Source organism: Lissotriton helveticus, chromosome 5_1 (assembly GCF_964261635.1).
Source record: "Lissotriton helveticus chromosome 5_1, aLisHel1.1, whole genome shotgun sequence".
Taxonomy (NCBI): domain Eukaryota; kingdom Metazoa; phylum Chordata; class Amphibia; order Caudata; family Salamandridae; genus Lissotriton; species Lissotriton helveticus.
The window spans coordinates 311,271,006-311,847,721 of NC_136065.1; the positions used below are offsets into that span (position 1 = coordinate 311,271,006).

General features: G+C 46.3%; 3 protein-coding genes, 1 long non-coding RNA gene and 1 other non-coding gene across 9 annotated transcripts in view; 2 read left to right on the forward strand and 3 right to left on the reverse strand.

Annotated features, from left to right (window-relative positions):
- Positions 1–60,352, reverse strand: part of NOC2L (NOC2 like nucleolar associated transcriptional repressor) — a 492,322-nt gene extending 431,970 nt beyond the window's left edge. The window contains exons 1-5 of the mRNA XM_078642345.1: positions 60,283–60,352; positions 39,722–39,895; positions 33,555–33,732; positions 23,135–23,260; positions 2,749–2,869 (exon numbers count right to left, since the gene is read on the reverse strand). Of these exons, the coding sequence (XP_078498471.1) occupies positions 2,749–2,869; positions 23,135–23,260; positions 33,555–33,732; positions 39,722–39,895; positions 60,283–60,335 (652 nt within the window). The 5' untranslated portion in view covers positions 60,336–60,352. The remainder of the gene's footprint in view (positions 1–2,748; positions 2,870–23,134; positions 23,261–33,554; positions 33,733–39,721; positions 39,896–60,282) is intronic.
- Positions 60,353–118,406: 58,054 nt separating this feature from the next.
- On the forward strand, positions 118,407–363,671 carry KLHL17 (kelch like family member 17). Of its 4 annotated transcripts, XM_078642347.1 has the most exons (14): positions 118,527–118,544; positions 157,793–157,837; positions 218,531–218,648; positions 221,089–221,350; positions 237,348–237,469; positions 238,115–238,336; positions 282,666–282,782; positions 292,262–292,475; positions 303,325–303,469; positions 314,930–315,097; positions 316,671–316,759; positions 317,276–317,349; positions 335,600–335,781; positions 359,133–363,671. In XM_078642347.1, exons 3-14 carry the CDS (start codon positions 218,589–218,591, stop codon positions 359,359–359,361), a joined length of 1,884 nt encoding a protein of 627 aa, XP_078498473.1. In that variant the 5' UTR covers positions 118,527–118,544; positions 157,793–157,837; positions 218,531–218,588; the 3' UTR covers positions 359,362–363,671. The 4 variants fall into 4 exon arrangements, with proteins under 4 accessions (XP_078498472.1, XP_078498474.1, XP_078498473.1 ...); XM_078642348.1 differs by lacking the exon at positions 157,793–157,837 and having other exon boundaries at positions 118,467–118,544; XM_078642346.1 differs by lacking the exons at positions 157,793–157,837; positions 218,531–218,648 and having other exon boundaries at positions 118,407–118,544.
- LOC144754489 (uncharacterized) lies at positions 322,515–323,932 on the reverse strand. Its single transcript, XR_013594733.1, has 3 exons — positions 323,884–323,932; positions 323,111–323,189; positions 322,515–323,000 (listed from the first exon to the last, which is right to left on the reverse strand). It is a non-coding gene; the product is annotated as an uncharacterized LOC144754489 (long non-coding RNA).
- Positions 363,672–417,900: 54,229 nt separating the features above from the next.
- Positions 417,901–520,344, forward strand: PLEKHN1 (pleckstrin homology domain containing N1). Of its 2 annotated transcripts, XM_078642351.1 has the most exons (17): positions 417,901–418,424; positions 418,553–419,110; positions 420,029–420,116; positions 450,500–450,646; positions 452,842–452,922; positions 458,728–458,812; positions 461,086–461,210; positions 466,307–466,456; positions 469,830–469,910; positions 493,427–493,502; positions 495,290–495,444; positions 498,826–499,020; positions 501,126–501,389; positions 501,505–501,651; positions 515,736–515,915; positions 516,573–516,621; positions 517,986–520,344. In XM_078642351.1, exons 2-17 carry the CDS (start codon positions 419,031–419,033, stop codon positions 518,207–518,209), a joined length of 2,127 nt encoding a protein of 708 aa, XP_078498477.1. In that variant the 5' UTR covers positions 417,901–418,424; positions 418,553–419,030; the 3' UTR covers positions 518,210–520,344. The 2 variants fall into 2 exon arrangements, with proteins under 2 accessions (XP_078498477.1, XP_078498478.1); XM_078642352.1 differs by lacking the exons at positions 417,901–418,424; positions 501,505–501,651 and having other exon boundaries at positions 418,913–419,110; positions 517,986–518,360.
- Positions 467,395–467,497, reverse strand: LOC144756902 (U6 spliceosomal RNA). Its single transcript, XR_013595390.1, has one exon. It is a non-coding gene; the product is annotated as a U6 spliceosomal RNA (small nuclear RNA).
- Positions 520,345–576,716: the final 56,372 nt, after the last annotated feature.

The following is a 576,716-nucleotide window of genomic DNA, read 5'->3' on the forward strand; positions in this document are numbered from 1 at the left end:
AATGGCGAAGAGTAAAGTGGTGCAGAGTGCAGTGGCATAGAGTGCAGTGGTGCAGAGTAGATTAGAGTGGGCGTACAGTGGATTGTGTCGAGTGCAGGGGCACAGAGTGAAGTGGTGTAGAGTGCAGTGTTGCAGAGTAGAGTACAATGGCGTAGAGTGGAGTTGGGCAGAGTAGATTGGTGTGGCCTAGACTGGAGTAGTGTAGAGTGCATTGGCATAGAATAGAGTGGTACAGGGTAAAGTAGAGAGGCGTAGTGTGAAGTGGCATATAGTGCAGTGGCGTGGAGTGGTGCAGAGTGCAGTGGCGTGGTGCACAGTAGTGTGGAGTGGTAGAGAGTGACGTATAACGGAGTATGCATGGTATGGTAGCGCACTGCCATTACAAACAACACATTTTCTACTGAAATTACCATTATATTTGCACAGACATACAGTTTTACTAATAAAACAAAGTGCAAAACCAAAAATGTGTGCAATTTCCATCACCCAGTGTAGTAATGTTCTGATCACTTAAAAGTATTTGTTTCCAAAACACTTCAGAAATAACAAAAAATGTGCTTTATTTTTGTTCCTAATTCGGATAGATTCAGAAATACTTACACAGTTCATTTAAATGTTGTTGTGCGCTACAAAAAACCTTTTTCCTACCCCCAGTATCCAGGAAGATTGTCCCATAAATTCTCTCACTTTGAAGTCAGAGAAAGAAAAGTAAACAAGCACCCTCAGAAGACAGCGCCTGACATTTGACCTTGGTCTTTGAATGCACAGCAAATGTGACCAGATAAAGGCCTGTTTACAGTAAGGGAGTTTGTGGATGCTTTAAGCAACGGGAGCACAAACTGAACCCGGAGAGCCTAAAGCAAATAAAGTCAGCAAATAGAAAGCCAGAAAATGTGAGTTACAAACCCAATGGTAATCAACGGGTGGCATTCCTAGGTCACCTTTCTGAAATTCCCCAAGATGTCTTTAGCAATCCAGACAGCTGCGGTGTCTGGTAGGATGCTATCTATCCTTTGGTCTTACATATTTGCCTTTTGCAGTGGTTGCTCCAAACAGACTGGAGTATTCAACTATTAAATCCATAATTGCCATATAAAACGTGACACCATAACTTTTTCGGGAACCCTGTCTTTGTTACCCTCAACTATTCTGGGAAGCTTGGTTTCATGGTGGGATTTTATAAGTAACCATCTCTGACTGCTTTATTGTAAATTCAGTCACATCCTGCATCTAAAACTTTCAACAACAAGAAAGAGACATACATGTAACATTCAAGTAGATACATTATTTATGCCAGTGCCCTGTCACATTGACTGGCCAGAAGATAAATACACTATGGTATACAAGATCACTATCAAACGCAGCTGACAAAACCCATGTTCACCCATAAGATATTCGTCATTTAGCCCTAGGTATACAATTATAGAACACTCAGCATAAATAGTACAACATGTTTGAGGTCTTTTCTTGGGCGGAAAAGGTGCTAACACTTTCCTTTCATTTATTTGTAAACATAAAACTGTACTTGCCCTACTTAACTGACCTATAAATAAAGGCTCATTGGAGTTACAGGTCTGAGAGGACACAGAGTTTGAGTGTTTTATTCACAGTGCCATGCTTTTCACTCATTTGATCTCCTTCCCAACCTAAACCCTGCCTGCTTGACTTCAGTAACTCTGCAAAGTAACATGCCAAAAGGACTGGCTATACAATTGGAGTGCACTACTACTGGTGGCTCTGAAACACCAAAGGGACACACCACAGATACAACACAGTAACCATAGAAAGCACAAGGACAGAAAGAAACATACTTTCATTTACTGTGCTCGCGACACTTACACCAAAGGTGGCACCTTCATATTTTTGAGAGGGCGAGCTAATTTTGTGTTGAAGCTGAGAAAAGAAAATAATTGTTTCCAGCTCATAACAGGACAGACATTTTTGAGCACACATTCAGGGGAATATATAGGGCACTCTCATAGCAGTTTTGCCATGGTTAGCATGTGTGACTTTTTTTGCTCTGGTAATTTAAACCACAGCCTCTGCAAGAATGAACTTCACGGACCCGTGAACATGGAATAAAAAATGGGGGCAGACTTTGGCTGCTGGATCAATAAACGTGAAGATGCAGTGGTGGTGGATAGTTCTAATAAGGCGCAGCTTATCTTGCAAAAACATAACATCGTTTTTTAACCAGAGTTCCATCTTGACTAAGCCCGATTGGAAGGAGTGCACCCTAGGTTGATGCAGTGTCTTGTGATGAACTGATGAGATTCATTGTGGTTTGGTTGATAGCATGTGCTGATGGTTTAATCGAAGTTCATTTTAGGTATGACTGGTCTGTGCACCTGTAGTGTAATATGCATTGCACTCATTTCATAGTTACGATGTTTGCCTCTGCAAGGATGTGAAGGATCTTGTAACTTGGGTCTGATGAATCCTCACGGTATATTAATGAGAGGAGGGTATAATCTTATGCAGAGGTGAATGGTGATAAGATGCTGTAGAATGTTGGTTGAATCTATGCCACATGCCCGGTTAGTTGTCGGCAGTTAATAACAAAAAGGCTGTTCCGAGTGGTGGGTTGTACATGAGTTAATCTGCAATATGGAACTATAACAAAGACTGTTACTTATGTACATATTCTTCGAGGTCCCTTATTCCCAATGGTGACGAGGACATAATCTTGTGTGACCCTTACTTGCTCCAGCAGTAAATTAGGAATATCAAAGCAGAGTGCACACTCACCTGCACTATCAGCAACCTTAAACTTTGAAGGTTCTCCACCCTCGTTGCTACCCACGGTTGTTGCCACGGCTGCTTTAAAGGCCTGGGCGATCTCATGAAACAGTTTTGGTCGGATATCATGCTAAAAATAAGAAAGTTACATTTAGTTTGCAGTTTTTTTGTACAGAGGAACATTATCACTTAAAAGAGAGAACAGTGGATGTTTTTGATAGATAGTCACTTATTCATAATAAGAGCTATCCCAAACATTTGAGAATATATATGATTGTGCCTTAAAAGTAACACAGAACAAATCTCAGACCAACCGCAGAGGCTACACAAACGGCAGAGCAAACATGTTAAATATTAGAACTGGGCTTTAGATAAGACCTTGAAGTTACAGAGATCAGTCTCCAGACTAACGTTTCACCGAAGGGGGCCTTGGTTTCCATGTCAAACATTTTAATGCATATTTTTTATCAAAGTCCTTATTTTACATAAGTTTGGAACAACCTTAAACTATGGCAAATGAACACAAAGATACGTCAAATCAAGTCAATATATACCTTTATTTGATTCATTAAAAATCATAAAAGGATGGACAACCATCATAAAACGCAATGCTTTAGAGTATACATTTTCAAAACATAAAAAGGACTTAAGGTCAACATCACAATAAGGGGGCGCTTTTTATTTTAAAATAGTGACGAATATGACAGTGCATTTGGGAAATATGTGCTGATTAATTGGCTACTTGGCAGAGTCGCATTTTGCCAGTTCTTTTGCTGCGATTTTCCAAAGTATTATGGCTCTGCAGGACAGGGGAATCGACGACCCTCCGAGACATTTAATGACCGCTGCTCTACATGTTCTTATTTGTTCCTTCCTTAGAGCCTCCCGGAGGATGGATTTTCGAGTTTCCAATAAGAAAGAGCAAGCACATAGTAAATGTAGTAGTGGCTCTTCCCCTTGACCAAAGAGGCAACATTCCTTGGATGGCCATATTTGTTCCCATTTTGGGGTCAAATCCTTTGAGGGGAAAGATCCAATGCGTAGCATAGTCAGATAGTATTTTTTCTGGTGGGAGAATTGTTCCAACAGGTATTGTTGTGGCTTCAGCCTCTGGTAGGCCTGTATCACAGCCCAGGCATGATGGATTTTTGCAAATGTCGTTTTATCAGTTAATAAAGAGGTCGGTTTAATGGCGTTATTGACTATGTTTTTAAATCCGGAGTACGTTGCGAGGGTGAGCCAAGCATCCTCTAACTGTAATGCCGTCAGGGATTCCTTCAGGGCTGTTGTGGTTGAATTGGCTAGGCTCGTTTGATTTGCAGTATTTGGGACTGTGGCATCTTTAGTGTTCAGAATTTCCGAGCCATATGAAATGGAAGGTAAAAATTTGCAGCAATCGCTTTAAGCAGATGGCCGGTAGAGCATCCTATAAGTTTTTTCCTTAGGGTTTTTAAAAGCGAACAAGTTGTTTGGCTTTCATACGGCCTTGGTCGAAGTGTGATTTAAAGTTAAGCTTACAATCTAGCTGAAAGCCTAAGTATTTATAGCACATAGCCCTGGTAAATGGATGCTCACCCAATTTCCAGGAAAAAGTATGCCAAAGACACTTAATACATCGTGAAGCCTAAGCAATACTCCAGTAAGCTACAGTTATTCGCAGGTTTGGAAAAAGAATTGATCTGCAGCTGCAGCACTGTTGACAACAGCGCAACAAAAATTAAAAGGGCAGTTTTTTGTGTTTTTGGAGAGGTGGTGCTTTAGCACCATTACAGCAAGATAATTCTGTGTGCAGATGCATTATTGGCCAAGTCAAAGAGTGTCTTACTCAGTGCCTCCTTTGGGGCACTCACTGCCAAGTCCTCGATGTACCAATCAAGCACAGTACAAGGAGATGAGTAATTCTGTCTTACCAATATTGATTGGGGCAAGGTTCCATCTGCGAATTATTGTGACTGACTGTTAATGAGAATCTCTGGCCTGCAAGGGCCACCAGATTTTCTCTGTATTTGTTTTCGTAATTCAAAAAAGGTTCATATCACAAAAGGTACACTGAGCATTTTGTCTTTATTGTGGTTACAATTCATAATGTGTGCACAAGATTTGGTTTAAAATACATCTTTAAAATGCATTCCTCGTTTTCTAGCGAGTGCGTTATTCATTTATGAAGGAGGGTTTGGGGTTCCATTAACTAGCTCTGTAATGTCTAATGGGACTGATCATTAACACTCAGTGATATATGGAGATGTTGCCGGTCAACTGGCTTTCTGTTTCGAGCTGGCACATTGACGGCGTCCTTCGTGCCAGCAGGTCTCGAAAACCAAATTGTGCAATTCTAGAACATCTAGAAAATACATCAGAGGTGGACAAGCCACTGAAGTCTCGAGCCAAGCTGGAGCCAGTCTCTGGCTCAGCCCGAGGTTTTCTTGAGTCTTCAAACCCAACACAAGCTGTGCATTCATAGGGCTTTTGTCTGCCACCCAGACTCTAACCTCATGCACCAAGAATTAAAGGCAAAGCAATGTTTTTGTGTAAAATAAGAGCGAAATATATGCCAAACTAGTGGTTGCATTGCACATTGTGAATCCAAAACACCTGGGACCAATACCTGCTTCCACATTTGACCAAATAGCGGGAACCTTAAATATTTAATTTCACTTGTCTTTTTTATCTTCATTGTTACATATAAGTGCCTTGAAATACATGAGTTCAGGATGTGCTCTGTACAAAAACGACTTCATAAACTAGAATCTTGTTCCATGTAGAACAAGAACCTGAGCCACAAAGAGGGTGTGCATGACAACTGGCTTGCCTGTTGCTTCACCAATGTGATGGTGGGAGGGCATGAATCTTTCTCCACTCTATGTTTAAAAAAGATCACTTCAATAAATGCCATTCAACAAAGTGATACCATCTGATATACTAAGGTGAAACACTTCAACATGTTGGAAAAATACACTTTTTAATTTTTGAAGAGACTACAATATTTTCACATGGTTAGTGCATGATTTATTTGAGCACAGAGGTGCTTCGTTTCCCTTTCTTCACTTATGTAATAAATGCTTACCTGTTTATCATATTTCTGAATGTTAGTGCTCAGTTAAGTAAACAGCAGCCCAGTGTTGATGTTCACCCGGGGTCATACGTGAAGTTCAGGGGGGCCGCTAGTGGCCCCTGGGCCATACAACAAGTATCTCTGCTCTATTCCATATACAGTATCCTCTGGCTCAACATCTGGTTGTATTAATGGAGTTTCTTCCCTATGTGTATCTTCTGTCTCCTGTGCGGTCGTACAATGTTTGACAGTCTACTCTTACCGCTTTGTTTTACATGCTCGGACTCTTTTCATTGGTCGTTTTTATTCCTAAGGCTTTGGATGTCTTATGTGCACTAATGGCATCTTTGAAGGAGTGTTTTTTTTTAAATTATGTTTGGCAATCTCAGCGTTAAGTGCACACTGTCTTCTAAGCATCGATATCATCAGATGTTCTTTCTACTTGGTGCTTTTCTTTCAAGATCAAAGCCACCTCTTTCCTATTTCAAGTTTAATCGTCTTCGAAGTCAAATCCTTCCTGGTAGCCTTTTCTTTGACCTGGTATAATAGGATGTGTCAACCTCCTCGACTGACTGTTTAATTGGCTGAGCCTTTGCACAGAGAGCTACTCTTCGACGTTCTGACTATAGACTTGGATACCTTAGCTTTTCACTGTTCCAAAAGTTTTGCTATGGGGCACTGTAGATCTAAAGTAAGACCTTTTCTTGCATTTTAATCTGTGTGCCAAGATTTTGTTAAGATTCCAATTCCAGTCCTTCTCAGACAATCCCATGTACTCCATCAATGGGGTGCTTTTCTTTTGCCTCTCAAGTTCGGACTGCCCCAACAAGCCCACTGTGGCCATTGTGCCAACAGTATTTGGTCTCTGTTAATTAAGGTCCTTGGCTTAAAAAGCTAAGATTCATAAGAATCCTCAGACTAATGGTCTCTTGGGAGGTAGACGATGCACACTAGGTGTCTGCTATTAAGAGCAAATTTTTAGTTGCAGTTGGGGAAGAACTTAAAAAGTGTGATCATGCTACATAATTGTGTCTAGTCTCAGGGCTACCACCTCTACTGTAACCCATTCCTATACTATGTCAAAGACTAATCAATCCAGATTCAAAGACTAATCAATCCAGATTCAATTTCAGTTACTCCCCTGATGTTTATTGGGAATCTTCGTTTTGTTTGCCTTTGCTTCGACTCCCCATTGATGACTTTTCAATGCACCTCCAAACCCACTGGTGGAAAAAGTAATATAAAACTGGTCACATTAGTGGCATTGTGGACTTAACGTCGACATCCAAGTGAGTCACGCTGACTAAGCCTAGGTAGACGCTCAAAAGGAAAATTTGCTAATAACACTATTGGACCCAAGCGTTATATGGTAGAATAATACACAGCATTTCGATCTACAAGAGATTTCCACTGCAAAATTGTGCTTCCACTGAAGTGCCCTGAATACCTAGACATGTTAATTGCACTCAAGGAAAGTACCCTGCCTCCACATAGTAGTTAGGATTGTTCTATTGAATATATCATTGTACCCTCTAGAAGGTTTATTCAGTTACCTTTCCAAAAAGCGAAGTCTTGTAGAAATACCTAAAGGAAAATCTCAAAAACGGATTTGCTACTTGCAAATCTCCCAAACACGCCTCTTTTTTTGCTCCTCAAAAAAAGATCTCAGGATTAAATCAAGCATCTGTAAACTGTCATTTAACTCTTCCTTTAATCTTTGACATACTTAAAGTTGTAACAGATGCCAAAATCTTCACAAAGCTAGATTCAGGAGGCGCCTAGTATCTCCTTAGTGTGAAAGAAGGACATTTGAGAAACCATTTGGGCATTGTGGGTACAGAATTATGGGCTTTAGAATGTGTAACACCCAAGCAGTTTTTCAGTGCTGTATGGATACTAAATTGTCCAATTTATTCTTCCCTATTATAGTGATATATCTACATCTCATTCTGGCATTTAAAAAAAATTCAGCTGACCATTGTAAACATGTTACAACGAGGCTCCAACATTATGAGAAAATAAATTCATAGCCAACCCGTAGAATTATAATTTGATAAAACATCCCATGAATATCTAGGTTATCTGCTCAAAGTTTAGCTTGGGACATTGAAAGGACTAAGCAATTCTTTATTGTAATCCTGCCACCTCAATTTGAGGAACCCAGTGTTTTTCAGCCATTCTAACAATTACATAAACTGAATAAAGAACTGGCCCACCTTGTAACCCTACAAGGAGTTCACAATGAAAAGGAAGATTAATCAGCTGGACTCCTGAAGCCTCCCATGCCTTATAGAATTATAAAGAGTATTCATGCAAGCACCAGTCTTAATGCAAAATAATACTAATAGGCCTTTCTGTGTGGAGAGAATGCTCCAGTTCAAGCCACATGTGCAAATTTGATACAAGAAAAGAACTGTAAAAAAGCAAACCTCATAGAGTTCTACTCTAAAAAACGAAGACACTATTAAATTATTCAGTCCCTGAAAAGAACTTGATGCAATCAAAGAGGTATTTCAGGAACGGGGCCTTGATTTCACTCTAATCCAAAACCAACTTAAAATTTAAAATGATCATAGGATCACAAGAGTACTACAACAAGCCGAATGTCACAAAAGCGGTCAAGGTCGGTGAGCTGTATATTTTCAGCAATATGATTTTCAAATCACATTCTTTTTAACCTTAAAACATCATGTGGCGCACTTGTGCATGGAAGCCTCTTTGTAAGGCTCTCACATCCTGGCGACCAATATCCTGTAATCGATCCGCTTATCAGCGACTGATCGGGCTGAAATTGCCCTCGCCTGCTCAGGGGAGTACGCGGAGACTCCGGTGCAAGTTTGGAGCGGATCGGATGCTGTATGCCACCGGTAGAGACATCCTAATGTGCAGCGGGGATTGCTGCCGGAGACTCCAGCACGCCCGGACGGCCTGCCTGCGGACGCGAGGTCGGGGCTTCGCGAGCGCCAACTAGGCCCTGAAAGGCGCGAAAACGCCGGAGGACTGCGAAAACTCGGCGGTGAAGGACAGCGAACCCGGTCTTCCCCTCACGGAAGAGCACTGCCAGTGGAGCAGGTAATATCCTGTCCCTCCTGCTCACCGAGGGCGTCTGAGGGCTTTCCTACTGTTTCTGCTGACCCGGCGCGGCCTGACTCTGCGGAGCACGACTCCCACCCTGCCATCTCCCCATCAAGAATACCGGCCAGTTCTGGGAAGGGGCCCTGCTGCCATTGGACCCTCTGGAGCCCCGACTCTCTTAGCCTTCGATGCAAGGGCCACCCCGCTGGGCATCTGCATCGCGCATGAATGGACTTTACCTGAGGCATTACCACCGGCAGTGAAAACCACCTCCCCGGCCATAGCACCTCGTCCTGAGCCTGCGTGTGAGCGCTGGGGTGCGAGGGCTGCTGGCTGGGGGCCAGGGCTGCAAACTCTCGCTATACCATAACCCTCCCACCCTGGCATTGCGTGGGACATAAACTCACTTCACGGATTGCTAAGGGGGTACTGGACCTCATTCTATGCGACGTGTGTGCCTGGGGTGAGCTTGGTCGCAACACGTAACTGCTGTGCACACTCCCTCAATCCTCGAGAATCTGGGCCCACACCTCTAAAATTCGACTGGGGAACCTGCTTCTTACCCCCGCCTGGCATATACTCCTGCACGACAAACGCCCGTCCTATGACAGCTGACATTTTGGTGGCAAGCTCCTGAGTGTTGCACAGAGAGACGGCTGCACCGTTGTATTACCGGAAGACTGCCAGGTTCCACGCCGAGGGGTGTGCTGTGCCCGGGGACAGCGACAATCGCCTACCTACGCCTGCTGCCCGTGTCCCCCCCACTCCCCTACCACGTACGCAGGTGCTGCCCCATATCGGAGTGCGGCTGGTGGGAGGAAGTTCCACGGCTTGATCTGCTGAACAGTGGGATTGCTTAGGCGGAACGACTCTTGCTGTCTTCCAATTCACGGATTCACCCGCCTTTGCTGGGCCGCTAAGATGGGTCGGCCTGACACGCGGCAACCGAAGCTTACGTTTGATGCCGCTAAGAAGACGAATCGCACCAGCCCAGAATCTCAGAAACAGATAGAGGCTAACAATCCCTCTGATAACCAGGCGACCACCTCCACGGATACCCAGGAACTTCTTCGTGAAATGCGCCAGGGATTCGCGACCATCGCGGACAAGGTGGAAAGAATGTCGTCCCGTATGGATGCTGTAGTCCACAAATTGGAGGTCCACGAGGGGAGGTTGACGGAAGTGGAACAACGGGTATCGGATGTCGAGGACACCTCCGGACAACATACAACACGACTAGCACGAATGGATAACTTATTGCGCACCATAGCGGCTAAGAATGAGGATTTGGAAGCGAGAAGCCGGCGTAATAACATACGCATAGTTGGAATTCCGGAGTCCACCAATGTGGGTAGAATGGAGGAATATGTGGAACGCCTGTTGAGGAATGCAGTGGGATCGGAAGCATTCTCCCCCCAGTTTATAGTGGAGAGGGCGCACAGGTCCCTGGGACCGGTGCCCAAACCGGGCATGAAGCCGAGGCCCATCATAGCCCGTCTGTTAAACTACAGGGATAGAGATGCGGCTTTACGAGCAGCTCGCTCTTCCAACAAGCTCGTATGTGATGGTAACGAATTCACAATCTATCCTGACTTCACACCCATGGTACAGGAAAAGCGGCGCAAATTTCTGGAAGTTAAAGCAAAACTTCGGTCCCTACAAATTGACTATGCATTACTCTATCCGGCTAGACTGCGAATCACTTATCAAGCGTGCCAAAAAATGTTCACGAAACCGCAGCAGGTTGAGGACTTCATTAAGCAGGTAAAACGTTCAGCACACCAGCATAGGGAGGAGGCGGATGAACCTGACCGCGGAAACGACCGGCTTGAAGATGATGAACACTGACCCCGCTACTATTACACCATTGGATGTTGCAGTGGTTCCTGTATGGGAGTACGGATATGGGGTACACAGAGTGATGGGGGCTGTAGTTACGGCCCATCCGTCTCCCCCTTCCCGACAAGATGGGCGAGGGCTGAGGCCTGGGACACGCTGAAACTGTACTGCGTCGCCAGGTACCCCCCTCTCTCCTGATAGCTGAGGTTGGTCTGCCATGGGCAGCTGATGGAGAAGAGGGGTTGTTGTGTTGCCACCTAGAATGGTACCTAACGGGTATTACCCATGCTGTTACTGTTGTTGTAGCAGGGATTATTATCATCCCTGGTTGTTGAGGGAGATGGGGAGGGAGGTAGCACTGGCAAGTTGGGGTTGCCTCTGTGGGAGGTGGGGGGGGGATTGGGGGAATGTTTGGTTGATACGTGAACTGTATGAAGCTCTGATACACAAGAAAAAGGCCACAGTCATATACTTGAGGGAAGTGAATTGGATTATTGCTATTTACACTATGCGATTGGGGAGAATGCACCGCACATTTTTACAGCACAACCAATTAAGCCGATATAGGTGCGGGGACTGATAACCGATGTAATTTCATATCCTGGAATGTACGAGGGCTAAAAGATGCGCGTAAGCGTAGACAATTGTTGGCGTATTGGGATAGACACAATGTGCAGGTGATTATGCTACAAGAGACTCATATTCCCCCATCAACCAATTCTACATTCGGTGCGAGATGGGCGGGTGAGGGTTTTCTCAAATTTCTCCTCATATGCTAGAGGCACTGCCATTCATATACACCGAAATCTCCCATTCACGCTGCAGGGGCAACAAACTGATAAAGAGGGTAGATATGTCATTGTCTGGGGGAGGCTGGGCGGGGAGACGATTACTATTGCCAACTGCTATGCTCCCAATGTTGATGACCCTCATTTCTTCACCCGACTCTGGGGAGGTATAATGGATGTTGGCTCCAGGTATCTGGTCTGGGGCGGAGACCTTAACGTAGCCTTACACCCGAGACTGGACAGAGCAGATGGATGCTCAACATACCACACCAAGGCGAGAGATTCCCTTGAGGGGATAGTTGAGGAGGGGGGTTGATTGATAGTTGAAGACACTTACATCCTGATTTGCTGGAGGGCACACACTTTACGTCCTACACGGGCACATGGGCTAGAATTGATTACATCTTCGTGTCCCAGAATTTGGCCCCGAACGTTCTAACTTCTCGACATTTACCCAGAACACACTCCAACCATTGCCCTGTTCTCCTATCTTTAGATATGCCTGGATTTCACAAACCACGCCCGCCTTGGCGACTACATCCCAACATCCTAATTGACACCGTCTTCTGCGAAGAACTCAGAACCGACATAGAAGACTTCTTTCCCCGTAACAAAGACACGGTGGATAGTGTAGAAACAGTGTGGGAGGCGTTTAAGGTTACGGTACGGGGGTGGTGTATAGCTAAAAGCTCGGGGGTGCTAAAGGATATACAGCGAACACTATGCAGATTGGAGGAGGAGTTGAGAGCTTTAGAGACTTGCATGTCGCAGGGGATTGATGGGGAGGCGCACAGCGCGTTCAGAACTAAACTGTCGGAGTACGAAGCGGAAGCGCAGAGAGAGGTACATTTCAAAGGGAAACACTGGCGAGCCCGTGCTTATAATGAGGGAGGGAGACCGGGAAGAGCGCTGGCCATGGCAGTGAGGATGGCACGAGGTTCGAACACAATCCTGGAACTAACTGCAGCAGATGGGGAGGTACACAAAGACAATGATGGTATACTCAACACACTCCAGGCACACTACAAACAATTGTATACCTCGAGAGCCGCTGGGGAGTTTGACCTGGATAGCTATCTGGGGGATATAGCACTTTGCTGGATAAGCGATGTCCACAGACAGTTTCTGGGGGCACCACTTGAGCTGGATGAGGTACGGGATGCCATAATGTCCCTGAGCAACGGGAAAGCACCAGGTCATGATGGTCTCCCTGCGGAGTTTTATAAATGCTACGTGGAGATTATGGCTCCGGTGCTGCGGGAGGTATTCAATGATGCAATGGAAGTGGGAGTGCTCCCGAGATCTATGCGAGAAGTAATCATAACATCTTTACTTAAACCCGGGAAGAATGCCACACAGTGTGACTCGTATCGCCCACTGTCGTTACTAAACTGCGACGCCAAAATTCTGGCGAAGGTGCTCGCGACCAGGCTTTCCTTACTTATGACCACAATCATTTTGCCTGACCAGTCCGGCTTTGTCCCCACGAGATCTACCTCGCACAACCTTCGCACAGTATTTTCCCTAATTCAAACGGTTCACCCTGAGATTCCCCTTGCCGGGGTTTTTTTGGACGCCTCAAAGGCATTCGATTCTGTGGAGTGGGGATTCCTCTTCGCGGTCTTGCAAAGGATGGGATTCCCCCCTATCTTTGTGGCCTGGGTACGATTGCTCTACACGTCTCCAACGGCAAGAGTGCTTGCAAATGGTCAACTTACTGCCGCTTTCGCAATAACGAGGGGGACCCGGCAGGGGTGCCCCCTCTCCCCATTACTTTTTGCGGTGGCGATAGAGCCGCTGGCCTGTCGAATTCGACAGCTCCACAAAACCAGCGCCTTCAATTGCTTTCAGCGCCAACTCTCAATCTCGTTGTATGCCGACGATGTCACTCTTTACGTTAAGGATCCCCAAACTAATCTAAATTCGCTACTGCGGGAGTTTGTTACCTTCGGATGCCTTTCAGGTGTCTCTATTAACTGGAACAAATCCCAGCTCTTCCCTCTGACACCGGCAGTCTCCGAATTCCTGCTAGATTACCCGCTCGAGTGGTGTACTTCGGAACTACGCTACCTGGGGATACAGATATCAAGAGACAAAGGGGATACATTGCGAATGAACTACGGAGTGGCCATCACCAAGCTGACGGATTCCGTGACGCGGTGGATCAAACTACCCTTGTCTATGGCGGCAAGAATTTCCATCATAAAAATGGTGGTACTGCCACGCTTCTTGTATATGTTCCTTAATATTCCCTATCACCCGGGCGCATACTTTTTTAAAACCTTGCGCTCTGAACTTATTCGACTGGTGTGGGGGGGGAAGGCAGGCTAGGCTCCGCTGGGTGGTAATGACACAGCCCTATAGGGCGGGTGGCTTCGATGTCCCGGACTTCGAAATATACTATTTAAGTGCTCAGGCCTGTATCATTGGTTACGGCCTACTGCTTTCATGCCGCAGGTAGCAGCGGAGGACTGGATAGCACACCCGCTGCCATTGGTGGGAGTGGTGCACGCCCCCACAGCCGCACTGGAAATGCACTCTAACACGGTGTCCTGCACGATAGAGGCATGGCACAAAATAGGGAGACGACTGCAAACCCCGTTACTTTATACGGCTCGTATGCCACTATCCTACCATCCACAGATGACGCTCCTGCAAGAGGTAGGATTCCAACGAATGTGCAAAAGGTTGAAAGTATGGGTATGGGGGGTTCTATTCCGCGATAGGAAGTTCCGATCTCGAGATGACTTTTTCGGAGATAGCGCACATAACCCACTGGAGCTATTCTACTACCTACGGCTCAGGGAAGGCTTGAGAGCCTTATTACCTGATTATCCTCATGAACCCCCCAGTTTAGCCCCGCTCACGATAGTGTTGAATAGCTCTGATGGCGCACACCTAGTTTCTAAACTATATAAGTGCATACGAGAGGAACTACCGGTAGTGGATAGTGCGGCTAGAGCGCACTGGACAGGGGATTTTGGAAGTGATATCACAGATGCACAATGGGAGTCCTGCTGCGACTTGTCGGGAGAAGTAATGTCTAGCTGTCGTCTTAAAATCATACATTATAAATTCCTCCATAGGTTGTACTACACTCCAGCTAGGAAGTTTCGGTTCGGACTGACCGACTCGGACAGGTGTGAGTGATGTAGACAGGAAGGGGCGGACTTCTTCCATTTATCGTGGACCTGCCCGCAAGTACAGGAATACTGGGCGCGGGTCTGCGAGGGCCTGTCCCACATGATAGGTGTTGCGCTGACCCCAGATCCGATGATGTTCCTTCTAGGCTATACTGCGCAGACAGCGCGGACGGTTAGGAAATTCACTAATGTAGCACTACTATTGGCAAGAAGACATTTAGCATGTAGATGGGGCCGGGGCCGGGGCCGAGCTCCTAAGTTTAAGGATTGGATGCATGACATGTTATACTGTCAGGAGCAGTATGGAGTATTTTCAGAACTGGTGCCTCTAAACTCGAGACCGGCGAACATTTGGGGCCTCCTACAGACCTACCTTCTCGCTAGAGCATCGCAAGGGGAGGGAGACACTGACACTGCCGACACAACACACACACTGATTACCTAACTGGCTTGTTCTCATTTACCATTTCTTGACCTGTGCTGGAAGGGATGTATTGGAGGGTAATTGTACTGTTATGGATATGTCCGGTGTGGAGATCCCTTTCCGGAAACTGTGTATTAATTGATTGACGGTGTACCTCTGAAACTGTACTGAACGCCTAAATCGATGCTTTTCATGTACTATCTAATGCCAATGCATCGGACCGACCTCCCTAGCTACCCTAATATGCTACCTACTTGCATCATCTTCCCTGGTAGACATGCCTCACTGTTCAACTAGTGGGTAATGCATATACTCCCCTAAATTCCATGGTACTACTGTGATCTGTCGATTGTATTACAACCTGCCCCGTCTTATTGACTGCATGCCCTCCTCGATTGTTCCCCTACAGCTAAGATTTGATATGAATGTATTATTACTCTATTACATTGCTGATGGTTGACCCTGACTACACTCCCTGGGTCTGGGAGTTACGTACCTCCGATTGCAGCAATATATGTGTATCGCTGCCGGCCTTGTATGGTTGTAGGCACACTGCTGTGTATGACTGCTTGAATGTTAATAAAAGTTTATAATCCCCCCAAAAAAAAAAAACCTTAAAACATCAAGACCGATTGTGTATCCAGAAATTGAGAAAGAATATGCTTTGCTGAGAGAAACAAGATTACCATTCGAAGTTTTTGTTTCAGCATCACATAATCTTTTGGTGTAATGCTCAAAAAGAGAAACTCAAAAAGCAGAGGACAAAATAAGAGCCAAACACCTAGTTCTAACATTGACTTCTACTAAGGAAGAACATAGTATTCAGACCTATTACTGAGCTAAGACATTAAAACATTTTCAGAAGTTTCATGACTCAATTAAAAGTGGACACTGAGATCATAAAGTCAATGATGACTTATTTAACACCATATTTGGAGAATTACTTTACGCAAAGATAGATAGAAATCTAAAGTCTGGTGGAGTTGATGCTCAAGACAAGACAAAAACAAAAATCAAGCACAGATACAACCTGCACTCTCACAATCCTTGGTATCACTAAGTAAATGCTAGCAACACATCTCTACTCATTTTACTGCATATGCAAGTGTTTCTGAAGGTTGTTCTACTATCATGGTAACTATTTATCTTTCACCACAATAGCTTACTTATCACTTTTGAATAAACTACCTTCATTTTCCCTAATGGCGAAGGTGTTTTTGAAGTGTTTAGACTACATCGTCTTCCATGTAGAATCTGATGGATGGCCTCAGTATCCTTCCAAGCTTGAGAGTTAACTTGTAAAAAAAAAAAAACAGGCCGTAAAATAAGCAAGGATTCAGAAAAGGGGGTGGTGATGAACAGAGTGTCTGAATTAAGCAGACCACTCTTACCCAGTCCAAAGATCAGGGCTTGATCCATCACCGTTATTTAGCTCACTGCCCCATCCCAGCTCAGAACCTGGCTATATGCAAATTAGTCTGTCCCTGGCCCAGTGCATCATGGGAACAGGGCAGACCAAACTACCAAGCCAATTCTTCACCAGAAAGGAGACAAGCTACCGGGGACCGGTTTCTGGCATTTCAGCCTCGTCGGCCCGGCTTGCTTGAATCCTGATGGAGCAGTGAGCAAGGGACTCATGTCTGAGTATACCCTGCCACACCTATAGTGGCCAAAAACGATTCAGAAAAGGGGGTGGTGATGAACAGAGTGTCTGAATTAAGCAGACCACTCTTACCCAGTCCAAAGATCAGGGCTTGATCCATCACCGTTATTTAGCTCACTGCCCCATCCCAGCTCAGAACCTGGCTATATGCAAATTAGTCTGTCCCTGGCCCAGTGCATCATGGGAACAGGGCAGACCAAACTACCAAGCCAATTCTTCACCAGAAAGGAGACAAGCTACCGGGGACCGGTTTCTGGCATTTCAGCCTCGTCGGCCCGGCTTGCTTGAATCCTGATGGAGCAGTGAGCAAGGGACTCATGTCTGAGTATACCCTGCCACACCTATAGTGGCCAAAAACGATTCAGAAAAGGGGGTGGTGATGAACAGAGTGTCTGAATTAAGCAGACCACTCTTACCCAGTCCAAAGATCAGGGCTTGATCCATCACCGTTATTTAGCTCACTGCCCCATCCCAGCTCAGAACCTGGCTATATGCTCTGAAACTGGGATGGTGCAATGAGCAAAAAAAAACGGTGTTGGATCTAGCCCTGATCTCTTGACTGGGTGAGAGTATTCTGCTTAATTCAGAGACTCTGTCCATCACCACCCCTTGTTGTAAAATAAGCAAGGCCACTGGGATTATGCCAAATTATGCAGCGTAATGTAGCACATTTTTAAATAGGATTACTTCTTTATTTTTTACTCTTTACACTTGTTAACACTGTCTAGGCACTGGGTGGACCTCATTAGTACCAGTTTAATACCCAAATATAGCAATAAGCAGAAAGGTGACCAGTCAGCCTTTGCAAAAGGACTTCAGCTGCACTGCAACATGTGCCGCTGCATTTGTTTTTAACTTTTGAACTGTTAAAGCTAGAAACATCTTTTTTTGGTAAAAATCTGCAGATTATGCAGTGGTTTAATGATTATGTAGCAAATGAGGCAAATCTATAATTATGTGAAAATCACTGAAGCTGCACAATTGCATAATTCCAGGGGCCCTGACAGTAAGCAATATCCTAATGATTGCATTCACAGTAAATGCCTTTTAAGAAAACTGGAAAATCTACTGCCTACAGCAGAATTCTTCAAAATTGGTCAAGTGTCACCCATCCTAAAAAAAAACACAGCTGACCCGATAGACCTTAACAACTATCGCCCTATTTCTAAAAGCCCTACCCAAGCCAAACTCTTGGAAAAATGTGTACTCCAACAACTGACAAAACACATTGACCACTTCGACCTGCTTGACAATCACCAATCTGGCTTCAGAGCAGGGCATAGCACAGAATCAGCCATGACACACATTATCGACGACGCTTTACAAATACTCGATCAGAATGGATCATGCCTGCTCATCTTATTCTCTCCTCAGCCTTCGATACGGTCAAACACGAGAACCTGATTGACCTGCTGAATCTCAGAATGGGCCTATCAGGCTCAGTGCTCAATTGGTTTACCTCCTTTCTTCAAAACCGGACCAAAAAATTCAAGGTCAAAAACTCCTTGTCCAAACCCGTACCAGTAACTCTGGGAGTCCCACAAGGGTACGCTCTATCCCTGACACTATTCAATCTATTTATGGAACCTCTTACTGTCTTGTTGCAATCATCCAATGTCACATGTATGCAGACGATACACAACTTTACCTTCAGATTCATACTCCAGAAGACATCAAATTACTTAACAAAACGCTGCTGCACACCCAATCATGGCCAGCTGAGAACCATCTCAAGCTTAACGCACTAAAAACTAAATTCCTACTTATAGCTCCACCCTCCAAAATACCCCTCCTCCAGGATTGGTTCAAACACCTCACAGCATTCAACGTTTAACCAACAATCATTGACTCAGCAAAATCATTGGGTATAACCCTTGATTGCAACCTCAACATGCATAAACATATTGGCAACGCAACAAAGGGAGCACATTTCCAGATCAATATTCGAAGGAAGCTGAAACCCTTCCTACCAAAAAATAACTTCAAGACGGCAGTTCAAGCTCTAGTTATCCCCAGGATCAAGTATGGAAGTGTCTCTCTTTGCGGCCTCCCCAAAGCAACAACAGCACCACTAAGAGCCACCATCAACGCCGCAGCCAGACTCATCATAGGCTCCAAAAAAAGGTCCCACATCTCCCCTGACTTAAAAGCCTTTAATTGGCTACCACGGGAAGCCAGAATTCACCTAAAAATAGCCTGCATGACTCACAAAGCCATGCACCATAAGACACCCAGCCATCTCTCTCAGAAACTGACTATCTCTGGGGGTAAGAGATCCACAAGAAGTGCAGAAAACCTATTACTGAAGCCACACAGATTTAATAATTCGAAAACGTATAAACGATTCTTCTCAGGGATGGCTCCTAGGATCTGGAATGCACTATCCCCAGAAACCAGACTTATCACATCTACTGCATTTTTCAAAAAGGAAGTAAAGGCGATTCTCATGGAAAAATTCACATGATCATCACCAAAGGATACCATGACTTCTCCACTACCTCCACTGGTATTTCTTTTAGTATATGGGTGCAAACAGAGAACCTACATTGCACAGATGCTCTCATGGGCCCGCACCCTTCTCTTTGTTTTATTTTGCACAACGTGTTATTCATATCTGTTCTACCTCATTTGTTTGATGTATGTTTGCACATGATGTATACGTATATTTGTTTCGACTTGTTTTGTATTTTGTGTATAATTTTTTCAACACTGCCAGTAAAGCGTTCTGATATCCGCAAGGGTCTGGTTCGCGCTCTATAAAACTTTCAAAATAAATAAATAACAATGGTAAGTATTCCTCCACTGGGCTCCGTCCTTATTTGAGAAACATGGATATAATTCAGAAAGTTATGCCCTTTGGGTAGCAAAGAATACTTCAGTTAAAGCTGTACGAGATGCTCTCAATCAATCAATCAGCAGAATTTGTATAGCACGCTACTCACCAGTTAGGGTCTCAAGGCGCTGAGGGGGGGGGGGGGGGGTGCTACTGCTCGAACAGCCAGGTCTTGAGTTTTTTCCTGAAGGAGAGATGGTCCAGGGTCAGCCGTAGGTGCGTGGGGAGGGAGTTCCATGTCTTGGCTGCCAGGTGGGAGAAGGATCTTCCTCCGACGGTGGATTTGCGGATACGTGGGACGGCGAGGGCGAGGCTGGCGGATCGGAGCTGGCGGGTGGGTGTGTAGAATGTGAGGCGGCTGTTAAGGTACTTCGGGCCCGTGTCGTGGAGGGCCTTGTGTGCGTGGGTGAGGAGTCTGAACATGATCCTCTTGTTGACGGGGAGCCAGTGCAGGTCTTTAAGGTGGGCAGAGATGTGGCTGTGGCGAGGGATGTCCAGGATGAGACGTGCTGAGGCTTTCTGAATGCGCTGGGGTCTTTTCTGGAGTTTGGCTGTGGTTCCAGCGTAGAGGGTGTTCCCGTAGTCCAGACGGCTGGTGACGAGGGCCTGGGTGACCGTCTTCCTGGTTTCGGTGGGGATCCATCGGAAGATCTTTCGGAGCATGCGCAGGGTGTTGAAGCAGGATGACGAGACAGCGTTGACTTGCTTGGTCATCGTGAGGGAGGAGTCCAGGATGAAGCCCAGGTTGCGTGCGTGGTCCGTTGGCTTGGGTGCGGTGCCCAGGGCAGGGGGTCACCAGGAGTCGTCCCAGGCGGAAGGAGATGGTCCGAGGATGAGGACTTCCGTCTTGTCTGAGTTCAGTTTCAGACGGCTGATCTTCATCCATTCCGCGACGTCTTTCATTCCTTCCTGGAGGTTGGCTTTGGCGGTGGCGGGGTCGTTGGAGAGGGAGAGGATCAGCTGGGTGTCGTCGGAGTAGGAGATGATGTTGATGTTTTGGCGTGCGACGGCTGCGAGAGGGCTCATGTAGATGTTGAAGAGGGTGGGGCTGAGTGAGGAACCTTGCGGAACGCAGATGACTTCGGTGGCCGTGGATCGAAACGGGGGGAGGCGGACTCTCTGGGTTCTTCCGTCGAGGAACGAGATGATACACTCCAGGGCCGCTCCTTGGATTCCGGTGTTGCTGAGGCGCTGTATCAGTGTGCGGTGGCATACGGTGTCGAAGGCTGCTGAGAGGTCCAGGAGGATGAGGGCAGTTGTTTCCCCATTGTCGAGCAGGGACCTGATGTCGGTGGCTGCGATGAGGGCGGTCTCGGTGCTGTGGTTTGCTCGGAACCCGGATTGAGAGGAGTCGAGGGATCCGTTGGTCTCGAGGAAGGCGGAGAGTTGTCCGTTGACGGTCTTCTCGATGACTTTGGCTGGAAAGGGGAGGAGCGAGATGGGGCGGTAGTTCTTCGGGTCCGTGGGGTCCGCGGTGGGTTTCTTCAGGAGGGCGCTCAACTCGGCATGTTTCCAACTCACCGGGAAGGTGGCGGAAGCGAAGGAGCTGTTGATGATGTTCCGGAGTTGGGGTGCGATGATGGAGTCGGCTTTGTTGAAAATCTGGTGTGGGCAGGGGTCGTGGGGGAGCCGGAGTGGATGGTGTTCATCAGGCGGGTGGCGTCTTCGGTGCTGACCGGGGTCCAGGTGCAGAGGGTGGTGGTGGGGGGCGCTGGTTCGGTGGTTGGGTCCATGGTCAGTGCGCCGAAGCTGTTGTGTATGTCGGCGATCTTGCGGTGGAAGAACGAGGCGAGTGAGTCGCAGAGGTCTTGCGAGGGTGTAATGTCGTTGTTGCAGGCGCTGGGGTTGGATAGCTCTTTAACGATGCTGAAGAGTTACTTGCTTTTGTGGGTGTTGTTGTCCAGTCGTTCTTTGAATGTTGTCTTCTTGGTGGTGCGGATCAGGTGTTGGTGTTTGCGGGTGGCATTCTTGAGGGCGGTCATGTGTTCTGCTGTCTGGTCGTGGCGCCAGGCTTTCTCGAGGGTGCGGCAGGTTTTCTTGGAGTTTTTGAGTTCGTTGGTAAACCAAGAGGCTTTCCTGCTGCCTGGTCTGCTGGGATGATTCTTCAGTGGTGCGAGTTCATCGGCGCAGTTGATGAGCCACTGTGTGAGGTTGCGGGCTGCTTCGTTGGGGTCCGTCGTGTTGCTGGGCAGGTTCTGGCTGAGGGCGGTGGTGAGCTGGTCGGCGGTGATCTTACTCCAGCTTCTGCGGGGAACCTGTTGCGGGTGGTGGTGGGTCATGGTTCTCCTGAAGTTGAAGTGGACGCAGCTGTGGTCTGTCCAGTGTAGTCCGGTTGAGTGGCTGAAGGAGATGTGCTTGTTGGAGGAGATGCTCTAATTGAACAAAGTCACTTTTTAGCTTAGAACAATCTCAATCACTGCATGCTAAATAGGTTCCCAAGCACAAAAGACATAGGGCCAGATGTATTAAGGGTTTTCTCGCTCGCAAACTGTGCCAATTCGAAGAATAAGCACGTTTGCGAAAGGGAAAAAGCCTTTTGGGATGTATCATCCCAAAAGGCCATCGCAAAATAAGGAATCTCACAATTTGCGATTTCCTGTTTTGCGAATGCATTTAAGAAATCGCAAATTGCAATACAATTTGGAAATGGCTGACATCTGGCCCCAAATACATTTATATTGCTACCTACAAATCATAACCACACTCCAGTCTGTGATGCAAAATTGCAAACCAGAGCAAGAAGGTACTAAATAACACTGGCATTGGGTGGCCTTACCAATGGCAAAACAAGCACGAAATAAATAATTATAACAGCTTCTTTTTTTTAGTATATATATATATATATATATATGATATATATGATATATATATATATATATATATCATATATATATATATATATATCATATATATATATATATATATGATATATATATATATATATATATCATATATATATATAGATATATATATATAGATATATATATATAGATATATATATATATATATATATATATATATATATATATATATATATATATATATATATATATCACTTCATACCACACATTTCTAAGTACCCACAGGCCCCATTTAATACTAATCCATTTTTATACCTGGTCTGGGTGGAAGGCTGAGTTTGCATTGCTAGGATTCAAACTTTTAACCTGCAGATCACTAAAGAAAAGTGCTCAACTCGCCAAGCTATCTTGACAACTTACATTTGCAAGCATTTCAGGAGCTAGCTAGTGCATATTTTTGAGAGCACAATGTCAATTTCTTCTAACTTAGATGTGCAATCAGCCAAGTTACATTTATTGCCAGATGCATCAATAGATCCTCCATCATAGCTTTCACATTACTCACAGAAGACTTGGACAGGGACCCTATTTCTCAGCTTACAAGGAGGACTATGGACAAATACATAAACATGCCATCACCACTGAAACTTTGAGTATGGCGTAAATGGGGCTGTGCATGCATGTGCTGCAAGTGTAATTTGCGATCTATCATCTCATTATAAAATTGCAGGGCAGAGAACAATGTTTGCCCTCGGAGCACTTGGTACAATAACCGACCTTTGCTGCTTCTTTCCAGCTCTCCACCATCTTAAGGGTTACCACTACAAGTTCAGCTTTTTTGCTTTTGGGGGCGGCAGATTCATCTTTGTCGTCATCGTCGTCATCATCATCATCGTCAGCTTCCTGTAAATATAAATGAAAACATAAAGTAAGCAAATGCAGTAGATCCGCAAACTGACATTCTTCTAGTCCAAAGGATCCCAGAAGGCAGAGGATCGGAGAGCTAAAAATCCAAGATCATGTACCTGTACCTTTTGCAACACGCCACATGCACAGTTCCAAACACGGACCCATCAAGAGTCTGGGATTCCCGGTACTCCTGTCCACCTCTAACACTCTATATGTTCTCATTTTACATTGCAGAAACTGCACAGAGTTTGTTCCTCAATAAGTTCTATTGTTAGGTGAATACTCCTAATGCTCAGGACTACAACATAGAAGAGAGTAGGAAGATTTAACACAAGGCCCTCTCTGCACCTATCTGAAATCTGATCAGGCTGGTAAGTATGAAGTTCAGATACCAGATTCAGATACTCCAATGAAAGCAAAAGAGAGAGAAACAGAGAGCTAAAGACCATAACTGCTTGGGGATCAGTAGTGTCACAAATCAAAGAGGTCCTAACTGCCAGAGAATGAGATAATCAGCGGGTTGAGCAACAATTCATTCACATATCTTAGAGATAAAAGCTGGTGGTGGTGAGAGTCAATATGTTTCTCTCTAGAACAGCATAAATGATAGCATATTAGAAGGACACATTATGCTGCAGTTTCATCAAAAGCATAGCATTATACCATCAGACCATTTGCTAGGTGATAACACTGTTTTTGGAATGATGGTGAGGGGGATGGTAACACTTTACTCTGAGTCTCATGGAAGTCAGTGGTTACCGGGCTTCTTCCAAACCTTTGAATGCATGGTTCACCACAACTAGTTAATATGAAGAGTCATGGCTTACTACTTGAGAAGGTTGAAGCACTTGAATTCAGACACTATTTGTCAAATTGCCATATTCAATAAACTGAACGTCCAGTCAGAGTTACATCTTTTCAAACAAATAGATATGTACTTACAAGTAGGTAAAGCTGGTAGCGCATGATAAGGAATGACAAAAAAATAGGCCTTCCGGGAAAAAGACATAACCCCAAATTTGAAGAGCTTGCATGCTAAAATACTATCATCTGGACATGGAATCTACCAGATAATTTTATCCTACAGGTCTGAAATCACAGGTCTGTGGCAATCTATGAAAATCAAGGAGTCTTTGATATGGTCAATGTGTCTCATTGATTAAATGTGCCACACATGCTACAATTGGGACTAATATGTTATTTATCTTGGGCCCTTTAACCTAGTTTTTTCAGCTGCTCCACTTGTAAGAAACAAAAAATCCACAGGTAAAAGACGATCTGTGTGAATCTGCTGAAAGCAGCAAAAAATATTGTAGTTAAATCTCGTCATTCATGGCAAAAAACATTTCTCAAAACAGACAATAATAATGTATTAAGCATGCACTGAAGATACCCTCATAGAAAAGACCATAAATAAGCCAAACATCTCAGACATGGGAAGAAGCAGCAGAGACTGGAGATAACGAATAGTTTCTTACCTGTCGGTGTAATTTTGCAGCTTGAAGATCTTTCTGGATTCACTATGCTGTGCATATTCCGCAATCTGGTGGTTGGGTCCGGAATCGTAGTCTTTTTTTTTTCTTTTTTTTTTGTAGCCCAGGTGGGCGTCGACGTCCCACCATTTGCTGTACCTTCGGTGACGTCGGCATGCGTCCGGCGGAAGCTACCACCCTTGGGCGCCATCTTCGGATTCTTTTTACCAGTCTCTTTTTTTTTTTTTTCTGTGTTGGTAGTGAATCCATGGCTATGTTTGTTAATCCTTTTTTCAACGTAATTCTTTTCACGTATCTTGTAAGCTTAAACGTGGTTTCTTTTCTATGTGTTTCCACCTTCTTCTCCAGCCTCATTTTTCTGGCGGAGGCGGGTGGGTTCGCTAGTGAATCCAGAAAGATCTTCAAGCTGCAAAACTACACCGACAGGTAAGAAACTATTCGTTTTGCAGCGTGAATCTTTCTGGATTCACTATGCTGTGCATAGATTTTGTAGCGGTTTCGTTACTTTTGTGGCGGCTGGGTGGAAGATGAGCGTTGTTTGTTGAATATATGTTCCAGCACCTTTTGTCCTACTTGTGCTTCTTTGTTCATTTGTACATCAACGCAATAATGCTTAGTGAACGTGTGCACTGAAGCCCATGTTGCCGCCAGGCATATGTCCTGAATTGGTGTGTTGGCCAGAAAGGCAATTGTTGCTCCTTTCTTCCTGGTGGAGTGGGCCTGCGCCCCTCCTGTTAGCTCCTGGCCCGCTTGTTTGTGGCAGAATTGTATTGTCTGTGCGATCCATCGGGCTATGGTGTTTTTAGTCACTGGTTTGCCCATGTAACTGTTTGCGAAGGATACGAGGAACTGTTTTGTTTTCCTGTGTCCCTTCGTCCTTTCAATGTAGGGCATCACAGCCCTTCTTGCGTCTAGAGTGTGGAGCGACCTCTCAGCGCTTGTAGTGGGGTTTTGGAAGAAGCTAGGGATCTGAATACTCTGGTTCATGTGGAACCTCGACACCACCTTTGGCATGAAGTGTGGGTCTGTTCTCATCACGACCCCGTCACTGTGTATCTGGATGTAGGGTTCCTGCAGTGTGAGTGCCTGCAGTTCGCTCACCCTCCGTAGCGAGGTGATTGCTACTAGAAAGGCCGTTTTCATTGTTAGCATTTGCAGTGATGCTTTGCGGATGGGTCAGTAGGCTGAGTGTGCTTTCATGAGCTCCGTTAGTACCACATTATGGTTCCAGGCCGGTGGCGGCATTCTCTTTGGTGGCGCTATTCTTTTTGCCCCTTCCAGGAATCTTTTTACGACTTGGGATGTAAAGAAGCTTCTCCCTGTTTCTCTTCTTGCGTATGCCACAATCGCTGCCAGGTGCACCCTCAGCGAGGATGAGCTTAGCTTAGCTTTAATTAGGTGCGCGAGGTACCTTAGCACCGTAGATTCCCTGGTCAGTTTTCTATGGAGTTTTTTCTTGCAACACCATTGAGTGAATCTTTTCCATTTTTCCCCATAGCACTTGAGTGTGCTGGGCCTTCTTGCCTCACGCAGCACCCGCAGGGTGCTCTCTGGTAGTTTTAGATGTGCGAACTCTAAGTCCTCAGGAGCCAGGCTGAGAGGTTGAGGTGTAGAACTTCTCCGTTTTCCATGGAGAGTAGGTCTCTTCTTTTTGAGAACTTGTGAGGGGGGCCCTGCGCCATCTCCATTATCTGAGAGTACCAGGTCTGCCTGGCCCATTGTGGTACCACCAGGATGAGCGTCATGTTGCTCGTCATGCATTTGTTGAGAACCCTGGGGATCAGTGGTATCGGGGGAAAAGCGTAGGCAAATGTTTTTGACCAGCTTATCCATAGGGCATTCCCCTGTGATAGTGCCTCTGGTTGCCTGGATGCAAAGTATTGGCATTTTGCAATCCGGCGTGTTGCAAACAGGTCTATTGTTGGTGTGCCCCATCTCCTGAATAGTCTCTGTTTCCTGAATATTGAGTTCCCACTCGTGGGACGCTGAAGTCTGCCAGCTGAGCCAATCCGCTTCTACATTGTCCTTCCCTGGCAGGTGTATGGCTAGCAGGTCTATTTTGAGTGGTATTGCCCATCTCCAGATTTCCTGTGCGAGGCTTGACAGAGGGAATGATTGAGTTCCCCCCCCTGTTTGTTTAGGTGTTGTCTGTTTGTATCAGCACCTTCTGGTTGTACAGGTGTTTCTGAAAGGCCTTGAGGGCTAGCAACACTGTTTTCAGTTCCAGGTAATTGATGTGTCTGACTGCATCTGTAGGGCTCCACAGACCCCTCAATCTGAGCCTGTTCATGTGTGCGCCCCATCCCTTCTGGGATGCGTCTGTGGTGATGGTCACTGTTGGGTCCGGTGGTGTTAGAGGTTTCCCTACTGTTATTCTTAACTTGGTCCACCACCTTATTTCTTCCTGCACCCTGTGCGTTACAACCACTAGATCCTCCCAACTTCCTGTAGCTTGTGACCATTGCTGTTGCAGCCACTCTTGGAGTGGTCTCATTTGTAGGCGTACATTGGGGACCAGGTGTATGCATGATGCCATCATCCCTAAGATCTTGTTCACAGTCCTCACTGTCAGAGCTCGCCCCTTCTGGTAGTGACGTTTCTCCCTCAGTAGGCTGAGTGTTCTCTTCTCGCTGGGTAACACCCTGCATTGGACGGTGTCGATTTAAACTCCCAGGAAGATTTTCACTTGCTCTGGTTCCATTGAGCATTTTCCCCAGTGTATGGAGAATCCCAGGCTTGCTAGCGTTCTTGTGACCTGCTCTGCATGATCCTTGCATGTCCTGTAAGAGCCTGCCTTTACGAGCCAGTCGTCGCGGTAGGGGTACACGTGTATCCCCTTTCTTCTTAGATGTGCGGCCACTGCCGCGAGGCATTTGGTGAACACCCTTGGTGCGGACTTTAGGCCGAACGCCAGGGTCGTGAATTGGTAGTGATCCTTGTTCACTGTGAATCTTAGCATGTGCTTGTGATGCCTGTTCATGGGGATGTGCAGGTACGCATCTTTGAGGTCTATGGTGGACAAGAAGTTCCCGGCCTTTATCTGCGGGATGACCTCTTGTAGGGACGTCATCTTGAATTTTTGAGTCTTTACGTATTTGTTTAGGAACCGAAGGTCCAGGATGGGTCTTAAGACTTTTGTCCACTTTTGGCACCAGGAAGTAGTTTGAGTACACTCCCCGGTTCCCTTCTTTGAATGGAACCCGTTCGATGGTCGCTTTGAGGAGGAGTTCTTGAGCTTCCTCTTGGAGTAATCGCAGCTCTCTTCCAGAGTGCTCTCTTTTCTTTGGCTTTCTGTTTGGTGGTCTCTTTTCCAACTCTATGCAGTATCCGAACTGCATAATGTTGAGTATCCACTTGTCTGTTATTTTTCTCCACTCCTGGAGAAAAAGTCTCAATCTTCCTCCTACTGGCGTCACATGTTCCTTTGTGTCTTGTCCGTGTAGCCCTCGCCTGTTTGTTTTCCCGTGCTCCTCCCCCGGAGGGTTCGAGTGGGAGAGCACCTTTTTATGTGTGAAGTCACTTAGAGGGGGGTTGTTCACCGCCTCTCCTTCTCTGGCCCCGTCCATTTCCTCTTGATCGAAAGGACTGGCCCCTGCCCTGGTAGTTCCAGTTTTGCCTCTGCTGGCCCTGGTGACTTTGGTTGTCACTCTGTTGTCCCTGGTGGAATGTCTGGTGTGATTGCCCTTGCTGGCTTCTACCCCTGCCGTTAGGCCTCCGTGTAGGAGTGCCCCTTCTCATCCCCCTGAATTGCAGGGCCCCCATGGACCTTGCCGTCTCGTTGTCCTTCTTCAGTTGGGTGAGCTTCTCATCAACACCGTTGAAGGGTGTGCTCAGGATGTTGTTCTGAACCTCAGCCTTGAAGCCTGAGATCCTGAGCCAGGCTTGCCTTCTCTCTGTGATGCCTATAGCCATCAGTCTGCTGGCTGTTTCTGCCCCATCCAAGGCTGTCTTGCGGCACGAGTTAGCAATGCTTTTCCCCTCTTCCACAAGGTGTGATGCCCTGTCACGGTATTGTTCCGGGAGGTGCTTGAGCAATTGGCCCATCTCATCCCAATGCTGGTATTGATGTCTGTTCAGGAGGGCATTGGAGTTCGCCATCCGCCAGTGCGTTGCGGCGTTCCTCTCTATTTTTCTGCCAGTTCGATCCATCCTCCTGCTTTCTTTGTCAGGTGGAGGTCCAGATGTAGTTGGGACGTTTGCCCTTTTTCTGGCCGTTGCAGCGATTATTGTGTCTGCTGTGACGATCCCTTGATGTAGGCTGGGTCTTGGGAGGAGAATTTGTATTTCTTCTCCGTCCTCGGCGTTACTGATCTGCATGTAGCCGGTTCCTTGAAGGCTTCCTTCCCCTGGTCTGTGACACTCTTTAGCATGGGCAAGAACTGGCTTCTTTTCTGTGTGGGGAGCAATGTCTCCAGCAGGAAATCTGCTTTTGGCTTCTCCTCCTCCAGCTTAACTCCATAGGCTGCTGCCGCCTTCCTGACCACCTCATTGTATGCCCCAATGTCGTCCGGTGGCGAAGGCCTCGAGGGGTATGTCTCCACAGCCTCTTCCTGGTTTTCAGCCTCGATGTCCTGCCATTCCTGGTCTTGGGCCGTCGAGGAACCTGAGCCATAGCTTGACTGCTGCTCCGCGTAATCATCCCCTTCTGTGTAGTAGAGGTCTTCTTCCTCTTCGTGCTCCGAGGGGTCCGGAGTTTTCGGCGTCTCTTCGACGTCGAACTCCTCGTGCTCCTGTACCTCAGCGACGGTCGGTGCCAGCTTCGAGGGGATCCTGTAACTTTTCATTTTTTCGTCGAAGTCCTTCTTTCTCTGAAGGATATTCTCCATTTCGGCCTCGAGCCTTCTTTTCTTTCTCTGCATCTCTGCGGCCTGCTCGTCGTCGAGCGTTCGGTTGCTCTTTTCGGCGGCGTCGTCAACGTCGAAACTTTCTTCGCCTCCTTTTCCTTCGAAGTCTAAGTCGAGGTCGAAGTCGAAGACCCTTTTTCGGGGGCTTGCTTCGATGACCTATGCTTTTCGCTGGTCTTAGGCCTCCGGGAGTCCTTCTCGAAGGATCCGCTGGGCTCTTTTTCGGAGGATGCAGCTGCGGTCGTCGAAGTTTTCGGCGCCGGTGCTCCTTTCGAGGCTCTGGGCTCTGACTTTCGAGAGTCTGCCTCTGGCTTTCGAGACCCTGTGGGGGTTTTCGGGGTCGTAGACTCTCCTACCTTGTCAGGCGTTTTCTTATCGGTCTCTGCGACCGTGAAGTCATCTGGACCTTCGGCGATGTTGTCCTCGTCGTCGGTGGAGAGGCCCAGTTCGTAAAGCGTCGGGGCCTGGCCCTTGCCCTGCATCGTGTGGTGAGCTGTCCTCTGTCTCTCTCGAACTCGGAGTGTCTTCGGCTTGAAGACGGAGCAGGCGTTGCAGTCTCTGTTCTCGTGGTCGATTGGCAGGCAGAGGTTGCAGACCGGGTGCTGGTCCTTCTGCGCGAACTTGTGGTGGCAGTTTTTGCACAATTTAAAGGGTGTCTTGTACATCCCTGCGCTCAGGGGGCCCCCTGTGTGCGCATTCCTCCAAGGACGTCGAAGATCTCGAAGTTCTTTCCTTTCTTCGTCGTCTCTTCTCCGATGGTCCTCTTCTCCCGATCTTCTCCGGTCTTTACCGTCGAAGAGTTGCTGTATTTCCTTCTTTTCTCCTCCAAAACTTCTGGAGCTTCACGTGACGATCCAGACCCAACGGCGGAAAAAAGAATCTGAAGATGGCGCCCAAGGGTGGTAGCTTCCGCCGGAAGCATGCAGACGTCACTGAAGGTACACCAAATTGTGAGACGTCGACGCCCACCTGGGCTACAAAAAAAAAAAAAAAGAAAAAAGACTACCGATTCCGGACCCAACCACCAGATTGCGGAATATGCACAGCATAGTGAATCCAGAAAAATTCACACTGCAAAAATTCAACTTCCACAACCAGACTGTAACAAGTCTCCCTCAAGTTTCTCTCTCCCCTTCTCAGAACCAGTATTACAAACCTATACTTTGCCAGGGTAGAGCGACAATCAAAGCCAAGAGTACCTCGAGATATGCCCACAAATGGACCGGATATGGCACATGGATTAAAAATCACATATCCTCCTTCAAACTCTCCAGAAAAAAGTCCAGCAGAAGAGAGAAGAGTTTACACTGGTGTTTTACTCTGACCCACACCATGTAGCTTACTGATGCAGTCACCCCCGTTAACCATCAATGTTAGTGTCGGTTCATAGTAGCTGCATTTTCCCCGACTAGTGTGTCAGGGTTCAAGTCACGAAGATCAAGAGTTTGGCTTCTCCCAGGGACACTGTTTTGCGCCACATGGCAGCCCAGAGAATGTTGTAGAGCGCTCAACCATCACAGTCCCCCATTTCCAAATTCTCCATTCAAGACTTGAAGGGAAACTTCAAGACCTTCCTCACTAGTCACTGTTTGCCCTCCAACTCAGGCCTCAACAAGTCCCTCACCACTTGGACACCGCTTCCACTAGCATTACACAGGAATATCAGAAGGCACCCAGAGGAAAGACCCCTTCTACACTTGTTGGCCATAGTTTCACTACTCTTCTAAGCTTTAATGACTTAAAGACCTTTTCTCTTATTGTCATTTGCACAGTCTCCTTTTGCTGTGCTTCTACAATATTCTTCCTTCCAGCTAGGGCTTTGAGGTTCTATTCTGCTGACTGTCGAACATTTTCCACTTTCTCATCACCACCAGTTCTATGCAAAGGGCATTCACAGACTAAGGCCTGTCTTTTCACCCACAGTTAGTTAGCCAGGCTTCAGCTAATGAGTACTCAGGAACCTTCCGGAAATTCTTTCTCTGCCAGCCTCAATTGGTTTGTAAGAATTTCTCCTTGTGACGCCTCCTGTCCAATAACACACACCAGTACCAAAAGCAAACTCAATATATAGGAATGGATTTAAAGGCTACAATAAAACATTCCCACCAACACTTTACTTAGAGCATCTAGGCCTCTGAACTCTTGATTTGGTTGGTGGATCTGTCACCAGCCCACTTTTCAACCAGTTAATTTTTCTGAATCCCTCGGCCACTCACCTCTGGGTGGCCTTCAGCAATCTGCCATCCCCCCCCCCTCCCGAACAGAGAGTACAGGCCACTCCCAACACCATGTGGGGGGATCTGTACTTCCAGCCAACTGCTCCCAAAGATAAAGTACAGAGACATGGGCTAGGGGGCCACCGTAACAGAAACACATACAAGCACTCAAAGCATGTCAGCAGGGCTGGACTGCAAACCCAAGGGAGCCCTGGCAATTTTCTCTAACCAGCCCCTGCTTGGCCCCAGGAGGCTGGAATCGCTTGCTTGCTGCTTTTGTTACTGGGGACCAATATTGCAGCACCGCTGCAAAACCGCCCCCACAATTCCATCCTCCTGAGGAAACGCCTGATGCACAGTACGGCCTGCCCAGCCCTGTATGTCAGTCGGGTTACCTTGTAAGGAAGGCAAAAGCACACATACATGATAATTTTGGAGTAGGGAACTCAGGTGGTAGAATTGCACCGCTTTCCTCACAACAGCCTAACTTCAAGAGAGGAGTCACTCATGCGAACAGCAGGACACCCTCAGGGGACATGGGGTCAGACCAGAAGCCCAAGAATAATGTGGCCATCCTTGGCTCCAGTCAACCAGTCTGCTCCAAAATGTTTTAGATGTCCAAAGACCAACAATTGTTTTGGGAACACCAACTGACAAATTTCGTGGTCTTTGAAAAAGTCAAATGAAACATGTTCCAAGGTAAAGCTCTAGTGTCTAGTAAACTGTGCCACCTGGGGAACTATATAACATTTGTATGTTCAGGGCTACTAGCTACTGCTGTGCATGAAAAAAGCCTTCTTCCAGTGGCCCACCTTTCCTAGGGAGAGCTGTATACTGCAATTTACTGTATAGCTACTACACCAGTTGGATTTTAAGTTGGCTGAAAAATAGTTGTCTCATCACTTAATTTGTTGAGAGTAAGGAATTCTGTTCGAAATAAAGTTTGATAGAAGAATTAACTTTGCAGTATTTCATTCTTACTCATACATTTAGATCAAAATGTGTGGTCTCGTTTGTCTGAAAAGCATCACCTCCATCGGCAGCACAGAGACAACAGAGTAATTAATAGCTGCGCATTCGGAACCATGTCAGACTGGAGAAAAAGATGTAACTAAACGATTCCAATTTATATTCGCTATATGTAAAAGAATATATTGATTGATATCCTGAAAACCTGAAACAGCTTTTAATGACCACCACTGACACCTCTTACTATAATTTCAAGATCCTAAAAGAAGGACGAGGTCGATGTACCAGTGACAAACGTGAGTGCAGCTTGGAATCGACACTGCCATTTAGGCCTGGTCCTGCACTGCCATTACAATGCCACCTACCAGGATGACATTCCATTAATTGTGTGCAGTCACATTTCAGGAGAATGTCATTCTAGGGGCTTTAAAACAAAGCAAGTGTTTCTGCGGATGTAGCAAAAGTGGAATTAAAAGATACCAATGAGAAAATGTGCATGCTTGTTTAAAATTCCCGAAATTCAAGTTGCTTATCATGTAGAAAGAATAAATCACATTGCATACCAATTGTTGTATCAAGCATGACACACACAAAACACTTTCTGGAGGAAAAAATGTCAGATTTTACTGCTTGACATGAGACATTTGCTACAAAAAAAGAACCCTTGGCTAGCCCATAACATAGGCTGGGGACAATGGAATGAGAAAAAGCCACAGGGAAGAGCATATTTATCTCAGCTGTGTTAGTACAGACTCTTTCATTTTACCTCCAATTGGTCAGGAAGCCTGTGTGCACCACTCTCATCATCTGAACTGTCCGAATCATCGAAGTTCAGTAGTGTGCGGTCGTTGTCTTCGAGGAACTTGTAAAACTCTGGATCCTTCTCTCGGAGGCGGGACAGCTGGTCCTTGTGTTCAGATGCTCGACCTTTGGGCTTCAGCTTCCTAGAGAGGACAGAGAACAAGAGTGGGAAAGAGAGCTTTCATCACCACACAATGCAAGCTGAGTCAATAACAATATCATTTAAGCTTCTATTCATAGATAAAATGGTGGAAGGTAATTTGGGAGATGGGACTTTGGAATGCGAAAAGAAAAGAAACAACTGTGTAAGCTAAACCAATGAGCAGATCACAATTAGGCTACAGGAGAAATACTGGCAGAAACCAAACAACTTTCAGGATGCAATACCTAATCGTACAAGGTCCTCACTACCAGAGTGTACATATCCAAAATTGGCAAATTTTCAGCATTTTACTTTTCTCAAGTTTCTAGCTCACTCCTACAAATGGCATTTTAATTGTGGGCGACACCTTTTAAGGCACCAAAATGCACACACTGACAGGTACGCAAGACTATGGCATTATATATACACACACACACACACACACACACACTGTATGTATATATATTCAAATCACTGAAAAACAAAAGGTTAAAGTAATGTTCTAGTTAGGTGTGAAAAAATAAAAAGATCTTTTTTTAAAAACATTGAAATTCATAGAAAAAATACAAAGTTACAAACATTATAGTTAGGTGAATGGGTCAGTGACCACATTAACGTTTTGAACTATAAAAACAGAAATTTGTCATAGAAAAAACATAGAACCAAAGTTATCGCTGCTAACCATGCACCCGCACCCCGCTATACACTGCATATGAAGTCACATATTACATCACACATTACATGTTCAAGGAAATTATTTGTGACATCACTGACATATTCATTGAAAAACCTAAAGCTACAGGGATTTTATAATTAGGAAATACAAAAGAAACTTAGAAATTCACCCCAAAAAAAAAACGTTTAGAGGGAGGTTGTAGTTAGGTTCAGATTGGGCATGCACAAAACCATAAATATTCAACAGTTTTACTAATGTCAAGAAACTATAACTTATGCCCGAAGGTACATAAAAATCACACTGCCATGTACATTTTCCTCATCACAAATTGTATTGCATATGTTGCAGGTATTTTATGAATGTCAAACAAGAGGTGATTACTGATGTAATATGTGGAGTAAGTAGCAGTACATGGCAAGGCAAGATATAGTTACCTAAGTGCACGAGTCACTGGACCTGTCCCACTCGGGGACTCATCTATGAACACGCATGGGAGACTGCGCTTGGTTTTTTGTTAATTTTTTTCAGAGGCACGCGGATCTGCCGCGATTTTCATGGGAAAATATTTTTTGGTAATTCTTTTTGGTCCTGGTGGGGTCCCTGGGGAACTCACCACCAATCCAAGACGGTCAGGGTCAGCCGCGGTCGGTAAGGGAGTACCTGCCGGGGCGGTGACGTGGGGAGGGGCAGGGTGGGGGTTAGTAATTTATGGATAATGGAGGTTTGCAGGTAAGTAAACATTTAAATAAATCAAACGAATTTCGTTGCACGCACTGCATTGCATTTGGGTATGCAGTGCGCGCAACGAAATTAGTTTGATTTATTTAAATGTTTACTTACCTGCAAACCTCCATTATCCATACATTACTAACCTCCACCCTGCCCCTCCCCCTCCCCACGTCCCACCCCGGCAGGTACTCCCCTACCGACCGTGGCTGGTCAGGGTATTCCTACTCAGCTGAGTCCCAAAAAAAAAAGAGAAGGTGGGCAGAGTCAGAGCAACAAAAAGGCTGCGAGCACTTCCTTTTCAAGTGTTGGTAGCCAAATCAGATCTCAGCATGAGGTCTGTCGGATCAGCGTAGGATTCGCGCCCCTAGATATCTATATTTCTTTTTCTTTAATAACTCCAGAACTACTGAACGGATGTACACCTAATTACAAAAAGAGATGTTTCTGGACCAAGAGCTAGCTTTCTGCCAATTTGGTGTAATTCCGTTTAGCAGTTAGGGCTGAAGTTGTATCTAAAATCTCTACAGAAAATTAACATAGGAAAAGCACCTTTTTTTTTTTACTAACCCCACACACCATCTTTTCTCAGCCCCTACTTGACAAATCACCCCAAAACTTTAAATGCATAGGTGGGCAGTTTTGGGGAAAATTTCGTATAGATTGGTCAAATGACTTCAAATTTTTAAGCAAACCAAAAAACGCTTTTCCTAAATACCTACTGGCGACCGCCACAGGGGAGATATATAATATATATATATATTATATATATATATATATATATATATATATATATATATATACACACACACACACACACAAGTCCATTTTGCCCTTTCAATATTAGTCTATTTTGAATCAGAGTTTGATCTCACTCAGCAGCGAACTGCTACAAAAAATAGTTTTAAGTAAAAGTAAGAAGAAATGTGTTTTTCCTCTTAAAACAAGTGACATTTTATTTTTCCTTTCTTGTTGTTTTTGGGGGGGCGATGCTCCTCCCCATAGCGGTAGAGCCACCGCTGCTTTACACACCTTTGCTGTTGGCCCCACTGCAAATAATATGGATTCTGCTCAAGATTCTCTTTTCTTGTAAAACACTCTCACTGTACACAGCAATGAAATCTGGGCGGACTCGGCACCTGGCAGAAATGGGGCATCACCACTACCAAACCTTAGGAAAGAATCTTAGACTGAAAAATGAAAGACAGAACTTTTAATTGAGAATTCAAAACGGCAATACAAGTCTCATGTTTAGAAAGAGCTGCAGTGACTAGACTGTGAAAACAATTATCACAGTGACAGTTTATATACTGCAAAAGCAGTATTCTGACTCTTCTTCACACACCAATTTAATAGTTGCAGGTCTTAAAAAACTTCTTAGACTTTTTGTTCTGAAAAAAAAAAAAAACTTCTTAGACTTGCAGAGGTATCTTATGTCTGGCTTAGAAAGTTCCACAACTATACTAAGGCTTTTTTTTAATGGCTTGCGCACATGGAATCCTTTATGAGCTTTCTCGCTTTTTCAAGCTAAAAGCAGGGATTGTTTTTTTTAGGAAATCTTACACTTGAAGGGAGGTACTTAGTTGAAATTTTGAAACTGGGTGCGGTCACACATCAAATAGACAATATCTTGCACCCAGTGCTGTTAATTCCATAATTTCAGTCCCCTCTGTTCTGCCCTCCAGCTATAATGTCTCTCATGCGTGGATCTAGTTGAATGTGGAGGCCACCTGTGAAACTCATACAATTTTTTCTGAAAACTCAAGCTTCCTAAGGAATATGATCCCACTTATTTAATGTGTACTTAATTTCTCAGCTCTTCTCTATCTAAGATAATTTGCTCCCATTTCACACTCATGCCTATGTTCAATTGCAAATATTTGTTTTCTCTTGCCCTTCAAACAGATAGATTCTGAACCGGTCAACTCGAGTAGGCTTGGAGAAGCTCATAATAAGAAACAGCGGCCATAACCTTTCTGGCCGATTTAATAGTGAGTTCAATGCCACAACCAATTCTGCATGTTAATTATTCAGTGCCATACATATCCTTTTGAAACCAGCGTCTCTTACCACTTCTGTGTCCGAGTCAGTATAATACAAAACCCAGTACTACATGGAGAGTCAGAGGATGAAACATTGCATTATATAAGTTTGGGGCTTTAGTACCTGCAAGAAATATGATCTATTAAGCACAGGATCGTTTTGGTAGAACATTAAAGAACTACAGTGGCAAAACACCTTGATTTAGTGTTTTGATTTACATGTCTCATTGGGAGGATGTGAGACTGTTAGTTTTCCCTCACTACGTGATAGGTTACAAGCAATAAAATGCATGGGCCACTACATGTCATGGAAGCAATATTTTATTCAACACAATAACTCATTATGTTCAACCCATACACTTAAGCCTTAATAAACTGGTTGCCTTCTCAGGGGTGGGAGAAACCACATAATTTAGTTCTTCTTAAAGAGTTCAATCCCAGTTACCCGCGCTAATTCACCCAACAAAACATAGCAGGGACTACCTGTCTCGCAAACTCATTGGTGAATTCAGCCTCAGCATCTCAGATTAGCTGAACTTCTGAAGCTTCTAACTTTCCATCCTTTCCAAAGCAGGCCGATATGCGCAATAGAAACGCCACCCGTAGAGGCTGTGCCTTCTCAGCAATAGCATAAGGGGTCTGAACCTTTCTTAACAAGATTCAAGAGACTCAAAAGGTGCAATGCTATTGAGAGTTTCACGCAAGATGTTTATAAAACCATCCCATTGCTTATTACATGGTCACAGAGATTTCAGTAATTATATATATATATATATATATATATATTCCACACACTCCTGGTCACGTTTCCTTTTGCGAAAAACCAGAGTCGGAGCCCAAATGTGTCACGATGCTGTCAGTTTATTAGCAGAGCAAACCCAACGCGTTTCGAGATCCACCGATCTCTTGCTCACGGGTGGGGCTATGCAGGTACTGACAGTCATTTAAAGGAACATAGTGTTTACAAATTGTGCACGTGTGTATAAACATAAAGAAAATACCATTATACGCTAAGTCTGTCCATTGTAAACATTGTTTCATGTAAACAATTGTAACAATTCCAAACGTGATTGGGAATTAATAAGAAGCCACATTATCTGACTTGATGCTCAAAATTTATACAAACAATCTTGTATTTAATACACAGACGAATTATTTGTACTGTCTGTTTAACCTGCGCCCTTACGCCAACCATGTTATGCAATACTGTGTTAATTCACACAATTCCCAGAAACATTGTTCATGTGTTATATTGCCCCAGTGGGCAAAGGTCCATCAAATTAATCAGAATTGACTTCCAATAATGCCCATGTGGGCGGTGGTATCTCCCATATCCTGTAGTGGAAAAAAGAAAACAAGACTGTAGCTATACTTATGGATATTTACATTTTTTGATCAGTGCAAAACATCTGTATTGTTAAAATCTATTAAAATTAAACTTCAGATACCAAAAAAGCAGCAGCATATTCAACATCGCAGAAAAAACCATACTTTATGTTTGGAGGTGAATGGCTAACTCTTCACCCAAATTGTGTCCTGTGGGCTGCAAGGTATTGTACATTATAATGTACCTTGATTCGAGTTTCCGTAACTCTAGAGGTATACTTGAGGAGGATGAGTTTAATTACCTCCAGGTAAAATATCCTAAGATACCGGCGCTGTATTTCCTCCCAAAGTTGCACAAAAGTTTACAGGCCCCCCCCGGCAGACCTATTATATACCACCGCCCACATGGGCATTATTGGAAGTCAATTCTGATTAATTTGATGGACCTTTGCCCACTGGGGCAATATAACACATGAACAATGTTTCTGGGAATTGTGTGAATTAACACAGTATTGCATAACATGGTTGGCGTAAGGGCGCAGGTTAAACAGACAGTACAAATAATTCGTCTGTGTATTAAATACAAGATTGTTTGTATAAATTTTGAGCATCAAGTCAGATAATGTGGCTTCTTATTAATTCCCAATCACGTTTGGAATTGTTACAATTGTTTACATGAAACAATGTTTACAATGGACAGACAGCGTATAATGGTATTTTCTTTATGTTTATACACACGTGCACAATTTGTAAACACTATGTTCCTTTAAATGACTGTCAGTACCTGCATAGCCCCACCCGTGAGCAAGAGATCGGTGGATCTCGAAACGCGTTGGGTTTGCTCTGCTAATAAACTGACAGCATCGTGACACATTTGGGCTCCGACTCTGGTTTTTCGCAAAAGGAAACGTGACCAGGAGTGTGTGGAATATTAGGGGCTGGCGTACCCCGTCGTGAGCCCGCCGTCAAAAGAGGCTTAAGCACGCTAAACCTGTGTGTGCTATATATATATATATATATATATATATATATATATATATATATATATATATATATATATATATATATATGTATATGTATATTAAAAAAGAAACGATGGCCCTGTCGTTCACATTAAAAGAAAATAATTACAGAAACTCTACGAAGCAAACAAAATCTCTGTTTGAGCAGAGTTCATACTTTAGTAAAGCATTTCTACATAAGACGATAAAATAACTTACTTTTCCACCGTTTTTACAGTTTTCTTCTTTTTTTTCTTGAGTGCTAACGCATTTTTCTCTGCATTCCCAATGTTCGTGGCGATAGCCGGGCCCTCATCTTCCTCAGACTCTCCGTCAGCTTCACAGTCAAACCCAGTGGTCAGAAACTCATCCACGCTTAGGTCAGCTAGTTTCCTGGTTTACAGAAAATAAAGTAAAATCATAATAAGGTTTAGAATACTCCCATAAACCTCTAGCAGCATGGACTACAACTGACTGCAGAAAGGACACCAAAATACAATCCAGCCCTTTGTGGCCTAGTTCTCATATCGGAGCTGGTCTCTCCTTTGCTGATGCTGATCTATGAGCTTTGCTGCTGCTGCGGTGCGTAATCAAGAGAGAGAGGTAGGACCAGAAAGCTAGTCCATGTCCCCGGTTAATATATGGTTAAATCAAAAAGAGACTAGCTCAAATTACTTTTAGGGGAGGGGGAAGACTCTGGTATGCGAAGGAGGCACTACAGGTCCAGAGCAGGCTCTACCCAGAAATGCTGGTCAAGCCTTTGCCACCTCCCAACCTTGAGGTCAGACTGAGCAAAAACTAGCGTGGTCTTGAGAAGGGAATCCCCCTCTCACACATAGATACACTTTAGGGCGTGTAGACACATAGTCTCTCCTACACCCCCACTAGTTTACTTGCACTCACCTTTTATTTAGGTCCTGAAGAAAGCCAGCTTAGTCATAAGGCACTGGCTGAAACATGTTGACCCATTGGATGTGAGAGGTCGTAACTCGCCCCTTACATCCCCTTGCCTTATTTTTAACCGCTGACGGAGGCCCAGGTATTAAAGTCTAATTTTACCCTCGGGTACTGGGACCACCGTTCAGCCGTTTTAACATCACTTCCTTAACTATCTTCACCGCACACTCAGCAATATACCAGCTCCGCTGTAGTCAGGCGTTGAAGCACACCCGGGGCACGCTAGGTGCCACTGGGTGGGCCCGATGATGAAGCATGCCACCAACTAGGTTGGTGGGTGAGGGCTTTATGAACACACCTGCCGGGTGTTCACACTCCGTGACAAAACATACCAGAGTCTTCCCCCTCCCCTAAAAGTAATTTGAGCTAGTCTCTTTTTGATTTAACCACCCGATCTATGAGCTTTGCCAATGCTTTTCGGCAATACTCTCAAGGCCCAACATATAATTACACCATGATAGTTAAATGGTTTCAAATTAGTGCAACTACAATTAGTGAATACAAACTGCGACAGTTATACTCCAACTCCATATCAGAAAATGAAATCACATCCCTCCTGCACTCCTTGGCTACCCACAGAGAATTATAGTCAAGTTATTACAAAAAAAATTTTTACCTACAAAATTGTTCCCAATAAGTGACAACTGTAATCCAGGTACCTATTCACTTATCGCACACTTCCACAAAACAGGTGTGGACAAAAAAAAAACATTTGCACCTACCATGGTCCCATATCCTTCTGGAAAAAAAACATACATTTGACTTCTTACAACTCCAGTATATTTAGGCTCCGAAAAATTGGAGCTTTCAATGACTGGTTTGCTCTGCAGTGTTGAGATAGCCCAGCCAATTGCACTAGGGTATAAATTAGTGAACGTAAGAAATAAGAAATAACTCATTTTTAAGGAAGTGAATATCAGTGATGAGTCATGCAGGTATGAATACTCCTGATGGTCTTTGTTGAGGGATATTATGGGAGAAGTAGACATACAGGTATAGTAGTTTATCACTGGAATAAGGATGATAAATGATGCCATAGTGATTCAGTAGGTCACCAAGCGATTAAATGTTGAAAAGCACAGATGAACTGAAAGGGAGGAAAGAGAGAATTGAAGGCAAGCCACCTGTTTTGATCTGTTTGAGGTATGAATTGAAGCAGTTCCAAACCATGTCATCAACACCATGCAGTCTCTCATAATTATACCAAAATGTAATGGTTGACTGTTGAGTGCCTAAGACCGATCTAGTTTTATAAGCAGGTAAGAGACCTTGAGGACGTGCAAAGAATCAGCTATGATTTTTACAATAGGTGTTTCAGTTCTACAGTATGCTTTAAATCCGGTATGAAATTATTTCAGGAGGATTTGTCACTGGTGAATTGTTTGAGTTAATTCTTCATATAAGACAAGTTTAGACAAGAATGAGTTTACAGCACAACAGTACGGCTGTGGGAAATAATATTGTCTGAAATAAGATATAATAAGAACCACATGAGCAACACCCGTGCCCTAGACCAAATTACAACAGCGGTATTCTACATAAAGCAACAGCGTGCTACACACTATTATTTAGAAAGGTTAAGTCATAGGGAGATAGAAAAAAAATCTAAATGTCACTATATGTATAAAAAAGATATATTTTACAATTCAAAATCTTTCAATATGCTGAGTTATTAGCGCGACAGTGTATATCAAAAAATATTTTGATATAAAACATGTGAATAAGACATAGGTGCAGTACAATAAAATTGCACACGAAAGTACTTAACAGTGAGAAGAGGTCCCACTGCAGGTGAGAACCCTAAAAAAGGCTGATAAAAGTGATCAAATAAGAAATAATGGTGATAGAAAAATTGGCAAGAAAAGTATTCACAATAATACAGTAGAGAATACTGCAACTGAGTTAATTAACAGTTCATATGCTCCATGGAAGGCAGTTTTTAGGTCGAGCCTAGAGCAGTGCATACGCTGCTTGCTCGACTTTTAGTAAGGGGATTTTCAAAGTGCTACCCACAAGCTTTTCCTGGCCTAAAGCTTGAGTGCATGTGCGCGTGAACGCACGCAGCCGCCATCTGCCTTTCTTATCGCCCTGTTTTACAGTTACGAGCTGTCATGGCTCATCAAGTGCTTTCGCTCGCAGCGCACGCAAACACAACTTCCTCCGCCTCTCTCTCCAATTCTTTCTATTTCCCAGCTAGTCTACGCCCTCTGCTTTCTTTCCTCTTTAACTTTCCAATTTATCATCTTTCCTATCATCTTTGTATTTACTACAAAGATGCATCCCGAGATCTATTTAAGCATTGCTTGGACGTGCCACTAGAGGACACTATAACCCCATGAATCATTTTGGGTGCACCCCCCCACCTCTCGCTCCCGCCGGGCCCAGTCGCCGTGCAAAATGCCCATTATTTCCGAGTCCATTACTTCCGAGTGTTTCGTTGCTGTACAATGCCCTCTTGCCCATGTTTCAACAGTGTTGTCTCTGTCTAGCACCGCTCTACCTGACCCAAGACAAGAGATCGAGGCTTGTTTTTTTTTCAATTCGTGTAAGACGCTGCCATTTAGAGCCACTTCATCCGAGAAATTTAGCCTTCCAATTTAATAAACAAAAAAATAATTTTTGGCTGCTGCCCACACACTTATGATTCCTGTCAATCAAGGCCCCTGGCCCAGTCGCCGTGCAAAATGCCCATTGTTTCCGAGTGTTTCTTTGCTGTACAATGCCCTCTCGCCCATGTTTCAACAGTGTTGTTTCAGTCTAGCACCGCTCTACCCGACCCCCGCACGTTTGGTGAAGAGGCGCTGGAAGCTCCATTAGCACACGCAGACTAGTGTTTGTTCTCCGGGTAGCCAGGCATGCTTCGACACCTTTACACACACCGTGTCTAATTAGCGGCCGCTCAGCACAAACACCACACAAAAATAAAATGATTACTGATCAGGCTGACAGGATGGCTGAAGTAATTGCGTCCCACAGGGGGTGGAGCATGTTGGTGGAAACTGTGGATGCTTTTATTCCGGTAAGCGAGCCATGCAGTGGGTTCATTGTAATGTATTCTGAGCAGATGATAACTATGCAGTTACGTCCTCAGTCTTTGCTACTCTTTATCCAACCACAGTTGATCCTAATATTCTTTTCTTCACAGACAATGGTTATGAACGGCGATGTATACCTTCAATTCATTGCGCCTTTCCAAACCTACATCACTTTTTCACGGTCATGTTTCAGTAGTTGTGAACATTTTTAACATGCACAGATCCCTGAATTTACGGTCTCAATTAAAATCTTAGGCTGACGCTCTGCTTTAGATTAAATATATCTGCTGCATTATTTTAAGGCTATTTAGTTGTGTTCATGCAGCTGATAGGTGCCAACTTTCACGTGGTGTTTGTAGTTGGTGCTCAGTCTCACTGCGCTGTTTCTGCACTCTATTTCAGTCACTGTGTTTTTGGTCTTCCACGTCGCGTGGAAACAGTGAAATGAGCTGGTTCTAATAATAGATTATTCACCATCACAAGAACGCACTTTCAGAGCACAGTTCACAAGGATCATTGCAGCTTTTCCCCATCCTATGCAGTTAAAGGGTCAGTCACACACTATCAAATGTTAGAGGACTGGTGTTTCCCATGTATTGGTGCTCTAGATTCTTAGTCTGCTATGGAAATTTGCTCCCTACTCCTCATTGACTTTCCGAGTAGATGTGGAAATGCAGGCAACGTCTAGCTAAAGGAAGTTATATGGGGCGAGTTTAAAAGCTTTGCCACACAGTTATCACAATTGTAATAAAATATGAATGTGTGAGCACCAAACACTTGATAATGCCTCAAAAGATTCAAATATTTTTACAATAAGAAATGTGTTGCAAATAATAGGAAAGTACACAAAACAAAAAGATGCAAACTTAATGCAAATACAACAGCCGTTGTCTATGCAGACAGTGCACTATTACTAACTGTGGACAATGGTGCCACCATGAGAGCAAAACCTCAGTGCCTCAACAGGGCAGTTCAAAGAAGATTTGGATTTTCTGACATTTTTTGTAAACATAAATTGATCACAATCATACCCCGTATAATGGGGGGGTCATAGTCTTGTGCCCGAGACACTTTGTTACAAAGTTGTTATCCCTTACTTTTCCAGACTGTTTTCACAAACACTTGAAAACCAGCAGAAAAATAACACCAAGACAAACAATAATACAGTATCTTGTAAACTGTACAGCAAAAGGACAGTGTCTCACAATTTGGCAAATACATTTCTGGATCCATAGACGGAAGCAGGATGACTGCATTTAGGGCGGTGGTCTCAGGCCCCTAAAAGAGTGGGCTCAATGTGGCCTCATCACACAGGCCCTAATTTTTACCACATGGCTCCTCATCTCCCTACACGACTCAAGGCCTCTTCCAAGCGCCACCTCTTCTTTTGGGAGCACTGCCCTCTTTTTTGGGGGAGGTGGGGGGTTGTGAGTGACCCGTGTGGTTCAGGACCTCCGCTCCCCCAGAGGGCCCCCGGCAGCCCCTCCCAGGACAGCCAGTCACCTCTCTCTACCCCTCACTGTCCATTTTTTACCTCACTCTGTTCCTCACTGTCCAACTCTGTTCCTCACTGTCCACCCCACCCCTCTGTTCCTCACTGTCCTTATTCTACCCTCCTCGGTTCCTCACTGTGCTTCTTCTACCCTCCTCTGTTCCTCACTGTCCTTCTCCCTCCTCTGCCCCTCACTGTCCTTGTTCTCCCTCCTCTGTGCCTCACTGTCCTTGTGCTCCCTCCTCTGTCCCGCACTGTCCTTGTTCTACCTCACTCTGCTCCTCACTATCCAACTCTGTTCCGCACTGTCGCCTTTCCCTCCTCTGTCCCTGTCCTTCTCCTCTGTCCCAAACTGTCCTTCACCCTACTCTGTCCCTCAGTGTCCTTCTTCTCCCTCCTCTACCCTTCACTACACTTCTCCCTCCTCTATCCCTCACTGTCCTTCCCCCTCCTCTACCCTTCACTGTCCTCCTTCTCCCTCCTCTACCCTTCACTGTCCTCCTTCTCCCTCCTCTGTCCCTCACTGTCCTCCTTCTTATCGGTTCCTCACGTCCTTCTCTCTCCTCTGTCCCTTACTGTCTCTTCTCCCTCCGCTGTCACTCACTGTCCTGCTCCCTCCTCTGTCACTCACTGTCCTGCTCCCTCCTCTGTCCCTCACTGTCCTTCTCCCTCTGTCCCTCACTGTCCTTCTCCCTCCTCTGCCCCTCACTGTCCTTCTCCCTCCTCTGTCCCTCTTCTCCCTCCTCTGTCCCTCTTCTCCCTCCTCTGTCCCTCTTCTCCCTCCTCTGTCCCTCTTCTCCCTCCTCTGTCCCTCTTCTCCCTCCTCTGTCCCTCACTGTCCTTCTCCCTCCTCTGTCCCTCACTGTCCTTCTCCCTCCTCTGTCCCTCACTGTCCTTCTCCCTCCTCTGTCCCTCACTGTCCTTCTCCCTCCTCTGTCCCTTTTCATGTTCAACAATATATTGGAAATCAGATGTTACACTTCAACATACTTCTGTAACTGAAAGTCTCAAATTCATTATCCACAAATAATTTTACTTCCTTGCCAATGCACATAAACCTAGTCACAGTGAAAGTTTTAATTGCCTCCAACCAGTAAGCCATAACCTTATGAATGTGTGTTTGTATGTTCAAGATTGGGGTATCAATCCACTATGCACCCTCCGGACTAGTATTCAGCTTGGCTGGGATTTAGCAACTATACAGGTAATAGAAATGGTTTATGCATTTATTTTACTAATGAGTATCACCTTTCACTTTATTGCCTGGAATATATCACATTTAAATTCTCACATGCACCCCTATATACTTCAACTGCTAACTTCTAGTGGGTACTGCTTTGTAGCCTTTCAGCAAGGGCATTGTTAACAAGCATTGGCATAACCAATAGGTCTCGCCATGTTTAGAAATCTCTAAATTGATGCAAATTGAGGCAAATCGCTTCACCTTCCCTTGTCACAATATGAATGCGTCCCTGTGTTATGTAACTGGTGCTCGTGTAAAGCGCTCCCTCAGGTTTGTTTTCTCTTGCTGTGGTGAGCGCTGCCCGTGCTCAGACTCCGTGCCTAGAAGCCCTCACTGTTATTGGCTGGGAGAGGATGGGTCATTACAGAGATGCTGACTTTGGAACTAGGCAATCAGACTCGAGTCCCGGCGTCGGCTCAGCACTTCACCTTCCCTTGTTCACAATATGAATGCGTCCATGTTTTATGTAACTGGTGCTTGTGTAAAGCGCTCACTTGGGTCGGTTTCGCACTACATAAAACTGCTCTGATAAAAACTAAACAAGGTCTGAGCCCAGCCAGTCCCAGACCTTCAAGGCTGAGACGGAACCCACCAATCAGAAGGCATAACAGCAGCATGTCATCACTCACCAGGTGGATCCTGGCTTCTGTCCTTTTGTGTTCCCGTCTGATCCTTTTCACAATGCTTAAAAGCCCCCGTTCACCTGTCCTGGTTGCAGACAATAACGAGGTGTCTGCACAGGGATGTCATCGCCAATCCCAGTTGCTTTTTTGTTTTAAAAACCCCTTTATATGTACTGTATCAGCTTGTCACACCTCCGTGGCATAAGAACCTGCCTGTAAGAAATATCTTATTGTTTGAGAACGCACCAGGCCTTCACAAGACTGTGAATAAACAGGACGTTTTCCTTTTGATAACGATAAATACGACCGACCCATGCCTCTCTTGTAACTGAATAGCATGTTTTGACTCTCACTCAATCATCTACCCGTGTGTTCAGTTCACAAAACAATCATAGTGCTATACGTCTGGACGTTTTTTAAATGACAACTAAATTTTAGGGCAATTTGGAAAACACTTGCTTTTTGTAGCTTAACATCTCGGTGCTGTCAGTAAATCGGTTTCAAAGTTTTCATTTAGCTGAAAGGTGTGTTTCTTTTTTACGTGCAATACTTACCAGACTTACGTACATGTCAATTCAATCCCCATTCATTGCAGTCTCATCATATTTTGTGCTGGCTATATGATCTGCTCACGCCTTCAGCTGTAGCATACCAAGTAATCCCATATTAAAAAATATATAACAAGCATTTGCAATGCAATAGGTCTCGGATTTACGCGAGTTTGAGCTATTGGCATTGTAAATGACAATGCGTTTTATTTATGCTTCAAAAACCAAAACATAAATAAAAGGCATTGTCATTTACAGTGCAGACAGCTCAAACACGCATAAATGCGAGACCTGTTGCATTGCAAATGTTTGTTTTAGAAGTGGTGTGACTCGACCCATTTTGAGACAGTCTGGCATGACTCCGGTTCTTTGAGAGCCGTTTATAATCTTGCTCCGCAGCGGGGCTCGGGTGAGATTGAGTTTCTTAGCTAGTTGCGCAGGGACAGGGTCCGAGAAGTGAGACGAGGGTTTGGAGCTGGTAATCAATATAGAGATCTCTGCTTCTGAGATGTGGGCGAAGGATTTCCTGTTGTTGGGGGTGGCTGGGTGAGTTGAAGTCATTGTCCAAGAAGAGCTGAATCTTGTTGATCTTCTCATTGAAGAAGGTGGCAAAGTTGTTGCATACTTCTGTTGAGGCCGTCACTGCGGAAGAGGGGGGCTTGGAGGCTTGTTGTCGGATGATATTAAAGAGTTCTTTGGGTTGATTTTTGGCATTGTTTAGTGCATCACAGAAGAAAGAGATTTTCTCATTCTTGATGTGTTTTTTATATTCCCTGTGTTCGGGTTTGAGTAGGTCTAGGTGGGTAATTGACGGGTTATTTCTGCAGAGGCTTTCTGCAGCGCTTAGTTGTCTTCTTTCCAAGTTTAGATATGTGTTAAACCAGGATCTCGAAGGAATGGTCCTGGTTTTTTTTTTGTTTCAGGGGGCAATCTGGTCGAGAATGGAGGTCATTGTTGAGTTGTAATGTGAGATGAGTTCTGTTGTCGAAAGTTCGTCTGCGGTGATGGGAAGGAGTGAGCTTACCCTTTCTTCCAGGTTGGTGTGGGGGATGTCTAAGATTTCTCACCCAGTAGAAGGATTCCTGTGTAAGGGGTAGGCGTTGGCATGATTGCTTGATGTGGAGTAGGATAATCTGATGATCTGACCAGTCGACAGGGAGGATGTGGTGATTGTGTCTTCGTGGGCAATTATGGCACCCCTGTTATGGGTACGTTCGGTGCAGTGTTGGATAAGATTGTAGTTGTAGTTGAGAAGAAATTCATTCAGGAATTGGGTTAGAGAGTTGTTTTTATCGTTCCAATGTAGGTTGAGGTCACCTAGTGTTATGTTGTGGGAGTCTTGGAGAGAGCAGTGGGTTAGCAGGTCTGAAAGGTGTTCTCCAAATGTAGGGGCATAGCTAGGAGGATGGTAGAGGAGATGGCAGACTAGTGTTTTGTTGTCACTCGTCTTAATGGTGGTGGTTAGTTGTTCGAATGAATTATATTTGAGGGAGTCTAATTCAGTTATAGAAATGTTGTTCTAGTAGATGATTGCAATGCCCGCCCCCCCCCCCGCATCAGAGTTTCGTTCAATCTTAATTGATGATTGAGAACCCCGGGGGGATGAGCATGTCCATGATTGGGGAGGAGGACTCATTTAGCCAGGTTTCTGTAATGAATGAGATGTCTATGTCGTTGGTGAGGATGGTTTCTGCCAGTTTGGTGGCCGATCTGCAATTAATGAGCATGCATTTGGTTGGCTCCTTGATGTTGAGTATCTTCGTTGTGGGAGTCCTGTAGACATTGATGAGGATGGTTGGAGGCCTCAGTGTTTTGAGTGGGGGGCATTCTCTTCCAAATTCTGTGATAACCTTGATTTTGGAGAATGGATTGACAGTTGTAGCTTCATAGGTGTTGGCAAGATCAATTGCCTCCCTCATGGACATTGCTGCGGTTGTTCTTTTTGGTTTTAGATGTGTTTTCAGGGAGGGGGTAGTGGGCCAGCTGTGCCATTGAGCCTCGGGTGATGTTGTGAGTTTAGTGGAAGTAGTTGTGGGAGTAAAGTGAGGGCGTAGGCAAGGCTTCAGATGTGCAGAGAGGTATGATAGGATATTGTTGATGCCCAGTATTGCGATCTCCAATTTGTTTTCAAGTATAATCAGTCTCTGAGTCATGATCGAAGTGGAGGGGATAGTGGAGTTCAGGTTTTTGGTGTCCCGAGCGGGCTATCCAGGGAAGGGGTGAGCTTGCTAGTGAGAGGGGGTCTCACAGTGAAGGAGTTAACTGACTTGCCTTTGGGGGTGTTCGATGACATGAGGCATGGCGTCATCTGGTGTGGTTGAAGTGTCAGCTTCTTGAGAGTCGGTGATAGGCAAGGGTTGGGAGTCAACGGCTGGGAGTTGATTAAGTTTGTTGCTTGTTACAAATGGAATTGTGAAGGATGGGAGGGGTGGAGCTCTGCATGGGGATGGACAGCCTCGGGAGAGACGTACTCTAGATTAGTACTGGATGAGAGGTATGTGTTGTGCGAGTCCGGGGAGGGGTGAGAAGGTGGTGATGGGGGGGGTGTAGGTGTAGGTTGGGGTTGGTGAGGTGCGTCATGAGGTTGGTTTGAGAATTCGCCATGGGGGTAAGTCTGTTGGGGCTAAGTCTGTTGGTGGTAAGTGAGTTGTTCGAGTGGGCATATCGGGGAGGGTGTTGCATAGCCAGGGGAAGAGGTTGTCAAATGAGTCTAGATTGTCATTGTTTGCTTGAATCAGTACTGTAGCTGTAAATGGTCACCGAGGTGTTGTCACAGTGTTTCGGACGGTTAGAGGTTAATATCGCCAGTAGGCAGCTAAGAGGGGTGCTGGTTGTTTTGGATGTGTGTTCTCACAATAGTATTCCAGTCCGCAGGTCTCAGGAAGTGGAAAATTAGATCAATTTTCTGCTGCCCTTTTGAGGAGCATTGCTAAATATCAGCGAATAGTGTTTCCGGGTGCTGTCTAATCAGCCTATGTTTGAAATTTCTTTTCGCTTTGAGTGAAAGATTGGGGGGGAAGGTGATGGACAAGGAAGTTGGGCCCTGGGGTTTCATGTAGTTCGTTGAGGGGGTGTGGAGGGAGGTTGATGTGACAGTAATCATTTCGTCCTGCATTTAGGGGTCGGGCACCTGGGCTATTGAGACCCGTCTTTCGTCGTCACCGCGGGCCGCTCGTCTGAGTATCAACACCGGGGATCCGGAGTGTTCCCCCTTGGCTCTGCCAAAGTGACAGAAAGACCACAAGATCAAAGACAGCCCATGGGTGCATGTTGTGAGAAAAGGCCACAGACACTTGAAACAACGGGCGGGCATAAGGAGAGGATAGTACACTTGTCTATTGATTACATACAGGTAGATGAGCAGAGCAACAGGGTGACATTGCCTGGATTGGCTGGAGGTGAGCAGGTAAAGAGTAAGGGGCAATGGGGACAAAGTGGCTGGTGTTGATGCAAACCTGGCATGGGGTGAATTAGAATGTGTGCCACCAGGCGGAGGTTGATCAAGTGATTAAAAGATGTAGATATCAAGGGAACGACGTTCCAAGTAATACAAGCACAAAAAATAACTGAGCAAGTTTTTGGGAGAACATTTTGTAAATCAATTCAATATAATTTTCTAGTGGACTGAATTATTACTTATATATTTTTCTAATAACCTATGATCTTTATGGTGCTCTCTCCAGTCTTAACTCCTAATGATGACCCCTTAACTCACATTGGGGTGGATATGCCATTGACACTCAGTGATGCAAACACTGGTAAAAAAAACACCTTCCATAAAAATTGTTATCTCATCTAAAATCATCCGAAGGTGCTCAAACATACAATGTTAATACTTTTCTTGCCACTTTTCCCACCACCCGTATTTCTTTTTGATCACTTCTAACTGGCTTTTTTTCGGATTCTTCTCACCTGCCCCATGTCACCACATCTCACTACTGAGCATTTTTTAAGCAATTTTATTGTACTGTACCTAGGTCTCATGCATTGCTGGATACAAATAATATTAATAATAGGCGATTTGGGCCTACTGATCCGGTGGAGCCCAGGGCTCGAGTGGAGAGAGTGGCCGGCCGCTGATTGAACACCCGCAGCCGGGACCGGAAGTAGCCGGCCGGGCGTCTCTATAATCCTGCCCGTGCGGGGGTGCGGAGTGAATACTGAGTGCATGGGGGCGACCCCCCCTCCAGTCTAAGGTACCTGTGATGTGCATCTGGGGGTGCCATCTCGCCGAGTGACGGCGGAATCGAGCCCCCGGCTGATGGGGGGAGACGACTGCCCCGACCGGGGTGCCGGAGGGACTGCCTGGTGTGCAGGTGTGTTGACTTGCGGCGGGGGGTGACCATCGCGGAGGGACCCCCTCCCCTGTTCTGAACGTCGGTGTTACACCCCTGGATCCCTGGAGCACCTTGACGGCTAAAAGACGTAGTGGCAGGAACTTGGCTGCTGCGTGATAGCTGGTAAGAGTGGATCGCCCGACGAACTCCCCCCCCTGAGATCTATTGGGAGCCTCACTGTTGGTGTCTCTGCCCGGAGATTGGGGCGAGAGACCCGGAACGCCAGTTATTGGGTCCTGCCCTACTGACCAGGGCTCGTGGGGGCTTGGACTCCGTACTTTCCGGGAGTGCAGATTGAGTACTGCTTGCGCCACGGGGTGCCCGGGTGAGAGGCACGGTGTTGGAGCCACGGACAGCTGTGGGGGGGGAGACGAGGCCCTTGGGGGGGCTGTCAGCATACTCCATTAGTTCTGGGCGCGAATGTGAGCGGGGGGGGCACTCCCTGAGAGAGGTTTGGCACTATGGTTGGATTCTACTACTGGAAGAAGCAGTGAGAAGTTCTAATAGGCGGCCCGGAGGTGCCCATTGACCTGCGTTACCTCGGTTGGGTGATTTGGCGGCCTCCCTGTCTTACATCTTTGTTCCTGTCCATGGAGACGGGTGCCGGACTCGAGTCCACCCTGTCCGACTCGGCTACCCACCGGTGCTTTCTGTATTTTTGCCAGGTCATTGGTCCTGGTGGTGTTGGCAGGTGGCGCCTGTGTTGAGAATTGGCCGGCAGTGTGAGAGACATCTTCGCCCAGTATTCTCCGGCATTGCCTGGTGCTCTGCTGTTGTGCCTGTCACAGCGGTGAGCCCCTGGGTGCTCCAGTGGAGTTTCACAGATGTCGACCAGGCCCGAGGGTATGAAGCAGCAATCCAGGACCGCTAAGGGTTCTCGCTAAATCCAGTCCAACAAACTTGATCGGGCGGCGACCCTTTAGGCAATGTGTAGCGATCCGAGGACAGCGCATGATTCTGGTGGGGAGTCTGCCGGCCCTTCGTCTGAGCCCACGTTGTTGGACGTGATGGCAGCCATCGATGGTGTCAAAACATCCCTAGGACAAAAGATGGAGTCGCGCGACCACAAGCTCAATACGGTAACCATTGAGGTCAACCTCATCAAAGCTGATCTCACCAAGACCGGGGGGGAAAAGTAAAGTCTCTGGACATCAAAACCGCTAGCCTGACGGATAATGTGTCGCTGCTACAACAGGAGGTGTGCGATCTCAGGACATTCAGTGACCTCACGAGCCGTACGTTGGATGATTATGAAGGGAGGGCTCGGAGGAATAATGGCCGTATCATTGGTGTTCCTGATAAAGCCGAAGGCCCGGCCCTATTTGTGGAAGACTTAATCCTCAACCACCTTAAGCCCAAGGGGCTGGGAAATTTTTTCACTATTGAGCGGGCGCATAGGGTCCCGGGGGGGGGGGGGGGGAAGACCAAAAGCTGGAGCCCCCCCCCCCCTGTCCGATGATGGCAAGAGTGCTTAACTTCAGGGACAGAGACGCTATCCTGCAGGCCTCCAGAATGGGGGGCCCTTTGAAATACGAGAGCGCCAATCTTGCAATCTTCCCGGACTTCATGCAGGCGGTCCAGAAACAGCGCCAGGGTTTCCTGGGAGTCAAAAAGAGACTCCGAGACATAGGCTTGAAATATGCCATGATGTTTCCGGTCCGGCTGAGGATCGAGATTGAGGGGAAGGCCTGGTTTTTCGATAATCTGGACGTGGCCTCGGACTAGTTGGAGAGACTTCCCCCGGCGGGGCCCGAGGGACAGGATGGTGATGGTTGGGGAGGCGAAAGAGCAAGAATAACATATGCCGCACGTGTTCGGGACTTGGGTAACTGTCGGTGGTGGGCCTCCCGCTTGAGTTTCCCTCCGATCTGATCCTCGAGAGAGTAACTGTATTAGGCGCAGGATATGATATTCTGGGGGGTGGGGACGGGGAAATGGGGTCCTGACTTCCTTCTCAGTTCTACCTTTAGATAGTTGGTTAGTTAGAGCATGGGGCGACAGGCACACTGTGAGTTGGGTTTAGGCGGAAGCCGTGAGCAGGGGTGCAGGATTGGGGGTTGAGAATTTTGTTTGATGGTTGTTTAAATCCTTTTTTCTTTTTTGCATTGTTGGGTTGTTATTCATGTTTTTTCCTTTATGCATCGGGTGGAAATGCAGTAGTTTGACGAAACACACTTTGGTCAGATAGAGTGTTAGACAGGGATCGGGGATAAAAATGCTGAGCTGGAATGTGAATGGCCTAGGGGACAAGATCAAGAGAGGTATGGTTAATCAATTGGTGAGAAGGCACTCTCCGGATGTAGTGTTATTGCAAGAGACACATTTATTTGGCAACCGCTGTATGGCTCTCCATAAAGGAGGATATAAACTTGTGGCTCACGCTGGGTTTACCACAGGATCCAGGGGGGTTGGGATCTTGCTGAAAAACTCCTTCCCCTTGACGGTCCAAGCTACGTGGTCCGACCAGAGAGGCCACTATATCAGGGTCTCTGGACAGTGGGGGGAGAACGGTCACTTTCTTGTCGATATATGTCCCGTCAGGCCTCCATTCGGATACCTTTCGTGATCTGGGGACTGTCTTTCTTGCCTTGCCCCTGGGCCTTTTGGTGTTAGGAGGCGATTTTAATGCGGTGCTTGATGGGGAGATAGATGGACGCCCTGCGAGAGCACTAAGGCCGGCTCATAGATGGCTCTCAGACTTTCTGGAAACAATGGGGCTTGTAGATAGCTGGCGGGTACGTAACCCGACCCAGACACACTTCACTCATGTGTCTGCCGCACAACGCAGCATGTCCAAATTAGACTGCATGTTGATACCGGCAGCACATGCAGGTACGGTTAGAGAGGCAAGATACCTTGGTAGAGGCATTTCCGACCATTCTCCATTGTGGTTACGGGTGGAACTTGGGCAGCCCGCAGTAGGTAGAGTCGCGCCAATCGGTGCGTGGCACTTCAAAGACCCCGAAATTAAGAAAGAGGTTATTACGATTTCAGATTGTTACTTCCAGGAAAACGTGGGAACGGTTGAATCCGCGCAGTCCCTGTGGGAAGTGTATAAGAAGGTGATACGCGGGGAGGGGGTTCTGTCCTTAGTGGCGGGGAAGAAAAAGAAGCTCCAGGCAGAGGTTGAGAGGGCAGAAGCAGAGGTGATCAGGATGGAAGAGAGAGCGACTGAGACGACTACAATGGACATACACCTTTTAAACTACAGCAGGACGAATATAAGGGCCTAGCCAGAGATAGGGCAATTGCTCAACATAATGCTACTCAGAGTCGGATGTATGAACATGGAGACAAGGCCGGTAAACTGATTGCGTGGCTGGAGCGTGGGGAATGGGCGTTGCGTCTGGTGCCAGAGATACAGGGGAAAGGCACGGCCGTAGTTACGGATCCGCAGGCAGTGGCAGATGTGTTCTCCGACTATTATAGAGAAGTATATACATCAGTGGGGGGGATACACGGAGGCGGAAAATAGCGACATGATTAGAGATATTCGTATGCCCGAGCTGTCAGAAGAGGACAAGGGGTACTTAGACTCGCCTTCTACTGATGACGAAGTGGCACAAGCCATTAGAGGGGTAAAATCAAGAAAGGCGACCGGTCCAAATGGGATCCCCATAGAATTGTATAAATTAAATGCGCATAAACTCGCCCCGTATATTCGAGCCATGTTCGCAGACAGCAGAGAGAAAGGTCGACTCCCGTATGATCAGCGGGTTGCAAATATTGCTGTGATTTATAAAGGCAGGCAGACCCAAGACTCACTGCTCTTCATATCGGCCTATATCGCTGCTTAATCAGAGTCTAAAACACTGGCGAAGCTCCTTGCGACTAGATTGGTCAAAGTAATTACCTCTTTGGTACACCCAGATCAGTCGGGTTTTATGCCACGCCAAAACACTGCTCTCAATTTGCGGAGGTTGTATGGGCTACTGGGTGGTGCCCGAAGATTCATGAGCCAGTAGCGTTGGTGTCCTTGAAAGCCACTATGGCATTTGATAGGGTCGAGTGGTCCTATTTGTTTGTGGTACTGACGAAGATGGGTTTTGGTCCGGTGTTTGTTTGTTGGGTACGACTGCTATATGCGGATCACTTGGCTAGAGTAGTGGTAAACAACTGCAGGTCGGCAGACTCCTCTTGGCAGGGGAACGAGACAAGGGTGCCCCTGGTCCCCACTTCTCTTCGCCCTAGCATTGGAGCCTCTGGCGGCATGGGTAAGATGGGACCGGACGATGCGTGGCTTGAGGTGGACGCCGGAGTGGGAGGACAAAATTTTGCTTTATGCCGATGATATATTGCTCTACCTTACGAATCCTAAGGAGTACCTGATTGACTTTCTAGATGTACTAGCCATATATGGGAGATATTCTGGGTTTGCGATCAACTGGTCAAAATCTGTGCTTTTCGTCTTTAAGGGTGATCCACCTTTGATTCCGCAAACATGTCCTATACAAATTGAGACAGTTGGGTTTAAATATCTAGGTATTTATGTCACACTTGATATGAAGCTGAGACATTCCAATAACCTGGGACTCCCCTTGAACCGGTTTAAAAGCGACGTGGAGTGCTGGAAGGCCCTGCCGCTTTTCCCTGTTGGGTTGGCAGTCTTGTTTAAGATGTTGGCTCTCCCCCAATTCTTATATGTACTCCAAAATACAATGGACCCGGTGCCGGTGTCATATTTCAAGGAAATAGAGGCCCTTCAGAGGAGGTTACTGTGGGACGGTAGACCCCGTATAGCATTTTCTAAACTCACCCTCCCCTGGTATGGCGGAGGGATTGGACTGCCAGACCTGCGGAAATATTACTGGGCATCACAGCTTGCGGAGGTGAACCACATAATATACGGACCCCCAGGTGATCCAGGATGCGCAATGGATCGCGGCCAAGCCCCAGGGGGTGATTTCACCAGAGCACTGTACGCCAGGCCTCGGCGGTTTCCCCTGACGGGCCCCACGGCACATGCAGTCCACGTGTGGCACGCGGTCAATAGATGTCTTTCCTGGGAGGTGAAACTAACCTTGGCCACCCCATGTGGAATTCAGAGAAGCTTGGTAGCTTGTGGAAATTTGACAGGTGGAACCTCATGGGGATCACGCAGATTAAAGATGTGTGGAGTGGGGGCATGATACATACATTTGACTCTCTCAAACAACAATATAGTCTACACAACAGTGAGTACTATCGTTATCTCAAGATTCGACATGCTCTTCGCGCACACATACCCGTAGGCACTATACTTCCAGAGTCCTCTCCCCTGGAGGACCGAGTGTTGGATGGATACCTTCCCGAGAAGACCATCTCTTTAATATACAAAAAACTAATCAACAATATGGATGATCCTCTGGGACATATTAGGACACAATGGAGTGAGGAGGGCATGGAGCTCGATGATGAGGCCTGGACTGAGGCGGTTTCCTCCCCTAGAGTAGTTGCGATCCAGATGAGATTTCGGCAGGTGCAGCTAAAGATTTTGTATAGGTCATACATAACTGGGCCTCGTCTGGTGCGAATGGGGAGTGCCGCAGGGGATGTGGAGAGTAGGGCACCTTCATGCATATCTTGTGGCACTGTGCGGAAGTACAGGAATATTGGAAGATACACGAGAAGATGCGAGCCGCCTTGGGGGTGGAGATACAACCAGAGGCCCAGAGGTGTATACTGAATGTGTGGGAACCCACAAACCTGAACACTTATGGGAAGCAATGGTTGACACGGCGTGGATGGTAGCGAAGAGAAATATTGCGCAATTGTGGGGGGCCAGTCAGTCACCCAGAGTAGCCAGATGGGCGGAAGATCTGGATTGGTGTATGTTCAGGGAGAAGTCAGTGTATGTGGCCAGGGGTTGTCCAACGAAATGGGGGAAGGTGTGGGGAGCCTGGAATAGTTACCGGGTGGAGATCTGTGACCCTCCGACGAGACAAGTAGAGGTGGAAGCGCCAGAATGCCTATGATCCATATTCACATATTGGCTTATGATTCTGTTGAATGACATTGTTTTCTTGACTAAGATGTAACTGTAACTTACCCGATGTCTTTTCTTTTTTGGTCATTTTGTTAATAAAAAGATTAATTAAAAAAATAAATTCTGCACACATTCACTGAATTGTAAGATATGTTGGTTTGTATACATTCAATGACGAGTTGAATAGATTATTTTTTCTCTCTTTCAATATCTTGGCTTTCTGAATGATACCAGGTTGGACGTTTTTGCATTCACTGTTGAAGCAAGATAAGCATACCTGTGTATGAGATGTTCAAAATGGTATACATGGTTCACTAACGCAACGCCTATACTACTGGGCTATGTGATCCAAAGAAATGCATTGAGCTGTAAGTTCATCTCACATTACTGCCATTTGTTCCAAATGTGTTACTCTTTATACAAACTCTCAGAATGCTACTTGATTAAGTGAAAATGCATGCAGATGATTGGAAGCAAGATTGGTGAATGAGTGTTTTAATCAGAAAAACAGTGTAAAGCCATTAAAAGCATGAGAGAAAGTGTGTATGTAAATTCACACAAGCGTGCCCACAGGTGTCAGCACTTGCATGAGTGCAGATTACCAGCTTTCAGAAATTCACACGTTTGCTTAAGTGGGCACTGAGACCATACTCCTAGCAAATATGTATGCCAATGCAATTTTTGCAGGGGCTATACAAATGCATATCTCTCCTGCAAAAATATGCTGAGCATTGTATATTCAATCAAAAGTTTTTTTTCCTTTATTCAACTGGGAGCTAATCTTTCGCCCCCCCCCCCCCCTCCCTTAGAAAAAGTAGCATCTTCCCCTGCACTTTTTTTTTTTTTAAGGAGACGCTGAGGTCATTTCCGAATATGGAAAATGTTTTAGTCCTACAATAATGAGAGTATATTTCTGATCTTTTAGAGGTGGTAACCCAGAAAATGTTCATGCAACCAAATCCTTTCATGTGTGCAAAACCATGTTTTGAAGGTCTATGTCAAACTTACGTCAGCAAATAAGAGTTGAAAATCAAGCACCTCATATTTTGACTGACAGGCCCTTGCTCAACAAGATGTAAAATGTAAACCGGTCACCTCTGATCTAAAGCTTGGGTTATTCTCACAATTATGGCAAACAGGAAACCTGAGACTCAGTGAGATGAAGTCATTTAGCCACTTATTACGCAATGTTGATCAGTGCAGATCAGATTGTGAGCAGTCTCGTGGATTCTCAGTTCGCAGTCTTTGCACTGGACAACAAATGTAGTCTGGGTTTGTTTACAGTAAGAATTTTCGTAAATCGAGCAATTGTTTAAAAAGCTGCCCTATCATTTAAAAATATGCATCTACAGAAAATAAAGTAAGAAACGATTCAATAACCTGATTAAAACAAGAATATATTCTGAACTTTAGAATAATCACAATTCTGGCATAATTAAGGTACTGGGCTGGTATATGCAAAGTTCTACAGTAATCAGAACACTGGGCTAAACTGAGCCCTTTAATAAACAGGGCTTCTGCATCCTAAAAACCTGGTGGACATCCAAAGATTTGACTAGAAAAGAACCCTGGTATGTTCCAAGTCTACTATACTCATAAGGTGGTATAACCAAAGGCTACCTACAATAAAAACCATGACAAAATATAATCCTTGGCATAAACATAGACGGTTATCAAAGTGTTGATATAATGAAAACTGTATCATTTGCCACCTCATTACATGGCAACAGAAAGGAACATGTGAAGTTGTTTTATAGTACATTTCTGCAGAACCCCGTCACTTGACTGAGTAAATATTTTAAGAAAGTACACATTGCTGCCTTCTCCACAGTTCCTCCTCCAGCTAGAGAACCCTCCCTATAACTGCTTCCCCGGCTATAGAGGCCAGACCAACATCTGCTCCACAGGCTACAAGGGTAATCTCTGCAGTTGCTTTCCGGGTATATAACCAATCCCCATAGCTGTTACCACACCCATAAAGACTGGCCAGTAGACCATGCACCAACTACAGAGCCTACTCTCCCGCACCGGATATCGAGCTTTCACCCCCATAGATGCACCATCTATATTTACAGTCTGATTCCTCCTCCTCACTTACTACCCCATAGCTAATGCCGTGGCGAGCTGCTTCCCAATACAGACAGCTCACACAAATGTCACCTCAACTAAAACTCTCTCTAGGACTGCTATGAGACCATAACAGCCTACCCAAAAAGCTACGCAAGTTACCACACACCCTTGCTGTCCCTGCCAGTTTCTCCACCCGGTTGCCCCTGCTACAGAGGTTTGAACAACTACCATCTGACCTCCTGACCTAAAGACAAGTATGTAGAGCCCGCGTTGTCTTCTGTCCCGTGTTCCACCTACTGCTGTCTTCCTACTTCCCACAGCTGATACTCACATGTTCGCCTCTTACTTAACCCACGACCACACGTGCTGTGCTTAGTTTACCCTTCTCCCTTCTGTTGAAAACCCGCCCAATACCTGTGCCCTCGGTCCATTCCCTCCACACTCCGCTCGTATCCCTGCTCATCCCTCCACCCTTTACGTAATACAAGTCCGATGCCAGCACTTTCTCACCTCTTGCTGCCTGGAGCCGCCATGCTTGTTTTCCTGCAGGCTGCAGCGTGCATGTCAGACACTTCCGGTTCAACATGTAGGTCATACGGAGGGGCGTGGCTTAAGGTGGACGGAACAGAGTTGTCTCTGCGAGCCTCTCACTGAGAACAGTTAGACTCGTCAGTCGGTCGGGCTGCAGGAGATTGTACGAGGCTGTAAATACCAAAGTCAACTGTTAGGGTAGAGATGGCATATGGAGGGTTGAGTATACTGAAACCCGGAGCCACAAGTGTCACCACGCTGATTCTTTTTTTATTTTTATTTTTATTTTATGCGTTTTTATATAGCGCGGACTTTACCCGAAGGTGTCAAAGCGCTTCACAATAGGAACAGAACTGATACATGAGAACATTACAAGTGAACAAATTACAAAAGCAAACGTTGAGTTACATGAGGAAAAATTGACAGTTGTGAGCAAACAAAATACAAGAGGTACCAAACGGTGCATTACAGGAGGAAAAAGTGACGTGTGCAGGTTACAAAAGCGTACAAAGTACAAGTCGAGGTATTGAAACAACTGCAATGTGACAACATGCCCATAGTATAACTGGAAGAGACCGTTGTGTGGAATACTGTTATCCAGTTCTGACTATTGCTAACTCCCCTTCGCAGGCGATTCACTTTTTCACCCATGCTTGTGATTGTGACAGTGATAACTACAAGCCACAGAATGCAAGTGCTATCAATTGTCAGGCTTAGTTAACATTTGCCATGAATTATAGAGTTATGTAAAACATTTCTCCTACATACTTCTTGTAGTTCTCATACTATAAGTGAGTACTAAAGGTTCACTCGTGTGTTTAAAAAAAGAAACAGACTCGTTGATCCCTTTTTAGCTGGGTGTGAAGGAAAACGACAAGGAAAGTCCCCCCTTATTAAAAGTCTCAAGGAAAACAGTCCCAAATTTAACGTGCGAAACAGAACATTTGTTATCAGCACCAACTAACCCTGGCAATGCTTGTGCTAAACGTAGGAAAAACAGGAAATTCAGGGAACTACAGATATCCAAATAATTGTGATCTGCGTTAGCCTTTACTCGCTCAATATATCATTGCAAAGCTCTACTGGGGAAATATGTGCCGATCAGCTAGGTAGCATAATTGTAACTAGGAGCTCAACCAATAAATTATCGAATAGGGTGAAAAATCATCACTGCCGGATCAAAATTAAATCTGGTGATGGACTTAGTAGTTTATTGGCTGAGCTCCCAGTTACAGTAAATATGGATGCCATATAGATGAAGGGATCTGGCTCCCTATTTTTTCCTCATGCATATCCCGAACACACTCAATTATTGTGTTAGTGAGTGATCGCGACTGGGGATCACTCATTTACTCTGGCCTACCCTTCCAAACTTTCTAAAACAGCGGCAAAATCCTTTAAGCACTTTACCCTAAAATGTCACCCCGAGACATTGATCTCTGACCTGTGCTACACTGTGGACAACGGCATAGTCATTAACGACCTCATCTCCTATTCCAGAAGAACCACCTCTTGGCGCAAAACCTTTGTGCTCCTCCTTAATATACGCGCAACCAGGAACATTCCATATGGCACTAAGCTTACAATAGCGCCCTCCTCAACCCTACGAGCTGACCTCTCCATCACACTCTACAAAAATGGCATCATCTTGATCCAAGCCTCAACCAAAAACCTTGATAAATTTGCGGACCTTTTCACCCTCCTCAGAAACCCGGTAGAGCCACGTACACCTGTGCTAACGACCGTCAGATCAGCCTCCCCTGTGCGCATAGCCACCCACAACCCACCCTCCACGGGTTTCCAACACAGATCATCCTAACACCCCCCTGCCTTGCCCACAGTAGCGTCTCTGGATTCATGGTCCCCTCCCTTCTAGCTCCTCACTCTGACTGTGAGATTGGTCCGCCTCCAAGGACCCACGATACAGGTGGAGATAGCCCTTCTAGCCCACAAACTACCCCTCCTAAGCTTTCCAACTCAGCCCATCCTAACCCCTACAGCACGTCTCCCGGCCTTGCCAACAGAATCAACCCCAGGCCTTCGGCCCCTTCCCCGCTAGCTTCCCACTCTGCCTGCAAGACTGGTACGCCGCCCAAGACCTACATCTCTGGTCGGGCCACCACCCCCACCCCACCATCTAGACATACTGACAGATCGCCTCCTGCACCATTGCTCCTCTGCCCGCTAGTGCTGCCCTCTTATATGGATTCCGAAACTCTGTACTCCAGTGCTGCCAAATTAACTCAGAGCATCCATATCTCCATTCGGGATCTCACGCACCTCCTTCATCTCGCCAAACTCTCCCTCGCTAACCTCAAGCCCAGGCTGAACCCCACCGCCCTTCATCTCTCAGAGGTACCCAAGCACCCATTACCGTTATCCCTGAGACACCTTCGCCCTCGCAAGCAACCATGCTACCTCTCGGAGAAGGAAACCCTGGCCCTCGTCTTCTCCTACAACTCCACCATTGCAACCCCAAGTCCTCTCGACCTCACTGAAAAGGAAATTCTTGCCATCCTCCAGGACTACAACCATGCTCCAGCTACCCCAGCCCTACTAGAGGTGATTGCAGAACAGACCATTAGCACAGTCACTATTAACCCTAACAGATCAGCTACCCTTTGCAACAGAAGTGTGGTGAAAAGCAATCTAGCACAGATACACTTGTCCAGCCCAACCTCCGACACTCCCTCCAACCCCTCTTTATCTGTCTCTTAATCAACTGCCGATCTGCAGTCAAGCACGCTGCAGATATTGCTGATCTCATTCTAAACAATCATTTCGATTTAGCGATTCTTACTGAATCATGGCTTAATGAATACTCATCTCCATGCCTCGACCTCTTAGTCCCTCCATTCTATAACATTACAAGGCTGGACCGGCAATCCAGTTAGAAAGGAGGAGGCATCGCCTGCATCTACTGATCTAACCTCCTTGTCACTGAGCTCTCAGCGGATACCACCGACTCCTGCGAATACCTCGCCCTCTCCATTTGCAACAACTCGACCCATCTGTGTAACCTACACATCTTCTACAACCCCCCAGGGAAAAACGATTCCTTCACTGACCACCTCATGGAAATCATCACAGCTAAAACTTCCTCCAACGCTAATGATATTTTCCTTGGTGATTTTAACCTTCACTGGAACGACCCCAAAGATCCTCATGTCAACGCCATCAAAAACTTCCTTGCCGATCAAACCCTGACCCAAGCCTGCTCACTCCCAACTCACTCAAAAGAGGCCACTCTTGACTGGATCATCTCCAAGGAATCAACAGTCAAGCTCATCTCCATAGACCCTTGTGACTTGTCCGACCACCATGCCATCGCCTTCCTATTATCCGGCACCCTCAAGACAAAGGCACCGCAACCGGTGATTCCCAAACGCTGGATCAGAGACACCAGGAACCTAGACCAGAGGGAACTAGAGGCTCATTGCAAATCAGACCTCCCCCCCTTGCTTAGCACTACGGTTAGTGACCTCAATGATCACTATTCTACAACTATATCGAACCCAAATTAAAGACAGAAACCCTTGGTTCACTGGATCCCTCAACAATGAAAGGAGATCCCTCCGGAAAGCCGAAAGAATATGGAGACAACACCCCTCTGCCGCCCATCTAAAACTACTTCACCAGGCCAGAAATACCAATAACAAGAATATCCTCAAATCAAAAAAGAATTCTTTAGATCCGAACTGGGGAACACCAAGAACAGGCCCCACAAACTCTTCAAACTGGTCAAACACAAATCCAATAAACTGGCCAAAACTTCGAAAGAAACCCCCAAGTCGCTAATCTCATCTGAGGAATTCTCCTCTTACTTCACCGACAAAATCACAGTCTTAGGGAAAGAACTCAGTTCGGCCACATACTCCCTACCCCTTACGGACCTACCTCCGCCTTCCACGCCACCCACTATGGCTTCACCTAAAAATCAAGCACACTGGTCCGACTTCAAATTCTATGAAGAAGACTCCATCTCAAAAATCCTATCCACCCTAAACCCTAGCAACCATTTTAATGACCCGCTCCTCTCCAACTGCCTAGCTGCCATCGCCCAATCAATTATACCCAGTTGGACTGCAATAATTAACGCCTCTCTCCAGCAAGGATCGATTCCTGATTCTTTGAAAGCTGGCCAAGTCCTCCCCATTTTGAAAAAAACGTCGGTGGATTCAGCCTCCCCCGATAATTTCAGACCTATCTCCAACATCCCTCTCTTAGCCAAAGTGTTGGAGAAGTGTGTGCAACAACAGCTAAGTCAACACGTCAACAACTTCCACCTACTAGATAACTTCCAGTCCGGGTTCAGACCTGGATACAGCACCGAAACCACCATGCTCCACATCGTTGATGATGCCCTCCAAGCCCTAGACCAAGGCAAAACCTTTCTCCTAATCCTCCTAGATCTATCCTCAGCCTTCGACACGGTCTGCCATGAAAAGCTACTTGAACGCCTCAAATTAAGGATGGGATTGTATGACTCTGTTCTAAAATGGTTTAGATCCTTCCTACAAAACTGATCACAGAGATTCTTAATTAATGGTAACCTGTCTGCTTCCTCTCTGGTCACGGTCGGAGTCCCTCAAGGATCAACCCTATCCCCCACCCTCTTCAACCTTTATCTAGAACCGCTTACTACGCACTGCAAATATCTCCTACCATATGTTTACTGACAATACCCAGATCTACATCAAAATCTCCTCTCTTGAGGAGATTCTCTCCTTGAATGAAGCCTTGAAACTGACTGTCCAATGGCTTGCCTCAAATCATCTTAAACTGAAGTGGGCGGGATCGGAAGGGCACAACGTGCCCCTACTTTTTAAATTTAACTGAGTCCGTTCCCCTACTTCTTTATTTTAAAAATGCGTCCCATGACGGCAGGGATGGTCTAAATGTAAAAAGTATTGCGTGATGGTTCAACCCTGTGTGGTGCAGATTAAGGAAGGCCTCTGAAGTCGCCACGACCTATCCACCCCCCCTTCCCCTCTGTATCTGAGGCCACACTGTAGGAGAAGCGTTTCACAGTAGAAGTAATCAATCAGCAGAGAAAACGGCTTCCTTTGGTGCTACAGTGATTTACACCTCATTTAGTGAGGAGGCCCCCTGCCTGTGAAGTGAGTTAGAAGTTCCAGGCCTGCTAAACACCCTCCCACCCCCGCCCTGGGCTCTTATCACGAAGTGAGGCATGGGGGGGATTTCACTTCAGCGTGGGTCTTCAAGAGGCGTGGCATGCGCATATCTCTCTTCAAGCACACCCCCCTCTAACTGTATAACTCGTGTATGTGAAGGGCATTGATACGGTGCCAGAGAGGTCACGGATTTGTGTACTGTAAAAATCATCAACACATTAACCAATGGCACTCAAACATTTTGTAGAAATTAGCAATAAACGTGTTTGGGAACACAGACTGAAAGACATATCCGACCCTCTTCTTGCCCAGCAGAGTCTGTGCGGCAGAGATTGCAGCAATCTGTGGTGAGCAGGGAAGGAAAAGTAGAGTTTTGTAACACTGGCTTCATATTTAAAAAACAAAATCTGTTTATTTTACAACCCTGTCTCTTGAGTTTACTTTCGCTTTCTGTCCCTCCAATACTTGCTCTTTCTGTCACTCGAATCGCGCCTCTTTTTTTAAAATTACTGCCATTTAGCTGCCTTTGCTCTTGTCTCTCTCCTTTCCTGGTCTCAGTTTCCTGCTCTTTGTCTGTCCTCTTGTCTCGCCAACTTTCTCTTCCCTTTTCTTCCAGGCTGTCTCACCTTCTTCCAACTTCCTTTCCCCTTTGTATATCACCTCTTCTCTATACTTTTCCACTTTAACTTCGTTCTCCCCCTCCCATCATTCTTCTATTTAATCCCTAATTTCTCACTCTTTTTATTCTACCCTCCTGGTTCCTTTGCTTTTCAATCTCTCGTGCCACCCCTCTACAGTTATCTCACATTCTCCTCTGGCTCCCTCTTTGTTTCCAGCCTTTACTACCTCCTTGTTACGATCCCTCCAGTCCCCTTCTCTAAATTGTCTTTTTCTTTTCCTCATCTCTAACCCCTCTCTCATCACCCCTGTTTCTCTCAACCCCTCAACCCCTCTGCCCCAACTCTTTTCTCAGCTCGAGAGCAGGAAAGAAACATAGGCCTCAACCTTCTTGTCTAGCTACTGTGGTGTTATTTCTCTATGCGTAGTGGCAGGCAAACGCTTCTGTACTGCTTGTACTAAGATTCGTTTGATGTGGGACATACTGCAAGGATATTGGCATCCCCTTGAGTTGCCGTTACTATGGTACCTTTGATCTGAAACATACCATGGTTGGGGTTCAAAATGTGGTTTGAACTTCCCTCCACTTTGATTGGTGTGTAGCAGAAACACAAGGTCTCCCATGTTCAGTGTGCAGGTGTTTGCTTACCTGCATTGGCTTGCAGCTTCACTGTTTTTCTGTTCTGCTATCTCTGATGTCTTCTGAGGTCTCAACAGGAGGAACCCATGACAAGTGGCTTGGGACAATCTCTAATTTCTGTCACTCTCCATGCATGGCAGCTGGAGCTGTCTTAATGTCATTAACGCATATATTAAACCTCAAATAAACGTGTATCTATTGGTTGTATTAAATAATGTTTGTTATAAGATATAACTGGTCAGTGAAATGCCAAACATATTAAAAATTGGTATCTTTTGCTCTTTTTAGCTACACCTCTGACTCCGCCCACTGACCCAATCCTCTGTTATTCACACCTCCTGATGCTCCGCCCACAGTTCCCCAACTTTTTTCCCCCACTTCGACCACTGAACTGAAAGCAAAGAAAACAGAATTTATCTTAATCTCCCCAACAAAAATAAATCCTAAGCTTCAGCTATGGATAAATTCCATCACAGCCTTAAACTGCTCACCGACCATCATAGAATCTGCCAAATCTCTGGTAGTAACCCTGGACTGCAATCTAAACATGCGAGATCACATCAACTCGATGGCTAAATCAGCCAGGTTCCACATGAGCTTCCTTAGGAAACTGAAACCCTTCCTTGACGCCCTTGACCTAAAAATGGCAGTCCAAGCACTTGTCATCTCTAGTTTGAGTTGAGTTTAAAATATTTGTATAGCGCACTTTCACCAGCGGTTTCATGGCGCTGCAATAGACAGATCTCCAGAGTGGAAGTGGGGGAAGCAGAATAGGAAGGGGGGAACACCAAGTGGTTTAGTTAAAACATTTGACAAATAAGTGGGCTTTAAGCTGCTTCCGAAATTGAGGGTACCGAGTTATAGATCTGAGCTCAAAAGGAAGGGAGTTCCACAGAAGTGGGGCAAGAGTTGCAAACTTGGATCCTCCCCATTTCTTCCTCCGAAAGCGGGGGGCTGAAAGCAGGAGTTGCGAGGAGGAGCGCAGTTCTCTGGTTGGGACGTAGGGAATAATTTCAGATGTTATAAAGGCCGGAGTCGCGCCCAGTCGTGCCTGAAATATGATAGATGAATGGTTGGTGGTATTGCACTCTGTCGTCAAACTAGACCACTTGGTCGGTATGTGTGCTGCACTAGATTGGTGCCTGCTAAAACCCAATAATCCAATGAATATGGCCTGGGATCACTAGATCACCAGGACTCCAGTGCGCACTAACTAAATGAAAATTTTCAAAGTTTTCCAATTGTCACAATTTTAATTCATATGCTTTGTTTTTTGATTCATTCCATTTTAAACAAGTAAAGTATGATTAAATGTAGTATATACATAAACAATATACAATTGATGTATTATATCATACATTTTTCACAGATCAATTAATACACAACACAGTTATATACACAACCCAATGCATTTCGGGGTTTGAACCCCTTCGTCAGGGGCCTATAAAAGAAGAAAGAAAAAGGAAACCTAATTAATTACGATGCTTTAAGGAGGGTGTTAATGTATTGTCCAAAGCAGTATTTGGTTCTCTTACCTAAGTGACTGGTTGCAAAGTTATTGCGTGTTCTACATAGTTTAGGGAGGATCTAAAGAAATTAATAGTCATGTAAGTATATAAACTAAAGCTATAAAAAGCACAGGATATCACATAGTGCTTGAATATAGTTACCTCACATCCGGTAGTTGAAAGACTACCTATAAGTAATTGGAAATTAAAAAACATGAGTTTGCCAGAAACAGTCTGATTAATCGTTTTTAGCAAACCACGAGGGTTTGTTTGCCATAAAATGAGTACAAGACTCTATGCTCACCTGAAGATCTGTGTTTCTTATCTGTGATGTTTTAGGGGATCTAGTGAAATAAGTGAATAAAGACCGTTGAGGGACCACTCATATGTAATACCGCCAAGTTATGTATAATCGGTTTCCAAATCAGAAAACGAAACGTAATTTTACCTGCAAGCCTTTTTTGAGTTTCTCAGGGTCTCGCTAACACTCAGCTTACTCCCGTGCTAAATGAAATAAACAAAATGAGAGCCGCGTTTAGTACTCGGTTGGCTAAACCGATTGCCTTCAGGTTAAAGTGCTTTCGTGACACTAACGCTTACCGGAGATACAAAGAAGGTGGCGTTGTACCGGCGTCTTCCCTTACTGCTAACACCGGAGTCACTAGTCCTTTGCTTATGTTAATGCGATTGACCCGATGTTGAAAATGAAAAACGGACTCAAACATAAACTGGTGGCGGCCATATTTGAAGGGGGTTATTCACGGCTGATTTCCTATGGATCATGAACTAATAGACTTATAGGGAGCACATTAAACAGATTGATGCATACAGGATGACGTCGCTCGTGGTTGACTAGATTCGGATGATTGTCAAAATCATGTCTGTTAATTCTATGGCCAATGGAGGCGAAAAAGATAGAAAAAAGTAAAGGAGAGAAAATGTGCAAGCATCAATCAATTACATATACTGTACATTTTTTTATCAGCACAAACATTCCAAATAAAAATTTATAAATCATATCTAGATTCTAGTGGTAACACTATATGTATTTCAACCTATTCTAAGTAACACTGTGTAGGTTATACCCTGCGGGAAATTAGCTGCAATTATTGGCTTGAACTAAAGGAAACATATCATATCCAATTTGTCATTAAGCCCATCTGGGACTAAGGTCTGTAATTTTCGAATCCAAAAGGTTTCTCTCCTGAGTAAGATTTTTGCATTGTCAACACCCAAACGTTGTGGGACTTGTTCAATGATTTGAAATCGAACCTGCGCTATGGTGTGGCCTTTCTCAACCCAATGCCTAGCCAATGGTGAAGTCATGTTTTTATTACGAATTCTGCTTTTATTTTCAGCCAAGCGTATTCTCATCTTCCTGTCGGTTTTGCCGACATACAGTAATCCGCATGGACATTTTATGGAATATACCACATGTTCTGCGTTGCAGTTTGCCGAGTGTCTTAGACTTATTTGTTCTCCTGTTTTGGGATGGGACAATTTGCTTCCACTAATTACATTATTACAGTTCTTGCAGTTATAGCATTTAGTTGTGCCTCTAGGGCTAGCTGCTTCTAATTCCATGTCATCTGGTCTGTTCAATAATTCTTTTATGTTTCTTGACCTTGAGTATGCAAAAGAGGTTTCTGATCATAAAGATGTTCAAAGTCACTTTCCATTTGTAGAATATCCCATCTTTTAAGTATTGTCCTTTTGATTTCTCTTGTTGCCGTCGAGTATTTTGAAACGAATACCATCCTCTTTTTCAACTCTTTGGTCTTTTTTTGTAGCAGTTCTGCCCTTGGTATTGTTTTAACCCTTTCCATTTGCAAGTCAATTAGCTTTTCAGGATATCCTCGATTAAGGTAACAAAGTTTCTGTTTTTCAAAACTTTTAGCGCATTGAGCATCATCAGATGCTATCCTTTTTATTCTCATGAACTGAGACACTGGAAGATTGTTTTTAAGAGTAGTCGGATGGAAGCTTCCATATTGAAGTGCAGTGTTCTTATCAGTTGGTTTTTTATAAAGTTCTGTGTGGATCTTATTACCATCAATTTTTACCTGCACATCCAGGAAAGGTAGTGTGGTGATACTCATTTGACTTGTAAATTTAATCCTTGGATTAATTAAATTTAAACTCTGTATGTTGCGCTTAAGGTCTTCCATTGGTTTCTTCCAAACAAGGAAAATGTCATCAATGTACCTTTTATAGTACAGAATGCAAGTTTGCCACGTGATATCTTCCAAGATGTATTCCAACTCAAATTTCGCCATAAAGATGTTTGCGTAGATACATGCCCCAGGAAAACCCATGGCTGTTCCGCTTAAGTGAGTGAAATACTCATTTTGCCATACAAAGTAACTGTTGTTTAAACAGAATTCTAATAATTGCAAAATTAGGTACTTTGTCTCAAGTGGTTTGTCCATTCTCAGCAATGCCCATTCCATGGCTTCAAGGCCCAATTGATGAGGAATCGATGTGTAAAGTGACACAACGTCTATTGTGCACAATACTAGATTTTCTTCAGATTGTAGATTCAAAGAAGTCACACTTCTCAAAAAGTGCGAAGTGTCCTCCAGATATGTTGGCCAGTCTTGCATAAAAGCTTGCATGTGTGCATCTATGAATATGCCCAAGTTCTCGAAGATTGAAGAACACCCTGAAACAATCGGTCTGATTGGCGGGTTTTGCAGACATTTATGTATTTTAGGCAAAAAATATATTTTCGGCCTCCTTGGATATGTTTGCCTTAAATATCTTTTGGTTGCTAGGGTGACCCATCCTAGCTCTTCAGCTTTATCAAGAATTTGATCCAAGCTGCTTGCAATCTCGTTTGTGGGATCTTGTGGCAATTTAAAGTAAACTTCAGCATCTAGAACATGTTCATTGCCTTTCATTATGTAGAAAGTCGAATCCATAATTACAAGGCCTCCTCCTTTGTCTGCCTTTTGAATAATTATATCCTTGTTGTTACGTAGAGTACGTAAAGCACTCAGTTCAGCTCGTGTCAAATTTTGCAGTTTGCTTTTGTATTTAATTTTTGTCATATCTGCTTTGACCAGAGTTTCGAATAAATCCAGACTTTTATGTGAAACAGGTGCCATGAAATTACTTTTCGGTTTGAACTGTTGCACTACATTTTCCGGTGTCTCTATCGGGTTCAGGATGGTGAAGAAGTATTTTAATCGTAATATCCTCATGAACTTGAAGAATGCCACTTCAGTCTCTAATTCATTAGTCTGGTAGGTGCTCACAAACGTTGGTCCTTTATTTAATAGTTGAACCTCAAATTTAGATGGAGAATATTTAGAGATGTTGATTACTATATTCTGCTCTGACTCCGTAATCCCAATTTTTTCGCTTGCTCTTTCTCCTTTTCTTTCTCTTTTGCCTTGTCCTCTTCTTGTCTTTTGTCGCCAAGCTGTGGTGTAATTTGATCCGGGGGTTTGGCAAGGTTCATGTCCTTCTCTAAAAAAGGATCCGTAGTCGATGTAGATGCCAAATCTATTGTTACAATTTTCTCGGAATCCTTTTTACGTAGTTGTTCCTGCGGTAGAGGTTGTCTAGCAATACTAGTTTCACTGTCGGAGACCATGCTCTCTTGAGATGAGGTTGTTTGTTGCTTCTTTCCTGTGAAACGCCTTTTTGCATAGACTTCTGCCCATGTATAGGCCTCATTCAGCTTATAGTCTATAGTATCTCGCTTAAATTTTCGTAACTTTGTCTCCTGCAGTTCCTTGCCATACTTTTCCAGTTTGATGTCAATGTCCTCAAGAAATCTACCCCACGGTTCTTCCTCCATCCTTTTAGATAATTCTGATTTCAAGTTATATATTTCCTCCTCTAGTTCTGTTATTGTCTTGGCCAGTTCCTCTATTAGCAGCAGTATTAAGTCCAGAGAACATTTATTTAGGATCTCGAACCATTTTTCCATGAATTTAGGATTGCTGTTCAGCCGGTATAGCATGGGTCTAATTGCAAGCCTCAATCCTCGAGGGATTCTCCTTACACGGTGGTACTGAACGAGGGTAGTTGCGTGCAACCGTTGGTTCAACTCACGTTTAGTTAGGTATTCCAGTTGTTTCAGTTGCTGTGCAACTGAACTTCCTTGAGCATCGAATGATTTAGCTTCCTTTATTAGTTTGTAAATTTGCGTTGCTTCGTCCGATGTGTAGACTTTAGTGTTAGCCCGATTATCCGTGATTGCTGCTATCGATTCAATAGACATTTTTTCTGTGGTGCTAATACCTCGTTTGTGCAGTAAATAACTAATAAATGAATGGTTGGTGGTATTGCACTCTGTCGTCAAACTAGACCACTTGGTCGGTATGTGTGCTGCACTAGATTGGTGCCTGCTAAAACCCAATAATCCAATGAATATGGCCTGGGATCACTAGATCACCAGGACTCCAGTGCGCACTAACTAAATGAAAATTTTCAAAGTTTTCCAATTGTCACAATTTTAATTCATATGCTTTGTTTTTTGATTCATTCCATTTTAAACAAGTAAAGTATGATTAAATGTAGTATATACATAAACAATATACAATTGATGTATTATATCATACATTTTTCACAGATCAATTAATACACAACACAGTTATATACACAACCCAATGCATTTCGGGGTTTGAACCCCTTCGTCAGGGGCCTATAAAAGAAGAAAGAAAAAGGAAACCTAATTAATTACGATGCTTTAAGGAGGGTGTTAATGTATTGTCCAAAGCAGTATTTGGTTCTCTTACCTAAGTGACTGGTTGCAAAGTTATTGCGTGTTCTACATAGTTTAGGGAGGATCTAAAGAAATTAATAGTCATGTAAGTATATAAACTAAAGCTATAAAAAGCACAGGATATCACATAGTGCTTGAATATAGTTACCTCACATCCGGTAGTTGAAAGACTACCTATAAGTAATTGGAAATTAAAAAACATGAGTTTGCCAGAAACAGTCTGATTAATCGTTTTTAGCAAACCACGAGGGTTTGTTTGCCATAAAATGAGTACAAGACTCTATGCTCACCTGAAGATCTGTGTTTCTTATCTGTGATGTTTTAGGGGATCTAGTGAAATAAGTGAATAAAGACCGTTGAGGGACCACTCATATGTAATACCGCCAAGTTATGTATAATCGGTTTCCAAATCAGAAAACGAAACGTAATTTTACCTGCGAGCCTTTTTTGAGTTTCTCAGGGTCTCGCTAACACTCAGCTTACTCCCGTGCTAAATGAAATAAACAAAATGAGAGCCGCGTTTAGTACTCGGTTGGCTAAACCGATTGCCTTCAGGTTAAAGTGCTTTTGTGACACTAACGCTTACCGGAGATACAAAGAAGGTGGCGTTGTACCGGCGTCTTCCCTCACTGCTAACACCGGAGTCACTAGTCCTTTGCTTATGTTAATGCGATTGACCCGATGTTGAAAATGAAAAACGGACTCAAACATAAACTGGTGGCGGCCATATTTGAAGGGGGTTATTCACGGCTGATTTCCTATGGATCATGAACTACTAGACTTATAGGGAGCACATTAAACAGATTGATGCATACAGGATGACGTCGCTCGTGGTTGACTAGATTCGGATGATTGTCAAAATCATGTCTGTTAATTCTATGGCCAATGGAGGCGAAAAAGATAGAAAAAAGTAAAGGAGAGAAAATGTGCAAGCATCAATCAATTACATATACTGTACATTTTTTTATCAGCACAAACATTCCAAATAAAAATTTATAAATCATATCTAGATTCTAGTGGTAACACTATATGTATTTCAACCTATTCTAAGTAACACTGTGTAGGTTGTACCCTGCGGGAAATTAGCTGCAATTATTGGCTTGAACTAAAGGAAACATATCATATCCAATTTGTCATTAAGCCCATCTGGGACTAAGGTCTGTAATTTTCGAATCCAAAAGGTTTCTCTCCTGAGTAAGATTTTTGCATTGTCAACACCCAAACGTTGTGGGACTTGTTCAATGATTTGAAATCGAACCTGCGCTATGGTGTGGCCTTTCTCAACCCAATGCCTAGCCAATGGTGAAGTCATGTTTTTATTACGAATTCTGCTTTTATGTTCAGCCAAGCGTATTCTCATCTTCCTGTCGGTTTTGCCGACATACAGTAATCCGCATGGACATTTTATGGAATATACCACATGTTCTGCGTTGCAGTTTGCCGAGTGTCTTAGACTTATTTGTTCTTCTGTTTTGGGATGGGACAATTTGCTTCCACTAATTACATTATTACAGTTCTTGCAGTTATAGCATTTAGTTGTGCCTCTAGGGCTAGCTGCTTCTAATTCCATGTCATCTGGTCTGTTCAATAATTCTTTTATGTTTCTTGACCTTGAGTATGCAAAAAGAGGTTTCTGATCATAAAGATGTTCAAAGTCACTTGTGACTTCTTTGAATCTACAAACTGAAGAAAATCTAGTATTGTGCACAATAGACGTTGTGTCACTTTACACATCGATTCCTCATCAATTGGGCCTTGAAGCCATGGAATGGGCATTGCGGAGAATGGACAAACCACTTGAGACAAAGTACCTAATTTTGCAATTATTAGAATTCTGTTTAAACAACAGTTACTTTGTATGGCAAAATGAGTATTTCACTCAATTAAGCGGAACAGCCATGGGTTTTCCTGGGGCATGTATCTACGCAAACATCTTTATGGCGAAATTTGAGTTGGAATACATCTTGGAAGATATCACGTGGCAAACTGGCATTCTGTACTATAAAAGGTACATTGATGACATTTTCCTTGTTTGGAAGAAACCAATGGAAGACCTTAAAAGCAACATACAGAGTTTAAATTTAATTAATCCAAGGATTAAATTTACAAGTCAAATGAGTATCACCACACTACCTTTCCTGGATGTGCAGGTAAAAATTGATGGTAATAAGATCCACACAGAACTTTATAAAAAACCAACTGATAAGAACACTGCACTTCAATATGGAAGCTTCCATCCGACTACTCTTAAAACAATCTTCCAGTGTCTTAGTTCATGAGAATAAAAAGGATAGCATCTGATGATGCTCAATGCGCTAAAAGTTTTGAAAAACAGAAACTTTGTTACCTTAATCGAGGATATCCTGAAAAGCTAATTGACTTGCAAATGGAAAGGGTTAAAACAATACCAAGGGCAGAACTGCTACAAAAAAAGACCAAAGAGTTGAAAAAGAGGATGGTATTCGTTTTTAAAATACTCGACGGCAACAAGAGAAATCAAAAGGACAATACTTAAAAGATGGGATATTCTACAAATGGAAAGTGACTTTGAACATCTTTATGATCAGAAACCTCTTTTTGCATACTCAAGGTCAAGAAACATAAAAGAATTATTGAACAGACCAGATGACATGGAATTAGAAGCAGCTAGCCCTAGTGGCACAACTAAATGCTATAACTGCAAGAACTGTAATAATGTAATTAGTGGAAGCAAATTGTCCCATCCCAAAACAGGAGAACAAATAAGTCTAAGACACTCGGCAAACTGCAACGCAGAACATGTGGTATATTCCATAAAATGTCCATGCGGATTACTGTATGTCGGCAAAACCGACAGGAAGATGAGAATACGCTTGGCTGAACATAAAAGCAGAATTCGTAATAAAAACATGACTTCACCATTGGCTAGGCATTGGGTTGAGAAAGGCCACACCATAGCGCAGGTTCGATTTCAAATCATTGAACAAGTCCCACAACGTTTGGGTGTTGACAATGCAAAAATCTTACTCAGGAGAGAAACCTTTTGGATTCGAAAATTACAGACCTTAGTCCCAGATGGGCTTAATGACAAATTGGATATGATATGTTTCCTTTAGTTCAAGCCAATAATTGCAGCTAATTTCCCGCAGGGTATAACCTACACAGTGTTACTTAGAATAGGTTGAAATACATATAGTGTTACCACTAGAATCTAGATATGATTTATAAATTTTTATTTGGAATGTTTGTGCTGATAAAAAAATGTACAGTATATGTAATTGATTGATGCTTGCACATTTTCTCTCCTTTACTTTTTTCTATCTTTTTCGCCTCCATTGGCCATAGAATTAACAGACATGATTTTGACAATCATCCGAATCTAGTCAACCACGAGCGACGTCATCCTGTATGCATCAATCTGTTTAATGTGCTCCCTATAAGTCTATTAGTTCATGATCCATAGGAAATCAGCCGTGAATAACCCCCTTCAAATATGGCCGCCACCAGTTTATGTTTGAGTCCGTTTTTCATTTTCAACATCGGGTCAATCGCATTAACATAAGCAAAGGACTAGTGACTCCGGTGTTAGCAGTGAGGGAAGACGCCGGTACAACGCCACCTTCTTTGTATCTCCGGTAAGCGTTAGTGTCACGAAAGCACTTTAACCTGAAGGCAATCGGTTTAGCCAACCGAGTACTAAACGCGGCTCTCATTTTGTTTATTTCATTTAGCACGGGAGTAAGCTGAGTGTTAGCGAGACCCTGAGAAACTCAAAAAAGGCTCGCAGGTAAAATTACGTTTCGTTTTCTGATTTGGAAACCGATTATACATAACTTGGCGGTATTACATATGAGTGGTCCCTCAACGGTTTTTATTCACTTATTTCACTAGATCCCCTAAAACATCACAGATAAGAAACACAGATCTTCAGGTGAGCATAGAGTCTTGTACTCATTTTATGGCAAACAAACCCTCGTGGTTTGCTAAAAACGATTAATCAGACTGTTTCTGGCAAACTCATGTTTTTTAATTTCCAATTACTTATAGGTAGTCACTCAACTACCGGATGTGAGGTAACTATATTCAAGCACTATGTGATATCCTGTGCTTTTTATAGCTTTAGTTTATATACTTACATGACTATTAATTTCTTTAGATCCTCCCTAAACTATGTAGAACGCGCAATAACTTTGCAACCAGTCACTTAGGTAAGAGAACCAAATACTGCTTTGGACAATACATTAACACCATCCTTAAAGCATCGTAATTAATTAGGTTTCCTTTTTCTTTCTTCTTTTATAGGCCCCCTGACGAAGGGGTTCAAACCCCGAAATGCATGGGGTTGTGTATATAACTGTGTTGTGTATTAATTGATCTGTGAAAAATGTATGATATAATACATCAATTGTATATTGTTTATGTATATACTACATTTAATCATACTTTACTTGTTTAAAATGGAATGAATCAAAAAACAAAGCATATGAATTAAAATTGTGACAATTGGAAAACTTTGAAAATTTTCATTTAGTTAGTGCGCACTGGAGTCCTGGTGATCTAGTGATCCCAGGCCATATTCATTGAAATATGATAGAAGCAAGTTTAAACTGGACGCGTTCACGGACCGGAAGCCAATGTAGAGATCTGAGAAGAGGAGTTACATGGTGAGATTTCGGAAGATTGAACACCAATCGTGCCGCCTGGTTCTGGATTAGTTGCAACCGCCATAGACTATATGCAGGGATCCCCGCATATAGGGCGTTGCCATAATCCAGGCGGGAGATGACCATTGCCAGGATGATCAGTTTCAAGGCATCAAAGGTAAAGAAACGAGATACCTTGCGGATGGTGCGTAGTGACAGGAAGGAGGAGGACACCACGGAGCTGACCTGGGAGTGAAGAGTGAGCTGAGAGTTGAGTTTGATACCTAAAGTTTTGACTGAGGTAGAGGGGACCGGGGGAGAACCTAGGGAAGGGGGCCAGAAAAGTGAGGACCAGGGACTGGAGCAACCACCTGTTAACACCAGCTCGGTCTTATCCCGGTTAAGCTTCAGGTGGTTGTAGTTCATCCAGTCCTGGATAAAAATCATAATAGACTGGAAGTTGGAGATGGAAGTAGGGGAAGAGGACAGGTTGAAAACAAGTTGAAGGTCGTCAGCATAATTTTATATGCTGACGTCCATTTGTTGTAGTGAAAAAATAAGAGGGGCAATATAAAGGTTAAACAAGAGGGGTGAAAGGGAGGAACCTTGGGGGACCCCGCACTGAACTTTTCGGAAGTCCGCAGAGAAATCTCCCAGGCGAACCGCCTGGGTGCGGTCCCTCAGGAAGGAGGATAGCCATACCAAAGCGGAACCTCCGATCCCCGCCGCCCTGACACGGGAAAGTAAGATGGTATGATCAACCGTGTCAAAGGTGGCTAGACTGGAATATGGCTGTTCCTCTTTCTCTGGGTTACCCATGACCTCCCTGGCCCCTTTGAAAGCCTGCCTCAACGCGGCCGCCAGACTACTTACCGGCACAAGGAAGTTCGACCACATTACTCCACACCTGAAAGCTCTGTACTGGCTTCCTCTTGAGGCCAGGATACAGCTGAAACTGGCATGCATTACGCACAAGGAGCTATACACAAACTCCCCAGCATATCTTGCACAGAAACTTGTGATATCTGGAGGAAGCAGAATCTCCCGGTCCGCTAGCAACCTCCTCCAACCTGCACGTTTTCGAAAAAAAAAAAGTACACTCGAGCCTTCTCCGGGGCAGCACCAAGAATATGGAACTCTCTCTCACCCGCCGTTAGAAGAATCCCTTCTCTAGCACGCTTCAAGAAGGAAGCCAAAACCTACCTTATGGGTAAATTCCTTGTTTAACTTTTGCTATCAATCACCACAGAGACCCAGTCTAACAGATTTGCCCGGCTGTTGTAGAAAACCCAATTCAAGTTGTATGTTAGGGATTTTGCCCCGTCTTCGTTTAAAAACAGATCCAACCTCTGTATTTGAAATCCCATGTCTATCTACGTTGATAAAAGGAAAAATAGAGATAATTCTAAAGAGACAAACACTCATTGTAAATATCTCAGTATTTAATTCTGACAATTCACAGCAGCATATTTTTGTGACCCAGAACATTTCAATAATCAATATTTATCTGATGTAAAAGATTATATACTTAAGGCAACTTTACAGGCAAATATTGTGACAGGAGAGGAAAGGCCCATCAAAATACTATGGCCTGAAGAATATTGTCCATAGACCTAGCTGCTTCCACTTAACTATCGATATACTGGACGATTTGTGGTCATTGTGACTTCATCTGGATAAGGGATAAAGAATGTAAGGAGAATGAAAAGACAAGAAAATGTTGGTCTTTTTGAGTAGTTGTTGATTTCAACATTATGGTAGTGTCGTAATCGAGGGCCACCTGGCCCCCGAAGGGCTGGAGAGTGAAAGCGGGGCTCCTCAGCTGGCAGGGGGGCCCTATGCTTCGCTATGATACAAATGCAGTGGAACGGGAAGGTGGCAAGCAAAGCAAGTAGTAGCTTTGGGAAGCCCGTGTGTTTATCCAAGCATAAAATAACAAACTTGCAAAAAATTTTAAAATAACATTACTGATGAGATGGCAAAAGGTACCCTCATGACTCTTTCTGCCACAGAGCACTGGAGTTGACAGAGAAAGCAGAAGGAAAACAGTGCGGGTGATAAAACACAGAACAGGGGGACTTTGAGGCCACTAAAAGAAGGATAACATTCACAATATTCAGGAAGAGACAACAGATATATAAGTAAGGAAGGGGAAAAGAGACAGATGAGAGGAAGGGGCCAGTTAAGAAGGAATGTTGAGAGATGAATGAGAAAGGTGGGGATGAGTTAGAGAGGGCAATAAAGAGGAAGAGGTACAGTGATAGAAAGAGGAATAGAGATAATGACAGGCAAAATGGTAAGAAAGACAGCTCTGATAGAGGCAACAGGAAAGAGAGAGTTCAAAGAAGATAGAAGAAAAGCAACAGAAGTAGGTAGTAATAGAAAAGGAATGCGATAGTATGTGGGGAACAGAGAGTAAGGGAGACTTAGAAATAAGAAAACAAAATGAAAGATAGCTGAGAAAGGTGACAGAGACACTTGAGAGAGAAAGAACAAGTAAAACAGTGGAACTAGGATGGAAAGAGCAAACAAAGAAGTTTAAGAGATTCAGGTGATAGACACAGGCGGGAAAAACATCAGAGTGGTGACAGACAGGTGACAGAAAGCTGGTGAATGAAAGAAAACTTGTAATGTGCAAATGGACAACCGAAGGCTTCAAGGCACTAAGAATTGCAAAATGACAAATGATACCCATCTATCTCATTAGTAGAATTGATAGATTTTCACAATAAGCATTGATTTTTAGCCATGCTGTACAGAGGCGCGTTCCTGCATTAATTCTAGAATAAGTGGATAGCCCACTCCAGGATGTCGCTCTCTGTTCTTGTGGTGCAGATTGCAAAGGGCCTGATTTAGATCTCAGCGGACAGGTTACTCCGTCACAGCGGTGACTGATATCCTGTCAGTCGAAATATAAATACCATTATATCCTATGGGATTTATATTTTGGCGGACAGGATGTCTGTCATAGTTGTGACAGAGTAAACTGTCTGCCAAGATCTAAATCATTGTGGTACAAAAGGGGGTGGTGATGGACGAAGCATCTGAACCAATCAAACACTCACACCCAGTCAACAGATCTGGGTTTAATCCATCACCGTTCTTTAGCCCAGTCTGCCACCCCAGTTCAGACATGGCCATATGCAAATCAGTCTGACCCTGTGCCTCATGGGAACAGTCCAGCCCGAACTGCCAAGCCATGCCTTCCCTGGAGCGGAAACAAGCTTCCTAGGACCAGTTTCTGGCATTTCAGCCATCTTCAGCCAGGTTTGCTTGAATCCAGTGGCAAAGTGAGCAAGGGACTCACGTCTGAGCATACCCTGCCAACTTATGGCGAGCAAAGCGGTACAAAAGGGGGTGGTGATGGACGGAGCATCTGAACCAATCAAACACTCACACCCAGTCAACAGATCTGGGTTTAATCCATCACCGTTCTTTAGCCCACTCTGCCACCCCAGTTCAGACATGGCCATATGCAAATCAGTCTGACCCTGTGCCTCATGGGAACAGTCCAGCCCGAACTGCCAAGCCATGCCTTCCCTGGACCGGCAACAAGCTTCCTAGGACCTGTTTCTGGCATTTCAGCCGTCTTCAGCCAGGCTTGCTTGAATCCAGTGGCAAAGTGAGCAAGGGACTATCAGGCCCATAGTTTGGCATGACTACAGCTTACCTGTATCCAGCAATGCGGAGGTGTATAATTCAGAGGGACTTCAAGTATTCTGTGAATTTCCAACTCTGGAACTATGGGCTATACCAAGTTTCAAGTCCTTAACAAGCCCCAAGAGGGCCACTACTTTTGCATTTTCAGAGTGATTTCATTGGTCGATGTGAAACAATCTGGCCTCATAATAGTTGGTGTACACATCCAAGGAAGTACCTGTCAGAGAGGATGCAGAAGTCTGAATTGGCCCTCTCTTCGTAATTGTCAGTATATCCTTTGTGATGATTATGTTTGGCCGGTCACTGAGTCCTAATGGTTGGAATGCAAACAGCTATTCTCAATAATTTCGACTTAGAGTGTCCATGTGAGGAAATCACATCCCTCCATGACACATACTTTGGTTTTGACAAAAATCTAGTGTTGGTCACCTGCAATGTACATAGGATCATTGTTACTGGTTATAATAGGTTGGTGCTCCCAAGCAGCAGGACATTATTGTAATTCCTGGTGTGAAATTACTGCATCCCAAATTACTGTGATGATGACCTTAGCGGTAACATGCTTCCAGATTTGCCGCACAACTGAAACTGCTAAAGTTAATCGAAAGGACTCAAGTAGGGCCTCATTATTGAAGATTCCTGTTTGACCATGCATCAAAGATTGGGGGTCTGGGGGTGATGGAATATACAGTTCTTGCAAATGTTTTAGAATGATTAGGCAACTCAGTCTTTGGTCATGCAACATTAGCAGTTTTTTATCTAATTTTGCATTTTTAGTTCCATAGTGGGATGTGGGTTTATAGCGGAATAGGGTGGGAAGTTATTTAATTGCCTCAAATTGTAAAGCGCTCTGATATCCTTCGGGATCAAGTTCGCGCTATATAAAACTTTACAAATAAATAAATAAATAAACCTGAGGGGATAGCTCTACTTTCCTAGACCTCAGGCTGTCAAATCTGTGTAGCCTAACATATAAATGTAAGTCTCGCCTGTAGGAAAGCTCTATAGTCAAAATACAAAGTCTGTGGGACTGTGTAATGTGTGGTGAGACCTCATGAAGATGGGAGGTGCAGCACAAGGATGAGATAGGAGTCAGATGGGGCCCCCCTCACGGTTCCTTGCAGGGAAGGTGGGTTAGGTTTTGTTACTCTGCATTAGTACACCAGTGCTTAAATCCTTACTTATTCACTTGACTAAATTGCATTATCTTTGGCAAATTACCTTTTTTCTCTGTGTCTCTCTTCTTTTGTTTAATTGGGAACACCGAGATGCAATAAAGTTCAATGTGTGTGACTGAACAATAGTTTGTGGCAAGCATTCAACTAAAAGCACCTGTTCATGGGGATAAATCAACAGTATGTATTTGTGAATTGTTTGCACTGTCCTGCATCAAATATTGTCTTGATTTGACAGCTATAGACAGTTTACTTGCCTAAACCGTTTTCATGTCATATGAAAGTAACCCAGCGACTTACAAAATGTATACAGATTGGGGTTGGCATTCTTTTTCTATCATATTGAAATATGGTTGGGGCATACATGTACTCCAGTTCATAAAGAGTTATTGAATTCATATGGGAACATTCCGTATGACTGATTGTGATGGGGTAGGGCGACAAATCGTTGAGGAGGACTTTTTTGTTCAATACTGTGATAGGCTATTGTGCAAATATGTTTAAATCAATACGTGGATTTGTAAGATTTGGCAATCTCAAATTGTATTTGCACCAGCTTTCACTAAGATTTACAATCATCAGAGGAGGTAGCCAGCACTGCGCTGAAAGGTGTAGCCCTTTGCGGTGACCTTTGCCACTCTGGTTCTTTCAGTCCAAATGCTACCATGAAAAGTGCAGATCCCCCTCTGCAGGGATTTGTCTCGCAGGTCAACACAGGCCAGTTAGAGACTAAGGTTTGGAGTCTGGGACTACCCCTGAAAATTAAGATGAATGGTAGCTTATGAAGGAAGCAAAGGGGACGACCAAGAAAGGCATATAAGGTGGTCCACTAGCTAGAAAGGGCAGTGGGCAAGAAGGATTTAGCCCAAATTTAAGCCCCTACCAACTTCATTTATATATCTTCTATTGCTCCTTCATTTTAGTCTGACTACTATCTAATTTCCTTCAAGCTCTTTCTTCCTTCTGCTGGAAGCCCTGCCAAGTCGAATCCTCCCGCTTCTTACAGGAAATGGTTTTGGATTAACACTGTTAATTTTAGAGACCCCGTTCTGATTACCGTCAATTTACTCCTCGTGTTTCCTTCAATTGCGTACCTCAGGCAGGCAAGTAATTTAATTCTTGGATCTCATTTGGCCTGGAAACATAGTTACCTCTGCTCCTGTCCCAAAGTCATGCTGCACTTGTACTCATGTTTCCTGCTACAGTGACATACAAATATCTTTGCAGAAAGGCAGATCATGCTTGGAAAAGTATTACAATGTTGCAGACAGAAAAGCTTATGTTCATTCATGGAATTCATACAAAGTTACATTTTAAAGCTTAATCTCTCTTTTAACGAGAGCGTATTTTCACAGCCTTCAACATGAAGGAAGCCTTTAAAAATATTTCTGAACTTTCTTTGCCATGTGCTGCTCTTCCCGAATCATGATCACCTCAGATCACTGCTGCAAACTCTCTGTATCCTTTCACTCTGTAATCAATTTTTTGGCACCTCCTTCAGTCCTGTTTAACTCATGTGTGCCCAATCAGGAAGCGTCAATAGCAAGTCCTATCTCCCTTTAACCAGCTTTAGTAGTTTCACTTCAAACACTGTTCTTTCTTGATTTCTTATGACGAAATCTGGCTCCCTTCTGGGTCCAAGCCTGTAATGTAGTAGGAGATGTGTGCACTAGGACCTGCCCATCCGCAGCTAGCCGGTGGGATTGGGGAGGAGGAAGAGGAGGAGCCGGGGCAGGAAGAGGGCAGAATAGGCGTGGGTAGAATAGGAGAGAGCACGAAATAAAGAGCTCCTTACCTGAAACAGGGCCTGCGTAGTCTGTGGCCTCCTTAGACACTACAACTGGCGACGAGGGTGGCCACGACTCCTGTATTGCGTGCTCATCCTCCGACGTTTGGCGAGTGCTGCACTATGTCCCTGGCGTCCTTGAAGCTGCCGTGAGGGTGCGAGGAGCGACGCGGCTTATCTATATATCGCAGTCCGGTCCGGGAGCCTACCCCGGCTGCGTTCGTCCCGACGAGGTGGCGAGGTGCTGGAGCCCCCCCCCCCCCGGTCCTGAGGCGCTTGAAGACCCGGAGCTGTGCAATTGCTCGACGCGTGTGTTCGTCATCGCAAACTGGGAGCCCACCCCAGTCGCGTGCTGCCAGGAACACTGCACCTGCCTAGTGAGTGTTTTTGCTCGTTGTCCCGGTGGCTGGAGGAGTCCCGGTGTGTCTGGAAGCTCCGGTGGGTGTGAAGAGGGCCAAATCTCGCGAGGCGCGAGATTTCAGCGGCGGCCATTTTGGAGTCAGGTGCCTACACCAATCCCCTACGAGGAAGTCCCAGCAGCCATTTTGGAGTCAGGCGAAGTGCAACCAAAGCATCAAACCTTGGCAAATGCAAATGAAAAAGCATCAAACCTTGGCAAATGCAAATGAAAAAGCATCAAACCTTGGCAAATTCATACATGTGTGAGATGTAGACACCTGAAACTGGGTAGTGTGAGCACATCAAGTGACATTTATGAATAATTTTGGAGCAATTTTGTGATTAGTCTCACACCTGCTGTCGCAGTGTGTCGCAGTGTAGGAGCTAATTGTGAGCTGTCATCCCTGTCAATTTTCATAGTCAGAAGAAGTCAGCTTCACCATAATGTCTACAACACCACCACCTCAAGCGGATCCGGCGCCAGCCAATGCCAGTCACGTGGGGGTGCTGGGAGTATCGTCCCTGCGTCCACCCGAGCCTTTGGTCCTTGAAACAGGAGGAGGTATGGGTCTTCGATGGAAGGAGTGGCTTGAGGATTTTGAAGACTTCATGAAAGGGTCGCATGTGACTGAAGCAGGACAACAGTTGATAGCGTTACGAAATCCGATAGGGAAAGATGTTGGCCAAATCATAAAGGAACTTTCTGCGGCGACTGTTTCATCCTACGCTGATGTGTGTGTGGCCCTGAACTGGAAATTTTTGCATAAAAGAAACATTGATTACAAAAGATACACGTTCAACCTGGCAGCTCAAGAGAAAGAAGAGCCCATGTGCGTTTTCATTACATGCCTTAGACGATTGGCTCGATACTGCGAGTTCGAGGCTTTCTCGACAGAAGATGCACTTCGCCTGAGAATCATTGAAGGGTGCCAGTCCGAGTCGCTGCGTAGGAGACTACTAAAAAAGAGCTATTTGCTAGATGAAATTGAAGAGATGACACGGGTCCATGACCAGGCCGAGGAACATGCCAAGAAAATGGAAGCAGGTCGGAGTGAAAAACGCGAATAAGCATTCAGGCTCCAGTCTCGTAACACACGCACGTATTCGCCCGTGAAACAAAGGTCATCCAGGTCCAAAAACCAACATCAATCGGCAGGCCAGCGACGTCGCAGTTCGAGCAGAACCAACAAGCGACAAGAACGGTAACTCAAGTGCTATCGGTGTGGATATGACTTTCCTCACACGGACGCTTGCCCTGCGCTGGGCTAAAAATGCAGGAAGTGTGGAAGAGAAAATCACTTTGAGAATGTATTCAGCTCACTGAGGAAAGAAAGACAACGAGATCGTGGGAGACAGTCTAGACCGATGAGGAATCGCCATTATGCCAAAGCGGTACGAGACCGCAGAGATTCGTCTACTGGATCGTCTCTTTCCAGTTGCCAGCCTCACAGAACATATCGGTCCCGGCCCTCGTCTTCACCAGAGTCAAGGTCACTGTCACCCATCTCGCAGGACAGTGACGAATACATCTGCATGGTGGCTGATCCCGATAGCCTGAAGAAATACCCCCGGCTTGACATCAGAATTGGTATTCACTGGGCCAAATTCGTGTTGGACAGTGGAGCGTCGCTTAACTACATACCTGTGGCTGAATATCACAGGATGAAGATACCACCTCAGCTAAGCAAAGCCCATGTGCGAGCCTATACCTGGATGTCCAAGAAACCACTTCCTTGCCTTGGGAAATTTTCAAATAAACTCACATATCAAGATTGCACCAAACAGGCGTACATTCATGTCATTGATGGCCCTGAAGCGGACTGTCTTCTGAGTCTTCCTACTGCGGAACGACTTAAGTTAGTGGACATACTGTACAAAGTTGATGATGGACTTAGGGGCCGATTAGGATGGCGGACGGACTTGCGTCCGTCCGCCACCCCTGAGTAGGAGGGTCCGTCCGCATGGGCAGCGGCGGTCCCTCCATGGCAATTAGGATGTGACCGCCAGGGTGGCGGTCACATCCTCTATTTTTAACATTGCGGCGGGTGCAGCTTCAAGCTGCACCCGCCGCAATGTTAAAAATGCATGTGTTGCATTTACATGCACAAAGCGGCAGGCACCGCACGGTGCCTGCTGCTTTGTGTACGCAAATGCAGGGGGGTACCATAGGTACCCCCCATGTGCACACCCACCCCCCATTCACCCAGGGGGCCCGCAACGGGCCCCCAAAGTGAATGTCCGTATGCTTTTCCATGGCGGAAAAGCCGCCGTGGAAAAGCATATTTACACAAACATCATAATATGGCGGACGGTGTCTCATAGACACCGCCTGCCATGTTATAGCTTTTCCGCCGCGGTCGGAAGCCGACCGCGGCGGAAAAGCGGCGGACGGAATTCCAGACCCACCAGCCATCCTAATTTGGCGGTGGGTCTTTGGAGTCTCCGCCGCGGTTTTTCCGCATCCTCCAGGCCGGCGGACACTTCCGCCGGCCCGGAGGATGCGGAAAAACCGCCATCCTAATGAGGCCCTTAATGTGGTTCAAAAATGTCCTAAATTGTTTATGGGGCTAGGAAAAATGGCTCATTGTCAGATTAGATTAAATATAAATGAACAAGTCAACCCAATAGCTCAACACCACAGAAGGATTCTGTTTCATCTGCAACAAGCTGTGGAAAAGGAGTTACATGACTGACTCGAAGCCGACATCATTGAACGTACAGAAGGACCCACGCCATGGGTCTCTCCGGTAGTGGTCGTACCAAAAAAAGGCGACCCTGACAAAGTTCGATTGTGTGTGGACATGAGGGCACCTAACACCGCCATTGAGAGAGAGCGACACCCTGGACCTCACATCAGTGATATGGTCGCTTCATTAAATGGTGCCAAGATATTTTCCAAACTGGACCTCAACAAAGGTTATCACCAACTAGAGCTGCATGAAAGGTCCAGATATATTACCACTTTTTCAACCCACATAGGCCTGTTCAGGTACAAAAGATTGAGCTTTGGGATCTTCCTCTGCTGCCGAAATCTTTCAGGAAGCCATCAGGAAAATTATTCATCACATCCCAAATGCCCTAAACTATAGTGACGACATTCTGATCCATGGCTCGACAATTCAAGAGCATGACACCGCCTTGGATCGTGTTTGTCATGCCCTCATGGAAGCCAACCTTACTTTAAACAAAGAGAAATGTGAGTTTCATAAATCAACTCTGAAATTCTTTGGCCACATCTTCTCTGGCGCCGGAATGAGACCTGATCCCGACAAAGGGGCGGCCCTCAAGGACACTCCAAGACCCCGTGATGCTGGCGATGTGCGCTCATTCTTAGGGATGGCAAGTTGCTGTGCTCGCTATATCAAAGACTATGCAGCCATCAGTTATCCTCTGAGAAAACTCACTAAACAAGGGCATCCTTTCCAGTGGTCCACCAGATGTGAACAAGCCTTCAAAGAAATCATAACGGCTGTAGACTCAGCAAACAACATGGCGTATTTTGACCCAAAAAAGAGAATGGAGATCACTGTTGATGCAAGTCCTGTCGGACTGGGGGCCATCCTAGCTCAGTACAACATGGACAGTGACCAATGATACATCATTGCATATGCCAGCAGAAGTCTCACAGACACCGAGAGATCTTATTCACAGCCCGAGAAAGAAAGCCTCGCCGTTGTATGGGCGTGTGAACACTTCCATATTTTCATATATGGCAAACACTTTACATTAATCACGGATCATCAAGCTTTAATTACTATATTTGGTAATCCACGGGCCAAAATGCCACCAAGAATAGAGAGATGGGGTCTTCGTCTCCAAGAGTACACATACACGATTGTGCACAAGCCGGGAAAAGCCGAAAATCCTGCTGATTATATGTCAAGACACCCCAAGGAAACAACCAAGTCTAGACCGTCAATAGCCGAAGAATATGTCCACTTTGTTGTGGCTCATTCTAGACCTCCCTCTGTACCCCTTGAGGCCATCTGCGATGCCACTCTCACTGACGCGACGCTGTAGGAAGTCGCACATCGCATACAGAACAATAGCTGGAGACATCTGGAGGATCATGAGCCGGATGACAGGATCGACGTACAAGAACTAGCTTCCTTCAAGCATGTGAAAGAGGAGCTATCAATTTCTGCCAATGGCCTAATTCTACGAGACAATCGGACCGTCATCCTGAAACAACTGCGTCAGGGAGTCATCAACTTGGCGCATGAAGTTCATAGAGGCTTTGTGGCCACCAAGAGAGCCTTGAGAGAACGTGCCTGGTTACCGCTGTTAGATCAAATGGTTGATCTCACATTACAAGGCTGCCCCCAGTGTCAACTGGTAAGCCGGCCTGATTCTCCTGCACCCCTGCAAATGTCTCCACTGCCGGAAGGGGTATGGCAGCACGTTGCAGTGGACTTCTTTGGGCCATTTAAATCCAGCCAATACATTCTAGTCATCATGGATGAATATTCGCGTTTTCCTATCGCAAGGTTTGTTACCTCAGCAAAAGCTTCCAGCACCATACCAGCTTAGATGAAGTGTTTGCAGCTTGGGGCATTCCAAAAGTGGTGAAGACTGACAACGGACCCCCATTCAATAGTCAGGAGTTCACAGAGTTCGCAAAATACCTCAATTTCAGACATCGCAAAATCACACCACTATGGTCGCAGGCCAATGGGATGGTGGAGAGATTTATGTCCACACTCAAGAAAACCATTCAACAAGCTGAGTCATCTCGGAAAGATACCCAAGTAGCCTTAAATGAAGTACTGAGAGCCTATAGAAACACGCCTCATTCCACCACTGGCAAGTGTCCGGCCACCTTGATGCTGGGTCGGTCAGTGTGCACTAGAATACCCATGGTTGAATGGACTGAAGGAGTGGCCTCTCAAGAGTCCGAGCATGAAGAAGTTGCCGCGATCGACAAACTAAAGAAAGAAAAGATGAAGTCCTATGCTGATAACCTCATCGATTCAGGAAGGAGACTGGGTGTTAGTTCGGCAAGAACAACAGAAGAAAACAGAATGTCGCTATCATGAGACTCCTTTGATGGTCACCAGACAAAAGGGAACTATGATTACTGCTGAGTCTGATGATAAAGGAACATGTCGCACTTTCAGAAGTGTAGTCCCAAAGTCCAAGAGATGCTGATCAGTCCTACTCGTGGAGAAACGACAACTGACGGGATCCCTGTCAGTGATCGGCCAACGTCCTCACGTGCCGATCGAGAAGAACCTGGCATCTCTGATACGCATCTGCGACCGCGATGAACCATTCGCAGGCCGCTTCGTCTGATTAAAGAACTGTAACTATGTTTTATGTGTTTTACATGTTGTCAAATTATGGGTAAGCTATGATTATTCATTTGTTCAGAAAGGGGAAGGTGTAATGTAGTAGGAGATGTGTGCACTAGGACCTGCCCGTCCGCAGCTAGCCGGTGGGATTGGGGAGGAGGAAGAGGAGGAGCCGGGGCAGGAAGAGGGCAGAATAGGTGTGGGTAGAATAGGAGAGAGCACGGAATAAAGAGCTCCTTACCTGAAACAGTGCCTGCGTAGTCTGTGGCCTCCTTAGACACTACAAAGCCCTGCTTGCATTTTCCATCTCACTCTTGACCCAATTGTAGCACTTTTATTGGAGATAGGTAATATCTTGGTATTATCGGGTCGAATTTCTCTTTCCTGAAGACGATTGCCTTCTATTGAAAAAGCCCAGTGCTGATCCTGAGGTTCTATCTCAATATCCCTCTACTTGTCTTCTTCCTTTTCTTGCTAAAGTTAGAGTCAGTGATCACCTTTCCTCCTTTCTTGAAACCAATTCTATTCTAGACTCTCGTCAGGCAAGTTCTCATCCAGGTCCCGTAACTTAACCTGTTTTGGTGACATATTCAATGCTATCCGTCTTTCTTTAGACTCAGATGAAACAGCCACTCTGCTCCTCCTTAACTTAGCAGCTTCTTGTGACATTGTCGCCCATCCTATCACATCCTCTTTAACAAAGTGTGGCATGTTGGCGTGAAAGACCGTGCCTGGTTCGGACTTTCTTCTTTTTTGCCTGGTCATGTACAGGCTGTTCATCTTCCCCCATTTTGTTTTAAGTTCCTCCTCATCACCAGTAGTGCTGCCCAAGGTTAATTTCTGACTCTGACTTTGTTCAATCCTTACATGACTCCTATTGCCCTTATAATCAGAAGGCAAAGCTTTTGCTATTTCACTGATGAAGGTGACACCCAATGGGTGCTTGACATTCAGTTCCCTGCAGTCCCTCATGCCCTTCAATCATCCTTTTAGAACTGTAGAACTGTATGTAGGATGTTGCCAACTAGACACAATCACTTTTTGGTAAGCTGAGCTCTGATAAAATGGTGATCCTTGTACTCGGCAAATTAAAAAATGTTTGTTCCAATGCTTGGTTACCCGCTTCTCTGAGCCCACAGCCAACCCAGCTGATTCCTTCCTTAATCTCGACTCCAAGCTATCTATCTCAGATAACTAAACTTCCAGCTTTATGTTGTCTACTTCTTAGAACGCTCAAAATAATTCTTGCACTTCTCCCTCTATCATACAGGAAAACTGTTGTCAAAGTTTTAATCTCTTTCAAGCTTGATTGCAGCAATGCAGTATATTTGCGTCATCCCAAGTACACGCTTTTTTGCATGTAACTGCTTTAAAATTTTGCAGTTTATCTTGAACTAAGTCTCTAACTGCTTCGTAGAATTTCTAAACAGCTTAAAGATTTGCACTTTTTTACTGCTATATGCACACATTCAGTCTAGATCTCTTTGCATTGTTTGCAGATTTATTCACTCTACGAGCCCTGCCTTTCTTTCCATACACTTTCTTCAAAGTGTGCGAGGGTCCGTGCCTGCTGAGACTTCACCACGCAATCAGGGTCCTTCGTTCTCTCCCATGTATACTGCTCTGAGAATAAGTAAGCACAAGTGACTGAGTGAAAGGTTCTGTACTGTTTCCACGATTCCTGAGGGCTCAGAGTTGTCATGTTCAGTAGTTGCCAGAAACCATTCGCTCCCTGGTATGGTTAGGGGGGCTTATGGTGGCACTGTGAGCGAGCTTGCCTGTAGGTCAACACATCCTGTGGAGGAGTCTGGAACCAGTCTAGACAACAAGCCCCTAATTTATGTTGTCCAAACAATGCACAGATCCTACGGATTAGTAGGAACTACACGATAGGGCCTGAGTCCATTGCGTCTCGGTTATCTTGCCCTCGCTGTGGTGGGTGGAGCTGTGGTGCTTGGCGGTAGTACGCTGGGTATCGGAGATGGCAACGTGAACTATGGCGTGATTCTGTCACTGGAGGTAAAGAAGGCATTGAGTGTGTCTGGCTTTATGCGTGGGTTCAGTGACTAGTTGGGTGAGACTAATATTATTGTGGTTCTTCAGGAGGGAGGTAGAGTTGGCGTTGTTGAGGTCGTCGACGTGGAAATTGAGATTGCTGAGCAGGACGTAGTGGTGAGAGTCGATGGCGAGAGGGGCTATGAGGTTTGAGATGGCATCGCAGAAGGCTGGTCGGGTTTCCCAGGGGTTTGTAAGCAAGGGTGCCTCTTACCTTGGTCTTAGCATTGATTTGTAGTCAGAAGTTCAGGTGTTCCATTAAAGGCGTTAGGTTGTCGTTGGTGCATCAGATTGTTTCCTTGAAAATTATGACGATGCCCCGCCGTGTTTGCTGGTGCCGCCCATGTGTATCTTCTAGTAGCCGTTGGGGATGGCAGTGGCGATGTCAAGGTTCAAGGAGGAGTTGAGCCCATTTTAGTGATGAAGGCCACTCAGAGGAGAGGATGGTGATGGTGTTCCAGATTTCCGTGGCGCCTTTGCATAGAGAGTTGTCATTGAGCAGGATGCATTTGAGTGGTTTTGGGTTGTTCGGAGTCAAACCAAAACAGCTGGGTGAGGTTGGCATTTGCAGAGACATGTGGATAGCCAATTGGGCAATGAGGCAAGAACATCAACAACATCACCTATCATAATTGCATCCCTTTCTAGGTTCTCCATTTTCTCTAAGCTGGATCTCAATTTGGGGTACCATAGCAAATGCTTTTCCTTTGGAGTGTTTGTTTCAAGCATTACCAGTCAGTAAAGCATTCACTCAAGATTTTTTTTTTTTTTAAACAGATTTTATTTGATAGATTGCACACATGGTGCAGCACCCCGCATTCCGGAGGAAGCTGCCAATCATTACAAGGCATCAATGTCATAGCAATCTTTACATTATTTTGTCAGGCAACAATATCAAACTGAACAATGTTAATTCCCCCCCCCCTCCGTCTCCCCCCAACTCCCCCCCTTGGAACCTCCCCCCCTGGTCACACAACACCGTCTCCCCTGTTCTGCAAATTAGGTCTCAGTCCAAAATGTACATACATCCTCTATCGTGGCTCATCATATAATCCCCACAGTAGCCTCCCGCTCTACCGGAGATTCCAGCCACAGGCCCCTGTAATCAGCCCACCTCTTCCAGATCCGCCCTGGGCCACAAAGATCGGCTGCTCTAGTCCCATGCAGAAATCTAATCTCTTCTTCCACACCAAACAGAAGGAGCTCGGGGGTCTTTCCATGCTTTTGCAATATCCCTTTTGGCGAGGGTCAGGCCTAATACCAACAGATGCCTCTTATACCTGTTCCCCCCAACCCCTTCCATCACATGCAGCAAACCCAATCACGCTGTGCGTGGGAGTTCCCACCCCAGGACCTCAGACAGACAGCCCCACACCCCTCTCCAGAATCTGGCCAGTGAGCTACAATCCCACACCGTGTGAAGCAATGTTCCTACTTCCCTCTTACATCTAAGACAGTCCGGGGATGCAATGAGGCCTGCCCGCCACAATCTCTCCCTAGTGTAGTAGATTCTGTGAAAGTATTTGAATTGATAGCCGCAGTCGCATCGATGTGGCCGCGCTTCTAGGGCCCTCCAGTGCCTCTCGCCAATCCTCCTCCTCCAGTGCCCGAACATCTCCTTCCCATGACTCCCTAAGCTTCTGCAATGTTGAGGAACAATGTGTGATTAGAGTCTGATAGATGTGAGATATCTTTTTATCCCCTAGATCCTCCATGAAGACCTTGGCTTCCAAGGGACTAAACTCCGGGAGGGAATCCAGACCTTCCAAGCTTGGTGCAATGGTGTGGCGAAACTGCAGATAGTGGAAGAATTGGGACCGGGGCATGCTGTACTCTGTTTGGACATCCTGAAAGGATTTAAGTATTGTACCCGACATTACATCTCCTAGTCTCGAGATCCCTATATTGTCCCATCCCCTGAATCCCCGGAGGGACTCCAGAGCAGGAAAGCGTCCATTATTCCACAATGGGGTTTCCTCGGTCAACGTGCCCCACCATCCCATGCGATGCAGTGTCTGCCTCCAAATCTGAAATACTAGTTGAGTAGCCGGCGGCAGCCTCCTTCGAAGCCGTGCCGCGTACAGTACCCTATGCAGAGAATCAGAACCCATCAGGTGTCGCTCCAGGGCGTTCGCTGGGTCGCCCCTGTCCCCATACCACCATTCATTCAAAACGAGGAGATGAGAGGCCTGATAGTAGGAGAGGATTTTTAAGATTACAAAAGCTATAAAGTGAAGATTAAGAGTTGATACTATATCATATTTAGGTATAAACATATGAAGGTGTGTAGCATCCTCCAATGTCTTCTCTATTGAGCTTTCTACACTTAGCTTGTACATCCATTTGCTTTCTTTCGTACAGATAGATTTAAAGAGGGTGTTGCCTTGGATAAGGGTGTATTCAAATTCTGGTGGGAACGGGGTACACTGGACAATTCAAATGACACTCCTATCCTTTGTCTGACTGGCAATGAAATAATTCAGGGCCCCCTAGATAAACAAAACAGACTAACATTTTTTCCTTCAGCCAGTCTAACTAACAGTGGCCATAGGCTATCCTTTGCATCACTTTCTGACCTTTCACTCAAGATAAGCTGCCCAACGTACGTTAGTGGTCTTTTTTTGAGCCATATGAATGTTGCTGTAGGTCCTATTGCCCTTTAATGTCCTGTACCCCAAAATGCACCCTAGGATGTTGACCTTGTAATCAGTGTCAACTCTTGTATGAATGTAAGGCAGCATCTACTTCCTCACATTCGATAGTTTTTGTGTAATATCTGCTCCAAGTACGGTAAACCATGTGCAAGATCCATCATAATCTGTTCATCTTTCTTATTTATTAGTATATTAGATTGTAGTAAACCCTTTGATTTTCCTTTTACCCCGACACATAAACCTATGTTTAATTCCATTTCCGTGGCCCCTTCCCATTATGTCTCCTACTGATGGCATTGCCCTCTGAATTGTTTGGACCTTTCATTTCTTCGATAATCCTCTCTGAGTGCACCATACGTTTTGCTAGGTAGATGGCTGCACTTAATATAAGGTCTCACCCAACCAATAACCTCATCTGCACCTTTCTGCTGTTTGTTCACTTAAGGACCTCAACCCTGAATACTTGCTCATAAGTGATATTTTCGAAAGCACAGTTTGCTGTCACTGTTCTCAGGGCTGCCATATAGTTGTAATCTTTTTCGCCATCTCCTATTTCCTTGAATAAAATTTGAAGCGTTCCATTACAATATTCATTTTGGACTATACCTGCCTTTGAGCTGCTTGAGTGCATAGTAAAACACATATCGGGTAGTAAAGTTCTCCAATGCAGGCAAAAGTTAGAATTCTCTGTGGCCTTTACCTCTCATTAATTCTTAACAAGTGTAAGCTTTCTCTAAGGTGAGCAGTTATACCTAACCCTGGGCGTAGAACTATGCTACGCTCGCGGAGCCTGCGTATTTTGCGCTTTGCGAATTTCACGTAGCACAGTGCAAAAACGCGTAGCGTAGCGTGCATTTTTTGCTTGCTGGCGGTCCTCAACGTCAAGTTGGCGACCACGAGCGAGCAAAATCAACATCCCGGCGAGACTTTTTCCTCGTTCGCGATCAGCAACATCAAGTTGCCGGTCGCGAGCATGGAAAATAAACCTCCCGACAAGATTGTCAACGCGGGGAGGTCAGGTTACTCATTTTGAGTAGTCGCGTATGCCTGCGACCGCTCACGATGAGAAACTACCAGTCCGCGTTGAGAAAGCTGCCGCTCGAGTACAAATCTACTCGAGCTGCAGAAAACGACTGCTTGCACTGTGCAAGATGCCGTTTGCAATGATTGCACAATGCGGACAAGCATCCGGCACTGTGCAATTAGTGCGAACAGCAATTTCCCTACCGCACTACGCAGTTTGCGTAGGTACGCGTAGTGCAAAGTGCACTTCACGTAGCTACGCCTAGCACTACCACTTACATTACGCCCAGGGTTGGTTATACCCTTCCAAGACCTCTATACAGGCTAAAACACAAAAAACACTTCTTACTATTCTATAGATGGATCACCAGAGGAATGGAGAAAGAAATTGGGTATAAGTACAATAGATGTGCTAATTAACCATGAGTGCAAAAAACTAACTGAAATAACGAAAGTAGCTACCGTAGTCTTAAAGGTGAAGGCTAATTCACTGACAGCAGTTTCATAAAAAACAAACTGAAATTAAAAACGAGTAGCTACCGTAGTCCAAAAGGTGAAGGATAATACCCTGACAGCGCATTCATAAAAAAATGAAATAATAAAAGTAGTCACAATAGACTTAAGGGTAAAGGATAATTCACTGACATGACTTTCCTACAAAAACAAACTGGAAAAACAAAATTAGCTACTATAGTCTTAAAGGTGAAGTTTAATTCCCTGGCAATACTTTCACACAAAAATTAACTGAAAGAACAATAGCAGTCACAGTAGTCTTAAAGGTGATGGATAATTCACTGACCGTACTCTTCTTTAAAAAAAACTGAAATAGCAAATTAGTATTGAAATGGTAGAAAACGTATGAACATAGTGTTTTAACTTGCCAGTGCTTTCCAATGACATTCTCCTCCTTTTCCTTTCAGAAGCAATAGTCTGAAGTCAATATGTGTAAAACCCTAATGACAGGATTACTGTTTGTATTTTGGCTTCATGCATCTTTTTCGCCTTCATGCCTTTACTATCTATCTGCATACATCTCGACAGTTAGAGAGTTTTTATTAAAAATGCTTGCACTTATATTGAACCTCCTTATTTTTCCATTGGCGCTGGCAGTAGGGATGTGCAGGGGTGCTGCAGCACTTCCAAGATTACTGGAATTCAAAAGGTGAACGGGCAATAAATACAGCGGTGTAGCTAGCCCTGTGGCCGCGAGATCTCAGTTTCATTTGTTGCCCCCCTGCGGCTGATTTTAGAGCGGTGGGGGGTAATGATGCCTGCCCCGAGACTGCAGGTTAGACAGCACTTTAGCTACCTTTCCCACACAGCCAGTTTGGAAACTAATTTGTGTGTACTCTACTCCCCCTTATTAGTGTGAAAGGAGCTACCAGACCGGTAGAATGAGGTGTTGTGTTGTAGCTCCATACCTTGTTCTTCACAAAGTCCTGAACATTTAACCCTAAAGACAAGGCTGTTTGAATGCCTTCTTTGACCAATCTGTTGGCACTCTCCACCAATCTATTGGATAAAGGAGAATAGAGAGACACTTTGAAGTGTTGGACTTCATGGAACTTTGAGAACAAGCACAAGCGTTTCGATGTGAAATGTGCACCACTGTCTGTAACTGGAGAGCCTTCTAACACAAATATTCATTCCAAGAATCTTACATAATTTTCAGTACTAGGGGCATCACAAAAAACATAGTAGATCCCCTTTGAGTGATAATCAATGAGCAAATTCAAATACCAGTTGTCAGCAGATAATACCTCTGATGGCTTTAAAAAGTCCAACCCAAACTTTTCCCAGGTATTGTCAGGAAAAGGCACTAGATGAAGAGGTGTTTCCATGGTTCTCCGATGTTTGTCTGAAAGGAGACATTCAGTACAACCATCAATCATGAACTTTAGTTGTGGGTCTATGGAAGGACACCAATAAAATTGCTTTATACATTTACAGGTTTTAGTAATGCCCAGATGACCCTGGCGAGCTACGTAAACAATGTCTTTCCATATCATACCCCTTCAGGAGGTACAAACTAATCATGGCACATGATCATATCATTAACAATGGGTAACTCAGTGGCTACCAGTGCAACATGTTTGATTTCTACTGGTAGATTTCTATACTTTGGTCAAACACTGATTATAAAATGTTTGACTTGACTATGTTTCTGATCATTAGAGTAAACAGAACACCACATTTGTTATATTATTTATTGAGCCTACTCTTCATCGGCATCCACCACAGCAACCACACACCACTCTGCATAACCCTTCTCGCCATCTCATCCTCCAATGTCATTCGTGACAGGCAATCGGCCCCTAAAGTGTTTGCCCCCAGGCAAATGTTTAACTACAAAGTGATACTCTTGTATTTTGGAAAGAAAGTGCAACAATCTTGTGGATTCTTTGTGAGAACCCCCATCGTTGAGAATATACACTAAAGGTTTGTGGATATATACATTTCAAATTCACGCCTCCAAATGTAGTTTTGAATTTTTGTAGAGCTCATACACATGCAAGCACCTGAAATGTGTCTCTGCCTGTATCAATGTCCTGGAGGTGTTGTAATTTGACAGCGATTAGATTGAGCATTAGTGGAAGACATCTTAGTTCTGGCTGTTATCTTGACATTTAGCGGACTCCATTTTGTATTCATGGCAGCCATCTTGTCTGCTACATGCTGCCTCGTGCCGACCATGTGCTTTGTCCTATCTTCCTGTTCATGGTGCTTGAATCTGCCCGGTAACAAGCTATATTTAGCATCCCTCACTTTGCCGCTGTCCGTTAGGGTTCACATCTGTTAGTGATTAGTTCCAGATAGGAATGTGTTTGTCAAGCCCCAAGACTGTTAGCTCCTCCCACTGATAGATTGTGCTTCTCGATATTACCTTATATGTACATAAACCATGCTCTTGTGCTTTGTACCGCCTTCTTTTGAGCCCCTGTGCGGGTATAAATAAACCATGCTTTTTTGGCTCGTGGTGCTACTTCTTGCAATACCGAAGGGTACAGTTTGAACCGTAGCACCACCTCATGAGGTGTAATAAATGTTATGTTTTCTATTCCAGTTTCTGTGCCAACTTCTTCCTATTGGTCTGAGGACTTTGTGCAGAGAAGGGTGAACCCCTTGCACTAGAGGGTCTAGCTGAGGCCTGCCACGACAAATTGGCGCCCAACGTGGGGCTCATTGGCGACTCGGATGCCCGAAGGATTGGTCGTGACGAAGGTTTGGATTCTCGCTGAGGACGCGATCGCTGCCAGAAGAGACCCGAGTCTTGGCACTCAAGGCGTTTCTTCACTTCTTTCCGATCTGACCATCTAGGTGCCGCCGGTCTTCGACTGAGATCTCTTCTGTTGGTTCGCCGTGCAGTGGCCGTTTGGTCGAATTTAGAACTTGGCAGTTGGAATCTGGACACCCTATGATTGGTAAGAGCCGTTTTGCGACACCTACTACGGGTTTTGGATGCCCTTGTATGGTAAGGTTTTAGGAACACTTACTGTGGCATATTTGTATTTGGAAAAGACTAGTCTATTTTGTATTTGAAAGGATAGATATATGTGTTGCAACCCATATAGGCAGGCAATGTGAAGATTTTTCTTCAATAATTTGAATTTGAACGGTGCAACGTACTAATGGTGCTTTAAGTGCTACTTTGTGTATAATACTGCATATTTTGCATTATTTCTGGCATGCCTGTTTTCAGCACACTTCGAAGGTTGTGTTGCTTTTGTAATGGTACCAGACTCCGACTTGAGGAATCGCAGCCGGCTCCCCCAGAGGGGACGCCTAATAGAGATATGTATGTCAAATTTGGTCTTTCTGCCATAATGTACAGCACGTTGTGGCACAAATATACCAAACAGGATCCTGAATTACGTTGGCCTATGCATGGGTCATTTGATGCACGGAAGATTGAGTATGTGGAGCAATGTATGTTTGAGCGGAAGTCTAGATGTGATATGTTTGAATGCGTGCGTATGTGGGAGAAAGAGGTGCGTCAACAAGCGAAGCGTGAGCAAGCATTGATTGAGAAAGAGCAGCGAAAGAATGTGTATGAGAAAGCATTGGAGTTGAGATAGAAAGAAGTGAAAGAGTTGAAAGAGAAAGAGGAGAAAGAACATAGGTTGCAGGTATCTGGCCAATATCCTGTCCGCCAGCCTCTCTATCCTGTCCTTAATAAACCACAAGATGATTTTTTGTTATTAGATCGACCTCCACCTCCGTATGCCGTTCCGTCCCCTTCGGCCGAAGGCGATTAGGATTCTGACGCAGATCAACGAAAAGAGCGGGACACTCGATCTATGTTGTCTGCTCCACGCGCGGCCGATATTAGACAGGCTGCTCGCAAAGCATTACATAGCACAGATTCTGCTCCCGATCTTTTAGCTAGTATGCAGGGATGGTCGGAAAAAGAGCAGATATATTTCACTGAGACATTTGCCTCAGAAGTTGTAGAATTGTTTCGGGAATTCTCTCCAACAATAGAACCTAACGATGTAGCAACTGATTGTAAAAACATGCGTGATGGTCTTTTTGTTTTCTCTCAGGTGGCCGATACGATTATACGGTTGGTTAAATTACGAGCTGAGGTGGTTCACTTGAAGGAGAAGAAAAAGCTTGCAGACGCAGCTGTGCAGCCCAATCCGTCCGGAGAGTCGCAGTCTTCTATCTTCGGAACAGATAAGATAAGGACCGTCCGTAAAATTGATGATCGTGTTAATTTTGGTGCCGAATGGAAGGAATTAGAACAATTGGATGTGGAGAGGGAGCCCGCTCAAAAGCCACATAAGTTAATATTAGATCTCCCCGCAGCTATTTTAACTAAGCTTAAAACAGTTATTCCCCCTAAAAAGATAGATTGGACTGTTTTAGCATCGTGTAAACAAAAAGTAGATGAATCGGTTTCTGATTTCTTTACACGCTTTGAGGAAGCTTTCCATGATTTTAGCGGCCAGTCTTTGATGGATGATACAGGCAGACACATTTTTGTCGATAACTATGTTACAAATTTGTTGCCAGGGATAGCTAGCTGCTTAAAAGCCAGTGAAAGTTCTTGGACTACATCTTCTCCAGCATCTGTTTTGACGATGGCTCAATGTTACGAGTGTTAAGAATTAGAAGCAAAAGGTAACGAAGAAAAGAAAGTTAAAGATTTAAAAACGAAAGTTATGTTAGCCCAAGTCTATGGTCCGCCCTCTAGAGGCTACGATAGAGGCGGACGCGGATCTTTCAATCCCCCCTATACTCGTACGAATCTGTCCATTAATCAATGTGCGTATTGTAAGAATTTTGGTCATTGGATGGCTGATTGTCCAGTGTTGCGTGCCCAGCAGAATTCACGAGGGCGGGGACAAATGAGAAATCGTTCAGGTTTTTCAGGGCCTAGGGGAAATACGAATGATCGTGCTCGATTTGATACTAATGTGCGAACACAGGATGGGTTCAATACGTTTGACAGACGAAATCAGTATCAGATGTCTGATTATGTTCAGCCTGACCTTTACGATTCTGTTCATGCATAGGATTGCCTAGGATGGGGTAAGGAATCAGTTGAAGTTCCAGTAGATCAGACGGGTCCCTATGTTACAGCACATGTTTTGGGTTCTACTGATCGGTTTCTGGTTGATACAGGAGCTACTCGTAGCGCTTTGTCTAAACAATTGGTTCCAAGGGCTCCCCTGTCTTGCGTAACCATTACTTCGATAGGTTTCGATGGAACACCTTCCCTTAGCCCATTGTCACAATCACTTGCATTCCATGTCGATAAATTTAGTGCTTCATGTCCAGTTTTGCTTTGTCCAAACACACCAGACAATATTGTGGGTCTTGATATGCTGAAGTATTTCAGAGCCACAATACGATGTTCTCCTGAAGGAGTGCGTGTCATCTTGAATGACAATCATTCCATGCCTGAAAGAGCTTGTCTTGTTAAAGAGGATATTGCATTTGCTTCACTTCCCAAAACTTTGTGGGCTACCTCAGACACTGATGTGGGTCAAATGGTTATCCCGCCAGTACATATTAGTGTCAAGGAGGGAGCTGTCTTACCTCGCTTGCCTCAATGTAGGATTTCACAGGAGGGTGAAGAAGCACTCATACGAATTGTACATGATCTCATTCAAGTTGGGGTTGTTGAGGAAGTTCCATGTAATGTTTGCAACAGCCCGATTCTTCCAATTTTAAAAAGAGACACTGACACTCGAATTTACAGATTCATCATAGACTTGAGGGAGGTAAACAAGATTGTTGTACCGCAGTACCCTGTGGTTTCTGACATTACGACACTTCTTACTTTGGTTCCCCCGACTGCCACCATGTTTTCTGTTATAGACCTGAAGAATGCTTTCTTTTCGATCCCTATTCATCCTGACAGCCGATACTTGTTCGGTTTCACTTTGAATAATCTATCATGTAGATTTTGTAGAATTCCTCAAGGCTATACTGAGAGTCCGAGTATTTACAGTCAAGCATTAAAAAAAGAACTTGATTCCTTTTTATTGCCCGAAGGTGTGGCTCTTAAACAATATGTCGATGACATCTTGCTGGCAGCTGACACCCCAGAACAATGCGAAACGTGTACTCTGTCTTTGCTTTCTTTTCTTGCTTCCCACCATCATAAAGTGTCACGAAAGAAATTGCAATATTGTAGACCAAAGGTAACCTACTTAGGTCACCTTTTGTCTAAGGAGGGACGTGCATTGACATCAGATCGTATACAAGCAATTTTAGATACTCCAGTACCTACTACACAGAAAGGAGTACGTGGTCTTACTTCCTTTTGTAGGCAATGGATTTTGGGGTTTTCATATATTGTTAAGCCTTTGCTAGCACTTTTGACAAAAGACACTCCCATACCCCTTCCATGGACAGATGAATGTGAAACTGCTTTTCGACAGTTACGACAAGCCCTTTGTTCAGCACCAGTGTTAGGTACACCAGATTACACGAAGCTTTTTACACTTTACGTGCACGAGAAAGATGGATGTGCATTGTCAGTTTTAGTCCAGTTACATGGTTATAAGCAACGTCCCTGTGCGTATTTTTTAGCAGTACTTGATCCTGTTGCTCGAGCATTACCTGGGTGTTTCCGCTCAGTTGCGGCAACGGATGTATCAATACGACAGAGTGAAGGAATAGTTTTGTCACATAAGCTGTTAGTGTTGGTACCCCATGCGGTTGATGCCCTTTTGAATCAAACATAGATGCAGCACTTAACTAGCACTCGTCTGACAGGATATGAACTGACATTGCTAGCTCTTCACATTACATTGAAGAGATGTGCAACTTTAAACCCAGCTACTTTGTTGCCGTATCCGGCGACTCAGCCTCAGTCACAAGAAACACATGATTGTATATTCCTGACTGAGGAACAGACAAAGGGTCGCATTGATTTGCAAGATACACCCCTTCCAGATGTGGATGGTGAATTGTGGGTTGACGGGTCTTGTTTGAAATTACCAGATGGTACGACCTCAGCCGCATATGCAATCACCACGCTTGAGACAATAGTGGAGACAGCTCGTATACCACAGAAATCGGCTCAAGCAGCTGAATTGATAGCTTTGACACGAGCATGTGAGCTTAGTACTGATTTATGTGTCAATATTTATACAGGTAGCCGATATGCTTTCGGAGTGGCGCATGATTTTGGCCTACTCTGGAAGGAAAGAGCTTTCTTACATCTCACGGAATGCAAATAATGCACGGAGAACTAGTGCATAACCTTTTGATTGCATTGACATACCCAAAGAAAGTAGCCATAGTGAAGTGTAGTGCGCACAAGAAAGTGACTGATAAGATTGGACAAGGCAATGCCTTTGCAGATCACGTGGCCCGTGAAACTGCGACGCAAAGAAGCACTACTCCCGTGTATGTAGTGAAGCCACAAGCTGAGAGATGGCATGATGCTAGGCAAGAAGTACGAGAGATACAGAAATCTGCTTCTGTAAAAGAACGGGAACAATGGTCTGAAGAAGGAGAGTTGGATGATGAAGGTTGTTGGCGGAATAAGCAGATGGATAGATGGAAGCTGCCTATAGCCTTTGTACAACCTATGGTTCAGATGGCACATGGGCTAGCACATGTTGGAGCTTCAGCAATAACGAAAATGCTTACGCAAGTTTGGGAGCATCCAGAAATTGCTAGCACAGCTAAGAGAGTAGTACAGTCCTGTCTGATCTGTTTACAATATAATCCTGGAAAAGGAACGTGAGTTTCAGCTAGAGATTTTGCTACACCAACTGCACCTTTTGAAGTCTTGCAAATGGATTACATCCAACTTGAGCGTTGTAATAATTTGAAGTATGTTCTAGTGGTGGTTTGTGCCTTCAGTAAATGGACTGAGGCGTACCCCACAAAGGACAATACTGCTATTACTACCGCTAAGGTGTTACGGAAGGAATTCTTCCTGAGATTTGGTGTTTGCAGACTTCTAAGGAATGATAACGGACCTCATTTTGTTGGGAAAGTTATCAAATATGTCTTGAAGGGATTAGGAATTAAACAGAAGTTCGATGCAGTGTTCCATCCACAATCAGCAGGATTGGTGGAAAGGTATAATGCTACTCTGAAGCTGAAAATAGCAAAAATTCAAGCTTCCACACACTTGACCTGGCCAGATGCGTTGCCACTGGCATTGTTGTCTATCATATCAGTACCACATTCTAGAACGGGTCTTACTCCTTATGAAATTGTATTTGGACGACCCATGAATATTTTGGGGAGTTCCAAAACCGAGTTCTGTGTATGATGTACCTTGTGTCTTGATGAATGACTATTTGGCACAGTTAACCGACAGTTTGGTTTCTATTCATCAACAGGTTCGAGAAGCACTTCCAGACAGATCTACAGGTGGAGGCCATGAGCTCCGACCTGGTGACCTGGTAATGAAGAAAGCGTTTGAGAGGTCAAGCAGCTTGGAGCCAAGGCGGCGTGGACCAGAGCAAGTGTTCCTCGCCAATAGAACAGCGGTTCGAGTCACCAACAAGAAAAACTGGGTGCACAGTACCCATTGTCGAAAAGTATCGTCGACCCTGGTGGAACCTGCTGTGCTGACTGATCATCGAGAGATCTTGACTATGGAGAAAGGCCCTGCTGTATCACCTGACGAATCTGCGGAGTTCTTCCCGGACCAGACGATCCCTGGAGCATTGTGATACAACTTGAGACCGAGGAAAGAATCTACAGTTTTTTGAGAGAGACAGGTTGAGCAACCGCCCTGGGTAGTGGAAACGGAATGCCGATATGACAAGGGGGGGGGGGATCAGCCCTGCGTAGTGTAGTGACACCCGTCTTGATCTTCGGTGAAGAAAACAACGTCTACCCACGGGAGAAGAGCTCCTACGACTATTTTTGTTTTCTTTTTGCTTTTAGAGAGAGTTGATTTTTGTTGCTATCATGAATAACAAGAAGAAAATTTTAGGTGTTGTAGGTGTTTTTGCTGTTTTGACAATTATAGCAGTAATCACCTGGTCTGTTGAAATGATGGCTCCTGAGTTTTTTTGTGGTTACTACTCCAGTCCCAGAAGAACATCAGCATTTTACTCTTCCTTATCAATAGCAGAAGCACCGACAATCTTATCTCAACAACACGTTTGCTCAGATGCTTCACCACACCCACAATGCTACGAACACTTCTAATTGTTGGGTATGTGGAATGCTTCCAGCACATCAAAAGAAAGTAGGAACACCTTTTATCCTACTTCCTTTCTCGCATAATGGTTCTTGTCGAGCCTGGTACACTCTATTGTTTGCAACTAGAAAACCTGCAGTAGGTGGACTTCTTTTCCGTTTGAATAAGGAGTGTTATCAGGACAAAGATGGGAATCCTCAAGCAAATGGAACTATATGGGAATGGGAGGAATACCGACCGGACAATATTTCTACGCCATATGTTTTCACCCGCACAAGAGACTTTGCCACAAGACACCAATCTGTAATTACTGTCACAAGGACTAAAGCAGACTTATGTGTACAAAATACTGGGCGAATCCCAGTTGGAATTAGTGATTGTGTTACTGTATTAAATATAGATGGAATGAATGACAGTTCCTTTTTGGCTTCACATAACACATATCTAGTATGTGGAAGTCATGGATATCATAGGCTACCAGTTGGCTGGTCAGGTGTATGTTATGTATCTTTTTTGTTACCTCCTGTTTTCCTGGCACCTGCATCATACCATCGAGATTTCAAACTGTTCAAGAATATTTCATTAAATCGAAACAAAAGGACAATAAGTACTGATGAAGTAGACCAAACAGATACTAGTCTACAGCAATATGTTGATTTTAATTTGGGTCTGTTTTCTTTTGTGGGCGCTGCATTAAACAGCAGGAAAGTGCGACGATTAACTAGGGTTGTGGAAGCTGTCACTAATCAAACTGCTATAGCACTTGGAAATATCACTGAAGAATTACAAGTTGCCAGAATTGTAGCGCTCCAAAATCACATGGTGTTAAATGTGATGTTAGCCGATAGAGGTGGTGCATGTAAAATTATCGGTAGTAGTTGTTGTGTTTTTATTCCTGATAATTCGCCCTCAGTATAGATGCAATTCTTAAACTGCATAAGATAGCTACAGATATTCACACTAAGAATGGCACTTGGTCTTTTGCTGGATGGTTTTGGTCTCTAGTCTCTGCTTGGGGTTGGAAATTACTGACTGTTCTCTGTGTTGTAATTACAGTAATTTTCCCCTGTTGTATGTGTATCCATTGTGGCCCAATGCTATGTTTTATGTGCATCACTGCTTGTATACCATCCAAGAAGAATACCGTAGATATAAAAGCACAACACGTGTTAGATAAAGAAGTAGCTGATATGATGCGTATAAATATACAGGATGAATATTTAGATTACCCTTGAAGAATGTATGTCTTCAGCTAATGCTAAAAGGGTCGTCTGTTGTAATTTGACAGCGATCAGCGATTAGATTGAGCATTAGCGGAAGACATATTAGTTCTGGCTGTTATCTTGACATTTAGCGGACTCCATTTTGTATTCATGGCAGCCATCTTGTCTGCTACATGCTGCCTCGTGCAGACCATGTGCTTTGTCCTATCTTCCTGTTCATGGTGCTTGAATCTGCCCGGCAACAAGCTATATTTAGCATCCCTAACTTTGCCGCTGTCCGTTAGGGTTCACATCTGTTAGTGATTAGTTCCAGATAGGAATGTGTTTGTCAAGCTCCAAGACTGTTAGCTCCTCCCACTGATAGATTGTGCTTCTGGATATTACCTTATATGTACATAAACCATGCTCTTGTGCTTTGTACCGCCTTCTTTTGAGCCCCTGTGCGGGTATAAATAAACCATGCTTTTTTGGATCGTGGTGCTACTTCTTGCAATACCGAAGGGTACTGTTTGAACCGTAGCACCACCTCATGAGGTGTAATAAATGTTATGTTTTCTATTCCAGTTTCTGTGCCAACTTCTTCCTATTGGTCTGAGGACTTTGTGCAGAGAAGGGTGAACCCCTTGCACTAGCGGGTCTGGCTGAGGCCTGCCATGACAGAGGCAAAAAGCGATGGCATGCTCTCTTCCGGACACCCACAGACCAAGATTAGCCCCAGACTTGATAGACGGACTGCTACAGTAATCATGCATTTACAATTATCCTGAAATGAACTTAAAGCAGGAGCTTCCTCAATCAATTTTTTTTTTACATTTTCAAAGATATTGTTTAGTTTCTCTTTCCAAGTGTATTTCACACCTTTCCTTAGCAGGGCTCTTAAAGGTTATACTGTTTGTGCATACACATGGACCAAGAGAGTACAGTAGTTCGCCAACCCTAATAAGGAGCTGGGAAAGTCCATATCTTCTGGTGGAGTAGCTTTGTGAATGGCTTTAATAAGAGAACATTTTGGCTTGATGGCCTCTGTGGAAATCATGTGCCTTAAGTATTCAAGTTTCTGTGTGCCAAATTTGCACTTTTCACATCTTACTGTCAACCCATCATGAAAGAGTGTGGATAACACATTACTAAAGATCTCATTGTGTGTTTCCCATTTTTCAGCAAAGATCAAAATATCATCCTGATTTTCTCAGGATTAGAGCGTCAGTCAGAATGAGGATCAATAAGCAAGTCTGTGGGTATATATTTTGTTCACCAGCTCGTCGCCAATTTATCTTGAATGCCAAGAAGGAGTCAATGAGGGGTTAAATGGCTTTATTCTTCATAAGTCATACACCCACGACTGAAGCAGGTCTGGCAGCACTCGAAAGTCAACAGCAACTGACTAAATGGTGCTGGAAGACTTCCAATGCCCCCATTCTATTTCAGAACGCGAAGTGAATAACAACACTCAAAATATAATTTGAAAACATAACCTTGCCTACCATTACATACTACAGAATCGCAAGTTTGATTTGCAGGACATGGGCAAATGGGTGAAGTCTGTGTCGAAGGCCTCATAAATTCTTAAGACAGGTTTGAGTCATGAGACGGATAAGAAATAGAAAGGGCTACAATTACTGAGGGGTGTGTTGGGAATGCTCATTTGAATGCTCTTGTACCCCTCTGCCTCCTCCCAATCTAGCATTAATGACCCTTCATTGGAATTGATTAGGTATCTCTTGACTTTCCACAAAGTCAGTACATTTTTTTTATATAGTGCAGAGCGCTTCACGTGAGCACCGGGTACATTACACAAGGTAATGTTAATTTTTTAAAGCACAAGGAGAATACTTGATTTGTGCAGAATCAATTGATATTGAACCGAAGCCGAGACTCAAACCTTGTCTTAAATTCGCCAGTTCCAAAATCTCTAGCTCTGCCCATAACGCATCATCCTCTCCCTTCGGTAAACACAATTTTGTACCACACAGTAGTGAACATCTGTGAAGCTCCTTTAATGTCGTTTGGAGGGTTCCACTGACAACCATACCTGGTTGTGCTTTATCACCCAGTCACCGGAATTCTGACACAGGTCCGGCTTAAGCGCTGGTGGCACCCGGAGCAACAATCTTTTTTAGCCCCCCAATGACCTCCTGGTCAAATTCCCTCACTACCATCTGGCAAAAGGGCCTCTCATCATCTATCCATAGCCCCACTCTCGCATACATTTAGTTTGTTTCAAAGTGCTGGTAAAGGCTGGCTTTACTAAACCACTCAGCTATCCACTTTAAATACAGATCTGTTCTTTGCAGCAGGGATAGTAACCCTCTGCACCACTGTACGATAAGTCAAAACTGCCTCTAGACAAAACTAGGATCTCTCTCTGTAACATATATATATATATATATATATATATATATATATATATATATATATATATCCAAAAAGTTGCCTGTCGAAAAGAAGTAAGCCTCACCAGAAGATTAATATCTGCCACATTTATTCATGGAGGACACAGCGTAGCGAAAACAACAACTTGCAGCAGCATACAGTCTTGCCTGACATGTTTCGTGCATGTAGCACTTCCTCAAAGGCGCTTAGACTGAACAGGAAAAGGCACGATCACTTGCTCGGTACTGCTTTTAAACAATGAAGTCCCGCCTTGTATGGCGCGGCCACTCCTGTGGCCTGATGGTACTTGTGGTACCGTTCTTGCTCGAATCAGCTGTCGTGCCAAGTCCCCATATGTAAAATATCACCCCAGTGGGTTGTGCAGCTGAGGTTCACATCTACGCTGCTGAGTTCATTCCTCCAAAAACGGCATCTTCTCCCTTATGCACAGCCAAATTAACGTCAATGCAGGAGGGCTATAAACAGCCCCGGGGCTTCACTTCGCGGCTCAGGCATGCCGCAATACATCCAAAAAGTTGCCTGTCGAAAAGAAGTAAGCCTCACCAGAAGATGAATATCTGCCACATTTATTCATGGGGGACACAGCGTAGCGAAAACAACAACTTGCAGCACCATACAGTCTTGCCTGACATGTTTCGTGCATGTAGCACTTCCTCAAAGGCGCTTAGACTGAACAGGAAAAGGCACGATCACTTGCTCGGTACTGCTTTTAAACAATGAAGTCCCGCCCTGTATGGCCCGGCCACTCCTGTGGCCTGATGGTACTTGTGGTACCGTTCTTGCTCGAGTGAGCTGTCGTGCCAAGTCCCCATATGTAAAATATCACCCCAGTGGGTTGTGCAGCTGAGGTTCACATCTACGCTGCTGAGTTCATTCCTCGAAAAACGGCATCTTCTCCCTTACGCACAGCCGAATTAACGTCAATGCAGGAGAGCTGTAAACAGCCCCGGGGCTTCACTTCGCGGCTCAGGCATGCCGCAATACATCTAAAAAGTTGCCTGTCGAAAAGAATTAAGCCTCACCAGAAGATGAATATCTGCTACATTTATTCATGGAGGACACAGCGTAGCGAAAACAACAACTTGCAGCAGCATACAGTCTTGCCTGACATGTTTCGTGCATGTAGCACTTCCTCAAAGGCGCTTAGACTGAACAGGAAAAGGCACGATCACTTGCTCAGTACTGCTTTTAAACAATGAAGTCCCGCCTTGTATGGCGCGGCCACTCCTGTGGCCTGATGGTACTTGTGGTACCGTTCTTGCTCGAGTGAGCTGTCGTGCCAAGTCCCCATATGTAAAATATCACCCCAGTGGGTTGTGCAGCTGAGGTTCACATCTAAGCTGCTGAGTTCATTCCTCCAAAAACGGCATCTTCTCCCTTACGCACAGCCGAATTAACGTCAATGCAGGAGGGCTGTAAACAGCCCCGGGGCTTCACTTCACGGCTCAGGCATGCCGCAATACATCCAAAAAGTTGCCTGTCGAAAAGAAGTAAGCCTCACCAGAAGATGAATATCTGCCACATTTATTCATGGAGGACACAGCGTAGCGAAAACAACAACTTGCAGCAGCATACAGTCTTGCCTGACATGTTTCGTGCATGTAGCACTTCCTCAAAGGCGCTTAGACTGAACAGGGAAAGGCACGATCACTTGCTCGGTACTGCTTTTAAACAATGAAGTACCGCCTTGTATGGCGCGGCTACTCCTGTGGCCTGATGGTACTTGTGGTACCGTTCTTGCTCGAGTGAGCTGTCGTGCCAAGTCCCCATATGTAAAATATCACCCCAAGGGTGTGTTGGGTATGCTCATTTGCATGCTCTCGTTCTTAGGGAGGGTGTGCACCCCTCTGCCTCCTCCCAATCCAGCATTAATGACGCTTCGTTGGAATCGTTTATGTATCGCTTGACTTTCCACAAAGTCAGTAAGAAAATGTATATAGCGCGGAGCACTTAACATGAGCACCAGTTACATTACCCAAGGTAACGTTAATTTTTTAAGCACAGGGAGAATACTTGATTTGCCTAGAATCAAATGATATTGAACCGATGCTGAGACTCGAACCTTGTCCTAAATTCGCCAGTTCCAAAATCTCTAGCTCCGCCCATAACACATCATCCTCTCCCTTCGGTAAACACAATTTTGTACCACACAGTAGTGAACATCTGTGAAGCTCCTTTAATGTCGTTTGGAGGGCTCCACTGACAACCATACCTGGTTGTGCTTTATCACCCAGTCACCGGAATTCTGACACAGATCCGGCTTAAGCGCTGGTGGCACCCGGAGCAACAATCTTTTTTAGCCCCCCAATGACCTCCTGGTCAAATTCCCTCACTACCATCTGGCAAAAGGGTCTCTCATCATCTCTCCATAGCCCCACTCTCGCATACATTTAGTTTGTTTCAAAGTGCTGGTAAAGGCTGGCTTTGCTAAACCACTCAGCTATCCACTTTAAATACAGATCTGTCCTTTGCAGCAGGGATAGTAACCCTCTGCACCACTGTACGACAAGTCAAAACTGCCTCTAGACAAAACTAGGATCTCTCTCTGTAACATACATATACATATAGCAATAGTGGGAACTGATATATGGATATGGGGGGAGGAACTATTAGTATGAACGGATTCGTTTTGATTCAATCTGACCAGAGATTTGACTTACCAAATTAAGGGTACTATACCCGAATTGACCCCGTCATTCTCTATTCTACTCTTTCCCCTCCCCCCCTATGTCTCGCTCTTATCCTAATCTGCCTCAATTTCCCCTCCTTTATTTTTTCCTAACATTTCCTTCACTTACTTTGCTAACATTGGGTACTACACCATTATGCAAACTTTCATTTGATCATGTTCTAATTATTGTTACACCCAACAATGAACTGCACCAAACACCAGGAAGCTGTGCACTTTTATTTTATTGGATTTAAGTTGTAATTATAATTTGCACATGGATAAGCTCTTTGTGAATAATGTTTAACACTGAGTCTTTCTTCCTTTGCCATGATGTCATTTGCTATATCAGTCAATGAACTAATGTGGTGGTCATGTGACCAAGAGCCTGTGAGCTCGAAACGCGTCTGTTTTTTGCCCGAATAAAGTAATCTACACGTACCTGGCTGGTGTGGCTTGTCGTCCTTTTTTGGAAAGAAAAGAGGATTCTGTGGAATATATATATAGGTCATGTGATCAAGGCTTTGTGCCGAAACGTTATGGCGACAGCTGAATAAAGATTAACAGCATCCAAGAAAGTTTGGTCCGTGTCTGTGTTCGCAGGCGTGGTCGTGGGAGAACGAGTAAGCGAGGAGACGGAGGTTGCCTCATATATATATATATATATATGTATATATATATATGTATATATATATATATATATATATATATATATCCAGCCAAACCAAAGTCGCTTACGATTCCTGCCGCTTTCAGTGGCGGGCCTCGGACGGGATAGCGGGTCCCGATATTTTCAGCCGAAAACTCTCCAAGGTAAAGAAAGAAGTCCAGGCCACTTGTAGGTTTGCACAGCGTATTTTATTGAAGAAGGCTTTCTCGGCGCGTTTCGCAGGTAAACCTGCTTTGTCACGAGGGACATATATATATATATATATATATATATATATATATATATATATATACACACACATACATATATATATATATATATATATATATATATATATATATATATATATATATATATAAATATATGGGTAAACACGTGGTAGCTCAAGGTAGAGACGCACACGGGCTCCGGCGTTCGGTTACCAGCCTTTATTTCATCAGGTACAGACAGGCATCACATGCAAGTAAGTTATGCAGCTTTCCCTGCTCCCAACGCGTTTCGAGTTTCCTCTTCATCAGGGGATGTGTGGAAAGTTCGTGCTGTTGTGGGCTAACTCCCAAAATATACATAGTCCTGCCCTCAATTTCGTTTTGCAGAGACTTGTGGGAGTTGTAGTGCCGCAGCCATTCAATTTCAATTCAGCGCACTTATTTCTGCAGTTTGAAGCCCTGGATGGACCCTCGCATGCTGGTCTGCCTTCAATCCTGCGTCGTCGCCCCCCTTAAGGACAGTAAATCTCTACCTCGTGGCCCCCTGGGGATCTTGGGGTGGTGCAGTCTCTGGCGGATGAGCCTCCGCCTGACAATGGGTAAACAGGTGGTAGCTCAAGGTAGAGACGCACACGGGCTCCGGCGTTCGGTTACCAGCCTTTATTTCATCAGGTACAGACAGGCATCACATGCAAGTAAGTTATGCAGCTTTCCCTGCTCCCAACGCGTTTCGAGTTTCCTCTTCATCAGGGGATGTGTGGAAAGTTCGTGCTGTTGTGGGCTAACTCCCAAAATATACATAGTCCTGCCCTCAATTTCGTTTTGCAGAGACTTGTGGGAGTTGTAGTGCCGCAGCCATTCAATTTCAATTCAGCGCACTTATTTCTGCAGTTTGAAGCCCTGGATGGACCCTCGCATGCTGGTCTGCCTTCAATCCTGCGTCATCGCCCCCCTTAAGGACAGTAAATCTCTACCTCGTGGCCCCCTGGGGATCTTGGGGTGGTGCAGTCTCTGGCGGATGAGCCTCCGCCTGACAATGGGTAAACACGTGGTAGCTCAAGGTAGAGACGCACACGGGCTCCGGCGTTCGGTTACCAGCCTTTATTTCATCAGGTACAGACAGGCATCACATGCAAGTAAGTTATGCAGCTTTCCCTGCGCCCAACGCGTTTCGAGTTTCCTCTTCATCAGGGGATGTGTGGAAAGTTCGTGCTGTTGTGGGCTAACTCCCAAAATATACATAGTCCTGCCCTCAATTTCGTTTTGCAGAGACTTGTGGGAGTTGTAGTGCCGCAGCCATTCAATTTCAATTCAGCGCACTTATTTCTGCAGTTTGAAGCCCTGGATGGACCCTCGCATGCTGGTCTGCCTTCAATCCTGCGTCGTCGCCCCCCCTTAAGGACAGTAAATCTCTACCTCGTGGCCCCCTGGGGATCTTGGGGTGGTGCAGTCTCTGGCGGATGAGCCTCCGCCTGACAATGGGTAAACACGTGGTAGCTCAAGGTAGAGACGCACACGGGCTCCGGCGTTCGGTTACCAGCCTTTATTTCATCAGGTACAGACAGGCATCACATGCAAGTAAGTTATGCAGCTTTCCCTGCTCCCAACGCGTTTCGAGTTTCCTCTTCATCAGGGGATGTGTGGAAAGTTCGTGCTGTTGTGGGCTAGCTCCCAAAATATACATAGTCCTGCCCTCAATTTCGTTTTGCAGAGACTTGTGGGAGTTGTAGTGCCGCAGCCATTCAATTTCAATTCAGCGCACTTATTTCTGCAGTTTGAAGCCCTGGATGGACCCTCGCATGCTGGTCTGCCTTCAATCCTGCGTCGTCGCCCCCCTTAAGGACAGTAAATCTCTACCTCGTGGCCCCCTGGGGATCTTGGGGTGGTGCAGTCTCTGGCGGATGAGCCTCCGCCTGACAATGGGTAAACACGTGGTAGCTCAAGGTAGAGACACACACGGGCTCCGGCGTTCGGTTACCAGCCTTTATTTCATCAGGTACAGACAGGCATCACATGCAAGTAAGTTATGCAGCTTTCCCTGCTCCCAACGCGTTTTGAGTTTCCTCTTCATCATGGGATGTGTGGAAAGTTCGTGCTGTTGTGGGCTAACTCCCAAAATATACATAGTCCTGCCCTCAATTTCGTTTTGCAGAAACTTGTGGGAGTTGTAGTGCCGCAGCCATTCAATTTCAATTCAGCGCATTTATTTCTGCAGTTTGAAGCCCTAGATGGACCCTCGCATGCTGGTCTGCCTTCAATCCTGCGACAGTAAATCTCTACCTCGTGGCCCCCTGGGGATCTTGGGGTGGTGCAGCACGAACTTTCCACACATCCCCTGATGAAGAGGAAACTTGAAACGCGATGGGAGCAGGGAAAGCTGCATAACTTACTTGCATGTGAGGCCTGTCTGTACCTGATGAAATAAAGGCTGGTAACCGAACGCCGGAGCCCGTGTGCGTCTCTACCTTGAGCTACCACGTGTTTACCCATTGTCAGGCGGAGGCTCATCCGCCAGAGACTGCACCACCCCAAGATCCCCAGGGGGCCACGAGGTAGAGATTTACTGTCCTTAAGGGGGGCGACGACGCAGGATTGAAGGCAGACCAGCATGCGAGGGTCCATCTAGGGCTTCAAACTGCAGAAATAAGTGCGCTGAATTGAAATTGAATGGCTGCGGCACTACAACTCCCACAAGTCTCTGCAAAACGAAATTAAGGCAGGACTATGTATATTTTGGGAGTTAGCCCACAACAGCACGAACTTTTCACACATCCCCTGATGAAGAGGAAACTCGAAACGCGTTGGGAGCAGGGAAAGCTGCATAACTTACTTGCATGTGATGCCTGTCTGTACCTGATGAAATAAAGGCTGGTAACCGAATGCCGGAGCCCGTGTGCGTCTCTACCTTGAGCTACCACGTGTTTACCCATTGTCAGGCGGAGGCTCATCCGCCAGAGACTGCGCCACCCCAAGATCCTCAGTGGGCCACGAGGTAGTGATTTACTGTCCTTAAGGGGGGCGACGACGCGGGATTGAAGGCAGACCAGCATGCGAGGGTCCATCCAGGGCTTCAAACTGCAGAAATAAGTGCGCTGAATTGAAATTGAATGGCTGCGGCACTACAACTCCCACAAGTCTCTGCAAAAAGAAATTGAGGGCAGGACTATGTATATTTTGGGAGTTAGCCCACAACAGCACGAACTTTCCACACATCCCCTGATGAAGAGGAAACTCGAAACGCGTTGGGAGCAGGGAAAGCTGCATAACTTACTTGCATGTGATGCCTGTCTGTACCTGATGAAATAAAGGCTGGTAACCGAACGCCGGAGCCCGTGTGCGTCTCTACCTTGAGCTACCACGTGTTTACCCATTGTCAGGTGGAGGCTCATCCGCCAGAGACTGCACCACCCCAAGATCCCCAGGGGGCCACGAGGTAGAGATTTACTGTCCTTAAGGGGGGCGACGACGCAGGATTGAAGGCAGACCAGCATGCGAGGGTCCATCCAGGGCTTCAAACTGCAGAAATAAGTGCGCTGAATTGAAATTGAATGGCTGCGGCACTACAACTCCCACAAGTCTCCGCAAAACAAAATTGAGGGCAGGACTATGTATATTTTGGGAGTTAGCCCACAACAGCACGAACTTTCCACACATCCCCTGATGAAGAGGAAACTCGAAACGCGTTGGGAGCAGGGAAAGCTGCATAACTTACTTGCATGTGATGCCTGTCTGTACCTGATGAAATAAAGGCTGGTAACCGAACGCCGGAGCCCGTGTGCGTCTCTACCTTGAGCTACCACGTGTTTACCCATTGTCAGGCGGAGGCTCATCCGCCAGAGACTGCACCACCCCAAAATCCCCAGGGGGCCACGAGGTAGAGATTTACTGTCCTTAAGGGGGGCGACGACGCAGGATTGAAGGCAGACCAGCATGCGAGGGTCCATCCAGGGCTTCAAACTGCAGAAATAAGTGCGCTGAATTGAAATTGAATGGCTGCGGCACTACAACTCCCACAAGTCTCTGCAAAACGAAATTGAGGGCAGGACTATGTATATTTTGGGAGTTAGCCCACAACAGCACGAACTTTCCACACATCCCCTGATGAAGAGGAAACTCGAAACGCGTTGGGAGCAGGGAAAGCTGCATAACTTACTTGCATGTGATGCCTGTCTGTACCTGATGAAATAAAGGCTGGTAACCGAATGCCGGAGCCCGTGTGCGTCTCTACCTTGAGCTACCACGTGTTTACCCATTGTCAGGCGGAGGCTCATCCGCCAGAGACTGCACCACCCCAAGATCCCCAGGGGGGCACGAGGTAGAGATTTACTGTCCTTAAGGGGGGCGACGACGCAGGATTGAAGGCAGACCAGCATGCGAGGGTCCATCCAGGGCTTCAAACTGCAGAAATAAGTGTGCTGAATTGAAATTGAATGGCTGCGGCACTACAACTCCCACAAGTCTCTGCAAAACGAAATTGAGGGCAGGACTATGTATATTTTGGGAGTTAGCCCACAACAGCACGAACTTTCCACACATCCCCTGATGAAGAGGAAACTCGAAACGCGTTGGGAGCAGGGAAAGCTGCATAACTTACTTGCATGTGATGCCTGTCTGTACCTGATGAAGTAAAGGCTGGTAACCGAACGCCGGAGCCCGTGTGCGTCTCTACCTTGAGCTACCACGTGTTTACCCATATATATATATATATATATATATATATATATATATATATATATATATCCCAAAAGTACAGGTTGCCCATTTGAGAGAAGCCACGAGGTGAGTGAAGTATTTTCCTCTTTATTATTAACAGGCAGCTGCATACAGGCGAAAACAGGAAAGCAAACTACCAAAGTTCTAAGCGCCAGACCGAGCAGGATTCAACACCCAACCCACATGGGCTTCAAGTTGTTTTGTAATTTTCTGCTGTAAATACGGACTCAATAGAGAAAAACGTCGTGGCACTACAAAACCCAGGAGGCTGTTAACTCAGCCACGCCCACCAAGGCAGGTACTTTTGAAATTGAGTGCACGAAGAAATACCGGCATTTGCAAACAGAACGCCATTGAGAAAGGGTTCAAATCACGAAACCGGTCTGGCGCTTAGAACTTTGGTAGTTTGCTTTCCTGTTTTCGCCTGTATGCAGCTGCCTGTTAAGAATAAAGAGGAAAATACTTCACTCACCTCGTGGCTTCTCTCAAACGGGCAACCTGTACTTTTGATATATATATATATATATATATATATATATATATATATATATATATATATATATATATATATATATATATATATATATATATATATATATATGTGAATAAATATTGTTTTATTATTGCTCAAGCCCAATTGCTGTTAAAATGTAATCCTGTGTGAATTTACTATTTGTATACATAGAACTCTAACCACTAGTAAATGTAGTAGATCTTTCTACTTACTACCATTCCTATGTGATTTTAGAGTTTATCTGTTTGTATCTCTTCCTTGAGTGACTTTACAACTTGTCCATGTGCAATTTTTTGTTGTTTATATCTCTTCCTTGAGTGACTTTACACCTTGAACATTTGCACATTTTTTTTCTGTTTGTATCTCTTATGTAGCTCATGTAATCCAAAGTCCTTATGTAACGCAACTGGTTCTTTTGTAAAGCGCTCTGACACCTTTGGGTAATGTTCGCGCTAAATAAGATCACATTAAATAAATAAATTAAAACATTAATCTAAAGAGTTATCTTGACATTTGTATTGCTGCCTGAAATCTGGACGCACAAGGAACTCTGCATCAGCTGCTTTCAGATTTTTTATTGCTAAACACAGCCCCCCTTTTTTTCAGGTCAGCGTCCAGTGCGGCTGCACCAGTCACATTGCCCTAAAGCCGGCCCTGTTCTGACGGACCACAACAATCGGAGTGTCACTGTGGGAAAAAACGCCTCGTGCGACGACGTGAAACATAGAGCTTGTCTGCAAGGACCGGAAAAGGATGCGACTGTTATGTACAGAGAGCGTGCGATGCGTCGCCAAGGGGAGGAGTTTTATTTAAACCCCAGCAGTAAATGAAGCCATGGTAGAAATCTATTCTGGTTTTCGCTTATTTAACCCCCCGGGGGGCATCCTGCACGAGCCGGTCTTGGTGCCAGTCATGGAATGGGTAAGTGTTTGTTTGCAGAGTGGATTGACGGAGCTGCCCATTGGATTTAAGACAGTTTAATCCCCAATTGAGGCCCGAGAGCCTTGCACGAGTTAACCTTTTAATTTAGATTTGCTGTAAAATTATACTCTAGTTAAATGAAAGCTCCGTTTTCAACTTGTGCTGAATCTCATCCAGACGCATTTTTCGCCTTAAGCAGGAATTTCACCTGGCGGAGGTATTTTTGGTACATAGCTTGTTACCTGGTTAGGTACGCTGAGGATTGTATGCTGTCTGTAGTGCCACCTTGCTTTGGAGCATTTTGAGACACTGTTTAGTTTTAGCACGCGCCTCACATTTTTAACATCTTAATGGGAATAGCAGTCTTGTTGCCCATGTAAGACGTGAACTATTTGGCCAACAAAATGTTGCATTCTAGGAGTTATAGTTGTATGGGATATGACTTTATAATGAAAAATACGGTAGAAGTAATGACTGATTTGGATTTTGTTGAAACAAAACGAGTGTTAAGTTAACATCTTTCGCCTGCACTTCATTATCAGGCGGACTTTTGCATTTTAGTATAATTGTAACATTCTGGCTGAAGTGTCACTTAAGGGCTAGGGCTAAAGCTTATTTACCAGGAACGTATGTAACTTCCACCTGCATGAGAGATCAATGCTGTATCTCACTTGTGATGGCGAGTGAAAAATACAATAAGTGAGGAAGGGATAGCTTTGCAGTCTGTGACGAGAGCAATTGAACTATTGCACCTGCTTTTGGCTTGATGATAGTCCAGATCATATCCACGTACTGGGGTCTGCCCAAAATTGTCCCCAAAAGAACCCACTAGCCAGCAAGGCCTTTCTGTTTCCTCTCCTTGATATTTAGATTTGCCCACTTAGGCTAGTGTTGGAGAGAGCGTTGCAAGTGGGAACACTTGAGTATTGACAAGAAAGCATAATGCAATACATGCATCAACAACTAAGTACAGGAGAAGGTAAGGAATGTGTTACAAATCAAAGCAAACTAGCCAGCAGGTAATTAGTACATTTCCGCATGAGGTTGTCTCTATTTTTAAAACCTGGTCGGTCTCAGGGTAAGTTATGGGTTAGGCAACAGATTGACTATAATGACTCTTCTTCAACGTGTCAGGACAGTCACGAGATATATTTACATACAGTCAAGTTGAATGGAATCATTATCACCTGTGCTTAATTTGACCCAGTGGTTGCCAGTGGCCCGCACCAGCACTCATTTCTGGGGACCAGCACTTATTTTTCTTCATTAGACATTGAGTGTGAGTAAGAGAGTTAAATACACACAAATGAGAAAGAACTAGGAAGAGAAAGACGGGAAAACCGTAGCAGAGGAAGAAAACGGGACCATGCGCAAGGGAGATGAAGGGGCTGGGAGCGTCTAATAGTGGGTGGAAGATCCTTGAGCTCGATTCAAGACAACACAGCCTTGGCATTCGGTGCGTTGACATTTAAGGCACCAGCAGCGGGTTTCCGAGCAGAGTTTTGGGCACTGGCACTCTTTCTATTACAAATTAAGCACTGAAGTCTGTCATCACAGTCTGTGGTTATCCTTAAAACCTAAAATGCTCTGGCTGTTTTGAACCAACATGTGCACACACCTTGTTGAGCTGTCCTGATTAGGGATAGTGTTGCTTGCTCTATGTGGAACACGCCAGTACTCCAGCAGCATACTACTTTCTAGTTCAAGTGCCTCTTTTATGGCAAAGTCATTAAGCATGAGATTAATGAAATATCCACCCAAGCCAGAAAATGACTTGAGTGCTTCCCATTCCAGGTAAAATATTAACACAAAGATATAATATGTGAAGGCTGTTTTATTCATTTACTTTTCAGTTAAGATGACCTCTGCTCCATATTGAGTTAAAATGTTTAATAAGAAATGAACATGAGTAATCTGGGTCACCTGTATGTTTTTCTGCAGTCTAGCAGCTGTGTTACAAACATACACACTATCCCTGTTTGCACCACAATGGACCTTCACATTGTTGTGCCAGGCATAAACTGGGGCACTGCTCCCTATTACTGATGATGCACTGCTCCCAAGGCAGAAGCACACTTGCCACCACCCTTGGGACAGCACATTGGTGAAAGACTTTCACTGATGCAAGCAGCACCCGTCTGAACTTCAAAGGGGTTACTGAGATCCCACCTGCAGGTGGGTGCAGTAAGGCACTACATCCCCCCTGCAGGAGAATGTGGGGTGGGTCCAAGGTACCCCATTTGCCCACCCTGGAGGGCTGCCCTCAAGGGGCCCTCTGACTGTGCACCAACGTTTTATAGCGCACAGACATTGCACCCCCTGATGGCCTCTTTTCCCCTGTGCCTCATAGTGACCAAGTAAAGCATTTATAGAGGGCACGAATGCCGAGGTGTCTTGGCGCTGAAATGTAACGAGTCATGGAACTGTTGCAGAACGAGAGGATTACATTTGCTTGGTTGGAAACAGCCGGGTTTTGAGCTTTCTCCTGAACAGGAGTCTGCTTGTAGCCTAATTGCAACCGTTAGCGATTTCCAAAGTTTAGCCACCCGATAAGAGTGGCTTCTTCCCCCCCATTTAGCTCTTTGGATTTTTGGGACTTGAACGAGTCCTCTGTTGGCTGATCTAAGGTCTCGCCTCTGGATGTATCATAGAAAAAGTTTCTGTATGTTTGACGAGCCACCGCCATAAAGCGCTTTGTGCACCAAACACAGAGCTTTAAATTCAATTTGTTGCTGGACTGGAAGCCAATGAAGTTCCCTAATACAGTTAGAAATGGAATGGTATTTTGGGATGTTGAGTAACACCCGTGCTGCGGCATTCTGGAGTTTTAGCTCTTGGCATTTATCAGTTCCAAGATAAAGCGCATTGCAGTAATCGATTCTTGAAAGAATCAGCGCAACCATGACGGTTTTGCTAAGGTCTTTGGGAATAAATGGAAGAATTTTGCGCATAATCTTTAGAAGGAAGAAACAGGAAGAAGTCAAGAGATTGCACTGGCCTGCAAAGTTCAGCTGGTCGTCAAACATGACTCCTAAGGCCCCTATTTTCCTGGGGGGTTCAGGACACTGCCTAGCATCTGCTGGCAACCATAAATGATTCCAGATTGATGGTCCCTTTACGAACTCCACCACCTCTGTTTGATCTGTATTTAGTTTCAGATAGTCCAGATGCATCCCCCCAATATTGTGTTTCATACAGTTGTGAAACCTCCCTGCCATTGTTACGACCCTCGAGGATATAGATGTTACTATCTGAGTGTCATCATCATACGAGATCAACGAGAAACCGTGTACCTTGATCGGTATAGCCAGTGGAGTGACGTATATGTTAAACACTATCGGTGATCGAGCTGATCCTTGCGGGACTCCACATGGGAGAGAGAATGCCTCAGATGTCCGGTTACCCCAGCACAACCTTTGTCCCCTAAAAGTCAGAAACTAGGTGAGTAGGGTTAGAGCTCTTCCTTTGATTCCTGTCTCCTTCAGTCTCTGTGTTAATACTAGATGGTTTACAGTATCAAATGCTGCGGAAAGGTCCAATAGGATGAGGATGGCTCTTCCTCCCCCCCCCCCCCCACACTGCTTGCTAATCTCAGCAGTGGCCATGGCGAAAGCTGATTCTGTGGAGTGACGTGGTCTGAAACCGCGTTGGGCGGAATCTAGGAGGCCGTTGGATTCTAGGTAACCTGTTAAATCCCTGATTGATCGATTTGTCTAGGATTTTAGCCGCCAGCGGTAGGCAGGATATCAGCCGGTAGTTTTTCACTTCAGTGGGGTCTAATGAGGGTTTCTTCAGAATGGGCCTAATACAGGCTTTCTTCCACGAGGAGGGGAATGTCCTGACGTACAAATGTTGTTAAGGAGAGGGCCAGGTATGTCCTCCCTTACATTTCATCACAAGTTATTGTTTCAATCATCTCTATTGGGGCATGCGAAAAGTAATAACTGACGAGTTGCACAATTGCCTTTGGAAATATGATCCAATGGTTCTCTGGTGGGAAGTGTTTATCAATCTGTGCTGCCAAGCCCACACAGTCCGCTGCAAAGAAGAGTTTTGCAGCCTGAAACTTGTCTGGATTTACATGCTGTGCATCATTTCGCCACCTAGTAATTGTATCCAGAAAGTCTTTCTCTCTCTCTCTCTTTCTTTTTTTTTTTTTCTTTTTCACTTGGGCCTTGTCAGATCATTTGAAATGTATGTCCAACCCCTTGTGATTTCCGGCTCATGCCCCAGAAGCGCTTCGTTGTATTCGCCATCTCTAGATTCTTTTTTTACTCTGAGTTTGAAAGCACAGTCGAGACCTCTGGGCCAAAGTTGCACACTCTCTCCACCCCTGTTCCACTGTCTGGAGCCCATCAGGAGTTACACCCGGTGTGTCGCTGCTGTGTCCTTTCCTTTCCCAACTGATCTAGAATGCACATTCATGGTTATTGAGGCAGACCTATATTCTAATTTAATGCACAGACATTCTGGGCTTATTATATTGAATATTCAGCTCTCTTGCATTATATTTTCTTTTTTACTCTGCACCCAATTGCTACAGATAATTAATGATAATAAACGTTTATTGTTTAGTTAATTAAAACATTAAAACTGTTTCACATGGATAAAACAGTAACATGTATATAGTTTTTTAAAACATTACAGGCTATGCATTCTCAATTGTTATGAAAAATATTGATCATATGCCTCCAATAAAATTAATATTCTGTGCAATAAAATTCTTATTAAATCGAAAAAGTTCCTCATTCTATAGTACAGTTGAGAAATTCAGTTTTCAAGGCTGATCGTGAGGTTAAGAAATGCTGTCTGCTTACATATCCTGTACAGGAACAATCCTTAATAATTCTTAGTTTTCACATTCTACTATCGAGTTGGACTTTCAGTTTTCAAAGCTTGACCGTGAAAGTTGAGAAATGTAATCAGCTTACAGTTCATTTGAGGATCTGACGGATCACGTCCTATTATTATGGACGCTCTGCATGTCCTAATTCCTCTGATGTTTAGAGCTTTTCTTAATGAAGTGACTCGTGCTGTGTATAGTTTGGGACATGTGCAAATTAGGTGCATAAAATCCTCTTTGTTGCTAATACAGAGTCTGCATGTTGTAGGCCCTTTGTGAACCAGGTTGGCTGGTCAGCAATCAATGGTAATTTTCCAAAGTATAGGGCCACCAGTTGTCTTTTAAGGTAGATCAAAAATTATATGCTTAAATAGGGTGCCGGCGCCAGGGTCTTGTAGTTCTCAAGCTAAATATATTTTTATCGATTAGCAAGGAATGTAATTTTGCTGTTTTATATATTACTTGGCGGATAAGGCAGATTGGTATTCCATAGTTCGGAAGTGCAAGTGGTTGTTAAAGCTTTATAAAGGTTTTGATCATATGCTGATTTTTATTATTTTTTTTTTGTATCCTTTTGTAGTTCAGTCCAGAGGGCCTTATTGAGAAGGGATGTAGCTGTATTCTGTTTTAATCGATACCAAAGCTTTATTGTGGTATACATTCTCCCTATTGTTTCATTTATAAGACCACATTCAAGTCTCACTTGGGCTGGTGAAGCTGACTGATGTATCTGGAAAACCTTTTTATGTGTTGAGACTAGTAGTTTGTTCAAAAGTTCAGAATCTTTGCTGTGTAGGGCAATACTGGCTTACATTATTGTTGGGAGCATTTTAGCCGATATCACTGCGAGCAAAGGGGTATATGATGACCCCCTCAGTTTTTTTTGCCAGAGTCCTAAAGGTGTACGTTAATGCACTAGTTCTCTGTGACATATAAGCTTTCTGCTCTTGATGGTTTAGCCTATTGTCCATGTGAAACCCCAGGTATTTATAGCTAGTTACTTCCTCTAACTGATTACTGTTGAGCAATATGTTCTGTTTGGTAGCTAGGTGGTTACTGATGAGCATTGTTTTTCTTTTTAGTTTGTTTACCGATCTTGGTTAGGCTCATTAACACCGCATCGTCCGCGTAAGAGAGATGTGATAATGATAATTTTACCAATTGCGGTGGATGAGAGTTTATATTATCGAGCCTTTGAGCCAGGTCAGACATGAATAAATTAAAGAGTTGTGGTGCCAGCAAGCATCTTTGTTTTAACCCTTTGTTTGTGTTCAGCTTTCTAATTAATCTAGAGCCATTGCCCAGCTTTATTCTTATCCATGTTTGGGAGTAGAATAGCAGTATTCCTCTCAATATCCTATCCGGAATGTTCCAATCTCTCAATTTTTCCCATAAGAGGGGGGATCCATACTGGCAAATGCTGCCTTTAGATCTATAAAGCAAAGATGAAGTTGTTGTTTTCCTACGCTTGCAATTGTCTACTATTAATGAGAGAGTTAAAATATTTGTGATCATCCTGATCCCTTTTCTAAAACCTGTCTGATTGACCGGAATCAGGCTAAGCTTGTCTGACTACTTGCTCAGATCTTCCAGGATCAAAGAGGCATAGTACTTTGCTTCTACATCTAATAGGGCGATTAACCTGTAATTCGATGGACATGTTCTGTCTTCTCCTTTGTAGATCGGTGTGATTGTTGAGCCTTGCCAACTAGATAGAATTTGATTTAATAGCTCAGTTTCTTATAATAGTATGAGTAGTTGCTCGCTGCAGAAATATGAATTGTTTTTTAAGATTACTTGAGGAATGCCTTTGGGCCCTGATGCACCATCTCCTCTGCCTTTCTGTATAAGCTCGTTATTTCATCTGCTGAATAAAACAACAAATCTGTTTTTACTTTTAGGATAATAAATGCCGTGTTGACCGTGTTTCCTTGCAATTTCTTCAGCTGTGTAAGATGACAGGTGTAATTTTACGCTTAGGTGACAAGTACCGCCTTTTCCATTAGTGGAATTTTCTGTTCTTCCTTTTGCCACCACTAGGTCTTGTCGATGAGCACTATCCCGGTGCTTCCAAGATGGGTGTACAGGGGATGTGGTTCCCATAAATCTTTGATTTTAAAAAACTGGCCCACTAGTGTTCTTGTATGTTTGAAGTTAAGGTGATCACTGGCCTGTTCACATTATTTATTATTTTCCAAAAAGTGCTGGAGTTAGTTTTCCTAGCACTATATAGTAATTTTCACCAGAATTTATCGTTGCTCTTTTTTCCTATTTTCGTAGCTTCGTTTTGTACGTTTTCCTCAGCTGACGTACGTTCTCCCAAGCTGTTTGATCCAGGTCCGTTGTTTTTAGTCTCCTGATAGCTTTCTTTAGTTCACGTTTCAGGATGTAAACTTCTCTCATTAATTCCTTGTAGTTTTATTTCTTAGTACCTGTTTTTGTATTCCAGACATCAGTGTTGATAATTTTGCTGTGAAGTTTACCCAAGCTTGTACCTTATTTGGGACCTCGTTTTGGGCTGAATTAGGATTGCTATACGTGTAACACTGCCATGCCCCCCAGTTTTTCAAATCCGATTTCACCAGGGAAAACGTGGCGAAGTTTGTGCATGGAAAAACCTGAAACATTCTGAGTTCTGCACTTGAGAATTAGGGAAGTCATGGGAGGTTAACATAGAATTTTGCCAATCTGAAGTGTAAAATGTATAGTTGGGAGGTAATGCTGCCCTCTATAGAAATGGTATTTGTCAGGTGCTCTGTTACAGGGCTTCAGAATGATGCCCTAACTAAAGAAGAGGAAGCCTGTGATGGACTGCTATTTCTCCAACACTTTTAGGTCCGCATTAGGCATCTTGAGGAGAGACTGTACGCGACCAATCTTAAGAGTACAGGAGGGAGCCCTGATGAAGAAAGGCATGAATTAATTGCAGCCATAGCGGTGATTAGGCATCCACATACCCTTGTCCAGCCATGTGGGCATGGTGTTTGCTGATAGATTGCATGACTTAACGTCAGCTATAACTTTCTTTAAAGTGTTGCTAGTGATGAGAATGAAAACAAACCATGCTACCCAAAAATATATATATTTTTTTGAAAACCTTTATTGTTACTTCAAACGATTACAAGTATGGGCCTACAACCCCCAGGGCCGGCCGCTAATCAGTTTCCATCACAGCAAGTCAGTTACGATATGAGCCGGCAGCCCGTGAATCGGGGGTACCATACAGTCGATTAGAACTTGTTATTGAGCGCACCCACTAAATTACAGGATCCAAAAGGCTCCATTTTATAATATAAAAATTAATGAAAGGATCAGGTGCCATACAATTACTCAGTCACACAAAGGGTTGGCAAAATAGTAAAACATCCACTGTGAGAACGATCGCAGTTAAAGCAATGGCGCTAAAACATATAATTTAGGATAAATAAGCATACAAGCACAGTTCGCACCAGTTAGGCGCCTGCCCATTGATACCGATAACACTATTGAAGCATAGGCACAGATATGGAGAGATCGATAATTGGCACAAAGATGGACCCGCTATACTGACCATAAAAATGAAGAAATAAAGAAAAGGCGAAAGAAAGGAAACAAAAGAAAAAAAAGGCCATAGAAACAAAGAAAGGCAAAAACAAAAAAGTCCTCACCCCCAACCCCCCACCCTGCACCCCTGCAGAAGACTACGGCCTACCCCCCTAGCAGTGTGCCTGTCGCCCCAAAGAACTAAGACCCGAAAAATAGAGAGAACGAAGACATATAAAGAGTAACTAGTAAAGATGGAGGAGGGCATTGTCATACACGGCCCCGGTCTCTCGCCCCCCCGCCTTAAGAAAAAATTCCCCCACAAAGCAAACGCAATCGCGCAAAACACAATAGAAGAATACTCTGGAGGAAACTATATACCCCGCCCGGTGTCCGTTAACCTAATAAAGCAAATCCCGTTACCGATTGAACCACAATAGTAAACCCAAAACAACTGTCTCAGCCTAAACCCAATCGATCAAACATGTTGACTCCCTTTGGTGAGTAAGACTGCATCCACAAATTGTCAGAATATACATAGAAGTTGCCGAAATATAGTCTGCTAAATGGAGAAAAGACGGCAAACCCCAAAGTACATGGCCGGTATCGACAATACCCCTCACCAACTCCAAGGCCCGACACTGTTTCCTCCGCCATCTTGATGAACCAGCTGGGAAGGGGGTGTGACACAATCCAACGCCGTTCACAGTCCCGACCAAAATATAGCAGAATGGGAACAGCAGGTAAATGTTCCACTGGTAGTGAAACCAAGAATTCCAACAAGACAGTCGATACACAGATTGCAGCACGTTCGATCAGTATCAGTAGAGCTGGCCATCGAGTCCTGTGCGATGTATCAGGGTCCGGTCCCGACTGACAAATTCCGTCTGCTGCCGACATCATTTTACAGACCCGGGCCTCCATAGTTACCCGAAGTGCCTCGAGGGCTATCAGCACAGACCGCAGTGACGGGTCACAATCAGCCCGTTCCGCCTGTTCTCGCACGACATCAGGCATAGTGTTCCCCTTGGAGAGCCTGCTCACCACGGGGGAAGATTTGGTGGAGCAGGGATGAGCCGCGAGGGACAGATCGTCAACATGCGGCCATGCGCGCCGAGCCCCCAACCCAAGGGCGCCGGCGAGGCGAACACCAGGCCTCCGGGTCAGGGACACCCGCAACACCGCCCCGGGCGTCACACGTCTCCCCACCTTCGATACGAGACCAGGCAGCAGATCGGCAGCAAAGCAGGCCAAAAGATGTTGAAAGTTACACGGACCGGACCCTTGTTGAATCTAACGTCAAGGGACAATCGATATTTGCCCGGCGGTATCGCCTCTTTAACCCACGAAATATTAATCAATGAAGAGGCAGGCGCTGGAGACGGGAAGGCAGGAAACAAGGTTTATTCTCTCCGGAGGAGAACACATCAGTTCAAACAGCAGGTATCGTTCTGAGGTGCTCTAACCGCATCTCTGAGGCCTGGCCTCTTATACACAGTTAAATGAATTTTATTGCAGGTAACACAGTTTTGTAATGTTTTGAAGTATGAAAGGACATCCTCTGAATCTCCCCTACAGGCCCGTTCCCACACATATTTACAGTTGAAGTCCCCACCCCGGTCACAACAGGTGATGATTATCGCGCAGCTGGACATTACGCCGATTCATGGAATGTGGGGGTTTGGTCGGATCTCATAGGGTGAGGGCTTTGATCGACTCGGGGGTCCTTTGATGAGGGAAGCTTCCTACTGTACGGGGAGGGGCAATGAACAGTATCGGCAGAGCTAGGTGTCGACCTGGGAACGAGGAAGATAAACGGGCACACAGGAAAAGGGGTTTTGTATCAAAAAGGGCCTGGGACCATAAAAGGAAGGAAGGGAGGTGTCGCGCTGGGGACAGGATGGGGTTCTGAGGCAACGCTGCGCTGAAGAGGGGTTTATGACCCAAGGCATGTGCGAGCGGGGGGGGTTTGTCAGAGTGCGGGCTTTGTGAGGGAGGAGGGCTATGCCGGGGGCCAGTGGCATGAAAAGAGGGTTGTTCTGATCGCGGCACCTAAAATGGCGGGTGCGCACGACAAAAAGTGTGGCATCAGGGAAAAAGGCAAGATGGCGCAGATAATGTTTACCAAACCGTACTAATTTTCCACAGTCCTCCCTTTAACATACCCAAGACATCTTGCTGGCCTATTTCCTATTCATGTCTACTGTGGTGGTCATAGGAAAAAGTAGTAGGTACCCAGGTGAAGGAGTTATAAACATTACATTTTAAAATCGTTCATCTTAGGAGGCGGGTCCATCGATAAAACTCGTTTGCAGGAAAGTCATAGTAATGCAATAACAGACAAAAATGATTCTGTAGTGAGAGCATTGAGTACATTTCATAGCTACTTATAGTCGTTAGGAATGTAAATCGATAGGTCATTACATATGCGAGTTCTGTTCAGGTTTGGTTGGAGCACAATTAATACAATGGTGGCTGGGAGAGAAATGAGACGTAGTAGAAACGATAATTAAGGGTGTCAATGTTCGAAGTTAATGAGTTCTCAGCATTCTTTGTCGTCTTTTGTTGGCGCTGTGGAGCACCGGCGGTGGAGCTACGGGTCCAGCTCTATTCTAGGTCCCGCGTTGCAGGGCACGACCTTTTCCTCGCGTTTCTGGTCAAAAAGGTCCTTTTCGCCCTGTGTCCTTTGAGTTGATTGTCAAAAAGGTTCAGATGGAAGAAATGTGCGTGTGAGCAGTCCCTTAGGGTAGGTCGGAGAAAAAGGGGGATGGAGCGGGGCCAGATCGGGAACAGACTAGGGGGCCGAAAAATTTCAGGCAGGCGGGCTCATGACCGAGTTTAGAGAGCGGGGACTTTTCGGCATACATTGGACATCGAGCAGGGGCATCAGGTCAGCCCTTTCCTCTTATTTTGTCGAAAACAGTGCCTCGTCCTGCAGCTCCTTACTGTCGCGGTCTCGCCTTGGCCAATGTCGCAGATGTTCCATAGTCTGTAGTCAGGCCACGTGCTCCCACATCCGGTCCTTCTTTCCTCCGACAGTCGTACCCTTAAATGAGTTTGAAAAGACAGTCTTTAGAGAATTGGCAGAGGAAGGTAATCACATAAGTCTATTTCTCTCCCAGCTCCAGGTAAATGAGAATACAATGGTGTTTTCTGCCCGGTCATGGTACGAGATCTGGTACCTTTTTATTGCATTACAGTTACGTCAGTTCTTCTGACGGAGACCCACCTTCCTAGTACGAGCCTTACAAAGCTATACCGTTCTCCTGGGCTTTATATTAAAAAACGCAATGTGCTATCACCATGGTCTGATAGGTATCTCTCTGAGAGATGAACATAGGCTAAACAGTTTTCATTTTATCAATGCATCCTGCCTTTTCAGCTAAACATTTTACTTTCAACAGGGTTCATTGCAACGATTTCTTCACTTCGGTCTAATCTTAACTTTGTAAACACCATTCTGGTTCCTACGTAGCCTCTTACGACCTGACTACTTAATTAAAAACCGGGGTCTTGTGGAAAACAACTAGGGACATAGAAAACTGTGGTAAGGGCGAAAATCGACCCATCTCTTACAACCGGGGGTGAGGGACAGTTTTAAAACTCTCATCTGGGGCAGCTGATACGAAACTGGGGGTGTTCTGGGAAGATGGGGGATGTTTCGATCACCTTTACTGTTTGGGTATTGCGACAATTCGGGACGGGGAAGGTCGCGTTATCTGAGGCATCTTTTTATAACACAGGAGCCGCTGACATGTAGTTCCCTTATTTCGGGTCAGATTAGGGAACCTCAGTCGTCTTACCTGTCCTTTCCCTAATGGCCAAATCTCGGTTTCATCAATTTTTAGCAGAAAGGAGAGGTAGTGACACGGCGTCAGGGTGATTTTATTTAGGATAAATTTTGAGCAAATACTTGTGGTATTTGGGGCCAATTGGTGGGGCACTAGGGGTGGCGGCTTGCCAATTTAGGTGCTAGTCGTTCGGAAGAGCGAGAGAGAGAGAGAGAGAGAGAGAGAGAGAGATGTGCAACAACAAGCTAAATAGTTCACGTGCGACATGGGGAGTGGCCGTGCATTAAGATAGGCTATTCAGCGCATTATACAACATAAGACATTACGGGTCTGTGTTAGAATTTTGAAAGCATGCAGTTTGGGATGGACGAGCATTAGGCCGGGTACAGGGAACATGCATCGAGTAAAAAAAAGGCACCATTGTGTCGCATTTCTTGCGTTCTCGGTCCTTTAACCAGTTAAGTCAACGCGTCAGTCATACATAAACATCATCTCATAGTTTCAGACATACGTGACAGGTGTCCATTCACGCAACACGGATCAAGGGTGATCGCTTTCATCATGTCATACAATTTATTGGCTCCTTTGGTAAAAGAGCAGTTTGTGGGTGTGTTTAGGTGCCACCAGGCAGTGTTAGTCCGCTTCGTGTATCAGACATGGCGAGGCTTCAGATCTTCACCATACCTTGGTCGTGATTCCGATGTGGCCTGCAGGGGGGGAAAAAGGAGGGGAGGGGGACAACATTCGAGCATATAAAAAGCATGGGTACGAAAGTCTTTTACTTACCTCATACTCGTCTTATCTCCTCGGGATAGAATCCCTGGGGTTTTGGTTTCTGGAGTCAAAGGGGGGGGGTGGGGGCAGTGTGTCCTTATAGGCTGTGAGTAGGGAAATGTTAGAGAATCAGAAGCACTCAGTGCGAGGTTTCTAGTTGGTAGGTGTATTTAGCTATCGGGGTCCTTAAACCTCTTTCAACGCTGTGATGTTCTAAGGTTTATCAGTTCTTCGGGCAACTCTGTTCCCTAGTACCTTTTGAGTGTCGTATCTTTATAATATTCTATCATCTACATCGTTTCACTTTACCCATCCTTTATATTCCATCTTTCACACCATTTCGCTTTTACCCATCCCCAGAAGTCGAGGTCTTTCTCCATGCGCGAGTCCCTGGGTCAGTCGCATATTTGACGGCAGAGTGTCGTGTTTCAGATTCGATCCTCCATCCGGGGCTGGGCAACCATCTTCTAGTAACCTTAAAGAGAGAGCAGAGTAGGGTGCACAGAAAAGAACTCTCCCGCCGATCCCACATTTTAAATAAAGCATGCAATACCCGTTCATAGTTTTGAAAACCTTTATTTTCACATCCGTTCAGCATGTTGATAGGACAGTGTGATCGGGGTTGGCCAGATACGGCAATGGCTAAAGTGCGTACAGTAGGGGGGGCTATTTTGTAGGATTAAAAACATGTAAAAAGGTTCATTCATTCATTTGCAGAGGACTAAAAACGTCTATCGAATAGTTGAGGGACCAAGGGGCATTCATTTCATAATTGGAAACACAGTTGGACTAGTTGTAATCAAATTCCTATAGGTGTACCATGGGAGTGTGTCATAAGCGAGGTTACATGTCAGACATGATAATATCACAATGAATCGTACATTTGAAAAACATTTTTCACGCGGTCCTTTTATATGTTCGTCGAGTGAATCCTCCCTCTTTTCCGTCAAGTGTACAAAGGATCATAACATATCTCGGAACATCGAGTCCTTTTAGCAAAAGAAAACACCACGAGGCGTTCGTAAGTTCCTATTGTTACCGGCGCCATTTTGGGCGGGGCCGGGTTGGTCCGGAAGTAGTATCAAGAAAAAAATGTTTCCTACAACCGGCAGTTGGACCAGAGTCCTTTTCGGCAGTTCGAGAATTCATGCTAACAGAAGGAGTGACAATGTCATGCTTGTTTCGTTAGCGATCAAGGCAGTTGTCCCTTACCGGAAGCCTGCAGGGGCCGAGGGCTCCTGGGACTTTTGTAGAATCTTCAAGGCTGTGGGGGTGCTGTCGGAGGTGGGGGCTCGTGCCCCGGTGGGCAAGCGCCCGAGTTACATTGTTGTTCAAAGTTACTCTAGCGGCCGAGACCCGCCCTCCAGCGGACCCAGACGCCATTTTGAGGCCTGCAGCAGCCCCCCTCGTCGAGTCTGCAAGAGTGGAAGAGACCTTTCTGAGGACAAAATAGGGAATGGAACTCCGTGTTGTGGAAGCAGGACGTTCGGCTAGGGTGCAGCTGTGGTGCCCCCACCTGGGGGGCGAGGGAGACTCGTTCGCGCCGTCTCCCTCTCCCGGTGCACTCCATGCCGCTCTCTTTCATGGGCATGCACGATGGTCTCTCCACACCCTGTGCTCCACAAGGCCCATGCCCAGTGCTGCGGAAGTATGGCCACCTGCGGCGCATGTTCGGTGCTGCGCAAGTACTGGGGCGCCACCATGGTATGTTCGGTGCTACGCAGGTATTGGCACCACCGCCTGGCTGGAGGAGTTCGGCGCTGGGCCGGGGGCTGGGAAACCTCCTATCCGTGGAGGTGGGAGAGGCTCGTCCGCGTCGCCTCTCCCTCCCAGCCCGACCTGGACTAATTTTCGCGGAGGTATGTACAAGACATTCCGCCGCCCAGAGTTGTCGCGGCCATTGTTCATGACAGAAGTGGCGCCGGGCGTGTTGCTGCGGCCATTACGGAGGGGAAAAGAAAGAAGTGTCCCGTCCTTCTCTGGGCCGGGCTTCCGGTGGATGTCGGCCGGACGCACCTGGCTTTGGCCCCATGAACGGGTTCCTTGGCTCATCGGCTGCAGCCAGATCCAGTTGGCCCCGGCCCCTGGTCATTGGTGGCCGGACCGGAAAGACATGTGGCGGGACTACCTGAAACTCCCACGCGCCACCGAGGCCGGACTCCGCTGGCCCCTGTCTCTCCTCTGGCTCCATCCTATGTTACGATTTCCTGACCGATTGTTGGCAGCAGGGCCTGCCTTATATGGGTTGCTGCCGGCTGGGCGTAGCCGTAATCCTGCCCTACCTTGGAAGTTTCCAGAATAGGGGGGGCGGAGGTTCTGCTGACTTTCATTTTCTACAGTTTACCGTTCTTGTTTCAAACGTTTTCTGTTGTTAGGGCATTAATAGGTGTTATTATTACGTATTGTTATTTGTTTCTTGTTCGTTATGTTAAATAAAAGTTCAAGTTCATAAGTGGCCTACGGATTTCGTTTTCCCACTCCTTTCTTTCCAGGTTGTTCCATGCTAAAGCTTCTGTTAACAGAAGTTTAAGTACCACGGTAACACAGGCAGAGGGATGACGCAGATTCATGCATCACGTACACACAAACTCAGACGGGGAGACAGTACAAATATTATATAAAAAGACCCAAGACAAACATAAAACAGTTATTGGCCATAATTATCTTATTCCTATATGCTGCGCATACTTTTTGTTAGAGCAATGGGGCAGGCTTTAGTTATATGCCTATAAGGATGCCGAAGAAAGGAGGTAGTAGGTTTTCAGACATAGGCAATATCCCTAGTCCTCTCGGCGAAGGATACTTGTGTAACCCTTTACCTCGAAATACCCTAAACTTTTCCCTACTTGGCTAAACGTAAGGATGCTTGATCATGTGTGTACATTATTCTTTCTGTTTTCTTCGGGGTTTGTCGTCTGTCAATTTAGAGCTAGACTAGGTTTTCCCGTCTTATCGTTGTTGGATCTATGATGACTCGAACATGTCGCTGAAATCGGCCTGGCGAAATCTGTGCCATTGGGCATAATCGAACGTGGTGGTTCTATCTGGCCTGTTCAAGTCAGTCTGATTCATCTTTGTCTCGCGCCTTTTCCCTTTCTGCCGGCCTGTTATTCCTGTCGGTCCTCTGCTCCTATTTACGTTCAGTAGAGTCGGGCATTGGGCTTTCCAGTGCCCGGCATATCTACAAAAAGCACATTGGTTTTGCCCTAAGTCTGGCCGTCCTGTGCATAGTGTCGGGGGATTACTTTCGGGACGTTGTGTTCTGGGGTCGTCCTGTCGATATGTTCCTTTACCTGCTCTGTCCTCGTCTCTTTTCTTTCGTTGCATTGCTTCTTTGCGCCACATACCGAGGCAGTCGAGCATAATAGGCGTTGTCTTATTATCACGAAGGGCTATTTCTAACGTTTCTATTTTATCAAGATCAAAGGATCCTATCAGTGGCCACTGTTTCTCTTGATTTTCTTTGGTATACCTGTGCCATAGTTTACTATAGGCTATGGTAACTAATCCATAGTTTACGAACATGTCTTTATTAGGGGTGCCTTCCAGCGGAGCTAGATGATCCACCTCTAATAAACGGTCCGGGCTGAACCAGCTATCGACCAGTGGGGAGAAGACAGACATGACCGCTCACAACGAGGGACAAAAAGTCAGCACTGCCTATCTTATCACTGCGCGCAAAGACTAGACAGAATATTTCTATTCTACGTTGTTTGCAGGCAGTGAATACCTCATGAACCAATAAAAATAAAAAAACAATTCAGTGGGGAGAATAAGTAGATTCGCAAAAGGTCTGCTTCCTCTACCCTCTCACTATCTGCAAAGGGGAACCTGTTCTTTCCTGTTTGTAGACAGAGAATCTCCAGAAAACAATCCGCGAACAGTAGTTCGGGGTCAAAAACAGTTAATCAGTGGCCGTTAATAAATAATTAATTCAGTGGGGGAGAAAGATAGGCACGACGGCTGCGTTACCTATCCTTCACTGTTTGCAAAGAGAAAAGAGCCTACTGTTTCTTCGTGTGCAGACAGTGAATCTCCAAATAGGTCAACAAAGAGTAATACTAGTATTTTCTGAACAAAACAATTATTTCGTGATTCGTCGTGTCTACACGACCTTACCCGGACCGTATGGACAGTTTCTTGTCTTCCGAATCCAGCGCCCGATCGTCCTCTTTTCTTTGTATTCCTCGCAGCACTCCTGATGGTTCCCAGTCAGGACCGTAGATCACTCGAGAGAGGTCTGTTCGGAACCAGTGAAGTTCGGATGATCGGCTGCCAGACGAGAGTCTATTGGGCAAGAGCTCTCCCGATCGTTGCAGTCGTTCACTCTGTCGTCAGGACCTCTCCCACTGGATCCACGAGTCGCTGATGGGCCCCACGCTTGGGACGCCAATTGTTGAATCTAACGTCAAGGGACAATCGATATTTGCCCGGCGGTATCGCCTCTTTAACCCACGAAATATTAATCAATGAAGAGGCAGGCGCTGGAGACGGGAAGGCAGGAAACAAGGTTTATTCTCTCCGGAGGAGAACACATCAGTTCAAACAGCAGGTATCGTTCTGAGGTGCTCTAACCGCATCTCTGAGGCCTGGCCTCTTATACACAGTTAAATGAATTTTATTGCAGGTAACACAGTTTTGTAATGTTTTGAAGTATGAAAGGACATCCTCTGAATCTCCCCTACAGGCCCGTTCCCACACATATTTACAGTTGAAGTCCCCACCCCGGTCACAACAGGTGATGATTATCGCGCAGCTGGACATTCCGCCGATTCATGGAATGTGGGGGTTTGGTCGGATCTCATAGGGTGAGGGCTTTGATCGACTCGGGGGTCCTTTGATGAGGGAAGCTTCCTACTGTACGGGGAGGGGCAATGAACAGTATCGGCAGAGCTAGGTGTCGGCCTGGGAACGAGGAAGATAAACGGGCACACAGGAAAAGGGGTTTTGTATCAAAAAGGGCCTGGGACCATAAAAGGAAGGAAGGGAGGTGTCGCGCTGGGGACAGGATGGGGTTCTGAGGCAACGCTGCGCTGAAGAGGGGTTTATGACCCAAGGCATGTGCGAGCGGGGGGGTTTGTCAGAGTGCGGGCTTTGTGAGGGAGGAGGGCTATGCCGGGGGCCAGTGGCATGAAAAGAGGGTTGTTCTGATCGAGGCACCTAAAATGGCGGGTGCGCACGACAAAAAGTGTGGCATCAGGGAAAAAGGCAAGATTGCGCAGATAATGTTTACCAAACCGTACTAATTTTCCACACCCTGCCGCCCTCCCCAGTCCGCTGTTGTTCAACCGGGACCCCGGCAGGACCAGCACTCAAGACCCCGGCTTCCAGACTGGGGTAGGCCTCAAGTCAAACCTCGACATTACTCCACTCCACAATGTCGGAAAAATCTTGGGATTGCTTCATCGGACTGCAGATCAGTTCACAGACACGGACGTGTGGCGGAAAATCAGGATAGACGACAGGATCTGCGAGCGAAAGACGGAGGTCAGCCCCCAAAAATATTTTTGGGTGAGACTCCCACACCCCTTTAGGAGTAAGGTTATGCATGAATATTGTCTTGAGCTTATTGGATAAGTGAAAGGATTGACTTGTTGCATTTTGATTCAGTAAGGGTTGACCGGGTAAACAGACAGTTGACAGTAGCTGTACTGAAATGGCTCTCCAGTGCGGTTGGCTGCTTGCTCTGGATTTGTTTTGAGGAAATATGGTTTTTCAGGGCAGAGGGCTTGCTTGTGTGACCTCTATTTTTTTATTTTTTTCAAATATCTTTATTACATTTTTTTAATATTTTCCGATACAATAATATACAGGCACCCACATGCATTTTTCTTCAGTTACAATAGCATTTACTCAACAGCACTGTACGTGTAAACCAGGATATTACCGTCTCATTGTTTTCGTGCCGTTTTCCGTTGTGACATGATGCTGGAAATGCGTTTATAGGTTACCTCGGGCTCCTACAGCCCGTACATTCTGTCATCTCAAATGGAGGGCCGGAGTAATGGTATGTAGTGCGTCGTTTTTATAGTTGCGCATAGTAATACGTGAAAGCAATAGTATATGCATATCAAGGCTTCACATAACTGGTCTCAGCCCTTTAATAGAGGCGGGCATCGTATCATAAGCAATTAAAGCAGTAGATATGCAGATGTCAGGCCTGTTCACTTAAAAATGTATTCTTATAACAAGATAACTGTATTTAACAATAACCTATGCTGAATCTAAACCAAAATAAATGGGGGGGGGGGACATGAGATGACCAAGCGTATGTGTAGCAAGTGTTTAGTGTGTCAACTAAGCATAATCGCAGCTAGGTTATCGTGCTGGTATAAGGCGTGTGCCACCGCTCCCGCCACATGCGCTGTAACATGTTATTTTTGTATTTCTTTTCTTTGTGGGAAGATGACGTTTAATAGGTGTTATATCCGTGGAATGTCTCCGGAGAGTATGGGGGCCTCGCCTAGTTCAACAGCAACAGTTAGAGTGACATAGAAAGGCAGCATATCATCTACCTCCAAGTGGCTCCCTAGGTGTCTGATCCTGCCGTTGCACCGGAAGTGGCTGCTGCGGTGCAGCATCCGAGTGTGTGAGTGTTCTAAGCATACCATCCCAGGTCTACGCGATGGGGTACTTGCGCAGCCCCGCCGTTTCGTCCCTATGGAGGGTGGTACTCTCTGCTCGTGCCGAGACCTCGAAAGATTTGACCCAATTCGATGCCTCCGGTGGGTCCTTGTGTTTCCACCTCTTAGTTATAAGGCTCTTCGCTTTTATGAAGCCTAGGTCCCAGAACCTGGAGCTCACCCTGTTAGTTTTAGTTCTCTTGTACAATCCCAGGATGCAGACCTCCCACGTAGTAGGCGCCTCAGTGTTAGTGCAGCTGGCAAGTGTTTCTGATATTGTACGCCAGTAATGTATAGGCCGGGGGCAAAACCATAGCATGTGTAATAGATCCGTACCTAGAAGGCGACACCTTGGGCATTTGGAAGTGTCAATATTCAAATATTAATTAAGTTTGTCCGGTGATAGATACGCCCTGTGTAATATGTAAGTTTGTATAAGTTTGAATCGCGCATTAGGTTGGCCTATTGAATGGGTTAATTTATGTTTCTGCAATAAAAATATATTTAAAAAAAAAAAAAAAAAAGTTTCAATCGCGCATTACGTGGTATATGTGTGGCGCCTGCCAAAACTCTATTCCATTCTCTATCTGTCCAGGGGCGGCCTCTGTCCTCAGTCTAGTGTGTGCGGAGTTTGTTCAGTGGCCTAAGTACATGGGCAAGCAAGGCCTGCACCAGCCAATGTATCACATGCGTCTTCTCCCCAATTACATGCAGATATTGCAGCAACTGTTGCGTCGGCGGTTCGTTAGTAAAATCACCCCACGCTAGTGTAAACGTCTGCGTAATGGCTGCATGTAGGATAAACTGACCCACCGGTAATCCACTATTGCTTGTGTGACCTCTAGATCGATTTGTATTAGAGGTGGTGGGTGGGTGAAGGTGATTTTTTTCTGTCTTCTCTCACAGGTGTTTTTGATTCTTTATATTTCTTTTGTACAAGTTTTCTGTTTTCATAGGTAGTTTTAGATACAGTTGGGTTACAGTGAATGTGCTTTTGAAACGGTCTTCCCCTTACAGGTCTTATACATGTTTTTTTTTTGGCTGAAGTATTACTGACGGTGGTTTTAGAAGTGCAGGTAGATTTAGTGGTCCTCCAATCCTTCTCTGCTAGAAAGTATCTTCTATAAGCAGCAGCGGGTCCACGTCGCCCCACTGCTTGCCTCTGAGCCAGCAAATGAAAAATAAAACAATGTTGTTATTTTATTTTACATTTGCCGGCTCTGAGCCAGCTTGCGCAGGGAGGGGCGGGGCATGGGGAGGAGAAGTGCTACGTGCACTCTCGAAGTGTGCAAATGTGTTTGACCGGCTATCTCTGGCCAGCCAAAACACAATGCGCACGAAGGTTTCTACAGCTCGGCTACATTGAACAGCTTGGTTGGAGAAACCCCCACAGACTCCCTGGGTTGAGCGAAGCATTTTCCAGCCCACTCAGGCAAATCCCTACGCTGCTCTCATAGAATGAGAGCAGCGCCGATTTCATGGAGTCCGTGACACAGCCCCAGTGCTTGCTGGGAACAGGAAGGCTGAGGCGAGTGGCGGCTCCAGGTAAGTGTTTACTTTAAAATGTTTTCATTATTAACCCCCTTCCCACACGCGCTCCTCCCTCCACTCACCCCACTACCTCTTTATTGTGGTGGCCGCCACTGGGGTTGTGTGGTGCACGCTGCTGTAAGAAGGGTAGAGAAGGCAACTCGTGGTCTGCGTGGCGCAACAGAGCGGGGGTGTGAGCGAGCGGATATTGCAGAGAGCGGCTTCTGGGGGGAGCAACCGTATAGCTGAACATGAGCTCGCCTCCCTCAAACTGCTAAGTGACTCCACAAGCTGCAATGTTAAACGGTATCCCAGTAATACAACATGCACACTCCACTCCCTGTAACATCAGCCAGGTAAACCCTCAAGGGGACAGTCACCAACCCAATCGTCTGCCACGACAATCCTTCAAGGAGGTCAGATAATTGAAGCAGCATTAGATATGGAATAGTTTCCGCTTGGCCCCACACTATGTCAGATCTTGTGATGAACTCTGCAGAGAAAAGCCCAAGAGCGGTCCTCAGTGAGCCAAGTGGGAAAGTCCCAGGGGACAATAGGCATGTCTTCCATGCTGTGCCCGTGCCCGTGCACAGCCGGTTTCATGGCCGAGCCTGCACCACCAAGAGCGAGATAAGTTTCCTCAAGCATGTAATGAAAAGCTTACAGTACTGGCACTTGAGGGTGGGGGGGCTCTGTCTGGTGTATGTTAACTCGGTGCGTGGGGCCGTTCCATTCAGCCCCAGCCTCTTCTCTTCCGGGGCAGTTTACAGAGGGTGGTAGGCGCAGCACTGCACATTGAGGGGGGGTCCCTTCAGCGCAGCACAGTAACCCGTGCAGAGCAGGGGGGCAAATGCTGGAAAATCGGACTCGTGAGCGGGAGCTACAAAGAGCGAGATGACGCATACTGCCGTCATTCTTTTCCCAACCTGCGTCTTACAGAGGTCAAAAACACTGGCTGGCTGCTCTAGAACGCATTCACGCACACATACACAACTCCCAGAGCTAACGGAACTGTGCAGCACTCGAAGCCGGGCAGGTATTCTGTCACGTTTTGAAAGCTGTGATGGATACCTAGTCGTCTCCCTGTCCCAGCTGATTGACCATCCTGATAATCTTACCAACTGCCTCATAAACATCCACAACTGGATGAACGAATCATCATTGAAACTGAACGGGACTAAGACAGAGGTAATGTTACTCGGCAAACAATGGACAACCATCCCTCCCACGATATGGCCCGATGTATTCGGTGAAATCCCCCCCCCCAAATCGGAAATCAAGACACTCGGGGTATGGCTAGAGCCACAGCTTACAATGAAGACCCAGGCAACCAAAACTTCGGGCACATGCTTTGGGCTAATGCGTAAAACCCGTAAAATTCTGCCCTTACTCCCACCCATGTCCAGAAAGCTCCTCATCCAGGGCCTAGTGTTGTCCCGTCTGGACTACAGTAATCTGGTCTATTTGGGAGCCCCAGAGGCTACCTTCACGAAACTCCAGCGGACACAGAATGCGGCAGCACGCATGATTACCAACACCCCCTCCAGGTTATCCGCCAAGCCAGCCCTTAAAGCCCTGCATTGGCTGCCTGTGCGCCAAAGGGTGCACTTTAAAGCAATGTGTATCACACACAAGCTCTACAACGGATCTGGCCCTGCGATCCTTAGTGAAATGATCACTCCTTATACAGCAACCAGATCGCTACGATCTCAAAATGAGAATCTTGTCTGCATCCCCAGATTCAAAAAAGCCCGAACAGGAGGTCGTCAATTCTCAGTTCAGGCGGCCAAGGGCTGGAACGCACTCCCTCGCGCCCTCAGACTGGAATCCAACTTCCTTGCGTTCCGAAAAAAACTAAAGACCCATCTGTTCCCCAAATAATACCCCTCGGCTACCTACCCTCTCAATGGGATTCAAGTTACATAGCGCGGGGATGCCCTTGGGTCACCAGGCGCTTTAGAAATCGCTAAAATAAATAAATAAATAAAATAAATACCTTGAAATACTCACGCTCTGAAGTTTTCCAGCGTGAGCAGCAATTGAGTGTACAAGGCAGGGCAGGCGCAAGCGACACTCAGGAATTCCTTTTTCTACATTCGCAGAGCTGGGGCTGTCTTTTTAACCCGATACTGTTTCGCTGGGAGTGGGAACCTGAATGGAGATAGTATCTTTTCTGTCAGAGTAGAGAGCAAAGTTATTTAAATGGCAGAACAGCGTAATTGCTGAATGTGTGTGGTGGTTGCTAGGCTGGCTGTTGAAATATGTGATCCCCGGGAAGGGAAGCTGTCCCTTCGCTCTTTCTCAGCTCACTGCATTTTGACACTAGGTTATAGAAAACCAGCAGTAGATGTGCGCCCCGATCTCAAACCGCCCTGACTTCCATTCACCCCAGATTGAACATGCCCCCCAGAAACAACATGCATCCGAGAAGCAAGCTTCACCCCAAAACATAACTCATCCCAGGGGAAAAAACAGGGACCCCACGTTTGAAAGCATTGGCATCCAACGCCTATAGGAAACAAGCTGCGAGTGGTGTGCAAGAGCACACGCGAGCGCTTATGTTAGGGAGCAGGCCATCTGTTTAGCATTAAGGCGCACGAGAATGCAAAACAGATGTCAGCCGTGCGGGTAACAGACAGCAATAGGCCGTGGGCGGGGCAAATGCGGGACATGCGCCTGCATTTGCCCAATTGTGTGCTGTCTTTGTTAGAAAGACGCACCCAACGCCCAATAGCCTGCAAGGAAAACAAAATCACACGCATGAGCGTGTGGTCAGCTTTCCAAAGCCCTTTTACTGATTACATAAAGTCTCTCACTGCGCGAGCAGTGCTGCACACTGCAACGCTAGGCGCAAGATATAAAAACTAACAGAGGTGCCCCCAAATACTGGTCATGTCACATAAGTACAGCATTTTAGTTGACATGTTCTAGACCATTACCTTAATTATATAGCGCATCCTTCTTGGAAAGGATCCCTTGTTCCACCTCTTTTCCCACTCATCTTTTAGAGACATTCACAATCCCACGCACACTTTTAAACACCGCACCCACCATACACCTCCCCGAACTCCCTGTGGCGTATCTTCACCCCCCTGAAGCCCCCCACGATCCGGCTAGGTGTATCATCTGTTTTATTCGGTTTGCAAAAGTGCTTTTTGGAAAATTTAAGACACGCCCAGAGCACATAGCCTTCGTAGACGGCGAAGGGTGCGTTTGAAAAGACTTTTAATAATAAAACGAAACCGCATTAGCAATACCCTGCAGCGCATGATATGAAGGCTTCTCAAGAAAGCTATGTTGCTGTTGCCACGAGGCGTTCACGAGTGTGCGCGAGGTCACGAGGCGGGGGCCCACTGAGGGCTGCGTGAAGGCTGCAGCCGGAGCACCGTCAGTGCTTTACACATGAAAGCAAGAGGAAGGGACAAGGGTCAAGTTTAGTTAGCTGGGAGCAGCCCATGGGAGATCACAACCTATAGCCAGGCAAGACGCGTTGCGAGGCTGTAAATTATTTAACAAGTGGCAAGCAGACACTGTGTACACAACACAAGAGGGGGGGACGGTGTGCAGGCCTTGGTGGAGGGACTGGGGGTCTAGTGAATAAACCGAGCGTGGCACCGCTTCAAGGACACCGTGCTCGTTTTTTAAATTTATTTTTTTTACTTTCTTTGAGCGTGGTGTTCTTGAAGCGGGCGCTGCGTTCAGTGTTTAAGTTAAAAAATATATAAAGTACCTGAGCACAGCGTCCTTGAAGCGGCGCCGCGCTCAGTTTAAAATAATATATATATACCAAAATTGTGCAGTGTTCCTGAAGTGGACGCCGTGCTCAACATAAATCTGAAATATAAATAAATAAAGTGAGCACGGTGTCCCTAGCGGGCACCACGCTCATAAAAGTAATTAAAAATGTACACTTCATAGCGCTGCAGCCGTTGTGGTGCCCAACAGTGTTCCAAATAGTTTGTGCTTACCGACTAATGAAGGAGCCTGTGTAAAGCCGCAAGCAAAAGATCCAGTCGGGCTGTGCCAAAAGGAGACAGGACGGTAACAAGGAGGGACTAAGAAGCCTACTTTTCAATCGGAAGCCAGCGTTTAGCATGGAGGATGACGCCAGCCAATGGAAAATAGGTAGCTTGTCTCCTTTCTGGTGAAGAATTGGCTTGGTAGTTTGGTCTGCCCTGTTCCCATGATGCACTGGGCCAGGGACAGACTAATTTGCATATAGCCAGGTTCTGAGCTGGGATGGGGCAGTGAGCTAAATAACGGTGATGGATCAAGCCCTGATCTTTGGACTGGGTAAGAGTGGTCTGCTTAATTCAGACACTCTGTTCATCACCACCCCCTTTTCTGAATGGAAAATAGGGGCTGGGCTTCAACCCCACTTCTAAAATCTCCTCGATTACAATAAGCCTCGCAAAGCGAGCAGCGCATGCGCGCTAGGTCTGCGAGACCTAATAATTGCCGGGGGGTGGGGTTACTCAAAGCAGCCTGAGCTTGCTGCCTGACTGCTGCAAAGTCAGTCTCCGAGGCCAGTCAGGCAGCGCTGTGGCTTCCTGGCTGAAGATCTGATCATCAAGAACATTTAGCGAGTAAATTAGTTACTACTTGCCACCCCCACCTTAGTGCCTGTCAGTGTCCTATGTTATCTTAGAGTTTCTCGTTGCTGAAATGAGTGTATTTTCTGATAATTATATGCTTCCCTCATCTTTATTGCTTTATTTTGCTTGTGGGGAGTTTCAGGGGGGTGTAGATACGCCATAGGGAGTTCGGGGAGGTGTAGGGTGGGTGCGGTGTTTAAAAGTGTGCGTGGGATTGTGAATGTCCCTAAAAGATGAGTGGGAAAAGAGGTAGAACAAGGGATCCTTTCCAAGAGGGATGCGCTATATAATTAAGGTAATGGTCTAGAACATATCAACTAAAATGCTGTGCTTATGTGACATGACCAGTATTTGGGGGCACCTCTGTTAGTTTTTATATCTCGCGCCTAGTTGCTGAAATGTACTCATAATTACACTAAAATTATGAAAATGTCACACATAGCAATCTGAAATCTTGGCAGCTATGCCAAGTGTGTGAGTATGAATCTTGCTCTGCTGCTGCTGTCTGCCGTACATCTGATGTGAGAGAAGCTTGCACTGCTGCTTTCTGGATTACACCTTTTCAGTGTGTGTGTCTGTGGTAAGACTTTTTGCCCTGCAACTGCTTGCCTGATCTGTTTTTTTTTGCGTATCTTCTAATCTTGTATCGCTACTACCCATACTGTCCCTTTTCTGTGAGTGGAGGAAACTTGTGCTACGTCTGCATGTATCCTGCCTTTCTGTGAATGAAGTTTGCTCTGCAACGACGTTCAGTTTGTTTTATGTTCCCAGGGAAGATGGAGTGATGGGATGAGGAGGCAAGCTTCTACTGTTGATAACCATTCTGTTCCCGTTCTGTGCGTGAGGTGTGGGGGTTGTGAGGCAGTCACCCAGTACTAATGCCATTCTGTTTCTGCCCTGTTATGTAGGAAGAAAGCTTCCACTGCTGATGTCATTGCACCTGTTTGGTGTGTTTTGTCTGGTTGTGATTGGCTGCTGTTCTTGGGTATTTTAAATTTAAAGGAGATTCTGTTAGTTATCTGAAGAATGCCGATGATTTTAGTAAGTAGTGGGTCTGAACACTTAAAAAAATATATATTAAGCTAATAAACACTCTTGAAATAGGCTGGCATAAAGTTAATACAGTAGTTTGACAAAGCTGTGGAAGCTGAATAATATCTTTCTCCTCTAAATCAAATGATGTCATAAATGATGTTACTGGGCTGCAAGAGAAAGGACTAAAGTACTTTGGTTGGTCCACAGAAGGTGGAAGAGATTGTAGGATAAACAAATGAGACAAACCGCCTCTAAATAAATCTTTAACATCTCTAACTCGTGTGTATATTGAACATGGTCTTTCCATATTCACATTTCTCTAAGATTTTATTTGTACAGATTAAGCATCTGCTTCACCAGCACATCGGTTCGATTCAACCATAGCTAGAATCCTAATTCAGGTTTAAACTGCTAGATATGTAACTTAAAGTTGCTAGACCGGGCGAGTGGTTGACATTTTTACCTACTCTTAGTATAACTCAGCCAAAAATCTCTTTGCAGAATGATTCAACCCTAATAGATTTAAACAAAATATGGAAATGGATATCCCAAGAATTTACCACAGACCGAAGAGATCACAGATTCGTGGTGTCAAATAAGTGCAACATAAAACATTTGCGTTGGACCTACCTGCGGTTTATTTGAACAGCACTACAGGGGCGGCCGGCGCGGTTCGTGGGTGGGGTGTGGGGGGCGGTGGGGAGGCACTCGTGGGGGCGCGCCAGCACAGGGGCAACGTGGTCCTGCGTCTTCTCCCCTGCTTGCCTGTGTCCGACTCAAGGGTGGAACAGAAAGCAGGCAGCCAGGGTCCCATCCCTAAGCCAATCACAATGCTGCTGTGTAGTTATCACAGTTAGCAATTCATTATTTTCTACTGCACAAATATAAAGTCTCAAATGCTTCAGTACGGCATGCATTTTTAGGAAATAAACAATTAGCGATTTTTTTTAATGATCAACAACACCCACTTTAGTTGTTGCAAACTAGCTTGAGACTGGCCATTGTTTCAATACCACAGGCCCATAGTTTTGATGTGTTTTTTGTTTTGTAGCCAGATTGTCTTTATTTGCTACTTTAAACAATAGCAGCCCACAGAACGAAATACATTATTATGCCCATGAGACCATGGAAAAAACTACAAACCACATGGTCATACAACAACAAACTCATTATGAAGTCCATGAAAATCCTAGAGCACTATCCCACAATCGGCTTTTGTTGTTGCTTTGTAACTCCAGTAGGTTAAGTGCATTTCCCCAATGCTGCTTTTAATGGTTGTCTGGCATACATAGAATTCAACATGTAAGTGATTCATCTGCTCAGAGAGGAGGCTTCTAGAAATGACTGGTTGATGAGGATCTATCCAAGGGATATGCACCTTTTGGTACCTTTTATGCCCCTCCCCCACAAAGGTTTGTCCAGCTTCTTTTGTAAGGACCAGCTGTGGGAGTTCAAGGGGTTCAAATTCAGACTGTCAGCAGACCCCCGGTATTTTTAGGTCTCGCCTGTCGATGCGCATGCGCATCGAGCTTGCGAGCCTATTGCGGCTTAACCACGCTTTAACTAACAAGCAAGGAATCGTGGCGATTCCTTGCAGTGCCCGTGACTTTTAAGCTCAATGCGCATGTGCATTGAGCTTAAAAGCGCGTGCACATCAGTTCCCTCAGCCGCAATCGCCGTCTGTTCCCTCAGCCGCATTCCTCCGACACCTTTTGAAGTGAAGCTTAGCTTCACTTCAAAGGCCCCGGCTTCTTCACACCCACATGCCGCTCTCCCCGCTCCGCCCCCTCCCCTGCCCGCCGTGTGCATTTCTCCTCCACCCCCTCCCCACAGCAATGCCCTCCGTCTTGTTTTTTTTATTTTAACTTTCAGCGCAAGGATCCCGCTTGTTCTTTATTTATTAAACACACGCTTCGCTCTTTCTCTTCTGCTTCTTCCACTCGCAATCTGCTTTTTATATTTTTTCCTTCTTTCCTCGCCCACTCTTTCCATTTTACTTCAGCTTTTTCCATTTTTTTTGCCCCTCTGACTCACACCCGATCTCCCGCCTTCTTTTCCGTCTTATTATATTGTGAGTGACTGACTAGACAGTTGCTCCAGATACACAATATTGCTTGTACATACAGTGAACATGACACACTGACTTTCCTTGGCGCACTCATGCCGATGTTGTCAGGACATTGCAGGTGGGGTCAAGTTAATGTTTAAAAACCATTACTTTGGGCCGCTTCCGTGTACTGCATGAGCAGTCCCTGTAACTTCTGCAGGCCAGCTGCTGCTGAGACGCTGACACTCTCCCGCTTTCTGCTTGGCGCCACCAGCCCTTCCTCCCCTCCTCCCCCCCTCCTTCCAGGGACGACCACCGTCTCACACCCCATCCCCATATGCTCCTTCCCTCCCACTCGCTGGCTCCCCCTCCCCCCCCCCCCCCCCACCAGGCTCTCAATGCTTGTTTTAAACCAAGGCAGCGGGGGCTCTTCAGCGTGTCCGACTCAACATTTATCCAGTGACTCAACAAAACAACATTTAATCAAGAAAACTGCACTCAAATCATCGTAGGTTCCCAGCTTGACAAAATGTGTGATCGTTGTCAAATGACTTTGCTTCACCGTGCATCGGTTTACTCGAGAGTCGAATCCGAGACCTCTTGTGGACACTACGTTTAGAATGTGTGCAATATAATAAATAACACCCACCAGGCTCTCAATGCTTGTTTTAAACCAAGGCAGCGGGGGCTCTTCAGCGTCTCCTTTGCCTAAAACTCACATGGTCGCTCTTGGATTTATTTTTATTGGCCATTAACTCTGTGGTTTGCGCACTCTGTCAATTTTTTACAAACAATTTTTTATATTCTCCCACTGGGCAAAGTAACATTTGCTGTAGGCTTAAAAATATCAGCATTCGTTAATCACTCGTGCATGGCTTACTTTTTTTGGTATCACTTGTTCTCTCTCTCTCTCTCTCTCTCTCTCTCCCTCCCATAACTCTCTCTCTCTCTCTCTCTCTCTCTCCCATAACTCTCTGTCTCTCTCTCTCTCTCTCTCCCTTCTCTCTCTTTCTCTTTCTCTCTCTCTCCCCCTTCTCTTTCTTTCTCTCTCTCTCTCCCTCCCATAACTCTCTCTCTCTCTCTCTCTCCCTTCTCTCTCTCTCTCTCTCTCTCTCTCTCTCTCTCTCCCTCCCTCCCTTAACTCTCTCTCTCTCTTTCGCTTCCCTTCATTTACTCGCACACGCAACGCCACTCGCACACGCAACGCCACTCGCACACGCAACGCCACTCGCACACGCAACGCCACTCGCCCACGCAACGCCACTCGCCCACGCAACGCCACTCGCCCACGCAACGCCACTCGCCCACGCAACGCCACTCGCCCACGCAACGCCACTCATCCATTTGCAAAACGGAAAATGTTAAACTCTTCTATTGCGAGACCTATTGCATTTTCAATGCTTGTTTAGGTTGAGCCTAGCCAGCACGCATGTGCTGTCTGGAAGACCTGCTGTAATCAATAAACTGATTTTATTCCTGACTGCTACTTACCATTAGTGCACTCCAGCGTCGCTCTTCTTTACTGCCTCCTAAGTAGTTCAGGCAGCCAATACCTCACTTTCCTTAAAGGCTCAGGACCATTGGCCATGTATATTCTAATTACGCTTGCATTCTTCATCTGTAGTTTTGTAGAACTCTTTTGTTTGAATGCTCCTTTCCGCACTGTCGCTGCTTATTTTTAGATCTCGCCTGACGTTAGCAGTGCGCATGCGCTGCTCTCGCCATGCGAGTGCCTTTTGCGATTGATTCTTCCAAAGATTTCCATGCACGCGTACGGGTGGACAAAGATGGCTGCTCTCCCCATTCAGCCCAAGCTAACATGCACGCGTATGTACGGACAGTGGACAGTCCTACGCCATCTTATGCCAAATAGCTTTGTATTGTCATGGCAACACACACACACGCCTCCAGAGATGGATGTATAACCAGAAGTGACATCTTTCGCAACAGAAGAACGGCCCACCTAGCGTCACCGACTAAGTGCCTATAGTAACGCGGCTGAGAAGGAGAACAAAAGGCAAGACTGCCGCAAATGTTGCCTGTCACTCCATTCTCAATTGTTGATCGGTGAGAGGACTAGACACGTTCCTCCATTCACTCAACTCAGCTTACACCCTCCCGGATGCTACTGCTTCTAGACCCGGAGGGCGTTGTCACGCAGAGTTGAAACAGACACTTGATAAAAGCTGATGGAAAGTGTATTTTCCGTTTGTGATTCATGGACGGTTACCAGAATAAAGACAGCGATATAAGTAGTCCGGTGTGAGGTAGTCGTGCAGAGTGTTGTCAGCTGTACTAGAGATTGTGGGTGCGCAGTATGCCGCAACTGTCCTCAGGATCCCCTGCTCAGTGCCTGGTGACGTTCTGAGCCGGCGGTGTCGGTTACAGCACCGGCTGCCGCTTCTGTTTACAAGTTCAGCCCATAGACACGCACACTCCCGCCAGAAGCCATGCCCAGACCCATCGCTCCACGTAAAGCCACGCCCCTTATTGCCATGACCACGTCCCTTGCAGAGGCAAAGAGGATGTGACTTACGAAGAAGGTCATACATACCCTAAGGCAAAGTAAAGCGGCCAGATCCGCCTTACCGGAATACATTTGCAAGTTAAATGTCCTGTGTGATTTGGAGTAAATAATAGGGCTCGTCCTCTGTGCTACCGATTGCTACAGCGTATAACGTGCACCAAGCTCCCGGTATTCATTTACGGCATGCTGTAATATAAACTGGATTGCTTCCCGTGAGGTGGATTGCTTCCACCTGGTGGGCTGCTTCCACCAGAGGTGGTAAAATAGGGCCACGGGACGATTAAGTTATTAGATAGATGGCAATACCCGAAATTAAGAGGTGTCCATTTCATATACCATTGGAACTTCACACGTATTGGTATTCATAATTTAAGCCAAGGTTGTAACGCAGGACCCAGGAGGGGGGATGGATGCAGGCAGCCCTTGGGAGGGTGAATGGGTCCAGTCCTTTCTGGGGATCCCTGTGAGCCCAAGACCAATGAAGGTCTGTGAGATATGTGGGAGTGGGACTCGGGGGGAGGGGGGGGCCCTCTTCACATCTGCAGTGGGCCCAGTGGTCTTGCGTTACGCCACTCATTTGAGTATTTTAGGACAGATTGACATGATTTCCCAATGGATGTAATTCTTTGGAAGATCGAAAGTTTTGATTGCCATACTCGAAACCTTGCCTCTTGCGTTGTGGGAGTCTCCCGTGTTTTTAATCAAGATCTGCGTTTTGCCATCAGTCTCTTACCTTTGCTAAGGTTTTGTGTTGACTTCCCAGTGATCTCTTCCTGGTACATACGTGAGTTATTTTCTTGTCCAGTCTAGACCATTCCTTTTGAAATTAGTTTTCTTCATTCATTGCAGAGTTGTGAATTTTAACACGTCCGTTGATGCCAATTTGCTTCACAATGGTTGTGAAGCAAGTAAGAATTAACACCGATAACCTTGCAATCAAGTTGTTTCTTCAACTGTTGTATCGTGCAGAACCTACAATAGTGTAACCGCATAGCTTTTCACCACGGGATTCTTCTGATATCGATACAAAACAATAATGTCTCTGCATATGTGAGATGGTGGAACACAGCTCTTCACTTAAAAAAAAATGTTTTAAGACATATGCAACATTCTTTTCTCTTTTCAGTTTAGCAGTTTTACTGCTCATAGTACAATTGGCTGATACATTAAAAACAGTGTAATACAAAACAAGCATTGAAAATGCAATAGGTCTCGCCTTTGATTAATTTAAAGCCACTTGCTTTGCTAATGGTATTGTATAGCAAAGCAAATGGCTTTAACTTAACCAAAGGCGAGACCTATTGCATTTTTAACGCTTGTTTTAGGCTGCTAGTATCTTTGGTGCAGAGACTGTCCGTGTGTTCGGTGCCGAGCCTGGTGTCTTTCCTTTGCCTACTTAGCACGGAGCTAGCGACCCCTTTTTAAAAAAAACATTTTTTTTACCTAGTTTGCGCTTTTCACAAGCGCTCCTGTTTTTAAGGCAAAATTCCACTGGAAGGTTTGTGAAATCAATATACCACAAAAGACCTATTTCTTGACTCTTCCCCTGCCTCTCCACCCCGCTTTGTCTCTGCTCTGGCTCCCCCTCTCTTCGAATCAGCTAGCGTACTCCAGCCTGTGCGGTCACAGCAGAGCAGCGGAGCCAGGTGGACGATGGAGAAGGGCTATTTTAGAGTCCAAACACAACAAAACCTTATGGGGCTCATCGCTACTTACCACTCCCCTGCTGGCTTACTGCACTGCAGTCTCCAGCTTGAGACAACATGGGCTACTGCCATAAAATAAATTATGCTAAAGGCTGCCTAATCCAACAGGCATGTCTAAACTTTCAGCGCCAGGCACAAAGGGAAGGTACTAGTGCTTAGACACGGGCACAGAGAAAGAGCGCTTCACATATTATTGCAGAACTCTGTGCTTACCCACACCAATAACCAGTTAATCCCTTAGATGTCATGCATAATAACATCCGGTATGAGCGTTTTGTTGCTTGTTTAATTACTGTGCACATGCGCCACACTTTGTTTTAGCAGGGTGCCGGCATTTATATTTACAACACGGGTGCTGCGCCTTATGTTGAGCACGGAGCCCACTTTTATGTTAAAAAAAAAAAAAAAAGCAATAGCTTTAAGTCACGTTTTGGATTTTTGTGATTTTGGGCTTTGCAACTTAAATGCCCTTATTTGGTGGCACCTTTGCTTTAGAAACACACACGGTATGTTTCTTTCGTTTTCCTAAACGCACATGGTATTTTTTCATTCCTTGCCTTCTGTTTTAGGACTGTATTTATGTGGGCTTTTTCGAAATACAACACGAGTAGAAATGGAAGCCTGTATTTTTCTCCTCTTTACTCTGCAGCAATGGATGTGTCTGCTCGAGGCCGGTAACTTCTCTATACAGTGGTATTCTCGGGCTGACAGGCCTTCCCCTGTCTCGCATTACTGAAAGTTTGGGCTATTGGCATTGCAAACAATAATGCAATGCCAATAGCTCAAACTTTCAGTAATGCACCATTGCAAATGCTTGTTAACACTGTTGTGGCCAGCGGTAGTGTTCTTAATGGCTCAGGGTTAAGGCTAATCATTTACATGGACAACATCCGGAAACAGGTTGTCTTATTGATGCAAGTACAACTGATGGTTCAACTGATGGATTCATTCTCCCCTGAGGCGGAAAGCCGGGGGTTCTAGCCTGCTAACATACATTTTAAACTGTGTGTTTTCACTTTACTGTATTTGCTTCGTTTGGTTTTAAAAATCATGTAATTGAATTTTAACTTACTGCACCCGGTTCTACAGCAATATGCAAACCCTGTTCCCCACTAAGAGGACTCGGCGCTGACGCGCTCGCAGAGAGATTACCGCCATCTTGGGGGGAGACCTGGTTAGCGCACTAGTCGTTCGCTGCCTCTCACCCTCCTCCTGCACTATATAAGGAACACCTCACACCGACGGCGCAGCGGTCGGGCGCAGCGGGCGCGCCAAAGGCAAGCCCGCCTGCGCCTGTCCGCGACCGGTCGCGGCCAGGGGCCATAACCCCTGGTCCTCCTACGGTCTTGGGGTAGTACTACAGCTCGGGCATGCTTCATACTCTAAGACCCCTTGCGAGAGCAAGCTGCTGCCACCCATATTATCCCCTGGATCTACCCACTATCTGCCCACACTGCAATGCAAGACTCATCGCCACTCCGAAGGGAGCCGACCCACAGACTTTTACAATGTTTCTTTTAAACTGTAGGTCTTTACCGAAGCATAGCACGGAAATGTCACTATTGTTGGACGAACTTGTCCCGATGCAATCTTTCTAACCGAAACATGGTTAACCCCTGACTCCGAATCCGACCTAGTGCAAGCACTTCCACCTGGTTATCAAATTGCACACAGGGACCGCGCCCTGGGGAAAGGCGGGGGACTTGCAATCATTTATAAAACACAATACTTGTACCATTGCACCTCGGACACCATTCCTGACCGTGAAAGTCTGTCCTTCTCTATCAAATTCTCCTCCAACGACTGCTTCTCAGGGATCCTTATTTACCGCCCCCAGGTCCATTGAACCAATTTCATACTTCACTACCTCCCTTTGTAGCAGAATTAGCTACGTCTCCCTCCAATTTTACGTTGCTGGGGGACCTCAATATCCATTTTGATAATGGTTCAGACAACATGTTCAAAGAGCTGACTGCAAGTTTGGCGGCAGTTCAGCTGGAGCAATTAGTGCTAGCTCCAACGCACATTAAAGGGCATTTACTGGACCCTGTATTTAGCAACTGTGTAGAACTTAAGACTGGTCCCATTATCCATCTTCCTTGGACAGACCACTTCTTAATCCCTCTTATCTGGTCGATACATAGACCCGTTTCCTGCACTCCTAATCCGCGAAAGATGAGAAACTGGTCTAGGCTCCCATTAGAACAGTGGACTAGTTCCCTGGCAGCCTCCAGACCATCTTTTTCCCAGAATCCCCTACTAGATAACAGGGAATTCGACAATTGGATCCGGAAGTCACTCGTCTCCATACTCCCCTTTAAAAAAAATTAGCTTAAAAAGGCCACGATAAACAGCCCCATGGTACTCGGAGGAGCTAAGAGCAAAAAAGCGACATTGTAGGAAGCTTGAAAGAAAGTGGCGCTTAGGATATGCCACCATAGACAAAGCCATATATACAGAGGCTATTGGAGCCTACAAATCAGCAATAAAATCGACACAGTCTACCTATTACCGTGATAAAATCATGAAGGCCAGATCAAAACCGAGAGAGATCTTCCAAATTGTTAAAAGTCTCACCAAACTTCCCCCACCCATGCTTCCCAATGACAACCCACTCTCCCGCTGCAATGATCTTGCGGAGTTTTTCTATCAGAAAATAAATAAAATGTACTCCTCATTTGCGGTCACAGTCCTGGAGCCCCCCACCAATGGACCCTCTTTCCCTATGGAAATTGATCACTCCCCCGAACAACTCTGGACCATTTTCCCATGCTAGACCTGGAAACGCTAGGAGCACTGATACAACAAGTAAAGTCCGGCTCCCCATGCGACCCCGCCCCTCCATGCACTATGGTTGCAGCCAGTCAAGTTATTCTTCCCACTCTGATGGAGCTTATCAACATCTCTCTAACCACAGGTAGTGTTCCACCTACTTGGAAACAAGCTATGGTGAGAGCACTTTTGAAAAAGCCTAACCTTGACCCAACTAATTTTAACAACTACCGCCCCATTTCCCTGTTACCCTGGGTGAGCAAAATCCTGGAGAAATACATTAATTTCCATCTAACAATGTTTCTCGAGAATAACCATCTACTCGATGTCTCGCAGACAGGATTTCGCCCCAAACATGGGACGGAAACGGCCCTGTTAGCCGTGACAGAGGAAACTAGGCGGATCTTGGATCGAGGAGGATCAGTGGCAGTCATCCTCCTCGATCTAAGTGCGGCATTCGACACGGTTTGCCATAAAACTCTGCTGTGTCGACTCCTTAATCTTGGAGTATCAAGGAACGCTCTGGCTTGGTTTAAATCCTTTTTGAGCGGAAGGACATTCCAAGTCTTTGACGGTGACTCTTTCTCCTCAAGCAAACCTCTGGATTGTGGGGTACCGCAGGGATCGTCATTGAGCCCTGCGCTATTCAACGTGTATATGAGACCGCTGGCTGAGATTGTCCACCCATATGGTATTAAGATCATCACATATGCGGATGACACTCAGCTGGTGGTCTCCCTTGCACAAAAGAACTGTGAAATGGCTCAGGTCCATTTGACTACCTGCATGGAAGAGGTTAAAAACTGGATGACTACATCGTCCCTTAAGCTTAACGGTGACAAAACCGAGCTTATGCTGCTCGGCCCGCCAGCTCTGTCTACCATCGACCGCTTATGGCCCGCTAGCCTGGGTACACCGCCCATCCCGAAAGACAACATAAAAAGCCTCGGGGTCTGGCTGGATAAATCTTTAACCCTTAACACCCAAGCAACCAAGACATCTGCGACCTTCTTCGGAATCATCAGGATGCTGAAGAAAATCCTTCCGCTCCTACCCTTTGAAGCCAAGCAAGTTGTGGTACAAGGCTTAATTCAATCCCGACTAGATGTTAGCAATGCCCTGTACTTAGGGGCACCGGAGTACGTCTTGCAAAAACTCCAGCGGACTCAGAATTGTGCGGCACGCGCGCTGCTACAGCTCCCACGAAGAGCGTCTGTAGAATCCGGGATGAGGACTCTGCACTGGCTCCCTGTCAGGGAGAGAATAAAATTTAAAGCCATGTGCATCTCCCACCAAGCCTTCTGGAAATCTGGCCCTAAGATTAATCATCCTCTGCTCTCCCCTTACCACCCCAGTAAACAACTTCGCTCTGCCAATGCATTCTTGGCCGTTGCCCCTCGGATTAAGAGATCTAGAGCTGGAGGTAGGTCCTTTACCTTTAATGCCGCCAAACTATGGAACTCGCTCCCTTTACATCTAAGATCCAATCCCAATCTGTCATCTTTCCGCAAGCAGCTTAAAACCTTCCTCTTCACTAAACAAAACTAACTCCTAAGCTGCTGTACCACGAGGCACTATTCTTCTTTCTCAGCGCTTGGACGCCCGAGGGCTGCAGTCACGCTTTATAAAACCCCTTTTCTTTTCATTTCATTTCATTTCACTTCTGGAAGTCCTGTGGTTCCTCATAAACCACTTGATTTTTAGACTGAGCATGTGCTTTTCACAGTGGTCTATAGGTGATTGATATGCAGGTGATTTAAGACTGGGCTGTGGTGCTACTGGTGAAATGTAAGAAGATTGCAGGAGCACTAGCAGCTTTCTATATTGCTGCTGCAAGTGTTTAGTAAAGGTGTATTTGCATCAGCAGACATGCTTTGGAGGGATATTGTTTGGAGCTACAAGCATTTTACATGGTCTTTGCATGTGCAGTATATTTTTGACTTTTTTCCACACAAAAAAATCTATCACGGTCTTAAGGCTGCAGGTGTTTTTAAAATTGGGTTTAAGCAGCAATAGGACTATCAAGAGTTTTCTCTTTCTTTTATTACATTTCCATCTGTATTTATCTTATTATTATTATTATTATTATTATTATTTTATATATATATTTTTAATGCTCTTGCTGTTGTGTCGAATGTTCAAAACGTGTTTTCCTGGCATGGTCCCATTGTGCCACTCTATCTCCAGGTGTGATTTCTGGCTTAGCTGGTGTTTTTTTTCTGCACAGGGAAATCATATCATAAGACCTCAGTTGTTTTCCTTGTTTTAGTTGAAGATTACTTCCAAACAGTGCTCGATTCTGATTCTATGGGAGAAGATGGAGTGCACCAAAGTAGTACTCATGGGTAGCAGATTTAAATTGAATTGCATTTATATAGTGCTTACTACCCCTGACGAGACTTCAAAGTGTTTTTCGGCGAGTAGCACGCTACTCCGGAACCCAAAAAGGTTTAGTGCTGAATTAGTGTAGGAAATATAAATTCATTTGAGTGGTGGACATGAGTCTGTTAGCTGGATTGAAAAGGATAGTGAAGGGATAGATGAAGGGCCTAGAAAGTGTTTATTTGGAGACCATAGCAGTCGGAAGAGGTTTGAAATGAGTAAAGGAGAGATGGAGGGAGGAAGAGTCTCTAGAAGTGGGTCAGGGAGAAAGATGAGGTATTGAATAAGTCTAAGAGGGATACATGAAGAAAGAGTTTAGAAAGGCTTGTTTGGGAGATCTATAGTAAAAAAGATTTGAGATGATGCAAGGAGCAGTAGAGGAGGGAAGCCTCTAGAAAGGTTTTTGGGGGGATCATTGTAGTAGAATGAGGTTTGGGATGAGTCTAAGAGTGGAGTTAGAGGATATATTGACACAGGTACAGGGTGAGATATAGGGTAGTGCATTGGAGATGCTGAATTAGGAGTAGAGTTCTAAATATAAAGGTACAGAAGTACATGGAAGGTATGCATGTATAAGGAAGGTAATATATATCTAGATGTAAGTTGTGTTTAATAAACTCAGATGTTACTTTCAAGTGTTTTTGTACTTTATACTAATTTATTTGGTGTTATATTATTTTTCCTTTTTAATAATGGAATAGTGAAGCAATTGTAGATAAACAGTTCTGATAACAAAGTGCTTAGTTATGCAGTGACCTACGTACAAGTTAAACAGAACAATATAACCATAGGTAATATGTACATTTGTTAAGCAGACCTAACCAATATCTATATATTTATAAATCTAATTATTATGCACATTTATACAAAGGAAGCAACATATCTAGATACATACATATAATCCAAGTAAATGCTTATATACACAGGGATATGCTGTACATTTGTATGGTGGTTATGTGGGGAATGGCAACTCTTGAGTAGTCTTCTTAAGATAAGATAGTTATCCGTAGATCTTATGTTTGGGGTTAAAGAGTTCAATAGTTTAGCTGTTTGAACAGAGAAGGATGTGCCACCTGACATATTTTTTTTCTTGTATGGTAGGATTTGGAGGCGTGGTGCCAATCTAGAGCGGAGATTACTTTGAAGGTATATGGTTTTTCTTTTTTTAACATTTATTTTCCTGGTGAAGAGTGGCCCTGTTCCATGTATCGCTTTGGGGGTGATACAAAGCAGCTTGAATGTGGATCTTCTGACAAGCGGTAACCAATGTAGCGCCTACAAGGCAGAGGAAGATGTGGGCTTGTGGCTTTACATGTAGGAGTAGTCTGGCAGCAGAGTTCTGAAACTGTTGTAGTCTTTTTATGACAAACATCCTCCACCATCATCTGAGAACGAACATGATTGATTGAAAGAACAAGAACACATACAACAGGGCGGCGGCATTTGGCCGTCTCTACTAAGAACCTTTGAACTAACTGTAGACTCAATGAATTACCATTTAGCTAAAATGGCCATGCTTATTAATTTATTTAACACGCAGACTGTATTTGTAGCAGGCATTGATGGGAAAATAGCAGACCTAAGTAAATGAATTGAACGTGCACAAGAGGACGCATCTGACCTAAAACCCAACTGCACATGCTCACCCATCCTGAAGAAAGGAAGCACACTACTCCCCTTAACTCTTGGAGCTCTCTTAGTTGATTTGAAGGGTGTCGTCAAATCTCAAATACCTACTGTTTAGGACCCCACCATCCACCGAGCAGCATTAGGCGGAGACAATCTGGGGGGTACTGGCGGTACAGGCTCCCTAGGGCAACCTGTGGGTAGGATAACTGTTAGTGTCATTGATTATGTAGTCCAGGGTTACAGGCCTTGTTAGGTGTGACCCCCTAGGTTGAGGTGTCTTATTTGCCCCTTCTTAAAAATCTGTTTCTTTTCCTTGCCTAGAATCATTTACTTATGGTGTTTGAATGGCTTTTATGCCAAAATATCCGGAATAAATATCATGGTGCCCAAAATATTGAGGCCTAAGGGACTTCTCTTGAATATATTTATAAAGACTAGCTACATACACGTGGAGTCAAGCATAGTAAACATATAATTACTTTGCCAATATTTTGGTGTTCTGTATTTTGGCCCCACATATTTTTGCTTTTAGTTTTATAACATGAGAAACTTAAGTATGTGTAAAAGAGTAGTTAACATTTTTATCATATTTCTGGGTGAAGCTTTGTTTCCAAACGTGCAAAGCAAATAGCTATTTGAGATTTGCAGCTGTATTTTTTTTCTTTTTTTGTGTCCTCATTCAGCAATAGTATGTATAAGGAGTTGTCGGGTACCCATCTCTGCAACTTTTGATCTTTCACTGCCCCTTAAAATGGTCCTGAGTGGGGAGTTTCCCTATGGCGGTTGTTTAAGATGAAGGCCCCTTGTTTCCATTACCATATTCAATAATTGTATTTATCCATGGGGGAGCTGGCCATCCTGGCCACTCAACAGGTATTTACCTGTTATATTATTGCCATCGCATAATCATTGGACTTTGTGTGATTTGAGATTGCATGATACTTAAGTTTTTGTTCGGGATGGTCCTCCCATATATCCCAAAAATTTTATTTTTTACTAAGCTTTCCTTTCCTATCAAGTTTATTCGTTCTTAGGATCGGGTTCAACCATTCCCCATAAGTTGGTGGTGTCGGGCCCACCCATTTTATACATGAGATTTGCAGCTGTATTGGTCTCCTTTGAAAATTAATTCATTTTTTCTCAGAAACATTAGTACTAGGTGGATCCGAATGTTTATTGTGTTTTGTATGATGGTGTTATACTGTGTCGGAGTTCCTGCCCCCACACCGTGTACATTGCATATACTTAGCCAGACTGCTACTTGTGAGGTCGCTCCTAAAACAGGAGTGCAGGAACTCATCTAGTATCAGGACAGGGATCGTAATTTGTGGGTGCCGAGGACCAATTAGTTCCTGGTAATGCTAAGTTGTTGTCCAGAAACCTTGTTGATTGGGATTACCATGACCTGCCCACAAAGCTTCTTTAAAAAGAAGAATTCCATAAATTCCAACCAAGATTCTGTTTCCACCTGTCCCAGCACTAGCGATCAGGCGAGAGGAGTCAAAAAAGAAATAATAACTTAACTGCATATGTTGTGTATTCGTAAAGTGCACTGTCACTCGTGAGGGTATCCTGGCGCTGGTATATTCGTGATATTGACAGTTCGTGAGCTGCTGTCGCTCTTTCAAACTGGGTTAAGTTTTGAGAATTTTATTTAAAAAAGAGGAACCGCACCAAAATGGGCACTTAGAGTGTTTAATGGAGCAGGATAAAGCCCTAGGTCAGATGACATAGAGGCAGCGTGACTGTGTGACCAGCACGGCTGAAAGTTATGACTTGTGCCAAGTATATTTTGGACAGAGATAAGAACAGAGAACAGTGGTTATAGAGCCTTGTGGATATTGTACATATCTTCCAGTGCTGGCTCTACAAGGCTAAAGATTGTGCATAGTAGACAGTGGTCTTGGGGCATTTTCAGTGTGTGCAGGTCTTGGCTGAAGTTCACGGCTTGCACCTATTCACTGCGAAGCATAGATAACCCTCCCCAGAAACAAAACAGTGGCAATTATGCAGATCATCCACTCGGGCCCCAACAGAGCCATGCCCCCACCACATCTACAACATGAGAACATGACCAATCAGCACCACCCTGACCCACATCCTCAGCACCTCCATCATGTCTGCCACTTTCGCGGATGAATGGAAACTTTCAGAAATAAATGCCCTCCTCAAGAAGCCCGCAGCCGACCAGAATCAACTTAACAACTTCTGACCCATCTCTTCACTCCCCTACGAAGCCAAAGTGATTGAGAAAGCCATTAAAAAGCAACTCACCTCAAACTTCCCCATCTTCCAGCAACCTTTCTTCCAACCGAATGCCTATAGACCGCCTTTTTTGTACCGGGGCGGGAGAGGACGGGGAAGAAGAAAAACCCAGAATCAAGGGGGCCAAGTACATTGGGCACCGGAAGATCCGAATGCGAGCAAGAACAGGAACAACCCACAACAAGCAGGCGCAAGCAGTCGGAAAACTTGATAACAAACCTGTCAAGCAGACAATTGAGTATGGCTGAAAACTCAGTACTGAACAAAGGCTTGGGGTATGTACCCACTGCTAACCTTGATAAATTCAGGTTGCACTGTGAACTGTCGTCTTTCTTCCGTAAACTACGATTGAAAGCCTTTTTTGAGAAAAAAACTAACAATGAAGAAAACCTGGACATGAACGAAACTGGACTTAGGATTAAGTCCACGTTCTTACCACCACCACACTTGATTCCAGTGGAAATTTCCACATTTGAGCAGGCCGTCTTTAATGAGATTGAGACTACTACGCCAAAAAAACCCTTTATGAACTTAACCAGGGAAGAAAGGAGTGCCCTTGATAACCTGAGAGACTGTGACACTATTGTGATAAAGCCTGCAGACAAGGGCGGAGGTATTGTGGTGCAAGATCGCACAGCCTATCAAAAAGAGTGTCTCCGACTACTAGCAGACCAAACCAGCTACCGCAGACTACCGGTGGATCCAACAGAAGATCTGGAAAGCGAGATAAAATCGCTAGTGGAACATGGCGAGTCGGAAGGCTTTATATCCAAACAAGAGGCTGATTTCTTGTGCGGGAGTGAAAAAAAGATTCCATATTTTTACACCCTCCCCAAGATACACAAGAACAAGACACCACCACCTGGCAGACCCATTGTGTCTGGCATAGGGTCGGTATTGGAACCCCTTTCACAATTCTGTGATGTATTTTTCAAAAAAATGGTACAAAAAACAAGCACCTACCTTCAAGATACAAAAAGTTTACTTCAAATTTTGGATCAACTCACTGTTGCGAATGACACTATACTGGTGAGTTTCGATATAGAAAGCCTATATACCAGTATTCCCCAAGACGCAACACTGGATGTACTAGGTCGAGCCCTTGCAAAAGAAGAGTGGACGTCAAGAACCCCTAGAGAGTTTGTTCTAGAATGTGCCAGATTGGCTCTCAAAAGAAATTATTTTAAGTTTGAAGGCCAGATTTTCCTACAAACGGGTGGGACATCCATGGGCAGTTCTTTTGCTCCAAGCATAGCGGGATTGTATGTTTACGATTTCGAGGAGAAGTACATCCTTGGTCAAACAAACCCCTATAGCTCAAACATCTTAATATGGCGCAGGTACATTGACGATGTGCTGACCATTTGGAAAGGCACCGAGGACTCTTTGAATTCCTTTTTTAATTGGATAAATACTTGTGATGAACATCTACGCTTCACTTTTGAAAAAAGTCCAGATACACTTGTGTTTCTTGATATAACAATCACAAAAACAGATGGTAAACTAACAACTGTGACCCATCATAAGCCAACTGCAAAAAATAACTTGCTACGCTTCGACAGCTTCCACCCGAGACCTCTGCGTGAAAACCTACCCTATGGGCAATATTTGAGGCTCCGTAGGAACTGCAGTGAACTGGCTGATTATAAGAACCAGGCAGAGGATCTCACAAAAAAACTGCAGAACCGGGGATACCCAAAAAAGATTCTCCAGAAGAGCCAAAAACGTGCGCGGAACCAACCACGCTCTGGTCTCTTGGAACATACAAACAAAGCAGCTGGAGAAATACCCCTGACATGTGTTACTACCTATAACACCATTTCCAATGACGTCTCCCGAATAATAAGGAAACACTGGAATATCTTAAATACTGGCAACCTGGAATGGGAAAAACCCTTGTTCAGCTTCAAAAGGGCGCAGAGTATAAAGGACAGGGTGGTCAACACAAGACCAATAAAGACAAACCCCGAAAGGGAGACACAAACAACGCTATGGGATTTACCAAGAGTGACAGGCCACTTCAGATGTGGTACCTGTAGTGTCTGCCCCTTCACGAAGAACACAAAAACGTTGCAATTGGAACCAAATAAGACCTGGACTATCAGGAGTCATACAAATTGCAACAGTGAGAATGTTGTCTATATGCTGACATGCCCGTGTAATCTAAGATACGTGGGTATGACGAGCCGAAAAATAAAACTCCGGATAGGAGAACATAGAAGCACTATCAGGTGCCAACAGACTAACACAAGACTAACTGAGCATTTTCTTGCAAAAGGCCATACACCAGATGACTTAGAATGGACCATCATTGAGCAAGTCAAGCCAGGTACGAATCTGACTAAAAGACTATTTGAAAAAGAGCAAAGATGGGTGTACAGACTGTCTACCCACAAGTCGGGTTTGAATGATAATATCCCGTGGAATAGTGTATTGGCATGATTCACTATTCACAAGAAATATCATGATGTACCGAAATTCGCACAGAACATCGCATAAAATGAAGACTTCATAAATATACTGTTAATATAGTCGAATTTCTGACTCTGTTCGCAGGTCCGTTACGAGTTGCCCCTCTCTTTTGCACTGGCAATGAAGCTACCCCCATGTAAGCCCTAATAATGTAGGAATATCCTTCGAAAAACTACAACAAAACGATCGATCATGTAAACGATTGGTTTCTGTGGCAACGTAAACAAGAGACACCCTCTGACTACGTCTGCCAGATACAGATGACACCAACTGAAAGCGCCGCCCTCGGAGCTCCCTGGTTGGCCAATGGCGGAGTCACGTGACTACCCCACGTGATACGGCCACGCCCAACCAGGAAGCGCTCCAAACGATACTTTACCGGTAACCACAGTGAGCACCGGTTACTCCTCGGGGCACCACCAGCCGGAACCAAGTAGGTTTACCGCCTGATGAACAGAAGCAGCAAGTAAGTGATGCGCAACCGTTTTAATGCGGGAACAAGAGGTTCCTCGTATTTTTGATTTGGTAAGCCGGCGGGCAAGGCTACAAATTCAATTGATCACAACAACTATAACCGGGCATATTTTTCCTTTCCCTTTCTTCCTCCTTTCTACATAACGATTTGAAGGAGACGGACTCTTGCCGTCTTGGAAGTGCAGGTGCCCATGAAGCGGCAAAACCGCAAAGAAGCGTAAGCTAAAAACAATACCAGTCGCAATTCACCAAAAGCGACGTCACGACTGCCCACATATTCCAGCAGCCGTTCACTTCGTGATCACAAGTAGAGATCACTCACTCATAGCACGCCGATTATTTTTCACGAGCTATTCACAAAAATGCCAGAACTAGGTCGACACCACTTCTTTGGCATTATCCGAGTAGCGACCAGCCACAGTCCTGTTATAGCACTGTAGCAATGTAAATAAAATAGATGAATCCCTCTGTTCCAACTCAGGATTATCATCTACTATTGACTTGGTATGGCTATATATGTTAAATGTGACGTATATGTATTGTCTACCCTAGTATGTGACCCCGTCCTGTTTGTTTTTTGTTTCCCTGTTTTTACAGGTTTTTTCTTTGAACAAAAGAATAAGCACTTATTTTTCACGAGTCCACAATTTGTGCACTCTAATCTGGACTAGGGCAGGACGCACCTTAGCGTGTGTGGACCACCCAGTTCAGTCACATGGTCCTGACGAAAACCAATTAATGATATGATGGTTGAAACATGTAGACCCTTTTAAATTTTATTATTTACCACACTCCACATAGCACACTTAGCTATTTTTATCAAACACTAATTATATCACCGAAGCCTACCTAATTAGGCATAGGTGCAACACGTTTTTAATTAAGGGTTCAAGCACTCAAGAATAAATTACTTGCAGTGAGTAGTGTTGGCCCTTTTTAAACCACTTGTTTGATCGTCTTGTACATATAAAAAGGAAAAAAAACGAACCAGCTCCACTGTAATCAGGTGTCGCAGCACACCCTATAGGCACTCGGCCTATGGGGTGGGACCCCGATGATGAAGCATGTCACCAACTAGGTTGGTGAGTGAGGGGTCTTCTAAAAGGATATGTATTATCCAAAAACAGGCTGAGGCACATGGTGCTGAACTGAGCACCCTAGCCCCTATCCAGAGGAACACATTTTTACGTTCTCTCTATTTTTGAGTGGATACTCCTTTATTGTTTTTGTAAGTAATTCTGGGGACCAGGAGTTCTCAAACTCACATTGATAAAGTGTAAAATCCCTTACTCTCTCGCTTTGTTATTTAAGCTTCCTTACATTCCTATCCTCTCCCGGTTATATTAGTTCTCTATTTCCAAATGATTATCTTCAGATGTATGTGTCTGATCAATTAATCAGTCAATGAAATTGCATTTACACAGTGCACGACTTCTACATAACAAGTGACCCGGCGCTAATCGGCAGGAAGACTGACCTGGACGTAGGGAAGCAAAAAGATCTAATCCTCCTCAAAGAGGAAGGTTTTTAACTGCTTTTTAAAAGTGGCCTTCAAGGGAGCCCAAAGCGAACATTGGGCACAGCCCTCAACAAACCATTATTTGGATGGAAGGGGCAGCCCTCTGGTTCCTATCAATTATTGTAAAATGCACCACCAAGTGTTTATTTCTGCAGGGCTCCAAAAATATTTTTTAACTGCAGTACATTCCAGGTAAGTTGACAAGTTCAGGGTGGATCACCATTTCCGCTCAAGAGGAGAAACGCATGCAATGTCCATCCAAAGAGAAGTGCCGGTAATGTCAGATGGAAAATATCCCCACACAAAGGGTATTTTTAGAGGCAGGAAGCCCTACCAGAAGAGGTTGGAAAGTAGTCTAGAAGATGACAATTTGTTATGATTATCTGCAAACGGGAGCAATGGTAACAGCACCAAATGTAACTTGTGAAATCCTACTTTATAAACACGTTTGAAAAAGGCCTGCGCATGTTTAACAAATGGTAGATGTTCAACTTCGTATCCAACATTCCCAGCCAATTTACATGGTTGTAGTTTGGATTAACACCAGTTAGTGATCCTCGGAAAAATTATTTTGTTGCAATCCGTGGTTTGTATGGACCGGGCTCAGTTTCCAATCATGAGAACCTTAATTGTAAGCGGAGTGCTGCAGTAAGTGCATCCAAAAAAGCACAATGGCAAACGTAAGGATGAAAAAAGATCACTGCATAGGCATAGCTGTTCTGGTGGCAAGTGTGTACTAAGGTAGGAGACTGAGGTTGAATGACTGTCGAATGGGGTCCGTGTAGCATTTACTGTTAGCAACAAAGCACTCTTCAACGCCAGCAGCCCCAGTTCCCACAGTTCATAGGGACCGTTACATGTTCTTACCCTTCAGAGGACCTTTCGTTTGAAGGGAGCAACCCTCCTTTTATGATTTCAGTTAAAAAATGCTCCTTCTTTGACTTTCCAAAATCTTTCTACTGCAGTCCGTTTCGTTCTGCATTGTAAAGTTCAGCATGGTTAACAGCTTTTAAGTGCAAAAACATGCCTTGGTGACAACTGGACTCTGCTCCTGCGATGTTGCTGATCACCCACGCCTTCCATAACTTCGATCCTGTGTTCCTGCAAGAGTGATCACCCACGCCTTCCATAACTTCGATCCTGTGTTCCTGCAGGAGTCTACTACTACAGTCTGTTCCCCCCCTTCGCTCCTCCAAAGCTTGCATCCAGTCTACTTCTAAGTAAATGTAATTGCATTTGTATAGCGCTTACTACCCCAGACGAGGCGTCAAATCGTTTTTTTGACAAGTAGCCCGCTACTCTGGAACTACTCAAAGGATTAGTGGTGAGTTAGTGTAGTGAAATATGAAAGTAATTTGAGTGGTGGATATGTTAGTCAGTTATATGGATTGAGAAGGATAGCGGAGGAATGGAAGAGAGAAAAAGGTTTGCATTTCTATAGCGCTTGCTACCCCTTGTAAGGCATTGAAAGTAATTTGAGTGGTGGACATGTTAGTTTGTTATTTGGATTGAAAAGGATAGTGGAGGGATTTAAGAGGGAAGGATTTATATATTTTTTTGTTTTGGAGCTCATAGCAGTAGGAGGAGGCTTGGTATGAGTGAAAGGGAGGTGGAGGGGGAAAAGTCAGAGGGAATGGTTTAGAAAGGCTTGTTTTGGGGGATCGGAATAGTAAGAGGTATGAGATTGTTAAGTTGAACACTTGAGTCAAATACTTGAAAAATAGAAGTTTATTTGTAGCGATCTGAATACAACCCTCACAGTCTTGGATCCAACTCCAACTGCCGAAGGTACGATTCTCAGAGAACCTTGGCACATGAATCTAGAACAAAGCACCGTCACAGTAATGACATAAGCAATTTGACATAGCAAACCTTCTTAATATTGAATTAACCATAACACATCTCCCTTACTACATAAAGAAATGAATCTGTACAAAAATAAATAAAAAACAAAAAAAATAGAAAAAAAAAATTTGCAATACAAGAATAAGCCATAACGTCAGCACCACCGGATAAAGGAAATTGAATTCAATAAGAATGCATAACAAAATCCTTGTGCCAAACTGGTCTTGTTCTAATCCTAGTGAAAGGAAACTTTGATGTGTTCTGAGAAATTCTTTCCCACTCGTTTAGAAAGTCTGCAGTTTCCGAAATTATCAACTTTAACAAAACACGACCTATTCCACACATCTCCAGAATCTAAAACCACAAAATTTTTCTTGACCGCAGAAATTTTAAACGGACCCATAAATTTATAATGACCCTTTCTTACAAAACCAGGTTTTCTTATTAAAACTGTATCACCAATACTCCAAATGACAGTTCTCGTTTTGTGTGTGCTATCAAAATTAGCTTTGTATTTATCTTGGTAAGTTTTCCTCCTCTGAATGATATCCATTTCAGAAAATTGATCACTAATGGTACTATCTAGCCCTAACCAAACAGGATTCAGTTTACAATGTGGTTTTCTACCTCTGAGAGCAGAGAAAGGAGAAACATTCGTGACACAATTAGGTGTCACCCTATGTGCCCACCAAGTTTCTCTCAGAGTCACTTCCAAATATGTTCTATTTTGAATTGCTCGTTGTGCTCAACTCTTCACAATTGTATTCATGTTTTCAGAGAAACCTTTAGCTTGTGGAGAATACAGAGCAGTTCTAAAATGAACAATTGCTAAACTAGAAAGAAATTGTTCCATGTCTGAAGACACAAATTGTGTACCATTGTCTGTAATGAGTTTTGGGAATTCTTTCTCTAGAAAATTCATCTTTTAAAAAATCCACAACAGTTTGAGTGTTGACCGATGGCACACACTTAGTTACTACCCATTTGGAAGTATAATCCACAAGATGGGGCGTGGTCCTGGTGGTCGGTAGGCGAGGGTACCTCTGATCGTGCTTTTTCTGTCTTTGTGGAGTTTGAAGTTGAGGTGTTCCATATTACCGGTGTTGGATGTCGTGCAGCAGATGGTGTCCCTGTAGATTATGGCAATTCCACCTCCATGCTTGTTGGTTCGGCCTCTGTGTGTTATCTTATAACCATCTGGGATGGCAGTGGCAATGTCTGGTGCCGAGGCAGGATTTAGCCTGGTTTCTGTGAGGAAGATGAGGTTCAGTGTGAAGGAGGAGATTGTGTCCCAGACCTCCGTGGCATGCTTACAGAGTGAACGCACATCGAGTAGGACGCATTGTAGTTGTTTTGTGGTGGTCTTGTCTATGTATTTGGATGCAGTGTCACTGTTCTCATTGGTTGCTTCAGTGCTGAAGGTGAAGTGGCAATATCGGTAGGAGAACGGTTCTCTGGTGGTACACGGGGATGTGCAGCAGCAGTGGTTTGTGCGTCCGGTGTCCATGGCTCGAATGTCAGCGGCGGTGTTTCTTCGTGGGGTGGAAGAGCCAGGGGTCCTGGCATTGGGTGCGCTCCAAGTACAGATGATCTCGCCTTTGGCTGTCCATCAGCGTGCTGGCCGCGTGTCCGATACGTGACCGCAAAGCTGCCTCTATAAGTAGTTCTGGGGGCAAGGAGGGTCTGTCTGTCAGGAAGGCAGAGAGCAGAGAACCAGCGGGAGCAGGAAAAACGGTGGGCAGAGGCAGAACCTACCCCAATTAAACCAAATAAACAAACCAAAACCCAATAAACAACTAAAACCCGCTAAAACAACTAGAACAGCAGATTGCCAGAGCACACCAACGAGACAACCGGTGGCAAGAGCAGGAGGACACAAAAGACTACCTCAGAATAAGGTTGCCAACAGTGTCAAATTGCAAAATCGTCAATTGTGATAGCCATTGTGTTATGTTGTATCAGAGCCCAAGCCCTTAAATACCTTCAGTCTTCCATAGCCCACCGGAGGGTAGAACTAAAAGGGTTCTTGGCTAACCTTTGCAGACAGTATTATTTGTCCTGGGATTATATTAGGGCCCAATACTCCGGGCATCCCTCGGGACCGGGCAAAATTCCAGCACTTGCAAGGCCTAGCATCTTTTGACAGTTATATTAAGGTCTTTTGGCTAGTCCTAAGGTCTTTTTACAACTTTAGGGTCGTCATGTAACGTATCATTAACTGAGAAGTGCAGACCCACACCCCTTTCCAATCAACTAGCTATCATCCAAGACTGGTATTATGAACGTGTTTTCTGGTCCAATCCTGTCAAGACAGAAATGTTGTTTGTTGGTGACCACTTCCTTTATAGCAGCCCCTGAAACGTGGCCCGACACGTTAGTCCATTACACCGAACTATCTACAATGGTCATAGCTGTATTTTTAGACCCTAATCTGTTGCTCACGGATCAACTGTTGAATGTTGCAAACACCAAATTCTTTCCTCTCAAGTTCCTTAACTATATCCCTGTCTGTTCCATGGACTGCAGACTAGGATTTCCCCGATCCAGTTTAGGCTTTCTAAGAAATCAACTGAAATGACTGTGTCCAGAACACTGCAGTGTTGCCGTGTCAAAGGGGACCTGCTTTGAAGATATGGTTCTTTCCTTCAATGACTACCCTTTCTCAAAAGTTTCCAGTCCAATGCCCTGCCTAGAGCTCTACGACACTGGCCATCCATTTCTTAGTGCCATGTTCAACCCCTTTGTTCTGACCCAGGCTTCCTACTCAGCTAATCGACTGATTCATTGACTATTGAACTTCTTGAGCATGAACTGTCCCCCAGAATGGTATTCTGAGGCTAGGAAACTGACTAGATCAGGCAGAAATAAATTTAACAAGGAAACAGCCGGGGTTTAAGGGCCTTGCTAACAGCACAATGATTTCCAAGCTTCTCATTATTGAGGGAAGCTGGTTCCAGAGTTTTGCTCAAAATTAGGAGAAGAAACATCCTCCAGGTTGCTTTATGAACTTTCGGAACTTTTGCTATTTTTTTCTTTAATAAAAGGATGGCAGGCAGGGCGTTCTAAACAAAACCCTCTAGCAATTAGAACTCCTTGCCTCTTCAACCGCTTGAAAGTTCTCAAATGCATTATGCTGTCGAGCAGTCGCAGCTCGCGGAAGGTGGTGTAACATTTGATACCAGATGTATTGTTCTTAGTTGTCACAATCAGTAAAGGTAGCCGTTCACTTAGACTTATTAACAAAATATTAAAATAATATGCTTTAGTGACAAGCCGAGGTCTGTGCCATCAACTATAAGATATTCTAAGAAAGACGTTATTATTTGATTTGGAGTCACGAAATCCGTGGGATTGTCCCACATGCATCATTTCTTTTAGCCACCAGATTAGCCGGGGTGGGCTTTCTGATTTCTTTTCTCTAGCTTTGAAATAGGCCTTCATGAAGCCTTCTGCTTTGGTTCTCTGGAAACTTAAAAGGACCAACGTTGATCCGTCTAGATTTCAGAATTATGAATATGTCTGTGGTAGTGCCAGGTCCTGCAGTAGGTTACCATGAAATCTAATGGGAGGTGAAGAGTGCAGAAAATGTGCCCCTGGGGACAAAGAACAAAGGTCTGTGGAAATGTGCTGAATTTTTATGTTAACTTTAATTTTCATATTTGAGGCGTAGCTGGGACGCCTCGGTTCCAGATATCTCATGATCACAGGGCACCTCATGATTTAACAATAGGGCCATACCTCCATTTATACCTATCATGGGAAGAGTTTTCTTGTGCTACCGGGATAGCGCCTGATTCCTTACAGTGAAATTTATGGTCACTGGAACGAAAGCAAGCCACTATCTCTTTCTCCTGGTCACTTTACGATTTTCCTTTTCGTGGGGGTTCTCTGCGTCTTGGCAGTTCAGTTAGTGGAAGCCAGAGAGCCAGGAATGCTATTTCTTTGTCTTTGCTGTTAATATTTCAGTTGTTATTATGCCTTTGGGTCCTTGCTGCCCCAGGAGTCTTTCAGTTGGGGTCAGGGCATAGAAATACCAGTTAACTTTCACTAAGAGTGGTCCCTATGAAAAGAGATTCCCCCATGCAGGCAGGTAAGGGTCCCTGACCACAGTTTTGGTCAGCTTGGTCCTGGCTGGCAAGGGAAATTGACACCACGCAGAGGTCACATTCTGTAGCCAGGAAAGACATTATTTTCGCAGACTTCCTCTGGGTCGAACCCGAGAGACTGGATTGATGGGTAGGTTTGGGCGTACCAGCCAGCTCCTAAACTTCTAAAACAGCCCTTCTTTAGACACAACAATGGCCATTGATGATCAGGTGGGGAGTCATGACAGGTTAGTACATAGCGCATGCCCTTTAGTGGTAAGCTACAATAACTGCATGTATACATCCATTTACCAACTAACCTACTCATACATTATGGGCATCTCCCCACAAAACATGCACAAGAGGTAGGGCGCATAAAGCCTTGATACTGAGTATTAAGAACTGGGTGGATTTTGCACAGAAAGTCAGTAGGCCCCATAAATAATCCAGGGTGGCTGCTCCATCACAGGATTCTAGAGTGAAACCTGGTGCTCAGCCACTAGACAGAAACCTAGGGTTCTTTTCGAGCGCTTGGTACCATGGTGGCATCTGTGATGGAGGTATCAGATGGAAAAGACCATCATGGCCCCTTTAATTTGGTATTTACAGCTGAAGGCTTCCGTATTTGTATTTCTGCACTAGCTGTGCTCTCTCCATTCGAGTTCCCTCCACCCCCAGTTCTTCCTGTTCAGGAAGAGAACCGTGCCCATTCCTGAGGCCTTGTTGGTCACTCGAGGGAATACGGAGGCCAAAAGGGAAATGCTTTAATGAGGGATTGGTTTTACAGATGCTTTTAAGGTGACCTTAGGGCCTCCATTTTATAGTTTTCGGAGTAGTCCAGTGAGAAGTTTATTTATGTTGGACTTTGTACTGCGTTTTTTAAGGGGATTCCTTAGCTTTGTGGTCTTCTTAAAATGACTTAGAAACAACATGTCCTTTTCAGATCGTGCCTACCAGACCGAGCTAGCCGCCTGTTGGCGAAAATAACTGTTGTCTCCTTACAGTGGGCTTAGAGCCCGTCCATTGCTTAGCATTGTTTGATGTTGTTACTCCTCTTTATTTGCTTTTTTATTCGTCAGCTTGTTTGGGTTTTATTTCCTTCTTATGTTTGTCTCTCCCTGGAGCCTGGTAGCATTACTTGTGTCCTTCCACTACTTACTTTTGAAGCAATACTTTTTTTTTTTGGTTAAGCACTCCAAGAGTGCATGTGTTTCCCGGCTGTCTCCCTCGTGTACTGCTCTTCACCCTGAAGAACTGGGACTTCAAGTACCCAGCGGCGCCAGGGACAAGCCCAAAGTCCTCTGGGTTCCCTTGCCTTGGTATACAGAGACACGGAATACTTCTAGGTGGCGTCCGAGATCAAATTTATTAGCTGCAGCTAGTAGCAGAAATCCCAGCAATACAACACGGTGTACAACTCAAGAAACTGCTCAATTTTTATAGAGCAAGACATCACCTTTTATACACAATATTGTCATTATAAATGTACACCCACTGCACCAAATTCTGACCAATAGGACACATTTTCTAACTGAGTATCACATTAACAAAAACCCAATTTACAGTAACTCAACCCAAAAGTTAATTATTAGGACTGTCCCAAATTCAATTTCCACAAGCCGGACAAACCCATAATTGAAAGCACTACCCATGTAATGAAAAGTCGTAAGGAAAGAAACAATTTAGATGCTGATTAGGATAAGATATGTGCAAGGAAACTAAAGGTTAACGAGGTCCTGAACAGTGATTGCCAATTTCAGACAACGATCAGCTAGTGAAACTGGTTCTGCAAAAGGTCGGTTTCAGGTGAAAAGGGTCACCCTCTCTGCAGTTCATTCAGAGTCAGAAAAACCCAAGTTAATATATGCACGAACTCAGAAGGTCAGGCCACTTGTTTGTTGGGCCTACTTCACAGGCCTATGTAAGAGCAAGACTAAAATGGAGTCAGGTTTGAGAATTACAGAACCACAGACCCTCCTTTTTCCATTGCGTAGGCAATAACCTAAACTCACGTCAATCTGAATCTAGGTCTATATCTATTCTCATCAGGTCATCAAGGTGTTGCTGTAACATCATCTTATTATCCTTCACTTCTCTCGGGACGGGTCTTCTCACACAGATTGTAGCACAAAGACTACAAATGGCGGGACCACACTGGATGCATAAACAACACGAGAAAAGGATAGCTAACGCCATACCAAGGAACATCAGAATCTTCCATCCCCATTTGGACAGCGATTCCCATAATCATCCCATCAACGACCAGTTACCTTCGTCCACATGAATAGACTCAGAGATCTTATGTAGTCTAGAGATGGCTTGGTACACTGTTGGGGCATTATCTGGTATGAAAACGCAGCAACTAGATCTAATCAATTTGCATACCCCACCTCTATCTGCAAGTATAATATCTAAAACAAAGCGGTTTTGTAATGTCATAAGGCGATCCGCTTGAAGCTCAGCTGTACCAAGCTGAGCTCTCGGATTCTGACCAGTACCTTGCAAACAAAGATGACCTCGGTGGGGTACAATCCAAATAGGAGGAGACCTTCGCTGTCTTTCTTTCTCCGTCAAGCTAACACTATATGTCGTCTTATTCCAACCGACATATGCTCGTACCTCATCTATAGGGATAGCATTATACGCATCAATATCTCTAATCATATCGACTATTCCCCGTATCAAAGCATTCTTGCTCACGTTATTGTTAACAGAACGCACTGGAGATGCTTCGTTCGCATAGATAAACATCGATTGGAGTGCCCAAACTGACCCATTAGGTGAAAAAGGCAAAACCAAATATGGCATTCCCTTGTCTGTAGTATGTGGCATAAGACCACACACCCAACAATTCGTGGTATTTATGACTTGCTGATGCTGATGCAACATCTGTATAAACTAATTGTTCACAAATTCTGATCTTCGTGTCTGTTCATGTTCAGTTAACGTATGAAACTCATGTGGAGAAACAGTAGAAAAAGAAAGAGTAGGTTGGGAGGTAGATGTGAGCGGCAATTGTGTGACATAGAAAATCCAACCCACACAAGCTAACGTAATATTCACAAGCATAAGAAAACACATTATTAAAAAACATTTGCTACGAATCAATATACATTTTCGGACTTTAGAACCCACTTTCCTAACACTCTGGTCAGCATAAAAAAACTCCATCCTCTAACGTGCTGCTCACGGTCGTTACCTTCTTCACTTAAGTGTGTGCCAAGATCGTACTAACGACCCTGGACCACGGACCTTGTGTCACTGCGCGGTTCACCCCTTAAGAACTTCCTACCGTGACCCTGCAGCGGAGTCCGGATGGTGACTCGAAAAAGGAAAAAGCAAAAAAAGTTTCTTGATCTGCCAAAGTGTAAATTCACTATCTAAAAAAATATTTCAGTTTCACTTTATTTGTCCATATGTACAAGCTTTCTTGGTCTCAAATTGTAGCGTTCTTTATCAGGTACACTCTGGTCCTTGAATAGAAGATCCGGATTGGTGGTGTCAATCTTTAGATGAGGAGGCACAGCAGCTTGCAGAACATCATCCTCGCGTTCTGACCGTGTCCATGTCAAATGAGCATCACTAAAAGGCACGAATCTGGGGACTTTCTCACAATCTGTGTCAGCCATACCATCCCTCACCCACTGATCATACGGTAAAGGCAAAGGAACTTTCTTAGTATTGGTGGCATGCACCCAATTCTTTTTACCAGCTACTCTAACAGCAGTCCTAGTAACCAACAACACCAAAAAGGGTCCAATCCATCTCGGTTCCAAGTTTTTGGAGCGCTGAAAGTTCTTCACAAGAACTGAGTCTCCAGGACGAATCGAGTGGCCTGGATCTGTAGAAGCTGTCGGTAGACTATCATAGACCTGTTGGTGAAGAACACGTAATTTAGCAGTCAAGTCATGTAAGTAATCCACCAACATAGGGTACTCAATACTGCTATATTCTTTAGGACGAGGCACACCCCAAACATTGGCCGGACGACCAAACACAATTTCATACGGACTAAGTCCCACTCGAGAATGCACAGTCGTCCTTGTTGACAAAAGAGCCAACGGCAAAGGCATCCGGCCATTGTACCTTAGCTAATTTCAGCTTCAAGGTACCATTGTAACATTCAACAAGTCCAGCAGACTGGGGGTGATTCGCTGCATGGAACTTCTGATTTATCCCCAAACCAGAGCATACTTTCTTCATGATTTGACCCACAAATTCACTCCCATTGTCCGACCATACAATTCTGGGCAAACCATACCTAGGGAAATATTCTTTGAGCAAAACCTTGGCTGTAGACAAGGCAGTATTATCCTTTAGGGGGTATGCCTCTATCCACCTGGAAAAGGCACAAAAAACCACAAGGACATACTTCAAATTATTGCATCTCTCCATATGTATATAATCTAGCTGTATCACCTCAAACGGATACGTCGGAGGAGCAAAATGACCAGCTGGAGTTGGAGTTCCCTTACCAGGATTATACTTCAGACAAATCATACAATGGTTCACCACGTTCTCTGCGCATTTCGGAATTCCAGCATTCTGCCAAACTTGAGCCAACAACTTGCATATTCCCTTCGAACTTATATGAGCCATTCCATGAGCCATTGTAACCACTGGGAGCACATACGCATCTGGCAACAGCCATCGCTGGTGTTCTGACAACTCAACCCAACAACCTGTCGAATCCAACATACCCGTAGTCTCTCTCCAAACACTCACTTCTTTCTCAGTCGCTTCAGCCTAAATCATTTTCACACTTTCTATTGTGTCTTCACACATTCCACCAGCCATAAGCCAATTAGCTGGGCCTGCAACATACATACGGCTCATCATGTCTTTCGCCGTTTCCTTCGCAACTTCATCCGCAAACGCATTCCCTCGACCAACATCGTCCACAACTTTCTTATGTGCACTACACTTCACAATTGCAATCTGCTTTGGGAGAGTGAGAGATTCCAAAAGTTCATTCACCAACTGCCCATGCTGTATTTGTGTCCCATGCGAAGTAAGGAACCCACGCTCTCTCCGCAAACTCCCAAAACTATGGGCAACACCAAACGCATACTGGCTATCGGTGTAAACATTCACTCGCTTTCCTGCTGACAACACGCACGCTTTAGTCAGTGCAATCAACTCTGCTGCTTGCGCAGAATTCTGTGGTATGCGTGCTGTCTCAACAACTGTATGTAAAGTTGTAATTGCATACGCTGCAGTCGTTTCACCATTCGGAAGCTTAAAACACGAACCATCTACCCATAGGGTACCATCAACATCCGTAAGGGGAGTATCCCTCAGGTCAACTCTAGCTTTCGTTTCTTCCTCTGTACGAAGAAAACAATCATGCTGTTCCTGAGGATCCGTCTCTGTAGAGATCGGTAACATCGTAGCTGGATTCAGCACATTACATCTTTTAATGTGAACATGACTAGCCAACAATGTCAACTCGTAACCTGACAGACGTGCACTAGTAAGGTGCTATGTCTTAGTCCTGTTTAATAAGGTATCCACTGCATGTGGAACCATCACAATCAACGTATTATCCAATACCAAACCAGCAGACTGTCGGATAGAAACATCTGCTGCAGCTGTAGCTCTCAGACAACTCGGCAACGCCTTAGCAACTGGGTCTAACGTTACTGAAAAATACGCACATGGACGCTGCTTGTCCCCAAATGGTTGTGTCAACACTGACAACGCACAACCTTCTCTCTCGTGCACGTACAACGTGAAAGGCTTACTATAGTCTGGAGTACCCAACACAGGAGCCGAACACAATGCATTGCGTAGTTCAGAAAAACTTTTCTGACATTCGTCAGACCAAGGAAGAGGATGCGGAGTATCTTTCAGAGTCAATGCTAACAGAGGTTTCGCTAGCAAGGAAAAATTGGGAATCCACTGCCTACAATACGATGTAATACCTAAAAAGGCACGCACTTCTCTCTGTGTGGATGGTACATTCATTTGCGCAATCGCTTGAATTCGTTCTGGGGTCAATCTCCTTCCCTCCTTCGACAAGAGATGACCTAAGTAGGTCACTTCTTGGCGACAATATTGCAACTTTGAAGGTGACACTTTATGATGAAAGTCAGATAAATACCGCACCAAAGAAAGAGTAGCCTCTTTACAAATCTTTTCATCATCAGCAGTAATCAACAAATCATCGACGTACTGAATAAGAGTAGCACCAACAGGTAACACAAAACCGTCAAGCTGAGTTTTCAACGCCTGACTATAGATGGAGGGACTTTCACAATAACCTTTGGGAGCTCTCTTAAACCGGAAGCTTCGGCCTCCTAATGAGAAGCCAAAAATATCCCTGCTCTCCTCAGCAATAGGAATACTGAAGAAAGCATTCTTCAAATCGATGACAGAAAACCAAGCTGCCGAAGCAGGAATCAAAGTCAACAAAGCAGTGATATCAGGTACACCAGGAAACTGTGGTACGACTATCTTATTGACCTCTCGAAGGTCGATCACAAACCTGTACACAGGTGGCTGAGAAGCATCAGTACGTTTAAGGACAGGCAAAACAGGACTGTTACACACATTACCTCTCGTTTCCTCAACTACACCCTTCTCAACTAAATCATAGACAATCGCTAAATGAGCTCTCTCACCATCGCTCGAAATCTTGTATTGTGGAATACGAGGTAGCCTAGCATTCGACTTAAGGGTAACAACATACGGAGGAATCTGCAAAAGACCAACATCATTTGGACCTGTGGCCCAAAGTGTATCAGGAAGCGAACGCAATTCCAGTGGCAAACAATCCTTAGACAAATACATTGGAGAAATCACTTTCTTACCGAGGGTAAGTTGTACTCCTGAAGGAGAACAATGCAATGTCCCATACAGTCTTTTCAGCAAGTCCAAACCCAACAGATTCTCACCACAACCAGTCGTTAAAATAAGTGGAGCTTCCAATTTACAAGGGCCAATGGTAAGGGACAAAGGACTAGAAACCGGATTACGAACTGGGACGCCTGAAAATCCTACTGAAACATTGGTGAAGCCAGACAAAGGTGCGCCAGGAAGTTTTAGAGTGCATAATAGAACTCTTCATCGCACCAGTATCCAAAAGAAAAGGTTCTACCACACCTGATGTAATCACTTCAACATAAGGTCCACTCTGATCTACTGGAACTGACACTACTCCCTCACTTTGTCCTTGGCTGTCCTAGTTATCATTATAACCAGAACTCTCACCTTCGACATAGTAATCCTCAACATAGTACTGGGCAGACTGACCGCTCGGAACATTCTGTCTGTCAAAATAATTCGCAGAAGTCTGTAAGGAAGAGGAACGCTCATTCTGGGGAAACACAACACGTCCCCTACCCCTAGGAGCTTGCTGAAAACTACCACGACCTCTCTGACCAGATACACCATTCGCACGCTGTAACAAAGCCGGGCAACTATTCTTGTAATGACCTTCCTCTCTGCAAAAAGCACACTGATTAGGGCCAGGAAAGAATCGCTGAACATAAGGCTCAGGCTTCTGTAACAATCTCTGAAATTGTGGAGGTTGCTGAAACTGAGGCTGATTCTGACGAGGCGGATAAGCTTGCTGCAAAAGAACTTTCGTCTTTAACTCTTTAGTTTTCTTCTCCACTTTATCCTTCTCATCTTTATCCCTATTCTCGTAATATTGTGCAGTAGCCAATATCTGGGCCGACGAAGAGACAGACCATGAACTCTCAGAGTCCTTTAACTTATTAGAAAGTTCGGGAAGCAAATTAAAGACAAATTTATCCACAAACAACCTTTGACCAACCTCCCTACTCATATCCTGACCACTATGATCAATAAACGTCTCTTCAAACCTAGTGAAGAAATCAGATACACTCTCGTCTTTCTTCTGCTTACATGCTGCTAACTTATCCCAATTCACTCGTAAAGCGGGCATCATCGTTTTCATCAAATTAATAATTCTACCTGTTAATTCTGAAACTAGAGGTTCAGGTTTAGCACCTCCCTCCTGTCTACCATCTGCGGCAACAATATTCGCCCAGGTATCACCTAATTCAGCAGCATGATTCTCATGACCAATCTTCGCCCACAAAGGTTGAGGGACTACATTACCCATCAACATATCGATGTCAGCTAAATTCATAATACATGCTTCAACTGTCTGGGACAACTCCTTGTAATAACCAGCAGGATTCTTACGAGGGTCAGGTAAGGTCTGCTTAAGAGCCAAGACCTCTGCTCTCTTCCAAGGGACATGTACCCATACTCGTTGAAAATGAGCCGGAGCGGCCTGAATACCCTGATTTACATTAGCCTGAACTGCTTCTTTCCATACAGGAGGAACTTCTCTCATAGGATACTGTTTCACTTTCCTCCTAACAGAAGAATCAGGTTCATACAATGTCTGAGGCGGAAGTCTAGATCTGAAAGCAAGTATCGACTCTACGGCATCTGTAACATCAGATTCCACTATCATCCCTTTAGCAAAATCTGACTGAACATCGAGCACATCCTGCGGAATCGGACCCAACTCATTATCTTCCCATTCCTGACGCAGAAAAGTACACATTACATCAAAAACATACCTTTGCTTAGGCGGTTCCCACTGAAAGAAAACATCCATAACTGCTGGCAAATCATACCTCGGAGAATTTAAAATCCACCTACGAGCCAACAAATCCAACACTGTCCGTTCTTCAGAACTAGGAAGCTGACTACGACTCTGCTTACGTTCCGAAACAGGGGTCATACTCAGTGACCCAAACCATGGTGACAACAAATTAACAACTGTCTCGGTCATTCGTTTTCGAGCAGAAGGGGGAGAAGTAGACATAAGAACAGGAGAATAAGTATTCTGAGGCAAAGAAGGTGTAGGGACAAGAACAGTAGAAGTCGAAGATGCAGAAGCAGAAGGCAAAGGAGTTTGAGGCAAAGCTGGTAGCAAGGCTGGCGACCCTAGAATGGGTTGCGCAGGAGGAGGCAAAACCATCTGTGGAACACCGGGTGGCTGAACAACAGCAGGAGGTTGAACAACCGGGGGTAATGGAGGTGCAGTAGCACCCTGTACATAGGGAGGTAAATGAGAGATCAAAGGATCTTTTTCAAGGTCTTTAATCACTTTTGGAGGAGAAGACGGCAAGGCCGGATAACATTTATCTATGGCCATACAACGCTGCCTATCGGAGACTTCATTCACACGCTCTTCTCCATCTTCCTTAAAATGCCTAGCAGCTTGTAATACTGACATATTCTTATCTTTCCTATCTCTTTTTGCTTGCTTAATTTCTCGCTGTTTGGCTTCCTTACGCCAAAGGCGGAAAGAGTCCAACATTGCCGGCCGGGCTTTCTTCTAAAATAGCCTAACTTCTAGATTGTCTAAAATCTCCGTTTCAAAACTACCATGTGGGGGCCATTGCAAAACACCATCTTTTTTTGTGGAGCGGACCCATACTTCATTATAAGTACTAGGACCCACTCTGTGTTTAGAATAGAGCTCATAAGTCGGAGTTCCAACCGGAGGTATCGGACACGAATCCTCCAATCGGGAATCCCTGTTACTACCACAAACAAACCAATTACCAAATTTACCAAGACCAGGCATCTTGCTTACTAGTCTGGTTTCAAACTTCAAAGGGAATCAAAAAATTATACACTCGTAAATATACAAGCCCTTCGGCTTTGGGTTCTGCAGCAACCAAATCAAAACCAAGGAACCAAACAAAGTCGTGGGAGTGACCCACTTATACTTAACCAAATATCTGTCACGCCACCAGAAGACCGTCTATCGTCTCGCTTTACAAACATCAATCGGAGGCTCCAAGACAGGGCGACAGTCAGGGCAACAGTCCTTCGTAGCCGTTGGAAAGTGGGAAGCCTCGCAGAAAAGACCTTCGGTCCACGTCGACATGCAGGGGTCGATGAAGTGGGGGCCCTCCTCCAGAGTTTCCTCACATGGCTCCTCGCAATCTTCGGGCTTGGACCGGTACCACTGAAGTCGCCCCACGTTGGCCGCGCCAACTGAAGAACTGGGACTTCAAGTACCCAGCGGCGCCAGGGACACACCCAAAGTCCTCTGGGTTCCCTTGCCTTGGTATACAGAGACACGGAATACTTCTAGGTGGCGTCAGAGATCAAATTTATTCGCTGCAGCTAGTAGCAGAAATCCCAGCAATACAACACGGTGTACAACTCAAGAAACTGCTCAATTTTCATAGAGCAAGACATCACCTTTTATACACAATATTCTCATTATAAATGTACACCCACTGCACCAAATTCTGACCAATAGGACACATTTTCTAACTGAGTATCACATTAACAAAAACCCAATTTACAGTAACCCAACCCAAAAGTTAATTATTAGGACTGTCCCAAATTCAATTTCCACAAGCCGGACAAACCCATAATTGAAAGCACTACCCATGTAATGAAAGGTCGTAAGGAAAGAAACAATTTAGATGCTGATTAGGATAAGATATGTGCAAGGAAACTAAAGGTTAACGAGGTCCTGAACAGTGATTGCCAATTTCAGACATGATCAGCTAGTGAAACTGGTTCTGCAAAAGGTCGGTTTCAGGTGAAAAGGGCACTCTCTCTGCAGTTCATTCAGAGTCAGAAAAACCCAAGTTAATATATGCACGAACTCAGAAGGCAGGCCACTTGTTCGTTGAGCCTACTTCACAGGCCTATGTGAGGGCAAGACTAAAATGGAGTCAGGTTTGAGAATTACAGAACCACAACTCCTCTGCCACACTCTGTGTTGCTTTCTCTCTCCTGTATGCTTCTCCCCCAAACTCCATGTTGTTCTCACCCTGGTGTGTTTTTCCCCTCTGCATTATTTTATCGTCTGCCTGCATCCCCTCCAACAGCTCCGCATTCTTCTCTCTTGCCCGTGTTGTTTCTCACCACCCTCCGTATTGTTTCTTCCACCCATGCCCTCTGTATTGCTTCTACTCTCTCACCCTCTGTGTTGCTTCTGCCTTGGGTTGCTTTGCACTACCTGCATTGCTTCCTTCCTCACCCACATCCTGTGTTGCTTCCCCCCACCCACGGTGGCCTTTTGCACTACTTTTCTATTTATTTTTACCAATCCAACACTGTGGTGAAGTTTTATGCAGTCATCTGTGAGTAGAGAACGAAGAGGTTCCATGTAGAGGCTGGAAATTACAGAAGACTGTATCGAAACCTAGGGGACTCTGCAGGTGATAGGGATGTGTTGGGATCTGGAGGTATGCATGTGTGCAAATTGTTGTCATTTGGAAAGGTAGGAGTAGGACCAGTGAATGACTTTGCCAGTGAAACCCGTTCAAGATTCTTGGGTAGGTATGAGGTTGGGGTGGCTGGGCCACTGGGAAATCGAGCACATAAAATAAGAAAAGGGGTTGTCTGTGTGCCCTTGACACAAGCTGGCCAAACTCTAGAAGGTGAGGTGGCCATGATGGCCAAAATTGCGGACTAAATTGAAGGCCGATGAGCTGTCCAGCATTAGCAAGAGGCTAGGGTGGAGGTCTTCAATCTGTGGGGTGCAACCTCTAGGGGGGGCCTGGAGTCCAGGGAAGGGGGTTGCGCATTTCCAGGCCTTACTTGCCTGGAATTCAAAACGTGCTCAACCTTGTTAAAATGCTTCAGCTGAAGTTAATTGAGGCTCATGTACTGTAAAACTAAGAGGCCCGGCAGTCAGATGAAACAATCCTTCAAATAATCCTTCATGCCAGGGTGCCTGCTTGCCTGAATGAAATGCAAATGTACGCAAGGAGTTAATCTGCAAATGTAAAGGATGCTTGGGAGTGGTTCTGGCTTTAATTGTTCTAATCACTTCAAGCATTGTGATGGCAAAGATGTGTTTTTTTGTGTGGTGGTTAGCAACTGGGCTGTGAAGTGTGTGCTTTTAATGATAACTGTATTTACACAGCGCCCCTAGGGAGGTGTTGAAGGGACAGTTATGCAACAAAAGGCATTACTTATGGTCTGGTATTACACATACCAACTTTTTGGAAGCCCCATTTCATCGTAAAACTCTTTGCACATTTTGTAGCAGTCTATCTTATAATGTGTGTAATGCAAGTTTAAAATAATGACTTGCTTATTCGCAGTGCTTTCTGTCGCAGGCTGTGACCTCATAGCACTAAAAATACACAAATCACTATTTTCCACTGCACCAACCAAATTTAATTCTGTGGCTCTCTGGTTACACACAGACCTATGCAGTGCATTAAAGAATAGAGGTTTTATAATGTGCTACATAGTGCATTTCCCACTGAGTAACAACTTTTTAAAATGTATTTTTCATTTAAGCTCCTTATTTTATATGTAGCTACCTGGTGGTGAAAGCCCTAAAAAATGAACAAAATATTTTGGGGTTGATTAATGAGAGGCTTGCGCTTCTGGAGCTTCAGTTTTCTTTAATCTTTGGTGGCACAAGCATCTAAATCATATCTATAAGGCGAGGCAAAGTCACCCTCCATGGCTTTGCATGGCCTCATAGATATGGAGTAAGACAAAACCGCGCAAGTCACTGTGTTGCCTTACTCTATGGCAAGTAGGCGTTCCATAGATGTTGCGGTGGGTGTTCCCACACAACGCCCATGGATTTTGTCGCTGCCCCAGATGTACAAAACCATGTAAACCTGGGGCAGTGCCAAAACCTTACGCCTCCCCACAGTAGGCGTAACAAGGAGAAATGTTTCGATTTCTCCTCGATTTTCCCTCTTTCCGTGTGTGCTGCATTCTGCAGCACACATGGAAAGAGGAAAACCCCTCTCAGGATTGTTTTTGTGCAGTAACGTGCCCTTTCCTGCACAAAAAATATCCTGCCAATGTTGGTGCTAGGCAGCAATATGTGTGGCAACATAGGGTGGGAAGGACAAGAATGCACCATATTCCATAAATAAGCTGCCCTTTTGACATTGGCGTAGGGCAGCGCTGCAAGAAGACTTGGCCTGGTGATTGTCTTGTTTGTGCTTGTGAGTGCTTTTAGTGGAGTCTAACCAGTGAATGAATGTTGTCCTTTCAGAAGTTTCAGTCGCCCCACACTGGAGAGTGCCATCCTTCTGTGTGGGACACCTCTCATATAATGCTTGTCCAGATTCCAGAATGTGTAGTACTTGGCACGAAATGGGTGCTTTATTCAACCTGGCATTTAGCCATATTGGTATGAGCAGCTAATTGTGACAGAGTATTTTGCATATTGGTGTGCTGGGTTGCACTTTTACTAGTGTCAATATGTGGTGGGGTGTAGGGGATGCGTGTGTTGCTTCTGGAAGATGGAGAAGGAGCAAGAGTTTGTGGCGTCTGTCACTTGCATAGTTTAGTAATGTTATATGGTGTCTGGGGACTTTGTGTGTGAGTTTTGTGATCACAGGTTTTGTGTTAGTCTGGTCAAAGGAGTTTTGAGTTGAAGTGATGTATCACTAAAATGTCTGTTTTTGTGTTTGTGCCTTGAATATGTAGACTTTGGGATGACGAGGAAACCCTTTTGCCGAAAGAAGCCTGTGGGTTCCATGTTCTGGCTGTCGCATCACTGAGTCTGTGGCTATGTGTCCTGCATCCATAAGTGTTGTATGGCGTCATTGTAAGTGCACAGAAATGTGGTGGTGGAGCCTTGTATACAAGGATGTTGCAAGACTCGCAGATCTTTGACCGTTGTGCGATGGTGGTCAGTGTAGTTGTGGGTTTTGGGTTGTTTTTTACGAGATGTGGGGCATTTGTTGTTCTTGGGTGTCTATGTGGTTGTTGGTGTTTACATATTGCTGTTTGATGAAAGTGCACCCTTTACATATTGGAGACTCACTGATTGTGAATGATTGTCCCTATACTGTTTGTGAAAGGGGCTGACTGTTCTTTATTTTGTCCTTTGTGTGAAAAGGAGGTGAGTAATATCCTGTGGGTCCCTCTATCCCGTGTATCTGGAATGCTGGGAGTGAATGATTTGATGGAATGTTGGTGTTCGTGTGTGAAGTGGAAACTAAGTGATGAGAACAGTTAGAGGGTGAGCGGAAACCTACCCTACCCGATGGGCTTCGGACTCTTGTGTGAAGACCCTGGACTCTACTACAAGAGCATGGTGGTAACGCAGCCTCATTTTGTGCTGGTGTTGCCTCGCGCTCCTGACCTAAACTCTTACTCTTACACTTACATGTACTCGAGATCAGTGGTTGAGATTATGGTTTTATGGTTGTAGGTCAGTTTTTTTCAAAATATGACTTTGCTGTGTGTTTTCAAATATTACCAAGATAGTGTGGGCTGCTGCCCGTGTGTAGGGTGGAGGTGCTGCTGCGTGTGATGTACCTGGGCTGTGTTTTGACCTTTCCAGTATTAAGAATGTGACCTCCACATCCCTAAACTGAAGAATGACATTTTTCAGCCATTCGCACTAAGCGTACCCTGTGTTTGCTCTACTGTTCTGTTCTATGTGAATGAAGGTGAGATTATACAATAGACTGGCTTCGTCAATGCTTGTTTATTAAGCATGACTTGATGCTGCAGGTGACTATTTAAGGTAGCCGGTGGATCCTCGAGTCTTAAGGTGGTCTTGAAAGTGCAGGGGGCGTTGACGTGATTATTGGTGCTGCATGCGACATGGGGTCGGTCTGGGGCTATAGATGATTTTAAGGTGGGATTGGTATTGTAGGTACAATTTATAGTTACTGGCTGCAGCAGAAGCCGGAGCGCACACATGGATTTCACTTAAGGAGGTTTCGCTGTGTTGCAGAACATGTATAACATTGATTTGTTGTCACAGGCTGGGTGAAACCCGGGGTATCTTCCATTGAAGGCAGCGGGGTGTGTGGTGCCCGGGGCCATTCTTATGCATCGCACCCCTATCGTGTAGGGCAGAGCTGAGGTGGAACTGTCCGGCGCCACCTTAACTCTCAGCCTGCACCTGGTTGGTTTCAATTTGCGTCAGTTTCTGGGATCCGGGGGCTCCTGATCCGGAGACGCGAAAGGGTGAAACTGCAGTACCGGAGCACCACGGCCGCGGAAGTGCAGCGAGGGGGCCGCTCGGGGTCCCCAAGCATCCGGACCGGAGGAGGGGCATCGCTGGGCTCCCCCGGGGAAATAAAGAGAACAGCGGGGCGAGAGTGGCAGCGAGACGCTGCGAAGGAAGCACCCGCGCGGGAGAGCGCCCCCAGCAGACCCTCCCTCAGGAGAGCGCGCAAAACTTGCAGTGCGGAGAGAGCATCCCCCATCAATCCAAAACCCACATAAAACGAAAACTCGACCGGGAGGGGGCGCCTCCGGCAGCAGTCGTCTCTGAGAACGCCCCAACACTGGCACTGATAGAGAGCATCTGCCTCCCCCCAAACCTACGTAAAAAGAGGGGTGCGCCCCAGCAGCATCCGTGTAGAGAGCAACCAACACCGGCATTTGCGGAGAGAGCATCTCTGCTGCGCTCCTCCCTCAGCCCCAACCCCCCTCCCGCCCCTTCACCTAAAAATAGAGAACACCGCCGGGAGACGGGGGTCCTGCAGCAGCAATGCAGACGAGCCCCCATGAGAGCACCTCCAGGCGAGAGCGCGCACTCCAGCACTAATACTGCGGGGAGAGCATCACCCGGAGAGAGCCCCCCTCCCCCAGCAGCACAAGAGAGCCCCAAAGAGCCCCCCTCCCCCAGCAGCACAGGAGAGCCCCAAGACAGCGGGCATCAGCGCTTGGGGCGAGAGCCCAACACACCCAGCTGTGGAAAACCCCTCTCTGCCCTCCATTGCCGCTACTGCGGTGTGGATCCCACCCCCGCCACCCCACGATAGAGAGCACGCGGGGTGCGAGCTTGGAAAGCATCCCGGGGAAGGAAGGGCCCATCAGGAAACCTGACAAAGGAAGTGATACCCTCCCACCGGCACGACTGTGCACCCCTCTCCCAAAATACAAGCAAGGACTCTGGGGGAGCACCCACTGACGCAGCGCTAGGGCTCCCTGTCCCAGATATCATAGGGGCGCCGGGGACAGCCCGGCTGCAGTGCTTGGCCATAGAGAGGCCCTCCGAGTTGCAGTGCAAGGTTGCACAGGGCCCCATAGGACTGCACAGTAGGGATGCACAGGGCCCCATAGGACTGCAGTGAAGGGATGCACAGGGCCCCATAGGACTGCAGAGTAGGGATGCACAGAGGACCCACAGGACTGCAGTGATGGGATGCACAGGGCCCCATAGAACTGCAGTGAAGGGATGCACAGGGCCCCATAGGACTGCAGTGAAGGGATGCACAGGGCCCCACGGACTGCAGTGAAGGGATGCACAGGGCCCCATAGGACTGCAGAGTAGGGATGCACAGGGCCCCATAGGACTGCAGTGCAGGCATGCAGAGGAGCTCCGCAGGACTGCAGCTCACGGGTGCAGAGGAACACACAGCGGAGTAGAAGCCCGCGAGGACTGCAGCGCGGGAGGGCTCTCGGGACTGCAGTGCAGTCCATCCACCCAGGACAGTGCACGGTGCCCAGTAAGCCGCGCCGGCCGGCGGAGATGGTCCCTCCACAGACAGCTGCTGCCGGCTTGAGACAATAGGACATATGTCTGTGAGTATCGGAGCCGGGATTATAGCCTCTGTGCGCCTCATGTCACAGCCGGAGTGGGTGGAGGGGGTTCTCAGAGCAGAGGCTGCAAGGGGGGGGGGGCTCTCCGAGCGGGGGCTGGAGGGCAGGGTGCCAGTCTGACCACAGGCTGCAGGGAAAGCTGCCCATCTGCTCAGAGGCTGCTGGGGGAGGTGCATCTGGGACCCGGGGCTGTGGGGGGAGGTTCCTTTTCAAACAGGGGCTGCGAGGCAGGATGCGTCTCTGACAAGAGTCTACCTGCAGGGGAGGGTACCCGTGTCTCATCTGCTTTCAGGGGCGGGTGCCTCTCCGACCATAGACTGCGGAGGAGGGTGCATCTCTGAGCAGTGGCTGCAGGGGAAGTTATCTGGGGCATCTGCGACCAGAGGCCGCAGGGGCGAGTGCCTCTGACCGGAAGCAACTTTATAAATAAATACTGAAGTATCAAAAAAGTTGAAGGATGGAATGCTTGAATTCATCTCAGCCACTGGTTATTACTCGGGCCGCATCCTAGTCCAGGGAGGACCTGGCCTGGCAATTCAATGTGGACTGTTCCCGGCAGAGCAGGGTCAAAACGGATTTGCATATGACTGGGTCCCAGCTGAAGCGGCATTGTGGGCAAACAATTATGGCTTGGGTTGTGCCTCAGAACGATTGCCAGTAGCTGAGATTAATTCAAGCAATCCATCCACAACCGTCTTTTTGGTGCCCTAAGTGGGACGGGTATGCCCTGATGTGGGCCCTGTGTTCACTGGACTGTTCCCATGAGGCGCAGGGTCAAGGCTGATTTGCATATGGCCATGTCTGAACTGGGGTGGTGTAGAGTGCAAAAAAACGATAGATTTAGGCCCAGATCTCTGTACTGGGGTGAATGTATGACATTGTTCTGCATTCTGTCCATCAACTGTTGTTTTTGCATTTTCCCCGTGTTCACTGTGCCACTGGAACCAAGGTATACCTGGCTGATGAGTCCTAATAAGGGTGAAAGCGGTCCTGGGTTGCTTGTGTCCGCATCAGGGCGGACCTGGCCTGGCAGCTCGGGTTGGACTTTTTCCCATTGAGCAGGGCCAAGACTGATCTGCAGATGGCTGGGTGCAAACATGTGGGATGGTGCGGACAAAAAACAATGGTTTGGGGTACAGCCCAGAGCGATTGCTAGTGTCTGAGATTAATTCAAAGCATTCCATCCATCAACTTGTTTTTGATTCTCCAACCGTAGGTGTCGGGGGAGGTTACATTTCTAACCAGAGAGAACAGGGGAGAGTGTCCATCAAACTAGATACTGCAGCGAGTTATGCATCTCAGAAAAGATAAACCGAACCAGAGATTGGTTCCCATCTGTAGTCTTACATAGGAGCTAAAACTATGGATTGGAATGCGGTCCAGAGTAGTTGCCAATAGCCCACATGAAAGCAATTTATCATGGGCTGGGGTGTCTCCGACCCAAGACTGCAGGGGAGAATAGCTCTCAGACAAGCACCAACCGAGAATGGTCCCGTCAGACCTGAGGATGAAAGGTGGCAGGGCTGGCCTTTAGCATGGGCGAGCTGGGCTCCGGCCAAGGGCGCCAATATTCTGAGGTGCATGACCCTGTGTGCAACAGCCCCTTCTCATTTGGCTCCAGGCTTGTCCTTATCCCTGCCTGTTAGTTTCTCTCTGATTTTCCGGTTTAAAGTAGTTTTATGCCTTCATTATCCTATGGCAGGAGATGTTTTTAACACTCCTTTAGCCCCCTTCTTTGCCCTTCTTTCACCCTCTGGCCCCTTCTGATACACATCAACAAAACCATCATCTGCTTGAGGCAGGTAAGCAATCAGTGATTTTGGTGAGCAGGGGATGTTTGTGTTCAGGGGCCAGTCCCTGCTCATCCAGGTACTGACCAGTGAACGCAAAAGGGACCCCCTGCTGCCTCATTTAGGGCCAGATGTATGACTCCCATAATTGCACCTCGCAAATTGTGTGTCTTTTGCGACTCGCAATTTGCGAGGCTCTATTTTGGATGTACAACAGTGTGTAACACACTGTTAGCGATTCCCAATGGGCTCGCAAATTGAGAGGCTCATGAATATTAATGAGCCTCTCACAATTTGCGACCCCATTGGGAATGGCAGGTCCTCCCAGGTATGGTGGCCTGCTGGGCTCAGCAGACCACCATGTCTGGGACTGCTTTTAAATTAAGCAGTTTTTTAGGTCTCGCCTGTCGATGCGCATGCGCATCGAGCTTGCGAGACTATGGGGGCTTAAACAGTCTTTAACCAACTTTCAAGGAATCGTGGCGATTCCTTGCAGTGCCCGTGAAATTCAAGCTCAATGCGCATGCGCATTGAGCTTAAAAGCGCGTGCACATGCCCCCAGCCGCCTGCCTTGCATGTATTTTCCCTCAGGCGCACTCCTCCCACACCCCCGCTCCGCCCCCTCCCCTGCCTGCCGTGTCGCATTTCTTCAGTTCCCTCAGCCGCACTCCAGGCCCCTGCTGCTTTCACACCCTCTCCCCGCTCCGCCCCCTCCCCTGCCCGCCGTGTCGCATTTCTACTCCCCCCCTCCCCTTCTCTGCCTTCCCTCCGTCTTGTCTCTTTTGGTCTTATTCTTGTTTTAACTTTTTTTTCATCTTGGTTTGCCTTTCTTCACTTTCTACTGCAGTAACACACTCAGTTTTGTCCCTTCACGCGACAGCATCTCTCAAATTGCAGTAAGTCTACAGCGGGTTCTTTTTGATGCTCTACTTCGTTGCAGTTTGTATTTTAAATTTGCACACTTTTGATGCGGCCGCTGCTTTCACTTTCGCGTGCACAGGGACGAGTCCTCTTCACATCCACCCCCTACAAGTGGTGCCTCCCGCTCACGTGCTGCTGGGTGGCTCTTGTTTACCCCACACTACCCAACCCCCCATCTTCGGGCCACTGCACTGTCTCGCCCGCCAGATTTGCATTTTGCCTAGCACCCTCGCCTTCAGTTCTCGTTGACAGTAAATAATAAAGCGTTTCCGCTATGCCGGCTCTGCAGTGCAGGGCCATGAACCATGTATGATAACATCACCCAAAGTCGCCATTCACATACCGTCTATACTACCGACTTTCAAAGGCCCTCATGCTTGTCTGGCTCCTCCCTAGTAAAGCAATCCAGAAGTACAACTCTGAATCAAAGACTCTCTGCCTCATCAACATTTGCCAGCATGCGGAGACTTCAAAGACTTCAAGCTGTGGCCATAATCAGGCCCCCTGCTTGCCATAACCCCTCCCTTTTCCCCCTCCCTCCTGGACAGCCTCGCTCTCCCAAGCACCTCGCTTAGGCACATACATACACCACTCACGTGCTCCCCACCCCCCTCCTCCCCCGATCACTTTCACGTCCGTCCGTCTCCCTAGATATAACACAATTACACGCAAAACTGAAAATGTACAGCTCAGCTGTTGATCTCCCAACTCAATGCCGTATGTGCGACATCAAAGAGTTTAAATACCTATATTCCAAGTGCTACTGTTAATGCAGGTTAAGTGAAACTACTAGTTGTTTTGAAACTGGCATAATCATGTTTTAAAAATATTATTTTAATCTGTGCCAATTGATTGTAGTTTGCACTCGCCACAGGCAGCACAGTCACACACCCAATGCCACTCACACACGCAACGCCACTCACACACACAACGCCACTCATACACGCAACTCATCCACGCAACCCCACTCACACACGCAACCCCACTCACACACGCAACGCCACTCACACACGCAACGCCACTCATACACGCAACGCCACTCACACACGCAACGCCACTCACACACGCAACGCCACTCATCGACGCAACGCCACTCATCGACGCAACGCCACTCACACACGCAACGCCACTCACACACACAACGCCACTCACACACGCAACGCCACTCACACACGCAACGCCACTCACACACGCAACGCCACTCACACACGCAACGCCACTCACCCACGCAACGCCACTCACCCACGCAACGCCACTCACCCACGCAACGCCACTCATCCACGCAACGCCACTCATCCACGCAACGCCACTCATCCACGCAACGCCACTCATCCACGCAACGCCACTCATCCACGCAACGCCACTCATCCATTTCCAAACGAAAAAGGTCAAACTCTTCTATTGCGAGACCTATTGCATTTTCAATGCTTGTTTTAAATGCAGCCCGTTTTCCTTGAAGGAAAACGGGATGCATTAATAAAACAAATGAAACATTTCGCCAGCAGCAGGTGGTGATGGTACCTTGCAGATCAGAGCATGCAAGGCTGGGTACCTCACAGACCACAGTATGCACGACTGGATACTTCTCAAACCAGCGTCCTGTGGTGATGGTACCTCGCAGACCAGAGTGTGCAAGGGTGGGCAACTCTCCTTCCAGAGTGTACAAGGCTGGGGACCTCTTATGCCAACAGTAGGTGCTGACGGTACCTCGCAGACCAGAGAATGCAAAGCTGGGCACCTGTCCTTCCAGGATGTGCAAGGCTGGGGACCTCTTATGCCAGCAGTAGGTGCTGACGGTACCTTGCAGATTCGAGCATTGCAAGGCTGGGTACCTCACAGACCACAGAATGTACGGCTGGGTACTTCTCAAACCAGCGGCCTGTGGTGATGGTACCTCGCCGACCAGAGTGTGCAAGGGTGGGCCACTCTCCTTCCAGGGTGTGCAAGGCTGGGCACCTCTCCTTCCAGGGTGTGCAAGGCTGGGCACCTCTCCTTCCAGGGTGTGCAAGGCTGGGTACCGCGCAGACCAGTGTGTGCAGGCCTAGGCCCCTCTAATACCAGGTTCCATCCAGGTGCTCTTTAATCCAGCGGCTGCTGGCGATGGTGCCACTCAGGCCAGATGGTGCCGAGGAAGCTGGCTTTCAGTGTCAGACCATTGGCTCCACCATGGCCGAGGCTCTGGTCGCAGGATGGAGGCAGGGAGGGTCCCTAATGCATCAAGGCGGCTCCTGTGTGTACAGTATTCACGAGTGAGCCACGAGCAGAGTACACCGGTGTGGATTGGGGCTCCTAGACGAGCGAGCGTTTTGTCCCAGAGGGTGACCGGCTAGGGCATCTGGGAGCACCTGCTCGGGGGGGTGGGGGGACATTACGATTAAGGGGGTCTGTAAGTGCATTGTGTCGTCAAGGACGTGGGGCAGATTTTCAGCGTGAGAAATTGTTTGTTTATTGTTAGACCGTGTGTGAGTGGGAGGATGCCCCTCCCCCAGTCCTGCTCAAGGCCCTGGCTCACGGGATCAGCGTGTCCCCAGACGGCCGCCGTATCAGATGTCGCCTGGAGGTGCAGCTGCCGCCCATGGCGGTGACCGGGCCGTGCCCTGGTGCAGGAGCCTGAGTTGCCTAAGGGGGGGCGGACTCGGGGCGCGGGAGGGGATTTTCGGACTCCGGTACTCGCTCAGGAGGGACCATGGGTATCGCCAGCAAGATGCCCACTGCCCTCCATTCTGGGCCCAGGACAGAGAGCCCGTATTTACTTACCCAAACTTGGATGACAATTTCGTCTTATTTAACTAAGTATTCCCCACCTTGGCCCTACCGACACAGTCCAGCACTGCTACATTTTACAGATGTGCTCAGCGCCTGACCTACTGTACTGTACCTAGCATAGCACCTCTGTCCTCCCACTGTAAATGTACAGTAACAGACCTGCAACTTCCTGTCCGTGCCCCTCCTCCAACGCTGTTTATCTCTCGTCCGAATATTCCACCTGCTCTAGGTATCCGAGCGGGACCTGCCACCGTATACCGAAGCCACACATCACATTTCCTCCCGCCATATCCTTCCGCCCATCCACTGCACCTGTTCCCTTCCCCCCGTCAGACGTGAATCCGTCCAAAGCCTCCCTGCACGGAAAATGCAGTCACTGCATATATGCGAACCTGCACCCAATGTTGAATACAAAAATGTGCACAGTAAATGCGCCCTCTTTAAATATTCAGACCCGCACCGCAGCTGCATACCCAGGGGCAGTTTACTACCCCTGATGAGGCTATACACTGGGCAGAGCTCTGCTCCAGAGTCCAAGATTACTGATTAGTCCAGTGGTTGTTGTTGGTTATTGGGTTTAGTCTTGTGCTCTCATGCAAACCATTGCATGCATGTAGTGCGGTCTTCTCGTTGCGGATTACATCAATAGGAGTTAGGCTGTGGTATGTGAGTTCATGCAGATGGCATGTGGGATTAATGGAGGAACAAAATTAGATTGTTTATTTTTAGTTTGTCGAGTCTGACTTTCTAAGAAGGACAGGTTGGCATCTTTGAAACAAGAAGTGGGCAATTTACAGAAATAAAATATATAGAATGAGTGCACCCGTGTGGTACTTTGCACACCGTAGCAGAGCAATGAACGTGGTTACACTCTGCTGCAGAATAATTAAGATCGAATGCCTATATGTCCTGTGCATTCTGCAGTTGTCATTGCAAATTGCTGCATATTTACATTCCTGTGAAATATATAGTGCTGCAGTTTTAAGGGTCCATGTTCTTGCTGTTGGTTTAGACCCCAGTTTTTTATTTTATACACATACAAATCTTGCTGCAACATCTTTACCCTTGTGAAATTGTCTTGTAAATGTGATTGAGTACCAAAGTCTGTATACGATTAACTTCTCAGTTTTCCATTTGCAATGTAGTGGGGTTTCTCCTATGGAAGACAGTGCAGACATACATGGACTCCATGTCTGTGCATTACTAAGTTGGCTTCCTGCATGTGCATTCTGTGTCCTCTGTAAAGTAATGTGACCTTGGTGCATGAGAAACCAAGGTAACAGATTACATGCTGGGGACCCTACCTGGGTGTGATGGATAATCTACTGAAATCTTCATGATCGCAGCAAATGACCCACCTGACTGCAGATTCTGTGTACCAGCAACTTGTCGGCAGACTAGGTTGGTTGCAGAGCAGATGCCATTGGTTCCTCGTCAACCCAGGCATCATTTCTCTAAGTCACCCTAGAAACATCCATCAGTCTTACGCAGGACCATCTGTTGACAGCCCTATTATCTTGCTGCATAGATTCAGGCCTTTGTGCTCATGCTCTGCTAGTTTGGGATAGTCCAGCAGCCTGAATATGGAGACATTTTTGTAGTTAGTTACATTGTAGGATAACTGCAATCATTTTTGTCAAATTAGGTCCTGTCTCCCCTGGGCCGGCATGTGTAAAGTACATCACCAATATATGTTCCATCGTAATCAGTGCATGTGAAAAACCATCGGAGGACTGGCTGAAAAACAGTATGTTCCTGCTAGGAAACTTTGTTCAGCTACCGCCAACCTATTGGTCCAGCCTAGATTTAAAAAAGCACAATGGTGTGGAAAGAGCATCGTGATGGAAGCAATCGAAGTAAGGAATGCACTTCCTCTGTGCATAAAAAATGTGTCCAATCTCCTCTCTTTTAGGAAGGCTGTTAACATCTGGTTATTCAGATCCTGGTATCTCTTCTGCACCTTTGTTGACACTCGCAGCTGAAACAAAACGGTGCTTAGACGCCTCAGGGCAATAATGCACTTACAAATAAAGTTTAAATTAACATATCCTTAGCGTACCCCGAGCCCTAGGTCAGCATTCATAAATCACATTACCCAATCCAGGTCCAGTTGTTAGAAGTACATAGGAAATGCATCAGAGAACTAGCTTGATATCGTTGTCGGTTCTTGAGCCTCCATCTGAAAATCCAACATGACTTGCTGACCTAGACAATACAGACCACGGTCCGTGCTCCTTGGACAAGTTTCCAGACGACCAGACCCCCTCCACAGTTGCCAACAAAAGTCCACAACTGTACTGTCTGAAGGACTGACTCAATCGATCTCCTAGGTTGCTTCTTGCATCTTCAGAGGCAGGCCTTTTGTGACTGTTGAGCTGTATCCCAGGTTGGGAAGGTGCATACTAGACCACCCAGCAGCATCCAAAGTGAAGCAGTATTCCTACTTGGTGGGTCCCGGGTTCCAGATCGGAGATGGAAATTTGGCCTTCAAACCCTCTTTAACTCATCTGAATAGTTTGGTTGAGCAGTCTAGGTCTCACTTACAGGGGTGATGTAAAAGTTGAGCAACAGACAGTATTAATCAGCGTATTATCAAGTGTGTTTTTAATATTAGGGACCAGCCAGTGGTATTATTTGAAACACCCTAGAGTTTAAATACTGTAAAATTAAATGAATGGTGAATGTTTCTAGGCCAAACCACTCAAGAAGTTGTAAAGAAAGTAGGTGAATGGTTAGATCCCTCTTGAGTGAATTGCTGGTTCTTTTTCTCTTTTTTTCGCAGCTTAATTTCAGAAGACCCAGCTCAAGATAGAATGGATCAACATTATCTAATTTGAGTTCAGCACCATGGATAGCCTTGGAGCTGTCCAAACTATTGGGCGCTTTTAACTTGGGAGTCTGCCCTGATGACTTGTAGACTCGGATGGTGTAATCAGCATTTATTTGTTTTGGTCCCCTTGCCATATCGGGTTTCATTTCAGTGATTTCTTCAATTAAGCTGAAATAAAACTAATATAAAATTCCATGAATCCCAGTTTCTACTAGTCGCAGTCAATATAGTGTAGCCTTAGGCCTCCTGGTATTTGGCTGTTGGGATCCTGAATTCCTGTTGGCTACTGGGACTAGTCTAGCCTGATCTATCTTTGCCTTACAGAAACGACAGTGCCACTGGAGTGCAGGTCTAGCCTCCTATTAGGGGTAAGCGACCCCAAAGCAGAAAATGGATGCATTCGCTGTAGTTGAAAAAGTTTTAAGGAGTTTGAAGGCGGGGAGTTCTGTCTGTTCTTCTGTTAGCTTTGTGGGGCTCCCTAAACTTGTGGCTCTGTGTAACTTCAGGGCCATGGGCAATTGCCACAGGGATCCAATGGTCCTGGGTTCCTATACATCCCTTGTCCCTGGCAGGAGAGATCAGGTGTATCCCAAACTTCAATACAAAGATGTCATCCCGGGCTAGAGAGGGCAATGGTCACAAGCACACTGTGCGGTTCCGGTGACAATCTTAACTACGCGAGTACGGGGGACCAGCTTGTTTGTACACCTATGCACTGCCGTGCCACGGGGGAACTGATTGGGTCCACGCTTTCTGAGGGATCAATGCCAGGCAGAGGCTCTCATCCAGCGGTCTTTCCAGAATTCTCCCCACACTCTTAGGGGAGGACTCCCGTCCACAGTGCTAAGAGGCACCCACACATACACCCACCCTTGAAAACACACAGCCCTGTTGCAAAGGACACATCACAATGCACGTCTTCTACCCACGAGCACACAGTGGGGGGAAAAGAGGGTCACATTTATGGAGGACCGACTACATTTACCTAGGTAGTGTCTATAAATCCTGGAGTACAGACCCTCTGTAAATCTACATTACTGTCGCCAACATGTAGCCTCCTCCTAAAAGGTAGTCCGCAAGACCCACCTTCAGAGCATGCTTTTGGAGCCAAAAGTCAGACTGTTTACTGAACACATTAACAACCTGTTTAAAACACCCCTAGTCTTCAAAGACACCAGGCGAGGATTAAAACTGATAAGATCGTTGTACCTGAACATTACAATGGTATTAAAAAATGAGACAAATGACCGCAGCCAATGAAAGCTTGACTAGAATATAAGAAAGACATGCTGCCTGTGAAGTTCACTTTGTTCTCTCTGCAAATATGAGTTTTATATACTTGCAGCCCCCTGTATCCAGTGACGGGCAGTTTAATAAATGAGCAATGGCAAAGTCAAAAGGTCTGGCTTGCATTTTGAGCGGTAAAGGTTTTTTAGGGTAGCTGTTGCAATTAAAAAGTAAATAAATAATAGATTTCTGTATATAATGCATCTATGAGGTAAATAATTTAGTGCATGAAGATTCATTCTGCTTATGAGAAGTAAATTAGTTTCTCCTTCGAGGGCGAAGGTGCAGCCATCTCTGTGTGCATGCTAGGGAATTGGTAATAGTAGGTCGCACAGCCAGCTTCGCTGTGAAGCCAAACCTAAAAATAAGGCAAATCATGTACCCATTTTCACATCAAGGACACTGTCTTTCCCTTACAGGATACCCTGCAAGCGTTACTCTTTCGTTCAACCTATAAGGCCGCCTGGTTTGAAAGTTTGCCTGTAAATTAGCCATAAAACTGTGTTCCGATGGTGGGCATCAGATCGGATGTTGGTGCTTTATCCTCTGTATAAGGGTGATGTCAATCAAATCTTCAAGTGGAGTTATGACACCTGCCCATCACTTCCTTCCTCATAAGGGTTAACGTTGGCATCGAGCGTGGGTTGACATACTATTTCCTTTGATCTAACTCCAGCAACACCAGGTTATATATAGACAGACGGAACCCACCCACCCACTTACTGGTCTGTCAGATAATGCAAGGATCGTAAGATTTGTACATAGCCTCAAAACCTGAAAGTAGACAAACCCAACTCAAGTGCGGGTGAGTGTCTTCTATAAAAGTCCGCTGTCATTTGTCTACAAGGCTTTTAGACAATTTCCCCTGAATAAAAGGTAAAATTGAGCAGTTCTCCAGGGAAAACATTAAACTTAGTGAAGCCCCCAGAGGGATTGTAGCGTCATACATTTTCCTTAAGGATTGAATATTCCTGTTAGTTACCTTTTGGTGCATCTGGTAAAACCATTGACTTTTGAGTTTAACATCCACTTTTGTGTCCGGAATCGAGCACTCAAGAATAAATTACTAGTAAATAACAGACCCAAGTATTTACATTGTTTCATTAACCTCTACGGAGAACCGTTCATCCACCTCCCGAGGCAGCTAGCTACAGCCTACTGGTCTGGTTAGAAAAGTCAATCCATGGCGTTACTGCGTTAATTTTTGGTCATTTTTACACTGGAGTCCGATTGGGCAAGGAATTATGATCGTCGGCATACATAAGAACCGAAAAGTCGCTGTGCTGTCTGTTCTGGGATAAATAAATTGGCCAATATGCTCAGCAGACCAGAGCTAAATATGAGGACAGAAGTGGGCACAGGGGCGGCCTCGTTTGGGCCCATCCCCTCATCCCAGCTCTACACATATGGTGGGGGCTCCAATCGACGGGAGGTCGGGTGCCCGTGCCCCCTAAATCATTGACCACTACTTAATACACCAAAAGGAAAATTTGCGGAGGGAGGGGTGGGGTTTAAAAAAAATCACAGGGTGTGAAGGCTGGTAACCCCTGTGTACTTGTAACCGCAGCTCTCCGCGGTGTGGTGAGGACACGGTGTGTGGTGCCGAGAAACGCTTTTAATAAATAAAACATGGGCCAGCGGCTGGTCTTGGACTCAGGGCGGGGAGTAGCTTTCGCCCTGCCCACATCAAGCTCCCACTGTCCCCCCCCGAGGCCTGCAGCACATCTTATTGTTTCTGTACTGTGTGTACAGCACGCTTGGGACCCTTATTTAGAATCGGCAGGGGCGGACACCCAGTCTGGCATATGCTGAGTGATCGGCCGGCAGCGTTTAAGACTCCGCGGACCGTTTCCTCCTGGTGCAGTGCGAGGTCACGTGTTCGCATTCCTCCCTCCTTATTAATCCCACAGAAGATAAAAACATACTTCTAACATTTTATGGTATCTTTTTAAATGGAATAGTAATATGTCATAGATGTGACACCAGACAAGGCTGTTCTGGGAAGAGAATACTTTGCTTTGAACCCGAGAAACGAGCAGCCTGAGGGCTGGGATGGTTCTTGGAAACTGTTGCATGTAATAAACTTGGAGAAACCCTCAACTTGTCTACAGGGGTTACTTAAATGGTGAACTCGAAGTGAAAACATTTCTGATGAACAAATGGTTGGCTCAAATCAAAATCATACCCTGTATCGATTTATCTAACCTGGTATATTCTCATTTGTTGATCATGACTACTGTCCTACTGATCTCCTAAGGAGGACCCATCCCTCAATTTGCTTTTCTTCTATGATTGCATTTATATTGTATCTGTGTTTTTATTACTGTGTCTTTACCGGTTTTCAAAAGAGGAGCCACATTTTTGAGGCAGTGGATGGCGAAGAGTGGTGCAAGAGAGCTGAAAAGCCAAAGACCAGGTACTGAGGGAAACAGCTGAGGAAAATTGTTGGATTCGAAGCTTGAGCGTCCAGGAAGCTTGCCTGATTTTCTCAAGGCCAAGAGGACCTTTCTGAAGTAGGAAATCGTGGCACGGTCATCTGGAGGAAAACAGACGGGGGCTGGCGCTGTGCGCTGTCCGTGCACTGACAGGCGCAGACGGGCTTGCCTTTGGTGTGCCAGAGGACGCCCTTTGCGCTGACGCGCTGTGAGCAGCTGTAAATAGCCCACCATCCCCAGTGCGCGTGACAGGAGGCGTGGCTTGCTCACCTGTTGTAACGCGGTAAGCTAGTGTTTTAAAACCGATGGCCAAAAGAACGTATGGGTAAAAACTGGGGGCCAGCAACCCCGGACTACAGTTCAAGCCTACCCTCAAATTGAAGCCATCTGGTAACTTAAAACTAAATTTAAATCAAAGGTGAGACATATAAACCCATAAACGGAACTCAGCCTGTGTCGATAAGGCCCCTACCAGGGCTATGGAACCAGGCACTTCCCCTAAGATGGCAGCAAAGCCGACCTACAAGGAACAAAAATTGCGTGTCCAGTAACGTGTAGCAGCCGCACTCCGCTCTTGTATGCAGGTGTTTATACCTGCTCCCTAGGTGTGTAAAGTATGGTCCAGACCTGCCAATCTTAAGAAAAAATTCACTGTTTGAGCTGGGGGAGTGGCCTAGGAGCGGGCCGCAAAGGCTTTGTGCCCAGAACCATCTAGGAGGCACTTCTGCGCCCTCCCCTAACAAACCCCATTTCCCAAAATAAAGCCTGCTGGGACTGGTACCAATGTTCTGGGGTGTTTTCACACCTCATAATGGATGTCTGCTTTTAAAAGCATAAAGAAACGAGTTGGAAATCCACTTTCTGCAATGGTTTCTAGCTCGTTTTTCCTGCCACCATGTCAGATCAGCTTCTCACTGGGTGACCATGTGAAGGGAGCCCATATTGTGTCACAGTGGGAAATGGTCTTTACAACGTGGGCTGAGCCACGCGTGCCATTTCCCTGCAAGCAGTACCATGCTTGCCTTAACCATGCATATGCCATAACCTTAACCACGCATATTCTTGGTTAAGGCAGTGTGAGGTCTAGATGGGCGGGCACAGGGAGAGGAAGGATTGGGAGAGGAAGCTCCGGGAAGCGGTCTTGTAAGTGGGGCTGGGGCCAGGGGTGGTTTAGTTTTTAGGGGCGGGGTAGTTTTTAGGGTTCAGGGAGAGTCAGGGTAATTTTTAGGGCAGGGGGATGGCTATTAGGGTTCAAGTTAGTTTTCGGGGGTGGGGTCAGTTTTTAGGGTTCAGGCCGGGGGGCTGGGATCAGGGTCGTTTTTAGGACGTGGGGGCTGAGATTTAGAGCTCAGGGTGGGGCAGGGTTGAAGGGATAGTTTGTAGTGCTAGCAAAGTTTTAGGGCGTCGGGCAAGTTTTAGTTTAGGGCTCAGGGTTTGGGAGGGACAGTTTTTAGGGCTTTAGGGCGGGTCTGGGGTCGGGGTAGTTTTTAGTACATAGGCCCAGGTTTTAGGGCTCGGGGCGGGGAGGGCTGTGGTGTGATCTTTACCATGCATATCCCTTTACCAATCATGCCTGTATCATGACGTTGCATGGTAAAGGCATGCATTGTAAAGGAATGTGTTGTTAAGACGCATTTGTTGTTGGGGCAGCGTTGTTGAGGCACATGTGGGTTAGCTACGCATGCTTCTGTCATACAACTGGTATTGTGTGAGTTGGCTGGTCTGGAGGTCTGTTCAGTCTATGGGTTCTGTGTCTATCCTCGTCTGTGATTGGTGTATGTGGTACGTGTAGACGTATTTGCACTGTAAATGGGTGAACGAGAGTGGCCCTTTTGAACACCACGTGCCTTGCCGCAAAATACTGTGGTTTTCCTTTGTTGTGGGTTGCATGATGGCCTGAGCGTGTCCGTGTTCAGGACCCCACCCCCTAAAATATTTCAGTCTCACCCTTTTGATGGGGGTCGGTGTGTTTGGGGGTGGTTGGCATCTCATTTCCTTTGTTCAGTGAAAGTCCCCCTGCTACAGTGAGCCTTCCTGTGTAGCTGGTTGTTGCCTAGCAACGATGGAGGCTTTCCGGCTCGGATCAACAAAATGGGCTTGACCGGTTAAAAGTGGTCTGAGAGGTGACTCATTGTTCCAGAAGCTGCAAAGGAAGAAGATGCATTTATGTCTGAGTGGGAGGAAAGCCAGATGTAAAAGAAGCAATACTTTGATTGTCTAAGCACTATAAATACTGGCAGTCACAGCCCAGCAAAGTGTAGACCATGTGAACATGAAAGTCTCAGAGCAGATGGAATGCCAGAGGTATAACTTTTGCTGTTGGTGGTTCTCTCCTAGTCTGAGGCCTAGCCTGGATTCCTGCAGACCCTTGTTGCTGCTTCGATGAGTGGAAAAAGAGACACGCTTTGCCAAAGCCAATAGGGCTCGCCTATACAAGAGTAATTGGATTTCAGAGTGTGTTTAGCCTTGTTATACACCAGCGTAGCTGCTGTTCAGCATGGCAATAAGTTAGTGGAGTGGAGTGGAGTGTCATAAAGTGTTGTGTATTGGAGTGGTATAGAGTGGAGTCGCGTATAGTGGTGTGCAGTGGAGTAGCGTAGATTGCATTGGTGTAGAGTGTTGCAGAGTATAGTGGCGTAGAGTGCAGCATCGTAGAGTGCAGTGGCGTAGATTAGAGTGGTGCCTAGTAGAGTGCAGTGGCATAGTGCAGAGTAGAGTTCAGTTGCGGAGAGTGCAGTGTTGCAGAGTAGAGTGTCTTAGAGTGCAGTGGTGGAGAGTGCATTGGCTGAGAGTACTGTGGTGCAGAGTAGAGTGCAGTGGCATAGATTGTAATGTAGTAGAATGTAGTGGCGTAGAGAACAGTGGTTTAGAGTAGAGTGGCGTAGAGTAGATTGTTTCAGAGTAGAGTGAAGTGGTGTAGAGTGGAGTGGTACAGGGTAGAGTGCAGTGGCATAGTGTAATGGCATAGAGTAAAGTGGTAAACAGTGCATTGGCATAGAGTGCAGTGTTACAGAGTGGAGTTGTGCTGAGTGCAGTGGCCTAAACTGGAGTGGTGTACAGTGCAGTGGCAAAGAGTGCAGTGGCGTATAGTGAATTGCCATAGGGTAGAGAGGTGTGGAGTAGAGTGCAGTGCTGCAGAGTATAGTGGAGTGGTTCAGGGTAGAGTGCAGTGGCATAGAGTGGTGTAGAGTTGTGGGGTAAAGTGGAGTATGCATGGTGTGATAGCACACTGTCATTACAGACAACACATTTTCAATTTAAATGACTATTACATTTACACATACAGTTTTACTAATAAAACTATACAGAGCACAAACCATAGATAATGTGTGAAAATGGCATCACTAGTGTATTGATTTGTTTTGATTATATTAAAGTATTTGTGTTCCAGCACACTTCAGAATTAACAAAAACGTGCTTCATTTGTGCTTTCCTAATTCTGATATTATTTGAAAACTTGCACAGTTCCTTTGAATGTTGTTGTGTGCTTGAAGAAAAACCTTTCCTAACCCCAGTATCCAGTAAGACTTTCACATAAATCCTTTCACTTTAAAGTTTGAGAAAGAAAAGTAAACACCAAGTTCCCATGGAAGACAGAGTCTGACATTTGACCTCTTTCTTTGAATGACAAGATAAGAACAAGATTTACAGGCCTGTTTACATAAAGGAACACTTGTGGAAGAATACAAGAGGAGATAGCTTTAAAAGGCATTGCTCCTTGGAAAGGACAAACTTATGCTGGGCAGCCTAAAACAAATAAAGCCAGCAGAATGAAAGCCAGAAAATGTGAGTTACAAACCACAAAACCAGTGCTTAGAAGCGGGTGGAATGCATCACCAGGGCTGCTTCCTGAATGGCCCCAAGATGTCTTTAGCAAAACAGACAGCGTCACTACCTGGTAGAATTCGACCTAAAAAATGGGTCCGCTTTGTGTGTATTGCTGATTCCTGCAGCCCAGCTAGCTTAGATGAAAAAGCGGCAGACGAGCATCATCTTGGTGGTTGAAAATACATTCTTTCATTTGTGATGTTCCTCTACCCTCCCTGGCCCACCCTTTAGTAGGATTCCCTTATTTGCCCCTTCCCACTCTGTGCCCCCTGCATGGCATATGGTCTCCTTAATTGGAGGTTGTCACTCTGATTCCAGACCTAGTTGGATCATATTTCTAGATGTTCTGGTTCGGGAGTGAAAGTACTCCAAACTCTTACTTGGTCCCTTACCCAAAAGTTCAGTTCACGCTTGGGAGTGGTGAAGCCTTGGGTTCCAGTGTGTGGTATCAAGCCAGTTGTTACCCCCCAACCCCAATTAGGCAATTGTGACAATGATTGTCTATTTATGAACTACTAGCTTACCCGTCGCACATGGCTGCGATCTCCGAAGAAAGGAAATTCAAGGAAACTCGTTATGATAACATTCAATTTACATTGTGTCATTTTTATTGAAACATATTCATTTTAATATGGAAAACATTTCAAAATGTCGTTTTAATTCTATTTATTTATTCGAGTGCTTGTGGATACACGATTTTTTGTTTTTCCGTCTGGTGCGTACACCAGTATTCGAAAGATTATGAGGGCCCTGGAGGGCCGATATTAAAAAAATAAAATTATGCCAGAAACCTTCGCGGGAGTGTACTCAAGAACTTCCCAAAGTTTCCTGGCGATCGGATGAATGGTGTTTTAATTCTATTTATTTATTCGAGTGCTTGTGGATACACAATTTTTTGTTTTTCCGTCTTGTGCGTACATCAGTATTCGAAAGATTATGAGGGCCCTGGGGGCCGATATTTAAAAAAATGTTATGCCAGAAACCTTCGCGGGAGTGTACTCAACAACTTCCCAAAGTTTCATGGCGATCGGATGAATGGTGTAGTAATGCATAAAGGACAAACAGACAGACATACATTCGTTTTTATATATATAGATGACACCCAATGGTGATTGTGCAGTAGGTGCTGCCTTAGTGTGGTTCTGTGACACAGACTTTAAAATAGCTTTAAAAACATCTTAGGTGCTTGGTGACAGTGACCCAGATAATATAGCTATACCCTTAATTTGATATTTAACTATAGACACTGGTACCCAGTGTCCAATTGTTAGAACTGGCTATTTCTGGTAGGCTAAGGCTGACGCCAAAGCCAGGCAGAAACCACCATTCTAGTCAGGGCAAGGAAGTCACACGCCAAGATAACCCCTGCTCACCCCCTTGGTAGCTTGGCACGAGCAGTGAGGCTAAACTCGGAGGCAATGTGTAAAGCATTTGCGCCAGCACACAACAGCAACAACATCCTAGGCACACCACAAAAGGAACTCCACACAAGGTTATATTAAAATAACTTTTGTATTGTCAAAACATATCAGATAGAATCACACATATACATTGTGCCAACTGGCACGGGCAATATTCACATGGGATTATTTACACAGGACAGGGCCACATGGGCCACTGTCATAATCAGCACTTTTAGAAATAGAAATAGCACTTATAGAACTTAGAATAAGTATAGCAGAAAAATATAACAGTTGTAAATCACATCCAGTAACTACTGGGGACAGGTAAGTACCACCTACGCAACCCTAAACACCTTAGGAGAATGTCACGCAGGGGGACCAGGACCTCACTAGGACCACCTGTACTAAAAAGAACAACCACCTAAGTATCACACAGCATTTAGGGGTCTAAGAAAGAACACATTACCCATGATGCATAAATATACATTCAGAGGAGTAGTAAAGGGAAACACATGATGCATAAACCTACACATTCAGCGGTGTTAAGAATAAAGCACATGATGCAATAAAAATACATTCAGAGGTACCAGAACAATGCAGTAGCGCAAAAGTCACATGATGTCTAAAAACATTCAGAGGTGCAGAAATAACACATGATGTAAGAAATCACATTCAGAGGTGCAATAACCATACAATTGCGCAAAACCTACATAAGCCACCACCTGTGGCAGTCCCTAGGCCAACTGGCCTTGTTGGGGCTAGGACGCCCTGAGTCTCAATGTCAGGGCGCGCTGCCATGCAGCACCAGTCTCAAGAAAAGAAAGCCTAAACGTAGCAGCTGGCACTAAGTGCTGCGCAGCTGTGAAGGCCTGGCACCACTGTGCCCTCTCTGTCCCACACAGGGACTCTCTCCTGAAATTGCGCCTAAACGGTGCAGCTGCCCACTAAGTGCTGGGCAGCTGGAGAATCATGAAAAACTGTGGCAGGGCCTTCAGCAGCCCCTCTGGCGAATTGCGCCACCAATGGTGGAGCCACACAGGCACTGCAGCCAATGGCCCCTCGAGCCTCGCTGGGCTCGTAATTCCAACTGCCCCCTAGAGCCTCCGTGGCTCTAAACACAATCTGGGTCCTGAGCCCCTCATGGGCGCTCAAGACATGCCCCCTCAGAGCCTCTCTGGGCTCTACTTCACGTTGGGGCGACCCGCTGCCAACCGGGGCCGCCCTGCTGCTCCAACTATGCCCATGAGCCTCTCTGGGCTCTAAATTGCGAAAATGCGCCCCTACACCGGGAAGCGGCCCGCTGCCAGACGGGGCCGCTCTACATTTCCATTGGAGACCTCCCGCCCGAGACGCCCGCACTCACCGGATACCTGCTGTGAAGAGGCATCTTCACTGGGGCTTCTTCTGGCGGGGGGAGCAGCGCGTCTCCTCTCTCGGCCGCTCAGCTTCCTCACTCGGGGCTCCCTCTGCACACGGGAGCCCCCAGCAGCCGGCCACACTCCTTCTCTCGGCCGCACAGGCTCCACCAGCCAGACCGGGCTCTCTTCTCTCCGCGGCGGCTTCACTGGGGGTGGGGGCGGGCACCGACTATGTGCCCCGCACCCCCTCCGCTCTCTCCTCACGGCTGGCTAGTGCCTACGGTGCTCTCCCACAGCAATGGGAGCCCTGCACCGGCGGCACCGGCCGCCATCTCTCGGGCGCCTTCTTCCCTCGTGCTGCGGCCTCAGGGGCGGGACTTCCGGCCGGCCGAGCTCCAATTGGCCGGCCAACCACTTCCGGGTCGCTGCGGGCAGCGCAGCGGCCCCGCTTTAGGCAGGCAGGCGGGCAATCATTATCCAAGTGCTACTAAGCGCTTGGGCAGGATAAAGCGCTCCAAAGCGCTAAAGGGACAAGAACACGCGCCCTCAAGCCCAGGATCAAAAATAAAGCGCTATCAGCGCTAAGAATCAAACAACAGCGCCCCCAGCGCTATAAGGGCATCCAAAAGTCCAGTAAAGTCTGTCAGGAGATGCAGCAAAGTCCTGGGGGGATAAGAAGGTCCAAAGGATCCCAGGGCAAATCCATCAGGAGTCCAGGGGCTGGGCAGGGCTCAGGGATTCCCTGAGCCCAAGCAGCAGCACGCCCCTGGCAGATTCAAGTCAGAAACAAGAACATTTTGGAAGGGGACACAGCCCCTTCTTATACACAGAAATGTCTTTGAAGTCTTTGAAGTCTCAGTGTGAGAACCAGCTAGACTGGTTTAGAGGGAAGTCCCTTCAGTATCAGGGACAGAGGTGACAGTCGCCCAGCGGGAGGGTGGAGCCAGCATTGTGGCAGGCAGGCACAGCCCTTCACTATCAGGTGCTAATCTCCTCCCACTTCCCTGGCAGCAGATGCTGCCTTTCATCCACGGGCTGACTCAGACAACCATCTGGGGGCTCTGCAGCCCCTGTCACACTCAGACCAGACAGTCAATCCACAAGCAGGCCCAGGCACTCCTGGGCCAGGCTCACCAGCCAATCAAGTGCCAGCAGTCTCACTGCACAAATATGCCCACTTCTAAAAGTGGCACTTCTAGACTAGACACAACCATGCCGCATACACCATTCTGCAGCATTCATTCTCCCGAGTTTGTACATATCAAACTCGACCCTGCACTCCCCACACATCAGGAACTACCATGGGCATACATATTCCCCATTCATTCCTATGGGAGGGCAGGTCACTCACCACACATACACAGAGAGCACACGCACTCTACACTGTACCACAGTGAAAAAGTGAGCTGAGGCCTAAAATCACCAACCCAGGTTCCAGAAACAGGCTAGGAAAAAGCAAAAAGTCTCGGGGTGAACTTGCCAAAAGGGCCAGGTCCAACACCAATTAACTGAAGCCTGAAGTCTTTCCCCAAGAGCCTCTTCCACCCCCTTCAAGAACTTTGCACTAAGCTCTGTTCCGGGTGGCTATTGAAGTGGAGATTTTGGGACCCTGAAAAAGTTTTGCAGCCGTCTTGGAAACTCCCAACTTGCACATACCTGAACCCCAAGGAGCTATAGTGTCAGATGTATTATTGTAAAGTTGCTACATTGCATTCTTAATGTCTTGACCCACAGTCACGTCACATTGATTGTACATTCTTGTAAAAGCTATATTACAAGCTTCATGCCTTTCGTTGTAGGAGCACCTTGCCCATCCATGTAAACACTGTTGTAATAAGCCCAACACCCATCTGTGTAAAAACTAAAGCAGAAGCCTCATATTTATCATTGTCGAAATCCCTTGCGTACCTTTGTAAACCCTGTATTACGAAGCCCCAGTGCCCTTGCTTGCAAACACTGGAGTAGAAGCTCCAATAGGTTCTGAAATTCCCATAGTTGACCTGAGTGCAGCTCTATAAGATGACATTAACTATCGAGACCATGATATAGAATACTGCTTACTGCCTGTTATGTCGACTGACATGTAGGGCAGCGACAAAGGACTTTCAGTTATGTCGCTCCAGCTGTGTTTCAGGGTCTCATTTCTGTTACTACAGTTCTCCTCCAGGTGTGATTTGGCCTGCCTCTCTTCTGTTTGGCTTCTGTGGTCCATTGGAGAGCTGTTCTTGTGATGGAGTCTTGTTCTTTTCTGATGGTATGCCTTATCCATCTCCATATTTTCTTCATAATGATGGTGTCCATGCTCTCTTGCTTTCATCTGAAAATTAGCAGAATTCTTTCCGGGTAATGGGCGTGGAAAGCTGGCAGTTTCGTGAGGTTCCTTTTTGTCATCGCCAGCATTCTGATCCATGCACAAGTGTGAACAGAATGCAGCTCTGTTAAAGCCTGGGCTTGGTCTTGGTGCTGTACTGAGATGACCCCCACATATTGTTTTGAATCCTATAGGCATTCCTGGCCTTGTTCATTCTGCCCTTGATGTCACTGCTTGCCCCTCCATGTCTAATAGTACTGCCTACATAGGGGAACTCTTCAATTATGGCTAGGTCTTCTCCACCCATTCCATGATATTAAGTAGTCTATTCTTAGCTGCTCTTTTTACGTGCGCATACATAAAAGTCCTGTTCTGTTTTTTAGATATAGCTCTAGCTGGACATTATTTGCTATGCCTTGCAGCATTAGGATTCCAATCTTTACCACCTCCTTGAGTAATCCAGAACTACGTACCTCGCTACCCTTGGGGGTCGGGGTCTACTGCTGACCGGGAGTAACTTGGTTATCCAGTTGAAGTGTATTGGCATTGGACGCCCTTGGAAATCAGTGATAAGTGGCAGTACCTGCCAGGAAATAACAGAACAGTATCTGTTGACTACCCCAGCACTCCAAGAAAAGGCCTTGCATGTAGCACAGTACGCCACCTGTATGGTATCTTTCTCTTTGCCTCTGTTGGGTTAGATCTTTTTCTGAAAGGGCACATTACAATAGCATGCACTTTGAGGTCAGTAGCCCATGTGACTCCACGCCCTCACAGAGGGGTAAAAGGCAGGCGGTTTCTGGTTCACACTGCAACCACATGCACTACTTACTGTGTGTATGCTGGCTCTCCTTGTAATATGCAGTCTGGATGTTTCAATCTAGAAATGGCACAATGCCTCATCCGCATCTGGCATTTCACATGATGGTGTGTGTCCCAAGCTCAATGGATCATAGTTGTAGGAAATCCACTTCTCTCATGCTCATCCTGTATTTGTTGCCTTTTGCTGGACCCTATATTGTTGCTGGTGTTAGAACTCTGTGCACTTTAACCCCAACCTGAGGTAAAGTGCTTGTGCTCACTCTTTGTAGATGGTTGAAGGTACATTCCTAACGGGTATATTTAACTTGCCTATAATCACTAGTACATGGTACATAATGTACCCAAGGCCTGTAAGCTAAATGTCAGAGCGAACGGTAGCACCTAATGTGCATTTATACCGTCAAAATAAATCCTTTCGACAGATCAAAACCATCCTTTTAAAAATTATTAATCGCCCCCATTTAGGAATTAAAGTCCAGAAGGTAGAGTGCATGGATTTTAAAAGCAGGACATTTAGAAATGTAATGTTAACATGTCCTTACAATGACTAGCACCCAAAAGCTATTTTTCACTGTGGCAGGCCTAGCTTTCCTATGTAGAAATCAGAGTACAGATTAAAACCCCAATACTGTATCTTGGAAATAGGACATACAAGAAAAATAATTAAACAACTATTTTAGTAGTTATCAAACATTAAATTCAATGGTGAAATTGGATTTTTAATAAACATCGAGGAATAGTAACTTTTGAGATAGTTACCTTTCCCCTGACTAAAGTTTGTGAGGCCTACTTTACATTTGCTCTCCAACTATTCAGAGACGGTAATTAACATTCAAAAAGGTGCAAATGGGGTGTAAAGTTTTTTTTCTCAGGAGCTACAGGTCGACCTGAATGGCCAGGGATAGTTCCTTTGAACTTAGTAGAAGGGTGGTAGCTGTAAGCCACTTTTTTACATTAGAGTCTCAAATCCTGCTTGATAGATCTGATGGATTTACATATAACACGGGGTGCACCTGAAAGAGAGAGAACAGGGTGCCGCAAAACATTTTGTCTGGTTCACTGTCTGGTTGCCAGAAAACCTTACTTTTGTTCTACCAAACTTCTTTCTCTGTGTTAATTGATGGTACAGTGGCTGCTTCAAACTGGAGTTTGGTGTTAGATATGCAAGGACACTGGGATCACAATAGTATACTACCCACACACCCAAAGCCCTGGTTTAATATGGACGAAGACTTTTGCCATCTTGAAAATGCCCAAAGTAGGTAGGGTTGACCCTGGGAACCTTTACTCCATTGTTTAGGATGTGTTCATGAGCCTTTCCCACCCACCAGCTAGTGGGGGGCATACATGTAGCACCTCCTGACATCCACCCAGAACACTCTTGGACCTGAGGAAGAAGGAGAAGTGTTACTCCTGCTGTCTGTGATGTGACCTGAGCAGAGCCCCGAAGGACTGAGCCTGCTCCTTCTTGTACCCAGGTCAAAGACGTGAACTCCAAGGTTCAGAAGGCTGGCCTGTTCAAGCTGCAGGGATACAAGAGGCCTTCCCTGCAGCAGTCCAGTGGCAACTGGACTTGGACTGACCCCGCTTTTGGCCCTTGACTAACACCCTGTGAGTCTTTAAGTCCCTCCCCTGAGGTCGTGGAGGTGGAGGAGGGCTTTAGAAGTGCATTTCTGTGGTGGATTGGAACTTAAAGGACTAAAGTAACAGAGTAAAATTGCAATTTTGCTTCTTGATTCTATTCCCACTTAAAACTTTAAAAATTCAATTGTTAGGTTTTTTCAATTTTTTATTCATTTGGTTTATTAAACTTTACTCTATTTTTCCAATTCGTTTAGAGATTACTATTTTCCATTTTGATTTTAATACGGTTTTGGTACTCCAAAATATTGAAGCTTTCTATTTGAAGCAGAATAAAGAAAAGACTGATTTATAACAACTGACTATTGTACAGTACTCGAGCTGCTGAGTGCTTCAAGATGGTATTTCTACTCTTCACATTGCCCAAAGTTAAACTTGTTTGCTCTGTGCCATGGCTACCAGGGGGTTGAGCTCAGGTTAATTTAGCAACTTGAAGGGTTTACGATGACAAGGGTTGTGATTAGGCAGTCATCCATCCCAAGTACTAATCAAATTTCTTACTTTAGTGTATTGAATGTCATTCGGATTATTGTATATATCCCAGGTTCTCTGAATCAGTATACGTATTTCTGGATCTTTGGATCACTGAATTTGTTCAAGCCTCTCTGGACAGCTGTGTGTTGCTCCGTCTTGTGCCTTATACCAGGTTCCGTAGATTTTTGTGGTGACTTAGGTGACCAAGATCACTGTTTGTGTCCCAAGGATATTAGGTTACTGTGTGTCCGAGGGTCGCTGGGCCGCCGTTTGGCAACCTCATCGAGTGCCTTATGTGATGATTTTCTGTTGGTACAAGGGCAGCTGAATCTCTTAATTTGCAAGGTGGGCCATAACTCGAAGTATCTGGTGAACCAAATAAATGTTTTTATCGGGCTCGCCAGATCTGCGCTACGAGACTCTCAGATCTACCTTTGTGTACTCGATACTTCAAATATGTATGTAGAGGCTCCCCTGATCTTTGTGTGTTTCAACCCACACATCTGTATGTGTACACCAGGCTCTCTGAAACTATGACTTCCGGGCTCTCTAATCTCCTCCTCTTCGGAGTTCACTTTAGAAATCAAGTGAAAAAAGTTTGAATGAATTTCAATTTAGCACAAAGCAATGTGGCCTATAAATAGGATTGGCCTATGGACTGTATTTTGTCTTATGAACTACCTCGGGCGTATTAATGGACATTGAACTATGTGTGCACACCCCACGTAATGCTTTAAAGGATTGTGTCACTGGTACGTCTCAGAAATACTTCCCACACAGGATTAATACAGAGAACACACTTCCAACAGCACACCCTATACAGTGTATTGTGCTAACCACATAGGCAATCGCTTCAGCACCCCAGGGGTAGAAAGAGCTATATAAATTAGGCCTGGGCAGTAAATCCCGTTCCGCTCGTGGAATTTGGGTAATTTTGTGTTCCACGGAGAACGCGAAATTGCCCAAAATTCTGCGTTCCGTAACTTCGCGATTTTTTTTTTGCTTGTTCGCATTCTCAAAGTGCGTGTTCACGAGATATTTCCCCCCCCTAGCACGCAAACAACGATTGCGAACAGGAAAAAAGCATTGCGAACAAGCAATTCCACGTGTTCGCGGAGATTTTTTACCGTTTCGTGGAGATTTGCGTAACGCAATTCCGCAAATTCCGCCCACCCCTATATGCGGTACAAGACAGTAAATTCACTTTTGAAAACATCTTTGTGTATATATGTGTATTCTAAAATATAATGTAATTTTAAAATAAACCACGTTCATAGTAGGCCACCATCTGTCTTTTCATTATATAACTCTGTACCTGTGTTTATAGTGTATACCAAGGACTGGTTACTGAAACTAAAAATTGTTGCAAAGGAATTAATTGCAATTTACCAATAATGGCGTGCATTATTGTGAAACACTAGTGCTATAAGTCTCTATTCAGCTCTCAGGAAACCCTATAATGGCACATATTATTTAGCCCAGGTTCTAGGAGGTTATTCGGTTGACCGTGCCCCATACATTCCACGAGTCTACACAAGGCGCTCCTGGCTTGTGTGTGTGTACTAACTTTGGGAGGTATCCAAGCACCTGGCTTCCTACCAGTCCGCGGATCACTGTATGTGTATAAAAACAGATGACGCTGATGGACCAGTTATTATTGCCTGCAGGCTGCGCGGTGCAGAGCGCGTGGGGCCTGCAGCAGTGTGCGCACGTTAAACGAGAAAAGAGGGAGTTGACGAGTCACAGCAGGTACACACAGTTCTGATGCAGTACCTGTACATATCCGGAAAGCCCCTTCCCGTATCTTGGGCTTTCCGGATGTGTACCAGGTACTGCATCAGAACTGTGTGTACCTTTCGTGCCTCGTCGCCGCCCCCTTCCTTCTCTCGTTTACGTGCTCACACTGCTGCAGGCCCCACGCGCTCAGCACCGCGCAGCCTGCAGGCAGTAATAACTGGTACCGCGGGACCGTCATCTATTTTTACACACTGACAGCGTGCGTAGGCGCGAGCAGTACAGAGAGGGGGCGTCGAAATGAGCGGGCGAGAGACTGGCGCGTGGGAAGCTGGAGCCATTATACACCTGAAACCACCCCGCACTGGGGATCTCGCCTCTGCATATGCGCTAGATATAGCACCCCCAGAATAAACGCGATGCGGTCAGAAGGTGGATGAGCAATAAACATGCATTTAAATGTTGTTTTACCATGTCACATTTGCTCTGCGGTCAAAGACTGATCCAATATCAGCCGATTGTTCTGACAAATTGCGGATTATTCTTTTAACAAGGAGACTGGTGTTTTCTTTTGTTTCTCTGATTGCAGTGAGCCGATTTTGTAAAGTGAACAACGTGGCAGTTTTGCTGGTGTTAAAAGGAAAGCTAACACACAATAACACCTAACATTGCAAAATATGTCAGCAATTACGAAAGCACGCATTGGGCATTTTAATTCTGAAGTGTGATGGAAACATGGGTTCTAAGAGTATCAATTCAAATCAAGGCACTTTACTTGGTGATGACCAAATGACATTTGCTGAAACCTGATTTCCAAACAGTATTGTTTGTGCGGTATATGGTTTTAGAAGTGATTATGCCTCTGCAAAGTTATTGGTCATTTCAATGAAAATATGCTGTCAGCAAATGATAATTGGCTACCATACCATGCTTTTGTGATATATTTGCAAAAGTGTGCTCCACAATTCACCACCAGCTACATACTGCACCCTTACTGCTCTCTTGCTGAATAGGCATGGCTCATTTGCTACACTTGTTCTGTGTGCGACACTTGTCCTTTTCACACTCCCTAGGAGTTCAGTGATGTAATATTTATGGCAGCATCCTCACTCTGAAAATTGTTCCAGCACCACTGCGTATCTGTGTCGCAGAAATTAAGTAGCTGTTTATACGCCTCATGCGTCGCAGAAGCTCAATTGGGATAGGTTGCGCTGCTCCCTGGGTGTGCGGTAGATGGAAGAGTGTCTGTCATGCATCCTATAATGATAGCATGCGTAAGGAGCAGAGTTGTGTTTTTTTAAAATCTTTTTTTTGTTGTTGCATGGTATGGTGGCTTGTGCTTGAATGTGAAGCAAAAAGAGTGAGAGATAGAGCTTTTAAACATTAGATGCTAGTGGATGAATGGACCGGACCCCTGTGATGCACTGGGCCAGTGCCTAATATGTACAAATATAAGTGCCAAGCCCTCTTCAGGAGGCATTGCAACTTAAACCACGCTGCCCCTGCCAACGTTGGCAATGTAAAAGTACCAGCACAACTACTTGCCATCATGCGCCTACAAGTCTGACAATTCAGACAATTCCAGACCACCCAAAACTTTAAGAATGGCTTAGTCTGCAGGTATTCAATGTTTTTATTGTATATGGGATTAATATTCAACTGTCGTTGTGCTCATCTTTACATTTTACAAATGACGCCACCATGTGCAGACTGTTATAAGTGTCAGATTTGCCAATGAAGTTCCGGTGCTGAGCACCGGAAACTACCGGCCCAAATTAAGCACTGCACTGGGCCCATCTGTGAAGTGTTTTGGTGATGTGGCTGCAGGGCCTAGGCTGCTCAGACTGTGTTGCACGCTAGTAGCTGCACCTAATCATGGGTGTAGAAGATAATTTCAGAAGAGGTGCAGTCGTCCATGTGAATACATACCGTCTGGAGTGGTGTCGTCCTGCAGGTTATACCACAAAAACTATGATGCATAAATAGATGCCCAGAGGAAAAGAGTGCTACCTTTTGTGGTGCAGTTTTGCATCAACTCTAATATATTGCCTGGAGACCATGTAGGAGTAATACAGGGGCAGCCTCTAAGAATGGGTGTTATTAAGCTAGCCATGGCATAGACTGTGTGATGTCTACCCTGGACCAACATGGGTATTACACAACCATTCATGGTGCATGCTCCAGCGAGCCCATCACGAAATGAACATGGCATCAAGACGCTTGGCACGCTCAGGCTTCATGCCTAAATCTGCTGAGGCATGAGGGACTCTTGTTATTCAGGTGGTCAATGTTTGTTTGGAGGGAATTTTAGAATTTTTGAAATGGGAACTCAGCAGCCGGAGCTTCAGCCTATTGAATTGTCCATTGTTGAACCCCCCCAAAAAAAGAGACTACTGAAACAAGGGATCAACCAAACTCCAGCCGTGCTGGCACTTTGGATTTTTACCTGGCGCCTCTGGCCCGTTGATTGAGAGTTCATTTATTCACCCAGTAGTAAAACTGAAGATTCCTTAGAGTTCACCACAGGGCATTGGTCATGTTATAGTGCCTACCGCGTCAATACTCCTGAAGGTGATGGCACCTTCTGGTTTTCTTCCTGTGTGATATTCTTAAGTATGCTTTCACTTACCTAAGAAGAGCCCTCTTCCTCTTTGGAGGTGTAACACCAGTTGGACACTGAGTTTGAGTATTATTTACTGTGTCTTGGTGTATATGAGTTACTACCCTGTGGCACTGGAGTAAGCCTAGCCTCCTCGGTGATAGTACCCCCAGAGAATTGAATGCCTAAAGGCAATAACTTGGTTATCCACCTGGAGTGGTATTTGTGGCCTTCTGAGATCAATGGTAAACCTTGGTACCCACACCGTGTACTTTCCCAGTTACCAGTGACAACCCCAGGAACAGGCCTCATCCCCCCACAACATTCCTTTAGCATGGCTGAGGCAATTGGGAAGAAGATGCTACGGGCAAGTGAATGTTTCAGTGCTGTTGCATTTGTTTTAATGTGCCGACGTGTGGTGGACGGCAGAGGGCGTTGCTTCCATAGGTGCAGTGGGACCAGGGGTCAATGAACCCTGCATATATCTGTATTTTATAATTAGGGCTCCCCAATTATCCAGATTATTTTTTTACAGATAAATACAGAACAAAACTATTAATACATATGATAAATAAGTCTTTTTTGGATGAATCTTACTACTGTCCATCATGAGTGCCAACTCAGTAGGTTGGCAGATTGACAGAGCAGTAACAAAAATAAAAAGGGCAAAAAAGAAATATGGATAAATACAGATGGAAGTGTAAAAAAATACATAAAACTGGGGGTCCTATTTATAATTCAAACAGCTGCCAGGGTGCTAGTTTTCTTTCTTGCACCAGGACCCATGACACAGTGGCTACCCTACTTGTGGAGGGAAGCTGGCATGACAATGTACGTTTGAGAAGTTTGGACTGATCCGTCTGTTGGCGCCACCCTTGCTGTATCTGTTCTTTGTGTTAGAGAAGCTTGCAGTACTGCTGTCCACACTGAATGTTCATGCTAGTGAAACGAGATAAAAAAAATGTACCTGTACAAAACAAAGTCGGAATAATTGGCTTTTGTCAACGTCCATTGTCTAATGTTCGATTTGCCAATCATAGTGTTGTTTTATTCTCCTCGTCTCTCAGTACTTTGCCTTTATGCAGCATTCCTGCATAATTATGCATTGCAGTGCCTTAATTTTCTATGCTTTGTACTGTGGTTACTGAACTGGGTTGGGTCATCCCTTTACACCGCATTCATTGCTTCATTTTAAAAACTAAACCATTCTTCACACACCTTTTTATATAACCTCCTCTGGCTGTTAGATACGTAGTTTGAATTTACCCATAAGAATTTGAAGGTACGGCAAACTGGTTCCCAAACTTTTTAGAACCAAGGCTCACTTTTTAGAACAACAAATGTTCGCAACACACCTACTTTAATATAACTAAAGCATCATGTGGTAGCATGTTGTCATTTACAGACGGCCACTAACTGTGCACAGACAAACACTTTTACTGATAAAACTATATAGCACACAAATGATATTGTGCAAATTGGGTTTTTGTGAATATTTATCATTTGTGCATCGCCAAGTAAAGTGTCTTGATTTATTGATATACTATTACAGCCTGGTTTCAGCACACCCCAGAATTACAAAAAAAATGGTTAAATGTTTGCTTTCCGATCAGCTGAATGTATACAGTACATTTACAGGTATTTACATTTTATTGCGTGTTGCAAAAAAATACCCTACAGCCTTTCTTTGATACTCATGCAAAATTGTTATGTAATCCACTTTAAAATCTTGTTTCAGTTTGCAGTCCGAGAAAGAAAAGTAAAACAAATTACACTTTAGAAGAATAATTTACGTGTCCAAAGACATAGCCTCCTATTTGACCTCTTTCTTTAAACTCTGCATTTATCCTGTATTATTTATCAGTGTTTCAAAGGCATCTTTACTTACTGCTTGGTTTTCCCGACCTACACAAAATCGGTGGGGTCGCTACCCAGTTTGGGAAATACTGGTATCGCTTTTAAACAGTAGGCAGCGGGTATTGTCACAGGTATTCCAACCTTTCTAGCCTCCCATATTTCCAAGCCGCCTATGCTTCCCATTTTCCATGCAGGGTTCCCTAGAGCTAATCTTGAATGCAGAACATTCCAGCGTAGCTCGTTTCAAATTGCACCCAGTAGAGTTGTTAGACAAGACAGTTGTCAGTAATGCTTCCCTTCATTTTCTAGAGCAGGATGTGAGGCCTGTTCTTGGGGTACTGGAGAGACTTTAGTTACAGGCGAATGTTTTACGTGGGTAGCAGTTGGATAACCTACATAACCCCCTCTAGGTATTTTATTGTGTAGGGTGGGAAGCTCAGACAGTCAAGACTTAATCTAGAAGATGTATAGGGTTAGAAAGTTGGATAAAGCAGGACAATTAAAATAAAGTCCATTTCCAGCAGGTGCTTTAACTTCTAAGAGTACTATCTATCATTTTAACAGGTAAGTAAACCAGGAGGATTATGACTATGATGCAAAACAGAACGCCAGAAAATGCAACCATTTTTTGAGGCCAGAGTACGACCTCGAATGTATTAATTGTGTTTATTCTCCAGGCGCTACAAAAGAAATACCATGTCTGTAAGGCCACTGTTATCTTATGGGGGAACTGTGAAGTGGTTTGCGCCACTAAAAGTAGATGGTTCAAGGCTACATGTTTGGAGATCTGGATTTGTGGGCAATCCCACAGTATATGAATGAGGGTATCAGCCTGCCCCCCAAACAGTCCCTAGATATCCAGCGCCTGGATACCCTATCAGGTGATTAGCCACACTTTATGAATCTTGATTGATTGATTGATTGATAAGACCGCTATCATTATCAGTTTTTTCCATTCTGTTTTTTGTGTGTAATATACCCTATGTAGCATCTTCCATTGGACCAGTCTAAACCCAGACCTAACTGCACCTCCCGTTGATGCCTGCATGCTTCTGCCTCATCTGCATCCACTAACAGTCGAATTCTATAGAGCCATGGTCATTAAGGTAAGCCCAGGGACCCTTTAAAGGTGACCCAGGCACGCTCCTTTTATAAAACTATTTTGAAAAGAAGGAACAATGAGGTAAATGATGATAATTGGGAGCGATTACTAACAGCTGCTGAGAATAAGAATTTTTGGTCCTCTGTAAACTTGTGTAGGCTAAATAATCATGGTAATATAATGAGCTCCCATATTAGTGGTAAACGATGGACTAATCGCTTCTCTGCTATATACTGCTCTCCCAGTAGTAACCCCTTGCTGAGAGATTCAGAGACTTATTTTAACAAAGGTATTACATTCTATGGTGTTACTCAGGCAATTTGTCAGGGACAAGCAAGGAAAGCGCCAGGACCCGATGGGATGCCAATTGATCTGGTGAGAAATAATTTGGATCTGTGGGCACCTCTATTAACAAATGTTTTAATAATCTTGATAGTAATCAATTACCAGGCTCATGACCTACTTCAATCATTGTTACAATTTTCAAAAAGGGCAACTGTTCACAACCAAGATGCTACCATCCCATTTTGCTTCTAGAACCCTATGTTAAAATTATTTGTAGAGTCATTTACAGTAAGATAGGGGATTGGGCTACTAGAAATAGCATTTTTAATCTTGCCAATATGGGTTCAGGGAACCCATGTGAATCAAACTAAATTATGGCTGATCCTTCTTGAGTTGAGGTTTGACAGAACACTTTCTTTAAGTATTATTTGAAAATGTATCTGCTAGGGTTAAAGTTGGTGTGAGTGGGGAATTATCGGACCCCTTTGACCTTCTATGGGGGGTCCAGCAGCAACGATTTCTTGCTGCTCTTCTTTTTCCAATGTCCCTATACCCACATTTTTATATGCTGATGATGCAGTTTTGGTAGCCCGTATGCTTATGGCCTTACAAAGGGAATTTTTTTTTCTTTCAGTTTATGGTATACCTAGATCCAATTACCAATTTTGCACAATTTGGCCCTAAACGGTTGAGTGTTTCTACCCTTGCCCTGACAATAGCAGCTTAGAAAGGTTTAACACTTTTTCCTATTCTGGCTCCCTTTTTATTCCTCTGGCTTTTGGAAAACAAATCTTTCAAACTGCTGTCTGAGGCTTTATAGATCTGTGGGGCGCACTTCAACTGGCCACGGCCATTTGGTTGTAAGGCAATGATACCGCTGCCTGAAGTTTATAAGACCCAGTGCACTCCTACTGCTATGGAGCTCGAATTTGAGGCTTTGCTAAGTGTTCTGCAATTCCGATCGAGGAGAATTACCTTCCTCAACCTCGCCCTAGATTTGTCATGAGGACAATTTGGGCTCCCTTATTGAGACATTAGAAGTATAAACTGCGCCAACTTTCTTTGTTGCTAACTGTATGGTCAAATCCTAAAGCAAGCTTGAACCAATCTGTTATTAAAGATTGCCTTCTCTGTGACAAAGGGCTTAGCATAACTTGGCTTGCATGTGTCCGTAAACTTGTTTTAGCGATTGGACAGCCTCCCCCCTGTTTGGTAAACCATCCTCCATTTGTGCACAGGATAAAAAAAGCAATTAGGTTATTGTTTTTGGAAAATAGGTGCATGCAAAGGGAAAACTCATTGCTTGGCAATTTATCTGTGAAGGCCTATGTCAGTTTAAAAATGTGTATTGGTATAGAACCGTTCTTACTTCTGGCGCAAGGAATTTGGGAGAGGTCATTGTTTTGATTTAGGGTAGCAACAGATGCATGCTTTGATGAACAGAATGCAGAAAAATGTCATACATTCACCCCAGTACAGAGATCTGGGCCTACATCCATCGTGTTTTTGCTCACCATGCCATTCCAGTTTGAACCCAGCCATATGCAAATCAGTCTTGACCCTGTGCCCCATGGGAACAGTCCAGCCCGAACTGCCAAGCCAGGTCCTCCCTGGACTGGAACAAAGCATCCTAGGACCGGTTTCGGGCTTCCAGCCCTCATCAGCCAGGATATCTTTTATCCAGTGGCATGGAGAGCATGGTCTCACGTCTGAGCATACCCGTCCCACTTGGGGTGCTTTCTATTGGGCCAGCATTGTGAAACACCGCTCATATGTGTCCATGTGGTGGGGTAGCAAACCAATTTTATGTTATTTTTACTAAAAGGTTATTTTTGAAACCCGCTTTTAAAGTAGTATCCATTTGCACGATGTAGTGTCGCGCTCTGGTTTTTACAACTATTAAATGATGTGGAGGTGTGTTTCAAGGTAGGATCATTCTTGAGCTAAGCAATTTAATTACGAAAGTCAATGGTTTGGTAGTAGTTCATTCCTGATTAATATTTGATATGGATGTATGTGTTGTTTATTTCTATATCTATGCTTACTTTCTGTGTATTCTTTTATGTGTGACACTGACACACAAAGATTGATCTGAACTGCAGTTTGCATCATAATCCAAAACCACATCCAACATGAGTATTTTCTTAATCTTTCTCTAGCTGCAAAGAGTGAAGCCAGGGAAGGAGAAGGCTTCGGACCAGAGCCCCGCAATGGAGGGTGGAATGCAGCTCCTGAATCGGGATGGCCACACAGTCTCCCATAACTCCAAGAGGCACTACCATGACGCCTTCGTCTGCATGAACCGCATGCGGCAGCGCGGGCTGCTTTGCGATATTATCCTGCACGTTGGCACCAAAGAGATTAAGGCCCACAAGGTGGTGCTGGCTTCCTGTAGCCCCTACTTCCACGCCATGTTCACAAGCAAGTATCCCAGAAATTCTGTCCTAGAGGTGCTTGTGGAATGTGGCAATGCCTTTGTGAAAACCATCAGTGTTCAGTAGAGACAATAGATAATGGATAGAGTTGATTATTGATCAGTCCTTCTATGAGGTGCATGGGGGGCAAGTGGTGGGCGTGGTTGACAATATAAATTCATGTTAAAATGCCAAAAATGCTCTAGAGTAAGTAAGTATGAACTTGAACTTTTAAATTCATACGCCCTGGTTGGAGGAGTTAGTGAGGGACCGGGAAGAGCAGGGTGGGAGAAAAAGGGTCCTCTTTGTAACATAGTTTGGTGAGGAAAAACTGATTTCCAGCAACTTTAAGGTAGTCGGATGTAGATTAATGCAAACCGTAATGCAGTCAGCTGCTGCTGAAACTGTTCGTATTTCAGTAAATTAGCCTTGCAATTACTTTCCAAATAGCCAAGGGCTAGTAAACTAATGCATCTACCAAATCAAATTTCTACTGCATCTGATAGATGCATTGGGTTAACCAATAATCAGGCTAATGACTGGAAACCAAGTTCACAGGCTGGCTCCAATAAATAAGTGGTCACTTTTATGTGGCTTCTGTTGCATGAATGTCAACTTGTTCCTCAAAATTCTATTTAGGGCTAAAGTGCAGACCATACAAAACAATCCAGGCAGAAAAATGGTACCAGTGATTTTGAAAACAAAGCCCCATTGATGTCCGTAGTGTAATGTCCTCCATTTATGATTTTGACTCTGAGAACTATTATGAAGCACCCACGCCTGATGTGTCATCAGGTACCAGTTACCCACCATGGAGAAAACCTTGCACCTAATCCGGCAGACCTACATCCTCCAGGCTAATGGCCCATCATCTCCGTTGAAGGGAGGGAATGGAATATTTTTGACAGTTGCAGTAGAAATAAAGGTTTGGTGTATGATTAGATCGGACATATATGCCTGCTACCTTTCGATACGTTTCTTTTCTCACTTACTGAATCGTTGCCACAGACTAGGTACTGCATGGCACACTTTATGTCTCCTCTTCCTTCATACAAGTGGAGAATCAGCTTCAGGCACTCAAAAGTTGAGCTCAGTGTTTGTGTAGCAAGATGCTAACGAGAGAGTGCCTCAGCTCTGGAGCTGAAAGGCTGGGGATTAGTATGATCATGAGAGAAGTCTACTTGAATCTGCTTCTCTCGCTGTGAGTGGACAACCGAGACTATTATTCCTTTCGAGAACGTCTGGTATTTTCTAAGTCCGCGAAGGATCTCTTTGGGAGAATGCATGGTTGATGTAGTTTCACATATATGTGGTTTGTGTATGCTTTAGAGGGCATTTTGGTGGGTATGAGGAAGTTTGAGGAGTTGAGATCTGACACATTTTCTTGTGCAGTGCATGAGGTAAACTGTGCACAGCCATACCTCTCTGCATATGGAAATGACCAGATGTTGGACAGACCATCTGGCCAGAGGCACTGGGTACCGATCAGTGACCAAACATGTAGTGACTGGACTCCTGAGTCTGTGGCTCTGAGAAACTCCTTTTTTAGGTAGATGGGGCCCCTTCCCACTCTTGAAAAAGTTTCACTCCTGTCCTTTTCAGTAGTAAGTTCATTACATTTTCCAGTGCTGAAAAGGGTGGGAGTGGAGTTGGTAAATACCCATAAACATGTAAGTTTGAGCATGTCCACAACTCATGGGCATTGCAGCCCTGAAACTACCACCTGCCTTTTTACAGCTCCTAAAAGATTTGCGCACATGAAAATCTTCATTTTTTTTTACTGAGTGCAGAGCCAAGTCTTATGCATTTACGCCAAAGTTACACACCTAAATAGCTTTGAAAATCGGGTCCATAACATTTTGACTTTCCCCTTAGAGTTCATCTGTTTGTAAATTGTAAATCCCCAGTCATTGATATTGTGCTAAGTACGTACTCGCAATTTTAACAACCACAGGACCTGAGGCGCTGTGAGATGAAGTGACCATCAGTGGGAAATTAAGGCCCTGGGCTGGACAGTAATATTTTGTGTAATCAAGTAAATGTTTAAAATAGAAATTGCCTAGGTAATTCACAAGATAAGACACTACATCAGCAACTAACGTGAGAAAGAGAGCAATATATATTCTGAACTCTTCTGCAATCTGAATTCTGGCATAATGAACATGCTGACATAGAACTCCTTAGTGACCTCTTCTTCAGGTCCAAACGTTCTACCTGGGATACAACACTGTCAAAGTCCAATTTGCAAATAAACCACAATTTGGTGACGCACCAGGCAGCGCACCAAACATGGTTGCAGACCTGCTACGGGAATAATTAATGAGCAGTCTAATGTAAATTGCAGGAGCAGTGCTCCTTGAATCGGATGCTCTGCGATGGCTGGACATGTTAGTAACTTCGGACAAATATGCAAAATACACAGCTAATATGTCCCATTTATTTCACTGCCTGCTAAGGTGTCGGAACAATACAGATCTTTCTGTCTATTAAAAGTGTTCATTGTGAGGTCATTGAAACACTTCTGGCTGTTTTTGCCTTTGGTACCAGGAATCGGGGGATACAAATCCAAAAATGCAGAAATCGGATTACAATTGGGAAAGAAGAATGAATCACATGCTCAGCGCTAGATACATATTGCTCGAGTACTCAAGTACAGAAAACGGTTTGTTCGCTGCTGGGGTTGGAGGGGAAAGCTGTCATGCCTTCAAGCTCTTGCAGGACTCTGTATCACGTGATCTCATACCACCTGCCTGCTTCTGCCATCGCCTTTGTCTCGTGTCTTGGCAGTTTGACCACCTGCAAACCTCAAAAGGCAAGCAGGCTCTTTTGAAGATTTAGCCTATTAGCAGGGTCACTGGCTCTGGAATTATGCGGCAGGAGAGGGACGAATTATGTGGCAGGGTTGAGTGAATTATGCGGCAAGAAAAGGCAAATTGTGCGCCGTGATGCAGTACATTTTTTTAATTGTGTTACTTCATTATTATTTTTTTTTTTAAACTTGTTAACAATCTGGGTATTTGGTGCACCTCATTAGTATCAGTTTCATGCCCAAATATGGCAATAAGCAACAGAAAGGTGACCAGGCAAAAGGCCTTTCAATGCGCGCCAACACATGTTGATGCATTTTTAGTAACTTTGGAACCGTTTGAGCTAGAAACAATATATTTTTTTTAATTTGGAGATTACACAGCAAATGATGGATTATGTGGCAGATCTATAATTATGTGAAAATCGGCGCGGCCGCACAATCACATAATTCCCGTGGCTCTGTCTATAAGACTACATGGTGAACAAAATCCCTTACTTGGGACAGTCATATTGGGCTTATCCAAATGAGATAATGCCATTGGTAGTATCAGGAAGAATCGCAAATAGAGACCGTGCCATTGAGGAGTATAGTTAGCAGTGGGCTATATAATTGTCCTCCGAAGTAACTTCTTGATATTCATCAACCTGGCAATTTTTATTCCATATCTGCACATCAAGACATGCCATGAGAGCATGCACATCTTACCTCACTTCCCAACAAATGCACATTGTATGGAAGCGTGCACACCGATGCCACTCTGTTTTCCTCTATCAAAGCCAGATGTTGGGTTTGCATTCAGCTTAAGATGCTGGAGCATTTGTTGTATGTTATGCCACCTGACAGGGTGAGTTCTGCTGCCTCCACAACCCCAGTGCTATCTCCAGAATATCCAGCTACATGTGTACTGACTGGTCCCAGTACTTTCTGCTTTACTGTACTAATGCAAGGACTTAGCATACCGTGACTCCCCGTCATCTGACCCCTATTCTGTAGTATCATAGGGTGTCTTGGTCTTCATTCTCAAAATCGCGAGTGTGCCATGTATTTAATATGTACTTCTGTTCTTCACGGATATCACTGACTGCGCTTTGCAAGCATTCCCAAAGTTTTCATGAAGAAGTTTGTGATACCTGTGCTTGCCAGGCAGCAAACCTAAATCTCTACAGAAAGCAAGATAAGACGAGAGCTGGTCCACCTGCTGCTCCCAAGCTTACCCTGTCAAAGGGACACCAACAAAAGGATGTTATTCTACCTCTGTAGAGTGAATGATATACCCCATGGAGCACTGGCGGAACTGCCACGAAAGCAGAGAAAAGAGGTGTTAGCTGAATAGCTATTGTTCTAAGTTTCTTCTTAAACAAGTTTGACATGGACCTACCTCCTAATCCTGGAGCGGGAGTTCCAAAGTGTAGACGTTAAAAAAAAGAGAAGGAATAGCACCCATTTGGGTATGCTTGACGTGGAGTAGACAAATTAAGTGAATGAGCAGCGTAGGGTAGAAGCGGGGTGGTAGAGTTAAACCTGAAGCTGGAGATAGAGCTGCTATTGTCAGGCCTGGAGATAATCAGGGCTTCTGTGTTGGATCTGAAAGCAAAGGAAGAATTTTTCTGAGCACCCGAGGAAGGAAAAACAAGTGGCCGGCACCTGGTTGATTTGCTTAAAGCAGATTTTCTGGTCAGTTAAAAAAAGAAAAAAACTGGTGTTTGATGGCATGTGTGGCTGTAGATACACATGCTTTGCATACTCCTGCCATCTAGTGTTGAATCTGGATATGTGCAAGTTGTTTTTCTTTGAAGAAACTTTAACCCCTTAGCTGCGGCGGCTATTCCGCCGCAGTGCTAAGGGGGAGGGGGGGGAGCTCGCGCGGTGCTCCCGTGCTCGTGACGGAACTGCTCCTTCACGAGCCTCGGGTGAGCTGTGCTTGTGACGGAACGGTTCCGTCACGGCCCTGCCCAATAGAACCCTCAGCGCAGGCGCGGCGAGCGGGCCTTGACGGAACCGTTCCGTCACCAGCACAGCCCACCCGAGGCTTGTGAAGGAATGGTTCCGTCGCAAGCACGCAAGAGGTTAAAGTCAAGAGGTAAAGTGACTCCTCTCAGTGATATTGCACATGGGCATCGATTACATTGTTAGATTGTTTTCTTTCCGTCATTGGATTCGGTTGTGTTCTTCAGTGTCCTGCTTTGAGATCTTTCAGGCTTGCTTCAGTCCTTTCTTCACTTCTTTTACTTGTCAGTATTGTTTTCGTTCGTGTTGCCTTCAGAAAACAGAAGCAATCCCTTGATCGATGACTCTGTTTTCAAGTCATGGCCTTCATGCCTCCCCTATTCTGGCCTTTCCAATTTGGTCTTGTTTCCGATCTCAATGGATTCGACCAACAATGCGTTGCTGATGGACCAAACTCCATTTCAGTTCTCTCCCAACTGACCTGCAAATTATCCACATACAGAGCTTCATCCGGTTGGCAACCTGTCTCTCTCCTAACCACAAATAGGAAAACTGTGCAGCCTGTCGATCCTTTTGACCGAAGAAAACGTTGCGGGACCTTCTGGTGCGTCAGAAAGAAATGCAGTGCCGAGATTTGGAAGAGACACCCAATATCTTTGGCGAACACTATGTCCAACAGACGGAGGAGGAGCTGCATGAGGCTTCGACAGCAGAGGATGAGGCCATTTCCATTTCGGACTCAGCATCCGAACCTGCAGCAGAGTCTGGCCTACAGATACAGGACTTCCCTTTGGGACAATGCACAGTCTGCTAAGGATGCCCCACTCTCGGGCCTGGCACCGAAAGTCAAGCTGAAACGTTCCGCTTCGAACTGGCCAATCTCTGTCGTGAGTAAACCAGCTGCCCCATCAGCACTGAGTGCCCAATACTCCACTTCTTCAGCTCCGATCACTCTGGTGAGGAAACAAAAAGCAAGTTCGACACCAAAACCATCCATTTTGGCACCGGAACCGATCCTTGAAATTCGAGGAAAAAGAAAGGTTCGATTCGAAACAGAAGAAGTTACATATTCAGCCTTCTACTGGTCTGATTTTGGCAAAGGCAGTACAGTCAGCGACTGTTTTATCGAAACGTCTGCTTTCTTTTAGGGAGGCCATTGATTTGTATCTCATAATAAACAGAACAAGCATTTGCAATGCAATAGGTCTTGGCATTTACGCGAGTTTGAGCTATTGACAATGTGTTTTATTTATGCTTCAAAAACCCAAACATAAATAAAAGGCATTGTCATTTACAATGCCAATAGCTCCAACTCGCGTAAATGCGAGACCTGTTGCATTGCAAATGCTTGTTTATACCACTGCTGTCAAACGTGCCTGACAAACTGAAGTGATAACTGCTGATAATATTACATGGGGTGGTCACTTGTGCAATCTTGCTATATATGGTCACTATTATAACACAAGAAATATTAGTAGCTCAAGAATATTTATATTGGACATAAGTGGCTCTTACTATATTACAAAAATGGTTTAGCTATACTAAAAGAAGGTTAAGCAGCAAGACCTAAGATCTCATACTTCACAGCGACACACAAAGGAGCCAGGCAGATCCAGCACAGACGAAGGCCCTGTAATCCTGACAGCTAGTTATATCTGGGTCTTTAAAGACCTTAGATGCTGAGGCAAAATTAGTCATTTATTTGTCCTGACTGCGAAGTGTGCCTGGTGGTACTTCAGGGCAGCTAGAGATAACTGCCTGTAAATGAGCACATGGTGTTGATGCTGCCATCGTCATATGAGCTGTTTCTCTGTGCTTGGTGGCTTGGCAGGTCAACCATAGCAGATGACAAAGCACCCGGTGTTGTTCAGTCAATGTGACCCAGGCCTTGATGTGTTTTGGGGAAGCTTTGAGGTTATGTAAATAGTGCAACTGATGGAACAGAGTGTTAACTTGGGGAATGCGGAGCCATTGATGCTGATAAGACTGAAGAGGGAGAAAGAGGCCCTACATGTCAATGTCAAAATGATTCAGGCTTCCAGCAGCATTTAAAGAGAGCAACACCTTCAGGTAAAGTTCGCGCTATATACAATCGCATTAAATAAATAAACATGAAAAAAGCGATCGCTATTGTGAAAACAGCCATACCACAAATGCGACGCCAGGGCGAGAGAGCGGAATGAGCAGAAGCAGGAATAACAATTAAATGCAGCACTCAATATAACTAACATGTAGGCAGACACAAACCCCGGTCTCAGTCAGATGTGCTTTTCAACCTTTTCATTCCGGTGAAATCACAGTGTACCTCTCGCTACAAGCTATTTTCAACGCCTGCCTGCTTATCGGCGCAGCGCGCCCCTCTGCAGACTCCCCCTGCTCCCCGCTGCCCTTCACACACACGCTGACCAAAACCGAAACTTAAAGCCTATCATGGCAGAGGAAGATTCCGACGCGCGCCTTGGGATTGGGTCGCGCGCGTGAGCCAATCCGAAGGCGCGCAACGTAATCCGACGCTGCCATAGAGAACGCTGCGCGCGCGCGCCCAGGTCTTGTAGCCACATTGCAGCTCGTTGGCGGCTGAGACAACAGCTATAGTTCTCTGGTGAGAACGCGCTTCGCGCGTTACTAGCCGAGACCTAAAAAGGGGTCCCCAAAATTCATTGGGCCCAGGGCCCTCAAAATCCTTAAGATGTCCCTGTAAAAAACGTACTAGAATAGTATATAAAGACAATGAAAAGTAATGAGCGTGTTCTCTCAACATCAGCAACTATCTCTAAACTAGAAAATATAGAGTTCTTGCCTGATTAAATGATGGTCAAAAGTAGGAAGTGGACGAATATCTCAGTCTCTCCTGGGGTTACTTAAATGCTATCCACCAATTTTAGAGAATTTACATGAACTGTGTTACTGAATATTACACAAATTAAGTTGAACCCCAATACATGCATACAGACAGGGCAGAGATGGCCAACTAAGTGCCAGATATACCGCATTTGCGTCGTCACAGTCAGTAATGACACTTCTATACTGGACAAGCCTGGCACGCAAAAGACTGCATTACATCATTATTTATGGATCCCAGCCAGTAATGTTTCCGTTTGGAACAAAATAAATACTCCCCAGTCAAAGCTGTATCTTGTAGAACAACTGCAAGTACGAAATAATACACTCGCCGCAGGCAGTACAAAAGCATAAGCATTCTGAATGTTTAAGTGATACACTTCTTACGAAACTAGATAAAATATAAAGCAACAGTCAAAATGCTAAGAGGCGAGGCATCTTTCAAGCAGCAGTTTGCTCCTTCATGGAAAGAAGAACAATTAAAAAGCCTAGCACATCGTCTCCCGAAGCACTTTAGTTGGGGGGAAAAAATATTTTTCTCCAAAGCTTTAATGTCTGATTAAATTCCAATTCTTTTTAGGAAAATGGGCAGGTAAATCTCCCATTTGCACAGCTCAAGAATGTTCAAATTGCATGCCTTCTATAATTTTCCTCAGTTTGTTATATTCAGCAACGGCGCTGGGGTGCCTGTATCTCATGTGACTGGATTTCCAAAAGGGTCGGTGGAAGGATGTCAGAGGGTCAGCTATTAGGACCAAATCAATAACAGTCCATAACCAACTTTGCAACGTTGAAATAGACTTAGCAGAGTTATGCTTGAGTTGCTAAAGTGAGAAATGAAAAATTACACTCAAGTCAGTAAAAACAGTCGATAGATATCCCATCGTAGGCTGATAGTCACAAACTGCCCCACTAGGAAACAGTTCAACCATTATGTGCAACTTAGGTGCAGGGCCTAAAATAAGGAGCATCCGTTACTTAGGATAGCTCATTCATACACTTCTTTGAGGAGAGAGCTGAAAAAATTCTAAATAAAGTCCATCTCAATTGCTCTAGTAATGGCCTCACTTTGCGAAGTGGTATCCTTAACTTGCCTGTGTGATCTTCTAAAACCACTCGGCGAAACTCAAACCGGTGAGTCATACTGCGATCCTCCCAATGCCCTACATGAAGTTATCAGGCCATCCTGCTAAATTTTACACTGTAAAAGACAGTCTTCATTATCATTTCCTTACCTCCATTGCAAATATTACAATTACAACAAGAATCTTTTGGTCATTAGGAAGTAGTTCTCATCATCCTGTAATTAGGCTTTAACAATATAAAAATAATCATCACCTTCACGTAACAATGTATGACAGCAATGTATTTCATTTGATCTTCATTTTGTAAAGCGCCTTAACGCTGGCAATGATTTGGAACGCACTATTTAAATCCACAAAATAAAATGCTATGGCCCACAATATTTGTAAGACTAAACAGGAAGTGAAAAATAATTAGTTAAAATAATAGAACTTGAGTGTCAAACGGTCCACCTCATGCCAAAAATAAAAGTCTTCCTCTGACTCAAAGTTCAATTTTTTTTGGGGGAAATACATTTTGTTAGTATATCCATATCCCTTCCATTAAAATTTGCGTCGTCGACATTTTTTAAAAGTAACAACATAGACTTATCTCCACGTTATCTCATTATTGTAAACGAGATCGTCCCATCAGTTGGTGGTTTACACGGTGCCTGATGAGCACACAAATACAACACTAAAAGCACGCGCCGAAGGGGGCGGAGTAAACTATTAAAAGATGAGTGATAGAAGAGTAAGAGAGAGCAACTTATAAAATCGGAGAACAGAACAAACAATATCTTAACGAAACATGATGGTCCACCCCTGCAGAATGTTGCGAGCGCTCCCGCTCCCCATATCCACAGCTACTCATACCCTTGAGTAGAAGGGGGGTTGTGGGCCCCCTTTCTACAGCTTGCTTAGGCCCCTGAGAAGAAAAAGATAGACGGTTCTCTGGACAGGAAGAGATGCATGCAACATCTTAAAGCAACACAGTGTGACCATCTAAGAGTTAACAAAATATCCAAATATCATTGTGTCGGTAAGACAAACATTAAACATTTTTAAATGTCCAGTATTTTGGTTTACAAATTGAGCCACCCCACAAGGAGCTGAGCGAAGACACCGACAACGGAAGAGGTGTAACGTGAAGATCAATGGAAAGGGATATAGAAGATGTACACAGCTGAGAAAGAAAGAGGTGGATAAAGGTGACAGAACATGCACAGCAAAGGACTGCAACATAGAGGGGTAGAGTAATGACATTAAGTGGTTAAAAGAATACAGGAGCTAGATTTGGGGATAGAAGAAGCCGAGAGAGAAAAACAAGCACCTACCTCTCAGTGCCCTCACCGCATTGCGAAACTTCTGGATGCCGGCTAGGAAGAGAGCAGTGATCAGCGCGCGGCGGGAACGCTGGCGCCTTGAGCGTGCGCGCGACTGAATCCGCGCGTGGCCAGCACTTGTCGCTCCCTCTCCCATTAGGATTGCTGGGCGCGTGCCCAGCTCTTGTCTCCTTTTGTCCGCTTTGGCGGCTGACATGATCACAATAGTTCTCTGCCGAGAACGCGCTTCGCGCATCTCTAGGCCGAGACCTAAAAAGGACATTGCAACTAGTCCTTTGCAGCCACATTTTGCCTGATTATTCTCCACCTTCTCCACCTCCTCCACATCCTTCACTCCCACCACCGCCTTCCTCACATCACTCTCTTAGTTACACAAAAGACATTACTTTACGTAGTTCTCCACAGTCTGATACTGGAGCTCGGGGTGGGCCAAAGAATACCATGATCAACCACCCACAGATCCATGGTACAACTATGACACCAGCTAAGCCATCGTCCCCGGATGATGCTTCATCGTTCCAGGAACTTATAGCTAGGGCAGCTGCGTATCACCAGGTCCCCCTGCACAAACACCCCATAGAGGATTACTTCCTCTTGGAAACACTCTCCTCTACCACTTGAGTATGTCAATATCTACCTGTGCTAAAGGAAATGCTCCGTCACTCATATGACATCTTTAAAGATACAGTACGGGCATGCATCATTACACCACATGTAGATAAAAAATATAAACCTGCACCCTCAGATCCACCTAACATTAAAGGCCAACTTCCCCCAGACTTCCCGGAGGTATCTAATGCCTGCAAAAGGACAAACTCTCAGACATCAAAAGATGCCGCTCTACCTGACAGTCTCCAAACTCATTGATGCTTCAAGGGAAAGGGTGGTGGCTTAGTCGGCCAATCATTGGCGTTTTGCCAATACTCAGGGGTTATTAGCAAGGTGCGACAAGGGCCATTGAGACGAGTTAGAGGAACTCCTCCAACATCTTCCCCCACCACCACCTCGGCAGTGTATGCAAATAAAGAGGTAATCAAATTGTACCAGATGGTAAATTAATATCAAACAACTCCATTAGATGTACCCTTGATTCCACGGACATAGTTGTCAGGAGCGTAAATACAAGCATGCTGCTACATAGACATTAATGGCTACATATATCTGGCTTTAAGCCAGAAGTACAGCCGACACTCCTTAATGTCCCTTTTGTTCAACAACATCGGAACACTAGGAAAAATGAAAAGGGGCATGAAGGTTGCCAAATCAATCGGGGCACGTCAAACCCCCACTCCTCATGGTTTGTTTTAGCACCCCACATACAAACCGGGTAATAAAACAACATCATCAGATGCCTCTAACTCTTATAGGCAACGGCATTACAGCCCCCATTCAAGATGACAGAGGCACATACAGAGGGAATGATTCCAAAGGGCGTGGAAGAGATACCTCCACTCATACCACACCCTCCTCATCCAAACAGTGACTCACTTTTCATTCCCCCCGACCATTTAACATCTGTCAGGAGACGACTACAAAGATTTATCCCCAACTGGAAAAACCATAACAGAGCGGTGGGTGTTGGGCATTACATTATCCAACATAGTTATTGTCTTGAGCTCATCAAAACACCTCCAAGCATCCCGCTTCTCAGGCACATACGTTTCAAACAGCACCAAACCTTCCTCAAACAGGAAATACAGGCTCTGTTGCAGAAAGGAACCATGGAGCCTGTTCCTCTAGCACTTCAAGGTTCAGGAGTATACTTTCTCATTCCCAAAAAAGACGGTTCACTTCAGTCCATAACGGACCTCAAACCCTTAAATCAACACGTCCTCTCATAGCACTTTCACATGGTGACTCTTCTAGATGTAATTCCTCTATTATAACAAGGTCACTTTATGTCTGCACTAGACTAAAAGGACACTTACTTTCACATCCCAATACATCCAGCTTCACAAAAATACCTCCGGTTCGTCATAGCAGGAACACATTATCAATTCAAGTGGTCTATAAGGGGTCACTACTGCACCCTGGGTGTTCACCAAATGTCTAGCAGTAGTTGCAGCACATCTACACAGACAGAGTATTCATGTCTTCCCATATCTGGACGATTGGCTAATCAAAGCCAGTATGCTTCAGTTGTGGCTACAACACACTCAGACCACTATACAACACACAGATGGGGTTTCCATAAATAAACATCATCTCAACTGCAGAATGCCCAGACTTCGCCTCCAGACTCCCACACCCACTATCCAGGGGCAATGCTCTATGGATGAACTAGTCAGGGATATTTGCCTATGCTTTTCCAACTCTCCCTCTTCTTCTGTTTGTGGTTTGGAAGCTCAGGTAAACATCTCTCACCCTCATTCTAATAGCTCCCACTTGGGCTTGACAATTATGGTTCACCACACTACTGGAACTTTAAGTAGTGCCACACAAGCAGATTCCCCTCAATCTTGATCAGAGTAGAAGTCAGGCACCCATACACAAAGTACCTCAACCTTGCGATTTTATCTCCTGAGGTCATAGAATTTGGTTATCTAAATCGCCCACCAGAATGTATGACCATTCTCAGTGAGGCACGTAAATCTACTACCAGGGCGTGTGACGCTGCAAAGTGGAAAGATTTGTTTTCTCTTGCTTTGGTAAACACATTGACCTGCTTGATGCAACTGTTCAAAACATTGCCTGCTATCTAGTGCATTTGCAGACTTCTGGACTAGTGTACACTTCACATATGCCTACATCTAGCTTCAGCAGATGCCTACTTAAAAAAATAGACAACCTTTATCATTGTTCAAGGAACCAGTTTTTAAGGAATTCGTAGAAGGTTTTAAAAGAGTAATTGCACCTGCTTGGAATATGAACATTCTACTTCCCAGACTTCTGGGTCAACCATTTGAACCCTTACTTAATTGCCCCGTTTAGTTCCTATTTTTGAAGGTAGCCTTTTTGATAGCCATCCCTTCTCTTACACATATCTGTGAGGTCTTGGTACTAACCTTGGAATAACCTTTCTTCCAGCTACACAGATATAGGAAAGTCCTTTGAATAAACCCAACATTCTTTCCAAAGGTAATTTCTACCTCTTACCTAGATCAGTCAGTTGAATTACCGGTCTTCTTTCCACAGCCTGATTCAGTTGTAGAAACAGCCTGGAAACAGCCAATACACTAGATGTTGAAAAAGCTTTAACGTACTATATCAACAGAACTAAAGAGTTTCATAAAACTAAAAACATCTAGGTGGCTTTTTCGGCTCTCACATAGGAAAGCCCATATCAAAATCAGGTATCTCTAGATGGATCTCTAGATGGATAATTAAATGCATTCAGGCATGTTACGTGAGAGCTAAAAACACCTCTTGGAGCATACTGTACAAGTAAAATAGGAGCATCTATAGCTTTGCTGGGTATTATTACCCAGCTTAAATTTGTAAAGCAACTACATGGTCAACCTCGCACACTTTTACTAAACATTACTGTGTGGATGTATCAGTAGGCCAGTAAGCAAATGTAGGACAGGCAGTGCTATGTACTCTTTTTCAAACAATTTCAACACCCACAGGTTAGTCACTGCTTTTTGGAGGGCACTGCTTTATAGTCTATGCAAACATGTGTATCGCAAGCATGTATATCTACAGTCACACATGCCATTGAACGGATTATGTTTCCAACCCTGTAAGCATCTGTTTGTGGCATGTAGTGCTGTAGACACACGCTCCCACCCTCCTCTCCGGACACCTGTGTCCATTGCAGCATCTAGTTACACTATCATATGCATGGTCATCATTTTAGTAACACTTACACTATATTCTCATCGACTATGGGAAAACAATCTAACAATGGAGTTGATGCCCTTGAGCAATATCACCGGTATAGTCATTTTACCTCGTGACTCGAGACTTCTTCAAAGAAAAACAACTTGCACACATCCAAACCCAACACTAGGTGGCAGAAGTACAGAACTACATGCCACAGACCGATTCTTACAGGGTAAGTAACATAATCCTTCTGGCTGATTCTACAGTTGCAGGAGTTGGGGCCAGGTCAAAATGACACCACTGTGGCTACCACAGCAGCAATGGGTTACTGGAAATGAGAACTTTTGCTTTATCACTTTTTAGTTTAAGACCATTTTGCTTTATCCAGGTTGCCGTCGCATTAATACCAAAGAAAATGTGGTTTGTGTAACTAATAGATTCCCAGAGCAGATAATGATCTGTGTTGTGTGCGCAGGACAGGATATTAAACCCAAAGGATTATATGAAAGAGGCAAGAGGTGTAATGTAGATGTTGAAGAGGATGGGGCTAAGGAATGAACCTTGAGGGCCACAACAGAAATGTGGAGTAGATTCAGAACGAAAAGGAGGAAGTTACATTGGTTGAGTTGTCGAGGACAGGAAAGAGCAATGACACTTCAGTGCATTTTTACAAATACCTGTTTTGAAAAGGTTGCAGATAAGGGTGGTGTGAGACACTGTATTGAATGCTGCCAGTAGGTCAGTTAGGATCAGAGAGATTTTCCTGCCCTGGTCAAGAAGCACTCTTAGGTCACCTGTGACTGATAGCAGCGATGCAATGGGAAGGTGATGTAGGAGGGGTGTCCTCATGCCCCTTTGGTCAGAGCTAACAGATTTTCAACAGTGGTTGGATGTACTGTAGGGCTTGATTCAGGGGTATTCTCATACCTTGAAGACGCACAATTCTGAGATTGTAACAAACCAGAGACCTTCACAGAAGAGCACCTATCTACTGCAGGAACCAACTTGGGAATGATTGAGGCATGATGTCAACAACAGGCAATGACAGACAGGGTCTTCAATCCTCGTATCTTATGTGCTTTGGGTCTGAATCAACAGAAGGATCTTTCGTGAGAGATCTTTGTTGGATTGCAAAGCGTAGGATATGCCTTGCAGGGACCAGTATTTGTAAGCTATGCCAACTGTGTCTGCAGACTGACATTCTCTAAAACAATTTTCCCTAGGGTGATTAATTACATTTTTACTACCTGGGGATTTAACAAATGTTAAAACTATGAACTCCATCTCATCTTTGCCTTCCTTTTGTGACCTCTTAATGTGAGGGGGATGCAGCCCTCCACCACACATTTTCTCTGTAAAAAGCGAGCTCAGTAACAGAAGACTGACTTTCAGAAGTCTCTTGTGAAGCCCATTTGGTGTAGATCTGGGAGTTTAGAGTCCGCTTAGGAGCCATTATTGAGTTGGAAGTTGCTTTTGAATAGAAACCTGGAGTGGGGTGCCATGCTCCAGGGGTAGGATCATTGTCTGTAGGATCACGCCATCGAGGTCCAAAAAATATGAATGGGGGAATAATCTGGTCATGAAGTCTCTGTTGGTGAGAGCTGTCATCTCAAAGGTGCAAAAAAAGCCATAGATACCGAGGTGCCTTATTTTTGTAAGGGGATCGGTGCAGACCTTGGTAACAGGCCAAGTAACAGGTATCGCTTCTTAGACAATGAATCTAAAATTCTACTGTACCTATTGTTTCTATGCTTCCCTAACGCCTTGTTCCCCCCCCCCCCCCCACCGCCTTATTCTTGACAAGTGGTTTAGCAATGTGAGGAAAAAAAATTACTTGGTGCAAATTGAAGCCAGGATATCAAAGGATAAGGCGAAAGTCTGACGCTGATGTAACTGCAAGAGGTCTGGTTCAAAGACCTGCCCTCTGTGGTGTAAACAGTTTGCAGATGCACAGGACAAAAATGAAAAAAATATTGGCGACACTGATGGTTGTGCTTTGGATCCTGACTGGGCTGCATGTACACGTGTGTGGCACATTTTCTGGCACTGTGCCAATATTATGGGAATTCAGGGGTGCGGGTAGCTGTGATATTCATTCCAGCTATGTGCTGGGCTTGTCGTGTTGAGTCTTGGACTGTAGACCATGGCCAAGGTGGCAAGACTGATGCTGTCTCTTTTGTTGGGTAGATGCTTCTTTCACCGATGTAACTCCGGCGCCTCTTTGTGTCCCTGCAGACGAGATGAGTGAGAGCCGACAGGCGCATGTCACACTGCACGACATTGACCCGCAGGCCCTGGAGCAGCTGGTGCAGTACGCATACACTGCCGAGGTGGTGGTGGGGGAGGGGAACGTGCAGGTATGGGTATTCTCAGACGTGTTGGGAGGCGTATACATGCATGATTAAGGAGATGTAGAACTTGGGCTGCATCATGGTAGGGGGGGTCATCATCGTAGGGGGGGGTTTCATCATCCCAATGAATGCACCCTTTATGGTGATATCGGGGTGGGGAGGCTGTGATTACCCTCCCAAAAGCACTGTCCTACAAGAGTTGTAGTTATGCCATGGAGGTACTTTTACTCTGGAGGTAGTAAAGTGTGTCTACCCCTTGGAAGTAGTTTAAGAGGGGTGCTAATACCCATGCAGATGCTGAAGGGTAGTGATGTAACTCCATTGAGGTACTCAAGAAGGGGTGGCTTTTAGGCAAGTGAGGGACACTAGATGCAGGCCCTGTTTGTTTCCAAGTTAGGATATATGTATCAACATGCTTGTACCTCATAAAGGGTACAGGTGTGCCACAGGGTGAATCCCTTCCACAGTCTTTTTTCTGCCTGCCTTCCATTCCGCTAGCGTCTGGTGTTCATACAGACAGTTTTGTTCCTTCAGCTTTACTTTGCGTCCTTACTTAGCAGGGAGGCGTGCATTGGTGCCCAGTAGATTGCGGCCACTGGGACACAATGGAAGCATTACTTCTGACCTGTGTTTCTCTTCTTCTTCACCCAGACATTGCTTCCTGCAGCTAGCCTCCTGCAGCTTAATGGGGTGCGCGACGCATGCTGCAAGTTCCTGCTCAGCCAGCTTGACCCATCCAACTGCCTGGGAATCCGTGGCTTTGCAGATACACACTCCTGCAGCGACCTACTCAAGTCTGCCCATAAGTACGTCCTGCAGCACTTTGTAGAAGTCTCCAAGACCGAAGAGTTTATGCTGCTCCCCCTAAAGCAGGTAAGAGGTGCATGCTCTTTACCATTGTCTTTAGGTGGATTGTGAATTTGTGAGTGGTTTTGAAGAGTGTGCTAATTCCTGAATTGTATCCTGGTGCTAATCTGAAACAAATTCTCTCAGCAGAGTTCAGGAATTAATAGTGATATATAGAATGCCTTGCGGTAGGGATGTAGCTAGTTATGTGCTTGATTTGAGATGGACAAGGAGCTCCAGAGCTCACCTTCAGCAGTGGAAATGGTGTAACGGCTGACGACAAAATCTACAAGCAACTTTCAGTCTGCTTGTCCTGGATGTTAGGCGGCGGGAAGGCCTTTGGTGAAAAAATGTAAGCTCTAGATACAGAGGGTCAAGCCATGGAAAGCCTGAAAGAATATGAAAAGAGATTTGACTATAATCTGCACTGGTATTGGAAGCCATTGCACAGATGTACATAGTGTTGTGGGGAAATCTGGAGACCTTGCAACATGCCAGTTCCTCTAAAAGCAGGTTGGCTAGGGCCAAGTCCATGTATTGCATATCTGCCTAAATCAGCAATGACTCCACACCCAGCCCTCCCACCCTTTTTGAGACTGCACATTAAGAATGGATGTATCCTACACTCTTCTTCCAACATACACCAATTTTGATGCATATTTTCTTTTCTGCAGCACCAGATGCTAATTCAGCACTAGAAACCTTTGATTTAGTATCCCGGCTTTCAGCGTGCACAGCACAGGAAGCCAAAAAAGCAGCACAATGGTTCAGCACTCCCCACTTTAAACAATAATAGTCAAGTAAGAATGTAAAGAATCCGATCAGTAGGGCTTAAAAATTTCTTTTATTCTTTTTTTCTTCATACAAAAACGTAGCCAACGCGTTTCGTCTAGAGGACTTCTTCAGGGCAAGAGGTAATGAGACCTTGAAGGTAATCAGTCCGATGAGAAGTAAATGTATTTCCAAATTTTTCGTGTATCAAAGAGTCCCAAAGTGAGCCAAGACAGCCACCTTTCTATTATTTTGTAGACCAGTCTCCAAGGATTTTCTTCCTATTATCTATTAAGACAGAAGAATGTTTTGGAATGGTATCAAGTTTCACGTCCAACCTCAGTGGCTCATACAATCACCTTGTTTGGCGTATCGTTCACCTTTATCAAGTCGCCGGTTTCAAAGGTAGGAAACAGCACAGGAAGCCCCTTAGCTGACTTTTATGTGAGCTTACCAATGTCTGACAGCAGATACTTTCCAACAACACCAACTAACATATGTCATAACAGCCAGGGCACAAGTCCTAAAAAAAGAAGTGAGGGGGACTAACCTAGTTAATCAGAATGCAAGTGGCATCATGGCGTGTGACATCACAGCGTGTGACATCACAGGACGTGACATCACAGGACGTGGCATCCTAAGAAGTGACATCAGATTTTAAGCCCTCTCATATATGTTTAGCATGTCTATCATGAGTACAGTGGAGCACATTTCGAGTATACAGGAAAACCCTCCTGAATTAGGCAGAAGATTCACACTTTTGTAAGCTACACATAAAACAATGTTGCCTTTTGTCAGCGTAAACTTCTTCTACCCCTAGTGCATTACAAAAAAAAATTGTGATATTTAAGTTATTACAACACCTCCTCCGGGGGTAGTAAGTACTATATAAATGCTATTTATTTTGTGTAAATACTGGGAAAGACTAACCTATCTGACAATCTTACAATGCACGCATATCTCCTAAACAGAGCCTGCACAAAGTGAAAAGCTGCCTCTTTAAAGTATGTGTGAAGTGCTACCAAGGTGTGAGCCTTTGTTTCCCCTCTGTTGCATTTTCTTCTAGGTGTGAGGCTCCTGACCACTCCCAGACAGACTCCAACAAAACGAGGCCTGATGACCCCTCAGATTGGGCCTTTGTTATGGGGCCAGGAGGAGTCCAAACTAAGAAAACCCCCTCCTCGCCTGCACCTTGTTGCGATCAAAAGCATACAACAACGTGCAGCCCTGCTGAATGTCTCAGTGTTTGCAAATTACACCGGGGTGCATTCAGCATATTTTTCAGTGGGGCCCATCTTCTTGGCAGGGCGGACGGCATCCATCCTGAGAAAATAGTGGGTGGACGCTGTCCACCCGCGTGTACCCCTGACTTGTGCCCTGATAACAGCTGAGCGCGGCAAGTCTACTCGGCTGCGTCTGTGAGCACAGTCCTCGAACAGTGACAGACACATGGTCTATTGCTTCCCAAATTACATCAATCGTTAAAATTAAAAATACACGTACACTTCTAAGACTCTTTTCCCTGGGAGATTAACCCAAAAGGTATTGCACAACCTTGCTAAAAGGCCAAATAGAATTATTTCTGAAGCCAAGCTGATGCTATGGCGGTGGTGGTGGAGATATGGCCTATCTGATTACTTCTGCTTATGGGACTTATATCCTACCTGTTGGATGCTGAAGAGAGCGTTAACCTTGTTTCAGGACCATCTCTGTTCCCTGTCCCTTTCCATGGATGACAGTCCCAGACTTTTCTGCTGTCTTTTACTCCATGCTTTCTGCGGTCTTTCTACTTTATGCTGATCAAAGCCTGGGAAAGGACTCTGGCCTCCATCAACTGTGAACAGAGTCTGCATCATGCCAGGGCTCTGATGTCGCTCAACTCCCCAGCGCAACTGAGAGCTCAATACTAAATGTAGCCTATAGAATCCCTTAACCTACAGTTTTTAGGTTTAAATCTTTTTATTATTATCGTTATGGAGCAACGCAAATGTAAGGTGCAATACCGTCGGGCCACGCAGGGCTTGGCAGCTTCAGAATAAAATGCTTTAAGATATGTAGGCTCCAAGGAAAAACCACTATCCCACCACCCACCTAAATAAAAAGGGAAGAAGAAACGAATGAAAGGAAAGAATAAGAGAAGAGCACTCTTCCCACCCCTAGAAGTTGTTGTCCTTGAATGGCCGAATATGGAGAGGCTTATCCCAAAAAGGCAAATATGTATCATGTGTCAGTGTCCGGCACGGTAAGGTGCAAGAGGCGTAGATATTTGGGGCAATAGAGTTCTCTGAATTCAGGGGCTAACAGAGCCAGAAAGGTTTGCCAAAGCTCACTAAAGGAAGAGCCTTTACCAGGGTGAGAGAGATCTTCTCCATGCCTAGCACGTGCCATAGACGCTGGTACCACCCCATGTGTGTGGGAACCTGGGTAGACTTCCAATGCATGAGTATGTTCTGGGTGGCTGTGCCAAGGGTGATGGCTATCTGTTTCCCCCTCCTAGATTTCAGAGGATAGGTGATCGGGTTCGGGACACCCAGTAACACGTATGAGGGTAATCTGGGGAGTTCTGTGTCTAGGTGCTTGTCAATCTCATCTAGGAAGTGTGTCCAGTAAGCCTGGATGTGTGGGCAGTCCCACAGGAGGTGAACCAACAAGCCCCTCTGCCCACAGCCCCTCCTACAATCAGGACTATGTATAGGGTCAGCCTGGTGCAATCTCTCTGGAGTGTAATACCAGTGGTATACAAGTTTGGTAATGGTTTCAGTCAGGCCTACTTGTGTTGCGGTATGGTGTGCCCTGTAACACGCTCCGTCCCGTTCCTGAGTCGTAAGGGACCACCCTAAGTCCCTCGCCCACCTTGCCCATCCCGCGTGATAAGTGTGAGTGAATCTGGACAGGAGGAATTTATAGAGGTCCAAGATCAGTTTCTTGTCTGAGGGGCGTGTAATAAGCCAGCGTTCATATTGAGTGAAGTGCAGCGATCCCTGCACCCGAATATCTGGATGCATGGCCCAGTGCCGGACCTGCAGATAGTGCATGCGTTCCGATTCAGGGAAGCCGTGCTGGATGCATGGCCCAGTGCCGGACCTGCAGATAGTGCATGCGTTCCGATTCAGGGAAGCCGTGGTCGGCTCGAAGTTGCGAAAGCGGGACGATGTCCTCTTTGTGGAACCAACACAAAATCTGGATTGTCCCATACGAGAGTGAGCGGTGAGGGGAATGTGGTGAGAGCGTGCTGTAAATTAGTCCGGTCCCAGACCTTAAGAATGGAAAGCATCACAAGAGAAGCGTACAGATTGGGCGGGCGATGGGGTTTGTGCAGGAAGGGGACCTTCATGAGAGACGTGCCGGCAACAGCCCGATCCTGGAAAAGCCAGTGCTTCTCGGATTCTGCTCTACTCCATTCGACCAGGTACCAGAGCTGCGTGGCTATCTTACAGTTTTTAAGGGAATAGAGAAGGGTTCAATCCCATGCCACGATGTTATGGCCATTTTTAACAAGGTGATATTTAAAGGGTATTCTCTGTTTTTCATTCCTTTGGACACTAGTTTATTAGGATCCTACGGACTGATGTACTAACAGAGGTCACAAATAACAGGTGAAAATTGAGGGCCAACTATTTGCACCACCTCTGTATTTAGCCATACAATCTACGTAGGATTAGGTTGCGTTGCAAAATCTCGAGTCGAGGGGGGTCACAGAGCAACCCAATTTATAAATATTAATTAGGCGGATCTTCATTTTCACTCACTTTGATTGGTTACAAACACATAGATAGTGGCTTGCAAGGAGCAGCAGACCGCCATGCCAGTGTTCACATATCCAGACAGGAATCTTTTAATCAACAACCTGTGTTTCTTAAAGGAACCAGTGCTGCTTCAAAAAAAGAAGACATTGAGGGGAACAGGCAGTTGTTCATGGACCACTCACTGTTCCTCCAAGGTCACCCAACATGATTTTTAAAGAGTGCGTTATTCAGCTGAGAAATCTCCCTTTCGGAGTCGGTTACCACCTCCTTCAAGGAGATGGTGACTTTTTATCTCATGTGAAACACTATTAGAAGTAAGTGCCTCTTTTACACCTTTCCCTAATTGGGATTCGGAATGAGTCATTAAACCGCTATAACGATTCTGAAAGGCTTTTCTGAATCGCAAAAGGGGCTTGCTTAGTAAGTTGTACAATTTTATTTTTGAATTATAAACTCTGATTTTTGCAAACTGCAGGGTTTGCATCAGTAAATTGTGTTAGTACATTAAGTTGCTGACCCTAAGCAGTCTTTTGCAATTTGTTAACGTGGAAAGGAGTTTTAGAATTATTTAGGTTGTGTAATCGGAAAATCTATATTTAGATATTCTGTTATTAGGCACCAAAAAGCAGGAACGATACAGTTACATTCAAAGGCAACACACTGGATAAAAAGGCTGGGAAACTTTAGCATCACTCTTGGTTGACAATAACAGACAATAAAGATAAGTTTTAGTTTTTAGGTTTCGCCCTGGCGTTGCAACTGCGTAGCAGTTGCTCCGCCCAGGGCGAAATCTAATGTAATCTCAATAGTGGGGACTTGAAACCGCCCCTTCTTCCATTGGCTAGCTCCATAAATGGAGGCTAGCCATTGGAAGACACAGTTGTCCATCACTCTTTCCCAGTCAGAACGCGAATCGTGGGCGTTTCTGACTCTTTTTTTAAGTCCCGCCCCTTGTCGCCGTGTGTCCCGGGCCGCGCTGTGATTGGCTGCCGGCCCAGGACACCCCCGTGACGTCATTCCCCGGGCCGCGCAATGATTGGCTGCCCTCCCGGGACCTGACTTGTTTTTCCTGTGGGCTCCTCCAGCGCTGTACCACTATGGGACGGTAAAAACAGCACTTCGTAAATACTAAATAGAATTTCTAAAAGGTTTTTTACTCGGGTCTCTGAAGCCTTCGCTCCTCGTGGCCCTTCCAATATGTGAGCCATCTCCCTTGTTTAAACGTATATTTCGAGTTGCTAGCAGGTAAGCATCCCGTTCCCGCCCACCCTCCCGCTGTCCGTGAGCCTGTTCACCCGCCCCCCCTCCCGCTGTCCGTGAGCCTTTTCACCCGCCCCCCCTCCCGCTGTCCGTGAGCCCTTTCACCCCCCCCTCCCACTGTCCGTGTGCCCGCCCCCCTCCCGCTGTCCGTTAACCCGCCCCCCTCCCGCTGTCCTGCATAGTAGGGGAGAATGGAATGACGTCAGCAGTCTCTGAAATGGCTTTGAAGTTCTCCCTCTTCAATGAGAAGTCAGTGCGTGAAACGATGTTACAGCATTCAATGCTGAACTGTGGACCATTATTAAATAACAGTTTTTACGCAGCACTTCATACCACACTATTGACGTGTTTATGCGCTGCAAAAAGCATGTCACTTTCATCCAATGTAATTGTACTGAATTTACCAGCGTAGAGCGAGCTGGCCGGGAATCCTAGCTTGGAGCTGCAGGTGACAGAAGAGCCCACGTCCCGGGTGAGCGTTACCTCACAGGCCACCGTTCTGCTATAGCATTACCAATGCAGCTTAATATTAATTACATTTGATAGCCGCTGTTCCATGCCACAGGCCTGATACGGGGTTTAGCTGTGCATAGGGGCTTCATTGCTCCATAACAACCGGCCAGACCTTTTACACGGGCACATACAGGTGCGTGCACAGCAATGGGTTGTTAGGCGTAAAAATGTTCCAACCGAGGGCCCATTGTACGCCTCTGACAGAAGGCGCTCTCTTTCCACTGGGCCTCTTGCCGCTCCAGATGAAGCTCCCCGGCCTCCATTGCGGCCCCCCTCCCGTCTGTCTTGTTGGCGATATTTCTGTCCCCCTACCGGCTCCGGGTGGTACAAAGGGTTACACTTTAATTGAGCTGTCAGCATCTCCGGCAATCCTCCAAAGCCGGGATTATGCACGGCGGGTGAGTGACACACTTGTTATTGTGGGAGCCCTGTTTGCTAAACCCAAAAAGCCCACCGCACAGGTCGCGTCACCCCGGCGACCCGGCTGTCATTAGCCGCGTCTCTCCCTACCTCTCCGCTGCGAGAATCACACGAGCCGCGTCTTCAAAGGCCGCACCGGGAGCTAATCACCTGCAAATCCACCTGAAATGCCAATAATTGGCTAAACTGCTCACCTCTCCAGAGCCTGAGGTACTGGGTTTTTAAGAACCGGCACAGAACCGGTAACCCAGCGGTGCCAGGGGATCAACACCCAGAGACCTCGGGTTCTCCTGAGTCAGACCTACAGAAACTCGGAGTCTTCTAGGTGAAGTCAAAGATTAGTTTATTGGCTGCAACCAAGGTAACAGGGTCCTAGAAGTACAACACGGGTATATTCTCAGGAGACTGCACACTTTCACGAAGTCAGGCTTCTCTTCTTATACATTATTGTCAGCCTTGGGCAAAACATTCCTTGGATTCGTGGTATTTCATTTATAGTTACTGATTACAAAAGAAAAGCAGAGTCATGATGACATGTACATATTTCACGTCGTGCTGCCCATAACAAATCATCCGGCAAGGCCCAACATTTCATCAGATATCGCTGGACCCCTAATAAAAACGGTCACCTCCCCATCATAAAGCAAGTGAAGAAAAGGAATGGAGGAAAGATGCGAGCGAGATATGGCAGGTGTGCGCGCTGAAATGGTTTTATGGCTGGTTGAGCCTAGATGCTACCTTGCTCGGCCACTGGGAGGGAACTGACCTAACGAGTTCGGCCTGGGGCAATGGTTCTAACTTGTACTGGGGTCAGGGAGAAGTCGATTAAGGAGTATGTGTCCTTGTGGAATCAAATTCAACAGGATTAAGGCCTATGTAAAGGGCAACATGTAGCTAAGGGTTCAGAATGTAAATGGCGATTTCGAGGTGAAATCGTCACTCGAATACGCCGAGAATACATGTACTTGACGTACTCGTCATTCTCGGTCTTTTGATACCAAATTCGTCCTATTTCGACGAAGTTTTTATTCTCGAGTCCAGTACTATTATATGAATCCAGATTTTTCAGAACCACAGACCCTCCTTTTGCCCTTACATAGGCAATTAATCTATCCTTATGTTAGTCTGAGTCCAGATCTATATTCCCAAAGTCATTGAGATGTTGCTGTAACATCATTCTAGTGTTTAGTTCATCTCTTGACACAGGCTTCCTCACACATGATGTAGCACAGAGGCCACATATTGCAGGAGCACACTGTATGCATAGACAGAACAGGAAAAGAATGGCTAAGACCATCCCAATGACCATCAGAATTTTCCATCCCCAGGCAGATATCAGTTCCCAGAACCATCCCATTAACGACCAATCTCCTTTATCCACATGAATAGATTTGGAAATCTTATGTAGTTTGGAGATGGCCTTGTACACTGTTGGAGCATTATCTGGAATAAAAATGCAACAACTGGACTGGATCAATTTGCATACTCCACCTCGATCCGCAAGTATTACATCCAAAGCGACCCGGTTCTGAAGGGTCATAAGTCGATCCGACTGGAGCTCAGCAGTCAGGTTACTAAGGGCACCAGCAGTTTCAGTCACGGTGGATTCAACTACCCTTGTCAATTGCCTTATGTTCCTGCTGTTAGCCATGGCTCCCCAGAACGGCAGAAAACCCATTGCAAAGTCACCAAATTCTTGACCTGCAGTGTCTTCTTTACTCAAAACACCTCTAACTACCCTTGTCCGATGGTAATCTGCCGCTGCTGTGTAGGTGGGAGGTAACAGGAATGAAACAAAACATGAGCCCGAGAAGTCAGGGGGCAACCATGTATAGGCTCTATCATGGCAGATGAAATAAGTACCCTTAGTGGCTAAAAACGCAGGGGAAGTCTGAGATCCAAAAACATACGTTTCTGTACAGACACTCTTCCCTAGCTGAGCTCTGGGATTCTTGCCAATACCTTGCAGACATAGGTGACCTCGATGGGGTACGATCCGGATAGGGGACGATCTCTTGGCTTGCTGTTTCTCACTTAATGTAGTGCCATATCCGGTCACATTCCAACCTACATATGCAAGTATCTCATCATCCGGGGTATCTTCGTAAGAAGTTACTTCCTTGATCATGTCAACTATACCTTTGACTAGGGCGCTAGTCTTGAGGTTGTCTTTTACAGAACGTAGGGGTTGGATTTCTCGTGCATATATGAACATTGTCCTCTATGCCCATACTGACCCATTGTGACTAAATGGCAGGACCAAATAGGGGATACCTCTATCCGTGGTGTGGGGCATGAGACCACACACCCAACAGTTAGTTGTGTTCATTACAAGTTGGTGTTGGTGTAATAACTGAACGAAGGAGTTATTAATGAACTCTAATCTCCTATTTGATTCGTGGTCAGGCAAAGGGTGGAAAGAATGAGAGGAAACAGTAGGAGGAGGTATGGGTGATGTAGTGGGCGCAAATATCACATGAAAAGAGAAATAAACATAGCTTATCAAAAAGGCCATTACGCTGAATAGCATAAAAATACACACTATTATAAAACTTTTCTTCGTCATCGTGTAAAAAAGTCTCTGCTTAAAGTTTGTTTGTTTGACAGGCCTCTCCACATCAGGAAACTCCATCCTCTCTGAGGTGCTGCCCGCGGTGGTAGGTTGTTTCTGCTAAAGGATGCTTCCGTCAGTCTAGGGCAGCTCCCTTGGACCAACCGGAACCAGCGACCTAACGTCGTCAGCTGCACCCAAAAGTCTTTAATCAACCGCGACCCTAGCAGCGGAACCCGGATGGCGGTTCGAAAAAAACAAAAATAAGCAAGTTACCTAGATGGGAGAATCTGCACTTTCAAAAAAGGATTTTGGGGAAGCACACATTTTTTATTAGTCCACAGGTTTTTTCTCTCGGATCATAAAAGAAATCACTTTTACTTTAGTCTGTTTTTCTTGGACGTAAATTGTAGCGTCTTTTTTCGGGTACTGTCTGGTCCAGAAATAGTAGTTCAGGTTCCACAGAGTTCAATTGTTCTGGTGGTGGCACAGTTTCTTGAAAAACTTTCTCACTTTCACAATCAGGATTAGCTTCTTTTACACGTTCATAAGTTGTGCGCTCTGAGTCAGTGCCTCCTTTCCGGACCCATTGGTCATGTGGCAGAGGGAAAGGTATCTTCTTACAATGGATCCCGTGGACCCAATTGGCCTTCCCCTCCACCCTAACAGCCGACCTTGTAGACAGGAGGACGAGGTGAGGCCCGGTCCATCTGGGCTGGTCGTTTCTTGTTCTTTGAAAGTTGCGGACTAGGACCCATGAACCGGGTTCAATGGAGTGACCCGGAATCTCAGAGACCGGAGGCAAGGTGTTGTGGACCTGTTGATATAAAACACGCAATTTAGCCGTCAATTCATACAAATAGTCAAGCAAAATAGGGTGTTGCAGCTCGCTAAACTTCGTGGGCCTAGGCACTTCCCATATGTTGGCTGGCCGACCAAAGACTATTTCATAGGGGCTGAGTTTCACTCGCGAATGCACAGTCATTCTGGTGGATAGGAGTGCTAAGGGTAGAGCGTCAGGCCATTTAAGACCTGTGCTCGCTTGGATTTTGGCCAATTTAAGTTTAAGCGTGCCATTGTAACATTCCACTAATCCAGCTGATTGGGGGTGATTTGCAGCGTGGAACTTCTGCCTAATGCCTAGCCCTTCACACACTCTTTTCATCACACGACCCACAAATTCACTTCCGTTGTCAGACAAGACCATTCTAGGCATTCCGAACCTGGGGAAGAACTCTTTTACAAGGGCTTTCGCTGTGGACAAGGCAGTATTGTCTTTTAGGGGATAGGCTTCTACCCATCTTGAGAAGGCACAAACAACCACGAGCACGTATTTTAAGTTGTTGCACCTCTCCATGTGTATGAAATCTAGCTGCAAAACCTCGAACGGATACGTAGGAGGTGCAAAATGACCAGCTGGAGTTGGGGTTCCCCTACCAGGATTGTGCTTCAGACATACCATGCAATTCTTGACAACATTCTCTGCACACTTGGGAATCCCAGAATTCTTCCACACTGGGGCCAACAACTCGCAAATCCCTTTCGCGCTGATATGGGCCATCCCATGAGCCATTGTAACCACTGCAGGCACATATGCATCGGGTAACAACCATCTCTGTTGCTCTGTCGATTCAATCCAACAACCATTTGCATCCATTCTCCCTGTACTTTCTCTCCACATGCTTAACTCTTTCTCCGTGGCCTCAGCTTGGATGGACTTCACACTTTCTATTGTGTCTTCACATATTCCAACATCACCAGTCCATCTTTCTGGGCTCGCAACATACATTCGGCTCATCATATTCTTTGCAGTTTCCTTAGCAGTTTCATCAGCAAATGCATTTCCACGACCAACATCATCAGTCACTTTCTTGTGAGCACTACATTTCACGATCGCTACTTTCAGGGGCAACGTCAGTGATTCAAGAAGCTCATTCACCAACTGACCATGCTGAATCTTAGCTCCATGCGAAGTCAGGAACCCACGTTCTCTCCACAATCGTCCAAAACTGTGAGCCACTCCAAAAGCATACTGGCTGTCGGTATAGACAGTCACTTTCACTCCTTTAGATAACACACATGCTCTCGTCAGTGCCACGAGTTCAGCGGCTTGAGCTGAACCATGTGGTATTCGTGCAGTTTCAATGACTGTGTGCAAAGTTGTGACAGCATATGCTGTAGTCACGTTACCATTTGGGAGTTTAAAGTATGAATCATCCACTCATAATGTACCATCACATTCAGCAAGAGGAGTGTCGAACAAATCAACTCTCCCTTTTGTCTCTTCCTCTGTTCTGAGGAAACAATTGTGCTGTTCTGAAGCATCCGATTCCTCTGCAATTGGTAACAATGTGGCTAGGTTCAAGGTACTGCACCTTTTTATGTGCACATGGCTCGCTAGTAGTGTCAATTCATAACTGGACAGTCGAGCACTAGTTAAGTGCTGTGTCTTGGTCCTATTTAACAATGTGTCTACTGCATGCGGGACCATCACGATTAGTGTATTATTCATTACTAGACCTGCAGACTGTCGAATAGAAACAGCTGCTGCTGCTGTGGCCCTTAAACAACTTGGCAATGCTCGTGCTACCGGATCCAGAGTTGACGAAAAATAGGCGCATGGCCGCTGTCTATCTCCGTATAACTGAGTCAGCACAGACAATGCACAGCCCTCCTTCTCGTGGACATATAATGTGAAAGGCTTACTGTAGTTGGGGTTACCTAACACAGGGGCCGAACATAATGCTGTGCGTAATTCGAGAAAACTTTTCTGACACTCATCAGACCAAGGAATGGGTGTATTGTTACACGTTAGTGCCAACAAGGGTTTGGCTAATAACGAAAAATTTGGAATCCACTGTCTACAGTATGATGTGATGCCCAAGAAAGCGCGTACTTCTCTCTGCGTTCTTGGCACATTCAATTTTGCTATTGCCTGAATTCTTTCTGGGGTCAGTTTCCTTCCCTCCTTCGATAAGAGATGACCTAAGTAGGTCATTTCTTGTCGGCAATATTGAAGCTTGGAAAGTGACACCTTGTGATGCAGATCACATAGATGACGCAGTAATGTCAACGTGGCCACTTTACAAATTTCCTCAGTATCCGCAGCGATGAGCAAATCGTCCACGTACTGTACGAGAGTGGCAACTGTAGGCAAAATAATCGTGTCAAGCTGTGTTTTCAGAGCTTGACTGTATATTGAGGGGCTTTCACAGTAGCCCTGAGGAGCGCGTTTGAAGCGGAAGCTGCGACCTCCTAAACTAAAGGAAAAAATATCCCTGCTTTCCTCAGCGATCGGGATACTGAAGAAAGCATTCTTCAGATCAATCACCGAAAACCAGGAGGCAGAAGCTGAAATCATAGTCAATAATGTGGTAATGTCGGGGACAACTGGGAATTGTGGTACAACAATTTTATTCACCTCTCTAAGGTCAATCACGAATCTGTACACAGGTGGCTGAAAAGGGTCAGTTCGTTTTAAAACAGGCAGAACAGGACTGTTGCAAACATTGCCTCGTGTTTCTTCAATCACGTCTTTTTCAATCAACTCGTAAACAATCGCTAGCAAAGCTTTTTCACCCTCATTAGATATTCTGTATTGGGGAATTCGTGGCATTTTGACATTCGACTTCAATGTTACAACATATGGTGGAATTTCTAAAAGACCTACATCATTTGGACCAGTAGCCCAAAGAATATCTGGAAGAATCGACAATTCTGCTGGAAGTGCATTTCTCGACAAATACATGGGAGAAACCACTTTTTTACCTAAAGTAAGTTGTATTCCTGAAGGAGAACAGTACAAAGTCGCATACAATCTTTTTAGCAAATCTAATCCTAGCAAATTTTCACCACAACCTGTTGTCAAAATAAGGGGTGCTTCGAATTCACAAGGACCAACAGAAAGAGATAAAGGGTCAGAAATCGGATTTCTAACCGGGGCGCCAGAAAAACCTACGGAAACGTTCATTTCGCCAGACAAAGGTGCGCCAGGGAGTTTGGAGTGCATAATAGAACTCTTTGTAGCACCAGTATCCAACAGAAAAGGTTCTGACACACCCGATGTAATCACCTCAACGTAAGGTCCACTCTGATCTACTGGAACTGAAACAACTCCCTCTCTTCGTCTATGGCTGTCCTAGCAATCCTCATTTTCCCACTGCTCATTTTCTGTGTAATACTCATCAACGTAGTATTGAGCTGTCCTGTCAGATACGTTATTTTGCTGATCAAACCTGTTCATAGAGTTTTGTGGTGGAAGGGGACGTGCGTCCTGAGGGGCGTTTCCACGCCCTCTACCTCTAGGCGCTTGCTGACTACCACGACCTCTTACACCGGGAATTCCATTTGCACGTTGTGGTAGGGCAGGACAGTTATATTTGTAATGACCCTCTTGTTTGCAATATAAACACTGGTTGGGACCTACGCGGTGTTGAGTGTAATCGAATCTTTGCAAGTTTCTCTGATATTGTTGAGGCTGCTGAAAAGTATTCTGGTAGTGACTCTGACCATTATTATTTTGATTACCACCACCACGTGGCGGATAGGCTTGCTGTAGCAAAACCTTCGTTTTTAGTTCTCTAGTTTTCTTTTCTACTTTATCTTTCTCATCTTTGTCTCTATTTTCGTAGTACTGTGCGGTAGCTAATATCTGGGCTGAAGATGAGACTGCCCAAGAACTTTCCGAATCTTTTAATTTCCTACACAAATCTGGAAGCAGATTGTGCACAAATTTATCGACAAACAATCTCTGACCACCTTCCGTGGTCATATCTTGACCGCTATGGTCAATGAAGGTTTCTTCAAATCTGGTGAAGAAATCTGAAACAGTTTCTTCTTTCTTTTGCTTGCATGCAGATAACTTATCGCAATTTACGCGTATTGCAGGCATTATCGTTTTCATGTAATCTACTATTCTACCAGGTAGTTCCGCTATCAGAGGCTCAGGCTTGGCACCACCAACTTGGCGTGCATCTGCAGTAGTAATATTAGCCCACGTGTCACCTAATTCGTGGTCATGATCTACATGACGAATTTTACCCCATAAAGGCTGTGGAACAACGTTCCCGAATAACATATCGATATCGGCCAAATTCATTATACATGACCCAGCAGTTTGCGACAATTCTTTATAGTACCCTGCAGGATTTTTACGCGGATATGGTAGTGTTTGTTTGAGTGCTAAAACTTCAGCTCGCTTCCATGGGACATGTACCCATACACGGTGAAAGTGGGGCAGGACAGGTGGGACAGCTGTCGCGTCACCCTCTCTCCACTGTGGGGGAACTTCTCTCATAGGGTATTGTCGTGCCTTTTTCCTACTAGATGCACTGGATTCCGATGGCGATCCAGAACTGCTTCCCTTACTTCGATATGATAATAGCATTTCAACTGCTTTTTCCACATCGGGACCTACAATCATACCCTCTCCAAACTTAAATCGTACACGACACATCTCTTGTGGGATGCATTCTTGATCATTGTCTTCTAAATCCTCGCCAAGAAAGACACACATCTGTTCGAAAACATATCTCTGTGTCGCTGCTTCCCATTGATGGAAGACTTCCATGACAGACTGTACATCATATTTTGCAGTGTCCATGACCCATTTCCGAGCTAAACTATTCAGGGAATCTCTCTCTTGATAATCAGGCAGTTGACTTCGCAACTGTCTTCTTCCTATGTTAGGGGTCGTAGTAGGCGACCCGAAAAGAGGTAAAAGAAGATTAGTAACAGTGCTGGCCATTTTCTGCCGAATGGAGGGTGAAACTGAAGGACAAACAGATGGAAAAATGGGGTGTGATAAGGCGGGGGTAGAGATGGCAGAGGAGGTATCAGGAATAATAGATGTGGTACTAGGCAAAATCGTAGAGGGGGCATTAGGAGATGTAGAAAGTATAGTAGGCAAAATCGTAGAAAACACAGGTGAAACCGAAGTGGTCGGTGGGCCTGGAGGAGGCTGCACCGAAGAAGTAGGCGCCAGCTGAAGAACAGCTGGTGGGTGCTGTGGAAGAGCCGGAGGCGCAGCTTGTGCAACTAAAGGTTGCGGGGGTGCTGTGGCATTCTGCGCATAGGGGGGTGGTGAAGTTAATAATTGCGACATTAATGGGTCTTTTTCACGCTCTTTTTCTGTCCCTTGATGAAGAGACGGCAAAACTGGGTAACACTTATCTAATGCCATTTTACGTTGCCTGCGCAACTGCTCATTTATCTGTTCTTCCTCATTATCTTTAAACTGCACAGCAGCTTGCATTACTGAAAGTCCCCCTTCTCTCTTATTTTTCTTAGCTAATTTAATTTCTTTTTGTTTGGCTTCTTTGCGCCATAAGCGGAAAGAGTCAAACATCGCCGGCCGGGCTTTCTTTTTAAAGAGTTTAACTTCAAGGTTGTCTAAGATTTCAGAATCAAAGCTACCATATTGGGGCCATTTTAAAACACCATCTTTCCTAGTGTATTTAATCCATACTTCGTTGTAAACGATGGGGCCTACCCCATGTTTAACGTATAGCTCGTAAGTCGGAGTTCCAACTGGAGGAACCGGACATGAGTCCTCCAATCGGGAGTCCCTATTATTACTACCAAGACAAAACCAATTCCCAAGTCTAAGACTAGGCATCCTCGCTCTCTAGTCTAGTTCCAAAACTTCAAAGGATTATCGATTACGATATTTCTTGTGAATACACGAGTCCTTCGGTTATGGTGCTTGCAAGTACCAATACAAAACCTTTTGTATCCCAAAGATACCACAAAGTAAGTCCAACTAAGGACTGGGAGACGCTCCACTTATACTTAACTGAAAATATCGATGGCGTCACCAGAAGACTCGTCTCAGTGTTTCGCTCCACCAAAAACTTCAAGGGTCCAACATCAGGGCGGCAGCCAGGGCCGCAGTCCTTGTAGCCGTCGGGAAGCGGGGGAACCTCGCAGCAAAGACCTTCGGACCACGTCGACATGCAAGGGTCGATGAGGTGGTGGGCCCTCCTCCGGAATTTCCACACGAAGCTCCTCACGATCTTCAGGCTGACTGGTACCACTGGAATCGCCCCAAACGTTGGGCGCCAACTGAGGTACTGGGTTTTTAAGAACCGGCACAGAACCGGTAACCCAGCGGTGTCAGGGAATCAACACCCAGAGACCTCGGGTTCTTCCTGATTCAGACCTACAGAAACTCAGAGTCTTCTAGGTGAAGTCAAAGATTAGTTTATTGGCTGCAACCAAGGTAACAGGGTCCTAGAAGTACAATACGGGTATATTCTCAGGAGACTGCGCACTTTCACGAAGTCAGGCTTCTCTCTTTATACATGATATTCGGCCTTGGGCAAACATTCTTCGAATTCGTGGTATGTCATTTATAGTTACTGGTTACAAAAAGAAAAGCAGAGTCATGATGACATGTACATATTTCACGTCGTGCTGCCCATAACAAATCATCCGGCAAGGCCCAACATTTCATCAGATATCGCTGGACCCCCAATAAAAACGGTCACCTCCCCATCATAAAGCAAGTGAAGAAAAGGAGTGGAGAAAAGATGTGAGCGAGATATGGCAGGTGTGCGCGCTGAAATGGTTTTATGGCTGGTTGAGCCTAGATGCTATCTTGCTCGGCCACTGGGAGGGAACTGACCTAACGAGTTCGGCCTGGGGCAATGGTTCTAACTTGTACTGAGGTCAGGGAGAAGTCGATTAAGGAGTATGTGTCCTTGTGGAATCAAATTCAACTGGATTAAGGCCTATGTAAATGGGAGCCAAGGGCTCAGAATGTAAATGACGATTTCAAGGTGAAATCGTCACTCGAACACACCGAAAATTCATCTACATGATGTACTCGTCATTCTCGGTCTTTTGATACCAAATTCGTCACATTTCGACGAAGTTTTATTTCTCAAGTCCAGAACTTTTATACGAATCCAGATTTTCAGAACCTCACCATATATAAGAAAACACCCATACACTGCATTGTGTATCAAGTGAAACAGAACCACCTTAAAATCAATGATGATAACAAATCCAGATGACGACAAACAGAACATGTTTTCCAGAAGAAAAAAAAACCAACCATGAATCTATAGTCCTTAGGCTTGATATGCCAGAGCCGGTTCCATAGTTTGACTTGTTAAGTTTGTTTGTTAGGCTTGTTTGTACATATGGTGTCAATGATGTTTAGACCTTATTGCTAGATTTAAAAAGACTGTCTTGCTCCAAACAGACCAAGTCTCTACCTTTTTTCTCCCTGCCAAAAGTCATGATGTTGGTTTTGCCCAGAGTAATGGTTAAGTGATTTGCAGCTCTGTATACATCAAGCTCAGACAAGCCTTTCGGCAGTGTAATCATTGTTAGATAAAAAAAACAGGTTGTTGGCGTGTTGCAGATGTGCGTATGATGATGGCTCACATAATATGAAAAAAAAACATTTCCACCTGGAACCACCAACCAAACATAAAATAATACAACCCAACTACACAGGATTTATAAAATATTGTACACGATATACTAGATACGGTGGTACGCGTGGATTTTAGGGAAATTAAGTCTATTTAGTTTCTCTCTACTCAAATCGCCACTCTCCGGAGATTAATTTTTTTTGAAAAAATGTTTGGAAACTTGCAGATTACTAACCCACAGTCGTCACAATCAAAATCAGATAGCTGGAAACTAAAACCAGTATATTAACCTTTTGGATGAGTAATGACTGATATGTTCCTGCTTTGGGAGTTCAAAAAATAAAGGTGGCACAAAAAGGCAAGAAATTAGTAATCCAACGCTCTAATTTAAAATTCAAGTCACGCCTACAACCATGAAATTATAAACCGACTCTGCCCTCTGGTGGAAATTCAGGAAGAATTCATCAACTATGTGAAAGATTTTGGGCCCGATTTATTTTGTGGCGGAAATGGTACTCCGTCGCCACCAACATAAAGGGCTGCGTGCCCGATTTAAACGTGGGCGGACCTTTGATGTACACACGGGGGAGATGACTCCATATCCCCCATGATTACACCCTTCCGATGATCTGATGGATTACGCGGTGCCGGAGGTCGAACAGTATGTCTGCGCACTCCTAAATTACAGGGGCGGACAGGTCAGTTTTCACAGCCGGCAGTGCTTTAAATGGGAAAAAATAAGTGCAGGTGCTCATTAAAATGAGCTAGAGGTGTAATGAGTGGGCGGGGCTAAGGGCAAGATATGATGATACTTCATGACTTCTATAATAATTGCAGCACACACATGATACATGTGTTTATATAAACAAAGAAGATTAACTCATTACCCAAAACGAAAGAGAAATGCGATATGTTAACATTTCCTTTTTTGTGCAATAGTTGCACCTTCTTAATGCCATACTGTTAATTGCTATTGTTTGGCACAATACTATATATTTTTGAGCATGTGAATAGGAAGAAACTGAAAATACCCCCACGTCGAACCAAAGCTCTTATGGCACCAAGCAAATGAAGCAACTCATCATGACCATCCCAAGAAAATATTTCTTGTCTCTTCCATCGATCTATCTATTCATTCTTTCATCCTACCACTTACCTGCTGATGTCCACCATACATTCTGTCGTCTATTCAGTTTTTAATTGGTCATTCAGTTTTTCACCATTCCGTCTGTCCACCCTTCATATCCAAACCTATCCATCCATCCATCTTTAAACCTATTCATTCATCCTTTCACTCATGCATCTCTTTATCCACCCTTTTACTCATCCATCAATCCTTTTGTGCATCTATCCATCAACCCTTTCACTCCTTTATATCACCCACCCTTTCATTCCATCCACCCTTTCACTCAATCCCTCCTTTCACTCATCCGTCATCCACCCTTTCATCCATCCATCCTCCCTCCCTCCCATTCATCCATCCAATCTTTCACTTATCCACCCATCATCCGTCCTTTTATCCAATCATCCACCCTCTTTCACCCATTCATCCATTTACTCCTCCATCCATCTATACATCCACCCTTGCTCAGTCATCCACCCTCTCACTCACTCACCCACCAACCCTCCCTACTACAGTCTAACTGTGCTGAGAAAATAAAGGGTGCTGCTTCGTAATGTCACTGTCAAGGAAGGATGTTAAACACTTTGCACTACTAATAAATCAGCAAAGCTGCTAGTTTAGACAAAACATAGCGCATTTTCAGCATAGACAGACAACTCTAGTGTGCCCATTTGCAAGGCCCTATGCTGTGCTGGAGCCCCCTAATCATTTCCGTAGCACACATTTTAAATGTCAGCAGTAGATTATTAAATTAATATCTGACTTACCTGAATCTCTTTACAGCTGTCAGAATGATCCATCAAGAGGAACTGCTGGCCTGTCTCTTCTTCAGAGAGTCAGACAGCGAGCCCTGCTGCAGTGTCGCAGCGTGTGCCATCCTCTCCCACTATGAGGCTCGATGGTGCGGTGAGTCTGGGGCAGAAGTTGGGCTCTGCTGGGCTGGGCACAGCAATAGCACATTATGTCGAGCTCAGGAGGAGGTGAGCAGCAGGTGATCGATTCTCCAACACTGGCTTCCTCCTTTAACTCCGTGCATGAAGTGAATTCCTGGGTGCCCTGGGGCCCGGCTGGCAGGCAGGAAATGCAACATCCTGCCACAGCATGGGTGCCGGCCGGACATGGCTCCTCCGCAACAGTGTGTCGATGTGGGACCTAACATGACCCGGGGAACAGTAACATCAAGCAGTGTTGGCGGCGCTAGTTTTTAGCTTCTTTGAAAGCCTTCTATGCACAGACCAGGTAATTGAGGCATTTGGCGTTAGAACGGTAGGTGCCTCAGTAGAGTAAGCAGTTAGATTAGCGCTCCAGGGGCCTCTTCAATCGCATTTTCTGGACATTAACCCTCCAATCGAGAGAAAGTACGGGAAGTGAGACTGTCCGCCGTCATTGCCCCTGAAAACATTTCTATGTTTAAAGAATTACCCTGTACTGACTGTTCACTACCTAAAGTGCTGTGCTTTGAAAATTACACGCGCACACTAGCAAGGAGTTGGGGAGGACTCCGGTACCAGCTGCGGTGGTGAAAAGCCTGGGCATCCACATTGACGGGAAACTGTCAATGAAGAATCAGGTGTCGTCGGTGGTGGGTACATGCGTCGGCCTTCTTAGGCAATTGCGGAAAATCTCGCAGATGCTGTCTTTCTCTACTTTGAGAACGGTAGTGTCTGCAACAATCTTAGGGCGCCTCGATTATGGAAACTCCCTTTATGTTGGACTCCCTCAGCAGCAACTCTCAAGATTACAGATTGTAATGAATGATGCTGCGAGGTTGATCTTTGGAAAGGCTAGAAGAGAACATGCTTCCCCTCTCCTATGCCAACTACATTGGCTTCCAATTAGGCAAAGGATTTTATTTAAGGGCATGTGCATTGCGCATAAGGCAGTTTATGGCAATGCTCCTAGATACATCAAAGATAAGCTGAGACACTACCTCCCCAAAAGAACACTACGCTCATCTGAGGAGTCTTTTCTAGTTTGTCCTCGCTACCGCACGACCACCTATGGTGGCCGTGCTCTTTCTACTACTCTACCGGCAGCTTGGAATAAACTACCGCTCTGCTTGAGGAAAGAACCAAACTTACTGCCTTTTAGGCGCAAGTTAAAAACGATTCTGTTCCGAGAAGCTTGGGGCTTGGTATGATTTGGGTGATCTTCTCCTCTGTACTGATTCGGCTGTTTACACCATAAGCGCTTAGAGACCTATCGGTGATAATTGCGCTATACAAGTTGAATAAATAAAAAAATAAAAATTAGCGCTCCAGGGGCCTCTTCAATCGCATTTTCTGGACATTAACCCTCCAATCGAGAGAAAGTACGGGAAGTGAGACTGTCCGCCGTCATTGCCCCTGAAAACATTTCTATGTTTAAAGAATTACCCTGTACTGACTGTTCACTACCTAAAGTGCTGTGCTTTGAAAATTACACGCGCACACTAGCAGGTAAAATGAATCTCGACCCTGCTCTGTCACGCACAGCGTGACAGTGAGCACCGGACATTATTCAAATGGCCCTGCTGAATAGTTCAGCAGGGGCTCAGATCAGGGCTGCAGAACCCGGCACCTTCGCTGCCAGAGACTCGTTCCACTCCTGCTGATTAGCACTCACAGCCAATGAGCCTACCCTGTCATGAGTACCGGTACTCTCCACGGCAGTAGAGAAGTGCTGGTACTCGGAGTGATAAATTTAAGAATTGCCGGTACTCAGTACCGGTGAGTACCAGCCCATTTAAAGCACTGACTTCCTGTCATTACCACGAAAACCCTGGTGGTAAGGCCGGGGCAGTGAAACCTGCAAAATCCCCTCCCCCCCCCCCCGGCATGGGAGATAAATTCAATAGTAAGGGGGGCATTGTGTTTTTTTATTTTTAAAACCAAATCCTTCTTTGGGGGTATGTTTTAGGGAAGACTGGGTCTTACTTTGAGTATGGCTCCGTCATATTTGATGGAGCCATATGGCAAAGTTATAATTTACTCTGTCGCCCTAACAGAGGACGACCCGACCGCCAAATATTAAATGGGGCCCTTAATCCCCACAAAATACATTTTACGTGACATGAGAGCTCTCTCTGTCACAGTAGGTAAAACACTTGCTTTGCCTTAAATGGTGCCAGAAGAAACTCGGGTCACATTGTTATTTGGGTCAGAGAAGTTTATGGCCCAATTGTAAAGCAGGTCCCATAACAACCTCAATACATAAACTCTGCTGAAAGCTTGACAGGCGGCCTGCTCTTTCGCATCTTAACCCCTGCACGTGCCCATTCCGTGAGTATCCCAACAGCATCTCCCCGGCCTCTCCCCCCTTGCATGCCCGCATGCCATTCTTGCAATAATGTCAGCCAACAATACCGGTTATTAGTGATGGTCGTTGTTGGCCGCAGTTTTATTAATATTAAAACACATACTGGTTATGCAAATTTTCCATTTGCGAACTGTACCCATCAATCATACATGTAATATACAATCCATGACACCATCTTGTGGGAACAGGTGTACCCATCAATCATACATGTCATATACAATCCATGACACCATCTTGTGGGAACAGGTGTCAGTCTTTTGTGTGCTCCTCAGTTCGTAAATGGCACTGTACAAAACCAGTTCCTTGTCAATCCTTGGTGTTCCAGTGGTTGGTCGCCCACGCCTTCTGCGTGTCGTGGAGGGGAGCTTTTCTCTCTGGAGTTAGGTCCCCAGCTCGCTACCATTTGCGCCCTGCCGTCCGACCGGGTCTGGGTCGCGAGTGCCGTCTCCTCCAGCTACTCCCCTCCTTGGTGCGGCCACGTCACCCTGCCGTGCGGCATTCAAAAGTGAGTGGCCCTCCTCCTACACACCGCCCGCCGGTGTGTTTCCTTAGCCAACCATTGTAGGATTTCCGCCACTTTTTATAACCTGCGAGCACCATTGCACCCCACAGGTTATCCCAGAAGACCTTCATCCTTCTGTCAGAGAGGTGCACCCCGTCCTGGCCATTAAGCTCCGGGCGTCCCGGGTGGATGAGGCCGTGCCTGCTTGATTCCAGGTCGTCGGTGGAGCAAAACTTGTGCATTGCAATGCTCAATTTTTTCCCTGCATTATCCACCGCCGTGTTGGAGTCAGCACCTCTCCAGTGCCTCCTGCTGATCATTTCCGACCAGACCACAGTCGTGGGGCCCAACCATGTCGTCGCCTTGGTGCGATCCCTTTGGATGGCCTGCCCCACCGCTTTGCGGCCTAGTCGCGTTAGGTCGTTGCCGCCGAGGTGAATGATCAGGGCGTCAGGATGCCACGCCGAGTCTGCCAGGAGGCTGTCCAACGTTGGCAGTAGCTGCTCCCATCTCATCCCTGGTTGCCCTATCCCTTTTTCTTTTTTTTTTTTGGTGATGAACGGATGTGCGTCACTTTGGGTCTGCTCGCTGCTTTGTGCCCCGACCGCCGCCACCAAGACTCTATTCTGGACACGAATGAATGGCCCACCACCCAAACCAGCCGCGGGCGTCCCCCAGCCCAGAGATAGAATTCCGTTAAGGTGGCGTGCTGCGCACCGGGTTTGTTGTCGCCTGCTGAGAGAAAGCATTCAGTTATGGTGGCATGCTGCGCACCTGGTTCATTGTCTGTAATGTGGAGGCGTGTAGGAGGAGGAGGGTGGCCCCCCAGCACCCTGCCGTGCGGCATCCCAAAGTGACTGCCCCCCCCCCTTTCCCCCCTTTTTTTGTTTTTTTTGGGATGTGGGCGTATGTATGACTTGTAAGCCCTGGATCGCTATCTGCCCACGGCCTGGATCCTATCCTCCGGCATGCCATGCTGCAATGCCGTGGTAGCCTGGGCGAGTTGCGCCAAACACGTCGTCCTTTGCACTCGCCATAGTGGTGGTCCACCGTACTCTTGGCCCAGGCCAGTTTATACATGGCGTCCATCTTGCCACTTAGCTCACTAATGGTTAAGGCTTTAAAAAATCATCAAGTTTAATAAGTGCTGTGCTGACCCTGCCGTGTCTGCAATGTCCAAGCTTCCATGTGTTAGCGAAATACGCTCTTTGGAACTATTTTACCCTATTTTACTCGACGGCTTTTGTATTGTTACATAGGCCTTTAGCACGGGCTCTGAGGGTTGGGCCAACCCCTGGCATGGGCTCTAGATATCCCTGTTAGGCATGTTAACTCATTGGCTGTTCCCCTGCGAGACTCGGGTGGTCCGCACGGCCAGGGAGCAGCTGCTGGGCTGGCTGCCACTAGAGTCATGCTCTGCTTGGGGGGGGGGGGGGCGGTCTGAGGCGTCATTATCATTTATTTGTCTATTTTGATTTCCCGTGTGACCCCTGAGTCAGTCCGGGATTTTTGCCAATCTGAGCGGGCTGTAGGTGACTCTGGCGCGTCCCTACGAGATGTTGGTCGTGGCTCTAAAGCACCAACCTTTAGATTATTTACGCATTACGACATTTACGCATTCACAAACCCCCATGCGTGGTTGCCTCGGGGTCCTGAGTATTGGCGCTCTTTACGTGAGCACTGTATTTACATTTACGCATTCAAGTCCCCGTGCGTGGTTGTATTGGGATCCAGGGTATTGGCGCGCCTCACGCGAGTGCTGTATTTACGTTTACGCATTCATAAGCCCCCCCATGCGGGGTGTGCGTCGGGAAGCACTGTGTTTTTGTTTACGTGATTCAGATACGGGAACATTGAGACATCTGACCCGAATCACCGGATTTGGGATCGCTCCCACGCCTCACACTCGGGTTCCCCGCACCGAATTTGGCAGACTAGCTGAAGGCCACGTTCTCCACCCCTGCCTAGTTAGGTCTACGCTATCAGCCGGGTGTATTTACCTGTTCCCTTCAAGCGAAGAAAATTGGGTGACCCATTCTATTCTCTAATGGCATCGGCCCCAAGTTTTTCCCAAGTGCACAAGGCCCGTCCGTCGTACATTGCATTTCCGGTGCTTAATTTGCACCTAATACGTTAAATTAATAGGTGCCAGGACCTGTGCCGGAAGGCCTCAGCAGCTTTCGCCCCCCTGGATGCGCCACTGACTATACTTGTGCAACTACTAACCATCCCTCTCTTCTAAGAGCATGCAGAATACCAACATTTGTAAAGCACACAGCTACCTCGTAGAGGTGTTCTGGCCCTTGGGGCTGTCGGGAAGATTATGTGAGCTATGAAGATTATGTGAGCTATGCCCAGAGTTACATGGTGCTGGGCTAACCTGCCGCCGGCACCGGGAATCGAACTGTGATCCCTGCGGTCGGCAGTCAGGCACCCTGGCCGCTGCGCCACACCTCTCCCCTCTTTTGGGTTACTCCCGGCGTCGGGCACTACGATGCCTACATGGTAATAAGTATTGTACATTTCTTATATAGATTGCATAGGCCAACCACTGCTGTGTTGCTCGTTTCTACTATTGCCAGAGAATGATACCACGTGGCCGACTTCCTTAAGTGTCTGAATTGACCGCTGGTGCCAATTATAGGAGACTCCTGTCCGCTTCTAAAGCATCCCTTTTCCGAACATTAAATGTTGTCCTGAACTGGGGTGGAACTTGTAACTTGGCATAATGCGCGAGGAGCTCTAACCGACTGAACTAACCTAGCGCTCCAACTCCGGCGGACACTACGCTGCATATGAACCAGTTTTAACAAGTTTCAACTCACTGCAGTATTGCCGGGACCCCCGTGCGGTAGGATAAGCAATCGCAACGAACCGTGGGGGAAAAGCCATGTATAGAAACCCGTTTTCAGGAGCAGCAGTGTCAGCAATCTTACAATTCCTGTCACAATTTATTAGTGGCCCCCCAGTATTTTTCCCAATTTTGTGAATGCTGTAACGTAACGGTATGCTAGCTACGCTTAGCAGCATGACCGCATTCTACCTGTAGCCACAAAAAGGGGGGGCCTAGACTGAGAAATATTGTTATATTTTTTATTTTTTTTGGTTTTGCCATAGTCTTTCATACGTTTGGTCTCCGAAGTCTATTTTAGACAATTAGCGTGGTGTGTTTCAGCAGCAAGGAACCTCACGGAGCTTGCCGACAACCGGGATTGAACTACCGACCCTTAGATCCTCCGTCGTCCAATGCTCTCCCTAACTGGGCTAATTCAGCCGGCCGAAATTGCCTTGTAGGCCATCAGCGGTCGGGTGGCTTTCGCATCCGTGCGCCCGCCGCCCCAAGCACCCTTCACCCCCAGAAACCAACAACCTACTACTTTTGGAGACTCTCGCACGCTCCTTCCTTTGATCCCTTACCTTGCCACGCCGGTGCTTGTATCGACCCGTGCTTCATCCACCCCCGTAGAGTGGGGAGCTGGTAGGGGGGGGTCTTGAAACGCGTCGCTTGCTCCCGGCCTCCCTTCGGCTGCAGTCCTTCGTTCCGGCGGTGCACGTGGGCATTATTCGGGCATGGTTTCCACGTGGTAGACGGTTCGCTGGAAAAGCGGGCTTTCTGCGCCACTCCCGGGTGGAACTCCTTCGACGCTCTACTGAGCCCTACCCCCCGCCTACAACCTGCTTCGTTGCGAGGTTCGAGGATACGTCTATCGTTGGTAGGCAGGAGGAGATCTAAGTGTCCGGACGCACCAGCCGCTGCGCTGCAGCCGAGGGCCTAACCTGGTTCCCGATCTCCGAGGACGGGAACCACTACTGCAGCGCTACTGCACCGCTTGGTTTCTTCTGGTAGAATTCGGGCTTTTCTTCAGTCTCCCTCGAAAAGCTTCGCCTCGCGGCACCGGAGAGCGGGCGCAGTGCTCCGCCTCGCTCAGCCTGTTTCTGGCCTACCCCGAACCCTCTGCCCTGTGAGGTTGTTCTCCCTTCTTCGTAGCGGCCCCAGTGCGCGCCATGTCCGAGGAAGTTGGCAGAGGTAGGACTGGAGGTAGGACTGGGTCGGGCGGACTCGTTTGCTTTCTTCGTGGGGCTTAGCTGGTGTCTACCGAGCGAGCAACCACGTCCTCACCGTAAGTTTTTTCATCTCGCAGATCTCGGCTCTGCACACGGCTCCGGACCTCGTCTGGCTGTGGCGGGTGTCGTGACCGCGTCCTTTGGCGCCAAAACTGATAAGGCCGGAGCGGGGGTTCGCAATCACGCTCCGCCGCCACTTCTGCCTCGGAGCGGCACACTGCGTGCTGAGAGGCTGCTTCTGCTGACACGAAGGAGGTGGGGAGAGGCTTTGGCGCACCGCTGGCTGTTGAATCTTCCTCCTTTCCGAGCCCCGGTGTTCACCGACAGGGCTTCGTCTTCGCTGTGGTCCTTCCGCTGCAATTGTTATGTTGTTGCGCCGCTCTCCCAGCTCCTCGAATAAGTTGTGTCCTTGCTGGGGAGTCGGCGACTTAAATCCCCTTGACCCTTCCATAGGGGCCTCCGGTGGAACCCCCAGATTGAGGGGTTCAAAACAAGCCAGGGTGACCATTGGCTGCCCTCTAGGGGCGCCCAGGTCACGGGTCACTTCCGGCCGGAGCGGGCTGGTGCGTACTCCGCTTCCGCTGGTTTCTGGGCGCTTTAAGGCGCCCAGAACCAGTTTCCTCACCGGTGGGCACGGCGTGGGTTATGGCGCCGGCCTCTAAGCCTCCCCCCCCCCCTGCGGGAGGGTGCGGCGGCCTCTGCGAAATCCATTTGGTTTCTTTCTACAGGACAGTGTGGACATTACTTGGAGCTAAACGTTGAACCTTTCCCCTGTACTTTCAACTCTGCAACTCGCTGAAAAGGCAACTTTGATCTATCAGTTTGGCACCGCAGTCTAGCGCCTCAGGTTTTATGTTAGCACAGTTTCTGTGGGTTTCATATTGTAAAAGATTATCAAAGTCAAAAGTGGTATCTTAACTCGCGCCCTTCAAAATGTCTGGCAATCAGAAACAATACCAAATAACCTTTAATCCAAGATTAGTTTGGCCACAGGAGTAAAATAGTGAACGTACATTGCATCAAATCTAAACAAGCATTTACAATGCAATGGTTTCGCCTTTGGAAAAGTTAGAGCTATTGGCATTGTAAATGACAAAATTTGTATTTATGTGTTGGTTTTGAAAACAGATAAATAAATGGCATTGTCATTTACATTGAAATTAATGGATCTCCGTGCACACTTAATGTTTTAGACAAAATCAGCCGTAGCCCAGCATTGGCTAGAACACAGTCATCAAATTGCACAGTTGAAATTTACCATACTGGAGATACTCCCACAACGATATGACACAGACCCACTGAAACAACGCCTACAGGCAGAATTTTATTGGATTAAAAAATGGAATTCCCTACAACCCACAGGGATTAATGACAGAATTGAATATTCATGTTTTCTGTAATTAGTACACTTCATTGGACATAATGAGAGACTCTTTGCTTCTCTATGAGGAAGATGTAGATCAGAGTTAAAGTATACTGTTCATATTGGGCTTTGCAATGTTTATCATGTTTATCATTTAAGTTTGAAAGTGAACCATTTTAGTGTTATTATTTACACACATATGTTTTGATATTTACATTTTTATTGTATATAATAGACTTTCTTAATGTCTATAGCGCGTATTATTTTCCGAAGGTCTGTTGACCATCGCATTGCGTACCTCGTGACTAACCTGCATCCTATCAGATAGCGCCTCCCAATTGCTACACAGCCCGTCTCCCCTAGCAACGGTACCACGTGACTACTTCACATCCTATCAGATAGCCCGTTTTAATCACTACCCGGTCCCATGAAATGACAGCGAGTTGTTAAATTGTTAAATAGTAAAGACTGCAGTCTTGATAACCTAGCGAAAATACTCGAGTACGCCGGATATATTTACACCTATCATCTGGTGCCAATGAATAATATCGATCGTTAGTTTCTGTCTGCAAGATCACGTGACTTCGTCACCCGCCTATATCACAGAACCTCATTGGCTCCCTATTTTACTCGGACACTTCCGTGTTTTGAACCACGAGAACGCCGCGCATTATTTTCCGGGTAAGTCCACGAGCACTGCCATTCGTGACCTACACGTTTAGAGCGCTAATCATTAACCAGAATTTATTTGATGCTACGTGCACATTAGGAGCAAGTTTTTTAAGTTTGAGTTCTATTTTCATCTCTGATGATATTATTTACTTGTGAAAAATCTTTAGATTGTTTACCATGCATGTCTATTTGTATCTAAATCCACTATATGCAATGATAAATTGTTATGACTCTGTAAGTTCGGTAACTGAATACTAAGGTCCTGTATGCTTTCATTTTATAGGCCCCTGATGAAGGTTTACACCGAAATGCATTGGGCAGGAAGGAAATAATGTATGAATTAACACAAAGTAAAGAAGTAAAAATATTCATGAATGAAATGAATCACCTTTGATTTTGAAGAAATCCCTTTAAAGGAATAAATATATTCTTAAGATGGATACAAGAATGAAGTGAATTGATTTATCTAATAATTTTCAAGATGGCTTAGAAACCAGTTGGTTTCATGTATAACCAGCGCGCCTTACAGTGATAGTTAATCACATGTTGACAATATTGTCATTTACATTGCCATTAGCTTAATCTCTCCCAAATGTGAGACCTATTGTACCCTACGGCAATTTTGGGCGCCTCTCTGACCTATCCTTGGAGCAATCATCTCTCTGCAAGGCTTTAATTCGTCATTAGTGATACCATATGGGGCTGCAGTATAATCAGTGACCCTAAGGCAGGCCAGTAAACAAACATCTACAAAGCAAATGATAGCAGGCAGCCTCTTGAAAGAGATCTATTCCTTACAACAGTCTGCGGGAAAGGAACAAAGCGCCGAACTGGGTTAGCCTAAGAGTAGATAAAACTTTTCATATCAAAGCAATTCATGCGTGTCCTTTTATCTCAGTCCCCAGTGACCTTCTAACCACCTGGCATTATGCATGTTAATGGGTTTCTGGGTCTGCCACAAGCGCTGCCTCTGGGTATAAATATCCAGGCCCCTGCCCTCAATTTATACCACAGCAGCTCGTATCCTTGGCTGCTCCAGACATCGGCCCCTGGAAATGGCATACAAGTTTGTGGTTCAGGGCGCAACTGCACAACAGCAAGATTCCGGCATAAACAGGGCACAACCAAGCATGCGCCTAAAAGTTAGTGCTTAGATACACAGGCATGGTAGCACTAGAATACATTGTCAGAATATCAACTGACATGAATATCGTCTCCTAGAAACCGTTTACTAAAATATCACTGTACTGGAGGTAACAAGAGAACAGCTACAAACGATAATTGGGAAACTATATTTATTACAGACGATATTTCTCAGAATGGTAATCTGACACATCATCTCAACTTCTTGGTGCACATCTGTCTCCCTAGAGGCATGTGCGTTCAAGTAATGGCCACTTAATCTCAGTTATGCAAGAAACAAATATGCAACTGCAAAAACTATGAGTTTTGTCTTTGCTGAACTGCCATCTTTCTTCTGTCTCCTCTTGAACACAAGTATGGAGAAGTACTGAGTGCTGGAGAGCAGAGCACTTCTAAATCAAGAAGCTCATTCATGAGACGCCTACACGTTTTCAACAATAGTCTGATTTTTGCTGTGATGAAGCCGTTTTCATACCCAGGGAGACAATTGGCACAGTCTGAAGGAAGTCGTATGGTTTGTTAAGATGAATGCTGCTTATCCCATTCATGAACAGATATAAGAGTGTGAAAGTCAGACTTTATTTCCGGTGGAAGGGTCTAAACAATGCTGGCTTCCATACTGGATAATGACTCTTCAGAAGAAAAAAAGGCCTTTAACAGTCCGAGCGGATGCTGTAACTGGTTGCCAGTGATTAAGTCATAATTAGGTACCTTTCATATGGCAACTCTAAAGGAAACTGCTTCCAGCTGTAACCGTGCATCAGTTACACCAGTGACAACAAGTGTGTATTATCTTTTGCAGTAATCGAGGTAAATTTCACAGTCACACCCCACACAAAACACGTCCCACTGCCTGGAGCGCACATTCACCTCCCGAACGTTAACTGCGGAAATTAAGCGATTTCCCCCCTCTTTCCCCTGCTTCATACACACGTTTCCCGGCTTTTCCCCCCTCCCGCACGTCTTTTGTGAGTCGATAGACACGGCATTAAATTGGATTTTGTGTTCATCATTATTAAAATGTGAAGTGTGTCGGTCACAGGGCCCACATCTCGGGGCCGTTAGCTGAATCGCAATCCTCTTGATTATCCCAAATTACTGCTGGGCTTGTGGTTCTGAAAAATCTGGATTCATATAATAGTACTGGACTCGAGAATAAAAACTTCGCCGAAATAGGACGAATTTGGTATCAAAAGACCGAGAATGACGAGTACGTCAAGTACTTGTATTCTCGGCGTATTCGAGTGACGATTTCACCTCGAAATCGCCATTTACATTCTGAACCCTTAGCTACATGTTGCCCTTTACATAGGCCTTAATCCAGTTGAATTTGATTCCACAAGGACACATACTCCTTAATCGACTTCTCCCTGACCCCAGTACAAGTTAGAACCATTGCCCCAGGCCGAACTCGTTAGGTCAGTTCCCTCCCAGTGGCCGAGCAAGATAGCATCTAGGCTCAACCAGCCATAAAACCATTTCAGCGCGCACACCTGCCATATCTCGCTCGCATCTTTCCTCCATTCCTTTTCTTCACTTGCTTTATGATGGGGAGGTGACCGTTTTTATTAGGGGTCCAGCGATATCTGATGAAATGTTGGGCCTTGCCGGATGATTTGTTATGGGCAGCACGACGTGAAATATGTACATGCCATCATGACTCTGCTTTTCTTTTGTAATCAGTAACTATAAATGAAATACCACGAATCCAAGGAATGTTTTGCCCAAGGCTGAAAATAATGTATAAGAAGAGAAGCCTGACTTCGTGAAAGTGTGCAGTCTCCTGAGAATATACCCGTGTTGTACTTCTAGGACCCTGTTACCTTGGTTGCAGCCAATAAACTAATCTTTGACTTCACCTAGAAGACTCCGAGTTTCTGTAGGTCTGACTCAGGAGAACCCGAGGTCTCTGGGTGTTGATCCCCTGGCACCGCTGGGTTACCGGTTCTGTGCCGGTTCTTAAAAACCCAGTACCTCAATTGGCGCCCAACGTTTGGGGCGATTCCAGTGGTACCAGTCAGCCTGAAGATCGTGAGGAGCTTTGTGTGGAAATTCCGGAGGAGGGCCCACCACCTCATCGACCCCTGCATGTCGACGTGGTCCGAAGGTCTTTGCTGCGAGGTTCCCCGCTTCCCGACGGCTACAAGGACTGCTGCCCTGGCTATCGCCCTGATGTTGGACCCTTGAAGTTTTCAGTAGAGCGAAACTCTGAGACGAGTCTTCTGGTGACGCCATCGATATTTTTCAGTTAAGTATAAGTGGAGCGTCTCCCAGTCCTTAGTTGGACTTACTTTGTGGTATCTTGGAGATACAAAAGGTTTTTATTGGTTCTTGCAAGCACCATAACCGAAGGACTCATGTATTCACGAGAAATATCGTAATCGATAAATCCTTTGAAGTTTTGGAACTAGACTAGAGAGCGAGGATGCCTAGTCTTAGACTTGGGAATTGGTTTTGTCTTGGTAGTAATAATAGGGACTCCCGATTGGAGGACTCATGTCCGGTTCCTCCAGTTGGAACTCCGACTTACGAGCTATACGTTAAACATGGGGTAGGCCCCATCGTTTACAACGAAGTATGGATTAAATACACTAGGAAAGATGGTGTTTTAAAATGGCCCCAATATGGTAGCTTTGATTCTGAAATCTTAGACAACCTTGAAGTTAAACTCTTTAAAAAGAAAGCCCGGCCGGCGATGTTTGACTCTTTCCGCTTATGGCGCAAAGAAGCCAAACAAAAAGAAATTAAATTAGCTAAGAAAAATAAGAGAGAAGGGGGACTTTCAGTAATGCAAGCTGCTGTGCAGTTTAAAGATAATGAGGAAGAACAGATAAATGAGCAGTTGCACAGGCAACGTAAAATGGCATTAGATAAGTGTTACCCAGTTTTGCCGTCTCTTCATCAAGGGACAGAAAAAGAGCGTGAAAAAGACCCATTAATGTCGCAATTATTAACTTCACCACCCCCCTATGCGCAGAATGCCACAGCACCCCCTCAACCTTTAGTTGCACAAGCTGCGCCTCCGGCTCTTCCACAGCACCCACCAGCTGTTCTTCAGCTGGCGCCTACTTCTTCGGTGCAGCCTCCTCCAGGCCCACCGACCACTTTGGTTTCACCTGTGTTTTCTACGATTTTGCCTACTATACTTTCTACATCTCCTAATGCCCCCTCTACGATTTTGCCTAGTACCACATCTATTATTCCTGATACCTCCTCTGCCATCTCTACCCCCGCCTTATCACACCCCGTTTTTCCATCTGTTTGTCCTTCAGTTTCACCCTCCATTCGGCAGAAAATGGCCTGCACTGTTACTAATCTTCTTTTACCTCTTTTCGGGTCGCCTACTACGACCCCTAACATAGGAAGAAGACAGTTGCGAAGTCAACTGCCTGATTATCAAGAGAGAGATTCCCTGAATAGTTTAGCTCGGAAATGGGTCATGGACACTGCAAAATATGATGTACAGTCTGTCATGGAAGTCTTCCATCAATGGGAAGCAGTGACACAGAGATATGTTTTCGAACAGATGTGTGTCTTTCTTGGCGAGGATTTAGAAGACAATGATCAAGAATGCATCCCACAAGAGATGTGTCGTGTACGATTTAAGTTTGGAGAGGGTATGATTGTAGGTCCCGATGTGGAAAAAGCAGTTGAAATGCTATTATCATATCGAAGTAAGGGAAGCAGTTCTGGATCGCCATCGGAATCCTGTGCATCTAGTAGGAAAAAGCCACGACAATACCCTATGAGAGAAGTTCCCCCACAGTGGAGAGAGGGTGACGCGACAGCTGTCCCACCTGTCCTGCCCCACTTTCACCGTGTATGGGTACATGTCCCATGGAAGCGAGCTGAAGTTTTAGCACTCAAACAAACACTACCAGATCCGCGTAAAAATCCTGCAGGGTACTATAAAGAATTGTCGCAAACTGCTGGGTCATGTATAATGAATTTGGCCGATATCGATATGTTATTCGGGAACGTTGTTCCACAGCCTTTATGGGGTAAAATTCGTCATGTAGATCATGACCAGGAATTAGGTGACACGTGGGCTAATATTACTACTGCAGATGCACGCCAAGTTGGTGGTGCCAAGCCTGAGCCTCTGATAGCGGAACTACCTGGTAGAATAGTAGATTACATGAAAACGATAATGCCTGCAATACGCGTAAATTGCGATAAGTTATCTGCATGCAAGCAAAAGAAAGAAGAAACTGTTTCAGATTTCTTCACCAGATTTGAAGAAACATTCATTGACCACAGCGGTCAAGATATGACCACAGAAGGTGGTCAGAGATTGTTTGTCGATAAATTCGTGCACAATCTGCTTCCAGAATTGTGTAGAAAATTAAAAGATTCAGAAAGTTCGTGGGCAGTCTCATCTTCGGCCCAGATATTAGCTACTGCACAGTACTACGAGAATAGAGACAAAGATGAGAAAGATAAAGTAGAAAAGAAAACTAGAGAACTCAAAACGAAGGTTTTGCTACAGCAAGCCTATCCGCCACGTGGTGGTAATCAACATAATAATGGCCAGAATCACTACCAGAATACTTTTCAGCAGCCTCAACAATATCAGAGAAACTTGCAAAGATTCGATTACACTCAACCCCTCGTAGGTCCTAACCAGTGTTTATATTGCAAACAGGAGGGTCATTACAAGTATAACTGTCCTGCCCTATCACAACGTGCAAATGGAATTTCTGGTGTAAGAGGTCGTGGCAGTCAGCAAGCGCCTAGAGGTAGAGGGCGTGGAAACGCCCCACAGGACACACGTCCCCTTCCACCACAAAACTCTATGAACAGGTTTGATCAGCAAAATAACGTATCTGACAGGACAGCTCAATACTACGTTGATGAGTATTACACAGAAAATGAGCAGTGGGAGAATGAGGATTGCTAGGACAGCCATAGACAAAGAGAGGGAGTTGTTTCAGTTCCAGTTGATCAGAGTGGACCTTACGTTGAGGTGATTACATCAGGTGTGTCAGAACCTTTTCTGTTGGATACTGGTGCTACAAAGAGTTCTATTATGCACTCCAAACTCCCTGGCGCACCTTTGTCTGGCGAAATGAACGTTTCTGTAGGTTTTTCTGGCGCCCCAGTTAGAAATCCAATTTCTGACCCTTTATCTCTTTCTGTTGGTCCTTGTGAATTCGAAGCACCCCTTATTCTGACAACAGGTTGTGGTGAAAATTTGCTAGGATTAGATTTGCTAAAAAGATTATATGCGACTCTGTACTGTTCTCCTTCAGGAGTACAACTTACTTTAGGTAAGAAAGTGGTTTCTCCCATTTATTTGTCGAGAGATGCACTTCCAGCAGAATTGTCGATTCTCCCAGATATTCTTTGGGCTACTGGTCCGAATGATGTAGGTCTTTTAGAAATGACACCATATGTTGTAACATTGAAGTCAAATGTTAAAATGCCACGAATTCCCCAATACAGAATATCTAATGAGGGTGAAAAAGCTTTGCTAGCGATCGTTTACGAATTGATTGAAAAGGATGTGATTGAGGAAACACGAGGCAAGGTTTGCAATAGTCCTGTTCTGCCTGTTTTAAAACGAACTGACCCTTCTCAGCCACCTGTGTACAGATTCGTGATTGATCTTCGAGAAGTAAATAAGATAGTCGTGCCACAATTCCCAGTTGTGCCCGACATTACCACATTATTGACTATGATTCCAGCTTCTGCTTCATGGTTTTCAGTGATTGACCTAAAGAATGCTTTCTTCAGCATCCCAATTGCTGAGGAGAGCAGGGATATTTTTTCCTTTAGTTTAGAAGGTCGAAGCTTCCGCTTTAAACGCGCTCCTCAAGGCTACTGTGAAAGCCCCTCAATATACAGTCAGGCTCTGAAAAATCAGCTTGACACGATTGTTTTGCCAAAAGGTGCCACTCTTGTACAGTATGTGGACGATTTGCTCATTGCTGCAGATAATGAGAAAATTTGTAAAAAGGCCACGTTGACATTGTTGCGTCATCTGTGTGATCTGCATCACAAGGTGTCACTTTCCAAGCTTCAATATTGCCGACAAGAAGTGACCTACTTAGGCCATCTCTTATCGAAGGAGGGAAGGAAACTGACCCCAGAAAGAATTCAGGCAATAGCGAAATTGAGTGTGCCAAGAACACAGAGAGAAGTACGTGCTTTCTTGGGCATTACATCGTACTGTAGACAGTGGATTCCAAATTTTTCGTTATTGGCCAAACCCTTGGTGGCATTAACGTGTAAAAATACACCCAATCCCATTCCTTGGTCTGAAGAGTGTCAGAAAAGCTTTTTCGAATTACGCACAGCATTATGTTCGGCTCCTGTGTTAGGTACCCCCAACTACAGTAAGCCTTTCACATTGTATGTCCACGAGAAGGAAGGCTGTGCATTGTCTGTGCTGACTCAGTTATTCGGAGATAGACAGCGGCCATGCGCCTATTTTTCGTCAACTTTGGATCCGGTAGCACGAGCATTGCCAAGTTGTTTAAGGGCCACAGCAGCAGCAGCTGTTTCCATTCGACAGTCTGCTGGTCTAGTAATGAATAATACACTAATCGTGATGGTCCCGCATGCAGTAGACACATTGCTAAATAGGACCAAGACACAGCACTTAACGAGTGCTCGACTGTCCAGTTACGAATTGATGCTACTAGCGAGCCAAGTGCACATAAAAAGGTGCAGTACCTTGAACCTAGCCACATTGTTACCAATTGCAGAGGAGTCAGATGCTTCAGAACAGCACGATTGTTTTCTCACAACAGAGGAAGAGACAAAAGGGAGAGTGGATTTGTTCGACACTCCTCTTGCTGAATGTGATGGTACATTATGGGTAGATGGTTCATGCTTTAAGCTCCCAAATGGGAACGTGACTACAGCATATGCTGTCACAACTTTGCACACAGTCGTTGAAACTGCGCGAATACCACATGGTTCAGCTCAAGCCGCAGAACTCGTTGCACTTACGAGAGCATGTGTATTGTCTAGAGGAATGAGAGTGACTGTCTACACTGACAGTCAGTATGCGTTTGGAGTGGCTCACAGTTTTGGACGATTGTGGAGAGAACGTGGGTTCCTGACTTCGCATGGAACTAAGATTCAGCATGGTCAGTTGGTGAATGAGCTTCTTGAATCACTGACGTTGCCCCTGCAAATAGCGATCGTGAAATGTAGTGCTCACAAGAAAGTGACTGATGATGTTGGTCGTGGAAATGCATTTGCTGATGAAACCGCTAAGGAAACTGCAAAGAATGTGATAAGCCGAATGTATGTTGCAAGCCCTGGAAAATGGACTGGTGAGGTTGGAATATGTGAGGACACAATAGAAAGTGTGAAGTCCATCCAAGCTGAGGCCACGGAGAAAGAGTTAAGCACGTGGAGAGAAAGTACAGGGAGAATGGATGCAAATGGTTGTTGGATTGAATTGACAGAGCATCAGAGATGGTTGTTACCCGATGCATATGTGCCTGCAGTGGTTACAATGGCTCATGGGATGGCTCATATCAGCGTGAAAGGGATTTGCAAGTTGTTGGCCCCAGTGTGGAAGAATTCAGGGATTCCCAAGTGTGCAGAGAATGTTGTCAAGAATTGCATGGTATGTCTGAAGCACAATCCTGGTAGGGGAACCCCAACTCCAGCTGGTCATTTTGCACCTCCTACGTATCCGTTCGAGGTTTTGCAGCTAGATTTCATACACATGGAGAGGTGCAACAACTTAAAATACGTGCTCGTGGTTGTTTGTGCCTTCTCAAGATGGGTAGAAGCCTATCCCCTAAAAGACAATACTGCCTTGTCCACAGCGAAAGCCCTTGTAAAAGAGTACTTCCCCAGGTTCGGAATGCCTAGAATGGTCTGGTCTGACAACGGAAGTGAATTTGTGGGTCGTGTGATGAAAAGAGTGTGCGAAGGGCTAGGCATTAGGCAGAAGTTCCACGCTGCAAATCACCCCCAATCAGCTGGATTAGTGGAATGTTACAATGGCACGCTTAAACTTAAATTGGCCAAAATCCAAGCGAGCACAGGTCTTAAATGGCCTGACGCTCTACCCTTAGCACTCCTATCCACCAGAATGACTGTGCATTCGCGAGTGAAACTCAGCCCTTATGAAATAGTCTTTGGCCGGCCAGCCAACATATGGGGAGTGCCTAGGCCCACGAAATTCAGCGAGCTGCAACACCCTATTTTGCTTGATTACTTGTATGAATTGACGGCTAAATTGCGTGTTTTATATCAACAGGTCCACAACACCTTGCCTCCGGTCTCTGAGACTCCGGGTCACTCCATTGACCCCGGTTCATGGGTTCTCGTCCGCAACTTTCAAAGAACAAGAAACGACCAGCCCAGATGGACCGGGCCTCACCTCGTCCTCCTGTCTACAAGGTCGGCTGTTAGGGTGGAGGGGAAGGCCAATTGGGTCCACGGGATCCATTGTAAAAAGATACCCTTCCCTCTGCCACATGACCAATGGGTCCAGAAAGGAGGCACTGACTCAGAGCGCACAACTGATGAACGTGTAAAAGAAACTAACCCTGATTGTGAAAGCGAGAACATTCTTCAAGAAACTGTGCCACCACCAGAACAATTGAACTCTGTGGAGCCTGAACTACTATTTCTGGACCAGACAGTACCCGGGAAAAGACGCTACAATTTGCGACCAAGAAAAACAGACTAATCAAAAGCGATTCCTTTTTATGATCTGAGAAAAACCTATGGACTAATAAAAGTGTCTTTTTCCCCAAATCCTATTTTTGAAAGTGCAGATCTCCCATCTAGGTAACTTGCTTATTTTTGTTTTTCGAATCGCCATCCGGGTTCCGCTGCTAGGGTCGCGGTTGATTAAAGACTTTTGGGTGCAGCTGACGACGTTAGGTCGGTAGTTCTGGTTGGTCCAAGGGAGTTGCCCTAGACTGACGGAAGCATCCTTTAGCAGAGGCAACCTACCACCGCGGGCAGCACCTTAGAGAGGATGGAGTTTCCTGATGTGGAGAGGCCTGCCAAACAAATGAACTTTAAGCAGAGACTTTTTAACACAATGACGAAGAAAAGTTTTATAATAGTGTGTATTTTTATGCTATCCAGCGTAATGGTCTTTTTGATAAGCTATGTTTTATTCTCTTTTCATGTGACATTTGCGCCCACTACATCACCCATACCTCCTCCTACTGTTTCCTCTCATTCTTTCCACCCTCTGCCTGACCACGAATCAAGTAGGAGATTAGAGTTCATTAATAACTCCTTCGTTCAGTTATTACACCAACACCAACTTGTAATGAACACAACTAACTGTTGGGTGTGTGGTCTCATGCCCCACACCACGGATAAAGGTATCCCCTATTTGGTCCTGCCATTTAGTCACAATGGTTCAGTCTGGGCATATAGGACAATGTTCATATATGCACGAGAAATCCAACCCCTACGTTCTGTAAAAGACAACCTCAAGACTAGCGCCCTAGTCAAAGGTATAGTTGACATGATCAAGGAAGTAACTTCTTACGAAGATACCCCGGATGATGAGATACTTGCATATGTAGGTTGGAACGTGACCGGATATGGCACTACATTAAGTGAGAAACAGCAAGCCAAGAGATCGTCCCCTATCTGGATCGTACCCCATCAAGGTCACCTGTGTCTGCAAGGTATTGGCAAGAATCCCAGAGCTCAGCTAGGGAAGAGTATCTGTACAGAAACGTATGTTTTTGGATCTCAGACTTCCCCTGCGTTTTTAGCCGCTAAGGGTACTTATTTCATCTGCCATGATAGAGCCTATACATGGTTGCCCCCTGACTTCTCGGGCTCATGTTTTGTTTCATTCCTGTTACCTCCCACCTACACAGCGGCGGCGGATTACCATCGGACAAGGGTAGTTAGATGTGTTTTGAGTAAAGAAGACACTGCAGGTCAAGAATTTGGTGACTTTGCAATGGGTTTTCTGCCGTTCTGGGGAGCCATGGCTAACAGCAGGAACATAAGGCAATTGACAAGGGTAGTTGAATCCACCGTGACTGAAACTGCTGGTGCCCTTAGTAACCTGACTGCTGAGCTCCAGTCGGATCGACTTATGACCCTTCAGAACCGGGTCGCTTTGGATGTAATACTTGCGGACCGAGGTGGAGTATGCAAATTGATCCAGTCTAGTTGTTGCATTTTCATCCCAGATAATGCTCCAACAGTGTACAGGGCCATCTCAAAATTACATAAGATTTCTGAATCTATCCATGTGGATAAAGGAGATTGGTCGTTAATGGGATGGCTCTGGGAACTGATATCTGCCTGGGGATGGAAAATTCTGATGGTCATTGGAATGGTCTTAGCCATTCTTTTCCTGTTCTGTCTATGCATACAGTGTGCTCCTGCAATATGTGGCCTCTGTGTTACATCATGTGTCAGGAAGCCTGTGTCGAGAGATGAACTAAGTACTAGAATGATGTTACAGCAACATCTCAATGACTTTCGGAATACAGATCTGGACTTGGACTAGCATGAAAATAGATTAATTGCCTATGTAAGGTCAAAAGGAGGGTTTGAGGTTCTGAAAATCTGGATTCGTATAAAAGTTCTGGACTTGAGAAATAAAACTTCGTCGAAATATGACGAATTTGGTATCAAAAGACCGAGAATGACGAGTACATCATGTACATGAATTTTCGGTGTGTTCGAGTGACGATTTCACCTTGAAATCGTCATTTACATTCTGAGCCCTTGGCTCCCATTTACATGTTGCCCTCTACATAGGCCTTAATCCAGTTGAATTTGATTTCACAAGGACACATACTCCTTAATCGACTTCTCCCTGACCTCAGTACAAGTTAGAACCATTGCCCCAGGCCGAACTCGTTAGGTCAGTTCCTTCCCAGTGGCCTAGCAAGATAGCATCTAGGCTCAACCAGCCATAAAACCATTTCAGCGCGCACACCTGCCATATCTCGCTCACATCTTTTCTCCACACCTTTTCTTCACTTGCTTTATGATGGGGAGGTGACCGTTTTTATTGGGGGTCCAGCGATATCTGATGAAATGTTGGGCCTTGCCGGATGATTTGTTATGGGCAGCACGACGTGATATATGTACATGTCATCATGACTCTGCTTTTCTTTTTGTAACCAGTAACTATAAATGACATACCACGAATTCGAAGAATGTTTGCCCAAGGCCGAATATCATGTATAAAGAGAGAAGCCTGACTTCGTGAAAGTGCGCAGTCTCCTGAGAATATACCCGTATTGTACTTCTAGGACCCTGTTACCTTGGTTGCAGCCAATAAACTAATCTTTGACTTCACCTAGAAGACTCTGAGTTTCTGTAGGTCTGAATCAGGAAGAACCCGAGGTCTCTGGGTGTTGATTCCCTGACACCGCTGGGTTACCGGTTCTGTGCCGGTTCTTAAAAACCCAGTACCTCAATGGTGCTTGCTGTATTAAGTGTGACATAATAGGTGATTTCGAGTGATGGTTTCCCTTTTTCATCCAGTGTTTACATTAAGTGCTTGCAGTAAGTGCTGCTGACTTTTCATAATTCTATTAATAATTATGCAAGTGAGAACCGCTGTTATTTGATTGTATTGTGCACTCAGGTTCCCATGGGAGTCATTGTTGCCCTTGTAAAACAAGGTAGGATACTCCTCTCTTAGGCTCACACTGCTGTCATCTCCCTCTCTCTGCCCACTTCCTCTCCCACCTTTCTGTTTCTATGTATGTCTCTCTTATCATTGCTCCTCTCTATCCAGCTCCTGCTGTCACATGTCTCCCTTTTTCTGGCCTCTTCTTTTTTCTGCTTCACTCTGTTAGTCCCTGTAGCTCTTCACCCCACCTCCCTATCGCGTTTCTTCTGTCGGCTGATCACTATAAAGGCTGTAAAGCATCAAATCTCACTCACACATCATTAGAATTTGTTGTCGGTTCCTCAAGCTAGAGGCCGCAGAAGATCATCGACCTCTACAAGCTGCCGCCCTGGCTCCTGGAGTGCTCTCTGTAGTCATGGCGTCAGTGCTTAATTTGAGTCTGTGGTTTCCCTTGCTTGGCACTGGCACTTAATTGTCAGCACCGGCGCCTGTGACAGTCTGCCACAAGGTGGCGCTATCTGGCTTATTTAGAGATCACCAAACCAGTTAATAATTAATTCAATATGCATTAAAACTGACTATTACATGCCACCCAAGCCATTCTTATAGCTTTGGAGGCCTGAAATAGTCTCAATTGTCACACTTGGAGTGTGAAGGGTAGTAGTTGTGTAGTTGCTATTATTGGCAGCATCGCTGGGGCAAAGCGTGGCTGCAGTGGCCTCCTGACGAGAGCCCTGGCACTTATTAATATTTTTTTTTTCAAATTAAGCACTGAGCATTTTTGGAACTTGGGCATGGGGAGACTTGAGACTGCGCCACCCCATCGGTCACCAGTCCAGACACCTCCGCCCTACTTGAGTCCATCCCTCCATTTCTCAATCTAGCTCCCTGCCTGTCACCTCCTGGCATGTTTTAGAGCAGCAGTAGCCCCCTTATCTGTAGGTACAATTTGGTTCAGCACTACACGGTAGAGCCAAGATCTAGCATCCAACGCCACCCAAAAATCATGGAGAACCTCGAGTGGTCTGATGGTCGCGTCCACCGACTAGAATCACAAACAGTTGAGCACAGCTTTTCCAAGTCGTCAAGGTCTTCTCGTGGGAAGGAATGTGAGAAGACCTTGTAAAAGAGATCTAGTTAATACTAACAGGAGTGGAGTCTACTATTTTCTAAATTCCTTTTTCCATTCAGGACAACTTCAAAATGAGGCTGTGTTTTGCTAGTACAGTTCAGCAGAAATGTGCAACGTACAACATGGAGTAACAGAATTATAGATTTTTTTTAAAATGCGAGTAAATGTGCAACAGTTAGGTTTTAGGGGTCTTCATGCAGATAAAAAAAAATGACATTCCTATTGATAAATATAACCAAGCGCTTTAAGGCACATGGTTATTAGCATTTTCATAGTAAACAAATAAGCATTAAGGCAAGTTTGGCAGTCATATCGTTTTCTCTGCTCATCAGTGCTTTCAATGTGAGCCAAAAATTGCTTATTTTGGATCTACTCATAGAGTATGAAAGGCACCGTGATGGTGGTCAGGCTCGTCCATCTCTTAGCATCTGAATCGCAGAACTCAACAACACTTGCATCTGAGTCGAACCGCTGTCTCAATCTCAACCTAGGCCCCATGATCCTCTGAGTCACTCCTAGAATGTAGTGGGTAGGAGTCACTATGACATCCAGAGAAACACCTCAGTATAGCCTTCCCTTGAGTACTACAACTCAAGGTGGCAGTAAGATAAAAGCCCATAAGTATTAATTTATTGTGCAGATGTAGGCTACAGTCGCGACTTTTTTTTCACAAAGTCACTGAGTTTTATTGTGTCTACGAAAAGAAAGGTCAGTATCCAGTAGTACACCCTGTTGTAACTCCAGCAGTTTTACAAAGAGAAAATTCTGCACTGTGTCAGTCTACCCTCCACTAAACTTGTCTTCATTGAGTTTAAATAATTCACAATCTTGCCTGAAGCACTTCAGGTAATGGGCCCCCTGAATATAGAAGTGTTTCGTTTAAAGTCCCTCTGGGCGGTACCCATTGTGTTATGTGCCTTTGGGCAGAAGTCTGGAACACAACTATCTTTGATGAATTAGGAGAACTAGAGATAGTTTTCCCCTTGGAATCAAGTGTGTTTGTATCTTTCCTTCTTACCCGCGATCTCATGACCCAGTATCACAGATGGACAGACTTTGTACTGTAGTTGCATTATTATAGCACTTCCGTAAAGTTGCCATAGTGCTTGTAGCAACGTGTTGCTTCGTATTCTCTGGAAGTGTTATGGATTTCTGAGTGTGTCTATTTTGGCCCCCCTTGCTTAGTGTTTTCATGTTGTTCGTGAGTACCGGAGTTTTGCTCTCATCATGTTTTGTTGCTGCACCTTTGCTTGAATTTTGAGCGAAAAGTTGGAAGAGATAGTATGCTTATGAATTGAGTGTAGTGTATAGCTGAATTCAAAGTGTCTGCGTGAAGTGTCACCTATGTGGGTAGTGTTTCGTATTGCATACTGCTCTAACGTATGCCTGTTGATACTGCCATCTTCGGAGTGCATTCTGCAGTTTAAATCATTTTGGAAATGGAACCTACTGATCTGCCAGTCAGTGAATGTGCTACTCTGGTGAGGTGCAGTCTTACTTCGGTTTAAGTATAAGCTCCTGGAGTCCATATGGGAGCAGCAGAGAGGCAATCCATTGGAATGGGCATTTAGCAAACCGCTGTAGTTGACTCTAAGGAGGACATCCTGGAGTGGCAGGGAGCAACCCCTTTTACATCCTGTGCAGAAAAAAACTTAACCCATTCATTTCACAAAATGAATAGTCAAAATCTACGAATTTGATGTAAAAAGTAGCTTAGTCACTCATTTGTCTCACAAAATCAACATAGTTTGTGTGTCCACCCCACTCAGCAGGGTCATTTGATGTAGAGTTCGAGATGAACATTCTAGTAAGATGAAGCATTTCTTTAGATGGCAATTGATTTCTCAGCCATTTTTTCTTTCCCGTTAGGTACTGGACCTCATCTCCAGCGACAGCCTCAACGTGCCGTCTGAGGAAGAGGTGTACCGGGCAGTGCTGAGCTGGGTGAAGCATGATGTGGATGGCCGGAGGCAGCATGTTCCTCGGGTAAGGGAGAGTACTCTCACGCCTATAGAGAGGTTGCTTTATTTTGTTTAAGGTAGCATAGGCTTTTTAGATGTTCTAACCTTGGCCTCCTCTCAATCAAAGTCAACTTGTAACTTATATGGTCATAGCATGTGTGTCTGTAGATGCACATGCTTAGCATACTCCTGCCATCTAATGTTGGGCTCAGATGTTTGCAAGTTTTCTTTTTGATAGAATATGTCTCGAGTCACAAGATGTACTGTGACTCCTCCTCTTGGCCCTCTCATGCACCCAGTGGACTAAGAGTTTGCTGTGTTCTGACACCGTTTTCGTCAGCCTCATTTTGATACTTCGATCCCATTGCATTGGTTTCAAGCTCCAGTACTTCCTCCTGCACATGTGAGCAGCTTCAGCAACACCGAACTGTCATAATTGTCCTAGTGCAACAGAGGCCTCATGCCTGATCGGGCTGAATAAACCTCCATGCTTAACACGCCACAGAATGCTGCAGGGATGATGAAATGGACACCTTTCCTGGACTGCCCGCGCTGCCACTCGAAATATATGTGGGATGACAATCACTAGATGCGCAACCTGTGCGTGTCCTCTGACCACAACCACATGTCCTGTCAATTGTGCCTTACCGTCAGATCTAAGAAGAACCTCCGGTACTGAAGAGAATGATGATGGGTGCACAGGAAAATCTACAGTCCAAGCACCTCGGACATCTTCAGTGAGGAGGATCCCTCGGCGCCAAAGAAAAAGAAGAGGCCAGTGGCTCAGGCCTCCCAACGATGCCGCTGACAGCCAGCCCAAAGACGGTATCCTACAGTGAGTTCAACCACCAGGAGTTAGAGGACATCAAACCCGCGCCGAAGATAGGTCTTCACATTAAGATATCACTTAGGCCATTAGTATATCTACTGCCTCTGAAGCCTACATCTCCAAGACAGAGTCCCAGAAGAAGTCCCATGCTGAGGTAAAGCACCACTCTTAAGGAAGTCAGATATTGAGTCCCAAGCAAGAACGTCGAGAAAATTCAAGCTAAGAGCCTCTGCCGCTTCGGACTCTGGTCGGCAGTAACAGAAGGTTCAGAGCCACGCAAGCCTTCCCTCAAGGGCAACGACCCCCATCACCATCCAGCCTGAGCTGCTCCAATGCCCCTAATCATCATTGCTTCCATGCAAGGCTGGAACCCAAACCTGAAGCCTAAGACTTCGTCGGCACTGCAACCATGAGTGGCCCCAAAACCTTCATCGATGCTAAAGCTAAAAGTGAAACCAACCTTGAGACCTCCAACAACACATAAAGACGAGGATATTGAGGTCCGATTCTCAAGAGGTTCCATCAGGAACTGGTTACTATACAGAAAGGCCTGTTCATCCACCCAGTCACAGGCAAAATCTCAACCAAACTTCCTCCAGAGCCTCTTTGTCGAAAAAACAGACTGGCCTTTGAAGAGGAACCTTCTTTCAGACCTCTTCCGGCACCTTCCTCCCCCAAGCTGGCACCGATGAAACCAAGGGACAATACCACTAGTCCTCTTCTCCATCCACATAGCCTGCCTGCACCACCACTCCCATTCTACCACCACCACAGCACCCATCCACACTACCCCTCTGCCTCCACTAGAGTCGCAAGACGACTCCCCCTATCACTCTTAGAGCCAGGTAGCCCCTTTGGGCCCTTTAGCTCCTGTGATCAGCCCCCACTGTTGATCCCAGGGATGACTACCACATAGACCCCCTCAGGGGATCCAGACCTATATTATTACCCAAGTGCCTCCTCACTTGAAAACCCAACTGCATATCATAAGGTGATTTAGAGAGCTGCAATGTATCACAAAGTGGACATGCTTATTTAGCAAAAGGAGGAAAGCTTCCTTGTTGAAACGCTCTCAAAATCTGAGCAAACTGTCTAATTCTTGCCCATGATCAAGGGCATGTTAAAATCTGCTCAAAACCCCATTCAGGCTAGGGTTATCACTCAAGGGTCGAGAATAAATTCATTCCCTCTCCTAGCAACCACACATACACCATGAGGGAGGAAGTAATTGGTAAGTCTGCTGCCATGGGTTGTTGTTGCTGATGGTGTTTGGCCAGCATATTTGGGGGATTTTCCTCCGACAGCTGTTGATGGGGAGGTTTGGACTTTGTTGGTGGTGGTCACTGTTCTCCAAGTTTCTGTTCCATACAGAAGGACTCATTTTACGTTGGTTTTAAAAAGCCTGCTCTTGGTTTTGCAATGTTAGGTGCTTGGCGCTCCAAATCTTCTTTAGCTGAATAAAGGCAGACCTTTCTTTGCCAATACTTGTCTTGATGTTGGCGTCTGTGCTGTCGTGCTTGTCTATGACATTACCCAGGTTGGTGAAGGCCTCAACCTCTTTCGCCAGGGAGTACCTTTTGGGCCCCAGGTTAATCAGATGCTGGAGAAAATCATCAAGTGAGCAGCGAAATCAATGGAGAAGCAGACCGCAGCTCTAGTAGCATTCGAAAGTCTTCTGGCTCACCACCAAAAGCATGGTGTTATATAGGAAATCTTCTCCTAGAGAAGCATAGAAAGTGCTAATTCATCAAGGTTCGAGCAAAAGGAATACATTCTTAGCAAACCCGAGCACATTTTATGAATAGCCATATTGCCTTAGCAACTGGGCACTATCCCACTACTTGAATACTGATTATTCCCACTCTATGCTAATCTCGTCCGAAGATGGCAGGATAAATTAGTCACTCAAACACCTACAAACTGTTGTGAAGGACTAGGGTACAGTGAACTACTGGAAGATCCTTGAGGAAAGAAATATTGTGACCAGGCTGTCCATCCTTATTTTTGCACACCATGCTTTCTTAGTTTGGACCCAGCTATATGCAAATCAGTCATGGCCCTGCTCCAATAGGACCAGTTCACCCTGAACTGCTAAGCAAGGTTCTCTCTGAACCCGAACACAAAAAACCCAGGATCGGTGTCTCCCTTGTTATCGGCTCAGCAGCTGGGTGTAGCTTGGTGCCAGTGATGCAGTGTGCACAGGACCTACGTCCAGGCTTACTCATGCCACTTAGGGCAACATATTAATGTATGCAAAAAGTGATGGATGAAATGCTTGAATTAATCTCGGACACTGGTAATTACTCTAGCTGCAGTTTGGGCTGGGCTGTTCCAATTGGATCAGGGTAAAGATTGATTTGCATATAGCTGGGTTACAAACTGAGGTGACATGTTGTGCAAAATAATGATGGATTGGGATGCTGCCCTGAGTAATTACCAGTGTCTGTCATTAATTCAAGCATTCCATCCATCACATTTTTGTATACTTAAGCGTGTTGTCCTTAGTGGGACGGGTATGCCCAGATGTGGGTACCTTGCACAGTGTGTCACCGAAACTAAGCTGTACCTGGCTTATGAGTCCATTGCTAGTGTGAATCCGGTCCTGAGTTGCTTTTGTTCCGGTTCAGGGAGGACCTGGTTTAGGCACTTCAGGCAGGGCTATTCTGATTGGAGCCGGGTCAAGACTGATTTGCATATAGCTGGGTCCAAACTGAGTTGACATGGTGTGCAAAATGCCGATGGATTGAGGTGCAGCCCGAGTAATTACCTGTGACCAAGATTAATTCAAGCATTCCATCCATCACTTCCTTGTATACTTTAGCATAGATTTACATGCACCAACCCCACTCCCTGTGCCTGTGTCTTTTTTCAGATCTTCTGCTTTATCTGTTTTCACTTTACATTGTGCTTCATGCTCCCTACTTAGTGTACACTCCATTCATACGGAGAGGTGTGGCGCCGCGGCCAGGGCGACTGACGCTGGAATCTGGGGATCACGGTTCGATCCCCAGCTCCGGCGGCAGGTTAGCCCAACACCATGCGACTCTGGGCAATAGCTTGCTTAATCTTCCCGACGGCCCCCAGCGCCTAGAGACCCTAACGGGTGATTGTGCGCTATACAAATGTGGATTATTATTATTATTATACTCTTGCCACTGTGCGAAAAACAATCTAGCATGGAGTTGGTGCCCATGAGCAATGTACTCCAAGAGGAGAAGTTGCACCACATGTTGTCTTGAGAGCTGTATCTGATCAAAAACAAATTGTAAAAGTCTGAGCCCAACACTAAAAGGCAGGTGTGTGCTAAGCATATGACTCTACCGCACTACTTGTTACAAACCTATGCTAACAGGGTGAATAGCATTTTACCCCGGCCATCCCACGTGACGGTGGGTGTGTGCGGAGGACGGCCGGGGGCCGTCCGAACCCCGCCCACTGATCAGAATGCCCGCACCGCAGCGGAATTCGCGCCGCCGTCAACGGATTAACATGCCATAAACTGTGAGCAGAATGTCACAGGACCGATCTGATGAGACTTGCAAATGGTGGGACGAGCCGAGTCAGATAAACACGCTAATGCCTGACAGGTTGATGCTAAGGAAAAGCTGTTGGAGTAATGGCAGTAAGTGACAGGTCTCATATGCCAGACTCATGAGTGAGTCTCTCACAACCCTATCCATCTTCTCCTTAATTTCAGCAAATTTTATGCAAACTTTTCAGTCCCAGAAGACGAGCCTTTCGTAAGCCAGGAATTTCTACAAGTTGTTATCTATAACAAATGTACAACCTGTATCAATGCATCCACACAGATCAGTTGTCCAGCAACCTCGAGATTTTTTAAAGTCCAGTAGACTAGCTTTAGTATCTGTCTGCTATATTTGGGGACTGTGAAGGATTGTTGTTGCTATATTTAAAGCAAGAAGTACAACAATGAAGTATTTTTATGATTTTGGGTACAGTTTAGATGTGTGACTCTATGATCATTCAATCAGAGTAATTCTCAATTTGCAGCCTACCAATTAATATGACCCACTCCAAATGGGAATTTTCCACAAAATTTAACAAGGCTTGCAACAATACTGTTCTTGATTTCTGACCAGTGTTCTGTGCATCAGGCCCATAGTCCCAGTCTGATTCGCTTGAAGGAGTAGGTTCTATATCCGTGATCGTACCTGCACAAAGTTGGAATGCTTAGAAGCAGGTAAACTGCTTGCTTTAAGTGCTGCATGGAAACTACTTATTTCTGGTGTTTGAAAGAATAAACTGGTCAATTCCAGACCTTTTCCAGCCACATCCTCTTGCCTTACTCCTCTAATGTGCTCCAGTTTGTCTTCTGGCTCATGCTGCTTTAGTTATTTAACTCAAACTTCTTATAAACTTTCTGCCTGTTTGGACGGAAATAAGGGGGCAAGGCTGGCTTGCAAGCTGAGTTCAGAATTGGACAGAGCTAACATAACTATTGTCTTTTAAAACCCATGAACTTCCCTAAATGCCGAAGGACTACAGAGATGTTTCTCATTTTTGATTTAGATTATCAATTATACATAAGAGAAAAGCAGACTGGGGTAATGTGGAAGCAAAGCATTTTACCCCAATATCAAGACTCCCCAAAATGTACCTTGATTCAATCTCCCACATTAAGCTTGATTGGAGACGGTACTAAACCTCAATATAACAAGGCATTTTGCCCCGGTTTTAAGGCACCTTCCAAGGCATCTGATCAATAAAATACAATTTCATTAAATAATTCCCATTTAGGAATAATTTGGGCCCACTCAATAACTAAATTCTAGATTAATAAAAAGTTGAAGGGTTTTATTGGAAAAACTCAAAACAAGTGTTACAAAGTCCATGTCAATAAGGCTCTCGGATGCTAAGTTCTACAGAGTATATAAAATCAGAATATATACTAAGTCCAAGCAGGCAGCGAAATCAAAAGAAACCGGCAGTATTTCTAGCATCATTTAGGAACGCTCTCAAGTCTGGCTCACCCCCAAAATCAGGGGGCTTCTATACACAATTCTTGCATAGAAAATAAGAACTTTTGAAGAATCATTGTAGTGTGAGCAAATGTGTTATTTCTTCAGCAAATCAAAGCACATAGAAAAAAACACAATTACCTTAACACCTAAGCACTAACCCATTTTCTTGAATAGTTATTCTGCACCCTCTATGCGAATGTCATCCAGTCACGTTCAAACAAACAAGTTACGTTTACATTATTACACTATTTGAATGTATAGATTTTGTTGTTGCTTCGGCACAGATGGGGTTACATCTTGCCAGTTACATCTGAGTTAGAGGCGTTCACCATGAGCAGAACAATATCAGTGAAAAATATTCTAGCACATTGCAGTTCCACTGTGTTTGGTGACGCTTGTTGGGAGAGGATGTGCATTGGGGGGGGAAGCGCTGAATGACCGGGAAGGCTTCCATCTTAGTTAAAATGGCGTTTTGCCCGGAAATGTGGCATAACTAAAAGACTTCAGAAAGTATACTTCTACACATTATAAGTAATTACTTTCAAAAGCAATTGTATTAAACCAGTCTGCAAATGTGACGTGTGTAAATGCATACCACAAATTGTTAATAATACACAACAATATAAATCCATAAAGCTCTTTTACATTATCAAGCATTGCACCTTGAATCTTGTATCCTCCTTACAGTCCTCTTCATTTTACTTGAGTGGGGGTGTGCAAAATTTGTGTAATTATATGAAATTTCGGTAGAATTATGTGAAATTATGCAAATTGCAAATCCGTCATTTAGGGCTATATTTTAGCGCAAAATGCTTCCTTGTATTAGTTGTTGACACACACATTTTGCGCAAAAAAACAGTGCAAAGAATACAATTGCTGTGAACAACATCCCATCGCGTTCTGGTTGTTCATGTCGTTCCCATGCTCTGCACCATAAATTTGCCTCGAACGGTGCTTTATGTGAAGTGTCATAATTTCCGGAATTTCATGTAACATGAAATTCCTGAAATTAGGCACATTATGCTGCTTAATTTAGATTTCATCTGGGCCTAGTCTATAGCAGCTCCGAAAGCATAATGATTTTGGGGCATTCCTCGATTCTAAAATCAGTTGCGGCACAGTGTTGAACCATTGCCTAATTTGTGGATGTTCTGTATGGTTGCCTATAGAATTGTTAGCTTGATTGTGCCTGACTCCCCTTAGGGAGACGACCAGAGTTGGAGACCTTGTTCTATAGAAGGAGCCCCTGAAGCACTCTGCCACATTGGCCTTTTTGATTTTTAGGTTCTTATGAGCAATATGGGTTTTCCATGCATTTTCAGTGGTTCCCTTTAACCGCATCAACGCTGAGCAGATTTACCGTTCTGCGCTGACTTTTGCGGATTCGCATGTTACGTGACGAGCTGGGCTCGTCATGAGCGTGCGAGGAGGCTACCTCATGACGAGCCCAGCTCGTCATGAGCGTGGAAGGGGTTAATGTTGTCCAGTCTAGCGCAGCTTCACTTGTAGAAGATGTGAAGGGACAGTGGTGTCATCGACATGTGACTTAAGACAATATTGTTGGAAAAGCCTGAATTTACCGTTTGTAGTCTCTAATGGCTTTGATGGCACCTTTGTGGTGTTTTGATGATTCTTCAACACCCTAACTTTCTCCATGTGTTTTAGATCCTTGTTATGTGTGATGATGACCAGCTTGCCCCTTCCCCCTCTTGTGCAGTCTACCTGCTGCTGCTTTGGGGTTTCCCCTGAGAGCTCTTTTACTCTAATTCATGTATCACTGATTGCAAAACGTTGCTTGATTTGTTTTTGGAGCTCTTTTAGGGTCAGCAGATGTTTGACCAGGTCCTAACCAAATGCTCAGCATTTGTATCTATGTTTAGTTGTAAAAAGTCCCAGGCTGTTGATACTGTCGCAGGCCGTTGATACTGTCGCAGACAGTAACGTTACTTATAGTTATCTCAAGTAGGTGTAGTTTCAGAAATGGGGGGGGGGGGCAAAAGTGTAATCAATACTGTCATATGATTTGTGTGAGTAGAATGAAGTCTAAAGTGGGCGGGTGCACCTACCTTCAAGTGCTTAGCGCCCTATATCTTTCAGTTTTCTCTTGAGACTCTGTGACCCGGTGCCACCTCTTCCCTCCATATTCAATGACCAGCTAATTTGCTGTTGGCTGCAAGATTAACGCCATCACCCGTGATAATTGCCCCTCAGCATGTTCTCCTGTTACATGGAGCACTTCATCATACATTTTCTCCTACTTAATTTGAGGCAAAGATGGAAAAAGCTTTTGTTCCGCTAGTTTAACCTTAACCACTGACTACCTTCCCTCTTTGTTTTAGTTTAGTTCTTTTCATAGGGAAAGTGTCCGTGAAGCGAGACTTCAGCACCAGGTCCAACCGCCCCTCATCTTCGTTTTGCTAGAGTCTAAAGCCAATGCTGGACAAGCCTTGGCACGAAGTCTTGTTTGTGCCCTCCTTCCTTGAAGGATGATCTCTCTTTCCAAGAAGGAAAACATCTTGATTACCCTGCACCTGTCCCTGGGCAAGTTCAGTCCCCATGAAGTAAACGTTGCTACTCCTACCATGCTGGTGGAACAGCAGTGCCTGTATCAGTCTATCTAACCCCTTTCCCACTGTGCAGTCCCATGCAGCACTGTACACCCATAATACAGAACATTAGCTTGTGGGTAGAGCTGAGCTGGCATACAAGAACAGGGCTCTCACGGTGAGGCGGCAGCCAAGATCTAAAGTGACAGCATCCATTTTGGGAAGTTTTCTCCAGTCCTTCCTGCAGCACTGACAGTCCCCAAGCAGTTGTGAAGAAGCATGAGCAAGGACCAACAGTACTGTAATCACCATGAATCTAATGTTTCTTATTTCTGATATTGGTCCATGCCAATTATGGCAGGTAATCTGGCTTCGCCAGAGGACATCGCATGCTCTTGTTTTCCTCTGAGATTGGTTTAATAGCAGCAGTAACCAAGCCTGTAAGGTTTAGATGAATCCTTAGACCATATAGCTGTTACTTTCATTACAGGTTATAGCTGAATGTCTAGGACAGCAAAGCAATACTTTGGGTGGCAGTAAATTTATCCCATAGGTGTATAAGAAAATGGCTTGAGTGGTAAACCTAACTTATGTCTAACAGGTGGCTTCCACTGGCACAGTAGCTATTACTTGGCTGCAAACATCTTTTTCATCTAATCACAAGACTAATCCCAAAAACCAACAACAGTCACTAACCATTGGATTAACCACTAACTTTGGGCTCTAGAGTAGTGCGTTACTCAACATAAAGCAAGCCAATGGCTCATCAGGGGTAGTAAGCGCTATATAAATGAATTGCAGCACAATACATCCGGGGGGGAGAGGGGGGATACAGCTAATTGGTCTGGTTGCACAACCAGCCATGCTACCCTAGGTTACAAGTGATTGTCAAAGGATGTAAGGCCAACACTTGGGCTACAGGCATTTTTTCTAAATTGCAGATCTATCTCTAGTTGCAGGTTAACCCCCCTGCTAGCAGAGCTACCACTTATATTTTTGGGAATGTCATGAGCTGTACAAGTATTGCTGTGGAAACCCACAACTGAATGCCATGGATAGTAAAGCTATACTTAGACTTAAATGTTGTGCACCAGACAGTAGAGCTGTCGCTCCAGCCCAGCAGTGATTCCATGCTCCTCTCCTTCAGCTGATGAAGTGTGTGCGTTTACCGCTACTGAGCCGCGACTTTCTCATGAGCAATGTGGACACCGAGCTGCTGGTGCGACACCATTCCGAGTGCAAAGACCTGCTGATCGAAGCCCTGAAGTACCACCTGATGCCCGAGCAGAGAGGCGTCCTCAGCAACAGCCGGACCCGGCCGCGGCGCTGCGAGGGGGCCAGTACCGTGCTCTTCGCCGTTGGTAAGTGCTGTAAACCAATCTTTACTCTGGTCCCCTAGACCCAGCCCAGGTGTCTGGTTTAAATGTGTTTTACAAACTGTTCAAGAGATACCATCTCTTGTCGTTGCACATCTTTACCCATCTGTTTTTTCTCTTTTCAAAGATTGGAACATCAGATTGCACATCTGTACCCAAAGGTGTTTTTCTCCTTTTAATGATTGATAACCTTTTACTTTGTTGCAGCATTTGTGTAGCGCTTACTATCCCTATGTGAGGTGTTTTAATGCTTGCCTTCATGGATAGCATGCTGCAACGTGGTTGAAAGGGTGTTATCTTTGTTTTGAATGTATGTTGGCCTTGATGACCACCGAAGTGTGGTTATTGTGTTATGGGATGCAGCGAGTAGGAGTGTTTTGGTTGATGAAGTGTGAGAGACAGACGTGCAGTTTTTATAAAAAATTTCAATATGCAGGTAGCTTTGTACAGATCTGCATGTTCCTTTATGGTTTTTCATATGATACAATCTGCTTAGCTGGTTACCGCACTGAGGTGTCAAGTCTAAGATTTTGTATATAGTTGTCGTCCTGGGCAGGCAGGGTTGGACGTAGAAAGAAGTGGAGAGATCTGTTGGGATGGGCATATTTATTAGCATCCCATAACGGAGGATCTTTGTGAGATGTAAAGAAGTAGTCCGATCGTGTCGATATTTGGAACCTGCAGAGATGGGCTATATCAAAGTCCACAGAGTTGTCCAGCAATGTGTGACAGTCCTCTTCAGTTATTCTGGGCGGGTTCATTTGGTGATTGCAGTTTTTTTGCTTGTACAATGATGAACAACCCTCATAGCAGATATCATAATTTTTTGTGAATTTCAGAGGTATAAGATAGAATTTGTTGCTGACTGCTGCATATTATGTCTTAATTATTTTTGTGGGCCATAATTGTGCAATATGCAGCCATGGTACAATGACCCGGAAGCAGGTTCTCAGGCCACTGAACTCTTTGAGTCTCTTTCCCATTTGAACTTCTCTCAATCAGTTCTGACCCCCACTCATGACAAGGGACATATATTGGACCAGATTTGGTCACACAATGTCCCATTGTCCACTCCAACGACAACACCCTGCATATGGTCTGATCATCACCTTCTGCAATTTTCGATCACCCTTCACGGCCTTATAAAGGCCCCCGTTCTGCTGGGGGGGTTAGTTAAGGAAATGGAGCTCATTAAATAACTAAGCCTTTCTGTCCACCTTGGCTAATTCTATTCCTGCACCTTCCCCAGACATCAACCTTATGGATAAAGATCTCTCTGACTGGCTTTTGGCGGCCTGCAACAAGCATGTTCCACTTACTAAGTTCTCACGGGCTCGCCGCATGGATACCCGTAGGTGGTTTACAGCAGATCTAAAAAAACAAAAACTGGAACTGCGCCAATCAGAGAGAAAATGGAGACATGGGTATTCGGATGAAGATAGATCATCATATACATCCGCCCGCAAGAAGTATAAGAACTCCATCCTTTCTGCCAAAGCATCTTTCTTCTCCAAAAAAATCTCTGATGCACAAAATAAATCCAGAGAAATCTTTAGGGTCGTGAATGACCTTTGCAATGATGTTAGAACCTCCCCTTCTCAACCCCCCACTCAAATGATGTGCAATCAGCTTAACAATTTTTTTAAGGATAAGATTGCCATTATAAAAGTAAGTATTCAGACCAGCTCTATCACGGCGGATAGTGTGGATATTTGTAGAAATCCCTTCGAACTGGAGGTTGTTCCTCCCATAGACCAATTCAGGTTAGCAGAATTGATGAATCGGGTGAAGTCTGGGTCTCCTAATGACCCTGCCCCCGCATGTACTAAAGAAAGTTTACTCTGTACTTCCACGAGGAATACTCTCCCTATTGAATAAATCCCTATTGCAGGATATAGTTCCCAACTCGTTTAAAAATGCTACGCTGGTCCCATTACTCAAAAACCAGGTGCCGATCCATCTAATCTATCGAACTACCGGCCCATATCCCTTCTCCCTTTTGGTGGAAAGATTCTAGAAGCCCATGTGGCTAGTTGCATTTCCAATTTTATAGAGACATCTGACTACCTGGAATTCAACCAAGCCGGCTTTCGCCAAGCGCACTCCACCGAGACGGTGATCCTCGCTGTCCTGGACACAATGAGGTCTAATGCCGATAAGGGCATACATCAGGCCTGGGTGCTCCTGGACCTGTCGGCAGCGTTCGACACGGTGGACCACACCATCTTATTACACCGTGTCGAACAAGCCGGCCTTCGAGGCGCAGCCCTTTTTGAACGACCGATCCCAGGCAGTCAAGCTTGATAACTTCATAGCGCCCAAATTGTCCACCACATGCGGCGTTCCGCAGGGTTCATCATTGTCCCCCCTTTTATTTAACCTGTACCTTAAACCCTTATTACATTCTTTAAAAAACAGGAAGGTTACAGTATACAACTATGCGGACGACTTGCAACTTATTTTTCCTCTAAATTCAACAGACTCTGTCGAGGAATTTCAGGCCACTATGCTGCACATCCAGGGGTGGATGGAGTTGAATCACCTAAAACTCAACCCAGGAAAGACCGAGCTGGTACTCCCGGGTAAAAGCTCTATCAGCTGGGGCCCTCACTTTTGGCCTTCTTCAATGGGACTTCCTCCATCCCCCTCTCTTTCGGTGAAAAGCCTCGGAATCACCATAAACTCCGACCTCTCTCTGAAAAGTCAGGTGGGAACGGTGATTTCGTCGAGTTTCTTCCAGCTACGGAAGATTAAGAAAATTTCTCATTTACTCACGCACTCTGCCCTCATCCAGGTGGTTATCGCCTTGGTCCTCTCCCGATTAGACTTTTCCAATTCCATCTACTTAGGCCTCCCCCTGGCTCTGTCTAAACGTCTGCAAATCGTGCAGAATCAGGCGGCTAGACTAATTTTTAAAAGCAACGGTATGAGCTCAGCGAAACCTTTGTTGGCCACTCTTCATTGGTTACCTATAGCCCAACGGGTAACTTTCAAGATAGGCTGCTTGGCCTTTAAGGCCCTTCATGGAAAAAGTCCTAAGTTTATTAACAACCTCATAAACAAACATGAACCGACTCGCAATCTCCGCTCTGCCCACCTGTCCCTTCTCACTTTGCCCTCCTTTAAAAAGAAACGCCTTGGCGGATGCCGATTTGCTCATTTAGCCCCAAAGGTCTGGAACTCTTTTCCCTTGTCACTCCGGAGATGCACTAATCTTTTGGAATTCAGGGGTGCATTGAAGACTTGGTTATTCAAGCAAGCGCACAGTTAGGTTACTGCTTTCCATCTCTCTCTCCTGTAGCGCCATGAAACCTCTGGGTGCCCGTGCGCTTAATAAATCTTGAATAACATAATGCGATAGTGAACCAAAGGTTAACCCTTCTTAGCTTATCTGCATATCAAAAACTGGTTTAGTTCTTTGCACTTCGTGGGTTCTATGCTATGGATTGCACTTAAGGGTGTGACTGTTTTCTGTGCTGGATTGCCAGCATGTGGGTCGTGGAGTTATTTTGGAAATAGTATGTTTTCAACTGCCTGCAGAAGTGTATATGCTCCTGGGTTCTTATGATTACTAGTAGTGAGTTCTAGGGCTTGGTGGCTTGTACTGAGAAAGCAGTGCCCTCTTCAGATTCCTTATGGTAAAGTGGCATGATAAGTAGTGCAAGCCTGGAGTGCAGTATTATGTTTGGTTTGTATTGCTTGAATTTAACTTGTATATCTTTTACGGGCTATGTTGTGGTTTTGGTTGTGAGAAACTACACCCACCAACAAATATTGAGTGCTTCAGGTTTTTTAGGTCGAGCTGGCGTTGGAGCGCGAAGCGCTCCCGCCAGCGAGACTATAGTCACCTTCCTCCCTGTCAAGGGAGTAACAGCTGTGAACGAGCCCGATACAGACCTGGGCACGAGCCAACCCAGGTCTGTGAACGCGCTTCAAGGTTGAGCAGCTTGTGCACGTTTGTTGGACGTCAGGCGCTGCAAGCCCGCCAGACCAATTATCCCAGCATGAAACTCTACTTCCTGAGGCGCCACAAGACCAATTATCCCAGCAGGAGTCTCCACTTCCTCAGGCGCCGCAACAATTATCACAGCATGAGACCCACTTATCACAGCATGTCAACAGGCGCCCCAGGCTGCTGGAGCACTCAACTATAATTAATGTGCAGTTGAGTGCTCCAGCAGCGTGGGGCGGCTCTCTGCATGCTGTGCTAATTATCACTTTGGGGCCTCATGCTGTGATAATTAGGGCGGCATGCTCTATTTGCAGCACTGAACATTTTCAAAGAAGGCGAAGCAGTGACATTCATTGGAGACACTCACCCTCACGCCCTCATCCCCTCACCCCTCACACACCTCCTCACCCTCACACACCTCCTCACCCTCACACCCCCTCACACACACCCTCACATACCCTTACCAGCACAGCAAAACACAACACAACACAGCACAGCAAAACACAACACAGCACAGCAAAACACAACACAACACAGCACAGCAAAACACAGCACAGCAAAACACAACACAGCACAGCACAACACAGCACAGCACAACACAACACAGCACAGCACAGCACAACACAGCACAGCAAAACACAGCACAACACAACACAGCACAGCACAACACAACACAGCAAAACACAGCACAGCACAACACAGCACAGCACAGCACAGCACAACACAGCACAGCACAGCAAAACACAGCACAGCACAACACAACACAGCACAACACAACACAGCACAGCACAGCAAAACACAGCACAGCACAACACAACACAGCAAAAACACAGCACAGCACAGCAAAACACAGCACAGCACAACACAGCACAGCACAACACAGCAAAACACAACACAACACAACCCTCACGCCCTCACCCCCTCACCCCTCACATACCTCCTCACCCTCACACACCTCCTCACCCTCCCACACCTCCTCACCTTCACACCCCCTCACACACACCCTCACATACCCTTACCAGCACAGCAAAACACAACACAGCACAGCAAAACACAACACAGCACAGCACAGCAAAACACAGCACAGCACAACACAACACAGCAAAACACAACACAACACAACCCTCACGCCCTCACCCCCTCACCCCTCACATACCTCCTCACCCTCACACACCTCCTCACCCTCACACACCTCCTCACCTTCACACCCCCTCACACACACCCTCACATACCCTTACCAGCACAGCAAAACACAACACAGCACAGCAAAACACAACACAGCACAGCAAAACACAGCACAGCACAGCAAAACACAGCACAGCAAAACACAACACAGCACAGCACAACACAGCACAACACAGCACAGCACAGCAAAACACAGCACAACACAGCACAGCACAGAAAAACACAGCACAACACAGCACATCAAAACACAGCACAACACAACCCAGCAAAACACAACACAACAAAACCCTCACACCCTCACCCCCTCACCCCTCACACACCTCCTCACCCTCACACACCTCCTCACCCTCACACACCTCCTCACCTTCACACCCCCTCACACACACCCTCACATACCCTTACCAGCACAGCAAAACACAACACAGCACAGCACAGCAAAACACAGCACAACACAGCACAGCACAGCAAAACACAACACAACACAGCACAGCACAGCAAAACACAACACAGCACAGCAAAACACAGCACAGCAAAACACAGCACAGCACTGCAAAACACAACACAGCACAACACAGCACAGCAAAACACAGCACAGCACAGCAAAGCACAACACAGCACAACACAGCAAAACACAGCACAGGACAGCACAGCACAGCAAAACACAGCACAGCAAAGCACAGCAAAACACAGCACAGCAAAACACAACACAACACAGCACAGCACAGCAAAACACAACACAGCACAGCAAAACACAACACAACACAGCACAGCAAAACACAGCACAGCAAAACACAACACAGCACAACACAACACAGCACAGCAAAACACAGGACAGCAAAGCACAGCACAGCACAGCAAAACACAGCACAGTAAAACACAGCACAGCAAAACACAGCAAAACAAAACACAGCAAAACACATCACAGCACAACAAAACAAAGCACAACACAGCACAGCACAACACAGCACAGCAAAACAAAGCACACCACAGCACAACACAGCACAGCAAAACAAAGCACAACACAGCACAGCACAGCAAAACAAAGCACAACACAGCACAGCACAGCAAAACAAAGCACAACACAGCACAGCACAGCAAAACAAAGCACAACACAGCACAGCACAACACAACAAAACACAGCACAGCAAAACACAGCACAGCAAAACACAGCACAGCAAAACACAGCACAGCAAAACACAGCACAGCAAAACACAGCACAGCAAAACACAGCAAAGCACAGCACAACCAAGCACAGCACAACCAAGCACAGCACAACCAAGCACAGCACAGCCAAGCACAGCACAACCAAGCACAGCAGAACCAAGCACAGCAGAACCAAGCACAGCAGAACCAAGCACAGCACAACCAAGCACAGCACAACCAAGCACAACCAAGCACAGCAGAACCAAGCACAGCACAACCAAGCACAGCACAACCAAGCACAACCAAGCACAGCACAACCAAGCACAGCACAACCAAGCACAGCACAACCAAGCACAGCATAACCAAGCATAACAAAACATAGCATAACAAAACATAGCATAACAAAAAATAGCATAACAAAAAATAGCATAACAAAAAATAGCATAACAGAACATAGCATAGCATAACAAAACATAGCATAACAAAACACAGCATAACAAAACACAATATAGCATAGGATAACAAAACAAAGCATAGGATAGCAAAACAAAACATAGCCTAACAAAACATAGCCTAACAAAACATAGCCTAACAAAACATAGCCTAACAAAACATAGCCTAACAAAACATAGCCTAACAAAACATAGCCTAACAAAACATGGCATAACAAAACATGGCATAACAAAACATGGCATAACAAAACATAGCATAGCAAAACATATAATAGCATAGCAAAACATAGCATATCAAACACAACAAAACATAGCATAGCAAAACAAAGTATAGCATAGCAAAACATAGCATAGCATAACAAAGCATAGCATAGCATAACAAAACATAGCATAACAAAACATAGCATAGCATAACAAAACACAACATAGCATAGCATAACAAAACACAACATAGCATAGCATAACAAAACACAACATAGCATAGGATAGCAAAACTAAACAGAGCATAGCATAACAAAACAAAGCATAGGATAGCAAAACAAAACATAGCCTAACAAAACATGGCATAACAAAACATGGCATAACAAAACATGGCATAACGAAACATGGCATAACGAAACATGGCATAACAAAACATAGCATAGCAAAACATATAATAGCATAGCAAAACATAGCATATCAAACACAACAAAACATAGCAAAACAAAGCATAGCATAGCAAAACGTAGCATAGCATAACAAAGCATAACAAGGCATAGCATAACAAAACATAGCATAGCATAACAAAACATAGCATAACAAAACATAGCATAGCAAAACAAAGCATAGCATAGCAAAACACAACACAACACAACATAGGATAGCATAACAAAGCATAGCATAACAAACACAACAAAGCATTGCATAGCATAACAAAACAAAGCATAGGATAGCAAAAAAACATAGCATAGCAAAACAAAGCATAGAATAGCAAAACAAAACATAGCATAACAAAACGAAACATATCATAGCCTAGCAAAACATAGCATACCAAACACAACAAAACATAGCATAACAAAACATAGAAAAACAAAGCATAACACACACAACCACACACACACAACCACGCACACACAACCACGCACACACAACCACAACCACACACACAACCACAACCACACACAATCACACACACAACTATCTATCTATCTATCGCCCTCACTCTATCTGTCTATCGATCTATCGCCCTCACTCTGTCTATCGATCTATCGCCCTCACTCTATCTGTCTATCGATCTATCGCCCTCACTCTATCTATCGGCCTCAGTCTATCTATCTAATCGCCCTCACTCTATCTGTCTATCTATCGCCCTCACTCTATCTATCTATCTATCGCCCTCACTCTATCTATCTATCGCCCTCACTCTATCTATCGCCCTCACTCTATCTATCGCCCTCACTCTATCTATCTATCTATCGCCCTCACTCTATCTATCTATCTATCGCCCTCACTCTATCTATCTATCGCCCTCACTCTATCTATCGCCCTCACTCTATCTATCGCCCTCACTCTATCTATCGCCCTCACTCTATCTATCTATCGCCCTCACTCTATCTATCGCCTTCACTCTATCTTATCGCCCTCACTCTATCTTATCGCCCTCACTCTATCTTATCGCCCTCACTCTATCTTATCGCCCTCACTCTATCTATCGCCCTCACTCTTTCTATCGCCCTCACTCTATCGCCCTCACTCTATCTATCGCCCTCACTCTATCTATCAATCTATCTATCGCCCTCACTCTATCTATCTTTCTATCGATCTATCGCCCTCATTCTATCTATTTATTTAGATACTGATCGCCATCACTCTATCTATCTGTCTAGCTATCTATCGCCCTCACTCCTATCTATCTATCTATCTCGCTCACTCAATCTCTCTATCGCCCTCCCTCTATCTATCTATCGCCCTCACTCTATCTATCTATCCCACTCACTCTATCTATCGCATCACCACAGCATCACTAAGGGGCACAACAACATCACTATGCGCTACCACAGGATCATTGAATGCCACAGCATCACTAGTCGCCACCACAACATCTCTCAGCCCCACCACAGCATCAATCTGTGCAACCATTTACCAACAACTGGGTCAAATATGATCTCTCAATGTTTCAAGCTTTATTACAAATGTCACAAAAAGAGGTTAGTATTTCACTTCTGTTCTTGGATTTTCGTCACAATAAAATACACTGAACATATTCTTCACAAAAGTTATTTACAAAAGTTTAAGCTATTGCCATTATAAATTACAATAACTTTTATTTAAGTATTAATTATTTAAAAAAATTCAAAGCCATTGTTATTTGTAATATCAATACATCTAAGTCACGTGAATACAACACATATTGCATTACAAATGCTATAGGTGTCACAAGTTATAACTATTGGCATTGTAAATGACAAAGCTATTATTTTTGCTATTTTCAAAACCAACACATATATAAAAAATGTGTCATTTACAATACCAATAGCTCAAACTTTCCTAATGCGAGACCTTATGCATTGCAAATGCTTGTTTTTTTTACCAACCTGCAACGTTTCTTCTAGCAGCTGTCAAGAAACTGCAACAGACAAATTGCTGGTCACACTCTCTTTTGATATCTGTGCCTGCATGTTTTGCTTTACTGTAACTGTGTCTGAGTAAATCATGTTATCTCCATATTCTCTGAAACCTAGGGCCATATGTGTCATCAACCTGATTTGCGATTCTCAAATAGCGATTTTTAAGAAATAGCTATTTGAGAAACGCAAATAGGTATGTATGTACAAAATCGCATTTTTTTGCGATTTTTTTAAAAATTCCTTAATTGCGATTAGCAAATTGCGAATCGCAATTAAGGAATACTTTCCCATTCATTTCTATGGGCCGGGAGGCCCATAGGAATGAATGGGAAGTTATTCTCAATTTGCGATTCGCAATTTGCTAATCGCAAATTGAGAATAATTTCAAGGGTGTAGGGGTGTCCAAAGGACACCCTGTTGCACCCCTTAAATATGCATGGGTGCACATGTGGCGCACTAAGGGCATGTATGTGTGTCACATGGCACTTTGAAAAATGCAAAAATGTGCATTTTTCAAGGAATTCACAACTTACCACCAACTAGAAGTTGGTGGTAATTTGCGATTCCTTAAGGACATTTTGCTTTTTTTTTTTTGCTTCATACATTGCATTTAAGGAATAACAAAATTTGCGAGTCCTTAAATGCTATTGCAAAATAAGGAATGGCAAATTTTGCGATTCCTTGTTTTGCACCAGATTTTGCTTTATACATACCATTTAGCAAATTCGCATTCACAAAGGCCGAAATTCTGCGAATTTCGGCCTTTGCGAATGCGAATTTGCTTGATACATATGGCCCCTAGTCCTCAAAGTATCGTAATGCTACATGTAGCCTGAAGGTCACAAGTTTAAACATTGTTGGGCTTACATCAGTCATACTCCACCAGGTTAATTAATGAGTACAGCAGGGTTTGGATATTCACTCTGCTGTTTATTTACCTTCTTGCAATCCTGTAGCATGGTTCCAATGCAAATTTTCATCTCTATTTATCGGTCTACACACTTATGGCACTGGCTGTGAGGTGGATTGCCCAGGTGTGACATTCCTCCTGCGCAGCGCCCATTCAAAGGCCAATGCCCACACTTTTAAACACTCCTTTCCCTAGAGTGTGACATGAAGCGAATGTCTGAGGCATTCTATGGATGAAGATTTAAGTTGGTGTGTAAGAAAGATGGACAATAAGAGATTGTTTCTTTGCATGCTTGTGACCTACACAGCAGGTTGTTCCCCACTTTACCATTCTTCATTGAACTATCTGCTTTGGACCAATTTATTCTCTTGCCTCCAGTGCTTCTGCTTGGGAGTGTCATATGTCTACTGTCCCCTTTGCACTCCCACCAACCTATTCTCTAAGTCAATTCCTTAAAAATGGACATGATGCGGATGGTTAACAAACCAAACCAGTGGAAGGGGGTCTTTGGTTCACCCCAAAAGTTCTGATAACTGAATCCCACAATCCCTTGTTTCACCCTTTTTGTGCTGTGTCTTTTTTGTAGGTGGCGGGAGCCTGTTTGCTATCCATGGGGACTGCGAAGCCTATGACACCAGGACAGATCGCTGGCACATGGTGGCGTCCATGTCCACAAGGCGGGCGCGAGTAGGAGTAGCAGCCATTGGGAACAAGCTCTATGCTGTTGGAGGGTAAGAAGCACCTCGCACTGGGTTTACACAAGAGTCTGAAGAGAGTTGTCTCCCTGAAGGTGGGCTAAGCAGGGTGGGAAATGTCTACATTCACTTATCCACAGACTGACTGGCCATTTAGGAAATTAGTCTAGTTGCAGGCATGTATCATACCAGTGCCTGACAACAAAAAGGGTTGTTCTTCAGGCATAGAGTTTAAGCTCATATTAACCTTTCCCATGTCTCCAGCACTTGGGGGGGGGGGGGGGGGGACTATGGATAATTTGAAGGCCCATCAAACATAGGGTGGTATTATCAAACTGATTTTCTATGGGTATCAAGGGGTAGCAAAATAGGCAATAACTGACTAACGCTGAGTCCTACATTCCTGTGTGTTAGAATATGTATGTCAGAGTTGATTTTGATATAAAAATAAACTAACTTAATTGATAATTCATGGTTTTTGTTATAAAACAATTGTAAATAAATAAATCACAAATCTAATGGAACCTTGTTTCTTACTACAGATACTGTGACTGTATATGTTCAGTCACTTATTCATGGTCATATACTACTCTCATCCAAACTAATACAGTGATAGCAAAAGTAAATTAAACGAAATACCGATGGTACATTTGTTTCAGAAACAAATCTGATTCATTGCATAGAAACCAAGGTGTCCGCAGCATTTCGATCAATCTTCTATTTTAATGGCCTTTTTAAGGATGAAAGACCAAAGTTTGACTTACATTGCTTGTTTCGTTCGTTGTTATTTAGAGTGGGCCTGCATTTTATTATTTGTGTAAGTGTAGGGAGGAAAGACGCCCCTGTGAGTGTTGTCACATGTAGTTCTTGCAGTTGCATATGGCTAGCAATACGTTAAGTTGCCCAAAGAAGTGTTGCCTTTTGAAGGACATACTGGGTGTCTCCTTGAAGACGCTCTTCTTCGCATATGACTACTTCTGCATGTACCTACCTTCAGGCTAAGGGCACATTTTCCCACCCTTCACACTCTATGTAATCAATTCATACAAGTCTATTTATTTATTTATTTATTTATTCAAAGTTTTATATAGCGCGAACAAGATCCTTACAGATATCAGAGCGCTTCACAGAGACAGGAGTAGGGGCAACAGGGATGAACAAGATAACGAGAGCAGCATAATGTTCGAGGCATGTGGGCTGCTAAATTCATATCTTAGCATTAGATCGCCGCCTAGTGTTGGGTCCGGATGATCGCACATTTTTGTCCTGGAAGAGTCTTCGAAGTATTCTGAGATAGGTGGCTCCTCCCCTGGACTACAGTGCGCATGGGCATCGGCTCCATCCCCAGATTGTTTTTTTCCGCCATTGGGTTCGGATGTGGTCTCGACGTCTCTCTGTCGAAACCGAGAAAAACTAACTTTTAGCGGCCAGAAGGCCTCGTTTTTTTTGCGTCGGTATTGTCTGCGCACGGTCTCGAGTCTTCCGTCTCTTGGAGCCGGAATAAGCGGAGTCTTGTTTCGCTTTTCGAACTATTGAGGCCTTCTCATCGCGACACGACTGCAAAACTTTTCGGACATGGAGCGGAGCCCGTTTAAGTACTGCCCGCTTTGTGGGTCCAAGTACCCACACATCGATCTACACCCCGTCTGTAACAAATGCCTTTCGCCTGACCACGACGACGGCAGGTGCAAGGCCTGTGCACAGTTCCGCTCTAAGAAGACTCTCAAGCTTCGGCGCGCGGTGCGCATGGAAGCTAGACAAGCGGCCCCGGATCCGGAAAACATCTTCGGCGACCAAGAAGAAGAGGACCAGGGTCATCATCTTCAAATCTCCCCACCCGAGACGGAGGTCGAGGCGGATCCGGTAGACGACGACGGAGTCGTGGGTCAAGGCCTTGAATACGTCGACGAGGTAGGAGACGACGAAGCGATTTATGGGGCCGCGGCAGATAGCTCAGAGGACGAGCTCTGCCCCGAAGGTTTCGAGGATACCGACCGGGTCACGGGATCGCCTGTAGGCCTTACCCAAGACCCAATGCCGCAAGCCACAGCCCCGCCTTCTGGCCCGGCCACGGACTTACTTGCTGAGCAGACTGTATCGAAACCGAAAGCATCGGGATCGACTACATCTAAAATGGCCGACCCGAAAACGAAACCGAAACTTAAGGACTCGAGTGTCCCTAAGATGGCTGCCGTGCCGGCGAAAACGACTGTACCCGCTACTCCATCGACTCCGTCGACCTCCGGTCCGCAGAAGTCGAAGAAGTCCGTCGATTCCGCTGCTGCACATTCAAAATCGACGCCAGAGGAGGGGTCCTCTAAGAAAGATGGTCGGCACGGGTCAACATCGGCGCCGCCGTCCAAGCACGCCAAAGCCGGCTCCACGGAGTCTACGCAGGCGCACGGATCGAAGACTGGCACGTCTACGCACCGGTCCCAGGACTCGGGGTCGGTGACAGCGGGATCCGCGTCGAAAGCCCACAAGGCCCACAAAGACGTCGGATCCGAGGGGAAGGTCAAAACATCCTCGTCGGCGCCAAAACCAACTGAGAGTGAGACGTCCCTCATCGCCGCATCACTACAGAGAATCAGGGAGAAGGCCTCTGCTCCGTCGGCTCCGATATCATCGCCGCAGGCGCAAACGGACAATCCAGCAAAGCCTTCTGGCAAACTTCTCTTTGTTTTGCCGCCAAAGGAGGCGCCGAAAGCCTTTTCCACCAAATCGGCACCGAAGAAGACGGTTTCTTCAACGGCTGGCCCACTTCCACGTCGGGTACTCGAATCAGAGGATGATTCAGAGCATTTCATCGACGCTGACACAGGCAAATTGACCCTCTATAAGAGAAAAATATCTTCAGAGTCAGTGGACTCATATGTCATCCCACTGAAAAAGAAAAGGGTGCCCCTTGATGCTTCAGGCCTCATGGAACCAATCCAGCCTCCTCCCAGACGGAGCCCTACTCCCTCACCAGAACACTCTGCGGGTGAGGGGTATGATGAGGATGAGCAATACAATTTCCCTATCAATGAACCAGATGCACAACCGGATTCATATGATGACACTGGTGACCAGGGCACCCAAAATGTGGGGCAGGACCCGCAGCTTTTTAATGCACGTGCATCCCCAACTGAGGATTCAGCAGGTTTTCATGCGCTAATTGAGAGGGCAGCGGCCAATCATGATGTGGACATGCATGCTGACCCGATAGAAGAAGACTTCCTTTTCGACACATTTTCAGTCTCTGAAAGGACAGTAAAGACGCTGCCTATGCTTAAAGGAGTCCTCAAGCATGCTGGGGATATCTTTAAGGAGCCTACCAGAGCACGAGTGGTCAATCCACGCATTGAAAAGAAGTACAGACCTGCACCTGCGGACCCCGCATACATTCGGGGACAGTTGCCACTGGACTCTCTTGTGGTCGCCAATGCCAGGAAACGTGCCAACTCCCAGACTACGGGTGAAGCTCCTCCCCCGGATAAGGAGTCCAAAGTGCTAGAGGCAGGGGGCAAAAGAGTAGCTGCGCAGGCCGCAAACTTTTGGCGCATGGCCAATACACAAGCACTCTTAGCACGTTACGATAGGGCGCATTACGACACCCTAGAACAGGTTATACAACACCTGCCTCCACAGTTCCAAGAAGGCACCAAACTGCTTATTGAGGAAGGGAAGCTAATCTCAAACGCAGCCATCAAGTGTGCACTTGACGCTGCTGACACAGCTGCTAGAGCTATCAACACTAGCGTTATGCTGAGACGACAGGCGTGGCTCCGCATCTCGGGGTTTAAACCAGATATTCAGACAACCATTCTTAATCAGCCAGTCAATCCTGATAGTCTGTTTGGTCCAGATGTTGACACCACCCTAGAAAAAATAAAGAAAGACACAGAAACTGCTAAGTCCATGGGGGCCCTACAGTCGCAACAGTTTCGTGGAAGCAATTTTCGTCGCTCAGGTGCACGTGGAGTCACCAGAGGACAAATGGGTCAACAATCTCAGTTCTCAAAAGGTGGAGCACAATCCTCGTTCCAAAAACAGAACAAGGGAGGTTACAGAAATAACAGCAACAGAGGTCGCGGCAGAGGAAACAACAGCTCCCGCTCCTCTACCCCAAGCAAACAGTGACTCTCTGTCACTGCCCCCCGACCACTTAACACCTGTCGGGGGGAGACTGCAGCAGTTCCTGCCCGTCTGGAGAAACATCACCACAGACAGGTGGGTGCGACAACTAGTCCAGTATGGTTATTGCCTGGAGTTGAAATCCACTCCACCCAACATCCCGCCAAGACAAAGGCCTATGTCCGCAGAGCACTTGCTCTTATTGCAGCAGGAAGTAGTGGTGATGCTGCAAAAGGGAGCAATCGAGCTCGTGCCGGTGGGGGAGGAAGGCACAGGGGTGTATTCCCTGTACTTCCTTATTCCAAAGAAGGACGGATCTCTCAGACCCATTCTAGATCTACGCCCCCTCAACCTGTACATACTGTCAGAACATTTCCACATGCTTACACTGCAACAGATTCTTCCCTTGCTAAACCAAGGGGACTTCTTAGCAACCTTAGATCTCAAGGATGCTTATTTCCACATTCCACTACACCCATCCCACAGGAAATACCTCAGGTTCACTATTCAAGGCAAGCATTACCAGTTCAAGGTCCTACCCTTCGGAGTCACCACAGCCCCAAGGGTGTTTACCAAGTGTCTGGCGACAGTAGCAGCGCACCTCAGGAGGCAGAACATCCATGTCTACCCCTACCTAGACGACTGGCTCGTGCAAGCCAAGTCGGAACAACAGTGCGCCGCGGACATGTCGACTACAATTCACCTTCTTCACAATCTGGGTTTCTCGCTGAACTACCCAACGTCACATCTACAACCAGCACATGTCCGGCAGTTCCTAGGTGCGACGATCAACACCCTGACAACCATGGCTCAGCCAAACCAAGTCAGGATAGACAGCATGCAGTCTCTGATCCAAAAGTTCAGACCACAACACTCGCTTCCAGCGAGAGTGTTCATGCAGTTGATAGGCATGATGGCCTCCTGCATCTTCATAGTCCCTCACGCACGGTTACATATGCGCCCGCTCCAGGAGTGCTTAGCGAATCAGTGGACACAGGCTCAGGGGCAATTGACAGGCCTAGTGTTGGTTACCAGTCGGGCATACGACTCTCTGCATTGGTGGACTCCACACAACCTTTGCAAGGGCCGACTGTTCCAAGAGCCTGTGCCGCAGATTATCCTGACAACGGACGCATCTCTCCAGGGATGGGGAGCTCATCTGCTCACTTACACAGTGCAGGGACTATGGACGACGCAGCAACAGAAGATGCACATCAACTATCTGGAACTGATGGCAATCTTCATGGCGATCAAGTCCTTCATTGTACATCTGTGCAACAAGGTAGTGTTAGTCCGGACGGACAACATGACTGCGATGTACTACATTCAAAAGCAGGGGGGCACCCACTCGCCACAGCTGTCTCATCTGGCTCAGAGCATGTGGAAGTGGGCCATTCAGAGGAACATTTTCCTCATGGCAGAACACCTCCCAGGGAAGGACAACCAGATGGCGGATCTGCTCAGCAGGTACAGCCATCAAATGCACGAGTGGGAGATACACCCATCTGTCCTCCACCCGTACTTCCAGCAGTGGGGTCATCCGGAGATAGACCTGTTTGCCACAAGAGAAAACGCAAAATGCCAACACTTTGCCGCCAGGTTCCCTCACCCACAGTCGCAGGGGAATGCGATATGGATGAACTGGTCAGGCAAATTTGCGTACGCTTTTCCGCCAGCCCCTCTAATACCGCTGGTCGCAAGAAAGCTAAGGCAGCACGCGATGACTCTCATCCTAGTTGCTCCAACGTGGGCGCGCCAAGCATGGTACACCACGTTCCTCGAACTCTCAGTGGTGCCGCATCAAAGACTGCGCCTCACGCCCAGTCTTTTGACGCAGAACCATGGAGAAATTCAGCATCCAGATCCGCAACAGCTCAACCTTGCGATCTGGCTCCTGAAGTCCTAGAGTTTGGATACCTTAACCTGCCTCCGGAATGCATGAACATCATCAAGGAGGCAAGGAAGCCAACTACCAGAGCATGCTATGCTGCGAAATGGAAGCGTTTTGTCATTTACTGTACAGCCAATGACATCAACCCGCTAGATGCATCTATCCCCAACATCATTTGCTATCTGTTGCATCTTTACAAGTGCAATCTAGCGTACACTTCCATTCGGATACATCTATCCGCCATAGCGGCTTATCTTCAAAACAGGCAGCATCTCTCTGTCTTCAGAGTGCCCGCCATTAAAGCCTTCCTTGAAGGTCTGAAACGAGTCATTCCCCCAAGAACACCGCCAGCTCCGGTGTGGAACCTCAATGTCGTTCTCACCAGACTGATGGGACCACCATTTGAGCCACTGCACTCGTGTGAACTCCAGTTCCTTACGTGGAAAGTAGCTTTCCTAGTAGCTATTACGTCTCTGAGGCGTGTCAGTGAGCTGCAAGCGCTCACAATCCAAGAGCCATTCATTCAAATTCATCCAAATAGGGTAGTGCTACGCACTAACCCCAAATTCCTTCCGAAGGTGGTGTCACAGTTTCATCTCAACCAAACTATTGACTTACCAGCATTCTTTCAAAACCCGCAAACGGTGGCAGAAAGAATGCTCCATACCTTAGATGTACGGAGGGCGTTGATGTACTACATAGACAGAACACAACCCTTTAGAAAGACAAAACAACTTTTTGTTGCCTTCGCACCACAACACAAAGGCAACCCTATTTCCAAAGCAGGGATAGCCAGATGGATTGTTAAGTGCATCCAGATATGTTATCAAAAGGCCAAGCGCACTTTAACAATACCCCCAAGGGCGCACTCCACACGCAAACTGGGGGCATCCATGGCTTTCCTAGGGAACATTCCTTTGGAGGATATTTGCAGAGCAGCCACGTGGGTTACACCACATACCTTTACAAAACACTACTGTGTTGATGTGCATTCCAAGCAGCAAGCTGCTGTAGGACAGGCTGTTCTCAAAACACTTTTTCAGGTTTCTGCAGCTGGCACGGGCAACCGCCGCTGATGGAGGGACTGCTATGTATTCTATGCTAAGATATGAATTTAGCAGCCCACATGCCTCGAACTGAATATGCTACTTACCAGTATGCATCTGTTCTTGGCATGTAGGGCTGCTAACATTCATATCGCCCGCCCTCCTCCCCGGTGCCTGTCGCAGCTGCAGATATACTATTGTATTTATTCATTAGCATGGACATCCTTTACACTTTTCACTCCATCTTCTGCCACAATGGCGAAAAACAATCTGGGGATGGAGCCGATGCCCATGCGCACTGTAGTCCAGGGGAGGAGCCACCTATCTCAGAATACTTCGAAGACTCTTCCAGGACAACAATGTGCGATCATCCGGACCCAACACTAGGCGGCGATCTAATGCTAAGATATGAATGTTAGCAGCCCTACATGCCAAGAACAGATGCATACTGGTAAGTAGCATATTCAATTCACTCACATAGTAGGATAACAATAATGTACAGAGACATATCCAAATACAATCAGGTAAACAAGTAATATAAGACGGCACAAGTCATTGCTCCACTACAGAAGGGTTGAGGTAAAGCCTTGGATGTGTGGATGGCTTATACCAATTTCTTAGGATAGAGAAAGCACTGGGTGGGGGCATCGGGAGGGTGAGACAATACACCAAAGTGTAACATATATTGGTCGGTAGTAAGAGAGTAGCGGAGCAGTGACACCATAAAGTAGGATTATAGTGCCAAAGAACAAGGTGATCAGTGATACAGAGCGATGCAGAGTCTCAGATCCAGTATCTATAAGGTTCAGGAGATCTTGGCCAGAAGGATTGTTTTCACCTCTTTCTTGAAGAGTGCAGTGGAGGAGATAAGCCTGGTTTCCGGAGGGAGCGCATTCCAGATCCTGGGTGCCATTCCTGAGAAGGAGCGCTTGTATGTTTTTTCTTTCCGGAATCTACGAGGTTTCAGGAGTAGATTTTTTGTACTACGATTGGATCTCGACCCTCCAGATATAGACAACTTTTGCGCGAGGTAGTTGGGTGCCTTGTGGTGCACGGCCAAGTGTGTCATTACTGCAATTTTTAGCTGTATTCTGGCTTCAAAAGGCAGCCATTTTAGAGATTTTAAGTCTGGGGATATATGCGAGTGTTTTCTTGAGCCAGTAATGAGTCTCGCGGCAGCGTTCAGGGAGGCTCTTAGGGGTGCTGTTGTGGATAGCGGGAGTCCACTGAGGGCCACAATTCCGTAGTCAATGCGAGGGATGACTAAAGCTTGTACAGCAGTTTGGAAGTCTTTGGCAGGGAGGAAGGGTTTAAGTTTCCTCAGTGTGTTGATTTGAAGATTAGCCCCTTTTGTGGCTTTGCTAACGTGCTGTTGCATGTTGAGCTTGGCGTCAACTGTGATGCCTAGGGATTTCGCTGAGTCCACGATGGTAGGTTGGACATTGAGTGCTGTTAGGTTATTGAGCCAAGTTTGGGTGGTGGACGTTTTCGCCGGGGGTGAGATGAGTAGGAACTCAGTTTTCAGCGCATTTAGTTTGAGGTGATTATCAGCCAACCAAGATTGAGTGTTGCTAAGTGTGGAATTCAGAAGTTTGATATCTTCCGGGGATTGTAGTTTTAGGTAAAGTTGTGTGTCATCGGCGTACATATGGAATTGAACATTGGATGCTTGGAGCAAGGTGGCGAGCGGTTCCATGACGAGGTTGAACAGTGTGGGGGAGAGGGAAGATCCTTGTGGAACACCTAGATCTGCAGGCACCGGTTTAGACAACACATTGTCGATCTTGAACTTCTGCGACCGGTTATGAAGGAAGGAGGAAAACCATTTGAGAACAGTTCCCGATAGACCCATTCTAGTGCTTAGCAGCTCTAATAAGTTCTCATGTTTGACCGTATCAAATGCTGAAGAGAGGTCAAGAAGGATGAGGAGGCAGGACTCATTGCGGTCAAGGATTTGGAGGGCGTCATCAATTATGTGTGTCATAGCTGTTTCCGTGCTATGTTTTGCTCGGAAGCCTGATTGGTGAGGGTTGAGGAGGTCAAATTGGTCAATGTGTTTTGTTAGTTGGAGTTGGACACATTTCTCCAGCAGTTTGGCCAGGGTGGGGATATTGGTGATAGGCCGGTAATTGTTCAGGTCAGACGGGTCAGCTGTGGGTTTCTTGAGTATAGGTGTGACTTGCCCCACCTTGAGGGAGTCAGGGATGAGACCTTGTTGAAGGGAGCTGTTGATGATTTTGGTCCAAAGAGGGAGGAGCAAGGGGATGAAGTCTTTTACTGCATTAGCAGGTAGGGGGTCTGTGAGGTGATTAGAGGGCTTCAAGGTGCAGAGTAGTTTGTGTATTGCTTCTTCCGAGTAGGTGTGGAAGTACAGCCAGGATGCCTTGTTTTTAGGTTGAATGTTGGACATTCTGGTGTGGTTGGGGAATCGGCTTAAATCCATGACGAGGTCATTTCTTATGTTGTCGGTCTTTAGCTTAAAGAAAGCAGAGAAGGCTTCACAGTGTGGGGTGTCGCTTGTTGCGTTGTTTGTTTGTAAGGGTTGTGTCTTTGCTTGAGACTTGATTAGTTCGAACAGTTTTCTTGGCCTGTTTTTTGCTTGGTCCAGCTGGCGGCTAAAGAAGTCAGACTTTGTGCGCTTTATTTTCCTAAAGTAGGCATTTCTCTTGTTTTTAAGCGTTTTTAGGTGTAGTGATGAGGGGTCAGATCTCCAGGTACGCTCTGCCATTCGCATAGTACGCCTGTCGTCATTGAGTCTGCCATCATACCAGGGGTTAGAAATTTTGTTGGAGACTCTCTTCAGTTGCAATGGAGCGACTTCATTGACTATTGATTTCATAGAGTCAAGGTAGTGGTCGGTCAGTGATTGAACATCCGAGACACCTGAAGGGGGAAGGAGGAGACTGCCAGTGTGGGGAGGCAGGGTAGTGGGGTTAAGATTCTTCATGTCCCTTTTCCAGGTTTTGTATTTGGTGGGCTGAACCGGGTTAGGTTTAACTTTTTCGTTAATAAAGAAGGTGATAATGTGGTGATCTGACCAGTCGCAGGGTCGGATCGCCTCCAGTTGGATAGAGTCCTCTTTGACGATGATGAGATCGAGTATCGAGCCTTTGTCGTGTGTTGGACTATCGCATATTTGGGTGAGGTCAAGCGCATTAAGGAAAGTTTTGAGACTATTCACCTCTGTGTCTTGGCTACCGGGCCTTTCTAAGTAAACAATCGGAAACCAAATGGTTATAAAGTATGCTTTAAAACCATTTGTTTTGCTTTGTTTATTTAAAAGCACATGCAGGCCCCATCAACAAAATCAGCCCCCTCCGCTGTTCAATCGGCCCCTACCTTGGCAGCTCACCAAAACGCCTGGTAGCTAGTCCGACCTTCGAGTATCCAGAGATGTGTGCAAAAGACTAAAAGATGTGTCTCTGCAATCACTGCCCTCTTCTGGAACACCTCCCACTTCATAGCAGCACCCCACCGCCAACACCACATCTCCATGCAGTTCAAAGGAATTTAAAATCATGCCTCTTCTGAATGCACCCTTTCCACTAGATTTTCTATCCCTAAGTGTTGAAGCCTCAGATTGGAGCTCTGCGGACTAATACTGCAACAGCCTCTACCAAGCCGAGTCAGATTGCCCACAACTCCTGTAAAAGCTAAATTGCAGAAGCGGCATCATCACATGAACTGACGTTGAGGCAAGATCAATTCATCCACACGACACTCTCCCCTGTCACTACACCAAGATGCTTCACTGTAATGAAAACAAGTCATTAAATTCTACGTGGCATTCTTTACTCCACCCCGCCGTAATGATTTTTTACAGAATTTGTGCTACAGAAAAGTTATGTTATGTTGTAGTGGATTTATATCGCGCACAAATACTCACAAGTGTGAATGCCAACTGGTTGGGGATCAAATGCATCTCCAAAGGAGGCTTTTTAAAATGGCCAATTATGATTTCCATCTGGTACACATTAGAACCGTCTCTCTAAAATCATTGCTGGTGACCACCAGTGCCGCTACATGAATACCATACTGACCAATCATTGCTGGTCGTTTAGTGCTCTGCTTCACAATACTAAATGTGGCGAAAGATGAAAACAGGCACAAATTGTTTATTCATATAATCTTCCTGACGCAGTCTATCCCCTCCTCACCCAAGATTTCTCTGAAGAATAGATGAAGGTATTCATGATTGTTAATGGGGGTAGATGTATGTATCTGTATGCCATCTGAGCTATGAACATTCTGCAAAGCATTTGTGGTACAAGTGTCCGCACCAGTTCACAATAGGGAATGCTATCAATTTGTCCTTTAACTGTTTGTATCATTCTGTTTCATGCTGTCATTTGTCTTGGTGTGTCTGAGAAGGGACCACTCCCCCATTATTTCCCTTTTTAAACCGCAGTCTACGTCACCTATACGCTTCTCTTGACGCTTCAGGTACGACGGCACCTCTGACTTAGCCACCGTAGAGTCCTACGACCCTGTTACCAATACATGGCAGCCTGAGGTGTCCATGGGCACGCGGCGCAGCTGCCTTGGCGTAGCAGCATTACACGGGCTGCTGTATGCAGCAGGGGGTTATGATGGAGCCTCCTGTCTCAACAGGTAAGAGCAGCTTGCCAACCGTTCACAATTCTGAATAATTTAAAGTGCTTTCATACTTATTTATCACTTATGGATAAACCGTCCTTTGTGGTCTTGACAAGTAATTGAAACTGGTATAGTTATATCAGGTTCAAAAACCTTTCTGGTCATCACTAGAGAATGAATAACACTATACTGACCCATATTGTTAGCTTAAATTTCTTACCTTTTTGAAATCCTGGTTTCTGTACTAAAAGGTGGCAAGTTGGATATCAACTTTCATCCACTCATTAAAATCCAGTTGAAAAGAGAGCTCAGTCTCATAGCTTCATGCATGTCAATGGCACACAGGATGGGGTTTTGTGTATATTAAACTGCTTTACCTTCACCTGCCCTGAATATTTTGATAGACTGAAAAATTGTGTTTGATTCTTAATTGAGCCGGTGAGTGAAAACAAGCCAGATCAGAGAGAAGTCTTCCTTGAAGGAAGATGAATCCACTTATCTACTTACCCATGACTGTTGCAAAGATGGTTTGATGGCCAAGGGAACATGGCTGAGTATAGGGATAAAGGACACATATTGCTACATGGTATTAAAAATAAGGTGTTTATGGTAAGCTAGGGGCATCAGAGAGAAGCTATTAAGATAGGTCTGTGGATTGACCAAGCCTCAAATAATCTTCTTAAATTTTCTGCTCTCTCCTGCAGGCTTCAAACATACAAAAGGTGATAGGGGAATACTTGCAATATGTCAGACAACTGGTAACCGCTAGCAGTAGCATTCCAACCCATTGTTCTTCTGCCCATCATGCTACCTCAGTTTGGATCCAACCATATGCGAATCCTTTTCAATTATGTTCCAATAGGAACAGTCCAGTCCGAATTGCCAGGCCAGGTCGTCCCTCACCCGGAACACAAGTAATCCCAGACCGGTTTCCCCCTGATTGGGGCTTGTGAGTCAGGTGCTGCTTTACTTCATTGGCACAGTGAGCATGTGACCCATGTCTGGGCATACCCTTGCCACTTAGGGAGGTACATCAAACACACAAAAGGTGATGGGAGGAATACTATCAATAAGTCAGACCACTAGCAATAACTGGGGGTAGCATTCCTACCTATTGTTCTTTTGCCCTCCATGCCTTAGTTTTACCCAGCCATATGCTAATCGGTCTCATCCCTGTTTCAGTAGGAGTGGTCCAGGCCGAACTGCCAGGCCAGATCCTCCCTGAACCATAAAACCAGCAGCCAAAGACTGGTTTGCCCTGATTGGAGCTCGTCAGTCAGATGTAGCTTGGCTCTAGTGGCACAGTGTGCACGGGACTCACGTTGGGGAACACCCTTGCCACTTAGGGAGGTAAATCAATTGTACAAAAGGTGATGATAGGAATACTCGTAAAGCCATAAAACGTTTGATTGTAGGCAGTACAATGTACATTATTTGGATCTAAACCAACTCCAAGCTACAAAACAGTTGTTACCGGAAAATATCCTTTTAATCCTTTGTGTGAAGGACGCTGACTCTACTATTGCGGTCTACATGAGGGAACATTGGGGACTTATCAACTTATGTATTTCCCTGTCTACTTCTGCAGTGCAGAGAGGTATGACCCGCTAACTGGAACGTGGACCTCTATTGCAGCCATGAGCACCCGCCGCAGATACGTCAGGGTGGCAACACTGGGTGAGTGACCAGCATTAAGTTGTATTCATGCAGCACATATCACCATTCATGAGTGTATAAAAGATTTCACAGACCTCTGTAATCACTACCGGGAGTGTGTGGCTACTCTGTGTATAGAATTTTACAAGGAGCATTCTCACCATCATCCACAAATGTCCAAGGGACCTGCCAACCCACTATTCACCAGTGTATGGGATTGTAGGGCAGTTTATTACTATTGGTGAATGTATGGACCATCCAGTGATCCACCCAACTACCATCAGAAAATGTATAGAAACTAACGGGCAGCCCTGATCACCACTAACAAGTACTGTAGGAATGCTTTGGGGGAACACCCAAACCACCATCCATAAATGTATGGAAACTCCTAGGAGCCACCATTCCATCCTGGAAAGCGCATTTTGGCATTCCTAGACAAAATTTGCAAATGTATAGAAGCTCCGATGGGCCCCACTAGCCATGTTCCAGGGGCAGCAGAGGCCTGATTAACCCTAGTCTTTAAATGCTGTTTTGCAGATGGGAATATGTATGCTGTAGGCGGATATGACAGCTCGTCTCACTTGGCAACAGTAGAAAAATATGAACCACAGGTATGTTTGCTCAACATGGAATCAGTAGTTTGTTTCCCATAACATGGTGGATGTCTCAGGGAGGGAATCTAATGAAGCAGTAATAGCAGGTCATGTCACAACACCTCTACCACCCATGCCAAAATAGGGACCATGTTCAGATGTGGACTGAACAATAGACCTATGGACCGGACATTAACATTCTGGAGCGTACAGTGCTCTAAAGAGTGCTACCAAAATGTTTTCTAACATGCTGGGAGCAGAAAGGATATGACCATTCTGGGCGTAGGGCCTTTTAGGCTTTAGTGTGGCCATTTTAAAATCTTCTACTTTACTTGTAAGCATAGGACCCCTAGAACATGCACACCGCTCTAACATGTTTACCATGGGCACTGTAAAATGTTTTAGCTGGAGGTCGTTTTTAGGTCGAAGTCTAAGATTAGATTTCTTGTGGGCAATCTGAAACCTTCCCAGGGAATGCATTTCAATCATTGCTTACATTTTTCATACTCAAATTTTCACATTGTCTCATACTCGCATTTTCTGGCTTTCTATTTGCTGGCTTTATTTGTTTTAGGTTGTGCAGCACGTCTTTGTCCCTCCCATGGAGCAAAGCTTGTTCACCATCGCCCCTTGTATTCTTCCATGAGTCCTCGCTTTGGTTAAACAGGCCTTTAAATCTTGTCACATGCGCCGTGCGTTCAAAGATAGAGATCAAGTGCCAGTCTCTGTCTTCCCAGGGAGCTTGTGTTTACTTTTCTTTCTCTGAATTTAAAGTAAGAGGATTTATGTGACAATTTTGCCAGATACTTGGAAAGAAAAGGCCTTTTTCTAGCACATAACAACATTTAAATATCTGTGAATGAACTGTGCAAATATTTTAGAATATATCAGAATTAGGAAAGTGCAAATGAAGCACCTTTTTTGAGTAATTTGGATGTGTGCTGGAAACAAATATTTGAATACGATCAAAATAAGTCAGTAAACTAGGTGATGCCATTCCCACAAATGATGGTTTGTGAGCTGTATAGTTTTATCAGTAAAACTGTATGCACAAATGTAAAGGTTGTTTCAATTGAAAATGTGTTGGCTGTAATGGCAATGCCCTAATACACCATGCATACTCCACTCTACGTCAATCCACTCTGCTCCACTCTTCGATACAACACTCCACTTCACCACTGTCTCCTGTACGCCACTCTGTGCCACTTCACTCCAGGTCAATCTACAACACTCCACTCTATGACACCCCACTTCACCACACGCCACTCTGGCACTCTATGCCACTCTACGACACTCTGTGGCACTTTACTCAACTCTGTGCCTTTTCCTGCTATGCCACTCCACAATATGACACTTTACTCCACCCCACTTTGACACTTTACTTCACTTTAAGCCCCTCCACTCTCGACACTCTACTTTGCTTCACTCTGACACTCTATGCTACTCCACTCTGACACTCTACTCCACAACACTCTAATACACCCCACTCTTTGCCACTCTACCCCACTCTTTGCCACTCTACCCCACTCTTTGCCACTCTATTTCACTCCTTGCCACTCTACGCCACTATTACGTCACTCTCCTCTAAGCCACTAACTTTTAGCCGTGCTGAACAGCAGCCACGCTGGTTTACAACATGACTAAACACATTAGCAAATCCAATAGCTCTCGCAGAGGCAAGATCTATTGGCTTTGCCAATGCTTGTGTTTTTGTATCTTCTGGACCCCATTTTTTAACCATTATTTTTACTTTGACTTGCAACCTTCCACCACTCACACTTAGGGGACTACGTTTTTCCTTTTTAGGTCTTGCGTTGACTGCGCATGCGCTGTCTCTTTGAGCCATTTCGTTAACTGTTAGTGGGCTTGGAGTCCTCCCATTACTTGCAATTGGTGGACTTCAAAGTCACTCTCAATTGCTTGTTCCTGCTGGTAAGCCCTGCCGTCAGCACTTCCCTCTTCTTGCATGTGACCCTCCCCTAGAGCATGGCCCAAGGACTTGTCTTCCACTGCTCGCTTTTTTTAGAGATATTTTTTTCTTTTTGTTGAGTCACTCTACAGAGTGCATCTTTTGTAGCTGGCTCTGTCTGCACACTCCTGTTGTCTGTGTCCGCTTGTTTATTTAGCTATTACCACTGTTTGAACTGCATCTTAGCCACATCCATACTGTTTTTTAAAAAACGATTTTCATTTGCCTAAGTTTGTGTTTAATGTGTGACTGCAAGGGGACCTTTCACATGAATGTTTATTAGCTCAAGCACAAATATTATCACATTCAGGGGAACTGGTTGCTTATTATACACACACTCTGTCACATTCTGTTTCCTTTGAGAGAAGAACATGTGTTTCCAATGCTGAAACTGGACTTATTTGGGTTCCGCAGCTGCAAAGGTCACTGATCTGCGTAAAATGAGACCTGCATTGGTATTTGTTTTGTTATGTGCAGAGCTGTGGCCTCTGAAGCTAGGGAACCCCATTCAAGTCCCAGTTGCACCACAACTTCTTGTGATTGTGGTCCGAATTAGTTAATGTGAACATATAAAAAAAGATGAAGCCAGTCCCCCACACCCCTTAACATTGAAATTGAAAGTGAAAGCAGTATGGGAAGCACATTTTCTTATCTCCTAAATAAAAGAATCTTGCATGGGAGGGCTTGTTCATTTACCTTTATTCCACTTAAAAAAATGCTGCCTTTCAATTTTTTTAGACAATTTTAAAAAATAGTTGTGACAGCAAAAACACAGGATGTGTATAAGACACAGGAAAATGTTAGCCTTCACTTATTTTAGCTTATGGCTGTCCAAAAAGCGATCAAGAGGGCAACGTTTACATTCGGCTTTAAATTTCCCTTTATTCCACTTCAGATCATGCTGTCTTTCATTTGTTATGTTAGACATCTTTAAACAATATTTGCGACTGCACCTCAACTGCAGCCTAAGTTTTATTCCCCTCGAATAGTTATGACTGCACAAACACATACCTCCATGAATTCCTGTATTTTGTTAAACATATTAATATTATTTTCGCTTTTCTTGTAATTACAATGTATATTTAGTATATCTTTTATTACCTTATATCATACCAGTTGCCAATTTTGCCTATATTTATTCTCAATTTTTGATGTTTCTTTTTGTAGCTTATATTAATACCTTTAATTATCTTGATGTATACTTTTGCTTGTTATTTTCTTTGTCTTACTCTGTAAGCTTATGTCATATTCTTTCAATAAATTGTTTCTGAACTTAAAAAAGAAATGACTGCACAAACACAGGATGCGTGCAAGTTGCTTGGGAAAATGTTACCCTTCACTTATTTTGCTAATGGGTGTCCAAAAAATGACCAACAGGGCAATATTTACATTCAGCTTTAAATTTTCCTTTATTCCACCTCGAACAATGTTGCCTTTCAATTCTTTTGATAGACGGCTTTAAACAATAGTTGTGACTGCAAAAACACAGGATGTGTGCAAGGTACACAGAAAATGTTACCCTTCAGTTATGTAAGTTGGCTTATGGGTGTCCAAAAAGCGACCAAAAGGTCAAGATTTACATTCAGCTTTAAATTTACCTTTACTTCACATCTGACAATGGTACCTTTCTTTTGTTAAGTTGGACAGCTTTTTAACAATATTTGCGATTGCACCTCACCCACAACCCAAGCTTTATTTTCAACTTAACTGTGCCAAAAACAGGTTTCAATGACACACTTTTGCTGTGATTTTAAAAACTAAATACTATTCACTTTAGCTCAAGCGCAAGTTTTTAAATTCGGAGAACTTCTTCCCTGTTATACACACACCCTGTCCATTCCGTTTCCTTTGAAAAAGGAAGATGTGCTTCCCACCTCTCTTCACTTGCAATGTTACTGGGGAAATTGCATCCTCGTTTTTACATGTGCACTTTAATTATTTTGCAGCATAATCACAATAATTTCCATCAATTTAAATTAAATTATTTCATAAATTAAAATGAAATAGTAATTTCCATTAAACATGGTGCATATTTACTATCACACTATCCATTATACATTTTACTTATTACCTACCACTACCGATCCATTTCTCTACAGTAAGCATTCCCAATCCCCCGTAAAAAAGTGCAGTGTTCACCTAGCTGAACACCTGCGGAAAATTAATCCATGCACTTTTATAGAAAATATGCACATCTGAGTATCAAGCATGTACACATCTACTGCTGTTTAAGCCTCTTTACTAAAATTCCTTTCTTTTTCATCCCTCTTAACTATCAATCCTCACAGCTTTAAACCTGGTAGTCATAGCAGAGTGTGTTTAGAACCACTAAAAAAGCACCCAATTTCCGTTTTTATCCACATTTAAAAATAAATACAGACAGGAAAATAAATTGTTTTCTGTCTGTATTTATCTGTAAAAATCAGTAAACAAGCATTTACAATGCAATGGTTTCGCCTTTGGAAAAGTTAGAGCTATTGGCATTGTAAATGACAATGACTTTTATTTATGTTTTGGTTTTTAAAACGTAAATAAAAGGGATTGTCATTTACAATGCCAATAGCTTAAACTCGCATAAATGATAGACCTATTGCATTGCAAATGCTCCCCCCCCCCCCCCCGCAGGCGCATATATCTACAAATATACACTTCAAGATAAAAGTCCAGAGCTGGGCTGGCCCCTAAAGCCGGAAGCAGCTACTAAAGCGTTTCATGATAAAATCAGGTTTCCCCAGACTAAGCATCTCGATTTCGAAACATACCCAGAGGACATGCCCCTGCTTACAAGGTTATGGTGCTGACAGCTCTAAGTACCTGGTCTGACCCAACAAATTCAATGTAAAGGATTCAGTCAAACTCCGTTAGCTCAGTTGGGGTAAACACCCCCGGCAGAGGTCTGTGTTAAACGTAGGCGCCCAAAATAGGTAAAACGCATTGGCGATTCCCACTGTTTAGAATATATATATGAAAACAATGAACCCGAACCGAGCATATATATATTAGTCAGTTACAGAGATACTCACACACCAAGTCTAGCCATAGTGCATTCCTCCAAGACCTACATTGGACGCCCCTGGAGTACACTTTGCAAGTTACATTGGTCAAACCCACCTTACAGTTTATTGAAGTGCAAAACAGGGGATGGAAAGAAAAATTACTTTTATCATATGGATGCACGAATAGAAGCTGCAAAAAAAAAAAACGGTAAACGGCACTCTTAGCAGGCGCAGACGGGAAAGCTCAGAAATGTTTGTTTTCTGTTGGTAAATACAGCTGACGAAACGGGGTTTGGAGAAACCCATTAGTGCATGAAGCAAAATCAGAATAGGTGACTGCGAAATTAACAGCAGCCCTGGCAACATATTGTGTCACCTTCTGGAACAGACCTGCGTAGATTAAACGTATTTTCGTGGTCCCCAGGCATACACGTTATTCAGTGAGCCGTAGCGCCGTGCACACGATGCAGACCTGATCATGGGTTTGTTGACATCTTCGTACATGCACGCAGACAAGGGACAGTGTGTACTTTACATTGAACATGTGTATCCCCGAGCCAGCACACAAAGAACATCTCCACAAGGGTCTCCGCCAGTCTGGGTGCGCAGATGCGCTTCGGGAATTCCTCAGGCGCTATAGTGTGTCCGTCAGGATCTCAGCCCCGTCCCTTGTGATGATAACTGTGTGCTCAAACTGCGCCGATCTGCCAGAAATATTAAGGAGTTAGCAGAGGGTAATGTCCGACCCTTGTGGACCGATACTCTCCCCTCCCCCACCACCACACACACTCCCACACCCCTTCCCCAGGCCCACCTTTTATTGTCCACGGATACCGCTGTCCACTTATCTTCGAGGATACGGAACTCCGGGGACCCCTCCATTATTATGGGCTCTGAAAAAAACACTAGGGTGTCACTGGCCAGACAAAGGCAGCGCCTTGCATGTGTGATGTCAGCACAGAATTCCATAGCGCTGCGATGCCCTGCTTAATAAACTGTGCGGGGGACGCGCGCCTTCCACCTCCACTGTCGGTTCTATCATTCCACACAGCTACCAAAAGCAGCCTCAATGAGCTGTGACACAAAATCCCACCAGCACCAAGTACAGGGCCGTTGTGATATTTTGTGTCCGGCAGTTTATTGTAAGTATACTTAAATCACTCGAACAGTTCGTTCCATCGAAGTGTGCCCGTGTTGTTTTTATTTTTATGGTAATACGCTCTACAACGATGAACCAATTTATTATTTTATGACGGCCATGAGGTCTTAACGTACAGATGTTTTTCAAATATTTATATGAATGCAAAAAAGATAGAGCGCAAAACGGACAACGAACCCGTTACTGCCGTGTAGGGGAAGACATGTTTACAGCCTGGGTTAAACAGCTTCATGGGCACCCCCCACCCAGCCCTAGAGGGCACACGCCGGGCCTGGAAGCCTCAAGAGGGCACAGACATGATGCCAGCGCGTGACCCAGGGACAGCGCCCACACACCGGAGCGACCCTGCGGGCACACGCTGCACCCTGGCCTCGGGGCACAGCCTGGGGGATCGCTGTGGCATAGAAGTAAGAAGAGGCGCCGCTGACCTACTGTAAACGCCATGCTCTCCTCCATCCGCAGGTCACTGGCATTAGCTGCAAAAGAGAAGATACGGCCTTAGAGGGCCCCAGGGAGAGGACGCAAGCAAACAGGTCAGCTCAGCATGCAGGGGTGTGGAGAGCGTGATTGTAAGCACACATTAGCACCTCCACAGGGTACCACTGGCATTAAAAGGACAACAGCCCCCACCCACCCCTGCCTCGGGGAATGGAGGGTACAGCGCCTCGCACTGAACACGTTTCCAGTCAGCATCATTCCCAGATTCACGATTTCACACATTCATGTATGTCAGTTCCATGCATTGGAAACAGTCACCCCCTGCAAGGGCGGGGATAAAGTCACGCGCGGGTGCATTTGAGAAACACTGGAGACACGCAGGGTGCATAGAGCGGTCACGGGACCCCGAAGCCCAGCAGGAGACCCTCGCCCTCCCCTCTGCACGCCGAGGCTCGCCTCTGGGGCCTGCCCCGCTCCCCCGGCAACGCACCAGACTCCAAATATTTACAGAACGCCAAGGACGTCCCGGGGGGTGCAGTGTGCACCTGGTCCACCAGAGCCCTCCAGACCATGAACCCCCGCGCTGCTTACCGTGGTGCCCGTGGAAATAGGACCCGATTCTGTGGCCGACGAAGCTGGGACAGACCTGGAACAGAGGGGGGGCGGGAAAGGCACACGGTCAGCGGGAGGGGCGGGAACGGCACAGGGTCAGCGGGAGGCGTGAACGGCACACGGTCAGCGGGAGGGGGGGTGGGAACGGGCACTCACCTGGACTTCTTTCGGCGGCGGTCGGCCTGCAATGACCAAAACAAACCTTCCCCCCCAAAGAAAATAGGAACCGCCCACCACCGCAATGACGTTGTCAAAGGGGCAGGATGAGAAAAAAATCGCCGGGAACGCCCACCAATCGCCTCGCTGAAAGACGGACAGTTCTCTCTTCCAATGGCTAGCCTCCATTTATGGAGCTAGCCAATGGAAGAAGGGGCGGATTCAAGTCCACCATACTCTAAACAAAAGTTTTCGCCTGGGCGGAGCACTGCTTCGCAGTGCTCTCGCCAGGTCGAAACCTAAAAACAGAATGCAAAGGCTATCCCTCACCTCACCCAGACCAAAGTGGCTTCGGTTCAGGCAAGAGCACTTCCACAAATATTGGCAGACTTTTCATCTGATGGACACAATACCAAGCAATAGCATATTCACAGCAATGACCTCCATTAACATGAGAAAGTATTCAATATCCTCTTTTGGAATTTTGGAATTACCTCATTCAGCAGAGAGATCCGGATATGGATTATAATATTATACTCCGCTTTGTGAACGTGTGGAGTGATGCCCTTGGTAGCTTGTCAGATGTTCAGGACAGGTACCCCACGTGCTAACGCAGTAGAAGCAGTCTTTGCCCTGGTGGAGTGAGCCCACAAGCTATGTGGGGGTTCATTCTTCACCAATGCATAGCATATTTTCATGCAGAGTACTATCCGTATGAAGATGGTTCATTTCTGCACAGTCTTGCACTTCTTCGCTCTAGTGAACCTAATGAAGAGTTGATCATCCACCTGGTGAACTTTGGTGTGATCAATATAGAATGACACAGCTCTTTTTTGGCCCACACAATGGAGTCTCTACTCCTCCTTCGACTAATGAGGTTGGGAGTATAAGGCAGGCAGTGTAATCCTCTGGCCAATGTGAAAAGGGGAGGCCACCTCAGACGAAGCATGCATCCGAAGAACCAGATTCTCAGGGAAGAAGTTGGTGTATGGAGGCTAGACCGACAGAGCCTGAAGTTCACCAACCCTACTGTTCGATCTAATGTCCACCAGGAACACCATCATCAGATTCAGAAGCAACAGAGGGCAGTTATGCAGGGGCTCAAAGAAAGAACACACAAGGAAAGTAGAGACCAAACTGTAGTCCTATTGGGCTTTAACAAAAGGAGTAGGCATGAACAAATGTTGCAAACCTTTCAAAAATTGAGTCACAAAAGGTGGCTTAAATAGGGAAGGTCGGTCTGGCAGCCACAAGAACGCTGAGATGGCTGACAACCTTTAACGGAGCCCAGAGCAAGCCCTTGTCAGGCTAAAGAAACAATTAACAACAAAACCTCAGCAGGAGGTGCAGTAAGGGGTTCCACATGGCTATAGGACCAATCCATAAACTTATTCCAACCGAAGGTGTAGACAGTTTTAGTGGAAGGATGTCTGATTGCCAAGATGACACAACATTCAACTGGGTGATTTTTATGGTATGTGGCGCTTGTGGATTTCTATAATGTTTCACCTGCGGTGCTCAAAGAGGAGGAAGAATTCAGCCCAACTTCTCCAAACCAGATTCACTTGGATCAGACAAATAACCTGCACAGCTCTAGCACATGCAAAAACATTAGTACAATGATAGAGAGTGAGAACCTTTGTAGTTCTTATTTCTTTTTATTTTCGGCCCATTGGCCGCTTCCTCAGATTTTCAGTGTATACTCGCTTGCTCAACACTGGTGTGTGATTACACAACAAATTCAGTTTACAAAGACAATTTTAACAAAAATGTCAAGTGCGCCAACACTGAAGAAGTCGTGAGGCACTCCCTCTTGCGATGAAACACATGCTAGCTGGCTATGAAAACAAAGGAAGAGGCCAATGAGCCAAAAAAAAAAAAGGGAAATATAAGAACTACAACTTGTTCACTCTCTACCATTGTACTGATATTATTGCGTGTGCTAGAGTTGTAAAGGTTTACTGCCAAAATGACATCATAAACTTCAGGAGGGAAATCGAAAACCCTCAACTGTCGCCACTCAATCTCCATGCATGACGGTGGAGATATCACAGGTTCGGGTGCAAGACTCTGCCCTGCTGTTGCAACAGGAGATCCTCCCAAAAAGGCAGCCTGACCAGAGGACATATGCTCATGCTCAGCAGTTTGTGATACCATACTCTGTGCCCACTCCAGAGTTATTAGGATGGCTTGGGCCGTTCCCACGTTCACAACAGACCTTACACCACCTGTGGATGTAGATGCCATTCTTGATCCGGGAGCTACTTACTGTTGAGTTCGTCCACCCTGCCTTTCAGACACCCTACCAGGTGTTGTATGACCAGTAAAATTTCCTGACATTCCAGCCATGTCTAAAGGCACAAAGCCTACTGGCACAGGGTCCACGACACCACTCCGCCATGTTTGTTGCAATACTATATGTCGGTTGTTTTGTCCGTGAACACCTTAACCAGCTGTTTGCTAGATTGAAGGAAGACTTTCAATGCCAAGTGAATCACCCTCAGTTCCAAAAGACTGAGTTGGAGCAGAGTCCTCTGATCTCCACCTCTCCCAGATCGCCGCCCCAACCCAGGAGTGATGCATCTGTCACTGCTGTTAGCTCCGAGTGGGGAAGGGAGAGGGGTCTGCTGCTGACCCAATTGTGGTTTGTCAGCCACCACTGAAGATCTTTTGCACTCCCTTCTGATATCTGGACCAGGTTGGAGAGTTTTCCCTGATGCTGTGTCCACTGGGACTTCAGGTCCCACTGCAGAGCCCACATATGCTAGCAGGCATACTTTACTAGCAGGATGCAGAAGGTCATGAGACCCAACAGCCTCATAGTCTTACCGAAATCCATGATAGAGGCCGAAACATTGGTATCATAGACTGAATATTCCAAACTTGCCCCTACGGTAGATAGGCATAGAACTGCACCGTGTTCAGAATGGCTCAGTTTAAAGGAATAGTCTGAGAGGGAGTCAGGTTTGACTTCAGCACATTGATAGTGAACCCGGCGAATGCCAAACGTTCGCTGTGGTCTGGAGGTGGGTGCCGACTGTGTGGGGAGAGCCCGCCTTCAACGCCCAATCACTGAGGTAGGGAAAGACTGTCACCCCTAACCTCCACAGATGGGCTGCAGCCATCGCCATTACTTTTCTGAACATCTGAGGCACGCTGGTGAGGCCAAACAGAAACACAGCAAGCTGAAAATGGTTGTGGACCACCGTGAACCACACGTAACGCCTGTGGGCCAGCAGGACAGGGATGTGGACATAAGCATCCTGCAGATCCAGTGATACCATCCAGTATCCATGATCCAGAGCAGGCATGACCTGAGCCAATGTGAGCATATTGAATATCTTTTTTAGTAAGTAGTTGAAAGGGCATAGGTCAAGTGAAGGGCGAAGGCCTCCATATTCTTCTTTGGCACCAAGAAGCAGCCGTAATAATAGCCACACCCTATCCCTGGAGTGAGCATCCACTTGATGCTTCCTTTGGCCAAAAGAGCCTGCTGTTCCTGTTGAAGCAACAAATGATGGTAGTATCGTTCCAGATCCAGAGGACCCAACTGGCATTGAGGGCGATCCCGCTGATTGTAACCCAGAAGGGGGAATCTCAAAGTCCATGGAGCCCAAAGACACTTCAGAGGAGTCAGTGGCCCAAAGATGGCATGCACTTCATCATAAAATTCTTAGAGTGCTGGTGGGCGTTGCTACACTGCCAGGAAACTTAGGGTGGCGTGGAGCAGGCTCTGACACAGACTCTGCAGGTGGAAAGCAGGAGCGCGGCCTGAAAGCACAATATCAAGAAGGCGAAGTTGAAGAGAACTTTGACTTCTTGTACTTTTTTGACTTACCCGACTTCGATGAGTAAGTCTTTGAAAGGGAAAACGATCGGCCATGGGAACGGCACAGGAAACAGCCCAAAGATCTTCCACAGGAATGAAAATGGGAATAGGAGCAGCACGGAGCCTTTTTCTGCCTAGCAACCAGGAGCTTCATCACCCGCTCATGAATCGCCTTTTGGTTCATCCACTTGCACTTCATGCAGACCTTGTAGTCATGACATGACCTCAGGCACAGGAAACAAACCAGGTGGGTATCGGACACAGACAGCTACCTGTGACAATCCCCACAAGACTTAAACTCTGAAGGTTTAGCAGGGGACATAATTCTTTATCCACACTGGGAGGAAAGCTCAAAAGTGTCAGCAAAAAGTTTTTAAAAGTTGGTCAAATAGGGAACAAGGTAGCTCTCCAGATTCGTGCGGATGGTGGGGAACGAAAAGAACTGATGTCAGCTCGCTGGGGTGGTCCCTGTATAGGCATTGCAACATTTTTCTTGACGCAGAGCTGAACAATGCCATCTGCTGGTGCGTAGACATACTTGCTCAAGATTTTCTGGATATAGTCTAATGCCTGGCAAGTGTCCTATGGTGAGGAATCTGTGGATGTAAGTCTCTATCAGAAATATGCATTACAAAAAAGTTGCTAAAAACTTGATAGACAACCACTAATGGAACAATTAAGGGCAATATTTCTGCCAACATTAACATATGTTCTGGAAGCACCCTATTGGCTATATGGAGCTCAATGTAATTTATTCAGATCACTGTTTAGTTTGGCATGGTCTGCAAACCAGGAACAAATTTGACTGACAGAAGCGATCCTTGGAACACAAGGCGGCCATCCTAAGGGTTTGGTTTAGGATGAAACAAGCAAATGAGGGGTGTTTTAGAGAATTTTATAAACAAGAGTTACACTCACACATGCTAGGAATGAAACACCCTGCCAAATCCTTGTAAGTGCAAGTTATGATAGCAAACAATCTTGGGCCTATCACCATCTTTTTTAGGGTAGAAATATGCAGTATTTACAGCTTCGCTTTGACCTGTTTGACTTACGCGAGATTCAGAAAATGTGGAAATACAAACAATAAGATTATAGGTGCCAATTGTGCAGTATAACTGAAAACGTTTAGCTGTTGTCCAAATTTTACATGTAAGCACACAAGATTTTTATTTCAATCGATACGCCGACAATGTCTAGAACATAAAAGTTGCACATACATTTAACTTCTGCTCAATGAAAAACTATATTTGGCTTGGATCATGCCATGCCTCAGAGATCCTACCATGTCACCTGCTCCATATGGGTAGGGTTCTTGACACCTTTCCGAAGTAGCATGGGGTAGCACATCCAGACACCTTTGATGTTTTTAGTGGACACCAGGACTTTGCACTACATGCACGATACCGCCGGGAACGGGTTGGAAAAAAAGTCCCCTATGTCAACCAATTTGTCTTAAAGTCAATCCCTTTGCAAGATGAGGCTGAAGGTTAGGATCCAGGTCACTGTACTCTGCAGGGATGTAAATCTCCATTTCGTAGATATACCCACGAGCCAATTTTGTAAATGAAGTCAATTGTGTGCACTGTGCGTAGGTACAGTCTGGAACTACACCCACGCTGTTACGTGTCATCATACCCTACCGCATAGCCCCCACCCCCAAGGTGAAAGGGAGCCTTAAGAACACACTTAAAGGAAGGTCCATCTGCTGCGTCAAGTTAGTCTACTGTGCCATGCCTTGCATGGGTGCTCTCGGTGTCTCTGTATAACTACACTGGGGAATACACATTTTTGTTGTTAATGGGGAGCAAATCCCCTTGTGCAAACAGAAGAAGTGCTCCCAGTACATGAATATGAATCGAAGTGAGGGTAAGTAAGCTGTGAAGGATTCAACTCTTAACTCCTCTTGAGGGATCCCTTGATGCAAGACACTGTATTTTGCTGAAAAGCATATATTTAGCATAAAGACAAACGTGATGAGAAAGCTACAAATTGTGTGAAACCTAGAATCTTTTTCGCTTTCCAAATACCTCACCTGGTAATTCCTGACTCCGTCCCAGCATGCAGTCTGATGAGGCTGAGCCTTCAAATCTTCAATCCCAAACTGTCCAATCAAAAGGAACTGTGATTAGTTGTGCAACATCCAATTAGAGCGAGGTCATGGGCAGGGACGTATATGCAGTGATGCCACACAATGAACATTTAAGCTGTAGGTACCATCAAAAAAGTAGTAAATAATAAAAACAACATCAGCATAATTTCAATCAAAAAGTAATTCGTTATCCCAGGACCAGCTGCTTGTACTGAGAACCCTGATCCTCTAGACTAATGTATTGCTTTTCATGTTGGGAACTACACTATATATATATATATATCTTTGCAGAGGAGAATAGGACCCTTTTAAAACACTGTCCTAATGACGCCAGAGATTTTTACCTCCTGAAGCCCCGTTCAAGATGAAGAGTGATGGTACTAGTATTATCAAGATGCCTCAGCAATTTGTTTTAAAAACCGTTTTCATATCCGAGACAAGCGTGTTCCTACTGTAGGCCAGTGTCTCCTAATAAGCACTTCTACTGATGTGCCATCACATATTTCTTGCAACAGTTTTTTTTCGGCTTTTAAACTGGAGAAAGTGAACTCCAATTTGATAAACCATTTCTTTTTACTAAACCAACATGGGCTTGTGTATCCATTGTTCTTAATCACATGATGATAAACGTCTTTTCCCACCATTCCTTGTAACCACGATTAGACCCCCTCTCTCTCTGTACCCTGGTACAAACGGCCCCTCTACCCTAGGCGAAGTCCAGGGCAGCCATCTGGCTGTACTTCGGTATGAAGGGCCCCTCCACCCTGGGCGCTGTCCCCTTCTGCCCGGGCACTGTCCAGCAGCCGATGAGGCTGTTCTCAGCAGCAGGTACTCCTGACTGAAAAGTACTGCGCACTCTAGTGCTTGCGGTACCTGTCCAACCCAGGGAGACCGCTAGTTAATGAGAGGGCAAGGTATGCTGTTACTACAGAAAGAAAGGGGGTGCACGAGCATCAGTGGAGGTGGCGCAGAGGGGATATCACAACTCAGTGCGTATAAAAGGTGAGACGATACTGCGCCACGACTTTGCAAAACACAGTGCAAACACCTGTAAGTGCCTCAATAAAATGATCTTTTCTGCCACCGTTGAGTGCTCTGCACCCCTCCCTCCCGCCTCAGCGGCTCCTCAACAATATGCCCCCAGCAGGGCAGAGAGAGAAAGGGGTCCTTGTCCGTCCTACCTGCCTCAGCGTGACCGCAGTACCGGCCCCATCCCCCACCAGGGGCGCCTGGGAGAGGCTGGGTCCAGAGTGTTGCCGCGACTCCTGACTGAGTGCTGAGGCGAGACAAGCGGGTCATCTACTCAGTTACGGACCGGTCACAATCTGCAAGACTTCCGTCTAACGGAGCGGAGCGTACTTTAATGCCCTGCTCACTCACTCGGACTTGTGAGATCACATGTATGTTGTGCACTGATCACAACAGCATGTCCAACCCCGTCTGTTACATACATCTTTTCTAGCACACACACATGCCTAAACACTCACTCACCCGCAAATAAGACCTGGGGCTCAGCGCAGTACATTCAGTGGTGGACAGGTTCGAGGAACGCCAGGGGTTGAATACAGAATACCGCACCGTGTGCTATAGAAATTCTCATACTTACTCCAGCGGCTTTCCTTACGCTTCCGAGACACAGAAACTCGCGACGATGAGCGGAAAAGGTCAGTGGGCAGAAATACATCGGGTGTGGTGATAAGATGGAGAAGGTGTAAGGTGTGTGTATGTGGGGTAGAGGGGCGCATGGAAGAAATAACAAGTCAGGTCCCGGGCCGTGCTGTGATTAGCTGACGTCACGGGGGTGTCCCGGGCCGGCAGCCAATCACAGCGCGGCCCGGGAATGACGTCAGGGGGGTGTCCCGGGCCGGCAGCCAATGACAGCGCGGCCCGGGACAAAGGGGCGGGACTTAAAAAAAGTCCCAGAAACTCCCCCGAATCGCGTTTTCTGGAGAAAGCGTGATTGGCAGCCTCTGTCTCCCAATGGCTAGCCTCCATTTATGGAGCTAGCCAATGGTAGACAGAGGCTGAACCAAAGTACATATGTAGAATCATGAGGTTTCGCCGTGGGCGGGGCAACTAGTTGCCAACGCCGAGGGCGAAACCTAAAAAGGAAAACAGGGAGCCTTAATCATAATACCTTTTTAAGACAGCCTGTAGTCCATGTTGCTACTTCCCTTCAATTTGCCATTTTAATTGAACGCTCATACCATCTCTAATGATTTAATAAATAACAAAAGAATGGCTGTTTCACAGCAATTTAGAATAAAACTTTAAACGTGCTTTACAACCACAGTGCTGTACAACAAAGCTACGATAAACTAAACCAATAACTTGCAGAGGTGAAACCTATTGGCTTTGCCGATGGTTGTTTCTTTAGCACCCCATTAGAATGTATGTGTTTTCTCCTCTCTTCCTCACTTGCTGCTTTCCGCCTGAAATACAGCTCCCCCATCGGGTGCTGCATATTCCCCTCCTCTACCACCCACAGCTTGTCCATTGCCATTGCTTGCTTCCACACCCTTTGTTTTTGCTTTTTATTTATTTCCCTGCCTCAAGCTCCTACGTTATTACTCTTCCCACTACCCGTTGACCCCATGCATTTACTTCTCCCTTTCTCCAATCACTCCACAATTGTTCTCCATCTGTCCCAGATCTTTAAAAAAATATTTTCATTTTTTGTGATGACCTGGCAGCTCTCATTTGCTGGCTGGTCCTCTCTGGTTTCAAGAATGTTTTTCTGCACCTTTTAAGATCTTTACTTTATATTTTTGTTTACCTACCTTCCATGTGGAGACTACCATCTTGCGGTTGTAAATAAAACAATAAATAAACAGCGCCCATTTCATACCGTATTGGTGCGCATGTATGGTGATGCAAGTGCAAATATGTCATCCTTCTTGTCTGCCATGGTGTCATGATCTGTACAGATGACATTGGCGCGCTCATCATCACACTCTTTTTCAGATTATTTTTTATTTTTACGATACTGCAGACCATCGGCAAAAAAGATTGGCCAGCCATTTAGTTGAAAAGGCGAAAACTATTGGCGTTGCCAGTGCTTGTTCAGCACAGCAGTTCCTCTTGGGTAGTTTCCATATTAACCACCAGGTGGGGTACCTCTCTGCTGATAAACCTGCCAGCCATGATGTTTGGCCCAGACAATATTAAAGTGCATGAGGCACTTTTCTGAATCTGGTATACACCTACAAGTAGTAATTCTAAAAGCCTCTCTGAGGTGTGTACCATATCCACTCTTTCACCGGGGACTGGTATGTCTGTATACGGTGTTTGTCAGGATAGAGGCCCTGTCTGTGTACCCTTGAGGCCCATTGATGAGAGCCGTGTAAGCTGCGGGTCAGAATTCATGCGCATTCTGAGAAGTCTTCAAAACTCGCATTCCTGGGATATCGGTGTATGGTTCTGTTGATGTCTCATTGCTGGGATATCAATGCGTAATGTAAGTCAAACAGATGGGTATTGCAAGTGCTCGGCTGTCTCAGTTCCTGGATACTAATGCATTGAGAAGGTCCCATTACTTAAAGACCAGGTGAAGGTCACAGTAGAGGTGATTTGCCGTCCCTCTTTGGATTTCACAGTATCGGAATGACAGTGTATGATGAAGGAGAAGGCCACGTTTTCAGTCCTGGGACAACAGCACATTATACGGGTCAAGTCGCGGAAACGTCTTCGTATGGGGATATCTTTGCATATTGGCTCTGAACAGCGGTGCATTGTGTGAAGCCCCTTGATGTCCTAGAGGTGAAATGGATGTGTATGTTCCTGATCAGTATAGAAGTGACTTATACGAACACGGAGTGCCTCACTACTGGGATATCTGTACAGTATATTGGCCGAAATAGGATTATATTGTAAATCAATAATGGATTTAAATTGAAACCTGATAACCAGTAGTATCTTCAGAGACCTAAAGTTAAACTTTAATTTTGGCTATACTTTAATTTTCCCTGTAAATATATAACAATCAGAGCATAAACGTATATGGTGGTTATTGTTCTGTACGACTGACTCTCACCTCTTTCAACTTTCTTCCTGCACACCTTGGACACTTCGAAAATAGTGGAGCGGTGCACTCCCAAGATACTGTAAGACTTAATAATGAAGCTTGATCAGTTCCTTCGTAGAAAAAGTCTTTATCTAAGTCAATCCAATTGCATAAACATGTACATCAGCCAACGCGTTTCGTTCTAGAAAGGAACTTCGTCAGGGCATGAAGTGTGTACAGTGAAATAAGTTCAGTTGGTATGTTCCAGGAAGTCAGGGTGGTGTCACACAGTGAGTTCACCGGGATGCTGCTTGAGCCACCATGATAAGGGTCCGCAGTGGAAAGTTCAGAAAGTCGTAGCAGCGTTTGCGGCAAAAAGCGAAGGGACCTTGTCTGGCATTTTTAGTTGTGTACACCTCATTGTGTACTGGTAAATCTGGAACTAGTGCCATTTCTGAATATCACAATGGTCCACCCCTGTTGAAAAGTAGACCGACATTAGTAAACTACTTATACCCTCAATGCTTGTGCACATTCTGTGACAATGGAGGTGAGTGGTAAAAAAAAGTAGGGTTCTTTGTCTGCATCTTACACAATTGCCTGCCTGCATCTTCTGCCTCTGCCTGGAATCTGGGATCCAATCTCTTGCTAAATAGGTTTTGGGATCAACGCGGTTGGGCTTTTTTGGACTGAATGTTACTTTCTGAGGTTCCTCCTGTTTGATAGCATTGGGTGTACTTGCTCTCTACCACTCCTAATGTTTTTCTTACACAATCTACACTTTGGCTTAGTAGTACAGTCTTAAGATGTGTAAGGCCTCAAAGGTGTAATGGCCTGTAAGTTCTCAGTGCCCTCTCCAGGTCAGCTGTGACTCCCCTGGTGTAGCCAGGACACCACCCCTTAGGGTTTTTAACTCCACGCCCTCCTTAAGGTCCTCATTCTGGCTAACCTTGTGTATATGAGGGCTTGATATCCTGAAAGTTGGTATTAACATACTATGTATTTCTTCTCCAGATCAATACATGGGCACCCATAGCCAACATGTTGAGTCGCCGGAGCAGTGCGGGTGTGGCTGTGCTGGAAGGCATGCTGTATGTGGCAGGTGGCAATGATGGTACCAGCTGCCTTAACTCTGTGGAGCGATACAACCCCAAAGCCAACACGTGGGAGAGTGTGGCACCCATGAACATCCGGAGGTAGGTGGCAGGTTGTTTATTCGCAGCAACGCCAGTGATGCACCACCAACCTGGGAACAGGGGGTCGATGGTTTCGCACAACCTTGGACTTCCTTGCAGCGTGACACTATAATGTGAGTAGGAGTGGAAGGTGCATTGCTGCTGCAGTGCTCTGAATTTTCCTGATTCAATGACCGCTATCCTTCTGAATCCAAATAACTGACTAACCTATCCACCACTCAAAGTACTTTCATATTTCACTATACTAATTCAACACTAATCCTTTAAGGGTTCTTGAGTAGCGTGCTACTCGCCGAAAAAGTGCTTCTAAGCCTCATCAGGGGTAGTAAGCGCTATATAAATGCAGTTGCAATGCAATACAATACAATATAATGCAATGCGTGAGTAGCTCCTGGAATTCGAGTATTTTCCATTGCATTTTGGCAGTTGTGGTTCTGAATTTATAATTGTATAGCTCAGGACTTCAAGTACCAAAATGCAATAGAGCGCTCTAGACGGATGAACTAAGCAAGAATGTAATTGCGAAACGTGGGTGCTCTGCAACTACTACTGATCCTGTCCATTTGTAAGGGAAGATTGCACTGCTGCTGCTTGAGGTGTGGGTGTTTTACATTAGTGACTCCCTGTGTTGAACCTGCACTCATTGTGCGAAGTGTGTGTGTGCTGCTTGGCCTGCACTTGCTTGTGATGAAGGCGGACACTGCTATTGCATATGCCGTAGTGTGTGTGCTGGGAATGGAGAGGTTGTGCTACTGTTGCCTGTGTTGTAACCGTACGCCCCTTACTGTGGGCGCTGTGGCAACAAATGGTTGGGAACTGGAATTTGGTGTCGGTGGCCAATCACGACTGTAACACAGACATTTCATGAACCATTAGGGCTATGAAATCTGTTCCAGCTTTTCAGAGATAAACAACCATTGACGTGATCATGGGGTGTCCTGAGGTAGCAGCTACTACCCCAATGCCTAGAACAGAAGGTAAATGGTGAGCACAGTTTACTATCTGTAGCTCCCATTGCTACATTACACTTTCAGTTTGGTCAAATAAATACATTCCGATGTGCAGTGCACGCTCCGAAATGAAAAATACACCGTTTTTAAACTTGTTGCCAAGTTGCCTTATTATGAACTTGAAAAATGATATGTTTGAACAGGTCTGTCACCTCTATGCTCAGCACGTGTGATAGATTTTTACAAGCGATAATAAATCAAAACGTAACCACGATAAGAAGTAAATGGACCTAATAAGATAATTCATATTGAAAATATATGGCCCATATAAATTAACGCCTGTGGGCCTAGTCTCCATTGTTTTATTTTTCTCTCTTGTTTTTGTACTTCCTATGATTTATTAATTCATTTTATTTTCTCTGTGCACGCTATTTTGGTGACCCGGCCCTCACCCAAAGAGGACGCGGGAGCTTCGTGACAAGCTTCTTTATTCCTTCGCGTCACTTCACTACTTCCTTTTCCCGTCTCCCCCTTCCTGCCCCCCGCCTCTTCCTGTCCTGCCTGCCCTGTCCGGAGACCAGGGTCCGACATAGTGATACGACACCTCCCCCCTTTGTATTTTAAGTGTTCACCGTACTTCAGAGTTCTTCAATGAGCCGAACAGGCCTACGAATTGCTCGTCGGCTGGCTTGTATCTGGCCAGGCGGGCTCTTGTCTCTCGTGTCGTCAGACTCCAGTGCCCGACGATATTCACGGTCACTGTTCCTTTCTTGACTTGACGAGTCCAAGTCACGGCCAGGCTCTCGAACTCTAGTATAGGCAGAGGGGTTGCACCTTTTGAAGTGTGATATGTTTCTGGTCGTCCGGCTGCCCTCAGACTCTGCAGTGACCATGGTCCCTTTTCTTCTTGTAACTTGCAGGGGGTGTGCAAGGTAGCGACTGTCTGCCGTGGTTCTCTTGTCCTGCTTCACCAACACCCAGTCTCCTTCACGGATGTCGGACGTCTTTGCATGTCTGCGGTGATCAGCATATTCCTTCATTTTGGCTTTCTTGGTGTGATCAAGTTCTACTAGAGTGTCATGGTCTGTGGTTACGACTCGAGATTACGTGACAGCATCTGTAGTTGGGAGTCGGGTACGTGGAATTCGCCCAAGCATTGGAGTGGCAGGGCTTTGGTTCGTGGTGCTGTGGCATGGTCCGATAGGCTCGCAGCACTTAATTTACTGCCGGCTGAATGTCACGGCGAGCCAGTTCAGCTTGCTGTATGGTGTTTTTGATTGTTCCCATAAAGCATTCTAACATCCTGTTGGGATGGGGCCACAAAGGTGTGATCTTCCAATGTTTGAAATTCAGGTGTTATGCGAACTCTGCAAACTCTTGTCCATTGAATGGTGACCTGTTGTCTTTTTTTACCACCGCAGGTATTCCCCATGCTGCGAATGCTTTGTCAATGACAGGTATGACGGCCGTCGCTTTGGTGGAAGAAATTTGATGAGCAATGGGAAAACGAGAGTACTCGTCCATGATGATGACGACGTATTTCCCTGATTTCAACAGGCCAAAGAAGTCAATGGCTACTTGTTGCCATACACTGTCTGGGAGATCTGACATCTGCAGTGGCGCTGGTGGTTCATCTCGTCCCACTAGTTGGCAGGATGTACAGTCTCGGAGCGTAGCTTCCACCATCTGGTCGAGGGACAGGAACCAGACTCGTTCTCGTAACGCTTTCTTCGTGGCCACCACTCCTCTGTGTCCTTCGTGTGCCAGGTTGACAATTCCTTGTCTCTACCTTTGAGGGATCACGATTCTTCTGTCTCTCAATAGTAGTCCGTCAGTACTGATAGACAGTTCTTCTTGGACGTGTTTGAATGCTGCGAGTTCTTGGGTGTTGACAGCTTCGTTTCTGTGGGCGTCCTCTGTGTTGTGTTGTGCAGGATTCGGTTCATAATGTTTTGAATTGTGGCATCTTGGGCGGACGCTTCTCGGATGGGTTCTAACTGGACCGGGTGGACAGGCGTGGTCGATGACGAAATTAAGGTATTCCTCCGCCACAGAGTGTCGCACTTGTGTTCGGGTTTGTGGATGTCAGAACATGTAGTCCGCTGGGTTTTCTGCCTTCCCCGGTTTGTGGATAATAGTGTAGGTGTAGTCTTGTAGGCGAATTCCCCACCGTTCAATCCGTGGGGGCATCTTGGCCCGCGGGTTACCGAAGATGGTTGGCAGCGCCTGGTGATCGGTGATGAGCATGAAGTGTTTCCCGTAGATGAAAAGATGAAAATGTTCACACGCCCACACAACCGCAAGGCTTTCTTGTTCCATTTGTGGAGTGTCCGTAAGGGCAGATACTTTCTCCGGGTCAGTTCTCATGCCGTCCTTAGAGAAGATGTGCCCATAGAATTTGAGTGTTGACTTGTGAAACTCGCACTTGTCTTGGTTGAGTGTGAGGTAGGCATTAAGGAGGGCATGACATACCCGATCAAGTGCTTTGTCATGTTCTTTCTGATTCTCCCCGAAGACCAGGATATCGTCGCTGTAGTTAAATGCGTTAGGGATGTCTTGAATTGCCCGCTGGACGACCTCCTGAAAGATCTCTGCTGCCGATGAAATTCCAAAATGGAGGCGTTTGTATCGGAAGAGGCCTTGGTGAGTGATGAATGTGGTGATGTATCTCGACTTCTCATGTAATTCTAGTTGGTGATAGCCTTTGTTAAGGTGCGCTCACAGTAGGTCCTGTAGCTCGTCATCTACTGCCTGTTGCATGTGGAATGGTACCTTCCTGTGATGTTGCGCTACCGGTGTTATTTGTTTGTTGATATGTAACTTGACTTTGAAGTGGGTTAGTTTTCCTAATCCACTGAATAGTTTCATGAATTTGTTGACAATGTCCGGCGAGTCATCCATTTTGTATAGAATCTCGACCAGCTTCAGACGTTCTGCTGTTGGCAGGCTGAGGAGGCAATCTGCTGCTTCAGGGCCTTCAATCACATGAATATGTGCTTGGATTTGTCGGTCTTTGTACGTCAGTGTAGTGCGGAACTGCCCCAGACATGGCAGTGGTTTTCTGGACATCCACGTGTAGACTCGCACTGCCGCTGGTTCTAGTTTCGGTTTGGGATTCATGCTCTGATATTCCGTGGTACAGATGTAGTTAAGTGATGCGCCTGTGTCTAGTACAAACTTGGCGGAGTGGCTTCCTATTTGGATATCTAGCCGTGGATATTTCTTCAGTCTATCTGGATCTACCACCATGCATACGTATTCATCACTGTCCTGTGATATAGGAATGAGGGAAGACGATTCTCTACTGATTGAGCGCTTGACCTTGATGAGCTGGAGGAGCGGTCTCTCCATCCCTGTACAGCTCTGGCATGGTGACGTGATTCTGTGCTCTGTTTGGTCTGTTTCACCTCCGAGCGGCGGGTTTGGCAGACAGTTTCAAAGTGGTTCTCTCTTGCGCATCGATAGCACTGTTGACCGACTGCAGTGCATGGGCCTGTGTGAGGGTAGTCTTGGCCACACCGATAGCATTGCGATGATTTTCTCCTAGGTTGGCTGTTTCGGGTCCTGCTGCGAGGAGAGTTTGCGCAATGTGTTCTCGCGAGCCTACCAGATTTGTGACGGTCAGGGCGATGCCTTGAGTCGCTGTGGGACTGTACTCGAAGAGCTTGTTCTCTTTTTTCAGTTTTACTAGCCTCCATCTTTTTTGCGTGTTCTTCCGCTTGGTCATTGATGCGGGTGAGTTCTTCTATCTCCTCAAGAGTGTAGTGTTTTTTTAGTAGTCGACGACGTAGTGATTCTGATTGGCATCCCTCAATGATGACCAGACGAAGTGAATCTTCAGTGTTGAACTTATCGAATTCGCAGTATCGGGCGAGACGCCTGATGCGGGCGATGAAGTTGCTCATTGACTCCTCCTTTTCTTGCGAGGCGAGGTTGAATGTATAGCGTTCATAGTCTAGGTTCCGTTTGTGGAGGAATTTACTATCTAGGGCTTCTTTCACATCTTCGTAGGATGCGGTATTAGCAGCCGATAGTTCCTTGATTATTTGCACAATGTCCTTCCCCACTAGATTCCGCAGGGCTATGAGTTTCTGATTGGGATCACGAACTTGTGACCCTGTCACGAAATCTTCAAAATCTTCAGCCCAGCTTTTCCTCCATTTGGGCCCCATGCTTTTCCCCGACATCAGCGTTAGGGGCTCAGGAGGGTGCAGGAAAGGTACTCCCATGAGCACCGGTCCAAGTTGCAGGGCATTTTGGGTGGACCCAGTGGCTGTTGGCTGCGTGGAATCGGCCTCTTCTGACATGGTGGGTGAAAATGTGACTCCGGTAGACTGTGGGGGCTGCTAATCCACAAAATTTGTATATTTTTTTAATGTTTTCTGGAGGTTGCCTGACCCCTAGATGGCCACTGTGATAGGGTCAAATGTTGTCCTATGCACGGTGCCTGATTCTAAGACGGCCGCTGGAGAGACGTGGGTACTTCACTCCCACCGAATAAATTAGATGTGCATTTCTTTGCAGGGTAGCTATTGTGCTAGACTCACCCTGATTTTCTCTGTGCTGCATCTGGGTCGCACTTTGTATGTTGCAGGCTGCCTCGTCGGGTCAGCCTGATGTTCGCGCTCAGTTTCTCACTGATAGGCGCGCTCTTCTCGCGCCGTGGTGGTCGTGGGGTGCAGGTGCAGTGGGTCAGGGAATCCCACCCTCATCGCCAGTTTGGTGACCCGGCCCCCACCCAATGAAGACGCGGGAGCTTCGTGACAAGCTTCTTTATTCCTTTGCGTCACTTCACTACTTCCTTTTCCCGTCTCCCCCTTCCTGCACCCCGCCTCTTCCTGTCCTGCCTGCCCTGTCTGGAGACCAATGTCCGGTATGACAGCTATGCTTCAGGGACATCAGTTATTTTGATCTCCAGGACCAAGATCTTAAGGTATCACTGCCTTGGATTCAGGGTGAAAGATCATTTGATGTCACTTCCTGTGACGTCAGTAAGGTCAAAGGTTTTGTGATGTTATCCTTACTATCCCCAGCGTTTTGGTGAATTTACTTCCACATCAATCACGCTGCCTGCAGAGAACACAACATCACACTAAGAAGTAGTGTTAAGAGATAAAACATGTTCATGCCTCGGGGACTGCATTACCAGCGAAGCCAGGATTGGCGCAGATTGGCCACATTTGAAAGGTTTTTTGAGAACCTTCTTGCAGGGTGTAAGATTTGGTCCTAGTACTTGAGGAGGACAGCAATGAAAAGGGTTTTGCCCAGGATACTACCCCTCTCTGTGCTGGAGCAGGCTGAGTCTCCAAGTTCACCCTACTACAAAATACTGACTCGAGAGGGGCAATTTTGATCCATTTGTGGCACTGTGGTGAAGCCAGAGCCGACTAAAACTATAATATTAATTTGAAATCCAAACACTCCTCCTGCACAAGGGAGTATTTTACTTGGGCATTTGCATCACTGAGCTTTCAAGAAGAGCTAGGTCAGAAGCTCATGGTCTCCTTGCTTGCTAGCCTGCTTGGTGTCATACCCGGTGGAGAAGAATTAGTTTGGCCTGGGGTAGATGTAGATTCTCCCTTAATTCTCTACATAGCTACAGTTCCTAGGGAAAACACCTTGCCAACCACGAACATGCAGGTTGTCATGCCCACAGAGAGTGCAGTCATCCTGTAGGAAAACCAGCACACACTTCCACGCGTTCACCATATCCCAGATGCATCCAATGCACCTAAATTCCAACACTACAAACCAACATAACTGTGGGCCTTGCCTGTGAAAATCAAGGAGCACCTTTTAAGATGCCTGGCTGGGTGTTACTCTTGGAAAGTATGTAAACTGCCCTTTCACCCAGGGTGAAAAGTAGAAAGGTCTGTATCCCTGAGCTATCATTCATGTGCATTTCCCCAACCGCCAGTCACCCTCAACTACAACTCCAGTGTATCCCTGGCTGTACACTGTCAACTATCACCCAGTGGGCTCCAAGACTATGTCCACTGGGGCAAACTTCAGGCAGGCCATAAAAAATGAACAGGGTATGGTGGCATTTCTATTCCAAGCCATAATATGCTTCTGTCCCTGCAGCAGAAAGACTTCTGCCCCTAAAGTATTTATTTTCTGTGTGAGCAAAAAGAGCCCCTTTGTGTATAAGACCAATTCTAATTTGCAGACAGGCATGCCTGTGCATAGATTTAGCTCCTTTTGCTCAGCATGGACAACAAAATTACCATTCATCAGTATCCTCTATAGCGTTGTGGGAAGCATTGCAAATGGATTCTTAATTTAGACCCTGCCTTTTGTGTGCATGTCTTTGCACGCGTTTGTGTGTGTGTGTGTGTGAGACAAGTTTGCACTTTTGCTGTGTCTTCCTCGTCTGTAATTTGTGCAAGGCAATGATACATTATTGTTGTGCCGGCTCTTTCTTTTGTGTGGAGAACATTTACAATTCTCTTCTTGCTGCTGACATATCTTCTCCTAAGGAAGCTTGCGCCTAGCTGGTCTAGGTGGTACCTTTATGATCGATTATTTCTAACTGCAAATTCCTCACCTTGGAATACCTCCCATGTATCAGACTGGATCAGAAGTTTTGTAGCAGTGCTCCAGCGCCTCTCTAGATGGCATTGTGAAGCTCTGTGCTGATTCTATGGCACCCCAGAAGTGACAGAGCAGAGCCGCATATGAGTGCAACCTAAGCACAATAACGTTAGCTGCTTTCTTTCCATACCTTCCAACGTTGATCTGGAGCTCTGGTCTCAACTTCACTGTTTTTCTGATGATTCCAAATCTTTCGCACAGTCTGCTTGGGTTGTTCCCCATCGAAAAGGACAGGATTCAAGCAGTGCCCCGAATATAGGCTGCAGATATCCAGCACAGACCTGCACAAGCGTTGGCTTTTTGTGCCTGGCCTCCAGACATGACTAGAAGCTGTGAGATAAATCTGTGCTAATACACCCAAAGACGGTTTCAGACTGGGAAGTGAAATTGTATGTCAGTGATCATAAATCGAAATCACTCCTTTACTGTAGATCCTGTTCCAAGTCCTGGGTTCAGCCATAGGGCCGTTGATAGAACTGCTCCACTTCTCTTCCAGGGGATCCTCATCAATAGTCATAAGCATTAGAATATTCCCGCCCATGCGCGGGACCCCGGAAACAATATAATATATGTGCCCCACATATATATAGACATATATATATAAATATATATATATATAAAAATAAGCAATTGCAGCCAAATAAAACAATAGAGCTGGAATATGCCATGAAGAATTTCCACAATACAGTGTATTTTGCATTAGAAACATGAGAAACAACACCAATGCTTGTTTAGAAACTGTTTTAATGCTTAGAAAACAGTAGAAATTCTCATAACACACTGTAAGCATATACAGCTCCCAGGCTGCATTGCAAAATCCCAGTCTAAAAAGACTGAAAAGCTAATCTGTAGCTGAATGTACTAAAACTGACGCTGTGCCTTTAAGGCACCTCAGCCCCTAGCTTCCCATCATGCCTCAGGGGTTACAGTTAGGTCAGTTGTTCTTTCCGGCTCCTTCAGGAAGGACCCTGGATACACAGCTCCACACTTTTCTGCCTTTTTCAGTCAGAAAATCTTCTAGAGAACAATTTTTTGATTTACTTTGACTTTTAACATCAGGGTCAAGTAAATAGCTGCTTAGCAGTCGATTTTTTGAGAGGTTTTCCTGTCAGGATGCCCTCATTATTTGATGATTGCCCTGCTTGTGGCCACAAGAAGGCAAGAACAGACTCTCATGAGGTCTGTATTTTATGTTTGCCAGAGGATCATGATCCTAAAGACTGTTCACATTGTAAAAATCTGTCTGACAGGACTCTTAAAGACGGAGAGAGGAACAGGCTCTTTGGTCTGGCCCAGAGATCCATGAGAGGAAGATCTACAGAGAGGAAGAGTTCAAAGAGACCCAGAACTCCCTCCAAAGGCAAGTCAGAGCGTCCATCAACCTCAGCGCCTGGCTCGGCGCTGAAAAAACGACATCTGATGGACAGTTCGAGAGAAAAAGCTCCGTCGACGTCGGGACCGGCGTCGATGAGGGAGTCGTCGTCGAAGAGTTCACCGACGACGAAGAAAGATCCGCCGTCGTCAACTAGGCGACGATCGGCGTCGAGAGAAGCCACGAGATCGCCGTCGACGGGAAGATCGTCGTCAAGATTTAAATCACCTCCGCCGTCGTCAACCAGGCGACGATCGGCGTCGTGGCACAGATCACACCCGCCGCCGTCTCAACGTCGACAGGCTTCTAAGAGTGTGACACCTCCGCCGACGTCTCCACGGAGGCGCTCGGCGTCGAGGAGTAGGAACCCCCTCGGACGCTCGCCGTCGAGGAAGGGATCGTCATCGACGGCACGTCGGCGCTCGATGTCGCATGTCAGGTCAACGTCGAGGGCATCGTCGACGACAGGACAACGTCGATTGACTTCTCCGTCGCCGACAGACCAAGGTCGGTCGACGTCGAGACCTCCGTCGACGGCAGGGCAACGCCGTTCGACGTCGAGACCTCCGTCGACGGCAGAACGACACCGTTCGACGTCGAGGGAGAAGACTCCGTCGTCGGCTCGTCACCGCCGATCGACGTCGAGGGGCCGCAGGTCAACGTCGAAGCATTCAACGTCGAAGGTGATCACTCCGTCGACTCCGCAGAGGCGTTCGACGTCGAGGGAAAGGCTTTTGAGGCGTCCTCCAACACCGGTGAGACGGAGATCTCCTTCAGTGCCTTCAACAGTCCTAGTGACACAATCTGCTTCGCTCCATTCCTCCTTAAGTGCCTCTGGTTCATTGAGGTCCTCTTCTAGGAGTAGGAGTCCGGTGCAAAAGAGTCCCCAGCGGCGGTACATCACACAAGCAAGACTCTTGCCAAGATGGTATGGTCCGTTGAGTAAATGGAAGGATTCTGGAGCAACGGAGAGACTACAAATGTACTTGAGTCCAGTCCACAGGTCCCCTCTTCAGCAGCTGGCAGAAGAGGTAGATGGACAGAGTCCTGCCATTCATCGATCACGCTCACGAGAGAGAAGAGCGGACAGATCGCATACCCCCAGGGTCTCCCGATCGCCAAGGGAACAACCCAGATCTCGAACACCGAGAAAGGAGGTACGGACTGAGAGATCGAGACGTTCTCCTCGAAGGGAGGAACGACCTAGGACACCAGTGAGGAAGGGGAATTCTCACCACAGGAGAAGAAGAACTCCATCATCCTCATCTTCTTCTTCATCTAGATCTTCTAAAGGGGATTACTCTCCAACGCTGGCAGACAGTCCTCGATCAAGAGCTTCCCCGCTTGACGACGTCAACACGTATCTGGACGTCTTGCAAAGGGGTGCTCACAAACTTAATATAGAGATGGCTACTCCAGAGGTGTCCGCTACTGTGATTTTTGAGACCCTTCATCACAAATCATATACACGGCCTTTGCTCCCATTGGTTCCAGGGATAATGGACCCAATCAAAGAGGTTTTCCTCACGCCAGCAACGATCAGGGCAGTACCGGCACGTATCCAAAAGAAATATAGGCCGGCCGACTCAGATCCTATCTTTGTTAAAGGAGAGCCTGCGGCGGACTCAGTTTTAGTAGCCTCAGCTAGGAAGAATCACACAGTCGCTCCTTCTTCGTCAGTTCCTCCTGACAAAGACAGCAAGACGCAAGATTCTTGGGGACGCAAGGTATGCAGCACAGCAGCTTCATCCCTGAAAGTCTCTAGTGCATCAGCCCTTCTGGGAAGGTACGATAGAGCCCTATGGGACTCCATGGAACGATTCAAAGGGAAATTGCCCAAGGAAGACCAGAAGGACTTTGAGGAGACAGTGACGGAGGGCTGTTTGGTGGCAAACCAAATGATTAGTTCATCAGCAGATAACGCCCTTCTAGCAGGACATAATTACTCACATGGGATATGTGCGAGGAGATCCTCTTGGCTGCGTTTAACTGGACTCAAACCAGATGCCCAGCAGCGCATCCTCAATCTACCTTTTTCCGGATCTTCACTCTTCGGGGAGCATGCCGATCAGGAAATGGCCCGTATGAAGACTGAGTTAGACACAGTAAAGGCAGTGGGTCTGGAAAAACAGAAAGCGCCGTTCAAACGACGCTTCAAGACCAACAAGAACCGGGGAGGCCAACAGAGGGTTCAAACCCCTCAATGGTCTCAAAACAAGCCACAAGGAAAGCCGCAATACAGAGGAGGAAGATCGAGCAGAGGCAGAGGCGGACATAATCAGTCCTCTACCACGGCTAGAGGAGGCAAGGCCTGAGCAGTGGCTTCCTCTGGCGCCGTTACCCACTCCAGTGGGAGGAAGTGCTGCACAACACCTGGCAGAGTGGGTCAGCATCACAAAAGATCGGTGGGTGCTGAATATACTGCGCAATGGATATGCGCTACGTTTCCGGAAGAAACCACAACCGATTCCTCCAAAAAAGTCTCGCTCGTACCAACTAGAGCTCCTCAAAAGGGAAGTGAGCGTCCTCTTAAAGAAAAACGCAATCGAAGAGGTACCCTTTTCCCAAAGGGGGAAAGGAGTGTACTCAAGATATTTCCTTGTCCCCAAAAGAGATCAAGAAGGCAAATTCAGACCGATTTTGGATCTTCGACTCCTCAACAAAGGGGTGGTCAAAGAGAAGTTTCGCATGTTGGCACTCCACCAAATATGTCCTCATCTACAAATCGGAGATTGGATGTGTTCGGTGGATTTACAAGACGCGTACTTCCACATTCCTATTACACCAGGTCATCGAAAGTACTTGAGGTTCCTGGTAGGGACCAAGCATTACCAGTTCAAAGTGCTTCCTTTCGGGCTCAAATCCGCACCAAGGGTCTTCACCAAGTGCATGGCAGTGGTAGCGGCGTGTCTACACAAAAAAGGTCTCTTTGTGTACCCATATCTAGTCGACTGGCTCCTGAAGAGTCCGTCCCCTCGTCAAGCCACCAAAGACTGTCACCTGTGTCTCCAGCAACTACACAGGCTCGGCCTCCACGTGAACACAGAGAAATCAGTCCTGCAGCCCACGCAAACTATCCACTATCTGGGTGCAGTTCTAGACACAAAGTTAGGAAGAGCGTTTCCTTCGCAGGAGAGACTGTCTTCCATGGGGCAAAAATGCAAAAAGTTACTTCAGTTTCCTCGTCCAAAGGTGCGAGAAGTAGCGTCTCTTTTGGGCTCCATGGCGTCCTGCATCTTCCTAATACCGAACGCCAGGTTGAGGATGCGACCTCTACAAGAGTCTGTAGAGGATCAGTGGGACCAAGCGACTGGAAATTGGGAGGATCGAATCATCCTGTCTCAAGCAGCACTGACCTCAATAAAGTGGTGGACTCGCCCTCGGAATGTCCTGCAGGGAGTCCCTTTTCAGCAACCTCTTCCTTCGCTGTCTGTGGTAACGGACGCATCTCTAGAAGGCTGGGGTGCTCACATGGGTCATCTTCAGATTCAGGGTCGCTGGTCGACCAACCTTCAGACATACCACATCAACATGCTGGAGCTTCGAGCAGTTCATCTGGCGCTCAAAGCGTTCTTTCCAGCAATATCAACGGACAAAATCCTGGTTCAGACGGACAACACTACAACTATGTTCTATCTGAACAAGCAGGGAGGAACTCGATCTCGCCCTCTGTCTCTGGAGGCCCAGACAATCTGGCACTGGCTTCTGGCTCGGGGACTGTCGGTGGTGGCAGTGCACCTTCCAGGCGTGCTAAACGCAAAAGCGGACGCACTCAGCAGGCACTTCGAAGATCAGCCAGACTGGGTGCTACACGACGAAGTAGTCGAAGAACTCTTCCGTTGCTGGGGTCGTCCAGACATAGACTTATTTGCGGACGACGAAAACGCCAAATGCCACGCCTTCACGTCCAGGTTCCACCGGCCAGGGACGCAAGGGAACGCTCTCCTGCTGGAGTGGACAGGAATGTTCGCTTATGCTTTTCCCCCTCTGGCACTGATTCCGCAGGTGGTGGCCAAGCTCATCAGATCGAGCATGGACATGATCCTAATTGCTCCGGATTGGCCGCGACAATGGTGGTATCCAGACCTGTTACATCTGTCGCTGTGTCCACACAGACGTCTTCCGTGCAGGCCAGACCTGCTGAGCAAGATGAACGGGAGGATCCTGCATCCCAACCTCCCGTCGCTGAACCTGACTGCATGGCTCCTGAGGTCTTGCAATATGGACACTTAAATCTGCCTCCGGAATGTATGAATATTTTAAGAGAGGCAAAGAGACCTTCCACAAGGGCGTCTTATGCGTTCAAGTGGAAACGATTTTTCATTTGGTGTAAGGGCCATGGCTTTGATCCCACCAAAGGACAAGAAGAGGTAGTTCTTCCATACCTCCTATACTTAGCGACATCAGGGTTGAAATACGCTTCTATTAGGGTTCATCTATCCGCCATAGTAGCGTACAGAAAATCACCTGCACAAACATCGTTTTTTTCAAGTCCCAGTGGTGAAAGATTTCCTTCAGGGATTAAAGAAGGTCTATCCCCCTGTGAGAAATCCTTCTCCCTGGGAGTTGAACCTGGTTCTCTCCAGGCTGATGTCTACACCGTTTGAGCCTATACACAAGGCCTCCTTGCAGCATCTCACTTGGAAGGCGGCCTTCTTGGTGGCAATAACCTCTGCGCGCAGGGTTAGCGAGATACAAGCACTCTGCACCAAGGAACCTTACACTGTGTTTCACCACAACAGAGTAGTAATGAGGGCTCATCCATCTTTTCTTCCAAAGGTGGTATCGGATTTTCATATAAATCAAACGATTACCCTTCCTTCGTTCTTTCCTAACCCATCGACCCCAGCTGAGAGGTCGTTGCACTCGTTAGATCTTAAACGGGTGCTAAAGTTTTACCTAGAAAAAACTAAGGACACCAGAAAGACAGACCAACTCTTTGTCAATTATGGTGCTATGAGGACCGGGTTTGCAGCAGCCAAAAGATCCATCTCCAGATGGATTGTCTCTTGTATCAAACTAGCATACCAGCTGGCTGGCAAACCTTTGTTGCAATCACCCAAAGCTCATTCCACTAGAGGGAAAGCAGCCACAATAGCTTTTTTGCATGACATTCCTATGTCTGAAATATGCAAGGCTGCGACATGGAAATCAGTCCATACCTTTACAAGGCATTATTGCCTAGAGTCTGATTCCAGAGCGGATTCTCAAGTAGGGCAAGCCTCCTTGAGAAACCTATTTGGGTAGAATTAGGCCTATTTTTGGGCCTACGGATATGAATGTTATCTGTTGATTCCTTTGCCCGCAGGGATGAGGTGAGGCTCGCTACTCTATTCTAATGCTTATGACTATTGATGAGGATCCCCTGGAAGAGAAGGATTAGTTACTTACCTGTAATCCTAGTTCTCTTCCAGGGGTATCCTCATCAAAGTCATAAGCAACCCTCCCGCCTCCCCGGGCAAAGGACTTTGTTTATTACATAGGAGATGGTTTTTAACCTGTTATTACCATGGTTTGGTTTTCAGTCTCCGAAAAGAACAACTGACCTAACTGTAACCCCTGAGGCATGATGGGAAGCTAGGGGCTGAGGTGCCTTAAAGGCACAGCGTCAGTTTTAGTACATTCAGCTACAGATTAGCTTTTCAGTCTTTTTAGACTGGGATTTTGCAATGCAGCCTGGGAGCTGTATATGCTTACAGTGTGTTATGAGAATTTCTACTGTTTTCTAAGCATTAAAACAGTTTCTAAACAAGCATTGGTGTTGTTTCTCATGTTTCTAATGCAAAATACACTGTATTGTGGAAATTCTTCACGGCATATTCCAGCTCTATTGTTTTATTTGGCTGCAATTGCTTATTTTTATATATATATATATTTATATATATATGTCTATATATATGTGGGGCACATATATTATATTGTTTCCGGGGTCCCGCGCATGGGCGGGAATATTCTAATGCTTATGACTTTGATGAGGATACCCCTGGAAGAGAACTAGGATTACAGGTAAGTAACTAATCCTTCCTCGAAGTCCTCAGGAAATTCGAAGTCTCAGTCCAAACGCAAACATACAAAAACAAAGTGGGACTCAACCCCATCGTGCCACTCTGACTCCAAAGAGAAGGCGCAAGAGCATTAAGATGTTTAGTGCTCTGCCGACTTTCTCTGGCATCCCTTCGGACCCCACAGAACCTTAGGTGTCTCTAGTCCAGTTATTACCAGTGGGTCCCTCCCTGGCTGCTCTTACCAACTCCAGTACAGACCTCCACCCTGACCCCTATGTCCATTCCGCTGCCCACCACAGTGATGGATGATCTAGTGCCAACACCTCTATCGGATCCTGAATTGACCTTGGCTCGAGCTCCCCCAATGTTGCATTATGAGGTTACAAAGTGAAAGCTTTTGTTATGTACTCTAATTCTAGCCCTGTTCGTCTTCCACAACGCAGCTTTCAGTAGAGGCTCCATTCTCTATTCGGTTCTGATTCTGACCCAATTCCAGAGCAGGGCGCTCCCCAACATATGAATGATGATGGAGAGGGGGATGGCTAGCTCCACCTTTATTTCACTGATATTACCATAGTCTTTGTTTTACAAAGTGCCAGATGGCTCGATCCTTCCACATGTGCCACCAATGAAAGAAAGTGCCTCCTTTGCATTGGTAGTTAAGAAGGTAGACACACAAATAGAATTTCAACTGCCCTTCACTGAGATTAAAACAAATGTTTTGATAGAAATTCTGCAGAGCGGGCCAGCAACCACTGAGCCTTTGTTCCCATTTAATGAAGCCCTCACAGATGCTGTGATGGATACCTGGTCGAAAGATGTTATTGCCCTCCTGTTAGCAAACGGGTCACAAGACATCATAGACCTGGTAATTTGTGATCTAGATTTTCTCGCCAAGCACGACACTCCAGAGATCCCTATTGTGCAGGCTTTGACTAGTAAGGTGAACCGTAACTCCTTTCAAACCAATCCTCCAGAAACAGAATCCAAAAGATTTGATGCCTTTGTCAAACATATGTTTTCCTCTGCCAGGTTGACACTGCAGTCTGTATATAGCCTATCTAATGGGCCGATATAGATGTGCCCTTTGGGACATGAACAGTGAGATCGTTCTGGCGGTCTACATGTTTCAGCCCTTTTAAAAAGCGAAAGGGCTTTCGTCAGGACCAGTGAGTGATTAGTGAGTGGCAAAGGTAAAGGATGCCACGTGAAAACCTGTGCGGTACCTCCACACGCGCTAAGGTGTGTGGTATAAGTGTCGGCATACTCACTGACACTTGAAAAATGACATGTAATCAGGAGTCGTAGCACAACCGGGGGGCACTCGGCCGCCTGGTTGGGACCCCAATGATGTAGCATGACACCAACTGGTGTGTGAAGGGTCTTTTAATAACACCTAATGGGTCTATGTTCATACTACAAACAGTGTTTGTAATACATATACATAGTGGGTCCGTCCACATTGAATATATGATCCTGTTGTTTCAGGCTCCATTCTGGATCCAGGTGAGGGTGGCTCAGAGGCTTCTTGACCTCTTCCTCCTTGTCAATTGCACTAGGCCCCACATGAGGGACCTACAGTGAAACCTGAAATACTGAAGGGCCAAGCATCAAGGCTGACTTTCTAACACCATCCAAGTCCCAGATGAGACCGCTCAAGATCTGCAGTGGGGGCTGACTGATCCGAGTTTGCTTTGGGCGGGTCACCTGGGAGGTGTGGTGTACAGCGGAGGGCCAAGTCCACTTCAACCTACTGGTGCTATAAGCCATTCGTCTGTGTCTGATGACCATCCTGCCGTCCATCACGGGGAGGCTGGCACAGGTTCTCACAGACCACAACCATGTGGTATTGCAACAAGTAGGTTGGAATGGCATCCTGTGTCAGGAGGCTTTGAACCTTTAGAGATGCTTAGAGTGATATCTTTCTGGTCACCATCCACCTGGCAGGGTCCAAGGATACCAGAGTGGAAGAACTGAGCAGCCATCTTCTGGCAGATGACAATTGGCAACTACATCCCGAGATGGGGCAGGGCATCTTCCACCAGTGAAGGGAAGCCTGGACAGATCTTATGGCTACCATTGAAAGCACAGAGTGTCAAATGCTTTGCGTGAACGAGTATCTGCAAGAGCACTCCTAAGAGATGCATTCTGACTGGAATGGAAAGAGGACTCTCCTGTGCCTTCACACTGCTATCCCTCCTGCCTGAGGTGGCAGATGTTATCTTCTCTGACAGGTGCCCTTTCACCAAATCTAAGTTGGATGCTGGAGAAAGTTTGCAACCCGGTATGGTGCCCTTGACACTGACACCTTTAAAAGTGAAGATGTCATACATCTTTTTGTTTGTTGTCTCACCAAGGCCTTGCAGGATGTTTGTTGGCACTTTCGGACCTTTTTCATTTGCCAGACCAACCCTCCTTGTTCAAAGTATCTTTTGTGATGAGATTTATTAATGGTTTGACATATATGTTCCCTCCCAAACCGTTTGTGATGCTACAGTGGAACCTAAAGTTGGTCTTGCAATTCCTCATGTATAAGCCTTTTGAGCTTGGAATAACTGCCCAATGCATCTCCTGACCTTGAAGACTGTTTTCTTATTGTAATTAACTCAGCTCATCATCTGAGTGAGCTGTCTGCATTGTCAGTGCAACTGCCCAACACCATGTTTTCCATACAGATTGGTGCTGAGGACTTGGGTGGCCTTTTTAAGAATACTCATGAACCTTTTCATGTGGGTCAGTCCATCATTCTACCAGCATTCTTTGCTTCCCCTCACCTCTTGAAAGAGGAGGAGAGCCTTCATTTGTTGGACCCCAATAGAGCTTTAAGCTTTCACGTAGTTTTTAACAAGGACCACCAAGTAGGTCAACTTTTTGTGGGGTTCTCCAGTGCAAAGAAAAGGAAGGCTGTGCAGAAAAGGACCTTATTGAGGTGGATAGGCCCCTGCATTAAGATTTGCTTCGCATTGGCCAAAAAGCAGCTTCTGGAGGTCTGAGAGCCCATTCCACCAGGACCAAGACAGCTATCACTGCGTTAGTGTGGAGGTGCCCGTCATTGATATTTACCAGGCTTCAACGTGGGTGTTGGTGCATATGTTCACGAAGAACTACTGCTTTGATAGTTGGGTCTGGTGGGAAGGACACTTAGACCAAAAAGTCCTGCAGAACCAAGTGTGCTAAGCCTACTGCACAGGCTCTCCAACTTGGGGAGTCACTTCTTTGGTATCTATTCTAAGAGGAGGTATTTATGGTTAGCCATATCCTTCAGCACAAGCTACTTAGCTTTGGTAACATTCTTTATGATGGATACTTCTGCCTGCAGATTCCTCACCTGTAGAATAATCGCAGGCATCAGACTGGATCCGGAAACTTAAAAGCTCCCATGCTGCCGTTAGGAGGCAATGATTTCATATCTGCGCTAAAGGTGGTGCCAGATGATCAAAGCTGTATAGCTCACCCAAGGGCAACAACATCAGTTCTTTTTTTCCATGCCTTCGACAGCGATCCAGAGCTCGCTTTCCTTGGGAGTTTTTTCTCACAGAAATTATAGAGTGCAGGCTTTATGCCTTGGAGGGACTGAGAGGGACAGATTTCCATCACAGTCCCACACTCCACATTTCTATGATGCCTTGGGTCAGACCATGATTCATGATCCTGTGAATCGTGCCTTAGTGTGCATTTGAAGGCAATCAAACAGAGAGGCTCAGACAGACCCATGAGGACAAGAGGAGTCATCGACAATCTAGACCTGTTCCAGGTCTCCTTCCTCCCATTCCTCAGGTGCCAACAGGAGGAAGCGCAAAAAACTACTGGGAAGAAGTATGTCTCCCAAATGACCCTGAACTCCCACAGTATCTTTATCCTCAGAGCCAGAGATGGTAATGGTGGAGCCATGTGATCCCACTGGGCGGCTCTATGCCTATGCCCGAATCCGGACCCCGCCTGTAAGCCAACTAAACTGCTGCCTATACATTCTTTCCCGACTCCACCGGCACCACTGTCATTCCTACTGGATCTTTTGGCACTGGTACCCTCATTTCCAGATTTCCCTGTGCTGGGTACGGACGCAGCAGCACTTGTTAATGCCATGTTCGGCATTTTAACCACGGCCTTGCAGCCTACAGGCACACCTTCTTGACAAGTACCACCCCATGGCCTTCCTGAGTTTATGCTGATGGTGCCATACCACACAGGACCTGAAGCGCCAGTCATCCTACATGCCAGTGTAAATCTACATGGACCGTCCATCGGCACCTGCACCGCTACTGAGTCCAACGCTTCTGCCGGAGCCACACATGGGCACCTTGGCACCCCTACTTTTGACTGTTGACATTCCTCAAAAGAGACCCAGACAGGAAACGCAACAGCTTCTTGAAGAGGAGGATTATAGGTGAAGTATTTGTGATCTCTTTGGTACAGATTTTGACACCCTAGACCTTTAGCTGCAGAATGATGATGGGGGATGTATAGACTGTCCTCTTCCAGTGCCCTGGACACTTCACCAGTAGTGGTCAAGGAATGCTGTGCTGGCCCCTCTACCCCAAAGATTTTGTCCTTACATTCCATGATCAAGAAAGTGACTGAGGTTTTGGACCTTTGGGTACAGAGGATACTAATTTCCTTAGTGCATCACCACCTGTTTTTAACTCCGTCAGGGTGCCTTTGAAAATAAAATTAACCCTCAGGATACCCTGGACTATTCTAAATCTAGGATCCCACCCAATAACCAAAGCGCTCCCTTGGCTACCAAGGTTGAGTCTGTCCAGATACACTAGGTATCTGGACGAGGACTCTATGATGAAGCATGCCACTTGGAATTCCAGTGGATGAGAGTCCCATAGGGCTGGTATGGAGAGATACGCTAAACACTTTAGGGGTTCCCTCCTGTTTTTGTAAGATTTTGGACCTACAGTTGGCCTCAGTGGACATAAAAGTGAATGTCCTAACAGCGGTCCTACTGACATTGAACCCCTCATCAGAGTCCTAGCTGCTCTGTAATGAGGGTCTGGTGGAACATGTTCTAGCAGCACGGAAGAAACCATCCTCTGCTCCTGCAGTAAACAGACTGGTGGCAGATGCTATTGTCCTGCTATTCATGACTCTTAATTTCTTTCTGCTCACCCCTCTCTAGAGAGCCTGGTAATTCAGGCACCCTGTTCCTTGGGACAGACACCAGGCACATTCTCTTAGTCTTAGTCCCCTCTAAATCTAAAAAACTAGAAGGATGGTGTTTTTTGTCTGGTAGCACTGCCTCGAAAATGCAAAACGTGAATTGCTTCTTAGCCCATGCCCTGTGGGACATGGCTCAAATGATGGGACCTCATGTTCCTGAGGACATGCAAGCAAGTTTCAAGATGCTCTGCATAATGATCAGAAAACGTCTAGGCACATTGTAAAATGCAGATTGGATACAGCGGACTCAGTATCATGAGCGATGAGCACTTCATTCTCAGACACCATGGCTAGCTCAGAACCTCTGGATTTTCAGCAGATGTTCAATCCAAATTGTTGGACCTACCCTTGATGAAGTTAGTCTTTATGGTGACAAAGCTGATACTGACCTGGATGATTTAAAACCAGCAAGGCAACTTCTTGCTGTTTGAGTCTTCAACACCTGCAACACCAAAGACATTACAGACATTTGTAACCGCTTTTGTGGATTTACTGGAAGTTTCTACTTTTGGCAGAGGAAACCTAATCGGACACAGACGCTGCAGCCCCAGAGCCTGCTGGTCTGATAATACAGAGGTAGAGGCAGACATAGGCCTGTGTTTCCATCCAGCAAGCCTTGTCCTCCTCCTGCTCCCCCAGTCCACACCGGAAAGCAGTCTTAGATATATTCTCAAACTTCATTTGGAGCCTTTGGGAGGGTGAGTATTCCCCTTTCTTTCGGCGTGGAAGGGCATTACTGCAGGCAAGTGGGTCTTTTTTTTTTTTTAACTTGACCCAAAGGTATCGGGTATCAGAGTGCTTTACATAGCACCAGTTGCGTTACATCAGTTGAGTTACATGAGGACACATTCATTTTTTTTTTCTTAGGCACTGGGAGATTAAGTGATTTGTCCAGAATCACAGGATGTTTAGCGTCATTGCTGAGATTCGAACCCAGTTCCCCAGATTCGAGGTCGACTGCCCTAGCCGTCATGCCAACTCCTCTCCTTCACGATGCACCCCTATCTTCCCTTCCCAACTCAGACTACCTTGTAACCTGCTTCAAAAAGTGGCAATATGCCTGCAGAAAGGTGGTGTTCGTGCCAGTGCAGGAAAAAGGACAGACGGCTAGTAATGTTGTTTGCTTGTGCCAACAAGGATGATGGTCTGTGTTCGATTGTTGACCTCGGGGGAGTTGAACTTCTTCCTCAGAAAGAAGAAGATCAAGATGCTGACCCTAGCCCAGGTTTTGCTGGTGTTAGAGGTTGAGGACTGGATGATGTCACTCGACCTGCATAGCACGTATCTCCATATCCCCATTCTGGTGTTGCATCAGAGGTATTTGCACTTTGTGGTAGGTTCTGTGCGTTACCAGTTTACAGTTACATCCCTTTGTTTGGCTTACCATCTGCACCTCAAATCTTCACCAAGGTGATGGCAGTGGTTCCGGCTCATCTCAGAAGGTTGGGCATTCCAATTTCTCCATACCTGAACAAGTGGCTGGTCAAAGCTGGGTTTTGCTGGAGGTCGTCTTGTGCCATTTGCAGCAGTCAATAGCATCTCTGCTATTTGACCTGGGCTATTTTTTTAACCAGTAAGCCCAAATCTCACCTGAGGCCCTTTCAATGACTCCAGTTCATAGGGCCGGTACTGGACACCACCCTTACCTGCACTTTTTCTCCACCTCTGAGAATCGCCGACATCCAAAAAATTGATTCTCTCTTTCTACAAGGTGGGTGAGTTCTAGTTCTAAGGGTCCTGAGATTCCTAGGTCTGCTATGATCCTGCATTTTCCTAGTCACGCATACATGTTGGGACATCAAGGCCCTGCAGTGGTGCCTCCACAGGCAGTGGCTACAGTACGAGGGATTCTGAGATACGTAGAAATGATCATTTTGCCAGATCGATTTTGCAGGATGTCCTGGTGCAACCATCCCTCAACCCCACACCTATGTGGTTATTGCTATAGAATCTATTCTACAAATGAGGAATCTGCAGATAGAAGTATCCATCAAAAGAAAATTTGTTACATGCGGTAACTATCTTTTTGAAGTATACTCTCTGTACTTGCAGATTGACCACCAACCCAGTATGATGGATACTTATAGGGAAAGTTAATAATATACCAGATGTATATATGTTGGCTCTGCACTACTCTATTGATGTAAGTCCACCTGCTTGCTTCAAAGGCTGGGACAAGCTAGATGGAAATGGAAATTGTTGTGCCACGGTGGGCTTTATATGGCTTTGGTGGCATCCTCTAATGCCACTTCCAGCGTCGATACAAACCAAGCTCCCTCTGACGGACGTTTCTGGATCCAGTCCGATGCCAGGGATTGTTCTACAGGTTAGAAATTGCAGGATAGAATTTCCACCAGAACGATTGTTTCTGCAGGCAAGTAAATTTTTCTTTTGGTAGATGCTCGAAGGACCGATTCCTCACTACCACCCCACCTCCTGGTTCTGTGGAGTGTTATCTTTTTAATATTTTAAGAGGTTCCACATTAGTGATCAGCACATGGTTACCATCTTTTGTTCATGCTTCACATCCGAGGGAACAGAAATGGAAATGTCAAGAACCCGATGTCCATATGCAGGGATGGCACTTAAATGTGGCTCTGATCGGTTACTTGCTCAGGTTACGGAATCAGCCTGGAGTCACCCCACACCACCTAACAGTTCTCAGGAGAACTGCTACAAAAAAATTCTCTGGATCCAGTCAAGCAACTGAGGGATATTATGTTGTGAGGAATCTGGTGTTAGATGGTGGATCCACCAGAGAGAGCATTACTGAAGGTAAGTACCTTGTTCTTCTATGAGTTTAAGAGAAGCCTACGATGCTGCAGTCTGTGTGTAAGTCAAGCTTTCATTGCTTCATCTACTTTTCTCATGACAGGAATGTGGCTGTTACAAATACTTTAGTTCTTTGTGTGCCACGTCTGGGATGGATTAACCGATTGTGCCCTGGATTCCCTGTTGCTATGCCTGGAAAATAGCTGTGGTCTTTAGTGTGCCTGTGATGGACTGGCTGGCAGTGCGTAGCCATTCCCTTAATCTCTGACATGACTAAAAGGGGCAAGTTAGATGGACCCGGGATTACCTGTACCTGTTTGTCTGTGTACCTGTGACTGCCAGCCATGATATCAGTGTGTTCTTTGACTCTTTTTGTAGCGTACCTGGGAGGGTCAGGGCTGTTGAGTTCTATAACACATGTGTTTATAAGGTTGATAGCTTATTTGCTGGTCATTTCTAACTTCTCACTTCAATTTTGGCAACCTTCAGGAGCACCCACGACCTGGTGGCTATGGACGGCTGGCTGTATGCTGTAGGCGGCAATGATGGAAGCTCCAGTCTCAACTCCATCGAGAAGTACAACCCTCGCACCAACAAATGGGTGGCGGCTTCTTGCATGTTCACACGGCGGAGCAGTGTGGGCGTGGCTGTATTGGAACTCTTGAACTTCCCCCCTCCCTCCTCACCCACATTGTCTGTTTCCTCCACTAGTCTTTGACAAAGACTTAGGTCCTACCTCACTGTGCGGGGACTACAGTGTGTGGCGGAGAGGAATGCCCTCGGCTTCTGATCTGTGCAGTCACCAATGCTCCAGAACCTTTAGGAGAATACACCATCGCAGAGAGAAAATATGAAAGCACGGTCTTATGCACCAGGGTGTGTGTCCCTCATCCCCACCCTGGGGTGGACAGCTTTGGTGCAAGTCATCATCTGACTGTGACATTGCGCCACTATTTCTTGCATCCTAGTCTCCAGCAGATTCCTTTTTTGGTTAATTTATTTTGAATTTTACAGTCACTCCGGAGGCCTTTACTGAGAAGTGACATTTATTACTTGTTTGTGAGTTTGTTTTTTGCGCACTAAACTTGGACTGATTGCAAGAGAAAAACGGTGACTAAAAGTGTGAAATTCAGTTTGTGGAATATCACTGACTTAAGCCTCAACCGCTTCCCACTTTTTGAACATATTTCATTCTCTTAGTCTCGTAGTCAAGTTTTCATCACTGGTGATATCTTGAGTAGGAGTTTGCTAGTGTGAGTATATGACTCGGTTTAGAAAATGTGTTAAATTGTTGTTTAGCAAAGTAGGCAATATTAATGGTCCTATCCAAACTTTGTTCTGGTAATAGTGATGGTTCACTCACTTTGAGACCTGTCAGTGGATTTCTTAAGTACCCTTCCCTTTTAAAAGGTTCTGGATGCAGCAGAGAGGGAGGTCACACTTCAATTCCCCACACCGTCCACCCTTCAGAAATACTGGAATACTTTTCCTACTGTGTCTGCATCTCTGGGGTTCGTTTTTTCTTCAGGGACAGTCTCCCGCCCTCTAATGTCTATCTCCTAGTACAACTGATGAGTGCTTGCTCCGTCAAAAAGATGCCTTAACTCATTAGTTTATGAAATAATATGTCCTGTAAATAAAAACTTGACAAGTTACAGGGCTCAGAGAAAAGAAAATATATATGTTGTTGGACATTAGATCCCTGTTGTCTCTCTATTGAGGCCAAGGATTTTGAGGACCTTCTTGTAATTTTAGAATGAGCAGCTATATGATCATGAAGTTATCAAGGTGTATTGCCATAAGCTATTTTAATTGTAATGGTCTCAGAGATCGATGATGTGAAGTGCTAATTTGAGGGAGTATCCATTGTCGAAAAGGATGACACCTGAAAACCGGTGCCTCAATATAGGCTAATTGAGGCTCATCCATCCCTCACAACTGGAAGGCTACTCCCTGCCTTATCCCAATGGTCAGACAGATTGTGATCTGACCCTTCTTCCTTCGGTCCAGAGACCATGTTTTTTCTATGCTGTCAATACAGGGCCCATGCCTGACTATCACAGTACTAGGTCTTTCCTGCCAGCTTGGTTCTTCCGACAAACTGTCAGACTGATTTGGAGAGACTAGGCTGGTCCCTGCATTCTGTCCGCTGCATTATGATGCGGCGGTCGGAGGCAGCATGCAGAGGGCCGACTGCTGCAATTCTAACGGGCTTAAGGTGCCCATCGGCACAGCCATAGGGATTATGATGTCCCTTTCGGTCTGCCTTTCTATAGCGGTCTGACCGCCATAGAAAGGCAGACAGAAACGGACTTTGATGGCCCGCTAACAGGCCTATGGGGCACCTATGGTGCTCCCCCAAAAATCCATGCACCTTGTGGCAGGCAGCATGTGGTGCCTGCCACACAGTGCATGGATGTTTGCTAACATTTCCTAATGTGTGTTTTGCAGCTGCCCTTTTCCACCCGCTGCACAAGCCGCATTAGAGAAATGGATGTTTATGATCGCCTAATGGGCGGTTGCATCCAAATTAGTTGGATGGAACCGCCGACTGCTTGTTGGTTGGTTTCCATTCCGACACAATGCCGGTCAGATCGTAATTAGGGCCACAGTAACTGCTTTAAAATAGTTTTGCCTTCTAAGCTCGAGTCATACACATCACTAAACTGCAAATGGCATCTTGTTTTATTCACCATTTCCAATGTTCTTGCTAATTTTTGACCCTTTCAAACTATCCGCTTTATTTATTTATTTATTTATCAGTTGGTTATCCCAAGAAAATCTATTGTTGAATGAAGGAAAGTTGTATTTGTTTTTTACAGAACTGACCAATGTGTTTAAAAACTATTTTCAGGACAGTTTGTGTTAAAATTGCCAACCTGTTTTGTCTTTTTTTTAATGGGATTTCAGAGAGTTTAGTAAACAGGTGTTGGATTCTAGAGGTGACTTGATAATCTTTTGCATGCTAGGTCATGCACCACTGCACGGCTGCACCCAGCTGTGCGTACTCGTAGGCCACGCAGGGGGTGTCAATTTATATTGGGTGGTAATGTATGGTTCGCAAGGACAGCCAATGAGAATGTTGCATCTTGCACTCTGCCTGTGGGGGCATACCAAACTCTTATTCTAAGAGAGAGTTTTACACAATCCTCCATAAAGTGCGGAAAAAAAATAAAAACTGTAAGAAACTACATTTTTTTTGTCACAAAAATATTTTTTTTCATTTATTTATATGTACTTCTATTGGCATGGACACAATTATTTGTTTTTCCAGAGAATCTGGAATCAAAACTTAAATTGAATTGTTTTGCAGTGTATTGCACTACTGAAATGGGATGTGAATGCAGCCATTCCTGGGGAGAATTCCTTGGCACACTGTGCAGTTCCCTTAAAAGGGTCATCTTTGTGCATTTCTCCACAAATGCAGTAGTCTATATTGCTGCGCCACTGCTATCCGCTATATGTCAGTGGGGTGAAGTGGCCCAGTGTGGCGTGCTAAAGATCACACAGCATGCTTCCTTAGGATGGGTGATGGCTACCTCGAAATGGCTCTTTTCGTACACCTGGTGCTCTTGATTTATCTTCATTGTAGCTTGTACAGAAGCAGCCATGCTGAATTTTTTTCTTCCATACGGGAAACATTCTAAAGAGCGAGATATAAAGCAATTTGAACGAACTTTTTTCTTGGTGCTTAACTATTAGCCTTTTTAGATTGTTAGCGACCGGTTGTGTTCATCGTTTCTTTCTGAGCGATGGGCCTCGGCCCAGCAGCCTTTTGGCAGCCCTTGCACAATGATTGTGTGAGATCCAGCAGAGAGCCCAGGGATGGAAAATCCACGAAGATGGAGCACGGTCCTTAGCCTAAGCACGTTGAGAGCACATCGCTCGTAATCTGGGGGCATTTGTGTGGTCTGTAGGCCTGCCCTCATGGTAGGATTGCTGGTGGGCAGGGCCCCCATTTTTGTAGGTGAATGAAATCATATCTGTGCTTAGTGTCTTCCTTCCTGAGTTTCAACAGGTGCTGGCTTTGTCAGAATCGCACTGAGGGGGTTATGAAACCCCCTGAAAGGCACTCTAGAGCCAAGAGTGGTTTTGACCATGGTGCGCTCAGTAATCGGAGATTCTCCCGAGGAGGTAGCTGAGGGCTCTCTGAAGCATGAATATGAGTCTGGTGACCTGTGGACACCACTCCAGGAGACACTCCTGATGAGACACACCTGGGAAACTCTATATGCCAGAACCACTCACCGTACCCTGGTGACTAACGCCCACACAGCAGCCAGGAGCCCTCCTGAGTGCCACAACTGGGGCTACCACTTCCACGAGGCACTCTTAAACAAGGCACACCTGCGAAACAGCAGACCCCTGATCCACTCTTCGGAGCTGAGGTCCCTCGTGACTGACTCCTATTCAGGAACCAGGGTCCCCTCGCGACCGAGGTACACTTCGGATCCAGCAGAATCTTGTGGTTGGTGTGCACGTGGACAACAGGGGCATTTCCAAACCTGGCCAGAAAGCAGAAGTATCTATCGTATTTTACTTATTCTCTGTATTTTTTTTGATAACCAGAAATGTATTGTAGCGGAGTTCAGTTAATAGAAGATTCCATTTTTTGGGGTGTATTGATGCCTTTTATTTCGATAAGACCCATGTTTTTGCTGTAGTCGAGTAAATAAACTCGTATTTCTGCAAGCAGCATTCAGGTTTTGGAGCATCTCATGCCTTTTATCCTGTTAATACCCGGGTATTTATTGTGATGGAGTTCAGTCAGTACCCAGGTATATATTGTAGCAAACTGCAGTTTTTGTTGTGTTAGATACCTTTTTACTCCTCTTGTTAGGAGTTTTATTTCGCACGGAAGCTGCTTTAATGTGAATGTTTGTTTTTATTTATTATCCAGTAATTTATGTTGAACTAATTTATTTGTGTTTTTTTCTGACTTTTGCACTACAATGGGAAAAACAAAAGCAATACAAGGCCAACACATTAAAAATGTAGTTAAAAATAAAGATCTTCTTGTTCAAGGTCCATCTGTGCGTCTGTTTCTTTGGTGCCTCACAACCGGTTACTGTTTGCAGATCTCTGCCAATCGAGATCCAATGGAGTAATCAATTAGTCATCCGGACGGAGTACATAAAATAAGCCTATGAAACCAATATTGGTACACATTATTGACAACCACCTTTTATTCTTCTGTTAATCATTGTGAATGCACACTGGTCTGCTGTCTTCAGAATGGTGTGCTAGTTAAGGGCATATTGAGGTGCTTCTGACACGAGGGGTAAGTGCATTAGCTTGAAGCAGTGCATACTTTTTTACTTGTATAAACAATTCGTGTTCTGGTTTTCAGTTAATGTATGGCTATTGGTGCAATGTTTCTGCATAGATAGCCATACATGCCACATCACACTTTGATCCGACCACATCAATGATTATGTTGGGAATGGAATTCCTGGGGTTGCACAACAGCACCATAGACTCGCAGGAAGGTTGTGCGCACCAAATCACACTCATGTCGCACTCATGTCATCCTGAATCTGCAAAGGCCTTTCTTCGTTGGATTGCCTTGTCTTTTAGAAATGAAACTACATTTTGAACGTTTCCATTAAATGTGGATTTTCGCCTATTTGTGAATTAAATCCGGTGTCTCATATTTTGTGTATTTGATGTATAATTGTTTCTATACTTTTGTGCATTGGTGTGAGGTTCAAATCGTAGAAATTGTTAAACTTCATGTGGGGATTCGCTGGGGCGCAGGCGGCAAAAGGTTAATAACCACTGGAATAGAAAATTGCAGGACATGCAGACAGTTTAGAAGCATGCTGTGGAGCATGTTTTTTTGCAGTCCTGGGCAGTCGAGGGTTACTAAGCATTACCCAATAGGTATTAATTACCACTAGATCCCCAAGACAACACCACAGAAGGACTCCGATTGGATAACCTGGTTACTTGTGTTCATCATGTTAACTTTATCAGTTCGGGGGGGGGATTAGGGGTCAGTTAACGCTTAATTCAGGAGCTGGAGGGATTTCGATGCAACCAATAGAGTAGGACACATTGGATAATACTAATTAACTTCAAGGTCCATTCAGAACATAATGTTATAAAAAAAAATTATATTGGATCATTAAAATGGTACACTTAAAAATAACATCTGCAGAGGAAACGGGAAGGTCTAGCCGGGACCTACATACAACCCTGTCGCGTTTATAGCTTCTTCTTGGTAGGCACTAGGTTTTAAGTTAACTTTGAGCCCTATGACCAATGATATTCTGGGGGGTTCTTGAGCCTGAATTGGTGTCCAATCTACAGCGGCCAGTTTAGGGCAAAGTTGAGTCAACTGGGTTCCAGATAACGCTGTAGAACCCAACATGCGCCTTTATTGGGGATAAAGAGTCAAACATACTATCGATCTGATGCACAAATCCCACTTATACCTCATGACTATCCAGAAAGCATACCTAGCTTAACTGTTTTATTAATGTGTAATTCCTCACAAGTGCGTAGATTTCCATTCAAATCTACACTTTTGTGCATTGGGCCCCATATTTCCTTAGGAAGCCTTTGAGTGTGGGGCACTGTATTTCAGTAACAATCAGTCACTGTTACAATTGTAAAGTGGTGGGGGTACACCGAATGGACCCGGTGCTCCGCTAGTAGTCCCCTAGCACAGCAGTGGCCACTGGTTTCTTTAGGGTTAGAGGTGGCCGTGGCTTCAACCTTAAAGGCTAGAATGGCGATTCAAAGTTGTTCTGGATTCGAGATTATCACCCTGTCCTATGGAATGAGATTATAGATCAGGGAGTGGAACACCGACTGTGTCCTGGTTTCGCTGTGGACACCAGAATGGTTGGGTACAATGCAGGATCGCCCTTCTCGAAATGTGACGACAATGGATAAACAAGGGGAATCTTGGATCCTTGATGGGTCCACACCGTGAAGATTCCAGTCAGCCAGGACTACTTCACTCACATCAGGTCACTCCTTCGAGTAGGCGAAGGACAGTTTTCATACAGGCAACTAAGTCTTCTTTCCTTCAATCAATGAGCACAGCAAGTCTGCAGGCTTCCCAACCTTCAGTCTAGGCTGAAGGGAGAGTGGCAGCCACACTTTGGTTCCACATCTACGGCCATATTACGCATTGTCATTGTATGCGCCGGGTGCACCTTTTAAAAGGTGCCCAGGCGCAAACAATGACAATGCAACCTCTTATGATGTATGAGCTGCCCCCAGAGCAGCCGCGAACTTGTGCTGCCACCAGGGCAGTGCATTCATGTGAAAAATGTTTCACAGTGCAGGCGGCAACCCGCCTGCACATTTAACCCGTTTGTTGCTTCGAATGTTCTGCGCCAGTGCTGAACGTTTGAAGAAACGGGTGCGGCCGCGTCGGCCAACGGACGTGCGCAGCACTGGCAAGGTAGTGCTTGCGACGACCGTTGGCCGACGGCAGCACTAAAGGGGTTAAAGGTGAATAGAGATCCCCTTGCAGGCGGGTGCTGTCAGTGACTGCACCTGCCTGCAAGGGGATGTCTGGGGGCATCCATAGGACCCCCTATGTCTTTTCCAGGGGGCGCACTGACAGTTTAGGTGGTGCCCCCTGAGAGCTTCTATGCCTCCGCGCCCCTGTCTGTAATGTGGTACGGGCGCAGAGGCAAAGGAATGCTCTCATTTGCATAGGGCACGCCCCTATATAAATGAGGGAATGTAGCCCTGGGACTTTAAGTGCGCCAGTGATATCGGTATTACTGAAGGGGATGCACAGGCGCCTGCGCACCCTTCTGTAATACCAAAGTATCCCGGGGACGTGCAAAGTGGGCGCAAACGCCTTTTGCACCCCCGGAGCACTCATTGTAATACGGCCCCAGTTGTTTGTCTATCTTCTTAGCACAGTGTGCAATTGATGAAGCTGGTACTCGCTGTGGCTCCAGTATGTATTTTCCTCCAAAGGCAGATTGCCAGGGAAAATCTGAGGGGCTGCAGTGTTGAAAGTCCCAAGCAGCCTCCAATATTGGGGCAAGTTTTCCCCCCACTGTTGCTGGTCATTTGAAGGCGTCCTCCCTAGAGACCACTGTGAGGCCTTTTTGTGGTGATGTGTATTGGCCTCCTGACTGGAAAGACTTTACTTTGGAGATGGTCACAAAACAGAAAATAAGGGAGATGGTCCTTTAATCTAGCAGGGAAGGCCTGGGCGAGATAAAGGGGAATAGAAGGGCTACCCCGACCACCAGGTACACCAGTTTCAGGAGGGGAACGGAAGAGTGTTTTGCAGGCTGGAAGGCTGAGATGGTACTGCCAACGAAGCACACACAAGACCTCTATCTCACAAACAGTTGTGGAGTCCAATGAACTCCAGCACACATTAGTTTATTCAAAACATACGTCTTCGCACCCCACACACAATGTTCATGCATATACTAGACCTAAATGCAGGCAATTGACTCCTGCTATGGAGGACTGCATGCGCCTTACAACGGACCACAGGTAAACATGCCTGTGCCTCTAAATGCGTGGTCACCACCATCAGCCCACTATGTCCTGAGTTGAGACTGTAAGATCCAAACTCACACCGTCAGATCTGATGTTAACAAAATAGTTGAAGACAGAACCTCCTTGGGGCTTGCGTAATTTACGACCTCGCTAGAAAAACACACAGGCCTGTCCTGAAAACACAGAAGTGGCAGCACAGCTTCATAAAACCACGTAGAGGACTCTTGTCCCAATACACCAACACACATTTCAATCCGGAAAAATATATACAGAAACTAAAGTGAAGTCAGATTACGGACGTTGTGGGTTTCTTTCAGGGAACATGATTACAGTATATTTCAATCTGAAACAGAAACGAGACTTCTAGTGCACAGCAGGCTGCAATATTATGAACTAAACACTAGATGTCAGGCGAGTGCAGCGCATGCTAATCCAGAATGCACTAACTGCAAACCAATTACTAAACGTATATGTTCGTTTGTAAATTATTTGTGTTAAAGTTTACAGATGTGTATGTTACATAAATGAAAATGTGTATTTTTGACTTAAAAGTTTTGTTCGGATCAGACAGTGTGCTGTTTTTGTCATTAATCTAAACCAGTGCTTGAAATGGAAAAATAGAAGTGCAGGTACTCTGTACCAAAGTACCTACTTGTCTCTGAGAAGTGCCTGTACTATCCAATTAAAAGTCCTTATTAGTTTGGTGAGGGCAAAAGGGGTAGCGTTGTGTTCCTCTCTGGGCAGGAAGGAAGGCTGCATAGGGTGATATAATGAAGGACATTGGCATTATATTTGCTATACCGAAGTAGTCACCTTTTGGAAATCGTGCTGTCCAAAGCGGTTTATAGTTTGCGCCCGAGCTACGGAGACCATGCCCTGCATAAATTCTTAAAGAGGTGTGTACTCCGAAACCTTGCTTATAGCTGTAGCTTGGCGTCTCTGAAGTGGCGCCACACTAATAAAGTGAAACAGCAGGAAATTTGTGTGAAGAGCAATATGAAAGGAAGAATGAAGCATCCGTGCCGTACTACTAACAGCAGAAAAACGCCACTTTACATAAAGTAAATAAAAAAATAACGTGGTCAAGTACCACAAGGCTATTCGGTGTGGAAGAGTGGCATGTGCGAGTAAGTGGCTGCACAGCTTTCTTTGCTGAGCACGGAGAGGGGAGCGAGTGTGGGAGAACACTTAATGAAAATAAATAAGCAAAATAACATGGGCACGCAACACAAAGGGTATGGATGTGGGGGAGGGGTGAACAATAACGTGTGCGAGTAAGTGGCAGCACAGTTTTTTTATCAACACTGCACGGGGAGAAGAGCGGAACACGCTGAGCAAAGAAAACCCATGCAAAAAGTGCACTGCACTACAAGGACAACAGTAGGGGGTGGGACCAAAGACAATAAGGACAATGGGTACCGCTCGGAGCAGATCATAGAAATAGTCAAAACGAGAGCAGCAGCGGGCAAGTGAGCAATTGCGAATTTGGTGAGCCGCCCGCAATGAGACACGTGGCCACCATTTAAGTATGTGAATATGACACTAGATTTTTAAAATTAAGACAGTGTCCGCCTTGCAGGCGTTTGTGCAGGTGGGCGGGGAGGTTTGGAATGGAGCGTATTTAAAATGTGTAGCGCAACGCTCGGGTTAAAAAACAAAACAAAGGCACGCCAAGGACGGAGAGGGGGAGGGAGGGGGAACAAAGGAGGAAGCGTCTAAGCAGATTTACGTGCAGGGAGCGTGTTTAAAAGAAATCCAAATGCTCAGAAGCAGCCGCCTAAGGAAAAGAAAAAAGTGCTTACAGACCGATGAAGGAGACAGTGTAATGTCACAAGTAAAAGCTCCACTCCTGATGGCCTGTCACCAAAGGAAACAGCGCGGTAACAAGGAGGGACTAAGAAGCCTCATTTCAATCGGAAGCCAGCATTTACCATGGATGATGACGCCAGCCAATGAAAAATATGGGCTGGGCTTCAACACTACTTCTAAAACATACCCTACTACAATATGCTTTGGCAGAGCGAGCAGCGCATGCGCTGCAACGTTAGGCTCGACCTAAAAAATAAAGTGGTAACTGATGGTTGGTACTGGAGTTGACCCCGCTCCAAAGCACCAATGTTGAAGGAGACTAGATACTGCACGCTCCGCAGAAGCTCAGCCTGAGTGGGAGAGAGCGACTGCCAGCAGCGGCTGCAGCCAAAATAAAATGCATATAACTTTAAAAAAACACACACACTTGCCTGCTTCTCCCGCTCCGTCTGCTGGATGCCTCGGTGATCCTCTTCTGGAAGTCGTGGGCCAGCACAGGCTCCCACACTCCCCAACCAATGCAGACGCTGCTCTCATGCTGGAAGACTGGATTAGTCTGAGCGGCCTTTTTAGGTGCTCATGAAGAGACTGGGAGCTGGTACCACTTCTCCACCCAGCTGCACAATACAGCTGGGTGGAGAAATTCTAAGTGCGCCTGTCAGTCAGGCCGGCCTAAGACAGCCGTCCAAACAGACATGCGCACTTACAAGTACCCTCCACTTCTCCTCCCATTCCCTCGCTAGTATCAAGAGGATTGCCTGGCCCCACCCTTCACTCTGCCGCACCGGCTGCCAGTGAAAAATAAAACGACAATAAAATTGTTCTATTGCTGGCGATTGCAGGTGACACATCGACTGCGTCCCACGCACTGCTGTCTTTGGGGTTTGACCTCTCTTAATTTTAATAGAACAGCTTTTTAGATGGGTTGCTAGTGCCCTTCTGGCCTTGGAACGGGGAGTTGGGGACGTTTATATTGTGCGAATCTAGTTCTGACCCTACACATGCTATACATTGTATGGGTGGTTCAAAGCCATGTACATGAGCCCTGTGTTTCAGAAGCTGACTGATGTAGGAGAGTGCTGTTTCTTTGAGTGAGAGGGGAGCAAGGAGAAGGCATTATTACACCCCCAACAATGTCCACAAGCATAACCAAATATACCTTTCTCACCTGGAATGTTAGGGGCATGGATTCGCTAGGAAACGCTACCAAATACTGGCGTTTCTGAGATGCAGGGGTGTTGATTTGGCTCTTCTCCAAGAGATTCACCTGGTGGATGGGGAAGTAGTCAAGTTGAAACGTAAGTCAAGGTCAGCTATGGGATACTATTCATCTGGGTGAAATCTGGGTTACTTCTAGATGTTACACGGGTTGCGTTGACAAGGAGTCTCACTATGTCTTCTAGGGAAATCTAATGACCTACGGCTGGTGCTTGGCAGCATTTACGCCCCAAATGTGGCACATAAACGGTACCCGCTTCCACCACCGCCTTTGTTTTTTACCATGTTTGCTTAATAGCGTGTGGGACTTAAGGATTTGAACTCCCCTAATATCCATTTCTGCTATAAAAACTTGGACTGGTGTTTAAAGACTGTTTTTTTCTTATAAAATAATCTTGTATAGCGTTTTCACCATTTATTAGATACACAGGTGTGTATCTGTTTTATTAAGCACCGTTTTTTAATCACAATGCATGTATAGTCACAATTCTCACACAATTCTCACACATAAGTGTATATATGTCCGAGTATTTTAAGTGCCTATGTCGTTAAGATTATGCAGTTCTTTATGTTATCATAAACACTGTCGTAGTATTTGCACCTATCGCTAGATGTTTCTAACAAAAAATGTTGAGTAAATAGTAAAAGAGAGTGCGTGATTATCATGTTTATACAGTAGATTGTGGTGTACTATATATTATGAATTAATTTAGCAACACAGCAGGAAGGCAACCTTTTATGTACTCATAGCGTTGTGGCCTAGCCTTTCCTCCAGCTATTAAAGAGCCCAACCCCATTTGTTCATTCTAAATGTGGAGCAGGTACAGTTCTTTGTGTTGCTGGCTTCCATTCTCTCTCTAGGCACTCCAACCCACCCACTCTTGGACGGCGATTATAATTGTGTGGCAGACATCACACTAGACCGGTCGGTGTCCCCCTCTTGCTGACTCCAGTGGTTAGGCTGGCACATGACTTTCAGGAATTGTTGGGTCATAGGGATCCGTATGACACCTGGGGATTGCGAAACGTACGTCCGAGGGAGTACTCATTTTATTCTCCTGTCTATGACCTTCATGTTTGCTTGGATATACTGATATGCTCCCACAAGGTCAATAAACTTGTCATACATATAGAACACCTGGATTACATGCTCTTGAATCCCAACCCAATACTGAGTACTCGTGGGGTAGATGCACATCTTCCATTCCCACCTGGAGACTTTCAACATCCTATCTTAATGAACCCATATTCAGAGACTCCCTAACAGACTTGGTCAGAGAACACTTCCACACTAACCACCTTACATAAATGTTCAGTGGGATGCTTTTAAAGCTCTAGTGCGGGGATTAGCCTTGGCCAATCTGTGGGGCTCTGTAAGCCACTTAACAGTGACTTATCCAAACTAAAAGACAATATATGACAGTTGAAGGGGAAGAGCTTGTTGTAACCCTCATGTATGACCCAGATTACAGGAAAAGCACGAGAAACGTGCAAACACATTTGAAAGATTATGCATCTTTAATTGGTGAGAGTATCTGGTGTTTGCCCATCCTGAAAGGGCCCGAACAGATGGTAACTTTATTGTTTGATACAACCTGAGGCTAGGGGCACCCTATTACCTAGATTTCTGATTCATATTTTGGAACTGTTCTTGGATAGGGCAATGCTCCCGCAGGTTACTGTCAAAGACAGAGATGCATTGGGAGGATCGATAACCAAGCCCAAATTTAGAAAAGTGCTCAAGGGGCTAGTGTGGGGTTAAACGTCTTGCCGGTAGAATTCTTTCAGACACCATGTCTCTTTTGGTGCCACGATTGGCAGAAATCCATGCGGAAACACTGAAATGTTCATTCTTGCCCAATACTTCCAGGGAAGCTTTAATACTCTTTGTACATAAACTATCTGTCGCTTCATTGGATGTAGCATGTGCCAAGCCACTTTCCATGTTAAATCTAGACTATAACATTCTTTCGTAAGGTGCTGCCTAACCAACTGCAGCCCCACCTACAAACTCTGGTGCACGAGGACCAAAATTGTGTTATTCCTGAAACCAGTACCTCCTATAACATCAGATGATTGTACAGAATCGTGGATGAAATGCCACTAACTTGTTACTCTATAGTGCTGGTATTATCTGTTGATATTCGAAGACATCCGACACCCTGCAATAGGCGTACCTGTGGGCAGCCATACATAGGATGAACGTGGGTGAGGGATGGTGTAAATGATTCACCTTGCTGTTAACAAATGCACAAGCAACTCTCTGCACCGGTCACTGCATATCATACCCAATTACATTCTATCAAGGGACTAGGCAAAGGTGCCCTCTTTCACTGAAGCTGTTGGCATTGACGGTTGAGCCATTTGCTACTATTCTCCACATGAAAAGGTAGGGTAAAGGTATCTGACTAAGAAATAGGGAGAATGTTATATCATTGGATGCGGACAATATGCTTTTATATATATGAGAGGCCCAATCTGTGGTTCATAGAGCACGTACCTTCTCGACGACCTGGAGGAAGATGTGCATTTTCTAGTGTCCCCATCTGTGCTTGGGAATCCAACAGGAGCCTAGAGTTCTCAAGTATCTGGGAGTCTGCGTTTAACACTCAGATGAAAGGAAATGTGGGAACCACTCTTTGTACCCTGAAGGGTAATATGGCTTTTTGGCAGTCTCTGTAACTCCCCATTATGACTAGAATAACCCTATCAAAAATAGTAATTTTGCCACAAATCTCTATTATTTTGTTAACCTACCCGTTTGGATCCTGCGGACTTGGTTCTGATCCTTGAGCGTCTTACTTTGGAAGTTGATTTTGGATGGAAGACACAGTTGTGTTTTTCTATGTCTGCTCCTGCTACGACGTAAAGTGGAGGTCTTGGAGTCCCAGACTATTTATTTATTTTATTTTATTTATTTATTTATTTATTCAATTTATATAGCGCATTATAACCCAGGGGTCTCTAAGCGCTTTGTCAGAATCGAAGACATCAAGTGGCGTGGAGGGCAACTGTTCATAAAATTTACAAGCCACCCCATGCTTGCTGGAACAGCACTGTTTTTAATTTTTTTCGGAAGGACAACAAGTTAGTCTCCTTCCGCAATTCCATTGGCAGTTTATTCCAGGCTGCTGGCAGTAGGTAAAGAGAAAGCACGACCACCCACTGTGGCCAGTCTACAGCGTGGTTGAGTGAGGAGGGTGGCATCAGCGGATCGAAGCACTCTAGTTGGCCTATAGGGGATTAGGCGAGATTTCATGTAGGTTGGCGCCTTACCGTAAAGGGCTTTGTGAACAATGCACAGCCCTTTAAACATCACCCTTTGCTTAACCGGCAGCCAGTGCAGTTCTTGCATAAGGGGGGATACATGGGTATTCCTAGGCTTTTTAAAAATGAGCCTAGCAGCGTCGTTCATGACGACCTGCATCTTCTTCAGAAGTTTTTGCGGCAGCCCTATGTATAGCGAATTGCCATAATCTAGCCTAGCTAGGATCGTGGCGGAGACTGCTCGCCTCAGAGTGGAGAAGGACAACAAAGGTGAAACTTTCCTAAGTTGTCGAAGGAGGCCGACACAGGTCCCCACGACCGATGTAACTTGCTTCTGCATAGACAGCTTGCCATCCACCTGTATGCCTAAGCTCTTGACCACGGCTGCTGGTTCCGGAGGTGACCCCAAGTCTCTTGGCCAGAAATACTCATTCCATGGGTTCCCTGCGATGGTAAGTGGCAGTACCTCGGTCTTCTCCGGATTGATCTTTAATGAGTTTCTGGACATCCAATTGGCTGTGTACTCTAAGATATTTTGCAACCTTGCGAGAGCACCCGGACCATCATCTAGTTGGATCACTAGCTGGGTGTCATCCGCATAGTTGTACACCTGGCAGTCCATCTGGTTAAGCAGTCTAATCAGAGGCTGAAGGTAGATGTTAAATAGGAGGGGCGACAGGGCAGACCCTTGTGGCACTCCACGGTTGATCGATGTAGTGGTGGAAAGAAGGTCACCAAGCTGCACTCTCTGTGACCTCCCTTGAAGGAAGGAGGAGAGCCAAGCATGTGCCGTGCCCTGAATGCCGAAATCCATCATCCGCGACAGTAGTAGTGTTTGTGACAGATGGTATCAAATGCCGCGGAGAGGTCTAACAGCACCAGGGCACTGGATGTTTTCTTATCTGCCCTGTTCCTCAGTTCGTCCAAAATAGACAGCATAACGAGTTCCGTGCTGTGATTCGCACGGAACCCGGCTTGATTTGGCTCAAACAAGTTGTTGCTTTCCAGATGTTCCGACAGAGTGGTGAGTACGTGTTGTCCCACCACCTTCGCCAGGAACGGCAGCTGAGATATGGGCCTGAAATTTTTCAGGTATTTCACGTCCGCCCCTGTTTTTTTCAGCAGGGGAATCAGCCGGGCCTCCTTAAAGGAAGATGGTACTTGACCTGTTTGTAAGGATGTATTCAACAGGTTCAACACCTCTTCCTCTATGCCGGGCAATGCTAGTTTAAACACTTCTGGTGGGCACAGGTCTGCCAAGGAACCCGATTTAACCCGGCCCAGAAGAGCTGGCAGCCTACCCTTCGTAATCAAAGGTAGGGTCATTAATGGGGTAGCCACTGACGTTCTGGCAAGTAAGTCCTGTGGAGGACAGTCAATCTCAGGGGTCGCATCAATTTCAGCTACCAAATCCAAAACCTTATTAACAAAGAAGTCCTGACATTTTTGGCAGTCTTCTTGCACGAACGCCGTGGTTTGTTCTTTATTTTCCCTGAGTTCCTTTAGGACTTTAAAAATTTCTTTCTGAGGGTTTGTAGCAGTGGTTATTCTTTCCTCAAACAACTCCGCTTTCCTGGCTATAATCGCCTGTTTATAGCTGGTAAGTGCCTGTGTGTACTGCCTCCGGGAGTTGAAGTCATGATCCTTTCGCCAAGCTCTTTCTAGTTTTCGAAGCCCTCGTTTCTTTTCCCTAAGTATTTCGTTGTACCAAGGGGCCCCAAATCCTCTGTTCACTATATTTATCCTGCGCATTGGTGCCACATAGTCCATAGTTTTCCTGAGTTTGTCCAGTAATTCCTCACAGAGGACCTCAGAGTTTCCTGTCGGATTGTTGGGAGATGGATAGGTTCGGAGATAGTCTAACATTTTATCTCCATTAATGTTTCTCCACTTTCTAACCTCCTTCCACCCTTCCCTGGGCTTCCTTTCTTGTTCGTCTAACAGAAACTCGCCCCTCACCAAATGGTGATCGGACCAAACGCACAGCTGGATAATCACCGTACCCTGTGCAGGAGATGTCGTCCAAATCAGGTCAAGGGTGTGGCCCTTGACGTGTGTTGGGCCCCTCACTTGTTGGACAAAGTCCAGAGATGTCAGTGCCTCATCAATCTGAAGAGCTTGTCCTTCTTTCGATACTTTCTCCCAGTGATAATTAAAATCACCCATAATGATCACTTTTTCGTATCTTGAGCGTGTGTCCTGGACCAATCTCAGGAACAGGTCGGGGAAATCCGGCAAAGCCCACAGAGGGCGATAGACTAGAAGGATAAATATACAGTCTGCTCCCAACTTCAGCCTAACACCCAACACCTCAGCACCTTCCATACTTTCTGCTGGAGTCTTTCACCCTGTAAGCGTGAGTTATAGATGAGGGCCACCCCACCCCCTCTCTTGGTATCCACTCTGTTTTGGTAAAACGCCGAGAAGTGCGCTGGCAGAGACGCTACGAGATCTGGCATAGAAGAGTCCCCTAACCACGTCTCCTTCACTCTTAAAACATCCAGTTCCCCATCCTCCAATATACTAAAAACCTCCAAGTTGTGTTTCTGAAGGGAACGAGTGTTAAGGAGACCATAATGCAGACCGTGTTCCCTATGCACATAAGACTGTGTCCTAGGTACTTTCAACAAATCTAGCTGATTAAGTGTGGCGGTGCACTCATGACTAATAGGGATATTGCCTGGATTGAATTCCCATAACTCACCTCTGCTGTAAACGCGACGCAGAGCGGGGGTCATGGCCCCAGGTCCCATATGGTCACGGATGGGCACAGATGGGCTCGACTCTGGCGTGACTTCGGCGTGCTCACGCTGCGCGTCAGCATGGCCGTCTTAAATAGCTGCCTCCTGTGCAGCTAGCGCGCAAACCAAGATGGCGCCGTCAAGCGTCCCGTTATCCCCCCAATGTGTCTGCCACCAGTGCTGAAAAGAATGGGAAAGGGATGCAGGGACCCGCTAAATTGCGGTGTTTTTCCAATTATAGTGCACAGATTTAAAAGCAGGGGAAAATTAAACTTATACTAAATAAAATATCAAGAGAGGTACTTTTAAAAACGTGATTGCCCACCAGCAGTACAGCGCGATCTGCAATCAGCGCTGCTCGCGTTAAGTCTCTTACCTGACCAAAGATTGCTTCCCTGTTTGCCCGCCCTAAATAGCTGCCTCTGTGCAGCTAGCGCGCAAACCAAGATGGTGCCGTCAAGCGTCCCGTTATCCCCCCAATGTGTCTGCCACCAATATGAGATATACTATGCGGTGGCGCAGTTGCAATGGCCCGATAGATGTATCGCTAGGGTTAACCTAGCAGAATTAGTGGAGATTGGAGAGGAACATGAGGAGGGCGCCCTTCTGGTGCTAATTTTGGGGCTCTTCGGTGGTGGACGTGTGCAAATGTCACCCTGGAGTGGGTAAAGGGGAGGGGTGGCGGCGCGGCCTGGGGGGTGGGGAAGGTGTCCCTGTTACTCGGAGGAATCCTTACGGAGCTTGAAGAGCATGAGTGAGGAAAATTAAGCCCCAGGCGCGCTATTGTTGGTTTTGGGGTGCTGATGCTAGCTGTGTGTCAGTTTCTTGGAGAATTTGAACTAGAACCTCTGATACATCATCTATTGTGGATTATACAAACCTTTGGCAGTGGTCGCCAACTGATTTCTTAGCTTTATATACAATGATACCTATGATTTCAGATAGTATGCCAGTCCAGAGAACAAAATAGTCAGGCAATTCCAGGGGAAAGAATGGTAGGGGACCCCTTAATTCACTTACACCATCTCCAGAAATACCAGCTTTAAATTCACACAGTCCAACTCCCTGCATACTGCCTATCTCATGCCCCGGAAGTTGATCATATACCCCATTCCACAACATGAGCTGCCCCACAGGTGCCCTTATAGATGCAGACTTCACCCTCATGGGTTGGAGCTGCCCAGTGCTTGTTTTTGGCTTGGGTTTACATCAGAATTGGAGACAACCCAGAGTAGGCACTTGCTCAATACTGTTGACATTTGCTTCCGATGTCTATAGGGCAGACGGGCATCGAGGATGACTGGCAGCAGATTCCTGGATGGAGCACTGGGCAAAAGCGGAGGGGGCAGCCTGCGATTGCAGGAGTATAGGGCATGCGCAGGAAACCTTTAGCAGACCAATGGCTTGAGGAGGTGGCTAGTTTTACTGATAGGTCTGTATAGTCGTTCTAGGGGATGGCCAATTGTTGCAACGAAGGGTGCCACTTGTCCATATCCCCGATTCACATTGCAGTTGGATCGACCTACTTTCCTACGATCATTAATAGATTTCTCTTTCTTCTGTTACGCTTACCCAAGCATAAATGGTACTCTGAATTTTAAATGGCTACACGTGTTGAACTGAGCAATTTTTTACTTTCTTGTACGATTTTTTGTGTTTGTTTTTGTAGTTGACCGTTTGTGCATATATGTAATCCATTGCATTGACAATTTCTAATGCATTGGCTAGCTTTCTGTGATACCTCACAATCATGGTTTGCCCCAGATGCTCTACAAACAATGTACGACTAAAATAAAAATATATTTAAAAAAAATGTTGCAAGAAACTGCTCCGAACTCTTAATTCAGATGCCGGTACTGCATACCTAAATGGGCAGGATACAAGGCAGACCCACACATTCCACGTGCCCTTTGCCAATTACCTTTTTCCCTGCAGAAGAGTGTTGATAGAAACAAGTTTGCTTTTTTTGTTTTTGTTTTTCATGGTCTTCTTCCTTCAGATCAGATAGTTCATCTCCCTGCTTACTGCCTCCCCTTGATGATTATTATGATGATGATTAAGGATGTTAAAGAATATTTTCTAAAGCACACTAAACACCTGCTGGCTTAATGGTGCTAATTGAAGAGTGAACTGACATCGACCCAAAAAAAAGGGCCAACAGAAAAGATATGTTTTGAGGGCCCTAAAGAAAGCTTATTGGTTAGAAATAGTGCATGGTATAAGAGGAAGGCTTTGTTTCCATTCTTGATGCCTTGCTTATAATGTAAGGCAGTTACATCTCGCGGTGGCGGATGGCATGAAGAGAGCCATGACTGGATATTTTCGCCATCAATGAAAACTCAGCAATTTGTTGTTTCCAAGACATCTCTTTGTCGGAGATGCATTCTGTGCACTGAGGAACTCGGAAGTCCTGTATTCCTTCCCACTCATACCTCTCTTACCCAGAGTTCTGAACAAGACCAGTAACGATCAGGCCCAAGTCATCCTAGTGGTTCTGGATTGGGCACGGAGAGTATGGTATCCCATACTCCAGGGCATGAACATTTGTGCTCTGATCAGGTTGCTTTTTCAGGAGGAGCTCTTGTCACAGCAGCAGGGTAGGGTTCTGCACCCGAGCCTGGTCATCCTACACCTTCATGCTTGGAGACTGAGCATCAACAGTTGAGTGCTTTTGAATTTCCTCCCGAAGTCTTGATTGCCATCTTGGCAGCCAGGCGTCCATCAACCCAAATTTATATACGCCTGCCTTTAGCATATGTTTGTGGCGTGGTGCGTTGCTACACAGATCAACCCACTCCATGCCAAACTGTCCAAAGTTCTGTTGTTTGTGCTATTCCCCGCCCAGCAAGGGCTTTGTTCCAGCACAGTTAAAGGGCACCTGTCAGCTCTTTTCAGTCTTCTTATGGTTGCCAGATCAGCAATTGTTGCCTTACCCTCAAACCAGTGTTTCTTGTCACTATAAAATTGGTGCAATGGGTCAGTGAATTGCAGGCCCTTTCTGTGAACCTGCCATTCATCATGTTCTACCCTGACACCTGGCTTTGTGGACTCGATCCTCTTTCCTTCCGAAGGTGTGACTCCATTTCATGCTTGTAAGAACATCACCTTTCCAGCGTTCTTTGCTCCACCTCACCCCTCTAAAGCGAAGGAGAGACTTCACAGGTTGGATCCAAATATGGCTCTAATCTTCTAAATTGATTGTACCAAAGAGCACTGTGTTGATGGTCTTCTCTTTATCGGGTTAACTGGAACAAACAAAGAACAAGGAAGTGGACCATCCTGTGCTGGATCGCACTTTGCATAATAATTTGCTATGTGCTGGCCGAAAAGCAGCCCCTTGATGACTTGTGAGCTCATTCTATCCTGGCAAAGGTTGCTGCCAATGCATTGGCACATGGGGTACAGGTTCTCGACATTTGTGAGGCAGCTACGTGGGCATCACTACATATGATCACTAGACTCTATTGCCCAAACAATCTGGTCACTAATCACTTCGTGCTTTTTCAGTACATTTTGATTTGTCAGTTCACGGACCCACCACCTAGGAGGAATTACTTGGATAGCTATTGAAAAAGTTAGGAATCTGTGATTAGAAGTCTTTATCAGAAGAATTATTATTATTTATTTAAAACATTTATAAAGCGCAGCTGTCACCTTGCAGGTATCCTGGCGCTGAGACAACTCTGTAAGATGAATGCAGTAGGAGATGAGCAGTAAAGTGATTGGCGTTTAGCATTTTGGATAAAGCCAGGTTTTAATCCGTTTCCTAAAAGGGAGAAGTTCTGTTATTTGGCGGGCATCCAGAGGCAGGCTGTTCCAGAGTTTTGATGCAGTAACCCTGAATGATCTTCCTCCTGTCCTGGCTTTTTTAAATCTTGGAACTTTAACCAGACAGGCTGTTGTGGATCTGAGAGCTCTGGTTGGAATATACCATTCGAACAGAGATTGCAGAGGAACAGGGCCAACTCCGTGCAGAGCTTTAAAAACAAGGCAGAGCGATTTAAAAGCAACTCGCTGTTTCATAGGGAGCCAGTGGAGTTCAGCTATTGCCGCAGTAGCCGAGGATCTCCTAGGCCATCCCAGGGCCAGTTTGGCGGCAGCTGATTGAACTCTTTGGAGTCTGTCCAACAGTGCAGACGGAGCCTCAAGCAGCAGCGCATTACAATAGTCAAGGCGACTAAGAATGGTGCATCTGGCGATTAAGGCCCGGGCCTGCAAGGGTAGGAGTGGGAAGATCTTGCGGAGTGAGCGAATCAAAGCAGTGCAGGTAAGCACTGTTTTCGCAACCTGGGCTTCCATGGTGAGCTTGTTGTCTATCATAACTCCCCGATTGCGAACGGTGGTGACCGGCTGTGGTTTTTCCAGAGTTTCAGGGGGCCAGAACTCAGATGGAAACGGGCGGGGGATCCGACTTCCGGCACAGAACAGAACCTCGGTTTTGGTGGCGTTGAACTGTAAGGAGTTCTTGTGAAGCCAGCAAGCTGTGTCTCGCAGACAGTCATGAAACGACTCCAGAGGAATCGATTCCTCACCCTCCCAAGAGAGAATGAGCTGAGTGTCATCGGCATAGTTGATTGCTCCTAGCTTGTGGGCTTTGATTAACGTAATTAAAGGTTTTAAATACACGTTAAATAAAATTGGGCTTATGGACGAGCCCTGAGGCACCCCATGGATCACCTGGGAGAAGGCTGATTGATACGGGGGAGGGACACAGCCTGCTTCCTATCCCGCAGGAAGGAATGAAACCAACGCAGGGCAGTACCGCCCACCCCGGCCTCTTTTAGTCTCTCCAGCAGAATCATATGGTTGACCGTATCGAATGCGGCAGACAGGTCCAACAGGATCAAGGCAACCGCCTGACCCCTGTCTGCACGCATACGAAGGTCCTCCATGGCAGTAAGTAGAGCTGTTTCCGTGCCATGGGCTGGACGGAAGCCAAATTGTAATTCGTCCAGAAAATGATTCTGCTCCAGGTGTTTGGAGAGGCATGAGCTCACCCAGCGCTCGGCAATTTTTGCCGGGAAAGGTAACAGGGAGATTGGCCGATAATTCTGTAGACACTCAGGGTTCATGGAAGGTTTCTTCAACAGTGGCCTAATAAGAGCCTGCTTCCACCGGGCAGGAACTAGGCCACTGCTCAAGGATTGATTACAAATCCTACAGAGAGTGGGGAAGAGTTCCTCTCCAGATGACTTCCAGTATTTAGGGGGGATGGGGTCGAGAGGAGAGCCAGAGGAAATCCCATGAGCTAGTCTGTTAAATTCTACCTCAATAATGGGGGGAAATTCCCACAGGAGATCCATGGGCTGGTGCTCTTGGCTCGCGGCTCCAGGGTCAATGATGTCAGTGTCAGGGCCGATGGAAGCGACCAGAGTGGGGGGGATGCTTAAGTTTCGAATGATGGTCTCAATTTTATCTTTGAAGAACAGTGCCAAATTGTCGCACAGAAGTTGAGTGGGAGGGGTAGCTTTTTTTGCGCAATCAGGATGGATAAGGCTGTTTAAGATCTGGAAGACACTTTTGGAGCTGTTGGCGGCTGTACAAATTGTGGAACAATAATAAGCGGCTTTGGATTTCATAATCGCATTTTTATATTCCAAGAGTTGAGTTTTCCAGATTTGCTTGTTAGCATCAAGGTAGCCCAGTCTCCATTTTCTTTCAGCCTGCTTACAAGCCGATTTAAGAAGCTTTAGAGAGTCGTCAAACCAAGGGGCTGATGCTCTCCCCTTGTGCTTACATGTTTTTAATGGAGCTAGGGAGTCAATGGTTGTCGACATCTTGAGGCAAAAATCCTCAGAGTTATCCTCGGCCGGACGGTGTGGGGAGAAGCTGTCCTCCACTTGGAACATAGCGTCGGTAGATCTCCGCCTTTCCAGAGCCTTCCAATCTCTATAGGTAACTTCAGAGGGAATACTGTGTGCTAGTATTTTAGTTCCCTTACAGTTAATGACAAATTTAAGGAGAGAGTGGTCTGTCCAGGCCATGGGCAGAATGTCATTCAAGAGTACTAGCTGAGGGGTGGAGAGAATAAAATCAAGTATATGTCCTGCCCCTCCTCTACGCCAAACGGCAAGTGTCATTACACTGGGGCCGAAGAGCTTTGCCCTCATTCAACGCGTGGGTTAAAGATGTGACGTATGGTCATGCACAACTCACCCATTACTGGGAGACGATGCCAACCGCCTCCAGGCCTAACGACATTTGGGAGCCCTTCCTACAATGGACTAGGGAGCGTGCGGGCTCGGACGCTACCGGTGACTCACCTGACGTGGGAATTTCTGATGATATGGGGTAGGGTGTTGAGGCCGAGTGCGCGATATCGCTGGTCTTGTAGCTCCTGACTGTGCAGATTTGCTTTGGGGCGCGATGTGCTCTACGGCTGCCTTCCTTTGAGTACTCCCAATGTTAGGCTGCCTTGACATTACTTCCCCCTCTAAGGCCATGCGACCCTCTGTTTTGCTCTGCTTCCCCTCCCCCCCCCTCTCCCTGCGGGAGAGACCTCGCGGTCATCCCGCCTCTGCCCCTGCCACTGGTTATAGTCCTTTTACAGTTGCCCAGCACGAGAGAGCACGGCCCTATGTGTGCGTGAGGTGATGTGTGTTTGAAATTACAGATCTGCACCAAAAGTTCATGGTTCTTCTTTTCTTTGTTTGTTGGGGTGGGATGGCTGAAAACGGTGCCCGTGGACACATTTCTTCAAGCTGCCGTTTCACCAGGCTACGGCCGGTTGCTCTCTACTGAGAACCGGGGCAGCACTGAGACCTTGAGATCCGTCTGGTTGTCTACGGCGCTGGGGAAAAAAGAAATGTGAGACCATTTACCATGCTATTGTTGCACTGCTTGGGTACGTGCCCTCAACTGTATTACATGTTTCTCCTGAAGGTCACATGACCTGATTTGTTGTGAGATTCATCATGCTTTAATGCTTTTCAAGTGACATTTGCCTGCATAGCGGCCTGCCCCCGGGTTGTTGGCGTGACGCAGTGTAACTTTTATTTTTGTGTATAATAAATGTCTTACGCCAAAAAAAAAAAAAAAAAAAAAAAAAGTATATGTCCTGCCCTGTGAGTAGGTTCTCGGACTAGCTGTTTCAACCCCACGCTCTCACAGGAGAGCAGAAGGTTATGTAGTCCAGTATCTAAAGAACCGTTAGGCCATAGATTGAAATCCCCTAGAATAATTAACTTATTGTGGGAAATCGCCATGTTGGACAGGGAAGTGAGTAGCGATTGTTGGTGCTGGGCACTGAAAGCCCCCGGTGGGCGGTAGCAGATGATTGCCGTGAAGGTGACTCCTGTTTGACGGTTGATTGAAAGTCCGAGGAGCTCAGTCCCAACAACCGGGTCCATATCCAAGATGTTAACGTGCCAGGAGGCTCTATAGATGATTCCCACTCCACCCCCCCGACCTTTGGGTCTGGGTAGATGCAGGATTTTGTAGTCCTGCGGGCAAGCCCAGTCGAGCTCAATTTCACAGTTAGGGTGGGTCCAAGTCTCGGTACAAAAAAGAACATCTAACTGATGAGTTTCTACTAGGAATTGAATTTCAGCGGCATGTTTTGGCAGTGATCTTACATTGAGGAGTCCGCCAGATATCAGACCACTGGTCACAAAGTCACTCAAAGGGAGGGCGGTGGCGGCAAAAGAAAAGTGTCCTTCACACGCATGCTCCCTCAGATGGAGCAGAGTCTCCCGAGAGTACAGTGGAGGAGAGGCCCCATGGTTAACGATGAGTCGGGCAGGGTGGCTCGCGCTCGTCGCGGCCTGGTCGCGGACGGGCGCAGACGGGCACGCCTTCGGCGCGCCCGCTGCGCTCGTCCGCTGCGCTTCCGAGAAGTGAACATTTTTAATGGCGGGGCTGGGGGAGGAGATGGGGCGTGGCTTGTGTGGGGGGCGTGGCCTATCGTCTCGAGGGCGATGGCGGCGCTGAGGAGACCCTCCCTGCAACAGCGCTGGAACCGCTGTGCAAGTACCCCCAGTCAAAGCAGCAATCAGAATAAACACAGGTAGGCACACAAGTTTAAAATCAGAATGAGTGCAAATGGCAATTTTTAAAATATTACTGAAAAACTCCCGGCTTTCCGCCTCAGGAGAGCTGTCTAAGACGCCTGCTCGCAGTCAGCGCGGCGTTTTGTAGCGGCGAAAAAGGGGCGTGGCTTGTGTGGGGGGCGTGGCCTATCGTCTCGAGGGCGATGGCGGCGCTGAGGAGACCCTCCCTGCAACAGCGCTGGAACCGCTGTGCAAGTACCCCCAGTCAAAGCAGCAATCCGAATAAACACAGGTAGGCACAAAAGTTTAAAATCAGAATGAGTGCAAATGGCAATTTTTAAAATATTACTGAAAAACTCCCGGCTTTCCGCCTCAGAAGAGCTGTCTAAGACGCCTGCTCGCAGTCAGCGCGGCGTTTTGTAGCAGCGAAAAAGGGGCGTGGCTTGTGTGGGGGCGTGGCCTATCGTCTCGAGGGCGATGGCGGCGCTGAGGAGACCCTCCCTGCAACAGCGCTGGAACCGCTGTGCAAGTACCCCCAGTCAAAGCAGCAATCAGAATAAACACAGGTAGGCACACAAGTTTAAAATCAGAATGAGTGCAAATGGCAATTTTTAAATATTACTGAAAACTCCCGGCTTTCCGCCTCAGGAGAGCTGTCTAAGACGCCTGCTCGCAGTCAGCGCGGCATTTTGTAGCGGCGAAAAAGGGGCGTGGCTTGTGTGGGGGCGTGGCCTATCGTCGCGATGGCGGCGCTGAGGAGTACAAGTTACTTACCTTCGGTAACGCTCTTCCTGGTAGAGACTGGTAAATTCCTCACGGACCCAGTCACCTCCACAGCCCGTGAACTAGTCTCTTTACGTAACAAAAAAAATCAGAATTTAGGAATTAGCACCCTTGACAATCATCAATCTGATTGGCTCAGCGTCTGTGTGCACGGAAGTATCAAGGTGATGCCTATATTGGCTCTCGCACATCCCATCCGGTGTGGAACCACACTGACCTAGAGTCTCCAGCGCCACCTGCCCATGCACAAGAGTACTGCTGAAGATTTACGGATCCAGTATGATGCCTGGCAGAGTATTCAAAAAGTGTGGAATCTGCGGTTACATAGATTTTCTACCAGAAAGAGTGTTATTGAGGGCAAATAACTTGTTTGGTATTATTTCTTAACCCAAGTCCATAATAACAAACTTTGACCATTATGGACTGACATAACAAACAACAGAATTTTATTTTTCCTGTATTTGAACCAATAATTTAAGAACCTTTTTTATATTTTTCTTTTCTTTTTTTTTAGTTCTGAAACTTTTTTTAAAGTGCGAAATCTTTGATCTTCCTAAAAGTTGGCATGTCCTTCACACCTTGAGTAGTGTCATCAAAAACATCTCATTCCACTTTGGCCTCTATGTGACATAGTTCCTAGCTCACAAGAATACGTCAACCTGAGCTGTGGTGATGCCACACCTTGACTGCTCTAGCAATATATACAGTGGGCTCACTGGAAAGACCTTGTTTGAACTTAAAAGAGCTGGAAAACATTCAGCGTGCGTCATTCTCTGACTGAGATGAGCCAATCATTTCAGACATTCCTTTAAGACACTGCTCTGACCACTGGTCAAGAGTGCTCACTTTCCAACATGTGTGACTACCTCAACGGGATGCTCTGGAAGTACCTACTAACTAGATTACTTAGATTGGCCTCCATTAAACAAATGGCCTTTTGTCTCAGCTACTGTAAATGGTTATGTATGGTGTATGCTCTTATCTAGCTCACATCAATTCAAAGGGCTCATGATCCTTACTGACAAGAAAATACACTAACATAGTTTTGTGTAGACATGGTTGGGTGAAAGAGAACAGTGGGTGAAAAACGATGAGTTCAATTGCTACCTAGGGTGATTGACAGTGGCTAGGCAAGCATCTTCCCATTACCTTTTATGTGTGTGTGTGATATAACAACCTACGTGGCCAAGGCTTTGCTCAGATGTGGATCCCTTGCTCAGTGTGCTACAGGATCCACGCTATACCTCACTGACCAGACTAAACAAGGCCAAAACCAGCCTGGGTTACTTTCTGGAGGGGACCTCGCCTGGCAGTGGTGGACTATTTTCCCAAGAAGTAGGGTCAGTACTGATTTGCATAAGGTGGGTCTAGGTCTACAATGGACAGTAATTGAATTTGATAGATTGGAACGCTACTCAAGAGGTTGCCAGTGATTTTGACTATTGCAAGCATTATTACCTTTTGACTGCTGAGAAAACAAGCATTTACAATGCAATGGTTTAGCCTTTGGAAAAGTTAGAGCTATTGGCATTGTAAATGACAAAATTTGTATTTATGTGTTGGTTTTGAAAACAGATAAATAAATGACATTGTCATTTACATTCCCATTAGCTTAATCTCTGCAGTCACTCTGCAGTCCCTAGCACTCCATAGCACTCCCTAGTCACTCTGCACTCCCTAGCACTCTGCACTCCCTAGCACTCCCTAGTCACTCTGCACTCCCTAGCACTCCCTAGTCACTCTGCACTCCCTCGCACTCCCTAGCACTCTGCACTCCCTTGCACTCTGCACTCCCTTGCACTCTGCACTCCCTTGCACTCCCTAGCAGTCCCTAGTCACTCTGCACTCCCTAGCACTCCCTAGTCACTCTGCACTCCCAAGTCACTCTGCACTCCCTAGCACTCCCTAGTCACTCTGCACTCCCTAGCTCTCCTAGTCACTCTGCACTCCCTTGCACTCCCTAGTCACTATGCACTCCCTCGCACTCCCAAGTCACTCTGCACTCCCTCGCACTCCCTTGCACTCTGCACGCCCTTGAACTCTGCACTCCCTTGCACTCTGCACTCCCTTGCACTCCCTAGCAGTCCCTAGTCACTCTGCACTCCCTAGTCACTCTGCACTCCCTAGCACTCCCTAGTCACTCTGCACTCCCTCGCACTCCCTAGTCACTCTGCACTCCCTCGCACTCCCTAGCACTCTGCAGTCACTCTCCACTCCCTAGCACTCCCTAGTCACTCTGCACTCCCTAGCACTCCCTAGTCACTCTGCACTCCCTAGCACTCCCTAGTCACTCTGCACTCCCTAGTCACTCTGCACTCCCTAGCACTCCCTAGTCACTCCCTAGCACTCCCTAACACTCCCTAGCACTCTGCACTCTCTAGCACTCCCTAGTCACTCTGCACTCCCTAAGATTATGTAGATAAACGCCTACACCACAACAGAAACAACACTACGATGCACTCCGGCGGTGACGGGCACTGCCACTCCAGCCCGTGCCCGGCAGCAGTGGCTGGCAGCGCGTGGAGGGGGCTGTGCCCACCAGTCACGTGACGTCTGCTCTCCGAGCCGCAGGTGAGGAGTGAGCTGGACACAGACCAGGCCACCCTCTGCGGGTCAGCAGGAATGGCGCCTTCATTTACAACAGTGCTGCCATCTAGAGGTGTCTGGAGGTTCTGCACAGGGAAATGGACGCTCGAGCTGTGTCTATAATGCTAGGGAGCACAGAAAACACGGAGAACACAGCACTAACTCCAACGTGTGATTAAACACAGCACTAACCCCATCGTGTGATTAAACACAGCACTAACTCCAACGTGTGATTAAACACAGCACTAACTCCAACGTGTGATTAAACACAGCACTAACCCCATCGTGTGATTAAACACAGCACTAACTCCATGGTGTGATTAAACACAGCACTAACTCCATCGTGTGATTAAACACAGCACTAACTCCATGGTGTGATTAGACACAGCACACGCAGCACTAACTCCATGGTGTGATTAAACACAGCACTAACGTCATGGTGTAATGAATGCATGCGTGGACACAGGCACACTGTAGAAAACGCCACAGTTTTTGTGCCTAGAGGAGGCAGGCTGATGGGAAGCACTGTATGCAGACACAGGGGGATGTCAAACACGGCGCTGTTTCCTCTCTCTGTTCAGAGTACAGGCAAGTACAGGCACCATATAGACACAGCGTTGTGTGACTAGTGTTCACGCAACCAAGCACACAATGCGAATAGTTGTGTTTAGAATAAGTGTGTGTACAATGTCACACAAGCCGATAGGAAAAACTGCACTATTTGAATGATATGCTTGGTATAGGATGCACACATTGCAAACACTGCACTGTTTGAATGATATTCTTGGTATAGGATGCACACATTGCAAACACTGCACTATTTGATTATATGCTTGGTATAGTATGCACACATTGCAAACAATGCACTATTTGAATGATATGCTTAGTAAGTCAATGCAGGCACCCTACGCACCCCTCGGCACCCCGGAGGCAGCGACCTCGCTGCTACCCACCTCCAGCACCCAGACTCCTCACCGGGAGGTGGGGGGAGGGGCCAGGGGGGGTCTTCAAGTCAGTACGCATATGGGAGGTCAGTCCACACTCCCATCTGCCCTGGTTAACAACAAGCCAACAAGAAATCCGGGCCAATCTGCAGTCGCCAGAGCCGGGAGTGTGCCAGTGCCAGGGCACAGCGGATGCCAAGCCCGCCGAGGAGGACGTGCAGGGAGAGACTGAAGGGGGAGGGAGGGCGGCCGATCCAGACTGGGGGAGGAGAGCCACCGACCCCGGGACAGGGAGGGGAGGAGGGCTGCCGACGAACGAGGGAGCAGGGCGAGGGGCAGCAAGCTCTCACGGAACAGTTTGACTACCCAATCCATTATATGAAGCTTTATAGCTTTTCTGTCCCCTGTTTCCATCGTGAGTGGTACCATTGAAGCTGTGCACCGGATTTCATCCTACTCTTGATTTTACTGATTATATATATCTTTTGAAAAGATACTCTTATGTTATACTGCAATTCTTCTTCTTTTTTTGTTTGATCCCCTGGTATCTGCACTAGATGATGTACAAGGTCCTGATGAAGGTGGCTTGAACCACCGAAACGCGCGTAGACCTGCTACAAGGGCCGACTGTTACATCTTGTGGCCCTTGTATAGTATTAGCATTGTTATCTAGCTAATTGGAATCCAGTTCCTTCTTTTCATCTGAGTATGTGGTATGGTTGTAGTATGACTGGTAGCACGTGAGTAAGTTGCTTGGTTGATTGTTACCGAGGGGTATTATTTTTTGCCTATTTTTATGATTGTAATGTATGATTTGTGATTTTTGTAACTATTTGATGGATTTTCTATGTAACTTTTTGATTCAAAACAGTATTTATATGAATTTATATGTATATAAAAAAGAAAAATAAACACAATTTTTGAATAATTAGTGTTCATAATTAACTTGTCACTGTCACTCTATCTGGACATTTAGAGATGCATACACACTATTGATGTATATGGCCATTGAAGGAACTTCTCTCATATTTTGTGTACTTCTACTCCCCTCTGTTCCTTGGCCACAATTTGTTCATTTGAGGGGGTCCCATTATACATGTTGCTTGCTGTAACCAGGTCCCAGGCCAAGAAGTGCCTACCTGAACCTGTGGTGGATCTTGAAACTATAGACCAACCACAACCCAAGAGAAAGAGCAAGAGGGTTAAGGCAGTGCCTTCCACCTTGCCCCAGGTTGAGGATCAGCCCTCTCAGGAGGATGATTCTGTGATCCAAGAGGAGACTGTCATGGAAGAGCTTGAACCTGATCAGGTTGAGTTTCTGGGGACAGGGGGACCCTCAAGGGCAGATCTGGGGCAGGCTCAGTTAACTTGCCCTTCTCTTGAACCCCTCAGACAGCAGGCTGCTGCTGAGGCTGCTGGGAATGCTCAAGGTGCCCATAAAGTATATTGGGATGATGGACTCCTTTATTCAGAGGCTAGAGGCCCCAAGCCTGGTGCTACCAGGAGGTTGGTTATACCTCTGCAATTTAGGGGCTTCCTATTAACCTTGGCCCATGAAATTCCTCTAGCAGGACACTTAGGCCAGAATAAGACTTGGGAAAGACTTGTCCCACACTTTCACTGGCCTCACATGTCAGAGAATACCAGGGAGTTTTGTCGCTCCTGTGACACCTGTCAAGCCAGTGGCAAATCAGGTGACACCACAAAGGCCCCCCTTATACCACTACCTGTGGTGGGGGTACCCTTTGAGAGAGTTGGGATAGACATTGTTGGACCAATGGATCCCCAAACAGCATCTGGGCACAGATTTACACTGGTGGTAGTGGATCATGCCATCAGGTATCCAGAGGCAATTCCCCTGAGGACCACAACAGCTCCTGTTGTGGCAAGGGCCCTACTTGGAGTTTTCTCCAGAGTGGGTTTTCCAAAGGAGGTACTTTCAGACAGAGGTACCATCTTCATGTCTGGATATTTGAAGGCAATGTGGAAAGAGTGTGGTGTGAACTATAAGTTCACCACACCCTACCACCCACAGGGCAATGGGCTTGTTTAAAGGTTCAACAAGACCCTAAACGGAATGATAAAAGGGTTACCTGAAAAGCTTAGGCGAAGATGGGACATCCTTTTACCCTACCTGCTCTTTGCTTATAGAGAGGTCCCACAGAAGGGGGTTGGCTACAGCCCTTTTGAACTTTTGTTTGGCCACACTGTAAGGGGTGCATTGTGTCTTGTGAAGGAAGGATGGGAGTTACCTCTCAAAAAGCCTAAACTTGATATTGTGGACTATGTACTTGGTCTCCGCTCCAGGATGGCTGAATACATGGAGAAGGCAACCAAAAACCTTGAGGCCAGTCAAGAATTACAGAAAGCTTGGCATGACCAAAAGGCTGTTCTGACTGAGTACCAGCCAGGACAGAAGGTGTGGGTGTTGGAGCCAGTGGCCCCAGCAGCCCTCCAAGACAAATGGTCTGGACCCCACACCATACTTGAGAAAAAGGGAGAGGTCACCTACTTGGTGGACCTTGGCACCCCTAGGAGCCCCCTCAGGGTGCTCCATGTAAACAGATTGAAAGCATATGTGGACAGGGCAGACATGGGCTTGCTCATGGCAACAGATGGGGACCAGGAGGAAGAGAGTGACCCTCTCCCAGACCTGTTATCCCAAAACCCTGATGATGGTTCAGTGGATGGAGTAGCCTTGGCAGGCAGCCTTTCTGACCAGCAGCAATTGGACTGCAGGCAGGTTCTGCAGGCTCACAGACATATGTTTTCTCTTACACCCAGTCAAACTAACTGGTGCACCCATGAGGTGGACACTGGTGACAGTCTGCCTGTGAAGAATAAAATCTACAGGCAACCTGACCATGTCAGGGATTGTATAATGGCTGAGGTGCAGAAAATGCTTGAACTTGGAGTTATTGAGCCATCAGAGAGCCCCTGGGCCAGCCCAGTAGTCCTTGTGCCAAAACCTCATACCAATGATGGAAAGAGAGAAATTAGGTTCTGTGTGGACTATAGAGGCCTCAATGCTGTCACTAGGACAGATGCTCATCCTATTCCAAGGGCAGATGAGCTCATAGATAAGTTGGCTTCTGCCAAATTTCTGAGCACATTTGATCTGACAGCTGGCTATTGGCAAATCAGGTTAGCTGAGGAGTCTAAGGCCAAAACAGTATTCTCAACTCCCAGTGGACACTATCAATTTGTGGTAATGCCCTTTGGTTTGAAGAATGCACCTGCCACTTTCCAAAGGTTGGCGAATCAAGTCCTTGCTGGGTTGGATGACTTTTGTGCAGCATATCTAGATGATATTGCTGTCTTCAGCTCCACCTAGGAGGATCACCTGATCCACCTGAAGAAAGTTCTGGAGGCCCTACAAAAGGCAGGCCTGACTATTAAGGCTACCAAGTACCAGATAGGGCAGAGCAAGGTTGTGTACCTGGGCCACCTAGTAGGTGGGGGTCAGGTTCAACCATTGGAGAGCAAGATCCAGGCCATACAGGACTGGGCTCCTCCAGCTACTCAGACACAAGTCAGAGCCTTCTTGGGCCTGACTGGGTACTACAGAAAATTTGTAAAGAACTATGGGTCCATTGTGACACCATTGAAGGATCTGACATCCAAGAAGATTCCCAAAATGTTTCAGTGGACAGTTAGCTGTCAAAGGGCATTTGATGACCTGAAGAAGGCCATGTTCTCTGCACCTATCCTAAAGAGTCCTGACTACTCTAAAGAGTTCATTGTCCAAACAGATGCTTCTGAGTTGGGGGTGGGAGCTGTGCTTTCACAACTTAATGTAGATGGTCAAGACCAGCCCATTGCTTTTATTAGCAGAAGGCTGACCCCTAGAGAGAAACGTTGGTCAGCCATTGAGAGGGAGGCCTTTGCTGTGGTTTGGGCCCTGAAGAAGTTGAGACCATACTTGTTTGGCACTCACTGCAAGATTCAGCCCGACCATAAGCCCCTCTTGTAGCATAATCAGATGAAGGGTGAAAATCCCAAACTGCTCAGGTGGTCCATTTCCCTACAGGGGATGGACTTTACAGTGGAGCACAGACCAGGGACTGACCATGGCAATGCAGATGGTCTCTCCAGGTATTTCCACTTAGAACATGAAGACTTATCTGGTCAAGGTTAAGTTTAATGTCCCTTCGTTTGGAGGGGGGTTATGTAGGAGAGTAGGGTCTGCTTTCCTATGGTCACCCCAATTTTTGCTTTTTGCTTCACTGGTTTTCGACTTAATGTGGCTGTGGGCCTGCTAATCAGACCCACAGCCTGCTGTTCTCTCTCTAAATTCACATACATGTACTATAGGTACATCACCAATTTGGTATTGGACACCTTATCAGCCCCTGTACAGTGTACTATAGGTACCCAGGGCATAGGTGCATCCAAGGCCTACCAGGGGCTGCAGCATATATTTTGCCACCCCTGGCTGGCCAATCAAACAGACACAACTGGCTGATCACTCAGCTGGAGCAAGGTTGTGTAATCATCCCTTGCTTAGATATAGTATACCTATATCTAAACCTATATCTGGCCACATATGTACCTATGAGTCACTCCTATGGCAGGCCTTAACAATCCTGGAGGCAGAGTGCTTGGTTTTATGTGAGATGGTGCTTTAGCATGAGCTGAGCCTGTCTGCAGTTTCAGAACCATTTCCTTATAGCTGTTCCAGGGTATTGCCATACCATATACTCTTAAATGCATTATAATCCTTGTGGTTATTGCTAACTTTGGTTTGGCTTTATCAAACATGTCGTGTAAGGTGTCATACACTTTGAAATACTACCCCCTTGCCAGTTCTGGCGACGGGGGTAGCATTTCACCCTTCTAGAGGGAAAAGACATGTTACTTTACTTACACGCGGTTAAATCTAACCAGAGCCCCAGCATCACAAAATGGATGTTGCTGCCACCGACACAAGTCTGGCCTCCTGCTGCTGACCGAAACTTGGCAGGGGAGGCCTGGACAAAGGGTTTCCTGTCACAGGGAGGTGTTACACCACCCCAGACAGGAGATAGTGGATTGAGGCAGGCAGGGCGAGTGAAACTAGACACTACCTGGGGCACACAAGGTGTCCCATGCATAGCCCAGTTCAAACCGGTCCTGGGGCACTCCAGCCCCAGCTCTGGCGTGAAACTGGACAAAGGGAGAGGGGTGTAACCACCCCCTTCCTGGGTCCCACCCATAGGAGGGACCTAGCAGGTAATCCAGCCCCTTGATTTGGAATAAAGGTAGGAGCTGTGCCCAGGAGCATTAGATTATCCTGACTGAAACTTTGATACAGAACTCTGGACCCTTCGACATCCCACTCGACGTGGAAGACTGAAGAATCTCGCTTGTGGTCACGGAGTGACCACCCTGTGCAAACAGGCAACATCCAGTGCCCAACAGTTTGCTTTGTTGCAGTTCCTGCCAGAACTCGAGCAACAGAGATAAACAAGACCCAGCTTCCCTGACTTTTAACAGCTTGATCCACAGTCCCAGCGAATCTAAGACCCGTGGAGGCGTCGTGAAGCGTGGGGCCGGCCATCTTGAAAAGACTGCAAAGTGCTGACCGAGCAGCTCCCGAGGCACCCTCAAAGCTGTGCATTGGGGTTTGAGAAGCCCCAGCCCCGGGCAGCTTGTGCACTGAAGATCACTCCTCTACACTCAACGAGTGCTGCGTGGGGCCCTTTTGCATTTTCCTGCTTGACGCATTGGTCCGGTCACTTGCCCGTTGGCTAGTGGCCCCAGTACCAATGAACCTTTGAAACTACTCTGCTAGTCTGGTTGCTCTAGACTGGCCCTCGCTCCCCTGAAAAGGAGCAACCTCTCTGACCTTGCTGGTCCGAGTAAGAAGCGATCTTCAAATCCTGCGTGGGTTGCATTTGCCAAGGCCTGTTAACTCCGATTTGGAAGACGACACCACCAACAGCGAGAGCCTTCATGGGATAGCTTGTGATCTACTCCAAGACATCCTCAGTGCCCCAGAGTCCACGTGGCAGCGGAGACAAGCTTCTGAACAACCACCTGATTGCGCCAGACATCGCCTGGTTTCTTCCTGGTTCCGTCCTGGTCACTGGCTAGTGACCCAGACTCTGTCCCCTCTGCTTTCAGGTACTCTACATCTTTGATCCACCCTTGGATCCAACCGGACTCTTCTCTCCTGGCCGCCTGCAGCATCTTCATCTCCAGGCCCCATAGAACTCCACGACGAAACCCGACACATTTTGGCACCTATGCACCCGCTGCCTGTGGGTGAGGTAACGATTGAACGTCGGTGCTCCTGTAGTGGTTTACACCTCTAGTGTCCTAGTTTTACGTGGCTAAGTTCTAGTCCAGTCAGAAGACTTCTAAAACAGTAACTTTGTAACTTTTACGCACCATTGACTTTGCATTGGTGCATGCGTGTGCTTTTAGCGCTGCACCCGAATCCCGCGGGCTACTCCCGTCCTAACTACAGTTAGTTCAGTGTAGTCCCAGCGATTTCCAAGGCCCTAGGCCTTACCACTGTTCGAAAAGCGGTTCTTATACCACGTATTTAATATATGGTTTGAGTGGCCACCGGGCCTATCCATGATTGTGCAACTTTTGTATGTTTAACAGTGCTTTTGTTTAAACGCTTGTGCCTCTGCACTCATAAAGAATACAGAGGATTATTCTAGTAATAAATATATATATTTTTATAATATATAACTTGTGTGGTGTCCTTTCATTTGATATTACAGGACTGCATATGGTAAAACAGCTGGTTTCACATTCCCTCTTCAGTTAAGCCTAAGACTGCTTAGGTCTATGCTACCCCTAGGATAGCTAGTCTATAAGGTTGACTTACAACCACCACCATAAGGGTTTGTTTGGACTGATACAAGGTGCCCACAGAACTGTGGACCTCATACATCAGGCCAACTTCTCACAAGGGTGACCTTAAGGGCCAGTGAAAGGGAAGGCGTGTGGATTGTGGCGGGATACTTGGCACACATCTTAGCGCCATAGTGCTAGGGTGCGTGCCTTAGTCTACCATAGGTTTAGTATTGGAAGTTTACCCTTCTTGTACAAAATACCATACGTAGACTCCAGGGCCGAACTGGGAACCAAAACTGGCCCTGGCAAAGAGCATGGCCGGCCCCCCTGGGAGAGGCTGAGCTGTTTGCCAGGGCCGGTTTCTGCAGATTTTGCTAGAGGGACCGATTTTGCAGCTATGCTGCAAAAACTGCCTTGTAACAAAAACGGCCCCAGGGGCCCAAAATCGGCTCCCACCCTAGCAGCCCACCGGGGAAATGCCTGGTGCCCGCTACGTCCAGTCCGGCCCTGGTAGACCCACTTTAAAAAAAAATCTGCTTCGCATGTGTGCTGCTTCGCGCTGCTTTGTGTTACTTACAAAAATATTTTGCGCTGATTAGCGTCACTTTAAATGTTAGTAAATCTACCCCAGTATTTTGTAAAATAACCATGTTTGAAGACCTTCAAAACAGAGACGAGATTGCATGTTTTTGTCTCGGTGAATATTTAAAAATTAGATGAGAAATCCGAGAGACACCCTACCATACCTGACTACAAGCCCATGTACCCAACAATTTATTAAAAAATATATTTGTTTGAGGGGGTGTAGCACCCCAAACACCCCCACACTGAAGCTGCACCCCTGAAGAGGTGAGAATGAACATGGCCCTGGGTGGCCTCACGCCACTGGCTGACCGAGGCCCGACCTGGCTTTGCTTGACAGGAATCAGTTACCATGGTCTGACCCGCGCCCGCACAACCATATCTGTCCACGGCGTGTTTTCGCGGAATTGGACGCTCAGTGTGGAGAATCTGTAATAAAAATCACCCTCTTCGTGTTATCTGCTCCGGGTGGTGCGTCACATGCCCTACTTCGCCACGTTGCTAGTGGTCGCGCACAAAGGATGCCTCATGCCTCTTTCATCCTTTCGCTCCCTCGGCGGCATCAACCACATATGTGCTTGACAGGGACACCGACAGAGGTTACATAAACTGCACCTTTGTGCAAACATTTGAATCGGCAACGTGTGCACAACTGCCATTCAGCATTTTTTGTATGGACCCACTGGTGCAAATCTTGCCTTTTCAGTGGTGGCACATGTAAATGTAGATGTTGCACTAGTCAGTCGGTACAAATGCTGGTTTAAACTAAAAAAGATGTGGGAAGCAATGACACGATTAGTGGAGATGGTAAAATGTGTAAGATGGAAAACTTGAGACGTTCCCATTCACAAAGCTTCTTTTGGGGCGCCACAGGCTCGTGACGGCTCCTATATTAAAGGGTTTGCAATCTGTGAAAAATAAATTAATTTGAAACTTTTCAGAAAATGAATGATTGGAAACACGTTCTTGGAACACGTCAATCACAATCACTCAACAAGTCGTGAGTAAATTTACGTGGCTGTGGGCTCCGGCACCTACCTGAGCGTTGGTGGGGGGGACGCACGACGACCCATTCCCGGGATCCCAGCCCAGTACATTGGTAGGCAGTTCATTACCACAGGGGGGAGGGGGGGGGGTGATGCTGTTTAGTGAGTTGATAGTGCCAACCGCATTATAATGACCCCTCCTCACACGGGCACACCCCCTACTCGGAATCGCTCCCCACACCCCCACTCGGAGTCTGTATCCTGGACGTGCCGTGTCTGAACACGCGCACTCAGCGAGTCCAATACACACCGCTGCCTCTCCCGTTTGTCACCACATCCGGGCCTCTAGTCACATGTAACCACATCACCCTCGCTAGGGGGGGCCTACATCCAGTGACCACGTTCAGAGCCTATGATCTGAGTAAATGATTGTCACAGGAGGGGTCTATAACGGCATGGGGAAAAAGATCAGAAACCCGCCCTGAAGAATGACTAATTTAATGCATTCACGTATTTAGTGGAATTGGCGGTGTATTTAAAAGGTATTTCCTGACCTACAGCGGGCTGGCCTTGACCTTTGACTAGCCCGTGCACAGGTAGGCTGGGGTGCACAAACATGGTTTCACGCGCACATATATGAACTCCACACACAAACTCCTACACATAGGTAAGTGGGTTACTACTGCTTTTAACACAGAAAACCTTTTGTTACTTGCTCCTACACCTTGTAACCCTCACTGTATTATGTAACAGATCCTGTATAGTAATTTACACAAATATGATTTATTTTCAAGATAGAATCTGTACATGTGATGTAAGGAGCTCTGACACCCTGCATTGGGATGAGTAGCGCTATAAAACAACTCAAACAAAATAGTGATATTTAAACTGTTATTTGTGTGACTACTGGGACAGACAAACATGTCTGATATTCTTTCAGTGCCTGCATATCTCTTATTTACAGCAGCTGCACAAAGTCAAAAGCATGGCACTTAAGTACCTGAGAAGTGATAACAAGCTGTGTGCCTTTGTTTGCCCTTCATTGCATTTCCATCTGGGTGTGAGGCTCCAGAAAGCTCACAGCTAGGACATTCTAAGTAAAGGGGGCCCGATGGCCCCTTAAATTCAGCCTTTGTTTTGGGCCGACTGTAAAATAAAATAACAGAGCCCCCTTGCTGCCTGCTCTGAAAGAAAGGAGAAAATCTGCAGGCACTGCTGAATGTGCCCTGAAGGCACCTCCAAGGGTGACCCACTCTGCCTGTGTCTGTAGGCCTCCTGTCCTCTGTGACAGCACAGGCATCACCTATAGATCAGAAGTGACTTCAACAGCGTCAGCCCTGGACTGCTATTCTCTCAGAGCAGGTGCCCCTGACCCACTGGTCCTCAGACAGTGGAAGGCCTCTATCCCCTACACCATACTCTTTGGACCACCATACTCTCAGTGTGGGAGCAGTACCCCAAGAAATCTGTTTTTGGGCCACCCTGGGCTACCACCCCACCAAGCTCTTTTCTTACCAGCGAAACCTTATTCAAAAGTTGCAATCAATGGGCATCATGGGACTGACAAAGACCCTCCTCTGGGCCACTTCCCAATACTATTCCAGGGATAATGTGGCGTTAGGGCAGAGAAGCTCCTGCCCATGGGCTTGAGTTACCCTGCACTCCTGTCCTGGCAGATACTGCTTTGGGGAAACCAGCTTTTCCACCCCCATGGCCTGGCTGGCACGTGTGTCCTTCAGAGCAGTGACCCCACTCCGTGTGATCTGGTGAAAGTGGTAACTCCCAGTCTCCAGGACCACCAGCTTACATTCAAAGTCCACCTCCCAACTGAGGGACAGTAGGGCAAGCGCTATTCTTTCCGACTGGGGACAAACCTTCCCCAATGCTACATTGTCCACCCCTGTGGAGTGCCCACCTGTGGATGGCTTTTTGGTACAGACAGAATCTCCCCCACATGTGCCCTAACTCATAACAGTCATAACACCTGATTGGAAAAAAAGGCGCCCTGGGCTTTCGCCCATGAGAGCCTCCCCCTTGTGCTCAGAAGGGTTATGGAAATCCTTCCCCTCCAAACTCTTTTGAGGCCCTTCTGGAAACTTCTCTGTTTTATCCTAGATCTCTCCTATTTCTGCTGAATAAGACCTGATCCACCCTACTTGGGGGTCACTCCCTGCTACCTTTTTGGACAGCCTGGTACTGATCCAGAGGTCAGCCTCTTTCCCAAGCTCTCTGGGCACAATCAGCTTGGAATCAATTAGGTGCTGGAGCAACTCGGTAAAACATTTACTCTGCATGTGTTCCTTCATCTGACTATAAAAAGCCTGTCATTATCTTTTTTAAATTTTTTTTTTTTATTAACAATCTGTTGGAGAAGACAAATCATTGTACATATAATAAAAAGATCATTATTTACTGAGTATGTGTAGCCCGCTCCCTAAGAGGGGCGAGTTATGTTACATTTTCCACTTAAAGTACAATAAAGAAAAGAGATAGTGCATTTCGTACATTCATCAGACAAAAGAAAAAGAGAGAAAAAAAGAGATAAAAAGGAAGGAAAAAAAAGGGTTATATATGAGAATACAGGAGCATAGAAAAGGAAAATAGCATTCTTTTAGTTCAAACAAAATATAGTATATTTCTATTCATAATTGGGCGCGGCACCGTCAATAAAGTTTCCCCATATTTGTTCAAATTTTTGTAGTGAGCGGGCACCTCTAAGTTTGGCTAATCCTTGCTCCATAGAATGAATTTCATTAACTAATGACCACCATTCCCAGATATTCGGGGGTTTAGGACATATCCATGCTCTAGCCAACACAAGTTTAGCGCAGGATATGAGGATAAGTTATCAAAGATGATTGGGGATGAGACGCAGGGTATATATCAAGTAGTACAGATATTACAGTAAAAGTGGGTAGAACAATGTTTCTAATTTCCAAAATTTTGAGTAGGTCTCCCCAGAAATCTTTTAGGATTGGGCAAGAAAACAGCATATGTCCTAGATCTTCTGCGTTGGCAGAGCATTTGGGGCATTTAGTCCGATCCCCTTGGATATTATAGCGGGACCACTTGGATATCTTTTCTGGTGTGTAGTACAACATGCATGTTGTGCGGAACTGTTGTAGTCTTAAGCTGGATGACCGTACAACGTTGTTAATATTGGAAAAAGAGCGTGTGATTTGCTTAGAGGTGATATTTATGCCGGTCTTAGTGCTCCATTTTTCCGCTAGTTTTGTACAGTCATCAGCTTTAACGGCGCAGAAAGATTTGTAAGCCTCACTTATCACTGATTTAGTTCTAGTGGAATAAAAACAATTCCAGATGTCGTTGTCTAAGATGTTATGTAGTTGTTTCTTTCTTATTAAAAAATCATGTATTTGTACATATTTGAATCTCATGATTTCCGTTAAATTATAGAGATTTTGGAGGGTATGGAAGTCTAAAAACCCCTCTGCGCCGTATAAGTCTCCCAGAGTATTAATACCGTAGGCAGACCATCTGAGAGCTGTTCCGTCATTGAAGATGCCCGGGAGACCCGGATTACCCCATCGCTGCAATTTCGGATGGTAGAAGGAAGTTTTACAATAGGCCAAAATGTTAGCCCATATCCTAACAATGTCTTTGGCGGTCTTGAACTTCACCCTTTTAAAGTAATTAGGGTCATTGGCTCGCAATAAGAACAAGTTTGATTAGGATTTTAACATAAAATAGTGAAAATAAAAAGTATCATCGTTATGTAGCAAAGACCTAAGGCGCCTAATGAATGAAGACCAAAAATATAACTTAAAATCAGGAAAATTTAGACCGCCCTTGTCTGTATTGTTTTTGAGGAGTTTCAGTGATCTTCTAGCTTTTTTATAGCCCCATATGAAGCTGCTGAATATTCCGTCTAACCGTTTAAAGAAGAAGTTATTTAGTGCTAATGGAATGGAGCGAAAGAGGTACAGAAATTTGGGTAGTATCTTCATTTTGATGAGATTAATTCTACTAGTTAGGTTCAGAAGTAATTTATGCCATTTTTTAAGCGAGGCAGTAGTCGATTTAATTAGTTCGTTATAGTTGAGATTATTGATTTCTCGTATTTTGGATGTGATTTTGACACCTAAGTATGTAGTGGTCTTACATATCTCAGGAATATTGGCCTCTGGAATATAATTAACTATGATTTGTGTTTTGTTTATGTTTAGTCTGTAGCCAGATACTTTACCAAATTTTTGAGCTTCTAGGTTAATGCCTTGTAGTGCATTAATTATGTCGGATGTGTAGATGGCTATATCGTCGGCATATGCCATAATTTTCAAAAGCTGTTCTTTGGTTTTAAAAGGAATAATTTCGGATTGTATCTGAAGGGAGAGCAAAAATGGTTCGAGTGAGAGGGCGAATAGTAAAGGTGATAGGGGGCAGCCTTGGCGAGTACCCCTAGATATCTCAAAATCCGAAGAGGTCTGTCCCCCATAACTAACACAGGCTAGAGGGTTGTCGTATAGTGCCTGGATCCCATTCAGGAAATAGCCATTAAATCCCATTTTAATCATGACGCGCCAAAGGTAGTCCCACCCCACTCGGTCAAAAGCCTTCTCGGCGTCCAACAATATCATTCCGAGTGGGGTGGTCTCTATCTCAGCCACGTCAAACGCGGTTATAGCCGTATTTACGTGAACGGTAGTGTCCCTACCGGCTACAAACCCATGTTGTTGCGGGTTAACTAATTTGGGCATGAAAGGAGCCAGTTTAAAAGCTAGAATTTTAGCAAATATTTTTGCGTCTGTGTTGATCAGAGAAATAGGTCTATATGACTTTGGCTTTATTCCATGATTTGGGAGCTTTTCCTGTCGCCCCAATAGATTGTATAACCTGCAATAGTATCGGCATTAGTTCCTCCAAGCAGATCTTATAGATCTCTAGGGGAATGGTGTCTTCCCCTGCGGCTTTTCCGGATGGTAAAGCAGTAATAGCTTGACGTAGTTCTTGCTCTGTAATTTTTTCGGATAGTTTATCGATTTCTAAAGTATCGAGTGTAGTTAAAGGAAGCTCATCTAGATATTTCTGTATTGTATTTTCGTTCGGAAAAGATTCTGGGGTATATAAGGTCCTGTAGAAGTCCGCAAATTGTTCCAAGATATCATGGGGCTGATCATATATTTTGTTATCGGAGCCCCGAATGTTAGTGATCAAGGTACAGGCTCTGTCTTCGGCCGCTTTGTACGCCAGAATTGTTCCTATTTTATCGCCGCCGTCATATTGTTCGATCTTATATTTATGAATATTGGTGCTATTTTTTTTTATAAACTTTGCCTTAGTTTCTGATTTTAGCTGATTCAGTTTGAGATTTATTTCTGTTACCGTTGGCAAATTTAACCGTAATGCTGTGGCCAATTGTGTTTCCTGAGCAACGATACTAGAGGTCAAAGATTTATTGATTTTGCGTAGTTCAGAATTTTGTCTAAACACATATTCTTGGGTAAAGCCCCGAATACTTGCCTTGCAGGCGTCCCAGACCATATTACTTGTAGCAGAGTTCTGGTTGATTTCTATAAAGTCGATAAGGTGTGTTTTAGCTGTGAAATAAAAACTGGATCTGATGTTAAGTGTCTGGGAAAAGAAAAAGGTCGAGGGAGGGTGTGTGAGTGTGGTGTTTCGAATGTTAATATAATAGGGTTGTGGTCAGATGTTATTCGTGGACCTACCTCCATTGTGCTGTTATTAAGAAGATTGGGACTAACAAAAGCCATGTCTAGCCGAGAGCATAGCTTGTGAGGAGCCGAGTAATACGTGTTGCCAGGAGAGTTTGAATATAAATATCTCCACGCATCTTTGATATTATGGATTCGACTAAGTTCTAGAATTGATGCTCTGGTTTTCCGCATCCGTTGGTAGCTCCTAGGTCTTGTGGTATCTAATTGATAATCCATGATGCAGTTGAAGTCCCCATTATAATAAGCTCTCCATCCCAATCTAAAAGTGTTACACTCAAATCGTCAAAGACCTTGGGTTCATACAGATTTGGGCCGTACACCACACAGACAACATAATTGTGATTTTCAATGCTTAAATGGGCAATAGCCCATCTACCGTCTTTATCATGACTGGTTTGCAAAATCTCTGCCTTAAATCGTTTGTCTTTAAGGATTGCTACCCCTCTAATTGGAGCCCCAAAAGTTGAACAGCTAATAGTATCATATCCTAATTGACAAAGTGGTTTTCTGTCCTTGCCAACAATATGGGTTTCGGACAGCAGCATAAGATGGGGTTTATATAATCTCAGCTCTTCTGTGACCAGACGTCGTTTTGTTTTACTGTTTAACCCCGCAACATTCCAAGCAAGGCACTTTATTTTATGCATTTAAAAGCAAAATGGCCCAAAAAACAAGTGGATGTTCTGTTTGTTGAATTGCACAAAAAAATGTAAGATTGCTTATAATTTTATCTTTTGTAATATGTCTTCTCCTCAGATTGCCAACAGTTTTATCATTTTTTCCCCATCCCTCCAACCCCACACCCCTGCGGAGAGCCAGGGGCTCCCTCCCTCCACCCCCCTGTCACCTACCCACTGGGGGAAGTGACTACCCTTCAACTGCTGCTGCCGTTGAAAAGGCAGCTTCTGCATCAGACTACCTGTGGAGCCCCACCACCACCACCCCCTCCGACAAATTTTAAATCTCTTGAAATTTAGTTTCCATAACCTTAACTATTATATCAGCATAGTCTAAAAAAAAAGGAGAGAAAGAAAGAAATTTGTTTCCCTAGCTAGTTATCAGAGTATCTACAGACTAGCTTTTGCTTAACCCTGAGAGATATTGCTCGGCTTCTTTAGGATCGTTGAAAAAGTGAGTGTGCCCATTTTTTTTTTTTTTTGGTAAGACTTTATTGGTAATTGCCAAAAAATACAGCGATAAACAATAGAAGCCGGTGATTCATCGTACACCAAACAGAGAAGTTTCCTTCAGGGGTACACAGCTATTCAGCCGACAACCTTCCGGTCCGGCAGCGTTAGTAGACGTTTTATGTCAGGCTTCCGCTTAATATATGTACAATATGAGTAGTCTTACATTTTATTTTTATACAACAAAACTTTAGACTCATTAAGTGCAGGTAGTTATAAATGTCGAAGGCAATGTAGTTCAGGCATCTCATGCTGGCCGTGAGACCCACTCAACCCCCCCCGTAACCCATTCCTGCCCTATACCCTGTCAGAACTTAGGTGAATGCGTATCCCAGCCCCTCACTCAATTCTACTCAGCCATCCTCTAAGGTATCAGTCCTCTATCCCTTCTTCTTCCCCTGAGCTATCCATGTCGTCCTCAGATAGAGGTTCGCACAGATCTCCCCTATAGCTGTTCCATGCTTGCCATATCTTGTTCCACTTGCGAGGATTAGCTCTCATTTTATAAACTGCTCGTTCGACCACCATAAGTCTGTCGATCCCCCTGCACCACTGTGTTAGTGTCGGTGACTCTGCTACCCCCCACTTCTGCGCTATATCTCGCTTGGCCACCATGACCCCAATCATAACCCATTGCTGCCCTCGACGCGTCAGATCAGTCCCTTCCCAAACATTCAGTAAACACACCCGGGGATCTGGTGCAAGTGATGTCTCAAGGGTTTGGGAAATGGTGCGCATGATTTGTCTCCAATAGGCAGCGATAATCGGGCAGCCCCAAAGTGTGTGAAGCAGTGTCCCCTCCTCGCCGCAACCTCTGAGGCAGTTCGGGTGTTCCGCTCTGTGCATTTTGTGCAGGGTGGTTCTGGTGTAGTAAACTCTGTGAAGTATTTTGAATTGTATCAATCTAAATCGCGCTGAAATACCTGCTTCCCGTGGGGATGCCAATGCGGCATTCCAGTCAGTCTCGTCCATGTCCCCCAAATCAGTCTCCCACTTCTCCTTCAATTTAAGTAGGGGGTCCGGAAGATTATTTAGTAGCTTCCGATACGTGAGTGATGTGGCACCTGTCTGCATAAAGTCGGTGAGCAGACGGTCTTCTAGCGGTGAAGATTCGGGGACTGTCGACCCTGGTTCGATAACTGTCATCAAAGCATGCCTTATTTGCACGTATCTGTAGGTTTCATTGGAGCCCAACTCGTACTGCTGCTGCAGTTGTGGGAAAGGGATCATCCCGTTGCTAGTCCATAGGTCCCCCACTGTTGTTATTCCAATATTATCCCACTGGGTAAATCCCTTACTAGATCTCAGGCAACCGAGTTGCTTTGCGTCCCACAATGGTGTAAGTTGAGTAATAACCCCGTTCCATTTGAGCCGTGTCTGCGCCTTATGCCAGAGCTGCACCGTGTGCCTGGTTGGGCCAATCAGCTTCGCCGTGAGACCCCGGTTATATAGCGGAGCTAGGAGGCTGTGTGTACCTAATTGCGCTCTGTCCGCTAGATATGCCGGGTCGTTTTGCGGGGCATGGATCCACTGATTTATCACCTTAAGCTGTAACGCCCAGTAATATAGTTGTATATTTGGCAGGGCTATTCCCCCGTCATACCATCCTCGATTAAGTTTTGCATTTGCCACCCTGGCTGGGCGCTCACCCCATAGTAGGCCTGTCATTGCCGCAGTTACTGTTCGAAAATAGGAAGGCGGCACCATATCCGGGGTGTTTTCTAATATATACAGGAGACGAGGTAGCGCCATCATTTTAAATAATGCCGCTCTACCCAGCAGAGTTAGAGGGAGGGTTTTCCAGTGTCTGACGTCTGCCTTTAGGCGAACAAGTGGTGGTAATAGGTTTAGTGTATAGAACATCTTCGAGTCTCGAGTAACGTGGATTCCCAGATATTTAAACAATGTATTCGCAATCGTCAATGGGCAGTCATTAGGCAGGGTCGGGGCAGGACCCCACAAGACGTAGATGACCGATTTCGACCAATTAATCGTGTACCCGGAGGCTATGCCATGGGCATCACAGAGCGCCAGTAATCTCGGGATACCGGCCTCCGGGTCAGACAAATAAATGAGCATGTCATCTGCATATAGGGAAACCCTATCCTCCCAATAATCTCCCCACTGCACTCCTTTCAGTAATGGCGTCGTCCTAAGGACTGTGGCCAACGGTTCTATGACCAACGCGAATAGCAGGGGTGAGAGTGGACATCCCTGTCGCGTCCCTCTGGCCAGAGGGATATCTCGGGAAATGTGGGCATTGGCAGCTACGTGTGCGACTGGTTCCGTGTACAGTAGTCTTACCCAGGAAGTGAACCTGGGGCCAAAGCCCATATGTGCCAGTACCGCGAAGAGGTAGTTCCACTCCACCATGTCGAACGCCATCCTGGCATCCAAAGAGTATGGCCGCCGGGTCTGCTAGCGTATGTGCCCTAGCGAGAGCGCCGTGCACGCGCCTGAGGTTTAAAGCCGTGCTCCTATGTGGCATGAAACCTGACTGGTCTGGATGGATCAAGTGTGAGAGGTGGGGCAACAGCCGATTGGCCAGCAATTTCGCCAAGATTTTTGCTTCGGCATTAAGAAGAGAAATCGGACGGTACGAAGTGCATTCTGTGGGTGGTTTCTCTGGTTTCGGAATGGCCACTATGGTAGCCCTTCGTTGATCCAAAGGTAACATGCCTCTCTCCCGACTCTCCACAAACATGTCAAGTAAGGGCTTGCACAGTACATCTGTCATAGTCTGGTACCATTCGATCGGGATCCCATTGGGGCCCAGTGCCTTACCCGTATGTAGCGCGTTAATTGCCGTCCGTATCTCTTCCACCGACAGGTCAGTTTCCAGGTCATCAACGGCCTCCTGAGGCAGGGTCTCCGTCCGCACATCAGTAAGTGCCGCTACCGCTGTTGCCTCCGGAACCTCCGCTTCCGGGGTGTATACCCCCTGGAAGTGATCAGCCAGGATGTCTACAATTTCCGCGGGGCGTGATTGCATCCGCCCCTCCGCGTCTCTCAGTTGCAGTATAGCCCTGCTGCCTTCCTTCTTTTTATCCAGCCATGCCAGGAGCTTACTAGCCTTGTCCCCTATATCATATATTCTGTGTGTTGTCGTCTCTATATTCTCTACTGTCCGTCGCCGAAGGTGGTCGTCATGTAATTGTTGACAGATATGAAGCGCATGAAGCGCCTCCTCTGTCGGGTCTGCCATATGTTTCGCATTAGCCCTTTCTAACTGTAGTTCCAAATCTATCAGTTCCTGTCGTTGCGTGCGTTTATGTCCTGCTATCGTTGCTATCGCCTGTCCCCGTAGCACTGTTTTGTAGGCCTCCCATAGAGTCGAGGGTGATGACACCGAGTCTGCATTTTCTGAAAAGTAATACTTGGTCGTTGTTTTCAAGGCCTTACGGATATGTGGAACTCTGAGATACCTAGGGTGAATTGGATATACTCTTTTGCGTGTACTTTCAGAACATGACAAAGTGAGCGTCAGTGGGGAGTGGTCTAATATTCCCCGGGGTCTAATCATCATGTCACTAATTATGAGGCGGCCCTCTCCCAGCGTGAGGAAGTAGTCAATACGGGATAAGCTATTGTGGGTTGCAGAGTAGTAGGTGTATTGACGGCCTTCTGGGTGAAGATGCCGCCATATGTCCCTTAGTCCCTGTGCCTCCATAAATTCACTAAAGCGAGATGGGCCAGGTGCCTGGGTTCTAACCGGGAATCTATCCTGTGTGTTGTTTATTACAGCGTTAAAGTCTCCCCCCACCATTAGATCACCCTCCGGTAGTTCTAAGAGGAATTTACCCAGGTCCGGAAGTGCGGTTGCGTGCAACGCCGGTGGAATATACACAGATACTATGTTGAGGGGCGTCCCTTCCCATTGGCCACATGCCGCTGCAAAGCGGCCATGGTCATCAGTTTTAACGGTCCGTAGTATGAACCGGGATGACTTTTTCAGTAAAATCCCTGTCCCCCTGGACCCTGAAGTGAAGTCTGAGTGGACTATCATGTGGTAGCCACGTCTATCTAGTGCCTTGGTAGTGTCGCCTATTAGATGTGTTTCCTGCAGGAGGACCAGATCATGATTTAGCCTTTTAACACTTTGCAGGACTAACCCTCTCTTTATCTTGTCCCCCAGCCCCCTCACATTCCAGGACATCAATTGAAGTGGGGCCACCGGGCCTGAGTGGGGAGTCCCCCCTAAATTATCAGTCTGCGCAGCTTGCGCCATTGCTGAAATGCAGAAATGGAGATGAACTCCACAGGAGACGTCATCAGTAACCACGGCCCATGACTAACCATATAGCTGCCAGTGGCAGGCTGTAGTAGTGGGCCTATCCTTGCCTTGGGCTGAGGCCAACGCGACCGTCATGTGCCAACCAGCACATAGTGCCATGCAGTGTATCTCGCATATTCCTTAAGAGTCAAACAGTTTAAACAATCAACCTGTAACATACCCCCTGTCCCCCCTGCGCCCCCGAGTGTGCCCATTTTTAATGATTTTTAAGCGTGCTGGCTCTTGAAGAAAAGCTTGCCCCCCCACTGATTTGATTGGGTCTATTAGCTTGCGCAGTTCCCACCGTCTATCCATTGTAGCTTTACTGAGATCAGACCGTACGAACAGTGATAGATTCCCTATTATTATAGGTGTATTAGGCCTGGCTTTCTGCCACACGGCCTGTCTCAGTAGGAAATTGCCAAAAAAGATGAGAAATGGACGTGGGAATTTACTCTCCTTGTTTTTTTTAATTAGGGGTAAACGATGTGCCCTTTGGATTTGTGAGTCCCAGTCCCAGTCTGCTAGGTCCGGGAAGGCTCTTTGTAGTAGACCTACAAGAAATGCCCTCGGATCTGAACCTTCCGATCCTTCCGGCACCCCAAATAGTCTCAGGTTTGATCTTCTCTGCCGGTTTTCCAAATCCTCAACTTTTAATTTAAGAGTCGCTATCTGAGTGTCATGTGTGCTTACTGTTACATGTGTCCGTGAAACAGTTTCTTCTGTACCGGCAACTCTGTGTTGCAGTTCTTCAATGTCTCATGAGACCTCACTAAAGTTAGAGGTCAATACCGATAGAGTGGTCTGGAGTTTGTTATTGTCCTCGCGCAGCTGCAGATAGTGTTCTTGCGCTTCTGTGCGTTGGTTCGTTAAGATTTGAAGTATAATGTCCAGTTGAGAGGGGTTAGGTTCTTGTTTATCTGCTTCTTCAGAATCTTTGGAATCTTTAGATATGATGTTATTGCTAGTTGCCGATAAAACAGAGGTTGAAGCTATAGATGACATTATAGCACTGTTAATAGTAGACATCTGGTTAGCGCCATCTCCCCCTTCTCCATCTGTAGCTATCGGAGTTGGCTCAGCTATTATAGGTGAGCAGCTAGATGCTGTAGTTGCAGTGTTAAGTTGTGGCCGGTTGGTAGGCGTCATATCATGTTCAGGTATTGCTTTTGTTAGTAACTTAGACGGTTCTTGACCATTATTGTTCTCTGGAGAAGTAAGGCAGACTGGAAGAATCGGGGCGGGATCAAGATCAATAGGGCTTGTCCCCGAAAGCCTTAGTGTCATATTCTTTACCAGCCCCTTCGCTTCTATCCATTTTCTTAGGGGGCTTTTGTCAATTAGAATCTTCTTAGTAGTCGTTATACTGTTTGTAACCTGACGATTTAAGGTAGTGTTATTTTTCCCCCCTTTTTTAGCCTTTTTTTTTACTTTGAATTTCCGCCTTCTGACCGACAAAGATTTAGTAGTAGCTTCAGATGAGTCGATAATCTCTTCTTCTGTTTCCATCTCATATTCATCGTGAGACCCTTGATCTCCCGTGCCCTCATCTGCTACCCCTAAGGAATTATTGATTTCTTGGTTTATTTTATCAATGGCTGTGTCTGTTGTATTGTAAGCAGAGTTAGCTAGTCCGAGGTCTAATCCGGGGGCGCAAATGGCTAATAATGGTTGTGCTGGGTCGGGCTTCTTGCTCCCATTAAAGGTCACCTTATTTGCTGTTACATTTTCTTCATTTTCATCAATTGTCAATATCTTTTTTTTAGTCAGCTCTAAGCCGTTGACTATCGCATGATTGCTTATGTGCCCATTGTCATTTCTAACTTCGCTTGCGTTGCCTACGGCGCTTGAACTAACCAGGGTGCATGCAGAACCAGTCTCATTTACTTCGACAACCTCAACTTCTTTCTGGCAGCCCGCTGAACCCCCAGCTGAACTCCCCATCTTGAATTTCTGCTTAGCAGTGAGTAGCAGTGCTTAGCAGAGAGTGTCAGCCATCGCTGGGGGGTGGGTTATCGGCTTACCGGTAACTGCTCCTTCTTCATTTTTGTCCGCATCCCTGTCAGTCCGCATCCCGGTAGCTGGTGTTGTGTCAGTCAGGTTTTCCAGCGTGTTGCCCAGTGGAGTTTCGTCTCCCGAACCCGCAGACGCCGCAGAAGCCGTAGGGACCGTAGAAGCTGCGGAAGCGGAGGGAGCTGAAGCCGCATGAGCCACAGAGATCGACGTTGCCTCCCATGCCGTAATTCCAGTCTCGGGCGGAGGGGGAGGTGCCCCCCAACCACCCCCGTTGCTGTGGCAGTTGTCATCAGCATTGCTGCAGCACTCGTTACGGCGGCAGCAATAGTCTTGGTGTTTCTGGTAACTCATGCCGGACCTTTCGGAGACATTGCAATTAGACGCCAGTGCAAGACCTGTCCAGCCGACCTCAAAAAGCCTGTCATTATCATTCACTTTTCTGCCCTTCACCCTTCCATCCAGTGTATTATTGGAAGAATACGCAAAATCAACCCATGACTGGTATAACTGCGTCTGGCTGTCCCTGAAATTCAGGCGATACTTCTCTGAGATTAAACCAAATTTAGTAACAAGGGCTTCCTTCATGTGGGTACATCATCGGGTCAGTTATTTCAAGAGCTGTTAAGGCGTGCCTTCCTGGAATGGGCACATGCTTCCACAGACTAGTCCCCAGTCCTCCTCTGGGACTCAATGTATATGCAGGGACACCTCGTATGCTGCAATATACTTACCAATGTCATCCACACCACATAGCTAGCCAGCAGGTCTTTGGGGATGTGGACTATTTTACCTCTCCTAGGCAATGCACTGTCAGTGCCATCATCATTACTGGACTCAGAGGACTTCTTTGCCTTTAAGTCCAGTTCTTGCTGGCTCCTCTCATGGGCTAGCAGAACCTTCTTTGCCTCAGTGCCAACATTTCACCTCCAGGGCCAGGGTTGCTGCTGCTGCCGTCACCTTTCCCTGCTCAGCAGCTATAGCCAAGGTAGCTAGTTGCAATTTTAGGGCCTTCTCTGCTCATCCATCCTCCATCTCTGAGTCGGTCAAGCTGAAAGAAGACACACTGCTTCCAAATCTGCACAATAAGGGTGGGCTTACTTTTGTGGCCACTTCTTCCTACCCGTCTGGCTCTGGGGTACAGCAAGGTCAATCTCTCCTTCTCCCTCGGTCTCTTCCATCTCCTACTCATCATCCTCCTGTGGGGAGGACTGTAGCAGAAAGACTACACCTCCTCCCTGGTAGCTATGTCAGAGAGCAGAGATGCCTAACATAGAGGCGATGCGTAATGAATTTATGGAGTACTAAAACAATAATAAAGTTGAAATGTAAAACAATCAAAATCCAAAAATGAATTAGAAAATAAAATAAAATAGAATAAACAAAATAACTCACATTTTTTAGACCAAATCCGATAAGAGGAACCGGAGATATGCATTTTATAAAGTTTTAAGTAGAAATAGCATCAAGAAGTACAAAGTGTCAAAAATAGTCGGTGATGGTGATAGCTCATGAGCTATGCTCAATTTGATACTGACTGCGATGGAGCATAGGTCAGATACACCAACCAGTTACGTCCTGGTCTAAGATTTTACCTTTGGACTGTAGTCATTTAATACAGACACAATCCACCACAGAAGTACACTTCTAAAGCCTCCAGGAGCTCAGAGGAGGCACATAGAGACTCACAGGGTGGCAGTCAGAGGTCAACAGGAAATTCCAGTGGCCACTGGTCAGCTGGGCAGCTTCAGGAAAAGGCCTCTTGTAACTTGTGGTGTCCCTGTAGCTTTAACAAGAGGTCAGCCTTATAACCTTTGGAGTCCTCTTTTTTGCCGTGGGAATAAGGGATGGAGCAGGTCCACTCTCATAGGCTCTTCTCAGTCCGCAGGTTCAGTACTCTTATGGTCTCCTACAGGTCCAAGAGTGTTCTGAAGTGGGTGCCTGAAAATGCCACATTTATGCCTGGCACAAGATAGTTGGTGAGAATGACTCCTGTGGATGCCCTAATTAATGGGTTAAAGGTTCTCTGGGCTAAGCCAACCCAAATATGGACATTTTCAAGATAGCTGAAGTCTTCATGCACACTAAACTTGGGCTCTGAGGGTTGCATGTGTGTGGGGGAATTGTACTATTATAATCTTAGAGTCCTCCTACATCTAACACTAAAATCCACTTTTGGGTAGTCCCTGTACCCTCAAATTACTCAGACAGAAGTCTAGTAGAACAAAATCTAAGTTCCCAGCAACCAGACAGTACGTACACACAAGGGGCCCAATTACGACTTTGGTGGTGCAGTGTCGAGTCCACCTCGCTGTGGCACCGCCAAACCCATGGTCTGGCTGGCCTGTCTGGTTGGCTTTTTTTGGCATTCCCACAGCAGTGCCTCTAAAAACGGGCACCGCAATGGGAATTCCAAAAACATTTCCTGCCCGGCATGGACTGAAAAGTCCATGTTTTGCTGGAATGTGTGTGCATGCACAGGCCCCCTCTTGTGTGCATCCACAGGGCACAGAGGCATGAGGGGCTCTGTAGGGCCCCCTTTGTTTCCACTCAGCCGCTGCGGTCCCGCCAAGCATATGGATGCCTCCTGACTCCGCAACACCGCCAGGGAACTGAGGTTTCCTGGTGGCTGTGGCAGGTTGTGGCGGTCCAACCGCTCGGGTTGTGATCGGGCGGTTGGGAGACCGCCCCACGGATCTGGCGGTCCGTGGCCCGCTAGGCTCATAATTGGGGCCAAAGTGTTTTGGCATTCTAGTTCCCTCCATTGAAGTGCGTCCGAAATGTTTTATGGAAAACCGTAGCAGACCTGTCAAGCAGGTCTTGAAACTTTAGTAGAATCTGACACAGTGCTGTCAACAAGAGGCCCTCTGTGATAGAAGACAGCGGGGCCTGGGGTATATACATCTACTTGTGACAGTGTAAGCCACTTTGACGTGCACCAAGGGGCTAGTCCCAGCCCCAAGGTCAACCTGTCAAGGAGCCCATTGTCCCTGTCCTGAGAGCAGTTCTCGCAATGCATTGGGGAGCCATTAGACATTAGAAGTCGGTGACAGTTTGAAGTTACAGACGGCCTTAGAGGCTTTAGGGAGGGAGCAGGTAACTTTTCTAAAGTAGATTTTCTTTACTAGTTAGACACAATTAGATTTTACCATTGAAATGGATTTTGTTTAACTATTAAAAAGAGTCATTGAAATATTTTTCTAGCTGCTACCAAACAAAACTTTTCATTATACATTGTGGTAATGTAATCCAATGTATTCCTGTGGAAGCAGCCGCCCTTACCACCGTGAAAATAGCTTTAAGGATTTTCATTGTAAAGAAATGTGAAACAAGAAACTTTTACATGTCCCACTTTTAAATACTATGCAACCTGCCTTATGGGCAATAAGGCCTATTGATATGTAAAAGAAAGGCTTACGTATGTCATAAAGGGGTTATTTTGACAGGTCAAATTTACAGTTTAAAACTCCACAGCCAGTCTACAATGGTCAGCCTGGAGACATGCTTACAGTGCTCCTGCAGTGGATGGCACGAGCGCTGCAGTCCACTGGTAGCATTTAATTTACAAACCCTGGGTACACTTGATACCATATTCTAGGTATTTATAGACAAATTAAATAAACAAAATAAGGTGTATGACAATTTCATCATGTTTAAATGAGGAACAAGGGGTCCTCCATGGGTTAGCAGGGGTAAAGTGCACAGTTTTCTATAGCCAGCAAAAATAACAATTCAGCAAAAGGCAAAAAGGTTCTGAGGTGACCCTACAGAAAGGGCAACATTTCTAACAAAAAGGAAATTACCCCTGCTCCCTGGATGGATAGTAAAATACAGGCTTAATTTGGATTCTATTGCCCCTAAGGTGCCTGTGCCCTGGATTCACTGCACTTGATGCATTACTAATAGCTATATGCTGCCAGCCGTCTTAGACAGGGGACTCAAAGGTGTTCTCTACTAGGGCAGAGGTAAGACAAGGTGCCCTTATGTTTATATTTTGGTCTGTGGAGTTATATAGTTCAAGTTTAGCTATAAAGCAATGTGTTGCTGAAATGCAGAGGGTATATATTTTGCATCTAGAGATGGAGACGTTGGGAATGGTATGGTTAGATGGGTTATTGTAGGGGAAGGACTGAAACCTAAGTAATAAAGGGGCTGGCTGGGTGATTTGTTTTGTATCATTGCATTTGTATAGCGCTTACTATCATACATGGGGCGCTGAAGTCCTAATCAACACATGCATCATTTTACAGCATGTAGGTGTCTGGTTGGAAGTACGTAGTCTTTGCTTTGAGCCTTTGTGGGAAGGTTTTCCCTGTCGAGCATGATGACCACTGAAGAGAGTTTATCGGGTTACAGGGCACAATGCTTGTAGTTGTGACGGATGAGGAGGTATGAAAGATCGATTACCATTTTTCTTCTAGTTTGCTGTGTGCTGTGGCTCTGATTAGCTTTGCAGGCCCCTTTATATGTTGGTGGTTTTGTTTTATGATCTCAATGCGATTTGTTATGCTGGCCGTAGCAGGAGCTCACCACTCTGAGTTGTATGGATCCAGGTGAGGAAATAGATGTCGTAAAAGAGTGAAGGCAATGCGAGATCTGCTCAGATTATCTTCCTCCTCTATATAGTTGTCATTATGAGATGGAAGTAAGGAGATTGGTAAGATTCACTGTTATAATCATGCTTTTTTGTCATTATAGGATGTTGATGCTCAGGGTATGTGACCTGGAGGTGGGCTACATTAGAGTACTTTGATGATCAGCACTTCTTGGCAAATCTTTCAGGCTTTTGCAGGCCTGTCTGGTTAGTTAATCGAACTGGTGTAGTCTGTATCGGTGCGTCAAGTTTCCATAGGTCCTTTCAAATATTATATGCCTGTCCCATTGGTGAATCAGGGACCAGGTAGTGAATTGGTATGTAATATCATATGTCTGCACAAACTATATCACATTAAGGCTGGGAGGACTACCAGGAAGGTTAAAACAATTGTCATCCATGTTGTAGTTAAAGGTAGGAGGATTGGCAGGGCAGGCACAGCATATTACAACTGAGTGGTGCTATGGTAAGAGCCCTCCATCTCTTTAGGCAGGATGCCGGACTTCGGGTGCAAAGTGGCAACAGGCAGTTCTGATACTGAGCTGTGGAAGATATCTTATGTTTGAGATGGCAATGTTATCATATACCATTAGAATATCAAGGTGATTCTGAGGCTATGCTGGGCGAAGGTCCCAAGATTGGGCAGCCAGTCAACCATGTGTAAAAAGGCCTTCTTACGAAAACATTTTATTTTCGTAATCCTCCCATGGGTGCTCTCTGACGCTCTGGTTCTACACAAAGGGCGACTCCTGCATACACAGGCAAGTCTTATGCAAACGTAGGGACCTCTTGCACACACTAACAGGTAACTAATAATAATTCCCATAGAAGTAAACCCTGCACATAACAATTCCTCCTCACTGACCCCCGAAGAACAGGTAGCTTCCACCCACAAAGAGCAGGTAGCTCCCATCCACAGAGCTAACTCCTAATCATACACACTCACCACACTACACATGTAATTCATATACACAGATAAGGCCTACTCAGACTGGTAACTCCTAGACAGACAAGTGACACTCCCAGTGACACTTCCAGGGTCAAGACTGATTTGCATATAGCTGTTCTGAACTGAGGTGGCGAAGTAAGCTAAAGAATGATGATGGATTCAACCCAGATCTGTGACTGGGGGTGACTGTCTGAAAAGTTTCCGCACTCCATCCATCATCTCCTTGTGTTTTCTTTGTACTCCCCACTAACAGCCATTGCCCCTCAGTTGCATCTCCTTTCAAGCTCCCACTGGCTCCCAGTGGCAGCAGAGTATGTCCTCCGAGGCACTCTGCATCTCTCACTAGGCAGTGCACAGTGCTGGGTCTATGTTTCTGCAGCACGTACTCTGCACTTACCACGACTCAGCAAAACTGGCCCCACTCCGGACTACCCCTAGGTTCAGAAGGCCCTGCACTGGTGTGAACTGCTTTGTACAGACAGCCAAGATCAGACTGGACCTCTGTCCCAGCAAGAACCAGAATCCTTCTTAGCCATCTCGAGTAAGAGTTGTAAATGCCTGACTGTTCAACCTGACTGATCCTTCCACCTGTCCAACATGTCATAGGCTTCTCCTTCATGCCCATACCTAATGCAGCGACCAGATAGGCCAGCTGGAGGTGGTGTGCGCAGAGATACGTCTCTGTGTCTACCTTACACTCTTCTGCATAATTGATATGTTTAAATACAGCACGAAATCCACAGCCACCAGACGGCAGAACCCCTTACCCTTTCCACAAGTCACACTGTCAGCACACTCTCCCAACCATGCACAAAAGGCGAGGCACCAGCAAGCACCACCTATTATTGAGGGGCTTAGCTACCATTGGTACAGCAGGTGCCAGTGAGGAGCACAATGAACCCTGATAATTGCTGTATTTTACTACCCTACCAGTAGTTAAAGGGGGCATTGTTCTTGCTTGCACCAGGACCCCTGGCATCCTTGCTATGCTACTGCTATCCGTTCTCACATCCTTGTATTTCACCATTGCATCTTAGTGCAATTCCAAGTTTACAGAGGCACAACTGGAGTATCTTTACGGCCCTTGTGCAAAACACTCAACCTTTCTCACATAAGTTACTCCATAAACATATAACACCCAGTCAAGCATACCAGGCAATGGAGATGCATGTCCAAACTCTACACACACGGGCACCCCTGAAGCTCACACAAAGACATGCACAAGTAAAAAAAAAACACACACACACGTGACTCCTTTGCACTAATTCCCAGAGGTAACTCCTAGAAACACAGAGCAGATCATCTTACATCGCCCGAAAGAGGAAAATAGCTCTCCACTGTCTTTAGACTACATTTGCGCTGTACAACTACCACATACATAAATGCATCGTTGTATTCTTGAATATATAAAGTTGTCATTTATGTATAGAGATGTGTCTCTCTTAATCGTGATGGATAAGACTGTGTTAAAATGCGTGCAAAGTTTCACCCACTTTGACAAAATGTAAAGCGTGTTGACGTTATCCTGATGTGGTTAGCGCTATACAAAAAGTCAAATAAATGCAAAATAAACAAACAGGTGATCTCTTCATCTCACACCCATAAACAAACAAACTCGTGCACACAGATAATTACCCCCACAGGTTTCGAACGTGCACCAGTAACCACAGACACACACATTCCACATTTGTTCCAGTAAGTCATACACACAGAGCCCTAGATATTAGTACACCAAAACCAATACACCTGCGCACACGTAAGCATTCCGGACACAGACATTTCAGACATAGACTAACAAGGATAACCCTACACAGAACCTACACACGGGTGTTCTTCTACCACATACACAAAAGAAGGCAGGCACAGGTGTCCCTGAAAGACGCCCTTCCCCGCTATCTCTACGATGTACCGAGGCATATTATGGTGTGTCAGTCATAACACACACACTTCTAGTTACGACGTAGCCCTCCTTTGTATCACCGGACACACAGGCCCCACCCCCGACTTGTATAGCCCCCAAACTGTGCACGGGTGTGTTAGGTCCAAGCGGCGTGTTTCCCCTCTCCTTGGCTGTCACTTCAATCCTCATGCCTGTGATGTGTTGTGAAGTCTCAAGTTTCCTGTGAAAAGCCTCCCTCCCACCTTTTCCATGAACTCCGTTCCCGTCTGAGGTGTTTATAAACTTTTTTTTCCCCTTTTCTTCTCAGAAAGGCAGAGTTCGCGCTCCCCCCTCAGACACCCAGGGCTGGTGAGAGACAGGCGGAGATAAGGCCCAGCCCTGAGGGTGTTTGCTCATCAGACACACCCAGCAGGAGCCGGGCCCGCCGCGCGGTGAGGGCAGGGTCTGTGTGCATGACACACCGGGGGCTGGGGCGGGCGCAACACCAGCTCCGGCACGAGGCGAGGCGCGCGGGCAGCAGCCAGTCAGAGAGGAGAGAGCGGAGCGGCGCGAGGACGGCTCGAGGCTCCCCAGCTGCAGGCGAGGAGTGAAGAGTCCGCCAAAGAAGCCTTGGAGAGCACCAGCCCGTCGGGAGTCTGCATAATAACCCCGGTGCCACCCGCGTGAGGCAGGAGCCTCCCCTGGCATTACAAGGCTGAGGCAGGCAGGAGTCTCCCGGTCATTGCAGTCCGTGACAGGCGTCCCAACAGCAGTATCACCACTGAGGGGAGAGCCTCGACGGAGCTACGAGTCAGAGGCAGGAGCCTCCACTGCGGCCACTCTGAGGCAGGAGCCTCCACTTCGGCCACTCTGAGGCAGGAGCCTCCACTCTGAGGCAGGAGCCTCCACTTCGGCCACTCTGAGGCAGGAGCCTCCACTCCGGCCACTCTGCCACAGGAGCCTCCCCACAGATTTGAGGCAGGAGCCTCCACTCCGGCCACTCTGAGGCAGGAGCCTCCACTCCGAGGCAGGAGCCTCCACTCCGGCCACTCTGCCACAGGAGCCTCCCCACAGATTTGAGGCAGGAGTCTCCACTCCGGCCACTCTGCCACAGGAGCCTCCCCACAGATTTGAGGCAGGAGTCTCCACTCCGGCCACTCTGCCACAGGAGCCTCCCCACAGATTTGAGGCAGGAGTCTCCACTCCGGCCACTCTGAGGCAGGAGCCTCCACTCCGAGGCAGGAGCCTCCACTCCGGCCACTCTGAGGCAGGAGCCTCCACTCCGAGGCAGGAGCCTCCACTCCGGCCACTCTGAGGCAGGAGTCTCCACTCCGGCCACTCTGAGGCAGGAGCCTCCACTCCGAGGCAGGAGCCTCCACTCCGGCCACTCTGAGGCAGGAGCCTCCACTCCGAGGCAGGAGCCTCCACTCCGGCCACTCTGAGGCAGGAGTCTCCACTCCGGCCACTCTGAGGCAGGAGCCTCCACTCCGAGGCAGGAGCCTCCACTCCGGCCACTCTGAGGCAGGAGCCTCCCTTTCCCCGTCTATCCAAGCTAGAACCGGCCGCCTAGGGAAGGCGCTGCTCCGCTCGTCCGCAGGCACCTGACCCCGGGCATGGGGAACCTGTGCGTGCCGCAGAGCCCCCGGGACCTGCGGGGCTCCTTCACCAGGAAGAACTCCCTGCAGGGCAAAGAGTGAGTAGACCCCCTTCCCTACCCCTCGTAATGTACCCACGCGGACTGCGCCCGCCTCTCGTACGAGTCCCCCTGGGCAGTGCTGCTAGGCTCTGGAAGGATGTATCGGCATGTTTAGTGGGGCTTCACTGTCTCTTCTCGTCGAGGCTACCGCTATGCTTTGAAGGGACGCTGACAAGGGGGGTTACCTATAATGGCAGAGTGCCCGCACTTCTCAGCGGGGCTTCTATACTTCTGCAGGACAAGGGTGGCACTTCTCTTTGGGTCGCTATACTTCTAATGGCGTGCCGTGGGCACTGCATAGAAGGGCTCTTGCACTTTCAAGAGGAGAGGGCTGGCATTTCGGGTGCACTGCTATACCTTTAACAGGACATATCGATAGCGTATAAACAGGGCTGCTATACCCTCTAATACACAGTACTGGCACTTTCAAGAGCTGCTGCTTCTTTCAGTGGCACAAGGTGGGCACTTTTTAGCTGGTTGCTATACTTTAAACAGAACAGTACCATACTTTATCAACATGGCTTCTATACCTTAGTTGGGCAGCACCGATGCTTCTCAAAAAGGCATCTATTCCTTTCATGGGTCAGTTTCATCATTTTTCTGTGGAGCGAGTATGCTTGTAATGGTATTTTTTTCACACGTTGTGGAGTTGTGTTAAGACCGGTGTAATCATTTGGTCGGCAAGATTCTGGGTTTAAAAAAGATAATTGTCTATTGCCGATTCCTCTCTTCCAGTAGCCGCTTTGTGTGATCTTCGGCAAGTGACAGTCTTTCAACAAGTTATGGTGCATGGGAACATGTCCGATTGCCAGGGATCCGATAGAGGCATATTATTCAATATATTGTAACTGTTTCAATAAAGGACTGATATGGGATCTTTGCGAGCCTGACCAAATCTTTTCCGTCCCACCACAGCAAGAAATGGACGTATCTATTTGGGAACGAAAACGGCCAGGAACGGGTCACCAGTGGAGAAAAAATATTGCAGTACATTCCAGCCAAGGTGAGTTGCTAAGGCTGCAAAAGCTGAATGGATGTATGGATGACTGGGTGTATGAAACGCTACACATATTCTGTTATTGCGAGGCAAGGATTGTATCAATGTTAGATCATTCACTATTTCTTTATCACAGTTTAACCATCAGCTTGAGTAAGGTTCTATCAAAATCTGACCATCTTATTTTTGCTATTCGACGTACATCGTGAATTTATTAGAACTAATACTAACATACTAATATACCACGTGCTTTAAAGGGGATACTACGATACGGTGTGGTCCTAGGAGAGGCCTTGTGCTCTAGGCCACCCGGAGATAGGGGTACCAGGGGAAGCTCTGTGCACCTAGGGGCACCAGGAGATTAGGGTCTCATTAGAGGGCCTGTGCATCCATGGGAAGCTGGGATAAGAGTCCTAGGAGAGGGCCTGTGCCCCCAGGGCCACCCTGAGATACAATACCTTGGAGAGGGCCCGTGCCCCTAGGGCCACCCTGAGATGCACTACATTGGAGAGGGCCTGTGCCCTTAGGGCCACCCTGAGATACACTACCTTGGAGAGGGCCCCTGACCCTAGGGCCACCCTGAGATACAATACCTTGGAGAGGGCCCGTGCCCCTAGGGCCACCCTGAGATACACTACATTGGAGAGGGCCTGTGCCCTTAGGGCCACCCTGAGATACACTACCTTGGAGAGGGCCCCTGACCCTAGGGCCACCCTGAGATACAATACCTTGGAGAGGGCCCGTGCCCCTAGGGCCACCCTGAGATACACTACATTGGAGAGGGCCTGTGCCCTTAGGGCCACCCTGAGATACACTACCTTGGAGAGGGCCCCTGACCCTAGGGCCACCCTGAGATACAATACCTTGGAGAGGGCCCGTGCCCCTAGGGCCACCCTGAGATACACTACATTGGAGAGGGCCCGTGCCCCTAGGGCCACCCTGAGATACACTACCTTGGAGAGGACATGTGCCCCTAGGGCCACCCTGAGATACACTACATTGGAGAGGGCCCGTGCCCCTAGGGCCACCCTGAGATACACTACCTTGGAGAGGGCCCGTGCCCCTAGGGCCACCCTGAGATACACTGCCTTGGAGAGGGACCGTGCCCCTAGGGCCACCCTGAGATACACTACCTTGGAGAGGGCCCGTGCCCCTAGGGCCACCCTGAGATACACTACCTTGGAGAGGGCCCGTGACCCTAGGGCCACCCTGAGATACACTACCTTGGAGAGGGCCCGTGCCCCTAGGGCCACCCTGAGATACACTACCTTGGAGAGGGCCCGTGCCCCTAGGGCCACCCTGAGATACACTGCCTTGGAGAGGGCCCGTGCCCCTAGGGCCACCCTGAGATACACTGCCTTGGAGAGGGCCCGTGCCCCTAGGGCCACCCTGAGATACACTGCCTTGGAGAGGGCCCGTGCCCCTAGGGCCACCCTGAGATACACTGCCTTGGAGAGGGCCCGTGCCCCTAGGGCCACCCTGAGATACACTACCTTGGAGAGAGCCCGTGCCCCTAGGGCCACCTTGAGATACACTGCCTTGGAGAGGGCCCGTGCCCCTAGGGCCACCCTGAGATACACGAACTTGGAGAGGGCCTGTTCCCCCTAGGGCCACCTTGAGATACGAGTGCCAGGAGATGATCTGTACCCCTAGGGGCACCGCAGGTATGAGTCCCAGGAGATGATCTATGCACCCTGGGGACACAAGGACATAAGAGTCCAATGCCAGGGCTGTGCATCTCGGGGCACTCGGAGATACGAGTATTGGGAGAGGGCCTTTGCACCCAGGGGCATTATGAGATAAGAGCCCCAGGGGAGGGTCTGTGTACCTAGGGGCACCGGAGATAAGAGTCCCAGGAAAGAGCATCGGGGGATTATAGAGGCCGTTCCGTAACCCTGGGTGCGTCAGTATGCGCCTTTAAACCAACAAGGCACGTGGTTCATGTGTTTGTGTGTGTAGGGAGGGTGGGTGTCGGGGAGAGAAGGGGGTGGCACGAATTTTGAGATTTGTAGCGTGTCGTGCTTGGTCTACGGGAACCCTAGCCGCCTCGTGACTAGCCTAGAGCCCCGATAGCCCAAGGTAGCTGCCCCCCAAACCCCCAAATACCCTACTGTTCATTATTGGAATCATTGTTGCTCGTGTTTATTTTTATGCTGCCATTCACCCAGTGCTTGTACTTGCTGTCGGTGATTACTGACCTGGGGAGTTGGTGTTTAGGGGTTCGTCACTTGCTGGCAAGGCCTCTCTGGTATCCGCGCTGAAGATCTGCAGTTTAAGAGTGTGGGGTCAGATCAGAGCTAGAGTGTGTGGTTTGAGTGGTGTGGTTAGGATCGTTCATTAAAGAGGTGCTGGCGTCTGCCGGATTGTGGGACCCTCTTGTACACATCTATTTCCAGATTGTGATCTCTTAAGAAGTTATACCATCGGTGTTGAAACGAGTGTTAGGGCAGTATTTAGTTTACCGTTATTTTTCTGTACTTTCCTAAACTGTTGTTTGTGTTGCGACCTTTGTTCTTCCACAAGCAACGTTTTGTTCGGTAGTACTTTGGGAGGTGGGAGGGTGACATCTCTCCACTTCTGTTGCCTAAGAGTGTCTCTACTCTCCATCATTATAGGCTGTCTCTCATTTTCCCCTTGCTGTCTGCGCGTCTAGGTCTGCCTTTTCTTACACTACATGTCTTCTTAGGACCGGTCTGTCTCTTGGCTATGTCTCAACATTAGATATGTCTCTTCCTAGAATTCCTCAAGGTCTGTCTACACCTTGGATAGATCTCTTTGGACGTGTGCGTCTTTAGGGTCTGTCTGTTCTTTGGGACTGTGCATGCTCAAGATGTGCCTGTCATTGCTTCGAATGTGCCCGTAGAGTGTGATTCGCCTTGTAAATGTGGGTCCTCAGGCCTGTCTCATCTAACTTCATGTGTGATCCTGGGTTTTCACATGCCTATTTTCGTGAATGCGTCTGTGGACTGGCACCTGCCTCTCTTCGTACATTTGTATCCCTGGCCCAGAACCTGCTTCTTTTTAGCTCATGGGTGTCCCTGAGCTGACACTTACCTCTCTTCATACATGCGTGTCACTGGGCCAGAACCTGCCCCTTCTTAACACATGTGTATCGGTTGGGTCGGGAGCTGCCTCTTCTTAATACACGTGCTCATCTGGGCTAGGACCTGCCTCTTCATAGTACATGTGTGTCCCTGGGCCAGTATCTACCTCTTCTTAGTATATGTGTGACCCTAGGCCAAAACCCGCCTCTTCTTAGTACTTGTGTGAACCTGGGCCAGGACCTGCCTAGCACGTGTGTCCCTAGGTCCGCATCTTCTTAGCTCTTGTGTGTTCCTGGGTTGGGAGCTGCCTCTTCTTAGTACGTGTGTCCCTGGCCCCGGTTCTGCCTCTTCTTAGTACATGTGTGTCCCTTCCAGGACCTGCCTTTTTTATTACGTGTGTGCTTGGGGCAGGACCTACCTCTTCCTAGCACGTGTCTCTGGGCCAGGACCTACATCTTCCTAGCACATGTCTGGTGTCCCTGGTCCAGGACTTGCCTCTTCCTAGCACATGTGTGCCTGGGCCAGGACCTGCATCTTCTTAGCACGTGTGTCCCTGGGTCTGGAGCTGCCTCATTTTAATACACATGCTCTGCTGAGCTAGGACATGCCTCTTCATAGTGTGTGTCCCTATGGTCTGTCTGTTCTTCGTACAAGTGTGTCCCTGGGTGATAACTTATCTCTCCTTACGTGTGTTTCGGGGCTAGGACCTTCCTCTCCATAGCTCATGTATGCGTCTGGGCAGGGACTGCCTCTCTTCGTGCGTGTCTTTGGATTGGGACCTGCCTCTTCTTGTTTGTCTCTTTTCTTAATACATGTTTATCCCTAGGTTCTGGTCGTTCTTGTAATATATTTTTTGAACTTCTGCCTCTTTTTTATTACAAATCTTCCCCCAGAACTAGGACCTGCCTCTTCTTACTTCTGCAGGTCTTAGAACCTGTGTATTCCTATGATCTTTCTGTCATTAGGGCTTGCCTGCACTTGAAATCTGCCTTAACTTGCGGTCTATCTCTCCTTTTAATGTTACTCTCCCAAAGATCTTTCTGTCCTTGGCATACCATGTATTTAGCATCTACCTGTCTCCAGGATTTGACTAACTTAGGATCTGCTTGTCATTGGGGTCTGTCTGTCTTTGGAATCTGTCCATAGAATTTGTCTTTCCTTGAGGTTTATCTGGATTCAATTGTGTTATGAGTGGACTCTCACCTTTACTCTCTTACCTGATATTTCCTTCCACAGGTAGGAAACCTTCCAATCCCTTCATCCTTCAACAGGTAGTAAGACTTCAATCTCTCCATCCCTTCACAAGCAGTGTGTTAGACGGGGACCTGGAGGGTCGGCCGAGCACAGTGATCGCACAGACAGGTAACTTCCCCCCCACAGATGGACACCACACAAAGATCAGGGTAACACCTTTTATAGGCACTTCTGGTAGTAGAGTGGTACGATACAAGGCGATCAGGACACGATGATCCTCTCAATTCTAGTCTCTAGTAAGGGAAGGGGGTAGCGGGACAGTCTTGGTACCCACGGGTACGGAGGTGTAACGGTGATAGCTCACAATCCTCGAGCTCGGTGTTCGGAGGGGTCAGACCGCGGCAGCGCCAGCAGGTCCCGAAGAGGTCGTAGGTGGCAACGGGCCGCGGCAGCGCCAGCAGGTCCCAACGAGGATGAAGGTTACAACGGGCCGCGGCAGCGCCAGCAGGTCCCACGAGAATGCAGGTTGCAACGGGCCGCGGCAGCGCCAGCAGGTCCCACGAGGATGGAGGTTACTACGGGCCGCGGCAGCGCCAGCAGGTCCCAACGAGGATGAAGGTTGCAGAGGGCCGCGGCAGCGCCAGCAGGTCCCACGAGGATGAAGGTTGCAGAGGGCCGCGGCAGCGCCAGCAGGTCCCACGAGGATGAAGGTTGCAGAGGGCCGCGGCAGCGCCAGCAGGCAGGACAGTAGTTCACAAGGCAGGGCTGTGGCAGCGCCAGCAGTCCATCAAGGATGAGTTCTTCTCGGTGTCTCTCGACTCCAGGATACAACTGCCTTCCTGTCCTGGGGCGGCCTCAGTTATAGGTCTGGCGCCCTTTGATGTCCGGACCCTCGCTCTTGGAGGTCGGGAGGTCTGGGATGAGGGAGTCCAGACACCCAGCAGGGGGGTGGAGCCAGCGCCCGAGGAGGCTGGGGGTGCTCGGCACCTGGCGGGGGAGAGCCATCGACACTTCTTACTCCCATTGACCTGCCAAGTGGTCCGTTCACCTCCTGGGTGGAGGGTGGTGCCGGGATGTCGGGGCCTGGCCAGGCCCAGGGTTGGGGTCGGGCTGAGGCCGCGCGGCCGCGTGGTGCCGTGTCCAAGATGGCGGCTGGGCCGGGCAATGGTGCTGACGGTGGCCCGGGCCCTGTCCTGCGGGGAGGGAGCGAGCCCTTCATGTGGCCTGTCCAACATGCGTCCCCCCCAGCTGAAGGCGGGGAGAGTCACCCATCTTCTTGGGGACTTTCCTCGTCGAGGCGGAAAAAGCGGGACAGGCCATCCGCGTTGGCGTGGTCTTGGCCAGGACGATGCTCCACAGTGAAGTCCATCCCCTGCAGGGAGATGGACCATCGCAATAGTTTGGGGTTCTCCCCCCGCATCTGCATGAGCCATTGCAGGGGCCGATGATCTGTCTGTACCCGGAAATGGGTTCCGAAGAGGTACGGCCGGAGCTTCTTGAGGGCCCATACCACTGCGAAGGCCTCTCGCTCAATGGTGCTCCAGCGCTGTTCTCGGGGCAGTAGGCGTCTGCTGATGAAGGCCACGGGTTGGTCCACTCCTTCGGGGTTCAGTTGGGAGAGGACGGCCCCAATACCATGGTCGGAGGCATCGGCCTGCACAATGAACTCGCGGCTGTAGTCGGGGGCCTGGAGCACCGGAGCGGTGCACATGGCGGCCTTCAGCGTCTCGAAGGCCGCGTGACAGTCGGGAGTCCAGTTGACTCGTTTTGGGTTGTTCTTAGACGTGAGTTCTGTGAGGGGCCCCACAATGCTGCCATAGTCCCTCACAAACCGCCGGTAGTATCCGGTGAGCCCCAGGAAGGCTCGGACCTCTGTTTGTGTTTCGGGGGGTTGCCAGGACTGGATGGCAGCTACCTTGAGTTGGAGGGGGGCCACCAGACCGCTCCCCACTTGGTGTCCGAGGTAGGTCACGGACCCCTGGCCGATTTGGCACTTGCTGGCCTTTATGGTGAGGCCGGCCTGTTGGAGGGCCTGCAGGACCGCTCTGAGGTGGTGGAGGTGGTCGGCCCAGTGGCGGCTGTATACCGCGATGTCGTCCAGGTAGGCGGCGCTGAATTCTTCGAGGCCCGCCAATACCTGGTTCACCAGTCTTTGAAAGGTGGCTGGAGCGTTCTTCATGCCGATGGGCATCACTCTGAAATGGTAGTGTCCGTCCGGGGTGGAGAAAGCGGAACGTTCTTGGGCCCTGGGGGTGAGGCCGATCTGCCAGTAGCCCGCTGTCAGGTCGAAGATGCTTAGGTAGCGGGCTGCCCCCATGCGGTCGACTAGTTCATCTGCTCGGGGGATAGGGTGAGCGTCGGTTCGGGTGACCGCGTTCAGCCCCCGATAGTCGATGCAGAATCGGAGCTCCGGCGTGGTGCCCGGTGCCGCGGCCTTGGGGACCAGGACGACCGGGCTGGCCCAGGGACTGTCCGAAGGCTCGATGACCCCGAGGGCGAGCATCTTGGAGACTTCTTCTTGGATGCATGTACGTACCCGATCCGGTACTCGGTACGCCCGGTGTCGGACAGGAGGACTGTCCCCCGTGTCCACGTCGTGCAGGCACCAGGAGGTGACTCCGGGTGCGAGGGAGAACAGGTTTGCGAACGGCAGCAGGAGGGCCCGGCAATCTTGATGCTGCTCTGGGGTCAGGGCCTCGGAGAGTCGGACCCCGTCCACCGAGCCATCTCTTTCCCGAGTCCTCAGTAGGTCAGGGGGGGGCTCGGAGTCTCCTTCTGTTCCACTGTCGGTCGCCATCAGCAGGCTGAGTTCTGAGCGCATGAAGTGGGGTTTGAGCCTGTTGGCGTGGAGGACCCGGAGGGGGTTGCGGGGGGACTCCAGGTCGATGAGATAGGTGACGGGACTCCTGCGCTCGATCACCTTGAAGGGCCCCGTCCATTTGTCTTGCAAGGCACACGGTTCGATGGGGGACATCACCCATACCTGCTGACCCGGTTCAAACTCGATGGAGGAGGCATGTTGGTCGTACCACTTCTTCATGTCCTCTTGACTGGCCTCCAGATTGGCTTTAGCGATCTCCCTGAATTTCCGGGTCTGATTGCGGAGGGTCAGGAGGTATTTGTAGACGTCCGGAGGGGTCTTTAGGGGGGCCATCTCCCATTCCTCCTTCACTAGGCTGAGAGGCCCGCGAACGGGGTGTCCGTACAGGAGTTCGAAGGGGCTGAAGCCGAGGGACTTCTGGGGGACTTCTCGGTAGGCGAAGAGGAGGCACGGTAGTAGCACGTCCCACTGGCGGCGTAGGGGTTCTTCCAGCCCCATGATCATCCCCTTGAGGGTGCGGTTGAACCGCTCGACTAGTCCGTTCCCCTGGGGGTGATAGGGGGTGGTGAAGCGGTAAGTGACTCCGCACTGCTGCCAGAGGGATTTCATATACTTTGAAATAAAGTTCGTACCCCTGTCGCTGACGACTTCCCGGGGGAAGCCCACTCGAGAGAAGATCCCCATCAAGGCTCGACCCACTACTGGGGCTGTTATCGTACGAAGGGGGACCGCCTCAGGATATCGGGTAGCGTGGTCCACCAGGACCAGGATGAAGCGATGCCCCTGTGCTGTTCGGGGGTCCAGGGGCCCCACAATGTCTATTCCCCCCCTTTCGAACGGGGTGGTCACCACGGGGAATGGTTGTAGGGGTGCCTTGAGTTTGCGGCCGCTCTTCCCGCTGGCCTGGCAGGTCGGGCAGGACCGGCAATGGTTGGAGACGTAATTTCTCATTTTGGGCCAAAAAAAGTGAGTCACCAGGCGGTGGTAGGTCTTGTCTTGGCCCAGGTGCCCGGCCAGGGGGACATCATGGGCTAGGTTCAACAGGAAGTCTCTGAAGTGGAGGGGCACCACCAGCACTCGCCCGGCCCCCAGTTCTGCGATTTTCTGTTCGCTGTACAAGAGATCATTGTCCCAATAAACCCAGTGGGCCCCGGTGGTGTCTCCTTGGCTCTGGGTGAGCGCTTGCTGTCGCAATCCCTCGAGGGAGGGGCAGGTCTTTTGCGCCTGCCGGAATTGTTCCTGGGTGGGCCCCCCTTCTTGACGCCACTGAGCCAGGTCGGGAAGCTCGGGGGGCTGTGGGGACCCCTCTGGGGCGGGGTCCGGGTGGTCGGTCTGGAGGAAGTCTTCTTCTGGAGTGATCGAGGGCGGAGGTGCTGCCCATTCTGGTTCTTCTGGTCTAGGGATGGTGCGGGTGGCCATGGACCGGGTGGTTACGCACGCCCAGTCCGGGAGACCCAACATCCCCAGATGCTCTCTTCTTTCCACAGCGGCCCACGGGGAGCTCTCGAGATCGTTCCCCAGGAGGCAGTCTACGGGGGCATCGTCACGGACAGTTACTTTCAGCATGCCGGACACTCCTCCCCATTCGAAGGGGACGCAGGCCATCCGACACAGGCTCTCCGAGTTATCTGCCGATCGGACGGGGCAAAGTACGTTTGGTAGGATTTGTTCTGGGGTCACCAGGTGACAGCGGACGGCCGTCACACTGGCCCCGGTGTCACGCAGGGCCTCGGCCTTGCGCCCATTGATACTCACCCATTGGCTGTACTTCCGAGTGTTGGCGGGCAGGGGAGTCCGCGGGACCATGTCTCTTCCTCCTAGGCATGCCAGGGTCATGGCGGCGGGTTCCCACTCGAACTGCTCCGACTCATAGGTCTCCGTGTCTTCGGAGACTTGTTCTTCTCCCAGGGCGGCGGCCGCCATCTGGCGGGGCCCGGGGACCTGGTTCTTCGGGCAGGTCGGGTCACTGGCATAGTGGCCGACTCGCTGGCATCGATGACACGTCACGTTAGCTCGGAACCCCGGGCGCATCGGGGGGTTTCCCCGGCCTGCTGGGGCCGGGGTGGCGTTAGTGGGTGCGGCCGGGACGGCGTCTCTGCCCCGGCCCGGGCCTCCTCCTCCTCCTCGGGGACGATGATGACCTTGGTTGGTTCTGTTCTGCTCATTCGGCCCACTCCGGGCCACTCGGGTGCTCTCCCACCGGTCAGCCTCGGTGGCGAGCTGCCGGGGTTCAGTCAATTTACTGTCGAGGAGGTGCTGCCGGAGCTCGACGAAGCAGTTGTTGGAGAGGTGCTCCCACACAATGAGATTGAAGAGTTGTTCGTAAGTGGTTACGTTGTTACCCTTGATCCACCCCTCGAAGGCTCGGCTGAAGTAGTTCACGTATTCCAACCACGTCGTACCTGGGATCCGGGTGCAGTTGCGGAACCTCTGGCGGTACATTTCGGGTGTAAGTCCATATCGACTGAGGAGGGCGGCCTTCATGTGGTCATAGGACGTCATTTGATGGTCCGGAAGCTGCAGCAGGGCATCACGACCCTCGTTGACGAATCTCCCCCATAGACCGGCTCCCCAGTCACTTCGAGCGACCCGGTGGGCGGTCATGGCAATCTCATAGGCCTTGAACCACTGCTGTATGTCGTCGTTCCGGTGATATTCTCGGACCACATCCTTGGGGATGTGGACCTTCTGCTCGGTAGGACCCGGGGAGTGCGGTTGCTCGGGCACCCCTAGGTTTTTGTTCAGTTTGCGTATTTCTATCTCCGCTAGTTTGCACTCGTGCTCGTATGCCAGTCTTTTTTCTTCGAGGTCTCTCTGTCTCTGTTTTTCCTCTCGCTCTTCTCTGAGCCGTAAGTGTTCTAAGTTTATTTTTTGTTCCGCCAGTTTTAATTCTCCGTCTAATCTGAGTCGTGCCAAGTCTAACTCGTGTAATCTATTTTTTTCCCTCTCTTGGATCTCTTCACGGGACGGGCCTGTTCTCCGTTCCTCCGTCCGGGTGGTGTTGACTTCCGGGGCTGCGGGGTCCCGGGGGGTTGCGGTATTTGTCTCTGTCCAGGCCTCTAGGGCGTTTTTGAAGTCTTCTTTTGTGCTTAGCCCGGTGGTAGCAATGCCTAAGTCCATGCAAAATTGTTTGAGCTCTCGGTGGTTGTATTCCTCCAGCTTTTCCATCTGGAACTTCTCCGCCGATCCGCTCTCTTTGGTCGTCATTGTGGTTTTAGTCGTAGGGTGAGTTACTGTCTGTACGGTACGCGTTGGTTCGGATCCCACCGCTGCCACCAATGTTAGACGGGGACCTGGAGGGTCGGCCGAGCACAGTGATCGCACAGACAGGTAACTTCCCCCCCACAGATGGACACCACACAAAGATCAGGGTAACACCTTTTATAGGCACTTCTGGTAGTAGAGTGGTACGATACAAGGCGATCAGGACACGATGATCCTCTCAATTCTAGTCTCTAGTAAGGGAAGGGGGTAGCGGGACAGTCTTGGTACCCACGGGTACGGAGGTGTAACGGTGATAGCTCACAATCCTCGAGCTCGGTGTTCGGAGGGGTCAGACCGCGGCAGCGCCGGCAGGTCCCGAAGAGGTCGTAGGTGGCAACGGGCCGCGGCAGCGCCAGCAGGTCCCAACGAGGATGAAGGTTACAACGGGCCGCGGCAGCGCCAGCAGGTCCCACGAGAATGCAGGTTGCAACGGGCCGCGGCAGCGCCAGCAGGTCCCACGAGGATGGAGGTTACTACGGGCCGCGGCAGCGCCAGCAGGTCCCAACGAGGATGAAGGTTGCAGAGGGCCGCGGCAGCGCCAGCAGGTCCCACGAGGATGAAGGTTGCAGAGGGCCGCGGCAGCGCCAGCAGGTCCCACGAGGATGAAGGTTGCAGAGGGCCGCGGCAGCGCCAGCAGGCAGGACAGTAGTTCACAAGGCAGGGCTGTGGCAGCGCCAGCAGTCCGTCAAGGATGAGTTCTTCTCGGTGTCTCTCGACTCCAGGATACAACTGCCTTCCTGTCCTGGGGCGGCCTCAGTTATAGGTCTGGCGCCCTTTGATGTCCGGACCCTCGCTCTTGGAGGTCGGGAGGTCTGGGATGAGGGAGTCCAGACACCCAGCAGGGGGGTGGAGCCAGCGCCCGAGGAGGCTGGGGGTGCTCGGCACCTGGCGGGGGAGAGCCATCGACACTTCTTACTCCCATTGACCTGCCAAGTGGTCCGTTCACCTCCTGGGTGGAGGGTGGTGCCGGGATGTCGGGGCCTGGCCAGGCCCAGGGTTGGGGTCGGGCTGAGGCCGCGCGGCCGCGTGGTGCCGTGTCCAAGATGGCGGCTGGGCCGGGCAATGGTGCTGACGGTGGCCCGGGCCCTGTCCTGCGGGGAGGGAGCGAGCCCTTCATGTGGCCTGTCCAACACAGTGAGACTGCAGCCCCTCTATCGTACACAAGTATGCAAGGCTTCACTCCCTCCTTCCTTCCATGAGTAGTAAGACTTCACTCCCTCCTTCTTCTGCGAGTAGTAACATCTTGAGCAACCCAGGGAAGCTGGCTTTGGTCACAGACTTGTGTATGAACAGAGGCAGACTGGCCCTTGAAAGAACCACACATTTTCTTTAATACGCCTGTACCACTGAAAGTCCTGTAGGGTTGTGGAAGAGACAGCCACATGTCAGGCGACAAGGTGATCTGCAAAGTATGAGATGTAGGCTTTTGTTTGGACTGCAGCTGCTGGAATGAGGAAGGCGTAGCATACGGTTGGAGGAATCAGGGTTGTGAGAGATGCACATCGGTCTGAAACATAAGTAATGTTTGCGTGGTGTATGAGATGTGGCTTCTCACCAGAAGGAGGGGATATAGATTCTGAGCGATGCAGATGCCAATAAAAGCTGAGGGCCATGGTGAGATATGAATTTCTTGCCTGGAAAAGACTGTCTAGATGCTGTGAGATGCCGTGGCAGTCTAAACCCGAGAATCATGGTATATGCCATGTGGCATCTCATCTGTAGAAGACGATTTAGATTCTGAGAGATGCAGAAGCAGGCTAAAACAGAGATCATGTTTGTGTGGTATATAAGTTATGGCATCTTGCCAGAAGGGACAATTTAGATTCAGAGAGATGCAGTGGCAGTTTGAAGCAGAGTCATGCTTGTGTGGTATCTAAGATGTGGCTTCTTGCATGGAGGAGATGATTTAGACTTTGGGATATTCAGCGGTGGTCTGAAGACATTCTAAACTCGGAGTGATGCAATGACAGTCTAAAGCCTTGATTCTTGATTGTGTGGTATAAAAGATGTGACTTCTCACCTGGAGGACTCCATCTAGTAACTGGGAGATAGAGTTGCTGTCTAAAGCGTGGAGCCATGTTTGTGTAGAATGAGAGATGTGATGTCTCCGGGAGGAGACAATCTAGATTCTGAGAGATGCAGTAGTTGTCTGAAGCCCTGAGTTACCGTTGTGTCATAAATGAGACATGCCTTGAGTTGTTGTGTGGCACATGAAAGGTGACTTCTTGCCAGGTGGAGAACATCTAGACTTTGGGAGATTTAGCTGCAGTCTAAAGATTAGGTATGATTTTGTGCTATATGAGGCGTGACTTCTCGCCAGTTGAAGACGATCTAGACTTTGGGAGATTTAGCTGCAGTCTAAAGACGAGAGTCATAGTTGTATGGTATATGAGAAGTGACTTCTCATCTGTTGGAGACGATCAAGACTTTGGGAGATTTAACAGCACTCTAAAGACGAGAGTCATGATCGTGTGGTATATGAGACGTGACTTCTCGCCAAGAGCAGACGATCTAGACTTTGGGAGATTTAGTTGCAGTCTAAAGACGAGAGTCATGATTGTGTGTTATGAGTCGTAACTTCTTGCCAAGAGGAGGCAGTATAGACTTTGGAAGATGCAGTGTCAGTGTAAAGCTGAGGACCTGGTTTTCTAAGATGTGAGATCGATCTCTTCCCTGGAGGAGAGAACCCATACCATACTCTGAGATGTGATGTTCTTTCTCTGGTGTGCTGTCCTGGTTGGAGCCGAGGATCTGGCACGTGCAAGGCTGTCTTGGGTAGGACACAGATTTGTGAAACACCCTAAATCTTGCTCCTGTTGTTCCACCCTGGACTGGTTCCTCCACTTTCCTTGTACCTCGATTGCACAACTGCGGCAGAGTAACTTTAAGGATAGTGCCTGCGCTATATGGGGCAGTGACGCGGCGGTGTGAATGCAGGCCGCCTTTAATTAAGAGGTGCTCTCACTCGTTCGCATAATTATATTTTAATACTTGATGCCCTACAATATGAAGCTGCTCATTGGTGTCTGTGTTAAAGACGATAATAGCAACGAGGTGTTACCGCAGTACTAGCCAAGAGTGCCTGTGGAGCGCATCACCCTGTAAAGTCTCTAAGCCAAAAGACCACAGAAGCACTAGGTTTGACAACATTTGAAGTGTGCTCCTTCAGGACAGTGTGCATGGAGCTTCAGTGCACAGTGTGTGTAGGAGATGAGCCTAGGATGGGCTAACGTGCTGACTTAGTTACATGTTCTGCATGTGAAATGGAGGAAGGACAGGCCTGAGGGGAGTTTGTAGGCTCTCTCAGAGGGGTGGCGCCTCTGAAACACCAAGGCAGAGGCATTTCCATGTCAGGCAAACGTTTGACATGCGTCTGACTCTACCCCAAGTACTGCCCGGCCTTTCAGACGCCCCCACATTTCCTACAGAGACGAGCCTGCCAGCAGTTTACAGGTGCTCTTTCCACACAGTCCCTAAAGGCGAGAATGTAAACATAAGGAGTGGACTCCATGCATTCTCAGTCTCCACCCCTCCCACGCACTTCTCTCGCGGACTTTCACGGAATGATCCTGGGTGGGAGTGCTCCGTTTCCTCTTGCACCACAGGCGTCTTCCACTACACAAACCAGTAGTGAAGAATCTCGCGATGACGTAATCGATGCAGGTGGGAGATGGAGTCATTCTGCACAGGGGAAAGCAGACGTCTCTAGTTGTGCAACCGAGGGTTTTCCACATTCACCTCTGCAGAGAGTGCACAGACTGATGACGTAACACCTGCGCCTGTCTGGTATCGCCAGGCCCTCTATCAGATGCAGCAAACATCTGATCCTGTCTGGTATCACTTGACATTTGGTGATGCACAAATTCAGCAGAATTTACACACTTCACTGCCAACCTAGGATCAGCCTGTGCCTTTGTTGCTAGAATGATTATGCAACACATTCTTTAGAAGTCACAAACTCTGTGCTATCCTGACACCTGGGCCTGTCTGGGATGACTTGACATGCAATGATGCACACATTCTACACAATGTATTCACTCCTCTGACGTCCTAGCACGAGCCTGGGCCTCCTTTAGAATTTACAGACTTTTTTGTAAGCAATGTGTGGATGAACTACAGGGAAGGATGGATAGTCCTCAGATTGTATAATTTTTTCAGGCCGGCTTCCGTGCTAAGGCTACCACCATTGACCTAGTCTTTCGTTTTTTACTTATAATTTGGAAATATATCGCTTTCTTCAAAAATCATTTGTTTTTGTTTTTGATTGCTCTAAGGGGTTCGTTCGATCTGGTCACCAGAAGCAGATTGTGGGAGGTCCTTGGATCAATGGTCATACCCCCTTCTATTCTTGACGCCATATTTAGGCTCCATCAGTCCAATTGTGCTCAGGTCTGATGGGGCAGGTTGGGAGAGCTAACTAGCTCCAGTCCAATTGGGGTTCATCAGGGCTGATTCTTGGCGCCCACCCTAATTTCTTTGTGTATATGATGTGATAAATGATCTTGACAGCGGCACAAATGATTCTGATAAATTGAATGGCACAAAAGTTCTAGCACTCCTTTCTGATGATTACACTCTTCTTTTATATAGAACTCCCATGGGTATGTAACATTTTCAAAAAAAGTTAAATGAATTTTGCAACCATAGAAGATTAAAGTATGAAGTGGTAAACCCCGGCTGGCAAATGATTACCTTGAGTGTGTACAGGCATTTGATTATTTACATTTAAGGTTGGCCAACTCAATAACGCTGGGCCCTCAAATCCAAAAGAGTAGCCTCTTAGTTCAGCATAGAGTTGCAGCGATTCTAAAAATGCATAGATCTACACGGTCTAGATCAGTTTCTCTAGCCCTGCAAGTGTATAAGCTTAAGACCCAATCTGCAGCATTAAATGGACCAGAAATATGGGGATCCACCAAAGTGAGCATCTTGATCACAAAAGAGAATCAATTCCCTAAATCTCTTTTAAATCTTCCTCAGAGCTCACCAAATTTGACTTTGAATTTTGATACTGGCCTAAAAAGCAATGGCCATTCTTGCCTCCTTGAGGCCTCTCCTGTTTTAGGTAAGGCTGTGGCCCCACCATGAGTTGTAATCTTACAGAGCTGAACTATAAGAGGTTATGGGACTTGACACCAATCTAAATATAAGGTGCTGACACTATGTGCAATCCTGTTGTTTTCGATTAGGAATACAGGTGATGTGACACAGTGGTCGAAGTGGGGAAAAAAAAGTAGGGGAACTGTGGGTGGAGAATCAGGGGGCGGGAATAACCGAAGATTGAATCAGTGGGCGGAGTCAGGGGTGTGGCTAGAAATACCAAAACATGCCAATTTTTAGTACGTTTAGCATTTCACTGACCAGTTACAGCTTATAACGTTATTTAATTCAAACAACGGATAAACATGTTTATTTGAGGTTTAATTCAGGAAAAAGCAAACACTCGTAGGGAATACAGGTTTATGTAAAGCGTGCAAAATATAAGCAGGAACAACATGTTACCTTAATGCTTTTACTCTCATTGTTCAGAAATCCATGATTATTTTTTATCTCAAACATTGAGGTCATGAATACAGGGTTCCTCCTGTACACATGTGTTAAGCAGGGCTCAGAAGAGAAAGGGACTCTTCAGGAGAATCTAAACTCACGGAAACCCACAAAGGCTTCTTCACATTCATGTTAGCCAAGTAGCAGCTTAATCATAATATAGCAAAAAGAATAACTAGTGGACAGAATGCAGAACACTATCATACATTCATCCCAGTACAGAGATCTGGGCCTAAATCCATCGTTTCTTTGATCGCCATTCCAATCTGGCCCCAGCCATATGCAAATCAGTCTTGATCCTACGCCCAATGGGAACAGTCCAGCCCGAACTGCCAGGCCAGGTCCTCCCTCGACTGGAAACAAGCATCCTGGGACCGGTTTCAGGCTTTCAGCCCTCATCAGCCAGGATAGCTTGATTCCAGTGGCATGGAGAGCACGGGACCCACGTCTGGGCATACCCGTCCCACTCTAGGTGACAAAAGCAAAAAGAATAACTAGTGGACAGAATTCAGAACAATGTCATACATTCACCCCAGTACAAAGATCTGGGCCTAAATCCATCGTTTTTTGCACACCATGCCATTCCAGTTTGGACCCAGCCATATGCAAATCAGTCTTGATCCTGCACCCAATGGGAACAGTCCAGCCCGAACTGCCAGGCCAGGTCCTCCCTGGACTGGAAACAAGCATCCTAGGACCGGTTTCAGGCTTTCAGCCCTCATCAGCCAGGATAGCTTGATTCCAGTGGCATGGAGAGCACAGGACTCACGTCTGAGCATACCTGTCCCACTCGGGGTGACAAATGCAAAAAGAACAATTGATGGACAGAATGCAGAAAAATGTCATACATTCACCCCGGTTCAGAGATCTGGGCTTAAATCCATCGTTTTTTGCCCACCATGCCAATCCAGTTTGGACCCAGCCATATGCAAATCAGTCTTGAATCTGCACCCAATGTGAACAGTCCAGCCCAAACTGCCAGGCCATATGTATTCAAGTGTCCTTTCATTCGGGAAGTGAACACAAAGCAGTACCCACTGAACTATGCACATAAAATATTGCTCTTTGATATGCATGGTACATGTTCTTTGCAGAAGGCATATTACCCCTCTGCTCTACCTTAGATGAGTAAAACAGCCACTAGACAAAACATGCTCCAATCTCTCTCCAGCAGGTACATTGATCACCAAAGTTATCTTGGCACATGTTTTGTTGACCGAAACCTGCTGAATATACGAAGAACTTTGCAGTGTTTTTAAAACTCCTGCACTTGTACAAAACCGGTCCCCACAAACTAAACTAGCCCCCTACCCTTCTAGTCACCCTGGGAAATGCCTGCTCCTGCCATTTCACTGCTCCTGTCCAGTCAGTATTCCTGCTCATGCTCGATCAACACTCCTGCTTCGTCAATTCCCCAGCCCCCTCCCTTCTCCTGCCCCGTCACTTCTCCTGGCGCTTCACTTCTCCTGCCCGTCACTTCTCCTGCCCTGTTCACTGCTCCTGTCCCGTTCACTGCTCCTGTCCCGTTCACTGCTCCGGCCCGGTTACCGCTCTTGCTCATGCCTAATGACCGCCCCTGCCCCATCACTTATCTGCTTCGCCACTTCTCCTGCCCCGTCACCTCTCCTGCCACATCACCTCTCCTGTCCCATCACCTCTCCTGCCCTGTCACCTTTCCTGCCCTGTCATGTCACCTGCCCGTCACTTCTCCTGCCCGGTCACTTCTCCTGCCCGGTCACTTCTCCTGCCTGGTCAACTCTCCTGCCCTGTCATGTCACCTGCCCGTCATGTCACGTGTCCATCACGTCACCTGCTGGTCACTTCTCCTGCCCGGTCACTTCTCCTGCCCGGTCACTTCTCCTGCCCGTCACTTCTCCTGTCCCGTCACTTCTCCTGTCCCGTCACATCTCCTGTCCTGTCACTTTTGCTGCACCGTCACTTCTGCCCCGTTCACTGCTCCTGCCCCGTTCACTGCTCCTGCCCCGTTCACTGCTCCTGCCCCATTCACTGTTCCTGCCCCGTTCACTGCTCCTGCCCCATTCACTGCTCCTGTCCGTTCACCGCTCCTGCCCGGTTACCACTCCTGCCCATGCCTAATCGCCGCTCCTGCCCCTTCAGTTCTCCTGCCCCATCTCTTGTCCTGCCCCATCACCTCTCCTTTCCTGTCACCTCTCCTGCCTTGTCACCTCTCCCGCCCTGTCACCTCTCCCGCCCTGTCACCTCTCCTGCCCTGTCACTTCTCCTGTCCCATCACTTCTCCTGTCCCGTCACTTCTCCTGTCCCGTCACTTCTCCTGTCCCGTCACTTCTGCCCTGTTCACTGCTCCTGCCCTGTTCACTGCTCCTGCCCCGTTCACTGCTCCTGCCTCATTCACTGCTCCTGTCCGTTCACTGCTCCTGCCCGGTTACCGCTCCTGCCCATGCCTAATCACCGCTCCTGCCCCTTCACTTCTCCTGCCCCATCACTTCTCCTTTCCCGTCACCTCTCCTTTCCCGTCATCTCTCCTTTCCCGTCACCTCTCCTGCCCGTTACTTCTCCTGCCCGTCACTTCTCCTGCTTCGGTCACCTCTCCTGCCCTATTACTTCTCCTTTCCTGTTGCCTCTTCTGTCCCGTCACTGCTCTGCACAGTATCCACTGAAAGGTATATCAGGGATGCTTCCCCTTTGCTTTTCTATCATCCCGCCACTCCAGGCTGTTTCTGCAATTATTCTATGTTTTTGTGTAGTACAAGTAGGCTTTCTTCTTATCAAAGTGCCCCAGAACCTCACGCTTTTGTGATTGTGTAACAGGTGCCAAAAGATGCCAACCATTGTCAAGAGGTCTCTGCCCAGAGTCAAAGAGTGAACAGGAATTACAACCTGCTGCCACTCATTCCTGCTGTTGCAGAAATTATGCTTTCCTGGACAGCCACGGAGGGCAAAAGGGGGTCCTGTAGCTCTACCACCACAATTTTCAGGTTCACAAGTCTTGTAGTGACTAACAGAAGCAGATGCTCGCTTCACTACTGGATCTTCTTGGGGGAGTTTGAAAGGGGACTTTAAACTCACAAAGGTGCCAAGTAATTGTGGGAAAAACATACCTTGCTAAACAAGAGTGGAAGTAGTCACGTATTCTCCCATTGAAGACGGCTGGAATGCCAGAAACTGGTCCTCGGAAGCTTGTTTCCGGTCCAGGGAAGGCATGGCTTGGCAGTTCGGGCTGGACTGTTCCCATGAGGCACAGGGTCAGACTGATTTGCATATGGCCATGTCTGAACTGGGGTGGCAGAGTGGGCTAAAAAACGGTGATGGATTAAACCCAGATCTGTTGACTGGGTGTGAGTGTTTGATTGGTTCAGATGCTCCGTCCATCACCACCCCCTTTTGTACCACTTTAATTAGTGGACATCATATACCAGGCCAACTTCTCACACCACCGCTGCATTGCTAGCACATATGAAGACATCGCGCGCAAAAACAAAATGGTGGCCTATGCTAAACATACACAATGGCTAAACAAAAATAGCTATCACTGCATGGATAGCAATGAAGGAGGTATAGACAACAAACAACACAGTTGCCGCGCCCTGCCTCCCCACCTCTGAAAAGCCTCATGTAGCATTGCAGGAAAAGGATGGCAAGGATATTATTTATTTACCCAATTTGACTGGGCCCAAATACATGCACCTGCCCTTTACCCACCACCATTAAATCAGCAAAGCCAAAAACGGAAACTAAATTAGGTTTAAGAATACCTCAAACACAGTATCAACAATGTCACACATAAACAAACTCACAAAAAAAATGGTACACCAGCAAATGGGGAAGAAGTTAGCTGAGAACAGAAGAAGATGCCTGGCTACATGGGCCAGAACTCTGAGAGCAAACCCAAACCTAGCCACCAACAGGTACATTTAGAGAAAAAAGAACACACATTTTGAATTTAATCTTTCCACAACCCACTAAATGATTAGTGATAATATGAAACTATATAAAAAAATACCATCATGGCCTAGTGCAGTGCAGACCAGGCCCCAAAGGTTAAAACAACATGACAATGAAAAAAATACATAAATCATTACAAAAATTTACAAAAAACACACAAGAAAATGGAGAAAAGGTATATTTAACTCCAGACCTCCACCATAAAATATTGCAAATGTTTTCCATTAAAAACAGTTAATTTGCAAACGTCAGGCCAACCACCAATAAAGATACAAGATGAAATGTATAGGGTGCACTTTCACCCGAAGGTATGATGGCGCTAATACACCGGGGAGAGCAGACATTATGTGTCAAACCCAACACTTTACTGAATAGCCAAGTTTAAGTGAGCACTGCTGGCGCATTGTCATTCGAAAGGGGCTAATCGGCCTCAATCGGAATGACAATGGTCCTGTCCTCCGTCTGTGAGAGCTCAGGGCGGGCGGGGGCTGCTGCAGCCTCTGGAGTTCACAGAGAAGTGCGAGCAGCCCCTGGAATCGAATGGAAAAAAAAGTGATCGTTTCTAAGGAGGACTATTCTTGCCGTCCCGGGATGCTTTTTTGAGAGTAAGAAGTAGGGGAACGGACTGGAATAATTTTTAGAAGTAGGGGCACGCCGTGCCCTTCCGTCCCCGCCCACTTCTACCACTGATGTGACAAGATCTATAATCATTCAGAAAAACGGTGTAAACCCCTAATTAAGAACTATTGTGACTTTGTTATGGAATACTGGCCCCAATCCACTAAGAGCGGGAACATGACTGGCCATTTTTGGAGTCATAAGTCTATCCCTAAGTTTTAATATTGCTTAGATGAGGTTTTTCCAGCCTTTTCAAATAGTGTTTATCTTAAATTCAGATTTGGTATTAGCCCCCGTGAAAGCTTTTGCCTCAAATGGCACTCCCACTCAGGCGATACTCCCATTTGTAATTACTGCACTAATACCACTGAGAGCACTGAACATAAGTTATGTTTTTTGCACTGTGTACTGCAAACCCAGGTGAAATGCATTTGCCTACTATGCCTGAGCTATGGTATAAGAATCTATCAAGTTGCTCTTTGAATTTACAGATCTGATACTCCATTCAGCTTCGATTTTGAGGAAGCATGCACGTTTATGTGAGCCCATAGGAGAAGTGTCATAGAATCAAGTAAACTTTTTATGGCAATGTGCACATACGCGTTTTAATTGCTTTTAAAGCTTGTTTTATATTGAATTGTATTTCTACTTGTCTATATTATGGATTGAGCAAACTTCTATATTTTGTATTGATTTCGAGGAAGCGTGCAGGTCTTATGAGGATTTCAAAGAAGATTCCTTATGGAGTTATGTTCTTATGTCAATGTGTGCACAAGTCTTAAATTGTTTTGAATATTTTATATACAATGAATTGTATTATTTGTGTGTTTTATGGGGGTATAACCTAAACCAAAAATATTTAACATACTCAGTTCTATGACATTCTAACACGAGCCTGTGCACTTATTACCAGAATGCCTGTGTTTTTCTTTCTTTAGATGTTACAAAGTCTGTTATAACCTCACAAGACGCCTGTCTGTTAACACAAGGGCTTCTCTTGTGCATATCGGTAGGAGTTAGAGTTCTGTGTTAACTTAACACTCTGGCCTGTCTGGTATCATCAGCTCTTCTCTTGTGCACGTAGGCATTCTTTGATTTACACACTCTGTGATCACATAATACATGGGCCTATCTGGTATCACTTGCTTTTCTCCGGTGCACATAGATATTCAGTGAGGCCTGCCTGGTACCCCGCTCTTCCCTTGTAGATACAGGCATTCTTGGGGTAACACACTGTTTAGTAACCTAACGTCGGAGTCTGTCTTGTATCCCCAGCCCTTCTCTTGTTCACTTTGGTGAGAGCCTGAACTCTGTTATAACCAGGTCCACTGGAATTATGCGATTGTGCGTCCGTTGCATTTTTTGCATAATTATAGATTTGCTGCACTTGCCACATAATCCATCATTGGCTGCTTAATCAGCAGATTAGAACAAACAAAAAAATAGCTTCTAGCTCATAGGATTCAAAAGTTTCTAAAAATGTAGCAACACATGTTGCTGCACAATATAAGGCCCTTTGCACAGGTTGCTTATTGTTATATTTGGGTGCCAAACTGGTACTTTTGAAGTGCAACCAATTCTCTGACAGTATTAACAAGCGTAAAAATGTCAAAATAGTTAAGTAATACATCACAATATATGACGCAATACACTGCATAATTTGCCATATCTTCCCAAATAATTTACCTGATAACCTAACAGTCGGACCTGTCTGGTATTGCTAACTCCTCTCTTATGCTCATAGGCATTCTGAGAGTTACACACTGTGTGATAATATAACACTCAGGTATGTCTGGTATCACCAGCTCTTCTCTTGCGCACATAGGCATTCTGGGAGTAACACACTGTGTTATAGCCTAACACCTGTGCCTGTCTGCTATCACGAGAACCTCTCTTGTGCACACACGCATTCTAGGTGTTACACACTCTATGATACCTGGGCCTTTGGGGTATCACCAGGCCTTCTTTGGTGGACATGCATGGGAGTTACACACCGTGTGATAACCTAACAGGTGGTCCTTTCTGATATCACCAACTCTTCTCTTGTGCACATAGACATTCTGAGACTTTTACACATGTGTGATAGACTAACACTTAGGCCTGTCTGGTATTACCAACCATTCTCTTGTGCACAGAGACATTCTGGGAGGTACACACTCTGTGATAACCTAACACCTGGGCTTGTCTGGTATCACCAGGCCTTCTCTTGTGCACATAGGTGGGAGTTACAAATTTTGTGATAACCTAACACTCAGGCATGGCTGGTTTCACCAGCTTTGATCTTGTGCACATAGGCCTTCTGGAAATTGCAAACTGTGCAATAACGTAGCACTAAGGTGTGATAGCAGAAAGGCCCACCTGGGCCTGTCTGGTATCACCAGGCCTTCTCTTGTTCACATAGGTTAGCACACATTGTGTAATTCCCACCTTACGGTTGTGCCTGTCTGGCATCACCAACTCTTCTCTTGTGCACATGGACATTCTGGGAGCTACACATGTGTGACAGACTAACACTTAGGCCTGTCTGATACACCAGCTCATCTCTTGTGCACATAGACATTCTGAGAGTTACACACTCTGTCCTAACCTAACATCTGGGCGTTTCTGGTAACCACCAGACCTCCTCCTGTGCACATAGACTCGGCCTTCTTCATTCCTTATTTCTCTCTCTAGCACACACACAACACACCCTCTGGGTGCTTCAAACTCAGTCACAGCCTATTTCCATAAAGTCCCTGTGGTCTCTTGAGTCCAGCTCATATTATTCTAGGGGAACATACTGAACTCTGTGAGCTACAAATTAGCGGCCTAAGTATTGTCACCAGGGCAATCTGGGAAGAGCACAGACTATCATTGGAACACACAGCCTCCATGGGCAGCACAGAGACCACGGGGAGCATGCACGAGGAGCATCCGTATGAGATAGACATTCTAATAGCCTAAACCCAGCTTGTTTGCAGTGCTATTTATGTATCTTGTTTTTTAAACAATTCAATGGGACTCGTTTAATGGTCTTAAGAAGTATGAAAGACTAAAAGGTCGATTCCGATCCGGTAAAATGCGCTCCGAATCGTCGTACGGAGAGTTTTTTCCCCATACGAATCGTACCCGTAGACGTCCCGTACGTACGACGAAGTACGATCCGTACCAGGTGCCAAACTCCGTACGAGTCGTACAGGACTCCGTACGACTCAGATCTCCATACGAGTTTCACTCGGAACCGGCTGTACGCGACATCACTACGGTTCGCGGCTGGTTTTTACGACCCAGCAAGTACGATTCGTGTCGGGTACGCGCCGTACGACCCTTTTCCTACGGGAGCCGAAAACAGTCGTAAACGCAGAGTTCGCGCCGAAACAGGTACGGAACGCCCCCCCCGGGTACGGCACGTACCCCCCATGATCGCAGGGGTTCGCGCCGTACCCCTGTGATCATGCGGGGTACGTGCCGTACACCCAGCGTACATGGGGTACGCACCGTATCCCGTTCCGTACCTGTTTCGGCGCGGGAAGCTGGGAGCCTGCCAGGGGAATCTGTCTTGGACCCTTAGGTTACAGATTCGAATCTAACGGAGCCGCCTCAGCCTGCCATCTGTCCAGAGTCGATACAATTAATACCATCCAATTGTGCCATCTACAACGAGAAATGCCAATTAAACGTTCTGGTGTGAGCTGTCAAACACCTTATATACTAAGTTAAATATTATTGGCTGGATAAGAAGCATACCTTGCATATAATATGAGTCAGGCTACCAAACTTATAGGCCAACAACTGCCAAGCGACCAAAAGCGTTGCGACTCCATACTAATATCATTGCAGCGCTATGCAGATGTCTGTTATAACATTCATTTTAAATCATATGGATCATGAAACAGGGGTGGATGTGTTTTATTACCCAGTAAATAAAATAGAGAAAAACAAAACAGAGTTATTCGGACAGTTCACAGGAAAGCCGTCAGGTTGCTTGATTCTTCTTCTTGGAGAAACTAATAAATTGGATCAACTCTGTCTTTCAAGCTAAATTCAAGAAAAAAACCGAGATTTACTATTCCACTACGCCAAATAAACTCCACCCCATGTTCAGCAAAAACTGGAAAAGCAAACCAATCTGGCCTTTGCAAGCTGATGCTGTGTGTGTATGTGTATATATATTTTGCAAGCTTGTGGCACACACATACAAAATGTAAATTAAAAGTAATCATCAGAAGACGGGCTTATTAATATTGGGTATAGCAGCACTTTTTAGTTTTAATGCACATTGCAGAAAAGTATGAGTTTTATTGGTGCAAGCAGACATTTGTACCGTCTTTGAAGTAATGTAAACGGAAGGCCTAGTTTAAACACACAAGGGTGATTAAAGTAATATCAAAAATTACAAATGGAATGAAAACAAGGATTGGAAAAGTGTTATCCCACCGGACCTGGCAGTGAAGTACACTTATTTTTAGGCAAATGTGATCAGACAAAACGCCATCACTCACAGGGCTAAAGAGCTAATAGCTGAAGTGGCCCCACCCATTGCCCCATGCGGAATGCTGCGGTGGGCAGGTGCAAAGTTTGAATGACAGATGAACAGAGCAATGGATGAAGAGATCTGGCCCCAAGCCCCTCTATGTATACATGTATGTTTTTTCAAATGTATTATTTTTTTGATTACGTGAGTCAGGCTGGCGACACAGCTAAATCTATACCTGGGCCAGATCTAAAAATGGCGTTAAGATTTCTCAGAACTTGAGATTTCCTCTACATTGGTCCCCTTTGGTAAATGTTTGGCTGCTCCTCAGCCTAAAACATATAAATGGCATCACACATCTCCAGGCTTACTAAATTCGTTTCCTTCCAACGTATACTTCTAGGCAGTACTTTAAAAATAAATATTCGAGGGCAAGTGCTTCACTAGCCCAGAGTACTAGTTTGCTACCGAGAAGCGTTGTCTACTTATTAATTAAAAGTACTGCACTGCTGCACCCAACTGCTGGCACGCTCCCTTTCAAGCTAAATAAGTGCAGGTGCTCAGGGGCGTATTTACAAACCCATTGCAGCGTAATGGGCTACCCCATATTTACAAGGCCATTTAAAGTCACCCTGCGTGACATTCCATGGCCTTGTAAATATGTTTCCCTTTCATACATAACTCTGCATGAAAAGGGCGTTCCATGGGTGTTGGTGTGGGTGCTCCATGCAACATCCAAGGGACTTGACACATTCCCATATTTACATCATTTTGTACACCTGGGAATGCGTCAGACTCCTCTGCCTCTCCAGGGGAGGCGTAAGGAGGCGTAAGGAGGCTTAACGAAGAGAAATACTTTTATTTCTCCTCGTTTTTTCCTCTTGCAGAGCAAAAGAAAAATGCCTCAGCACAGGCTCCCTTGCAAAATGGCACAAGGGTGTCTGCGCTGGCGAACGGCTGCTGTTTGTGCACCGGCGCAGGGAAGAAGGACAGGAAAGCGGCGTATCTTGTATTTACGACTCAATCCTGCCCTTTTATTTTGACGCACGGCAGCGCAAATGGAAGGCTTCCTGCGCTGCCGTGCGTCAAAATATTGTAAATGAGGCCCTCAGTGTCTAACAGTAACTGCTATTTTAAGAACTTGTTCTGAGAAAACTTAAACCCTCCTTCTGACTTCAGCACTGTCATTCAAGCTCTAGTCATTCCACCTTTAGATGGTGGCAGGGCATTGCTAGCTGCCCTGCAAGACATAGACCCATGTTACAGCACATGGCGTAAACATGCATGGAGATCAGAACGTATTGACCCAAATCTTGGGAATTTCCACTGTCTTCCCCTGGAAGCAAGAACAGACTAGACAATAGAACGTGCCAACTGCAAAGCCCTTTTACATTGGGTCCCCATTTGCCTAAAAGACAAACTGCTCATCGCAGGAGAAGCGAGAGACACTACAAACATAACAGCCCGACTCCTTGAAATCAATCTAAAACTCTCGATCGATCCTTCCTTCTCCTGTCAAGACTCAGAAACCTCTTAGCAAAGGGTCTCCAGCTCAACGAAAGACTGTTCTCTTTCCTTTAAGACTTTCCAACTCACCTATTCAGGATTTAACTTAAAAAATAGTTATCACCCCTGATGTACTTAAATCCTTTAATAATTACTTTTTTGTAATTCTGGTTGGTTGTAAATGGCTCTGCTGCCACTCTGGCTAGGCGTCTGCTATACAAATATCTTGAATAAATAAAAAGGACTTTATTTCAACGAAAAACAATATAGGAGAGTTCCAGAAACGTTCACATTCTTCCATGCACCATTAGTGGGGCAAACTCAAATGTTGCTCTGGAGCCTCGAACTCTCTGTTCCTCTATGTCATGCAGACTATGGGACGAATGTAGGTGCATAAGCAGTAAAGCCCTGGAAAAGAACACGCATATCGCAGTCTTGGTTGGCAAAAAACGAGGAAGCAAAGTCCAGGATTGAGGAGAATAGGGAGAGAGTGAATAGACCCTAGTGAGGGCTTTAAAGCCATGCTGCTGTTATGAGCGCCTAACCCACAAGACTGTGATGCCCTTCCAGCTCCTGAAACCGTAACTTGGAAGACATATCCTCATTGGCCACTGAAGCACAGCTTCTGAAGCCACAACCTAAAAGTTATATCCTCACTGGCCACTGAAGCACAGCTTCTGCAGCCACAACCTAAAAGTTATATCCTCATTGGACACTGAAGCACAGCTTTTGCACCACAACCTAGAAATTGTATCATGATTGGCCACTGAAGCACACCTTCTGCTGCCACAAACTGGAGGTTATATTCTCATTGGCCACTGAAGCACAGCTTCTGCAGCCACAACCTGGAAGTTATATTCTCATTGGCCACTGAAGCACAGATCGTGCACCACAACCTGGGATTTATATTCTCATTGGCCACTGAAGCACCAAGTAATTTTAGGCCAGTGTTCTTCTGGTGACTGTGCTAATTTGCACTGTTCTCACTACAGACAATGCACCTCTCAGACTTGGCGTAGATTGCCTGTTTAGAATATCTGCTACACTACCGAAAGTGTTCTTTGTACCAAATTGTGTGCTACGTATAACGTTTCTGTGCTATCTGGATGTCACAAATTGGATTGGGAAAACAATTGGATTTTGAATGAAATAATGATACAGTATCCTGTAAACAAAAGTAGGTATCTTTAGGGTCTGAAATTACATTTGACATAAGCGTTCTCAGGTGTTGAAGTATGTTGCACAGGAATTATACCATTATGCACAATCGGCATTTTCTGCATAATTTTTTATGTGTTTAATCTGCCACATAAGTCTTAACCTTTTGTACATTCTGAACATATAAAAGTTCTAAATGAAAGTGATAAAAAATACTCCTTGTTTTGCATTTTGAATACGGTGGAGAGCCTGGCACTTTGTGAAGTTAATTGGACCCCCACTTGTCGCTTGATGTATTAGAACGTTGGAGGGATGTGTTTGTGTTTTTAGCAGGCCAGAAACCCCTCAACACATTAAAAATATCTCAATCGAGATGCAAAGAATGATTCATTTCATGTGATAAAAATGTTTGGTTTCACAGTTGGTTTTGATTCATGTTCACATCACTTTGTTCTCAAAGCAGCAGTTATTTCAAGAGAACACTTCGAATTTAGAGTCTCCAATATGTTGCATTCTATTTATGGTCTGTTATCTTGAGTTTTGAAGTGCTATCTAGTGACTGCTTCTTATTGGAAAGGTGTTATTCAACATCCTCAAATTTGCAAACACACAGGGAGCCATGCCACAGCTCTATGAAATTTTAGCAAATAACTCACACGCATAAAAAGGACACTCAGTTTATTACAAGCATTGGGTGCATCTGTGGTTTTGTTACCTACAATTTCACTCTAATAGCCAGGGGAGTGTGCTAATAACAGACATTGTCATTTGCAATCATTTTAGTATAATGGTTTTTACTTAGATTTGCTAACACAACTCCGGTACAGCATTGACAGTAGCAGTGCAAGCTTCCCTGACACAGGCGTTCGCACACATATACACACACTCAAAACACACACTCTCTCTCTCAAACACACACATATCTGTGTATAATGTAATGGTCACCGGTTTGAAAAGTCGTATAGCAGGGTAAAGGCTTCGTGCGTCTTCTGTGGAGTATTGCTTTTAGCCTGCAGCATAAAAGTTCATATCTTGTAATTTAGCTCAATGAGCCTGGAGCACGATGCAGACATGTAGCTTGCTAGGCCTAAGATCCAATCCGTGCAGATTTCAACTCAAATCTTTGTTTTTCGAAGGTGTGGAAAAAGGATAGTGCCAGCAAACTGTATCCATAGTCGCAATATGCTGGTGCCCAAAGTCTATGTTTGATCCCAGCGCTGTATGGCGCATCACTTCCAGCGGGAGCAACTAGTGCATTTGAAGGGTTAGACGATGATCCACCTACCATTACAACATGGATAAGCAGCAGTTTTCATAAAGTGGATCAAAGCACTCCCACTGCACAGAATGGATGTTTCAGCATCCATATACTGTAACGGAAGCACTTCATTTTTGCCTGTGTAATGATATGTGAGGGATACTGGCGTCCCGCACTAACCCTCCTTTGCATCACATGCCATTCATCGAGGGCATAGGAAGACAGCACCGAGCAGGTCAGAAAAACAACCGGGTCCATAGTTCTTATGGAAGCGCTTTTATTCTTTTTAAAGGTTTTTAAGTTTCAGGAAAGTGCATGTGAAAAAATGGGGATTGAGACCAACGCGTTTCGGCCTGGGGCCTTCGTCGGTGTCATAGAGTGTTCTGTACAGAGTGTCTATAAATAGGGACTCAACAGGTCCCACCCACAACCGAAATTTAAAGGAACACAGGTTATTTGTTTTCATACATTGTGTTACAAAACGTTTGCAAAAAAAGCCCTATTTGATATATTTACACTCGTGTTGAGATATTAGTGTGGGTTTAACAAAAATGGGGTGACCCTGTGTCCCTCAGAACCTGGGTATTAATTAGTAAACAAGGAGTGGTTCTGTCCGGTTTACGTCAATTCCTTTTCAGCGCACTTAATGTCACACGCATATTTTGATTATAACTTTCACATCAGTATCTCAAACGCCTGAAGAGAATCTTTACAAATAATAAGGACCGTGACTCGATAGCAGTGTCTACTGTTTATTTTATCAGATTTAAATCTTTCATCAATATTTACATATGTAGTAGATCAAGGCTGTAAACATATGGTGCAATAGTTACATAAATGGTGGTCATGTGACATAGGTGCTCAGTGCTCAACAAGTGTGCAATATATACAGAGTGGTCAGAACTTATGTACATGGGTGGGGGGAGAATAGGCCAGACAAGTATGTTGAACCAATTGCTCTGTTAGCTGATAATGCTTCTTCGGATATTCAGAGCCTTGGTCAATCTGGGCCTTGTGTAGTCGTCGACGTTTCAACATAGTGTGCTCCATTGGGTAGTCACGTTGGGTCTTTATCAGGACAGGATGGGGGAAGAACAATGACAGCCAAATGTAGGCCAGACGGAGTCCTGGCCACGTGAGCAGCAAATGGTGCCTGACGTTAGAATCAGGGTGCACCCGGCTGTTTAATTTATTTAGAAGTACAGGAGAATTCAGTACTGCGAAGGACAGGCAGGCATCCGTCCTGCATCATCGCTGCATTTAGTCAGTCTGGCCTACAGTGCCATTGTCCACCTTTTTGAATGAGTATATGGTGCCATTGCCCACATTTCTCTATGGATTTACAGTGTTATTGCTCCCCTTTCCACATGGAGATATGGTACCATTGCCAACCTTTTCCCGTGGTGCACGGTGCCATTGCCCACCTTTCCAAGTGGATTGAAGCCTCACCATTCACCCTTCCACAGCTCACAATCTTACCAGGCATCTTCCTACAACTAATTTATATCACTCTTTAATGTCTCATTGTTTTTCTTTGGCATATTTGTGTGACTTCTTTCCTTACCCACTCATTAACTGTTAACTCTTCCTGTTTCGCCGCAGGATATTGCGACTCATGAAGGGCAGAAGGAGAACATGGACCAGAAGTTCTTGAGCATCTTTAGGAAAGGAAAGAAGAAGACTGTGGTGAGGAACATGGGCCAGATGGTGCACTATTCCAAAGTGAAGTTTAAATTCCAGCACTGCCAGGTAAGCAAAGTGGGAGCACCATGCACAGGGTGGAGGCCCCTGGGACAGGGCGGGAAGTAGGACCCTAGGGCATCTAGCACGTGGCAGGTTGTGGGCACCCAGTAGAGGGCATGACGCAGATACTAACTAAATGGCCCATGTGGGGGCAAATTAAGAAATGGCAGGGTGGGGGCAAGATGGGAAAGGGCAGGGCACGTGTGCACCCAGTGAAAGAGCAGGGAAGGCCATGCTTGTTGAAGACCTTCTGGGACAGAGCAGGGTGGGGACATACAGAGATAGCAAATGGCGGAGGGCATTATGGGAAAGGTCATATTAAATATCTCCCTCAGAAAGGACATAGTTGGGTTTCTTTAAAAACAGAAGGTGAACTCACCAAGAAGGGCTCAAACACCAATGGCATTGGCTAGATAGGGGTCACACTAGGAAAGGGCAGGGTAGGAGGACCCTGTGAGAGGACAGAGTGGAGGGCTTCCTGTGGGAATGGCTGGTAGGTGGACTCCCTGGAAGAGTGCATTGTGAGGGGCACCATGGGGAAGAACTGAGTGGGCGACTCCTAAGGCAGGATAGTAGGGACATACAGGGAAACAGCAGGGTAGAGATGAGGTATTCTTAAAGACTAATTTACATTTGTTAAAACGCGGGGGTCACTACAGACACTCCACCTCTACTTCAGACCTGAGTACGTTTGGCGTAGACCTTTCTGTTATGAATGTTGTGTATGCGCTGCTATAAAATGGGAATCTCGTATAGAGTTTAGAAACTTTGTCTGTTAGTCACACAGTGGCCTTCCACCTTTCTCCAGTTTATACACCACATTTTAAGCTTTATTGAAAGTTCACTGGGTTTTTTGTTTTTTCCACTTCTAACTCTTCTTCTTGGATAACTCCTCTGCTGAATAAAGGATGTTCGTTTTTAGGAAAACCTTCCCCAAACAGCATAATGTTGTCATTATGGTGCAAGCACATAAGTATCACGGGGCAACCTTGGACTTTCCACCAGCTGTGGGGGTCACTTAAAGGTTTCAGATTAGTAACATTTTGAGATTTCGCCTCAGAAAAACATCAGTGTTCTGAGACAAACATGACAGAGTTTTGTTTATTAGTTTTTATAGTACTTGCTTTTTTTAAACCAGTCAAACAGATGTATTGCTACCAATATAGATATAGTGGGCTTTGGATCCACCCCTTTCAGCTACTGGCTTTCTTTGACCAACCTCTATCAGGCATTGGCTTGAGATTTTGTCAATCACGTCTTGTTCCAGCCCAGTAGTGTATTCATCTCGCCAGTAATGCTATTGGAGGTTTGAGTGTATCCTTCCTCCCCCGTCTAGTGTTTGAGTTAAACTGTGTGATGGACTGTTTTACAAAAATTGCCCTGTCTGACCTCTCCTCCAGTAGCACATTAATCCCAGACCAACTGGCTTTGCTAATGCTTGTTTTTTATTTATCGACTGCAAAGGCAGCACTGTGTTATAACAGATTCAAATGAAAATCCATATGGCAAAGTGAACTCTGGAGAGTTGTGTTAATTACGGCTCATTTTAATACAGACACTTTTTGCATGCCTGGGCATCTTTTTCAAATTCTGGGAGGCTTCCAAATGTTTACTGCCTGCCTCTTAATTTGGTTTACTGATTTGTATTTTGTCCGTGGGTGGTGTCTTGACTGTGACTCAAAGTACTCAGTATCATTTAATGCATGTTGCCCTTTAAAAAAAAAAAAATATATATATATATATATATATATTCAATAGAGGATGGAACCAGTGACTCTCTTAACCCATGATGTATTTTTTCTTCTTTCATATTCAAATGTCTTGATTATATTTAATATATCACTCAAAATGTAGAAAAGCACACCAATGAACGTGAACAGTTCTCGTCTTAGCAAGTTTATTGTGGCGCAATAAGCTGAAAGTTATGTCTGTCCCCCTGAGTCAACTTCATCTGGAAATGTACTTTTTATTTGTAATTTTTAATAGGACCCACATGCACTTAAAGTTTCCATAAAAAGATTAATTGCCTACTCCACCCTAAAAAATACAAAACCACAAAAGTTGGCTCAGTGACCCAGAAGACCTCTTGAAAGGCATGTTCAGGGCTGCCTTTTGGGTTTTTTGGGAACAGGCCTAACCGGCTGCGGCTGTAGCATTTGCTGACACATGCTGAAATGTTTTGAAATTTGCAACCATTGCAGGAAGTGAATGACTGCTACCTGGAGCTCTTCCAGGCACACCTGTATTTCCAGTCTCGCAGCCCGAAAGGCCTCACGTACCAGGTAAGCCCTCGCAGTTCCAGGAGCGCGGCGCAAATATGCAGCAATGTTTTCATGAGGATAAACAAGCTTGCCTGAGCGACTCAGTCCATAGTGCCAGTGTAATATTCACTCTTAGTGGCCCTTCATGGAGCCCAGGCCACAAGCAAATGTGTCTCTTGGTGTTTAATGTCAGAATGTTGACCACAAAATATTGTGCTACAAAAATATCGTAGGAAGATATTGACAACAATAGTGTGCAGTTTTGCATATATAGATAATTAATTATACATTTACTATTTTTAACTCCACAATAATGTATTGAAAAGGGACATACATGTAGACTTGACAGTATTCTTGCACATTTTTTAGGAGTCGATAATCTGGTGGTCTACTGATAATACGATAGGTGTTATTTGTAATCCACTCAATTGTACACAATGCATCAGACTTGATGAGATGAAAGGCTGAGTCCCAAGGGTCTGACATCGGGCCCTCCGATTAGGACATGTCTTGGTTAGAGACAAGTCAAGACACTAGCCTACCTTGCAGCCTATTGCAGTGTTGCACTCTGTGACAGCAAACAGCACAGCAGCACAGCAGCACTTCCTGCCAGAGACGTTTTAAGCCAGGGACCAGGGACAGAGGGGGCTTTGGCCCAGGGCCCCAGTCTTTGGGGGCCCCCCTTGATACAGCCAGCTCTGTTCTGCAGTCATGCCCTAATGACCTTGAATAATTCATAAACAGAATGTTTCAAATACATTTTGCAGAGAAATGTGTCCTTTGTTTCATGCAACATCCATACAAAAATGTCTTTTAGATCAAAAAAGGACCTCTCCCATTCATATTTCACAGAGATTATTTGTAGTAATATTCGTGATCTGTTACAATATTTAAGTCACACCTCACTATCCCTAAACATTAGATGTAAACACATTTAGAATTTGGTCGAGCATTCCTGTGCACTGTCAGTGACCCGGCCAGAAAAGGCATGAAAGAACTGAAACTGGATCATAAATTCAAAGCTGTTCCGAACAGGAGCCCCAAAATAGGTCTGGCCAGGGCCCCCAAAATGCTTCCCGCTACTCATAGCAATAAAATAAGGAGCGTAAAACATTTAAAATGCTAATAACCATTCAGGAGCAGACTGGAAATCTGAGGATGGAAGGCAGGTCAAAAGAGTCCCCTTGTTTGGAAATAAAATCTGCGTCCTTGGAACGCGGTGCAGTCACCAGACCAGTCCAGCCGGTGTTCCCAGCTAACATTCCGGTCCTGCCACACTCCTCCAAATATCCAGAAACACTGTCGACACTTGTCAAGGCTGGCAGAGAGAGACAGGGCCTTAGACACACCACAAAAACAACACCTGGGCAAGGGCTCGCACTGGAAAGTAGCATATGTATGAAGAAAGACTCGAACAAAAAAAGGAATTGGAATTATAAGGGGAAACAAGCACCTTAGCATAGAGAAGGGAAAATGCAAAGCCCATAGAATATTCCAAATGTTAGCAAGAACTACCAGAGGAGGCGTTAGGGCAAACACGCCTCTGCAACATTCAGTCAAAAAAACACTCGCTGCAGATCAGATTGCCACTTCTGTCCGGCCCACACATATACATCGTATTGTATTGCATTTCGACATTTATATTTATTTATTTATTTATTTGTAAAGTTTTATATAGCGCGAACTTGATCCCGAAGGATATCAGCGCGCTTTACAATTTGAGGCAATTAAATAACTTCCCACCCTATTCCGCTATAAACCCACATCCCACTATGGAACTAAAAATGCAAAATTAGATTAAAAAAATGTAATAACTACTACAATTTTTATACAGATAATAAAAACAAAAAGTTAGATTCAAAACAAATGCCCCAGCCAGGGAGAACTCTGTCCACATCCAACCATGATAAAAAAGAAAAAATGTCACTTGTGCTTATGCTTTAGATTTGCAGTGCTGTGCTTATTCGATTTTAGTCTATAGCGCTTAGTATCCCCATGTGTGGCGCTGAAGCGCTTGCCTGCATGGGTAGCACGCTACACTGTGTCTATGTAACATAGCAGGGTGCAGGTAGAAGGTAATTGCGCATATCCACAGCTAATATGAACATTTCGATTTTATTGGATTTTTTCGTAAAGCTGCACTGTGATGGATCACTCTCCCATGTAAACAGCCAAGGCCACACATTGTATTTATTAGCAGACGTTAATATACTTCTTGTGGCCTGTCAGAAGCACGATTAAAGAGTCTACCCTACACCCAGGCAAGAATAAAAAAATGAAAAAACTACGAAACATAGGGACCCAAAACGCGTGCATTACGTAGCTGGTTAGGTATCTCGGGAGGTTTGGCGCCTGTTACAGAGATCTACTTGCAACCGACAGAGTTGAATAGATTGAAGGCCAGCTCAGTATTTTATCCTTCATGGGTCGGTAAGATGAATGCTATTGAAATTAGAACTGCTTAGAAGTGGCAAGAGACCGGTCAGTCGGGTGTAAATGGTCACTGATTTTATTATCCAATGAATGTGAGAATAGTCGACAACATCAAGGGGCCTCAAGTGCAGCGGACGTTGTGATATTCGTAGCAGCTGTTTGCGGAGTCATCACACGAGCAAGGGGGGGGTCTCTCAGATCCTGTCGGTCCCTTTCTCCGAGCTCATCATGCCTTGACATGTCGATGACGTGCGAGTTTACACGGTGGATGTGATTTCACTTTCGATGCAGATGTCTCAGGCGCCAGGCGTCTCGCCTTCCATTTTCACCACTTGCACCCCCTTAGATACTGGAGGGGGCTTCCCCCGGCCAAATCCTTCTCCTTTGATTAACACTGTCATGGCCACGTCAGTTCTTGCCCCCTGCTGACCTCTTTGCATTTAAATTATCTTTATTGTGGCTGTTAACTGTCCCCACACCCAAACTCCAATCTCCTCCAAACTCCTTTCCCAAATCCAATCCACTCTTAAAGACAATAAATACCTTTCATGAGTGGACAAGGAACTTGGAATACACAAAAAGAGAACCGCCCCCGACGTCATCGCGTTAGGGCCGGGTGTGATAAGAAAAACATACAGTTTACAACCCGAACCCCTGCCTTCCCGAAAAATGGACAACGATGAGATTAATACGAAGGCTTCCTGGTTCCCAATTATAATAAGTAAAGAAACAGAGGGATGAAAAATGTGTTATTGTCACTTTGTGAATTTATTTAGGAAAAACGCAAAAATACCGAGAGATGCATGCCTGGCCTATTTATGACATTCCAACAAGCCAAAGAGAACGTGAGTTGCCACCAAGCGAAAGGTTAAAAAAAGATAAGGCTAAATATTTCATACAAATCAATTGCCTAAAATATCAGTAGAAGCCTCTTTTAAGGATTCGCACCGCATTGCAGTTCCCTGAGGTCTTCTGAAAGTAGCATGTGAACCGAAAGTCTAGTAAAACTTCTTTTGGACAAATACAGGGAGGGATTACTCAAAATCACAATCGTGCATCAATATCTCCGTGCAAAAAAAATCTACCTGTGCCCAGTCCCACCACAAAGACCTCCGACAAACATCCTTGAACCGGCGTTCAAATAATGCAAAAACCCCTCCTAACATATGTGCAAAGCGAGTTTTGCTGGATTTTGAAATTTAATACAGGTCTAAATTTTTTATGAAGGCTATTTATGGAAGGCTAATATTATGTCAGTGTATCTATCGTATGTTACAGAGCCTATGGTTTTGCAAATTATATTTTTGCAGTCTGTGTTTTCAGAGGGTATCGGGCTGCCGATCTCAGGAATATTTTTCATGTGCTGCAGCAAAATCACACAGCCTGCTGTAAAAAATGAAATAATAAAATCGGGACGGCGCAGCATACCGGTCAGACGGTGTGTATGTGTATATACACACACACACACACACACGCACACGCACACAACACACAACACACATATTTTGCAGTTTTATATAGCACCACCTCGACCTGAAGGTATTGGAGCGCTTTACATGTGCACCAGGTACATTACACAAGGACAAATGTGAGAAGAGTGGATTAAATAAGGCTGCTCAGTATTCCAGGGCGCGGTCGGTACTATCAGGGTGTTGCTTGAATGTTCCTGGGTGCTGCCATCAAGCTGGATTCTGTAAACCAGGGTGCCACCATTCATTTCAGGGTTGCTTAGTTCACCAGTGCTCTCCCATTACATTCGGGGTGCACATGGATTGCCTCTCTCATTATGCCTCCCTAATGAACCCCAATCTGTAGCTGCCTTCTGTGCCACATAATGGATGTCCGTCAGTTCCTTCCGGGCTCCCCTATGGCAGCTGGTTCACATATCACTGCTCCGTCACGGTGTACACACTTGGGAGATGGAGCGTGTAACATGGGTATCCAACCTTGGGCTAAGAGAGGCAGAACCCAGGCTACATTGTCACGACAACAACCATTATGTAAGCGCTTCCAGTTTTAATATATTTAAGGCAAATTGGTATTAGGTGGGTCTACTAACTATCTGGCATAGCTCTTGCCTTCATAGGCGAATACTGGACACCCCTGATCCAAAATACAAGGGTATCCAGGCTCACACAGGCAGGCACAATGAGCACTACTAGACAGCAAAGTTCACTACTTACAATAATGTCTGGGCTAGATTACAGTACAATATCTACGTGGCAGGTTAATATCAGCGCCATGTCAATTCTATTAAGGGGGCCTCAACACTAATAAAGCAAGTGTGTAAGTGAAGCAAGACTACTTGCTCTAAAATTCAGGTGGGTCTCATTCCCGCTACAATAACCAATCTGGGAATCAGTGTTGGCACAGTAATGAATGACTATAACCAATTTCGGAATCGGTAGTGGCACACTAATGACAATAACCAATCTGGTAATTAGTGTCAACAACCAATCCGGGAATCAGTCTTATCACAGTAACTAATGACCATAACCAATCTGGGGATCAGTACTGGGACATTACTAGCTCTATAACAAATGTGGGCTCGTTACTAGCGCGGTAACTAATGTGGGGATCGTTGCTGTCACAATAACTTTTAGATGATGCAAAATAGCAGTTGGCTAAGCCCACGTAGGAATTACAGTCATCACTCTCCAGTCTCAAGTCAACATAGTTGATTAGTATCAATATGTATGGAAAACACAAGCTGTGACTTCCTTTTTTTATAGACCAAAAATAAACATGGAAAAATACCAAAGTTATGAGTAAAACATGCCTATGGAAAATAGAGACCACAAAATCTTTAAGGTAAATACCATATATTCATTTTTAAGACTTATATTTGGGGATTCGATGTGGGTTTCCTCCTGCCTTACAGGAGACTTGGAAAATATCTGAAGTTATGTAGTTTGGTGTCAGGTTTGGTGGGTCAGTGGACAAGTGCATCCACTGTAGAATTTGAGCAGAACCAAGGTTGGTTCTGCTCAAATTCTAGAGGGCCCACTCAGCCTTTCATCCTTCTGAATTTGATGAAATTAGCATCATTGTGTTGGGTAATAATGAAAATCTGTAATTCTGCATCAAGATACACTTTGCTTTATAACTACACATGTTGTGTTATACGTGTTCACAACATTGATGTCTGGGAGGTCAAGGGGTATTTTTTTAGTAGCAAGAGCAAAGGGTTGAAGGGCCTCAACAGCAAGGAGGAGTGTTATACAGACAAGGCCAGTACCTCTGAAATGTCTGAAATGCCAGTACTTGTCTTGAAGAGACATCTGCCTCTCGATCACCCGTACCACTTTGGACTAGTGTGTCTCCAGGTACAGGGGTTTGTAGAGGGGTGCCCGGACAGTGGCTAAACGTGGGTGCTCTTTGTTTCATGCACAGGGACTGCTGCCTTTGAAGGAGCTCAGCATATACAAGATGGAGTCATCGACCGCGTCACAGGAGGAGCACGCCTTCCGGATAGCTGGTGAGAGAAGCACTGGGCGAGGCAGGAACTCACGCAGCCCCCCTCCTGCAGGCTGGTGGACCTGCTTGTGAGGACGTAGTGGGGTTGGGTGAGGTCAAAGACATGGCACAGGTGCAAGTCTAGATGAGGGAGACCTTACTTTACTAAGCAGGGTGTCATGCACTGTGTATGTAGGTGTGTGTGTGTTTGCTCTGTGGCTGCCTGTGATTCCTTTGTCTATAGTGTGTGTTTCCTGTACATACAGAGCTTATGTGTTCTATATAAATGCATAGACAGAAGTGTGTGCTGCTTGCCTTTGCTTTTCTGTATAATAAAGGTGTGAATAGTGTGTGTGTACATTTTTTGTTCATGTTGTGTTTACATACTGTGTTGTCCTTTGCACGCACTAGTGTGCCACGTGTTATTGTCTCCTATGCAGACTGCTTGTACTTGTGTCTTCCCGATCATTGTATGTGCCCTATATACGTCATAATACGTGCCTATGCATGCTATGAGTATGAAATGTACATGTTGGCATTGTGTAAGTATACGCTGTGTATAGTATTAGATCATTTCTATCATACTCCTTGTTGGGGGTCCCAATGTGCTTTAGTTCTCACAGTGAAGTGAGTTGCTACTCCAGCAGCTGTGTGAGCTTCGGAGGTTTTGGTTAGGTGCCAACTATGAGTAAGTGTTTTGATGTTGTAAGATGTGCTCCAGACAGAGTGAGGTGGCACGCAGCAGCATCTTTATGCATGAATCAATAAGCAAGGATCGATTCGCATGTTGCATATACAAACCTAGTAACTTGTAGCCTGTGGGCTTCTTGTGTCATGATTTTAGGACCATCGGGTTAGTATTGCTTTTCTGAATTCTTGGTGGCTGTCAGTGATCCTTTTTCTCTTTGGGAGATTGTTCCAGAGCTTTCACGTTTGATGAAGAAGGGGCTATATCTGATGTTTAAGAGGGAGTGATTAGGAGTGGAGCCATTTTAGATCTGAGGTTTCTGCTTTGACTGTACAGTTTGAGTTTTGACTGCAAGAAGACGGGTCCTGTAGAAGTGGATCCCTCGGTGTGCAGTACAGAGTGCTTCGTATGTGATCCTTCTTGCTACTAGTAAGCAGTGTTGGGCTTTGAGGGCAGGACTAATGTGGTCGCACCTTCCCAAATCTAGGACTTGTCCAGTGGCTGGATTTGTTGTAGCTTGTATGTTTGGTTTTTAATAGGCCAATGTAAAGGCCATTTCGGTAGTCAAGACTTGATGACATTAGGAATAAATATGCTTGAATCCTGGACGATATGTCTAGAATAAGGGAAAATACCTTTTAACATTCTCATTGTGTGGGAAGCATCTCTGATCACTTTGTTAATTTGGGTTTCGAGTGAGATCTTGTAGTCAATGATCAAGTCACAGTTTATTACCGTCTTTGTTGGGGTTGATGTGTTCACTCCAAAGGTCATGTGGATAGTGTTGTAATGTGGATTCAGGGCCATTATCCTGTGTTGTAGGTGAGAATTTCCGTTTTTGCCAAATTAAGTTTAAAGCAATTCTTTAGCATCCACTGGTTTGTTGGAAAGAGGCCATTGCCTTGCCAGGAGATTCTAAGATATGATATTGTTTTGTGTTTTAAGATTATCTAAATAGCAAACACATCGATAGAGCAGGGGAGTGTGAAGGCATCGATAAGGTGACGTGGTGAAAGTTTGATATAAAAGAGAGGAGAAGCAATTGTTGCGTCCTTGTGGAACATCTGTACCGTAGATGTACATGTCGCCGAGATTAAAGGTGTAAATGTGGCGTTGTGGGTGCTGTAGGTGAAGAATTATCACTTTTTTTCCATAGAGAGCTTGGGGCAACAGTTTTTGACATTTGATAGTGTTGTAAATGAAATGACAGATGTTTTGATTACCCAATTTGACTTGCTGGCACACTTGGGTGCTTCTGCACTGCTGTTTGCCCCCTGTACGTCAGAGATGGCTCATTGTTCATGTGTACTCGCTTAATGTACACTAGAGGTGTCAGGGTGTGCTAATCCTATGCACTAATACTGAACACCTGCACCGCTGAAGTGGCTCTCTATGTGCTGTTGCTCAGCCGTAGACCCCAGACTTGACTGTTTGTACTATGTTGCCCTGTCAACCCATGCACCATAGAGTTGGCCATGGTGTTCTCCAGCTCATCCTGTGGAGCTCATGGGTGCTAGCTGCTGGAGCGGTGTTGATCAGTCCTTGCACCTTACAGATGGCTGCTTGTGCGCTGTTACTCAGGTTTCTGCTCCTGTCTCTCTTTCTAGGGCCATCTCTGAACCCCCTGATCGTGTACTGTGCCAGCCAGCAGGAACTTCACAGATGGCTGTACCACCTGGAGAAGCAGATCCAGCTCAACGGAGGGGTGGCAGACCCCTCCTTGGACAGGGAGGTAAGAAGTTCTCCTGAGGGACCATCTAACTCACTTGACGGCAAGCTAATGTAAGCCATTTGGCAGCCAATGCTAGTTTCCCAGATTCCATTTGCAATTGCTCCTTGACATAATCCGGGTATCTACCCCTTTACATTTCTCAGTAGCTCAGCATTAAATGGATAGGGGCATTACGGATTTGCTCAAAAGTAGGCCGGCCCTCACTGTACTTCCAGTTGGCCCAGTGTCAAGTTTAGCGAGCTCTGTGCATTTTAGGCAACAATAGTAGTTTGTGTGCTGGTAATTGTGGCTCTACTTTTTCAAACAGACTGACTGACTGACTGAATTATTTATTAAGCGCACTTATGCCGAGGCGTCTTGGCGCTATAGAAGGAAGATGAACATGACTGCCTGTTAGACCATAGAGAAAAGCCAGGTTTTTAAAGCTTTTCTAAAACTGGTCCGGTTTGTATCAGAGCGTAGCGCAATCGGCATGAGGTATTTGCTGCAAAAAAAATCAGCATGAAAGACATTGTCAGCTAAAAACAATCACTACACCTGGAGGCATTTCACAGGACGTGAGTCCACATGACGGGTCTGTCCGAGACACTCATATCCTGGTAGTTACTCGCTGAAGAAGGTTGCTGACACCTGGGACCTTGGTTAAGGGGTGTTCCACTAGGAAAGGCCCCCAAATGTTGTGAAGGAGTTCTTTTTTTTTTTTTTCTGTAATTTTTTATTGAAGATTAGGAGTTCTAAGCCGATACACCCGATTTCCAAATGGCAGCACGTCATTAGGCGGGCTGGTCTGCCTGGCAACTGTGGTAGTTCCGACTGGTCTCCAGAGGCTGGTTGTGTTGGGTAAGAGTCATTCACATGTACGTGAACTCTACACAACCGTCCCTGTTTCACTTGAAAATAGTTGCAAAACTTTGTGAACTCTGGGGAGGCAGTGTCATATCTTAACAACGTGTTTGGGCCTTTAATGGGCTCCAGTACTGCTGCAAAACACTGTGGCGCCCAAACAATCTCCCCTCGCCCGCCCTCAGCGTGTGCCGCCGTGACCCCGCCAGTCGAGCTGTCCAGCGCCGTGCCAGCCTAGTGAGGCGCATGGGGGGGGGGGGGGGGTGTTGTCTCACCTGCTTTGTCATGGAAACAGGGCTGTGATTGGCAGGATGCGAGCAGCCGCTGCCCGCAGGCCCTGCCACCCCCTGCTCTTCCCGCTGTGGGCCGCCGCCAGGGCCGGCACCTGCTGCTGAGTGAAATTTAAGAGGGAGCCTTCGGGGACACGAGCGGGCCGGAGCCAGCCTGTCAAAGGGCAGCTTTCAGGGTCACAGACAGCCTGCCCTGTCTCGTTCCCTGCGCCAGGCCCTGTACACACCTCGCAGACCTCTGGGATCTGAGACCACCCATCCCAAACCACCCTACCCCACTGTCTGACACCTGAACACCCCCAACTCCTCACACCACCTCACCCACCCCACCGTCTGACACCTAAACACCTCCAACTCCTCATACCACACCACCCTACCCCACCGTCTGACACTTGAACACCTCCAACTCCTCATACCACACCACCCTACCCCACCGTCTGACACTTGAACACCTCCAACTCCTCATACCACACCACCCTACCCACCGTCTGACACTTGAACACCTCCAACTCCTCATACCACACCACCCTACCCCACCGTCTGACACTTGAACACCTCCAACTCCTCATACCACACCACCCTACCCCACCGTCTGACACTTGAACACCTCCAACTCCTCATACCACACCACCCTACCCCACCGTCTGACACTTGAACACCCCCAACTCCTCACACCACCTCACCCACCCCACCGTCTGACACCTGAACACCCCCAACTCCTCATACCACACCACCCTACCCACCGTCTGACACTTGAACACCTCCAACTCCTCATACCACACCACCCTACCCCACCGTCTGACACTTGAACACCTCCAACTCCTCATACCACACCACCCTACCCCACCGTCTGACACTTGAACACCCCCAACTCCTCACACCACCTCACCCACCCCACCGTCTGACACCTGAACACCTCCAACTCCTCACACCACACCACCCACCCCACCGTCTGACACCTGAACACCCCCAACTCCTCACACCACCTCACCCACCCCACCGTCTGACACCTAAACACCTCCAACTCCTCATACCACACCACCCTACCCCACCGTCTGACACCTGAACACCTCCAACTCCTCATACCACACCACCCACCCCACCGCCTGACACCTGAACACCTCCAACTCCTCATACCACACCACCCACCCCACCACCTGACACCTGAACACCTCCAACTCCTCATTCCACCCCACCCACCGCCTGACACCTGAACACCTCCAACTCCTCATTCCACACCACCCACCGTCTGACACCTGAACACCTCCAACTCCTCACACAATACCCCCCCCCCCACCCACAGCCTTACACCTGGACACCTCCAACTCCCCACAGCAAGTCCCTGGCCTTCGGGGAGAAGAGAATGTGGTTGCCAGGCCGCCAAAGAGCATTAGTAGCGTACTTTACCTATGCACACTACCGTAACCCACTCCCTGCCAGGCCCGATTCAAAGTTAGTGAAATGCTGAGCTTTCCTTCCCACTCTAAACATAGCCCACACTGTCACAGAGAGCCTGTTCTATCCAGCTAGCGTGCCTTATCCCCTCCATGCTGTGCCACCTACCCTACCTACATCTGATGAACATGGGTCTCCTAGAAAGCCACCCATCACGCCCCTGCCACCCGACCTCACCCCACTTCTCCACGCAGCACACACTGCCATAGGTAACATCTTCTACCTAGACAGCATGCCTGTACGCCACTCTAGGCTGGTCACGATACGTAAATTTGGGTAGCTTGTGGGTTCTGAGAAAACCCTTCGTCCTTCACCATACTGGGCTTGTGTGCTTTACTCCCTCCCCTTTCCACCTCTGATCTTCCGTCAAAACAGAGGAAACACTGAAATAAACCACATTTCCTACCTAGATTGCCTGCTGTACCACGCTAGGCCAACTGAGACAGTCTGCCCAGGCCCAACTCTAGTAAGCCTGGCGGCCCTACCCACCCGCCCCAGCTCCATGGATGCTTCTCATACTGTAGCCTAGGTCGAATGTCCTGCCCTACCCCAGGCAGGCGCTCCGAAACTTCTTTTGCTCTTTCTCAGGCACTTTCCACAAACTAGAGGATTGTATTCTGCTACTGAGTGAAATTCAAATACAAGGAACCCTTCGTAGAAAGGGCAGCGGATGGAAGCAGAAAACCTACAGTACCTTAACCACCGTCCCCTATCCAATCAGCTTCCTTCCCCTGGGCACCATGTTCTCCTCTAACCACCCTCGTCCACCCTTAACAGGCTGTCCTACTCTAAACACTTGCCAAACACACCATAGTCACTCTACACAAGATACCATGTCTGTAGCAACCTGCCCTACGCTTGGCACACTCCACTGACCTACACACCCTGTCCTACCCACTCATAGAATCCATGACTACCCTAAGCACTGTGCCCTATGCCACACAGCCCCCATGCCAAGGAGTGTCCTGCCTTCTCACTAGGAACCCTGGCCTACCTCAAAGGTTCTGCGCTACACAGGATACCTTGCCTGACCCTAAATTACCTGCCCTGCTAGGCAGCATTCCCTACACTAAACACAGTGTCCCTCCCTAAACCTTCTGCCATCTGCCCCATGCTAAATAGCCTCACTTTACCTGAGTCTGTCTCCCCTACCCTAGGAACCTTATCTGACGGGGACTCTTGCAGTAGCCCGGATAGCCTTTCCTACCGTAGACACTTTGGTAAGGGATAGCCTTCCCTACACTAAACACCCTGCCTTACCAAACACACCTTCTCCTACCAATGAGAGCCTTCCATACCCCAAACAACCTCCTCTATTCTAAACTGAACAGCATGTCTTACCCTAAACACTACAACCGAGCCTAGGAGAGCCTGCACTAGACAGAGTACCTTACTATAGACATCCTTGAATACCCCTAATAAATACCCTAGACATCAAACTTACTATAGACGTCCCAGCGTACCCTCAAAGCCCTATGTATCATACTATGGACAGCGTATCCTACTCCTGAAACCCTTTACCTAGATATCTTGCACCACCATAGATGGAGTGCCTTACCCAACCCTGATCAAACTGCTCTACTTTTGGTAGGCAGACACTGCTACAGTGTTCGAATCTTAATCTATAACGCACCCGCAAACAGTCTCACTTCAAAATGAATGTACTCTAAGCACTTGGCAGAGTTTGGGGAATCGTATATGGTGGTTTGGAGAGGCGCTGGGATCAGGACAAAGTGAATGACTGCTGGGAGTTCAGTGATTGGGTGTCAGGCACAGTGAGTGGATACTGGGGTCCACAGCAGTAGGGTGCTGCAGACCCTCAGCGACTGGGTGTCGGAAGCAGGGGTGGGAAGTCTGATGGTGACAGACTGGTGTGTTTGAGCTTCGCAGTACTGATTGGGTGCTGTGGGCAGGGAGCAGAGTGATTGGTGCTGGCAGCCCATAGTGATTGGGTGCTGGGGCGTGGGACAGAGTGAGTGCTGCTGGAAACTCATGCTGACTGGATGCTGTCTGTGGGATGCAGAGTGATTCTGGCTGGCAGCCTATAGTGATCAGGTGCTGTGGGCTGGGGGAAGAGTGATTGTTGCTGTAAGCCCATAGTGATTGGGTGCTGTAGGCAGGCGGGCTTAGTGATTGGTGTTGACAGACTATAGTGAAGTGATTGAGTGTTTTGGGCAGGGAGAAGAGTGATTGGTGCTGGAAGCCTATAGTGATTGGGTGCATGCAGAGCACAGGTGGCAGTGCCCGAAGCCACTGGTAATTGGGTGCTATGGGAAGGTGCCTACAGATTGGGCTCCACAGAAACTAGGCACTGCGGACCCCCAGTGTTTGCGTCATGGGCTCCCTCAATGACCGTCTGATAAGCATGATCAAGCTGTTGGGGGCTGACAGCGACTGTGGAAAGTTGGCAGTGATTGGTTACCCATGGTTCACATTTATTGAGAGTTGGGTGATTATTGCGTGCCAGAGTTGTGTCACTCACATGTAACATGTCTTTCTCTTGGGCAGCGCCATGGGAGCGGAAGCCACGTGCACACGGCAGAGCTGCGCTGGTCCGTACAAAACCTGCCCATCCAGAACTGGGAAGGAACTCAGCGGGAGTCTCTGGGCGAGGTCAACTACGTCTCCAAAGTGACCCTACAGCACCTCCCCTTTCAGGTGAGCACCCCCATTCCGCACTTATCTGATCCCATTGTGAATCCCTGGGAGAGGCGACCTCAAAGTGGGCTATCTGGACCTCCCATTCTGGTGGGCGCCAATCATCAACACACCTCTAAATCCAATGCAGACAGGAGGGCAAGGTTGTTTATGTTGAACAAAGGTAAAAAGTTCGAAAACTCTAGTTTGAAATGCTTTAAATTTGATACAAAAAGTTGGAAACATTTAGTCTGAAATGCAATGCAGCCTATGAATTTTGGGGCTTATTTACATGCCCCTTGTGCTGCTGGTACCTTACTTTTTCCCCTTTTAAAAAAAAAGACACACCGGCGGCGCAAGTGGCTTGTAAATAAGTCCTTTTGTTTTTATTTTATTTAGGCAGAACATAACCCAAGAGGGACTCCAAAAGATATACTAGTTATCAATACTCTAATATCAAGTGCTTATGATCCTAAATCTACTCCTTGTCCAGGGCAGTCCATTCCATCTTTATTGGTTTACCACAATCAATTTATGAACCCCAGCAAGTCCCCATAAGCATTTATATCTTTTCGTAGGCCTATCCAAGTTCATTTGTTTTTCAAACTTATAAAAGTCCAATACATCCTGAGCCATAAAGTAATATCAGGTTGAGCGATGCTCTTCCACTGCCAGGCCATGTGTAAGTGTGCAATCAATGTATCCAAGCATTAAATTGTTCTAAGTTTCCTTCTTAAACCCCAACATAATTAGTACAGGATCACAACCCAGCAAAAGCCCTGTTTCTAATGACATTCTGTACAAAAAAGCATCATTGAAGTTTAACCGAATTATAGGACATTCAGCCAACATATGTACACAATCTACCCTTTGCGATCTACATCTAGGACATTGGGGTACACCACCAGTGCTCTATTTGGCTATCTTCTCGGTGTGATGTAAAAATCAAACTAATTGAGAAAAATATAGAGCTCTTCGTGAAGTTGTGTGCTATCCTTTTGCAGGAGCCATGCCAATCTTCTGTGTATCGTTGCAATTTCAGTATATGAGCTTCCAAAGCTAGGGCAATTGTGTGTTTAGTTTTAAAGCCAAAAGATCGACATTTATTGTTTTTTACGTATATTTTACTTTAGTCTCCACTGGTAAGCCGAAATGTAACTCTAACTCTACCTTGATAACCCTAATGCTACTATCTAACCCTAAATGTAACCTCCTGTCCATGCTCACGCTGGGAAGTGCCCAAACTCTATGCTTTACTCTTACCCCTAACTCTAACCTCGTCACCAATCCTACCTTATTCTCTTACTTAACATTAACACTAAAGCTTGCAAAAAATACACAACCACCCTCGCCCTCTCCCTGGATGTATCCCTCATGTGTGTCCCAAGTGTACTCAAGACACTAACTCAGTTTTCAATCCTACCCCTGATTTTAGCATCTCTTACCCTATCTCTTTCCTTAACGGTTCTGTATTCCTAACTGGTACCATTGTCCTTACTGGGTGCCTTATTTCTTACTTATCTTTTTAAATGTTTTAAAAAAATGTATAGATCTTTTCAACTTTTGAGTTTTTAAACTCTTTATTTTCAAACGTATAGTCGTTCTCCTGTATACATTGGAACTTTTGACCTAATACAACTTAGGCCACTAAAACAATTCTACACCGGGGCCTTCTTCTCCCAATGAATGCCAACCCCACATCCCTGGACCCAGCAAGAGCCCCGTGGGGAAGTCAGTGGTATCTCCAAGGTGACCCTACTCATCTCACCATCTACCTGAACACTCCCTCACCTCCCAATACAATGGCCACCGGCAGCCAATCAAGATACAGGGCTCAGGCCACTATCAAACAGAACGAGACTCGTTTTTTGCAGATATCTGAATAGATTAGGAACTGGTTCTTGTGGGACTCAGTGGCGGAGTTCAGGATCTTTGGGCTTGCTGCAGACATCCCCTGTCTACCATAACTTGCAGAAACATGCCTGATTGACTTGCAAGCTCACCTATTCTCACTTAGAGCTGAACCTTCTCTGGCGTGCTTCCGACTGCACAAAATCTTCATCATAAAGAATATCAACTCTTTAATTTCACTAAAATGTGTACAATAAAAAAAAAATCGAGGTGCATTATCGGATGTATGAAAAAAAATGTAGGTACTGAAAATGTTACTAGGTTGCTCCTGAATTCAGTATTTTAGATACAGGCTGTCTTTCTTCAAACTGAAACATGTAACATCGTAGAGCTTGTGCACACAAAAGAAGTACTGTGCATGCTCTGTGTGGCTTCTCTTCCATATTCAGTTTTGCATATGATCACGAGTGAAAAAATGTAACTGAGATTTAAATCATTTTAAGAGGTAAAATACTTCAGCCACAAAAGCACTTACTTTTATCCTTGTAAATACCTTTGTGACCAAAAGGAAATTGTGAAATTTTAGCACAACTCGGATGTTGTGGCAATTCCTTAGTTCCTTATTAACCCTTTCCTGGAATGCTGAGGTTTGCTCCTCAGCCCACATCAATTGCTTAAGATCGAGTCTTTTGTCAGATTAGAACCGGACTTTGGCCGGCAACAGCTCTGCTCTTTATGATGTGACATCCCCACAATGCTGCAGTATACCGGTGTAAACATGGTACACTCATCCTCATTATGCAGAGTGATTCTACTGCCATGATGGAGCAGGAACTGCTTGATCCACACGACGGAAGCCGAAGCAGTTTTCCATCATAGTACATTTTCTATGTCCATTAAACCATGCTCTTTTTCCTGTATTTTAAAAATCGATGTTTCGCTAGCACCCCTTTGAACAAAAGTAGCCTGATTGTAAAGAAACTCCTACGTGCTTTCCTGAGTTCAAGCAATGAGATGGACACACACTCATAAAGTTATCCCTGCACATCCATCTTAGACTACGTCAGTTGGCATAATATGGGATCGGAGGGCCATGCGCTCACTATTATGCACTGTGGCAATGAAGTGCTCTCAATAACTTTAAGTCAAATGTTAAAGTTCCTGTGCATGATTGCCGCAAGTCCTGCTGACTGTAATACTTATTAAATACTTTACCACTAAAATCGTAAAAGGTGGCGCGAAGAACTTTAATGGCAGCACAATCACCCAAATGTACCCACATGCTTAGGATGTCTCCATGAACTGACAACAATCTTGCAGATGTAGTAACACTGCACCAAAACAAATAGGCCTTTGACAGACAGAGAAGTAATCAGAGTGTGAGAGCAAATACAGAGCTGCAGACTAGACAGGGCCCACAATGTTATGGCGAGCATGGAAATGGACAGGGTAGATGCGCCTAGCTCTCTTCATCTCCCATGAGGATCTGAGCAATTGTGCTGTGTTACTCGTATTTGACTTCCAAAACCTTTGACCCCACCAGGAGCAACACGAGAGACTCTTGATCCTGTACCCTGAGACGCTGGTGATCCTGAGCGAAGAGCAGAGCGGCCTCTACTTCCGGGTAAGAATTGTTGGCCTGTGTCCCTGTGCCTGGTCTTCTGGCTGGGGTGCGTGCAACGCTTCGTCACGTGTGAGTCTCATGCTTTACTTATGTGTACAGTGTCAGTGTTGTTTTCTCATTACAAATGTTGACTGTTCTAAGCGTCTGCCTAGTTCTTCGAGGGGACACCCTCTTCCCATCACCCGCCGCAGGGCGCTGCTCCACTTGTGTGCTGAGAAAAGTGCAGATGAAATACAGATTTGCTAGATTAGCAGATTTTGTAGTTTTGGGCCTTTTGACCTGCCCTAAAGGCCTCAGACATGGTTAGGAGTAGAAGTGTTTAAATGTATTTAAATGTATGTGAATGGTAGCTCCCAAGGGTTCCTCTCCAGGCTGACGTTGTGATCGTGGTCTTCGTTTGGATCTAATTTATTAAATCATTTTTGATTTACAGTGATGGCACATACAGTGCACCTGAACTGTCATTAAAACCACAGGATGTCACAGAAAGTGTTACAAAGAAACATAAAATGATAAAATCTCGTTGCACAAACCTACCTACAAAAGGCGTTCCTACTTTCTCCTTTTACTTTTCTCAGCCCACATCTCTCGGGGATTCTCTGGGAATCACTCGGTGGGATGGAGGTAGTAGGGGCAGGGTTGTACCACCTTTTTCACTTCTACTCCAAGTCGATGTATACGGTGATGGATTTGCTGGCAACCGGGGTTGGGTGAAATTGTATTTTTTATTCTGCGGTATGTAGAAACTGTGGCAAAATTCAGCAATGTAACATCGCGGTCGTAGTAACAAACGCGTTGTAATGGCATGCGATGTATCGCATGCGAACTAAAGGATATCTCCCCTTGCCATGAGTGGGATATTTGTTCGATGAAAGGTAGTGCACTTCGTTTGAGTGTGATATGTATTAGAACAGGAGTAGTGCACTTGCTTTGAGTGTTATATGTTATAAGTGGGGTAGTGCATTTGCTTTGAGTGTTATATTTGTTAGAAGTGGGGTAGTGCACTTGCTTTGAGTGTGATAATTGTGTGAAGAGTAGTAGTTTACTTGCCCTGAGTGTGATATTTGTTAGACGAAAGGTAGTGAACTTGGGTTGAGTGAGATACGCATTAGAAGAAAGGTAGTGCACTTGTTTCAGTGTGATATTTGTTAGAAGTGGGGTAGTGCACTTGCTTTCAGTGTGATATTTGTTAGAAGAGGAGTAGTGCACTTGCCGCGACTGTGATATTTGTTTAAAGTGGGGTATTGCACTGGCTTTGAGTGTCATATTTATTAGAAGACGTTAGTGCATTTGCAACGAGTGTGATATTTGTTAGAAGTGAGGTAATGCATTTGCTTTGACTGTGATATTGGTTAGAAGAAGTTACTGCATTTGCAGCGAGTGTGATATTTGTTAGAAATGGGGTTGTGCACTTGCTGTGACTTTATTTGTTACAAGGGGGTTGTACTACTGAATAGCGAAGATATGTATGTCGTGGTACAAGAATATTGTGGACAAAACATCGAAGACTAAAATATCGAAAGCTAAGTGCATATAGTAGAAGTATAGATTTACTATTCCTAACTCCACATCTAGGTACACATATGTAGAGTTAGGTATAGAACATCTTTGCTTATTTATCTATCGAAATTGTGGATTCAATATTAAACCTTGCTAGTCCATCTTCAATATTCAGGGCACACACCAAAGAGGTGTAGTGCGTTTGCAGCAAGTGTGATATGTTAGAAGAGCGGTAGTGACATGCTGTGATGTTTGGTGAAGACAAGTAGTAAAGCTGCTGCGACTGAAGATCATGTAATGGCGTGAGATGCCCACAAACTACAAACAATAGCTGTATTTAGAGGTTTGTAAAGGAAACACACAACATATCTGCCTCCCAAGAGCATACAGGCGCCTCCACGTTGCCACAACAATATTGGTAGTTTCCAACCAGGCAGATGTGCACAGAGGTGCCAAGTTCAACTCTCCTCAGCTGCAGCCACCCCAGACAACATGCAGGTGCTGCTGCCCATCTCCTGCTGCCCCTGTGCCACAGACACACAGCGTTCCCACATTCACTGGGAAGTCCTCAATGCCTGCAGTTCAGAACAGGTAGTGATGTGCTTCAGCTTATATTTGTAAAGCACACGTTCACCCAGACGGGTATCTTGGCGCTGAGTAACAGTCGTTTATTGTTAACCAACTCAATGGTACTCATTTTATAAATCTCAGATGAATGAAAGGCTCTATGGACCCACCGGGATTGGAACCTGAGGTCGAACACAGGCCCCTACAGTGGATACATTAGTCTACTGAGCTACCAGACCCAGCTGGGTATAGCAGAGAGACAGTGCTACATCTCCACATCTTCCAGTCAGGTTTGGCCTCCTTACCATCATCATCGTCTGCACATAGCCCACACCACTGCTTGCCTGCATCTGGGTTCATGGGAGGGCTTTACCGAAACGCAGCTAGGAGCTAGATAGATGAAGGATCAGGATACAACTCAGATGCTACTTTTGCACAGGGTTGCGATGCATCTCCATTCTCTGTAGGGCTGGGTCTTCATAGCTGTCAAGCAGACACATTACTAATTATAAACTTGGAGTTAGCTTTGGGTGCATCCTTTTCAGCCATTGCCTTTCTTTGAACAGCCTCTTTTAGCCATTCCTCGAGACGTATGCAAATCACGTCTTGGCTCAGGCTTGGCCAGAGACGTATGCAAATCACGTCTTGGGTCAGCCGAGTGAAGGAGACATTTCTCACCTAATACTATTGGCTGTTTGGATGTATTCCTCTGCCTCCACTGTAGTACGTGCATTGAACTGCATGAAGGACTACTTTAAAAATATTGCCATCTGGGTCTGCTCCTGCTGGCTCCCTCCTGAGTGTCTCACTCTAACGTGTTAGTAAACCATGTGCTAGCAATTGGACCAGTTGGCTTTTCCAATGCTTGTATTGTGCTATGGATGGAATAATTGGGCACATCACAAAAAAAGACACTCACAAAGATCCACAGAATCCTAGGCTCATTAATAGCAATGAGGCAGGATTCCATATGTTTATCCTTGCAGATTCCTGCGAATGCTGGCATGGAGGCCTTTGACGCATAGCAGACCTCTTTCTGTTCATTTGCAAAATGTCGTCATTGCAGACCCTGTCACTTAACCCCTTTGCCGCGGGGCTAATTCCCCCGCGGTGCTGGGGGGAGGGGGGCCACGTGCGGTGCTCGTGACTAGCTCAGCTCGTGACGCTGCACAGTGGCACTGTGCTCATGACGAGCTCAGCTCGTCATGACCACGCCCGTTTCTTAGAACGCTTAGCACAGCAAGAGAATTATCCCCGCGTGGGATGCCGCATCGGTCATGTGTTAAAGGCAATGAAAACAAAAATGTGCCACTGTGTGAAGGGAGATCGAGGAAAGCATGGAGTGGTCCCATAGACTTCTGTCTGCTACATTCAGTCACACATAGCGTTTCCCTTCCACTTCACAAATGATGCCCCCTATTTTCAGGAGTCGGTTTTCTACCACTGGTTTGCAGCTACAGGAGCGTTCCACACAACTGATTCACATCCTTGCAAGTCACAATGTTAAGGTGCAGCCCGCTGCCATTTCTTTACGATTCGCAAGGACATGCAATGCAGACTTTGTGATTTGCAAATTCTATTGTGACTTTATATGGCTGTTTAGTACTTTGGGATTGTAGTTCTTGCACTCGCAAAGCTTCCAATTCTAAACACTGTAGAGTTATCAACTGCAAAAACGTTCAGTGCATCTGTCTTTAAATTCCTCATTTCTCCGAGACAGATACCGCTTTCTGATGTATATAAGTTCGCTCATAGAGTTACGAATTCATTTTTTGGGATTCCAAACTCCAATTCCCGCCATTGCGGTTGGGTTTCTGTCTCTAAAGTAGTTTCACCAGTCTAAAGTGTTTTTTAGAGTTCATGTGTTTACCCCACTTGAATGCAACAGAAAGGAGGAAAGAACCCTAACAAAAAGTCTGTTTTTAGTTCTTTGCACCCATTGACGTCGATGTCATCATTTTTATCTTATTGTTCCAAGGTAGGGCATGCAGGAGCGCGTCAGGGATGGAAAAATGGAAACAGCTGAGTCAGCAGTGAGCAACCTTCTTCCACACCAGCAGTCAGGGCCATGCGGTTACAACAGCTCACTGCACGGCAAACTCATCTGCACACTCATGAACAAGTATTTGCAATGCAATCGGTCTGACATTACTGAAAGTTCGAACTATTGGCGTTGCAAATAATGTTTGTCAGATTTTTTTTGTTGTTAAAAAATTTCCCAGTAGTAGCGTAAGTAAGGGTGCAGTACCTTATGTGGATAACAGTGGTCCCATTACAACTCCACAGGGACACTGAGTAACAGCCTGTGGTACTGCACCCTTTTCTTGCTTCGTGGATTTACTTATGCTACTGCTGGGATATTTTTTAACAAAAAAAAAAAAAATAACAAACATTATCATTTGCAATGCCAATCGCTCAAACTTTCAGTGATGTGAGAGCTATTGCATTGCAAATACTTGCATTGAATCAAAGGTGTATCAAAACACCAATCCTTCTAGTGAGGTTTAACAAGTTTGGGTTCATTTAATGGACCAATCAAAAACCAAAATACAACTGACAGGCGACTGGCTGGTAGATGTCTGATTTAGACAAAGGTGGTATCAGAACAGTGACCTCTGGACGGCAGATGTTGAAATCACTCAAAAGAAGGATGCCCGTGCATCTTACTAAACAGTGAAAAATTCCACCACTCATCGATACATGATCCCTATTAAAACAGTACAGTACATGAGCAAAAATCTGGCATACTCTCCATGTAGGCCTAGTAAAAAAGGTCACTAACTCTATATTTAAAAATAATATTTTTACTGTACACAAGGTTACTTACTTATTAGCAGGGCCACTGGAATTATGCGGCAAGAGAGGGTCAAATTATGTGGCAGGGTTGAGTAAATTATGAGGCAAAAAAAGGCAAATTATGCGGCATAATGTGGCACATTTTGTAATAGTGTTACTTCATTATTTTGTCATTTTTAAACACAGTAACACTGTATTGGCATTGCTTGTGCATCATTAGTACCATTTTAACACCCAAATATAGCAATAAGCAGCAGAAATGTGACCAGTCCTGCTTTGCAAAGGTCCTTCCACTGCAGCAACACGTGCATCTTCATTTTTAGAACTTTTGACCCGTTTGAGCTAGAACTTATTATTTTTGTTAAAATCTGCAGATTATGCAGTAGACGATGGATTATGTGACAAATGTGGCAAATCTATAACTATGCAAAAATCACCACGGCCAAACAATTGCATAATTTCAGTGGCCCTGCTTATTAGGTCGAAAAATGACTGGTAATAAATTGCAGTATTTACATCTATCTTCTGCAGGTGAGAAACTCTAGCTAAATCCGGCGAACAAAACAAAGGGAATCAAAAACGGGACTATAGAGTTCTATTATATAAATGTTATTATGACCTCACAAATACATTTTCCTCCCACTAGTGGGCCGGTTTACTGAACATGTATTTACGGACAGGGACAGTTAACATCCTGTTCCCAAGTGGAACATCTAAGAAAGTTTCAAAAGAGCAACCTGTGCCCGACAGGCACTTCCAATTTAACAGTCCGTCAGGAAGTGCATCGAAGAGACGACCCCTCCACCGCTGCAAGTAGCTGAAATGAATGCCCAAAGGAACATTATGTGTGCGTGGTGTACGTTTATCAGGAGTTCCCCACCAAACCAGTTACACTGTAATCAAACATCCCTCCATACGCCCATGCCAAAGACAGTCAGCAGAAAACACGGTAGTTCTGCCTCAAAGCAGTCCTAGGAGAGGCCTAAAGATGGAGCAGACAGAATGAATCCATGGGCGCAGATATGCGCGTTCAAAGCCCCCAAGGATATGGAGGGCTAACAACTAATAGGGGACAGCACACACCCTTCAGCGAAAATTATACACAAATAAAACCGGAGACTGTAAAAGAAGGACTATGTACATCAAGAACAGGAGACGTTTTGGGTTGACTGAGTTGAATAAGTGTGAAGAAAGGCATCAGCTGCCTTGTGCATGTGCTTCAAATACTTTATTTCCGGTGGAAGGAAAATGCTTCTTCATGTGCACATGCTGCATTTAAAGGGCATTTAGATGATCCCATGCCAGTTACCCTGCCGTTGCCGACCGCTCTCCTTCCGGCAAGATGGTGTTTCTGACCGGTTGGCACCGCTGCTCCTGGCTACTGCGGCTGAGTAGTGGGGGCGGGAAGAGGGGGTATCGTGTGAGTCCGGAGACAGCGCCTCCACTACTATGGAAGTGAAAGCGCGGTATGGCGCGCTGATAAAAAGTAAGAAATCGATGCTTGTAAAGTTGTTTGTGGTGGGCCGCGCATAAGAAAACAAAAGAGTGGCCGCAATTTTACATTTTAAGCACAGCGTGCAGTGCACCTACTATGAAAGTAAAAGCGTGCCATGGCGTGCTGTCAAAAAAGAAAACAACGAACAAAAGAAAAGCGCGCATGCCGTTATCCCAGCTGAGGCGTGTGCGCTGATTAAATCAAACAAAAAAAGCGTTGCAAGAGTGCGTGTCCTGCCTGCCTGCAACAGCACGATACCAAAGGGGATGATGGACGGGAGCACTTGAGCAAATCAAACACTCACCCCAGTCAAATCATCTGGGTGTAATCCATCATCATTCTTTAGCTCACTCCACCACCCCAGTTCAGACATGGCCATATGCAAATCAGTCTGACCCTGTGCCTCATGGGAACAGTCCAGCCCGAACCGCCAAGCCATGTCTTCGGTTTCGGGTTCATAACTCTCATCAGCCAGGCTATCTTGAATCCAGTGGCAGAGTGAGCAAGGGACCCACGTCTGGGCATACCCTGCCAATTTAGGGCGAACAAAGCGATACCAAAGGGGGTGATGGACGGAGCGTTTGAGCAAATCAAACACTCACCCCCAGTCAAATGATCTGGGTTTAATCCATCCTCATTCTTTAGCTCACTTCACCACCCCAGTTCAGATATGGCCATATGCAAATCAGTCTGACCCTGTGCCTCATGGGAACAGTCCAGCCCGAACTGCCAAGCCATGTCTTCCCTGGACCGGAAACATGCATCCTGGAACCGGTTTCTGGTTCATAACCCTCATCAGCCAGGCTATCTTGAATTCAGTGGCAGAGTGAGCAATGGATCAAAGAGATTACATAGCGAAGATGGGAAAATTCATGTATGGTATCCGCAAAGAGACACAGTGGATAGGGAGCACCCAGGTTCAGCCCCAGAATGGTTCCACCCAATTATTTCATGTATTTATTTTTGGTGTGTTTGTTTTCCTCTGAATTAGCGCTCCAACTGGCTTGGTGCATTGTGCCTACATGGACCAGTCATCACTACTCTCATCTCCCAAAAATTCATAGGCAGCCGCAGCCTGCTACTGTGGAGACTGTCTTAAGATAAACATGTGCAGTGTGCCTTGCAATGAAAGCCCATCTCTTGGGGAAGACCTGTAATTATTCACCTCTGTGAGCACCTCTGAAAATTATACACCGTGGGTGGAGCGTTGGGCTGCAGCGTTCCGGCCAAGTTAAATGAAATGAAATGTCTGCACCAGGACAGCTCCCCCCTTTACCATTGACTCTCACTCGAATCAAAAAAGGCAAATACAAAGCAAAGCATGCAGGTGGTGCTGCAGGGGAGATACATTTCTTGTGCTCATCTGTTTAATTCTGGCAATTTGTAGAGTGCTACATGTCACCCTGCATACTTCAGAGTGCTTTCTCACTAGGCGTGTGCTGAGCAGGAGGGAAGTCGGGTTGAATGACTTGGTGGTGCCCGGTCCCTTGGGGTGGCCCAGTCTGGTCACTTAGTGAGTGAAGGACGTGTCTATGTTCTCCTGTGTACAAAAGCTGGGAGTGCTTCGAAGCACGTGAGGCTTCCAGTCTAAAGTGCTGTTAGTAAATAGACAGTCTTCTCCTTTCAGCAGGCAGAAGCAAGCAGTGTCATAAACGGTCTTGCCAAGCCAGGCATCATACAAGCCTGACCACGCCCAGAGAAGGGGTCCCTGTAGCCCCTATTTCCAAGCCCTGGTGCTACGAAGACACCCAGGTTCTGTAGAGAACGTTTCTGGATGGAATGCGGGGCAATCCTAAATCTGTGGCACTGCCAGTTTTAGCACACCCTATGTGAGGTGCCATCTATTACACCAGCCGACAGCTCGCAAAGCACTTCCTAATCAGCAGGGCTCCTTTTTCACTACAAGCGGGGTCTCTGCAATTCTGCAATTTTCATACTGTAACATTTTCCTCCCAGTTATGGATTTACCACAATTTCCAAATAATCTATCATCTGCATAATTTGACGATTTCAACAAAAAATCTAGCTCAAATGGATCAAAAGTTCATTTAAAAAGTGCAAACTGTGATGCTGTACAGAGGCCAACCACACTTTGAGGAGGTTAATAGGTCAGATTTCATTTGATGCTTGTTGTACTCGGAGACATTGGCACTAAGGCGAAACTTTTACCCACACAATAGTAAAAGACTTTGAAAAGGACAAAATATAGCAGTTATATTTACACAGATTGTGGTGCATTGTGCCACATAATTAGAATTTTCTTTCTGCATGATTCAGCCAACCCTGCTACACCACGTGGCCCTCTACCAACCACCGCATGATTATTTCAGTAGCTCAGACCGTAAAAGATATCGGTAACACTGAAGCAGGGATAGTGTAGTGATGCTAACCCTGGCACTGCCCTTGTTATTCCTCGCCTTGTAGGAGGGAGCAGTTGGTGAAAAGCTATGGGATTGTAGTGTCAATGCCTTCCTTCCCTTTCCCCCAACTCACCAGCAACACATAGGGCGTTATTGGAGGGTAGGTGTCAAAGGGTGAGTGACGTCACTTCCGCTATCCCGGAAATTGTATTGACTTCAAACCCCGGAGGTATCACTCCCAGCACCTGTTACCGTTTACTGCAGATGACTTCGCACGTCACTTCCGAGGAGAGCTCGGCTGACATCTCTAGAATGGGAGATGTCACCCCCCTCCCCCGCGTGACGTGGGCCCCAGGGGCAGTGAGATAGATAACTTGACGCTCGGCAGATGAGTGATGCGAGGGGTGAGACGGTAGGTGTGAGGCACGGCGCGCCGTCCCGGGCTGGGAGGTGTCAGCTTCTGGAGGGGGGGGGGGGCGGCTATTTATACCCAGACTCTACCTGGAAACAGCGGCTCGGAGCGCACACCGAGGACGGGGCTCTGAGCTCCCAGCGGAGACGGGCCTCACGACAAGGGCTGAGCATCCACCGCGTGCTGAGACCTCGGCCTCACTCGCACCGAACCGAAGACGACTGAGGCTGGGCTCTTCTATCACGCGCAGGGCTGGCATCCACTCTCAAACTGTTCCCCAGCCAGGGTCGGGAGTCTCGGAACCTGCATACAACAGTGTGTAAACACCGCAACTGCTTTAACATGTTGGCTGTACAAAATGCAAGAAATACAATAAAATATTCTTCCGGCAATAGCAAAAGCTACCCGAAAATGGGAACAGTTTTTCCCCAGCCCCTCTCCCCACCCTGGAAGCTGGTCTCTCTGTCCTCGGTTCTCAAGGCCTCTCTGCACTTACTTCAGTATTTGTTTGTCTTTGCACAATAGATAAGGGCCTCTGACCCTGATGATGTTTTTACAATTGTAACCCTAGCACTGAAGTGCCTGTAAATGGGTCCATCAAGTTATTCTTCAAAGCAGTGCAGGGCACATACTATGCAAGTTATGCTATTTGTGTATAGCACACAGCCCAATCTGAACTGTCCTTTGGCTCTTGCATATTATTTATTACACACATCAGTGGTACTCATTTCATCTGTCTCCTGAGGAGTAAAAGGCTGACTCTGCTCTGATGGGATATGAACCTGATGCCTGGAAGTCTTTGCAGCAGCTGAAAGCCCACTCAGCTACCATAACTGTCCTCCAAAAACAGGGATTTGAAATGGAGTAATATGGAGCCAGATGTACATAGGTAAATGTTTGCGATTACCAAATAGTGATGTTTTTGCAATTCGCTATTTGGTAATCGCAAACACCCATGTACAAATGTGTGTATTACACATTTTGTGATTCCAAGTGCGTCCAAGTAGACCTACCTCATGAGTATTAATGAGGTAGATCTCGAATTGCGACCCATTGGGAATTGCAAAAATCACAAGGATGGTGCAGGAGTCAGCAGACCACCATGTCTGTGATTGCTTTTCAATAAAACATATTTTTTTTAAATACAGCCCGTTTTCCTTAACGGAAAACAGGAGGCATTAAAAAAAAGGAAAGTTTTCTTTTCTAGGACCACTGCCTGCTCTCGAAAAATCTTTTTGTCAACATTCACTAAAGGGAAGAGGTCCCTTGGGGGCCCCTTCACATTGATGAATGGGTTACCACCAACTTGAAGTTTTGCTACCGCATTTCAGTAGCAAAACATTCATACATGCCACTGTGATTCGTTATTAGGAAGGGATGCCCTAAGAGCGCCCTTAATACTAAATGGCAAACCCAAAATGCGATTCAGTAGCAGGTTACTGACTCGCAATTGGGTCTTTGCTAACTCAAAAAGGCATTTTTAAGGATACAAACAGCTTGATTCTGTGAATCGGGACATTGGCAAATGTTAAAAAGCTTTGTACATCTGGCACCTGGACTCTTAGTTTAACACAAAGTCAGTCTAATAATGCATTACTCACTACGAGACAAAGTTTAGCGGTTGGATACCTATTTCTGTTTTAAGTAAAGCAAAGTCCACCTTATAAACAAATTATACAAACATTGACAAATCATGCTCTACAAAAAGTAACAAGGAATATGTCACTTGCCCCACCCGAACACAAAAGAGCGACTATCCTTAAAGACGAAGAAAGCTGATAAATGGGTGACTCCAGCACTGTCGCTGCAGATAGGCCTGCTACGTTATGTGACAGAGTTATGATATAGCACCGCATCCACTGTGGCCAACAGACCTATGACACTGTTTGAAGTTCAGGTCTGGTGATGGATTGGCCCAAAATGGAGGATCCTCTGATGGAGATTAGGCTTCGAGATCCTCGGCTTTCAGTCCACGTCTGGATGTTCGGATACATATTTGTGATCGTTGTCATAGGTGGTCGTGTATTCGTGCTCCTGTCAGCATGTGCGCCCTGTTCTCTGACCGCTATCTTTTAATTTGTTGTGTGTTGACCTTGCGGGTTTAGTCAAACAAGCAAGTGGGTGGAGATGAGGAATATCAATTTGTGCATTTGTTTTTGTCGCTGATGTGGTTTGTGAGTCAGTGTACTTGGATCCTATATGTTGCTGTGTAACCCAACTTTGTAACATAATCTTCAGCTTCATGCTTGTGATTGCTGGGCACCGTGTTGTAACAGGGGTTCTGGTGATTATGTTGTTATTTCTATTTGAAGGGTTGCATTTTTTTCTGGCCTGGTGCCAGTATATTCTCTGTCTCAGTGTTGGCATGATGCCAGGTCTCAGCCACAAAGGCTAGTGGGACAAGTTGGCCATTCGTAGTGTCTTTCCCTATCCAATGCATTTACCTGGTTCATTACCTGCACAGCCATAGTTGGCGAGAGTGTTTAAAGGAGGGAGTGTTTGGATACTGATGTCTGCAAATCTCTTATTTCTCTCAGCACAGGCTTGTGGGAGAACAGGGGCACCAGGATTCGAGGGAGATACTGTGACATGGGTGTTAGTTCAAGGGCAGATGTTGGCTGTCTCTGATCCCACAGCAGCACGGCCTACACTACCAGTGTGGCAGCCCTGAGAAGGCCCCTGCTGTATCTGCCTGCAGAGAGCTCGTTGGGAGTGCATTAGAGCAGTGCTTTAAGTGGAGTGAAAAAGATGCGGGTCCTCTATAAGGGTCATGGCCAAAGGGAATTAACTAGGATTTTTTTCCAGGAGGCGTTGCCTTTGTAATTAAGAGCATGGCTTAAAACATGTGACATTAAATGCTTTTCTGCACACCGCATGACCAGTATTTGGATGTCTCAATGAGTTTCTGATTACTGCGTTCTCACAATAACGAATATTGGCCTAAAAGAAAACTGGCTTATTGACATGGCCAATGCTTGTGAGCAGTAACAGATAAATGAGTAACAACAATGTAATTTAATAAGAATTAAATGCTTCTATTCTGAAACTGTGAATTAAATATTGCTAAGGTCTGTGGAAGAGGTACTTGCCTACGGAGCGTCTCAATCACTCCCGTTCTCTTTACTCTGCAATCTACCACTCTGACACTTACACCCTTTCTCCATTCATCTGTCTGAAATCCTCCCCATGCATATCTCACATGCCACCTTCTTCCTCTTCAGAGTCTTCTCACTCTCTGTCTGAACAGCATTTCCTGTTCCTTTGCCACTATCAATATTTCAACAGCTGTGTATGCAGCCTTTTGATACTTTCATACGAAATGGTAATTACAATGGGCAGATATGCATCCAGTGCTATGGGCGTTCTGCAGAGAGGCCAAGCACTGGATGAGCATGCAGCCTGGTCCACTGACAGCCACTGTGAGAAACTCTCACGGTCTTCAGCTTCAGCTGGAGAGCTCCCATTCACGCTCTGTCACGAGTACCCACCCACACCCCGAAATCATCCAGACACCTAGAGGTCACTCAGTGCAGAGTGTGTACAATAGTCATATGTTGCATGAAAAGTGAAAGAAGCATCACACCTGGAAATATGCTGATGAATAAAAATGTAACATGTAAACAGGCTTATTTGCTGACATGGACAAGGTTTTTTTTTGATAATCAAGTTTATTGATTTTACATAACAAACCACAAAATACATTGGCAGTGAAGTCAAGCCCAATATATGAGTACGATACACCTATGAGAGAGACGATAGAGTCTTGTAAATCGTTCGGTAGGTTAAAAAGGAAAACTTGCATATTGTTATTGCTGTACAGGAAACACACACCCCCTAAGGCAATAGGTTAAACCATTTACCCCAATCTTGCCAAAAAACCATAAGGGTTTTTACATTCATTGTTGCCAAATGGGCAGTGTTTTTACTGTGCAAAGTTAAGCTAATGGATACACGACCTGGTATAGACCCGTTTCAAAGTCAGCTTTTGCTTACTGCCGGGTCTGAGTACTGACAGGATCCGACCCACTTAAAGCCCTGGGTTAAAGAAGTGGTGATGAGAGAGGTGTGGTGCTGCGGCCACGATGGCTGATTCCGGAGCGCAGGGCTCACGGTTCGATCCCCGGCGCCGGTGGCAGCTCAGTTGAGCACCATGTGACTCTGGGCAATAGCTCACTTGGGGGCATACGTGGGTAATTTCCATTTTGCGATTCTCAAATAGCGATTATTAAGGAATCGCTATTTGAGAATTGCAAAATTGAATGTAGGTAATAAAGCGCAATTTTTTAGTGAATCCCCAAAATTCCTTAATTTCGATTAGCAAATTGCGATTCGCAATTAAGGAATGAGTGTCCCATTCATTCCTATGGGCCAAGAGTCCCATAGGAATGAATGGGGATACATTCTCAAATTGCGATTTTCTATGAGAAAATCGCAATTTGAGAATCGCAATTCCAAGGGTGCCAGGGTGTCCAAAGGACACCTGTTGCACCCCTGGAATGTGCCTGTAAGTACATGTGGCACACATACATGCCCTAAGGGCATGTCTGTGCACCACATGGCACTTAGAATAAAAAAAATGCATTTTGACCGGAAATCGCAAAATACCATCTACTTGGAGTAGGTGGTATTTTGCGATTCCTTAAGCCAAAATCACAATTTGCGAGGCACCCCTACATAGCATTTAAGGAATCGCAAAATTGCGATTTCTTAAATGCTTGAGCAAAATAAGGAATCGCAATTTTTGCGATTCCTTATTTTGCTATGTGGCCCATACATACCGAATTCCGGCGTTTGCGAATCGCAAACGGCTTCCTACATATGCCCCTTATTCTCCCCGATGCCCCTCAGCACCTCGAGACCCTTAGGGGTGAGTAGTTCACGCTTTACAAATACCAGACTTAGATTTTAGATTTAGAGCCAGCGCACAAATACAGCTACACCCCGTCTTCCAGTTCCCCTTATTGCTTCTCTTTGGGCCTTTCCTCAGTAACCAAGACGAGTCCAATGCCGCTCTGTCCTGGTTTGGGAGGTGTCCAAAGACATGAGAGCAGAACCCCGCTAGTGATGAGGTTACAGGGAGAGGCGAGATGAGATTGTTATTGTTATTGTTACTTTAGCTTATATAGCGCCATCTCACCTACAGGTCTCAAGGCGCTTATGACCAAAGGAGCAGCCAGGAAATCTCACGCAGAAAGAAGGGAAAGAGCAATAGATTATATAGATCCAAAGGCTTCTCTAAACAAAAGAGTTTTTAGCTTTTTCCTAAAGCATAAGAGGCTAGTCTCTTTCCGAAGATAGTCTAGCAGCTTATTCCACAACAGTGGAGTCTGTATGGAAAAGGCTCTTCCACCCTTAGTTGCCATTTTAAAACGGGGGCAGGCCAACAGCTGGGCGTCGGATGATCTAAGAGTCCGTTTAGGCAGATATGGAGTCAGGCGTTCCTGAGATGATCTGTTTCAAAGGAAATGGAAGAGAGGTCTTGCTTTTGCATTTGAATGGAGATGTGTGTTACTTCACAATACATAGAAGTTAATCACCTGTAAGCAGGGCATGGAGACAGGACGGTATAAATCTGAAAGAAACGGGATGTAAATGAAGACATTGAAGGAGGTATGCACGGTGGTAGAATTAGGAACAAGGAACCACAAGACGAAGAGGATGAAGGGAGGCAGAGATAGATGGCGAGAATCACTGACTTAGTAAGTGATGAAAGTAAGGGATGTAGGAAGAGAGTTATGAAAGGAGAGATGGCACGAGGGACGGAGGGAGTGACTGAAGTTGGAAGGGGAGAGAGTAATTGAGCACATGAGTGAATGTGCAATGGAGGGTGTCGGTGTTGGAGACTGGAAGACAAGGGTGGTGTGAAGTGAATGATGTGTGATGGAGGGAGGACGGAAGTCATGGTGGGAGTACATGAGTGATGGGTAGCCAGGGAGTGATGGAGACAGAGAGAGAATGAAGGAGGGAGTAGTAGAAAAAGGGAATGATGGGAGGGCAAGGGAGAGATGAGGAATTGAAGAACTAACACATGACTTAGAAAGGGAGTCAGTAACGGAATGAGAGATGGAGGAGTGAATGATGGAATGTTCTTGTGAGTGAGGGAATGGGGAGGCAGAAGGCATGGATGAAGTGTGTGTGTCAAGTAGCAACACCAACCCCTGTGCTAAAAAGACAAAGAACAGACCCCAAAGATCTGGCCTACCGCTACCCTTCATCCACCTCTCCTTCCGGAGCAAGATCCTGGAGAGCGAGGTCAAGCACCAACTCTAAGACCACATAGTAGTGAATAATGCCCTCCATGAGGGTCAGTGGGGCCTCAGACCTCTAGGGAGTACTGAATCCTCATTCTGTGACTAGAGAGAGAATGTCCCATCGTCACTCGATACAGGATAGCCTTGACTCATAATCCTTCTTGTCCCCTCAGCTTCATATGACCTCGCACCACAGGAGTCACCAAATCTGCTTTCTGGGAAACAGACTCATAACAATCACTCTAGTTATTATACATCAAGACAAGTGAGGGTGTGTGTCAGGTGAAAGCTTGTAAACACAACCACAAATTGTACTCGCAGAAGTATAACTTACCATAGCAGGGAACCTCCCGCTCCGAATAATGTAGGCCATTGATGCTGTGAAGTCTTGGATAACATGTGGTTGAGGCAATGGCTTTTCAAGTGCTGGTAGATTAGAACATTATGTCAAGGGCACTGAGATTCAGTATCAGTTAATGTTCTACATTCCCATCCTTTTGGTATCACCAGGAGACCAGGAATGGTTGTCCTCTTGCAGCAAGTTTCTTTCCATTTAGAGCAAGACTTTGGCTTAGCAGATCAAACTTAACCAGAACATAAAGAATTTTGAATGTGGTCGTTCTTGCTTGAACATAAGTTATAGAAGTATGGTATTTGTATTTATTTGTGTGAGAGTAAGAGATAATTGAATTATTGACATTAAATGGCACATTCAAGAACGTCTACGGTTATAAAATAAAGAAGACAAAAGTGTAAACATCTGTAGGATTCCCCCGAGAGGCACCTCCTGGAGGAGCCAATACTGTGGTAGAAGGCCTCTGACTGCACTGACTTTGTTGCGGAGGCAGTGGTTGGATTTCACCAGCCAAAGACATTGTGAAGCCCTTGTGGGTTTCACCTGTCTGGGTCTACATTTTGAAGCAGTCCCTAAAAGGACTTCAGCCAAACTTATTCAGGTAGCCGGCTGAATTCTACCAGACAAAGGCAGCACTGCCTTAGAAGGCCATGGCAGGGTTCATCCAAGCTATACCAACATTATCAAGGAAGCCTCTCAGAAAGTTCTCCCAGGCCTAATCAACGCCATCATGGAAGCCTGATTAGGTTAATTCCAGTGTAGCAAATGTCGTCATGGAATGCCGGCCTGGCCAGTCTAAGCAAACTATTTCTGGAAGCTCTCTAAAAGACACAGAGGAAGCCATGTTGTGTCGTGAGTTATCATCATTGTGGAAGTGTCCGTTATTGCAATCTAGACCAAGACAGCGTCTTTGTGGAAGTCTCAGTTGCCTTTGATTAGCCTGAGTCAACTGTTCATGGAAGTCTCCACATGGGACTGAGACAATGTCTTAGATACACTTTATTGGATTTAATACCTAATTTGGATTCCACCTGTTTAAATCAACATCATCCTGGAAGCACAGGTTGGCTTAATCCAGTCGCAGCCACCATTAGTTCAAAGTTGCAACTGGGCTACACCAGTCCCAGATAACATCTTCAGTGTAAAAGTCCCACTGGGTTCCTCCAGCCTAAACCAACTTTATCTTGAAGCCATCTTTGATTTGAGCAGTCTGAACTAACACCGTTGTTAAAGTTGCATTTTGGTCCATATCATGACAAGAAGCCCTGTCAGGTTCATTCACTAAGCCAACATTTTCAAAAAAGCCCCCACTGATTTAGGCCAGTCTGAGCCAATGTTTTTTGGACACCCCCTTTGGTTTTACCAGTGAACTAATTTTGTTGGAATATCTTATTATTATACCTCGGCTGACACATTAGCAATTAGCAACCTGTACAGGAAGTTAAATTGTGAAAGAGAGCGTGGGAACGTGCCACACCTGGGCTTGCCATGGGAGGCGTTTGGCTGTCCTTGCAAACATTTCTGCAATTAGCAAGAAACCTCCCAACCTATTCAGCATCACAGTAAGGGAGCCTCCCAACTCACAAATGTGATAGGAATTGGAGAAGATCTATACATGAGGATATTCTCTGGGATGATGGAAAAATCCAAGCAGCTGAAATGGCCTTGCATGGTTTTAATTTCCATGGGTTGTTTAGACAGGAAGCACAATGTGTCTGTGGAGGTGAAGTTGTGGGGAAGAGATGGGGTAAACAGGTCAAGAACTTAGACAGAATCTGTGAATCCAGAAACTGCTCTCTATGTGAATGGTCCCAAATGTCAGCCAGTAGGGTGGAGTTCATGCTGACCAACTCCTCACGCACAACCACCAAGGCACGCTGAGAGCATTGCAGTGTTTTAGCCGGCACACCCAGCACTACATGGCACGTGCAGTGAAGTGATTCAGTTTTAAGATCTTATTTTTATAAGTGTCCTGATGCATCTGTTCATTCATGCATCAACTCATTCTGTTGATGTGGACAAAGTCATAGAAGGTACGTTTTAGGTGGAAGTACCATGTTCGAGTCTAGTTTATTGCATGTGGAGTATGGAGACATCACATTTTCAAACATTGGTCTTGTCAATTTTATCTCTAGTGGGGATTTTCGTTATTTATAGCCTTCAAGTCAGTTTGCAGCACTTGAAAGTCAAGTAATGTAGATTAGAAAGTTGATGTAAAAAAGAGTGGGACGGATGCAGATCGTCGCCTTGGAGGTCTGTCGCATCTTATCTTGATGATGCCGATTTTCTAGACCCCTCATTACATTTATTGGGGGCACTATACCATCCTAAGCATTGGGCAAGAGTTGAAAGCTGCCTGGAGCGGATGTGTCTACAGACGTCTTGAAACACGGCAGGCTGGGTAGCTCCCTCGAGGCCAAGGTTGCAGCTGATCCTTGGGGACAGTTCGTTGTGGCTCTTTTGCCAGGTTGATTGTTGTTGAAGTTTGAGAGGGCACCTCACTTGGCAATACCCAATCTAAGGGGCACAGTGGAGAGTATATTGGGATGAGACCTTTCCTCTTTTATGCTCTGTATAGGATAGAGTCTCTTGAACTGAATTCCTCACTTCACTGAGTGCTGGCTTAGCTTCTTCAGGGTTGTGTGATGTGGTTAAAGTTCCTCAAATTGACACGTAGTTAAAGCATTTGATTGTTGACCCTCTGCTGCTTATAGTTGCCTTTCCTTACGACTATATTTTTTGTCCTGCTTTCCCAAAAAAACTACAAAGAGCTTGCCTACATCTGCTGACCCACAAGCGAGTCAAATAAAACAACTACAACTGCTGTCAACTTCATTCAAACCCCCTCCTCCCACAACATCAGCTGCTTCCGATTGTCTGCAGCAGGTGCATAATGCAAGCCCCCAGCGGTGCAGTGCGCTCCCCCCACCCCCAGCCTTGAGCAGACCCCCATTCAGCCCAAGACCAAAGAATATCTGTGAAAAATTATCAAGGCCAGTGGCATTATGCAATTGTGCAGCCGCTGAGTTTTTCTGCATAATTATCGATTTCCCGCATAATCCATCATCTGCTGCATAATCTGCAGATTGTTTTTCCAAAATATAGTTTTTATCTCAAATGGTTCAAAAGTTACTAAGAATACAGCAACATGTATTGCAGCCCAGTGGACGGCCCTTTGCAAAGATTGACTGGTCATCTTTCGGTTGCTTATTGCTATATTGGGGTGTGAAACTGGGACTAATGAGGTTAAACAAATGCCCAAACACTGTAAAAGTGGCAAAGTAATGAAGTAATACACACACAAAATGTGCCTCATCTGCCATATAATTTGCCTTTTCTTGCTGCACAATATACTCAACCCTGCCGCAGGATTTGGCCCTCCCCTGCCGCATTATTTCAACAGCCCTGGATATGAAAGACTCAGAGTCCTCTCTTCATATTCTGCAGGTGGCTCCTTCACTTTGTGTTACTCAACTTTCTGGAGCAGCTATAGTTCATTCCTATTTTCAGGCAGTTCATGTTGGATGCTTTCTCTCAGTGTCTGATACATACGCCTCATTTAATATCTCCTTAATTATGTTAAATACAAGTATACCTTCAGGAGGGGCCCAGTCATTCTCAACACAACTTTTGTGCTATATTGTAGGCAGTCTTCCCCGTAGTGGTCCAACGAGATGTGGCTTAGGGTGCAGATCTGCTGGCTCTGGAACTGGGGAGCCAGATTCGACTCCCAGCGTCGGCTCAATATCTTGTGATTCTGGGCAAATCGCTTAATCTCTCCGCGCCTAAAAAATGAACCTGGCCGTGTGTAATGTAATCTGGTGTCCATTTAAAGCGCTCCAATGACCATGGACCGAATTCGCGTTGTTTAAGAACTTCTCAAGATGAAAGTTGATACTTTTCCTGACAGTCATGATCTGTGGCATGCAAGAGAGGGTCCGGGTTGAGTCTGACCCCAAGATGTTTCACTTTATGTTACCGTGACCATGAGATGGGAAGTGTTTTCTTTGCTGGACCCGAGGGGACGAAAACACTGGGGCGTCCATGGTTGTCACTGAAGTCTGAGAACTGGCCGAGGAGGGATTCGAGAGCAATGAAGGAGGGGGTGTTGAGGGGTGTGGGGTGGGGGGGTCATTGTCACAGTCTTGGTAGTCGTGAATGTGGAAGAAAGAACTCAAAAGGCAATCGGGTGAAAAATGAAAGGGGCTCCCCCAAAGTGAACTGTGTTAAACTTGTACCTGTTTCCCCAGTACCGGTGAGTTGTTACTTTAAATAAAGAAATCCGGTTTCCTCCAGGACCTACCTGTAGACCTCCTGTATCTCCCAGACCCGAATAACAAAATAGAAATGTAGAGGGACGGAGACAGACACACAGACATACACAGGCACACTGACGCAAACACACATACAGACACTTTTCTCAAGTTTGTAATTCTATTTCCTTTATTGCAGGGACACAAAATGACACACGTGAGGGTCATAATAGCCTATAATGTGGAATTATTATCACTCGATCTCAACTATTGTGGAGTTCAATGGTGCATTTGCTCCCTTTGTTGATGAATCGCCCTGGGTTTCCGGACTGAGCTTGCTGTTCACTATCAAGCAATCATTTGTAAAGCGCACTTCATACCCGCGAGGGTCTCAAGGCGCTGGGGGTGGGGGCGCTACTGATCGAACAGCCAGGTTTTGAGTATCCTCCTGAAGGTCAGCAGGTCTTGGGTCTGTCGTAGGCTCAGTGGGAGGGTGTTCCATGTCTTGGCGGCGAGGTGGGAGAAGGATCTCCCACCGGTGGTTGTTCTTCGGATGCGCGGGACGGTAGCGAGTGAGAGGTCGGTTGGAGTGTTGCTGGCTGTTGGGGATGTAGAAGGAGAGCCGTCTGTTGAGGTAGGCTGGGCCGGTCTTGTGGAGTGCCTTGTGTTTGTTGGTGAGGAGCTTGAAGGATATCCTCTTGTTGACGGGGAGCCGGGGCAGGTTTCTCAGGTGGGGGGTGATGTGGCCGTGGCGTGGTACGTCGAGGATCAGTCGTGCTGAGACGTTTTGGATGCGTTGTAGTCATTTGATGAGCTTGGTCGGGGCTCCCGCGTAGAGGGCGTTTCCGTAGTCGAGTCTGCTGCTGACGAGGGCCTGGGTGACTGTCTTTCTTGTATCTGTCGGAATCCATCTGTAGATCATGCAGAGCATGCGGAGGGTGTTGAAGCAGGAGGAGGAGATGGCGTGGACTTGCTTGGTCATTGAGAGCGTTGAGTCGAGGATGATTCCCAGGTTACGTGCGTGGTCGGTGGGGGTCGGGGCTGCCCCCAGTGCCATCGGCCACCAGGAGTCGTCCCAGGCTGAAGGGTTGGAGCCGAGGATGAGGACCTCCATCTTGTCCGAGTTCAGCTTCAGACGGCTGGTCTTCCTCCAGTCGGCGACAGCCTTCATCCCTTCGTAGAGGTTGGCTTTGGCGGTGATGGGGTCCTTGGTGAGGAGAGGATCAGCTGAGTGTCGTCGGCGAGTATGTTGAGGTCGTGCTGTTGGGCTACGTGTGCGAGCGGGGCCATGTAAATGTTGAACACACTATTATTCACATATCTAATATCAATCCACTGGTATTCGCCCCATGTTGTTCTTTGGCACTTGGTCATTCACTTCACAAGCAGCTTTATTTATTTAATTTATAACGTTTTATAAAGAGTTGTGCAAAGAAGAAACGGGTAGAAAAAGCAACAAACATATATGTTTACAGTGCAAGGTGCAAATCAGGAAAAGGCCAAACAGTTTAATAAAACAAGGACATAGCAGACTTTCAAATTCTGACCTCCACGTTCACAAGTTTACAATTCTCACAAGTGGCCCTGCACTTTCACAAATCCCCTTCTTCACCCATGGGCTGCTCTTTCACACCTGATCCTGCACTTTCTGACGTTTATTTTATTTATTTAAAGTGCCCAATACTTTCACACAAGGCTCTCTGCGTTTTTATTGTACATTTTGTGAAAACTGTTACTGTTCACCGACGTGAAAACACCGTGCCTAGCATCGTGCGTGTTAGAAAATAAGTTAACAAAACAAAACGCGTTCCACATTGTCACGTGCAACCCAGGCTAGCGTCTTCTTTGTGGGCACTGCTTTCCCACGGGTGGCCACCACCTGGCACATGAACTCTCGTTCTTTTTGTAGCCCCTGCGCTCTCCAGCACGGCCCCGCACTTTCCCAGGCCTTCGTGCGCGTTCACACACTCCATTGCACTTTCACAATCGCTGGGAATGTTGGAGTTGTATTTACCTGTGAATCAGCTGCTTCCTGGCACAGCCGCGCGGCTCGCTTACTAATCAGGGTGCAGCCTATGGCCACTGAGAGTGACGCAGTGCCCACCTGAGGCGGGCCCAGGTCAGCCTGTCATATCCTGTTCACACGCAGCAAACATCCCCTTACGTCACAAGCGGATGCATCACTGGCGTGCACTGATTTAATGATTATTGTCCCCTTAACCTCTCCCCCACCCCCACCCGGTGAGGGCATTATGAGCTGTCAGGTTATTGAAGAGCTGAGGGACTGAGAAATTGAAATACAAGTGTTGAGGTAAATGACTTTCTTCCTTCGGATCTAAGACGTTCTTGCTCTATCCCATTAAAAGTATGTCATGCCAGGAAAGAAGTGCTAAAATCGTCCCTTTAAAAGTATTGCCGCTCAACTAAGAAGTGCTGGCACTGTCCAATTACAAGTATAGCTACTCCTCCGTAAAGTGCGTGTACTGTGTCATTGAGAGTAAATCAACCCTACTTTGAAGTGCTGATACTATCCAGTAAAAGTTATGGCTGCCCATCTCGGAAGTACTGGTATTGTCCCATTAAAAATATAGTTGCCTTGCTGTGAAGTGTTGGCACTGTCTCACTGAAAATAAATGAGCCCTACTTTAAAGTGCTGATATGATACAGTGCAATACAAAGTATGGCTGCCAAACTGAGAAGTGCTGGTACTGTCCCATTAAACGTATAGCTGCCTTGCTGTGTTGGTCTTGTCTCACTGAAAGTAAGTCAGCCCTCCCTTGAAGTGGTGAGAATGTGTAATAAAAGGGATGTCAACCCAGCAAAGAAGTGCTGGTGCTGAGCCATTAAAAGAAAACCAGCCCTAATTTGAAGTGCTGATAATATCCAGTAAAAAGTATGGCTTCCCATCTACGAAGTGCTGGCACTGTCTCATTAAAAATATAGCAGCTTTACTGTAAAGTGCTAGAACTGTCGTACTGAAAGAAAATCAGCACTACTTTGAAGTGCTGATAATATGTGATAAGGTATTGCTGCCCAGCTAGGAAGTGCTATTGCCGGCGGTCATGCTGTTAACTACTGTTACAGTCGCATTAAAAGATATAGCAGATTTGCTAAGAAGTGATGGCACAGCCCCTGTAAAAGTGCAGCAATTATGCTAGGAAGAGCTGTTATAGTTAGTTTAAAAGTACCGCAGATGTTCTATTAATGGCCCTGCGCGGGTCCACCATTACCATTACCATCACATTAATTCATTTCTATTTTACTGCATTTTTTTTTCTTATTGTGGCAAATACATCATTGATACTGTTGCTCACCTGTTCCGGTTTAACTAAGCCCTTCTGCCGGTAGTTTTGGCTAAAGAGGGAGCCAGCCAGGACAACATTTTATCCCTGTTTTCCCTTTCTAGCATTTTTCCCAGCTGTATTATGTGATATTTACGCCAGTTGGCAGTTTTCAGTTGCATAAGAGAGAGAAGATTCTGGCTTTGCAAAAATGCTCAACTTGTCATTCTTTTTCCCCCTGAACAGGGCGAGCTCCCTTTGAAGGCCATCCAGGTGACGGCAGAGGAGGGAAGCCGGCCTGCCAGGTCATTTCTCATAGAAGGTAAGCCATTCAGAGCTGTGAAATGTGTTAACTGCATTCTCTTAGGCCTCCAAAATGTGAATGCAGCTCAGACTATTTTTGGAAGAGCATATCTATTACACTCTACAACAGTGCACCTGATTAGAGACAACTCGAGTCTTGATCCGAACGCTTTGTTGTTGTTGCATAGCAGCACACAACTAGATCGAGTTACATCTAGGCAGTGTTGTGAATATATGGAAGGAACTGATGCTTGTGATATATTCTGCCCCGGCCATACCAGCCTTTCAAAGGGTGAACAACACTTACAACGCAACTTTTACATCGCAGAGCCTTTACAACGCAACCATTACAACGCAAACTATTACAACGCATTGCTCTGGGGGGCGCTCTAGGATAGGGAATAGGTTAATTTACTATCCAATAACCTTCCCTAGTGTCCACGGGGACTGGAGTTGGAATAGTAAATTAAACTATTCACTATCCAGCACCCCAAAGCACTATGCGTTGTAATGGACTGCGTTGTAATACTTACGTTGTAAAGGCATGCGATGTAAATGCATGCGTTGTAATGTCATACATCCCTTTCAAAGCCATGTCTGGCTTTTGTCCGGGTAGTCCCCTGCCCAAATTGCCTTTCAGAATTATTCCAGGGTATGTGACTGACTCTTCCCCACACCTACTGGCTTTTCAGGGTGTGGGCCCTGAATATTGACTACAGAATATCGCAGGACACTAATATTGTAGAGAGAATATGAGGGACAATGCATTGAAAGGTAAATATGTACAGATTTTCTATACCTAACTCCACATATATGTACATTGACGATACATATCTTCAGGATACCTGGATGTTGAGTTAAGAATAGTAAATCTGTACTTTCATATATTTACTTACCTTTCGATATTTTATCTACACTATTAGTGTGTCATGATGTTCTGGTAATCGATAGTCCAAAGTACAGTCTTTTTCAGAGGGACCATATTCTTGAACAGTATCTGTAATTTGGCAGAAACTCAAATCCTAAAAATATAGTTTTTCAGACTGGCCCTTGACTACACCACACATTTGTTGGCAGCAAGTGAGCACTATCAGCCAGGGGTCATCACCTGCAGGCATTTGGACTCCTGCTACCCTACAATCCCATGAACTGTATTTTGAACTATGTTGAACTACTCAGCACACTAAAGTAACGGTGAGGTGATGTGCAGCACTGTTTAAAATGCCTAAATAAATATATCTCAAATAAGCAATTGTCAGGCCATTATGTCTGGTGCTGGTTGTCAGCCTTTTGGCTTTGTCAACACTTGTTTTGTCATTTTTTTTGTAAATCTTTTATGTGGTGAAAGCTTCTGGATACTCGCCAATATAAACAAAACATGGAGCAAAAGTATTTTTAAAGCGCACATTGCAATAATAGTCCCACTCCCTGCCATCAAAGGGAACTCCTTTGTGTGTGGATGGGCTCCTTGTGAAAAAGGAGAATGACATCACCGACAGTGTCATTGGCCAATGGTTGAATTAAGCTGACCCAGTGCCCCATACTGTTTGTTGTACAGAGTGGAAGAAAAATATGAATGACACCACAACTGACCAATGGACGAAGAGCACAAGTGGCCAATGGATGAAGAGCACATATATTTATATATATTGACCCAGTATGCTTCTACGCCCGTTGCTCGCAGTCTCTATAAGAGCAGTTGCTCTTGGCCAGTGCACACTGTGCTGAATGTTTGATCTCATAATGCATGACTTTGTTGAATCTTCTTGTGGTTTTCACTAATAGGCAATGCTTGCACTTTTACAGGCCGGTTAATAAACACAATCCGTGTGACTTGCTCCAGCACGGATGACTTTGAGGACTGGTTGGACTACATCCACAGTGCTAAGTTCCAGAACTCCGATTCGTCCATCTCTGGATCTGAGGGTTTCACGCGCACGAGGTCGGCACACTATGGGCAGGTAGGATTCACCACTGGCAGATCATACAGGAAGGCAGGGTCTAAAAGCACGAAATGCACTTCTGGCTAATGTCCTCAGGCGGCCCAGCCAGACTGCACCACAGACCCTATATCTTGGCACCTCACACACTAATGCCTGCCGTTTCTTCCACACTTTTTTTTAACATTAAACAAAACAATGTACTGACACCAGCCGTACTATCCTCTAACCCTCCCTTCTACACACAGAACAAAACCCAGACAGGCCAGAATTCCCTCCTACATAGACAGAGACCAGCACGGGCAGCAGGAGTGCAGGCTTCCCTCCCACACACACAGCAAAGCTAAACTGAGGAAGCATTAATAAAACACCCTTCTTACACCTAAAACAACTACAGGACGGGGAGCAGCAGTGCAAGCTTCCCTTCCACACAGGGCAGTAGCAATGCAGGCTTCCCTTCCACACAGGGCAGTAGCAGTGCAGGCTTCCCTTCCACACAGGGCAGCAGCAGTGCAGGCTTCCCTTCCACACAGGGCAGCAGCAGTGCAGGCTTCCCTTCCACACAGGGCAGCAGCAGTGCAGGCTTCCCTTCCACACAGGGCAGTAGCAATGCAGGCTTCCCTTCCACACAGGGCAGTAGCAGTGCAGGCTTCCCTTCCACACAGGGCAGTAGCAGTGCAGGCTTCCCTTCCACACAGGGCAGCAGCAGTGCAGGCTTCCCTTCCACACAGGGCAGCAGCAGTGCAGGCTTCCCTTCCACACAGGGCAGCAGCAGTGCAGGCTTCCCTTCCACACAGGGCAGCAGCAGTGCAAGCTTCCCTTCCACACAGGGCAGCAGCAGTGCAAGCTTCCCTTCCACACAGGGCAGTAGCAGTGCAGGCTTCCCTTCCACACAGGGCAGTAGCAGTGCAAGCTTCCCTTCCACACAGGGCAGCAGCAGTGCAAGCTTCCCTTCCACACAGGGCAGTAGCAATGCAGGCTTCCCTTCCACACAGGGCAGTAGCAGTGCAGGCTTCCCTTCCACACAGGGCAGCAGCAGTGCAGGCTTCCCTTCCACACAGGGCAGCAGCAGTGCAGGCTTCCCTTCCACACAGGGCAGCAGCAGTGCAGGCTTCCCTTCCACACAGGGCAGCAGCAGTGCAGGCTTCCCTTCCACACAGGGCTGCAGCAGTGCAGGCTTCCCTTCCACACAGGGCAGCAGCAGTGCAAGCTTCCCTTCCACGCAGGGCAGCAGCAGTGCAGGCTTCCCTTCCACGCAGGGCAGTAGCAGTGCAAGCTTCCCTTCCACACAGGGCAGCAGCAGTGCAAGCTTCCCTTCCACACAGGGCAGTAGCAGTGCAGGCTTCCCTTCCACACAGGGCAGTAGCAGTGCAGGCTTCCCTTCCACACAGGGCAGCAGCAGTGCAGGCTTCCCTTCCACACAGGGCAGCAGCAGTGCAGGCTTCCCTTCCACACAGGGCAGCAGCAGTGCAGGCTTCCCTTCCACACAGGGCAGCAGCAGTGCAAGCTTCCCTTCCACACAGGGCAGCAGCAGTGCAGGCTTCCCTTCCACACAGGGCAGCAGCAGTGCAAGCTTCCCTTCCACACAGGGCAGCAGCAGTGCAAGCTTCCCTTCCACACAGGGCAGCAGCAGTGCAAGCTTCCCTTCCACACAGGGCAGCAGCAGTGCAGGCTTCCCTTCCACACAGGGCAGTAGCAGTGCAGGCTTCCCTTCCATACAGGGTAGTAGCAGTGCCAGCTTCCCTTCCACACAGGGCAGTAGCAGTGCAGGCTTCCCTTCCACGCAGGGCAGCAGCAGTGCAGGCTTCCCTTCCACACAGGGCAGCAGCAGTGCAGGCTTCCCTTCCACACAGGGCAGTAGCAGTGCAGGCTTCCCTTCCACACAGGGCAGTAGCAGTGCAGGCTTCCCTTCCACACAGGGCAGTAGCAGTGCAGGCTTCCCTTCCACACAGACAACAAAGACCCGCACAGGCAGAAGCTGGGCAGGCTTCCCTCCCACACAGGGCAGCAGCAGGGCAGGCGTCACTTCCACACCGAGAACAGCGGTAGCAGCGCAGGCATCCCTTCCACACTGTGTGTAAGGGAAGTCTGCAGTACTACCGCATTTCTCATACAAAGAAGCCCAGTGCAGGCAGTAGCAGTTCAGGATTCGCTTTTACACACAGACCAAAGATCCTCACAGCAGGAGCACTGCAGGCTGTAGTGTCATGCTGGACACGTTCTAGTGTCTCAGCAGGCACTAGTTGTACGAGCCACTCCCTCGAGGGCTGGCCAGACTCGCACCCCACACCCATCCAACACAGGCGTCACATGTGATGTATGTTTACGAATAAAAGTGCCCGAGCGCATGGGCTCACGGCCAGTTAACCAGTATACTTCCTGTGTCCGTGCCAATCATTTTAGTAGCATGTGGGCCCTAGGGCCCACAACACTACACAGGCTCCCCTTCCACACACACAGCAAAGCTCAGCTGAGTAAACATTAATAAAAACCCTTCTTACACCCAGAACAACTACAGGATGGGTAGTAGCAGTGCAAGCCTCCCTTCCACACAGGGCAGTACCAGTGCAGGCTTGCCTCTCTCACACACACACACACCAAAGCAGTGCAAGCTTCCCTTCCACACCGGGCAGTAGCAGTGCAGGCGTCCCTTCCATACAGGGGAGCAGCAGTGCAAGCTTCCCTCCCACACACACAGCAAAGCAGTGCAAGCGTCCCTTCCGCACAGGGCAGTAGCAGTGCAGGCTTCCCTTCCATACAGGGGAGCAGCAGTGCAGGCTTCCCTTCCACACAGGGATGTAGCAGTGCAGGCTTCCCTCCCACACACACAGCAAGGCTCAGCAGAGTAAGCATTAATAAAACACCCTTCTTACACCTAGAACAACTAGAGGACGGGTAGCAGCAGTGCAGGCTTCCCTTCCATACAGGGGAGCAGCAGTGCAGGCTTCCCTTCCACACAGGGCAGTAGTAGTGCAGGCTTCCCTCCCATACAGGGGAGCAGCAGTGCTGGCTTCCCTTCCACACAGGGCAGCAGCAGTGCAGGCTTCCCTCCCACACACACAGCAAGGCTCGGCAGAGTAAGCATTAATAAAACACCCTTCTTACACCTGGAACAACTAGAGGAAGGGTAGCAGCAGTGCAAGCTTCCCTCACACAGACTGTAACATCATAGACAGGAGTGAAAGCTTACCTTGTGTAAAGAATTAGCACTAGATACAGAGCAGAAGTCCAACCTTTGATCTATAATAAAACATTCTACATTGGTTGCAGTTCATGCACTACCCTACATACACAGAACGTGGCCCACCGACAGCTGTAGTTGAAGCTGCTTTCACACACAGAACAGAAACAACAAAGGTACATTTCACACCCTTTACCTCTCAATACCTGCCTCTTTCACAGCCTTCTGGAAGCGGCCGAAGCTCCTTGGCCTCCCAGGGACGCAGCAACTCTTGGACGTCGGGCAAGAGAGGAACTCGCCATTCCCACAGCTCCCACGGTTCCAATGGTGCATCCGACCGGCAGTCCTTTGCCATCCTGAACGACCCCAGACTGCAGCAGGACCCTCTGTCCCCCGGATACGCAGAGCCATTACCGGTAAGGGTGCCTCTGCGATTGTGCTCTACTTGTGTTGTGTCTCCCGTGGGTACCTTATCTGGAGACAAATCAAGTGGCAGCTGGCAAGGAACGGGGATGGCGGGGTGAGCTGGAGGGGTTGGGGTGTGGTTGGGGAGGTAACGAAAAGTTTAAAAAACAATTACCCTTTCACACCCGCTATCGCTCCTTGGCTTCGGTGAAGCTCCCCTTAGCCAATCACAATGCTGCAGAGCAGCGTTGTGATTGGTCTGAGTGCCCTGGTTCGGCACCCAAACAGGCAGTGGGAGCCTGTGCATGTTCCCCACCAGACTATTCCATCCTGGTGGGCAACATGCAAAGTGTGCCTGACTGTATAGCCTGCCCAAGACAGCCGGCCACACCGTCATGCGCACTCAGAATGTACCAACCACTCCTTCCCTTGTGATCCCAGTCCCACCCGCCCTAAACTAGCCCCATAGCGAAAAATAAAATGATAATACCGAGGTTATTATCTGATCTGAGAGCAGAGGGGTGACTCTCCTCTGCCTTACCATTGGAGCCGCCCACGGACAAATCAGGCCAGATTACAGCAGAGATGATTAATGGGTGAAATAACAACAGGAAGAGCTGGACAAAACAGCTCTGCGAAAAATGAAAACAGTCCCACAAAGCAATGGGCTATTTCACGAATGCCCTCTTCATGCAGTTCCAGAAAATGTGGACGTCAGTTCACCTTCTATTCTATGCGCACCCTTTGACCCCGATGACATCACAGAGTTCATTCTTTTCCTCATCTAGGGTTTCTCAACAGAAAGCAGGAAATGTCGTAGACCCTGTTCAATTTCTGTACTTGCTACCCCTGCTTGCTTCTGAGACCAGGAACAGCTAGGGCAGTACAATAATAACACTGGCTGGAGTAAGAGGTTATGTAATTCAATCGAGCTCAATATACCCTCGTAATGCTATCATAACAACACTGGAGTATCAAACAGCCTGTGATAAGACTTGATGAAGATCCGTCTCATTTAGAAGTCAAAGAGTCTTGTCCGTCCATTTTTGGTAAAGTCACCTTTGGTTGTAGGTGTTTATGTTGTTATGATCTTAAAATGGACAGCAGTGATGCTGATGCTGACACAATGCAGGCCTTTTCCTGAAACCTTCTCAGACTTTGATATGGTTTTGTTGTTGAAGCAACAGCAGGGCCAGTGGTAACAAAGAGACGGTCACCATAGAAGCATCTCCGCATGGATACCCCTCACTGAAGTCCATGCCTGGGACCTTTTTGTAGACCACAGCCAGAATTGGCAATAGGTAGCCAAGAGATTTCTGGGCATGCTGGTCTCTCAGGAAGAGTCCGTATTTTCTCACCTCTAGTGAGAGTTGTACAACTCTGTGTTTGCTTCTGTTAATTCGTTTTCTCATCTCATATCTTCTCTTGTCCCAGCCACTCCTTTTCTCCTGTGCTTCGCCTGTAATTTCCTGCCTCTAATAAGCCTTAGATTGCTCGTATTTAGTTTTCTAATTCCTCTACTCAACGGTTTCTCAGCCCTTCACTTAATATATTCAAACTTTTATTTATATTCTGTCACCTCTACTAAGTCTTGTCATGTTGCGGTTAAGTCTAGGCTTGCCTCTGCAGTCTTCTTCTGCTTCTATTGACTTTTTTTTCACAGTTCAGACTTTTTTCTCCTCTACTAAAACTTTTTGTACCTTTACGGAGGCCCTCACTTTGAATGATCTCATAATACTGAAGAGGCCGGTAACAAGAGTTACTGGAAACCAGAAAGCAGCTGAAATCTCCATGTAAAAATCAGGAGCAAAATGAGGAATCACTGTGAGAATTAAACCTGGAACTCCCTATACCCTTGGTAATTTCTCCTTTTTAATTGGAAAATCAGATTCTAATTTGTAATGGTCCTGATTGTACCCACCTCTGGACTGACTTATTCCCTTAGCATTGGTAACTCCAGTGGTGGGGACGTTCTAAGCCATTTGGCTACTTCTAATGATGGCCTGAGTCTTTTCTAACAGGTACTGTTTTCTTTCACCTCTAACCAGTCTTCTCTTGTGACTACACAATATTTTCTTCTTACCTACACTGAGCCTTGTCACTCCTTGTCTTCCAGGCCCTCAGAAGCTCCAGCTGGGTCACAGGAGGTGCCCCACAACTGCCACCAGAACTCAAGAAGGGAGGAAGCACACGGGCCTCGAAGGGAAGGCCCGGACTCCATATCCAGTTGCCATCCCAGCCCGCGGATGTGCCTAGAAACTGTTACGGTTTGATTCTTGAAACCCCCCGTGAGGACCTCCTCTCCCCAGTCTACAATGAGCCCTACTTTTCAAAAGACAGCCGGCAACCTACAGCAATGTATGATCAGGAGCATGACGAGGTAAGTGACAGTCACTGGGTTCCTCCAGAAGCCCACTGGGAGAATTGTCGCAGGCTGGTGTCTTCGTGGAGCCCGCATGATGAAGCATCTTGTCATTCTTATCTTCGCCTTACAGGTGAAGAGGTGGAGCCAGGCAGAGAGTCAGATCTCCACTGCTTCCAGCATCTCTGAGAAACAGCTCCCTCCGCTGCCCAAGTCCCCCCTGTATGCAGACCCCTACACACCGAATGCCCAGCCATCCTACCCTAGATTCCTGGATGAGGTAAGGATGTATTCCCCATAAGACACTGAACCAGCTCCACACAGACGCTGAATAGCCTCCATTTTACCCTCGTACAGTTCTCAGTATATAATCACGTATCATCCATATACTTTTACAAAACCCCCGAAAAGCCTCGCAATCTCTTATGATGCCACACATAGTCAACAACAAGAATGTACCCAATGCGCCATAAAATAGCTTCCAGGTGAAACCCAGCTATCCCTCTGGCGACCAGTGAAAAGCACATGAGACACCCAGGCCCAGATTTACGATGCCCTTGTGTTTCCATGGCGCAAGGATGCCTTCATTGGCACTAGGCTGCACTCTGTGTGCCAGCGCAGGGAATGTGCCATCTTAGTAATACCAGCATTTGTTAAGCTCACAGCTACCTCCGGAGAGGTGTACCGGTGCTGGAGGCCGTCAGGAAGATTAAGCAAGCTATTGCCCAGAGTCACATGGTGGTGGGCTATCCTGCCGCCGGGGATCGAACCGTGAACCCCGTGGTCCAGAGTCAGGCTGCTGCGCCACACCTCTTTCACCTCTTAGTGGATATGGTGCTTTCCAGTCCTCTCCCTTTCAGGCAACACAGCGCAGCAATCTTGCTGTGTTGCATTGCATGACTTGTTAGTAAATCTGCCCATCAGTTATCAGCCAAGACACCCACATGTACCCCAAACATCCCTTCAGATAGCCACAAACAGCATCTCACAGAGCGTCCATCAGAGACTCTCACTGTTGTCCCATTATATCCTAGCATAGTCCCCAAGAAACCCTCAGAAAATCAATAAGAAACCACCACTTATTCACCCACCAAGATTGCCTCACTTGGTGTTCACTGGAGCCCCAAGATGACCTCATAGCCTCAATATACACCTACATAGAGACAAGACAACCTCACATAGTCCCTATATGCACTCATATAGCTCCCACTGTACCCTTATATAGCCCCAATGGTCCTTTGCATAATCCCCAAAGACCCTCACATAGCTTTCAACCGACCCTCAATAAGTTCTTAACAGATCCAAGCATAAACCGAGCTGACCCTCGCCGAGCCCCAACAGACGCTCACAAACCCCACAACAGAATACCCTAGACGCTCATGTAGCACCTAAAATACCCTCACGTAGCCCGCAGCAGGCCTTCATATAAGACCAATACATTGTTAGTAAGCTGCTTCACTTGCTGCATCCCTGTGGCTGGCACTCAACAGCAATTTCTGTTTGTAAAAGTAAACAGTATCTGATGTTATGCTACTGTTTGTACACATTTTACTGTCCAGTTTACTTCTTTTATCATTACCGTTTCCTAAATAGTTTAATGTTGAGTATACCTGAGGTATGTAAGCATTTTCCCTGCCATCTAGCCTTGCTGTTTGTGAGCTGTTCCATGTCCTGTACATTTACTGTTTGCAAACTATTACTCTCCTATTGCCTTACTGTGTGTGAGTTGTTCCATGTTCTGTACGTTTACTGTTAATCAGATATTTCCCTCTCCTATATCATTACTGTGTGTGAGCTGGTCCATCTCCTGTACGTTTACTGTTTTGTGAGGAATTTTCACCTACTGCATTCTTACTGTTTGAAGCTGTTCCATGTCCAGATACCATTCTCCTGAGGCGGAAAGCCGGGAGTACGTTTATTTCTTGATTTAAAAAATTTGAGTGTGTTGTTTTTAACCTTACCTGCTCCCCTCTCACTACCTCGCTCGGGGCCATACCACGCTCCTATCTTTCACCGTACAGCGGATTTAGCGCTGACACGGGACTACCAGCCAAGCCAAACACCCCGACGCCATCACCGGCGAGCCCGCTGGCCACGCCCCTCTTCGAGGCCACGCCCCCGCCCATACTACTTAACAACGCTGACTACTAGCGCCGTTTAGATACCATTCTCCTGAGGCGGAAAGCCGGGAGTACGTTTATTTCTTGATTTTAAAAATTTGAGTGTGTTGTTTTTAACCTTACCTGCTCCCCTCTCACTACCTCGCTCGGGGCCATACCACGCTCCTATCTTTCAACGTACAGCGGATTTAGCGCTGACACGGGACTACCAGCCAAGCCAAACACCCCGACGCCATCACCGGTGAGCCCGCTGGCCACGCCCCTCTTCGAGACCACGCCCCCCCAGCCGTCCCTCTGCACATATAAAAATGTGTATCTTCAGGACGCGCAGCGGGCACGCCGGTTGCGCGCCGAAGGCGCGCCTAAGGCAAGCCCGTCTGCGCCCGTCCGCGACAGGCCGGGACCAGGGGCCATGCCCCCTGATATTTCATCTCCTGTTTCTCCTATCACCTATTCCAGAGAGGCCCTTTTTAGTCTCAGACCTGCACTCTGTTTACACAGTCTGCCCCTCAACTGTCATCTGGCCCCTATTACCTGGCCTATTTGTAACCTTTCCCTTTCCTCCCTCCCGTCATCTGGCCCCTATTACCTGCCCTATTTGTAACCTTTCCCTTTCCTCCCTCCCTTCTCTAACAAATATAGCGACCTGCAATTACCCTTCCACTCAATCTCGGTCTATACACATTAAGCCCCCACAAGCTTTTTTGTTTCTTAGTCTAAATTGTAGGTCTCTAGGGAAACACAATAGAGACATCTTTGACCTTCTTATTTCCACCCAACCACCGGCTCTATTACTTACTGAAACATGGCTTAAAGATCACTCTGGCCCTGACATTGCATCCGCCCTCCCCGACAATTATACATACATAGGAAAAAATAGAGTGGGTAAAGAGGGTGGCGGCATTGCCATAATTTTCAATAGATTATATTCCTGTAAATGGGAGGACTTTGATATACCGAACAGTGAGGCAGGATATTTTAAACTTCTGCTGTCCCCCAATTTTACCTCTTCTGGGATGCTCATTTATCGCTCACCTGGCTCAGCCAGCTCGTGGGCAATTGCCCTTCCAGAGCTTATTGCCCCTTTACTGCAGGACTCCACGAATCTTACGATTATTGGTGACCTAAACCTGCATTTTAATGACTCCTCTTGCTCAGTTACCTCTAATCTTCTTCAGGACCTAGCAGCTCTTAACATCATTTTACATAATTCTGGCCCCACCCACAAAGCGGGGAATCTTCTTGACCCCATTCTCTCCAATCTTGAATCCATTGTGTGCAGCCCATCTCTACCTATTCTATGGTCAGACCACTACCTGGTGACCTTTTCTGTCACTACTAGCGGTCCGCCCAACCTTCCTTTGGCCCTCACTGATTCTAGACCTTTCAGAAAATGGACTAATCTGGACCCTAAAAAATTTAACGCTTATCTTGAGAATATCATACCCTCGACTGAAGGTACCAACATTGAAGTGGATTCCTTAGTTAACACCTGGCTAACTGAAGCTGTCAATGTATGTCTACCCCTGCAAAAGAAAAAGCATAACCAGCATCACCCCCCGCGCCCTGGTTTACAGATGCATTGAAAATAGAAAAAACTTTATGTAAAAACCTTGAGCGCAAGTGGCGCACACATTACGACACAGGCTCTAAGCAAAGATATAAGACTGCCTTAAATAATTACTATACACTATGCAGAACTGCAAAGGGAGAATACGTCAATATTACCATACTTAAGGCACAAAATCGCCCCAAGGCTCTTTTTAAGGCTGTACAAGAGCTATCGGGAGCAGCATGCCAGCCTAAAGCGCCCTGCCTAGACGCTTCACAATGCAATTCCCTGGCTGAATTTTTTATTTCCAAAATTGACTCCATTTATGTTGCTTTTGACAAACCGATCTCCCCCTCCCCCAAAACTATTTGATCCGGCCACCCTATGTGTCCCAGAGGTCTCTGTGGACAAGCTCACCACATCTCTGCAACAGAGTAGCTCAATCAACAGCTCGGTTTCTCTGGACTCTCCCAAACACTTAGAGGAAACTCATATTTCATCTGCTCAGCAAATTAGCACTTGGAACCTTCTCAACAGTTCTACACTCAACAACATCATCAATAACATTAAATCTGGTTCTCCACTGGATCCACTTCCCCCTCAAATATTAAAAATTCTGGACACCCCCTCTCTTAATATTATTCTGGATCTACTTAATTCCTCCCTCAGAGAAGCCAAGGTCCCCTCTGCTTGGAAACATGCCATGATTAAGCCACTACTAAAAAAGGCCAATGCGGACACCAACAACGTATCCAATTTTCGTCCTATTTCTCTCCTCCCTGTTTTCTCTAAAATACTAGCAAAACACATTATCACACAACTTACCCAGCATGTTGAATCCAATAAGATCCTCCATTCATCTCAATCCGGTTTCAGATCCGGATTCTCAACAGAGTCCACCCTGTTGGGGGTCTCAGAAACTATTCGCTGCCGAGTGGATGAGGGAGAGACCGTGGCACTCATTCTACTCGACTTGAGTGCCGCTTTTGACACGGTCTCTCACCCCATCCTCATCAATACCCTTAAATCATCTGGTATCACCGGCCCAGCCCTCAACTGGCTCATTAGCTTTCTTTCAGACCGCACTTTCCAAGTTTTCTCCACCTCCTCTGTCTCTCAAACATATAAATCGGCGCATGGTGTTCCCCAGGGCTCCATCCTAAGCCCTTTACTTTTTAATCTGTATGTCAGCTCACTGGCCTACATTGCAGAACAAGCAGGGTTAACCATCTACTCATACACCGATGATACACATATCATCTATTCTCTTTCAACCGGTTCCCATTCCACCCCTTCCTCTCTCTGTGTCGGCCTTAGTAACATCGCCAAGTGGATGCATGAAAACAAACTTAAGCTGACCGGGGGAAAAACAGAGCTTCTCTTATTTGGCAAAAATACTACTCTGTGGGGCCCCCAACATTGGCCCGCACAAATGGGTAAGCTCCCCACACCATCTAAAACAGCTCGTAATCTGGGCATCATTTTCGATGATCAACTTTCCATGAAACATCATGTGGTAAAAATCTCTTCCACCTGCATTACCATCATTAAGTCGCTTCGTAAGATCATCGGGATGCTCCCTCAGGAGACCCAGAAAACCGTAGTCCAGGCCTTAATCACCTCTAGACTGGACTACGGCAATATTCTTCTCCTGGGGGCGTGCAAAGAGGTAACCCGTAAATTACAGACAGTCCAAAACATGGCGGCTCGGCTGCTCTGTATATTACCTAACACATCTGCCACATCCAACTCACTTCGTAAACTGCACTGGTTACGCGTTGTTGGACTTTGGCCCTTAGGGCAGGTTCACCCCTAGACTTTTTGCTTGAAATGGTGACCTGGAGATGGTGATTTTTGGATTGTGCGCACTTTCACTGTGTCCCAGTGGAAAGTGCGTGCGCACTCTGAGTGCATGTGCTGAGCTAGGCCTGCCCGCCCATAGGAATGCATGGGGAATGTATGTGTCCCTGGTAGTTCCTGATGCGTGGGGTGTACAGGCTTGAGTCTGGTATGTGTGAACTCGTGAGAGTGAATGCTGCGAGATGGTGTATGCAGCATGTATGTGTCTAGTAGCGAAGCGCCATTTCTAGACATGGCTGTACGTGTGCTGTGAGGGCGCTGGCGTGTGATTGGCTGGAGCTGGCTGGCATGCCAGGCTCCAGGAAGTCTGGATGGGTCTGCCCGGTGGTGAGTGGGAGATCTGCATGAGTAATGTGTGGGAGGAGTGTACCTGTGTCCTGGATGGGCTGGGTTTTCCCCACACAATGCTGGCTCCGCCCCCCTGTGGTGTGTCTAATGACCCAAGCCCTGCCAGTGAATAGAGAGGGTGGTTGAGGTAAACAGAGTACTCAAGAACCAGCTGCGACTGGTTCCGCCCCCACTCTGCACCCTTGAACAAAGGAATGCACTGTATAAAAATGGGGCTGTGTCCCCACTGAAGTTGTTCTCTTCCAGGATCCTGAGGGGGCTGTTGCTGCTGCTGGGCCAGAGGACCGCCACTTGGGGTGTCTCCCTGCCTGGAGACCCAGTGTGCTGGCTCTGGGCCCAGCCTTGTCCCCCCTGCCTGCCCAAAGACTGCTGGGACTCTGCCCTGCTTGCTGAGGGCACCTGGGACCTTTATTTTACTTATAGCGCCTGGGAGCGCTCTATTTTGGTCCTCTAGCGCTTGAGAGCGCTGTATTTGGCATTTAGCGCAGGGAGCGCTGTAAATTGCCTTTTAGCGCTGAGGAGCGCTTTGCCTGCCTAGCGAGTGCCCACCTCGCTTATTTTGGTTAATTTGCCCCCTGGCAGGTGCCCACCCTGCCAGGGACCTTGCCGCTATATTTTAGGTTTACCTCGAGGGAGCCCACTCCTCGGTAAACTCATCCCCCGCCTACGAGTGCCTGGAACGGGCCGCCGCGCTGCCCGCGACGACCCGGAAGTGGCTGGCCGGCCGGCCAATCCAAGCGCGGCCCGGACGGAAAGCCCGCCCCCGCGACCCGGAAGTCAGGCGGGCCGGGGACAGGACATCGAGGCAAACCGGAAGCTGACGGGAGCCCACCCCGTGCTCCGGTGCAAGAAGGGAGAAGAAGTGCCCAGACGCCAGCGCTGGTTCCAGCAGGGCTCTCCTGAGAAGGGGGAGAGCCCGCCTAAGCGTCTGGTGAGCGGAGCGGCGAGTGAGGAGAGCCCCGCCCGTCCGGAGGAGAGCCCCGGGACCAGAGGGAGAGACCCGCCTTCGCTGGAACCCAGCGCGAAGCCGGTGAGTGTGGCAGTGCTGGAGGGAGGGGCGCCGGGACACATTGTCGGTGTCCGCCACCCCCCCCCCCTTTTTCTCGTAGCGCGAGATAGCGCTACAGTGCGGAGTGAAGCCACGAGGGCTTCAAGAGAGCATCTCTTTGTTTTGAGCCTGAGGGCTCAGGGGGCACCTTAGTGTTGGAGCAACGAGAGGCTCCAAAGCGCCGCAGTGGTTTGGCGAGCCAGAGAGGCTCAGAGCGCCCTAAGTGTTCCTGGGTCCCCAGAGAAGGACCCCACAGCCCAGCGAGGCTGCACCTTTGTTGCTGGAGCCCTGAGAGGCTCAGCAGTACCCTTATTTGTTTAAGAGCCCAGAGAGGCTCTGAGGGTGCCATTCCCTCGTGGTGGAGCCCAGAGAGGCTCCAGCCCTTCTGCATTGCGAGCCCCAGAGAGGCTCGAGTGCCCATTCTGTGGAAGAGCCTGAGAGTGGCTCAGGAGGGCCATTTCTTGTCTGGAGCCCAGTGAGGCCCCCCAGTGCCACAGTGGTGGTTCTTGAGCCCAGAGAGGCTCCAACTTTGCGCTAACTTTCCCTGCTCCAGTTGCCCAGCACTTTGTGGGCAACTACCACGTTTAGGCCCTGACATTGGGACACCGGGACAGTCACAGGTGGTGACTGGTGAGTTTGGGGAAGTTGGTATTTGTTCTGCACCTCTGAATGTATTGATTATGCGTCATGTGCCTTTACACCTCTGAATGTATTGTGATGCATCATGTGTTTTCCTCTTGACACCTCTGAATGAATGTTATGCATTGCATCATGTGTTTTCCTCTTACACCCCTACAGGTATTGTAATACATAGGTGGTTGTTTTCTCCCTAGTACAAGTGGTGCTAGTGAGGTCCTGGTTACCAGTGATTACTGGTTGTGTGCTATTTTGTGCTACATTCTATGTACTAAGTGCTATTTCTGAAAGTGCTACTTCTGATTCCTGACAGTGGTCCAGGTGGCCCTGTCTTGTACATATCCCCTGTAAATTCTGCCCGTGCCTCTGGCACATTGTAAAGTGTGTGTTTTATCTAATGTGTTTTGGTGTAATACAAAGGCTATTTTTATATAACCTTGTGTGGAGTTTCCTTTGTGGTGGGCCTTTGGTTGTTGTTGCTGGGGTGCGTGCGCAAATACTTAACCTACATCGCCTCCAAGTTTAGCCTTGCTGCTCGCGCCACGTTACCTAGAGGGTGAGTAGGGGTTATCTTGGCGTGTAACTCCCTTGCCCTGACTTGGGTGTGGTGGTCTCTGACTGACTTTGGCGAAAGCCCTGGCCAGCCGGGGATCCCATTTCCAACATTGGCGGCAAGCGGTGGGATAAGGATTTGTGTTTGCGTTGTACCTTAGTAGTAACTGGCCATACCACAAAACTCTGCATTTAGATGACCACATTTTAGGGGATTGTATTGTTTTGGAAGTTTCATTATTTTCTTCTCCTGAAGAGTGTCATTTGATTGTGTTCAGTACATTTGTCCCCCGCCCTGCTTCCAGAGTTTGGTACCTGTGTCGCTTTTGGTCAGGTTGAGAAGTCAGGGGTGGTAGAAACTGCCTTACCGATCCGAGGGGAGGGTGTGTGTGGATGAATGGTGTGTTTTCCTGGACGCATGAGTATGAGTTCTCTTTGATAAGGAGATTGTTGAAGTTTTGGAATTGTGTCCTCTTACTTCAGATTGTTAAGTCCCCTGTGTTGCACGTGTCTGTGAGCATCTTGCCAAGATGGAGTCTGCTTTTAATGTCTGGGGTCTGTTTTTGCATGAACTGAGAGAGTTTTGCGAAGAGAGAGACATTGAAGTGAATGAGTCAGACACCCAGTCCCAACTTAGGGGTAACCTGATCCAATGGCAGAAGGATGACTGGGAGCGTGAGCACAGTGCGGAGAGGGCCCGGGTCTCACACCATGAGGGTGGTGGGTCAGAGGGGAGCCCTGAAGAGTCTGAGGAGGAGGAAGATGATAGCACAGGGACGCCAGCAGATAGTGAGGACCCCATAGATAGGGAGTCCCTTGCTGGGTCCAGTTTAGGAGGCAGCGCCTCATCCCTTTTCCTGTCCCCAGAGGAGCTGGAAGATAGGAGGAGAGAAAGGGAGCACCAGCTGGCTTTAGAGAGGCTCAGGTTGGAGCATGCCCAGGCTATGGCACAGCTGGGCATTAGAAAGCAACAGCTAGAGACCGAGAGGGTCTTAGCGCAGGAAAGGATAGAGGAGGCTGAGAGGGCCTCCACCAGAGGCGAAGTAGCTCTGGAGGGTAGACTATCCCCTGCGCGCAGTGTTGAGTGTCTGGATCCCCCAGGGAGGGTTGGGTCCAGTGGTGGCAGCTATTTAAATCACAGTGTAGAAATTCCCAGTTCCCAGAGTATGGTTCCTGTTTCCCCAGAGGAGGAGAATAGGTTGAGGTTTAGGAACCTTAGGAAACCGTCTCATCAGTCTTGGGAAGACTTTGAGGATGACTGTTGTGAAGCCCTGTGTGATTGGGTACGGGAGCCCACGAAATGTGATTGGGACCTATTGTTCGATATGTTACTCAGAGAGCAGTTGCTCAGTTGTTGTTCACCAGGGTTGCGCCAACACCTGTTAGGGTGTGGATTGTCTGAACCATGTGAGCTGGCAGAGGAAGCAGACCGCTGGGAAGGGACCAGAGGTTCTGTAGCGTCATTGGTGAGTGACTCCAAAAGTAGTGGGTCAGGGATCTTCCAGCCCAGCGTGGTGGAAGAGGCTCAGTGTAGCCCAGCTAGGTCCCTGGTTAGTGAGAAGGGTGGAGGGGCTGACTGCCTGGCTCAGTGGAGCAGGAGTCAGTGGGCGGCTGAGAGCCCCCAGAGGCCCGAAGCCCTGTCTCAGAACCTGGGTGGTTTCTTGAGGGAACACCAGGTTGGGGACCTAGGCTGTCCTGTTAACCCAGTTGAGGAGGATCTCCTAGTGAGTAGAGGACCTGGAGCGTCTGTAACCAGAGCTCCTGTGGTTCTAGAGTCTGGCAGTACCGCTCCGATAGGGAGGGTACAGGAGTCCAGGGTGAGGAGTGATTGGGGGAGTTCCCCAGTGGAAGGACCAGTGGGTCAGGGACTACCCAGTTGGGCTAGGTTCCCGTGTAGTGACCATGGTAACACCACTTCTGGTCTGGGGGATCGTCACGCACTGTCAGGTGGACAGAGGGCGGGAGATCTGCGCCAGACAGACAGTCACACAACAGATGTGACATTTGTTAGCCTCAGGGGGATGGAGTGTAAGTCCCCAGAAGTCCTGGAGTGCCAGGCAATTGTTCCACCGAAGGTTTTAGACCAGAGGTTGGAAGGCCAGGTTCAGGGTCAGCCTGACCTGAAGGGTAGGACGACTGTAACCAGTGTCCTGACCGGTTCTTCGTCCAGAGGAACTTCTCCAGGTGGGAGAGGGCAGACCTCTGGAAGGGGGTGCAGAGGGTGGGAGAGCCCACCTCTGACCCCGGTGCAACCTGAGTGGATAAGTCCTGGGTTGGAATGGCGTTCTAGGGGTACCCCTCGCAGAGGGAGGAGGAACCCTAGGAGAAGAGGTAGGGGGAGGAGAGCCTTCCCTGGGACTCCTGGTCCGCCTGAGGTTGTAGGCCCTAGGCTGGAGTACCAGTGGCAGTCTAGTCCTGTCTTGCAGACAGGGAGAGTGGAGAATGGCTCCTATGGGCCAGGGGTTACTACCCCCCGCTCTGCGAATTGGCATGGACCAGTGGCACCTGGGTGGCCCAGGGCCTGGTCCTGGCCGCGGACAACTTGGGAGTACCAGTGGGGTAGCCCAGTTGGTCCAGACAGTGTGTTTAGAGGGAATCCCACGGGTTCACCGTGGCGTAGAACAGGAGGGTGTCCCTGCAGTTGCGGGCCTGCGTCCGTGTTCTATCGCCCCAAGCAGGGAAGTCCATCACGGTGGTGATTGGTCTCCCCTGCGTTTTGGCTGGAAGGGGGTTATGTTGGACTTTGGCCCTTAGGGCAGGTTCACCCCTAGACTTTTTGCTTGAAATGGTGACCTGGAGATGGTGATTTTTGGATTGTGCGCACTTTCACTGTGTCCCAGTGGAAAGTGCGTGCGCACTCTGAGTGCATGTGCTGAGCTAGGCCTGCCCGCCCATAGGAATGCATGGGGAATGTATGTGTCCCTGGTAGTTCCTGATGCGTGGGGTGTACAGGCTTGAGTCTGGTATGTGTGAACTCGTGAGAGTGAATGCTGCGAGATGGTGTATGCAGCATGTATGTGTCTAGTAGCGAAGCGCCATTTCTAGACATGGCTGTACGTGTGCTGTGAGGGCGCTGGCGTGTGATTGGCTGGAGCTGGCTGGCATGCCAGGCTCCAGGAAGTCTGGATGGGTCTGCCCGGTGGTGAGTGGGAGATCTGCATGAGTAATGTGTGGGAGGAGTGTACCTGTGTCCTGGATGGGCTGGGTTTTCCCCACACAATGCTGGCTCCGCCCCCCTGTGGTGTGTCTAATGACCCAAGCCCTGCCAGTGAATAGAGAGGGTGGTTGAGGTAAACAGAGTACTCAAGAACCAGCTGCGACTGGTTCCGCCCCCACTCTGCACCCTTGAACAAAGGAATGCACTGTATAAAAATGGGGCTGTGTCCCCACTGAAGTTGTTCTCTTCCAGGATCCTGAGGGGGCTGTTGCTGCTGCTGGGCCAGAGGACCGCCACTTGGGGTGTCTCCCTGCCTGGAGACCCAGTGTGCTGGCTCTGGGCCCAGCCTTGTCCCCCCTGCCTGCCCAAAGACTGCTGGGACTCTGCCCTGCTTGCTGAGGGCACCTGGGACCTTTATTTTACTTATAGCGCCTGGGAGCGCTCTATTTTGGTCCTCTAGCGCTTGAGAGCGCTGTATTTGGCATTTAGCGCAGGGAGCGCTGTAAATTGCCTTTTAGCGCTGAGGAGCGCTTTGCCTGCCTAGCGAGTGCCCACCTCGCTTATTTTGGTTAATTTGCCCCCTGGCAGGTGCCCACCCTGCCAGGGACCTTGCCGCTATATTTTAGGTTTACCTCGAGGGAGCCCACTCCTCGGTAAACTCATCCCCCGCCTACGAGTGCCTGGAACGGGCCGCCGCGCTGCCCGCGACGACCCGGAAGTGGCTGGCCGGCCGGCCAATCCGAGCGCGGCCCGGACGGAAAGCCCGCCCCCGCGACCCGGAAGTCAGGCGGGCCGGGGACAGGACATCGAGGCAAACCGGAAGCTGACGGGAGCCCACCCCGTGCTCCGGTGCAAGAAGGGAGAAGAAGTGCCCAGACGCCAGCGCTGGTTCCAGCAGGGCTCTCCTGAGAAGGGGGAGAGCCCGCCTAAGCGTCTGGTGAGCGGAGCGGCGAGTGAGGAGAGCCCCGCCCGTCCGGAGGAGAGCCCCGGGACCAGAGGGAGAGACCCGCCTTCGCTGGAACCCAGCGCGAAGCCGGTGAGTGTGGCAGTGCTGGAGGGAGGGGCGCCGGGACACATTGTCGGTGTCCGCCACCCCCCCCCCCCCCTTTTTCTCGTAGCGCGAGATAGCGCTACAGTGCGGAGTGAAGCCACGAGGGCTTCAAGAGAGCATCTCTTTGTTTTGAGCCTGAGGGCTCAGGGGGCACCTTAGTGTTGGAGCAACGAGAGGCTCCAAAGCGCCGCAGTGGTTTGGCGAGCCAGAGAGGCTCAGAGCGCCCTAAGTGTTCCTGGGTCCCCAGAGAAGGACCCCACAGCCCAGCGAGGCTGCACCTTTGTTGCTGGAGCCCTGAGAGGCTCAGCAGTACCCTTATTTGTTTAAGAGCCCAGAGAGGCTCTGAGGGTGCCATTCCCTCGTGGTGGAGCCCAGAGAGGCTCCAGCCCTTCTGCATTGCGAGCCCCAGAGAGGCTCGAGTGCCCATTCTGTGGAAGAGCCTGAGAGTGGCTCAGGAGGGCCATTTCTTGTCTGGAGCCCAGTGAGGCCCCCCAGTGCCACAGTGGTGGTTCTTGAGCCCAGAGAGGCTCCAACTTTGCGCTAACTTTCCCTGCTCCAGTTGCCCAGCACTTTGTGGGCAACTACCACGTTTAGGCCCTGACATTGGGACACCGGGACAGTCACAGGTGGTGACTGGTGAGTTTGGGGAAGTTGGTATTTGTTCTGCACCTCTGAATGTATTGATTATGCGTCATGTGCCTTTACACCTCTGAATGTATTGTGATGCATCATGTGTTTTCCTCTTTACACCTCTGAATGAATGTTATGCATTGCATCATGTGTTTTCCTCTTACACCCCTACAGGTATTGTAATACATAGGTGGTTGTTTTCTCCCTAGTACAAGTGGTGCTAGTGAGGTCCTGGTTACCAGTGATTACTGGTTGTGTGCTATTTTGTGCTACATTCTATGTACTAAGTGCTATTTCTGAAAGTGCTACTTCTGATTCCTGACAGTGGTCCAGGTGGCCCTGTCTTGTACATATCCCCTGTAAATTCTGCCCGTGCCTCTGGCACATTGTAAAGTGTGTGTTTTATCTAATGTGTTTTGGTGTAATACAAAGGCTATTTTTATATAACCTTGTGTGGAGTTTCCTTTGTGGTGGGCCTTTGGTTGTTGTTGCTGGGGTGCGTGCGCAAATACTTAACCTACATCGCCTCCAAGTTTAGCCTTGCTGCTCGCGCCACGTTACCTAGAGGGTGAGTAGGGGTTATCTTGGCGTGTAACTCCCTTGCCCTGACTTGGGTGTGGTGGTCTCTGACTGACTTTGGCGAAAGCCCTGGCCAGCCGGGGATCCCATTTCCAACACGCGTTGAAAGCCGCACGAAATTTAAGGCCCTCTGCTACATGCACAGGATAAAATTATACCAGGCTCCATCATATCTCAGTACTTTAGTGCATCAATACAGCCCTGCTCGTACCCTTCGATCTTCTAATCAGCACAGGTTCCAAATTCCTAGAGTCAAGAGAGCCAGGATGGGTGGTCGCTCCTTCTCCTTCCTGGCCCTATCCCTCTGGAACTCTCTTCCTTTATCCCTTCGCATGGAACCCTGTTATCTTAAATTTCGTAAAGTCAAGACCTGGTTATTCAACCAATAATGCTGCTTCCACTATTAATCTGTTTCTTCCCCTCACTTTTTTGGTCTCTAGCGCGGGGAAACCTCCGGGTAGCTGCGCGCTTTATAAGCTTAAATATAATAATAATAATGTCTGTTTACTGTCTGTAAGCTATTTCCCTGCCCCACACCATTAATGTTTGTGAGTTGTTCCTTTTTCATAGTTTGTAAAATATGGTGCCATCTTTAATCACTAGTTGTTGTAATCTGTTGGTGGTCATGTACTTCTCCTGTTTGTAAAGTGCATCTGTCCCGTATTTCTACTGACTGTAAGCTATTTCTTGTCCTATATATTTTGTCTGTAAGCAGTTTGCTTGTCGAATCTCTCTACAGTTTGTAAGCAGTTTTCATATCCAACACCCCTACTGATTGTAAGCAGCATTTGTGTCTTATTTTCATTTTTAAACATACTTTATTTACTACAGACTGTAAAAAATCAGAGCCAGGCTCCATTGGAGAAAACGACACCGGGGCTGAAGCCTTTCCCGGTGGTTCCCGTGTCTCATCAAGCTCTGAAGAAAATCTTCTCCCACCCTCTGCCCGAGAACTCGCGTCCAGTGGCATCAGTACCTCACCGGAACAGTGAACCACACGTCTCGCTACAGGTAGGACCCTTTCGTTTATGGTGAATCCATATTTTGGTATGCGTAAGCACTCATTAATAGGGTCTTAATATATTCCGACTAGATCAAAGGCATTGCCTTATCATGACGGATGGTAAACAGTCCAAACCACATACAATGGAGCCAACTCTTGGCTTATATAAATCTTATTTACTAAGGCCCAAGGCAGGAGAGTAATCTTTTAAGTTATGTGGTCCCCCCTGGACTTTACAGGCTGCATCCTAAGCAGGGTTATCGTCTAACTAATATCTCACCCACTCATCCTTCATACAGCAGAGAGGCCCCTCAGGATCCTTGGACCAGGCAGTTCAGGCTACATGTAGCAGAGCTATTTATATTAACCATTCTCACAGCTCAAACAGTATATGTGTCCCTGAGGCTAAACAGACCTTGAAAACCCATTAAAGTGCAGAGCATGGACAACCACCAGGGGGCCCAGATCATACAGGCGCAGGCCTCCCCTGACAGTGTTGTTCCTCAGGGGATACAGGTCTTACAGGCTCAAGCCTTAGTATTGCTAGTCCTCTGGGGATACAGGCCTTTAGACCGGACGATTGGTTTTAAGGTTTGATTTTCCACAGGGTGTTACTATACAAAGCATATCCATAACTGTAGCTAAATATGTTTTTATTTCTGCAGGACTCCTCCTCCCAGGATGCTGTACCTTTCCCACGTTGGAATAAGCCAGGTGAGGTTCTAACCTAATCTCCCCGTGCCTAACAAAAATGAATGTGTGTCCTCATGTAACGTAACTGGTGCTATGTGAAGCGCTCTCATAACTGATTCAGTTCGGGTCAAGTTCGCGCTAAATAAAACTCTGCAAAAAAAAAAAAAGGGTGTCTGTTGAAAAGGTGTGTCGTTTGGGGATGAGACTCAAGCTTGAGATAGGAAACTGACAGTTCAGCAGTAAAAAGTGGGTGGCATGCGACAGTAGGTCAGGGCATGACTTTATGTGCCTCACGGAGGACTTCACGTAGAATAGTTCTTCTTGACAGGCTCCACCGATTCTATGGATGAAACCTACTGTCTTGCGGATAACCGGGTCCATAGTGCTGAGATGCTTCCGATATTGATATCAACCGCTGATCATTGTGATGTGACGTTGATTAGTTGGAAGTGAGCAACTCCAAATGGGAGGAGCCAGGACCCAACATGTAGAGCTCTGTAACTGCCTTCAGGTTCAGGTATAGCTATATAAGCACCCAGTACAAAATTCTCTGTTCCTTGACATACCATGCTCTTTTTTGAATCTTTCAAACTGAATAACACATACTGAGTTGTCCAAGATCTGGAGACCTTAGGTTTGCAGTTATCTCACAAATTTGGCTCCCACAGGGTTCGCTCATGCAGGATGGAAGTGAGCAGGTGTGCAGCCAGCGCCATGGTGCTGAGGGCATGCCAAGTCTAGGTTAGTCTGGCTCCAGAGTGACTCCCCTACTTGCTAAATGGTGTGACTGCATCATGACACTTTGAACCCTAAAGAAAAATGGGATCTCTTTACAAAAGATTTCCGGTTACTCTAAATCTCCCGGAAAGTGGTACAATTACCACACATGTCCCAGGAGTCAATATAAATATTCAAATGTATCGTAAAGCATCTCATTGTCAATACTTCTGCCTATTTCAGGGAGGTTCTGGAGTGCTTATGTCATTTTTGAGACGATGTATGCAAATGTAAAAATGTTTAAAAAGAGATTTTGCACCCATCAAAAAGACTTTCGAGTTGAAAGCACAGCGTAAAGCTTTCTGCAATCTCTTTCCTAAACCATTGGCAAGTGATGACTTCCGGTTGCCTCTTCAACCAGGAAGTGTATTTCTGTTTCAACCAGGAAGTGCATTAATGATTGACAAAACAGCTCTATAAAGGCTTTAGAATGTTTTTTTAGGAGCAGGCTTGTGACAGGCACATCTCACCTTCTTTGATTCGAGTAGTTATGCTAGTGAGATGTCCTTTACATCTTTAGATAGAAAATTAGACACAAGGTATATATAACTGTTGGACTCTCGCATGTCTCCTTGAAATAAATATATATGTGAATTTTTTATCCACAGGTCTGTCTTCCGACTGCAGCCCACGGCCGGTGTTGTCTGAACATGAGTACGCGGAGCTTCAAGGCTTACCCGGCGACAGCACTTACGACAGTGATTTCACCTACGACAACGTGTGGGATACCGAGCCACATATCACTCGTTTCTCTCCGGGTCCGAAAAGGAGGTCGAACCATCTACGTGGTCAGGAGAACAGGCCGAAAGTGATGGTGAAACACTGGGCGTAGAACCCACGGATTGGAATGTCCTGGCAGGCCAGAAAAAACACCTGGTCGACCGAACAATTGCTTGCTATGGTTTATGGTGGCTTTGTACCCACTGGGGTTCGGCACTCAGGGATACGGATTCATGTTGAGAGATTCTACAGATTGACAATGACAATTTTCGCAAAAATGGCCACTGATGTCAGGAATTTTTTTTAATGTGGAAGGCAAACCTGCAATGCTAAATCTGTGAAACGTGAAGAATTGAGGCAGGGTGGTCAGCACCCAGGAGGATAGCAAGCATGGCAGATAAGCATGGAATGAAATGGGGAGACAGGATGGGCATCCTAAAAATAAAATGAAGTTACAGTTGACCACAGTGGGTGAAAAGAGCGATATTTTGCTGGTCGGAGCAGCCTCGGACAGCGGTGGCATCTCAAGACACTAGTGCCATCTGGGGATAGGGAGACATCCATGGATGGTGGTGACAGAGGTGGCTTTTCTGGACAACTGTGGCATCCGAGAACAGCAGTGCCATCTGCGGACAGTGAGACATCCATGGATAGTGGTGACAGAGGTGGCTTTTCTGGACAGCAGTGGCATCCCAGGACAGCAGTGCCATCTGCGGACAGTGAGACATCCATGGATGGTGGTGACAAAGGTGGCTTTTCTGGACAGCGGTGTCAGCCATGGTCATTAGCAGCAGCCCTTGTGAGTGTGGTCAGCAGGGGATACCTTTACTAGCCATGGAAAGAGTAGCCATGGGCAGCAGTGGCAGTAAATCTTGTAGAGCAGCATCCATGGACAATGAAGGAAGCTGCAGACAGCAGAGGCAGCTGTGAAACGTGCAGCCCTGTGGTGGAAGGTGGCAGCTGTGCATGGTGGTGTGGATGACTGGGTCAGCAGTGGACAGGAGGGTATTGATGCCTTCATGGAAACAGCCATAGGCTCCCTTGGTGCCGCTGTGGAGGTCGGGAGCAGCTGGGAGTGACAGGCTCTGAGCACAAACGTGTGTTCTACAGCAGTGCATCAGGGTGCATTCAACTCTCCATGTGTTTAATGTGTGTGTGTGTGTTAAGTCCCAGTGTGTGGCGACCAACGCATTCCATCTTACCTCTGACAATGTTTTGAGTGCTGGGTTTTCATTTTACAACCTCATTCATTCTTGGCATTGCATTGTTGGCATTTCTATTAGATAAGCACACGTGATTTGTAGATTAAAAGCTCAGGATTGGAAACTGTGTCTGAGATGATGGCCACATAACCCTCAGGCATTGCAGCTGTAATATTTACTTCATGTTTCAGGGGTATGCAGAGCGCTGGAACTTGTAGTTTTATTAACGCCAGGCATAGCTACCATTAGTGCAGCAGGTGTAGTGTACCGGGGTCCGTAGAGTTCTGATAACTGCTGTGGTTTACTAGTGAAATGGGCCATTTTCCTTGCTTGAATCGGAGCCCGTGGCATCAATGATACATTACTGGTTAACTCATTTTAAAATTTAGACTACAAGTCCCAGAATGCAACTACAATGTGAAAACCTGGCCTGAATGAGCTACTCATGCATGGAGAGCCTCTCTGCCTGAATTGGAGAGGTGCACAGTCCTGGCTCTGCACTCAGGTGACCAGATCCACCACCCCTTACCCGAAGAATTCCCCGCAATTTTAGTATGAGGTTCCACATATAGCTCTGCAGGCCACGCCCAATCTTGCTCTAATAACACCCCTTGCTGTTTGCACTGCAGTTTTCCTCGCTCATTCTCGAGTGTCACCCAATACTGGCCGTCTCGGCTTCCGTTGCTTCTTTCCACAGCAGAGCCTGCCAAAACCGTCCAGCCCTGCAATGTGGCAGGCGAAAGCACAACTGCACTATTTGTGAGCGCCCAGTGCGTGAAATCTGGGGCACATGTCGTTCACAGGTGGCCAAATCCTAACAGCTGAGGTCATTCCTGACCTTAGCTCGACGCCTTGGACTCTGCGGAGTCAAAGGTCATTATTGTTCTTTGTTAAAAGCTGTATTTTTTTTTTAATATTGCTACGTGCACATAACTACTGTGGACTTTTAACTGTTGGAAGGGCCGTGTTTACAGTCGAAATAACTTAATGCTTTATTGTATTTAAGGTGTATGATATTTTAATAAATTTGGTATATTTAATTTTATAGCAGTAACGCATAAAACAGCAGTTTTGCTTCTCACCAAATGGTTCCTGTGTTTTTGTTTGACTTTAAATACATTTTGAAAATACCGGTTGTGAGTGTTTGGCTTTAAATACATCTTAGGAATACGAGTTGTGAATGTTCAACTATGCATTTTCCATGGGCAAACAGTGCTCCTCGAACCTGCAGCCAAGAGCGTAGACTATCCAACGCGGTGATGGCATCAACCATCGGAAAAAAAGCAAGTTTGTCGGGCCACCAGTGACACAGAGGTGAGGTTACTAGATGACCCTGTGGCATATTTACAAGCTCATAGCGCCACCGGAGCGTCACTTTTTTTGATGCTCCAGTGGCGCTGTGTGCTGGCCCTTCTGGAGGTCACTGAAGCTATCAGGGAGACGCTCGATCTTGGAGGTAAGGCTGTACTAGTCATGCTGGATCTGTCGGCGGCTTTCGACACCGTCCCGCATGACGGTCTCCTTTTAAGACTCCAGGAGATCGGGTTTCGCGGGACGGTGTTGGACTGGTTTAGATCTTTTTTATCTGACCGCCGACAGGTGATCTGGGCACCACCGTTCTCCGCTGAAATGCCGTCGCTAGGGGTGGGGGTTCCTCAAGGATCCATTCTGAGCCCCATCCTTTTTAATATCTACATGGCCCCTCTGGCGGCGGTGGCGGAGGCTTATGGTGCCCAGGTCATATCCTACGCTGATGACACCCAGCTCCTGTTTACTTGCAGGAAGGGAGAGGCATTTGATGGGGCTAAAATCAGGGACTGCCTTGACACCGTTTTTTCATGGTTTCAACAACACAGCCTTAAATGCAACTCAGACAAGTCTGAGTTGCTCTTTTTTGGCTGTGCTCCGGATCCATGTTGGAAATCTTGGTGGCCTCGAGACATGTTTCCTCCAGACGCGGTGTCAACGCAGGCCAAAAATCTGGGTGTGATCTGTGACGTTGATCTGTCATTTAGATCCCAGATCAATGTATTATCAGGGAAATGTTTTAGCATCCTGCGGATGCTCAGGAAATTTTTGCCGCTGCTGTCACTGCAATATAAGAAAATTGTGGTGCAGGCATTAGTTGGATCACGTTTCGACTATGCTAATGCACTCTATGCGGGCCTGCCGAAGTATTTGGTGGCAAGATTGCAGATAGTCCAAAATTCTGCTGCAAGGGCAATTTTTGGCCTTCCACGCAGAGCTAGAGCCTCTGGTTTACTTAAAGAGTTACATTGGCTACCGATTTCCAAAAGAGTCATTTTTAAAACTTTGACTCTGGCATTTAAAGCCCTGCATTCTGTAGGCCCTTTGTACATTAGGAAGAGACTGGCTTTTTATGTCCCAAAGAGGGTGTTGCGTTCAGCTTCATCTGCCACGATTGTGGTCCCTTCCTTTAAACGCGCTCGGATGGGTGGTCGGTCCTTCCGCTATCTAGCGGCCCTCCATTGGAATGGGCTTCCGATCTCTTTGCGGAAAGCCAATGGTCTCCTGACGTTTAGAAAAGAACTAAAGACGTGGCTCTTTTCTGCATGATCATCACGACTTTCTGAGCTGCGGGCTGGATTGACTGGTTTCTGATCTCTTTGCTAAAGCGCCGGGACACCCGCTTGGGTAGCCGTGCGCTATAAAAGAGCGGGCACATAACATAACATATTTACGTGGCCACGCAAACCCACTGTGTGTGGCTTTTGTAAATATGGCCCTCTTTCACGCAGTATTCTGCGATAAAGGGGCATGTCATGAGTGTTGCTGTGGGTGTTCCCACGCAACACCGATGGCGTTTTTGACACTGCCCCAGATTTACAAGTGTGGTCAATCTAAGGCTGTGCCAAAAACTGCATTAAAGTGGCGCAACAAGGAGAAATACTTGTATTTCTCCTCGTTTTATGCTCTTTTCTATGTGTGCTGCATTCTACAGCACACATAAAAGGAGCAAAATGCCATTGATGATTGTTTCTGTGCAGGAAGGTGTCCGTTCTTGAACAAACATAATCATCGCTGGAACGCTGGTGCAAGGGTGCCGGCGTTGGCGCATGGCAGCTGTTTTAGCACCGGAGCAGGGGAGAGCACAGGGGTGCACTGTATTCTTGTAAATATGGCACATCCCTGCGCTTTTTTAAATGACGCAGCTCGACACAGCAAAATGGCTTACAGCGCAGCGCCATTTCATTGTAAATATGCTCCCCTGTGTCATCAGGGACAGCATGTTCCAGTGCTGGACTTTACCTTTTCAAACAATTGTTCTCAGGTCTGTTGGTTCATTTTAAATAAAGAAAGACTACAATTATCAAAATACGTCATGTTGTTAACAAAGCCCAGGACTGAAATATTGTCTTCCTAATAACTCAGCGTCATCCAGTAACCATCCACAAAAGTAACAATTCTAACGAGGCTAATTAGGGTATGCTGGCCAGGGGCAGGGACATAACTGTGTATGATCTTTGACACCTTTAGCCAGCCCTGAACTTATATCAACCACACTTAATTCCATTTTTATCATAAGGAAACTGAAGCTACAAGTTTCAGAATTCAAAGTGCCGCTGAATAAATTCTTTCATCACACTTCAAAAATGGGAGAGAGGTACCATTCCCTTTCAATCCTCACTATCATTATAGAACTCAAGTACCCACAAAAAGAGGAAAAGAGGAAGAGGCTGGTGTAAAAGCACACTCCCTCAGGGAAAACGCAACATGCAGATTTACAAGCCCCTTGAATCACAAAAAGTGGCAGCACTTTTCTCTGCCCCATATTTACAAGGACAGGAAAAGCCACCCTGTGTGTCTTTTCCTGTCCTTGTAAATACAGCCCCTTTACACGCAGCACTTGAGTGAAAGGGGCGTTCCATGGGTGTTGCTGTGGGTGTTCCCACGCAACACCTATTGAACCAGACACATTTTCAGATTTACGAGGAATCGTAAACCTGGAAATGCGTCAGTATGCTACGCCACCCTAGGGATGACGTAGTGAGGCACAACAAGGAGAAATGTTTTCATTTCTCCTCATTTTTTTCCTCTTTCAATGCGTGCTACATTCTACAGCACTCATTGAAAGAGAAAAATACCTGTAGTGATTGTTTTTGTGAAGGAAGGTGCCCCTTCCTGCACAAAAACAATTTCCCCATGACGCAGGCATCCTTGCACCATGGTGCAAGGGTGCCTGCGCCGGCGTATGGCAGCTCTTTGTGCGCCAGCGCAGGGGAGAGCACAGGAATGTGCATATCATTGTAAACATGTTGCATTCCTGTGCTCTGAAAGTGCCGCAGCGTGACACAGCCAAAGGGCTTGCGGTGCCTCGTTGTGGCACTTTAATGTAAATCTGCCCCAACGCTTGTTTAACACTGCCTTCATCCACTAATGGTGGCATGCTTCATCATACAACTGCTGCAATATCCCGGCTCAGACCATGGAGCAGACCATGGAGCAAAGGGAGGGGGAGAGGACAAAACAAACAAATATGTTGGGATCCTTGCAGTAAACTACATATAAACATACAATCAAGGTGAAGACATAAACCTACCCCAGGAATACCTTGCGTTTTCCAGAGTGGGTGTGCTTTTACCGTATGAATAAATTGCCAGCACTGGTTGAAGGTGTCACACATGAGACTGGGCCACATGACAGCTGCTCAGGCCCTGGAGTTTACGTTCCCATGGCGAGGTTGGATGTAGGGGAGAGCGGATGTCTGCCATCACTCTCTAGCCTAACTTCCACCTGCTTGCTTACCACCCTGCTGTGCCAGGCCCTAGTCCCAGGGAGTAACCAGAAATACGTTTATGTTCTCAGCCTCTGCTTGTGTATGCAGTAGAAAGAGAAAACATAGATTGGCAAAGCAAACAACTCTGGCTTTTTGTTAGGGAAGTATTGTGTAATAGGTGACATCTGTGTGTGTTGCCCCAGCTGTCATAGAAAGAAAATCTCATTATGAATTAATGATATTTTTATAAAGCACGCTAATGGCGTCCTGGCGCTAAAGAACTGTCATGAACTTTCATATACACAAACAACATCATGGAGGATTCTCGTTCGTTATCGGAATTCCAATAACAAACGAGATTCCTCCATGCTAACTAGTTGCGCAACCCCCAGCAAGAAATATTTGATGTTGTTTATGTCTATGAATATGTTAGTAGGTCATTCTATGTTCAATTATGCAATGTTTGTTTGTATTTTGTGCTTTCAAAACTAAGTATTGCCCTTGAGACATGCCTTAATGAAAAAACATTTTGTTGAAAAAGAAAAAAAAGAAAAGTGAAATAAACCACAAGGGCTAATGAAATCAGAACATTGGTACCTTTATTTTTTAATAAATCAATAGATATGGCAACTAGATAAATTGTTAGTTTACATAAGAGAAACAAGCCGCATCTTGAACTACAACAGTATGGAAGCTGCAAGAAGGGTCTCAGCGCTGAACAGATTGCATTACCTCAACGAAGGGTATTATGAAAATGAGTCCGAACATAAAACTTTGCGCTGCAAGCCGTGAACTTAAAAGGATACATAGCACATTATTGCACAGTAGTTTTGAGAAGGGGTTAGTATTTCAATGCATCTTTTAAAAAGCTTCTGTGAGCACACATCTTTGTGAACAAAAAAGGATGGAAATCCAACATGTTATGCTGACATCAAATTAAACAAATAAATGCAGTAGGGTATTGATGGCTTAAGGTATACAATCCATCACCATTGGTTGCTAGCAGTGATTGATTACATACTGAACACGACACCTATTAAAATAACTATTTGTTCACATGAAATGTCATGGCGGACACAACAATGAGACGTGAACAAACATGCTGAAAGGCAACAGCAGACATGTCTGAGAACTATGGGCTCCATTAGGATGACGGGCGGACATTGTCCGCCCGCCACCCTATCGCAGAACGGGACCGCCCGCCATAAGGGCGGGGGTCCCGTGGGGGGAATTAGGATGTGCCCGCCACAGTGGCGGGCACATCCTGTAGTTTTAGCATTGTGGCGGGTGGTGCACTCTGCACCGCCCGCCACAATGTGAAAAATGCTTTTTTGCATTTGCATATGCAAAGCGGCAGGCACCGCGCGGTGCCTGCCGCTTTGCATATGCAAATGTAGGGGGGTACCATAGGTACCCCCCATGTGCCCCCCGACAGTGGTGGCAACCTGGGGGCCCTGCAGGGGGCCCCCGCACCAATCTCCGCCTGCCTTTCCGTGGCGGCATTGCCGCCGCGGAAAGGCCTCTACATATTGCCATTGTAATATGGCTGGCGGTGTCCATTGGACACCGCCACCATATTAATCTATTAGCGCCGCGGTCGCAGGGCGACCGCGGTGGTAAAGCGGCGGACGGTCTTTCCGTCCGCCATTGTCCCCTCCGCCATCCTAATCAGGCGGAGGGGAAAACGAGAGTGGTTGTCGGGCGAATTGCCTCCGCCAGGGTGGCGGTGGCCACCGCCACCCTGGCGGAGGCAATCCGCCCGATATCGTAATGGAGCCCTATGATGGAAAACGAAATAGCCGGTCAAGATAAGACTACTATCAGCTGTGGAACAAGGTGTTGGCGGAGACGAACGCAGTACTGCTGAAGCATGCCTATGAAGACGCCATAGGATAAGGAAGCTGTGAATGCCGCACACACTGCTGGGCCAGATGCTATTGATTGTTTGCAACACACAGGAGGAAACAGCATAGGACCATGTTGTGGTCATCAGTGGATTAATAGCTGGCCCTGAGAACAGTGGCAGCCACTATTTAACGGGGATGGCGGGGTGACATTTTTTTTGAAATTCACTCACCTGCAGGCCGGCCTCCGCCTCTCGGTCCTCTTCAGCTCCTCAGTCGACAGCAGGAACCAGGATGTACACAGGCTCTCAGACGGCCCTAGCCAATCATGACGCTGCCTTACCACAGCATTGGGATTGGTCTGAGTGCAGTGGTCGGTGCCCAGAAAGGGACTGGGAGGCTATGCATATTCTCCACCCAAGCTGTACATTACAGCCGGTGGAGAACATGCAAAGTGCGCATGACTGTTTGGAGGCCCAAGACGGGTTGCCAAACCGCCATGCTCACTTTTGAGTGTCCTCACCACTCCTTCTCCTGGTGCCTGCTCTGGCCAGCCCTGCCCGCCCCACCCCGCACCTAAGCAATAATGGAAAACTAAAATGATAATACTATTGGTTATGATCATTTTAGTTTTCCTTTTTAAACTGCTTGCAGAGCAGTGGGTGGATGCTCCTCCGCCTTAAGGAAGGACCTGCCGTTGCCTGAGAGCTACGTTGATGTGAACCAGGGGTGGCAAAGGACCGTGGTACCCGATTGCAGTAGAGGATGCTGCAATGACAAACAGGTCTGCGAGGCTTTGGAAAGGATGCAATGCCTCTCGGACCCAGATGAGGTGGAGGAGGTAAGACGTGAACAACTAGAGGGAGTAGGTGATGAGCAAGACTTTAGAAGTGATTAGAACTTAAAAGCCAAAGATATCTATAAGGGTCTTCAGTGCCTTCCAACAGACGATATGCAGAGAAGAAGTCCAACTTGCATATTGGTGTACACAAGAAAATGAACATGCAAGTGATGCAGCCCGGAGAGTGTCAACAAAAAGAGACACTTCAGGGCTGTGGAAGGTTTCACCATGATGGTATGGAAGTCCAACTGACAGAGAGAGGACCTACATAAGCAAACTACAATGGTAGATTTACAAAGATGCAAGCAATGCAGTGAAGCAATCACATTTATTCTGCTGCGTGAAAGAGTGAGCAGAATTTTTGTCTCCACACTGCAATGGGCCACTTTTGGCTGCCTTTGGCCAATGCACAGACCCTTAGACCTTAGTGTCAGGGTGTGTGTGATGTTAAGCACAGGCTTTGCACTAGTAGTGTCCTTTCTAGTACAAAGGCTATGCTTTCACATAGCTCAACACTTTCTAACTTTGTATTGTTCTCTGCAGTGCAGCACACAAGCAAAGTTGAAAAGTTTTGAGAGAAGAAAACCTTTCTCAAACTTTTGCCTTTAAGAGATAGGGCTTTGTGTCAAAATCCGAGGGTGGTTGCATGTGAACTCCTATGCTCCACCCATGGGAAACTCCCTTGGACAAAATAGTGCCAGGCCCTACTTCAGGCAACTTTCCAACTCAAATCAGATTTACATTGGAAAGTAAATCAAAACGCAATAACTCAGCAGAAAGTGTCAGTAAATTTCCACACAGTAATATACAAATACGTTTGCTTGTGTGTTAAACTTCTGCCCATCATAAATGGACTTTGAAAGTAGGACGTCTCTTGCCCATATTGCCTAGAACAACTATGTTTGTGCTGTGCAGAATTTATTTAGACCTCTTGATGGAGAAAGGAATGAAAACAGACAAAGCAAAGAAACCTGCAGAAGTGCTGGGCTGAAACATCTCAAACAACAACATGGGCTACAATGGTTTAATACATGCTTGAGACTTATTTCTGACACACCAGCTTTTGACTCAGCCCTGAACTTGGCGATCAAACAAAGGGAAACTCATCAATTTACTAAAGAAAATCTGGGGTGTGGACAGAGAAGAGAACCCACAAGAAGAGTGTCTGTTGAGCTCCAGTACAAGGGTGCTTTATTTGTTGATTTGCTCTCAGACAACCAGGTATGATCTAAAAGCCACAGCCATGGGGTACATAATTCTTAGTAATAACAAATTGAGAGAGAGGGAAAAGGACACTCTTGGTCCCCCTGTTAAATCTTGTAAAACAACAAAAGAGTGTTGTGGGTGAAGTGTGTAAGCACTAGACACAGAGAAGAAATCTCCCTGAAGAAGTCACAGTGGAAATCAGCGGGGCTTTTTTTAGGAAGCCCTCACTCACCACCCTGGGTGGTGACATGCTTCATCATCGGGCCCACCAGGAGAAGCTGAATGCTTTGTGGCAAAAGTGTAAAAAAAAATGTGAATTAAAAATGTCAGAAACTGTACCATACGGAATTTTTTTTATTCAATGGTCAGTTTGACATAAGTAAAATATGTGTGGGAAACTTACCAGTTAATGACTCGGTTGTTTCCACTTAAAGTGGAGTCAACATGTTTCTGCCCGTCTATGTGTCATTTACTGGGCTTTCATCAGGACCGTCAGGTGGTGTACCTCGGCGGTATGGGCGCGCTAAGGCCCACCATTACCAGAGGACGTGAAAGTTAAAAACAAGTGTGTAAAATAAAGTGCAAAAACCAAACAAAAGTGATGGGAAACCTTCAATTTGAGGTCCCTGTACTGTTTGTAATGCACAAGATCCACACCCCATGGGTCTCGGGAGGGGGGGGGAAGCGACAATGGCACACCGCCCGCAACGCCTGCCACCCGTTTTGCACCTAGCGTCTCCTGCTACCGGACCCCGTTGACCCCACTTTAAGTGGAAACAACCGAGTCATTAACTGGTAAGTTTCCCACACATATTTTACCTATGTCAAACTGACCATTGAATAAAAATGTTTCCGTATGGTACAGTTTCTGACATTTTTAATTCACATTTCTTTTTGACACTTTTGCCACAAAGAACCTGCTCCGCAGTAATCTGGCGTTGTAGCACACCAGGGAGGCATTCGGCTTCTCCTGGTGGACCCGATGATGAAGCATGTCACCACCCAGGGTGGTGAGTGAGGGCTTCCTAAAAAACCCCCCCGCTGATTTCCACTGTGACTTCTTCAGGGAGATTTCTTCTCTGTATCTAGTGCTTACACACTTCTCCCACGACACTCTTTTGTTGTTTTACATGTACATAATTCTCAACCAGAACATAAAAGGATGAAGATGGAAACCTTTTACCCTCGGTTTACTTGCCATTTCTTCCCTGTGCCCAAAAGCGAATGTGTGTCCCAAGATTGCCATGGTCTCTGTGACATTGTTTAGAGCTTTGAGGCTTATGATCCAAGTAAGATCTGAACAAAGCGGCTGAGTGATCCTCTGACCCGTTTGCTGAAGACGCGGCCTGTCTGTTCCTTCCATAGAGTCATGCCATGTCTGCATGCTGGACTGGTTCTAGCTGTGATCACAGTGAGCAGATAGCAGTCAGATGGCGGTCAGGCCGGGTGACCCAAAGGGCTTGGACGCCTTACATTAGCAAACAATAGTATGCACTATGATACCCACCCTACCAGCAGGATTAGCTATAATTTCTTATGGCCTCAAGGTTAAAATTTCTAAATCCATAAGAAATGGAGCCTTCAACTATTAGAGAGAGAAAGTGAGACTATACTAGTTGAGAATGATTCAGCTATTCTTAAGGACCCATCAGCCAATAGGAGGTCTTCATTTATGCAGTAAAGATTCCTCAAACTCTTAACGTTTTGTAGAAAGATTTACACATATGGGGAGACAAGAGCTATCATGGCCAATCAGAGTGTGTAGCATTAACATGAATTTTATGCCTGGCTGCTAAATGTCCTTCAGACACTTCCACTTTCCTCTCCCAACAATTCAATTAATGTGGCAGACACGTCTTAATTTTCTATGGAACAAAAGGACCCTAAGGTCGCTAAAAATAACTATATCAAACCCTACAGAGGCAATCAAATGCTGGTGATTATATAAAAATGACTCAGCTGAGACCAGCACTTGTCTGGTCACGTCTGTCTCATATGAAACTCTGGCTCAGGGAGGAACAAGATAGGACATGTCTTTCCCTGCAATATCTTCAAGTGGTTCCTCCTAGATTCTGAGATCCCATCCTAAACTGAACTAATTTTATCACTTACACTTCTTGTACACAGGCGCGTGGTGGTAAGGAATAGATGCTTTACCTAAAATCCACCCCGCTTGTCCCCAATAGACTTCAACCTTGCTTTTCCCAAATGAGTTCTATCCCTTAAGAGGTAATATTCTACCTAGAGTGGGAGACCTGTTTGTGTTAGGAGAATTGAAAATAGGAGAAAGTTGTGTAGCGTACTTCAACCTATTACCTTGTGACCGTTACTGACTGTTTCAACTCCTTCATTGGGTTGGGACAGAGAAGAGTATTGTAGGGGTTGTAGGCATAATATGTCAGTAGAATTATTTTACAGACATCATCATCTTAGGAAACACATATCCAGATTGTATTCAGCCTTATGGGGCTCAAACACAGACAGTACTTGCAAAATGATGAGTACGTGGGACAGAGGCGCAACTAGAGCCAAATTTCAGGGGGGGTCTAGGAAAAAATTTCGGGGGGGCTGAATCATTAAGCGACATGCAGAGTGGAGCTACAGGGGCTCTTAGAAGGGGAGAAACAGGATGTATGACGGTACAACGCGTGCTTTTACAACGCGTACCGTTACGACGCAGGTTTTACAACGCAAGTCGTTACAACGACTTGCGTTGGGGGGCGCTGGATAGTGAATAGTTTAATTTACTATTCCAACTCCAGTCCCCGTGGATAGTAGGGAAGGTGTTGGATAGTAAATTAAACTATTACCTATCCTAGAGCGCCCTCCAGCGAAAGTCGTTGTAATGACTTTCGTTGTTAAACCTGCGTCGTAACGGTACTTCGTTGTAAAAGTTCCGTTGTAAAGGACGTTCCCCGGAGAAACAACAGCAAGGCCTCATTAACTTGCAAATGGTCTTTTAAAGACCTGTGAAGTGCTCGGGTGCGGCTGTGTGTGTGCCCGGGAAGCTGTCTCATCCCGGGCTGCGACACACGACGGGGGGGCTGAAGCCCTTTGAGTCCAATGGGTGGTGCGCGCCTGACATGGGAGACAGAATTTGGCACACAGGTAACAGACAAGGCATGGTTTATCATATGGAGGAGGACTGCCGAATCTTCCAGCACATTGAACGGTCATAGAATATTCTATTATTCTGGTATTTAACTCCAGCCAGATTGGGGGCAATACATGAGCTGAGGCTCACACACCACTATAAGCTTTATAGTCCCTAAATAAAGTTATTTTCACAAAGTACTTTTTACAGGTCTTCTTTTTATTCCAGACTTCTCTGCTATAAAAAAGTGTTCAATCCTAGCCAACACGTTTCGTCATCCAGGTGTAACCCAGTGACTTCATCAGGCCTTGTGAGAATACATATGAGATGCACAATAAGTCCTATGTTGATACTTGTGTCCACATACACACACTTTTGATATTCCCATCACTAACAGCACAGGAATTCCAACATAAATTAAAATCAGTCACAGTGTTGCTCAATCGTGCTGTGCGTGGTTTAAGCATCTCACCTATGTGGTACATTTGACATTTACATTGGTATTCAATATCATAAATGAAATTATGTTCATACATTCATGCTAGTCATTCAACAATATAGAGATCCTTAAAAGCATGTACATTTTGTATTATGCTATGTGTCTATATATGAACCTTATGAGAGCTAGAAAAGTGTTGTGAGTGTGGGTTAGAGTGCAAACGACCACTGCCTTTGTTGTGAGCCTTTCCCAAGTCAAAAATTGCGAAACCAGGCCATATAATAAGAATTTTTGTATATTTCATAGGTTCTTAGAGGTCTCACCTTCTGCCTCATTATGAAATCAGTACAATAAGTATAGTTGTGTCCCTTTTTAAAAAGTATTTAAACTGCGTTCTTTGTAACCTTTTAGAGGAAGGTTTCAAGTTGAGTGCCTCCTTAAGATTCACATTCCCTCATTATACGTCACACATTGTGTACAATAATAGTTATAATGTTATTACATAACTAAGTAAGAGTCACAACAACACACGTAGGAAGCCATATGTTACGCATTTGCTTTAGTATTAGTGTTGGTGTCTACAGTCTTGCACATAAATTATGCACTACTGGTGTAATGTAATTATGCTATGTAAACAGCTGCAATTTAAGAGTGCCATGTTGTACTAGTATACACATTTATAGATATCCGCATGATTTAGTCTAGCTAATTCTTAGAAATGGGGGTCTCTAGTTGGCAATGGTTTGCACCTTAGTCCAAACAGGGACCCTTCTTCCTAGTCAGGGTAAGGGGATACACTACAAAATAACCCCTGCTCACCCCCTTGGTAGCTTGGCACAAGCAGACAGGCTTATCTCAGAGGCAAAATGTAAAGCATTTGAGTAATAACGTGAAAACACTACAAGTGTACACCACACCAGCTTAGAAAATAAGTAATCTTTATCTAAACCAAACCAGACCAAAATGACTAAAATACACAATACAGTGCTAAAAATATGATTCTTAAAAGGTAAAAATAGTTCTGTTCAAAGTAAATGGCAGATGCAACACTTTTCACACAAAGTAGCTTGGAAGGTGATGCGTCAGTTCCTTATGCCCAGGGAAGGTGATACATCGGTTCCTTACTTCAGGGAGGTGATGCGTTGGTGCCTTCCTACCACGCAGGGGCGGTGATGCATCAATTCCTTACTGAAGGGGAGGTGATGTGTCAGCTTCTTACTGTGCGGGGAGGTGATGCGCCAGTTTCTTACTGTGACCCCGATGTTCTTGCCGGCGTGGCGCCCAGGTGCGATGCGTAAGGATCTGGGATGCCTCAGTTCTCGATGTGGGAGCTGCGATGACACTGTGTTGTTTTCTCCAGCTGCGGTCCCACGATGCGTTGGTTCTTGCAACTGCACAGCAGGGCCTGCGTCGGAATCGGTGCGGTGATCTCGGACTTTGGAGATTGATGCACGGGATTCCGCATGCAGGGATTTCTCGAGCCATGGCAGGCACTGTGTCGATTTCTTCGATGATGCATCGGAAACAGGTGCTGATGCGTCGTGCTTCTTGAAGTTGCATTACTTTTCCAGCTCCCAGTGGCAAACAGCCTCCAGTGTTCCAAAACAGCAGCAGGCACCTCTTAGCGGGTCAGAACTCCCAGCAAGGAAGTTCAGGGGACCTGGTGGTCTTTGTGACCCTGAGACTTTAGAACAGGAGGCAATCTCTATTTCAAGCCCTTGGAGATCTTCCTCAAGCAGGGGACTCAGCACACAGCAAAGTCCTTGTCCTTTCCTTGGCAGAAACAGCCACTGCAGGCCAACTCCAGTGTTCTCCTTGGCAAAGGTTCCTCTTGATTCCCAGAAGTGATCTTTGAAGTCTTTTCTATCCCCGAGACTTCCAAAAGGAGGCAAGCTCTCCTTCAAGTCCTTGGAGAAAACTCTAACAGCAGGATGATGAAAGAAGAGTCCAGTCTTTTCCCTGCCCAAGATAGAAGCAACCACTGCAGGCCAATCCCAACAGCATTCAGCACAGGGGCAGTACTCCTCCTCCAACTTTCCTGGTTCTTCTTCTTGGCAGCTTCCTTAGTTCAGCAGTAATCTAAATTTCAGGGGTCTGGGCCCCACTTTTTATAGCACAAATTCATTTGTTCTCTGCTGGCAGAGAAGTTTTTTACCCAGCCATAACCAGTTCTGCCCTCTCTGGTGCAGCTGACCAGCAGGAGGTGGAGATAGCATTGTCCAAGGCAGACCAGGCCCATTTAGGTGTGAAAGAAATATCTCCTCCCCTACTCTAAATGCAGCCCAGGTCTATTCAGCACAGCCCTTACTCATCCAGGAAAGGCAGGACCCACATCAACACCCCCACCCCCCTTGTGGCCATCTGAGAGAATGCACATCTCCAGCCCCTGTTATTCAAAAGCCAGACAGTCAATCTACAAACCAGCAGAGGCACAAAGGATGGCTAAGCAAGAAAAGTTCCACTTTATATTCTAAAAGTGGTATTTTCAAATACACAATATAAAAATAATCTTTACTAAAAGATGCATTTTTTATATTCTGAGTTCAGACATACTAAACTCCATCTTTCCATCTTGTCCCAATGGGAAGTTGTATTTATAAGAGGTTATAAATGAACTCCCATTCTATCCTATGGGACAGATCGACTTTCAAAAGTGAAAAAACGAAATAGACTGTATTTCACTATCAAGACATGTCACACACCTCAGTACATGTCCTACCTTTCACATACACTGCTGTAGTGTAGTTCCTATTATCCCAATAGGCTCTGCGCATTGGAATAATATCTTCAATAGTATAGACGTAGGACAGAGGTTAACTAGGTCTTCTACTGACGATATTAGACTTAAAGTTTAGTGTTTGCCAGCTAGCTCAGAGTTCACTAGAAACTTTCTCGAATAGACAAGGAGGAGTTTAACCTCCCTGGATAGACAAGAAGGGATTTAGTTTCTGACAACCATAGAACATGACAACTTTGCTCTCCCCTAATCAAGAGTATATCTCTAGAGTCGTGTGAAAACAAAAGACAACTTATTTTACTCAGTCAGTTCAGTGCATTCTTAGTTTCACCAGATTGTAGAGAAAAGGAAGAGACGGGCGTGTTCAATAAAAAGATGTTATTTATTGATCAGTCTCTTTTCTCATACAAGAGAAATGAATCGCTATTATTGCAATACTTATAGTTAAGTAAAGTGCATACAGTAATAACAGAATTATAAAATAATACTGTAAAAGCATTGATATGGTTTCTTAGCCATATGATACTTAAAATGGATAAAATAGATACATACATATATACATTGACTAATCGTACTCAACTGGTGCTTCTAACTACGCCTACCCCAATGTACCTGACCTAAGCCTAATACGTGGGCGGGAGTAGATAAGTAGCAGTTTAAGTTAAGTTTGCTTTGCCAAGGGTCTGCTTCAAGAATTCTCTGCAAGGGGTTATTCAGTTCAGTACCTGGGATTTAGAAGGCTGGAGGGCTGGTATCTCTATCTCAGGGCTTGATATCCCAGCTGCCTGCAAGGGCGGCTGGAAGCGCCGGAGCTGGATTTCTCGGCAGGAGAAAAGGCAGCGTCTCTTTCTCAGCGCGTCAGAAAGGAGGGGCAGCGTCTGTGGGCTTCGCTGTCAGCTGGGCTCCTCGGCAAGTCTCGCTGCTCCAATCTTGTCACCACCTCGTGTGTTTGCTTAAGGCAATGTCGGTATTATTTATACCTGAAAGGTGCCGAGATTGACGTAAGGATGGACATAAATACGTCAATAAGGATTTCATACGAACTGGTCGTTCGCACATTCTTTACTGAAGTTCTCGGCTAAATCAAAACAATGGCTTCGGGGATTTCCCAGGTCGCTGTAGGTTTGATTTGTTTTGAGAACTCCGTATGCCTATTAGGGGGCTGGAGAAATAGTGCTTGCCTAATGAGATGGCATGCGCTATGACCTAATCAGATAACAGGTTTCTGTGCCGTTGTATGGCTAATCAGATAACGGGTTTTTGTGCAGTTGAATGGCTGCTAGTTAATTATTAACCAGACAAGGGTCAGAAATAGGGGGATCGATACAGTACCCATAGTAAATACATCACACCCACTCCACGTAATCTATGTCCATATTTACAAATCTAGGCATAGTAAACAAAACTAGTAGTGCATGTGTATACCGAACCACCCCAAAATACAATCAAATGCATTTTGAAAATTGGAAATGCGAAATACACGAAAAGATGAGTATAGTTACTATATGCACCTAAAGCAGTATAATAATGCTAAATCTAATACGCATATTTTGAAACAGCATGAACGAAATGCGGAAGTTACACATGAAATGGCTCTTAATACAGAAGAAAAAATTCGAGACCATCTCATCACAAAATCATAAATACTTGTGAATGCTAGAGGGTAGCTAATGTCTCTAGAGTAGCTAACAATAGAAATTTTGTTCTCTAAGAATAGTTTTACTTTAAGCAGAAGATAAGTGTCCCAAAAAATCGTAAATATTTTTGGAAATGGAAAGAAAAAAAATTGTCCCGCTCTCCGTAAAAACTGGTGAGAAAATTTCTTATTGCTTTATTTGCAAAGTTGAAGGCCAAATTCAGGGTGTAGGGAACGCCGTGTGCTAGTTTGCTCAATTTATTAACATGCATTCATGAGCATGATTGCCTTCCTTGATGTTTCGATCAGCATAGCTGACAGAAGGTCGTACCTGATCGATGCTGCTTTCATCTTGTACTTCACTACTCTTCAATCGTAGTGGTGAAGTCTCCACGAATGCCGTCATCAGGATTGGTAGCCGCTGGGGACAGTACAATGCATGAGCAGTTACCGGACCCAACAAAGTCTCTGCGTCCATTGGCACATCCGATTGTAGCGTCAGACAGGTGTCCAACACGCATTCTTCGCCGCATAGCTAGCACCTTAATACAGGCATAACACAACTTTGCCACATCGGTCTAAATGAAAGAAACCAAGTCATGTTCAGGTCTCTAAGCCGGGCTATTCCAAGGACTTTAGTTATGCGGTCCCTGTAGCGTATGGCTAGGATCGTTTCTTCCATTGTCGCTGGTGTCTTGTCTGTGACGTGGTTTGCCATAGCGAAGTAACAGGATCAAAAATAGGATGCCTGCCACTAGTCCCAAAAGGAGAGGAAGTCCGCCAAAGATGGAATGGACAAAATCAGGAAAAATACCCAGGATGGCTTTGAATGGGGTTAAAGCTCCCGAAAACACTGTCTTAAATACACTCGAGATTCCACTTGTATCAGAAATATTTAAGATTTCGCTCAGTATATCTGCGAAATGTATGGGGGAATTGGTTGATAACAGTGAATGAATCTCTGCAGTTGTCCTTGCAACTTGGAGATCATACGTTTCTTTTGATGACGTTAACCCGGTTGGCGTCTGTAGGAGCACAGTCTTCATTCTGCTTAAAGTATCAATTCGAATAGAAGAAATTTTCAAACTGGGCCATAACCTTGCCTCCCTGTCTCGAGCATCGTTTGGGAACAATACTCGTTCACAGCACATGACCTTCGTAGTCACGGTTATGAGATAAGGTTTTCCGGGCAGCAGACTGCAACATCTGCGATCTACAATTAGAATGTAACTCCCGTTCGAGAGTCTCCTAAAGAATGGTTCTATTTGTGTTGCAGGTGTGCCTAGCTGGTGACATGAAAGGTTATTTGTAGTCCCTTCACAGGCTCCATGCAAACTAATACCCTGACACAGAAGTGTACCGCTTAGTGACCTTGCACAATTATTGCCACTAAGAAACACATTCTGGCCTTTATTACTAACACATGTGTGTGTATAGGGCAGGTTCCATGTTGACTTAATGTACCCTTTACCCAACCTTTCATACTGGCCTGCCTGTATATATTTTTGGCAGTATTGAAACTGGAAAGTTGTTATCGGGATATTAATTATCCCATGTATTATCCATTCAATGACAGGTCGTTCTGACATTGTCAATGGTAATCTCTCAAGTTTTTCAATGCTCAGAATTGTATAGTCAGCACCCTTCTGTGCCAAACTGTTTTGTTTATCAGTAAGGTTAAAGATATTAAATAGTGACGTTGTGTTGATTAAACGCCAAGGCACATAGCCTGAACGCAGATTTTGTAACGTCCAGCCAAGTTGTACAATAGAACGCAATTGGGACTGACCGTGTTGTAACATCAGTAAGTCTTGCGATAGTATATCGATTGCTGAAGACACAATACTGTCCAGTGAATATATTCTGGAGGACAGAGTCATTAACCCATTGTCCACAACAGAAAGTGATTTTTCCAAATTAATACGGTCAATTTCCCGTATTTTTTCTGCTGTCTCAATTTGAGTTACTTTCCAGGCTTCATTGTAAGCTGCATATATAGAGGCCGCTATGAAACGTTTTTGGCGCTGTTTGCGTGGTCCCATAATGAATTCACGCAAGTCAGCACCCTCTTGAAGTAAAGTTAGGTGTTGCTTAATTTCTGCCAGTGTGGATGTTTGTAGCCATTGAAGGCAGAGCTTGCCCACACTGTAAGTAGTTACTATCCCTGGATGTTGTCTTTGGGAATATCTAGGGTCTGGCCTGGTCAATTTGAACCCCTGTATTTTGTTCAGGAATCTGTCTTGACAGTTATTTGTGTCTGTGGGCCAGATCAACCATTGTTTCCAATCAGGATGTGTTCTGTTTTGGTTTAAAATATGGTTTACCTCTATCTCAACATCTATAGAGCTATTACTGTTCGTTGTTGGCTTTGGAATAGACGGTTTGTTTAAGTCTTTGATTTTGGCTAAGCCAAGACAGGTAGTTTGTTGAATAGTGTCATTCAAAAACATAATTTGTTCTGGGATCATGCAGGCTCTGAACAATGATTCTATACCTTGTACTTGCCAATCTTTTGTACCCCAAACAGTTTTTGTTTCAATGTTATTGTTCCAGAAATCAAAACCAAATGTATTCAGTTGCTCAAAAAATGAATCTGAATATATCAATTTCGTGTTTGTAAGCATGGTCTTCATACCTGTCTTATTCGACAATTTGAAATAAAATGTTTCTGCATTACTTGTGTTAAACCCTGAAAAATATGAATATTTATCATAAAATGTTTTAGAACTACCCTTTGGAGGAGTAGCACAATGTTCCCATTGGTTATAATTTAAAACATTTCTAGGTTGTGCAGATTTATGGAGATAATGGTTACCATAGTGGTTGTAGCAGAACATTTGATCATAATTAGATGAACCCTGCAAATAATCATGTTCTGTAAATTTAGCAGACATTACTAGGTCAGACATCATATCATTAATACTTTCAAAGTCCCAATCATCAGCAAATGTGCTTGGTTTTACAAAGTCACTTAACGGGATCTTAAATTGATGTGGATACTTCAGGATTTCAACCGGGCCATAGATTTCATAATCAGTATTGTCCCATGCTACACCGCCTGGTATAGGATTGGCTGTGAAGTTCACTGAAGAAAGTTCTCTTTTCTCGACATGTGAAGATGTGTGTGGTTTAAGGACCAAGTTGATTTTCTGGCTTGCTGTGTCCATTTTAGCATATTTTCCCTCAATGAAATGTCCCAAGCATAGCACCATGATGAGCCAAAGTATGAGGACAAATGCACCTAATGTCACCCAAATTTCAATCCATGGAGAAGTTAGATAGGTTCCCTTTAGTTGATGAAAAAGTTCCTTTGCTTTGTCTTTAAATGTTTTTGTGATGGCTGTACTTCTGTTTCACTTGGATTTTCAGAAAAATCATCGAAGTTGATGAAGTAGCCGGATGCCGTTCTGTCAATTGTTCCAATTGCTTCTGGATTACTTTTTGCTTTTGGATTTTGCTTTGTTTCATTAGAAAAGTCTGTAGTTACATCATCGTAGGTCGGTGTTTCTTGATGAAAAGCATTTACTTGGGTTTTAAGAGGTTCAAGTTCCATTGCTTTATTGCATAGTCCTTGTTGTTTCACTGTAGATTTTTCAAATGTGATCAGTCTTTCAGTTTGAACCTCTGTGGATGTAGCAAACTTTGGTGTTCTGCTACTTCTTGGGAGTCCACTTGGCCTACTATTTGTTATCGGCCACATGATTGTGGTTTAACCAGGTCGATGGATATGACTCGGTTCTCCTTTTTACCAGCAAGGGGCGGTAGTACTACTGATCTTGTCCCGTTGATAGACAAGACAGGAACTGCTTTTCTGTAAGAAGGCCCAAATTCCTTCTTTACCGCGATCTTCTCTCTGACCAGATCCCCGACTTTTGGAATCCAGACAGGCCTTGCTGGGACAGGTGGTTTTTCTTCAGTGGTTGTTGGCTGCTGTTTCAACTTTATGTTGCTCAGGTCTTTTCTTGTTTCATTTAAGTCCTGTAAAATAGCCAAGCGATCTTTGATATCAAAGCATTTTTCTTTAACCACTGAAGTCTGACTATCTAAGTCCTGGACTAACATTCTAGTCCCAAACAATAGTTCGTACGGACTGAGTCCTTTCAGAGAATTTCTTGGCAGGTTATTTAGACTACGTTGGACACTTATTAAATGTTTGACCCACCCAGCTCCTGAACCTAATATCTTCGCTGTTATAGATTGCTTTATGCCTTGGTTTTTTCTTTACACCATCCCGTTTCCCTCAGGAAGGAAGTGAGAAGAGTCCCGCAATGCAATGTTCATTCTGGCCAGGCACCCCCCATAAGCTGTTTTAGAGCTAAAGGAAAGATTTTGGTCAGAACGTAACATGCTTCTAGCGTATATGCCATTATAGACTCGCAAATCTTTGTATAACAGTTCCAACGTCAGCCGAAAGTTGGGGTCTACATTATAAGTAAAAATAGTCTCTACATGTTAATATGACGCATTATTCATACTGGGTTTTAAAAATTTTTTTGTTGATTTGATACATTCTGGAGTGCAACGCCATGGTATTAAACCGTTTCTCTCGCCACTGCGATCTCTGTTGCAGTCTGGGCAGTTTTTTACAAAAATGTGATGATGCAGGCTCATGCCTGGCCACCAGTACACTGATTGTAATTCTTCCAGAGAATCTTTTAGCTTAAGGTGTCTGAGACCCTCACCCATATGTGCGTCTGCTATTAACAAGCCTCTCCTGTTCATGTTTGGAATCACTCTATCCCCCACTTCAGGGATTCGAGCAAAAGGAACGGAGTTTGCATCGATTATGTATGTATAATTGAGTGGGTAATTGATCGGTAGCGCTGAGCAGTCGCCGTTTGATGACGTTTTTACTGCCAGCACAGTTTCACCGTCAATGTATTTTACTGCACGCTTCTTTGTAGCTACGGAAGCTGATTTAGTTGCTACCGCTGTGGCTGTCTCAGCCAATGATTTCCCTGCAACGTGAACGCCATCACGCTGATGACTCAGTGAATGTATCACGTGAGTTTTTGGTAGTTCTTTCTTTAAAAGAACTACTTGTTCCCAAAGCACTTTTTGCTTTATTGTTGCACCTGTGTCATCTTTGTAACCGTTTTGAATCCATTTCTGTAAATCGTTATTGTATGATTTGACGCAGTAATACGAATCGCACACTATAAGTGTCGGGAAATCACGATCGGCATTGTCTAGCGCCATTTTTAACGCTATTATTTCAGTTTGTTGTTCTGAATTATTTTCCACTGAGTGTGTTTTTGTAAATAGAGGTCTCAATTTACCTCCGCGCCACACGTCTTTTACAATTTCGCATGTGGCGTTGTAAGCCAGCTCGTCCCAAACTGAGGGTTGAGCATGACCGTCTGTATATATTACACAGGCGTACTGTCGTAAAGGCAGAATGTCGATTGGCAGAGGGTATTCTCTCTCATATTCTAGATATTTTAATTCTTTCATTTCCGGGTCAAAATAGTATTTTACTTTGTCTGTAGCAACAGAATTTACCCATTGTATCCATTCTGGATTCAGTGCCGTTGTCGGTAAATTACATGGTGTTGTTAATGCCTCAAAAGCTGATTCTGCTGTTCTGACTGTGACCTGTCTACCGTCGGCTTGGTATTTTTCTTTTGCTACAGCTGTTTGAACCGCATGAACAATGTTTTCCTTAATGCTGAACCTTTTTTCAGCTTCTGTGTACAAATGTGATTTGTATGCAATTGGTACCTTTTCTCCCTCATTAGAGGTTAGGTACGTGAATCCGCATCTTCCTGGGATGACTCGGATCACAAGGTTGCGTGTGTTATCACGTGTTTGTAATTTTGTTTTAACTAACATATCTGTTTGTAAAGATCTCAAAATTTCTGTGTGTTTTTGAGTCCAATTGATTCTTTTTAAATCTGGTTTTATAAGATCATAGAGAGGTTTAACTCTCTCTGCATAATTTATAATGTAAGTTCTTCCGAAATTTAGGAAACCTAGAATTGATTGTAAGTTTATTAGTGTTCTAGGTGCTTGGATTACAGCACATTTCTCTAGGAAATTGTCAGCCAGGCTTTTGCCTTCACTTGATAGTTCATATCCTTAAAACAGGACAGTTAGATGGGCAATTCTTGACTTCTTAAAGTTGAATTTGTAACCCTCTGCTGCGAACCCAAGTATTATGGTGTTCACTCTCTTCAAGTGAGTATCCAAGTCATCATCTGTTAGATAGATGTCATCGACATAAAATAATGCCTCATCATCATATATTTGTAGTAACTCTGTTACTCTTGCTGAGAATAATCCTGGGCTGTTCTTGAACCCCTGGGGCAAACGACAGAAATTTTTTTGCGCGCCATTTATTGAGAACGCGGTCAAATATCTGCTCTCTGGTGCTATATTTTGACAGAAGAATCCATTAGAGATGTCTAATGTTGTTTTGTATTTTTTGCGCACTATGTTATTCATTAGTGCAGCACTATGCGAATTTTGTACTGCAAAAGTTTTGCAACATGAGTTCAAGTGTCTGTAGTCCAAAACAAGACGATATGAATTGTCTGGTTTGGAGACAGGAAACAAAGGATTATTCATTTGTGAGGTGCAAGTTTCAATCACCCCCTGGTATTCAAGTTGATCTAGGATCTCTTTTACCCGTTTTTTAGCTTCTTGCTTAATTGGGTACTGCCTCTGTGCAGTAGGTTGTGATTTTAACTGGATTTTGTGAGGAGGAGAGTCCTCATCCCATCCCACATGGTTTTTATATAATGCAGGAGCTTGGGCTACTGCCCACTTTCTTGCAAGTGTATATTTTTTATGAATTGGAATATGATTTGAGAAGGCAGGCATAATTATTTCTTCGCCATGAGGGCACTCCCTGACAAACTCTGGTGGCCAGTCTCTTTCAGCCTAAAGGATATCATAGCCCTTGGAGAGATTATCCCAAAAGAGATCCCTTATTTTCCTAGTCTTATCCCCCTCTATACGCAATGTTATTTCATATATTTTATGAGGTTTGCTAACTCTGGTATCTGCAGTTTCCACCTGAATGAATTCATTCATGTCCACTGTCTCCAGATGATTCATAAGGATCTTGCGAGCTATGCTCACTTCTGCTGCGCTGTCTAGCATTGTCTGAGCCCATTCTCCGTTTTTCAGCTGTGTCCTCAGTATTCTCGGCATGGTTGATTACTTTAATACTGGCTACCTTCTTTTTTGGAAACTGTAATTTTTTATTTTGATGAGCAGGTTCCTTGTCTTTGGACTTGACGTGCTCTTCCCTGTGTTCTGACCGCCCTCTTCTTTCCGATTTCTGCGAGGAAGTCTGAAAAGATCGAGAGGGACGTGTATCAATATCTTGATATCTATCAGGTTTCTTCAGATTATCCCTGTTTCTAAGGTTGTATTTTTTCTCAGAGGGCTCCCTCTGGGGAGACTTGTGTCCTTGGTCCGGAGATCTTTCTCTCCGCCGAGGAGACCTTCCTCTGGACTGGAATCTTTTTTATTTTGGAGTGGATTGTTTATTTCCATCTCAGATCTTCTTTGAAGTGTTTAGATTATTTTTAATAAATACCTTTTCAGGATTTTCTATTAGTTGGGGTTTCACTGGTTTCCCACCCTAACTATCTCTTCCTAGTTCTTCATAGGATTTTTCTATGATTCTGGCAAGTTCAAATGGTTGGTCTGCTATATCTGTCTCTTTCAACCTCTGGCGGATCGCCACATTTGCTGCTTCTCCCTTTATATTGGCTAGTAATATTGCCGAGACCTGCTTGAAGTCTTTTAGTAATTTCATACCAAGAGTTAAAGCAGGTTCTGGACCGTATTCATCTTGAATTTGTTTTAGCACATCTGCTATTACTGACATGGATGGAACACCATGTGTTTTTGTTTAAATGGAAGCAAAGACTGTACCCCAAGTGTCACAGTCCTCCACATGTGGTGCGATTCCCATTGGAAGACAGATAGTCAGAATCCTGTGTTTCTCAACAGAGGTGGTATCAGGGAACACTGCCTCTATTTGAGTGATTTTTTGTGCTAACCAGAATGGAATTTGTTCCCGTTTTGCGGGTACTTTACCTAGACAGGACTGTATGTTCTGTGGTGTAATTTTATTTGTGTCAGCTGTGGAATTTTAATAGCTGGTTGGACTGTTGAAGTCCGCATTACATATTGGACTAATTGTCTGTGTATTTTAATTAGTTGTTTTAGCTGTGCTAAAAGATCTGGTGCAGACATTTCTTCAATGTCTGGATGTGGTGTGTATCCGGCTAGGACCGGCCACATTGCTCCTGGTCTACCTAGTGGACCGAGCCTGGTGATGTGATTATTATGCTTTAGGGCGCCATTAAACCAGAGCAGGTGCTCTTGGTATTTGAGTGGTATTTCCACCTCCTCGAAAGGAGTGTACTCATTAGGAGGTTCCTCTATTTTGTAATAGTGGAAGTCCTTTGTTACAGCGTTTGCTGCTGGAAAGTTTATCCATGAATAGAATACCTCTGTCTGCCGATATTCGTGTGCCTCAATTACGAATATGACTGTACCACCTCTCGGTGTCAGCCCATTTTCTATAAGTTTTAAAGTTATAGATTTTCTTATGTTGACCGGGATGAGTATTGCATCCGGGTCTTGCTGTAGGAGACTTGTGTCATCCGCTAGGAGTTGAGCTGCTAGTCTAGCTGTCTCCCTTTCTTCTTCAGCTTCTGACATTCTACTGTCAAGAAAGTTATTTTGTTTATTTGCAGATCAGGTTTCTATGGAAACAAAGATTAGATGCACAATATTTTGGAACAGTGTATCCTTCAACGTTGAATAAACCAAGAACCATACATAGGAGTCTCCTCCTACTAAGTTTGGCGGATTTAACCTTTCTCCCACTCCAGACGTCTTTGAAGTATTATGTGAAAAAAGGGGTCTGTTGAAAAAGCACGTTAGATTTATCGCCTATCTAAACAGTTGGGCGCCATGTAGTGTAGTTCCTATTATCCCAATAGGCTCTGCGCATTGGAATAATATCTTCAATAGTATAGACGTAGGACAGAGGTTAACTAGGTCTTCTACTGACGATATTAGACTTAAAGTTTAGTGTTTGACAGCTAGCTCAGAGTTCACTAGAAACTTTCTCGAATAGACAAGGAGGAGTTTAACCTCCCTGGATAGACAAGAAGGGATTTAGTTTCTGACAACCATAGAACATGACAACTTTGCTCTCCCCTAATCAAGAGTATATCTCTAGAGTCGTGTGAAAACAAAAGACAACTTATTTTACTCAGTCAGTTCAGTGCATTCTTAGTTTCACCAGATTGTAGAGAAAAGGAAGAGACGGGCGTGTTCAATAAAAAGATGTTATTTATTGATCAGTCTCTTTTCTCCTACAAGAGAAATGAATCGCTATTATTGCAATACTTATAGTTAAGTAAAGTGCATACAGTAATAACAGAATTATAAAATAATACTGTAAAAGCATTGATATGGTTTCTTAGCCATATGATACTTAAAATGGATAAAATAGATACATACATATATACATTGACTAATCGTACTCAACTGGTGCTTCTAACTACGCCTAACCCAATGTACCTGACCTAAGCCTAATACATGGGCGGGAGTAGATAAGTAGCAGTTTAAGTTAAATTTGCTTTGCCAAGGGTCTGCTTCAAGAATTCTCTGCAAGGGTTATTCAGTTCAGTACCTGGGATTTAGAAGGCTGGAGGGCTGGTATCTCTGTCTCAGGGCTTGATATCCCAGCTGCCTGCAAGGGCGGCTGGAAGCGCCGGAGCTGGATTTCTCGGCAGGAGAAAAGGCAGCGTCTCTTTCTCAGCGCGTCAGAAAGGAGGGGCAGCGTCTGTGGGCTTCGCTGTCAGCTGGGCTCCTCGGCAAGTCTCGCTGCTCCAATCTTGTCACCACCTCGTGTGTTTGCTTAAGGCAATGTCGGTATTATTTATACCTGAAAGGTGCAGAGATTGACGTAAGGATGGACATAAATACGTCAATAAGGATGTCATACGAACTGGTCGTTCGCACATTCTTTACTGAAGTTCTCGGCTAAATCAAAACAATGGCTGCGGGGATTTCCCAGGTCGCTGTAGGTTTGATTTGTTTTGAGAACTCCGTATGCCTATTAGGGGGCTGGAGAAATAGTGCTTGCCTAATGAGATGGCATGCGCTACTACCTAATCAGATAACGGGTTTCTGTGCCGTTGTGTGGCTAATCAGATAACGGGTTTTTGTGCAGTTGAATGGCTGCTAGTTAATTATTAACCAGACAAGGGTCAGAAATAGGGGGATCGATACAGTACCCATAGTAAATACATCACACTGCACCCTGTCCATTGGACTACCTTGGGCCTACCTTAGGCGTGACTCACATGTAATAAAAGGGAAGGTTAGGGCCTGGCAAGTGGGTGCTAGAGTACTAGACTGCCACAGACACTGCAGTGGCAGGTCAGAGTTACCTTTGAAAGGCTGCTTGTGTGGGTGGCACATTCAGTGCTGCAGGCCCACTAGCAGCATTTGATTTACAGGCCCTGAGCACACACAATGCACTCTATTAGGGACTTAGTAGTACGTCAAATAAGCTAATCATGAAAACACCAATCCATATTCACAATTTACAGAGAGAGCATATGCACTTTAGTACTGATCAGCAGTGATAAAGTGCCCAGAGTCCTAAAACCAACAAAAACAGGGTCAAAAACAGAAGGCCCAAAAGCAAAAAGTCTGGGGATAAACCTGCTGAAAAAGCCAGGTCTAACATAACCCCCTTCCAACCTAAAGCCAGGGAAGACTCATCAATCCCTTGATGGACTTCCCCGGTTGAGGCGGTAGAACCTAGACCTGGCCCACAACTGTGGGGCACGTTCTGGTTCTATGCCTTGCTGAACCTAGTTGGATCCCTCTGTCCATACTCATAGGGCCCACTAAGCTAACCCATGGGGAACCCTCCTTCTCACCTGGGGACCCTATCTGTGCAGCACCTAACCTTAGCTTTCTCACAGGTGTGTCCCAGCAGGCAGACAGTACCCCTATGGTCAACACAGTGGTGTGTCCCAGTCCACCCCCTGGGTGTGACTCCTACCCCCCCCCCCCCGGGGCCACTCTGTCTACCAGGACAGCAAGCCACAGTGGCCACTGACACTTGTCAGTGATGAGACCCAGGCCATATGCCTCTCGAACCTCTGTGGCATCAGAGAGTGGGGACAGTAGCCCCAGGTGCCTTTCAGTGTTTCTCCACTCTCCCTTCAGTCAGGTCAGGGATGACATCCTGACACTGACCCTCCAACCCAGGGTCTGTACCCTGAGACTGGACAGGGGACTGAGCTCCACTTTTTATAGCACAAATTATTTTGTTGTCTGGTGGCAGAGAAGTTCTTTTGCCCAGCCAAAATCAGGTCCGTCCTCCCTGGTGCAGCTGCTCGGCAGGAGGTGGAGACCGCATTGTCCAAGGCAGACCAGGACCATTGAGGTGTGAGAGAAATCACCTCCCCTATTCTAAATGCAGCCCAGGTATATTCAGCCCAGTCCTGACTCATCCACGAAAGGCAGGACACACATCAACTCCCCCACCCCCGTGGCCATCTGCGAGAATGCACATCCCCAGCCCCTGTCATTCAAAAGCCAGACAGTTAATCCACAAACAAGCAGAGGCACACAGGATGGCTAAGCAAGAAAATACCCACTTTCTAAATGTGGTATTTTTAAACAATAAAAAATAATTTTTACTAAAAGATGCATTTTTATATTCTGAGTTCAGGCATACTAAACTCTTTCTTTCCATCTCTTCCCAATGGGAAGTTGTATTTATAAGATGTTATAAATAAATCCCCATTCTGTCCTATGGGACAGGTAGCCTTTCAATAGTGAAAAATTAATTACACTGCATTTCACTATCAGGACATGTCACACACCTCAGTACATGTCCTACCTTCCACATACATTGCAACCTGCCCACGGGGCTACCTTGGGCCTACCTTAGAATTGACTCACATGTAATAAAAGGGGAGGTTAGGGCCTGACAAGTGGGTGCACTTGCCAGGTTGACATGACAGTACTAGACTGCCAGCAGACAATGCAGTGGCAGGTCTGAGTTACCTTTTAAAGGCTGCTTGTGTGGGAGGCACAATCAGTGCTGCAGGCCCACTAGCTAATATTAAACAAAAAGGAGTGCCACTACTGTTCTATAATTTGAATCTCAATCCACTCAAAACATACGAGTTAAACAATATGCTTTGTTTTCATATTTATGTTTGATTGAATCTTTTTTTATTATTTTGCAAAAATTCTTTACTTCATGAGTTTGGTTATTATTTCACCAATTTTCACATTTCACAAGACCTTCTATACACAACATATACATTATCATAAAAAATAGTTCAACACATTATCTTATATACATTTTCCAGTCATCACTCATTCAGACGTACCCTCTCATACAACCACAGACATCATACATTCATATATTTACACTGGAATTACAATATTCACAGCATGCCATAGATTAATCCTTTTGTTTAAAGACAATTATTTAGAGCAATTCTAAACAACTTTTTATAAGTCTTATGGCTCTAACAGTCTACGCGTTTCGAACTTCCGGTGTTTGTGGAGTTCTCATCAGGACAAAAGCTGTGAAGAAAGGAAAGAAAGCCTTTCTTTAGAGGATTATTATAATTATTGGCATTGCTTACCACTCCCTACACCACTGCTAGCTTCCTTATCTTACCTCTGTTATTCAGAACTTGTGTGGTGGTTTTCAATCAACCCCGGCGCAAAACAAATCTAATTAGGGAAAACCAAATACAAAAACTGCTATTATCGCTATGTTTTGACATATGGTCATTCTACCTGTCTTTATTTCTCGTCCACTTACTTGTGTATAAGAGTTTCAGATTTTTCACATTGATATGGACTGCCTGGCCTATAGAGAAAAAGCAGGAGGACATCGTAAGTGCTCTCTCTCAAGGAGTTTCCAACAATGAAAATGCTTGAACGCCAATATGTTTATCTTACTTGCATTGAAGGCGCAGGCTACTGTGTACAGGGTGCTCTCAGTGGGTTCTATCTGAAATTGAAAGAAGGGGGGAACGCCTGTTACTTAGAGCCATTTTTACTCAGAACACGAGTTTATTTATCGAAAATTACGGCTAATTTGAGAAGTGCTTACCTGTTCGGTACTTCTATGCCGAACAGAGGAGGAATCTCACTCCTTCTCGTGGCTGCGCGTCCAAACGCAGCCAGCGTGCTTCCGGGTCCCCAAAGGATCACAGGAGTTGTGGTCCTGTATGCCTTGTCTGTCTTCTTTATATCTCGGCTGCGTTATATAGCATTGTGCCTGTTCGTTGTTTGTTTGAGACACTATTTCGGTTGTTTGAAGATCGCATTGGGCTAACTCTGATGTTTGGTATCACATCAGGAGGCATATCGTTTTCGAGTTCATTATTCCTAAACTTTTATGTTTGAAGTCCGATTTACTAAGGCGGCCATCTTGTAGTGAAGGCTCTTTCCATACATTTACCCTATGTGTGTTACAATAATTAAGATGATGCGACCCCAATTTAAACAAAGAGGCATATATGAAAAGCGTTTCTGTTGTTAACAGAACGCATTTAATTCCGGTGTTTGGTAAATTCGGATTAGAAAAGATATTTGTCAGGGATTTTTTCGGTGGCCCACTAGCAGCATTTGATTTACTGGCCCTGGGAAATACACAAGGCACTCTACTAGGGACTTAGTAGTAAGTCAAATAAGCCAATCATGGAAACACCAATCTATATTCACAATATACAGAGAGAGCATATCCACATTGGCACAATCAGCAGTGGTAAAGTGCCCAGAGTACTAAAACCAACAAAAACAGGGTGAAAAACAAGTGGCCCAAAGGCAGAAATTCTGGGGATAAACCCACTGAAAAAGCCAATGTCTAACATTAATGAACTAAACTTTATTAGTGCAATACTGTTCCTATTTCTAGAGCTCATATGTAGCTGTTATCCCTCTATACTAAGCACCTACAAGGGATTATACTTAGATGATCCATGTAATTGTTGCGAAATCCTTTCATACTTGATAACAGGCCCCCGCAGCCCCCGTGTTGCAGGGGGATCCCCTTGCTCCAGGGGCCCACTCACTCAGCGGAGGCAGAGCCTGCAAGCCTCTTCTTCATATGAACATAAATGGTGATGCGCACTGACCGCACGCCCGGCGGCGTCTTGATTAATTAAATGGTGGTGCGCATGTCCGCTGTTCGCCGAACCTCGCTCCAGGGGCCCCCTCACTCAACGGAGGCAGAACCTGCAAGCCTCTTCATATGAACATAAATGGTGGTGCACACCGACCGCACGCCCGGTGTCTTGATTAATTAAATGGTGGTGCGCATGTCCGGGGTCCAAACCACTCTGAGGCAGTGGGGCTGTTTATTAATTATGGTGCGCAGCGCGCGCAGATGTCTACGCGCCGCGAGTACGCATCTTCAGGGTGGGTCATAGGGTGGGGCTGGTGACCATACAAATATTGTGTCACGCGCATTGTGCAGAAGCGCAATTAAAAGCAGTGGCGTCACTAGGGGGGTGCGGCCCGCACCGGGTGACACCAACACATGGGGTGACACCAATCTGCACTGCAGCCTCGCCTCTGCTCTCACCTTTACTGTCGCTCCCTGTGCAAGCTTGTTCCATCCTCATGCTGTTCACACTCGCCAGCGTCTCGCAGATCTGCAATGCATGACTGCAATTTTCTTTGCTCACAAGGCAACTCTATAGCAGCCTAGCTCATCTGAGGGTGCATGGTTTCCTATTTTTCAGTATCTTGCAGTCTTAAGTTTTCCAGTGAACCAGTTCCAAATTTCAGCTTGCTCTTCACTACAGTGCCACCTCTTTCTCGCACTCTTGTTTATACAAATCCAGAGAAGACAGATGGAGTAAGAGAGAGAGGGAGACAGAGGGAGCTAGAGGGAGTAATACAGAGAGAGGGAGCTAGAGAGAGCAAGACAGAGAGAGAGAGGGAGCAAGAGGGAGTAACAAAGGGAGAGAGGGGGCTAGAGAGAGTAAGAGAGAGAGAGAGGGAAATAAAGGGAGTAAGACAGAGAGAGAGGGAGCTAGAGGGAGTAAGACAGAGAGAGAGAGAGCTAGAGTGAGAAAGACAGAGAGAGAGGGAGCTAGAGTGAGAATGACAGAGAGATGGAGACAGAGGTAGCTAGCGGACGTAAGACAGAGAGAGAGGGAGCTAGACAGAGAGAGGGGGCTAGAGGGAGTAAGATAGAGAGAGAGGGAGCTAGAGGGAGGAAGACAGAGAGAAAGGGAGCTAGAGGGAGTGAGAGAGAGAGGGAGCTAGAGGGAGGAAGACAGAGAGAGAGGGAGCTAGAGGGAGTATGACAGAGAGAGAGAGGGAGCTAGAGGGAGTAAGACACAGAGAGAGGGAGCTAGAGGGAGTAAGACAGAGAGAGAGAGGGAGACAGAGGGAGCTAGAGGGAGCAAGAGAGAGGAAGCTATAGGGAGCTAGACAGAGCGGGGAGATAGAGGGAGAAAGACAGAGGGAGAGGGAGCTAGAGGGAGTAAGAGAGAGAGAGAGGGAGCTAGACAGAGAGAGGGAGCTAGAGGGAGTAAGACAGAGAGAGAGGGAGCTAGAGGGAGTAAGACAGAGCGAGAGGGAGCTAGAGGGAGTAAGACAGAGAGAGGGAGACAGAGGGAGCAAGACAGAGAGAGAGGGAGCTAGACAGAGAGAGGGAGCTAGGGGGAGTGAGACAGAGAGAGTGAGCTAGAGGGCGCTAGACAGAGAGAGGGAGCTAGAGGGAGTAAGAGAGAGAGGGAGATAGAGGGAGCAAGACCGAGTGAGAGGGAGCTAGAGGGAGTAAGACAGAGAGAGAGCTAGAGGGAGCAAGACGGAGAGAGAGGGGGCTAGAGGGAGTAAGAGAGAGAGGGAGCTGGAGGGAGTAAGAGAGAGGGGGCTAGAGGGAGTAAGAGAGAGGGGGCTAGAGGGAGTAAGACAGAGAGAGAGGAAGCTAGAGGGAGTAAGGCAGAGAGAGGGAGCTAGAGGGAGCAAGACAGAGAGAGAGAGGGAGCTAGAGGGAGTAAAACAGAGAGAGGGAGCTAGAGGGAGCAAGACAGAGAGAGAGTGAGCTAGAGGGAGTAAGAGAGAGAGAGTGGGAGTGGGAGCTAGAGGGAGTAAGACAGAGAGGGAGCTAGAGGGAGTAAGACAGAGAGAGAGGGAGCTAGAGGGAGTAAGACAGAGAGAGAGGGAGCTAGAGGGAGTAAGACAGAGAGAGAGGGAGCTAGAAGGAGTAAGAGAGGGAGCTAGAGGGAGTAAGACAGAGGGAGAGTGAGCTAGAGAGAGTAAGACAGAGAGATAGGGAGCTAGAGGGAGTAAGACAGAGAGAGAGGGAACCAGAGGGAGCTAGAGGGAGTAAGACAGAGAGAGGGAACTAGAGGGAGCTAGACAGAGAGAGGGAGCTAGAGGGAGTAAGACAGAGAGAGAGGGAGCTAGAGGGAGTAAGACAGAGAGAGAGGGAGCTAGAGGGAGTAAGACAGAGAGAGGGAGCCAGAGGGAGCTAGAGGGAGCAAGACAGAGAGAGAGGGAGCTAGACAGAGAGAGGGAGCTAGAGCGAGTAAGACAGAGAGAGAGTGAGCTAGAGGGCGCTAGACAGAGAGAGGGAGCTAGAGGGAGTAAAAGAGAGAGAGAGGGAGCTAGAGGGAGCAAGACAGAGTGAGAGGGAGCTAGAGGGAGTAAGACATAGAGAGAGAGCTAGAGGGAGCAAGACAGAGAGAGAGGGGGCTAGAGGGAGTAAGAGAGAGGGGGCTAGAGGGAGTAAGACAGAGAGAGAGGAAGCTAGAGGGAGTAAGACAGAGAGAGGGAGCTAGAGGGAGTAAGACAGAGAGAGAGGGAGCTAGAGGGAGTAAGACAGAGAGAGGGAGACAGAGGGAGCTAGAGGGAGCAAGACAGAGAGGGAGTAAGACAGAGAGAGGGAGCTAGAGGGAGTAAAAGAGAGAGAGGGAGCTAGAGTGAGAAAGGCAGAGAGAGAGGGAGCTAGAGTGAGAAGGACAGAGAGAGGGAGACAGAGGTAGCTAGAGGAAGTAAGACAGAGAGAGAGGGAGCTAGACAGAGAGAGGGGGCTAGAGGGAGTAAGATAGAGAGAGAGGGAGCTAGAGGGAGGAAGACAGAGAGAAAGGGAGCTAGAGGGAGTGAGAGAGAGAGGGAGCTAGAGGGAGGAAGACAGAGAGAGAGGGAGCTAGAGGGAGTATGACAGAGAAAGAGGGAGCTAGAGGGAGTAAGACACAGAGAGAGGGAGCTAGAGGGAGTAAGACAGAGAGAGGGAGACAGAGGGAGCTAGAGGGAGCAAGAGAGAGGAAGCTATAGGGAGCTAGACAGAGCGGGGGAGGTAGAGGGAGAAAGACAGAGGGAGCTAGAGGGAGTAAGAGAGAGAGAGAGGGAGCTAGAGGGAGCTAGACAGAGAGAGGGAGCTAGAGGGAGTAAGACAGAGAGAGAGGGAGCTAGAGGGAGTAAGACAGAGAGAGAGGGAGCTAGAGGGAGTAAGACAGAGAGAGGGAGACAGAGGGAGCAAGACAGAGAGAGAGGGAGCTAGACAGAGAGAGGGAGCTAGGGGGAGTGAGACAGAGAGAGTGAGCTAGAGGGCGCTAGACAGAGAGAGGGAGCTAGAGGGAGTAAGAGAGAGAGGGAGATAGAGGGAGCAAGACAGAGTGAGAGGGAGCTAGAGGGAGTAAGACAGAGAGAGCTAGAGGGAGCAAGACAGAGAGAGGGGGCTAGAGGGAGTAAGAGAGAGAGGGAGCTGGAGGGAGTAAGAGAGAGGGGGCTAGAGGGAGTAAGAGAGAGGGGGCTAGAAGGAGTAAGACAGTGAGAGAGGAAGCTAGAGGGAGTAAGGCAGAGAGAGGGAGCTAGAGGGAGCAAGACAGAGAGAGAGAGGGAGCTAGAGGGAGTAAAACAGAGAGAGGGAGCTAGAGGGAGCAAGACAGAGAGAGAGTGAGCTAGAGGGAGTAAGAGAGAGAGAGTGGGAGCTAGAGGGAGTAAGACAGAGAGGGAGCTAGAGGGAGTAAGACAGAGAGAGAGGGAGCTAGAGGGAGTAAGACAGAGAGAGAGGGAGCTAGAAGGAGTAAGAGAGGGAGCTAGAGGGAGTAAGACAGAGGGAGAGTGAGCTAGAGGGAGTAAGACAGAGAGATAGGGAGCTAGAGGGAGTAAGACAGAGAGAGAGGGAACCAGAGGGAGCTAGAGGGAGTAAGACAGAGAGAGGGAACTAGAGGGAGCTAGACAGAGAGAGGGAGCTAGAGGGAGTAAGAGAGAGAGGGAGCTAGAGGGAGTAAGACAGAGAGAGGGAGCCAGAGGGAGCTAGAGGGAGCAAGACAGAGAGAGAGGGAGCTAGACAGAGAGAGGGAGCTAGAGGGAGTAAGACAGAGAGAGAGTGAGCTAGAGGGCGCTAGACAGAGAGAGGGAGCTAGAGGGAGTAAAAGAGAGAGAGGGAGCTAGAGGGAGCAATACAGAGTGAGAGGGAGCTAGAGGGAGTAAGACAGAGAGAGAGAGAGAGCTAGAGGGAGCAAGACAGAGAGAGAGGGGGCTAGAAGGAGTAAGAGAGAGGGGGCTAGAGGGAGTAAGACAGAGAGAGAGGAAGCTAGAGGGAGTAAGACAGAGAGAGGGAGCTAGAGGGAGTAAGACAGAGAGAGAGGGAGCTAGAGGGAGTAAGACAGAGAGAGGGAGACAGAGGGAGCTAGAGGGAGCAAGACAGAGAGAGAGGGAGCTAGACAGAGAGAGGGAGCTAGAGGGAGTAAAAGAGAGAGAGGGAGCTAGAGGGAGCAAGACAGAGTGAGAGGGAGCTAGAGGGAGTAAGACATAGAGAGAGAGAGCTAGAGGGAGCAAGACAGAGAGAGAGGGGGCTAGAGGGAGTAAGAGAGAGAGAGCTAGAGGTAGTAAGAGAGAGGGGCTAGAGGGAGTAAGACAGAGAGAGAGGAAGCTAGAGGGAGTAAGACAGAGAGAGGGAGCTAGAGGGAGCAAGACAGAGAGAGAGGGAGCTAGAGGGAGTAAGAGAGAGAGCGGGAGCTAGAGGGAGTAAGAGAGAGATAGCGGGAGCAAGAGGGAGTAAGACAGAGAGAGGGCGCTAGAGGGAGTAAGACAGGGAGCTAGAGGGAGTAAGACAGAGAGAGAGGGAGTAAGACAGCGAGAGAGAGAGCTAGAAGGAGTAAGAGAGGGAGCTAGAGGGAGCAAGACAGAGAGAGGGAGCTAGAGGGAGTGAGACAGAGGGAGAGGGAGCTAGAGGGAGTAAGACAGAGACAGAAGGAGCTAGAGGGAGTAAGACAGAGAGAGGGAGCTAGAGAGAGCTAGAAAGAGAGAGAGAGCTAGAGGGAGTAAGACAGTACCTAGCGCCGTACATTTCCGACAGAGGTGGTCCATGCGGTAAGTCGTGAGGGGGTGACACCATGAGTTACCCGCACCGGGTGACACCAACCCCAGTGACGCCACTGATTAAAAGTGCGCTGAGTGACGGCGTGACGACTGAGAAAGAGACGCCAGGACTCAGGAATGAAAAGCCGGCTAAGGCATGGTGCACCGGGCAGCAGGACCGACTAAGGTTGATTACCACGGGGGTAGCTTGCTCACGGCCTGAGCAAGCCAGCTGAGCTGTCACCGAAGCGCCAGTCACGCTGGCTGAAGATCAAAAACTGAGCAGTAAGTTGTTAATGTTTGCCAGCCACTTGCCACCACCACCGAATGTGTCATAAAATTACATAAATTACATTTCCAATTACTTAATTTTTAGAAAGTTCACTTTTCTAAGTGGAGGGAAATACAACTATTGTTACCCCATTAATGCGAGGAGAAAAGGGCTGCCTGCAACTCCGTTTCATCTGACACACCTTGATCTCAGCAGTCTGCAACTGCACTCAATTACCCTTCTGCCACCTGTAAAGCGTGCTCCTCCGTTCCCAACTTATTCACTACACCCTGTGGTCTTAGACTTCACTGACAATTCACTGTTCCGGGACTGAAGCCTTAACTAGTCTATGGTCGGCCCTGGTTCAGCCTGTACGTGTCCAATGTTCCTGCTTCTAGCTTTTGTGATTTGTAAGAACTTTTATGCCCACTTTTGAGCTCTTGCTGGGTCATGTGTGAGCCCTCTTCTGCAACCCTTTACCCAAGTTCCAACTTGGCTTCTTTCTCTCGCTGTCGTTCAGGCTGTATGCGAGATCGAGACCTGTCTGTTATTGGTAGTGGCACTTTGTATGTAGTCTCCCTTATGCATGTACTATTTGCGCTTACTGGGCCTCATTTATGAAAAGTGACGCATCGCTGCGTGAAAACAGTGATGCGTCACTTTTCACTGCGTCCCCCCTTGCGACACCAATGATACGTCATATTTACAGTATGACGCATCATTGCGCAAGGAGTTACAGATACATCAGTATTTCTGAAGTATCTGTATGGCGCAAAAGTGACGCATTGCTGGTGTGTCACAAAAGTGACGCAACTTCAGCAACGGGTCATTACACATGGGGCAAGCCCCATGTGAAAGGGCCTGCGTCAGTCTTACGCCTGCTGTGAGGCAGGCGTAAGAAATTGGCGCATTTGTGTCCTAGAAGTGGCGCAGTGAAATCTTATAGATTTCACTGCGTCACTTCTATGACCCTTTCCTGCGTGGGAACACCCCCCCTGCATACATTATACCTGGCGCAGGCATAATGTAGCGCAGGGGTTTACAAAGTGACGCATCTACCTAGATGCGGCACTTTGTAAATATGGTGCAACAAGGCACATTTTTTACGCTGCTGGTGCGTGACAAAAAGTGATGCACCGGCGGCGTAAAAGTGATGCACGGCCTCATAAATGAGGCCCACTGTGTCTACTGCCCCCGCCCGCATTGATGGCTCGGTCCTGTTATTTACCGTAAGTTACCCACAACTTTTAACTCCCGGCGACCAGGCCGAGGGCGACCACTGCGCCCTCGGCCTGGTCGCCCCCACACCCCCCGCCTGCTCCTCCTACCTGCTGCCTGTGCCTCGATCTACACGGCGCCCCAGCCGCCACAGGACCGCCGCTGAACCACCCCAGCCGCCACAGGGCCGTCCCAGCGCCGCCCCAGCCACCGCAGGGCCGCCGCCGAGCCCCCAGCTTTTCCCGCCGGATCTCGACGAGACCCCGCCCCCCCGCACGCCGATTGGCTACCGCGATCCCCGCCTCCCCGCACACCCTCCCTCCCGGCTCCCCTCTTAAGGGGACCCACAGCGCTGCTCAGGAGCGACCACTGCGCCCTCGGCCTGGTCGCCCCCACACCCCCCGCCTGCTCCTCCTACCTGCTGCCTGTGCCTCGATCTACACGGCGCCCCAGCCGCCACAGGACCGCCGCTGAACCACCCCAGCCGCCACAGGGCCGTCCCAGCGCCGCCCCAGCCACCGCAGGGCCGCCGCCGAGCCCCCAGCTTTTCCCGCCGGATCTCGACGAGACCCCGCCCCCCCGCACGCCGATTGGCTACCGCGATCCCCGCCTCCCCGCACACCCTCCCTCCCGGCTCCCCTCTTAAGGGGACCCACAGCGCTGCTCAGGAGCGACCACTGCGCCCTCGGCCTGGTCGCCCCCACACCCCCCGCCTGCTCCTCCTACCTGCTGCCTGTGCCTCGATCTACACGGCGCCCCAGCCGCCACAGGACCGCCGCTGAACCACCCCAGCCGCCACAGGGCCGTCCCAGCGCCGCCCCAGCCACCGCAGGGCCGCCGCCGAGCCCCCAGCTTTTCCCGCCGGATCTCGACGAGACCCCGCCCCCCCGCACGCCGATTGGCTACCGCGATCCCCGCCTCCCCGCACACCCTCCCTCCCGGCTCCCCTCTTATGACGCCCCCTGAGCGACCGCGCAGCGGACGCGCGCAGCGGGAGCACCAAATGAGCGCCGAAGGTGCGCCAAAGGTAAGCCCGTCTGCGCCCGTCCGCGCCTGGACCGCGCCCAGTGCCAGGACCCCTGGCCCCCGCAGACCCCAGCCCACCCGCCGGACGTACGACGCCGCCGCCCTCAACGCACTCAACGCCGGCCGAACCCCTGGATGCTACCGAGCCACCCCGAGACGCACCCACGGTCCCTTCATCTGCCAGGCCTGCAAGTTCTCCTGCACCCGGACCTGCGCGGCACCAGCACCCACCAAGCCGAACTCCAGCAGCAGCCACCTGAAGTGCATCCTGCTCAACACCCGCTCCGTCCACAGACACGCCGTCGAGCTCTGGAACCTGCTCGACACCACACACCCAGACGTCGCCTTCCTCACGGAAACCTGGATGCACGCCTCCTCAGCACCCGACATCGCCATCGCCATCCCGGACGGCTACAAGATCATCCGGAGAGACCGCGTCAACCAGACAGGAGGTGGCATCGCCATCATTCATAGGAACACCATCCGCATCACGACCAACACCGACGACACCATCGCACCCGCCGAACACCTGCACTTCCAGATCCACGTCAACCCGAAGACCACTCTCAGAGGCACCCTCATCTACAGACCCCCGGGACCACGCACACAATTCAGCGAGGACATCGCCGACTTCATCAGCCCGCTCGCCCTCCCCTCAGCCGACTACATCCTCCTCGGGGACCTCAACTTCCACCTGGAGAACAACGACGACCGCAACACGACCACCTTGCTGGAAAACCTCGCAAACCTGGGACTCAAGCAACTGGTGACCACCCCCACCCACCTCGCCGGACACACACTCGACGCCGTCTTCTCATCCAGCAAAGACATCGCCTTCAGCCACGCCACAGGACTCCACTGGACGGACCACAGCTGCGTCCACTTCACCTTCAGAAGAACGACGACCCACCACCACCAGCAACAGGCTGCCCGAAGAAGCTGGAACAAGATCACAGCCGACCAGCTCACCGCCTCCCTGAGTCAGCACCCTCCCGCCAGCTCAGCGAACCCCAGCCAGGCCGCCGACAACCTCACAAAGTGGATCAGCAACTGCGCGGACGAACTCGCCCCTCTGAGGACCCCGCCCAGCAGACCCGGCAGCAAGAAAGCCCCATGGTTCACCGACGAACTCAAGAGCTCCAAGAAGAACTGCCGAGCCCTCGAGAAAGTCTGGAGAAGGGAACCTACCGCGGGCAACATGACCACCCTCAAGCTTGCCACCCGGAAGCACCACCAACTGATCCGCGCCACCAAGAAAACTGCATTCAAGGACCGACTGGACACCAACGCACACAACTGCAAGGAACTCTTCAACATCGTGAAAGAGCTCTCCAACCCCAACGCCGGTAACAACGACATCACCCCATCGCAAGACCTCTGCAACTCCCTCGCCTCCTACTTCCACAACAAGATCGCAGACATACACAACAGCTTCAGTAGTCAACCATCGCACACAAAGACCGCAGCAACGCCACCCACCACCACCCTCCGCGCCTGGACTCCGATCAGCACCGATGACACCGTCCGCATGATGAACTCCATCCACTCCGGATCTCCGACCGACCCGTGCCCTCACCACGTCTTCAACAAGGCCGACGCTGTCATCGCACCCCACCTGCGGGACATCATCAACACCTCCTTCGACACCGCCACCTTCCCGGAGAGCTGGAAGCACGCCGAACTCAGCGCTCTACTTAAGAAACCAACAGCGGACCCCACCGAACTCAAGAACTACCGCCCCATCTCGCTCCTCCCGTTTCCAGCCAAAGTCATCGAGAAGACCGTCAACAAACAGCTGGCCGCCTTCCTCGAGACGAATGGATCCCTCGACCCCTCACAGTCTGGCTTCCGAGCCAACCACAGCACCGAGACCGCTCTGATCGCTGCCACCGATGACATCCGAGCCCTGATGGACAACGGAGAAACAGCGGCCCTCATCCTCCTAGACCTCTCCGCGGCATTCGACACTGTCTGCCACCGCACCCTAGTGCAGCGCCTCAGCAACGTCGGAATTCAGGAAAAGGCACTGGAATGGATCGTCTCCTTCCTCGACGGAAGAACACAGAGAGTCCGCCTACCACCGTACAAGTCAGAGGCCACCGAAGTCATCTGCGGCGTCCCTCAAGGATCCTCGCTGAGCCCCACCCTCTTCAACGTCTACATGAGCCCCCTCGCGCCCATCGCACGCCAACACAACCTGAACATCATCTCCTACGCCGATGACACCCAGCTGATCCTCTCACTGACCAACGACCCCGCCGCTTCCAGAGCCAACCTTCACGAAGGGATGAAAGATGTAGCCGAATGGATGACGACCAGCCGCCTGAAACTGAACTCAGACAAGACGGAAGTCCTCATCCTGGGCTCCTCGCCCTCCGCCTGGGACGACTCCTGGTGGCCCCCCGCCCTGGGCACCGCACCCACACCGACAGACCACGCACGCAACCTGGGCTTCATCCTGGACTCCTCCCTCTCCATGACCAGACAAGTCAACGCCGTCTCCTCGTCATGCTTCAACATCCTGCGCATGCTACGAAAGATCTTCCGGTGGATCCCCACCGAGACCAGGAAGACGGTCACCCAGGCCCTCGTCACCAGCCGACTGGACTACGGCAACGCCCTCTACGCCGGAACCACCGCCAAGCTCCAGAAGAGACTCCAGCGGATCCAGAACGCCTCAGCCAGACTCATCCTCGACATCCCCCGACGCAGCCACATCTCCGGACATCTGAGAGACCTGCACTGGCTCCCCGTCAACAAGAGAATCACCTTCCGTCTCCTCACCCACGCACACAAAGCCCTACACGACCAAGGCCCGAGCTACCTCAACAACCGCATCAACTTCTACGCTCCCAAACGCCACCTCCGATCAGCCAGTCACGCCCTCGCCGCCGTCCCCCGCATCCGAAGATCGACAACAGGAGGAAGGTCCTTCTCCCACCTGGCCGCCAAGACCTGGAACTCCCTCCCTCCCGACCTGCGCCTGACCCAAGACCACCTCTCCTTCAGGAAGAAGCTCAAGACCTGGCTGTTCGAGCAGTAGCAGCACCCCCCCCCCCCCAAGCGCCTTGAGACCCTCCGGGTAAGTAGTGCGCTATATAAATGTCCATGATTGATTGATTGATTGAACTCATTGGCAGGCCCAGCAGAGAATCACATTTTTCGCTGCTTCAAGGTTCCTTGTGGATTCAAGTGTTTCCGTCTCTGAAAACTCGTGCTGGTGACTCTGAGTTACTATGATAATTTATATGCAGGCAGCTGAGATCATCTTCACTGGGGCCTCTCCCATCCTCTTTGGTACCGCCTGGTCTCATGGAGCCTTCCATTTCTGGTGCTTTCAGCAATACGAAGATGATCTTAGAGCTTCATGTTGCTCAATTATGTGTAATTTCTGATATTTATATGTTTCCCTCATTTTCATCGCTTGATTTTGCTCGCAAGAAAGTGTCACTCATAGTCATTGAATGTCACTCATATTTACACTGAAATTATGACAATGTCACACATAAGCAATTAGAAACCTTGGCAGCTATGGAGACCGTTACTGTGCGGCGCCCCCAGCCATCATTTAATTATTACTAGCCCCTGCTGCCTCTGCCTGGCTATCCAGCCTTTCCCAGTCTTCGACTGCCTGCTCGTGCCTGCCTACCTCTGAAGCTGCAGGCCGCCCAGGCCTCAGGTGAGTCTGTCTTAGTAAAACCCCCGCCACGCCCTCAGAGGCCTGCCTCAGAGGCTTGCTCGGCCCCTGCTCACCTCTCCTGGCGCATTCTCCAGCAGATCAGAACTGTTTGCTTGCCTCCTGTAGCAGCCACACCACACCCGTCACTCGCAGATCCTCCCTGATACTGCAAAAAAAAAACCTGCCACAAAAATTGCTCAACGAAATCTTCCTTTTCTACAATGCTACCAGCCATTGTATCCGTCTGTACTCAAAATGATGGCTGGTAGCCCAAATTCTCCGCTTTTTAAGTAAAGAGCACCACCCTCCTACCAACATAGCCCAAAAGGCGAAATCAGTCCTCTTGGACTGGACCACTTGCCCAAAATCACCCTATGGGCTTACCTCCCAGATCGGATACTCCCCAATCCCCTACTCTCAGATAGTTGAAGGAAAATTGGCTCTTCACGTTTTCTCCTAATTAATACGATCAATTTCTCGTAACTTTTCTGCAGTTTCCATTTGCAAGATTTTCCATGCTTCATTGCAAGCAGAATATATACCGGTGTATATGAAACGTTTTTGACGTTGTTTACAAGGTCCAAGTAAGAAGTCTCGTAAGTCAACGCCTTCTTTGAGTAAAGTTAAGTGTTGTTTAATTTCTGGAAGTGTGGATTTCTGTAGCCACTCAAGGCATAGTTTTCCTACACTGTATGTGGTGACTATCCCTGGATGTTGTCTCTGGGAATAACTTGGATCTGGCCTGTTCATTTTGAACCCTTCTGTTTTGTTCAGGAATCTATCTTGACAGTTATTCGTGTCTGTGGGCCAGATTAACCATTTTTTCCAATCAGGATTAGTTCTGTTGTGTTGTAAAATCTGTTTTACGTCTACCGCCTCATCTGAAGTTAAATTACTGTCAGTTGTGGCTTTAGGTATGGACGGTTTGTTTAATTCTTTTATCTTAGCTAAGCCAAGACATGATGTTTGTTAAACAGTGTCATTTAAAAACATTATTTGTTCTGGGATAATGCAGGCTCTGAATAAGGCTTCTAAACCTTGCACCAGCCAGTCTTTTGTGCCCCAAACACTTTGTGTCTCAATGTTGTCTTTCCAAAAGTTAAAACCTAATGTAGACAGCTGAGCATAAAAGTTCGCAGAATAAATTTGTTTAGTATTAGTCAACATGTTTTTCATTCCTGTCTTATTCATATTTTTTAAATAAAACGTTTCTGGATTTGTGACATTAAAAACTGAGAAGTATGGAAACTTTTCATAAAATGTTTTCGAGCTGCCCTTTGGCGGCGTTGGACAATGTTCCCATTGATTATAAGTAAAAACATTTCTAGGGTTTGCAGATTTGTGCAAGTAATGGTGACCATAATGATTAAAACAATACATTTGTTCATAATCTGATGAACCTTCTAAGTATTCATGTTTTGTGAATTTAGCTGACATTTCTAAATCTGTCATCATATTATTAACAGTTTCAAAGTCCCAATCTGCAGAAAATGTGCTGGGTGAAACAAAGTCACTCAAAGAAACCTTAAACTGGTGTGGAATCTCCAACAGCTCCACCGGGCCATAAATGTCATAATCTGTTGTGTCCCATGCTATAGCACCAGATATAGGAACGGCTGTGATGTTCACTGATGACAGGTCTCTACGTTCACGATGAGGTGATTTGTAAGGTTGCAGGAGCAAGTTGATGTTCTTACTTGCTGTGTCCATTGTACTGTATTTTCCATCTTTCATTTTTCCCAAACTTAAAACAAGAATGAGCCAGAGCAGGAGAAAAAGTACACCTAACACAATCCAAAATTCAACCCATGGTGAAACCAGATATGTATTTTCAAGTTGATGAAAGAGTTTTTTTTCGTGAAAGTTTTATTAACTGGCGTAGTTTCAGGTTCACTGGGATCCTCAGAAAATGCATCAACGTTGATGAAATAGCCAGAGGCAGTTCTGTCAATTGTTGGGATTGCATCCAGATTTTTCAGAATCGCTGGAGCTGTTTCTTCCTTTGTCATAGTAATATAGTCAGGGGCTATATCATTGTAGACTGGTGTTTCTTGACGAACTGTTATTTGGGTTTCAAGAGGCACAAGATCCATGACTTTGTTACATAGTCCTTCTTTTCTTACTGTAGGTTTATCAAAGGTGATTAGTCTTTCAGTTTGAACCTCTTGGATAGTAGCCAGATTTGGTCGTCTGCTACTTCTTGGAAGTCCACTGGGCCTACTACTTATTATCGGCCGCATGATGTGGTTTGACCAGGTCGATGGACACGATTCGGTTCTCCCTTTTTCCAGCAAGCGGCGGTAGTAACACTGATCTTGTTTCAAAGATTGCTAAGACAGGTACTACTTTTCTGTAAGAAGGCCCAAATTCCTTCTTTACCACAATCTTTTCCCTGACTAGATCCCCAATCTTTGAAATCCAGACAGGCCTTGCTGGTACAGGTGGCTTTTCTTCAGTGGTCGTTGGCTTTTGTGTTGTGTTACTCAGACTTCTTCTTGTTTCATTTAAGTCCTGTAAAACAGCCAAACGGTCTTTGATATCTAAGGGTTTCTGTTCCACCACTGAAGTTTGACAATCAAGATCCTGGATGAGCATTCTACCACCAAATAGTAATTCTTATGGAGTGATTCACCCCAGAGAATTTCTTGGCAGATTATTAAGACTACGTTGGACACTTATGAGATGTTTGACCCACCCGTCACCCAAACCTAATACCCTAGCTGTTATAGATTGCTTTATGTCACTTTTTTTCTTTCCACTACCGCATTTCCCTCAGGATGGAATGGACTGAAGTACCGCAATGCAATGCCCAAGCTAGCCATGGCCTCTTTGTAAGCTCGAGAGCTAAACGCAGGACCCTGGTCAGAATGTAGGTGCCGATTGCGTATGTGCCGATAAAGACTCGCAAATCTTTTATAACAGATCTGGCATCAGCCGAGTGCTGGGGCCATATCCAAATGAATCTTGTCCTAATAGTTGTGGCACCGCATTCGTCCATGGTGACGTTTGCATGTAGATTGTCTATTGCTGTCTAACAATGGTGTCTGAACTGGGCTGGCTACACTGTAGTCAGGTATCTGGTGGTTTTCAAAGCTATGATCTCTGCAACAGACATCGCAATTAATTCTGAATTTGTAAACTTCGACGCTCATTCCTGGCCACCAGTACATCTCTTCTAATTCTATTAGAGATTTTAAGTAAGTATGGGCGCAAAATCCGCTCCGCTCGCAAAATTTGCGAATTTTCAGCAATTTCGCAATCTGCAAATCTCGCAAAATTGCCGAAAAATTTGCGAATTCGCGAGCGGTCAGATTTTTTTTTTTGGCCCACAGGAAGCACAGTTAAGGCAGGTGCTCGAGTTGAAGCTAACTTTGTAACCATTTTAGAATGCCGCTGGCAAGCTGCCAGAGTGCTTGCTGGTGCCATTCTAAAATGGTTACAAAGTTAGCTTCAACTCGGGCACCTGCCTTAACTCTGTAAGTGCTTCCTGTGGACCAAAAATTAAACCTCAACAGGAAGCACTTACAGATATAAATAAAGCAGGTACCCGAGTTGAAGCTTAAATTCAGTAACATTTTAATCAGCCCAAAACATTAGTGAGCATGGTCGAGGCTGGGCAAGTGTACTTTAACCCCATATCTGCCGTCAAAAATTAGCTGTAATACCCGAGGGAGGTCTTTGCATCCCTGAATTTCTTGAGCGCAATTCCCGTTCCTGTGACCAGGAGGCTGCTTTCTCCTCACCTGCTGTCCTTCTCGCTCTCTTACCCTTTATACACAAGAGGCATGTGAACACACATAGAAGCCCCGCACCCACACTAGCGGTATCAAACGTCTTCCCGCCCTTTCCCAACTATGATGGACTGCTCACTCAAAGGGCCTCTGCGTCTTTTGGCGCTGTGGCAAAGTTACAGGCACACATGGTCAGTGGAGACAAAGCTTCTGGCCCTACGCAGCTACAGTGTAGGAAAAGCACTATCATTTACCCAACAAGGTAGCACTTACTGATTAGCCAGTAGAAAGTACTCCTGTTGAGTAGAGGTATTGCACAAAACGGTGACATCTTCGTGGATAACTATGCAGGGCAGGATTCATTCTGGCACGAGGCTCCTGTCACAAAAATTAAACCTCAACAGGAAGCACTTACAGACATAAATAAAGCAGGTGCCCGAGTTGAAGCTCAAATTCAGTAACGTTTTAATCAGCCCAAAAGCATTAGTGAGCACGGCCGAGGCTGGGCAAGTGTGCTTTAACCCCATATCTGCCATCGAAAATTAGCTGTAATATTCGAGGGAGGTCTTTGCATCCCTGAGTTTCTCGAGCGCAATCCCCGTTCCTGTGACCAGGAGGCTGCTTTCTCCTCACCTGCTGCCCTGCTCGCTCTCTGACCCTTTATACACAAGAGGCATGTGAACACGCATAGAAGTCCCGCACCACACACTAGCGGTATCAAACGTCTTCCCGCCCTTTCCCAACTATGATGGACAGCTCACACAAGGGACCTCGGCGCCTTTTGGCGCTGTGGCAAGGTTACAGTCACACATGGTCAGTGGAGACAAAGCTTCTACCCTACGCAGCTGCAGTGTAGGAAAAGCACTATCATTTACCCAATGAGGTAGCACTTACTGAGTAGCCAGTAGAAAGTACTCCAGTTGAGTAGAGGTATTGCACAAAACGGTGGCATCTTCGTGGATAACTATGCAGGGAAGGATTCATTCTGGCACGAGGCTGCTGTCACAACAAGCATTTGCAATGCAATAGGTCTCGCATTAGGAAAGTTTGAGCTATTGATATTGTAAATTACACATTTTTTATGTATGTGCTAGTTTTGAAAATACCTAAATTAATAGCTTTGTCATTTACAATGCCAATAGTTTTAACTTTCGCAAATGTGACACCTATAGCATATGTAATGCAATATGTGTTGTATTTACGTGACTTAGATGTATTGATATTACAAATAACAATGGCTTTTATTTTTTTTAATAATTAATACTTAAATAAAAGTTATTGTAATTTATAATGGCAATAGCTTAAACTTTTGTAAATAACTTTTGTGAATATTATGTTCAGTGTATTTTATTGTGACTCAAATCCAAGAACAGAAGTGAAATATGAACATCTTTTTGTGACATTTGTAATGAAGCTTGAAACATTGAGAGAACATATTTGAACCAGTTGTTATTGAATGGTTGCACAGATTGATGCTGTGGTGGCGCTGAGTGATGTTGTGGTGGCGACGAGTGATGATGTGGCGTTCAGTGATGCTGTGGTAGCACATAGTGATGTTGTGGTGCCCCTGAGTAATGCTGTGGTGGTGCTGAGTGATGCTGTGGTGATGCGATAGATAGATAGAGTGAGTGTGATAGATAGAGGGCGATAGATAGATAGAGTGAAGGCGATAGACAGATAGACTGAGGGCGATAGATAGAGTGAGGGCGATAGATAGAGTGAGGGCAATAGATAGATAGAGGGAGGGCGATAGATAGACAGAGTGAGGGCGATAGATAGATAGATAGAGTGAGGTCGATAGATAGATAGAGTTAGGGCGATAGATAGATAGAGGGAGGGCGATAGATAGAGTGAGGGCGATAGATAGATACAGTGAGGGCGATAGATAGATAGATAGATAGATAGATAGATAGATAGATAGATAGATAGATAGATAGATAGATAGATAGATAGAGTGATGGCGATAGATAGAGTGAAGGCGATAGATAGAGTCAGGGCGATAGATAGATAGAGGGAGGGCGATAGATAGATAGAGTGAGGGCGATAGATAGATAGAGGGAGGGCGATAGGTAGAGTGAGGGCGATAGATAGAGTGAGGGCAATAGATAGATAGAGTGAGGGCGATAGATAGAGTGAGGGCGATGGATAGATAGAGTGAGGGCGATCGATAGAGTGAGGGCGATAGAGTGAGGGTGATAGATAGAGTGAGGGCGATAACATGCGCATAAGATTAAGGGAGGCACAGCTCCAGTGGAAATTCCCACGTGTAAAAATTAACTTTAAGGTAAAAAGTCTCGTAGGTGTGACGTTCCGCAGAAGTGTGCAGGATAATGTAATTTAATTATTTTACAGAGACGAAACGGAGCACTGCACAAATAAATTATATCTTCTGGATATGTGTTTGCATATGCACTGTCATCAATATGTTTTGCTCTCTATACACTCCAGGGGTGACCGTTGAATTTAAACAGTAGGGTGCATCACCACGCTTCGGCAATGGTATATTTAACATACCGTGGGATAGGCAATTTCACAGAAAAGACGCCTGGGGAGGTGCATTTCAACTCCCCCCAATGCTTTGTTACAGTCAGTAACCAAATCATTTGAATTTTACGCCCAACTCATCCAAGACTAGTGCATTCACCATAAAAATTATTCTATTCACCGCCAAAGTCATGAGTAGGGCTGCAAACGATCCCTTTCTGTAGGAAGTTACTTTTGTTTCTTTCAAGTCAGAAAGATTCCTTGTCTGATACCCATGGGGAACTGAAAAAATGACTCCTACAAATTCTCCGATTTTTGTCCTATTCATAAAATAAAAAATAAATAAAACACACATTTATATTGGCCACAAACGCACGTGGGAGATTACTTGTCTCGTAACCGTTACACGCATTCAACAGCTGCATGGAAGGTGATACGTGTCTGAAAATCCTAACACAAACACTGCCACAGCAGATGACAAGCACCCTCCTCAAAATGACAGCAAACCCAAGGAGCACGACAAAACACTCATGTGTCAAACGAACAGTTTGATTTGATTTTAATTTGATTAACAATTGATTTAATCTCATTAAACGTGTCGGACAAAGATCAACTATCGCCTCTACAACATACACGTGGTCAAAACAAAAACACACATAATTTAAGACAGATACATAATTTAAGACAATCTTCCTACCCAAGAAAGGAAACATAACAAGTACATTAGCTAAGATGAACTATATTTTATGGGTGGAATTCTGTCTTAGCATTTAAATATATAGGTACTTAACAATATCGCACACATTAAAGACAAATACTAAATCTAATGTCAGATGCTGCCTTCCTCTGAGACATCAGCTATCCTAGATAAAGAGTGATGCAAGTTTTCAATGTACTAGTACGTCTGCAGTTTACACAATTTCTCTTGGTAAGGTGCATAAAGGAACATGAAATTATAATTCATCTGCATGTCAGCTTTTGTAGCTTACTTAAAGCCATTATTTTTTTAAGTATGTGCGGCAGGAAGTTCATCTATCATCCACATCCCCCAACTAGTGGGAAAATGTACGCAGAGAGAAAAACATGCGTCGTCTGTAATTTTAATTATCCACCAACAACCAAAAGAATGTATAATAAGAGAGATAAATCACATGACTCAAAACAACGAGGTTCTAATTTGTGATAACGCCGGGATGAGTTAACTGAAAAATCCAAAGTACGTACTTGATATGCCTAAGGTTGTAAAGGTAAGTAAGTAATTTAGTTCATCGTGATTTTTTAAGTAGCTTTTATTGCAGGGAAAACGTATGCTTATTTATAGCCTCAGAGAGGGTGGCAGTGACCTGGTATATTTTTGTGGGCACACGTTTTTTGCGGTAATTGAGCAAACATACTAAATATTCCCATTTGCAATTACCCCCTCCTTCTCGGTGCAAATGCTCATGGCACTAAAGGAGAAGCTAAGTGCAATGGACTTGATTGTTGCTTTGAATGTTTCCTGTATGCGCGTTGTTATGATAAAAACCTGCGCATGCGTGCTAGTGCAACCACTAAGCATTCTGCTTTACCACTGAATAGAAAGATTAAAGCATTTATTATACAATGGAAGCATGAATAGGAGTGAAGGCCACATCTTGCACCAAACACATCATTATTTTGATTGTTCATTATTTTGTCATCGCCTCATCCTTTTAGGGACTATTTACGGTTGCCACACTCAAACAAAGAATTTTGGCATTAGCAGTACTAAAGAGCCGCCCACAGTGTGTGTTATTCTTAAAATTTCCCACAGATTTCAAAATACTAAATTATCTGCACTTCCCTAATTTTAGAATTAAATGCTAATGTTCTTTCTTTCTGTGGCGTTGTTGGATAATGAAAGCGAACACTTCTGTGTCGTTTGTCTAGCTGCAAGCAGACACGCCGCCTGCAGTTAACCTGTAAACAGGCTCTAATGATATTCTGTGCAGACCCCGATTAATATCGAGGATTTCCCGCCATACGCCACTTGTGTTTGGGATGTGAGGCTTTGTCTCGGCAGTGGTATTTGCACAGACCTCCCTTAAAATTACCAGTGTGTTTCCCTGTGTGTGAAATGCCCTGACTCTCGGACAATGCATGAGAAATTGTGGAGCGGGCAAGCAAACACTCTGCACGTGAATGATGGTGCGACTCCGGAACAATCCATGCCACAGGCCTTTTTGGAGGACACAGCGGGAATTAGAATTCCTGGAGTGGAATCCTTAGTGAGGGGCTTCAAAAGGGTTCTGTTTTTGTTAGAGAACAAACAGCGGTCTCCCCTTGTCTGGGCAAAATGGTTTTGCCCCAGACGTAAAGGTCCCTATAGGCCATGCTATTCATACAACACGACACTATGTAGAGTTCATTTCTGTGACGGGGTAGCGCTGCTGGCAAGATCAAGAGGAAAAACACGGCAATTTCTGCATGACAATGAGAGAGAGGCTGAATCGGCTCCGGTGGGTCGCTTGCTGAATGCGAAGTGGTTAAAAGGCACGTTGAAACAAGTTAAAAGTAGCCGGCAGAGGAAAGGCAGCGCTGGGAGAGGGGGGCTGGTGGGGATGGTGGGTGGCAAATGGACTCAAAGCGGCCGGTCGCTTTGATGTTCTTGGCTTGCTTTGTGGGAGGGGTAGGGTAATTGGGAGTGTAAACCAGCATGAAAGTCAATGTGGGGGAAAAGCGCGTGCTTGTGTTCACGTGAACTGTTTGAAATCCGCCGATGGTTTGAGAACTTTTTTGCCTACTAAAATTCTCCCCTATCCATTCCTTGCGGAAAGGCATAGGTGAGACCTAAAAATTAAACCTCAACAGGAAGCACTTACAGATATAAATAAAGCAGATGCCCGACTTGAAGCTCAAATTCAGTAACGTTTTAATCGCCCAAAACATTAGTGAGCACGGTCGAGGCTGGGCAAGTGTGCTTTGACCCCATATCTGCCGTTGAAAATTAGCTGTAATACTCGAGGGAGGTCTTTGAATCCATGAGTTTCTCGAGCGCAATCCCCGTGTAGTTCCTGTGACCAGGAGGCTACTTTCTCCTCACCTGCTGCCCTGCTCACTCTCTGACCCTTTATACACAAGAGGCATGTTGACACGCATAGAAGCCCCGCACAACACACTAGCGGTATCAAACGTCTTCCCGCCCTTTCCCAACTATGATGGACAGCTCACTCAAGGGACCTCGGCGCCTTTTGGCGCGGTGGCAAGGTTACATGCACACATGGTCAGTGGAGACAAAATTTCTGGCCCTTTATGCAGCTGCAGTGTAGGAAAAGCACTATACATTTACCCAACGAGGTAGCACTTACTGATTAGCCAGTAGAAAGTACTCCAGTTGAGTAGATGGAAATCGCAAAAAAATCCGCGATTTCACAGGAAAATCCACGAATTCGCGGACTTTTTTGCGATTTGGCGCAAATTCGCGGACTGCAGAACCGCAAAATTCGCCCATACTTAATTTTATAATCCCTTGATGTGTCAGACCCTCTCCCATATGTGCTTCGTGAACCAAAGCACTTCTCTGGTTCCTGTTTGGAATTACTCTATCCCCCACTCCAGGGATTCGAGCAAAAGGAACGGAGTTTGCATCAATTATGTATGTATATCCGAGTGGATAATTTAGAGGTAACGCTGCATAGCTGCCTTTCATTGAGACATTCACTGCTAGCATTGTTTCACCGTCTATTTTTGTTTTTGAAAGAGTGATTGCAGCTACGGAAGCTGTTTGCACAGCTGCCTTCGTGGCCTCATCAGCCAATGAATTCCCTCAACGTGAACGCCATCACACTGATGACTCAGTGTATGAATCATGTGAGTTTTTTGTAGTTCTTTTTGCAAAAGAACTACTTGTTCCCAAAGCATTTTATGCTTAATTGTGCCACCTTTAGAGTCCTTGAAAACGTTTTGAACCCAGGTCTGCAGATATTCATTGTAAGACTGGACGCAGTAATACGAAACGCACACTATGAGTGTGGGGAATTCGCGATCGGTATTCTCAAGCGCCATATTAAAAGCCTGTAGTTCAGCTCGCTGAGCTGTACAGTCTCCGAGTGATTGAGTTTTAGTGACCATAGGTCGAAATTTACCTTTGCGCCAGCGACCTTTAACAATCACGCACGCAGCACTATAGGCTTGTTTACCCCCAATTGCGGGCTGTGCTGATCCGTCCGTATAGATCAGAGTTCTTCAATCTGTGGGGCGCCCCCCCCCCCCCCCCCGGCGGGGCGCGACACCATCTCAGGGGGGCGCGCACTCCACCCTAAAACCTGACCTTTGTTTGTCTCATTGTCATGCCTTGCAAGTCTGCTCCGGTTGGAGGAGGGAAGGTAAATTGACGAGGCACTATGTGCCCGTGCTTTTGTTATGTTACTGAGAAGACACATTAACCGTCCCAGGAGGGGGTTAATTAGTATAGCTGGAAATGCTTCTGCTGCAGTGGGAGGCAAGGAGTCTCTCTCCTCCGCTAAAACTGAAAGCAAACAAACAGACAGTCCTGTTCTTTGCATTCTGTTTCAGAGGAGACTCTTTGCCTCCCACTGCAGCTGAAGCATTTCAGCTCTATGAAACAGTGCTTAATTTGTAGAATAAAAAAAGTGCGGTACTAAAGATTTTTCAGAAGAATGGTCGAGGTGGTGAATACTAAGGCTGCGTTATGTTGATTTCACTGCATGCCTCTCGCATTCACCACCAGAACTTCCTGCCCCTTTACCTCACACTTTCACATTAATTTTCCTCCTGCTTAAAAGGTTGGGCACAGCCATAAATGGTTAAGATATTGGCCACAGAGGTCATTCATCTGTAGGGTGAACTGGTGGCTCAAATGGGTGTTTAAGAAGCTCTCTTGGTTAATCATGTGCGAAGACTTTCAGGACTTCTACTGAGGTGCTAGTCTGACCTGTCAAGTTAGTTTCTTATGTTGCAGTAGTTTAACAAAACTCACTCGCCCTTTTGTAAAATTCATAAACCATGACGGTTTTGGGTACATAGACCAGTATTATGCAGAACGGCACCCCTGTGAGATGAATAGGAGTCACGGGGGAGACTTTCTAGGTAAGTAATAACTTATGTAGAACTATGGTTATGTCCCAATCCTGTGGGACTGAAATACCTTTTAGATACCTGTGCAGTCATTAAGTGCAACTTAAGATGTTTGCAGCAAGGTAAATTAGCAAGTCATAGATTTTTTTGTGTTTTCGCGAAACATGAACTATATAAATTGATCCTGGATCTAAAAAGCTAGATACACTACTGCACCAAACAATGAGAAAAATCAAGAAGGTAAAATACCTACATAAGACCAGTTCAACTACCACCAACTCATCACGGTGAACCATAGCACAGTAAAGTTTCCAGAATCAACATATTGGAAATTAAGTTGAAACACAGTAGAAGACTGGGAGGAAAGACAAAACAAGCATTGGCATAGCCAGTAGGTCTCGCCTTTGGGACCTTATAAGTGTTTAGCCATGCAACAGTTGATGTTGTCGCAACAAGGATATTGTGCTGCATAACTAAATACTTATAAGGTCTCAAAAGCGAGACCTATTGGCTATGCCAATGCGTGTTGCATTTTCTCTCTTACTTGGGATCAAATTATGTTAAGAAAAAATAAGTGCTAGTACCTAAAATAAGTGTTGGTGGGGCTACCAGCAAACACTGGCTTGAAATAAAGACTGCAATACTTTAAATGGGACAGAACTGGCAAGTCGCTATAAAACCTTATATATTCAAGTGCAAAGTGCCTGCCCTGTTCAAAAGCAAGCAATACTTTTAATGAACTGATTTTCAATATATCAGGCACTGTTCAGCAGAAGTACATTACTCTACGTGGGAACAGATATTTCAAAACATAACTACTTTTAGTGGCACAGCACCGACAGCAGCAATATATGAAACGAAGAGTATGTCACTTGCAAGCAGAACAACTCTTCTTTCTTGTACTTTTGGGGGGCCGTTCATAAGCACCTGGTGTATGTTTCTATCCTCGTCTGTTTTTAACCCACACCAGTGCTTATTCATGTATAAATTAGTCGCGTAAATCAGGTGTCAAGTGTGAGGATCGCTGATGATGGCGAGCATGAGAGAGAAAGGGAAAGAGCAACTAAGTCGGATAAAAAAGAAAAGAGAGGAACGGACTACAAGGCAGAGTGTGATAGAGATCAAATGAAGGAGAGAATTAGAAAGAGAGATGGGTCTGTTTTCCTATGCAGCATGAAATGACAAAACGTGCTGTATCAACCGCTATGTAAAAGCGAAATAACAACAATGCACTCTCTAATTTCATGCCCTGAGGGCACTGAAATTCTACGCTGCCGTCAATAACATGCTAAGTTATTTCAAGTGTCTGGTAATGCACCTTGCATTCAGACAACTCGCTCCTCATTCTTGCCCTTCACTTTCACGCTCACCCTGCACTCACAGCGATCACATTGCACTCACACTGATCCCATGCACTCACTCCATTCACCCGCTCACCCTGCACTCACAGTGATCGCTCTGCACTCACAATGCACTTGCGCTGTTCACCCTGTACCCACCCTGCAGTCATACAGGCACACTACTCAACCTGCACTCATGTGGTACTTCACTCAACTGCCCCCCTCACTGCTTGATCTGCAGTCTCACTCAAGTAAGCCCATCACTAACCTTCCATTCATTTGTCCCACTCTTTACTTACATCCGCACACAAATTCATATGGTCACCACACCCACCCTGCAGTCACTCCTCTTACCCTACTCTCAAACTGTTGCATGGCTCACCATGCACTCACATGGGCCCTTCTGCCACCCACAAAGCGCAGAGGTTTGAAAAAGATTGAACATTATTTGCCGGATATGGCACGGGATATGCGCGTGGCAGTCGATTATGTAGTGTACCAGATTCCAGAAATTTTTGTCAGGTGTTGGGGGGCCCAACATCTAAAAAAATTCAGCTGGGGGGGCTCAACTTCCAAATGTTTGAAGACCTCTGGTATAGATTATACAGCCGTAATGTTCTAGAGGTAGAATTTCAGTCGGCAGAGGACATTCTAGTTCGTATTGTAGAAACTCTCGTGTTTTCAAATAGGGTCGAAAACGTAGTCAACGTCTGTTGCAGCAAGAGAATTAACCCATTGTATCCATCTTGGATGTAGAGCTTTTGCATTTGGAATGCTTGCCTTTGTTACTGCCTCTAAGGCAGGTACAGGTGTAACGATTTTAATGCGCTTACCCTGTGAGAGGGCTCTCTCTTTTGCTACAGCAGTCTGAACCGCTGTCAGAATTGTTTCTGTTGAAGTGAATTTCATTTCGACTTGTGTGTACAAGTGTGATTTGTAAGCTATTGGTACCTTTTCACCTTCGTTAAAGGTTAGGTATGTAAATCCGCATCTCCCTGGGATGATTCGGATCACAAGATTGCGCACGCTGTCGCGTGTTTGTAACTGTGTTTTTGCTAACATGTCAGTTTGTACTGAACGCAAAATTTCTGTGTGTTCTTGAGTCCAATTGGTTGATTTGAAATCAGGTTTTATTAGTTCGTAGAGAGGTCTAACCCTTTCTGCATAATTTAGAACATAAGTTCTTCCAAAATTCAGGAAACCTAAAATTGACTGTAAGTTTTTCAGTGTTTTTGGAGGTTGAAGCAGCGCGCATTTCTCTAGAAAGTTGGCTGCCAGGCTTTTGCCTTCACTTGATAACTCGTATCCTAAGAATAGGACGTTGAGGTGGGCAATTCGTGATTTCTTAAAATTGAATTTGTACCCTTCAGAAGTGAACCCAAGTATTATGGTGTTCACTCTTTTCATGTGCACGTCTAAATCATTGTCTGTAAGATAGATGTCATCGACATATGATAATGCCTCATCATCATACGTTTGTAGTAACTCTGTTACTCTGGCTGAAAATAAAAATGGACTATTCTTGAATCCCTGGGGGAGATGGCAAAATTGTCGCTGTGTCCTCATGATGGAGAAAGCGGCCAAATACCTGCTTTCTGGTGCAATGTTTTGACAGAAGAAACCATTTGAAATATCTAGGGTTGTTTTATATTTTTTGCGCACAATGTTATTCATCAGTGCTGCACTATGTGCATTTTGTACTGCAAAAGTTTTGCAACCAGAGTTTAGATGTCTGTAGTCCAAAACTAGACAATATGAATTGTCTGGTTTGGAGACAGGAAACAAAGAATTGTTCATGGATGAGGTGCATGTTTCAATCACCCCTTGGTATTCAAGTTGATTTAAAATCTCCCTGACTTGTTTTTTTAGCTTCCTGTTTTACAGGATATTGCCTTTACATTGTTGGTTGAGTTTTCAACTGGATTTTATGGTGAGGGGAATCCTCATCATATCCTACATGATTTTTGTATAGTGCTGGGGCCTGGCATAATTATCTCTTCGCCATGTGGGCACTCCCTGACAAATTCAGGTGGCTAGTCTTGTTCAGCTAGACGAATGTCATAACCGTTAGATAGCTTCTCCCAAAAGAGTAATTTTATTTTTCTAGTTATGTCCCCCTCCATCCGGAGTGTTACTTCATATAACTTATGGGGTACACTAACCCTGGTGTCGGCAGTTTCAACTTGAATGGATTCATTCAAGTCCACTGTCTAGTTCTTCATAGGATTTTTCAATAATTCTGGCAAGCTCATATGGTTGCTCAGTAATATCTGTTTCTTTTAGTTTTTGGCGGATCGCCGCGGATGCTGCTTCACCTTTAATGTTGGCTAACAGTATAGCCGAGACCTGTTTGAAATCTTTCAGTAACTTCATACCAAGATTTAAAGCAGGTTCTGGTCTGTATTCATTTTGAATCTGTCTAAGGACGTCTGGTATTACCGCCATAGACGGAACACCATGTGTTTTTGTGTAGATTGAAGCAAAGACTGTACCCCCAAGTGTCGCAGTCCTCTACGTGTGGTGCAATCCCCATTGGTAAACAGATTGTCAGAATCCTGTGTTTCTCATGAGGTGTACTATCAGGGAATACTGCCTCTATTTGAGTAATTTTTTGGGCTAAACAGAACAGAATTTGTTACCGTCTTGCGGGTAATTTACCAATGACTGACTGTATAGTCTGTGGTGTAATTGTGTTTGTGTTCCCCTGATGAGGGGTGTGCTGTGGAATCCT

Excerpts from the sequence above, each read along its gene's own strand:
- KLHL17 (XM_078642346.1), top strand. The coding sequence starts at position 118,458 with ATGGTAGAAATCTATTCTGGTTTTCGCTTATTTAACCCCCCGGGGGGC. Across the intron at positions 292,476-303,324 it reads TACCGTGCTCTTCGCCGTTG|GTGGCGGGAGCCTGTTTGCT; the intron begins GTAAGTGCTGTA and ends TCTTTTTTGTAG. Across the intron at positions 316,760-317,275 it reads CGTCAGGGTGGCAACACTGG|ATGGGAATATGTATGCTGTA; the intron begins GTGAGTGACCAG and ends GCTGTTTTGCAG.
- PLEKHN1 (XM_078642351.1), top strand. The coding sequence starts at position 419,031 with ATGGGGAACCTGTGCGTGCCGCAGAGCCCCCGGGACCTGCGGGGCTCC. Across the intron at positions 466,457-469,829 it reads TACAGCACCTCCCCTTTCAG|GAGCAACACGAGAGACTCTT; the intron begins GTGAGCACCCCC and ends TGACCCCACCAG. Across the intron at positions 499,021-501,125 it reads GATACGCAGAGCCATTACCG|GCCCTCAGAAGCTCCAGCTG; the intron begins GTAAGGGTGCCT and ends CTTGTCTTCCAG.